General features: G+C 39.8%; 3 protein-coding genes and 8 long non-coding RNA genes across 49 annotated transcripts; 7 read left to right on the top strand and 4 right to left on the bottom strand.

Moving 5' to 3' along the window:
• The first annotated feature begins 17985 nt into the window (after window positions 1–17985).
• Window positions 17986–19595, top strand: LOC123379815. The gene is made up of 2 exons (XR_006584682.1): window positions 17986–18426; window positions 19465–19595. It is a non-coding gene; the product is annotated as an uncharacterized LOC123379815 (long non-coding RNA).
• Window positions 19596–124546: 104951 nt separating this feature from the next.
• On the top strand, window positions 124547–348792 carry LEKR1 (leucine, glutamate and lysine rich 1). 13 transcript variants are annotated; one of them, XR_006585361.1, is made up of 23 exons: window positions 124575–124689; window positions 125966–126072; window positions 128294–128383; window positions 140905–140972; window positions 141977–142191; window positions 197561–197680; window positions 202616–202791; window positions 211650–211835; window positions 246220–246301; window positions 255327–255404; window positions 255741–255944; window positions 276689–276782; window positions 285068–285232; window positions 287902–288201; window positions 301526–301829; window positions 315524–315622; window positions 327837–327942; window positions 328647–328721; window positions 329475–329584; window positions 335093–335344; window positions 338911–339149; window positions 340263–340401; window positions 345975–348792. XR_006585361.1 is itself a non-coding variant. In XM_023260442.2 (17 exons), the coding sequence occupies exons 3-16, from the start codon at window positions 128336–128338 to the stop codon at window positions 327917–327919; spliced, it is 2154 nt and encodes a 717-aa protein (XP_023116210.2). In that variant the 5' UTR covers window positions 124575–124689; window positions 125966–126072; window positions 128294–128335; the 3' UTR covers window positions 327920–327942; window positions 328647–329459. The 13 variants fall into 13 exon arrangements, 3 of the variants coding, with proteins under 3 accessions (XP_023116210.2, XP_019666081.1, XP_023116211.2); XR_006585362.1 differs by lacking the exon at window positions 140905–140972 and having other exon boundaries at window positions 202682–202791; XR_002745386.2 differs by lacking the exon at window positions 140905–140972.
• LOC101085399 (H/ACA ribonucleoprotein complex subunit 3-like) lies at window positions 204323–205714 on the top strand. Its single transcript, XM_045037400.1, has one exon. The coding sequence runs from the start codon at window positions 205182–205184 to the stop codon at window positions 205374–205376; it is 195 nt and encodes a 64-aa protein (XP_044893335.1). The 5' UTR covers window positions 204323–205181; the 3' UTR covers window positions 205377–205714.
• Window positions 333106–337167, bottom strand: LOC109491421. Its single transcript, XR_002144754.3, has 2 exons — window positions 336629–337167; window positions 333106–333790 (listed from the first exon to the last, which is right to left on the bottom strand). It is a non-coding gene; the product is annotated as an uncharacterized LOC109491421 (long non-coding RNA).
• Window positions 343037–347041, bottom strand: LOC109491419. Its single transcript, XR_002144752.3, has 2 exons — window positions 346902–347041; window positions 343037–344282 (listed from the first exon to the last, which is right to left on the bottom strand). It is a non-coding gene; the product is annotated as an uncharacterized LOC109491419 (long non-coding RNA).
• A 10280-nt stretch (window positions 348793–359072) lies between the features above and the next one.
• LOC123380080 lies at window positions 359073–361844 on the top strand. The gene is made up of 3 exons (XR_006585365.1): window positions 359073–359600; window positions 360037–360149; window positions 360700–361844. It is a non-coding gene; the product is annotated as an uncharacterized LOC123380080 (long non-coding RNA).
• Window positions 361845–368530: 6686 nt separating this feature from the next.
• LOC123380079 lies at window positions 368531–372546 on the top strand. Its single transcript, XR_006585356.1, has 3 exons — window positions 368531–370259; window positions 370540–370783; window positions 371584–372546. It is a non-coding gene; the product is annotated as an uncharacterized LOC123380079 (long non-coding RNA).
• A 33062-nt stretch (window positions 372547–405608) lies between these two features.
• CCNL1 (cyclin L1) lies at window positions 405609–418329 on the bottom strand. 4 transcript variants are annotated; one of them, XM_011286074.4, is made up of 11 exons: window positions 417881–418329; window positions 417508–417582; window positions 416958–417067; window positions 411239–411359; window positions 410087–410151; window positions 408242–408341; window positions 408033–408137; window positions 407796–407937; window positions 407449–407560; window positions 407231–407329; window positions 405609–406524 (listed from the first exon to the last, which is right to left on the bottom strand). In XM_011286074.4, exons 1-11 carry the CDS (start codon window positions 418181–418183, stop codon window positions 406176–406178), a joined length of 1581 nt encoding a protein of 526 aa, XP_011284376.1. In that variant the 5' UTR covers window positions 418184–418329; the 3' UTR covers window positions 405609–406175. The 4 variants fall into 4 exon arrangements, 3 of the variants coding, with proteins under 3 accessions (XP_011284376.1, XP_044893333.1, XP_044893334.1); XM_045037398.1 differs by lacking the exon at window positions 407231–407329; XR_006585331.1 differs by lacking the exons at window positions 405609–406524; window positions 407231–407329; window positions 407449–407560; window positions 407796–407937 and adding an exon at window positions 409834–409847 and having other exon boundaries at window positions 408122–408137.
• Window positions 418330–418365: 36 nt separating this feature from the next.
• Window positions 418366–497959, top strand: LOC102901603. 24 transcript variants are annotated; one of them, XR_006585349.1, is made up of 12 exons: window positions 428271–429027; window positions 434873–434905; window positions 438898–438964; window positions 442203–442409; window positions 445117–445305; window positions 445811–445915; window positions 446019–446149; window positions 446459–446547; window positions 446685–446778; window positions 465128–465215; window positions 487214–487376; window positions 495964–496889. It is a non-coding gene; the product is annotated as an uncharacterized LOC102901603 (long non-coding RNA). The 24 variants fall into 24 exon arrangements; XR_006585351.1 differs by having other exon boundaries at window positions 428272–429027; window positions 446019–446122; XR_006585352.1 differs by having other exon boundaries at window positions 428272–429027; window positions 446019–446122; window positions 446459–446559.
• Window positions 462858–549494, bottom strand: LOC123380077. The gene is made up of 4 exons (XR_006585354.1): window positions 548429–549494; window positions 489137–489343; window positions 465466–465526; window positions 462858–462995 (listed from the first exon to the last, which is right to left on the bottom strand). It is a non-coding gene; the product is annotated as an uncharacterized LOC123380077 (long non-coding RNA).
• Window positions 490067–492907, top strand: LOC123380078. The gene is made up of 2 exons (XR_006585355.1): window positions 490067–491677; window positions 491987–492907. It is a non-coding gene; the product is annotated as an uncharacterized LOC123380078 (long non-coding RNA).
• Window positions 549495–555813: the final 6319 nt, after the last annotated feature.

Raw genomic sequence — 555813 nt, 5'->3', positions numbered from 1 at the left:
CATGGGGCTGGAACTCGCGAACTGCGAGATCATGACCTGAGCCGGAGTTGGACACTTAACGACTGAACCACCCAGGCACCCCAATATTGGATCCTTTGTAATTATAAATTCTAAAACCCAACTCTGCTTTTGCTACCAACCTATTTTAGTAAGTGATTGTTTGGATATAAAGAAAATCATTAGAGCCTGGAACACTAATCTTTAAAGAGGAATTTTTATTATACGAGGTCTGAAAATGACTGAAAAAGGATATATTCAATACTTGGGACGCCTGGGTGGCTCAGTTGGTTAAGCCTCCGACTTTGGCTCAGGTCATGCTTCCACGGTTCACGAGTTTGAGTCCGTGTAGGGTTCTGTGCTGACAGCTCAGAGCCTGGAGCCTGCTTCCGATTCTGTGTCTCAATCTCTCTCTGTGCCCCGCCCCCACTCATGCTCTGTCTCTAGCTCTCTCTCTCAAAAATACACATTTAAAAAGTTTTGTTTAATGAATATATTCAACACTCAAACAGTGCTATACAGTCCGTTTAAATCAGTGGGGTTGTTCCTCCATTTAAGGAAGGTAAGATGACCACAAAATGTCTCTGGTTTTCCTTAATTGGGATCAAATAATCAGAATGTGTTTAAAAAATTCTGTATGACCCTTCTAAAATCTAATCCACATTACTTATGTTGCTGCTGTTGTGTGTATTCTTTTTAATAACCTAAGCTCTTCCATTATAACTATACTATAATCTTGGAAAAAAATCACTTAACCTTTCATATGGTTAGTTTTCTCACCTTTGAAAAAGAAGTTTGTGATTTTGAAAGACTACAAATAAGAAATCCTACAATGCACACATTTTTTGTAAAGTTCTATACAAACTGATAGTGTTTATTTACAAATTAAAAGCCAGATACATAATCTTTAAAGAGGATAGTGTTGGTTTTCAAAATCTGCCCTATCCAGTTTATTGATTTAGATACTCTTGCAAGCAAGTTAAAGACATGAAACAGTGCTTTTTACCTTCTTTTCCTAACCTTTCTCATAAGATACGGTAGAAAGAAAAATTTGCTGTTGAAAGTTTTCATCAGCATTATTAGTTGGTCTTACTTGATATGTTATTGTTCAACTCATTCCTCAGCATACCTTCTAGGAGCCTGTCAGATGAGCTCTTTTAAATCTTTAATCTTACATGAATGGAAGTGTTTGTGTGTTAGAAGTGTTTTGTGGACACTTTGCTAAATTCTCTAAGCCGAAGCAAAGGTGCCCTACTACTCTGAGCATGTCAGAATTTCGTGGACTTAATGGCCCTTAAGCACCTAATGATTAATAAGAGGAAAAGGATTATAGACTTCTATGAGTTCAGTGATCTTTTCAAGGAAATTCGTATTACTCATCACAACCATATCTGTGTTTGATAAGTAGAATATACTTAGTCTACAGACATTTGGTGCTCAAATGGATTAATGGGCTCCTTACAATAACTCCCAGATGCTGCCAGAGCTTATAGCGAACAGGCTGGAAGCCACTGGACTAAACTATTTCTGTATTCAAGTTTTATAATTGTGTGTCTCCTTAATTATATCCAATCTTAAAAAAAGCCTTAAGTCAGACAGCTAAGGGGCTCAAACTAGTGTGCAAGAGCCTCTAACCCTTGTAATACCTAGCAAGTTTTAGGTGCCAGATTGTCATTTGGTGGGCCTTCCGTTTAGATACATCAGCTGCACTGCGTAGTGTTTCACGGTACATTAAGGACTGCATCTAACATATTTGAGTGGCAAGCGGGCCCTAAACAGATGCTACTCAACTACGTGATAATGAGGGACTCTGCAATGCTCATCGGTTTATAAACTGGTTTTTGAGCAGCAGGGATGGCTTTTGGGGTCTCACCCACACTTTTCTGATAAAGGCCGTGGTTAAAGGTCTGCATTTCCTAGGATCTTGGTCAAAAGTTTGAGTTGTAATTTCTAAGCTGAGTGCAATGAAATGCCCTACTTAAGTAGAGCAACCATAAATCTAACTAGCATTGGTCTCAGTGATCTAAGCTAACTGAACCCAGAAACTACGGCTTTAGTTCCAGCAACTCATAAATATAGCTTATTTCTAAACGCAAATTTCTACCTACATGACTTACATTTTTCTAAAAATACGAGTTTGTAGTTTTACTTATAGTTAACTTGTAGGCATATACAAGTCAGTGCTAGATAGGAGTAGAAATGCAGATTTTGTAAGTCATTGTTACTCAATTTTCTGATCAATTACTCTCATTTATCAGAAAGCAATGGCTTAGTCACAAGCCTGAGAAAGTTATACAATCTTAATGTGTGGCTTGTGGATTGAGATTTAAAAACTGTAAAGCAGTTAGCCCTGTGCCTAGCTCATGAGATACAATCAGATTTTAGCCAGTGGAGTACTAATAGAAGTGGTAGTATGGTAGGCTAAATAATGACCCCTAGGAACCTGTGAATATATTCTGTCATATAACAAAAGAGGCTTTGTGGATATGATTTAATCAAGGGTTTTGAGAAAGGGGGCCCAAGATAATCACCAAGGTTCTCATAAGAGGGAAGCAGAAGATGAGATTGGAAGATGCTATGCTGCTCATCTTAGAAGATGGAGGATGAGACCATAAGCCAAGAAATGCTGGTGGTCTCTAGAAGCAAGGTAAGGTAAGAAAACAGTCTCCCCTGGAGCCTCCAGAAGTATTGCAGCTGTGCTGACATCTTGATTTTAGGACTTCTGACCTCCAGAACTTGTAAGGTAATAAATTTGTGTTGTTTTAAGCCACGAAGCTGGCAGTAATTTGTAACAGCAATAAGAAGCTAATACAAGTAATAAATGTAATATAAATTGATTATCAAGAAGTTCTTCTAATATAAATTAGCAATTGAAAAGGGGACTAAAATAAGAAGTATTTTAATGCTTGTTGGAAATTTTATTTATTTTTTTTTAATTTTTTTTTCAACGTTTATTTATTTTTGGGACAGAGAGAGACAGAGCATGAACGGGGGAGGGGCAGAGAGAGAGGGAGACACAGAATCGGAAACAGGCTCCAGGCTCTGAGCCATCAGCCCAGAACCTGACGCGGGGCTCGAACTCACGGACCGCGAGATCGTGACCTGGCTGAAGTCGGACGCTTAACCGACTGCGCCACCCAGGCGCCCTGCTTGTTGGAAATTTTAAAATGTTATGTGAAATTCCAAGACAAACTACCAGTGGCTTTCCGAGAGTGGAATATATACATGCTAAAGACAAACCTCACTTAAAATAAGGTTTCGTCTAAGGGGTATTTATCTTTTTTTTAATGTTTATTTTTGAAAGACAGAGCACTAGCCAGGGAGGAGCAGAGAGGAGGGAGACACAGAATCCAAAGGAGGCTCCAGGTTCTGAGCTGTCAGCACGGAGCCCGACGTGGGGCTTGAATTCACAAACTGTGAGATCATGACCTGAACCAAAGTCAGACACTTAACCGACTGAGCCACTCAGGCGCCCTTGGAGAGTATTTAAATACTGAATAAAGACAAACACTATAGTTTGATAGCCCAGTCTTCGTGAAAGACAGGAAGAAAGCAAACTACTTTAGTGAATTGGTGGAAAAGATGTTGGGATGGAAAGTTTTTGTACCAAGATTGTCTAAGAGTGGGTATACTTTGCAGATCCAGACCTCCTTTGGGTGATCTTTTGTTCTTACATAGGAAAGAGTACACAGCTATTTTAGAAAACGTTTGTTGACTGGCTTCTAGAACCCTGGGAATTCCTCCTTGAAAGGGCACTGTGCTCCACAATATAAAGTAGCTTCCTTTACCTTAGCAAAGTACAGAGGTTTTTTTCAGCCCCTTTCTGTTAAGGAATATCAGAAACCCCTGTCTTTGTAGAGACCTCATTAAAGTCTCAAATCTTATTAAGCGTAACTCCACTCCTAATTGTCTTATTTCCCTATATTCAGGAGCTTCTTACCAGAAGACAGCATTGAGCTTTGCTTTGAAGGAAGGGACATCTGCTTAGTCAGCTTTGCTTTTCTCTGTAGCAGCTTCTTCCAAAGAGTCTTGCAGAAGGGTCAGAGTAATCAGACTGTTTTGGTAAAAATGCATAAGGGTGCCTTAAATCATAATGAATGTAATGAATTCTTTATCCCAACAAATCCAGAACAGGTTATTCCAACACTAATTAATTCAAAAAGTGCAGCATTTCCGAGGATTCTGTATAATTCCCTTGGTTCTCCCCTCATGGTTACAAGATGACTCCTGACTACTCTAGCCTCAGATAAGACTACATCTTATTTGCAACATTCAAAAGTAGGAAGGGATGAGCTTCAAGTAGTTCCTTTTTTTTTTCTTTTTAATTTCAAAAGTGAGAAAAACCTTACATAAGCACCCCAGTGGATTGCCATTTTTGTCTTACTGTCCCAGGTTTTATCATGCGTCCGTGCCTAGCACAGTGCCTGGCAAAGAAGACAGAATCACTATGAATGATTTGGACTAATCAACATTCACTCCTTAGGGCAGGAGAGGGATCCATTAAGCAAGTTATCACCCATACCTGAGCAAGATTGAGATGTTATTAGGAAAAAGGAAAATGGCTGTTGGGGAGAAAAATCAACAAGTATCTATCACACATACTGTTTTTCAGGTTAAATTGAGGGACTGCATTATAGGGCACTCTTTAGGAAAGTTGTGCAATCTATTTCACAAAGACCCTAGGTATCCATTTCCTTAAAGACCCAATGGTTATGGCAGGAAAAGACATTGTTTCAGAAAGCCTGTAAACTGACTTAAAGCTGGATTTACCACTGGTTGGTCTTTGAAATTTCCAGATTTTAAGTGGAGCTATTTTTAATGTGAAACTTTGGCCTTCTTAATGGACTGACATTAAGAAGACCTGTGCAGCATGAGGGGCAAGAACAAAAACTGATTACTTAGATTGGAATCCTCGAATCATTATCTCTATGTGAGGTGACTTGAGCAGGTTAGCATCTCTAAGACCCCGTTTCTTCATAATAAATAACCTCATGGTCTATACAAGGATTAAAGGAGATTTCATGTAGAACACTTAGTGCAATAGTAATGTTCACTTCTTTTTAAGTTCAAGGACTCAAATGAGGCCAAATTGAAGATCTGTATTTGGGAGTAGGGATAAACCCCTGCAAAGATAAAGCATCCATTTTCCTCAGTTTTAGACTCAAAAACTCCTACTTTCTAGTAAAAAAAAATTTTTTTTTAATGTAAACCATTTTTACATATTTTTAAATGTAAAGACAAAATACAGGTAAGCAGAATATAATGAAAATAATAAATTAACTGTCCACCTTCTCTCAGCATCAAAGCCACCCCGCCCCCCAGGTTTTTGGAACTGCTGTGAAAGTCTGGCGTTCTCAGAATTTGGGAGGGGAATTGACAACGGGCAGCATCAGAAATGGACTCATCCTTCAGATTTGCTGGGACACTGCAGGTCTTGAGCTTGTGACGGTGAGAGTAGCCTACTTGGAGCTGATAAATGTAAACCATTGCCAGCAAGCATACTCAACTAGCTTCCCTCCACTAGTGCAAAAAAACATCTGATGGAATTAAGGCATCACCAGGCGGTATTCTGATAGAAACCTGGGAAGACCCAATTCTGGGTATGCCCAGTTCTGCCTTGGAGCAGTCACTTCACCTTCCCACAACATCTCTGAGGAGGTATTTGCCCAAAGGAAGCAAAGCAAATAAACTTTCTCATTATTTGGGGTCTTGGCTCCAATCTCTAATATCGTACACTAGACTGAAGGTTGGAAGGCTACTTTGTCTGTTACTAATTAGAACTAAATGCTCTCAGATCCAGCAGGGTATGTAGGAGCCCTGCCTCAACTATTCCCTACTTTTAATCAGGTTTTGCTTCTATGACACACAGAAAGACCAGTCCAACTCACTTTCCTGCCAGCTCCTGGAAAAGAAAAGTATTCATTGTTTACAGCAAGCGTTGATGAACTTTTTGTATAAAGAGTCTGACAGTAAATATCGTAGACTTGGTGGGTCATACAGAATCTCACAGCTACTCAACTCTGCCATCGTAAGCAGCCATAGACCGACAACGTATAAGTGAACAAGCATGGCTGTATTCCAGTAAAACCTTACTTCTAGCCTGCCACCACCTATACTACATGGCACTTTCATTCAATCTAAATAATTGAACCAAAGTTCGCTCGTTTGATTTGTTACTTGGGATGTCCAGGTACAGTATCAAATACTAGCTTCTAGTTCCTACTGTAATTGTGCTCCTAACTACAGGGAAAGCGTTATTATTACCTATTAAAATCTGATGCCCTTTCCTTCCCTGTGCTATACTAGATTATACTGAACTCAAAAAGAAAACTGAAAGCCTTTAGGAAGCCTATACCTTTGTGTTGATATTATCTGTGAAGGCATGCTGCAAGGCTTATATTTTCTCTAAGGGCATTGGTAAATCATGAGGCCACTATGAAAAGGCTTCCGCCATTGCACTGTGTGATACACCTACCAATTGAAAGGCCATCCCATCCTTGCTATTCTGGTTTAACAGAAACTTCCCATCAGAGGGCAGAGTAGACAAGAAACCAACTGGCTCCAAGAGTAGCAGATAGTCAGTCTCTGACTGGGGCACCAAGCGGATGGAAAACTTTTCTGACTTAGGGGTTTTCTGTCCTAGGATGACCAAGGGCCTAAAGAAGCCCCTAAAGGCAAGGGGTCACTTATAATTCCTCTTTTTTAAGTTAGAGGTGTCAGGACTGTGGTAGCACCCCCACCCTAGGGCCAGGAAATAGAGCCGAGAGTTTTTCCGGAGACACAGGAAGACAACAGGATGGAAAGGGTAGGAATAACATTACAGAACTACAACCATATGTTTGATAAGACTCAGGATCAGTCCCAAGTCTGAAGAGCCCAATGTCAGAGCCTGCAGTTGGGCCGTATGGAAGCAAGAGATGTTGGTGATGGTAGCAATGGTGATACAGTGGTGATGGAGAAGGAACATGGTGATGGTGATGGTACTAATGGGGATAGTGATGTTCATGGTCAAGGTGGTCATGTAGATCAGGATGGTGGTGATGGTGATGATAATATTGTTGCTCTTCTAGGACCTGATCTGAAAAGAAAGTGGGGGTAACACATTTTCTATTGCACAGCTCCACTATGGAGACTCATAGGAGAAGGGAAATACACAAATTTTGACCTTGATCCCTGCCTTAGAACTCAGTCTGATCATTTGGAGTTAGGAAAGAAAAGCAGTAAACTCACAAGCTTCTATGAATTGTTTAGCAAAAGATAGAGACCTATGGTGAATGACTTTTTATTTAGAAAGATATGTTAATGTTTCTTGATTTGGAAAATAAAGAGTTTTTTTGTTTGTTTGTTTTTTATCTACTTCCACTCTTGATGGAAAGGATCAGGGCTGCCTTATTGTACAACTCCAGGGAGCATTCACTCATCAGTGTGACTGGTACTCCTGGAGGAGTTTAATGCCCAGAGTGCAGCTATGCCTAGGCCTTGGCATAACAGATAGCCTGAGAAACTGGGGTTGGACCCCAAATTCAAGGAAGAGCTAAGAAAGCAAAAAGTTCTTTTTTTTTTTAAATTTTTTTTATGTTTATTTATCCTTAAGAGAGAGAGACAGAGTGTGAACAGGGGAGGGGCAGAGAGAGAGGGAGACACAGAATCCAAAGCAGGCTCCAGGCTCTGAGCTGTCAGCACAGAGCCTGACGTGGGACTCAAACTCGTGAACCATGAGATCATGACCTGAGCCAAAGTTGGATGCTCAACTGACTGAGCCACCCAGGTGCCCCAGAAAGTTCTTGAAAAGGAAAGAATAGTGCCAACAACACAGAGATAGGCCAGGCCTAAACCTGGACAGAATCAGTAAGACATTCCCAGCAGTGGGCAGCAGTCCATGAACTTAGGCAGGGTGTAGTGTGATACTTACATTTTAAGTTGTTTCCTGTTCTGAACTATATTTATCTTGTGTTCTCCACAAGTCTTAAGTAAAGTCTTACAACAGCCTTGAGTCTTAAGGAATACTCAAAAGAAACTCACGTCTGCTCTCTGAGTCCTGTAGAAAAGGAATAGGGCAGAAGCCTGCAAGTGATAGACAACTGAGCCAGGAGAGAGACACTGGGCAACCACCACTGGTTGTCACTACCAAAGAATTGAAGCCCCCTCTGTGGAAAGTCGGGGGCACGTACTGGCCTTCCCATAAGTAAGTGAGATGGGAGGAATTGAGTTATTTTACTGGGATATTAAAGAAGGCTGGAGAACGTGGAGATACTGAGGTACAGTAATAGTATTTATTCGTGTTTATTGAGCACTTACTGATAATTGTTGAACATTTACTATATGTGAGGCTCTTTGTTAAGTGCCCGATGGGCCTTATCTCAATTTACAGTTGAGAAAATAAGGCCTGTAACAAATTATTTTGATGAAGAGAATGTAGCCAGTAAGTGGTAGAGCCCTATTTAAACCTGTCCGCTAAATTCCAAATTGAGAGTCAAAATCAGTGGTCTCCAAACATTGCGATGATACATTCCTATCATTAAAATCTTGGGGTGGGGCATATCCCAATGTATGTGTATTTATTTACTCCTAAAGTATATATATCTTCTTCTCCACTTTAATAAATTATATATATATATGTATATATATATATATAAACACACACACATATATATATATTTTTAAGACACATATGAAGATAGAAAGAAAACAAGAAAAAGATGAGGGAAATAATGTAAAATAAAAGACAAAACATTGTAAAAACAAGAAATGTGTTTTATATTTATTAAATGTACACAAATATTTTTTCTCCCTAAAAAAGTACTACTAATCATGGTTGAAAAAAGTATATCACAAAGATACTTACATCCAAATTGAAGTCCATTACTGACAAAGCTTACTAACTCATACTCATTTTTGCATCCTTAACTCCCTTAGACAAAGATTTCTGTTGGAACTCAGCTAGTAAATATTCCTATTTCCAGATGTCCATCAATTATTCTTGTAAACTAATATAAAAATGTTGTATTTTTATATTTTTTTAACATACAGCTTCAAATTCCATTGAAACTTCATTTTGATGGCACCTAAATAAGAAAATTCTGCTTCTTGTGTTTCTGAAAAAGCATATGTGAACATTTTTATGATATAGTTACAGCTTTTTAAAGAAGCAGAAGCATGTAAAATGGAAACACATCAAAATATTCTTTTTCAAAATGCTCTGTCTACTGCAGGTTTCTTGTAAGATATGTGAGCATTTCTCTCTCCTTTAAAAGTGAAAGGCGATTTCACTTGAAAAGACAGTTGAAATGTGGGGAGGGGTTGGTTTTGTGTTTGTTTTTTAAAAATATCTTCTAGGTCACTAGAATCAGCTACTTGTCACCAGAAAACAGGGTCAGCAACTTTGAAACATTAGTGTTTTTGTAAAATAAAAGTGCATAACTGATCTTTAATTTCACCTTGTAAGAACATGGTCATGAGATAGCTAGTGAAAATAGGTGTGATATAAAGATTTTTGTGACCACAGCCCTACCTCTCCCATCGTATACAGTTTAACAAAGTTGGACTATTTCAGACAGGTTTTGGCAAATATTTTCTGTAAAGCACTTGCTAGCAGATATTTTAGGTTTTGCAGGCCATGCAGTGTCTATTGCAACTACTCATCTCTTCCCTTGTTATCTGAAAGCAGCAAGAGACAATTTGTAAGCCAATGAGCGTGACTGTATAAATAAAATTGTATTTACAAAATGAGGCATCAGACTGGATTTGGCTGCGGCCATAGCTTGCCAACCCTAGATTTAGGGTGATATCATCTTTTTTTTTAATTTTTTTTTTTTTTTTTAGCGTTTATTTATTTTTGAGACAGAGAGAGACAGAGCATGAACGGGGGAGGGTCAGAGAGAGGGAGACACAGAATGTGAAACAGGCTCCAGGCTCTGAGCTGTCAGCACAGAGCCAGACATGGGGCTCGAACTCACGGACCGCGAGATCATGACCTGAGCCCAAGTCGGCCGCTTAACCGACTGAGCCATAGGGTGATATCATCTTTAAACCCACTCAGCCAAGCCCAGATAACCTGCGATGGTTGCAATACTCTGAAAGGGAAGAGGGAGCAGATGCCTCCCTCTGCTCAGGGAAACCCTCACTCTCTCCTGAGGGTACCTTGCCTACTGTACATGATACGTGCCCAGCCAACAGACTGGCCTACATGGGGTGCCAGTGTTATAAAAGTGAAAAGTTAGAGAAACTTAAGATTTTTCTTAAAAATTTTAAGAAAATTTTTAAAAGCCTGGGTGGCTCAGTCAGTTGGGTGTCCCACCTCGGCTCAGGTCATGATCTCACAGTTCGTGAGTTTGAGCCCCACGTCGGGCTCTGTGCTGACAGCTCAGAGCCTGGAGCCTGCTTTGGATCCTGTGCCTCCCTCTCTCTGTGTCCCTCCCCTGCTCTCTCTGTGTCAAGATAAATAAATATTAAAAAATTTTTTAAAAATCTAGACAAAATGAATGTAAATAGGTGTTCCAATATTTTTGTCCTTCATTTCAATTGACCATTGTGTTATCCCACTCCTGAGATGACTTAAACCTTCTGCACATCGACTTGTGAAAGCGGGTCATTGGGATAAGAACAGGAGATGAGATGAAGAAGAAGGTGTGTGGGAACTTTCCTGGCTCTAACAGTAGCCAATTTTCAGATGGGAGAAGGCATCAATGTGAAGGCTGCCTTCAAGGATGAAGGTCAAGAAGTCCAGAGACTGGACTAAGGGAAGAAGAAACAGAACAGGGCCTGTGGCCTTTGGAGAGACTTTCTGATCGCCATCCAGACAAAGTCTGTCGTGCCTTTACCACACCACATTGTTATGATTTATTTAAAGGTAGACGAGACTCGAGTGCTTTGAGTGTATCTTTGTATTTTCAGTACTTTTTTTAGAAACCAGGTGTCATAGACAATCAATAATAATGTTTGGTGAGTGAGCGGATGCAGACGTGTCGAAGCACCACAAGATTTGGGTCCCATTCTTAAGGGATAAGATTAATTTAAGATTAGCTAAGACAGACATCTAAAAATATAAGGCACAATATGTTCCCAAAGTGTCACTGTGCATCACAGACCCAGCCCAAGAACAGGAAGGAGGACATTGCTGTGACTCAGCAGAATGGGGTATTTCACCATCCCCGGGAGACGTGTCGCATGAGGACATGTAAGGTGACGCAGCAGGTTTTTAAATGGTCTTTTCACAGAGTGGCTATAATTTAGTTGATTTGATCAATATAGACTGCAGGACGGAAAAATTCTGGTAAAACACAAACGACTTCATGGCAAATTATGTGGTTTTTCTAGACTCACCCAACTGGAAAATGCCAAATTCCTTCTCACTTGGTGCCGCATGAGTGCCACAATGATTAAGTGCAGAATCCCAGACCAGGTCAAGACATCAGCCAGCTGATGGTCTTAAGCAGGCAGGGCTTCCCCTGAAGACAAAGGTTAATCTTATCTTCGGTATTTCGTATATGTGAGCTGGTGTCAGTTTATGTCTGAAGTGTCATTAAGTCTGGACATTATTTGTCAATTGAGATTCCTTTGGTCACCATTAAGCTTTGCAGGCCCTTGTATAGGTTTGCTTGCTCTCTCTCTTTCTCTCTCCCTTTCCCTTCTTCTCCCTCTTCCTCTCTCAGCTCAGCTTTCTGAAATTTTATGCTGAATCAACATAGTCACTTCTCTTTGGGACAGGGAAATGGACCACACAGTTTGAAAGAGAGTGAATAGAGGTGTGAGTAGAATGTGTAAGTAGAATATTACTTTTTTGGTAGCAAAGAACTCTGCTTAGAGAAAGAAAACAAATTCTAGCCCCGCCTTTTCTGATAGCCTTATCAAAGCTACTTAACCCTTCTAGGCCTCAGTTTCCTCATCTGTAAAATGAGTGGATTGGATCTCTACTGCCCCTTCCAACTCTATGATTCTAAGACAAATTAAGAAATAAGAAATGTATAGCTTCAATCACCAATACTAATCCCTTGACCTTACAGACGTAATATGTTTCACGAGGATAATCATCAGATTCCAAGCTGAGTGACTCCATAGAAACATCTCAAAAATGGAAGGTGAAAAATCCAAGTTGAAATCCAAGATTATTGACACTCGTCACTCTGACTGCCACAGACATATTGACTGCCTATAATAGAGCAGCCCCTCCCTGGGACAGAACCCCTTTCAGTGTTCATGTCTAGAGTCCTGTCTGAATTATTCTCTCTCCCTCTTTCTCTCTCTCTATCTCTCTCTCTCTCTCTTTGGCGTTTCTCTCTCCATCTCCACTTGCCAGTGCCCACACCACAACCCTTTCCCTCCCTCCTCCAAGAATACCAGAGAATGTGCGTCCTCAAGAGCCTCAAAAGCCTTCCCTGAAACCTGATCCCGAGGACGAGGGACCCTGATCCGGAGTTAGCCAGCCCTCTGCAGTGACCCACTTTTTAATAACTTCCTCCCCTGCAATCAGGTTCTGCCAGCACAGATAACAGGGCTGCTGCCTGGAAAGGCCGCCTGCAATACTGAGTCTGTCTTTCTCTCCCAGGGCTCCTGCTGCCGTGCAGACCGGCGGCCTGGGAGCCGGTGCTCAGAAACACCTTTCATCTGGACCTGACTTCACCGAGGGTGGGTAGACTCTGCCAAGAACTGATGACATTCACTGCTTCAGTGGAACTTTCAAAGCTGCCGTCCACGTGTCGATGGCGAGCAGGTTCTGTCCTCTTTGCCCCTCCTCGGTCAGGTCGTGCTCTCTGACTCAGCCTCACGTGCAGCCGTTCTCTGGGGTGTTCCCAGGGCTTTTTCTAATGAGCCCTTTCTCCTTCCTGCAGCCCCGCTGAGATTCAAACCGCAGGCTACTCTACCAATTCCCCGGGCTCTGGCCCTGCATGGGTTCTCACGTCCACTTTGCAGCTGGTGGAAATTTTGCCTACAAGCAAGTTAATTCCTCATGATTCTACTAGATACATATTTAATGCATTTTTAAAATAGATCCTGCATGTCATTTCCATGGCTATTGCAGATTATTGATGGCACATTTTTTTTAAAGAAAACTTTTATATGCATCGATGATTTATTTAACATGGGGTGGATTTTATCCCCTGGCACAGCATTGTAGGAAACCACAGAGACTGTGCTCAGAATGCAGACATCTGAGAAACATTTGATTTCCACTGTATTTCTTAACATTTTACTAGTAGCTGAAGACTCTTATCAGTCCATAATCATAAATGGACCAGAACATGAAATAGCTGTGAGAGCTAAGAAAAACATGCTTGCTGGAACAAGTTCATTCTTAGAAAACAAGACCTGTTCTAACTTAGAAGGAGGAAAATTAAAATCTCATATATGCATTGGGAAATGTTTTCTAAAACAAATCACCTTTTTCTTTGGCTCTCTCTCTCCACACCGGTCAGGTTAGTTGTTCAGATATTTGAATGGATTCGAAATGAGTGGACTGCCTCCCAAAAAGCATGTTCATCGTAAAGGAAAATGTCTTTCCTGAAACAATTCTATAACTCACTCTCGCAGAGACTCTACCCGAGCCCTGGCTGTGAAATGCCCTGTCGTTGAGCCAGCCAACGAGGCAAGGACGCAACTGAATTTAGGAGCTTTTGTACTTTTAGCATTTAAAATTTGTTCTGGGACACCTGGGTGGCACAGTCGGTTAAGTGTCCAACTCTTGACTTTGGCTCAGGTCATGATCTTATGGTTTGGGAGATCGAGCCCCACCTGGGGGGCTCTGCGCTGACGGCGTGGAGCCTGCTTGGGATTCTCTCTCTCTTTGTCTCTCCCTCCCTTCCTCTCTATCTTCACCTTCCTCTCTCTCTCTCTCTCTCTCTCTCTCTCTCTGTCTCTCTCAAACTAAATAAATAAACATTTTTAAAAATAAACAAAACTCATTCTGGCTGAAACTGTGATGCAGAAGTACACATGAAAATAATGTATGAATATTAACTACGTGCTTGTTTATACTGTGAAGCTTTGATTGTCAAAACATGTTTATTAATTTGCTAGGACGTGCAATACGTAAAAGATGCAAATGTTGCAAAAGAACATAGAGGGTCTCCCTAATTCTCCTCCAACCCCTGCTGAGGCAAAAACCACTCTCCGTTTCTCATATCCCCTTCCAAAGATAATATGTAGGTGTGAGTATATATTTTAAAAGATGACAGCATATTGAACACGTGGTTCATGCACATTGCTTTTCTTCCCTTAGTTCATCTCGGAGCTCAACCTCAATCTTTTTAATGACTACACAGCATTCGTTCCTATGGCTGTCTCAGAATTTACTTTGCCAATCCTTTAGTGATGAACTTTTGGGTTGTTTGCAGTCTTTTGCTAATACAAGCTGTGCCGTGGCGCATATCCATATATTTTTTTCTTGCATATGTGCCATTATTTCTATAGATGAAATTCCTAGTGTGGTCGTTGGGTCAAAGGACAGTGCATTTGGTTAGATACTGCAATGTTGACGTCCTTAGAGACAGGCAATTCACCAGCATTCCCCACATATTTTCTCCCACTCAGAAAACAAAAAGTATGAGACGACAGGGCTCTCCTAATTACTCTCTTTGCTCTCTTTGAGTATATGTCTTTGTGGAATTGCTTTAAAAATAGAGAAGTAGATCTGACAGAACATGACACCATTAGCATAATATTAGCATTCGGGTCTCAACCAAACTGTTATTTGCTCAGCAAATCTTCCCGGGCCACCCCGCACACACATCGCCCATCACTCTCCATAAGCCTTTGTGTTGTCTTCCTAGCACTTATCGCTATCCGAAATTACTCCTCTGTTTATGTGTTTATTTTTCCCCCCTACTCTGCCACCCTCCACCAGATGAACCTTGGGAGAGCCGGAGACGTGATCGTCTCTGTTGTTCACCCAGTACTTTAAACATTACCTGGCATGGACTCAGCACTCCATACGTGTGTGTTGAAAGAAACTGGGTCCAAAGGTACCCTTATTGCCGATGGACGTGAGTTTGCTCTGGAACGGCTTTCCAGAGCCCTCTGAGAAAGGCAGGGGGTGGAGGGTGCTCAGAGGAGTTTCTACCCATTCTGTAGTATTTCACGGGCTTTGGAGAAAAAAAAAATAAGGCTCACACCAATTTTAAGGAAAACAGTGGGCCTGGTTGAAACTACCTAGTCCTTTGATATGGGCCTGAAGGCAATTAATCACATTGTCCTTGGTTCTGGGCAAACTGTGGGTTGAAGTGGGATAAAAATTAACATTTGTAAAGTATTTGAAGAGTGTCAAGGACTGTTGCTATGACTATTAGAGAATAGAAAGACATTCCCTAATGAATAACAAAGCAGAGGGCTTTGACTGCTGGTTCATCAAGCCCTCTGTCTGGAGGAAGTTCTCCCAGGTGATATCTGCTGTAGGGTGATTCACTGAACACAGGGAGTAATAAATGAATGTTTGTCAAAGGGGTGTTTCTAAATCCTCTGAGGTTATTCTGCTGGGTCCTGGGTGTGGCTGGCAGGTTTGGCTAGGCCTAATTAATTAGATTCAGCCGTGAGGAAAACTTTAGTAATGACTGCTGGTGTAAACATTTCTTGCAGCCCACTCACTGGAGGGGCGCCAGGAAGGCATGAAAATGTCATTTGAGCTTCCCAGACGTTATATATTCTGGGAGATACAGGGGACGCATGTGAATTTTCCCACTGGAAAATATTTCTCAGTCTTGATTAATTAAATGCATGAAGTGGGTTCATGTTAATTGCCAAAGAATGTGCATTTCTCAGGATTCTTAGAGAAGTCTGCTACTCAGTTTCTTATATAAAATTGAATCTCGTCTTGGGTGCATCAGCGCCATGCCGGTCAGGTGGCTCTGGAAGTTTAGAGCCCTTTACTCCCCATACCAGTCACCATCTCCGATTCCTTAAGTGAACAATTAATGTTTTTTCAAGCTTAAAGTGCTATGCAAGTGCAATTTCAAAGACAAGTCTTCTAGCTGGCCCCCACATCCAGCAAGATGGCTGTCTGTCAGCACCCCCCTCGAGCAATTCTCCACTCACCCCTGGGCATGGCCTTCAGATCTGTAGATATTCCAGAAGTGGCCATCCCAGGGCTGTCTGTCCGAAGACAGCCTCATGTGTCCACACTCTGCTCCCTCCTCGTCAGACACACCACCTCCGGGGAATTCATTCTTGGTAGCCTTTCATAGAATTCCCTGCTCTGATCTCAGCAGGCGCGGGGACCTACTGAACTTCTGACTCTGTGGAAGAATGTGGTGGGACTGGGTCATCCCATGTGAGGCAGAACCAGCAGCACCAGAGGAGAATTTTTCTAAGTCAGCCAAGTGGTTTCTTTACAGGCCCAGGCTCTACAAGTGCAAATCTCCAAGTCCTGTAACACCTAGCAGAAAGGCCTGCTAGTCACGCGGGACCCTCTATGGGCTCTGCAAAGCCCTGACCTCCCCTAGGCTCGGCATTAAAGCCAGGAAGAAAGTATAATGCCAAATTGGAGGGAACTAGAGCCGTTCAAAGTTTGAGCCATATAATTTCTAAGACGTAATGACCAAGACTGATCTGAAGGCCTCAAGGTGCTCCTCCTTTCCATAGCATAGATTTTCCAGACCTCTGTAAAATACCCTTCAAAGAAAAATGAACCACGTGTTTGTGTTTAAAAAATGTACAAGATTTTTTAAAAAGGTAATGCTAGAATTCCAGCCCATTTAAGACTCTCCAATGTATTTCCTGATAGGTTATCAGACATCCATCTTCCTACTTTAGATTTTCTGCCCAGGCAATAAGTTTCCCCACAAATAACTTCAGTTGCCTAGCAGGGAAAGGTGGAGAGAAACACATACTTCCTTGCAGGTGGAATGAGGAGTGATGTTATGATTCCCATTCACAGGATCCACTGAGATTGTTCCTGAAACAAAATGCCCTCTAATCAAGAGAGCTGACCCTTAGAAAGGCTCATTTTGCCAAGGCTGGCTTAGAGTTTTACACTGTCTGCCCTTCAAAGGAATACCTAACAAGAACCTCTGTATCAATTCAGTTTTACAGAGCTGAGGGCAAAATGGTGAGCACGTGGCTTTCTCTGTAAATCCTCTGTAACTGTCCTGTCCAGGACCTGGGGACAGGGTGACCAGCGTGATGTTGACAATAGCCTAACTCTGAGACAAGGCTGTATTAGAAAAGCCAGTGGAGGGGCGCCTGGGTGCCTCAGTTGGTTAAGCGTCTGACTCTTGATTTCGGCTCAGATCACGATCTCATGGTTCGTGTGACGGAGCACTGTGTCAGGCTCTGTGCTGATAGCATCGAGCCTGCTTAGGATTTTTTCTCCCTCTCTCTCTGCCCCCCCCCCCTCATTTGTGTGCTCTTTCTTTTTCAAAATAAATAAACTTAAAGAAGGAAGGAAGGGAGGGAGGGAGGAAGGAAGGAAGGAAGGAAAGAAGGAAGGAAGAAAAGAAGGAAGCCAGGATGGGGTATTGTCTTAGCTTGGACTGTCATAACAAACTACTATAGCCTGGGTGGCTTAAACAACAGAAGTGTGTTTTCTCACTGTTCTGGAGGCTGCAAGTCTGAGATTGGGGTGCCAAAATGCCCAGACTCTGGTGAGGACCCTCTTCCTGGTTTGCAGATGGCCATCTGGTCACCACATCAGAGAGAGAGAGAGATTTGAGAGAGAGGAGAGAGAACGTGAGGGCCCTGTCCAGAAGCCCCACTCCAAATACCATCACGTTGGGGGTTAGGGGCTTCAATATATGAATTTGGACGGGACACATTTCAGTTTATGGAAGGTATTAAAACGAAGGAAGCTTGGGGGCACTGACTGGGTGGCTCAGTCAGTTAAGGAGTTAAGCGTCCGACTTCAGCTCAGGTCATGATCTCATGGTTTGTGAGTTCGAGCCCCGCGTTGGGCTCTGTGCTGACAGCTTGGAGCCTGGAGCCTGCTTCGGATTCTGTGTCTCCCTCTCTCTCTGCCCCTCCTCGGCTCACTCACTCTCGCTCTCTCTCTTTCTGTCTCAAAAATAAATAAACATTAAAAAAATTAAACATAGAGGGAACTTGAACAAACTATTTCTATATACTTGTATAGACTAAGACAATCCATAGCATAGAGGCCATTCTAGATGTGACCTTCCGTGACTTCTTCAGAGAACCTCAACTAAAAGCCTATTGAAATGGTCTTCATCACTGAGGTGGGTAGGTAGGGAGTGCAGGGCTCACAAAGGCACCAACCAGGTAAGACCCAGTTGTTAGCACTAAAGGCTAACAGAATGCAGCTGAAATCCATCCAACATTCAGCTAGTATTTATTGAGTCCCTACCATGAGCCAGGCATAGGTCCGAGATACTGCAGCCAAGGAAACATCAACATTGCCGGCCCTCATGAACTTTCCATTTACATATTGCACCAGAAGGCTGGCCCTCAATAATTCTGGTACAGGGCTAGAGGCTTTAGGAAGCTAAGGTGAGTACTCAACCAGTGTAGCATTTAAAAACATTTTTTTTTAATATTTATTTTTGAGAGACAGAGAGACAGAGCACAAGTGGGGAAGGTGCAGAGAGAGAGGGAGACACAGAATCTGAAGCAGGCTCCAGGCTGTCAGCATAGAGCCCTGTGCATGGCTCAAACTCACCAGCAGTGAGATCATGACCTGAGCCAAAGTCAGATGCTTAACTGGCTGAGCCACCTAGGCACCCCAATATTTATTTTTGAGAGAGAGAGAGAGACAGAGCACGAGTGGGAGAGGGGCAGAGAGAGAGAGGGAGACACAGAATCTGAAGCAGGCCCCAGGCTCTGAGCTGTCAGCACAGAGCCCGACATGGGGCTCGAGTTCATGGTTCGCAAGATCATGTCCTGAGCTGAAGTTGGACCTTTAATCAACTGAGCCACCCAAGCGCCCCCAGTGTAGCATTTTTTAAATGTACACTGTTTGGTGTTTTTCCATGTGTCCAAGTTTTTTTTTTTTTCTATGTTTATTTTTGCAAGAGAGAGAGAGAGAGAGAGAGAAAACACACAAGCAGGGGAGGGGCAGAGGTGGCGGGCGGCGGGGGAAGTCACAGAAAGCAGGCTCCAAGCACCCAGCTGTCAGCACAGAGCCCAACTAGGGATGGGGGGGCTCGAACCCATGAGCTGTGAGACCATGACGTGAGCCAAAGCTGGACACTTAAACAACTGAGCCACCCAGGCACCCCTCCCTCTGCCCACATTCTGAGATACCCAAGAGTACGTGCAGTTCAGAGGAGGTGGAGCCGCCCAGAGTGGGAGCAGAGGAACAGGTGCCTAGCCCTACCGGTACTATGTGGCTCTGTGGCTCATGTGCTTGTAGTTCAGCCTTGGAGTTACTACCTCTGCCCATTTCTTCATTGACAAAGAGGAGATGATGTCACTTGCCTGTGTTCTAGGGATGTGTGTGAATCCCCCACCAGTCAGTGTTTAGAAAGACTGCTTTTCAGGCATCAGGGCAAGTACGCACAATGAGCTTTGTAACTTGGCTTTGCGCAGCTAACGTCCTACCTGCCTTCCTGGAGACCCACGTGTAAACGCAGGACTGTGTGATTCACCTGACATCACCACCAGCTGCACGAAGGCACAAGGCTGAGGGAGGCCAGGTGGCCCACAAGAGAGACAATCAGGTAGACTTTGGGAGATAAGGAGCCCTTTTCTCTGGTTCCTTATTCAAGTCCCTTCAAGGGAGGAATGACCTACCAAATGTGGGCAAGCAGTTTCCAGGACTGGTGAGTTTCGTTCACACAGAAGAGAAAAAAAGGTTACCCCTAAGAGGCGTTTATTTTCCAAGAAGCCCTGGGCAGCCAGTGGCTGTGGGCGCTTGTCCAGATACTTCAGGTGGAACCTGCCGTTACCCGATTTACCCCCAACAAATTCTTTGATAAGGTGATGACCACTGTGCTGAGTGGGGCTGGTCCAGTAGCCACCGACAGAGTTGCGGGAGGGGTGGAAGTTATGGGTTAAATTTGTATCCCCCGTTCTGTCCAGTGTTTTTCTTCACCTGGGGGTAAGAATATTTATAATGAATGATGAGATGGTTTATAATGACTAAAACAACCTGAGGGGTACCTGGGTGGCTCTGTTAAGTGTCCGACTTTAGGTCAGGTCATGATCTCTAGTTTGTGGGTTCGAGCCCCACATCAGGCTCTGTGTTGTCAGGTCAGAGTCTGGAGCCTGCTTCTGACTGCGTCTCCCTCTCTCTGCTCTTCCCCCACTTATGCTCGCTCACACGCGCTCTCGTTCAAAAATAGACATAAAAAAAAAAACAATTTTCAAATGGAACACATGAAAGGAAGTCATATTGTCATTACAGAAACAAAAAAATGCAAAGGTGAACTCAGTATGAAGACGTTGAAGAGCTTCAAAGATTGTCAGAACAAGATGTAGCTTTGCTAAGGGATTCGCTCTCCAAGACTTTCCCACAATTTAAAGGAAAACTTTTTTCAGCCAACTTGTTATTCCTCCTCACCTCAGAATGAGCAAAAAGCTTATCCCAAGGAAAGTAAACTGTCCTAGCCGATGAGGACGTTACTTCTGTTTAAACTAATACAAAATAGGAGCTGGATTTCTTGATAATTTGTAACTGGTGGCCAACTGCCCACCCTTTCTTCCTTCCCTCCTTCCTTCCCTCCTTCCTTCCCTCCTTCCTTCCCTCCTTCCTTCCCTCCTCCTTTCCTTTCTTTCCTTTCCCTTTCCCCCTTGCCTGCTCTTAGCCATAATTAACAGGTTTTAGTCCTTTAAGTAAACCATGACACCTTTTTGACGTCTCTGTCCTCTGAGGTGTTCCAAGTGCGTCACATGCCCGGTGTGACTGAAAAGTAACAAGACAGAGTTCCAGATCTGTCTCGGGAGATAAGTCTCATCACTTTGTAGTCACAGGGTATTGTTGGGGGCCAGGAGATTATCAACGTCCAGGAGGGAGCTGGGCAGGCAAGCAAGTGACCTGGCAGGAATGTGACTATGTGACAGACAGCGCCCTGGGTTAAGTTCACAATAAGCCACAGTCCCGCTATGGAAATTCTAAGAGGCTAGGTAGACATGGGTGATGAACGAGGTGGGATCAGGGGTTTACAGCCTTCTTAGGACCAGGTGTCTGAATGCATGCGTGAAATTTCCTTGGAGGCTCCTGGCGAATTCCTGAGGTGAACAGTGTAAGAATGAGGTAACCAGACCAAACATGGCTTCTACACTTTGAGTGCACGTGTAGGGAACTCACGTCCCACCCTTCCCGTGACTTTAGTGGGCACCTCGAAGCTGCTGCAACGCATCCTTCCCTGCAGCCTGACCCCCCGAGGAGTCATCTTCTGCCTTGGGTTCACAGAATAAGAACTAGGCCATGATGAATTCTGATTTCTACTCTGAACAGTTACCAGAGCTGAGTTCTGAGCTATGCTATTTTTTCCCCCTCCCTATTTATATTTTGTTTGTTTGGGCTTAGAGTCGTGTTTATTAGGCCGATCTGCTTCCCATCCAATAGTTAACTTATGAGTAAATAAATATTAGGAGCTGTGAGTTCTCACTGGGTGTGTTAGTACATCAGGCTGAGGAGTTCAAGGACCGTGAGCCTTAGAAACGAATGACAAGGGCTACACGTGCCCTTGAAAACGTGAGGACTGTCACAGGTTGCCGGGAAGAAAGCAGCCATCAACGTCCTTCACACTCTCGAATAGCAGACCTTTTACCCAGCACACCAGGCCCAGGATTCCAGCCTCCTCAGTGCTTTGGTTCTTCGCCCTGATGAGCAGCTGCTCTGACACAGTTTTCTGCATAAAACGTGCAGTCTGGCTGGAGGGACGGGCTGGACATGAATCCACTTTATGGTTTTCTCAGTTATTATACTTGGCACTTTTTGGAACCATCTATGTCTTCGTTGGAGTTAACTCTACAATACGATTGACAGAGTTAAATGTGGTCCAGGACATGCGCTTCTCTGTGCGTATACCTTGTAGACCTAGAGGTCTGAATCGTGATCATGAATTTCATGTGGTTGGACTGGTGTCTGAGGAGAGTGACTAAAATTTATCTGTCATCAGGGTGCTGATGTTTTCTAGCGTATGTTCTCCCCTTCCCCCACATTGTAGCATCTGTTCTCAGCAAGTTTAAAAAAATTTTTTTTCAACGTTTATTTATTTTTGGGATAGAGAGAGACAGAGCATGAACAGGGGAGGGGCAGAGAGAGAGGGAGACACAGAATCGGAAACAGGCTCCAGGCTCTGAGCCATCAGCCCAGAACCTGACGCGGGGCTCGAACTCACGGACCGCGAGATCATGACCTGGCTGAAGTCGGACGCTTAACCGACTGTGCCACCCAGGCGCCCCTAAGCAAGTTTAAAAAACACCAAGCCTAGGTTACCATAAGGACCATTACATTTCTTACCACTTAAAAAATTGAACAGAACTGCAAGAGGTCAGGGCCGTATGCTGATCCTTATAAAGGCAAGGTAATAGGTACAGGAAAAGTTAGACTATTTTCTATACTTTTATGTATATTTGAAAGCTTTCAAGTAAAAATTTTAAAAAGATTCTGAACACCCCTTTGAAGTGATACAAAGACATTTAGACATTTGACGTGCAAATTCTTACTCAACACTAATGAGAACAGTCAGTAACTGAGCACTTAGCCTTGGGTCTGAGAATCTTGTGCCAGGCCTTTGTGTGCATGATTTCCACGCGCACAACACGGCAGAAGCAGAAGAATTAATCCGATTTGCAGGAGAGACTCAAGGAGGCTAAGTGATTAGCTGAAGCCACTTGTCGAGTAACAGAGTCAAAAATTGAACACAGATCTGTCTTTCCCTAAGAAGCGCAATTTTTTACAACTCCACAAGCCCTTCAGCTTTGTGTGGGTGTAAAATGCAGTGATTCCCAACCTCAGCTAGTCACAAAAAATGGCCCAGAAGACCAGACTTTTTAGATTCTTCTCCTAGAGCCCCCAGGTCAGGAGTAAGCCTGGGGAAGGGCATGTTCTATGCACACACTTCCACCCCGGTGATTTTCATGAGGAAGAGAATTTAGGACATTCTCCCCTGCCCCTAAAAAGGAATTTGTTCGTACAAAGTGCCCCTCTCTTTAGATGTATTGTTTCTAAAAGTATTGTTTCATGGTGGCATGAGACATTACAACACATTCCTAATTCTTTCTCTTTGAATTAGTTTGTTACATCACCTTGTTTTTTTCCTATGGGGAGAGAATGTCCTAACAGCAGGAACATCTGGGGCAGGAGAGTCATTAAGAGGCACTTAAAGCTTATAAAAAAGGAAAGTAGGGAAATTCAGTGTCCTTTCCTTCATAATTTCATCTACCCACCAGCCAACACCAACAGCCTTATGGGTGTATATTTTATCTTTATGCACTGTAAAATCTAAAAGTAACAGAAATATCTTTGAAAGAGTATATTGTGCTTAGTTACTGCAGAGGGTTTGAATCCAGTAATCAATTCTAGTTTTCAAAGGAGAACTAGGGTATTCGGGTTTTCTTCCTCGATGCCTCCTCCTTGTCCTGTGCAATGAGTGTTTCTGAATGCATGCGAGGGTCAGTTCCAGGCCAGAAAGAACAATGGGCATATTAGAACTGCCAAGGGTCAGAAACTGAAGCGTTTCACATCATAGGTCTGAGTTCCAGGAAACTGTGAAATTCCCGAGCTCTTTGGAGATACTGGCGTTCGAAGAGGCATGGATGAGTTCAGCTTCATTTTAGGCCTCTGGGGACTTCACTGGGTTGTGAAAATCTGCAGGAAGGAACGCACACACACACTCACACACACACACACACTCACACATACCCTATCCACGAAAACCACATAATCTCAGTGACTCCTGACAGTCTTGAAAAACGTTTACCCTTCCCAGTACCAAATCCACCCCCACTAAGAAGAATCCAGAAGGGCCTCTTAATTTGCCCTGTGGGAGAAGAAAACACACAGTGGATTTTTCCCCTCTTGTTTGCTTTGTCAAGGTTAAGAAAACATTGAAGCCAAAGGCTTCTTCTCTCAACCAGCTGAACCAAGGGCAGGGGAGCAAACGAAAGCAGGAGACTCGGTAATTCTCAAGTCCAAAGACGACGACCTTCTTCAAAGAAAGAATTCTTTGTGTCCTGTGTAATCTTGGGACAGGGGATGAGGGCAGCTGAGGCCTGTGGGTTCCCAGAGCACGAGTGGACCTTGTGTCCTTCCAGCCAGGATGCCAAGGGGACCAGAGAAATGCGGCTGTAGGAGTCAGATGCACCATGGAGATGCCGGGGGCCGTTATTGGCAATCATTCTGAAAAGAGACTGCATTGTCAACCGCTGTCCCGGATTTCCCCCTTCTGGGTCCTGACGGAACTCTGAAGGCATCCAGTAGGAACCCTGGCAGATCTAACAGACAAACCCCTCGGAACCGTTTATAAAGTTCTTTGACCTTAGAAGCCAAGACCTCCAAAAATACAGGATCTCAGGCCTCGAAGACACCCCAGAGCCACTTTATTTTGCCTGGTCATGGGGTAAGGGAGGTCTTGAAAGTAGTATTTCCGCTTATCCTTTTATGCCCTAAGAAATCTCTAGTAAGCCACTGTTGAAAAAAGCATTTCTAAAAAAAAAAAAAAAATAGCATTTCTAAATGACGCTATCTACTAATCTGTTTTATTAAATAGGTGTTACCAAACAAATGACCTTCCCTTAATAACTTGACATCACCCTTAAACTTCAGTTTCCTCATCTATGAAATGGGAAAACAATAGCCCCAACCTTATAGGGTTGTCAGGATTGAATGAGACATAACACGTAAAGTGCTAAAGTACCTGACAAAGTGTTTCACCCACCGTCAATATTAAATAAATAGCAGCAAGAACCAGGACCCCACTGCAGGCTTAGCAACTCAAACCATCAGATATCTTCTTTGCTGGCTACACAGTGATTCCCCGCCACACCCCAGGTTATTGTTTCTTATCTACCATGGACTGGGGAAGTAGAAAAACCAACCATGTCTAGAACCAGATGGTCAGATGCTCAGTTAGAATCAATACACCCTCAAATAAGCAGTTAAATGGACAGCTGTGTCAGTGTTTTATCTGATCTGTAGAAACTTTTCCCCGCCCAGGAACACAGTCTGTACTTTGAAAGGTTGAATATATCGTAAATCAGCCATCCAGAGTCTAGACAAGTGAGCTGTTACTGTATTTGCCATGCTCTACTTACACAAGGTCATATTTCTCTTTAATAAAGTAGTTTTAATCACACATCTTTAAGGTCTTGCTGGGAAGTTCCTCTCTGTCCACCTGCTGGTGAAGGGACACACTAGAGGACACTGAAAGTGATGTATTGTGATCAATATAAACCAAAGACCATGGCTCCTTGAAGCCCCATCCAGATTGAGACACATCAGAGGTTTACTAAACCAGGAGAAATCTCTAGCCTTGGCTGTGCAAAATAGATTCTGTAGAGGGATGTCCACGTCTGGTTCGGTGAGAAGGATAATGGAAAACAGTGATATGTTTCTTGATTGGAAGTTTGGCATCGTCAGTCTTCATAAGGGGATGAGAGTAATGTGACATAATTTTCTTTTTCTTTTTTAATGTTTATGTACTTATTTTGAGAGAGAGCACATGTGAGCAGGGTGGGGGAGGGGGGCAGAGAGAGAATCCCAAGCAAGCTCTGCACTGACAGCACAGAGCCTGAGGTGGGGCTCCCTCCCACCAACGGTAAGATCATGACCTGAGCTGAAACCAAGAGTCAGAGGCTTAATCAACTGAGCCACCAAGGCACCCCATGATATAATTTTCCATTATGAAACCAGACATGTATGGATGTGCTTCTGTACTGAACTGCAGTTAATTTTGCCAGCCCAGCATCATTAATCCTTTTTTTTTTTTTTTTTTTTTAATAATAGCCACTTACTCTAGGGATAAGCATGTGACTTAAGGCCGGCCAATCAGTACCATATTCAAAAGAGATCACAGTGATTGATTCAGGCATAAATATTCTTGGAGCCCCTGGGTGGCTCAGTCTGGTAAGCGTCTGACTTCGGTTCAGGTCATGATCTCACAGTTCGTGAGTTTGAGCCCTACTTTGGGCTCTGGGCTGACAGCTCGGAACCTGGAGCCTGTTTTGGATTCTTTTCTCCCTCTCTCTCTGCTCCTCCCCTGCTGTGTCTGTCTCTCAAAAATAAACATTAAAAAATTAAAAAATATATTCTAGCCAGTGGAAGCCCACTGGATTTTTGTCAGTGTTAACAGGAAAGAGGCAATCTCTTTCTTTTAAACTGGGGATGCAAGCCATCTTGCTACCACAAGAGGAAAGCTGGTCTGAAAATGAGACAAAACCCTGGGAACATCATTTAAGCACTTCTATACAGCTATATCAAGACTTTTCAGTTATATGTGGTAGAAGACACATTGTCTTTTATTTTTATTGAGACAATTTCAGGTAGATTTTGGTCACTTGCAACTGACAGATTTCTGATCACACATTCTGATAATTGTAGTACATGGCTCTATGTGACCACATGGTAGCCAGCCTCCAAGATGGCCCCCAATGAACTTTGTCTCCTATTATTTCCTGGTATTCACATCCTTGAGTAGAACTCCCTCCCACACCAAATTAGGGCTGGTCTGTGTGACTACAGAATACAGCAGAAGTAATAGTCCGTGACTTCAAAGACTTTCATCTCTCATTCTGAGGGAACCCAAGCACCATTTTGTGAGAACACTCAGGAAACTCATGTGAAGAAGTCCACACTGAGATCCCTAAGGCTTCCTATAAATAGCCAGCACCATTTAGCCAAGTGTGTAAGTGAGCTCCCTTGGAAGTGGACCTCCCTCCCCAGTCAAGCCTTCGGATGACTACAGCCAAGCTGGTATTTTGACTGCAACCTCAAGAGAGACTCTAAGCTAGAATCACCCTACCACTTTGATCCCAAATTCCTGGCTCATTGTGGGAAACTGTGAGAGATAATAAATGATTATTGTTGTCTTAAGCCAGTAAGTTTTGGAGTATTTAGCTACACAGCATTAGATAACAACCAGACCTCTGCTACTACTTCTCATCTCCTGGTGAGAAAAACAAAATACTGTAATGCATACATCCCAGGCTCTTGTCTTTAAAATCTCACTCAGGTTTTGAGAGTTCCCAGAAGGAAGGTAATTGTCATAGTGGAATCCCTGCCACCATGCGCTCTCACCTTCCCTGAGTACCACTGTCACTTCCTTGGGCGTCAGTGCCTCTGCCAAGTGACTGGACTGTCCCCTGGCCCTAAGGCCTCCCTCAAATTCTTCAAGTGGAACTCAGGCTTCAGGGACACTTATGGGTTCAGGGCTCATCATGACCTCTGCAGTAACGGGGCTGCTTCTTGTCCTCTCTCTGTTAACGTCACTTTAACTTTTGACTTGCCCTTGAAGTTTGGAATTTGTAACATACCAGAAGATAGCTCAGAAGTTCAGCTTGGCCATTTTCTCTTCCATAATTGGAACAAACAGCTTTGTCTTTGAAGCAGAGCAGCCTAATAGAATTTTCTGCTATGATGGAAATGTTCTATATGTTCACTATTCAATACAGTAGCCTCTGGCTACATGTGTTTACTTCACACTTGAAACGTGGCTAGTGTGATCTAAGAATTGAATTTTTAATTTTATTTAAATAGTCACATATGACTAGTGGCTTCTACATTGGACAGCACAGCTTTAGATGCAACAGTTGCCAAGCAATAAACTTTTAATCTTGAGCACAGAGCTTGCACTAAGATAAATGTGACTTTAGAGCAATGCTTTAACTCCAATGTCTTACCCAATTTTAATGGAAGTGGCTCTTTCAAGTTTTACCTTCAGTACGTCCTCCCACCTTCCCCTGAGGACTCAGACAGGAGCCCAGGATTGACTAATCCCACCGTCTTCCAGACATGCCCACGCACAACTGAATCCCAGCGATGGGTGTGGCCCTCTTTCAAATGGATACCCTGCAACAGTGAAATCTGGCATCTCAGGGTGGGAGAGGATCTGGAAGTTTACCTAGTCCAAGCTTCCACAGGCCCCTCGCTGCTTATGATTACATAGCTGTTCACTGAGCAGCCCCAGCTTCGTGGGGGTAAAACATGAAATGGTTTTAATTTTTCTAATCACTACCTTCGAATCTGATTTGTTCCTGGCCAAACAAACTAACAAATGAAAAATGAAAAGCTTCTCCCTCAGCACATCTCGGGCAGATTCCATTACTCTCTTGTCACTTTCAGTGCAATTAAAAACCTCATTCTCATACTGAATTCAGAATTCTATGTCAGCCTCCTTCTCTTGCTCAGGTTTAAGATCCTCCAGGCTGTTGGGGTGGGAAGGGGCAGGGAAGAAGGGACACACTGTACCCTGATGAGGTCGAGCTAGCTTGGTGAGGCCTCTGCTGCTGCCTCGCAGTTCTGCTCTGGTGACATACTACCAGCCTCTTGGCGCCGGGTGCCTTTGCCAGTGGGCAACCCTCTGGGTGAATCCTGGCAAGACCGCTCAAGTCCAGCTATTTCTCCTGGTATAGACCCACTGCCACCACCTCCCGCTCAGGTAGGCAAGGGGGAGAATCTGGAAGTCCAGAGGCCAAGCAGATGTCTACCTGGTGACTGAGATGCAGCCCTCTCCTCCTCCCCCCACTTCTTTGCCTCGGGGCAGGAGTAGACAGTGGGGCACAGGGAAGGAATCACTTCTCACTGTGAACCCTGCCCCAGGTTGTCCACCTAGATGACCCCTCCTGCTTCCCCCCCATGTAAAAGGGGCAATGAGGTGACGGGGTGGCTGTGGTTGACTGTGGAACCTAATATGCTGCCTTTTAGAAAACCTGGTGCAGTGCAGGGCAGGAAAGGAAGCATATCTGGCTTCTGGTTTCTAATAACTCTCTTAAATGTGAGGCATTTAGCACCTCTTCTTTTCAGCTGGGACTCTAAATGCCAGTTCCAGAGTAACAGGGAAACTCTTATTCTACCCTCCCCCTTCTCTGTTTTATTTGCTTTAGGTTGTCTTGAGCAGGAAGTGTGGATCGCGTGGAACTTCCTGGTGGTCCCAGGTGAACAGAAGGACTGTAGACAGAGCTGGCCCTGGGGGGTTGTGGCCAACTCTCAGAAGCTGGACAGAGAGCCCAGCACTGAGGGCAGTAGCTTCCTGGCTTTTCGGGCAATGTCACCTGTGTGTTCTGGTGGCCTCTTGCTGGACAGAGGCTGCTCAGCGCCTACAAGGCCAGGCAGAGGTCCCCCAACTCACTGGCCCAGGATGGAAGGCTAAGCTCTTTGCTAGTCTCCGTTGACTCATAGGTGGGCAGTGGGGGATGTCCCAGCCTAAATGATCTAATCCTCTGGGATCAGTCACAGGGTGACTTAGGAACCGGTGGTGGTTGAATCTCCTTGGTGAAGCAAAGCCTAAAGGACAGGTCTAGGGGGCAGGGCTGGAGCAGGGTGTTTTGCTGGTGCTGCTGCTATGGAGGCTGGACAGAGCTGGTGAGTTCACACTGTTTTTTGGGTGCGGATGTTCCTCCGGTACCACAGCCAGTCTGCCAGCGGCCTGCCCACGTTATCAGGCCGAACAGCAAGCCGTGGACGTTCTTTCTGATGTGCACACTCAGTTCTTGTACACAGACACTCTGCAGAGGCCTAGAGGCTGGGGGGTGATGGCCCAGGACCAGTGCCGACATCATTCTGCCTCCCCTTGACCTAAACCACCATCCTGTTCCGGAGAGTGAACCCTGTCCCCAGCCCACCCAGGAGGAAACAGCTCCTCTGCCTTTTCCCCCTCCCATTTCTTTCTCTCTATCCTTCCTTTCTTTTTTAAACTCAAAATAGTAGGAACAACTCACTTCCTACCTACCATTCTTAGGGAGGCTCACTGCATTGATTCCAAGGTGGTTTTCAGAGCTAGCCTGTATTTTGAAGTATCTGGCACTTCTCTCCTAAAGAACAGAAGAGGAAAACAAACAAACAAACAAACAAACCAAATTAAATTTCCAGGACATGGCTCTGATAGAGTACCTGCTCCCACGCACACGTGAGTAAGAGAAAGAAAGAAACACCATTGCTCTTAAAGCATTGTCCTCAAGCTGACTGTTGGCAGTCTTTTTTGCAGCCTGAATATGTCCCTGTTCTCAATACCATCTGTTCTCACACACCTGCGACCTTTAAATAGGCCAAACGTTCCTGCAGCAATAGGTAATAGGAACGATCTCTATAAGCAACAGACCCTATCCAGGAAATGTGGTTTCTTTAAACTCACTGGATTCTGAAAGTTATTCATCATCTATAGGGAAAACATTCCAAATGAATTCTTAGTAGAAGATACAAAACATGGTTACTCTGTCTCTTTATTAGAAAGAGGAGATAGAGCTGAAAGCCTGGCCAGCCATTTATTCCCTCTCAACGGAATTGCTTTTCCCTTGTTGTTTGGCTAACTTTTGGAAGAGTTTGTTTGTTTGTTTGTTTGTTTGTTTGTTTGTTTCTTTCTTTCTTTCTTTCTTTCTTTTTTCCTAAAAAAATACTGTATTGGTTCTTTTTTTTTCTCCTTTAAAAATATTTATTTATTTTTAATTTACATCTAAGTTAGCATATAGTGCAATAATGATTTCAGGAGTAGATTCAGGTGATTCATCCCCTATGACACCCACTGCTCATCCCAACAAGTGTCTTCTCTAATGCCCCTTACCCATTTAGCCCATCCCCCACCTACAACCCCTCCAGCACCCCTCAGTTTGTTCTCTGTACTTAAGAGTCTCTTATGTGTTGTCCCCCTCCCTGTTTTTATATTATTTTTGCTTCCCTTCCCGTATGTTCATCTGTTTTGTCTCTTAAATTCCACATATGAGTGAAGTCATATGATATTTGTCTTTCGCTGACTGACTTATTTCTCTTAGCATAATACCCTCCAGTTCCATCCACGTTGTTGCAAATTGTATTGGTTCTTGAAGATGAGCAAGTTTCACATCACTGCACTCAAGGTTACATTTTAATTAGAATTATGGTGGCATTTTAGATTGTTCATTTTCTCACAACAGGACCACAAAAACAGTATTGTCCCATTTTATGTACGGTCATACTGAGGCATGAAAACTTAGGACAATTTCTCCAAGTTTAGATAGTCACTGACTAACCGAAGATTTCAAGTCATCATGTTCTCCCAAATATTTAAGCATTTATACCACTGTTGACTTTCTGACCCGCTGAGATATTTTTCTGTGGCTCTTGCTGTTAACTCTTTGATCAGTGTTATTATTTTATTTTAATAAATAATTAAACCTTCCTCTTGGGAAGGTTTAAATTAAAAAGTACATTAACCGGAAGTATCTTGATTTTCTTATGGATTTTCATATGCTTGGAAATATGCAAGCAAAATTGTGGTCGGAATTTTGCCTCAATTTTTAGTGTTTTGTTTCAACATTTATCTTACTGGCAAATCATGTTTCTAATGCTTCTGTTTTAACTGGGAGACCCCAGTAGCCTCCTGGAGTAAACATTTTAAGTTACTTACCACACAGAATCCCCGTCTCCATGTTTATCTTCTATATGAATGGACTTTCTTTTATGTTGTGTTTTCACTTGTATGATTAACACTTTGTATGTTCTTGAATTCTTTTCCTGTTTGCTTGTCTCTGCTTTCCCTAAAGCCACCTAGATTTTTCCCTCTTTTTCTACAGATGCATAGTCAACTGGCTCTGTCGTGTTTATTTTTCTCAGCTCTTTTCTTTTTCTTTAATCTGTGGTGTGTGCCCTATCGTAGGAACAGGGGATTCAGGAGACTGTATTTTTGTCTTGGTCACAGCAGCACCTCCAGAGAGTAAACGTTGGTGCTCCTGACTGCTCCGGGTTCTCCAACGTTCAGGCCAGCAGTGTAGGTGGGAACTTGTCATGCTTCCTACCGGAGTAGGAAGCTAAGTCAGTCCTGGATCCTATGTGTGGGGCAACTCTGGGCAGCACTCCGAAGCCATCTGCTCCCTCAGAAACTGGTAGGAATCTTTTCTTTCCAGAAGCCTCTTTGTGTGGCTACTGGGACATGGCATCTGAGGGACGTGGGTGTCTGGCCTGTTTGCTGTCCTTTGACCCACCCCGCGAGTGCTTGCCACCACCTGACTTCTCTGAGCCCCCATTTCACTCTTGTAAATAAAGGGGATATCTTAAAAATCACCAAATTGCCCATCTGTTTTAGGCTGTGGAAGGTCCAGACGCTACAGCCTGGAGAGACAGGGAGTGGTCAGAAACCACGTGGGCCACCTAGAAGGCACAGAAGCTTTGGCAAGTTGAGTGCAGGCTGGTGGTGCACTAGCATGGCATTTGGAGAGACAGAACACAAATTTTAGGGTTGAAAAGAATCTAGAATCTACCAAGCCCAGCAGTCCCCAAAGCTTGTCTCAGCACAGGGAGACACCGCCGTCTCAAGTGACTAATAGCAGTGGCAGAACTAGGGGAGGGAACTTGCAAAAAATGTATTTCTGGTCTCCAGGTTTATGAACCACTGCAAATTGAACCCTCTTCCAATCCCCTGTTTATAGGCGAAGCCCAGAACAGGTGTGTAACTTTTCCAACATCTGTGACTATTTAGTGACAGAACTAGACTATACATTTCCCCGAATTATTAATCCAGTTTTTCTTACTAGTGCAGCACAGAAATAATGTACCACAACTGTGCTTGGGGGAGGGGTGGAGGAGGTATTCTGCCGACATCATAATAAGAGCTAAATTACCAAGCAAAAGCTCAAGGTAATAGTAAAAGGGGCAGTGGGGGAGGGGGAGGTCCAAGGCAGATCACTTGGAATACTGTTTGTATGCGAACTTGAAAGCAAACAGAGGCCAGGAATGTCACACAGATCAGACTAATTTGATCCAGATCTGGGAAATCATTGCCCCGAGTGTGTTTATAGCCTTCGCTTCCTCTGCCCTCCGTTGCAAGGCTTGGGCTGGTCCTGATGCATGAGGTTAGGTAAATTCAATGGGAAGCCTTAGAGACCTGGGGCCAGGGAGATTATTACAACTCTTGTGCTCCCAGCACAGAAGTGAAGGTAGGAATGTATGATGTAGTTTTTTTGCGTGTGTTTAAGGCAAAAAAAAAAAAAAAAAAAAGCTTGTGTGGCCATGGCGGAAAGAACATTTTAGGTCAAATAATAGGAAAAACTTGCTAAAACTCAGCCATTCCTCTGATGATCTGGGAACTTCCTTCCCTACCATATTCAGATCCTGACTTTTTTTTTTTTTTTTTTTTTTTTTTTTTCACAGCAGCGCAGCAGCAAGGCAGAAACTACCATTTGCAGAACAAATTCAGGTCAATCTTTTGGGTTGTCTGTCTTGCTTCTGTGCTTTTAAGAAATTTGTTCGGTAACTATAGCAGGCCAGCAGCATGGCTGGCCTTTTCCCTGATTTGAGTTAGCCCCAAGCATCAGTTCTAATCAGGAGCAGGATCCTTTTTTTAACCCTTCAGACGGTGCCAGGGCAAATTCCTCAGTGTATTCACGAGTCAAGGGACAGTATCTCTGGCAGGGAGATGTCTGGCAGGCTGGAATTTCTGGATGGCTTTTCCCACTGCAGGGATTCAAGCAAACCATTGTCATTCTTCCCTCTCTAGCAGGACAAAGAAAAATCCCAGCCCTTAGAGCATTGGTTCTGGCTCAAGGACATGAGTTTTCTTTCCTGCAAACAGGGACTGGCTCAGTGAGATGCCCCCAGAGTTGTGCTCTGTGTTGCCAAGATGCCTGTTCTGGCAAGCTTTAGAAAGAGGCTGCGTGAGAGAACGGGTCTCGATGCCCCTCAGAAGGACACAAAACCTTCATTATTTAACAATTACTCAGCATCAGAGACATTTTATCCCAAGAAAAAGGCTTAGATAACTTCATTAATATGGGTATTTTAAGAATTATAAGCAGAAATCAGATCACATTAAAGAGTGCATTTTTAAGCCAAGTACAAGTTAAACTGCCTAACAGGCTAAATAAGGAAACCGGTTAGTTGTGGATTTGCAGTGTTGTGTGTCTGTAACAGGCTGTACGTGAACTGGGTGAGCCAACTTCCTATGCCCTCCGGCCTCATGAACACCTCAGCACCTGGACTCTCTCTCCTACGGCTCCTCTGTAAAGACCCCCTGTCATGGCAGTCACTTGGGCAAAAGTGACTTTGACCCAGTGGGAGGAGCCAGACCATGGTGTGATGCAGAACTCAGTCTCTTCCAGGGCCTTGCAACAATCATTTCGTATCCATAGTTTCTCCGAAGAGCTTTCGGTGGCCACATGATCACCTACAGTAGCAGTTCTCCCAGTGAGGTCTGCTAGTCAAAGCTATTTTCATGATCATATTAAGAGGCTATTTACCTTTTTTCACTGTACTGACATTTGCATTGATGATGTAAAAGCAATGGTAATGTAATGTAAAAGCACCACCAGTGCCTTAGCACTAATCAAGGCAACGGCACCCAAGTGTTCCGGTAGGTGCTGCATTCTTCACTGCCACACACTTGCAACCCCGAAACAGCCCCGCTAATTTCATTCAAGAATGTCCTCAGGGGACGACGGGGTGGCTCAGTTGGTTAAACGCTGGACTTCTGCTCAGGTCAGGATCTCCTGGTTCACGGGTTCAAGCCCTGCGTCAGGCTCTGTGCTATCTCAGCTTGGAGCCTGGAGCCTGTGTTGGATTCTGTGTCTCCCTCTCTTTCTGCCCCTTCTTGGCTCACACTCTGTCTGTCTCTCTCTCTCTCTCTCAAAAATAAATAAACGTTAAATTTTTTTAATTTAAAAAGATTTTCTCCCTCTTTCCCTCTGCCCCTCTCCCCTGCTCTCTTACTCTCTCTGTAAAAGGAATGAAAGAATGAATGAATGAATGAAATTTAAAAAGAATGTCCTTGATGGGGGTGCCTGGGTGGCTCAGTCAGTTGAGCATCGGACTTTGGCTCAGGTCTTGATCTCAAGGTTTGTGGGTGTGAGCCCCACATCAGGCTCTGTGCTGATTGCTTGGAGCCTGCTTCTGATTCTGTGTCTCCCTCTCTCTCTTGCCCCTCCCCTGCTCACGCTCTGTCTCTGTCTCCCAAAACTAAATAAATGTTACAAAAACATTAAAGAATGTCCTTGACGAACCACAAAATATACTCATTCTATTAAATCTCGGCCTTTAGGTACCTGTGTTTTTAACTTTCTATGTGATGCAATGGGAAAAACACATTTAAAAAAATCTGTGTTCCAAAGTATCATGTTTGTCTCAAGGAAAAACACTTGTGCAACTGTTTGAGCTACAGACTCAACTAGCTGCTTTTCACGGAACACCACTTCTACCTGAAAGAATGGCTGAGAGACAAATGGCAGTTATTCAGACTTCGATATTTGGTAGACATTTTCCCGAAAGTTGGCAAGTGAGCCTGTCACTTCAAAGAAAATAGCTGATTTCCTGTATTCGTTGCCAATGGTAGAAATGAAGACTTCAAGTAAAAATGAGAACTTTTCAGCCACCGTGAGCTTCACAGCTTTATCAATACTTAAAGACTTATGATATCAGTGGTGATATTAACAAATGCAATTTTTAATACTGGATATTAATGTCCCAACATCAGGAAGGTCTGCATAACTCAGTGAATCAACATGTTCCAAGTGACCAATGCCTGATGTTACAAAATTACGCATGGGTAAAGATCACCTCAAAGTGTAAGACAGATCAACGGATTTCAATGCAACTGAGATGAAAATTTTATTCATTTGGTTTCAGGTTCCACATTGTACTAACTTTTAATAAACTACTACTTGTGCACTTTTGGTATAGTATCAAAGAATATGCACAGTATTACGAAAAGGCTCATAAAATGCCTCTCTCTTTTCCAATGATACATCTGTGTCAAGTCAGATTTTCTTTGTGTACTTCAACCAAAACAACACATCACAACAGATTGGATGTAGAAGCAGATAGAATCCAACTGTCTTCTGTCAGGCCAGATGTTAAAGGGATTTGCAAAAATGTAAAGCAATGCCACACTTCTCACTATTTTGTTTGAGAAAATATAGTTATTTTTCATGAGAATATATTATTTATGTCAGCGTGGGCTGATCAATGCTAGTTTTAAATTAATTAGACGCCTTAAATTTCGGTTTTAATTTTTAATGTGTTAAATATTGATAGATATAATTTTTTTTTCAACGTTTATTTATTTTTTGGGGGACAGAGAGAGACAGAGCATGAACGGGGGAGGGGCAGAGAGAGAGGGAGACACAGAATCAGAAACAGGCTCCAGGCTCTGAGCCATCAGCCCAGAGCCCAACGCGGGGCTCGAACTCACGGACCGCGAGATCGTGACCTGGCTGAAGTCGGACGCCTAACCGACTGCGCCACCCAGGCGCCCCTGATAGATATAATTTAAATAAATAAAAACACTTTATGAGCCTCAATCATTTTTAAGAATGTAAAGGGCTTCTGAGTCTAAAAAGTTGAGAACTGTCGATGTACTGAAACTTCACATAAAAAAAGCCATTCAAACTAGAAAACACGGTAGAGTGGATAGAACCTGTGCTTTGGATTCAGACGCAGGTTAAAATTCTGATTTTACCATTTATTAGCTATTTGATTTAACCAATCATTGGATTGCTCCAAGTTTCAGTTTTCGCATCTGTAAAATGGGAATAATAATACTGAACTTACAGATTGCTTGAGGGTTAGAATAACACTTGTAACGTACTTCGCATCGTGCCTCACAGTACGCACTCAAATATTGACTGAATGAATATAATAAGATGTTCGGTATATCAATGAGTGCTTTTAATGTTCTAGGTGATGAAATGGGAAATATACATTTAAAAAATCTGCTGTATTCCAATATTCCAAAGAACAGAGAGGGCTTAAACAGTGAACAAACGAACTTAACTTCCATAATGTGAGAAGTAAGAGAGATGATTCATTTTCAGAAATACCAAATAAAAGCTGTGCTGTCTAGTGAACAATAGGTTTACAACCCATTGGAAATATGCATGAACCACCCCCCCCCAACATAATGGACACTTAGACACTTCACTTCCTGGTTCTTTTTGCCCCCCTTCTCCATTTCTCAGGCTTATTTTTCACAGGCTTTGCAATGAGCACGTGGCAAAGAACTTAGGTCTCTGCATCACCTCAAAGAATGTACATTTGTTCTAATCAGACTACTTTTTGGCCTTACATGGGCATAGATGACTTCCCAGGAAGGCTGTAACTGCTTAGTACTCAGCCAACGAGGAATCAGGAAGGACTTCATGCTAGGAGATAAATTGCCTGCTGTAACCACCAGGAGTGTGGCTGTCCATCAGACACCCGCTCCTGCAAGAACATTGCTTAAAGCCTCACTTCACTGTGCTCTGAGTCTCCATGTCCCTCCTTTGATTGGGGCAGTGGGCTTATTTCTCACATATAACAAGAAATCCAGAGACAGAAGAGCTCAAGAATGTCACAAGACCCAGGTCCTTCCCATCTCTGTTCTGATCCCTCAGTGTTGGTTTTCTTCTTTGGGCAGGTAGGGGATGGCAGCAATGGTTCCAAGGCAGGACATGGAAGCAGAACCATGTCTTGAACAGGAGAGGGTTTTTTTTTTGGCCCTGTGGCTTTCTCTTGGCAAAGAGAAAATTTTCTAGATTGCTCCCCAACATACTTACCTTCATATTTCATTGATCTGAGTTTGGTCACGTGTCCATTCCTGAACCAATTCCTGGTGGGAGTGGGGGACAGGGGGAGAGTGGAGATGGTATGCTCCTCTAGCAATCAGTCCCAGTTCTGGCGCGGGGGGTGAGGAGTGGGGTCAAGCTCCCTTGAGGGACAAGCTTCGTCGGTGAAGGACTAATACATGAACAAAATCAGGGCTTTATTAGGTAGGGAAAAGAGATTAAGAGTGGGAACCATTAGGTAATCACACAAGATCTACCACATTCAGTAAATGGAAGTCTAGAGCTTTGGGTCTCAAATGCTGCTCAGCAGACTGGTTACATGGGAATCACCTGGGAGCTTGTTTAAAAATACAGTTCAAACTGTACTATGCATACGAATTGCCCTGGGATCTTGTTAAAATGCAAATTCTACATTTGTAACAAGTTCTCAGATAATGTAGCCGCTACTGGTTGATGAACCTCACTTTGATACACAAAGATGTAGATCTGCCACCCCCAGATTACTGACTCAGGGGGTCTCTCAGGTGACCCTGGTTTGAGAATTGGGTTCAATGTGGTACCCCACCTATGTGCAAGATCGACATGCATTCATTCCCTCATTCATTCATTTACTCATTTAATAAGCATTTACAGAAACCTATACCCTACCAAGCCCTGTGCTTATTGCTGAAACTATAGTCCATACTTTGTTGGGGAGGGAGAGCACCTATAGGCAGATGTCTTTTTTTTTTTTTCAACGTTTATTTATTTTTGGGACAGAGAGAGACAGAGCATGAACGGGCGAGGGGCAGAGAGAGAGGGAGACACACAGAATCAGAAACAGGCTCCAGGCTCTGAGCCATCAGCCCAGAGCCTGACGCGGGGCTCGAACTCACGGACCGCGAGATCGTGACCTAGCTGAAGTCGGACGCTTAACCGACTGCGCCACCCAGGCGCCCCTAGGCAGATGTCTTTAATGAAATGTGAGAAACGCTCTAATAAAACTGGGCATGAAGTGTCCTGTTAATGGGGTTTTGGGGTGGCGGTGGGTATCTGAAGCTGATGGCTGAGAAAGAATTCTTGAGATGTCTTTGGTGCAAAAGGGTGATTTTACTAAAACACAGGGACAGGACCTGTGGACGGGAAGAGTTGCTCTGGGGTTGTGAAGAGTGGCTGGTTATATACTATGGAGTTGGGGGAGGTAAAGGCAAAAGAGAGGCCTCCAGAAGGATTTTCATATGCTAAAGAGGACTCCTGAGATACCAGAGTCCTACCTATTGTCAAGCTAAGGTTGTTTTCCCTCCAGTCAGGCATTAACATTAGGACAGTAGGGGGTTCCTGGGGAAATGGTATACTCTGTATTTGCCTCAAGTATTTGTCAATGGGCTGCAGGTTATAAGGAAATTTAATTTCCTTCTTGCCTTTTTTCCCCCTATCACTGTGATTGAAGGGCAAGGTGATGAAGGTAGGGTGACAGGGAAAGTTGCACAGATGAGGACATTGGAGCTGGGCTCTCTTTGGTCCCCAGAGTGAGACAATACGTGTGCACGAAAGCATGGAAGTATGAATGAGCCAAGTACATTCAGGGCACAGTGAAAAGGTCTCTGTGCCTCATGTACAGGCTGAGGTGGGGATGAAGGAAGGAAAGGTCAAAAGGCTTGGCTGGGGCTTGATTATGAGAGGCCTTGAATGCTGTATTAAATCACTCTGCAGCTGTTCTCAAGTTTGCACATTAGAATCACTTGCAGCGCTTTAAAAAAATCCTGATGCCCAGGTCAATTAATCATACTCTCCTGGTGGGGGGGAGGCAGGCATCAGTACATTTTGGAGCAGGTGATGCAATGTGCAGCCAATTTGAGAACCACAACCTTGCAAGAGCCAATGCCTGCCCAACCTGTTTGCATAGAGCACGCTCTTCAGCGCGGAGAGAGCCCGTCCTTCCTAAATGCACTTTTCATTCCAATTTGATATTCAAAATCAGAATTATTAAAAGGCTTTTATGCCACAGAGGCCATGTGATGGGCATTGGAATGGAGCCCCCCTGCACAGGGGCCTGTGGGGTGCAGGCGGATGAAGCCTGCCCTTTGTTCTCCCGCTTGGATCTGTGAAAGCTGATCCCTGAGAAGCTGCAGCCGGGCAGAGGGCACCCCTTCCACTCACTGGCCTAGACCACGGGGATCTTTGACCAGATAAATCTGCAGAGTGTTTGCGGAATGAGAACACATCCCCCTCCCCCTTTTTACTAACCGAGTACCTATTCGGGAATTTGAGCATATTTTTCCTTGATAAGATGAAAAGATGAAGTCTCCACATTTCAAAGCTGACAGAAGAATGTTTTTGCAGGCACTTGACAATATGAATTTGGAATGCCTAGTCCTGGTTTTGATCTCCGTCTTCGGCTGCTAAAACGTTATCGTTAATAAAAGTCGCCCCTTCTCTCATTTATCACCATTAAAGCCCCTGAAATAAAGTCTTTCAAGTGTCCAAATGTTGCTATGAAACTTTTGTAGCTGTTGTTCTATCAAGTTGCAGAATTTCTGGAGTGTTTTGAATTAAAAAAGTATTTAAAACGATCCCATGTATAAAACATAAACACAGCTAAAAAACAGCACTCCAAACTTGTTTACCAACCAGCTGAATCCCCCAGTTTTTAGTCCATAAAATATTCAGCCCGTCTTCAATGGAATGGAACGAGTCCTTCCGGGGGGAGACAATGGAGAATGGAGGCTGATGTATGCAAATGTCGCCTCCCAGCAGGCTCCTGGGGACGCCCGCCTAGCTTTGGGCTGACTTCGGCTTGGCCTTCAGGACTGTTTTGACCGTGTCCCGGTTTACAATTCCCCACCCAACACACGGGAGGTGAAGTGGTGCTTTATTTTCAGAATTAAACTGCCTTCCAGGAAGCCTGGGGTCCCCTTTGCTTTTTCTCGGCCCCCAGATGAAGGGGGGTGGGGGGGGGGAGTGCCGCCGCTTCTCGGCAGTGATTCACAGGCCTTCCTTGCACATTTTTCAAATAATTCACCCAGCCTCTTCCTTTCCTGATAGTCCCAGCTCTCCCCACAACCAAACGATGTGTAATCACCTTGAAAAGAAATATAAAGCAGTTATCTGCAGCCCTGACTCAAAGAACTGGATTCTATGGAAATTACAGGCTTTCATTCTGATCGTGCAGATGTGACTAGGAATCCCTGCCATAGCTAATGCAGAAAGGGAACTGGCCTCCAGGCGCACAGACGTGCCAGTGTGTGGGTGGCCCCGGGGCAAAGCCAGCCCTTTCTGGGCAGGCCGGGCTGGGTTTGAGTCCCTGCGCAGGAGGCCCTTGCTGATGTCTGACCACTTACAGTGAGCATATATAATTAGTCAACAAAACTTCGACAGTCCCCCCCAACCCCCCTCCCCCGCCCCGCACCCCGCACCGTGCCTGCATTCCCACAGCCACAGTTGTTACAGTTGTGCTGTGGCCCCCCATTCCTCACTTCCACTGAGTGCCTGGCTCTCCCAAGCCCCTGCCTGGATACAAACAAGCTGGCCTTTGATGACAGGAAGGGAGTGGAGTTTTTAATCTTGGTTCTGTGGGACGTTACCTCCCTCTTGGTGGATCAGCATTTGCTTTCAAAATACCAGGAATCATTGCTATTATTATTTTACCTTACAGGGTTATTGTTGCCCTAATTAATTTAGCCAAGGCTCTTAGAAAGCAGTAAATGCTGAGTGGCCTTATTAGTCCTCATTTTAAAAAGCACTTTAACATCCCCGGGCAGCAGGTCTGATGAGAAGTGCTACTTATCTTGAGGCTCATGCACGTTGCTTCTTCTTAACTGGTTCTCACAGGGCTTTTTAGTCCCTCTGATGAATATGCACCGGTTCCAAATGAATCATATTGAAAATTAGGCAGGGAAGTGAATTTTATCTTTAAAGTAGATCAATTCCAGTTTCTAATGAAGGAAAAAGAAGAAATAATTTCCTGGTAAGGAGGAGGGAGACACATAGCCTGCATTTTGGAGAGAGATGGGACAAGGGTTTGGGTTTAAAGTTTAATTAGAAAATGTCTGCCTAAAAGAAAAAGCCGTTTTGAAGCTTGCTCACAGCCTGGGGCTCTTGTTTCAAGCCATTTTCATTTCTTCTCCTTTCCCTTCCCCTTCTTCATTTCCTCTCTCTCCCTCTTTCTCTCCTCCTCCCCCCCCCTCCACCCCAACTACCAGGGAGGAATATAGTACAGGCCAAGGGATGAGTCTTTACAAGACACATTAGTACATCTTGGGTGGTGCAGAAAGGCAGGGATTACAAAGACAGGGGATGGGTTGGCAGATGATGTGCCTCGCCCCAGCCCTGCAGATTCCACATTCTTCCCCCAGGGTAGCAGCCCCAGGTGCCTGCAAGCCCATACTGCCAGCAGCCCCAGAGGTCACCAAGTGCCTTGGGAGCCCAAGGGTTTTCTGGAAGCCTGTCCAAGCTGCACCTCTGTCGCTGAGGATGTACCAGGATGTGCCAAACTCTTACTCTGTGTGACAGTTTTAAAATCACTGTTTAGGGGCGCCTGGGTGGCGCAGTCGGTTAAGCGTCCGACTTCAGCCAGGTCACGATCTCGCGGTCCGTGAGTTCGAGCCCCGCGTCGGGCTCTGGGCTGATGGCTCAGAGCCTGGAGCCTGTTTCCGATTCTGTGTCTCCCTCTCTCTCTGCCCCTCCCCCGTTCATGCTCTGTCTCTCTCTGTCCCAAAAAAATAAATAAACGTTGAAAAAAAAAATCACTGTTTACATGTGCTTTTAATTTTTATTTAACAAAGGAATAAATACTTTATAACGAAAGACCAGTTGGTGATTAAAAGTCGTTTTATTGATGGCTAGCAAACACAAAGAAGGGCTGATATAAATTTTTATGAGCTCGGCAAGGACCAGCTGCTTGCAGGCAATCCCTCCTCTCCTGAAGCAGCATGCCTCTCACTTTCCCCCAACTTTGTTTTGGCCTAGTAATTCAATCCTGTTTACACAATTGCTCATCCGTTATCCCCCTGTTTTTGATTACCAACTGGTGTTTATTTTAAATGCAGTTACTGGCCAATTAAATAAAAATTAACTACATTTAAAGACAGGGTTCCCGATTACTGGATTAGTGCTTCTTCCTTCCGCGAATATTCATTCTTCTCTAGGCTGTTCGGAGAACAGAAATCCCAAAGGCAAAGTCCATTACCCTTTTTGCCAGGGCTCCTTGGGGCAACTATCTTCAAGACCCAGAGCTGTAGGAAGTAGGGATGGGATGCTCTGTTCACCCATTAGGACCTGGAGCAAGCTGGGCCGTAACCAGAGCTGTTTCCTGTTGTGATTCGGTTAAACCATTTCTGATTCAAGACAGACTCTCCTACCAGAAGGTCAGGTTTATTTCACCGAAGAAAAGGAAAAATACCCATCTTCTGCTTGTCTTTGTTTTTGAGGACAGCTGGAATGCATCTTCCTTTCCACCCAAACACTGAACACTGCTCGGTTGGGTGAAGGACAGGCTGGCTCCCTTCCTGGGCTGGGCGGAGCCCGTGGGCTTAATCAGTCAGCTTCAGGGAAGAGCAGAGCTGAAGGCTTCCTCCTTTCCAAATCAGTCCCATTGTGCTAATCACCTAGATAATCTGATATGGATATCATTCATTCTAAAATGAGAACAAGAAGCACATCTGTGACAGAAGTCATTACTCCAAGCCTTCTTCAGTCTCAACATGTGCTTGTGTAGATTGCACACATGTATGTAAATTCTATATGGGTGTATCTCAAGTTACAGCGCCTGCCCATCAGGAAACATCTTCTCTTGCCTTTGCCTGACATAAAGCTACCCATCGTTCAAGGTTCAACTCAGGCCCATCTTCTCCTTTATGAAGACTTTCCCTGGGACAATGAGTCAAGTCCTAGTTCCATCACTTAATAGCTGTGTGACCCTTGGTTAACCCACAGAAGTACTCTAGTTCTCATTGTCCTAATACGGACATGGAGAATTATGGTTAAGATCAAAAGGTTTAATAAGTGTGAAGATATTGTTAATTTCTACACAGATGTGAGGTACCATTATTATTCCATTATGCCTCTTGATTATGATTGCATCCTACAAAACTTTTTGGGGCATTCATTATCTCCTACCTCACATTATCACTTAACTGTTTCTGACATACCTGCCTATTCTTTTTAATTAAGTTGTAAACTTTCAGAAAGTAAATAATAAAAGATAGATTTACCTGCAAGAATCATCCAACCTTGTTCATAACAGTAAAAAATGGAAAATTGCCTAAAAGGAAAATGAAAAAGGATTGAGATCAGTTAAATAAAGTATACAATAGAATGCAGTCTGGCCATTCAAATGAAAGGAAGGGCTTGGTTCTGTGATGCAGAGAGCTAGAAGGAGCATCACTCTCATCTTACAAGGCAAGTAACTGGATTCATTTTAAATCTGTTACAGACCGTCAGAGAGCTGGAGTTGCAGAGCCAGCAACCGGTCGCAAACCTAGGAAGAGATAACGTCTGCAGAGAAAAGGAGACTACAAAGTACTCACTCAGGGTGGATGCCACTGGACACCAGTGAGAAGAGTTAGACTAAAATAGCAGATAAATTGTGGAAGACCGAATGTGGGATGACAGGCAAGTATGAAATCCCTGGGGGCCATAGTCTGGGGAGGCAGCACTTCTTTCAGGCTTTTCCCACAACCCCAACAATTGCTCAGAGAAGAGATTGGAAAGATCTCTTAGGTGGGCCCATCATGTTGCAGACCTAGGAGAGTGGTAGAGTAGTTTTGGGGGAGAGCAAGAAACTCCAGCTGGATCCATCCCTCCCATCTCCAATAGGGAAAAAAAAAGCGCCTAATCTGTAGAGGGAGAGCCCACCAAGCACTACTGCCTTAGGGCATTGGTGAAAACTCACTGCACCTGGTGAAAGGAACCAACGGAAAAAAATCAAGGAGGGGCAGGATTATACACTGGGACCACAATACAGCTGGGGTAGAGACAAGAGAACTGAGAGACATACCCTTTCCCTAATCCAGAGATACAGTACCTGCCTAAAGCCGAGGCTAATTCAAAACACAAAGAATAAACTCCCACACTACTTCTCTCCCACTGTCAAGCTAATAAGCTCTGAATAACAAATAACAGAATACCACCAAGAGAGGGATGAAAGAGAAACAAGAGCACATAAAGAAAGTCTCTGAGGTACAATGGAGAGAGAAGACTTAAAATTCAGAATCAAACAGCTAGTGCTCTGGTAAATTCACTTCCATCCATCCAAAACTCAAGATATATCTTGCAGGATATCAGATACCTCTGTATCTGTACCTAGGCCTTGAGGATAAGCATAGCAATTCAAACCTAGATCAATTCATGCCACTACGTTAAAGGCCTAGCAGAAGGAAAGGTGACTCCATAATAAGGCTAAAAACTATTTACTCCAGTCTCTATTGGCCTATACAAGATGACTGGCTTTCAACAGAAAATTACAAGGCATATAAAAAGGCAAGATAAAATATACTCCAAAGAGACCATGTAATCATCAGAACCAGACACAGACAGATGTTGGAACTGACAGGAAGTTTTTTTAAGTTTATGTATTTATTTTGAGAGAGAGAGAGAGAAAGAGAGACAGAGGGGCAAAGAGAAAGGGGGAGAGAGAGAGAGAATCCTGAGCAGGTTCTGTGCCAAGAGTGCAGAGCCCAACGCAGGGCTTGAACCCACAAACCGTACAATCATGACCTGAGCTGAAACCAAGAGAATGTTGCTTAAGGGACTGAGCCACCCAGGTGCCCCTGACAGGAAGTTTTAAATAAGTATGATTAATATGTTAATGACCCTCGTAAAAAAGGTGGGCAACATGTAAGATCAGATGGCTAATTTCAACAGAGAGACAAAAATCCATTAAAAAAAAGAATTAAATCAAAATGCTAGAAATGAAAACCACAATAATGGAGACAAAGAATGCTTTCGAGAGTTTCATCAATGGACTTAGAAAGACGAGCATCAGTGAACTTGAAGGTAGGTCAATATAAATGACCGAAACTGAAATACCAAGGAAAAAAAGAGTGGGAGGAAAAACAGAACATAACACCCAAGAGTTTCAGGACATTACTAAACATTCTAACATACGCATAATTAAAATCTTAGAGGATAAAGAGAGGAATACAAGAATTATCTGAAGAAATAATGACCAAGACTTACCTAAATTTAATGTTAGATCCAAGGAGCTCGGAGAACACAAAGTAGGATGATAACACACACACACACACACACACACACACACACACACACTCTCCTAGGCATATCATCATATTCAAAATCAGCTGAAAAACAATAAGAAAGAGAAAACATTAAAGGCAGCCAGAGAATAAAGAAATTGCCTACTATGGAACAAGGAAAATGGGAACAGACTTCTCAGAAATAATGTAAGCCAGAGGACAGTGAAATGATACCTTTAAAGTGCTGAAAGAGAAAAAACCTGCCAACCCAGAATCCTACACCCAGGAAAAATATCATTCAAAAAGAAAAAGAAGTAAAAGACTTCTTCAGACTGACAAAAACTGAGGGAATTTCTTACCAGAGGATCCCCTCTATAAGAAATGTTAAGGGGCACCTGGGTGGCGCAGTCGGTTAAGCGTTCGACTTCAGCCAGGTCACGATCTCGCGGTCTGTGAGTTCGAGCCCCGCGTCAGGCTCTGGGCTGATGGCTCGGAGCCTGGAGCCTGTTTCCGATTCTGTGTCTCCCTCTCTCTCTGCCCCTCCCCCGTTCATGCTCTGTCTCTCTCTGTCCCAAAAATAAATAAAAACGTTGAAAAAAAAATTAAAAAAAAAAGAAATGTTAAAGGAAGTTTTTCATGCAGAAAGAATATGATACCAGATGGAAAATTGGATCTACACAAAGAAATGAGGACCTTGGAAATATAATAAATAAATAAAGGTAAAATAAAATCCATTTCTTTTCTTATTTACGATTGCTCTAAAAGATAGTTCTTCACTGTTGAAGACAGGGATAGAGGCAGTGTACCCTGTGTTTACAGTGAGTGTAAACGTGAAAGATATGAAAACAAGAGCACAAAGATGGAAGGGAGGAACTGGGAATACACTGTTGCTAGATCCTCATACAACACAGGGAAAAGTGTGATATTTGAAGGCAGACGCGAATTAATTAAAGATGTGTTTTGTAAACCCTAGAGAAACTACTAAAAATATTTTTAAAAGACGGATGAATAATAAGTCAATAGGGAAGATAAAAGGGAACAGTAAGAAATTCTCAATGACCACAAGAAAACACAGGAAAAGAAAAGAAAAAAGAAACAAAAGAGAGATGGAACAAGTGAACTCACCTTACTTATAAAGACAGAATGGTTGGGGCGCCTGGGTGGCGCAGTCGGTTAAGCGTCCGACTTCAGCCAGGTCACGATCTCGGGGTCCGTGAGTTCGAGCCCCGCGTCAGGCTCTGGGCTGATGGTTCAGAGCCTGGAGCCTGTTTCCGATTCTGTGTCTCCCTCTCTCTCTGCCCCTCCCCGTTCATGCTCTGTCTCTCTCTGTCCCAAAAATAAATAAAAATGTTGAAAAAAAATTTAAAAAAAAAAGAATGGTTAAAAATAAAAGGATAAAGAATATGCCATGCGAACACTAAAAGAAAGAAAAAAAAAACTGGAGTAGCTAGGTTATCAAAGTACACTTCAAAACAAGATACTTTTTTAAGGATAAAGAGGCATAATACATAACGATAAAGGGTTTAGTTTTCCAAGAGAATATAACCAACCAAATTTGGATGCGACTAACAGCAGAGCTTCGATAGACATGAGGCAAAGAGGAATAGAACAAAAAGGAGAAATACACAATTATCTCTCAGTAAGGGGTGCCTGGGTGGCTCAGTTGGTTGAGCATCCAACTCCTGATTTTGGCTCAGGCCACAATCTCACAACTCATGGGTTTGAGTCCTGCATTGGGCTTTGCACTGATCTAATGTTAGGAATCTAATGATCTCCTAACCCTCTCTCTCCTAAAGAGAAAGTTTCAAGGGAAATTAAAACACATTTTTGACTGAAAGAAAATAAAAATTCAACACATCAAAATTTGTGCAATGCAGCTAAAGTAGTGCTGAGAGAGAAATTTAGGCATTAAATGCTTAGAAGAGAAAAAAGGTTCCCAAACAATTATCTAAGCCTCCACCTTTAGAAACTAGAAAAAGAAAAGTACACTCAAGTTACGCATAAGCTAAGGAAAGAAAATAATAAACATTAAAACAGAAATCAGTAAACTTAAAACAGAAAAACAATAGGGAAACATTAATAAAACCAAAAGCTGATTCTTTGAGAAGACTGATAAAATTGATAAACCTCTAGCCAAACTGACCAAGGAAAAAAGAGAACAGATGTAAATTACCAATGTCAGGGACAAAAGAAGGGATATCATTATAGACCCCTAAAATATTAACAAGATTATAAGAGTATATTATTAACAGCTCTATACCCAGAAATTTGATAATTTATATGAAATGGATTCCTTGAAAGAAACAAATTACTAAAGCTCACTCAAGAAGAAACAGATAAACTGATAGTCCAATATCTATCAAAGAAATTTAATTTGTACTTTAAAAACTTTCCACAAAGAAATCTCCAAGCCCCCAAATTTTTACTGTTGAATCCCACCAAACTTTGAACAAAGAAATAGTATCAATTAAACACAACTATCTTCGAAAATAGAAGAGGAGGAAATCTTCTCAATTCATTATATGATACCAGATTAACCTAATACCAAAGCCAGACATGGCCATCACGAGGGAAAAAAAAAACTACAGAACAATATCCCCCCATTAACATAGGTGGAAAATGCCCTTAAACCCTTTACCAAAATATTAGCCAATTTAAAGCAGCATATAAAAAAGATATTCATTACCAAGTGGCATTGGTCTCAGAAATGTGAAACTGGTTCAACATTTGAAAATCAATCAATGTAAGTCACCAAATTAACAAACTAAAGAAGAAAATGGATGCAGAACAAGCATTTAACAAAATTCTAGCCTCATTCATGATTAAAACTCTCAGCAAAGCAGTAGCAGAAACCTCCTTAACCTAACAAGAGACATCTATGAGAAACCTATAGCTAATATCATACTTAATAGTAAAAGACTGAATCCTTTTTCCCTAAGACAGGGGAGAAGGCAGGGATATCTATTCTCTTTCAACATAATACTGGAAGTCCTAGCCATTACAATAGGACAAGACATAGAAATAAAAGTCTCTCTTCATAGATGACTTAATTGTCCATGTAGATATTCCTAAAGAATCCATACAAAAGTACTAATAAATCTAATAAAGTCTCAGGAGATGATCTGAAGGCAGTGCATACAAATCAATGATAGTACTATATGCCAGCACTGAACAATTGAAATTCAAAATTAAAATAACAATAGTATTTACAATAGCACCAAAAAATGCCCAATTTAGGTATTACTCAAAAAAAAAAAAAAGATGAAGAAGAAAAGAAAAGATAAAGATGTGGGAAGCTGCAAAGAACAAAACACTAAAGAAAAAAAAATCTAGGAAGACCCAAATAAATGGAGAGATAGACTATGTTAATGGATTAGAAGATTCAGTATTATCAAGATGTTAAGTATCCCCAATTTATTGCATAGATTCAATGAAGTTCCAGTCAAAATTTCATCAGGCTTATGTATACATATTGCATCTAAGCCTGTATCTCATATCTCCTATAAAAACTAACTCAAGGGGCACCTGGGTGGCTCAGTCGGTTAAGCGTCTGGCTTCGGCTCAGGTCATGATCTCACGGTCTGTGAGTTCAAGCCCTGCGTCGGGCTCTGTGCTGACAGCACAGAGCCTGGAGCCTGCTTTGGATTCTGTGTCTCCCTCTCTCTTTGACCCTCCCCCGTTCATTCTCTGTCTCTCTCTGTCTCAAAAATAAATAAACATTAAAAAAAAATTAAAAAAAAAAAACTAACTCAAAGTTGATCATAGATCTAAAATCTTAAATAAATACAAAACCATAAAATTTCTCAAAGAAAAAGTAGGAGAAAAATGACATGCATGACTTTGGGTTAGGCCGGTGATTCTGAACAAAGTTATCTTTATACCCCAGGGAACATTTGGCAATGTCTGAAACATTTTTGGTTGTTATGAAATGGAGTGGAGGTGGGGCTAGTAGGTAGAGGCCGGGGATGTTGCTAAACATTCTAAAATGCACAGGACAGTCCCCGTCCCAATGAAGAATTATTCAGTCCAAAATGCCAATAGTGCTGACATCAAGAAATCCTGAGTCAGACAAAGTTTTTAGATGTGACAACAAAATCACAACCCATGAAAGAAAAAATTGATAAACTGAACTGTATTAAAATTTTATTTTATTTTATTTTATTTTATTCTATTTTTTTTTGACCATATTAAAAGTTTTACAAATGAGGGACACCCGGCTGTCTCACTCAGTAGAACATGCAACTCTTGATCTCAGGGTTGTGAGTTCAAGCCCCACATTGGTCAAAGAGCTTACTTAAAAAAGTTTTTTTCCCCCCTCTGTAAAAACTTCTGTCTTTTTGATTAAAAGAAAGAAAAGAAAAGCAAACTGGGAGGAGGTATTTTAAATCACATCTGACAAGGAACTTGTAACCAGAATATACAAAGAACTCATAAAAGTCAACAGTCAGAAAACAACCCAATGTTTAAAAACAGGGAAAAGATCTGAACAGATATCTACCAAAGAACATATTCAGACACAAAACAAGCATAAGAAAAAATGTTCCACATCATTAATCATTAGGGAAATATAAATTAAAACCACAGTAAGATAACACAATATGCCAATTTGAACACTTGAAATGTAAAAACCTGGCAATACCAACTGCTGGTAAAGCTGTGGAGCAGCTGGAACTCTCGCAAGTTGCTGGGGCAGATGCAAAATGGTGAAAAAGCAGAACGGTCCAGCCACTTTGGGAAACAGTTTGGCCGTTTCTTATAAACATGTACCTACCATAGGACCCACTCTGAGGCATGTAGAAAAAAAAAAAAAAGGAAAAGAAAAGAAAGCGTGGTCACGCAGAAATCTATTAGTAAATATTCATAGCCACTGTAAAAATTGGAAACAACCGGGGGCACTCTGGTGTCTCGGTCGTTTCAGCATCCAACTTCGGCTCGGGTCATGATCTCACGGTTTGTGGGTTAAAGCCCTGTGTTGGGCTCTGTGCTGACAGCTCAGAGCCTGGAGCCTGCTTCAGATTCCGTGTCTCCCTCTCTCTCTGCCCCACCCTTTCTGGCACTCTGTCTCTCAAAAATGAATAAATGTTAAAAAAATTTTTTTTTAATTGGAAACAACCCAGATGCACCACAAACTGTAGTGCAACCATTTAATAGAATGCTAACCAGCAATAAAATAGAATGGACGATTGATTCTCCAAACAACATGCATTTTGCAAAGTGAAAGAAGCCTGACCCAGAATGGTTTGATTCTATTCGCATGACACTCTGAAAAGGGCAAAGTCATAGAGAAGAAAGCAGGTGAGTAGTTGACAGATCGGGGGGGGGGGGGGGGGGGGGGGGGGATGGGTTGTCTATAAAGGAGTAGCAGGGGAACTTTGGGGTAATGGAATTGTTGTGTATAGGGCTGTGGTTCATAATACCACTCTATGCATTTGTCAAAATTGATAGAACTGTACACCACAAAAAGTGAATTTTACTACATGTGGGAAAAAAAACCCTACCAGGATGTGGGAGAAAAGATGGAATGCAGATGGTGACAGATACGTTTAACTTATTACAAATTAATCACATGAGCGCACTGAAGGGATGGAGAAGAAAAGAGCTGACCTAAGTAACTTTGGAAAACAGCATTTTGATTTGATATAGAGCTGAATTAGCAAACATAGATACGGCACTTCTGTTGTTTCTCATGGGGAGATGGGTTAGACTTTCTGACACTACTTATTTTGTATACTTGGATTAAACAAAAAACTAAATATATTGTGGATAGCGACAGCCAGGTTTGTCACTGTTGCAGGAAGAAGTTACACAGAAGGACTCCTGTGGTGCTCAGTTGGATTCAGAGATATTCAAACAAACACATGTTTTAGATGTTAAATTAAAAAAAATAAGTATATACAGATAAATTAGTACAGAATTACAGGCAAGTGTGTATGCATGAGTTAGTTATCTACACATACACACACACACACACACACACACACACACACACGTCCTAGCTCTATCCACTGAGAGGGTTAGAAACAGTAAGAAATAGAACACCTAACTCCCAATGGTATTGGTTTCTAAATACTACCTTCTAATAAAAAGAATCACAGATCCTTACAGAACTGTTTTATTCCAGGGTGGGGCAGTGGAAATAAACATAAGCCTAAGTGTAAGCATTTTGTGATGTTTGAACGTAAGGAAACACTTAAAAAAGAAAAGGAATATTAAAAATGCACGGGGAATCTGAAAAAGCTGGCAGTAATCAAAGCTGGAAAAATTTGAGCATCAAAATAAAAAGCAATAGTACAATATTAGATTATAACAACAAGAATAAAATAAATGTCCGTGAGTCCACATAGATAAAAATAAATGATTACATAGATAAATGGGAGAGAAGGGACAGCTCTTCTTTAGAGAAGAATACCAAGTAATAAACATAGACAGCATGAGGGAAATAGAAAATTCCTAATATGACAGTAATAATTAGAGGCAGGATCCACCAATGTATGCTAAAAAGAGAGGGCAAATGTTTAAATACAGCCAAGATATTTGCATACCATCCAAGTATCTTTGTGCTCGTTTTTCAACTCTTCTTTGACTCCAAAATTATTTTGGAATAAAAATTTGAAAACATTAGGGGACATAAAAATATTTAGTCACATGGAAAGATGATTATGAGGTATTAAATTTTAAAAAGCAGTTCCAAGTTAGTGTGCCCCCAAACACACACACACACACACACACACACACACACACACACACCAAATTTTAAGACATAGCTATCTCTTGGTGGTGGCAATAGAAGTCATTTCAGTTTAATGTTGTTGTTATTAGTATTATTACCATTTGTCAGTATTTTATAAAAATTTCTACAATGACCATGCATCAATATTAGAATAAAAAATATTTAAAACGGTTTTTGAGGGATGTATTACATATCTTCTGTATTTTACATTGTGTTGAAAACAATAGTGGATGCTGTCCAAGTGAATTCTTGAATTAAAGCACGGTCTTGCTGTTTATTCCCTCTTGCAAAACAGATAACTATCTCCTTAATTTATATTCATATACAGCACCTTAATGCTTTGCACAAAATACTCAGTAACAGTTGAATTTTAATTTTTTTATTATGTTTATTTATTTTGAGAAAGAGACAGAGTGTGGGTGGGGGAGGGGCAGAGAGTGAGAGGGAGACACAGAATCTGAAGCAGGCTCTGGGCTCTGAAGTCGGACACCCAACTGCCTGAGCCCCCCGGGGGCCCCGGTAATAGTTGAATTTTAAATATAGGTTCTGCTGTATTTCAATGAGTATAAAACGGAGTACACCTGAAAAAATAAATTATATATACATACCATTTGACATACAGAAATAACAGAAACCATTTAGAGCTGAGTATGTAACAGCATTTGGTATGCTAGGCGCTATTCTAAGCACTTTACAGGTATCAACTTATGTAGTCCTCACTACAACGCAAAGGTGGCGGGGGGTGGGTAGTACTCTCATCCCCATTTTACAGATAAAGAAACCAAGGCATAGAGATTAAGTAATTTGAACAAAATCATGCTGCTGACAAGTAGCAGGCAGCAATATAAAATACTTGTATATTCATTATCATTTTACTTACAGTAACTCATTGAGTCAGGTATCATTGCCTCAAATATCAGATGCAGAACCTGAGCTCGGAGAAGCGATTAGTGCCAGCTAAAAGTGACAGAACGAGGACCCTTGATCTCAAACCTCATGCCTTTTCAGCAATAGCATGCTGCTTCATGCATTAACATAAAGCGGGCAAACCCAAACAGGAAATTACTAGAGAACTGTCAAAACAAATCCCCAGTGGAGAATTCCAAAGGTGGATTAGTTCTTTCTCAAGTCTGCTTAAATTTCACACCATCCACCTGCATGGTTTTTTCTTCCCTACCAGCGGAGAATGGTGACATGGCTTATTCTCTGGTTCAGATCAGAGAAGTTTGGAGTACCATAATCCCCAGCGAAGCTACATATTCATTTGCAGAGATTTTCTTCTTCTCCTTTAAAGAGGCAGTGAATGGTACAATCTTGCCTCTCTTCCTAGGACTCTGAGAAAGTCATTGTGGGCATTCTCAGGCAAAAAGAAAGTAACTTCATTTTTTAGAAAGTAATGCCGTGTTGACAAGTCGGCAGGACTAGCCTTGTTTGGAAAAGAATGTGCAGAAAACCTGAAAGGTAATTAGTGTGTGGTAACCTAACAACACACAGCAGGGCTGTAGTGTGCCTGACAGAGGCAGATGTGGCCACACAATTCATTAACATTGTACAGGTTAATTCCAGTGGGACAATCAGAGAAGGCTCTAGAACCTGGATAGAACTCAAAACAGACTCTGATCTCAGCAACAGTGCAATAGATCTAAGCCACCACCTTGGGCTTGGGGATTAGACAAGAATTCCTCATAAATCTATTTTCTTTTCTTTGACAATCATCTATATTGCCCATTGTGATGGAGGAGAGTAATGACACAGATAGTCAAAATAAAGGAGAACCTTTTTTAAAGGATTTTATTTTTAAGTAATGTCTACACCCAACATGGGGCTTGAACTCAACCCTGAGATGAAGAGTTGCATGTTCGACCAACCGAGCCAGCCAGGAGCTCCTAACAGAGAATTTTAACACTAGCTTTACAATGCACCATACAATGATTCCATCATGAAGCTTACCTTTTAACTTATATTTTGCTTAAGTGTCAATTAAAATCACAGGTGTTTCCAATTTTACAGAGTGAATAAATTTTAGTAAATTGCTTATGAAGTGGCTATTAATGTAATTCCATTCTGCTAATGATTTCTTTTAATAAAATTAAAGTTACATTTCACTGGAGGGAGTAGGACTGATATTTTTGTATTTTAAAATGCTTTATAGCACTTTAAAAATGTTCATTACTCTCCTATCCCTATTTTCTCCCATCCCTGCTTTCTTTTTTTTTAATTTTTTTTCCAACGTTTATTTATTTTCGGGACAGAGAGAGACAGAGCATGAACAGGGGAGGGGCAGAGAGAGAGGGAGACACAGAATCAGAAACAGGCTCCAGGATCTGAGCCATCAGCCCAGAGCCCGACGCGGGGCTCAAACTCCCGGACCGCGAGATCGTGACCTGGCTGAAGTCGGACGCTTAACCGACTGCGCCACCCAGGCGCCCCTCCCATCCCTGCTTTCTTTGTTCTCCCTTTCATGCTTCAGCCCAAGGAACTCCTTTGGTAGATCTCTTTCTGCTATTTATAGTTTCCAATAGAGCTAGGATGCATTATCACACATAGCCAATAGGTGCTGTTCTAAAATATGAGGGGCCCCAACCTGGTATATCCATTTACTAATTCTCTAGCTCAAATAGGTGCTGCATTCAATAAGTCCATGGGTTTTGAGAATCAGATGAATTTGTTTATAATGCGACACTGTCGTGTGTATTCTCTGATCCTAGCAACTGATGGCGAGGGAAGCAATCGAGCATTATGCTAAGCAAACAGGGAAAGCCAAGCTGTTGCTAAATATTTTCCAAAAGTCTCTTTCTATGTGGCTAATCAGCCAACAGATAAACAAGTGACTTTGAATCTTTTTTAAAAAATTAATCAAGGGGCGCCTGGGTGGCTTGGTCGGTTAATCGTCCGACTTCAGCTCAGGTCATGTTCTCACGGTTCCGTGAGTTCGAGCCCCGTGTCGGGCTCTGTGCTGACAGCTCAGAGCCTGGAGCCTGTTTCAGATTCTGTGTCTCCCTCTCTCTCTGCTCCTCCCCTGTTCATGCTCTGTCTCTGTCTCAAAAATAAATAAACGTTAAAAAAAAATTAAACAAGAACAGAATTTTTCCTAGATTGCATGCCTAGCCTGTCAGAGCAGCACGGAGCTACTTGCTAAATGTCTGTAGCCCCTGTCTTTAGCGGAAGGAAGAGAACAACTGAAACTTCTGTTTATTGCTGTGGGCCAGAGTGGGGTGTCACTGAACTGATCAATGCCACTGTGTGCCTTGGATAGAACTCCAGCCTTCCAGCAAAGGATTGCTGTATCTTGCCAGGATTTTGTGTTGAGCCATGATGTGCTTTTTCTTTCTACCTGCCTTCTCCTGACTATCAGAATGGAGTAAGCTGGCTTAAGTAACTCCTTTACACTCCTACATCTCTTATTTTCTGGACCAAGGCACAATCATTGTGAGCCCTCTCTCCTACCCTTCCAGAGAAAAAGGAACGAAAATCCCCAACATAAAGCTTATTACTGGTTCCTGCCCAACATGGCTTCTTGTCCCTAGTGAACTTGGGTAGCTCAGTGAGAATGAGACATTACCCAAAGCCGACTCCATTCGGCAAATGGCGTAGGCTTCCTGGCTTCATTTCCTCAGCTCTGGAGCTCATCACGCCATAAACCACAGGGACTTTGTAGGCATGTTATTGTATTAGCAGCATATGGAGAATACTCATGGAACTCACATGCAGAACGTGTGATGTCAGAGCAGTTTACATGAGTCCAAATTTTGTGCAGCTGTTAGACTCAGATGTTTCATTTCATTTTTTATGTCAGCACCATCCCAATAAATCCACTGATCCCGAGACTGAAAAGTAAAGAGAGTTCTGTGTGCTCACATGTGTTTCGGAGCTGCAGAACTCTGCACCACATGTGCATGGACCTGGTCTCCCTACCAGGGGTCGCATCAGAGCCTCTGCTCCTGTTCTCCTAACTGCGGGGCAAGCATGGCTGTGGAAATCAACAGAAAAGCAAATACAAAAGGGCAGCAGCCTTCACAGAAATGGGAAACTACTCCCTAGGATCGGATGTGTTCTTAAAAATAGATTCTTGCAAAGGGAAATTTCAGGAAAGACATTGCAGTTTCTTTAGAAGGCGCTTGATAGAAACCATGCGCCCAAACTAATTAGTTTCTGACAAGGAAATGTGTTTGCTAACAAGTGTTCCTGACTCTACCTCTTAGAGAATCAGCAAGCCTGTCTTGGGTTTGCCTTAGTCAGAGTAAGATGAATCACTGTCTTTCACCAGTAAAGGAAAACCTTCAAAGGTTGCCACCCAAATAATGCTGATCTTCAAAAATAAATAGTTCTCAACATTTCCTTGGAATTAAGCATAGAAGACTACACGTATTTTTTTAAATGCCTGGATTTTTAGATTTATATATGCTATTTATGACTCCTCATAATATGACTACATGTGTTATTTAAAAATAAATGCTGAGAACTGTGGATTTCCTATGATTCATTTTGGATAAGTTGTGACTCTTCATGGTTTGGTGAAAAAACACAACTTTGGAGATTAAAAAAAAAGAGAGAGAGAGCAAGAACTCTCTGCTTTTCTGGACTGGCGCAGGCACAGTTCCTGGGCCTAAGTTAAGAACTGATATAAGGTCTATTTTTCCTCTTTGTCCCATCCTCATCACTCTGCTTTCAGGCTTTTCACAGCCTCATCTTCATGCCTTGTGATGTGGCAGAGAAAAGCTTTGCAAAAGCTTAGTGGCCCGTGGGAAAGTGGCTCTTGCCTAAGAAACATTTGTGGACTTACTCGTTTGACGTCTCTCCCCTACTCATCGTGTTCTGCTGTATAGATTTTTTATGAATTCAGAAAAAAATAAATCAAAACTACTCTATCTTCTGAAGAAGAGAGAACACATTCAGCTGCAACACGCTGTGAACATTTTAGGGCCTGCGTCTCATTCCAGATGCATGGCGTGCCTAGCTACTTGAGACTTAAACTCCCCTGCAGTGCTCCCTAAGCAGGCACAGAGAGCAGATTTCGTGAGCTCCTGGGCACAGTTTAGACCCTAGCTCTTAATGCTCAGTCATTAAAATTGCTATAGGGGATATAACTCTATTGGGTGTTATTTGGGAAGATCACACTGAGCGGCATCTTCCTAAATATGGTTTGGAGAAGGACTGGATCTCACTTCAGCAACAAGGATAGGGGGTCTCTGGAGTGAGGCTTAATCAGTTTGGTTTGGAAGACGCTGCCCTTTGAGCAGAAAGCTTTGCTCTGTTGCACCATCAGCTTCAATGATTCCCAAAACTCTCTAGACCTGGAGAGAGATGCTAAAGGGTTCATGATCCTTTCCGAAATTCAGGGCTGGCTAGGGGCACTTGGGTGGCTCAGTGAGTTAAGCATCCAACTTCGGCTCAGGTCACGATCTCACGTTTTGTGAGTTCAAGCCCCATATCAGGCTCTATGCTGACAGCTCAGAGCCTGGACCTTGCTTCGGATTTTGCGTCTCCCTCTCTCTCTGCCCTTCCCCTGCTCATGCTCTGTCTGTCTGTCTCTCTCTCTCTCAGAAATAAACATTAAAAAAAAAAGAAGAAGAAGAAGTTCAGTGATGGCTAGATGTTTTATATTAACCAGGCTAGGTGAATCATGTAGCAGCCCATGGCAGACAAGCAATTGCTGGAAATTCTCATGTAGGAAGATCAGAAGATTTGCATGAAGGCCTAGTGACAATTGTAGCAACTATACAAACTGCTCAAGTGTGAAAGTTAAACTTTGTGAAAGGTTCAGCTCTTGGTGAATGAGACCCTTCTGAATTTTTGGCTCATTTTTTTTATGACTCATGCCTCGTAAGACTAAGCTGTCATCGTTCTCTTAACAGTCATATTGTTTTCCATGTGATAAATATATATTCATTTAATGAAGACATGTAAGAATTTGCAGCATAAAAAATCTGCATGATTGCCTGATTTCTGGAGGTGGTTTCATTCCTATATTATTGCTTTGTTCTTGTATCTCTCACTCTCAAACCCTCATGCCCTTAAAAGATCACTCATCTTTGAGTTGAATTAATCCATTAACTCTTTCCTTACAGAAAATCCTCCAGGCTGTTCCAACCCGGGGAATAAGAGACTCAATACCTGATATTTAAACATACATAATAGCACATAAAAGTTATAGGTGGACTAATCGACCTCCTTTTTAAAGCCACCATTGACTAAATGTGCAGCTTATATGGTAATCTAACTTACAATAGCGATTTCAAGTACTTGATGTGTTCTTCCTTAAAATTATATACTCAGTTGTCAGTTTTCAAGTACCAAGTTTTGGTTTAGAAATATGGTCACTGAAGACCTAGGACCTTCCTGTTTTGTTTTAAATCTTTTTATGTATTTTTTTAGAGAGGGAGAGAGTGTGCATGTGAGATGGTGTGGGGGTGCTGCTGAGGGGGTGGAATAGAGGGAGAGGGAGAGACAGAGAATCCCAAGCGGGCTCCATGGGAACCTGATGTGGGGCACGATCTCATGATCTCGAGATCATGACCTGAGCCCAAATCAAGAGTCAGATGCTTAACTGACCGAGCCACCCAGGCTCCCCCTTCCTATTTTGTTTTAAAATTGGTTAAAAATGCACTGTGGAACCAAGAGGGGACATTTAAGTTGGAAAAAGAGCTGATTGATTTCTTCATTCCAGAAACATAGGAAGCCATGACTGCATTTGCTGAAATGGTGAACAAAGGTAGCATGTGTGAAGCCAAGGTAGGTGCTTTTGGTAGGTGCAATATCCAAAGGTGAATCCCAAGGCCAGCAGACAGAAAGACTTTTATGAGTTCAATGAGCAGCACATGGAATAGTTAAAGTTATAAATGAAGAGGTGGCCCAGGCTCAGGTAGCTTATTGGCAAGTTCTAGCAAGGCTTCAAGATACAGACAATTCTTACATTACGTGATCTGTTTAGGAGCATAGAAAAAGGTGGAAAGACTCTAAAGATGGCTAAGTACTCCACCCAAAATCTCATTGAAATGACACAAAAAATATAAAAAGTAAAAATAATTGACAACAGAGCTAAGAAAACAAAGGTACCATTAGGAGGCTCAGAACAGTGAGAAATTCTTGAAAAGTATAGGAGATAAGGGTGCCTGAGTAGCTCAGTTGGTTAAGCGTCTGACTTCAGCTCAGGTCATGATCTTGCAGTCTGTGGATTGGAGCCCCGCGTCGGGCTCTGTGCTGACAGCCCAGAGCCTGGAGCTGCTTTGGATTCTGTGTCTCCCTCTCTCTCTGTTCCTCCTCCAGTCACACTCTGTCTCTCTCTCAAAAATAAATAAAAAATTTAAAAAAAGGAAAGTATATGAGAGAAAACTGGCAGACAACCTCCCCAAACAGGAAAAAACCCTAAAGCTCAGGAGATGAAAAGAAGACATTTAAAAAAAAAATGTTTTTAAGAGAGAGAGAGAGAGAGGGTGCCAGTGAGCGAGGGGCAGAGAGAGAGATTCTCAGGAGAGGCAGAAGGAGAGGAAGGGGAGGAGAGAGAGAGAAGCAGGGCTCACCTGAAGCAGGGCACGAGCTCACCGATGTGGGACTCACCTGCTGTGGGACCTGAGCCGAAGTCAGATGCTTAAGGACTGAACCACCCAGGAACTCAAAGAAAACATTTTCTAAAGGTGAGTTTTTTTTAGCAGAACTCCAATAGAAGCCCAAGATTAGGTGTAGCAGATGCTCAAAAAAAGAATGGACCATAAGCGGGGACAGGTAATTATTTAAATTTTACAAATGAACTTCATCTGAATCTCCATCTCAGGAGAGTTGCCTGGTGTTTGTCACTAGGGTCAAGCCAGCAATATAGCTTTCTAGATGGAAGTGGGGGCTTTCATGTAGAAAATTCTCAAAGTGGATCCTCAGACCAGAGAAGTAGATGAAGGCTCTAGATAATCTAGAGTTAAGATCAGTGAATGAAGCCCTGCATCCAGATGGCAATTTACTTGTAGACCTTAAATGAAAGTTCACCTGATCCCACACCTACCTCCTTCCCAGCCATTATCCCTATAATCAGAATCTGCCTTTCAAGTGGTGGAGGAATAGGGATTCTACCGTCAGTTGGGGAACTAACCACCAATGAAACAGAATGTTTTTAGAAATAGGTAATAATAATTTTAAGATAAGTTTAGTTAAGATTCTCTAAGAGATCCAAAAATATTGAATTCATTAAGCAACAACAAAACAGACTATTATGAAAGATAATTGGTTCCTAAAAACTAAGTAAGACATTATTTTTTATTATAATTTTTTTTAAGCTTTATTTATGTATTTTGAGAGACAGCAAGGGAAGCAGCAGGGGAGGGGCAGAGAGAAAGAGAGAAAGACTCCCAGGCAGGCTCCCTGCTGTCAGCGCAAAGCCTGATGTGGGGCTTGAACTCATAAACCATGAGATCGTGACCTGAGCCGAAATCAAGAGTTGGATTCTTAACCAACTGAGCTACCCAGGTGCCCCAGACCCAAGTTTTTTAAAAGAAAAATTGAAAATAAGTATTTATTTAAAGAATCTAATAAAAATAAAAATAGTAAACATTTTGAAAATGCAAAGGAAAATGAGAAATCATACAAAATAAAAGCAGAAATTAATTAAAAAACTAGCAAAAATTAAGCTAACATGAAAATTCCATAGAATACAAAGCTGATTCCTTGGAAAGTAAAATGCAAGGTAAACTTTTGGGTAATTCCAATTAAAAAATAGCACAAATAACTAATATTAGTAATGAAAAAAGGAGAATTAATTATAGATAGAGATTTAGCAAGTCAAAACATATTGGAAGAATAAAATACTATAACTAATTTGTGTTTACCTAAGAATGCTATAATGGCTTAATAAATGTTGGGAAATCTGTTACGCATTTATAAAATAAAAGAGAAAATCCATATGATCATCCGGATAGACACCATAAAAGCATATTAAAAATGAATGCCTATATCTTTTGAAAAGTGTTAGCAAGTTAAGACTAGAAGGAAAACTTTCTTACTTGATATCAGATACTACAGGAAATATTATCTGTTATGGTAAAACATTAGAAGCAATCCCATTAAATTCAAATAAAAAAAACCCCACAAAGATATTTGTAATTATCGTTACTATTTAAGAATGTATAGAGTTAGGGCACCTGGGTGATTCAGTCGGTTAAGTGTCTGACTCTTGATTTAGGCTTAAGTCGTGATCTCATGGTTTGTGAGATAGAGCCCTACACTGGGCTCTTCACTGATAGTCTGACAGCATGGAACCTGCTTGGGATTCTGTCTCCCTCTCTCTGTGTCCCTCCCCCACTCACACAAGCACACGTGCTCTCTCTCTCTCTCAAAACAAAAAACATTTTAAAACTCTTTTAAAATAAAAAAAATGTATAGAGTCAATATAATAAGGCAAGAAAAAGATTAGATATAAGTGGTAAAAATAAAAATAAAAACTATTATTATTTGTAGTTATAAAAATCTGCTTAGGAAATCCAAGATAACTAATTGGAAAAAAAATAGAACGAATGAGTAAAAATTTACTAAAGTGGACAGATGTTAGATCAACATAGAAAAAACAAAATGCTTTCCTATAATTGGTCACCAATGACCAATTAGAAAATATAATGGAAGTAAGTGCAACTATAATAGTAATAAAACACTGTATAGATGACCTCCCATAGAAGAGAATAAACCTAACAAGAACTATGCAGGGCCCACATTAAGAAAACTATAAAATTGAACCCAAGAGGACATTCGAATGATGGCAGAAATGCCCATGTTATTGGATGGACAGACTCAAGATTATAAAGCTATTGATTGTTTATTGATTTAATAAAATCAATACTAATCAAATCAAGGCTAATCAAAACCTTTAGTATTTTTTTTTTATTTTTTTTTTCAACGTTTATTTATTTTTGGGACAGAGAGAGACAGAGCATGAACGGGGGAGGGGCAGAGAGAGAGGAAGACACAGAATCGGAAACAGGCTCCAGGCTCTGAGCCATCAGCCCAGAGCCCGACGCGGGGCTCGAACTCACGGACCGCAAGATCGTGACCTGGCTGAAGTCGGACGCTTAACCGACTGCGCCACCCAGGCGCCCCAAAACCTTTAGTATTTTTTAAAATGAAACTTGACATGCTCATTTAAAGAAAACCTAGAAGGCAAATGGTAGGAATAGCTAAGAGAGAGTTGAAAAAGAACAAGAGAAGATAACTTGACTCACCGAGTAGAGCTTTCCAAACATAAATATAAAGCTGTAGTAAACATAAAACGTGGTTTTAGCACAGAAATAAACCAACAGTTCAATAACATGGAATGGAAGGTCTGAAAATAATTTGTCATAAATAGGTAGGTGAAGGACAGGTTTTTCAGTATATGTATAGTTTAATAACAAAGGTGGCATTTTAATGGGAGGAAAAGTAGATTATTTGCTAATTGGTATTAGAAAATACTGTTCAATTAGAAGAAAGTAAAGTATATTTTACCTCACACAATAATGAATTTCATATTCATTGAGTTGAATATAAAAAGTATTCAAAGTAAAAAAAAAGAATGTTTCTATAATTTGGGGGAGTAGAAGGATATCTTTAAACAATATATAAAAGTAAAAATTGGGGCTCCTGGCTGGCTCAGCCAGTTAAGCTTCTGACTTTTTACTTCCGCTCAGGTCATGATCTCAGTTTTTGAGTTCAAGCCCCATATCAGGCTCTGTGCTGACAGTGCAGAGCCTACTTGGGATTCTGTCTCCTTTTCTCTCTGCCCCTCTTTTGCTTGTTCTCTGTCTCTGTCTCAAAATTAATAAAAATAAACTTTAAAAAAACCCTACAAATCAAGAAGGACAAAGATTGACAAAATTGATCACAAACATTTTTAATATATCAGTATGGTTAAAGACTCCGTAGACATAGTTATGGGAGAAAATACTTACCATGTACATAAGAGACAAACGATTACTACATATATGAAATATTCCTGTAAGTTGGTAAGAAAAATATTCAAGGAATATGAGCAGATAATTTAGAGAAAAAATACAAATTGCCAAGATTCCAAGCTAGTAATGAAAGAGATGCAAAGTCAAATGCCTAGGTTTGGGGATGTTTTGTTTTGTTTTTTGTGGTCTATTATTATTATTATTATTATTATTATTGTATTTATCTTGCTTAGTGTTCTCTGAGCCTCCTGAATCTGTCAGTGGTTGGGGGGTGGGGGTTGCTGTCTGTAACTCATTTTGGAAAATTCTTAGGCATTATCTTTCAAATATTTCTTCTGCCCTATTCTCTTTTCCTTGCAGGATTCTAATCACACATGTTAACTCTTTAAAATTTTTTTTTAATGTTTATTTATTTTTGAGACAGAGGGAGACAGAGCGTGAGTGGGGGAGGGGCAGAGAGAGAGGGAGACACAGAATCTGAAGCAGGCTCCAGGCTCTGAGCTGTCAGCACAGAGCCTAATGCGGGGCTTGAACCCACAAACCACGAGATCATGACCCGAGCCGAAGCTGGACGCTCAACCAACTGAGCCACCCAGGCGCCCACACATGTTAACTCTTTTGATATTGTCCACAGTTATCAAATGTTCTGTTTTTGAAAATTCTGTTTTCTCTTTGCATTTCGGTTTGGGAAGTTTCTATTGAGCTACCTTCAAATTCACCAATTCTTTCCTCACTATGTCCAGTAGACAAGCCCACTGAAGACATTCTTCATTTCCATGACAGTTTTTCATTTTTAGTATTTCCCTTTGATTCATATAGTTTTCACCTCTTTGCTGACATTACTCATTTGGTCTTACATGCTATCTATTTTTATTTTCTTTTATCTTTTCTTTTCTTTTATTTTCAAGTTTATTTATTTATTTTGAGAGAGAGAGAGAGAGCGCGTGAGCAGGGGAGGGACAGAGAGAGAAGGAGAGAGAGAGAATCCCAAGTAGGCTCTACACTGTCAGTGTGGAGCCCAACACGGGGCTCGAAGTCACTAATGGTGAGATCATGATCTGAGCAGAAACCAAGAATTTGAGGCTTAACGAACTGAGCTACTCAGGTATCCTCTATTTTTCTATCAGAACTTTTAACATATTGGTCATAGTTATTTTAAATTCCTTGTCTGAGAATTCTATCATCTGTGTCATATCTAAATTGATTGTGATGCTTGTTTTGTCTCTTTAGACTGTTTCTTCTTGTCTTTTAATATGCCTTGTAATTTTTTTTGTTGAAGCCAGATATGTTGTATTAGTAATAGGTACTGAGGTAAATAGGCCTTAAAATGAGGATTTATGTTAATCTGGCTTAGAGTAGGCTATGTTTAATGTTTGTTGTAGTTATAAGTTCCAATTTCCTCCAGTGTAGTTATTTTCATGTCTTCTCTTCGTTCTGGGGGTTCCCTTTGTTCTCAGAGAGTCTGGGTCTTGTGATTCTCTCAGTTGTAATCCACTGGGGGCTTACTGGTATGGTGGTAAGATGTGGGGGAGGGGAAGTGTTCGATAATCTTCTGATTAAATCTCAGTCTTTTGGTGGGCCTGTGTCTTGGAAGTTTGGCCTTCTTAGGTGTTTCTGGCTCTCTCTTAGGATCCTCCTCCCTTAAATTCCATTCCTATTGGCTGGTTGACTATGTTTTTTGGGGTTTGTTGTTGGTGAAACTGAAAGCCTAGGTGCTGGAGGAGGGTGGAAATCCTGGCCTCCAGGTGGGACAAGCTCTCTGTAATGTCCCAGGAGGGTAGACCTGTCTTATAGAGAAGGATCCAGGAAGGCTGTACCATTGCTACCTTTCCCATCCCCCTGTCAAGGCCAACAGGGGACTTTCCTCAGATCCTCACCGTGAGGATCCTAGGGAGGAAAGACCTCAACATTGCAGGGCCCCCACATGATTAAGGCCCCAGACGTTTCTCACTGTCACACTAGTCCACGCTCAGCCTCCAGCAATTCATCACAATTACTCGTGAAATGAAGTGGTCTCACCCTTATCACTCCAGTGGCTTTTGTTGAATCTCTCGGGATACACTTGTCTCTCCTGATTTCAGAGTATGGTTTGAGTTGAAACTTCAATTCTCTGATGGATCGAAAAAAAAGTCCCTGATTTTCAGTTTGTCCAGCTTTCCTTGTTATGAGGACGGGAAGGGTGGCTTCTAAGCTTTTTACATGTCAGAGTGAAAACCAAGAGTCTGCAAACTGAAACGAAATCCCATTTTTTTTGCCTACCAGACTGACAAACTTAAGAATGATTATATTCAGTAGTAGAGAGAGAGGAAGGAAGTGAGCATTCTCCTATGGTGCTGATAGGAATCTGAATCAGGTGTCATCTTTCTTTTCTTTTTAAAATATATTTTTAATGATTTATTTTAATTTTTGAGAGACAGAGCACGAGCAGGGGAGGGGCAGAGAGAGAGGGAGACTCAGAATCCAAAGGCAGGCTCCAGGGTCTGAGCTGTCAGCAGAGTCTGATGCGGGGCTCAAAACCACAAATGCGAAATCATGTCCTGAGCTGAGGCTGGACCATCAACGAACTGAGCCACTCGGGCGCCCTGGGTGTCATCTTTCTCAAAGGCGATTTCACATTATCAAAGTTTACGATGCACAACCCCTTTGACCCAGCAGTTCTACTTTCAGGATTCTATTCGACAGATAAGCACACACAAATGTGAAAATACATATGTACGAGAACGTTTACGAAATAATTGCCCTTAATAGCCATAAATTGTATAACCCACTAAAAACATAGGTAGATTAATATAGTAAAATGATAGCACATCCATGACACATTGCGACATGAAAAATATCAAGTAGCAGAATAGTATGTGAATACGTTATTATCTTTGTAAAAACAAGCGAAACATTATGTGTGCATGGGGCGCCGGGGTGGGTGTGCATAAACATGCATTTGTGTATGCTTAGAAAAGAGTCTGGAAGTATAGACATCAAATTCCAGAGTTCAATAGCTTCTCCTCTAGCAAGGAGGAGAAGCTTCCCGTTTTAGGCCAGAGTTAACACGTTCTAAAGCAAACATGTGTTACTTTTATAATTAAAAACGCAAACACAAAGGAAGCAGACCCTGCTCCTCAATTAAAGAGAAAGCCGTCTGGGAAAAGACGGCAATAACCTTTAGTCCATATTTCTAAACAATTCTAGGAATCTTAAACAAGTTACATTTTTGTCTGAGTAAAAAACCTCCCGGGAATGTCGTAGGGAAGGAAAGCCACTTCTCTGCCAGTGGAACGGGCTGGTTAACCTTGGCCTGCTCAAGAGTGAGTGCAGGCACTGTGTCCACCTTACTTGTCATGGTCACTCCAGCATCTACTCTATGTCAAGCACTTAACAGGGTCTCAGTATATATTAGTCGAGTTAATAAATTAAACAAACAAAGACAACTGTTCTGTGACAAATTACTGTACCATACACAATTGGGAAACCTGGCAAGCAGTTGATTAGAAGTTTTTCTGTTCTTACCGAGTTTAGACACTAGACTCAAATTCTAGAATTCAAATAGGAAGTTATTAGCACCATAGCGATGTTGAGGAAATTAGCCAGACTGAAAAAGAGTGCTGCTCATTGACTGAGAATCTTTCTCAGATTGAAATAGCCGTAGAAGTTGCCAAGATAATTTTCCCTCTGCCAGCTCACAAAAAGGATCACCAACTCAGGAAATGACCTAAATGTTTAACATTTTAGTTTTAATTTTTACATTCAAAAAGTGATGTAGCAAATGGGGCCAGAGTCCGGAGGACCTGGGGTTTCTGTGGGTTAGAGTGTGTTACCACAGGCTCTGGGATAAAAAGAGAGAGGGGAGACCAAGGCTTATTGAACACCTCCTAACTACTCACTGAGGCACTGGATCAGTCACTCAGCACATGCTACCTCATTAAATGTCACAACAAGCTTGTGAAGTGTTGTCATCATTTTATAGATGAGGAAACTGGGACGTGGAGAACTTGGGTAACCCATCTCAGGGCACACAGGCAGAAAATGGCTGAGCTGGGATTTGAATATAGCTGGGCCTGGCTCCAAAGCCCATGGTCACCTCTGGAGCCACTGGACTCTGTCCTGGTTGGTGTTGGCATGGCTCGCCTATCATGTTAATATGAGAGCAGTCCCCAGAAGACTCCTAAAGGCTTGGTTACTGAGAACTGACTAGATTGGACCATCACCTTCGTGGAACTAATCCAGAGATTTTACACACAGATGTAAGATCCCCACCCCATCTTTAAATTCTAGAAGCTAAGGGGAAATGACTCAGTATTGCCAAACAGGACTCTCCACATGGTAAATAAACACAGGTGTGTGCTGTATATTCCCCCAAATTTGTCCCAGGATATAGAGCAGCACCCACCCCCCCCCCCACCCCCCACTGAGACAAGTCACAGTTCCCGAAGAACTGCTTACAAGGGTGTCAGTGATGCGGAGACAGTCACTTGTTATAAATACCCTCATGGAATAAAGATCCTCATTTACTTTTCCATAATATTTGCTAACTCAGATGAAATGCTTTTCATCTTTATTTTCACCACAGCGGAAAGTTGACATATCAGAGTGCTGCAGTTTTCAGCATGTTTATGCCACCTTAGATTCTTTCCCTAATGTATTTCATGTCCAGTGTTTGGCCTCCCTTTACAGCATGTTAGGTACTATCTCTGTTTCCATGACATGCTGTCCTGACCCTCGAATGTTAGAGTGCATCATGGCCTGGTCCTGAGCTTCCTACTTTTCTCTCCTCCCATAGCTTTACATATTTTTCACAAGCTGATCACATATTTTGTTTCACATGAAATAAAATACTTTCATCTCCCCAGCTCTCATGCCTCCAGTCCGACATCCAACAGAAATCTCCCATATAAGAGAGCTACAAAGAGTTCTCGCTTCCTACCTTCACTTCAAGCCTATTCCTCCCCTCCACCCTGAATCCAATTCCCTATCCCATGATGCTACCATCCACTCCATTGTTCAAACCTTAGCGTTTTCCTGGTTTCCCACCTTTCCCTCGCCCCATGTCTAAGTCTTCAGCAAGTTTGGAAGTTCTGCCTCCAGAATATCTCAAATCCATCCACTTTATTTCATGTCACTTGCCGGTATTAAGCCACCAATCTCTTGCCTCAACTACTCTAAGCTGGTCTCCTTGCTTTCATCTGTTTCCTGTAAAGCAGCCAGAATAATAACTTTAAAACATGAATAATATGAACGTATTGCCTGAAATCTTGAAATGTTTTCCAGTTTTACTTTACCATGGCCTACAGGACTTGCTTTATCCAGCCTCTACCTCCCTATACAACTTCATGTCCTATATCTCTTTTAAGTCACAGCCCTGCAGTCACATTACCCTTCTTCCTATTCCTTGAACCATGCCAAGCATTTCCCTTGGGTTTCCCTGGATGCTCCCCAGATGTTTCCCCCAGACTCTCCATGGATGGGACTTCCTCATTATTCAGGTCTCAGTTTACAAGTTACCTCCTCAATGGTTCTGCCATGATCACCTTAAAGTAGTTAGCCTTTACTTTGCCGGTCATTCCCTCTCACACATCCTATTTTGGTTTTTTTAATAGCAATTATAATTATCTACAATTATTTTTTCAAGTACCTGTTTATTGTTTGCTTCCCCCTGTAGAAAGACCCCCCCCCCCCCACATGAGCAGGGATTGTTTCTTGTTCAGGGCTGTATCTCTAGGACTAAGACTCTTTCTTTTACTGTAATAGTATAAGCTGCCAGGGCAATTTGCTTGTCTGCCAGCCTACAGAATATTAGATCACTGACTCAGGACATGACTTAAATAATAATATTTAACTTCTAATGTTTGCATGAAAAATAATGTAGTAAATGGGGCCTGAATTAAGATTCTAAATCGGAATCAGATTCGCAGAGAATAGGTGTTCAAGAAGCGTGTTGACTGTTAAAGGCACTATTGCTTGAATGCAAATCCAAAGGAGTGAAATGCTGCCCTTTACTAACCTGAGGCTATAATACCGATGAAAGAACATTGTACTCATTTTACAACATTCTAATTAAATACAGAATTCTAGCTTGTATTTAAAACACATTGCACTATGTCACGACTTACTGTCACATCCGTTGAAAACTGCAAAACACTGACCGCTTGAATTCATCCAAAGAAGAAGAATATGGGGCAAATCTGCCTTCCTAATAGTGACCAGCTGCCCTTCCTGCTTGATTCTCATCACTTTGAATGTCTAGCATCACTTCTAAAAGCTGAGATGGCCAAATATGGGCTTCCCTAATTAGGGACCTCCCCCTCACCTTGAAACAGTGCCTCCTGGTTAGCTAAACCGGACTGTGGCAGTCCTGGCTCCTAGCTAATGAGCTGGCAGTCAAGAGGGCTGGTTGCCTTTTGAACAATGCCTTTCCTAAGCAGAGGCCCATGGTGAGAACTCATCCCTCTTGGTAGGGGTGGAAGCATTGATTTTGCTCTTTTATTCCCCCTCACGAACAGTACTATATTATTTATTCTTGTTACTCGTTTGTTATCACTTGTTATCTAAAAGCAAAGATGCAAAATGCTGAAACACCACAGAAGCCCGAGGTTTCCTTCTGCCTTCGAAGGAGGACTTCTAAATAGAGGCGTTTTATAAACAGCTGCATGTTCTTTTGGAGAGGAAATTGGAGGAGCTGGCTGGCTGAAAAAATGAACCTCAGAGCTGTATGATGCCTTTTCTCCTGATAAGTTTTGGGTAAACCTGAAGGAGCAGAGGAGACAAGTGGCCTTTTATTATCTGCAAACAAAGCCCAGGGAATGTGGGATGGCCCGGAGCAACTTCTCCAAATTGAAGTGGATCTTCTCTAACTTTAGGTTAAAAAACAACAATGTAAAATTAAAAACGGTCTGGATAAGTTGTAAGGAGGAGCCATTCATTTCCGTTAGATTTCTCCTGATTAGGTCTGTGGATCAGCTAAATTGGGGAGAGTTGTCTTTTGCAGGGTGGAAGAGATTTATTTCAGAATTCTACGTCACCAAAGAGTGCAAAATGAGTTCAAGTCAGATTCCACATAGATCTGGGGGAAGGAGAACATACAAATCATAATGAATGAAGTAGAGAAAGATTTCCTGAGGAGTCACAGCAGTTACATTCTTTGGGCTATTTTTTTTTTTTTTTTAATCTGGATAGGGGGATGCAAGATGAGTTACACCTGCAAGGGAGTTAGGCTCCGCTGTTTGTTCTTGAAACTGAGGGAAGCCAAAAACGAATCTGAGTTTAGTTGAGGTTTCTGCACATTATCAGAACGAAAACACATAAGGTCATAGAAATTCAGAGTTAGAGAAGGCTTTGAAGATATGCTACCCAATTTATAAATGAGGATACAAGTCCAGCTTTTGGCATGGAAACTGACCATCCCCAAACTAGAAGTCAAGTCACTTTTAGGTTCACATCACTTTTCCCTTAATCTCTTTTCTGTCTACATCTCTCTTCTTTAAGTTGGAAATTCTCAACCTACTTGAGACTACATTGGTCTGATTTAGCTTAGGAAAGGATCTGGTTGGACTTCATGTTCTAGTTGGAGACACATCCACAATTACAAAATGTAAAACCAATTAGGAAAGCAAAGTTCAATAGAGGGGACTTGTACTTAGATTTTCATGAGTGTTTCTGTTTTGTGTGTTAAGGGATTTCTTTATTTCTGGGACATTTCCAGATAGAGAGAATGAAAAGAACTTTGGTATGATTCAGTGGTGATGGTTTCAATTGATTTCAATTTCTATCAACAGGCTCATTATATATTATTCTGTTCCTCAAACCCCAACCAGCCCATCTTCAAAGTCAAATGCCACCTATTTGTTTCCTGCCTCTGTATACTCAATGAGAAGCTGGAGACAATGAAGTTTCAGGCATACAGGTCCACTGGGTCTGGAATACTTGGATATTAACGTCTTGATTTGCAGGTCATTAGGGAAATATTTAAAATTATTGTGAGTCAAATTATTTCTAAAGACATGATGACCCCAAAACCATTCCCTAGAAGTCAGGCCCACCATCATTGAAGTCAACTGAGAAAAATGAAAACTCCTTTTTTTGCTAACTCGTACTCTACCTTTCTCTAAGAAAAAGAAAAAAATAACTATCTTTCCTCAAAAAAGTGCTCTACTGCATTACTCGTAATAATGAACATTGGAAACTATCTTAAAGTCCAATAATAAAAGTAGTGATTAGGTAAATCATGGCATATAACCTACATAAAGTATTGTGCACAAGTCCAAGTTGATAATTAGGGTAACTACAGCAATATGAAAATATTTATTCAATTATTATGCATTGCCTATCTACTATATTCTAAAACTCTCCTGGGCAGTGGAAATAAAGGAGTACCTCAAATAGCTTACATTGTAGTAGAGGAATCAGACATGGACAAGCATTTCACAAAGAAAGGACTGTGAAGACTGAGGGTGAGATGTGTGTTCTGAGGGCTATAAGCCATTCAGTACTGCTGGGAAGACGGAGGTGGGGGTGGGGTGCAGAGGGTACCGGGTGGGAGAGCGGAGCCAGAGAGGAAGACAGGGGCCAGATTGAAGGGGCCTCGGGGTTTATTCTGTAGATAAAGAAGTGTTATTGTAAGTTTTAGCAGGATAAAATACATGCTACTATAGTCATGTATTCATTCATTCATTCATTCATTCACTTGATTATTTGTTAATTCAAGGATCACTTGTTGAGTGCATTCATTGTGATAAACACAGGTATTATAAGGATGAATAAAACATGATCTCTACCTCTGAGAGGCTAACAACCTTAGAGGTGGGACACTCTCATACAGGAAAATCATTGTAATACTGTGATAATCAGCACTTCAAAGGAGCCACCTACAAGGTGCTATGGACGCACAAAAGTAAATGCTGTGATGGGGAGGGGGTGGTTGAAATGGTCCCAAGAGTCCTCTGTAAGGGAGGAAAAACTGGCTTCCCTCTACCCATTCGGGTTTATTGGCTGATGCTCTGTAAATGAGATTGAGAGAAAAAATTTTATTAGTGCATGTATTGCCAATGTGCACAGGAGTGCTCTGTGATGAATAACTCAAAGGGGGGTGGTTAGAACTTGGCCCTCATAGAATTTTTAACAAAAGCACATAATTTTTTTAAAAAATATTTATCAGCTTTATTGAGATATAATTCACATGATAAATTTCCACCTTTTATTTTATTTTTTTAACGTTTATTTTTGAGACAGAGAGAGACAGAGCATGAATGGGGGAGGGTCAGAGAGAGAGCGAGACACAGAATCCAAAACAGGCTCCAGGCTCTGAGCTGTCAGCATAGAGCCCGACGCGGGGCTCGAACTCACGGACCGTGAGATCATGACCTGAGCCGAAGTCAGACACTTAACCGACTGAGCCACCCAGGCACCCCAGTTCCACCTTTTAAAGTGTATAATTCGATGGTTCTTAGTATATCCACAGAGTTGTGTAACCATTGCCATCACCTCAAAAAGAAACAACTCACCCTGGCATTCACTGCCCATTCTGCTGCCCCCTGACCCCTGGCAATCATTAATCCACTTTCTGACTCTAGGAATTTACCTATTCTGGACATTTCATATAAATGGAATCATGCGATATGTGGTCTTTTTGTCTGGCTTCTTTCACTTAGCATGATGTTTTCAAAGTTCATCCATATTATAGCTTGTATCAGTACTTCAGTCCTTTTTGTGGTCAAATAATATTCCACTGTAAAAACTGTACCATATCTTGTTTATCCAAAGCACAATAACTTTTTAAGAAAGTGACAAGATGAAGGAAAAGGACTAACAGATGACAAAGGATAGGTAGAAAAGTTTGTTACATAGCGGTGCCTGGGTGGCTCAGTTGGTTAGGCAACCAGCTTCAGCTCAGGTCATGATCTTGCAGTCTGTGAGTTCGAGCCACACATCAGGCTCTGTGCTGACAGCTCAAAGCCTGGAACCTCCTTCGGATTCTGGGTCTCCCTCCCCTGCTCATGCTCTGTCTCTCAAAAATAGATAAAGACTAAAAAAATTTTTTTAATTAAAAAAAAAAAGAAAAGTTTGTTATGTAGATTCCTCTAGGTGGTTAACTTCTGTCCTTCCCCTTAGGGGGACACCCTAACAAATTTGTATTTTGCTTTTAGGCAAATGGGTGGAGGGTGGAGACCTTTTTTCCTATCTGTTTCTTCTCAGTTGCCTTCAGCTCAAAATAATCCTTACATCAAATATTTTGGGGTGGCATATTCTGCTACCCATCACTTAACTGGGACAAATCAGTCAGGAAAACAAAGCAAAACAAACAAACAAACAAAAACAACCAAACAAAAAACACATTAAGAATGTCAATAGAGAAAGTTTAATATAGGGAATCAGTTAACCAGATCTTAGAGAGAATTGAAAATACAAAAAGGAAACACTGAGGTTTCATAGAGATAGTAACTTCAGGAAGCAACAACCACCTCCTAGGTCTGAGCAGACAAGGAAGACACTGGGGTTATAGGTTCAGAAGCTTAGCGATGTACGACAGAGAGAGGGGACCCAGGCCTCAGAGGAGGGGATACTGGCCAGCTGGGGCTGGCACAGTGACAGCACAGGAAAAGCAAGCAAATAGGAAAGAACAGGTCTATTCAACTTCCTTGTGCCTTCTGGCTCCCGTTAGCACCCCCTATTGATGAAACCAAAAGGAATTCGGCTGACAAAAGAATAAGGTGGTTTGTGTAGTTTCAACTCCAACATCACAAAAGAGGGAAGAGAAAGGTAGGTTTGGAGCTGACAGAAAATAGCTTAGTCTCCAGTGTAAGGGTTGAAATCTTATAAAGTGAGGAAGCCCGCTTAAATGGAGGGCACTGCAGGTAGAAAGAAACCACATGTGCTGAGGCATGATGCCATCAAAGGGCTTGGCACTCTTGGGAATTACAAGTACTGATAGCCATTGTCGTTGGAATGCAGAATGCATTGGGAAAGTATTGAGCAGTGCAACTGGAATGATCGAAAGGGACCATAGGTAGTCTAAAGGGCAGGGAATCCCATGCTAAAAAGCAACGCAGGATAATATTTTTAAAATATCTCTTGCTATATTTTTCCCTTTCAGTCATTCAGGTTTTTTCTTGTTTTTTATTTTTGTTGTTTTTAACCCTCATAGTCACTAAGAATAACCTTCAATCTGAGGCTTTTTGTCGTAGGGAAGGGGAGTACTTGATATAGCACAGAACACATGGGTCATTGCCTACATTTTTGAATTTCAGAATAGTTGTTTTTAAGTCCCTAAGGAAACAAAATAGCCTGAGGACAAGCCCTTTTGATTTGCAAAAGTATGCCTTTTTTGCAAACAGAAAAAGATTGACTCAAAATTCCAAAAGCTTTATCAAGAGACAAGAAACCAGAGTTTCTTCTAAGCAGGCATAGAGTGGGAATACACAGGATAGGATATAAGGCAAGTTTGTGTTCCACAGGACAAAAGAAAAGCCTTCACCAGCAGAGAGGAGGAACCCACTGCAATGTCAGATTCCAGTGTTCTTGCTGTGTTCATTCCTCACCCCCCACGTCTGGGTCAGATCTGGGCAGGGCGGTGTGTGTGTGTGTGTGTGTGTGTGTGTGTGTGTGTGAACTTCCTGAGACATTTAACTTTTAACTCTAAGTCCCAGAACAAAAAGTCTATTCCTCATTTCCCCACCTCCAGCCTGTTCAACTGCTCCACACAGAAGCCTGGTATTAGCCTGGGGCCATGAAGGTACCTTAAGATGGGTCTGGGATAGTATATCCCCAAACAATATAACGAACGGTTTTCTTGCTTATGAGCTTTACAAAATGGTAGACTCTGTGTGTGGAACTTAAGTTTTCCATATTATTTCATGCAGCTGCAGTGCATTCACTTACATTTAAATGTAGTGAATTGTGAGACTATTCTATAATTTGTTAATCCATTTTCTGGTCAATGGATATTTGTGTCCTTTCTTGTTCTTACTCTTAGGGACAGTGAGGCTATGAACATGGCATCCATCTCATTAGCGTTTATTCCCCAGGTGGAACTGCAGGGCTCTAGGCTATATGATTGTTCAGTTTTGTAAGATAATGATAAGTTTTCCAAGTTAGTTACACCAATTTGAATTCTCAGCAGTATTTTTAAATTTTTTTTTTCAACGTTTATTTATTTTTGGGACAGAGAGAGACAGAGCATGAACGGGGGAGGGGCAGAGAGAGAGGGAGACACAGCATAGGAAACAGGCTCCAGGCTCTGAGCCATCAGCCCAGAGCCCGACACGGGGCTCGAACTCACGGACCGCGAGATCGTGACCTGGCTGAAGTCGGACGCTTAACCGACTGCGCCACCCAGGCGCCCCATCTCAGCAGTATTTTTAAGAGTTTCTGTTGACTACATTCTTTCTACTACCCAGTATTTTCTGATTTCTTAATTTTGTCAGTCTAGTGAATGTAAAACGTTATCCCATTATCATCTTAATTTCCATTTTCTTAAGTATTAAGGTCAAACATCTTTTCATGTGCCTATTTGCCAATAGGGATTTCTCTTCTGTGAACTTCCTTTGTACATCTTTTGCCTTTTCTATCAAGTCACTTGTCTTTTGATATTGATTGGTAGGAGATCTGTAGATATTCTGGATTCTAATCCTTTGCTAGTTACAGTTCTTGCGAACACCCTTCCTATCTTAGTTTGTGGTATGAGTTTTCACTTTCTTAATAGTGTCTTTTGAGAAACAGATGTTCTTAATTTTAATTTGGTCAAATTTATCAGACTTTTCCTTTTCTTTAATGGTTAAAACTTTATATCTCTTATTTAAGAAATTCTTCTCTACTCTGAGGTTATAGAATTTTCTCCTAAAAGTTTTTAAATTGTGCCATTTATTTTACATTCTCAATCCACCTATAAATTCGTATTTCAGAATGGTGTGGCATAGGGATTGAATTTTACTCTTTCTGTATGGATGATCAGTTATTCCATTTATTGAATAATCTGCCATGCATGGCTATGCATATCCATATATCAGTGTTCCATAACTACTTTTGAATTGTAACATGTCTTGATATGAAAAAAACTTGATTTGGTCTTAAAGAGTAATTTGGCCATTCTTGGCCCTTTACTTTTCTATATGCTTTTTAGAGTCAGTTTGTTAATTTTTAAGAAATAATCTGTTTGGATTTTTACTGGAATTGCATTGAACCCATTCAATCTTGACTCACTCCATTCTGGCTTCAGTCTCCAGGACTCCACTGCAATGATCTTGCCAAAATCACTGAAACTGTCCATATTACCAATCCAATGGATTTTTCTTCATTATCATTTTACTTGGCCTATGAATGGTAGTCAGATAAGAACTCTTTCCTTTGTGAATCAGTTTATGCTCCGGGCTTCAGAAACATTACACTCTCTCCTGATTTTCCTCCCTGATTTTCAGTTTTTATAGTTGGCTTTTTGCCTTTCTTGACATCTGAAAGTTGGAGTGTCACTGGGCCTGGTTTTCAATTCTCCCTCCTTACTTCTCTTCTGGCCCTATGGCTTTCAATCTATCTGCTGATATATATGGCTTTTTACTATCTGCTGATACATAACTGACCTGAGCTTCACACTCATGGACCCAGTTGCATAACTGACTTTTCCAGTTGAACTCCAAATAGGTATTGTACACTAAATGTACATGAAAATGAACTCCTAACTAATGTTCCTATCCCACTCTAAGTAAATACCTCTATCATACACCCAATTGCTTAACCCCCCAAATAAGGATCCCAATCATTCTGGGGTCCTCTTTCTCTCATCCTCTGTATCTAATCCATCAGCAAGTTTGCAAGTGCTACTTCCAGAATACATTTTCAATCCATCTACTTTACGCCATCATCCGAGCCTACATCACCATCCTCTCTGGTTTTCACTACTGCAATAGCCTACTAATGGGTCTCTATCCTTCTGTTCTTGTCTCATCTTAATTTACTCTTCACTAAGCTGTAAGAGTAACCTAAGGGTTACGTCGGAACACGTCCTGTCTCTGCTTAAAGTCCTCCAAAGTCTTCCTGTTGCGCGTAAAATAAAATCCAAACTCCTCACCATGGCCTGCAAGGCCTCACGAAGCTGACTCCTGCCTACCTCTTAGGCCCCTGCTGGCTCATCTCATTCTCATAGGCCCCTGTTAGCTTCCGCAAATGTTCGAAGCTCTTCCTCGTGGCAGGGCTTTTGCATGTGCTGCACCTGACGCCTTCAGCTCATTGCGTGGCTCTTACCACCTCTTCGTTCTTCTCTCAGCTCGAATATCCCAGAGGCAACTTCTCCTATCCCAAAACGTCTGGAATGATTTTGTTAATGTATTGGTTTATATATTTATTTCTGATTAGCATTAAGTTCTTTGAGGACTGGGGCCTTGTCTGTCTTGTTCATCATTATATTCCCGGCACCTGGAGCAGCACTTGACACGTGGGAGGTATTCGATAAATATTTACTGAATGGGTAAAAGCTTCTCCCAGAGGGAGTGTGTGGGGTGAGAAGGGAAGAGGGCAGATGACTGAGGCTTAGAGACCAGTTTACCTTTTTTATTCCCCCAACCACTATGCAAAAAAAAAAAAAAAAAGGCAGGCAGGCAAATGGACTTGGTATAGAAAGAAGCAAAGAGGGGCGCCTGGGTGGCACAGTCGGTTAATCGTCCGACTTCAGCCAGGTCACGATCTCGAGGTCCGTGAGTTCGAGCCCCGCGTCAGGCTCTGGGCTGGTGGCTCAGAGCCTGGAGCCTGTTTCCGATTCTGTGTCTCCCTCTCTCTCTGCCCCTCCCCCGTTCATGCTCTGTCTCTCTCTGTCCCAAAAATAAATAAACGTTGGAAAAAAAAAAAAAAAGAAGCAAAGAAAATTATAAACAACTGATGTGTTAAGGTGTGTTAATGGTATTTCCTTCCTTTTATTATTGTTATGCTATTTGTGTAATAAATCCAAATTCGTAGAGAATATTAACTTCTTTGAGTTCATATGTTCTTATAATGAGATGGGCTGCAGTCAGCTTATTAAACCACTTTATGATTTTGGAAGAAGAAATGAAACCTATAAGAAAGCGTTCATCTGGATGTTCTCTTTCACCTGACAGTCTAATTTGTGCCCCAAATACTGAGCTTACACATTTGTTGTAAAATCCAAAATACTACCTTATGTTAAGAATGCAGTTCTTTAACTTATATATTTCATGTCTAATCTATTTTGGAGAAGGAGGGGTTTAAACAATTGTCAATATGTTATTTTTCTTTCAGTTTTAATTATTGTCTTAGTAATGTTTTGGTTGGGTGTATAATGAAAATGTACTATGGCTACTACAACATTCTGTCCAACAATTAGAATATGCTGGAAGAGTCATAAATGATAATAAATACGTACTTGTAGTTTTTACTTATTTATTTAACAAATCCATACATAGTGCTTACCATGTCCCACGCACTGTTCTAAATTCTTTTTTTTTTAAGTTTTTAAAAATTTATTTATTTTTGAGAGAGAGCGAGCATGAGCACAAAAGTGGGGGGGCACAGAAAGAGAGGGAGAGACCCAGAATTCGAAGTGGGTTCCAGCATCTGAGCTGTCAGCACAGAGCCTGACGTAGGACTCAAACTCATGAACCATGAGATCATGACATGAGCTGAAGTTGGATGCTTAGCCGACACCTAGTTAAATATGAAATTCTTTAAATGTGAAACCATTTAATTCAATTCTTATAAAAACCTTATGACATAGGTACTATTATTATCCCCATTTTATACATTGAGGAAACTGATGCACAGAGAGATTAAGTGGCATTCCCAAAGCTTGCATAGCTAGTAATAGAAGCCAAAGCTGAGATTAAAATCCAGGCAGTTTCTTGCTACTGGATGTTCACTATAACTGGATGGTATGGTGATTGAAAGTTGGTTAGTAAATGAAAATGTTTTCTTTGTCCAATTGAAGTGATTTCCACATGCTTGCCATATGCTTGCTCTCTTGAATAGTGGCTTGTTCTGAAATATCATGAGAAGAGCTGGTACCACAGGCAGCTGCTGAAGTATCATTTAACACCATGGGACTCTGAAGGATATGGCTAATACTCCCATGGTTAGGGCCACTGTGGACCATTTTGGAGCCTGTGCTGTGTACCACTCCCAAGGCATGACCCATATAGACTTGATATGATTGGCACCTCTTAGAGTTGTTTAGGGTCTCGCCACCTGCAGTGACCCTGTGAGCGGCCTAAAGATTTATTAGCTTTCTCAGAGTAAGACTTCCAACTGGGAGACCCTTCTCTCTACCTGGTCCATTTTTAGTTTCCACCCATCCAAATTCATTACTAAGAGAATGTATTAAAATGCCACTCTGTGTACTGGCTACTTGTCATGTCTCTTCCATTTTCAGCTCACTAGAAAGAAAAAGTGCCTACATGTTTAAATATGTCTCCATATATGGTGCACTATGGAGATTTTTTTTTCCCATGTGAAATGTGATGATTTTAAATGCCTTTCTGGGTACTTTCAGAGATGGCAACAAATCTAAGCCAAGATTCTGTGAAAGGCCACATCCTTTCCTTAGTCTACTTGCCTTTAGATAATTTTGAAAACAACCTGTTAAATTCTCAATTTAGTTGATTGGCATTGAGCTGGTTTGGTACTCCTGGTCCTCTGAGCTTAACCCCCAAAAGTAGGTGCTTTCTCTCCCAGAATGATTAGAACTGGAGGAGTCAGGAGTACCTGGGATCTGAGTGGTTCTCTGGCCTGATTTATCCTTAGACTGATAAGCAGCCTGAGGCTCACAGGTTGGTAGTTCATGCACACACAGCTGGCTGGTGGCAGGAATGACGCTTGAATCTCAGATTCCAAACTCTTCCTTTTGTTTTTCCTGTTACATCTCATTATATTCTATATTCTTGTAGAAAACACAGACTTTATCTTGTGTGAATACCTTAAACTACTATGTCCCAACTTTGTTATTTGCACTTGTCCATATTCACCAGGACAATCAGTAGGGTCCTTTGAGCATTAAATGTGATCTACTCCATCTTTAGGAAGAAAAATCCATTACTACCTCAGAAATATAGACTGGTGGTTTATTGGTCATGATTCAGGAGTCGGGGCTCCACCACTAATTTTGTGAATTAATTAATTGGCCAATTAACTTTCATGGGCTTTCCCCAGTTATGAAATGAGAGGGTTGGACAAGTGACCTGCCATGCACTCTCCAGCTCTCGTATTCCATGTTTCTGTGAACTCTCCTTTGCAATTCCCCATTATCTTGTCCTTAAGGTGCATTTGGAACATACTACACTCCTTTTAGGTCTTGATTAAATGAGATCATGTTTTTTAGTAGCCTAGTCAATTTTGCTACCTTATTTTTCTCATGCTGCTTTCTGTGCTTAGTACCCTAGCCCTCTAATATTCTGTTCTTTTCTTGTAAATTACCACTAAATCTACAGTGACCTGTCATTCTGCTCTGGCTAGTCTAAATTTTTTTTTTTTTAACGTTTATTTATTTTTGAGACAGAGAGAGACAGAGCACGAACAGGGGAGGAGCAGAGGGAGAGGGAGACACAGAATCAGAAGCAGGCTCCAGGCTCTGAGCCATCAGCCCAGAGCCCGACGCAGGGCTCGAACTCACGGACCGTGAGATCGTGACCTGAGCTGAAGTCGGGCACTCAACCGACTGAGCCACCCAGGTGCCCCTTTTTTTTTTTTAATTTTTTTTTTTTAACGTTTATTTATTTTTGAGACAGAAAGAGACAGAGCATGAACGGGGGAGGAGCAGTGCTCTGGCTAGTCTAGACTCACTTTTTGTTTTTGTCTTTTTGGGGAAAGGATTGTTGCTAAAATGAGCAGAAGAGGAAATTTCCCAGGTGGATTCTTCAGTCTCAAGGACCTGCCAAGGGTTGCTGTCCTTACGACTTCATGGCTGCTTTATTCAGAGGTTGGTACCTGGTCCATAGGGAACTCATGGGGTGCCTGTTTGAGAGACGGACCCAAAAATTGATGCTTGGGATGAGACACTTCCCAACAGACTCAAATAGATCCTCTCTTGGAGCCTGAGAAGCAGAAACAATGAGGTACTAGAAGCTATGAAGTAGGGGAAAAGTTAGAAAGGAAGGAAAATGAATGAAGGTAGATAGTAGCTGAGTCACAATAACAGTGGACTCACTAGAGCAAGAATAAATAAACAAGCCTGAGGCAATGACCAGATGACCTGATGACCAGAGCTCTTGTTGTATCCTGAGGGCATCAGAAGCTCTTGTTGCATGCTATGCAGTGTTCTAATTCTCTGTAAGACCTGGCCAGCTAAAAGCTGCTTCTAGTAGCTCCATGTTCCCACTATCTTTCTAATAATTTCCATCTCCTGCACCTTGCCATTTGAAAGAGCCTAAATAACATACCATCTTTGTTGAAGTGCCTGGACACTGCGTAGGGCCGTCATACAGTAAGCACTCAGTAGTGTTTACTGAGTGAAGTGTTGAGATTCACTTTGGAATTACTTTGGGAGTAACTGCGTCCATGTTAGGCTGGTGAAGGAGGAGTTCTGTACCAGGATCAAGGTGTATCCAAAGCTATCTGAGTAGGTGAAGGAAGACGGGGTTTATGTAGCAAGATAACTAGGAAGGACCCCTACCCAAAGTGTTTTTGCCTCCAATTTGCCATACTGCCTGAAATTCACAGTGGGAGATTAACTTCTTCAGTGGAAGTCACTGTCTCTCCAAGCACTCACTTATAAAGTGTTTATGTTCAGAGATAGAATTAACACCTAAAGTTATCAGTATTTCACATCTTAGTGTGCATTCATTCAGAAAACCCCCTCCCTGGGGCGCCTGGGTGGCTCAGTCGGTTAAGCGGTGGACTTCGGCTCAGGTCGCGATCTCGCGGTCCCTGAGTTGGAGCCCGGTGTCGGGCTCTGTGCTGACAGCTCGGAGCCTGGAGCCTGCTTTGGATTCTGTGTCTCCCTCTCTCTCTACCCCTTCCCCAATTTGCGCTCTCTCTCTGCCTTTCAAAAATGAATAAATGTTACGGGGTGCCTGGGTGGCTCAGTTGGTTAAGCGTCCGACTTCAGCTCAGGTCATGATCTCACACTCCGTGAGTTCAAGCCCCGTGTCCGGCTCTGTGCTGACAGCTCAGAGCCTGGAGCCTGCTTCAGATTCTTTGTCTCCCTCTCTCTCTGCCGCTCCCCTCCTCATGTTCTGTCTCTCTGTGTCTCAAAAATAAATAAAAAACATTAAAAAAATGAATAAATGTTAAAATAATTAAAAAAAAAAAAAAAAAAGAAAACCCCCTCCTTGTAGTTTGTTGTCTTCAGGGACCGAGGAAATGGGAGTTTTGATAGTCAAGGAAGGTAGAAAGGTCATAGTTTAAGAGCATGGGACACTGCTGAAAGAAATTATGGGGACTGTGTCAACAAAATCAACCCTGGCTACTGTTGGTGAAGGAAAGAGTAGGGATGAAGCCAGATGTCGCATATCTCCAGGCTTCACTCTAGATGGCCCCAACTACCAAATATAACATGAAAAGACAATCTTCAAGGATATATGTTGTAGGACAAATATTATAGGCTTTGGAATAGGAAGACCTGAGCTCTGATTCTATTCTCCATTGCTTGTTTCCCGTACATGTAACTTGGGGTTTCTGGGCCACAGTTTCTCCATGTATAAAATGGGACATAATTATAATATATATTCTTCAGAGGGAGGTGGCAAGGACCAATAGAGAGGATGGAGGTCAAACGACTCTGATAATTGCAAACTGCATATGTTGCTGAATAGCTCAATCTGAGAGCTGAAGGAAAGGGAGTAAATAAGAATGGCTTTGGCTGAGGGTAGACCATTCCTGCTGCTAAGTCCCTACCCCACCTCCCGCTCTGCCTGGGCCTAGGGGGAAGTACATGGATTGGTTTTTCTCCCACCCCACAGTGCTGTGATAGTTACTTATCATTTGGAGACATTTTTTTCCTCATGCTTTTCTCAATAGCAATCACTTCTTTCTTCCTTAATGGTCCTGCTTTTCTATCATTAGTTACGAAATTGACCTTAAAAGTAGCCCATTCGATTATCTCCTTGTCTGCTTACCTTTCTTTTATAAATGTTTTCTAACAGATGGACATGACAATTAGGAAGCTTTGGTCGAAATTACAAAACACTCGAATCAAGCTAGTTTAAGCAATATAGGGGATTTAGTGGTTTATATTACTAAATGGTCCAGAGATAGATCTTTAGGCAAAGCTTGATCCAGCAGTAAAGTGATGACCTAGTTTTTTTTTAGCTTCTCTATTCTGCCCTCCATGGTATTTGCTTTTTTCAAGAAAATTCGGTTAGTCCCCATTATTACCCTAAGGTGACTGCCAACTGCCTCAGTGGTCTTGTCCACCAGGAAAAAGTGAATAACGTTTTCCTAGCAAAAGCCTCAAGACTCACTTTGATTGGATAAGCTTGGATCACATGCCTCTGAACAAATCTCTGTGTCTAGGAGAGATAATGCATTGAATACTTTAACTTTTAAGTCACATCCTCTATTCCTAGGACTGGAAGTAGATTAAGTTCTTCCAGAGTCTCATGGATCCCAAAATAGTTTCTAGGATGGTAAGAAAGTGAAAAGGGAAAAACAATGTCCTCCCCAGGAGGACACTAACCAAAGACCACGGTAACAGGTTAGAAAAAGAGGCCATCCTTATATGAAAAGCTGCAGCGGCCATCTGCTTAAAGGTTTTCCATTTGAGAACTAGAAAACATGCTGTTTAAACTAAATATGATGTGTCTATTGTAATATGGATTGACTTTCACCAACAGGCATGAAGAACAATCATTAACCTTTGAATTTTGTGATTTCATAAAGCCCTGATTTCTATACTTCAGTGCTCTTATGAGGGAAGCTTTTTGTTTATGTGTTTTAGCCATTCTCAACATGCCCTAAATTGAAACAGAGAATGCATTTTTTTTCCTTCTAGTGTAAAATCGAATAAGCTACGTACAGCACACTGCAGGAAGTCAGTCTAGCCACAGCAAATCTGTACTTGTTTTTGTGAGAGAGGATGGGAAGAATGAATATTTGCCCTGTGGCATCAATTTCCTGTTTAATGTTCTCCAAGAGGCGTTTGGAAAATGCCCAGCAACCCAGATGTACATAAATACCATACATAATTTGTTTTCGTGAGTGGCAAGAGGAGTCTGTAAAATTATGACGAGGCTGGCTTACCCTCACCTGATGGTAGTTGGTGAATCACTCTGACTTTAACTTAGTGATTTGGAGGCAGGACCATTCCAGAGTGTGACATTGGAAGGAGAAGCAATGCAGAAAGAACATGGCATTTAGCTTCTTAGCCCAAGTTCTTACTCATTTAAGGCTACTTTCATGCCAACATTTGCTTGTGCCTGCTGGCAGGTGCCTTCAGGTTGCCTATAAGGAACACACACCTACCAGGATGGTTTTCTAAAGAAATGAACAAACAAACAACCCCCCAAAACAGAAACCCATGTGTAAGATTTGCAGACACAAATTTGTTTTCAAACCACAGGAAAACATATGCACATACCACAGAGCATCTCATAAGGTGTGGGCAGATGTGTTCTCAGTTCTGTCGATCATAATACCCCAGACGACTCGCACACCACTTTTGGACATCTTATTTAAAAGGTCATGGCTTGGTTGGAGAATCAAACTCTTATTTATTTATTTATTTTTTTCAGCAACTAACCTCTAGGGCTACTTCATGATTTAAAAGTTGACATAGAAAAGAAGACTCAAACTAAAGAATCTATTCCCTCACTTAGCCTTCTGAGCCACTTCCTCGCATAACGCAAGATGAGAAATAATAGCTACGATCTGTTACCCCTACTAAAGTGCTTAGGAAGGAATGTGCAAAAAAGACTTTTATATATCTCATAGCTAATCTTCATAATACTCCACGATTTGTCCATATCTTCCTAACTTACAGATGAAAAAAATGGGACCTAGAGAAGTTAAATACAGCCCAAGATCACCCCAGAAACTGGTGGAGCCAGCATTTGAACGCATATCTGTCTGGCCCTAAGGTCCATGCTCTGTTTTCAAAGTTAGACATTATTAATTTAGGATGCATGATAGGCTTCAGAAGATTCACAAGAACCTAAAATGGAGTGCAAGTACATAAGTGTGTTCATATATGCTTTTTTTCTGCAGAGAGGGTCTAAAACTTTCATCAGATTTATCAGGTGTATTTCTAGAGCCCGGCATAGTCTTGATGTAGTAGATAAACCATAAATACTGGTTCAGTGAGCAATATGGGCCCATGACATAAAAAAGGATCAGTGCCACTGCTTTTATCACATGCCTCTGTATTATTATAGATTGTCCCAGTATCTGTCCTATGATTTAATAGATTTGAGTTTCCATCACAATGGGCTTTGTTTTGGATACATAAATGCATCCTTCTTAAAAGTTAAAAATACAATATTTAGCTGATAATTCGTTTGAAACTAGTTGATATTTGTATAAAAATAGTAAACATTTTTAGATGGTATTGTCTAAGGACATGTTTTTTCTTGAATAGAGCACATTCATGCAACGGCCTGGAAACCATTTAGACTGCTAAAGAACACAAACATAATGTGAGCTACAAATGCAAGCCACATTTGTAATTTTAAACTTTCCAGTAGCCACGTTCAAAAAGGATTTTTTAAAAAAGCAGGTAGGAGTGCCTGGGTGGCTCAGCCGGTTAAGCGTCCGACTTCAGCTCAGGTCACGATCTTGTGATCTCGCGGTCCGTGAGTTCGAGCCCCGTGTCGAGCTCTGGGCTGATGGCTCAGAGCCTGGAGCCTGCTTCCGATTCTGTGTCTCCCTCTCTCTCTGCTCTTCCCCCGTTCATGCTCTGTCTCTCTCTCTGTCTCAAAAATAAATAAACGTTAAAAAAAAATAAAAAAAATTAAAAAGCAGGTAAAATTAATTGTAATGGCATATTTTAGTCAACTCAGTATGTCCGAAATATTCTCATTTCAACCTGCAAGCAATATTAAAAGTTGTTAGGGGATATTTTACATTCTTTTTCTCACGCTAGGTCTTGGAAATCCAGCGTGTATTTCACACTTACTTCAGACTGGCACTGTAGCCTGCTCAAGGGCCACACTGGCTCCTGGCTGCCGTATCGGGCGGTGCACACGAAGACTCAGGTGGCTGAAAGAGGGCTATGCTGGTGACGCATGGGGGAAAGTGGGAAGAGAGTGTGGCAGGCTCGGGCACGCGGGGAGACACCTCAATAAACCAAGACACGGTGACGTTGGGTTAGGCCGCCAGCTCATGTCTGCCAAATTGTAGCTTTGCAGGTGATTATTAAGACAGGCTCTAGAAAACAGCATAAAAGCCAGCATTTCGGCAGAACTTCTCCACGTATCCTCAGTGGCGTTCTTTTCTTGGTAACAGACATGCAGACCTAGGACACACATTTAGGGGAAGATGGGATGCCGAGTGGCTACAGGTACGCCCAGTAATTATAATGATTTTGTTCTTTTAACCACACCTAGAGCGAAGGATCTGTGAGTTTTATAGTGTGCCGCTCAGGAAGTCTCCGGCCCCCCGGGGGAGAAAAGCGGAGCAGAGGTCCTGGAGTTGCATTCCTCCATTTTACAGATACAGGAAGGAGGCTGCAGGGTGCCTGAGGTCATCGGCTGCAAGAACAGACAGAGCCATAAAAGAGCCCAGGAAACTGCCCTGCACCCTGCCCAGGCTTCCCTCAGTCCTTTCCGGGCTTCTTGAGGCCACACCAAGGCTTTTCCACATGCCGTAGTCCCACGCTCCTCTGTGGCCTGCCTCCCCTAAATCCTGAGATGGAGCACACTTAAAACACCTTCTGCTCCTGGGCAGGGCAGCCTTGTGATCTACAAACACAACTAGAAATACTTTGTTGATGTAAAGTATCGTGCAAAATTACGTTTCTTCTTTTAAATTTTTTAGTTCTTCAACATGACAGGTATATTATTGTCATTCTCCGTAAGAAACTGCTAATCCATTTGGGAGCTTACAGTTTGGTCAGCACGGGTGTCACATGTAGATTTCCAAGAAGGGAGGAGTTATCTGAATCCATATTACAGGGCTTCCTTTTATCCCTGGGTCTTGAGTTAAAAGCATTTGCTTTAGGCAAATGGTAGAAGGTGTTTTGAATTTTATTTTATTTTAAAAAAATGTTTATTTATTTTGCAAGAGAGAGAGAAAGAGACAGAGAGACAGAGAATCCCAAGCAAGCAGGCTCCATGCTGTCAGCACAGAGCCCAGCTGGGGCTCAATCTCATGAACCTCGAGATCATGACCTGAGTCAAGATCAAGAGTTGGATGCTTACCCCACTGAACCACCCAGGTGCCCCAGATGTTTTAAATTTAAAAAATGACAACAATACGTGTGAAGATCTATCCCACTTGAGGAAAATGGAGATAAATTAAGAAACGTTGACAAAATAAGTTCAAATTGTCAGAGTAGAATGAAATCGTACCAATATTCATACCAATATTTGGCTGGTGAGGTGCCAACGTGATCAAACAAAATCTTTCCATATCACCGCTGCCGTTACAACCACCACCACCACTGTCACCACCACCACTGTCACCACCACATCCATATGCTCCTCCTTCCATCAACCAGGTAGTCAAGCAAAGGACCCAGGGAAGCCATGTTTTATGAGAACTTTCCTCTGCACTCCGGACCATGTCCTCCCACAATTACTGGGTCATGGGGTGGTATAAACTGGAAAGTGCCAAATTTATAAACCATTCCACAAGCCAAACAATTTCTCGATCCTCTATAATGATGTGAAGTTATTTGCTGAGGTAGACATCGCCTAGCCTAAGAGAAGACTCTAAGAAAGCAATTAACTAGGTGGGTGAAAATACAAGTCAGAGATGGCCGTGGCTGAACACCCTTGGGGAGTAATGAGACAGGAATTCTTAGGACTTAATTCATAAAGGAGAGCAGTAGAGTGTGGAGGAGTGGATGGGTAGGTGATGACTCAAGTTCCTGCACAGGGTACAACCTCCAAATAGTGAGGCTGATCCTGCGAAGTGTATATGAAAACCAGTCTCAGAACTGCAGTCACTAGTCATAGATGATCACTGACTCTAATTTCTAAGATTGCTTTTGTAGAAAAATAGTGCCGTGCCCAGAGCCAGTTTACAAGCAGAAACAGGAAGATGGTTCCTTAACATGTATGATCTGGGACAAGTTTCTTAATTCTCTGAGCCTCAGTGGCTTTCTCTACAAAATAGGGATAATGCAGTGTAAATTAGAAAATGTATAATTAATTACGTAGGATCTTTGACACATATTAGGAAAAATGATATAGATTTTGTTTACCAAGAGAATGCTTGCTTGTTCTCTATTATTCTCCCTTTCATCCTCATTTTTTTTATTAAAAAAATTTTTTTTTTACTGTTTATTTTGGGGGGGGGTAGAGAGAGACAGCTTGAGTGGGGGAGTGGCAGAGAAAGAGAGGGAGACACAGAATCCGAAGCAGGCTCCAGGCTCTGAGCTGCCAGCACAGAACCTGATGCGGGGCTCAAACCCATCAACTGTGAGATCATGACCTGAGCTGAAGTCTGACGCTTAACTGACTGAGCCACCCAGGAGCCCAACTTCATCCCCGTTTTATAAATGAGAAAACCGAGGCTCTGCAAGGTTAAGATCCCACAGCTTGCAGAAAGATGTCTTCTACCTAGTTTTCACTGTTAGTCATGACTAGATTTCCTTAATATGCAAACTGTATAATTCGCAGTGGGTTAGACATCAGTGGAAGATGATTATTCAAACCCAAAATGTAAATACATATTAAAAAATTCACTAATCTGGAAAACTGGGCCATTTCAAAGGACATGCAGCTTTATTACTTTCAAGTACATACAGTAACCAGAAAAATGACTAATAAGTACTGGCAGTTCAGGCCCAGATTCAGTAAACAGATAAAAATGATTAGCATATTTAAGAAGTTCTGGTCTTGCCTACACTTTGAATAGAGTGTTTTATAAATAAAAGAAATCTCAAGTGTTGGAAAACAAATTATTTTCTTTGGTAAGTAAATGCTTCCTTTCAAATATTATTTATACTATTCATTTACTTACTAAACCACTTTTTCATAGATAATACAAAAGTACATTTCAGCTCAGTCCCTGCACATGTTATAAAAAAAAATTAGAAATTGAAACTGTCTAAATTAAACATTAAAATATTTTAATCAGATTAACTTCTTTGCCCTTTAATTCTTTAGAATATAATGTTCCAAAGAAATACAAAGTTGTAGAATGTTTTTCAAGTATTACAGTTATCCAAACTTCATTAAAAAGATTTATTCTAGTATTAATATGAATGGCATAATATCAGCTATGTCCTCTGTTAGTGTAGAAAGTTTTTGAGGAGTGCAATCTTTTCTCACATGAAATATTTATGTCATTTATGAGTACTCTTTATAGTAGAAAATGGAAACATGGAGAAGAAATTGTTCAGACTATAGTCTTTGTCACCAGTGGTGACAAATCTGCCCTGGGTTATATAGGTCTATGACCTCCATTCGCTTTGGCATACCAGGCATGGCCCAACCTGGGTGTGGAATCTATTAGCTATTGCTGTTAATCCATGGAAAACATTTTAGTGTGATGTGTTCTCCGTAAGAGGTAATTAATTGTTGCAAAATCTCTAATGGGATTTCTTAAATATGGTGGTCCTGAACTTGCCAAATAGTTTGTGGTTTTGTGGGAATATAGCAAAGGTAGTTATTGGTATTGTAATAAATGAGGGTCTCAGCAAGTTCCAGCTTGCCTGAACATATGATCATTATTTAGGAGGACAAATGGCAATACTTTTCATCTGCAGAGTACATTCTGCTATTGATATGCCTGCATGACTACAATGAACCATCATGGGAGGTACACACAGAGAAAAGAGACAGAGGAACTACATTTCTTTTCTGCTGCCCAAATGAAACTTCATCTGGTTGATATCTGCCCAGAGTTAAATTTTCCATATCACATAAACTCTGTGTTTGCTATTTTAATTCCATTTTGATAGGAGTCTTTCTTGATAAAAGCCAACCAAGCAATACATTTTTAATTAGGTAGAACATGGTTTTCACCACATATTTTTGTGTAACTAAATTTAATATTCAACAAACAGCTTTAAAGCATCTGCTTTATGCCTGACAGTATAAACTGCGAAAGCAGAAGAAAAGCGCCAGGCACTGCCCTTCTAGAATTTAAGTCCGGGTAGAGAGATAAAATATATTTGTCCAGAATCATAGATATGTAGAGTTAGAAGGGACCCAGAAATGATGCAGTCTTGGGAGTACATATTCAAACTCCAACAAAGAATTAACATAAACAAGTGAAGAGTGCAGGCTACTTGGGCATCATGTCACAACAGAGGGTCCCTACCCCACATTAGAAGACAATTGCTTTCCTTCTCAGTGGATCTATCGCCATGCAGAAATGTAGGTCTCTCTCTCTCTCTCTCTCTCTCTTTTTTTTTTCCAGAGAGGGTAGATTTCCAAGCTTTCCAAAAATTTCCCAATTTTTAAACATTGCCCACTAATGTGAGTTTCACGGAGGCCAAGTGAGACACATCTGTGGGCCTTATTCAACGTGAGGGCTGTCATTTGCAACGTGCAGTCTAGACTAAGTCTTCCATTTTACAGATGTGGGAAACAGCCTCTCCACAGTCTGGAATTGTTCTCCCGGACTCTAAGCCCCAAAGCTTTTGTCACTTAACTACACCTTCTCTCAACAAGAAAATAATTAGATGACTCAATAAGAAAAAAATGTAGTTATAGAGCAATTTGTTAAATTTTTTTTTTTAAAGCACAAAGTAATATCATGAAAACAATGGGGCAAATCTCATGGGGAGGAGAAGTAGAAGAATGCTCATGGTAGGAAGAATTCGAGAAGGTTTTACAAGTGGCATTTGAGCTAGATTTTGAAGGAAGTGACTAATACAAGTTGATAAAAAAAATAACAGTAAAGGGAATTAGGGGAGAAAAGAATGAAGAAAACACATAACCAAGAAGTTGCAAATGGACATGTAAGACAATGTCGAGAATGGCCTGGCTTAATCAGGCAGTAAAAATTATGTCGCTATAATTCATTCAGCAAATATTTCTTAGGCCGTATCTGTGTGCCTGGCACTATTCTAGGCCCCACAGATATAACAGTGAACAAGAAAGCCGGGTCTGGGTTTTAGAGAACTTTTTTTTCCCTGGTGGCACAGATAAAAAACAAGTGAAAAACAATATAAACTATCACGAATAAAACTAAGAGATGTGAGAGTAGTATATGTGAAAGCACATAAACAGGAAAGTTAGGGAAGAGCTTTCTGAAGAGATAGCATTTGCACTAAGTCTCAAATGATGAGAAGAAGCCATCGATCTGGACTAAGAACTTTCAAGGCAGAGGAGGAAGCTAGTACAATGGGCCTTGGGTGGGAAGGAACAGAAAGAAATATTGAGATGTATCAAGGATGATAGGAAAAAAGGTCAGAAAGATTGGCAGACACTTATTAGCCTTTGGTAAGGAGTCTGGAATGAAATGAGGTTTCCCACAGGGAAGCTGCATAATTTGATTATAAATAGGCTGGTTCTGAAAAGCAAGTAGCATAATTTCATAACAAAAGGAGGCAGATAATGGAAGTTCTTGAATGGAAGCTGAATTCACAAAATACAGTTAATCTTGGGGAAATGCTGTAGATTCCAGTGGGTAGAAGAACAGTGATAAAAATGGTGGATGAGAGTCTGTTCTGTCTGCTGAATGCAGAATAGGGTGAGAGCAGGAGCTCTGCATAAAGGCTGTTGTTCAAGTCCAGGTATAAGGGAGGATTAGGATTCAGTCAGGAACAGGAATGATGGAAATGGAGAACAAGTATCATGAACACTAAACAGAATGAGTTGATGTAAGGCAGAACAACCAGAGAGGAAAACTGTTGTGAAGAACTCTCAAGTTTCAGAGTTGGAGGCCACTTTGGAAGCAGCCTTGATAACTTAGATAGGAGAGAATTCTATCAAGACATCAACTCTCAGTGGATTATGTGATATACATTATAAGCAATTAGAAATACAAAATTAGAGAGGCCTTGGGGGTGACAGTTCAGGGCAGGAGAGAGATTTAGAACTACTCTTTGTATCAATGGAACTTGAGGAAAACAGAGAAGCAGAATTCATAGAAAGTAATGGAAAGAAGAGAAACAGGTCAAAAAACTGAACCCTGATTACATCCACAGCAAGGCTGAAAGTACAGGGTACCTAGGTGTTTGCTCTGTTTTGCTTTGTATTTTAAGTTTATTTATTTATTTTGAGAGAGACCGAGGCAGCATGAGCCAGGAGGGATAGAGAGAGAGGGAGAGAGAGAGAATCCCAAGCAGGCTCTACACTGTCAACCCAGAGCCTGACATGGGGCTCAAACTCACAAAACTGTGAGATCATGACCTGAGCCTAAACCAAGAGTCTGAGGCATAACCGACTGGGCCATCCAGGTGCCCCTGTTTTGCTTGAAATTGATCTGTTCACGCAAAGAAACAAAGAACATAGACCCTTTGTCAACTTGAGTAAAAAAAAAAATACGTGTCATAAGCAGGCAGTTGGGGCGCCAGGTGGCTCAATAGGTTAGTGTCTGACTCTTGAGTTTGGCTCAGGTCATGATCCCAGGGTGGTGGGATTGAGCCCCACGTTAGCTCCACACTCAGCATGGAGCCTGCTTATGATTCTTTCTCTTTCACCCTCTGCCCCTCTCCCCAGCTGGGGCTCTCTAAAATAAAATAATTTAAAAAGAAGCAGACGGTTTTTCTACCAAAATGTAATAAATACTAATATGTTTTACTCTAAGAAAGTTGTTATTTGAAGCAAAATTTAAAAACATAAAACTTAGACTTGCTTGGGAGCCTTCTAATTTTGACTTACTGTTGATGATTACATAATATTTGAATGTAAACCTGAGTGTTTTCCTAGAATCTGCAGCCTCTATATAGTCTAGAAAGGCTGATGGTCTTGAACTTGAAAGCTCTGGATCTCAAAACAAAACAAAATTTCAGGCAGAGTTTTAAACGAACCCTTTATTCTTTATGTAGCAAAGCATTAATTTTATCTTTCAACAAAAATTAAAAAAAATTTTCATATGCACACATATTTATGGAGTGCCTGTGCACAAGAATGAAGATATGGTCCCTGCTCTCATGGAGCTTTCAATTTCATCAACAAATATAGAATTTGGTAAGATCTCCAATAGTGGAGGAATAACTATTTTAGTAGAGCACAGAGTAGGGGTCAAAGAATAGGCAGTTGGTTTTTTTGTGGGAGACCCTTGGCCATTGTCAGTTCCTTTTAGAAAGAAGAATCAAGCTGAGTTAGAGAAAACGATCAGGGACCAAGTCAGCCATTCAAAATGCCGAACGGTACCTTGCTTGAGGAAATTCTGAGAAAATTAGGCCATTTAGAAAAATTTGAAAGGATTTCTTTCAATTATTTTAAAAAGGTGTCCAAATTTTGTTGTCGTTTTGAGGAAAAGTGCCATTGCTTTTGTAAACACTAAACGTGTACATCAATGCTCATCATGAAACGTTCAAGCCACACACACAGTGCAAATATGAACATGAAGAAAAAGCATCTCATTTTCTACCACTTCATAATGATATTATCATCATTAAGAGTAGGAGAGCATTATCTGGATACTTTTTTTGCATATGCACACATAGATAGAAGGGTAAAAAAGGAGCAGGGAAATAGAGAAATACTGTCATAAAAGTCAAGTTCTGTGGTGCTATTTTTAACAAAATATATTACATTTGACTGTATCTGAATTTCAACAGAAAAGGAAAAAGGGAACAATAGAAGGGAAAAAAGATGGATTAAAGTGTCAGAAAACACTGGAAGCCATTGGACTTTGGCCTCTTGTGCCATGCTATTGTATAGTAGGTGTACTAGTCTTAATGATTTAGTAGGTGTTTATTAGCTTTGTTTATGTTATGCTAAGATACATGTTTAAAACACTTCATTTGAGGTGTTACTTTTGTTAACCTTCTATGTTTAATGCAATTCCCTTATAATAGATACGATAGCTTTCTATCATGAGGACATATTTTCTATGAATACATTGCTAAAAACTAACAAAGATAATGTAGGATAGGCAGTCCGGTGCATGGCCCTAATGTGCATGAGTTTCAGTCACTACGTTGTAGTTAAATACCGCAAGCGCCCCAATATCACAGTTCAAATTTTCGTTACCATGCTATATGGTCTCTTTACTGTTATTTGCATAAAGTATAAACTTTGATCCTAGCACTTCAGTCCACAAACCACTATGTAAATAACAGATGTGAATCATGATCCATGACCAATCACTTCCTTGAAAGTCACCTCGCATCTGTTCTTTAGTTCACCCCGCAGACAGCAAAGTGTGCGGTTGCCTCCTTGTCTCCCGGTGAGGCACCTCTGTGCCATTTTACAGAAACGGTTAATCAAAGGAGGGAACTGACCAACAAAGATGAAAGTGCAGCAGAGAAATGAAAAGTGAAACACCGGAAGCCAAATCTCAACGCAATGTAAATGGAGGGAGAGAAGAAATTGTTGCTCGTGGCTGTGCTGACCCCGGTACAGCGTGAGCCCCTCTGTTTATGCCGCCAGGCGCCTGGCAAAGGCAGACGTATTGACCTCAGTGGGGGAAGTGGCTGTCAGGAAAAGGATGACGGCGTCCCCAAGGAAGTGACTCCGGGAAAATACTTCACATTAAAGAAACTCTTGGAGATATTTCATGACACTGAATGTGGAGAGGATACAGTGTCGCAAGTGAATCCAGATTTAGAAAGGAATATGACGATTTTGCCGAGGCATAGAAAAGATGCGTAGTAAGTTATATGGTGAGAAGAAAGCAAGTCCTGTTGGAACTCTTCTTGATGTTTTTTCACAAGGAACTAAAATACTTTAATTCTCAATTTTTTAAATGTATTAAATTTTAGCTTACTGACTGTTAGTTTTTACTATTTTTTTTTCATTTCCCAGTATATTTATAACTGACCTTAAGAGAATCTTGAATGTTTTCACAAAAGTGTTTAAAGCTCTTGGAATAATCCTAATTTTCCCTATTGATTATTAAGATTACTTTGTGTGGCTTTAGCTTGCATAGGTCATTTTTACGGTCCCACATTGCCATGCAAAATGAGGTCTGCCTGTACTTAATTACATCATGCAGATTAGCCCTGACGTACATTTTGTCCCCATTTTTTTTTTTAATTTTTTTTTTAACGTTTATTTATTTTTGGGACAGAGAGAGACAGAGCATGAACGGGGGAGGGGCAGAGAGAGGGGGAGACACAGAATCGGAAACAGGCTCCAGGCTCTGAGCCATCAGCCCAGAGCCTGACGCGGGGCTCGAACCCACGGACCGCGAGATCGTGATCTGGCTGAAGTCGGACGCTCAACCGACTGCGCCACCCAGGCGCCCCGTTGTCCCCATTTTGTATATTTCGACTCCAACTGGATTTTAAACTGCTTAATTACAGAAATAAGGCAAGGCAAATCCCTTACTTCTATATTGCCTACTCCATCTAGCATAGCATTGAATGTTTGCCAAAGGCTTAAATGGTACTTCTTGGTTCACTACTTAGCTACTCTTATGTGGAATGATAGGGTTTTTATTAAGTGTCAAGTCATAATAATGAATGTTATTCCTTTCATTAGAATGTAAGCTTTACTCATTTTACTTTCCACTGTAAGGGCAACAAAGTATGACTCACAGATTGTATCCTACTGGCTTCAGGTTGCATTGTTCCTTCAGATGATGATACAAATGGCGGCCTGTGGATTTGCTTTGTGCACAACCTGTACCATCCTACAGGCAGCCCTGATGTCCACCCCCGGCACCTAGAACAATGCCTACCGTGCCAAAGGCACATGATAAATATTTATGGAATTAATTTAATTCATAATAATTACTAAGACTGTACACTGCATATTATTTTGTACCAGAAGTTTTATGTACATGATTTTATTTTATCTTTACAACAACCCCATGACCCCCGTTTTGTAGATGAGAAAAGTTTGGGGGAGATTAAGTGACTCACCGAGCCAGGGCATGCTAGAGCTGGAATTTGAATCCGGGGCTGTTTGACCCTAGTATGCCTCGACCACTACACTGATAATAAACGGACATCAGTGACACCAAATGGTGTGCAAATGGATTAGAGAGAAAAAGATGATGCCATTAAAAATCTGTTCAAATTCATTTCCTGTCTATCACAGACCTACTTTGACAAGGGGAGTACTTCTCATCAAATTTATTTTTGCATTACTTTACATTTATAATTTCCCTCATGATATTCCTTTTTTTAAATGCCAATTTTTAAAAAAGGAGTCACACAAAAAAACATTTCCTGTAATATTAGCTTAAATCAGAAATGGCCCCAAATCATATTATGATTATTTAAAATAATCTAAATTTACAAACCCCTTCATGAAGCTCTCTTGGTATATAAAAGAATGTGTGTGTGAGTGTGTGAGGATATGTGCCACCTCTTACATTTTAAGAAGTTTGTGTTTTAAAAAATCATTTAGTTTTCTGCTTTGGCATTTCCCTACAATAACACTTTATTTGTACTTCTTGGCTAATAAGCTGTTGATCGCAGGGGAGAGTATACTGTCACACTGCACACACTGGAAAGTTCTTACTCTGGTAGCAGCACATCAGACCCACCACAGCAAACTTTTCATGGGAAAGGTCATGTAGCACATGAGACCGGGAGAGGTCATCATGGCCAGCAGAGGCTGTGATGTCACTGGCAAACCCACTGTTGTTGGAGGGTTGTTACCACTGTCACGTTGGCAAACGTCTCCACACTTGGTTTTCTTCTCCCTGTATATAATAAAATACTCTTTTGACTACTCTTCTCCCCAGTGAATGTGTGTGCGTGTATATATATATATATATACACGCACACACATACACACACACACACACACACACACACATACACATCATTTGGTGGAGTTAGTTTGAATCCACTGCTTAGCAGAATATAGCTTATAATCTAATGTCTCTAGGTCCCTGTCTCTCTCTGCGTCTCTGCATCTCTTGCTTTCTATCCATGACCCCCACTCTTCTATCCATTTTCTCTCCCCAGGATTCTGCTAAAACTGCTTTTTAAAACCAGGCATTTAGGATTTGATATCTGCTCTACATTTAGACTTCTTGCTGTGTGCTATTCACAATGCCCTTTTATGGTAGTTTACTTTTCCTTTCTTCAAATCTTCATACTTTTCTTCCTTTCTCTTTAACCTGGAAGATCTGTTACCTTCAACTGCATTTAAGAAATGCCCAGTTAAGGTGGTACTGTGTGTGGGACCTGAAACAAATAATTCTATCAATGGTGGTCAGTTAAGGAGGCTTCTCTGTTGACATTGTCTCAGATACCTTGTTCTCCCTGGGGCTTTAACTACATTGCCTCTGGGCAGATTCAGTTGCTCAACAAATATTTACTGAGGACTGACTCTGTGCCAGGCCTGTAGATATGGTGGTGAATAGGACAAATACTCTTCTTAGCTTTACTGAGTTTACATTTTAGAGTGGGGGACATTTTATTTATTTATTTATATTTTTAATTAATTTATTTTTTTGTTTATTTATTTTTGAGAGAGAGAGAGAGAGAGAGAGAGAGAGAGAACAATCAGGGAAGGGGCAGAGTGAGACACAGAATCTGAAGCTGGCTCCAGGCTCTGAGCTATTAGCACAGAGCCCAACACAGGGCTCAAACCCATGAACCAGTAGATCATGACCTGAGCTGAAATCGGGTGCTTAACCGACTGAGCCACCCAGGCACCCCAAGCAGAGGGCATTTTAAAAAAAGGTAAATAGGGGCGCCTGGGTGGCTCAGTCGGTTAAGCATCTGACTTGGGCTCAGGTCAAGATCTCGCAGTTGGTGGGTTTGAGTCCACGTGGGGCTCTGTACTGACAGCTCAGAGCCTGCAGCCTGCTTCAAATTCTGTGTCTCCCTCTGTCTCTACCCCTCCCCTGCTCATGCTCTGTCTCTCTCTGTCTCTCAGCAATAAATAAATGTTTTGAAAAAATTTTTTAAATAAAATAAAAAATGGTAAATAAAAGGATACGCAATATAAATTTTGATAGGTAAGTGACAGTGTAGGGAAAGAAAAGTTTCTCTCTAACTCTTATTTCTGTCGCTAGGACTTGCAAATTAAACTGAGAGATGAAAGATTAAAGAGGAAGAAAGTAGGGTGGTTGGGTGGCTCAGTCCGTTAAGCGTCCAACTTTGGTTCAGGTCATGATCTTGCGATCCGTGGGTTCGAGCCCTGGGTCAGGCTCTGTGCTGACAGCTCAGAGCCTGGAGCCTGCTTTGGATTTTGTCTCTCCCTTTCTCTCTGCCCCACCTCCCTCTCGCACTCTGTCTCTCTCTCTCTCTCTCTCTCTCTCAAGAATAAATAAACTTTAAAAAAAATTCAAAGAGGAGAAAAGTGTATGCATTTTTATTTGATGTTAGTATTTTTACACGGCACAAGGGACTTCACAGGAAAGAGGTAAAACCCTTTGAAGAAGTAATTAGATGTGGGGGCTTTTATGCCATTCTAACAAAAGGTGATAAATTGTGAAAAAGTAGTTAGATGAAGGGAGGAGGTTTGGGCCTCTAGTGGTGGTAAATTTTGGGAAAGTGACTAGGAAATGTATGGGGGAAACAAATGGAAGATAAAGGTTATTTTAGTAACATTTGTTTGTGCAGGCTCAACTTGGTATCAACTCCCATCTCCAATGATAAGAATTTTCTATTCTTTTTGGTACAGGGGGCATCTTTCTCATAGGAAATTTATACCCTGCTTTTAGGTAGAAAGGGGAAAGGGCAAAGGACCTTTCCTGTGTCTGCTCAAATCAGTATGCCAAAACAGCATATTTGGGGTGCCTTTTCTGATCCCCTCACTATGAAGGCAATAAATGGTACTATGATGGGGTGAGGCTATATACTAGTTTAAATAGAGTGGTTAGGGAAGATATTTCTTAGGAAATGCATTTGCTCTGAGAACTAACAGATGATATCTTGGACAGTCAATTCAAGATCCCAAGAAAGCAGTTTGTAGGCAGAGGGAATAGCATTGCTACCCTTCGGCAGCAATGAGCCAGCCTGTCCTGCTAAAGAACAGAAAGAAGGCTAGAGGGAGTGCGGAGAGGTAAGCCAGGGTAAGTGAAGGTGCTGAGCCCAGGGATTAGTCAGGGTCTGGCTCCTCTGGGGCTTCTGTGGGCCCTAGGAAGGAATTTGGATCTTATTCTAAATGTAATGGGGAACTACTGGAGGACTTAAACAGGAGAGTGACATAGCCAGTGTATTTTTAAAAGCTCATTCAGAATATGTGTGGAGAACAGATCTTAGGAAGTGAGATGGTAAATACAGTAAGTCTGGTTGGGAGGTGAATACAGTAGTCCATGAGAGGTGATGGCAGCTTGGCCTGGATGGTACCAGAAGTGGGAAAAAGTGAACCGACTTGGAATACAATTTGGAAGGACAACTACCAGGACTTACTGATGAAGTCAAGTAGATAGATATGGGAGAAAGAGGAAAGGAAGGAATAAGAAATGGCTCTTCAGATTTTGGCTTGAGCAGGGGCGCCTGGGTGGCTCAGTCGGTTGAGCGTCCGACTTCGGCTCAGGTCATGATCTTGCAGCTTGTGAGTTCGAGCCCCGTGTCGGGCTCCGTGCTGACAGCTCGGAGCCTGGAGCCTGCTTCGGATTCTGTGTCTCCCTCTCTCTCTGCCCCTAACCCACTCGCATTCTGTCTCTGTCTCTCTCAAAAAATAAATAAACATTAAAAAAAAAAGATTTTGGCTTGAGCACGGTGGTGTGTCCCCTGAGATAGGGAAGGCCAGGGGAGGAGTGGGCTGTGGATGAGGAATGAATGCTACCGGCACGTGCCCAATGAGAGATGCCTGTGAGATACCCCAGCAGAGGTGTGCAGGGCTTGGAGTTCAGGGAGGCCCCCATCTCTTGGCGCTAGGTTTGGAGAAGAGTTTAAAGAGCAAATCGTTTAAGGGAAATAACAATACATCTATCTTGAAATTAGAATTACACTTTCATTTGCTGACGTTCGGATCAACTGCCTCAGTTTGGAAAGCAAGTGACTAGTGGCAGCAGGTTGACATGAGGGGACCCTTTTGACACGTGCTGTCAAAGCAAGTCAAATTTTTCTCAGCAGGATTCTCAAACCGTGTATCTGGGAATGTTGCAAACAATTTCCCAGGGGATTCTGAAGTTAGACTGACTGGATTTCAATCCCAACTCCGTCATTTACTAATTTTATGATTACGACAAGTTATTTAAGTCTCTCATCAGGTTTCTCGTGTGTAAAGTGGAGATAATACCAACCTCACAGGGTGGATTTCATCAGTAGCCTCTTTTGTCTCACACGGACCTTCTGTGAAGGGAGACGAGAGCGGTGGAGGTTTATTCGTCTGTGGCTCCCGAAGCCGGCCCGGATCTGAGCTGGCTTGGCCAAGAGGTGCTGCTGCAGGTGCTCAGTCTGGCACCACAAGAAGGCCTGAAGCCTTCTCATTGCCTCTTCCACTTTGAGATGTGCCGTGAAGATAGGGAGCCCTGCTGGCAACTGGAGTGGATGATCATTTAATAAACTAAGAGGAGGGTGTGGAGTTGATCCTTAGCCTAGGGTTAAGACATGCCTTGAGAAAGAGACACATATTTGTTGTTCACAGATGCCCCTCGTGCAGTGATTCTCAAATTGAAGCGTGCCTCAGAATCCCCTGGAGGGCTTGTTGAAGCACAGATTGCTTGCTGGGCCCGGCTCCCAGAATTTTGGTTCAGTAGGTGTTGGATAAGGCCCAAGACTTTGCATTCTAGCATGTTTCCAGGTGATGCTGATGCTCCAAGGACCACTCTTCGAGGTAACCACTGGTCTCGTGCATCCCCGAGACCTAGGCAGTATGTGTGACTCTGACTTCATACTCTGCACCTGGCACAGACAAGGAGTCATCCGTATCTGGAACAATGTGAACGATGAAGACAACATGCTCAACCTGTGGGGAAAACCCACCTCTAATTACAACTTCTCTCAGCTCCAGAGAGAAGATTAAAATCCTGGCTTTCAACATCAATTGGATCCAAAGCACAGATAAAACAAAGAATATAGAAAAGTAGGAAATTGCCCTAAAAACACCTCCCCTTGAGCTCTGTGCCAGCCGAGGGCCTCGTTTCCTTAGATGGGATTCTGCATCATCCCTAGATTGAGTCTAATCAAAGGAGTCAGCCCAGGCAGGAGGCGGGACCTGGATTACCACAATATCCACGCACTCTCTAAAACAGTACCTTCTTCATGGAGATGTGTGTGGGATACCTTAGGAATTCCATCTGAAGCCTTCCATCATACTGCAGGCAGTCAGACTTGGCCCAGAGGAAAGAAAAATATTGGCTTTTCTTAGTCCTCCCCACACCCAATACTATTTCATTTCTACTCTATAGACCACTAAGAATAAGGTACTTTTGTTCTTTAATTCAGTCTCAATTGTGTCCCTTTTCTCCCCTCCCATTTCCTGAAAGAATCCTTGTGTAAGTTTCTCCTGATCCTGGCTCTTCTTGTCAGAGCTTGTATTGTTCCCTTTGGAGGTTTTGTTGACATTTGAATGGCTCCCTAAATCTCCTGTGTCATTGTGCCACAATACCCACTCTTTCCCTTCTCCCAAACATCTCTACTGCTGCTCTCTCTCTCTCTGCTTTCTGGAATTAGCTGGCTTTATCAGTCAGGTCAAGCTACATTATGCTGCGATAACAAGTGAACCTGAAATGTTAGTGGTTTAGAACAACAAAAGTTGTTTTCTGATTTATTTTCTCACTCATGTTAATGACTGATCAGCTTCTGTTCCATGGCATCTTTATTTTGGGACTTGTACTGAAGGAGCAATCCCCACCTGTGACGCATTGGTCCTTTTATAACAGAGAGAAAAGCAATGGCAGAACCATGCAATGGTTTTTAAAGCTTCTTCTAGAAGTGTCACATGTCTTTCTACTCATGTTTCCTTAGCCAAAGCAAATCAGAAGCCCAGACCTAGAATTGGTGTGTGGGAAGTGTAGTCTCTTAATTCAATTTCTCCTACAAATCATCCTCCCTTGTTGGGAGGGGCTGCTAGAGAGGAGCTGGACTCCTATTTGTTTTTGCAAACTGATACAAATTAAACTCTAACTCAATGGGCATCTGGGAGCTCCAAGTTAGTAGTGATCTTCTCCACTTTTCTCTTTTCACTTTTGCAGCCTTCCTGTTTTCTTTGGCCCCTCTACCCATTTCCTTCCTGTCATTCAAGCCATAATCAGCTTCTTTGGACTCTATAAATGATCTTAAGCCATCTTTGATTGAGAGATTGAGAAAAGCAAAAAAAGAAGTGAAACAAGGAGAAGGAGGACAATAAGTTACTTTATTTAAGGACTTTAAAACAATGTGCTTCCATAGATTTGAACAAAACTATATTCCAGAGTAAATGTTCCTCTGTCCTGTTTGGCATTGATTAATGAATGATATTACCAGCTGTTGGTGGTGGCCGTTTTTAGTCACTGGCCATGTTTGCTGTGACTGTGCACAGATTTGGGGGTACTTTAGGAACACTCTTGCCTCTTTGGTGTCCCAGAAAGTACAAGGGCTGTGAGGCTGTTGGAAGAGCTAATAAGAAGACACATATGGCTATGATGGAAACAAAAGTGGAGAGAGTAAACATTTTAAATGAGGAGAAAAGGATGAGAGTTGCATGTGTGCAAGGGATGAATTGTTTCACAGAAGGAATAGTTCTGAAGGGCAAAGAGAATCAGGCAGCAATTGAAGAGCTGGGCTTTTGCAATCAAGAGTAATCAGCAAGAGATGAGGCAAAGTGATTAACAAAATGGAAAGCATGGCCCACGGAGTTAGAGAATCACAATCAACACAGATGTCCTTTAGCCCGTGTTAATTCAGGAGAAGGCCAAGGGTTTGTTTGCGAACTTAAAGGTTCAAATATGTTTGTGGTAGACCAAGGCCAAGCCAGCCTGCAAAATAAGTGGAAACTCCTACACCCTGCCGCCAGGTGTAGATAAGGAGAGACTGCCCCAGGCTGGGCACAGCAACCATTTCAAGGTCTGAAATATGGACATTATTCAGCTTGCTGAATAACTACATTTTTGCCTTATATGGTAGCATAAATTGTTTCTTGTTGCTGATGTGGCTGGAGGTATGAAAGATAGTGAGCTCGTACTTCTGGGCTCCTCTGACCTCCCAGACATCTCTCTCTCTTCAAGCTGCCAAGACCACCAAATTTATGTGTCTCTGTGAAGAATAAAGGAGGCAACGGGCAGCCGTGTCTGCCTTACCTCATGTCTATCCTTTGCACTGCTTACATGCTGCTTTGGACATAAATCAAAGTGCAGCATCTTTGAACTGAACTCAGAATGTCATTCTTGACCATTCTCTCACCTAGACCAGATTCCATGATCTGACTCTCATGGAGTAGAGTGCATTCGGGAAAGCTCTTGTTAAAAGCCACAAGTGGTCCATTAGTTCAAGGCCTAACCCCATCTGCACTGTCAAATGAGTGCTAAATCCAGATGCTATATCTGCTGAGGTCAAGGGATTACCACCTCAAGAGATTTTCAGTGATCTATTTTGGTGGAGAAAATGCCCAACAGTACTTATATGTCATTAGAGAGGGGACAAGTGCATCTGACTTAAAAGTTTTGAGAAACATCTAACTCCCATTAGATAGAAATGTGTTCGTTATTATAAGCTTAATCTCCTCTTAGTCACATTAGAGAGTGGTAATGGGGTGCAAATCCCACCTGCTTGGCCTTCTCTTTTCCTCCGCAAGTCTCTCCTCAGTCACCTTTATAAATCCAAGGGCTCCTCACAATACAGCATGAACAGCACTGCCCTACCTTAGCCACTGTTAGCATGTCGTACTCCAAATTGGGACGCTTTTGAGCATGAAAGCATGAAAGGGAGCATTATTGGTAATTATGCCAGACAACAGACATAACCTGGGGCCATCCTGGGAAAACTGAAATTCTAGTCACCCTATACATATCCTAATCTCAGTGCTTGCCTGCCGAGGCCCCTCCGAAGGGATCCTGTTCTGTCCATAGCCCCCACTAGAGAGGCAGTCCCGGGCTCTTCAGGCTGATCCCATGCCACTACCCTGAAATCCAGTTGAGCATGTGACCCCAGAGTGATAAATAGTCCTAGGTTAGTGACTCCAGGAGACCTTGATGAGGCCTGGCTGGACATGACAAACCTAGTCAAGCAGATTCTTTCATGAATTGGAAATACTGACCAAAAGAAGCCAGGGGGTAATGATTCTATTTCTTCTGTCACTGCACTATTAACGTGTTGAATACACACTGTCATCGTCGGTAAGTAACATCTGTTCATTACACTACAATTCTCAACTACTAGGGAGTGGGGAGGGGAAACGGTAATATAAAAATCTCCGGCAATGTCTGCTAAAACCACAAATGTACACACCCCTGACCAAGTAATTCCAAGTCTAGAAACTTATCAGACTGGTATGCTTGTACACTTGCAAAATGATATATTCATTGAAGTAATATTTTACTAGCAAAAGCCTGGCCCCCTAAAACCACTAAATGTTGATCAACAGAGAACTTATTAAAGTTACATATCCACATATAAGCGTATATAAATAGTATGCTACAATTTGTGTAAAAGGTACGCAGAGGAAATGTGTGTGTGTGTGTGTGTGTGTGTGTGTGTGTGTGTTTGCTTATATATGCATAAAATAATAAGGATACTAAAGATTGCCTCCAGGGAGAGAAATTGGATGGCTGGGGAGTGAATTAGAGCATTTTCATTGTACACTCTTTTATACTTGTTGAATTTTGAACCATGTGGGCTTATGACCTATTTTGAAAATTAGTAAATATAATTAAAGAACTGGGATGTATGACAAGCTCTTAGGTAGGGGCTTAGAAATATTATTTCTCTCTTTGGCCACAGGGCCACCTACGATCCCTTTGGGCACAGTGGACTCAGGGACATTGGGATTTGGAGACTGGAAGTTTTGGGAATGGGTGGCAAAGTCCCAGCTATTCAGCAAACATGTGCTATGCAGTATGGGAATTACAGACATTAATGAAATAATTTACAGTTGCACAAAATGTGAATATACTTAGCACTACTGAACTGTACACTTAAAAATGGTTAAGATGGCAAATTTTATGTGACGTGTTTTTTGGCCACAATTTAAAAAACAAGGAAATCATAAATAAGAACAAAACAAAACAAAAAATTACAGTCTACTTAGAGCCTGAATATAATTCAGTGTTTTACCCATAGATGATGCTCAACAAATGTTTAATAAATGGAATAGAATTGGCAGAAGAGAGAATGAAACTAACAAATTAAAACAAAATGGAGTGAGAGGCTCCTGGCTGGCTTAGTCAGTAGAACACGTGACTCTTGATCTCTGGGTTGCAAGCCCAAGTCCCATGTTGGGTGTAGAGATCACTTAAAGAAATAAAATCTTAAAACAAAACAAAACAAAACAAAACAAAATGCAATGAAATAACTGTTATGATAAAGGGATAAGCTAAGTGCTGAAAGAGAGTGGAAGAAGGGCCCATTAATTCTGATAGAGAGTATCAGGGTCATATGCATTGTGATGCGAAGGAACAAAAATGAAGGCTTTTGGATCTTATAGTCCTAGGGTCCAATCCTGGCTTGACTCTTTTTCTGGATAATTGACTTAATTCTTCATTGCCTCCTTGTGTAAAGGATTGATAATATCCACCTTTCAGGGCTACTGCTCCTTATAAATGATGCAACTCAAATAAGTCACCTAACAAGATGCTGGGCATTTGGTATATGCTTTACAAATGCTGGTTCTTTTTTTTTTTTAATGTTTTTATTTATTTTTGAGACAGAGAGAGACAGAGCATGAGCAGCAGGGAAGGGGCAGAGAGAGAGGTAGACACAGAATCGGAAGCAGGCTCCAGGCTCTGAGACATCAGCACAGAGCCCGATGCGGGGCTTGAACTCACAGACTGTGAGATCATGACCTGAGCCGAAGTCGGATGCTTAACCGACTGAGCCACCCAGGCGCCCCTATGCTGGTTCTCCAGTGAGATACAGTGAGAGCCTTGAAGATGAACAGAAATTTGATAGTCTTGAAAAAGTCTGAAAAAAAAGGTATTTCAACTCAAAGGACAATTACAATTGGGCGAGTCAAGCAAGAGAAGCCTTGGGATTTTCATGAACACCATTCAGGGGACTTAAGGAACTCTTGAATGTGGCTATAGGTTGGTGCAAAGACCTAAGTCTCTTTCCTTTTTCTTTTTGTAGCTCTTCATCTTCTACTTTGGACTTCTTATCGATTTGTTTTTAATCCCTCTTCTTTCCTTCCTCTTCCTGTTTTTTCCTCTTTTTCTTTTATTTTCTTTCTTCTTTTTTTAATGTCAGAAGATAGATTATATTCTGAAAACCATCATTTTTCCAGGTAGTCTTAGGAATATTACATAACTTTTCTGAAACGGCATAGTTACATAGGAGTTAAGACCTGGAAGGAGCATGATTTCAAATTGAAAGCAGGAAGAACCAAGTTATTTGCCCCACTGAGACATTATTAACAAAGGAAAAATGATAACGTCTACTGTGTACTGAGTGCCTATTAGGTGCTTCCCGTGCAGTATTGTGGTTTTTCACAACTGTAAGGCCCATTTTACAGATGAGAAAAATCAAATCCTAGATTTAGTGGAACTGGGATTCCAGCGCAAGTCTCAGTTCAAAGACTGGTCTTTTCTCTGTACTATCTTCCCTCTCTAAACCTCTTGATTTTCTTTGGTCTCCCATCTCTAGCCTTGTAATAATGCTTATTTATGATCTTCAGTTCTAGAAGCAGTAGTCATGTTTGATAGGGAAGAGTAAGTAGATAGGTCATCTATATAAACAAGAAACATGACAATAGTATTCCTATGTCTTTATTGTTTCTGAGGGTGGAATTTTATTTAATAGATGCCAGTTATTAATAGTTTATTGAAGTACATGAAAGACACAGAAAATGCCTTTCCACCAGATTCTGAATGATTAATACTGAATTGATGAATCCCTCTACCCAAATTTTTCTGTTTTTCTTTTAATGCCTGAGGTCATATGACTGACCTCTTTCTGTTATTCTTTTGCTTAATCCTACTTACACAGTAAACAGAATTAGCACCATGCAGAAAAACATGGGGAATCTGTTCTCCACACACAGGAGAAAAATGTATCGTTTCGAGAATTTAACAACTATTCATTTGTTCTCTTAGTGACTTAGAGCAATTATCAAGAAGCCTGTCTGCTTTTAGGCTGGTGGCCTGCTTTAAATGCCAGTATGTATTCTTTAATCTTTCAAGTATGATTTGTAAGGCCCAACAGTTTTTTAACTGAACTGTGAATGTGTCTGAATACAACTATAATTGGAACAACTTCTTGGGGGAGTTTGCTTATAAGAGAAATGGTTACAATTTCCTAACTGTATAGAGTACAATTGCCTAATTTCTGTTTTAATTTTCATGAAATGCTTCTCTCTGGCCTATGGTGTTCTAACTTTACCGTTGATGTCTACACACATATGCAAACACATAGACATACAGACACACAGACACACACAACCTGCTTCTTCACACATTTCTAAGATAATCCCCCCCACCACCCTAGAAGATACAATTTAAATTTTTTTTCTCGTTTTATCTATTTTTGAAAGACAGAGAGAGACAGAGTGTGAGCAGGAGAGGGGCAGAGAGAGAGGGAGACACAGAATCAGAAGCAGGCTCCAGGCTCCAAGCTGTCAGCACAGAGCCCAACGCAGGGCTTGAACCCACGAACTAGGAGATCATGACCTAAGCCAAAGTCTGATGCTTAACCGACTGAGCCACCCAGGCGCCCCGGAAAGATATGATTTAAATGTTGAAAGAGGAGGAAATTCACAGGCTCTTTGCTAGAATTACAGAATATTTGTTGTGGAAATGACTTTAGAGAATATTTATCCAAAGCTTTCATTTTACAGATAAGGAAAATGAGACCCAGGGAGGCAAAGTCACATACCCAAGGTCACACAGCTGGATGGTCAGAGACACAGGGCTGAAATCCATTTTTTTCAGGTTGAGATAGTGTTGACCGATCAGAGGGAGGAAACCTTAAAATAACTTACGGAAAAGGTGCCACATTGACACAATGTTCCCTTGTTCCTGGCTACCTTCTGCTCCCTCCTCAGTTTCTTTATCAGAACTTTTGGTTGAAAAGCCTAGACTCTTCTATGCCTTTCACCTGCCTTCAGCCTCTCTATCATCCTCCCTACCTTGACCCCACTTCTCACATTTGCTGCTGCTTCTTCTTAGTGGAAAAGCATTTTATAATCCTGCTCAGAATTCACAGGTCATTGAGAGAGGTATCATCTAGGGCCGAAGATTAATGGCAAAAATGTAGACAGCAATGGAAGAGAGGTTTTTATTTTTTAATTATACTAAGTAAGTAATGTTGGTTGGGAGAGGGGAGAGCTTAGTTGGTGAAGTGGTTCTTAGCCTTTAAATAATAACCACCTAGGCCACTATCAGCCACCCAACCATACAAACATCTTTGTACAAAGTCAAGCTTAAAACCTATCGTTAACATGAGAACTATTATCTAGAGTCTGTATCTTTAAGTCTGTAAAACAACTGACATTTTTATCTTTCTTTACAATTTACAAAGCCCTTGCACATGCATTTTCCTCTGTGGGCCTCAAACAACTATGTAAGCTCATTAAGGCAATCTGTGTTGTTATTTGGAGGAAAAAACAGAGGTTCAAAGTTAGAGGGACTTACTCAGGGTGGACTCAAATCTGGGTCTTCCAATTCTATAAATCCCCAGCTCTTTTCATCTTACCACTTTGTCTCCTAAGAAGCCCAACAGCAAACACAGTTTTAGAATTTGGGAAAACTGGACCAAATCTGTCTAGAAGGTATGATGGTTAATTATGTGCCATCCGGAACAGGTCCAGCCTGCTGTGCAAGCTTCTCAGTGCTTGGGCATATGATCCCAGAAGGCTATATTGAAATTATTTTAAGATGCTACTTCCTCAGTGCTGTAGCAGGTGGGGTCAGGATGTGAGGTACAGACATGCACACCGGATAGAGTTTGGGTGGTTTTGGATGATTCAGATATGATAGTACACACTCGCTTATTTGCTCTTTTATTTTTACAAAATGCTTCTCTCTTGCATACACACACACACACAAACACACACACACACACACACACACACACACACACACAGATTTTATTGATGAGAAAGTTGATATCTATGGGAAAGTGGGCTTCCTAATATAAAACCCCACTATGGGACTTATCTCCCCACTCATACGACCTGAAGAGGCCTCTTTCGGCCTTGTTCCTCTTTGGGCCCAGAAGAGCAAAGAACAAATGTTCCCTTTAGGCACCTCTGTCCTAAGAGAAGAGAAGGGGCTACTCATGCACCGTTACTCTTTCCAAACTCAGATGCCACTTAATCTCCCCTTGGGCAGAGTAAATAAGGCAGGGAGAGAAGCCAGGATTATTGCGTTAATGGAGCTCCCTTCACAGGGAAGGAGACGTCAGCAGTGGAAAGACAAGCTCCACCCTACTGTAAATTAGTGAAGATTACGTGACTTAATGTAGGTGAAACACTTAGGGCCTGGTCTAGAGTCGTCAGTACTTGATTAATGGAAGCTCTTTTTTTTTTTAAATTTTTTTTCAACGTTTTTATTTATTTTTGGGACAGAGAGAGACAGAGCATGAACGGGGGAGGGGCAGAGAGAGAGGGAGACACAGAATCAGACTCCAGGCTCCGAGCCATCAGCCCAGAGCCTGACGCGGGGCTTGAACTCACGGACTGCGAGATCGTGACCTGGCTGAAGTCGGACGCTTAACCGACTGCGCCACCCAGGCGCCCCAATGGAAGCTCTTTTAATTAGAAACCCACAGACTCATTTCTGGTGCTAGCTCCTCCGTTAACTAAGTGATTCAGGGCAGGAGACCACATCTGTCTTTTTCACTGCTGGATTCCCAGAACAGATGTGGTGCCTTGAGTGGCACCTGTAAAGATGATGATGATAATGACAGTAATAATGTTTTTAATATGAGAATATGCTTTCTCATCTATAAAATGAGGAATTTGATCTTGACATTTAAATTTCATCCTTATTCTAATGATCCAATTCTATAACAAAGAATCTCGGCAAATCTGATATACCTCTGAGGTTTGTTTTTTTTTTTTTAAACAACAAAAGGGTTTGCTGCCAGCATTCTCATTTAGTTTTTTTTTGCATTTTGAATTCCAATATTCACAAAAGGCAGTTTGCTAAGAATAGCAACATATGTATAATTCTCTAATAATGTTAGGGCTAATTAATTTTTCTCCATCCCCCAAAATATCCTGATCAATTTTAATAATAGTGCCAGCATTTTCTTGCTTTCCTTGTAATTTTCTAAAAACTTCATTTTGGGTTGATGAAAAGCTGATCTCTATTAGTCAAGTGTCTATAGCTAGCTATGCTATTATCAGTTCTTCTCAATTTAAATGTTTAGGATTTTATGGAACAAATCCAATGTTGCCAAGTATTCCGATCACTGTTTTAGAAAATCTCTCCCTTGTTCCCTGAGCCAAAAACAAAATACCATTCTTCAGCTGTTACATTATAGAGAGAGGAGGGGTACATGGTTGGCTCAGTCTTCTCAGGGTTCATGAGACTGAGCCCAGGGTGGGCTCTGTGCTGATAAGAGGAAGCCTGCTTGGGATTCTCTGTCACCTGCCCCCTCTTTGCTTCTCCACCTCTTACACATCCTCTCTCCTTCTTTCTCTCTTTCTCGCAAAATAAATAAACTTAAAAAAAGAGAGAGAGATGAGAAAATAGGCTCAGGTAGTAATATGACCAGGGCATAAAAATAGTAAATGGCTGAGCTTAGTTCTGAGCATTTTTTTAAAGTGCCTTTGTATTTTATTAGTATCTTATTAAGCATTTGGTACTTACGACCATGTGCTCCACCATCCGCTGTGCAGCTAAAAAGCTAATGTGCTCAGGAAGAGGGCATGCACAGAACAGAATAGAATTTAGCACTTTTCATTAAAAAGTTTAAAATTTATTATTTACATTTGAACAGATCAGCTAACACAGGCACATATCATAAATCTAGTGAACAGCCTCAAAAGGCACAGTGGAAAATATCAGAGTAGATGAACGAATTCAGCAACTCTAAAAACAAAGTCTCTTCAAGATTCAGATCTTTATGCACTGCTATTCCAGTTTGGAGGCTAAAAGACTATCTATCTACTTTGTATCTGACTTATTTTCCTGTCAGACAGGAATTGGAATTTGAACTTTGCTCTCCAAAAGCCAAAGGCCAACTAATTTAGAAGGAGACTCTCAAAATCAATGATGGTTTCTTTTAGTTTCATTAGCTTTGTCTAAAGTGATTAAAGGATTTGATTCCCAGGTAACTATGATCTTTATTGCTATTTTTACAAATCATATTAATTTCTGTACTTAGTTCTGATCACTTGCGGCATTCCTGAGGCAAGTCTGGATTCATGCAGCATTCCGATCCTGAGGGCCTTTTCAAGTTTCCAACAGAACCCTGTGCTGGTGAGTGATGATACCTTTATTGTAGTAGCCCCAAGGTGTGGAAGTTGTTTCCTGTGGCCTAGACTCAGCTCAACCCCTGCACTTGTTGAAACATCTGCAAATACTTTTTTTCATTTCAGAGGCATCTGACCACAGCTAGCCTCCCATCTGGATTGCTTCCTTTTTCCTGATTGCTCAAGTAAAGCATCAATGATCTGGGAAGGCACTGAGCAAGAGAGAAACTGGGAGAGTCTAGGGATTCGAATGGAGTGCTTGGAGGTCAGTTCTTAGGGGTTTTCTCTCATACTCGTTCATTAATTGATTCATTCAATCATCATCGATTGCAGGGTACTAGCAATGTAAATATCGACAAGTGGCAGTATCTGTTCTCAAACAGAAAACAATCTACTACATGCAACATTTATTATTGCAAGTGTGGGAATTACATTAATCGGTTTATAGCAATAAACTACATTTACCAGGTGTGCTCTGCGTGTAAAGTTCCACAATTGCTTTAATTCTTATCTTTGGTGGGTATAGGATTCATGGCATGTTTTACTTAATCTCTTTGTTTCCCCAACTTGAAAACTGAAAAGCAATATTCTTGATTTCAATAAAATTCAAAGCAATATTCTCCAAAGGCTTTTGAAACAATAATCATTAATCAATTTAAGAAATACCCTAGGTATCTTTACTTGCTAAATAAAATGATAAATTGTGCAGTATAAAGTAATCATATTCCTTCATATGTTACATTTGCTTTAGGCCTGTGTGTTAAGCCACAAATCTAACTGCTTAACTACTGTCAGAAAGAGAATATATTTTAAAAAGGTGTGAATGCAGTTGGGTCATTTTCATGTTCTCGTATAATACTAATTCCAAGTTTTAAAATATATTTTTATTATGCCCACATTTGCACATTTTAATAAGTTACATTTAAACTTTTATCATCATCAAATCATATAAAGAACTAATTTACTCCGTCCTGGGAGTTGTTGAGCAACGATTATACCTTCAGAGCACCAAGAGATTTAAAGTGTACACGGGGCGTGGCCCATCCACCCAGGATTTCAAAACGACACGGTTCTTCAGGTCCTGTTGGGGCTCATCTATTTGCCCGTCTCCCCTGCAGGAGTTTGGACTAATCAGGTCACTACATCCTGACACTGCAGTCTCTACCACTCATTGTTTGCAACATGACGTAATGTCAACAGACCACAGAGAAGTTAGCAACGGCAAAAGGAAAACACTTTAATACCCAAAGCCATCCCTAGGGTTCAGCAGGACGTCTATCCTATATCAAATCACCTGGTATCAAATCCCACAAATGAGCTCTGCCAAAAGGTTGAGCCGTGTGGTCCGACTGTATCATGTTCTTCAGTTGCAATGCAATACTGAGGCAACCTGTTGTGAGTTGACAGTTCTTCCAGTTTACTAAAACTGAAAAGGCAGTTTTGTTGCTCTACCATTGCTTCCTTTTTGCTGCAGAACATTTCACACAGCATCATGCCTCAGCTAGTTTTCATTTATCTGATTATTATTTAAATATCTTAGAAGCTGATAGGGGTTGTTGGTTCACTTCTTCAGCCTTGGCTTCTCCCCATCCCCCAATGTTCCCTGTCTTGCAGCTCAGAGCAGTGCTATTCAACATAACATGAAAATACATGTCAAGGGGCAGACGGGAACTAGCTGCCTGAGAACTCTGAAGAACCAAGAGAGCCACTGTGGCCCTTCAATGCTATGATCAAATTAGAAAAAGAGGGGTGCCTGGGTGGCTCAGTCGGTTAAGCATCTGACTCTTGATTCCGGCTCAGGTCACAATCTCCTGGTTGTGAGATTGAGCCGCACATCGGGCTCCGCGCTGGGCACAGAGCCTGCTTAAGATTCTCTTTCTCTCTCTCTCTCTCTCTCTCTCTCTCTCTCTCTCTGCCCCTCCCCCACCCTCTCTTTCTAAAAAAAAAAAATGAAACAAAACAAAAGCTAGAAAAGGATACTCCTTCGTCAGGTGGATACAATACACGTCTTAGCAGGTAAAGGTAGGGGCTGGAATTCAATGCCTACCCACCTCCTCTGCAAGGCACCATCATTCAGTCAACAAACTGCACAAGTGTGTGGTGCCTTGGCAAAAAAGGCATGGGTAAGCCTTCAAATGATGCCAGAGGGTATTAAGAAAGATGAGGGAACTTTGATATGCAGGATGATGGAAAATAGCAGTATTGTTTTGTATGGTTTTGACTTTTCCTTTCCCTCTCTAGAGATCTCTTGTAAAAGCTGAGACCAGGAACAAGTTTTACATTGACACAAAGGTGTGTGTCATGTATTACTATTTCTAAGGTGATCTGCATTTACCTAGAGATCGAAAACACTGAAATATTAGGTAATCCTTCAGTTTTGTCTGTTTACTGCTCTATCCCTAACCCCTAGCACCGTGTCTGACATGCAGTAGGTCCCTTAATATGTTGAGTAAATCTCTAATCCAAGACAGTCAGTCATTGAGCAATAGGAAATTAAACCAAGAAGATCTCTCATCTTCAAGATTCCGCGGATCAAATTAGGAAGAGTCATCAAAAATTAGTTTTCTCCTAGGCACTTCACAGGCCAGAAGTCTCAGGTTTCATATAAAAAACCATCACCACATGGGGCGCCTGGGTGGCGCAGTCGGTTAAGCGTCCGACTTCAGCCAGGTCACGATCTGCGGTCCGGGAGTTCTAGCCCCGCGTCAGGCTCTGGGCTGATGGCTCGGAGCCTGGAACCTGCTTCCGATTCTGTGTCTCCCTCTCTCTCTCTGCCCCTCCCCCGTTCATGCTCTGTCTCTCTCTGTCCCAAAAATAAATTAAAAACGTTGAAAAAAAATTAAAAAAAAAAACATCACCACAAATACAACTCAATGCGTATTTAAAACTTTCCTTGCACATACTTGTTAACTGACAGGGAAACATCTATAAGCCAACTAGTTCATGCAAGGATGAAGCCTCCCACACTGTAGCTCAGTACTTGATGAACTAAGTACAAAGCAAAATTGGTGGCATAGTTGTATTCAAACATTATTTTATACTCTTGTAATTTTACATGTGGGTTGTCATAACAGCAGTGTATTATTTATAATAACTGAATGTATCACCTTCCTCCAAAGATCTCAAAGCACCTTTTGTAAGGAACACTCCTCCCCACACCTCTGGTGAGGTACCTATGCTGTAAGCATTATTTCCATCATAGGAGGATCACGGATGAGTCATGAAGCAGAGGTAGGGCTGCCATTACTCATGACACTTTAGTTCACAGCTCTATCAGAGAGTACCGCCTATATGTTCATTCATTCACTCATTTCTTCCTTCCTTGAAAATATTCATTTAATGCAGCTTCCTAAGCACTTAGGGTCAAGTCCCTACTTCCTCACTGAACTCACACTGTATAAACATTACAATCTTAAAAAAAAAAAATCTCATAACGGATGTTTAAATTGAGCCGAGATTTTTCTACACATTGTGATTAATCCTAATCGTTTCATAGTGACATACCTACCATTGACTCACTAAGGAAATGACTGAAATACAAAAAAATTTAAAGATCTACTTCTCCACGTTATGGATGTCAATCACGTATCTATAACACAGGACTTAAAAAAAAAAGTTTGCCTGGTACAGCTAAATAGTTGCGTTTTCTGTGTCTAATTAGAAGTTTCCATCGCGGACTATGGTTGAGTTGGTACAAGATGTTCAAAACCATGAAAAGATGAATGTAATGGCTTCCTCGTGTCATGGTCTGAATTTTTTTTTTTCAGTTCATTTATCCTTTTAAGTAATCTGTTTGTGCCCTCTCTAACCCAATTTGCAATTATTCCTCTTGCCAAACCATGCTTACAGACTTGACTATAAATTAAATTTTACGCACGCATTTGCAAGCCATGTGCACTGCCTGTTAAACGAAGTAATATAAACAAATTAAAGGCACATTTTAATGACGCTTGAGTTCCGTCTTGTAGTGGTTTTTAGGCAGTTACCTACTGGGCACTTGTAAGACACCGATTCACAGAGGTTATTTTCAGTGTGCCAACAGGGCTGTTCGGAGTCCAGCACCCTAGACTGCGCAAGTTGCATTTCGCACGGTTTTCTTCTCGGTCTCCCCACCCCCTTGCCGCCTCCGGGAATAGTTCTGACGCTTCCCGCGCGACCGCCTGGAGGGGGCTGATTCACCCCCAGCTCCCTCTGCCGGAGCCGACGCGAGGGGCGGCCGCAGCCACGGCCACCAGGGCAGAGCCGCGTCTGGGCCCGGCAGCGGCTGCGTGACAGGCTGCACTCGCCAGCCCCGACGCTGTGGTAATGCAAACTGATCTCATCGCCGGTCGTCACGACACGCGCTTCCTCGCTTGCACGCGGCGTAGCGTGAGAGGCCCCGGGGGCAGCCGGCTTGCTCACCCCTGAGTCTTCAGGGAGACGCGCCCCGGTGGCCCCTTCGAGGCCCGCGATGCAGGAAGTCCCTACTACTTCTAGTAACGCCACCATTCTCTTTCCAGAAAATGGTCCCCGGACGTCCACAAATAACTTAACCTCCCAAGCGTTGGCCTTCGCCCTTTTAGGCCTCAGCGGGCCCTGCCCCTCACCGCCCCCTGAGGCACAGCTGCCACCCACTGGAGTTCTGGAGTAGGCGCCAGGTCGCCGGGGTCAGTCGCCCGGCAACGCAGCTCGCCTCCCGCGCGCCCCGGGCGTCAGCGCGCGCCGGGTTCCCGGCAGTCGGGGCGCCGTGGGGGCCCCTTCTCGGGTCTCCCTGCCCTGGGCGGGCCGCCCGACTCCTTTCTGCGCAATATGGGCAGGGCGGGAGCCACACACCCCCCCACCCCCATGCCGCTGTGACCCGAGACCCCCCACCACGGAGCCGCCAAGCTTGGAAGGCGCCGAGCAGGCGCCACTCCTGCTAAGGAAACCGAGAGGGGTCCGCGGGGCGAGACCGATTCCTCGCCGGCGTTGCTCTTCTTCCCTCCGCCGCCCGAGGTGTTTGCTTTCCAGCAGCGGAGATGGAAACTTTCTGGCTTTAAGTTGAGGGCATCACCCTCTCGGGCTAAAGTCGGCGGAGGGCGCGGTGTGCCGAGAGCCAGGCGGAATCAGGGATTCCTTGCCGGATTACTCGTCCGGGTCGGCACGCAAGGAAGGCTCGATGCCCGCCAGGAAGCCCTGAGCGAGCACGGAAGCGCCGAGAGCAGGAGGCGGGGGCGGGGCCGCCGCCGCCGGGGTTGCGTGACCTGCCGGCCGGCGGCCGCACGCACTTCGTGCCGGTGGCTGCCCTCTGCAGCCTGGCCGGTCGCCGCCGCCGCGGGGCGGGAGACGCAGGTGCCGGAGGGCGGCGCCGGGTTTCCACTTTTACAACCCCAGCCGGGAGTGGAGTCACGCTATATTTCTGGGGAAGGGAGTGAGTTCACCGGGGAGGACACGCGTCTCCTTGTTATCAGAACGTCGGTAACATTCGGTAATAAAACCCGCTCACACAGGATGTTATTAGACAAACTGGGAACTAGAGCTGCTTAATCAATAAGCAATCACGCCGAGGAAACTTTACAAAGAAAACTTTAAGAGGCAGGGCGCACAGGTGCGGTCCGTGTGGCGTGCTTGCACAGAAAGGAACAAAGCAAGGATGGCGGCTTTAGGAGGCAATTTTGTCCACTCTGCACAAAAATGAAATAACATAGTCGGGATTCTGTGCACGCTGTCATTCCTCCTAAAAGTGTTCTTTCCAGCGTTTCTTTTCTTTTTTTTTTTTTTTAAATCAGAAGTACCTGATTTCCCTGGCAGACTGACTGGAGAGACCTCTTGTGTACGGCGACTCAAGAGTCCCAAGAGCATTTAAAAATGAAAAGAAAAGGTTACAGACATAATAAGACGCCTTGTCAAGATCATGTAATCAAAAGTGTTTTTTGCTCAGATATCTATTTATTGTTACTTGTATGTTTGTAGATTTCCAGATAAATCAAGTTTGGAGGGCAAATCAAACCTATTAACACCAAAACATTTTAACACACAAAACCATTCCCCTGGACTAAAAGTTTTTCAAATTCAACATTAGCTTGTTTGCTATTAATTAAACTTTAATTTGGTGGATCTAAGCTCTCATTTATTTCCCTATTACTATTACCCTTAGACCTAAGGTGCCTAGTTACACACACACACACACACACACACACACACACACACACATTTATTTTTGTTATACAGGTAACATACTATTATTGAAGAAGGGATTCTGCTGGGTTAGGATACCTACCATAAAGTCCTAGGAAGTATTTTTCAAAATACACATATTTACCTCCCCACTTCTCTCTTACTCAGAGCAAAAGTCACCGTTTAGTTTTAGAATGTTTTCCCAGCTAATTCTTAAGTGTATGTGGGGATGTTTATTTTGTATGCCCAGCACTCATCTGCTACAGAACTGCCCCTCTACTCTTCTAGGCCTACAATTAGAAAGGGAGGTTCATCATGTGTGGCTTTGCCTACATGATCCTCACAACTGGTCAGGAAGCATGTACCTGATACCTCCTAGCTTCAGCAGTTTGATCAAGGGATTGTTGTATAACTTAAGGTGTGCCAGAGTCACTTCCTGGCATTTTTCTAACTGGAGGTCGGGAACAGAAACCTCCTCTTTTCCTCTTGGTGACAAAACCAGACTGTCGGCCATGTGCAGAGACTGTAAGAGAATGGACCAACCATCATTAAGTGGTAGATTTAAAGGGCTGAGACTCCATGACTTTTTATAGTTCAAGAGTTCATATCTGAAGTTCTCAAAGCAGGCTTATTTCCTGCTTTCTTGAAGCTTGGTTATTCAGCTCTTCTGTTGATTCTGTGAAGTGCTCTGGTATCCTAAAATATATATTTATAGACATAAATAACAAAATGTATATTTCGAATGCTATTTGGAATACTTTTTGGGGGGATTTATAATATTATTTTTAACTTGCTTGGGACATTAATCACCAAAGAACTATATCATCATTTCTAACAGGTGCACAATCTTGATATTTGATATATCTATTTATTTCATGTTTTGGCTTTTCCAACTTTTAAACATTATTTATAAAGGAGACTGTCATGAACACTAAATATATGTACTAATAAGAAATAAGCCTCCCAAAAGCTTCTAGCAGGCTTCTCTTGGGGCCTGTTTGATCAGAATTGGGTCATAGGCCCATTTCTGATTTAAACCACTGGTTAAGGGGAAGGGGCTAGCATAATTGACCTAATCTGAGCTGATTCCTGGAGTTGGGCTGATTCACTTGTGCTTGAGGGGAGGGGAAGGGGACGGTGAAGAGGTTTGGATTGTTGAACAAAAGGAAGAAGGGGGCTCAAATGTTTACTACAATAGTTTTGAATATTTCAGGGTGTTTACAACATAATAAATATATTACCCTAAAATTTTTGACCCTAAAAGCAATGTTTAAGAATGCTATTGTTCTAAACCCTTGCAAACCAGGGCTACTATAAGTGTTTTAATCTTTTTCTTCTGTTTTATAGGTTTGGTAATATTATTTGATATATTTTTTATCAATAATTCATAAGAAAATATCTTTAAGATGATTCACAACTCCTTATTTAATAGAATCAAATCATTCTGTTAATAGAGGTATAACGAAATGACAAGAAAGTTGCTATAATTTGATTCATATAAATTCCACTGCTACCTAAAATTATAGGTACCAAAACATGAATTTCATCTTTACAAAGGTAGAATGAAATCACTTCTGCCAATCACTTATCAAAACACATATGAATTAGACTCTCAGATGCTTCATTAGACTCCTATGGAAATCTCAGAAATGAGCTCTAATTTCATTAAATAAGCAAATTCTACAAAAGCTGTTTTTTAAATATATAAGGCAGTTCTCAATTTTCAGTCTTTGAATTCATTAACATTTATTATAGGCTGTGTATTGGACGCTAAGAGTTTAAAGAACTATCAGTGCCATATATTTGAGTATCAAATTCATTACAAGAGTTTTAAGTCAGTGCCATGAGAGCTTTATTCTTTATGTTTTTAAATATGTTCATGAGAGTAAATGTATCCTTGAGATGTAATGTACAGCATAGTGACTGTATCGTATATTTGAAAAGTTGCTAAGAAGATAGATCCTAAAAGCTATCATCACAAGAAAAAAATTTGTAATTATGTGTGGTGATGAATGTTAACTAGGCTTACTGTAGTGATTATTTCACAATATATATAAATATTGACTCATTATGTTGTATACCTGGAACTAATATAATGTGATATATCAATTATGTCTCAAAAAGAAATATATTCATGTAACAAATATTAAACTATATTTGGCAAACAGTACATTTTTGGCTAAAACTCTTATCAGTAGTGAACAGACCACAAGAGAGTACATTTATAATCATTAAAGGTTTCACTGTAGTGTCTGACTTACTTTTAATATTTGAGAGTTGACATTTATCACTTAAAGGCCTGATGTCTCATTGGGAATTTTGCTCAACAATTACATTCTTAGTGCTAAAAAGAATTCAGTATAGAACTTACTATTGCACAGATCACAACACATTTGAACTCCTAGAGAGATGCTAAACAGCGTGACATTCATTTTATTACATACTTAAAGTTTATACTACACATGGGATGGATTCAAAAATATACAGAGCAAAACCCCACAAATAGTATTTTGTGGCCAAAGCCATCTTTAGATTGGTTATTTGGAATTCAAAATATGCAAAGTAGGGGAGTCTGGGTGGCTTGGTCGGTTAAGCTTCTGCCTCTTGTCATGGCTCAGGTCATGGGCCTGCTTGGGATTCTCTCCCTCTCTCTCTCTTCCCCTCCCCCCACTTGTGCTCTCTCCCTCCCTCTTTCTCTCTCTTTCTCAACATAAATAAAAATAAAACATTAAAAAAACAAAACAAAAAATCCAAAATATACAAAGTAGCTTTACAAAGGAGTCTACAACTTTAAATGTTGATTAGCAGTTAAAAAAACAGTATTATGAAAAAAATCTAATCCACATCTTGGTGAGAATAAAATGTGTTGGGGTGAGTAAAACAAAGCAAATCGTCACTTGTAGCTGACCACTTTTTTGAAAACTGGAAGCTGTAACAGAAAAGTTTGGAAAATGGTAAGTCTAAAACAAAGTTAAGTTTCCAGAATTCAATGCTTTTTGAGTATTTACATATGTTACTAATCTACAGTAGGCCGATGCCTTTTGGTCACTGACTGGCTGGCAGAGTCAACTGAAATAATACATGAGGCCCAGGTGCTTCTGCTTATACTTTCAGTCCAAGTACACTTCAGTGCTCATGTGTTGTTGGGCCATGCCCTTGGCCACTTCCATCATTTGGGTAAAAGTAAACAATAAGTACGATCTGACCGAGTTATGTTTGGAAGCGTTCTCAATAAATGAGATATTGTGTATGCGGTGTTTGGCAAACAGAAAGAGCCCAATAAATGTTAGCTTTTTAAAAATTCTGTAGTTGAATGGGATAGAACTCAGAAATAGCAGCGAAGGCCGTGGTTGCTTCCAACCTGGGAGGCCTGTCTGTAACCATTTTATTCAAACTTTTGAGGGAATAGTGTGGTACTATGTTCTGATTCACAGGATAAAAATAAAGTTGGGCTAAGTATAATTTTGCCATGCTCCCTTGGTACAGTTCTGAACTCACTTTGAAATTAGCAATTTTGGGTAGACTTCCTGATATTTTCATCAGACTTGCCAACAAAGTACGCATTTTTCCACATGCCTCTTATGGGGGGAGGCGGAAGGGAGGGGGAAGGGGAAGGGAAATAATATTACTTACCAAAATGAATGGGATGAGTGACAACACCCTGCTGGATCAATATCTTAGGTAAATTCATAACAGAAACAAAAGCGCAGACACTGTGTTCTCATAAATGTTAATACTACAACACAAAGGTCTGCAGACATTGTGGAAAGCCCTCATTTAGTCACTTTGCAGAGGTTGTTCTCCCAAAACTAGGGACTATACTTTTTCTTTCAGGGGTCATTGACCCACAGGGGAAAAAGAATAATTAAAGACCACAGAGGAGGTGAAAAGGAACTTAATTTGGTTACCACCAGATTACTTTTAAAAGTCACAGTAAAAAGTGAAACTTAGCTGATTTAAAATTTAATAGCAAGGGGCACCTGGGTGGCTCAGTCAGTTGAGCATGATCAGACTCTTGATTTTGGCTCAGGTCATGATCCCAGGGTGGTGGGATTGAGCCCTGTGTTGGGCTCTTCACTGAGCGTGGAGCCTGCTTGGGATTCTCTCTCTCTCTCTCTCTCTCTCTCTCTCTCTCTCTCTCTCTCTCTCTCTCTCTCCCTGTCTCTCCCTCTGCCCCTCTCCCATGCTTTCTCTTTCTCTAAAAGAAAAAAAATTAAATTTAATAACTGAGTAACACAAAACTTTATTCAATATGGCCAATGATGGGAACATTTTAAATTCTATATAAGTTCCAGTATGGCCAGTAATGGGGCGAGTTAGAGTAGTGGAAAAACAAAAAAGACAAGGAAAGAGCCCAGAGGGAGGGAGAGAAGGAGAGATTGAGATCATGAAAAGCCAAGAATAAACACACAAGAACCCGGGGAGAAGGTTTATAGGATTACTTTTTTAAAAAATCCATTTCATAACACCCTGTCACAACTCTTCATCTGTGCTGTGGTCCTCAGGAATAACACCTTTCACTGCTACTTTTTAACAAAAGCTATTCCTCGCAATCTATCAATGCTCTTTATCCTTGACATTCTTACTGGGCCTGCAACTGTTCAGTAGAATTTTCTCTGATGAGGAGAATGTTCTATATATGGGCTGTGTGATGCCGTGACAACATGTGACTACTGAGAACTTCAACTGTGGCTAGTGCAATAAAGGAATGGAATTTTTTATTTTGTTTTAACTAAATTGTACAGTCACATGTGGCTATCTTATTGGGCAGTGCAGGTCTAAGGGACATTTGTGGTGTGGACATTTATGGTGGAAGGAAAATTGGTCTCAAGGCCAATGTAGAGATGACTAAGGACAGATGAAATTAACTCAGAATGAATTAACAGCCTTTCTGTGGTATTTTCTCCTATCCTTGAAGTGTTTCCTTTCCTTATATACACTAAATAATAAATATTAATGCTAATAATCACACTACTAGCCAAACTAGACTAAGAATCATCTTGCTTTAGATGTGCAATTTCTGTTCCAGGTAAAGCACTCAGTCGATCGAGATGAACTGCTTTTTTGTGTGTGTGACCTATGTCTAAACTCCCCATTGTTAAGAACAGTCCTATTTTCATTGTCCCTCAGAGAAACATACTGAACGTGAATAGTTGTGAAAGTTCTTTATGCTTCTCATAAGCATGCTGTCCCTGACCACTTCATTGGCTCCCCTCTCCTAATCCTCTCTTCAATCCTCTAATTATTGTTTATCTTTCTCAGATGATGAAAAATGCTCTTTGAGGGGTGGAAACTGAAAGTCGTTGGCAGGCGGGCAAAATATCAGCTAGGGTACAGGTACAGGGTACATCTATCTCCAAGACTTTCAGTGCTTTGAGGACAAGGCTTTTAGGAGTGGTCAGTACTTCGTCCTGTCATTTTCATTAACAAATAGCTATCATCAGCAGTTTGACTACTGTTTCAGCACTGCTCTGCATCATTCGATCACCTCTAAATCTATAGGTTTTAATTAATTTTCTTTGTACTTCATTCAATGGTAACAAGTTTCTTTCCCTGCTGGTAAGCCATTGATAGTTTTTCGTATAAGAGCTGCATTTTCTTTTCTTTTTTTAATGTTTATTTATTTTGAGAGAGAGACAGAACATGCACAAGCAGGGGAGGGGCAAGGAGAAAGGGAGGCGGGGGGGGGGGGAGAGGGAGGGAGAGAGAGAGAGAATGAATGAATCTCAAGGAGGCTCCACCCTCAGCACAAAGCCCCAGGTGGGGCTTGATCCCATGACGGTGATATCATGACCTGAGCCCAAATGAAGAGTTGGCGCTTAACCGACTGAGCCACCCAGTCGCCCCAGAGCTGCATTTTTGACTTCATGTATTCAGGAGAGATTGGGGTTATTAATGAGTCACTTGAAAATCATACCAATAGCTGCCCCTACCTGGGTTAGTTACAGAGCATCACCCCATTCTGGTATGCAGTGCTCATCTCTTAGTATGTCAGTAAATAATTGCTTTATGAAGGAAGGAAAGTAAGTCACTTGCAAACGTGACCAGCCTTCTATAAATAAACAACTTGTGAGTAGGCGGTCTCAAGATACCTTCTGAACTAAGCCCTTACATCTTGACTACTTTGGGGCTAGAATGAAACTTTTAACGCCTTCTCAATTGCCTTCGCTGCAATGCCCAGCGCTTCCCTTTACACCCATGACCTCTACAGGCTTCTCTTCTTTCCGCTCAAGAACAATGATTGCCCACTGCTGTCTCCGCCACACGGGCTCTAGAGCCTGGGGTCAGAGGTACACGGACTTGGGCCTCCACCGCAGGCAGTGTCTCTCTCTCTAATCTAGTCTTGGGGCTAGGGACATCTCCCTCCTTCCCAGCAGCCTCTACCGCTACTCCAGCCCGTCCTCCTCTGCCTTGCCCTTTGCGACCCTCCCTGCTCTCACACAGCGCTCAGCATAAAACAAGCCTTTCCCTCTCAACCCCACCGCCAGCTTTCCCGCTTCCGCCCGGCGCGTGTGGCCCGGGGCGGGGCAAGGGAGGCCCTCCGAGTTGGCGAGGGGCGTGGGCCGTGACGTCACCGCGCCCTGACGTCGGGCAGACGTGTAGCATGGTCTCCCGGGAGACCGGGAAAGCCGTTCGCACTCGGAGTCGAGGTCTAGGTGAGAGACAATGAATGACTTCCTTGAGTCCCCCGCCTACCCAGCCCCCCGGGACGCAGTTCCGGAGCGGAGGCGTGCTGGCACCGGGGGAGAGGGCAGGAAAGCTGAGTCGAGGCGCCGCGGCGCGGGGCTGGGGCTTCCGAGCGTCCCCTCCGCCCCTCTCTGCGGCCCCGGCACAGCTTCCGCCAGCCCGCCAGTCCTCTACTCTCCTTGAGAGCGCCGCTCAGCCTCACCCCCACACCCTCCTCCTCCTCTTCCTGCCACAGCAGGTCCCGAGGGACCGGGGTTAGGAAGGGACGGGTTTCAAAACCCTTCCAAGCAGTTTTGGCTGGCCTTGCAGTTGGTTTCTATTCGGAAAATCCCGCCTCTTCAGGAATGTCTTAGAGCGTGAACTCCGTTTCACCTGACGCTGATCTGCTCATTTGCGGGTGATTCACGCCAGGGGAATAGTTCTTTACGGAAGGGCCTGAAAGCTGGACGTGAGTTAATGGCCCAACGTGACACTGCTGTGAGGGAAGGGAATCGGAAGTGAACAGTCAAGGACGTTTCTGTATTTTCGACATCTTTTTCACGATCCTGTTAAGAGAGCAGGTTCGCAAATGCTTAGTGGCTGCTGCCAGTTTCACCGCACTTCTCGCTGAAGGGCAGTCTACGTGTATGTAATGTGAAAGAATAAAAGAAACTAGTTTGATAAAACATACAAAATAATGTAAGAGTAAAGTAAAAAAATTACAAATTTTTCCACCTACGTGTTGCCGTGGGTGAACGACTTTTTTCTTTCCTTTTCTTGAGAAATTCCGTAAATTTGTGAATGCCTCTATTCCTTTAATACGTATGCAAATCTTTTTAAAGACCCAGAATGTTTTTCTTGAGGACGTGGGAACCATCACTTTAAAATGTAAACAGCAAGGAAGACGGCGTCCCTATTTCCTTATCACCTTTGGGAGTTTCTCCCTCGACTCCTTCCTTTAGAAACCACGGATTCTATCACAGGGATTTGTATTCCTTAGAACAATCGCAATTAACCAGTGCAGATAGCTACTTCAATCACTAGGTGAATTGGAAACGAACTATGAAAGTGTATAGCCCACTGTGTTGAGGACGAGTTACCTTTTCTCTTGAGAACGTATATGTAATGGATTGTATCTACATGGCTGTATATAAAAAAAGTGAGCTTTCTGTCTTTGTAGTCTCGTTAGCAGATTAGCTCTGATGTGCATCACAGTCTAGTTAAATGCTTACTCAATAATAAAATTGTTTTCTTTCTGCATTGTAGAGAGATTTTCTGGGTTGGCAGTATTTTCTTCAATCAGAACCTGCCAAATTTTCCTACTTGCTATATAAGAAGGACCCAAAGTTGGAATACCTTTACAGATAAAGAAGGTACTAAACAAATATGTTCCACTGGTCCTTTGTTTATGCTGTCACTAGATCCATGCTCTCAAATAATTTTATGGGTGGAATTTAAAAAGGAGATTTAGTTGGCAATTTTAGGAAAAATTGTACTCCCAGTAGAGTTTAATTAAGATAATGCCATCTTATTTACTGATGGTAAGTCCATTGTAAAATGGCAGAAGAGAGAATAATGAGCCTTCTGTGAATAACGAGCTCTTGCCATATCACAGTCTGCCAAACGTCAGATTATTATGTACTTGGCTGTGTGGGCCTATGTTAGCTATGGCAGTTAACTTTACCCCCATAGTTAACTCTAGTTAACTTTACCAAACATACATATTATGTTTATATGGGAAGACAGCTCATTAGTTATTTGTTCTAAACAGCAGCTCATTAAAACAACAGGCTTTGTGCTAACACAAGGGGATGGGGAATTTCCTTTCCACCAATGGTTGCACGACTTAAAAAAAAAAAACCAAAAACTGCCGCTCCAGGAACTTTTGTTAACTACAATTTCCCTGACACCTCGCTGTGCCTGGGTTGCTGTCTCTGATAGAGTACTGTGCCTCTTTAGTCTATCTTTGTGTCAAAATCCTGCTCTGCTCAAAAGCAAACAGCTTCAGGTAAACCTTCCCTAATTCGCCTCTCCCACCAGAAAGATAAGACATCTTTCTTTGCTGAACTCCTCGGTTGTTCCTAGTCTACCACTCCCAGCCCTCAGACTTTCTTCATTGCTATGGAATTGTGCCTGTATCATCTCTGCTGCCTCCTTTCTGCCCCTCAAGTCCTTAGATGAATATATAAGCATCTCATGAAACTGGACTGTGTATTCTTTCTCCATATTTGGGAAAGATAAACAAACAAAAAACACAAATCAGGGGTGCCTGGGTGGCTCAGTTGGTTTCTGACTCTTGATTTCAGCTCAGGTCATGATCTCCTGGTTCTTGAGTTCGAGCCCCGCGTCAGGCTCCACACTGACCTTGCGAAGCCTACTTGGGATTTTCTCTCCCTCCCTCTCTCTCTGCCCCTTCCCCGTTCTCATGCTCTCTCTCTCTCTCTCTCTCAAAATAAATAAATAAACTTAAAAAAAAAAAGAACCAAAAGTGCTCCCTCCATTCATCTTGTGTGGTTTTATGAAAGTAGTAATAGGATTTTATGTTGAATTGTTATATTAGAAATGAAAATTTACGTAAAATATCTGCGTAAAATTATATAAGTGTTCATCTTGAGTAAAATTAGCACGTCTCATGGTTTCATGACTTTTCAGTGTCTGCATATCATATTTAATCTGATAACTCTAAATATTTTTTGTACTTCATCCTTTAAACCAGCATTCATGTCACAATTGTTTTTCTTATCTGCTGAACTAAAATACTATATTTAGATATTTTTCTCCTCTTTTTTTTTTTAACGTTTTATTTATTTTTGAGACAGGGAGAGACAGAGCACGAACAGGGGAGGGTCAGAGAGAGGGAGACACAGAATCCGAAACAGGCTCCAGGCTCTGAGCGGTCAGCACAGAGCCCGACGCGGGGCTCGAACTCACGGACCGCGAGATCATGACCTGAGCCCAAGTCGGCCGCTTAACTGACTGAGCCACCCAGGCGCCCCTAGATATTTTTCTAATAGCTTTTTGGAAAAAAACCTTTAAAAAAAAGAAAACAGAAATAAATGAATCTGTTTAAAATTTTAAGTGACATTTAGGGGTGCCTGGGAGGCTCAGTCGGTTAAGTGTCCAGCTTCAGCTCAGGTCATGATCTCGCGGTTGGTGAGTTCAAACCCGGCGTCAGGCTCTGGGGCTGACAACTTGGAGCCTGCTTTGAATTCTGTGTCTCCTTTCTCTGCCCCTCCTACACTCACACTCTGTCTCTCTCAAAAATAAATGAACATTAGCAACAATTAAAAAAAAATTAACATTTATTCTGTATTTGCAAAACAAATAATTAGTAATAAACCACCATAGAAATTACAATTAGACTATAAAGTTCTAAAGGAAGAAAATATTTCTGACTTAGTCATCTGTTATCTTTCCTGTTCTATTGGCGTAATAGCTAATTGAAAAGGTCCAGTTGTACCTTTTAATACTGAGTTGATGAAATAACTGTTAAAAGTTATCACCATTTATCTCTGATTAGTCCAAGAATTTATAGCTTTTAATTTGAATTTTATTCATAATTTTAATTCTGACCATTGCCATCAATGTTTTTAGATTATTTTACTTCAGAACTCCCTCTGCATATTTTGAGAAATTATGGATCGTCACATCCCCATGCACGCATTACCTGAAGAAATCCAAAAGGTATGGTATTATATTGTGTTATTACAGCATAACATTGAGAGCATTTTAAGGTAGATAGTAATATCTCCCCCTCTCTCTGCCCCTCCCCTGCTCATGCTCTGTCTCTGTCTCAAAAATAAATAAAAAACATTTAAAAAATTTATATATAAAAAAAGGTAGATAGTAACAAAACCTGGGGGAGTGATTTCAGAGGTTTTATGTTTATTTTGGCCAGGGGATCTGCAATTAATTCATGGAGTGTAAGGGGAACAATCATAATGGCCAGATTGTAGAATTCAATTCAGTGCAAAGAATGTTTGACCTGTGAAGGAAGACATCTATAATTTCAGCACAGTATTTGACCAGCTGTTTGTGGAGCTCTTGTGAAAAGAGGGCCTCAGGAATGTCCAAATACTATAGTTAGATATATATTTTTTTGGCAGCTTTTCAGAAAAAAAAAAACTTGCTTGAAAAATGGAAATAAATGGGTCTGTTTAAAATTTTAAACGATCCCCCTATTTGCAAAAACAAATAATTAGTAGCAAATAATTAGTAGTAAAACATTATAGCAGCTACAGTTTGTAACATTTTGTGATATGCTAAATTTTTGTGTCTCTCTCCATATAAGGGGCTGTTTCAGTTTCACCTCAATTCTTCCCACTTATCATGTACCAGGCACTGTTTTAAACCCTTTCATGTATATCAACTCATTGAATCTGGTTAAAAATTTTTCAGTTTCTATCCTGCTCTCCTCCCTGTGAGTTCATATCTGTCCTCAGGCAGAAGCATTTATCCTGTATTTAGTTTGGCAATGCATACATTGTTAACAGTATAATGTTTAAAACGTCTCTTTGAAACTGATTGACAGATTGTGAATTAAAACCTCAAACATTAACTATCATTAATCATTGAGGGTTTTCAGTAAATCTACAGTCAACTCTTAATTAACCACCAATCCGTTACTTTTTAATTAAAAATTGTAGTCATCCCTCAGATATGCTTTTATCCTTTGTGTATGTTGCTTTGGGCTGCCTGTTAGCATTAATCATGCCATTGATTTAACTTAATGCTTAATGTTACTGCATGTCCTTCAGATTTATGTAAAATGCAACCTAGCAGGCACTGGAAAGGAAAAGCCCAGAAAAAGACCTTTTAAACCATTGCATTTAATTTGCTTCGCCTTTTAAATTGAACGTAAGAGATAGTAAGCACAGAGAGAGCTTAACTATGCTATGCTTATCTGAGAAATGGTGCTTATATGTGTTTGAAGACATGGAATATCCTTCCTCTCTTCCTCAGCTGAGTTCCTTGCAAATACTAAGCTGGTATGGTAGAGATTAAAAGACACAAAACAAAACAGTCTGGAAGAAACAATATCCATACTGCAGATCCCAAGGAAGGATATATAATGACATGAAAAAATAACTCTAAAAAACAGGGGCGCCTGGGTGGCTCAGTTGGTTGAGTGTCCGACTTTGGCTCAGGTCGTGATCTCACGGTCTGTGAGTTTGAGCCCCGCATCGGGCTCTGTGCTGACAGCTCAGAGCCTGGAGCCTCTTTCAGATTCTGTGTCTCCCTCTCTCTCTACCCCTCCCCTGCTCACATTCTGTCTGTCTGTCTGTCTGTCTCTCAAAAATAAACATTAAAAAATTTAAAAAAATAACTGTAAAAAACAGTATATGATTTAAATATCATATAAGGTAGTATCTTCTTTGATATGGACAGGTAGGGGAGGATGGTCAATGGAGGAGCTTTATGTGGGTGACAGAATTGGGATTGGCCCTTGAAAGCTGAGTATTTCTATATACAGATGGGGAATAGGGCTAGGCCAACGTAACGGAAACTTACTGGTGAAAAAAAGCTGGCCAAGTTAGGTATGTATTTATTTTGACAAGATTTTTATGAGAATTGTAAAATGCCTTTTTCTCATGTTTAAGGTGCTATATAAGTAAATCGTTTAAAAATGATAAAAACCAAACCTTTCACGAATCTACAGTTCTATTCTCAAGGCAGGAATGGCAGGCAGTTGTCCATACAGTGCAGAGGAGGGACATCAGGAGAAACTCAGCTGCCTAAGTTCCTGGACAATTATGCTGATTGTAGCCCTGGTCCTGCTGAATGTTTAGAATGTAAAATGCAGCTCTGCACTTTTTCAGACTCCAGTTAGATACATTTATACCACAAATATTTATCAAGTGCATATTATGTGCTAGGCACTGTTTTGGGCTTGATTATAAAGCAACAAAAATGTGTACACGTAGCCACAGCCTATTAAAGCACAGTCCAAGAATAAGTCAGTTATTTCTTTTTCACAACTTCTTACCTATGTTTGATTCATCTAGATTGTCCATTATGTAACTTGTTAAATTGCTTACTGATCAGGCAGTATATCTATTTAGTCAACTTGCATACATCATTTCATACAGAATCATGTTAAATAGGTATATAACTTATAATGCTAATAGGAATACCTCATATTAGAACCATTGCATTATTAAGATAAAGAAAACAAATCATTTTTTCCCACATGGCTTTGAAATTGTGCTCATTTCTCTATTGGATGAACAAATAACTGAGGTGTGTGGGTCAGTAGGTGGTGACAGGCCTTTCAAAGGCTTTTTTTTTTTTTTTTAATTGTTCTTCTGTTAACTTTTTATATTAGTTCTTATGTGGCTCTTCTTTCTAGAAAAGCTTCTGCTATGTTTCTTTCTTTTCTTTTTTCTTTTTTCTTTTCTGTATCTAGGCAAGGAAAGTTAGTGTAGAAGAGAAGGTGAGCCTTTCCTGTTTATTTCTTTCTATACTTTTGCTGTATGATCTGGAAATAGATGGTCAATAAATCACATGAAAGATACATGGTAAGGAATGTGAAGGTGTATTACACTCTATTATTAATAGCAAAACAGGTAGTAATAGAGTTGCAAGAAAAAGTAAAGGTGGTGGGGAAAGTAGGGAGAAGAATGCTGATGACATTCAGTTATATTGAAAGAATCCATTGCCTGATTAGAAGCCTAATGTTAAATTACTTCCCCCTGGTCTCATTTCTTAGGAAATCTTAGAGAAGAAAGAATAAAGTAATCTTTTGACTCTCATTCTTAAATCTTTTTGCTTTTTGTCACAGTTTCTGACCAAGCATCAGACATGCCTCAGACTTCCATATCCCTAAGTGGCAGAAAATATAAAACAGGCTTATGTACTGGAGAGCAGGACCACACTTGCCCGCTTTGTCTGCTGCTAGACTCTACAGTTCACTTCTGTGTGTACTTAGACTATATCTCTGAATCTACTCTCTCAAGACTGAACTAACTCTTACTTGTCTCTGGCCTCCAATATCCAACAGCTTTGCTAGAATTGTCATGCAACATTCTGGAAGCAGAATGAACTTGTTCTAAGTTTAGGACTTTATTGCCATGATTTAAAACTTGAACAGTACTTATAGATCAGCAAAGTAATAATTCTATATTTATTCCCCTCCTGAATGTCAACTGATATTATAGACATACGGAGTTCTCTTTTTAGAAAAAAAGCAACGAACAACTTTCCTTTTGCTGTTTTCACCAGGGGACATATGCAGAAGTCAAAACAACTCCAACAAACTGTGGAAAAACTAGTTATTTTGCAAAAAGTAAAACTGATCTCTTGTTTTTTTAAAAATGGTGACAAAATGAACACTTGTAATAGGATTTTTAGCTTCAGGAGATATTTATTACCACAGAACACAAAGTAAAATAAAGAGACCAGAGTTGTTTATTTTACAAAACACAAGTGGTGGTGCAGGCTGGAGTGCACACTGTTCTTTCTGGGATAACAATCCCTTTCCCTAGCAGTAACAGCTCATTTCGTCCTGTTTCAGTAAAGTAATTTTAGTACTTTGGAACTTTGAAATTTATTCAGAATAACAGTTTTATATTTCCAAGCACAGATTGTCATTGCCAGAAAAAATAAACGTAATTTTCCAGGTCATTTTGGGCCACTGTGGCTAGGGTCAGATTTTGTGTTGAGTTAAAGGAAAAAGAAAGAGAATATGGTCATAGAAATGTTAGCACTAGCATCCTGGAAAAGTAGTGATATTTATGTGTGGGCGTGGGTATGTGTGTTGTGTTTTGAAGCAATTTTAGTCTTAAAGCCTAATGACAAAAGGAATAGGAAGCTATGTAATTTTTGGAGAAACTATTCTGTTAATATTGTCACCTAAAATCTTGAAAAATCTGCAGTTGTCAACTTGTAGTCCAAAATCCTTTTTTTTTTTGAGTCTAAAATACTTCTGTTGGCAGGCCACAGAGGGTCATGGAGTCTACTAAGGTGAGGTTTCCCAGTGGAAAAATAGGTATTGAAGGAAATACACTTTAGAAACATATTTATATAAACATAAGTGTGTCATATATAATTTATGTCTGAAGCCAACATTTCTTAACATTGTTCAATAAAATTTCTTTATGGATTAATCTCTGTATTTTAGTCCCAGATTGATTTTTATTTTTATCGTTTTACAAGTAAACTTCTTATTTCAAGATTATTGTAGATTCACATGAAGTTGCAAGAAATCATACTAAGAGATGCCAGCTTCTTCTTCCCCATCTTCCCCATCTTCCCCATCTTCCCCATCTTCCCCATCTTCCCCGTCTTCCCCCATGGCCTCCAGTGGTAACATCTGGCAAAACCATACTACGCTCTCACAACCAGGATATTGACATTGATACAGTCAGGATGTAGAACAGTTCTGTCACAACAAGAATTGCTCATGTTTCCCTTTTATAGTCGCATTTACCTCAACCTACCTCTTCACATACCTCCATTACCCCACCTCCCATCCCCAATTCATGACCCTTGGGAACCATCAATCTCCAGTAATTATGTCATTTCAAGACGTTATCTAAATTGAATAATGCAATATATAACCCTTTGGGATTAGATTTTTCACTCAGTGTAATTCTCTGGAGCTTTATTCAGGTTGTTGCATGTATCAGTAGTTTTTTTCTTTCTGTTGCTGAGAGGTATTCCACAATCTAAAGGTACTGCACAGTTTGTTTAACCTATTGAGGGACATCTGGTTTTTTTCCAGTTTTTGCCTATTATGTATAAAGCTGCTGTAAGTGTTCATGTGTATGTTTTTATGCGAACATATGTTTTCATTTTCCTGGAATAAATGCCCAAGAGTGCAATTGCTAGGTTGTACAGTAGTTGCATTGCATGTTTAGTTTTTTAAGACACTGTCAAACTTTTCCAGTTTGGGCTGTCCCGTTTTACATTCTCACCAGCGATGCATGAGTGAGCCAGCTTCTCTGCATCTTTACCAGAATTTGATGTTGTCATTAGTGTTTATGTTAGCTTTTCTGATAGGTATATGGTGATAACTCATTTTGGTGGTAACTTGCATTTTCCTAATGGCTAACAATGAATATCTTTTCAAGTGCTTATTTGGAATCTGTATCCTCTTAGGTGAAATGTTTCTTCATGTCTTTCGACCATGTGTTTTCTTTTTTTTAATTAAAAAAATTTTTTTAGTGTTTATTTTATTTTTTGAGAGAGAGTGAGAGAGAGAGAGCGCAGTTGTTTGTGAAAGTGTGTGTGGCACCAGCAGCGGAGGGGCAGAGAGAGAGAGAGACAGAGGATCCGAAGAGGGCTGCTCTGACAGCAGAGCCCGATGGGGGCTCAAGCTAATGAACCGTTGAGATCATGACCTGAGCCCAAGTCAGACGCTTAACTGACTGAGCCACCCAGGCGCCCCTTGACCATGTGTTTTCTAATTGGATTTCCTTAAATCGTTGAGTTTTGAGAGTTCTTTGTGTAATCTAGATAATAGTCCTTTGTCAGATATGGGTTTGTAAATATTTTTTTCCCGATCTGTAGCTTGTATTTTTCTCCTCTTCACAGGGTCCTTTTCAGAGCACAAGTTTCACATTTTGATGAAATCCAACTTATCAATTTTTCCATTTATGGATCATGCTTTTGGTATCAAGTATAAGAACTCTTTGCCTAGAAAATCCTGAAGATAATCTCCTAGGGTTTTTTTTTTGCCTTCTAAAATCATATTTTTATGTTTTACATTTAAGTCCATAATCATTTTGAGTTAATTTTTGTATAGGGTATGAGGTTTAGTTTAAGGTCCTTCCTTCCATCCCTCCTTCCCTTCTTCCTTTTAACCTATGGGTATCCAATTGTTCCAGCACCATTTATTGAAAAGACAATCTTTCCTTCACTGAATTGCTTTTGCATCATTGCAGAAAATCAATTTGGCATATTTATGCAGATCTTTTTCTGGGTTCATTGTTCTATTCCATTGATCTCTGCGTCTGTCCCTTTGTTAATACCACACAGTCTTATTACTATAGCAATAAAGTATGTATTGAAATCAGGTAAAATGATTCTTTCCACTTTATTTTTTTCAATATTGTTCTGGTTCTTCTAGTTTCTTTGCCTTTCCATATAAATTTGAGAATCCTGTCTATCTTAAGAAAAAATCTTGCTGAAATTTTGATAAGAATTACATTAAGCCTATAAATTTGGGGATAATTGCTATCTTTAATATTTTGAGTCTTCATTATGTCTCTCTGCTTATTTAGATCTTCTTTGATTTTTTCATCAGCATTTTATAGTTTTTAGGATACAACTACTGTACATGTTTTGTTAGATTTAAGCCTAAGCATTTCATTTTTTTGAGCAATCATTATTGGTGTTGTATTTTTAATTTCACTGTCCATGTGTTCACTGGCAGTGTATACAAATACAATTGGTTTTTTTATGCTTATCTTCAATCATTGACCTTGCTGAACTTATTTGTTCTAGAGTTTTATTGCAGATTCTTCAGGATTTTCTATGTAGGCAACCGTGTCGGCTCAAATTAGGGACAGTTTCCTTCCTTCCTTCATTCCATTCTCCTTCCCTCCTCTTCTCTTCTCTTCTCTTCTCTTCTCTTCTCTTCTCTTCTCTTCTCTTCTCTTCTCTTCTCTTCTTTCTTGGCATTTACTTCTTGCCTTCTTGCTCTGGCTAGAACTTGCAGCATTATGATGAATATGAGCAGAGAGAATAAATATATATCCTTGCCTTGTTCCTGATATTAGGTGAAAAAAACACTCATTTTTTCACTATTGCTCCTATGTTGCTATAGGGGTTTTTGTAGATGTTCTATACAAAATTGATCTTTAAATTGGTTGTATAGCACATTGACTTATTGATAAGGAAGGGTCCTGATGGCCTTATGAAATGGTCAGGTGACCTGTATAACTAGTGATTCAAAAGGTCCACTGTTCTGTCTTAAAATGTTTCTCCCAAACCAAATGAAATTCACTGGCTAGACCCTCTTTGCATCTTTTTAAGTGGAGAACCTCTTAGAAGGGGTCACATTTTATACTGCGTTATGGAATAGTTCATCTGTTTCTTTCCTCCTTTATAGAATAGTTTATCTGTTTCTTTCCTCCTTATCCAAGTATAAAAAGCATGGGATGGGTGGGAGAAGAAAGGAGGAACAGTTTTAGAGCAGAGAATAGTTCAGTTGGGCTGCAGGAGGTTACTGGAGTGCCTTTTCTAGTTCAAGCACAGACAGGAGCTTTGAAAAGGATTCGAAGCCTAATTTAACCTTTTAAAAAATTTGCATCACTTCTATATTAAATACAGTAAAACCTTGGTTTGCAAGCATAAGTCATTTCAGAAACATGCTTGTAATCCAAAGCACTTGTATATCAAAGCAAATTTCCCAATAAAAAATAATGGAAACTCAGATGATTCATTCTGCAACCCAAAAATATTCATATAAAAATGATTACAGTATGGTAATATAATGCAAAATAGTAAATAAAATACAAAATATAAAGAAAAATAAATTAACCTGTACTTACCTTTGAAAACCTTCATGGCTGGTGTGAGGGAGACGAGAGAGGAGGGTTATTGTGTAGGACAACTTCCAGTATCACTAAGGGAATCACTGCTATCTATTGGCTCAATGGAATCTTTTTCTTTTTGTGCAATTTTAACAAGGAACCTATCCAATGATACTTGCTCTTCCTTTCGAGGATTTCGCAGAAATGTGACATTGCATTGTCATTGAACAATTTCATTGCTTGCACTGCTATAGCCTTATTTGAGTGGTGCTTTTCTACAAAATTTTACACTATTTCCTAGATTTTACACATCTCCCTAATCTCATTTGCAGTGAGGGATTCCTCTGCCTTTTTTCTTCTCTGTAGATGAGATGCAGACATACACTGCTTACAAAATGTTGTAATTTTGGCCACTTGCATACCTTGTTCATACTTCTCGATGATTTCCTTCTTAACTTCCAGTGCAATTAACTCCTTCTTACCACCTTTCTTTTCAACCTTTCTCTACGTGGGGTGCCATTGTATATGCTGGCACAGATGTCGACTACAGTATGGCATTAATAAACTCTTGTCATATACTGTATTTAATGTAACTGGTAATAAGGCCACAGAGGAAAGGGTCTCTATCTGCAGACAGCCTGACCTAGAATGAAGCAAAGCCTTCCTAAGCTTATTCTTGTGTAGAAAAGCAAGAGACTGTCCATAGGTGCTTTGAAGTGACAAAAAATACACTGATGCCAGTTGTGGGCACCTTCCAACGTTTTGAAAAAAATCACTGGTTTGTGCCAAACAGTGTGGCCTGAGACTGAGCATCTGAGCATGGGAGATGATCACCTGCAATCCCGCAGTGACAGAGAGAGAGAACCATTGGCTCAGTTGTGATCATACGATGTTCGGCATCACGTACTACTCATATTGTAAGACATCACTCGTTTATCAAGTTAAAATTTATTAGAAATGTTTGCCTGTTTGCAGAACACGTTACTCACAATCTAAGGTGTTACTGTAACTATAATTTTAAAAGTACAAATACCACATTTGAGAAGTTTATAATTTTTAAAATTTTACTAAAACATGTTTATTTGGGAGAGAAAAAGAGAGTGCAAGTGGGGAGGGACAGAGAGAGAGAGAGAGGGAGAGAGAGAATCCCAAGCAGGCTTTGCACTGACAATGCAGAAATGGGGCTTGATCTCACAAACCGTGAGCCATGACCTGAACCAGAATCAAGAGTCAGATACTTAACTGACTGGTCTACCCAGACACCCCTGTAATTTATTTTTAAATGACTCTACATTTGTTTAATATACTGCATTTGTTGATGCCTCCTCCAAAGCATGTCTTGTAGAAAGCAAAAATATCCTGCTCATGATATAGGTCTTTTGTCAAGGATGACAGCATGTCATTATTTTACTTAGAAAATGATGACATAATGCCAAGTTATAAGAGTGAAGCACAAATTATATTTCACAAAAAACAGGTACTTACTTATTTCATGTGGGAATATAATTATAGTATTTCATAATTTTTCAAGCTTCACAGAAATATCCTAAGTAATTAGCCCATACAAACACTAAGAATTTGAAAGTGTTATTGCATTTTTTTCTGTTGTATTTTTACTTATGGAAAATTGTTTACAAGTTAATAATACTGAAAACTTTTGTTCAATATACTTATCTAACATAGATCATTCAGTAATTTAGATCGTACTAGATGAATTCTGGAGACTCTTCTTACGGACTTATTCTTTTGTAATTTGATTGTCTTGTTTTCTAGCTCATGATATCATTTTTTGGGTATTCTTTGCTGAACTTCTAAAATACCTATTCTATAAAATGTATTACTTTATGTATTTCTGCTCTACCTGCCCCTGCCTTGATTGCTGTTTAGAATATTAGAATAACATTCTAATAGCTTTTGTAGCTGTGAAGTTTATACTGTTTCTGTTTTGTACATCAGGCTGCAGATGAGCTCCACCTAGCAAGAGTTTTCTTTAGAATGAAGATAAAGCATTTTGCCAGAATCTGGGCAAGAACTGTGATTAATAGGCATAAAGTTAGGAATGAAAGTGCCTTCAAGTAAGCAATATAATTTTCAAATTGATGAGAAGGAACCAAAACTCACAAGAGCAAAGGGATTATAAGAAAATACCCATCTGTTCTGAATTAGTTCAGGTCTCTTGACCTAGATAAGTTATATTCCCAGGGACTGAGAGTACCTTTGAATGGGATTGTGGAGCTACTCTTGGTGATCTTTGAGAAGACATAGAGAGTAAGAGGATAACATACAAATGCCATTCCAGGTATAAAATGGCCATAAATTATAACCAGGGAACTCAATTTCAGTTCCAGACAATATACGAGAACGTATTTATTAAAAGATGGTTTGTGAGGATATACTAGAGAAAACAGTAACCCTTGAGCCAATTTTATGTTTATTAAGAGAATCAGCATGTGGATGTTGTGTACAGTTACTAGGTCCAGGACCTATAGTAGCTATAGAATGTATAGACTTTATGAAGACATTTGACTGAGTTTGCCATAATATTCCTGAAGACAATATGGGTAAATATAGGCTGATTATAAAAATAATTGGATAGATTAGTAATCAGTTGAAAAGTTGTACCTTCAACTCTTCAAATGTGCTGAGTAATAGATCAGTATCAACCAAGTAGATATGACATGCTATGGAGTTCTTTCCTCAGTTTTGTCATATTCAACACTTTAAATCCATGAATTAGATGGATAAAACAGCTTATAAGGATCAATTTTCAAAGAGACACAAAGCTTAGAATTTCCTGCACACCAAGTCAATACATGAAGGGAGTCTAACACATACATACCTTTAAGATACATGTGTGTCAGAGGCACCTGGGTGGCTCATTTGGTCAAGTTTCCGACTTCAGCTCAGGTCATGATCTTGTGGTTCATAGGTTCGAGCCCACTTTGGGCTCTACTGACAGCTTACAGCCTGGAGCCTGCTTTGGATTCTGTATCTCCCTCTCTCTTTGCCCCATCCCCACTCTCTCTCTCTCTCAAAATAAAAATAAAACTTAAAAAAAAAGAAAAAGATATATGTGTCTAAGATATGTATGTACAGATATATATGTTATTAATTTACTTACATTATAATTATAATTTAATTTTTTGCACTTCAATGTGAAAAACCAGATACACAATAGAATGGGGGTTATTGGTTGCAAGAAATAGGTAGCATAAGGAGGAAAGAGAATAGTGCAGGAAGATTGGGCATGGATCCCAAAGGACAGGTAGGGAAGCTAGGTTGCACGAGTAACTGAAGTGAGGAATTTGAAGGTCATTGGTTCCTTTTTCCAGATTATCTTTGTCTCATCTTGTCTGTGTATGTCTGCTCACCCTTCTCTCTCATTCCAGTAATGTGGCTAACTCTGTGTGGAAGGTCCGTCTCCATTCAGGCTGCCCTAAAGGTGTCCCAAATTCTTGGGTCTTCAACACTTACAAGTCTGGTTGGCTCATCCCAGCCTAGGGCTTCATTCTTCTAGGTCTGATATCCAGGCCTCATCCCCCAGTCAGCCATGGCTATGGTTGATGGGTGGAGGGAGATTTAGTCACATTACCAGAGCAGCCAGGACTGTAGAAGGTGAATTCTCTAAAAAAGCAAACATAGGTGAGAAGGAATAGATTGGTATATTTAATATAATGAAAGATGGTTTCACACTGAAACATTTTTTTTTTCAATGTTTATTTATTTTTGGGACAGAGAGAGACAGAGCATGAACGGGGGAGGGGCAGAGAGAGGGAGACACAGAATCGGAAACAGGCTCCAGGCTCTGAGCCATCAGCCCAGAGCCTGACGCGGGGCTCGAACTCACGGACCGCGAGATCGTGACCTGGCTGAAGTCGGACGCTTAACCGACTGCGCCACCCAGGCGCCCCTGAAACATTTTTTAAATAGGGGCTTTATTTAACACAAAAGCAAGTAATATATAATATCAACGTATAAAAAATAGAAAAGACTGTTGTGAACGAAGGTTGCGTTAGAAGATACTACCAATGATATTACCTATGAGATATTAGAATGAGGGAAGTTTGAGCCCTCTCTTACTCTGTTTTAGTGAGACCAACCGTGCTGGAGTATTAAATTCTGGGGACCAAACTTTGAAACATGTATAGAACACTGGAACAGGTTCAGAGAAAATTATTCAGAATAAGGAAGAAATTCAAAACCATGTCATATGGGAAACAGCTGAAGGAATTGGAAGTCTTGACCTGGAGAAGAGAAGATATGGAGTGCTCCTGATAGCTGTCTTTAAATATTAGAACGAGGTCTAGGGTTGTTCCACATGGTTACTGGGAGATTTAGGGCCAGTGCACTTACCAGGGAGGCAGATTTGGGGTCAGCATGAGAAGCTGTCAGAGGATAGAACAGGCTGCTTTACAAACTAGTTTCCCATCATTTGGGAGGTTGAAATAGAATCTGGATAACTTTTTATCCAGGTTAGAATAGATTGTATGAACCCGTCCAGAGCTTGCGCCAAGTTACTTTTATGATTTGTTTCAAACTTGTTGTTTTACAAATCTGTAAATTTGGTATCTCTGGCAGTTAGATGGTTGATGTGGTCATTCACCTGTATCCCACAGTATTGCAGTTTTTAATTGGAAATTTTTGTTATTGAACTTTAGATGAACAAAATGATACTATGTAAAGATTTGTTATTTGTTTCAACTGACTCTTGTGTAATGGCATTGACAGGTGGGTGAAGTGTGTCACTCTTAGTTGTGGGAGCAGTTTCTACAGTCTTAAGGGAGTTTTCATTAAGAGTAAGTACCCCTCGAATACAAGTGTTGCTTTCATTTTAGCGCCCTGGGGCAAATATTTAATGAAGCCATCTCTTATCCTTTGTGAATAGCAGGACGAGTAGAGTCTACTTGAGGAATATTTATATACTTGAGACAGAAAAAAGAATTACCTCTCTCTTCACTTTGCTGGAATTCCATTTTTCACTGCCCTTATGCTGGCCAGAGATATATGAACTTCTTATTTATTTAAGAAGTAAGAGGGTTAAGCTGACACACCCATAGCAGAAAAATATGACACAAATGGTTACAGGGGGTAGGTTTTAGATAGACCTGGGTTTAATCCCAATGTCTCCATATACCAACTGGTTGTTTAACTTCAGTGGTTTCCATTTCCTTATCTATAAAATGGGTATAACCATACCTACCTGAAGGGAAAAGAACAGAGTTAGAAGAGATTGGGTTTAAAATGTTTTTGCTATTTATGGTTATATGAGAGAATTCTGTTGTAAATTCTGTAAAAATCATAAAATATTAAAACTGAACAGGAACTTAAGAGTTCATTTGGTCCAATGCCATAATTTTATAAATGAGGAAAAATAAGATCTGAAAAAGCCAAGAGGCATCTCCAGGATCACAGTGCAGCTGGCAGTGAAAGGCCAGCGATTTCTCTCCACTTCATGGAAAACTCATCTTAAAACAAGAATTATAAAGATGTTTTCATCATTTTTTGTTTTATTTTATGGAAAATATTTCAAGAGTAAATCTTTCTTAGAGATACTATGGAGAAGCAATCACTCTGAAAGACCCTTTTTTAATTCCAAGATTCTGTGTCAGAGTCAATGTCATGCCAGTTTTTAAAATTTTATCCAGATGTCAGCAACATCATAATTATTACTCCATGGCATAGTCCAGTGTGCATTTACTTCATTTGACCAGCGTGGTTGCAATAACATCCTCAGTGGAACTTTGCCAGAAATTTAAAAATATCATTTCAATGTATGTATGTATATATGTCTATTTTCTAGATGTCCCCTGAAGAAAAAGTTTGTAAGTACTGTGGAGTCAGCTATCTAATTCTTCACGAGTTTAAAGCTATGGAAGAAAAAATGAAAGCGATGGAAAAAGAGATGAAATTTTATCAAGGAAGTGTAGATCGTGAAAAGAGACTTCAAGAAAAGCTACGGTCTCTTAGTCAAGATTTTGAACAGTACAAAATTGACAATGAATCCAAAACAGAAAGGTATATTATTCTTTTCTGTCATTTATTTAGTTTGAAAGGAAAGTACAGGAAATAAATAGACTTTGGATGTTTTTCTGGAATTTCTCTATATCAGGTATAACTTACACTTTAATACACCTATGTTTGTTCATTAATTATTACTAACTGTTAAACCTAATTATTATAGTTTGAGCATTTCTTTTGAGGCATAATATTTACTATTTGAATAACAGAAACTAGTTCATTCAGTAGTCATAGTTGAGATGGGTCAAGTTATATTTTTCCCCAGATATATATCTTAATTTATCATTAGAAAGATTTGTCTATCAAAATCAGGTGAATTTTGGTTGTTTTGCGACTTAACATTTGTTTTTAAATGGCCTTGAATATTTAGATTTATAGCATAAGGTTTTCCTGTTTTGAAAGGATGCCAAAACATTAAAATTGGTACATGATTCTAAGTCACTGAAATTTGAATAAAATTAAAGATTGGGTTCCTAATTGCTGCTGAATCTAATCAGCAATTTAGTCTTCCTAAAGACACTTCAGTATGTTTATACAGACACTTCTATAGAAGGGTTTTTGCTGGTATTTTATGGCCTTTCCTTTTTCCTTAATATAAGTGAATATTTCTCCATTTAAAATATCGACAGTTGATGTTAGTAAACTTTGAATGAATGAATTTAGTGAATATCATGTCTTTGTAAAAGTAGGAACTTTGTTAAATCTCCTAGAATTAAGTGCTTCTATTACATTTTGTTATAAGCTTTTATAATTACATTAAATCTCAGTTGAACCTGATATTTCTTAGACCTTTACTAAGAAAATTTTGTTACAGTGTCTTTAGTTCGAGTAGAAAAATAAGAAGCTTGAAGTATTCAGCTTAAAATTTTATATTTGGAGGGTTTTGCCTGTCAGAGCAGAGATTCTTTTGTTTGGGGTATTTACATTTTACTTTCTTTAATAGAATATTGCATTATATAAGTCATATGAACACACAAAATAAAAGAAGTAAACAGAAGTAAAGGCAAAGAATTCCCTTTTTATTCTGATTACTTTCTTCTTACTGGAGAGAAAACCGCTTTTAATGGTTTGGTGTGTATCTTTCTAGATCCTTTATTGTGCCTTTTCTTTTATTATAGATCTATTTCTTTAAAATATCTAATATATCATATATGAGCCACTTAATTACATACATTGGAAATTGTTCCGTGTTAGTGTGTATAGATCAATCTTGTTTTTAACTGTTACACTTTCCTTCTTTTTTTTTTTTTTAATTTTTTTTTTTCAACGTTTATTTATTTTTGGGACAGAGAGAGACAGAGCATGAACGGGGGAGGGGCAGAGAGAGAGGGAGACACAGAATCGGAAACAGGCTCCAGGCTCTGAGCCATCAGCCCAGAGCCCGATGCAGGGCTCGAACTCACGGACCGTGAGATCGTGACCTGGCTGAAGTCGGACGCTCAACCGACTGTGCCACCCAGGCGCCCCATGTTACACTTTCCTTCTTAAGAATATGCTGTAATTTACTTATTTTTCTTTTCAACATTTAGATTATTTCCAATACTTCTTATTACAGGTAGTATTTTTTTTTTTTACAGATAGTATTTATATTTATATTCTTGTGTACATGTGTTTTTCATGGGATAAATTCCTAGAAGTGAAATTGCTGAAAGAAAGGAAATGCCAGCTTAAAATTCTGATAAATGGGGTGCCTGGGTAGCTCAGTCAGTCAGCTATGTATCCGACTCTTGATTTAGTCTCGGATCATGGTCTCCCAGTTCATGAGATTGAGCCTAGTGTTGGGCTTTGTGCTGACAGTGTGGAGCCTGCTTGGGATTCTTTACCTCTCTCTGCCCTGTCCCCCTTCAAAATAAATAAATAAACATTAAAAAAAAAATAAAATTCTGACAAATGTATACCAAATTGTCCTTTGGGAAGATAGTGTTAATTTGACCAATAGTTTATAAGACCATTTTCCTACATGTTCATATTAGAGTTTTTCAATTTTTTTCGAATATTTACTTTTTTCTTGGGTTTTCATTGTTGTTTAATTTGTGTTTCTTTGTTGCTAATGAGGTCGAACATTTTTTCATGTTTATTAGACATTTCTGTGTTTTCCTCTACTAAGTACTTGTTCATATCTGTTGTCAAAATTTCTGTTGGGTTATTTGTTTATTGTTGTTTATTTATAGGAGTTTTTAATAAAATATGGACATTATTTTTGGTTTATATATGTTGCTAATATTTCCTCATGTTTGCCTATCTTTTTGTTTATTGTGTTTTTCTGTGTTGATTTTTTATTTTTTTAACATTTCATGCCAAATTCTGGTCCAGGTTCTGTGTCAAGTTCTTTTGATTGCAAACAACAGAAACTCACTCTGGCTAACACTAACCTAGATTCAGGCAGGTTGAAAACACAACATATGTCTAACACTTTTATAGTACTGCTGTTTTAGTTAACTTTTTAATCTATTTGGAATTAATTTTGTCTGGTGGATTTATAATTTCATATTCTTTTTGAAATGTATGGCTTGTCTCAATATCATTCATTTTTTTTTTTTATAAAATTTTTTTTTCAACGTTTATTTATTTTTGGGACAGAGAGAGACAGAGCATGAACGGGGGAGGGGCAGAGAGAGGGGGAGACACAGAATCGGAAACAGGCTCCAGGCTCTGAGCCATCAGCCCAGAGCCTGACGCGGGGCTCGAACTCCCAGACCGCGAGATCGTGACCTGGCTGAAGTCGGACGCTTAACCGACTGCGCCACCCAGGCGCCCCTCAATATCATTCATTAAATTTTCATTCTTTCTCTTTTGATTTGAAATGCCACCTAGTAATTTGTATGCTAGTCTATTTCTGGACTCTCTGTTTTATGCTATTGATCTATTGCTTATCTGGGTGTCTTAGTCCATTTGGGCTGCTGTAACAAAGTACCATAGACTGGGTGGTTATAAACATTATTTATTTGTTTCTGACAGTTTTGCAGGCTGGGAAGTCCCACGGTGCTGGCATATTTGGAAGGGTTCCTCCCTCCTACTCTTTCCTGGTTTGGTGTTTTTGCTATGTCCTCACATGGTGGAAGAAGCAAGGGAGCTCTTCCAGGTTTCTTTTATAGGTACACTAATCTCATTCTTGAGGATAAAAATCCTATGTGCCATGCCTATTCATCTTTTCGTCCCTTTTAAAGACTGGCAACCACTGATCCATTTGTTGTCTTCATAGTTTTGTTTTATCCAGAATGTTGTATAGTTGGAATCATATAATATGTAGCTTTTTCAAGTTCTTTTACTCAGTAATATGCATTTGAGTTTCTTGCATGTCTTTTCATGGCTTGACAGCTTACTTCTTTTTAGAATTGAATAATATTCCATTGCCTGGATGTTCCACAGTTTATCCATTCATCTACTGAAGAGCACCTTGATTGTTTCCACGTTTTGGTAGTTATGAATAAAGCTGCCATAAGTATTCATGTGCAGGTTTTTGTATGCAGATACATTTTCACCTCCTTTAGATAAATGTCCAAGTGTGATTGCTGGATCATACAGTAAGAGTATGGATAATTTCGTAAGAAACCTCCAAGTTGTCTTCCAAAGTGGCTCTATCATTTTGCATTCCTGGCAACAATGAATGAGTGAGAGTTCCTGTTACCACATACTCACCAGAATTTGGTGTTGTTGGTATTTTGGATTTTGACCATTCTTATAAGTGTGTGTTGGTATCTTGTTGTTTTAATTTTCATTTCCCTGATGACATATGATGTTGAACATCTTTTCATATGCTTGGTATCTGTATATCTTTGCTGAAGTGTTTATTCAGATGTTTTGCCTATTTTAAAATCAGATTGATTATTTTCATATTGTTGAGATTTAAGAATTCTTTGTATATTTTGGATAATAGTCCTTTATTGGATGTGTCTTTTGCACATACCTAATTTTTCTCCTGTTATTTTCTAGGAATTTTATACTTTTGCATTTTATATTTATATCCATGATACATTTGAGTTAATTTTTGTGAAGGTTGTAAACTCTGTACTTATATTCTTTTTTTTTCTTTTTTCTTTACTTTTTTTTTTTTTTTGCACTTGGATGTCTTATAGTTGCTCCCATCGTGATATGTTAAATAGATCATCTTTGCTCAATTGTATTGCCTTTGCTCCTTTGTTGAAGAGCAGTTGACTGTAGTATTTATGTGGATCTATTTCTTTTTTTCTTAAAGTTTATTTATTTATTTTGAGAGAGAGGCAGTGTGAGTGGGGAGGAACAGAGTGAGAATCCCAAGCAGGCTCCGCACTGTTAGCACAGAGCTTGATGAAGGGCTCAAACTCCCGAAACCGCGAGATCATGACCTGAGCTGAAGCCGGATGCTCAACCGACTGAGCCACCCAGGAGCCCTCATGTGGATCTATTTCTGGACTCTGTATTCTGTTCCATTAGTATCTTTGTCTGTTTTGTTTTGTTTTTGTTTTTGTTTTTGTTTTTTTTACTGGTACTACATTATCTTGATTATTGTAGTTTTGTAGTAAGTCTTGAAGCCAGGTAGTGTCAGTCCTCCAAATTTGTTTTTCTCCTTCAATATTGAGTCGGTTATTCTGGGTCTTTTGTCTCTCCATATAAACTTCAGAATCTGTGTGTTCATATCCACAAAATAACTTGTGGGATTTTGATTGATACTGAATTAAATCTATACATCAAGTTGGGAAGAATTGATATCTTGACAATATTGAGCCTTCCTATCCACACACGGAGTAACTCTCAATTTATTTAATTGTTCTTTGTTTTCTTTCATCTACATTTCATTTTCTTATATAGATCTTATACATATTTTGTTAAGAGTTTTTCACGGTTATACCTACGTATTTAATTTTTGGGGGGGTTGCTAATGTAAATGGTAATCTGTTTTTAATTTCAAATTCCATGTAGTTATAGTGTATAGGAAATTTATTGACTTTTGTATGTTATGTATTTTGTTATGTATTTTCTACATAGGTGATCATATAGATTTGCATACTATACATTTCAATAAGTTGTATTTTCATTTTCATTTAGTTCAAAGTATTTTTAAACTTCTCTTGTGACTTCTTCTTTGACCCATATGTTATTCAGAAGTGTCTTTTTTTATTTCCCAGTATTTGGGGATTTCTCAGCTCTTCTGTTTCATTTGTAGTTTAATTTCCTCATGGAATCAGACATTGTATGATTTTAATTTTTTAAAATTGTTAGGGTGTATTTTATGGCCCTGAATGTGGCCTAACTTGGTGAATGTTCCATGTGAGCTTGAGAAAAATGTATGTTCAGCTATTCTTGGGTGAAGTAGTCCATAGATGTCAATTATATCAATTGATTAATGATACTGTTGAGTTCAACTATGACCTTACTGATTTTCCACCTGCTGTATCTGTCCATTTTTGTATCAAAGTCTTCAACCATGCTAGTGGATTTATTTATTTCTCCTTGTAATTCTATAAGCTTTTGCCTCACATATTTTGATGCTCTGTTGTTAGGCTCTGTTGTTAAGGATTATTATGTCTTCTTGGAGTATTGACTCCTTTATCATTACATAATACCCCTTTTCAACTCTGATAACTGTCGTTGCTCTAAAGTCTTCTCTGTCTGAAATAAATACAGACATTCTCACTTCTTTTGATTAGTGTTAGCATGATATATCTTTCTCCACTGCTTTATTTTTAATCTACATGTGTCTTTATATTTAAAATGGGTTTCTTCCAGACAACATATACTTGGGTCTCATTTTTTCATACACTCTGTTAATGATTTCAATCATTAACATTCAAAGTACAGTAAAACCTTGGATTGTGAGTCACTTGTTCTGTGACTGTTCCACAAGACAAGCAAGCATTTCTAATAAATTTGAACTTGATAAATGAACGATATCTTGAAATATGAGTAGTACGTGATTCCTAATGTCACATGATCACAACTGAGCCAATAGTTCTTGAAATTCCCTTTGATATATGGATGCTTTGGATTACAAGCATGTTTTCAGAACAAATTATGCTCACAAATCAAAGTTTTACTGTAAAGATTGATGTATTTGGATCACTATCACCATTTTTATTACTGTTTTCTATTTGTTGCCCTTGTTCTTATTTTTATTCTTATGTTTGTCTTTCACACTTTTTCTGCCTTTTGTGTATTTGAACGTTTTAAATAATTACATTTTCTCTTTCTTAGAATATCAGTTCTACTTGTTTTTTACTTTTTTTTTTTAGTTGTTGCTGTATAATTTGCATTATATATTTATAGCTAATCCAAGTCTACTTTCAAATAACACTGTGCTGCTTCCTGGGTAGTGTAAGTACCTTATAATAACAAAATATTCCTGATTCTTTCCTCCTATTTCTTGTACCATTGCTGTCATTCTTTTCACTTTAAGTAAGTGTACGTAAATATTCACCATCAGGATTTGCATGATGTGTTTCTTTAGTCATGATTTTCTGTAGCTTAAAGATGGTATACCTAACTGTGGGGTTTTTTGCAGGGCAGGGTGGTATTCGTCTTGCTTGGTATTCTCTGAGGTTTCTGGATCTGTGGTTTGGTGTCTGACATTAATTTAGAGGAAATTCTCAATCGTTTCAAATACTGTTTCTTTTCTTTCTTCTTTTGGTATTCTTGTTATACATATGTTGCACCCTTTATAGTTGTCCCAAAGTTCTTAGAGTCTCTCCCTCTCTCTCTCTTTTTTTTCATTTTTTCCCTTTGCTTTTCAGTTTTAGCAGCTTTTCAATTCTATTGTCATATCCTCAAGCTCAGAGAATTCTTTCCTCAATGATGTCTTGTCTACTAATAAACCCATTAAAGGCATTCTTCATCTTGTTATAGTGTTTTTGATCTCTAGCATTTATTTTTGATTCTTTATTAGAAGTTTCATATCTCTGCTTACTTACCCATGTATTTTTGAATATTGTCTACTTTTTCCATTAAAGCTCTTTTCATACTAATCGCAAATTCCTAGTCTGATAATTCTGACATTCCTGCCATATCTGCCTCTGGTTCTGATGTTTGCTTAGTCATTTCAAACTGGGTTTTTGTTTTTGTTTTTGTTTTTTGCCTTTTAGTGTGCCTTCCAATTTTTTGGAAGGAGAACATGATGTTCTAGGTGAAAGGAATTGCAGTTAATGGGTCTTTAGTAATGCAGTGTAATGTGGTGGGTGGGAGTGTAGGAGAGGTATTCAGTAGTCCTGGGATTGGGTCCCAGTCTTGCAGTGAGCCTGTGCCTCTAGACTGTGAACTTCACAGATGTTTCTCAGTTGCCAGCCTCTTACCCCTCCCCACTCCCACCCTAGGTAGGACAGGATGGCTGGGGTGGGCTGAAGTTGGGTATTTCCCTTTGCCAGGTCATTTGGGCCCTGATAAAACCCCAGTAGTTTAAACTCTGATAAGATAGTTTTTCTTGAGAGCAGGCCTCTTAAACAGAATAGAAAGCTCTGGTATATTTCATCATATTTGAAATATGTTTCCCCTCTCCTTGTCAGAAGCACAAGTGGATTTTTCTCTAATCTTTACTGTGAAGACCTGGTAAGACTCCTGGATATAAAACTCACAAAAGTGTGGTTTCCCTCTCCCCCTATAGTTTTTATCTCTCAGATTGATGTCCACAGTGAGCTTCCAGTCATTTGCCAATTACAATTCAGGTTTTTCTTTCCATGCATTGGTTCCCATGAAGGTTTCTCTTGTGGGTTTCTGCTCTGAGAAGTTCTGATTCTCTGTATCCACCTTATCTGTCTCTAATTTAGGGGGCAGTGGTTTGCCCTGTGACCTTACTTCTCTAACAGATCTAGCAAGAGTTGTTCATTTTTCACTTTGTTCATCTTTTTTACCTATTGTTAGGATAGCATAGTGACTTCTAAAGCTCCTTACACATCTGATTGGAAACCAGAAGTCTTATGCTGACATTTAAAAGAATGACTTAATACTTTAAACATTTTTATTTTTTTTATGTGCTATAAGTGTTTCTAACTGTACTCACTAAGCCTCATGAAACCTGAATCAAAGTATAGATAGCCCAAGAGAAAGAATAGAACATGGTGGACAAAGGAAATAAACAGAAAAATATGAGTGCCTAAAACTTAAAGAAAGAATGGATTTCAAATAACATTTTCTTTCTTTATTTTTTTATTAAAAATTTTTTAATGTTTATTTTTTGAGAGAGACAGGCAGACAGACAGAGCACGAGCGGGGGAGGGGCAGAGAGAGAGGGAAGTAGGCTCCAGGCTCTGAGCTGTCAGCATAGAGCCCAACGCAGGGCTCACATCCACAGACTGTGAGATCATGACCTCAGCCAAAGTCGGATGCTTAACCGACTAAACCACCCCGGCACCCTCAAATAACATTTTCTAACCTTGACTTTCTCGTTATAATAGGTTAGTGTTACTACTTCTATATCAATTCCTTTGGTGTCTGTCATAGACTAGTATTGAGCTGCCAACTTGACATTGTGGCAGAAGTATCTTTTTGGGCTCCTTGGGAGGTCTACTCCAGAGTTCCTCTGGAAAGGACTTCATTTGAGTAGCCACAAGGAAATTCTATGTTTGCAGGTAGATTGATACTGTATAGATAAATATATCATTATTATAGCTACTAGAGTGTTCTATTGATATAAGCTTATTGAAACTCTTAGTTTAAGCTTATGATGCTCACCAGCTGGTCAGAATGACATATAGAAAATTTTACCTTTTATAAAAGTCATAACAGAGTAGTACACTGATCACAGCTGGGTGTTTACTTCAGAGAATTCAAGAACCATAATGGCAGATTATTGGTCAGAAATATTTGCATTTAGAATTGAATGGAATTTGTACATTAAACTTTAATTTTGAGGTAATTATAGACACATGCAGTGTAAGAAATAATGGAGATCCTGTGTACTATTTACCCAGTTTCCCCTGTTGGTAACAGCTTGTAAAACTGTAGTATAATATTATAGTGAGGATATTGACATTGATATAGTCAAGATGCAGAACAGTTTCATTATCACAGGATTCCTCATGTTGCTCTTTATAGCCACAGTTACCCTCTCCCTCCTCCAATCATGACCCCTGGCAACCACCATTTCTATAATTTTGTCCTTTCAAGAATGTCATATAGATGGAATCATAGAATATTAGTCTTTTTGGGATAGGCTTCTCATCCAGCATAATTCTTTGGAGATGCATTCAAGTAGTGTGTATTAATAGTTCATTCTTTTTTATTACTGAATAGTATTACATTGTATTCACTGTATTGATGTACCATATTTTGTTTAATCATTTACATTAATCATTCACAGAAGGGCATGTTGGTTGTTTTCAGCTTTCCTTATTGCAAAGGAAGCTGCTATGAATGTTTATATACAGGTTGTGTTTGAACATGAGTTTTGTTTCACTTCTACAAATGTTCGGAGTGCAGTTGCTGGATTTTAGGGTAACTGCATGTTTGATTTTATAAGAAACTTCCAAATAGTGTTGCAATGTGGTTATAGCCTTTTGCATTTTCACCAGGAATATATGAGTCATCCAGTTTTTCCACGTCCTCACCAGCATTTGATGTTGTCGACTATTTTTTAATTTAGCTGTTCTGATAGGTGTGTAGTGGTACCTCATCATGATTTTACTTTGCATCCTAATGACTCATGATGTTAAACCTCTTTTCATGTGTGTATTAGTTTACTGGGGCTGCCATAACAAAATACTACAGACTGAATGGCTTAGACAACAGAAATTTATTTTCTCACAGTTTTGGAGGCTAGACGTCCAAGTTCAAGGTGCTTGATTTCTGACATGTTTGTATGTTTGAAGAGAGAGAGATCTCCGAGTCTCCTCATTTTCTTTTGTGGATACCAGTGCTGTGGGATGAGGGCCTCACCCTCATAATGTAGTTTTAACCTTGATTACCTCCTGAAAGGCCCTGTCTTCAAATACAGTCACATTGGGGGTTAGGGCTTCAACATTTGGAGCCCTTAACAGTGTGCTCATTTGTTTTCTGTATATTCTCTGCTGTGAAATGTCTACTCATATCTTTTGCCCATTTTCTAATTGAAATATTGACTTTTTTACTGTTGAGTTTTTAGAATTTTTTTTATATACTCTCAACACTAAGCCTTTTTTGATTTGTAAGTATTATCTCCCAGTCCTCTTCACAAGGTCTCTTGCAGACCAAAACTTTTTTTTTTTTTTTACATTTGATGAGATTTAATTTATTGGTTTATCTTTCTATAGATCATACTTTTGCTAAGTCTAAGAACTCTTTGCCTAGCCATAGATCCTGAAGATTTTCCACTGTCATTTTTCTATAAGTTTTTATGTTTTGTACTTAAGACATATTTTAGTTTGTCTTAATTTTTTAAATAAGGCGTACAACTTAGGTCAAAGTTCATTTCTTGCCTGTAAATGTTCAACTGCTCCAGCACCATTTATTTAAAAGACTAACTCCCCTTCATAGAATTGCTTCTGCACATTTGTCAAAAATCAGTTGAGCACATTTGTATTGGTTTATTTGGGGGTTCTGTATTCTGTTCCATTTATCTATGTGTCTATTTTTCCACCAGTCCCACACAGTTTCGATTACTGTAGTAAATTGGTAGACCTTTATGTTAAAGGTAGAGTGATTCCTTCTATTTTATTCTTCTTTTTAAAGATTGTTTTAGTTTAGTTTCTTTACCTTGCCATATAAAATTAAGAATTGGTTTGTGTCTACAAAACATCTTGCTCGGATTTTGATAGCAATTACATTAACCTGTGTATCAGTTTGGGGAAAATTGACATCTTTACTATGTTGAGTCTTCGAATCCATGAACACAATATACCTTTCCATTTATTTAGATCTTATTTGATTTCTTTCATCAGCATTTTGTAATTATCACCATACAGAGCTTGTACATGTTTTGTTAATTTATACTCAAGTATTTTATTTTCTTTGGAGTGTTTGTAAATGGTATTGTGTTTTTAATTTTGGTTTCCACATGCTTGTTTTTAGTATATACAAATGCATTGTTAGCATATAGAAATGAAGACAATGGTGTCTGCAAATATGGATAGTTTTCTTTTTCTTTGCTATTTATATCTTTTTTTTTTTTTTTTTTTTGCTTTGCTACAGTGACTAGAACTTCCAGTAATATGTTGATTAAATACAGTGAGAGTGTACATCCTTGCCTTGTTCCCAGTCTTAGGGGGAAAACATTCACTCTTTCACTGCATTAGTGTGATGTCAGCTATAGGTTTTTTGTAGATGTTCTATCAAGTTGAAGAAGTCCACTTCTCTTCACAGTTGGCTGAGTTTTTATCATGATTAAATGATGGATTTTGTTAAATGGTTTTTCTTTGTCCTTTGATATAATCATATAATTGCTCCCCTTAATCCTGTGGATATGGTGAAATATATCGATTAATTTAAAAATATTGAACCAGACTTGTATACCTAGAATAAATCCCACTTGGTCATGGTGTATTGTATACATATACTGGATCTGATTTGCTAATATTTTGTTGAGGGTTTTTGTGTCTAAATTATTGAGAGATAATGGTGTGCAGTTTCATTTTTTTATGATGTTTTTGTCTGGTGTTAGTATTATGTTGATGGAATCTTCTGAAAGAGATTGATTAATTCATCTTTAAATGTCTGGTAGAATTCTCCAGTGAAACCATCTGAACCTGGAGACTTTTTTGTTGTTGGTTGCATTTTTTAAAATGTTTATTCATTTTTTGTCAGGAGGAAGGGCAGAGAGAGAGGGAGACAAAGACTCTGGAACAGGCTCCAGACTCTGAGCTGTCAGCACAGAGCCTGACATGGGGCTTGAACCCATGAACCATGAGATCATGGCCTGAGCTGAAGTCAGATGCTTAACTGACTGAGCCACTGGATTGCCCCTTGCTGATAGCTTTTAAATCACAGATCCATGTCTTTAATGGTTATAAGACTACTCAGATTATTTATTTCATCTTGGTTGAGTTTTGGTAGTTCATGGTTTTCAAGCAATTCTATCCCAAGTTGTCAAATTTTTTAGAGTGTTGTTTATAGTCATATCTTACTATCCTTTTGATGACTACAGGATCTGCAGTGATATGCCCTCTTTCATTCCTGATGTTGTTGATCTTTGTCTCTTTTTATTCTTTTAATTTTTCTTGTAGACTTATAAATTTTGTTGATGTTTTTAAAGAGTCAGGTTTTCGTTTCATTGACTTTCTCTATTATTTTCCTGTTTTCAATTTAATTGATTTCTTCTTTTATCTTTGGTATTTTTTTCTTTTGCTTGCTTTGGGTTTATTTTACCATTCTTTTTCTAATTTCTTGAGGTAGGAGCTTAGATTTTTAAAAAAATTTTTATTTACATTCCAGTTAGTTAACATACAGTATAATGTTAGTTTCAGGTATACAAAGTAGCAAGTCTTAGATTATTTATTTGAAAACTCCCTTTTTTGGTGGAAGCACTTATCTCTTTTCTAATGGAAGCACTTAATGTTTTACTCATAAATTTAACTCTCTTCACTACTTTAGTTGCGTTTCATGTATTCTGATATGCTGTACTTTCATGTTCATTTCAGTTCTCTATGTGTGGGCTTGTGTGTATGTATAATTTTAAAAATTTCTTTTGAGACTTCTTTGACATATGCATTGTTTATTATTTTTTTATTTAAAAAAATTTTTTTAATGTTTTTATTTATTTTTGAGACAGAGAGAGACAGAACATGAGCAGGGGAGGGGCAGAGAGAGGGGGAAGACACAGAATCTGAAGCGGGCTCCAGGCTCTGAGCTGTCAGCACAGAGCCCAACACAGGGCTCAAACTCACGGAATGTGAGATCATGACCTGAGCTGAAGTTGGACGCTCAACCAACTGAGCCACCCAGGCGCCCCTGACATAACGCATGCATTATGTGACATAGGCATTGTTTAGAAGTTTGCTGTTTGGTTTCCAGGTGTTTGTAGATTTTCTTGTCATCTTTGTTATTGATTTCTAGCTTGATTCCATTGCGCTCAGAGAATATATTTTGTATAATTTCAACTTCTAAAAATTTGTTGAAATTGATTTTATGGCCTAGTATAAGCTCTGCCTTGATGACTGTTATGTGGGTGCTTGAAAAAGAAATGTGTATACTTCTATTGTTGGGTGGAATTTTTTTATATATGGCAATTAAAATCTGATGGTTAGTAGTTTTGTTGAGTTCTTTCATTTCCTTGCTGATTTTCTGTCTAATTCTGTCTGTTTCCTGGAAGTGTAATTCTGAAAGTCCCCAACTCTAGTTGTAGATTTGTCTGTTATTCTTTGAGTTCTATAATTTTGGCTTCACATATTTTGTGGTTCTGTTGTTTGACATGTACACCTTTAGGACTGTTATGTCTTCCTGGTGGATTGATCCATTTATCATTATGTGATGTCCTTATTTCTCTATAGTAATTTTATTTGCTGGGAAGTCTACTTTATCTGATAATATAGACACTACTGTTTTTTTAAAATGATTTACGTGGTATATTGTTTCTATTCTTTTGCTCTTAATCTACCTATGTTATTATATTTTAAGTGAGTTTTGTAGACAGCATATTGTTGAACCATGTAGTTTTTTTTTTTTAATCCACTCTGCCAACCTCTTTTAATTCATGCATTTAGACTATTTACACTTAAGGTAATTATTGGTGTGCCATTTTATTATTTGTGTTCAGTTTGTTTCCTCTGGTTCTCTTTTCTTTGTTTCTCTTTTCTTACCTTTCTGTTGGTTTCTTGAACATTTTAAGGATTATATCCTGATATGTTTATAGTGATATATGTATATTGCTCTGCATGGGTTTCTTAGTGGATGCTCTAGTTATTGCAGTGTAGACACATGACTTATAGTCTGTGGTCTAATTATGATATGTCTTACATGGACTTCTTTGAGTTTATTCTATTTGGGTAGAATAAGATCTTCCCTACATCTTGTTGAATCTATAGGTTTATATGTCTTGCCATATTTAGAAAGTTTTCAGCCATTATTTCTTTGAATATTATTTAGCCCTACTTTCTGACTTTCTTCTCCTTAGATTCTAATCATGAGTGTTAGCTCTTTTGCTATTGTCTTACATGTCTCTGAGACTTTGTTAGTTATTTTCCCCCCATTTTCTCTCTGTTCAGATTGGGTGAATACTGTTGATCTATCCTAAAGTTTATTGATTCTGTCTTCTGCCCATCTAGTGAGTTTTTTCTTTCAGTTATTATATTTTTTCATTTCTGTAATTTCTATTTGGTTATTTTTTGTAACTTCTATTTATTTGTTGAGATTCTTTATTTTTTATTTCAATAGAATTTTAAATTGCTTTTAAAATAATTTTTATTCTGGCTGCTTTATAATCCTTGTCAGATAATTCCAACAATTGATTTATCTCAGTGTTGGGTCTATTGTTTATCTTTTCTTGTTAATGTTATGATTTTCCTGCTTCTGGCATGATAAGTGATTTTCCATCGAGTCCTGGTTATTTTTGAGGTTATACTGTGAGGCTCTGGATCCTATTTCATCTTTTTTTTTTTTTAAGCAGGCACTCCCCCTGTTGAGGTATAGCATGAAAGCCAGATGGGCATATTTGTTCAGCTTCCTGCTGAGTTCACTGACACCACTCCAGTAAAAATGGATTTTGACTCATACTGTATCAGTCTGGTAGAGTGGAACTTCACCTACCCTCTTTGGTCCCCTTCACACTTTTCTGGCTAAAGTGGGTCACCAACTTGCACTGCCTTGTATCTCTGCTTGGGTTATAACATTAGCTCCCTGCTGCTGAAGTCACTGTCACCAGAGAGTGTGAATCAGAGCGCTGACACACACTGCTTCGTTGCAGCAGGAGGCAGAAGCTTGGCTCCACTTTGTGCCCCACTGACACCAAGGGATGGGAGAAGTAGAGTGCCACCCTGCCCTGCTTCCCATCACTTGATTCTGCCTTGTTGATGGCAGCTGGGAGGGAGGCTCAGCAACCTGGTCCCACTGGCATCAGAGGAAAGGAAGCGGAGTGTTGACTAGTTGGTCTCATATTACCTTATTCTACCTCATTGGTGTTGAGTGGGGCTGGAGGCTCCTAATTGGGACCCCGTGACATGGAATCTGGATGGGGAGCAAGAGCAGGAGTGCTGCTAGTAGTGTTTTTAACTGCTTCTTTCGATCTCTTTGCTGTTGCTTGATATGGAGGTTTAGTTTCCCACTAGGCCTCACTGACACCAGGAGTAGAAGGGAAATGAAGTGGTCACTACTACGGACTTACACTTTGTTCAGACTTGGTGCAGGGTGGGAGTGGAGGCTCAGCTTTCCCCTGGCCCTGCTGTTACTGCCCTGGTGGGGGAGTTAGAGCATATCTTAGCTTCTGCAAGAGGGAAATGGAAGATCAACTCCCAGATCATCCCATTGACACTGCACCTGTCAGGTGAATTGGAATACACTACCTGCCTCTATGGGGGTAGGGATGGCGTGGTGTGAAAGATCAAGTTTCTACTTGATCCCAGGCCTACTGAAATTCTGGGGTAGGGAGGTACAGTTGTACAGTTGATGTCTAGTTTGAGAGGGTGGATATTGCCAAGAATGTTTTTGTTGTTTAGTGACCCTATTCCTCATCAGTTAAGTAGATCAGATTTTTCTTCGAGGTTTTTTTTTTTTTCTTTTTCTTTTTTGGTTTGTGATTGTTGGTGATTCTGGGTTGGAGATTTCAGTACCCTGTCTGGGATATATGGATATAATAAGGAAACTCAGCGATCTCATTGCCTTGGTATTTCTCAAGTTCTGAGATTTCTAGCCCATCTGCCTTCTTTCCACCTTTCAGAGTCTTCTTATACTTGTGTGTGTTATGATCAGGGTTTTTTAATTATAAGAGGGAGGACCTGAGAGCAACAGGTTGTGATCTTGGTTGTGATCTTGGATTGATATTTTAGCCAAATTAAATATTGCTTTGAATAACTAAAAACTTTTTTTAAGTAATGGATTAAATTGCCACACTAGTCACAAAGTAGCTAGTCAGTAGCTACTTCACAAAAGTCAGTAGTTTTATAAATGTGTTTTCTATGTGTCTGCTAAACATTTCTTCTTTGACTTCTCTTCTGCTCATGCTAGGTTAAGACTCTGGCATGAAGATTTAAGCAGCTATACAATAGGCCTGTGTATGAGGAACCAGACTTAAGAGTTCTATTGAGCATAGTTGGCTGTTCTCACCAGTCAGGTGAGCCATATAAGTAAAAGCCTAAAGCAGTCAGCCAGAGAAATGGGCATAGGTAGTAGGTACCAAGGGTTCAGAGAGCCAGACTGAGTTCACAGTTTGGGATCAAAATTGGGGCACCTGGGTAGCTCAGTCGGTTAAGCGTGCCAGTTTGGCTCAGGTCATGATCTCACAGTTTGTGAGTTTGAGCCTGGCGTCGGGCTCTGTGCTGACAGCTTAGAGTCTGGAGCGCACTTCAGATTCTGTGTCTCCCTCTCTCTCTGCCCCTCCCCCACTCATGCTCTGTCTCTTTCTCTCTCTCTCTCAAAGATAAATAAACATTAAAAAAATTAAAAAAAAACTAATACAGAGAGTATCTCCGAGTTTATAAATGAAGAGAATGGGAGGAAATAGGTGTACCTGGCTAGAGTGGAGCGTGATAGGGCAAACGAGGCAGATTTTGTGAATTATCTTCCCCTGCCAAATCTACCTTCCACATATACTAGTTATATTAGTTAGGAATGCATTCTGCAGCAAGTGGCTTTAATTTGTTTCTTGAATCAAGAATAAGGGGTATAGGCAGCTCAGCAATGTCACCAGGGAGCTAGCCCCTTTCCATCTCTCACTCTTTCTCAGTGAGTAGAGAGCCTCATGCTGGTTTTCTTGTGATCTCAAGATGGCTTCTACATTGCCAGACATCATGTTCATTTCTAGGCAGGAATATGAGGGGTAAAGCACTAAGGGGAAATGCCTATATTAGAAGATCAAAAGCTTCCCTATAACTGCAGGGGTTCTGGCAACTGACTGCAGGGAGTTGGCTCATTGCTTGTTGAAATATCAAGTTCTGTTGTAAGGAAGAAGACACTAGCAGGGCCTGCCTCACTGTACCGTTACATCTTCCTCCAGAAAGTAATGTGTGCATGTTTACTTTAGTTCCTTGGGTGGGAGAAAAATAGTATCTCAAGGAAAGAAATATATCCAGAATTCCCTTTTTAAAAAGATCTTGTCTTCTGTACGTGTCTTGTTGAGGCTCTGCTTTTTCTACTTTTGCAGTATTCTCTGGGGTTTGTGGAAGTAGTGTTAAGAGACATACATTAAAAATGTGTGTGACAACTGATTTTGAATAATTAAGATTTTATAGAAGTACTGATCAGTATCAAGTACTGATGCACAACTATAGTTCTCATGGGGTAGGGCACTTCCTAGGGAATCACTTCAAATCTCTGGGACTTTTCAAACCTTCACTTCTCTTCTAAGATCCTGATTTGTCCCTTGGGGGCAGAGTGAGATTATCTGCAGTGAAATAAGAGCTAGTATTGATGGGAGGGTGGTTGGGTATATGGACATGGGGAAGGCAGGAAAAATCAGGTTGCATTCCATTGGATATTTATTCTTTTTCAGGCACTGAAAAATGGCTCTTAAATAGACACAGTGTCATTAACAAATAATTTAAACTTAGAAGTTCATATCATTTTTTGTCTAGGTATATAGATATGAATTTATTATATTAATATTTGTACTATGCATTACTCAAACTTTCAGAAACCTAAACAAATTTTATTCACATCATTTAGTTCTAAGACCAGCTAATCCTTTTGTTGTCTTTTCATTGTTCACCACTACTAGATTGTGTTCCCGACCAAAATCCTTGGGTATGCAGTGTACTGTTTTCCTTTATTCCTTCTCTCTGTGGACATGTGCAAACAGTAAATAGAAGTTGACAGGTGTTTTTACTATTGGTATAAATAATGCCTACATGGGTTTCTTGTTACTAGATCTGGCAAGGTTATGGAGATTGATATTTATTCAACAATGTTGCTAGACCTATGTATACATGTATATCTTTTATAACCACTATAACTTTGAAAGGTCTTCTGTGTACCATTGTGTTATCATTATAACAATGTAGTTACCAAAATAAGGTACATTTTTCTGCTTTGTTTTTTTAAAGGAGGTCTCTTTTTCCCCAAGCTTTTTAATTAGCAGTGTAGAATTTTGGTTCTAGACATTCAGTATTCTTTCTATTTATTTTTTCCCCTTGAATTTCCCTTGCTTAAATTAGTTATTTATCATTATAAAATGCAATTTTTATTGGACTAAAGCCTAGTGGGAGTTATAAGAATGAATGAAGAGAAACCATGTATTAGATGGTGTAAACAGTAAAGGCTCTGCTATTTCCTAGCCCCATGACCTTGCCTTGTAATCTTTTCTTACTTTGGTTTCTTCATCTAGAAAATGGTCAAAGAACCAGCTACTTCATAGGAATGATGTACACTTTACTCTGTGCCTGGCAGGAATTCAGTTATGTCTCACTCCTCTCATCTTCCTTTTTTTCCTTTCCTTGTTTTTTTTTTTTTTTAAACTCAGGTTCATAGCATACAGTTATTCCTCCGTAGATATCATCTCATTCCCACCTACCTTGGATATCTGAACGTTACCTAATATTATAAGGGAAGTTCTTACGTCAGGAAATATCTCAATCTCAGCTATACTAAAACAATTAATTCCTTTTTAAATGGTGACTTAAAATGCCTAGCCCAACTTTTTTTGAGATTTTGTAGAAACCATGACTTTAGAACTTAATTGTTACTTTTATTTATTATACTCTTTTATTTCCAAATGCATAGTGAGGTGTTATAAAAAGACATAATAAAATTAACAACTTGCCAGGAAAAAAGAGAGGAAGGTGTTGTACAAAAACTAAGAAACAAAATAAGTAAACCCTGAGGGTCAACAGTTGAGTGTAGCTTTCCTGCAAATCCTTTTACCTGAGTTTCAGGGATCTTACATAGTCTTTTTGTAGGAAAAAGAGTAGAGTAGGGATTGGAGAAGTGGTTTTTATTTATTTATTTAATTAATTTATTTAAGCAAGGCTGACTTAGCACTGGAAGAAATCTATAAGAAGACCACAGGAAATAACTAGGAGGGCAGTTAGACCCTAGTGAGAACCTACACCATCTGTGAAACTTGAAGCCAGTCCTGGTAGTGACAGGTGGCTGCCCTACTAATGCTCCTGTTTACTAAGGAGGCAGCAAAACTTTTCTAAAGAATGCAGTCCCAGTTTACCTTTCTGTTAGCTTTCTTTAGCTCTTCATCTCTCTACCCAACTCCTACTGCTTCAGTTACCACCAGGCCTGAACACACAAGTCAGATCATGTTATTTTAGCTTAGGAATAGGCTGGTTTTTATTTGTTACATATTTGAATTAATGTATCTTCCAAAAAGTGTGCAATTGGATTTCTTCTAAGATCCTTTATTTTACATTTTTCTAAAGAGGAACAGTTTGAAATTAGTGAACAATGAATTAACTCATTGAGTGAGGTATGATCAACAACTCCTATTATATCCATTTTGAGGATGGGTAAACAAATAAAAAGATTAAATAATAGTGTCACACAGCAGATTAACTACTTTGTCTTTTCTGTATTACCATTTGGATTAGTTGAAGAAACCAAAAAAATATAGATATGGCAAACGATAGGATGAAGATACTGTCATTGGAGACTTGTTTTTTTTTTTTTTTTTTTGAGACTTGTTTTGAAGGGACAGGGCACACCAGTTCTTGAGTCTTGCCTTGTTGTACTAAAGAAACCCACTGTATAGAAAGCCATCCAGTATTAGCAAGAAATGGGTTGGTTGAGTTGGTAGATCTATTAGGAAAGCTGTCCCTGGAAACAATGTGAAGAACTCAACAAGGAATCTTCATGTATTACATGCCTTTTTAAAAAGTAAACTGAAAATGTGATGAAAATTGAAAATGCTTTTATTAGCCAGAGTGACTCCACATCTGAAATGACTAATTTGGACATCCATTCTTTGTTTACAGTGTTTTCACCTTCCAACGTGGTCAGTTTCATTGAGGTCTGAGGTCTATTGCTATCTCTACCTTCTCTGTCTCTTTATGTTATCCCATTTTTCCTATTCAACTTAGCTTCCATAGTCTGTGATGTCAGCTGTTCCTCTGACAATAAGTTAAAGTCCATTGTCCCATTATCCTTATATCAGCCTGGAAAACCCCTACTGTGGATGACTCCAGCTACCACACACTGGTACCCTAGCTGCCGGGAACCCGATACTACCTATTATTTCCTCTTTCTAGAGTACTTTTTACTTTCTCTTTTTCTACAAACTCCTTCCTTCCCAACAGCATTCCTTAGGACTCTCCAAACAAAGGAAAACTTCACTCAGTCTGAGGCTTCTTCCAGCAACTGCCTTAGCCCCTTCTTCCTTTTAATGCTAGTCTTATTGAATAAATTATCTGAACTTGTTGTCTCCATTTTCTTATTTCCACACACACCTTGGCTTACCATAACCTGGCTTCACCTGGCACCATTTCAAAGAATATGTTCTAATTCAGGAACCAGTCACTTCTATGTTACTAAATCTAAAAGATTATGCTAGTTCATAATTTTTCTGGACTTGCTAGCCAGCATTGACGCAGTATTTGACTTGTTCTATTCAAAATACTCTTCTTTTACTTCCATGATATCATATTCTTTTGGTTTTTATGTTGCTTCTTGTAACTGTTACTTCTCATTATCCTTTCCTGGCCTCTTCACTTCTTCCTGTTCTAGAAGATTTTCAGGGCTTTGTCCATAGCTCTCTTCTATTTTTATTCTATATTCTCTCTTTACTTTCCAGTTTATCTTATCCCATCCCAACACCTCAGTTACCCTCTTTGGGTTGTAGGTTTATGAATCCCTACTTCCACTTCTAACTTTTCCTCTGAGCTCCAGATTAATCTATTCAACTTTTCATTCAACATCTCCACTTGGAGGCATCACAGCTTCAACAGTGCCCCAAAGTGAGCTGGTCAATACACTTGAGTTTCTAAGTTAAGAAAATGTTACCCTCATTATCACCATGCAGCATTAATATTGTTCAGAGTCTATGTCCTACAGTCAGACTGACTGCCTGGGTTTGAATCTTGGCACCCCACGTTATGAGTGGTGTGGACTTGGGTAAATTGCTTAAATAAAATACTCTTTGTCTTAGCTTCCTACTTTTTAAAATGAGGTGCCCATATCGCAGGATTATTCTGAGTATTAAGTAGGGTTTTGTAAGGTATATGTATATATGTAAATTTATAAAATACATGAATTACTTATATAACAAACTATAATTATGTTTATCATCAATCCTAGGCATCATTCTTAGCTTAATTCTTCCTATTTTATTACCTTATTCCTGAGTATCTCTTGAATCTGCCCCTATTCCTCTCAAACCATATAGCCACCATCCTGGTCCATTCTCTGTTTGGACATCTGCATTAGTCTCCCTACATGACCTATTGCCTCTTTCCAATCCATTCTTTACTCTGAAACCTAGGTCAGACACATACCTCACCATTGCACTTTACCACTGTACCTGCCATGGGTTTGTACTGTTTTTAGAATAAAGTCTAAAATCCTCTTTATGGTTTGAGACTTTGTGTGATCTCTGGCTCTTGCTTATCCCTCTACCCTCACTATCTATGTTCCAGTCACCTTAGACTTTTTCTTTCCTTTTTTCTTTTCTTCTTTACTTTTTTTCTTTTGCAGTTCCTAAAAGGTACCATGCTCTCACCTCTGACCCTTTAAATGTACTGTAACATCTGCTGGGGATTCCTCTCCCTTCCACCATCTTTTCTCTCCCCTTTTTTGCTAGTCTTAGATAACATGTCAAATCCTCAGGAAGGTATTCCATGATCCCTGATGGGGGTTCCATGACATTCTTCCCCCCTCCCCCCCATACTATAATGTTCTTCACACTTACAATTATTTAATGTTTGTATTTCTGGCTGTCATGTAAATTCCATGGAAACCAGTCTTATTCTTTGCTTGATCTATCCCAAGCACCTAACACAGGGTCTGTCATATAGTAATGTTGCAAAATATTTGTTGGATTGATTAATTTATAAGCAAATATGAGGAATGTATATGGTGGTTTCTTGTTTGAGAAATTTTCCACTCTTTGATTCTTGTAAGCAGTACAAGGCCTTTCCCTGTAGATGTTGAAAAGGCCAGACACTTACTTGCTCAGCCTTATTTGCAATTAAGGATGACTTTCTCTGACAGTTCTATCAAATTAGATGTAGGTAAAATTCTGATGGGGCTTGTGGGAAATTTTGCATCACTCCTCTTATTGCTTCCTTCTTATTCTTTCTATATGAAATTCAGAGGACAGAGTTGAGGCAGATCAGCATTTTTTGCAATGTTGAGTTTCTTGTGAGGATGAACATGACATTCTTTTTTTTTTTAATTTAAATTTTAGTTAGTTAACATACAGTACAATATTGGTTTCAGGAGTAGAATTCAGTGATTCATCACTTACATACAATACCCAGTGCCCTATTTAATACCTGCCACACATCTAGCCCATCTCCCACCCACCTCCCTCCATTAACCCTCAGTTCATTCTCCATCATTAAGAGTCTCTTGTGGTTTGTTTCCCTCTCTCTTTCCCTGCCCCATATGTTCATCTGTTTGTTTCTTAAATTCCAAGTATGAGTGAAACCATTATGGTATTTGTCTTTCTCTGACTTATTTCACTTAGCATAATACATTCTAGTTCCGTCCACATCATTGCAAATGGCAAGATTTCATTCTTTTTGATGGCTGAGTAATATTCAATTGCATATATATACCGCATCTTTATTAGTTGATGGACATTTGTGCTGTCTCTATAGTTTGGCTCTGGTTATGCTGCTGTAAATATTTTGGTGCATGTATCCCTTTGAATCTATATTTTTGTGTCCTTTGGGTAAATACCTAATAGTATAATTGCTGGATCATAGGGTTCTATTTTTAGTATTTTGAGGAACCCCCCATACTGTTCTCCAGAGTAGCTGCACCAGTTTGCATTTCCACCAACAGTGCAAGAGGGTCCCCCTTTGTCCACATCCTTGCCAACACCTATTGTTTCTTATGTTGATAATTGTAGCCATTCTGACAGGTGTAAGGTGGTATCCCATTGTGGTTTTGATTTGTATTTCCCTCATAATGAATGATATTGAGCATCTTTTCATGTGTCTATTAGCCATCTGGATGTCTTTGGAAAAATGTCTATTCATGTCTTCTGCCAATTCATAACTGGATTATTTGTGTTTTGGGTGTTGAGTTTGATAAGTTCTTTACAGATTTTGAATACTAGCTGTTTATCAGATATGCCATTTGCAAATGTCTCCTCCCATTCCATAGGCTGCCTGTTAGTTTTATTGTTTCCTTTGCTGTGCAGAAGCATTTTATCTTGATGAAGTTCCAATAGTTCGTGTTTGCTTTTGTTTTCCTTGCTTTTGGTGACATGTCAAGTAAGAAGTTGCTCCAGCTGAGGTCCAAGAGGTTGCTGCATTCCCCTCTAGGATTTTGATGGCTTCCTGTCTCACATTTAGATCTTTAATCAATTTTGAATTTATTTTTGTGTACGGTGTAAGAAAGTGGTTCAGTTTCATTCTTCATGTTGCCATCCAGTTTTCCCAGCACCATTTGTTAAAGAGACGGTCTTTTTTCCACTGGATATTTTTTTCCTGCTTTTGAACGTGACATACTAAGACAGAAGAAGCCTGGGTCATTGATAACATCTTGGTGCCCTTCTACCAGCCCTGAAATGTTTCTCTCAAGACTTGTTGTTATGTTAGAATAATTAACCTCTGTATAGTTAATATATACTGTTGTCTGGTTTGTGTTATATGTAACCAGATAAAATTCCTGATACATAAACTTAATAACCTACGTCACTTATTTAGTACCTAGCATGAGCTATTTTATGATAGTGGGTGGATGAATGAATGGATGGATAGATGGATGGGTGGGGTAGGGGCGTAGATCAGATGGGTGAATGAGTAGCAACCACTAGATTATAAACTGCTAGAGCATTAAGACCACATTATCTATATTTGTATCACCCCTTCCTCACCCAGCTCTATCCACCCTCAGCACTATCCTGCATATCCTAGATGCCCAACAAATACTTATTGACAATGATGCTGATTATGGATTGAAGACATTATTTCATTAAAGAAGGCTCTGAGTTATAGGTTTAATTTGGATTCTAAAAATGAAATCCCCTAAGAGGGTAGCTTCTGGACTTTCACAATCTAGAGTCTCATACGCATTTGGATTAATCTTCGGTATGTCCCTGATAATTTAGAAAACCAAGTATATTTATAAAAGTTAGAATCAAGACATCTTGGCAGATGTCCTCAAAGGTGTTTAAAACAAAACAACCTTTATTAAGTGGAAGGATATCAAGTCGCATAATTCTCTACAAAGATTGCACATTATGAATAAGATGACCATAATATTTGTAGTCCATATTAGGAACTTTTTGAGAGTAAAAGGAGGTGTTATTAAGAATTATTCTTTTTAAAGACGTTTTAAGAACAATTTTAGGTTTATAACAAAATTAAAAAGGAGGTATCAAGATTTTCTATATCCTCCCTGCCACCACACATGCATTGCTTGCCCCTTAACCAACATCACTCACCTGAAGTAGACATTTTTTTAATCAAGGATGAACCTACCTTGACAAATCATGGTCACCTAAAGTCCCTGGTTTACCTTAGGGTTCCCTTTTATTGTTATATTTTATAGGTTTGGAAAAATGTATTGTGACATGTTTCCATTTCTTGTATCATACAGAATAGTTACACTGTCCTAAAAATCCTCTGTGTTATGCGTCTTCATCTCTCCACCTCCAAACCACTGATATTTCAATTGTCTCCATAGTTTTACTGTTTCCAGAATGTCCTATGGTTGGAATCATACAATATGTAGCCTTATCAGATTGCCTTTTTTTTTCTTACTTAATAACATGCATTTAAGGTTCTTCCAAGTCTTTTTATGACTTGATAGCTCATTTCTTTTTAGTGCCAATTAATATCCTATTGTCTGTATATACCACAGTTTATCTATTTCTTTACTGAAGGACATCTTGGTTGCTTCCAAGTTTTGGCTATTATGAATTACGCTGTTCTAAATATCCACATGCAAGTTTTTGTGGACATAGGTTTTCAACTCCTTTGGGTAAATACCAAGGAACAGGATTGCTGGGTCATATGGTAAGAGTATATTTGGTTTTGTAAGAACTGCCAAACTGTCTTCCAAAGTGGCTGTATTTTATGCATATCTACCAGCAATGCAAGATAGTTCCTATTGCTCCACATCCTTCCCAGCATTTGGTGTTGTCAGTGATCTGACTTTAGGCCATGCAGATAGGAGTATAGTGGTATTTCATTGTTGTTTTGGTTTGTATTTACCTGATGACATATGCTGTGGAACATATTTTTATTTGCTTACTTGCCTTGTATATCTTCTTTGGCGAACTATTGAGATGTTTGGTCCATTTTTTAAAAATTATCTTTAATATTTTTTATTTTTGAGAGAGAGAGAGAGAGAGAGAGAGAGAGAGAGAGAGAGCATGAGCAGGGGAGGGGCAGAGAGAGAGGGAGGCACAGAATCTGAAGCAGGCTCCAGGCTCTGAGCTGTTAGCACAGAGCCCGATGTGGGGCTTTGAACTCACAAACTGCAAGATCATGACCTGAGATGAAGTCAGACGCTCAACTGACTGAGCCACCCAGGCGACCTGTGTGGTCCATTTTTTAAATGTGCCATTTGTATTCTTATTGTTGGGTTTTAAGAGTTCTTCATTTATTTTCTTTTATTTGTAAAATGTTTGTTTATTTATTTTGAAAGAGAGAGAGCGCAGAAGCGAGAGAGGAGAGAAAATCCCAAGCAGGCTCCTTGCTGTCAGTGTAGAGCCCAACACAGGGCTCAATCCCACAAACCATGAGATCATGACCTGAGCTGAAATTTTTAAGAGTCAGATGCTCAACCAACAGAGCCACCCAGGTGTCCCAAGAGTTCTTCATATATTTTAAGTAATAGTCCTTTATCAGATGTGTCTTTTGCAAATTTTTTCTTCTAGTCTGGATTTTCTTCTAATTCTCTTAGTATTGTTTTTTGCAGAGCAGAAGCTTTTTAATTTTGATAAAGTTTAGCTTATCAATTATTTCTTTCATGGATCATGTCTTTGGTGTATCTAAAAATGCATCACCATACCCAAGGTCATCTAGGTTTTCTCCTGCATTATCTTGAAGGAGTTTTATAGTTTTGTACTTTGCATTTAGGTTTATGGTCCATTTTGAATTAATTTTTGTAAGGACTATAAGGTCTGTGTCTAGATTCTTTTTTTTTTTTTCATGTGGATGTCTAATTGTCCAGCAATATTTATATGGGTCTATTTTTGGACTTTCTCTTCTTTCCATTAATTTCTTTGTTCTTTCACCAATACCACACTATCTTGACAACTGTGGTTTTCAAGTAAAGTCAGGTAGCATCAGTCTTCCAACTTTGTTCTTCCATTTGTGTTGGCTCTTCTGGCTCTTTTGCCTTTCTATATAAACTTCAGAATCAGTTTATCAATATCCATTAAATAAGTTGTGGGGTTTTCATTGGCATTGAATTGAGTCTGTAGATCAACTTGGGAAAAACTGACATTTTGACAATATTGAGTCTTCCTATCTATAAAGATGGAATATCCTTCAGTTTATTTAGTAAATGAATCTTGTATAGATCTTGTATATATTTGTTAGGTTTATACATAAGTATTTCATTTTGAGGGATGCTAAGGTAAATGCTAACGTGTTTTTTTAATTTAAAATTTCATGTGTTCATTGCTGGTACATATATAGGAAAGTGATTTACTGTTTGTATATTAACTTGTGTCCTGCAACATTGCTTTGACTGCTTATTAGTTCCAGAAGTGTTTTTGTTGATTCGTTCAAATTTTCTGCATAGATAATCATGTCACCTGGGAACAAAGACAGTTTTATGTCTTCCTTCCCAATCTATATACTTTTTATTTCCTTTTCTTGCCTTATTGCATTACAAGGACTTCTTGTACAATGTTGAAAAAGAGTGGTGGGAGGGGATATCCTTAACTTGTGCCTGATATTAGTAGGAAAGCTTTGATTTTTCACCATTAAGTATGTTTCTAGTTTACTTTTTTTAAAAAAAGATAGTCTTTATTAAGTTGTGAAAGTTCCATTTTATTGCTAGTTTACTGTGAGATTTTATTCATGAATGGATATTAGATTCTGTCGTTTTTTTTTTTTTTTTGCATTTGTTCATATGATCTTGTAATTTTTCTTTCTGATACTGTCAATGTGATGGATTATATTACTTAAGTTTTGAATGTTGCACCAGCCTTGCACACCTGGGTTAGATCCCTCTTAGTAAGGGTATATAAATCTTTCAAAAAAAATGTTTGTGGATTTGATATGCTAATATTTGGTTGACAATTTTTGCATCTATCCTCATAATAGATAATAATCTGAGTTTTCTTTTCTTGTAATGACTTTGTCTGGTTTTGCAATTAGGGAAATGCCTCTGTCATTGAATGAATTAGGAAGTATTCCTTATGTTTCTACTCTTTGAAAGAGATTGTAGAGAATTGGTATAACTTAACCTTAAATGTTAGAATTCACCAATGAACTCATTTGGGTTTGGCTTCCTGTTTGGAAGGTTATTAATGATTTATGCAATCTTTAAAATAAATATAATCTGATTCAGATTGTCTATTCCTGTGTGAGTTCTTTCAAGAAATTGGTCCATTTTATCTAAGTTATCAAATTTGTGGGCATAGAGTTGTTCATAGCATTCCTTTCTTATCCTTTTATTGTTCATAGTACTTGTAGTGATGTCTTTCCTCTTTCATTTATGTTGTTAATAATGTGTGTCCCCTCTCTCTTTTTCTAGATAGCCTGGTTAGAAAATTTTCCATTTTATTGATTTTTTTTCAAAGGAACAGCTTTTGGTTTTGTTGATTTTCTCAATGGATTTCCTGTTTTACGTTTCATTGATTTCTGCTCTAATTCTTGTTTCTTTTCTTCTGCTTACTTTGTATTTAATTTGCTCTGCTTTTTCTAGTTTTCTAAGTTAGCTTAGATTATTGATAATTTATCTTTATTCTTTTCTAATCTGTGCATTCGATACTATGACTTCTCTAAACACTGTATTTTTTCCTGCATCCTACAAATTTTGGTAAGTTTTATGTTTTCATTTTCATTTAGGTCAAATATTCTTTAGTTTCTTTTGAGAATTCTTCTCTGACTCATGTATTATTTAGAAGTATGTTATTTATTCTCCATACTTTGGGGGATTTTCCAGATATCTTTCTATTATTGATTTCTAGTTTAATTCCATTGTGATCTGAGAGAGCAAACAGTGGATGATTTCTGTTCTTTTAAATTTGTTAAGATGTGTTTAATGACCCACAAGGTGGTCTTTCTTGGTGAATGTTCCATGTGAGCTTTAGAAGAATGTATATTCTGCTCTTGTTGGATGTGGTCTATCGATGTCAGTTATATCAGCTGTAGTGGTATTATTGAGTTCAAATATGCCCTTACTGATTTTCTCCCTACTGTATCTGTCCATTTATTATACAGGGGTGTTGAAGTTTCCAGCTATAGTGTGGATGCATGTATTTCTCCTTGCTGTTCTATCAATTTTTGTTGCAGGTTGTTTGACTTCTTATATCTTCTTGGAGAATTGACCACTTTATCATTAAATAATTCCCTTCCTTGTCCCTGACAACTTTTCTTCCTTTAAAGTTTGTTCTGTAGGGGCGCCTGGGTGGCGCAGTCGGTTAAGCGTCCGACTTCAGCCAGGTCACGATCTCGCGGTCCATGAGTTTGAGCCCCGCGTCAGGCTCTGGGCTGATGGCTCAGAGCCTGGAGCCTGTTTCCGATTCTGTGTCTCCCTCTCTCTCTGCCCCTCCCCCGTTCGTGCTCTGTCCCTCTCTGTCCCAAAAATAAATAAACGTTGAAAAAAAAATTTTTTAAGTTTGTTCTGTCTATGGGGTGCCTGGGTGGCTCAGTCGGTTGAGCGTCCATCTTCAGCTCAGGTCATGATCTTGCAGTCCGTGAGTTTGAGCCCTGCATCGGGCTCTGTGCTGACAGCTCAGAGCCTGGAGCCTGTTTCAGATTCTGTGTCTCCCTCTCTCTCTGCCCTTCCCCCACTCATGCTCTGTTTGTCTCTCTCTGTCAAAAATTAATAAACATTAAAAAGTTTGTTCTGTCTGAAGTTAATATGGTTATTCCTGTTTTCTTTTGATTATTGTTAGTTAATCAAAATGTTTTTTTTTTCCCTTTATCTATTTACTTTTGGTCTATATGTGTCTTTATATTTAAAGTGGGTTTCTAGCAGACAATATAGAGTTGGTTTGTGTTTTTGAATTCACTCTGATAATCTCTTTCTTTTAACTGGTGCACTAAGACCTTTGACATTTAAAATGATATTGATATAGTTGGATTAATATCTACCATACTTCATACTGTTTTCTATTTATTACCCTTGGTTTTGTTCTTATTTTTGTCTTCTACCCTTTCTCTGTCTTTTGTAGTTGAGCATTTTATATGATTCTGCTTTCTCTCCTTTATTAGCATGTCGGTTATACTTTTTTTTTCTTTTTTAGTGATTACCCTAGAGTTTGTAATAGACATTTACAACTAATCCAAGTTCACTTTCATATAACACTAGACACATCACAGGTAATATGGTGTGTATCTTATAATAACAAAATAATCCATGTTCCTTTCTCTTGTCCCTTGTGTCATTGCTGTCATTCATTTCACTTATGTAAAAGCATACATGGGACACCTGGATGGCTCAGTCAGTTAAGTGTCTGACTTTGGCTCAGGTCGTGATCTTGTGGTTCATGAGCTTGAGCCCCGCATCAGGCTCTGTGCTGACAGCCCAGAGCCTGGGGCCTGCTTCAGATTCTGTGTCTCCCTCTCTCTCTGTTCATCCCCTGCTTGGACTCTGTCTCTCTATCAAAAATTAATAAAAATTAAAAAAAATAACGAAATCATATATAAGTATACATATACATAAGAATAAATAAGTACATTGCTTCTATGATGAATTAAGAATAAGAAAAATTGGGGCGCCTGGGTGGCTCAGTTGGTTGAGCGTCCAACTTCGGCTCAGGTGATGATCTCACAGCTTGTGAGTTCGAGTCCTGCATTGGGCTCTGTGCCGACAGCTCAGAGCCTGGAGCCTGCTTTGGATTCTCAGTCTCCCTCTCTCTCTACCCCTCCTCTACTCATGCTCTGTCTCTCTCTGTCTCAAAAATAAATAAACATTAAAAAAATTTTTTTAAAAAGAATAAGAAAAATAAAAGTTTTTTTTTTTTTACTTCCACTTATTCCTTCTTTGATGCTCTTCTCTTCTTTAAATAGTCCATGTTTATGACTGGTTTTCCTTCTCTCTAAAGAACTTCTTTAATATTTCTTATTAGGCAGGTGTACTAAATAGTATACTATATATACTATATATTGGCAACAAATTCCATCGATTTTTATTAGTCTGAGGAAATCTTTATTTCTTCTTCACTTTTAAAGGATAATTTTGCAGCATACAGAATTCTAGGTTGGTGTGGTTTTTTCTTACACTAAACACTTTGAATATTTCACCACACTCTTCTTGTTTGCTTGGTTTTTGAGGAAAAGTCAGATGTAGTTCTTATCTTTGTTCTTGTATAGGTAAAGTGTTTTTGCCCTCTGAATTTTTTCTTTATCTTTGATTTTCTTAGTTTGGTGATATGCCTAAGTGTGGTTTTGGGGGGCATTTATCTTGCTTGGTGTTTTCTGAGGTTCCTGGGTCTGTGCTTTAGTGTCTGACATTAATTTGGGAAATTCTCGGTCATTATTGTTTCCAATATTTCTTCTGTTCCTTCTCTTTTTCTTCTTCTGGTATTCCCAATATGCATGTGTTACACCTTTTGTAGTTGTCCCATAATACTTGGATATTATGTTCTGTTTTTTTAAGTCTTCTCTTTGATTTTTTAGATTTCAAAGATTCTATTAATATATCCTCTAGCTCAGAGGTCCTTTTCTTAGCCACGTTGTCTACCAAGCCCAGTAAAGGCATTCTTTATTCTGTAACAGTGTTTCTGATCTCTGGCATTTCTTTTTGGTTCTTTCTTAGGATTTCCATCTTTCTGCCTACACTGCCCATCTGTTCTTGCATGCTCTCTACTTTATCCATTAGTGCCCTTAGTATATTAATCATAGTTGTTGTAAATTCACTGTCTGATAATTCCCACATTGCTGGCATATCTGTTCTGATGCTTGTTCTATCCCTTCAGATTGTGTTTTTTGCCTTTTGGTATGCCTTGTAATTTTTTCCTGATAGCCAGGCATGATTTACTGTGTAAAGGGAATTGCTGTCAACGGCCTTCAGTAATATGGTAGTGGGGGGTAGGGGAACAGGAAGCAATCTGTAGTCCTGTGATTAAGTCTCAGTCCTGTAGGGAGCCTCTGGACTGTGAACTTCATAAGATTCTCCGTTCTGCCTCTGCCCATCCCCACCCGCTCTGCCTCCAGCCCTTAGGTAAGACAGGATGGCTGGAGTAGATTGGAACTGGGTATTTCCCTTTGCCAGGCCAGTTAGTATCTAATAATACTTATGCAGCTAGCTCTGGTTAACTAGTTTCCCTGGAGAGCAGGCCTTTTGTTAAGAGAACAGAGTGATCTGGCATATTCCTTTTGCCTTCCTCCTTCTGGAATCATAAGGGGATTTTTCTTTGATATTTGCTATGGAACCTGGTCAAGTTCCTAAAGGTAAATCTCACAATATTGTGGACACTGCACTATGACTGGGTTCTCCTGCAGTTTTTAACTCTTATAGTTATCCACAGTGAGTCTCCAGCAATTTTATCAATTACAGTTCAGGTTTTCTTACCCTCAATAACTATTCTTGAATAATAAGCTTAAACTGGAACTGCCCTAGGACTTATGACTAATTTTGAGAAAATAATTCATTTATATATGTTAAAAAATCAATGATTTTGATATAGATTTGAGTTAGCATAAAACTATGAGGCCATTCTCACTTCAATGTGTTTGCACATGTTTTTCCCCTGGCCAAAACAAATTACCCATTTTATTATTTTCTTTATGGTTAGATTATTTGGATTCTTCAAGATCCTTCTTTTTTATGGTGTTACCTACAGTTACTCTAGCTCATAATGATCTCTTTTGATACTATATAGCACTTATATTGGGTGTTTTTTTTTTTTTTGGTGCTTGTTTTTCAGTCTTGCTTTTTTTGCATGTCAAAATCCTTGAGAACAGTAACTGTCTTTATTTTCCTTTGTAATACCCATGGGACCTAGCACAATGGTGGGTGCATGATAATAGGTATTTGCTAATTTGCCCAGTGATTGGAATGTATGAAATGAATCACGAAGCTAAGGTTTTCATATTACATTTCATTTTGATTTTACCACTCTACAAAACCTGGGAATGTTTACACATCTCCTGAAATGCACTCAAGCTAATGTGTTGTTGTCCTGTATTGTAAATGATATCCATGCCAAGAAGGGATTGATATGGAACAGTATATCTCTTGCTGCCACTTCTGTTTTCTATTAACATTAAATGCATGTAGGCCTATAGATGGCTCTCTGCCATGAATTGCATCATTTACATTGGCTTTTAATATGCCTCCTGGCATTTCAGTTTCTGTTCTCAGCAGGCAGCCTCACTCACGCTGAATTTTCTAATATTTGTATCCAGATAAATGCTTAGAGAGCTGTGAAAGATATTCTTTCTTTGCTTCTACATGGTTTCAGATGAATGTCAGTGACACATTGGAAAGTGTATCTTTCAGATATAATTTAAAATATTGAATCATCATAATTTCCTAGAATTTATATTCTGTTTCTTCTTTTAATGGACATGAGTTTTTATATTGAGTTTTGTTGCCCATAGATGATTACTCCTGGGTTTTGTCATCGTCTGCCCTCAAAAGAAGAGGGTTTTTTTTTTTCATCTGCTGCCAGCCAGCAGGCACCGTGTGCAGTGTCTGTGCCTGAGCTTAGAAAGGGGAGCAGAGAAACAGAGAGAGGGGAAAAATGGAAAATGCTTTACAACATTTTCTTTGCCCATGTTAGGGGTAGCGTATGGCAGAGAGGCTGGGAAGAAGGATAATGCATACTTAAAAGTGGTATTAGCTTCTAGTTAATCAAGGCTCAGAAGAGAAAAAAATTTACTTTGTAATAATTATACATTTTTGTGTCAATAATTATGTAGATGAGCTTAACAAATATTTTTAAAGCTTTTTTTCCCCTTCAGAACCCTTTGTGTTCAAGAGAGTCATACTGTACACAAGATAAGGATAAAAGAAATTACATTTTTTTTCACAAAGTACTTTTTTTTCACAATTTTTAATTAGTAAAATAATTGTTTTTTTTTCAGGGAACAAGACTTCATTCATACTTAGAAACATGTTCATAAATATTATGGATCTTTTTAATATTTTATGCAGCCATCAGAATAGTAGTTTTCAATTCTAAATTCTCTGTTGAAAAATATTTGAATGATTAGTTTATACATTCTGCTTTATTGGTATATTAGTGGAGGTCCCCTGGTAATTGCTCAGGAAAAACAATCAAACAGCAACTCCTATCACTATATGAGTTTTAATCCTATTATTTATCTAATTTAGAATTATTTTTTTTAGAAATTAAAAAACTTAAAAATGGGACATAATTATTGTGCTGGGATCAGGGTAATCCTTCTGCTGCCGCTCCGCCCCCCCCCCCAACTGTCTGCCATTTGTAAAAATCCTATAGACAAAGATTTAGGTTAACTCATTCATTCATTCATTTATTCATGAATGACTACCATTTTCTAATTTTTTTCCAGATGGTATATCTTGAGAAGGACATTTGAATGTTCATTTGTATGTGTTTTGCATCATTCTGTTATTATTTTGACAATCTCAAGAGAGTAGTTTAGTCCAAATTCTATCATTAACATGCAAATAAAGTTGTGATGACAATAAACATGATGATATAATCAGGGAATGGAAAGAATGTCCCTGTTTTCAATATGTAATTCTGTCAAGTGTGTGGTCACAGTTCACATACCTCTTCGCTATGTCTAATGAAACTATCTAGTTTAATGTGACTGCATAAGAGATGGTCAAAGAAGGTGGGAGAGTTAGGAGTGGGAACAGGATCTGGATAGGGAAGAAACAACAAAAGTAAAACAAAGCAGTTGGTCAACACTTCTGTTAAAAAGCAAATGTACAGTAGGGAAACATGGTAGTATTTATGACCAATCTAAACAGCAGGATATCTCAAGACTCAAGCTTAGACTGGAAGTGTAGCATTGCCAAGTAGAAGAGCTAAGGCCAAATTCACAACACTCTCTCACTAAGCCATTCATAGCTTTGTGATTTAAGTTTTCCTTATCCTTTTGTTAATAACTGTGTTTTTGCGAAATAATTTTGTGAAATGAAGTTAATGCTCTTCTAATATTAAACCAGAAGATTTTGGAGAGGCACAGAATGAGAAACAAAAATTAAAGATTGAAAATGCCTGGTAAGAATGTCCAGCAAATTTGAGGGGCTGCTAATCTAAGGAAAGAGAATGGCTTAAGTTTGTTTCCTTTTTCTCTAACCTTTTGCTTTTAGCCTGTCTTTATTTTTGTAAATTGTGTCTGTGAAAAGCAGCATTTTCTGGGAATATTTATCGCCATTGTTCTGTGTTAGATTTTGTCCAATGTTCTTAGATCTCTCTCACCAGCATTGCAGTCCAAACACAAGCCTGTCTTTTTTTTCTTTAACTTAATGTAAAACTAATTAGAGCATGAGCTGAAAACGTATTATGTTTATGCCTTTGAAAATTAACTTTAGCGTAACCTGTTTTACAGCTCTTATTTTCTAAAAAGGAAAGTTTTATTTTCTTGTAAATGCTAAATCATAGACTTCTTTTTAATTTTATTTTCTTTGGCTAGACATTTTATTCATTCATATCTTTGTATCTAGAAGAATAGGTTATAATTTTCTCCATTTCCTATCCTCTTTTAAAGGGAAGAAGAGTTGGCTATTGAAGTAAAACTCAAAATTGTCAGCGAGCTATAAGCCAGTCATTTAGTACCTCATTTACACTCTTATATTGGCCTGGCGTTTTATGCGATGAGGGAAGGAAGACTACAATTAGAGGGTTTTCTAGGGTTGATAAGAATTATACTAAAAAAATTATATTTCACATAATTATAAACCTGTCTTGTTTGTCGCAGTGGAAAATATATGAACAACAACCACCACCCTGTGCCTCTTTCCTCCAATGCTTTTCTTTCTTTTACACAAATCTGAAGTCAGTTTGGAGGCGGCTAGAAGAAGATGAAAGCGATTTGCTGTGGAAGCTAGAATATTAAGTGCTTTGGCAAGCATTTAGATTTCTCTCTCAGGAAGAAAGGAGTAGCATGCCAAATTCTTACCATGCAGAAGGACAGAGACTAACTAGGATTGATTCTGAAAACATTTTATGCCCATGAAAACAAATGTCTGTGGAAATTACCACTGAACTCTTTCCCTCTGTCAACCTCTGGGTTTCACAAGGGGATTTTAAAAAGACGTACTTTTGGAAATACGTGTAAATTTAACCTGGTGCTTAACTTTTTTTCATGTGAGTAACATTTGTGGTTCTTAGCTGTTGCTCACTTTCCTTTTTTGGTAATGCCATTTCCCACTCATTAGTTCCCGTCAATTGTTAGTAAGTATTAATTTAATTAAAGCAGAATGCAAAGTACAGTATGCAAAAAAAAAAAAATCCATTTTCTAAAATGATATGCAAAGCACCAATCAAAAGTACAAAATCAGAGCAAAGTACAGTCCACTATATATTAGTAGCAGGATAAGAGCCAGGCTGCGTGGGTTCAAATCCCAGCTTGGTCACTTGCTGGTTGTGTGCCCTATTGCAGCTTTGCTTATCTCTCTGCCTCTCCATTTCCTTATCTGTCAAGTGGGGCTGATAGTGGATCTACCTCATAGGAGTATTGTGATGTTTGAATATGATAGCTGATGGGAACTTTAAGTGCAATATCTGGCACTTGGTAAGTGCTCAGTAGTGTCCTTTATTATTTGTTTTTATTTTTATCCTTATTGCGAATATTTACCTTACTGTAGGAAAATATGATTTTGAAAAATAAACATTTTGATATCAGTAATATGCCCGCATTTAAAGCAGCATGCTGAACTAACTCATTTACTTGAATGCCAAAATGAAGAGAAGTGAAATCTGAGAAGTTACAACATAACTGGCCCAATACATAATGTGTGACCTCACCATTCAGATGTTTGCCAAGAGCAATCCAAATTAGTAAATATCTAAATGATACAATATTTTATAAGTGCTCAGTTTTAATTCATTTGAGTACATGTAACTGATAAAAGCAGGACAACAAAGTACTGTGTGATTTAATACTTCATTGATGAGCTTTAGTAATCCCCCAAACCTAATGTTACAATTTTTACTTATTTCTAAATATCAGCAGTTCATATTTAAGTATTTTTTCTGAAGTTTAAAAGCAGGTATTATGTTAATATGTCCATCTTAAATAATGCAGACAAACTTCAGCCCAGCCTTTTGTTCAAACTATCAGAAATTCCCTGTTTATTTGGAATCAAATTGTAATTTAGCATTACATTTACAGAGCAACTCTAAGGCCTCTCTGTGCTGTTAATTGAGATCAGCACTGTGAGATTACTCCAAAGTGACACTCTGCCAGCCTTACTTGACAGAAGGGTGGGTGAGAAAAGAGGCTGCAACTTGGGTATAGGTGGCTATTTTTTAACAGCCATGCTTCTTTTTAACAGAGAGGATTAAAGTATTTATGGGAAGCCAGAGAAGCAATTTTCTGTTTGTTTGCACTGTTAGACTCCAGAAGAATTTTAATTTGGGGAAATGCAATCCAAGAGTACTTAAGCGTGAGAGAAAAGTATACACATTTTCCTCTTGAGGTTATATGATTCCATACTTAATAAATTATTAGTACTATAGGGAAGGCCCAATACTGTCTCATTTCTGGACAGAGTGGAAGAATTGAAGGGTTATGAACTTTTTAATCTAAATAAGGGAGAGAAAGGCTTAATGGGCTAGTGAGGGAGAAGCATAAGGTGATTTTTTTATGGCATGCAACATAAGATTGGGTGTCAGTGAGGATCATCTAAGGGGCCAGGTTATCATCTCAGTGAACAGTTAAAATAAATGGTATTTGTCACCTCCCTGAACTCAACTGAGCTTGGCTCAGTTTCTTAAGACAAATATATAGCTTACTAGAAGGGGGTGGGACCTATCCATTGGCTATATCAGGGGCTAGGGAAGACAACCTTAGCCTTATTATGCACTGAATAGGTCTTCCACTGCCGCATACACACCCTCCTTGAATGTCTAGGAGGGTTGATGTATCTGGATATGCAGTTGACGAGAGAAGTTCAAGGCAAAGTACTAATAGCTACTAGCTTGCCCCAACAAATAGCAGGGCTCATGCTGATAAATCCAAAAGTCTGATCACTCAGTCAGTGATAGAGAAGCTGAATTGCCAAATTGTGGTCCTGGCCTGGAAAGAGAATCATTAAGGATCTAGTCTTAAGTGAGGTTACCAGTAAATAGAAGACAAGATTACAAGAAAGTGAGATACAAGCCTATTTATTAAAGGAGGATAAAGGAATGAGCAACAAGAATGAATAGGTGTGGAGAGGTGGGCAGGGCTGTTGAACTTAGGTCTGAAGTCAGAATTGGTCCTAACAAGCAGGAAAGAAGGGAGGAGAAGGAAAAAGGCATGAAGGCAGGAGGTTGAGACTCTTAAGTGGGGAAATCATATGGCAGCAGCTGTGATCACAATAAAATAAAAGCTGACTGATGTTATCAATCAACAAGACCATGTATAAATTGAGCTTTATAGGAGAAATAAGATACTGGAGAGGAGGGGGAGGTTGAATGAAACAAATATACACCTATGTCTCAGTGGCATTTTCTTAGGTAATTTCTGGTAGAGCCATCTTTCAAAAATGCAAATCTGACTCCTGCTTCAAATCCTCTAGGGGCCCCATAGTACTGAGGGAAAAGTGCAAATTCCATAACATGGTTCACATGATCTTTAATTTGCCTTCAATTCTTGTCACTCCATGTGACCCACTAAGAATTAACCAGAATATGCCATCTTCTCTCAAACTTCTGTGCTTTGGCTAATGACCTTCTGGAACTCCTTGCTTGTTACGCCTTCCCTGCTTCACACTGACCCAAACTCATCCTTTACCACTCAGCTTTCTTGACCAGCTTCCTATGAGCTCACATAAAACTCTGTGCATGCCTGCTGTTATAGTACTTAACCTTTAGTGCTGGTTGACCAACCAACCAGTCTTCTGCATTAACTGAAATTCTTCAGTGAATGAATAAATGTATGACTCAGATGAAACTGAGTGGAGAGAATTATTGCTAAGATTTAGTCCAGTTTGATGGTTAGTGTGTTTGAAGTACCTCAGACCTACTAATGATAGCTTCCTATTTACAGTGAAGGAGCCATCCAAAAACTTATATCTTCCTTAGCTGGCTTCTGTTTCTCAATGGAGCCTTTTGTAGGATACTGGTGCCTTACAAAGTCAGGATATATAGGAGAATCTCTGCTATTGAGGGCCTCTGGAATTCTAGTTATGACTTTGCTGTCATGGGAAGTTTTAGGTTCTATATTTTGGAGAGTAGAGAAACCTAAAAGAAATATCATTTCTGTCTTTAAGATCCTGGTGGAGAAATGGCACTGGAAAGATCTTTCCTAGCTATAATTTTTATCCCTGGCTTTTAAAGTCCATGGTGTAGGCTATTTGGCAAATATCTGAAGATGAAATAGGTCAGACTCTTTGCTTGTTTGGCCTTTTGACAAACTGTGAGTATAAGAAAACACTGCTCTCATTAGCTCCCTTCATGTGTCTTTTAGATTGGCCTTACTGATCTTTAAGAAGGAAAATGCTAACATTCACTTTTACCAAGATGATAGGAACAGCATCTTTAGGTATGCTACTATCAGTCTTCTCCCATAGTCAAAGAAAATGTCTGAGTCTGGGGTAGAAAATTGGTTTGGGGTTAGTTAACATGCCCCAACTACCCCTTCCAGGGTGGGCAAAGGATCAGGTACATTGGGATGTCCAAGGAGTCTTCCAAGTTGAAAGCAGTGGGCCAAGGGGGAACTGAGAGGGACAGAAGTAAAAGGTTAGGAGCTGGAAACCAGTTTGATGATTCAAGTAAGTTTGTAGGGCAGAACTTGAGACAATGCCTGAAATTGTGTGAGAAGGAGTCTTTGATGGAGCCAGCTCCATTCTGGACAGGAGTCCCCATAAAGGGAATAGCTCATTTGGCCAGGTAGAGCCTCTGCAAGATTCACTAGGAAAAGAGGAACCTCTATTCTTGTTGGAAGTACCTGCCATCTGCTCAGCTTTCTGCCTTCTGCTGATACTTTCTGATACCATATTGAAATGAACACCACTTTAAATAAAAGTAATTACATAGAATGATTATAAGATTAATACTAAAAATAGAACATTGCTCCTCAAAGTGTGTTCCAAGGGATTTGTAAGAAATGTTATTGAAAAACTATCTTATGGTCAAATTTTAAGTTTGGAACATACTCATCTATCTTCTCTTGGTGATTGACTTTATATATTAGCACAGTAAAAACCCTAAGAAGTTTTACAGTATAAAAAACCTGTTATTTCCAATTTTATTTTACTATGAAACCATTTTTTGGAGTGCGCTGGGGCTTACTGTGGAACATAGTTTGACAACACTAAAATAAGGGTTAATAAAACATTTGATATGAAAAAGAAACTGTTAAAAATCAGGCAAAAATCCCTTAACTGGGACCAAAAGGAAATTGAGAAACTGGAGCTAGGATTCCCCAAAAGGTTTAAATGAGAAAACACCTGTAACTTATGTTGCATTGGACATTTTGCACGGTTGGTGCTGGGTCATTTATTGCTGCTGTTGTCTTTTGCTGTTGTTGTTTGTTGTTGTTTAATGGGAAATGAGATAGAAAAGGTTTATTCTTGCCAGTTTTGTGAGAGACAAGTTGCTGTCGGTAGGGTAGGTACCAGTCAATCTTTAAGGATCCCACTGCAACTTTGGAGCGAACAGTCATGATTTCTCCTTGCCTTCAAGTCTTAGTATCTTGGTAGCTGTCAGTATAAATTCTGATTTTTCTCTATGGTTTTACCATTCTCTTTCTTTTTCTGTTTCTCTGTCTCTGCCTCTGTGTCTCTCTGTATATTTTTTTATTATGCAAAATAAAAATGGAATTCATTTAATTTATAGAATTCCCCAAGTAAATGGTAGGCAATCAACTTATGTAATTTTCAGAGAAAAAATATTTGAGGTAGCCAAAGCTCATTTGGATGGGCTTTAAATGGCTTATAAAAACATCTAAAATCCATCTAGTGAATCTCTGGAATTAGAATTTAGAATGGCAAACTTAAATGCCTATGGGGCAAAGCAGGTATCCAAAACTCACTGATTGTGAGTTTGTTTCAGCAAGTGAAACAGGCTAGGTGTGAACTACAGGAAACCAGAAAATGCATGCTCATTAAAGGAGACAGCAGGTACAGGAGATTGTTTTGGGGGGGGGGGAATGTGGGCCTGTTGTTTCTGAATTACTTGATTTTTATTTTTATTTTTTATTTTTTTAATGTTTATTTATTTTTGAGACAGAGAGAGACAGAGCATGAACGGGGGAGGGTCAGAGAGAGAGGGAGACACAGAATCGGAAACAGGCTCCAGGCTCTGAGCCGTCAGCCCAGAGCCCAACACGGGGCTCGGACTCACATACCGCGAGATCGTGACCTGAGCCGAAGTCGGACGCTTAACCGACTGAGCCACCCAGGCGCCCCTGAATTACTTGATTTTTAAAGAAGAGTAGGTAATCTGGATCTTTACGTAAAATGCCTGAAATTTTAAATGGTGGTACTCATGAAAAGTCAAGTCAAATGAAGAGCGTTCACGGACTGATTTGCAGCTTCAAAACTGGACAAATGTAAGACTGCACACAGAGGAACCTGAGTGAGTCATCATACCAGCTCCGCTCTGGGTCCTGCTTATCACTGAACCCCTACCAAGAAATAGTATCATGATTCTCATGTCACCCTCTAACAGAGGTGTTTTCTGTGACCCCTATAAACATCTGCTTTAAATTAATTTGAGAGCACAGTGCCATTATTTGATGATTTACAAAAGTCATATTACCTTTCCTAAGGCATTGCAATTAGAAACTTTCAGTGTAAGCGTATAGGATTTGGGTTAGAAAATATTTAGTAAAACACCAATAGCAGAAAAAATGTCCAAAAATAAAATAGGTTTCTTAACTGTAAGAATATTTGGCTTTAATATTTTTATGTGTTTTAACAATTTGTAGTTGGAGAAAATTTCATAGCTTTATTTCCTCAGAATATGGCAGGCAATAAGTTGAATTTTGAAAAAATATTACTACATTTCTTTTTCTTATTCTCTTTGAATAGTAAAATGAAGTGTATGTAATATCTTGTCAGGAAGATTCTTTGGGCGTTTTTAAATGTCACTACAGTATTAATGAAACTCTTTGAATGGTCTTTCATTTGGAAGTAGCCATGATAACTCATAGCTTTTTCTGTAATTATTAAACTTTTTGTTTATTTATTTATTTTGAAAGAGAGGGAGAGAGAGAGAGTCGAGGAAGGAAGAGAGAGAGGAAAAGAGAGAGAATCCCAAGCAGGCTCCAGGCTGTCAGCACATAGCCTGATGCGGGGCTTCATGAACCACAACATCATGACCTGAGCTGAAGTTGGACACAAGCGACTGAGCCACCCAGGCACCCCTAAATATTTTGAAAAGGAGTTCCTAATAAATTTTCTTTTCTTCCCTCCATTACATCTGGGCAGCCTCTTCCCTCTTGTATTCTTCTTTTCCTCCTTGCCAGTTTTCAACAGTACTCCTGATCAGTCAGAGCATTCTCTAATCTTCATATTTTCAAGGACACACAAAGAGAAGCTGGTTACTTTCCTCTCTGCCTTCTCTCACTGCCTTCTTCCTTTAACCATCTGCATCACACTGTAATGTAGCTCTTCACTTTTATTCTCTCCCACATCTAACTCAGAGTCACCAGAAGACAGATACTATTCCTTTATTTCCCAATCTTTAATGGTGCTGGGTGTGGTACCATGTACATAGTGGGCATGTCATACATATTTTTGAGTGAATGGTTTCTATTTTTGTTTTTCCTCTCTAGTGTAATTACAGTTTTATCACAAGATTAAAAAAAAATAGTGACCTGAAGCTGTCACATATACTCTTTTCCTTTGATTGAACCAGATTTACTTTTGCTTCAAACCTAAAAATGGGAAGAAAGGAAGCCTCAAATTTTAATGATTCTTTGAATATCTTCAATTCTATGCATTATTTCTAGAAGCTCACATATAGCTCTCTTGAACTTTTTTAAAGAACAGATGTAAAAGCTAGTGTTTAAAACAACTAATCTAATGACATTTTGGGGTGCATTAGTAAATGGGCTGTTATATTGGGTTTCAAATGCACTAATTTTTTATTGCTTCAAACATTAATTTATAAATTATTTGCTATTATCTATTTTTTTTCACAGAAATTAAGTCTCTTATTTTTACTGTGCACATTATGGAATATTTGAAAAGTAGAAAGTTTGATGAAAAAGATTGCCTTTAATGTCACTTTCTGAGATAACTGATATTTACTTTTTGGTGTCAGTCTCTTCTTTATAAAAAAAATTTTTTTTAAGTTTATTTATTTATTTTGAGAGAGAAAGAGAGAGAGAGAGCACAAGCAGGGGAGGATTAGAGAGAAGGAGAGAGAATCCAGAGCAGGCTCTGCACCATCAGCACAGCACCCGACTCAGGACTTAAAGTCATTAACAGTGAGATCATGACCTGAGCCGAGATCAAGAGTTGGACGTTTAACCAACTGCACTACTCAGGCACCCTCCAGTCTCTTCTTTTAAAATGTATTCATTTTAGGGGCACCTGGGTGGCTCAGTCGGTTAAGTGTCCAACTTCAGCTCAGGTCATGATCTTGTATTCTGTGAGTGGTCTGTGAGTTCGAGCCCCATGTCGACTTAGTGCTGACAGCTCAGAGCCTGGAGCCTGCTTCTGTGTCTCCCTCTCTCTCTGCCCCTCCTCCTGCCCTCTTTCTCAAAAATAAATAAACCTTAAAAAAATTTTCACATGTGTTCATTTTATTACCCTAAGAGCCTCAAAAATCACATTTTAAAAAGTATTTTTAATGAGAAAAAGAGATTAGAAGCTGTTTCACAATCAAAATAAGTTACTTTTTCTATAAGAATGTTAATAAAAGTTTTTTTTAAAGAATAATCCTATATAGCTATTTTACTACTACAGGGTAAAAGGAATAAAAATACATGTAGTTTAGCTAAAAGGGCAAGCGTATATCCAAAATATCACTGAGGAGTTCCTGAACAATATGTAAGACTGTACTAAAATTGGGTTTCTAGAAATTATTATACATGTCTAACCACCAAGAGTAAAAACACAGACCCAAGGTCAGCTGAGCAGGGAGCCCCTTACACGGGATAGCTAATGTTCTCACATTTGGAGAACAATGGCTTTTGTCCCTTTACTTAAGGTGCTAGCACTTTCACAGAGATCAGCTTTTCACTAACAACAGTGCAGTCTTTAGAATGCAGATCATGTTCCCTATTAACCTATTGAACGATATCTAGCTTATATTCATAAAAATTTTACTCAGAATATTGCTTTTCTCCGAATTGCCTATTTATTGTCATGAGCTTATTTCACTAAATGTTTTCCATTTTTTAAGGATTATTAGAAAGCATTATATCTTCAAACTAACCTTAGAGGTTAATTTTAAGTTTGCTGTATGATGGATCCTGGGTCATACACTGTTAGTTAAAACTCTTAATTGTAAGTGACTAAAATCTAGCTTGAACTAGCTTGGACACAAAATTTAAAAAATTTAATGGATCGCAGATTTCAAAGAAAAAATTGAACCATGGGAGGTCTATGAAGCTAGGCCTCAGGAATAACCTGAACAAAGGACATGACCACCCCTAAGATTTTCTTTTTGTCTTTCATCTTCGCTTTTCGTTGCATACTGGCTTTATTCTCTTAAGCTGCAGATTTACTTTCTCCTTTTAGAAGGAAAAGCAGTTGCCTACAATGCCTAAATTTTAGTTCCTAGATCTACTGCCACCTGAGAAGAACTGCCTGCTCTTTTCTCTTGTTGCAAGGGGAAAAAAAATCCTAGAGAAGAGCTCTGGTTGACCTAGTTTGGGGCAGGTGTTTCATCCACTGAGCCAGTGGAGTTTGAGTCCTAGAACATGGAAACGTCTGTGGCAGTAGTCATATGAATGGTTGGATCTTTAAGGTTCGGGTGGAAAAAATAGTTCTTTGCATAAAGAGTTGATGATTTCACATAAAGGGAATCGTACTGGGTGGACAAAACAGTAGCTAACCATTACATGAAAAAGAATATCCAAGGATTTTATATGCTTTCCATTCTTTAGAGTTAATCAAAAGAATATTCATCAATGCCTTCTATGTTACCAAAACTGGGACAGAACAATTAGTAAGGGAAGTAAGAATCGTAAATTCTTGCACTAGAGAATAAATAATGTAATTGTTAAGAGTACTTTGGGGCACCTGGGTGGCTCAGTCGGTTAAGCGTCAAACTCCTGATTTTGGCTCAGGTCATGGTCTCACGGTTTTTTGAGTTCAAGTGTTGGACTCTGCTGAAGGTGCAGAGCCTGCTGGGGAATTCTCTCTCTCCCTCTCTCTTTGTCCCTCCCTTGCTTACATTCTCTGTGTCTCTCTCAAAATAAATAAATAAATAACAAAAGTTAAAAGGTAACTTAGAATGATGGTAGCAATATTTAAAAGTTTTTTTTTATAACAATGTGATTTTATTAAGAGCACTTTAAAACAATGGAAATTTCCATTTTTCTCCAAATTATCTTCCATCTATCCCCTTGCCTTCAAGGAAAATACAGCAAAACTTTCACCTCCATTTTGTGAAAATATACATCAAACCTACAATACAGAATTATGTGTTTGGTTATTTAAGTCAAGGTTAAGATTTTTAACTTCTGTTTCTGTACTAGTAAAGCTTAAGAGTATCATATTTAGTCAAAGGAAGATCTATTTAGTAGATTCTCTACATTAAAGAAACCAGGGGAATTTTTTGATTACTGATTCAATTTCACTGCTGGTGTTCAGTCTGTTCAAATTTTCTATTTCTTCCTGCTTCAGTTTTGGGAGGTTATATGTTCTAGGTACTTATCCATTAAAAAAATTAAAGAGACCCAGGGAAAAATCAGGGACTGAATAAAGCTCAAATGAGACCAATTAAATGAAGTTCATTTAAAAAGCAGTGTTGATTCAGTCCAATGGAAAGTACCATTCTCATATTGTTGGGAAAGGGTGGGGAGAGACAGAGGAGAGAAGAAAGAGAAGAGGTGAGGGAATGAATATGAATGTGTGGTATCAAAGTCAAGACAATGGCTTACCATTGTTCGACTTTTGAGACCTCTACATGTTAGAACCTTCCGTCAATAGGGCAATCACTGTTTAGAAGGAGTCAAACTATTAAGGAGTACATTTGTTAACATTGCACTGAAAGTACATTGATACTGTATACAATAATGACTGGGATAAAATTAACTACCTCAGAAAGGATATGTTTTAATAACTAAGCTAGAACTTTTGTAGGAAGATATAAATAAGTATCATAATAATTTTATAAATAAAAGCAATAGGATATCACTCAAAAGGAAATTGTTTGCATTCACAAATAATTTTGTTATAAATATTGCTATTATTCTATACACTTGTATGTTAGTGACATTTCTGGTCCTGGGCATTCTCCAGTTGACATTTTTGAAGTTGCCATACTCCTGATAATAGCTAAAGAAGTTTGGTTTCTATCTCCAGAGTTTCACAAAGTGCTTATGACTTTTCTCTGCAAAATAAGAATTCTTTCTGGTTTTATTGAGTCCTGAATGATTTATCTACCTATATACTTGGGCTTCCCACCTCACACTCCCTACTTTCTTGAAAGGTAATTTAATTTTCTGGATGCATTTAGGCCGTGGTTAATTCCAGAGAAGCCACATTTTGTGATTGGCAGTTAGTTGCATGTTAATTTCTGAAATCTGTTTCCCAAGAATTCTTGAAGCACTAACTTGTTTTGATTGATTTCTTTGTTGCAGTCCTAATTTACCCCTTGATAATTGGATGTCTTTGCCTGCCATGATAGGCCACAGTCCTGAAAATCTGCCACCTAATTTCTGTGGACCCTGAACTTCCACCTATCATCTTAGATTGCTATAAAACCAGTTTGAAGGAAAGACTAAAAATAGAGGAATCTTTAGAGCCAGGAGCTGGACATAAAAGAATATAGGTTACGGGTGGTAGAATCCCTAGGGATATGATTAGCTTCCTTATTGTGTTTTCTGAAGTGTTTGATTATAGACTGGAGGGAAGCTAAAGGGGTGTTTTTAAAGTATTTTCAATTTAAGAATATTTTCATTATGAGTAATATTAGTAGATGATCCGAATGAAAATAATTAAGAGACTATAATACCTTTCCCAACTTTGTTTTACAACTCTGTGATTCTCACACGATTCATTTTAATCAAGTTAGCTAAGAGAAAAGCTGGGAAGTATGTAAGAGTAATAAATGTGTTGTTCTCATGGGTGCATTGGCAAGAGGTTTATAATACAAATCATCTAACTTCCAGCACAGGACTCTCTCCACTAGAACATGCTGTTAGTCCCTATTTTCAGGAACACCCTCTCGCTAGACAACAACATGTCCTCATATCAACATAGTATTCAACTTTAATGCAGAATTATGACCGTTAGAGAAAAATATGTGCTTGCACAGTACATACTTTATTGCAATATTATGTGAATTGTTTATTTCATAAAGTTGATAAAATATGTAAAAGTGAACATTAGTGCCTTTCCAGGCATGACATTTATAACCTTATCAGTTTGATTTGAAAGAAGTGAAGTCAACTTACACAGCCAGAACAGATTGAAATAATGTGGCCTAACTTCTCAAGGAGTATTAAAGGGCTTGAGATGCTATTTATATGTAACATTCAGCTGGGGAGTGTATTAAAAGAATTAAAGTTGGAAAGTGTTTTCATGTGTATTTTTTTTAATTATGAAAAGGAAAATAATTTGTAAAAATACAAGCTTCGAATTCTTTTCTGGGTAAATCTTAATAGTTGGAGTGGGCTATAATTAAGGAATGTTTAATAAAAAAGCCATTTAATCCAGCAGTATAAACTTAACTTTTCTTTAAGTGTAGCTTAAATTTTCTTCTAATATTTCTGGATTTTTCCACATTTATCAATCTCTATATGCTTACATACAAGTAATAAGCTGTCTAGGTGTTTAATTTTAATTTTATTTTTATAAATTTTTATCGAAGTATAATATAGAGAAGAATGCGTAAATATGTACAGCTAAATTAAATTTCACACAGTGAATTTCCCATGTAATCAGCACCCAGATCATGAAACAGAGTACAACATCCTTCCAGAAGCTCTCTTTACCTCTTTTATTATCACCCATCCAGAGGAATTTACTTACTATCTTGGCTTATAACACCATAGATAAATGTTGCCTTTTTTTGAACTTTATGTAAATGGAATCATATACTGTATATTCTCTTGTCTGGTTTCCTGATGTTTGTGAGATGCGTCTATGTTGTTTTGGGTGGCAGCTTTTTGTTCATTCCTGTTGCTCTTCAGTTTTCCATGGTCTGAATATGCCACAGTGGATTTATCTACTCTGCTATGGATGGGCATTTGGGCTGTTTTCAGTTCAGGGCTATTATAATCAGCGGTGCCATGAGCATTCATGTGCATGTCTTTGGTGAATATATGAGCACATTTCTGTTGGATATGTACTAGGTATGGAAGTTCTGGGTCTTGGCCTTATACATATGGCCTGGTTTATAGATCCAATTATTTATTCAAAGTAGTTGTGTTAATTTGCATTCCTACTAGGCATGTTTGAAAACTTTTACTCATCTGTAAATTACAGATTTTCTTTTTTCTCGATAATTGGTCTTGGTATTCTTTCTATGCCAGAACATAGAGATCTATTTCATTCTTTTTTTATTTTTTGTATAGTATTGCATAGGAATATAGGTTGTTTAAAGTTCCTGTACTATTGACCATGAAGGTTTTTTCCTTTTATTTTTGCTATTAAAAATATAACCTCCAAAATTTAAGATGCACCCACCTTTTTTTTTAATGTTTATTTTTGAGAGAGAGAGAGAGAGAGAGAGAGAGAGAGAGAGAGAGAGAGAGAGAGAGAGACAGCACATGTGTGGGGAAGGGGCAGAGAGGAAGGCAGTCACAGAATCCGAGGCAGGCTCCAGGCTCTGAGCTGTCAGCACAGAGCTGAAGTCAGACACTTAACCGATTGAGACGCCCTGGCGCCCCTAAAAAGCACTCACCTTTTTACATAATTTATACTACAGATATATTTGACATGTACAAATTACTCATTGTATATGTACAAGTGATTTTTAAGAACTTTTTATTTTGAAATAATTTTAGACTTATAGAAAGTTGCAAAAAATAAAAAATAGTACAGTTTCCATATGCCTAGCTTCTCCTGATGTTAACACCTTACATAACTATGGACAGTTAAAAAAAACCCAAAAAACTAAGAAATTAACATTGGTATTGTATCAATTTTTCCACTAGCATCTTCTTTTCCAGTTCAGGCTTCAATCTTGAATCACACATTGCATTTAGAGCTTATACTGTCCTAGTCTTCTTTGGTCTGTGACAGTTCCTTAATCTTAGCCTTTCATGACCCAAGGCTTTTCAAGAGTACTGTTCAGTTATTTGTAGAATATCCCTTAATTTGGGTTTGTCTGATGTTTACTCATAATTATGTTGAGATTATTCTTTTTTCACAAGAATACCACAGAAGTGATATGTCCTTATTAGTGTATCATGATGTTAATATGTCTTCTTACAGATGATGTTTACCTTGATCACTTGGCTAAGGTGGGGTTTGCCAGGTTCCTCCATTGTAAAATTATTTTTCCCTTTGCAATTATACATATTTTGTTGTAAATACTTTTCTTATTCCTTCTACATTTATTAATTGGAATTTCTTTGTGAGGGAAGGACTGTTCCTTCTCTTCCATTTATTTATTCAGTTACTTATTAGTATCAGTATGTAATTATTCATTTTTATTTTGTGGGTTATACTCAGATACTATAGTTATTCTTTTTGTTTATCAGCGGTTCCAGTTTTGGTTATTAGGAGTTGTCAGGTGGCACCTGTGCCCTTTCAACGTGTCCTATCTTCCTTGAGCTCTTCCTTACTTTCTGGCACCACAAAATATTCTAGGCTCACCTTAGATTTTACCTGCCTCACCCCTGGAATCAACCAGTTCTCTAAGATGCTTTGGTTTATTTTGTTGGAAAATAGTATTTAGAAACCAAGATGTAAGAATTGGGTGTGCTCATTGCTACTGGGGTACCCTTATTTCTGAGAATAGATTTTTTTTGTCATTTATACTTTCTCTTAGATCATGACATTCAGAATGCCCATTCATTGTTATTTATTTAATAAGTGCATTATTATTTGTTTTTAAATAGTTGATAATTTTTATTTTTACTTCCTTTTTGACTCAAAGTTCATTAGATGTATGTTTAAGTTTCCATATATGTAGATTTTTAGTGGACTTTTTGTTGTAAATGTTTTGTGTAATTTTACTGTAGACAATGAATGTGGGTATATGATTTTCTTTTTAAGAACATATTAAAATTTTGCAATCCCTATCAAAATATCACCAGTATTCTTCACAGAGCTAGAACAGGCAATCTTAAAGTTTGTATGGAACCAGAAACAAAGCAATGGTGAAAAAGAACCAAAGGCATCACAATCCTGGATTTCAAGCTGTATTACAAAGCTGTAATCATCAGGACAGTATGGTACTGGCACAAAAACAGACACTTAGATCAATGGAACAGAATAGGAAACCTAGAAATGGACCCACAAATGTATGGCCAACTAATCTTTGACAAAGCAGGAAAGAATATCCAATGGAATAAAGACAGTCTCTTCAGCAAATGGTGTTGGGAAAACTGGACAATGACATGAACCTGGACCAGTTGCTTACACCATACAAAAAAATAAACTCAAAATAGATGAAAGACCTAAACGTAAGACAGGAAGCCATCAAAATCTTACAGGAGAAAGCAGGCAAAAACCTCTTTGACTTCAGCCACAGCAACTTTTTACTCAACGCGTCTCCAGGGCCAAGGGAAACAAAAGCAAAAATGAACTATTGGGACCACATGAAAAAATGCTCAACATCACTTGTCATCAGGGAAATAGAAATCAAAACCACGATGAGATACCACCTCACACCAGTCAGAATGGCTAAAATTAACCACCCAGGCAATAACAGATGTTGGCAAGGATGCAGAGAAAGGGAAACTCTTTTGCACTCCTGGTGGGAATGCAAACTGGTGAAGCTACTCTGGGAAACAGTATGGAGGGTCCTCAAAAAATTAAAAATAGAACTACCCTATGACACAGCAATTGCACTACTAGATATTTATCCAAAGGATACAAAAGTGCTGATTGGAAAAGGCACATGCACCCCAATGTTTATAGCAGTGTTATCAACAATAGCCTAAGTATGGAAAGAGCCCAAATGTCCGTCGACAGATGAATGGTTAAAGATGTAGTGTGTATATATATATGTATGGATGTATATACACACACACACACACACACACACACACACACATACATACATATCCAGTGGAGTACTACTCGGCAATCAAAAAGAATGAAATCTTGCCATTTGCAACAATGTGGACGGCACTAGAGTGTATTATACTAAGTCAGAAAAAGCTAACTATCATATGACTTCACGCATATGTGGAATTTAAGATATAAAACAGATGAACATAAGGGAAGAGAAGCAAAAATAATATAAAAACAGGGAGGAGGACAAAACATAAGAGACTTAAATATAGAGGACAAACTAAGGGTTGCTGGAGGGGTTTTGGTTGGGGGATGGCTAAATGGGCAAGGGGCATTAAAGAAGACACTTGTTGGGATGAGCACTGGGTGTTATATGTAGGGGATGAATCATTGGATTCTCCTGAAATCATGATTGCCCTATATGCTGACTACCTTGGATGTAATTTTTTTAAAAAGAAAAGAAAAGGAAGGAAGGAAGGGAGGGAGGGATGTAAATTAAAATAAATAAATAAAAATGGAAAAAAGAATATATTAAAATTTCAATCGTGGCTGATTACGTGGTCAGTTTTTGTGATTATACCACATATTTGGAAGAATGATTATTAGATATATCCTCTAATTATATCCATGCATCAAGTTTATTATGTTAGTCATATCCTCAATATCTTTACTATTTTTCATGTCATTGTGACCATTCCATTCCTGTGAGAAATGTGTTCCTACCTCCCATTATGATTAGCAATTTATTCTCATATGATTTTTAACAGATATTTCTTTATATTTTGGGTATGTAAAAGTTCATGATTATTATTTTTCTTGGTGGATTAGACTTTTATCAAAACTGAAGGTTGTTCCCTTTATTAGTAGTTATTAATATTAATATATATCTTTTGTCATCTTTAAAGCATCTGGTATATACTTTTCTAACCTTTTATTTTCTACATTTCTTTAATTTTTTTTTTTTTTTAGATGTGACTCCTGAAAACATTTGGCTAATTTCTTTCTCTCAGTATGCCAAGAGAAATACTTGTCAGGGTACAAAGTGAGGCTGAAAATAGGAGAATTTATGAAAAATATTTTAAAAGTGCATTTAGGCTTTCAGAACCTCTCTCCCACTCTGTCTCCTCAAAGGCTTTTAATTACCTTGCCCTGACTCTGGCAGATGGCATAGGTACTATCAAAATAGCTGATTCCCCATGTGATCTCCGCACAGTTGAAGGCCATCATTTAATAATTCCTGCACACACCACAGAACCTTAAGACAGAATTTCACTGCCTCGTTTGTTAGTTGTTTTTTTCTAGGTGAAAATAGTATAATATACATTAACACAGATTCAAAAATTACCACAATTTTGGCTTATGTGTTTCATCTGTCCCATTTTTTTTTTGTTGAAGCAATTTAAGGAAAATCCAAGACTGCATGCTAGTTTCACCTCCATTTACTTCAGTGTGATATGCCATTTTCTTATACAACAGTATTATTATTCCCAAATTAGCAATAGTTCCTCAGTATTTTCTAATTCCCAGTTCATAATCAAATTTCCTCAATATTAAAAAAAATTGTAGTTTATTTGTTTGAATCTGGTTCTACACAAGGTCTACATGTCACATTTGATTGTCACTTTTGTTACTTCTCTTTTATCTAGAAAAGCCACTCCCTCTTTTCTCCATCATTAGTAACTTATAGAAATGGGACCAATTGTCCTCATTTGTAAATATGAATAGATAACAAAGGATCCCAGACTTGTAAGGAAGGCTTCAAATGTGAAAGAAGGGAAGCAAAACAAAGAAAAAATTTAAAAAGCCAGAGGAACAGAAGCTATGAAGTAAGCTGAAGAAAACTTTAAAATACACCATAATTGGGGTCCCTGGGTGGCTTAGTTGGTTAATCATCCGACTTCAGCTCAGGTCATGATCTCACAGTTTGTGAGTTCAAGCCCTGCATTGGGCTCTGTGCTGACAGCTCAGAGCCTGGAGCCTGTTTCAGATTCTGTGTCTCCCTCTCCCTCTTCCCCTCGCCTGCTCACACTCTCTCTCTTTCTCAAAAATAATAAATTAAAAAAATAAAAAATAAACAGTAAAACACACAGTAATTGATACCTTCAAAAAATAAGAAAAGAAATTGTAATCATGAAATAAGAACAAGAAAGAATTCTTGTAGACTTTTGAAGAATAAGAAAGAATTCTTGGTAATTAAAATATAACAGAAATTAAAAATTTTATAGACAGGATGGAAGATAAACAAAATGTCCAAAGTAGTAAGATGGCAAAAAATTTAAGAAAATTAGAATATCTCTTCAGAAGGTCCCACATCTAAATAGAAAGATGTTCCAGAAAAGAAAAGAAAAAAAAAAAAAAACATAGAAAATGAAGGGGAAAGAATCATTTTCCTTAGGGTAAAATTCCTGGAACTAAAGAACACCAGTTTTCAAAACATCAGGTGCCCAGCCAGGAGAATGACAAAAGACTGATACAATAATATATTGTGATGAAATTTAAGAATACTAAGTGAAGGGGCGCCTGGGTGGCGCAGTCGGTTGAGCGTCTGACTTCAGCCAGGTCACGATCTCGCCGTCCGTGAGTTCGAGCCCCGCATCAGGCTCTGGGCTGATGGCTCGGAGCCTGGAGCCTGTTTCCGATTCTGTGTCTCCCTCTCTCTCTGCCCCTCCCCCGTTCATGCTCTGACTCTCTCTGTCCCAAAAATAAATAAAAAACATTGAAAAAAAATTAAAAAAAAAAAAAGAATACTAAGTGAAAAGAGAAAAATCTTAAAGCTTCTGAACCAGGGCAGTGGCAGAGTGAGGAGAACCTACCATGTATCATACAAAGAAGTAGAAATTAGACCGGCATTGGACTTTTCAGAAACAGCACCATATGTTAGGAAACAGAGGAAAAGTGCCCTAATTTTCAGATGAAGAATATTTTTTCTCATCTATGATTCTATATTTAGCTAAACTGTCCAGTCTGAGATATAATACATTTTCACATATTCAAGTTCTTAAAATTACCTCTCACGTACAAAACAAAAAATAAAAAACAAACAAAAACAAAAAACAAACTCCTGGAGGATTTATTCCACCAAAAGGAGAACACCAAGAAGGAGGAAGACTTTAGAGCCAGGGTACAGGGTACAGACATGAAAGAGAGCTAAGGACAGTTCCTGAAATGGTAAGAAAGGCAAGTCACAGGATGACAGTTGTTTAGTCAAACCAGAGAATACCCAGACAGGAGCATGGGAATAGAGAGCTCTGGGAAAGATGTTTCCTGGAAAAGAAATGATATGGAAGAGTTTTCTGCTGTGTCTGAAGATATTGAGAAAGCAGAATTAGACCTCTGTCAGATTTGGAAGATGTATCAAAGATAGGTACACAGAAAACTAAGAAGAAAAGGAGATGGGTTTTCAATCCAGGGACACCAAAAAGTTGTACAAGAAATGTGATCATAACATAACAGATATCTCACTAGTGAAGAATAATGTAAGTACTGAATAAAAAGATTGATGTAACTTAACTGGGAGGGTAAGATGGGGAGGGTGGTGTGTTTGTACGTTTAAGAGTATAGGTATGTGTAGGAGGGTCAGTTCTTACTAGGATTGTGATAGAGACTGCTGGTTACCTACTATAACACCATTCTTCCTTTGTTAGTAATAGAACTGTGGATATACCTGGGAGCTAATCTTTTCAATTAAAAGACTACGTTTCCCAGCTTTACTTACAGTAGGTACAGCCATGTGTCTAACTTCAGCAGAAGTAGTTAGTGGTACTTCTAGGAAGTTTCCTTATAAGAGACAAAGTGAGCCATTATTCTCCTCTTGTTGCTAGTCTGGAATGGGAAAAGAATTGTTGCAGTTTCTGCCATTATCATGGTCAATGAAAATAAAAGACATATACCAAAGATAGTAGACCAGAGAGTTGGAAGTATCCTGGGGACCTGAGGACTCTATAAAGCTATTACATCAGCATTATATTGGCTAATAATACATTTGTTTTATGCAATATAATATACTCTTGTATATTTAAGCTATCATATTCAGGTCTCAGTTATATGTAGCAGAATCAGATCTTAACTGTAATTTGTAATTTACTAGGTAATATCTATACTGAAATATTAAGGAATAATAATATAAGCATGTTATTTGGTAATATAGAAGTAAATACTAGAGGAATCAGGAAAAACGCTGAAAGTTGTTTTGGGCAGTGGGAATTGAAGTAAAAGAAAATGATTTCTGTTTTTTTTCTTATAACTCTTTTAGTAATATTTGACATTTGAAATTATATACACATATTACTTTAATAAAAATTAAATTGATGTTTTTAAGTTATATTTTAATTAGTAATTCAAGTAAAAAAATGTTTATTGTAAAAATTTGAACAATACAAAAGATACAGAGAAAAAGTTTTGCCTCCCTTCAGTGCCCTTCCTTGCCTTTCCCCTGCCAATTGGTTCCACTCTCCTTCCCAGTGTTAATGGTGTTTGATTTGTGTCTCTCCATACTTTTTCTGTACATTCATTTAGCATATATAAAGATGCATAGTTTTTTAGAATTTATTTTTATTAAAAGTGTATTTAAATTTAAATTTAATAAGGCTCTCATGAAGGATTATTTAAACTTGTAATGGATGTTTTTTGTTTATATTTTTAGAATTTGGGATGCAAGTATGCAGTTAAAAAGTCAACAAAATGAATTGAAGAGAGTACAGAAAGAATTGAGTCATTTGCAACATGAATTAAATATTAAACAGAGACAATCACAAGCATTCAGGTAAGATTATCTTTAAAGAATTGAAAATCATGAAGATTGAAAAAGTACATTTAAAACTAACTTTATAAACATTCAAACACGTTTTAGTAATATAGTTTCTATATTCAGTGTGGTTGAAACAATGAAAACAACTTTACTTATTTTCTTTTTAAATCATTATTTCAACTGAATAGTTTTACCAATAACATTTAAATCAGGCAAACACCTTGCTTTTATTTTGCAGTAACATTTAGAATGAAAGAATATTAGCTAATTCATTTTTCTCTTGATGACTATTTCTTGGTGTATTTGATTCCCTGCCAGATAGTCCAATGATACAAAAAGTCATAGAATAGGGTACATTTCTAAATGATAGTAATAGACCTTCTAAATTTAGAAATCTCCAACAAAAATGGTGTTAATTCTGCTTTTATATCATCTTTGGAGGGTTTATCATACCTGAAGGTAAAAACCCCAGTGTTCTACAGAAACAAGGAAGTTCATTTTTTTAAATAAAATTGGAATTGAATTATTGAGAATATCAGAAAAAAATGATTCTTTTCAAAACTGAGTAGTTTAGCTGCTAGAAAAGGGAAATAAGTTAAATGAGCATTACAAATAGACACGGATTCTGGGTGACTTAAAAAAATATGTTGGATGAATATTTTGAATGTTAGGTTTCTTTCTTTTCTTTTTCTTTTCCTTTTTTTCCAATCTACTAGTTGTTGCCAGAAACATTGTTCTGTTAAAAATATTGCCTGGGTGGGGTGCCTGGGTGGTTCAGTCACATAAGTGTCCAACTCTTGATTTTGGCTCAGGTCATGATCTCATGGTTCATGAGATCGAGCTCCACATTGGTCTCTGTGCTGACAGTGCGGATTCTGCTTGGGATTCTCTCTCTCCTTCTCTCTCTGCACCTCCCTCTCTCTCTGCTCTCTCAGAAAGAAATAAATAAACTTAAAAGAAATTTCCTAGGCTAACAAGTTTTTAATATACTAGCTGGTGATCACCTGTTGGCCAAGTACCTTTCATAAATGCCTTGCACATAACTGATGCTCAATAAATAATTTTTGAATGAATGAAGGAGTCTACTCATAAAACAGATGATAATTTTTATCATCAGAAATCCTTGCCCTTTCCTAGAAATCTGGTATTGAACCAGCAGGTGATTTCAGTTCTCCACTTTGATCATCCCCACTGGTGTTCAAGCTTGGCTTTTCCAATAGCTTTGGCTCAGGTCTGCTAAGGAAGTCCCATTTGTTTCATCCATTAATGCCATCATGAGTGGTAGGATTGATTAAATTTTAAGGTTAGACCAGGACTAGGGGCACCTGGGTGGCTCAGTCGGTTAGGTGTCCAACTTGGGCCCAGGTCATGATCTTGTGGTCAGTTCATTTGAGCCCTTGTCCAGCTCTGTGCTGACAGCTCAGGGCCTGGAGCCTGCTTTGGATTCTGTGTCTCCCTCTCTCTCTCTGCCCCTCCCCTGCTCATGCTCTGTCTCTATCTTTCAAGAATAAATAAACATTTAAAAAAACATTAGACCGTGGGGTGCCTGGGTGGCTCAGTAAGTTAAGTGTCTGACTTCAGCTCACATCATGATCTCACGGTCTGTGATTTTGAGCCCCGCATCAGGCTCTGTGCTGACAGCTCAGAGCCTGGAGCCTGCTTCAGATCCTCTCTGACCCTTCCCTGCTCGTGCTCATGCTCGTGCTCTCTCTCAAAAATAAATAAACATTTAAAAATTTTTAAAAAAGTAGACCAGGACTAGCTTAAATAATTAATGCTGCTTCAGGATATTATGGACTGATACGGTCAATTTTCACTATTCACATTTTGCAGGTGATTTGTAACATTGTAAATTATTGAAAAAACTGAGGCATATTTGTACTATTTATTGTCTAGCAGAAGTAAGATGGTTTAATTGTAACTGATTAATATTCTTTCTTTTTCTAGTCTGGTTTCCTCTTTCTTTAATGTTTGTTTATTTTTGAGAGAGAGAGAGACAGAGAGACAGAGTGTGCGTGAGGGAGGAGAAGAGAGGGAGACACCGAATCTGAAGCAGGCTCCAGGCTCTGAGCTGTCAGCACAGAGCCCAATGTGGGGCTCAAACCCATAAACCATGAGATCATGACCTGAGCCGAAATTGGATGCTTAACCCATGGAGACACCCAGGCACTGGTTTCCCCTCTCTTAAACTTCTGATGTTGCTATGCCATTGGAGTAGTCACAAGCATTTGTGGAATCCGAGTAAGGGAAAATTGAGTTGGGAATACACGATTATAATTGACATTTGGGAAAACATTGTAGAATGCTTCAATAATACAAGTAAGGATTGCAAACTAAAAATTTGAATGTGTATGAATTTTTAAAAATTAATGGAATAAAAACAATAAATATCATTTTAAGCAATATAAATTATTCTAGCATAAAAAATTATAACTCTTTTTTCAGATTATATTACAAGTGAATTCATTAAGAGAAAGATATATTTTCAAAAAAAGCTCTTGGATTATGAAATAATCCATTCAATGAAATAGAGTAAATTATTTAAATACATTGGAGAAAGATTTAAATGTTTTGCCAATTTACAAAAGCTACTAACATCACTGAATACAACATAAAAATCACACCACTTCAAGGACATTTAAGATAAACTGTTTTATGAGTTTCATCATTTCAAAGACAATTTAAGTCTAGTCATTTTCCAAGAAAACTTGAAATGCTCCAATTCTTATAATCATATAAGAAAACTACAAAAGTGTTTTTCCAAATTGGACAATGTGTAATATTTACACAGTGTTATCAATAGTGAATCATAAAGCTGAAAGAATATTTTGAAACTACCAATAATAAAAAACTAATGGCCATGTTAGATGAAAGGCTATATAATTTTTATATTCTCTCCACATAATGCATTATTATAAAATGGTTCTCATATGCAGAAGTGGTTGAAGAACATGTGGACAAAAATTACAAGCAAAAAAAATATTGTAGAGCCGTTACTATTAGCAAGTTACATTATTTTCCTATATTTTGTGATATCGGTGGAATTTATCAACTTTACAATTTTCATTTGTAATGATTTTTCTCATTCTATAGATAAGCACACACTTTTAAACCTAATGTTGTGGACATCATTTTTGTGTTCCTTTTTCTTTTTTTTCCAAGAAAGTCTTCCTCTCACTCACCACTAATAATATAAGATTTAGGCCCCACAAAGCATGGATCTGGTCTTGGCTAACAAGCTTGAATTTTCTATTTCCTGCCTTTCTCCCTAAAGAAGCACCTGAATCCACATCCAGTCTTTTTTCCTGTTAAATATCCTTCTATACCCTGACCCCTTTGTACATGGTTTATTCCCAGCAGCTGCCTTACACCAAAACTATTAGCCCCTTGACCTTGACTTAGTTCATAGCTCTGATCTCCCTTTCTTACCATCAGTTTCTGGTTCCACATTCAGACTTCTCATCCTTACTTTTGGCCCCCTTGATTTAGTGATCTATTTGGACTCTTTCTCTGCTTTTTGAAATTAGCATCTCTCTTAGCTCCTAGCTCTGCATGCTGTTTGAGGTATCCTCTGTGGCTTCTGGTCACTCAAGTGGACGTTAGTTACCATATAGAATGTCATCACTCTTTTTCCTGGCAAAGGCTAATCTTTTAGCCTCTGGCCTATATCTGGCCTTTCTAGGACTTTGCACAAGAAATTGACTGTATCTCTTGTCTGTGTTTTTAGCCTCTGACTGTGCTCGTATTGTTGCTCAGCTGTGTGCACATTCAGGTGTCTCCTTTCTCAACAAACCATTCTACTCTGCATTTTCCTCTTCCTCTCCTTGCTATTTAAGTCAAGGTTCTTGACTGCTAGTATCACTTCTGCTTTACTACTCTGTCCTTTCCTACCTAATGTCTGTCTCTCAGATCTTCAGAGGCCTCCTTAATACCAGATACAGTGGACTCTGTTCAGCCTTTAACTGAGGCCTTAAACAGTGACCACTGTTTTTTGTTTACATTTCCTATTTCCTGAATTTCTGATATTATTCTTTTGGCTCACTGGTCTTTTTTTGAGGGATTATTTTCTGTTATAGTCCTATAAATGTTAGTGTTATCCAGTGTTTTATCCCCAGCACTTCTCACTTCTTCAGTCCTCCAACTGGGTGATCTATTATTTTTACTCATTCATTTATTTGTCAGTATTTAAGCATATACTATGTGATAGGTACTATGCTAGGTGCTTGGGAAACTGTGATGAATAAGACAGATATAGTCTCTGTATCATAGATCTAGTCTATCCAGGAAGATATATATTAACCAATTATACACTTCCATGACTTTAGTCATTACTTACTTACTTACTTACTTATTTTGCTGATAACTTTCAGATCTTGTCTAATTATTGGGTAAATTATAGGCAGGACATCTGAAGTAATAAATCATTGAGATTGCAAAAAATGTGTGATTTCTTTGAACTGTGTCACTTGATGAAGCAAAAGCACTACATCATTCACTTTAAAAGGTATTCTTTATTATTACCTTGGGTTTTACACTGTCTGGAGAAGCATGGTATGTCGCAAGAATACTAAGAATCTGAGATTCCCATTTTGGTCTATGATTAAGTCACTGTGACCTAATTTTCTTCACTGTTTACTGTTGAATTAATTTAAAAGGTTAGTAGAATAAATATGTATGAAAAAATTAGCTCTATTTCTTTATAGTTAAAATAATATAATGAAAATGAGTTGGGCTGACCATACACTTCAGTGTTCCTGGGATATTCCTAGTTTATATCTGTCATCTCAGCAAAATACAAATATCACCTCCTTTTACTTTCAAAATTGTCTCCATTTAGACAGTAGATTATATGGTCATTCTCAAACCATTTTTCAAAGAAAACCATTTTTTCAAAGAAATATTATTATGCTTGCTACTTTTAAAATCCTAATTTTTAAAACTATTTTACAGTCAAAGATTGGTGGAGTACAAATATTTGTGGAATAAGACTCTTTCATTACTTACTTTTACTAAAAGGGAGCTAACCAGTATTAAAAATGAAGTATATGACAATTTTCAAAACTGGACTTCACTGAAAGGAGAAGTTTTTCTACAAATTAAATCCATAAGTGAAACAGCCTTGACAGGTTTGTTATGTATATTTAGAATGTAATCATCTTTTTCCTTTTGGTATATCGTACATAATAAGTAATGAAATAATGATATTTGATGTGATGGGACATATGACTAACTTTTAAAATTATTGTTTGTTGGTAAACTAGGTGGCCATTATGACCTATTTGAACCCTGAAATTCAATAATTTGAACCCTGAAATTCAATAATCTGAAATTAACCATGACACATCTATCTAAAGCTGTGACCAGAAGTCTGTTTATTACTGTTAAGTGTGCCAATTTGACTTCTTAAACTTTTTTTCTGTTAATGACTGAGTATCTCATGTTGAATCAGCCTTCCACAGATAACTGGTAATTTCTAGACAAAGTAACTACCTAAAAACACCTGGAGAGTGACCAAAATCAAGCACATAGCAGAGAGAATGTCCAAAAATTGAAAAAAGGCATATTACTAAGTGAAAGAAGCCAGACTGAAAGGCTACATACTATATAACTCCAACTAAATGATATTCTGAAAAGGGCAAAACTGTGGATATAGTAAAAAAAAGTCTTTGTTTGCTGGGGGGCGGTGGGGGGGGGAAGGATGAATAGATTGGGCACGAAGGATTTTTAAGGCAATGAAAATACTTTGTGTGATACTAGAATGGTGGATACATGTCATTATACATTTGTCAAAGCTCAGAATGTAAGCACCAAGAGTGAATCCTAATATAAACTAAGGATTTGGGGGTGTTTGTGATGTGTGAGTGTAGGTTTATTGATTTTAAGAAATGTCGCACTCTGGTGTAGGATGTTGATGATGGGAGAGGCTATGCATGTGTGCAGGCAGAAGTTATATGGGAATCTCTGTACTTCCTGCTTAATTTTCCTATGAGCCTAAAACTGATATTTTTTAAAGCCTATTTTTTTTTTTAAGTAAAAGAAGAAAATGGCACTGGGTGAATTCCCTGGGGTTTTGTTTTTATTTTTGTTTGTTTAAGGCTAATGGGTTGAGGGCAGAGTATAGTGTGTTCTATGCAGGGAAGCTAAAACTCTGAAGAAATCTGTAGTCTTTTTGGCTTGAAGACTGGAGGACATAGATCAAGGCAGCCTCTGAGAAATAAGAGAATATCCCAGAAAAGAGATATTCAGCGAGGGAGAGTTCAGAGTTTGCATATAAGCTTTTTCCAAATCTCTGTCCTACTTCTAAAATGCACGTGCACAGGGAAGACTTTAAACAGCCCACCAAAGGCCGAAATAACTGTTATTTTAGCTGTCACCCAAGGGTAGACATATTTTACAGTTTGAGTTCAGACAAGTTAGCTGCTTATTAAAATAAAACAATACCAAAAATCACTACCCTTTGGAGGAATATAACAGAATTCAAGGTCTCCTTAGCATAACATCCCCAATGTTCAAGATGCAATCCCCAATTCCTTGAACTGGGAAGAAACAGGAAAGTATGGATCATACTCAAGAGAACAGACAACAGAGACCAATGCTGAGTTGATCCAGATGATATAATTAACTAACCAGGATTTCAAATTAGCTGTTAACTATGTTCAATGACATAAAAGAAAATAAGCTAGTAATGAATGAAAAGAGATAGACTATCTCAGCAAGAAACTATTAAAAATTGGATAGTCAAGATTAGAAAAATATAGTATCTGAAATAAAAATTTACTGGATGGACTTCTGTAGCATATTGTGATTATAGAAAAAAGAATCAGCAAACTTTATTCATTTTGAAGAAGAAAACTAAATAACATTGAAAAAAGATGAACAGAATCCCAGGACTCTAAAAGGATGTAAAAATGATGTATAATTCATAGAGCAACCACTAAAAAATAAATACAAAATGATAAAGCTACAGAGGTAATAAATAAACTTAAAAAATAACTCTTTTAAAAGTATCCAAACAATGGAGAATTACTATCACCTGTCTCTAAGATTTATTATGTATTATGGCATATGGATCATCAATAGATAAATGGAACAATAGCCTGGTAAATGATCCCTATTTGTATGATTATTTCACTTTTCACAAATGTGCCAAAACGATCAAATGGGAAACAAGAAAGTCTTTCAACAAATTGTGCTAGAACAGTAGAATACCCATATGGGAAAATATACCTCAAGTCCTACATTACATTGTACATGAAGCTAATTCAAGATAAATCATAGAACTAAATATAAAAGCTAAAACTATCAAAGAAGAAATAGAGGAAAATATCTTCATGAATTGGTAGTAAATGAAGTTTTTTGGATAGAAAAAGACCCAAAAATTGATGTGTTAGACTTTATCAAAATTAAAAATTTCTGTTCATCAAGAGATGCTATTAAGAAAATGAATAGGTGGTGAGACTGGCGACGGTTAGGAAGAGGTACAGACGAAATTGGAACTTCTGGCTTCGGTGTGGTCATGTTTCTCCAGTATTACCTCAACGATCAGGGAGACCGGGTCTATACGCTGAAGAAGCTTGACCCTATGGGACAGCAGACCTGCTCAGCTCATCCTGCTCGGGTCTCCCCAGATGACAAATACTCTCGACACCGAATCACCATCAAGAAACGCTTCAAGGTGCTCATGACCCAGCAACTGCGCCCTGTCCTCTGAGGGCCCCTTAAATTTCATGTCTCCTCTGCTACCCCTCAAGAGACTTTCTGAAACCAAGCTCTTCAGTGTGTGAGCCTAGAAGCCTTCTTATCATCCTTGCTCTTTGGAATCGGTTTCATCGTTGCCATTGTTCATGCTTGTGTGAAACAGTCATGGTAGCATACCTCTTAAGGGAACAAGTTTGAATCTTTCCATATTTTGAATTGCTGCCAGGTTATTAAATTGATTTGAAAGAAAAAAAAGAAAGAAAATGAATAGGTAAGCCACCGACAGAGAAAATATTTAAAAAAAAAAAACGTTTAAAAAACGAAGAATTGCTGTCTGGATTACATAAAGAGCACCAACAAGTCAGTAATGAAAGGACAAACAATCCAGTCAACAATGGCTAAAAGATTTGAGCAGACACTGTACAAGGAAACATATACAGTTGACCATTACGACATGAAAAAGTGCTGAACATTATTGGTCAAAAGGGAAATGCAAATGTCAACAGTACATACCCACTATACTTGTTAAAATGAAAAAGATTGACAACAGCAAATGTTAGTGAGGAAGAAAAGCAACTGGAATTCTTATGCAAATTGGTGAGAGTATAAAATGCTACAACCACTTTGAAAAAAGATCTGACAGTTGTTGTTGTTGTTGTTTAACAAAACTAAAGATACACCTACCCAATGACCCTGAAATTCTTTGGTATTTATGTGCTCTCCCTGCCATGAAAACATATGTCCATACATATATCCTAAAGAAGTGTTCATTGTGTCAGGCTAGTACCCTTAAATAAGGGAGCAAAATTAATGCTCTTATAGCTTAAATATATTTATTAATATATAACTAATATATTAAATATATATAAAAATGTAGACCCATGTAAATATGCAGAACTGATTTTTGACAAGGGTGAACAAGCAGTTCAATGGAAGAAGGATAGGCTAGCCTTTTTATTGTTGTTGTTTTTTAACAAACTGAAAATAATAATGGAGGCAATGGAGTGACTGGAGTAACTGGTTACCCATAGGCATAAAAATAAATAAAAAGAACCTTGACCAAAACCTTGCACCTTATGCAAAAATTAATTCATAATGGATCATAGACCTAAATGTAAAATAGAAAACTAGAAAATCTTTGGGACTTAGGATTCTCAGACTTGAACTAAAAGCATGATACATAAAAGGAAAACTTGATAAATAAGCACCTCAACAAAATTAAGAACTTTTATTCTGTGAAAGACCCTGTTAAGAGGATGAAAAGACAAATTACAGATTAGGAGAAAGTATTTGTGGACCACACAAAGGACTTTTATCTGGAATAGATGAAAAACTCTCAAGACTCTACGTTTTAAATAAACAGTTTAATTAGGAAATGGGCAAAATATGTGAGCAAAAATTTCACCTAGAGGTTATGCAGATGGAATAATAAAGCATATGAAAAATTGTTCAACATTAGCCAATTAGGGAAATGCAAATTATAACTGTAATGAAATACTACTACACATCTATTAGAATGTCTAAAATTGTAAAGATTTCCTAGAGACATAATTTTAAGTCCATATGATTAAGCTAATAGGACTAAGAACAACAGAAAAATCTTATTAAGATAAAGAAATTATGTAAGATTAATACTAATAATTGTATTTACATTAGCTAGCATTATATGATACTTATTCTAACGGCTAAAAAAAGCTGTATTAGCTATAAACTTTAACAATATTATAAACATTTTAAATGACAAATACTTTTTCAATACCAGCTTTTATTTATGATCTATGTGGATATATTCTTAGGGTGTGAGTTGATTCTGCATGACACAGTTCTTCAATTGAAAAGTTGATATAAGGGGCTCCTGGGTGGCTCAGTCGGTTAACTGTCTGACTTTGGCTCAGGTCATGATCTCACAGTCTGTGGGTTCGAGCCCTGCGTTGGGCTCTGTGCTGACAGCTCAGAGCCTGGAGCCTGCTTTGGATTCTGTCTCCTTCTCTGTCTGCCCCTCCCCACTTGTGCTCTCTCTGTTTCTCAAAAATAATGAAATAAATGAAAATGAAATGAAAATAAATGAAATGAAAATAAATGGAAAAAAAAGTTAAACTAGAAAAGTTGATATAAGGAGAACAATGGAAACATTTTTATAAGAAGTAAAACAAACCCGTAATTCCTTTATCCTAACATAGTTGTTTTCATTTTCCCATTTTATCTTCTAGTCCAACACATGCTCATCTATTTTTTTCCATATTTATAATCACAGTGTAAATGCCAGTAAATGTTCTAAAATATGTTATTGGCTAAATTATGTCACTGCACCCCCCCATTCATATGTTAAAGTTCCAATCCCCAGCACCTCAGAATATATCTGTATTTGGAGTGAGGGTTCTTTTTTCTTAATTTTTTTTTAATGTTTCATTTATTATTGAGAGACAGAGTGAGACGGAGCATGAGCATGGGAGGGACAGACAGAAGAGGAGACACAGAATTTGAAGCAGGCTCCAGGCTCTGAGCTGTCAGCACAGAGCCCTACGTGGGGCTTGAACCCACCAACTGTGAGATCATGACCTGAGCCGAAGTCGGACTCCCAACTGACTGAGCCACCTAGGCGCCCCTAGGGTTCTTAAAGAAATAAATTTAAATGGGTGGGCTCTAATCTGATTGGTGTTCCTTATAAAAACAGAGGAAACAGAAACATACAGAAGAAGAGTCTTGAAGACACAGGAAGAAGATGGCCTTTTATAAGCCAAGTAGAGAGGCCTGGAACAGATCTGTCCTTCATGGCCCTTGAAAGAAACCAACCTAGCTGATACCTTAATCTCAGACTTCTTAGCCTCCAGAATTGTGAAAAAATCAATCTCTGCCCCTTAAGCTACTTGGTCTCTGCTACTTTGTTACAGCAGCCCTAGCAAACTCATAATATAGTGAACCCCATACAAATTCACAACATTATTTGAGATACTTTAAAAGTTTTGCACATTAAAATTTAGGCTTAAAATCAAAGTCCAGAACAGAAACAACATTCCTAGAAAAGGCTTTGCTTAATATTTTCTTGCTGGCAAGAATGTTGATTATTGAATAGCGGATATGAGTAAAATATTTCCTACCCCTCTAATGAGTGGCTATCTCTTTATATAATCAATGTTTTTAAGCTCAAATATTCATAGATTAGATTTTCTTTTTTTTCTTGTATTACTTTTTAAAAATTTTTTTTGAGGTTTATTTATTTTTTGATAGAGAGAGAGACAGAGTGCAAGGGGGGAGGGGGGAGGAGCAGAGAGGGAGACACAGAACCCAAAGCAGACTCCAGGCTCTGAGCTGTCAGCACAGAGCCCAATGCGGGGCTCGAACTCAGTCTGTGAGATCATGACCTGAGCTGAAGTCGGACGCTCAACCGACTGAACCACCCAGGCACCTGTTTTTTTTTTAAGTTTTTTTGAGGTTTATTTATTTTTTGAGAGAGAGAGAGAGAGAGCTAGCATAGATTAGGTTTTATTAAAGCAGAGCATACCTATTTTGATAAAAGAAATTTCAGGAAAAAATATTTTTTACCAAGGTAGATTATTTTAAGTGTAGAATCAGTTTGTTTCCACTCTCAAAATAACTATTGGATAGCTCCTGAATTTTTAAAATTCAAGTTCCAAATTAGGCTTGGAAATGTAGTCCACATATTTTCATAAAATTGAAGAAATTAGGGATGAAATAGGCCTATTTTCTCATCCTATTAAAAATGTTAGCTGCTTTTGCATGTGTGTTTTTACCACTTTACCTAGCCTAACATTAAAGAATCTGTGACTCAAAATGCTTGCCTCTGAAGTGAAGGGCAAGATAAGACAAAAAATATTCAGGATACTGTATTCAACTAGTATATCAGAAACTATTTAGAAGTTTTGCTCAATAAAGCCTTTACTCATTTGGTAGGTATGTATTGAGCTCCTGTTATTTCTGGGACATCATGGTAAAAATTGTGGGTGGAATAAAAAATGACTAATATATGATCTCTGGCCTAAGTAACTTACAGTCCAATAATAGATCACATGTATACATATTATCAGTGCAGTAAAAATGGTGTAAATTGGTATGAGTTCTAGGAAGATCCAGGTCACTTCCAGATTGGGTCAGAAAAGATTGCCAGGCCATGGTAGCATATGAGCAATAGCAAGCCAAATGAATGAAGTTAGAAGGACCTTCTTCATAGGGGGTGCTGAGATAAGGGAAACCAAGGTGGGTACAACAACCAGAATAGGTTAACCTGGTGGAAATCATAACTTCTGAACTCCAAATTGGAACATGTGACTGACAGATAAGATGCTGTAGAATGATGAAGGTAGGACCCAGTATTTGACATCAGGATTGCCGTAGGTACAGGGAATGTGTCATTTGTCGAGGGTGAGTTAATTCCCCTTCATTGAGTTTTAGTCTTCTAATTTCACATTAGAAATATAGCTCCTATTAGTTTGGAAATCTTGCTGTACTTTTCCATGTATTAGAATATATTTCACAACTGAATTTGTATTGCAGATTCTTAATCTTCTAATGTCAGATAGAAAGTCATGTTGACATGAGTAGTTATTTTAGAGACAGATAGCAGTGTACACTTACAGAGTCAGCCTGCTAACCTAAGCAGCATCATTCTGGCAAATGAAAAATAGGTGACAGCATGTGCAGATTCCTCTGCACTGTCATTCTGACTTAAACACAGATATGATTAGGATATGATACAGTTTATTCAGCAGAAGGAGCCACCTTTATGGATACAGAAATACTAGAGAAAAATTGGGCCTAAAGAAAAACTGCAACCTCCATATTTTTTAAACTCTGTTCTTTTAAAATTTTACACACTAGTGTGTTAGCAGTTTTCTTTACACAAATGGGTGCATATCCGTAAGTATTTAGAAGCATATAGTTATTCTTAGGAAAAATATTCCCATTTAAGTAATTGTTTGAATATGGTAGAACCTCACTTACTTGGTCCCTGCCAATTTTTTTCTCCAGGTTTTCCATTTTGAGCAACAATTAGAAATGAAGTAGGTGCCAGACTCCTTGTGGTCACCCCTAAATCTGTCTTAACGGTCACATTTTCTTTCGGACATGCTCATCACCCGCAGAAAGACATTTTACTTTCTCCCCTTGGACCACATTCCTAATTCTGTTCTTCACCATCCTTTAAGGCATGTTCTCTTCTCTGTGCTCTGTCTAGCCAACCGCTTTACTTCTCTTTAACCACTTACCAGCCCTATTGCCTCTGATGCCATGTCTGTCTTCTGGCTCTCTGCTTCAGGTCTTCACTAGCCTATCTGGTGCTGTGGTGCCCCCAAGACCAAGCCAGTCTCCTCTGATCCCCAATCACATGCTACACCCATCACATGGCCCAGGATAAGCTAAACAAGAAAGGGGATGCCAAGTGAACGATCTGGAAAAGCAGACTGTCCAGATTTTCACATAGATCACCTCCTCATCAATTCAAATTAATTGCGGTTGTACAAATTTTATAGTATTTTATCATTATTGTGTGTGTATTTTTATATTTTAGTGGTGGTTTAAGACAGTGCTGAAGAGACTGCTTAAGGGAGAGCTTGATGATTATTCTGAAGGATAATATGTTCCATGCATTTCTCACAAAATTATATAAAATTAGCACATTTAAATCTACATAATGCTGTGAAGGCATATTTTTATTAAACTTAATCTAAGTAGATAGAATAATGACAAGTGATTGCTATGATAAAATTCTGGTCTCATTTTGAGTGGACAAAGTATTATTAGAATCATTAAGCTCTATTAACTAATACTTTCTGCCCATAAATTTATTAGTTTTAGACACTGAATCCTTTTATTCCTCTCCACCCCTACTGTCTTTCTTCATAATTTGTATAGAATGTACCCTAATTACTCTCCTAGAAATGCCACCCAACCAGCTCACGCTAGCACATTTAAATGTACTTTTCTGAATCATGTTGCCAAGAAAACAATTTAATTTCAATAAAACTGAGAACATTATGCAGATATTGTGTTATTCATTTATGTGAGCATTTAAAAAGCAAGATGGATTGCCATTTAATACAATTTAAAGGCTAACCTACTAAAACTTTTCATGCATCATTTAGCAATGCAATCCTTCTTTCTTTTTCAGAATAACTACTAAATTTAAATTTTTTGGTTAGGTGTCATTCTACTGACAGAAAAGTTATCTTGACTTTCAACTATTGATTTTCTAGAAGAAAATAATCATTCTACAGGGAAATGATTTATGATTCAATTTTGTCTATTTGCAAACTTTGACTTTTCTATACAGAAATAGAGATACTAAAGAAAAGTTTGACAGTGTCCCAGAGAAATAAGATGTGCCTTGAAGAGGAAATGAAAAATCTGAAATTGTTGTCAGATGCAGCCATACTGAGGTCTCAGCAGATTCAGACATCCCAACAACAGGAAGCAAACTTGCAAACCAGATGCCATGACTTGGAAAAAGAAGTACTAGGTAAAAGAGAATGATTTTATTTGCTGTTGTTAGCAACTGGCCATAACAAAGAAGTATTTACATTTTTATTTCTTTTAGAATCACAACAAAATCTTGTTTTAATTAGTGTTGCAAATATGGCTAATTACTAGTAACTAAGTCAATAACTGTGTCTGTGATCAATATTATACTATCATCCCTTCTGATTCTGCCATTGAGAGTGAATTCCATTCACACTTAAGTGAATATATTCCTTCATTTTCCCAAAGGAAAAATTAAAAACTGTGTTTGGTGGGGCTCCTGGGTCGCTCAGTCGGTTAAGCATCTGACTTCGGCTCAGGTCATGATCTCGTGGTTGGTGGGTTCGAGCCCCGTGTCGGGCTCTGTGCTGACAGCTCAGAGCCTGGAGCCTGTTTCAGATTCTGGGTCTCCCTCTTTCTCTGACCCTCCCCGGTTCATGCTCTCTCTCTCTCTGTCTCAAAAATATACAAATGTTAAAAAAAAAAATTTAGAAAAAAAACCTGTGTTTGGGGCACTATGGGCAAAGGTTTTAAATTTCTACCTGAGAGGAATGAGTGTCTTGGCACTATGGAATTTGTACTTTTCCCTAAAGGCAATAGGAATCCTTGAAAATTCATAATCAATTTTCATTCAAGGAGAATACTATAATACAAGCAGTGTTTTAGCAAAATTAAGTTATTACAATGATTGGGGGTGTTCCAGATAATCAAGAAATTGGAGCTAGGTAGCCATTTAAAAAATATCTTTGCTGATAACCCAGGCCCGAGACTAACTGTAACAAACTGAAGTAGGAAGGGAACTACATTTTTTGGGTCCTAATATGCACTGTATGTAAATTACTTCTGTCAATTGCCACAGGGATCATGAAAAACAGGTATAATTGTCCCATCTTGCAGAGAAGAGAATCAAAGCCTAGAAAGGTAACAAGCCTGTTTTCACATAGCTGGTAAATGGTAGGGAGTGAAAGAGTTCAGATTCCAAGACTCGTGCTCATCGCACTGTGTCTCCTTGGTCATCTCCGTGGCCACAATGGGAAAACCAAGATAGAATCAAGATTGAGCAGACTACCCAGGATTAGAGAGGTGAACATCTGGCTAAGTAGACAGGGAGAGAAGGAAGTCACAGAGGACTCTGAACCTCTTTTCTTGAGAGTATTTAATGATGGGAGCACACCACAGATTAGGAAATCTGGAGAGAAAGTGGTGCTGGAATGGAAAATAAGGACTCGTTACGTGAAGTTGGAGCAGATATCAAATATTTTAATTTTCCCTTCTGTGAATTACCTATTTATAGATTTTGCCAATTTTCTATTGCATTATTGGAATTTTCCTTGATAATTTTTAAGAGCAGTTTGTATAATGTAGTAATTATAACCTATATTCGGTTTTTTTCTAATGTATAATTTGTTGACTTTTTATGGCAAATTTTACTACCAAAATTTTTCATTTTGATGTGATCAAATGATATGTCTTGAATTGTTTTTGGTTAGTTTTGGTTAAAACATTCTTAAATTGTACAGATAGTCTCGAGGTTTTTTTTTACATTTAAGTCATTAATCCATGTAAGATTTATTTTTTATATGGTATGAGATATGGGGGATTAGTTTTATTCTTTCCAAATGGATAACCAGTTGTATCAGTATTGTATATTAAATAATCCATCCTTTTACACTGAATAGAACTATTTGTCATATGTTAAAATTTTATATATGTTAGCATTGATTACTGTGTTCTCTTTTGTTCCACAAATTTATTTGATATACCATTCATACGTATTCATTTGAATATAGTGACTTAATAGCATAATCTCACAGCTGGTAAATCCTTTCTCTTTCTACTGTTCTTACTTTTTAAATATATACGTGGAGGAGTTAGTCTTCAATTTGAATTTTTTAAGATCCTGTATTTACTTCTAATCCAAAGACTAATTGATACTTAGTAAAGTTTTTCTCCTCCAGTCTTTATACTTTTCTTACATATTTATATTTACAAGAAGTTATTCTTCCACATGAAGTTAAGTTAATTTCATTTAATTCTAATCCCAACAGAGATTCTAGTTGGAATTGCATTATATTTACATATTAAATTTTGGAGAATTGGCATTTTTAGTGATATTAAGTCTCAATATTGTAAAACTCTTCTCATTCAGGAATATAGTATGTCCTTTCATTTCTTTAAGCTTTTTTTGTTTTTAATTATGATTTCTTAGTTTTATTTGGCTATGTTACTTTTTCCTTCTTGTTAAATTTATGACTGTCATGTTTTTGCATCTACTATAAGTGGACTTTTTTCACTATTTCAGTCTCTTGGTATTTTGTTTTTGTTTTTGTTTTGGTGCCAAAACGTGCTTTTGTTATAGCACAGAGACAGGACAGGTAGGCAGAAAGAGTTGCACTGGGATTGTGAGGAGTAATTGGTTATATACTTTTTTTAGTTAGTGGGGGTTAGGGATAAGGTAAGTCTCTAAGGAATTTGAGCATGTTAAAAAGCAAGGTCTCCAGGATCTTGGAGGGCTGTTGTTAAGATAAGGTTGCTTTTAGTCTTTAATGAAACATTAACAGTAAAGTAGCCATGAGTTCCTTGAGGAATGTCACACTCTGCATGTCTCAGGAATTTATAAGTGGGGGGTTGCAAGTTGTAAAGAGATGATTTTAGCTCCATTTCTCTTACCTTTGTTCTCTTCATCATTTGCCCCCTGAATTACTTGACCCTTAAATCTTTAAGGTTGCTGAGGGTGGAAGGTCTTATCTTCTGTAACTTTTTGCTGCTGAATAGGGGCATTGGTCATTTGGGGTTATAGGAATTGTTAAAAGCAGAGGCAGCCAAATCCAAGGTAGACAACATATATGAATCTCCTTGAGTACAAAAGATTATCTGTCCACTTGAAGATATGCCACTGAGGGAGTCTGGGCACCAGGTGGAGAGACATTTAAAAGACAGCAAAACACGATTGAAATTATTATGAGAAAAAGAAGCCCAATAAAGAGACCTTTGATAGTTGACCAAAATCCTCCAGTTCAGGAGTTTAACCAATTATTAAAGGAGAGGGAGAGATTGTTTAAAGTGGCAATTTGAGGGGCACCTGGGTGGCTCAGTCGGTTGGGCATCTGGCTTTGGCTCAGGTAGTGATCTCACGGTTCGTGGGTTTAAGCCTCGCGTTGGGCTCTGTGCTGACAGCTCGGGGCTTGGAGTCTACTTTGGATTCTGTGTTTTACTCTCTCTCCACCCTTCCCTCTCTCTCTCTTTCTCAAAAAAAATAAATAAAACATTGGGGCGCTTGGGTGGTTCAGTCGATTAGGTTGCCGACTTCAGCTCAGGTCATGATCTATAGGCCTGTGAGTTCGAGCCCCACATCAGGCTCTGTGCTGGCAGCTGGGAGCCTGGAGTAGGCTTCGAATTCTGTGACTCCCTAGCTCTCTGCCCCTCCCCTGCGCACGCTCTCTCTCTCAAAAGTAAACATTAAAAAAATTTTTTTTAAACAAAACATTAAAAAAATTTTAAGAAGTGCCAATTTGAGCACAATTAGCAATCCTGTTACATTTTGGTGATATCTGGAATATATATGTAGCATTCAGTGTTTATGATGGCACATGTTCCACCCATGCTGCAGTTAAAACATCTAATACCATTTTATTTTGTAGAACTGCTTTATGAATGAGTTATTTCAGTGTTTAATATTGTAATGCTATTTGAGAGTCACGTAAGGCCTTAATCGTGTAGCAGGTGGTGTTAGCCATGATATAGACTCTGTTTTGTTTAGCAAGCAATCAGGTAATTAATAAGAGACACTTCTACAGAAACAAAAGAAAAATATAAGTTAATGGTTGGAGCAAATTACAAACCCAGTGTCTGGGTCTTGAGTGTTCCTAGTGAAAGATTTTCAGATGTCAGGCTTGAAGCATTCTCATATGGTGTGGGAACAGGCAGCAGGAATCAGATGAGTTTTTCTGGTTTGTAATTTAAGTGTCTCTGGTGATCATTTTGACCCATAGAGCAGGCACAAAGATTGTCTATACACAAGTTTTGTGGCAATTTCTCTAAAGCTGAACTCAAGTTGTCCAGCATCAGTTTTCAGTGTTTGAGGAAAAAGGACAGTTTTAGTTAAAAGAATGGAAGAAAATTGAAATCTTCATATTTGTTGATAGAATAAGGAAAGGCTATTGATTTTTGTGTATTTGTCTTATACCCATCAACTTTACAAAATCCTCATATTCTAGTAGTTTTTTTACTAGTATCTCTTGGATTATCTAGTTCTACAATTGTATCACCTGCTCAATACCCACCCAAAAAGAGTTCATCTATTTTTTTTTCCAGTGTTTATATCTGTTATTTTATTTTCTTATCTTGTTAATATCTTATGAAGTTCATTTGAACCCCTCAGACTTTGTTAAATAATAATGACATTGAACATCCATATCTACTTACTGATTTTAATTGAAATTATTTGGTGCTTTGCCACTTGGAATTATGTTTGATGTTTTTGGTAAATATTTTTTTAATTAACTATTTTACTTGTATTCCAATTTTAGTTAGATGTTTTAAATGAAATGCTGTTGGATTTGTTAAGTGCCTCTCAGCATCTATTGATATAATAGTGTTTTTTCTCCTTTAACCAACTGGTAAAATGGACTAGTATTATTGAATTTCTTGATGTTGAAGTGTCTTTGCTTTCATGGAATAAGCCATGCATCATTTACTTTTTGAATATATCATTTGCTACATGTATATATTTTATTTGTAAATTTTGTGCATATATATTAATAAATGAGATTGCTTTATAAGGTTTTTTTTTACTAGCAAGTACTAATTTTATCAGAGCTTTGCATTAAAACTAAGTGAGCATCATAAACAGGTTTAATCACATGAATTATCCATTTTTTAAAGTTAGATAAAACTTGACCTGAACCACATATCATTAGGTAAAATTCAATTATGAACTCCTTTGATTTCAGTACGTCTTTGAATGGTATTTAGTATTTTCAGAGTTGTCTGTGGTAATTGACTATTTGAGTATTCAGTTCTTCTCACATCAGTTTTGATTCTTTATATTTGGATGGTAAATTATTCAATTTTCTCTAAGATTTCAAATTTATACCCATAATATGGAATGCAATACTCTTATTTTAAAATATTCCCTCTGTCTGTGATTAGGCCTGATATCTGATTTTTAATCTTGTCTATTTTTTGTTTATCTTTTATTATTTATCAGGCTTGCAAGGCCTTCATTTTTTAGTCCTTTCAAAGAACTAGCCTTTGTATTTTTTATGCTATTACTTGTATTTTCTATAACATTACTTTCCATCTCTATATTTATTAATTTCCTATTCCTAGTTTCTTTTTATTTTTTGTTTTTATTTTTCAGACTTCTGAAGGGAATACTTCGTTCTTTTATTTCTCATCTTTTTTTTGTTCAATGATAGAGGCATTTGAAGGAATGAGTTTTCTTATGAGTAAAATTTTATCTATGTCTCATATATTCAATATGAATTATTCTTCTTTTCAATACTAAGTACTGTGTAATTTCTAATTTTTTCTTTGGTGAAAGGGTTATCTAGGAGTATATTTCTGAATTTCTAAGTATGTAGTTAATTATTTGGGGAAGGAGTTACTTTCTTATTATTTATTTAACTTGAGAGTATTCTGACTAAATAATGTGACTTATAATACCTTTTTGAATTTGTGGAGCTCTCCTGTATGTTGAATACATGATCTAGTGCTATAGATATTCCTTAAAAATACAAAATGTAATTCTCAGCTTCATGGTTATAATGGTATCTCAGCTGATTATAGGATTCTTGAGTTCTTTTCTCTCAGTACACTGTGGATGCTCTTCTTCTAGCTTTCAGTGTTGCAAATGTTACTGCAGCTCTGATTCTTTTTCCTTTAAAGGTACTTCATTCTTTAGCCTAAAAACTTGTTAGGTTTTTATTTCTCTTGTTTTTTTTTTTCTCTTTTTCTTCACTGGGCTTCAGTTGGATCACTCATAATCCTTGGTTCGTGACACATATGTACTGGCTGGGACTTCATGTACAATCTTGAATATAATAATAATAGTGGGCATCCTTATCTCATTCACAGTTTAAAAAAATACACTGCTGAATAACTTTTGGTTTTAAGCAGAAATTATAATGAATGTAAAATATCTAGAGAATGATATTAAAAGCACTATATATCAAAACTTGTGGAATACAGCAAAAGAAGTGTTTTCAGGGAGATGTATAGCTTTAGGAGTCATATAAGAAGGAAAGGACAGGGACACCTGAATGGCTCAGTTGGTTGAGCATCGACTCGATTTCAGCTCAGGTTGTGATTTGGAGTCTGCTTAAGATTCTCTCTTTCTCTCTCTCCCCCCATGCCGTCCCCCTCTCCCTCTGCCCACCCCCACTCACATGCTCTCTCACTCTCTCTAAAATTTAAAAAAAAAAAAAAGAAAAAAGAAGGAAAGAACAAACTCAAATAACAGAAGAAAAAGTAATAAAAATAATACCAGCAGTGAGTGAAATAGAAAAGAGATGATAAAGAAGACCAGAAAAACAAAGCATTGATATTTTTTTTAAAAACCAACAAAGTAGACCTTTGGCAAGTTTAATCAGAAGATGAGAGAAAATACAAATGTAAAATGTGAGTAATGAAAGAGGGGCAGTTACTACAGATAAAGGGTAAAAAAATAATAATAAAAGTGGATGCTGTCAACAATCTTATGCCAACAACTGTGAAGCCTTAGATGAAATGGATATACTATTAGAAAACTATATCTTACCAAGACTTACTCAAAAAAATTAAATGGCCCTATAACTATTAAAGAGATTGGAGCAATGTCTTCTCACAAAGAAAAAAACAAATTTTTTAACAAGCAATCTACCAACTTTCAGGGAACAAAAGTCTTAATGTTATACAGTATTTTCTTTCCTTTTTTAAAAACTTTTAATTATTTTTTTTTAAATTTACATCCAAATTAGTTAGCATATAGTGCAACAATGATTTCAGGAGTAGATTCCTTAGTGCCCCTTACCCATTTAGCCCATCCCTTCTCCCAGAACCCTTCCAGTAACCCTGTTTGTTCTCCATATTTATGAGTCTCTTATGTTTTGTCCCCCTCCCTGTTTTTATGTTATTTTTGCTTTCCTTCCCTTATGTTCATCTGTTTTGTCTCTTAAAGTCCTCATGTGAGTGAAGTAATATGGTATTTGTCTTTCTCTGACTGATTAATTTCACTTAGCATAATACCCTCTAGTTCCATCCATGTAGTTGCAAATAGCAAGATTTCATTCTTTTTGATTGCCGAGTAATACTCCATTGTATATATATATATATATACCACCTCTTCTTTATCCATTCATCCATTGATGGACATTTGGGCTCTTTGCATACTTTGGCTATTGTTAATAGTGCTGCTATAGACATTGGGATGCATGTGTCCCTTCGAAACGGCATACCTGTATCCCTTGGATAAATACCTAGTAGTGTCATTGCTGGGTTGTAGGGTAGTTCTATTTTTAGTTTTTTGAGGAACCTCCATACTGTTTTCCAGAGTGGCTGCACCAGCTTGCATTGCAACCAAGAATGCAAGAGATCCTCTTTCTCCTCATCCTCACCAACATCTGTTGTTGCCTGAGTTGTTAATGTTAGCCGTTCCAACAGGTGTAAGGTGGTATCTCGTTGTGGTTTTGATTTGTATTTCCCTGAGGATGAGTGATGTTGAACATTTTTTCATGTGTTGGTTGGCCATCTGGATGTCTTCTTTGGAAAAGTGTCTATTCATGTCTTTTGCCCATTTCTTCACTGGATTATTTGTTTTTTGGGTGTTGAGTTTGAGAAGTTCTTATAGATGTTGGATACTAGCCCTTTATCTGATATGTCACTTGCAAATATCTTCTCCCATTCCATTGGTTGCCTTTTAGTTTTGCTGATTGTTTCCTTTGCTGTGCAGAAGCTTTTTATTTTGATGAGGTCCCAATAGTTCATTTTTGCTTTTGTTTCCCATGCCTCCGGAGACATGTTGAGTAAGAAGTTGCTGTGGCCAAGATAAAAGAGGTTTTTGCCTTCTTTCCCCTTGAGGATTTGATGGCTTCCTGTCTTACATTTAGGTCTTTCATCCATTTTGAGTTTATTTTTGTGTATGGTGTAAGAAAGTGGTCCAGGTTCATTATTCTGCATGTCTCTGTCCAGTTTTCACAGCACCACTTGCTGAAGAGACTGTCTTTATTCTATAGGATATTCTTTCTTGCTTTGTCAAAGATTAGTTGGCCATATGTTTGTGGGTCCCTTTCTGGGTTCTCTATTCTATTCCATTGATCTGAGTGTCTGTTCTTGTGCCAGTACCATACTGTCTTGATGATTACAGCTTTGTAGTATAGCTGAAGTCCGGGATTGTGATGCCTCCTGCTTTGGTTTTCTTTTTCAAGATTGCTTTGGCTATTCGGGATCTTTTCTGGATCCATACAAATTTTAGGATTATTTGTGCTAGCTCTCTGAAGAATGCTGATGTTTTTTTTGATAGGGATTGCATTGACTGTGTAGATTTCTTTGGGTAGTATCAACATTTTAACAATATTTGTTCTTCCTATCCAGGAGCATGGAATCTTTTTCCATTTTTTTTGTGTGTTTTCTTCAATTTCTTTCATAAGCTTTCTATAGTTTACAGTGTATAGATTTTTCACCTCTTTGGTTAGATTTATTCCTAGGTATTTTATGGTTTTTGGTGCAATTGTAAATGGGATCGATTCCTTGATTTCTCTTTCTGTTGCTTCATTGTTGGTGAATAGGAATGCAACCGATTTCTGTGAGTTGATTTTATATCCTGCTGCTTTGCTGAATTCATGAATCAGTTCTAGCAGTTTTTTGGTGGAATCTTTAGGGTTTTACATATAGAGTATCAGGTCATCTGTGAAGAGTGAAAGTTTGACCTCTTCCTGGCTGATTTGGATACCTTTTATTTTTTGTGTTGTCTGATTGCTGAGGCTAAGACTTCCAATACTCTGTTGAATAACAGTGGTGAGAGTGGACATCCCTGTATTGCTCCTGACCTTAGGGGGAAAGCTCTCAGTTTTTCCCCATTGAGGATGATATTAACATTGGGTCGTTCATATATGGCTTTTATGATCTTGAGGTGTGATCCTTCTATGCCTACTTTCTTGAGGGTTTTTGTCAAGAAAGGATGCTGTATTTTGTCAAATGCTTTCTCTGCATCTATTGAGAGGATCATATGGTTCTTGTCCTTTCTTTTATTGATGTGATGAATCACATTAATTATTTTGCAGATATTGAACCAGCCCTGCATCCCAGGTATAAATCCCGCTTGATCATGGTGAATAATTTTTTTAATGTATTGTTGGATCTGGTTGGCTAATATCTTGTTGAGGATTTTTGAATCCATGTTCATCAGGGAAATTGGTCTAAAGTTCTCCTTTTTAGTGGGGTCTCTGGTTTTGGAATCAAGGTAATCCTGGCTTCATAGAGTTTGGAAGTTTTCCTTCCATTTCTATTTTTTGGAACTGCTTCAAGAGAATAGGTGCTAACTCTTCCTTAAATGTTTGGTAGAATTCCCCTGGAAAGCCATCTGGCCCTGGACCCTTGTTTTTTGGGAGATTTTTGATTATTAATTCAATTTCCTTACTGGTTATGGGTCTGTTCAAATTTTCTATTTCTTTCTGTTTCAGTTTTGGTAGTATATATGTTTCTAGGAATTTGTCCATTTCTTCCAGATTGCCCATTTTATTGGCATATAATTGCTGATAATATTCTCTTATTATTGTTTTTATTTCTGCTGTGTTGGTTATGATCTCTCCTCTTTCATTCTTGATTTTATTTATTTGAGTCCTTTCCTTTTTCTTTTTGATCAAACTGGCTAGTGGTTTTATCCATTTTGTTAATTCTTTCAAAGAACCAGCTTCTGGTTTCATTCATCTGTTCTACTGGGTTTTTTTGTTTTTGTTTTTGTTTTTTGTTTTGGTTTTGATAGCATTAATTTCTGCTCTGATCTTTATTATTTCCTGTCTTCTGCTGGTTTAGGGTTTTATTTGCTGTTTTTTTTCAAGCTCTTCAAGGTGTAAGGTTAGGTTGTATATCTGAGATCTTTCTTCCTTCTTTAGGAAGGCCTGGATTGGTATATGCTTTCCTCTTATGACCGCCTTTGCTGTGTCCCCAAGGTTTTGGGTTGTGGTGTTATCATTTTCATTGGCTTCCATATACTTTCTAATTTCCTCTTTAACTTCTCGGTTAGCCCATTCATTCTTTAGTAGGATGTTTTTCAGTTTCCAAGTATTTGTTACCTTTCCAAATTTTTTCTTGTGGTTGATTTCAAGTTTCATAGCATTGTGGTCTGAAAATATGCACAGTATGATCTTGATCTTTTTGTACTTGCTGAGAGCTGATTTGTGTCCCAGTATGTGGTCTATTCTGGAGAATGTTCCATGTGCACTGGAGAAGAATGTATATTCTGCTGCTTTAGGATGAAATGTTCTGAATATATCTGTTAAGTCCACCTGGTCCAGTGTGTCATTTAAAGCCATTATTTCCTTGTTGATTTTTTGATCAGATGATCTGTCCATTGCTGTGAGTGTGGTTTTGAAATCTCCTACTATTATGATATTTTCAATGAATTTCTTTATGTTTGTGATTAATTGATTTATATATTTAGGTTCTTCCACATTTGGTGCATCAATGTTTACAATTGTTAGGTCTTGGTGGATAGACCCCTTGATTATGATGTAATGCCCTTCTGCATCTCTTGACACAGTCTTTATTTTAAAGTCTGGATTGTCTGGTATAAGTGTGGCTACTCTGGCTTTCTTTTGTTGACCATTAGCATGATAGATGGTTCTCCATCCCCTTTCTTTCAATCTGAAGGTGTCTTTAGGTCTCAGGTGGGTCTCTTGTAAGCAGCATACAGATGGATCTTGTTTTTTTAATCCCTTCTGTTACCCTATGTCTTTTGATTGGAGCATTGAGTCCATTGACATTTATAATGAGTACTGAAAGATATGAATTTATTGCCATTATGTTGTTTGTAGAGTTGGAGTTTCTGGTGGTGTTCTCTGGCCCTTTCTAATCTTTGTTGCTTTTGGTCTTTATTTATTTATTTTATATTTTCCTCTTTTCTCCCCTCAGAGAGTCCCCCTTAAAATTTCTTGCAGGGCTGGTTTAGTGGTCACAGACTCCTTTAATTTTTGTTTGGGAAACTTTATCTCACCTTCTATTTTGAATGATGGCCTTGCTGGGTAAAGAATTCTTGGCTGCATATTTTTCTCATTCAGCACATTGAATATATCCTGCCATTCCCTTCTGACCTGCCAAGTTTCTGTGGATAGGTCTGCTGCAAACCTGATCTGTCTTCCCTTGTAGGTTAAGGACTTTTTTTTCCTTGCTGCTTTCATGATTCTCTCCTTGCCTGAGTCTTTTGTGAATTTGACTATGATATGCCTTGTTGATGGTCAGTTTTTGTTGAATCTAATGGGGGTCCTCTGTGCTTCCTGGATTTTGATGTCTCTGTCTTTCCCCAGGTTAGGAAAGTTTTCGGCTATGATTTGCTCACAGTTCACTGATTTCTCTAATTCTTAAATCATGCTCTTTTGCCTTAATGTCCCTCTTTTTTTCTGTTTCATTATTCTCCATCAGTTTGTCCTCTGTATCGCTAATTCTCTGTTCTGCCTCATCCATCCTTGCCGCCGTGGCATCAATCCGTGATTGCAGCTCAGTTATAGCATTTTTTATTTCATCCTGACTAGTTTTACTTCTTTAATCTCCACAGGAAGAGATTCTAACCTATTTTCCACTCCAGCTAGTATTCTTATTATCATGATTCTAAATTCTGGTTCAGACATCTTGCTTGTGTCTGTTTGGTTAAATCCCTGGCTGTCGTTTCTTCCTGCTCTTTCTTTTGGGGTGAATTCCTTCGTTTCATCATTTTGAAGGGAGAAAAGGAATTAATGAAGTAGAAAAAATTAAAATTAAAAAAATATTAAAAGTAAAACATTAGACACACACACACACACAAATCGAATAAATGATGCTAGATCCTAGGTGTGTTTTGGTCTGGGTGTTGAAAGTGGCTTGATAGATTAGAGAAAAAAAGGGGGGGGGGTGGAAAAAGGAAACTGTTTGCAAATTTGAAAAAATGAATACACTGAATTAGACTAAAATGAAATGATGGAAGTAAACTAGAATTTGAAAATTTACACAAAAGTAAAGAATATAGTAGAAAAAATTTAAAAGTATTTCTAATAAAAATTAAAAATAAAAAATGATTTTTTTTCTTTCTATATTCAAGAAAAAGAAAAGAAATGAAAAAGAAAAAAAAGAAAAAAAAAGGAAATTGTTTGGGGTGTCTGGGTGGCTCAGTCGGTTAAGTGTCGACTTTGGCTCAGGTCATGATCTCACATCTTGTGAGTTCAAGCCCCGTGTCGGGCTCTGTGCTGACAGCTCAGAGCCTGGAGCCTGTTTCGGATTCTGTGTCTCCCTCTCTCTCTGCTCCTCCCCCACTCGTGCTCTCTCTCTCTCTCTCTCTCTCTCTCTCTCTCTCTCTCAAAAATAAATATTAAAAAAAAAAGGAAATCGTTTGAAAATTTGAAACAGTGAATACACTTTAGTAGACTAAAATAAAAGGATGGAAGTAAAATAGAATTTGAAAAATTTACATGAAAGTAAAAAATATAGTAAAAAATTAAAGAAAAATATTTTTAATAAAAATCGAAAATAAGAATGAATTTTTTCTCTTTCTGTATTCAAGAAAGAGAAAATAAATGAAAAAGAAAAAAGAAAAAGAAAAAAAGGAAATCATTTAAAAATTTGAAAAAGTGGATACACTGAAGTATACAAATGATGGAAGTAAAATAGAATTTGAAAAAATTTACACAAAAGTAAAAAATATAGTAAAAAACATTAAAGAAAAATATTTTTAATAAAAATTGAAAATAAAAATGAATTTTTTCTCTTTCTGCTGAATTCTTTGGTTCAGGTTGTACAGATTGTTGTGTTAATCCTCAGATAAGTTTTCTAGGTGTGCAGGATGGCTTAGTTTTGGTCTGGCTGTATTTCATGGATGTGAGACACACAAAAAACTTCCATGCTGTTCTGCCATCTTGGCTCCCTCTTGCAGTGTTTTCTAAGCAGTTGAAAACTGGGGACTGTTTCCAGACTCAGTCTACAAGTCCAAGGCAACTCTGTTACCAAAATCAGACAAAGATATTAAAAGGAATATTATAGGTCTATTTATATTATGAATATCAATGTAAGAATGTTAATGTATGTTTGATATTTTTAGAAATATTTTGATCCACCTGAGTGTATTACCTATTTAGAAAATTAAATAAAGTTATAAATAAAACTAGGAATGCCAAGCTATTTATTTTAGACTCAGGAGGACAAATTTAAAACAGCTTTGCTAAAATATGCACTTCACACTTATAAATAACTTTCTTCAAAATGCAAGTTTTCCTTTAAAACAAAGATTATCATTCTTGTTTCTCTAATATTTCATTCTTTTAATATGGCTTAGAAAAAATGAAGTTTCAGGAGCACCTGTGTGACTCAGTTGGTTGGGCGTCTGACTTCAGCTCAGGTTATGATCTCACAGTCTGTGAGTTCAAACCCCGTGTCGGGCTCTGTGCTGATAGCTCAGAACCTGGAGCTTGCTTCAGATTCTGTGTCTCCCTTTCTCTGCCCCTCCCCTTCTCATGCTCTGTCTCTGTCTCAAAAATAAATAAAAACATTAAAAATTTTTTAATTAAAAAAAATTTAAAAAGCAGTTTCTTTGAATATTATGGTTTCCTAGAAGAACAGTAAAACATTGGAGAACATGATATCCTATATTCTTTTAAGAAACTATAATATATATAATATTCCCTGATCCCCCTAACTCCTCCTCTGGTCCTGAATACTGGTTGGTGTTGGCATGAATTCGTGACTGCTTTTTTTTTTAATGTTTTATTTTATTTTTTGAGAGAGAGAGAGAGAGTGAGCATGAGCAGGGGTGGGGCAGAAAGAGAAAGGGAGTCACAGAATCTGAAGCAGGCTCCAGCTCTGAGTTGTCAGCACAGAGCCTGACACGGGGCTTGAACTCAAAAGATGTGAGATCATGACCTGAGCCAAAGTTGACACTTAACCGACTGAGCCACCCAGGTGCCCCAGATTTGTGACTTCTTCTTTTGCTTGGTGTTGTTCTTTGGTCATATCTTGGGGAAAATATATTTTAAAAATAGTCTGAAAAGTAAGAAACATGTTTGGCAACCTAGCCCTAGCGTATTTAGAATATGTTATTATAGGGGTGTGTTGCAGTTGTAAAAAATGGCAATGTATATGTTTAGAACTGAATACAAATTCCAAAGGTGAATCAGATTTTAAAGTAAGGATCTCTAACAAATGGAAGAAAGAAAAATTATGTGACAAGTGATGTTCAGATTACTAAAACAAAATATATCAAATACTCTAAAATAAACCTCAAATTAAGTAAGAAAAAAATAACAGGAAAACTAGTACAATAAGGGAGACAGAACTTATCCTAATCATGGAGGGATAAAGCAGCACTTTAAAAATTACAAAGCGTAGGATGGATTTTGCCTATAAAATATAGAATCTCTGGCTTTAAAAACTGCCAAATAACCTAAAAATAGAAGATGGACAAAAACATGTATATCATCTATCATAAGCAAAAGGTTACTATCCATACAATATAAAGATTTTATTCAACTATGTGTGAAACTTGCCAAGATCCCAAGCAGGCAAATGGTTGAAAAACAAAAAAACAGGTAACACAGGAAATATAATAATAAACAAGGCCAGAGTGCTTCATCACTAATAATTAAATAATAAAAACAATTCATCTCCTTAGTAAATTAGTACAAAGATTTCAATAATTTCCCCTTCATTTGATGATTAAAATTATTGTATTTTTCTAACCCATAGAAATGTTTGTGATCAAGTAACCTCTTTCTTGGGAATCGATGCTGGGGAAATAGCAGAAGATGAAAAATTATTTATATGTCACGGTCATATTTTGAATAGTGAATGATTAGAAGTAATTTATCCCCAGCATTAATGATATGGGTAATAAATCAATATATACCATCACCTGGAACATTATTCAGCCTTTAAAATGGCAATATGAACATGGACTATCAACATGGAAAAATACTATAATTGTAATATTACATAGTAAAAGAACTCACAAAATTGTATGTACCTTACAATTACAATTATGTCCAGACACATATGTTTATGAATAGGAACCAGAAGGCAACATGAAAATATGCAAATGAGTTTTAGGGTGATAGAGATATGAGTGATTTTTTCCCTCTTTCAAAATTTTTTCTGGTGTTATTTTGATAAACTTTCTTTAAAAAAGAAAAAAAAGTGTTACACATCTTTAAGATTTAGCTCACATTCCACTTCCTATAATAAAAAACCTCACCAAAACTCCGTAGTACTAATTAGTCACAGTTTTTATACTCATTAAGATCTCACCTTTATTAAGTATAGCTATATTGAAATCAAAAGTGCAGCTGGAGACTCTGATCTATTCAGCACTTTATATAGAGGCTGTATAGTTATAAATGCAATATAGACTCATCCAAAGGACAGTGTAATTGCAGAGCAAAGTGGCACATAATTTCAAGACTAAATTAGGGTTTCAATTTTGCTGCTGCTGTTGAATAGGTTCACTCCATGGGTAACACCCAAACTATGTTAACACAGAGAGAAAGCATTTTAAAAGGCTGTTAAATTTCTCTTGGTTGGCAGAAAGTCAGTATGAACAGGATCATTAAAGCCAGTGATGGCACCAGTGATCTCAACTAGTGATGACAAATAGCACTTCCTGTGAACCTAGCTATGAAGGGTACTGGGTTTGGGGCGGGGTGGGGGTGGGGGTGTTGTTTGTTTGTTTGTTTGTTTGTTTGTTTTTACCCCACAACAATCTTATACTCATGTTAGGGTCTCAGTATGGAAATTGAGAGAACATTTAGAAAAATGTTCATAAATGTACCTCTTTATCCACAAATATCCTCCTGGTGAACTGATTGCACTAATGTATCCTTTCTAATTCATTTCACCAAAATGGTTACAGTGGTTTCGGAAAACTAAAAGTGCAGGAGAGACAGCAGAGTTTCTGTCTCAGGTGTTAGCAGTGTTAGCAGTGTTGTATCCCAAATTTGGTATACTTTCATCTCCCCTGTGGGATCTGCAGATTTTCTCAGGTGTTCCCACCTCCAGCGGTCCACACCTGCCCTTCTACTCCCTTCCTTGCACTACCTGTTTTCAACTTCTTATAATCTACTTTTACTTCTGCCCACTGTCCATGAACCCAGTCATTAGCCTCTTCCCTCATCTGTTCCTATCTGTTGGCTCTGGGCTGACCAGGCCCTGAGTTTAACTTCATTTTTTCAACAAGTGTTTATTGGACATTGACCACATGTGGCCAACTGGCCTCATCTGTGCTTTGACTTCTGGTGTTCATATGTTCTCCAGCTCTTCATGGGTGGTCATAGGACTTCTGACAGCCTAGCTCCACACTGTTGTATGTGCTGACACTCTTAACTTTAACCATTCTTGACTGATATTTTTGTCCTCTCTATTAAAAATAGTCTGCAAATTTCCTTAGCTCCAATTTTGTTGTCATTCAAATTATTTTTAGTTGCGCTTTTTCTGCCATCACATGGCATTTGCTTTCATAATTTTCATGAACTTCAACACTCTTACTTTTTATTCTGCTTTATTTTAAATGTATGCCTAATATTTCTATTACTAACCAATTAATGTCCTTAAGATTTTCTGCTGTCTTGATCGTCATCATCTGTAGCTTTTCCAACGTATTAATGTCTTTTCAGAAATCATGTCAAAAAAAGAAATCATGTCAACCATTTGAGAAGAGAAAAAAACCAATATATCACAGTGAATATCTTCTCCCCAGGTAAATGACTGGGTCAACATAATTGGGCATAGCATTTTAGATTTTCTTTGGGCAAATAAGAATAAGGGCAGACCAATATACCACTCATAACTTTTTCTGTACCTTATTTTTAAGAAACATAATTATTTGCTCAAAGAACACAATAGTGTTTTTAATTCATTTTTCACCTGAGTTTTGTTAATGGTTTATTATCATTTATAATCTTAAATCCAGTTCTAAGCACTTGCATGGTCTATACCCCTTCCTATGAACCATTTTACCAGGTTCTCCATAGTTGCAGAACCAGCATTAAGTGATAAGAATCACAATAAGGCTTATTTTCTAAAACTAGTTGAACAACTTCCCTTCTGTTTTCCTTGCCTAGTTCTCTGCCTTACTGTCTGCCTCTCATTATTTCCTTCAGAGCATTCATTCAAGCACTATACTATATATTCTCAGTTATTCGGAACCTGCTTGTTATTATCCATGCTCTTAATTGTTTCTTATTCTCTCTTAGATTCTCTTAGTAAATGAGTTAACATGTTATACAGTTGACATTTGAACAACAGGTTTGAACTCCATGGGTACAGATTTTTTTTTCAGCAAATATTTTGGACACATTTTTGGAGATTTGTGCCAATTTGAAAAAACTCAGACAAACTGTGTAGCCTAGAAATATTGCAAAAAACTAAGAAAAAGATATGTCACGAATGCATAATATATATGTAGATATATATGTAGTTACTAGTCAATTTTATTACTACCATAAAATATACACAAATCTTTTATAAAAAGTTAAAATTTATCACACTTGTACATACAAATACTTACAGACCATATTCTTTTCATTTTTGATGTCTAGTATTAGTAACATGTAATGTCTATGGTGTTTTGTATCATATAAGAAAATATTGAGGTGGATACTGACAAATGATTCATCTTGTAAACTGATAATGTAAACTTATGGTATCAGTAAGTATAGTACAGTATTATAAATGTATTTTCTCTTCCTTATGATTTTGTTACTATTTTTTTCTCTAGTTTACTTGATTGTAAGAATACTGTATATAGGGGTGCGTGGGTGGCTCAGTCAGTTAAGCGTCCAACTTCGGCTCAGGTCATGATCTCACAGTTAGTGAGTTCAAGCCACGCATCTGGCTCTGTGCTGAAAGCTCAGAGACTGGAACCTGCTTTAGATTCTGTGTCTCCCTTCCTCTCTGTCCCTCCCCCATTCATGCTCTGTCTCTCTCTCTCTCTCTCTCTCTCTCTCTCTCTCTCTCTCTGTCTCAAAAATAAATAAATGTTAAAAAAAATTAAACAATACTACATATAATATATATAATATACAAAATATGTGTTAATTGCCTGTTTATGTTATTAATATGTCTTCTGTTCAACGATAGACTATTAGTAATTAAATTTTGGGGAGTCAAAAGTTATATGTGGATTTTCAACTGAGCAGGAGGTTGGCATTTATAACCCTCACGTTGTTCAAGGGTCAATTGTACTTTTTTGACTGACTAAATATATTTATGTATTTGAATATATTTTAGATTCTACACATAAGTGAAGTCATACATTATTTGTCTTTCTCTGTATGATTCATTTCACTTAGCATGATGCCCTTAAGGTCTATCCATGGAAAGATTAAGATTTCATTCTTTTTTTTATGACCAAATGATATCACAGTATATATATGTATGTATGTGTGTGTATATGTGTGTATATATATGTATATATACATATATATATATACACACACACATATATGTACATACCACATTTTCTTTATCCAGTCATCCATGAATGGATACTTAGGTTGCTTCCATATCTTAGCTATTATAAATAATGCTGTAGTGAACATTGGAGTGCATATATTTTTTCAAGTTAGTGTTCTTATTTCCTTCAGATAAATACCTAGAAGTGGAATTGCTGGGCCATGTGATGGTTCTATTCTTAAATGTTTCATGAATGTCCATACTGTTTTCCATAGTAGCTGTACCACTTTACATTCCCATCAACAGTACACAAGGGTTCCCTTTTCTCTGTATTCTCACCAACACTTGTTATCTCTTGTCTTTTGATAATAACCATTTAACAGGTGTGAAGTGATAACAGTGCCGTTTTGATTTGCATTTCCCTAATGATTAGTGATGTTGAGCACTTTTTCATGTACTTGTTGCCCATCTGTATTTCTTCTTTGGAAAAATGTCTATTCAGATCTTCTATCCATTGTTTTAATCTGATTGTTTTATGGCTATTGAGTTGTATGAGTTCTCTATATATTTTAGGTATTAGTCCCTTATCAGATATATGATTGCAGTATTTTCTCCCACTTGGTAGATTGCTTCTAAATTTTGTTGATGGTTTCCTTTGCTGTGCAGAAAGATGTAGTCCCACTTGTTGATTTTTTGCTTTTATTGCCTTTGTGTTTGGTATCAAATAAAAAACATCATCATCAAAACTGATGATCAAAGTGTTCAAAGGTTCAAAGAAACCTTCTAGGAGTGTTGCAGGTCTCACATTGAAATCTTTAATCCATTTTGAGTTAATTTTTGTGTATGGTGGAAGGTAGTGGTCCAGTTTCATTCTTTTGCATGTAGCTATCCAGTTTTCCAAGCACCATTTATTGAAGAGACTGTCCTTTCCCTATTGTATATTCTTGGTTCTTTTGTTATAAATTAATTGACCGTAGTGTGTGGGTTTATTTCTGGGCTCTTGATTCTGTTTGTTTTTATGTCAGTACAATACTGTTTTGATTACTATAGCTCTGTAAGAAATTTTGAAATTAGAGAGCATGATGCTTCCAGGTTTGTTCCTCTTTCTCAAGATTACTTTGGCTATTCAGAATCTTTTATGGTTCCATATAAATTTTAGGTTATTTGTTCTATATGTGTGAAAAATATCATTGGAATTTTAATAGGGATTGCATTGATGCAGTTTTTTGGGGTAGTATGGGCATTTTAACAATATTAATTCTCCCAATCCATGAACACAGAATATCTTTTCATTTATTTGTGTCTCCTTCAGTTTCTTTCATTAACACTGTACAGTTTTCAGTGTACACGTCTTTTTCCTCCTTGGTCCAATTTATTCCTAGGTATTTTTTTTAATGCAATTGCAAATTAGATTGTCTTCCTAATTTCTCTTTCTGATAGTTTGTTACTAGTGAGAAACACAACAGATTGTTGTTTATTGATTTTATGTCCTGCAACTTTACTGATTTCATTTATTCTAAAAGTTTTTCGGTCTAGGGTTTCCTATATATAATATGTCATCTGCATATAGTAGCAGTTTTACTTTTCCTTTTCAATTTGGATTCCTATTTCTTTTTCTTGCCTAATTGCTCTGGTTAGGACATCCAATACTATGCTGAATAAAAGTAGCAACAGTAGGCATCTTTGTCTTGTTCCTGATCTTAGAGGAAAAACTTTCAGTGTTTCATCATTAAGTGTCATGTTAACTGTGGTCATATATGGGTTTATTGTGTTGAGGTACTTTCCCACTAAACCCACTTTATTGAGAATTTTTATCATAAATAGATGTTGAATTGTGTCAAATGCTGTTTCTGTATTTTCTGAGATGATCATATGATTTTCATCTTTTATTTTGTTAATATGGTATCTCATACTGATTGATTTGTGGATTATTGAACCATCCTTGCATCCCTGGACTAAATCCCACTTGATTGGGGCATATGATCCTTTTTAATGTATTGTTGAATTTGGTTTGCTGATAATTTTATTGAGGATTTTTGCATCTATGTTCATCAGGGATATTGGCCTGTAACTTTCTTTTTTCATAATGTCCTTGTCTGGTTGATGTTAGGGTAATGCTGGCCTAATAAGAGGAATTTAGAGAAATACATTTCTTTATACTTGCAACTTTAGACTTAGGCCTCACTACTATGTCATTATTGTGTTTCCTTAAAAATACATTCTAAAATCATTCTAATACTTTATATTCCCAATTCTCTTATTTTTAGAATTCACCTTTAGAACAAACTTACCTTTCTCCATTTTTAGCTATATAACTATCTCTTTGTTGTGTCTGTCTACCTACCCTCCACCCAACATTCCCCAGTAATGTGGTATTAAACAAAAGCATTGAAGGCTAAGAATCAGATGATGACTGTCCATACATTAGCCAGGTGACTCTGAAATGCCATTTCTCCCTGATGAGTATGTGTCCACATCTAGGCAGTGGATGGGTTGGACTAAAGCCTTAGAGGTTCCTATGGGCTATAGTGTGCTGTAATCTGATTCTAACTCTGGCGCCATTTGCTTGTTTCCAAAGTTAAATAAATGTTCTTATTTTTACATTTTGATTTTTTTTCTTTATTTTTAAACATTTTATTGATTTAAGTAATCTCTACACCCCATGTGAGGCTTGAACTCATGACCCTGAGGTCCTCTGACTCTTCTCTTCTGAGACTCCTTTCTTTCCTTTGAGATAGCTGTAATTTTTTTCTTTTAAATCACCATTAAACAATTTCAACCTTGATTCACATATATAGTTTTTTATGATCGTTATTTTTCTACATAAAAACTTGTTTTTTCCACATTTTCCCTTTATTTGTCTTTTAAAATATAGACATTCAAAAAATTTAAATTCCAGTGATAGCTCTGATCCATATAGTTTAACAGTGGCTAAAGAATAAAGAATAAGCTGTTAATAGCAGCCTAATTCTTAATGACAATTTAGCTTTTTCATTGGAAAGCGATCATAGAAAAATTTGAAGACTAAATTCTTGGTTCTTTTTTTAAAGATTTATTAACATAACTTTTGTAATTTTCTGTTTAGCTTACACTAATATAACCTTCAAATGCACAATTTATCTCAATTGATAATACTCCTCTCAGAGGTCATTGTGACCTACAAATCAGTCCACTTAAATGATTTTCCTTTCACCTGGCAGAATAAAGTGTCCTTTACTTTTTGTCAGTAGTCACAAATATTGGAAGACAGAGTTCAGATAAATCATGTTAGCATTAATGTCTTTGCTAAAATTTATTTGACCAAATTTCAAATGTATTCCAAGTAAAAAAAAAGCTTAAAATTTTTTTAGTGAGCTTGTGATACTATAAATAATACAGAAATATTTTAATAAAATTATTTTTCATATATTTTAATATCTTTGTTGCATTTTTTAAAAATAGCTGTATTGAGAAATAATTTAAATATCATAAAATTCACCCATTCTAAGAGTACACTTTCATTGTTTTTAGGGTATTTGTAGAGGTATACAACCACCACCACAATCTAGAGCATTTCTATCACCTCGAAAAGAAACATCACGGTCATTAACTGCCACTCCCCTCACCTTTCTGCCCTTCCCCCCATCAGTCATTAGTCTGCTTTCTGTCTCTGTAGATTTCCCTGTTCTTGACATTTCATTTAAATAGAACCATATAATATGCAATCTTTCATGTCTGACTTCTTTGACTTAGCATAATATTTTTGACTTTCATCCATTTTGTAGCATATATAAGAACTACATTCCTTAATTGGTAGATTCTCTATTAAAGTAAAAAATAATCAAATGAGCAGTGCAGTTTAGTTGAAAAAAAAAATAGTGATCCAACAGTCAAATACTTCTACATTCTGGCTCTCTTTGTGCCTTTTATGGCCTTTGGACAAGTTATTAATTTCTTTGACTCAATTACTTTATCTGTGAAATGGACATATGATAGTGTTTCTTACCCATCTTAGAGCATTAGCAAAATTAACAAAATCAAGTGTAGAAACCCTTAAAGACTATACAAGTATAGAATAGTAAATTGCATTTTAAATTGGTTTTCCTGGTATAATAGCAAACCAAATTATTCTATTTGGGATAAAGTATTAGAATTTAAAAAATACTCCTTTAATAACAAAGGGAAACTATAAATTTTAATTCCTATTTGCCCAAAGGTCCATTTGCCTCCACTAATTTATCTTCTAGTCAGCCTTGGTTAGCTTTAACAGTAATACAACAGGTTGCTGAAGAAGGAAGTGGCTACAATTAATTCAAGAGTCAACTGTTGTATGGTGGATGGAAGAGTCAATGAAAAGAATTCCACTGTGACCTTTCCTGCAAGGTTTGATGTTCAAAGGACACTCACAATGGTGAATTGACCAGCCTTTATGATTCCTTTGAACCCTTGGATTCCATTATGAATAATGCACCCTTGGCTTCCAATAAAAGGGGAGAAATACTGATTTTACAAACAGAAAACCAAGGTTTATAGTGACCCTTCGTTATAGTGACCCTTCGTTATAACTAAATCTAACAGATTCTGAAAGAGACCAGCTTGATATTGGGATACTGTGGGCTACTTGTATACCCCAAAGCAGAGGAAAACACAAAATACTGTTTTCCTAGGATCTGTACACAAGTTCAAGCCAGATAGTCCTCACTGGAACCCAGAGAGGTTTTGTTGGTTGGTTGGTTGGTTGGTTGGTTGGTTGGTTGGTTGGTTGGTTGGTTTTTCACTGAACCAGGTCACCACTGGAATGTGAAGTCTGATAAAGGGGTCTTCTGTGGAAGCCACTTGATTTTTGATCAGTGGAGTCTTAAAAAATTATGTTTTTTATTTGTTCCCAACTTTGAACTTTCAAATAAAGTTATCTCTACATATTATTTCTGTTTTACAAATGTTTGAATCCTAGAGGAATTTTCAACAATGACTTTAGGCAGCCACAACTTAGGATGGATGTCTCTCCTCTGAGACTCCTTCCTTTCCTTTGAGATAGCTGTAATTCTGATTTATTCTTTAGTCATTTTTTCACCTATGCCATTGCTTCTTCATTCTTTCAGTCCAGCATGGTTTTCCTCTTTTAACGTTAGTAGACTTGCTACTTTCTCTGCCTTTTCTTTGACTGCACCATCCGCCTCAAGACTTTAGGGTAAATTTTAGACTTTATCTTTTCTTCTGTTTTTTAATCTGATGGGCTTATTTGCCCCTTTAATTCTTTCTTCCATTCTATATACTTGTGGCCTAATGTGACTGTGTTCCCCTCCCCCCCCCCCATGTAAGTTCTCTTCTGCCCATTCAGTCACCAATCACCAATTAATTTGGTCATTTAGTACTATTAATTAGGTACCTATCATGTGACAAAATCTAGGCTTAGTCAGGAACAGATCTGTGTCATATACATGACTTCTACTTGAAGGATGCTAAATCTTCAGGACAACTCCACCCAAGCAATGGAGAGAAAGAGGGTTCATCTACCATGTCCCTAACACCCATATGGACACACTCCTGCCTATACTCACAACGAGTCACTCTTTCATATATGGACTCACTCAGGCACACAACACACTTACTGTTCATCTACATCCGCATTTCTGGGCCGATTGCATGAGTAATGACAACACTATCTGAATGAGAAAAAAGTGACCACCCCATGTGCCCTGTGTCCAATGTCTCTCATCTCTTACCAGCATCTCTCTCCTACTTGCTAACCGCTAATACTATCCTGACATCATTAAAAAAAAAAAAAAAAATCATTCCCATGAGTTCAGGTAGCTTTCCCACCGAAGCCTAAATAACAGCTAACATTCACCAAGTGTTAACCGTACGCCAGGCACAATGTAGTCATGGTGTACTCACTTTTTACCCTCCTGTCCTCCTAGATTAATCACTTTTATTATCTCTAGTTTACAGATGAGATTACTGCGGTTTAGGGAATTAAGTCATTTGCCCAAAGCTACATGGCTACTAATCAGCAGAATTGGAACCTGTGTCCAGAACTGGGCTGCCAAAATTGGGGCTCTTAACCCTTAAACTCCAGTGCCTGGGAGCATTAAAACATATATATTGTTATCATTAATTTCAACTTCAGGAGAGCTACTGTGCCAGACCACTTCCAGTACTGGTAGTAAGCACAAGTTTCCATAAGGGGAAGGCAGGAGAGATCTGGAGGACAGTAGACATCTGGTGACAAGTTATGGGAACTACTGATGGGTTATGGGATGGGTTATGAGATGGGTAGGGGTATAATGGAATAATGGAATTTTATCATCTCCAACCCCCCATTTCCCCTTTATGAAATTTTTCCATGTCAAAAATATTCATAGTTTTTTTCATTTAGTGTGAATCATTATTTCATTGCATCCCAGGTTTGGACAATTGTTTTCACTTTTTTTTCTGTTAAAATTATATTGTGATAAACTTCCTCCTAGCTAAATCTTTTCACATATCTGTTAGTGTTGCCTTATGATCTCTTTAGTCTTCAAATTATATATTTTTTTGTTTTTTTGCTTGACACCTTTAAATTATATAATTGTGTGGTATAATTTTTAGTGCAATTAGCACAAAGTAATTTTGTAGCATGAAAACAAACTTTTGAAGAAATTATTGACCTTTACCTATTTTACTGCCATCCTAGCACAACAAGGGGAAAGGGAAAAATCAGAACTCTCTGTGGCTAAAGATGCACTTCATCTCCTTCACGGTTTCGCATAAAGTTATCCTGTATATAGGAATCTCTGCAAGCATTCTGATTATAAAATACACTAAGTTAGGGGCATCTGGGTGTCTCAGCCGGTTAAGCATCCGTCTTCAGCCTAGGTCATGATCTTGCTGTTCCCAAGTTTGAGCCCCGTGTGGGGCTTTGTGCTGACAGTTCAGAGCCTGGAGCCTGTTTTAATTCTGTGTCTCTCTTCCACTCTGCCCTTCCCGCACTCACGCTCAGTCCCCCCCTCTCAAAAATAAATAAACATTAAAAAAAATTTTAAAAACACAGTAACTTATTAAAGAAACTGATGTTTGTATGATGATGTGACTTTATTTGAAAATATCTTAAACATTTTTAGATCTAAACTTCTCTATCTTCCATTTATTCATTTACTTTATTATTAACCCTAAGTATTTTTCTTTTTATCCCACAAATGTTTTTAGCTAATACTCTGTTCGTTATAGGTCCCTGTCCATATCCATTACTAGTATTTTTCAGTCTTGAAAAATCTCATTATAATATATACGTGTATGGCTTGTGAATTTATTTATATGTACAAATTAGTCAGAAAATAAAGTACTGTTCTAAAGTATTCAGAAGTTTCTAAAGCCATCAGGATTGTTCCTATGATATGGATGATGTATTATTTCTGTTTGCCAGTTGAGAAAGAGTAGTTTTAACTATACTAATAAAAAATTGAATTTAAGGCTCCTTGTGTCTTATCTATCCATAATTTGTAATATTTCATAAGCCCCACCATAAGTTACAATTATATTCATGTTATATTGGGTTGGTTTAATGTTCAGAATAAACTCCAGTGAACGTTTAGAAGCTTTTTTTTATTTTTTGTTTTTGTTTTTTTTTCATTCTGGAGTAAATTCTTGATTCTTAATATCAGAATATAATTGGGGCACCTGGGTGGCTCAGTCGGTTAAGCAACCAACTTCGGCTCAGGTCATGATCTCATAGTTCGTGAATTCGGGCTCTGTCCTGACAGTTCAGAGCCTGGAACCTGCTTAGGATTCTGTGTCTCCCTCTGTGTCTACCCCTCCCCTGCTCATGCTTTGTCTGTCTCTCTCAAAAATAAACATTAAAAAAAATTTTTTTTTAAATATCAGAATATAATTCACTCCCAAATTTTAAATATCTCATTATCTCCTTAGCTTGATTTAATGAATATCCCTACTCCCCCTTCCCCACACATACCTAGCTAAATAACTTTCTGGTCTTAATATAACTACATCTGGACTGAATTGCAATTTTTTGCTGTATATCCACACCTGTTCTAGCATCTGATGTATTAAAATCTCCAAATGTTATTTCAGTCCTTTCTGGCATTATGTGGAAAATGTTAATGTACTTCAAGTATACTTGTTTCAAAATAGATGTGAATCAAACCTCTGAAATATAAACTGTAAAATGAAATGAATTTTCCAAGCGGCTATATAACCATCTGAGCTTTGTAAAATGTTTGTTAAAGTTAAAATATGTTAATTTGCAATTGATATAGTTGAATACTCATTATAGAACTTTCTTCTATTATTTGCATATATTCTTACATCTGCAAAGGTTTCTTCTGTTAATGCTCATTTAAAAAAATTAAGTGAAACATTACTTTTGTAAAGGTCTAAGCTCATCAAACTGAGATATAATATATACATATAAATGTTATCTGAATGCAGCATACTGATTGTGTTCACTCACATCACTTATATCTGATCAGAAATCCCACAATTTCACCACATAATTAACTATCTACCTAAATATAATCATTTAAAATATTGGAAAAATAGAACAGGTTTAAGTTTAAAGGAGTTGATTTGTTATTTAAAACCTAAGTCATCATTCTTGAAGGCAAAATGAGGAACTTGGTTATAATTTCTCTAGTGACAAGGGAGTATATCTTATTGATATTTATACACTGATTCCAGTTTGCATGGACCCTACCTAAAACAGAGTAGACACTCAATAAGTGCCTATTGAAGTAGAGTGACCTATTAATAAGAAAGTTGCATTTCAATGCCAAGACACATATTAGGTATTATCAATGAAAACTGTACAACTCTTTCTGTTCCATGTCTTTTAATCTTAGGGTACATAATTTTAGACATTTGCTAGCATCCTTATTTCCATTATCTACAAAATTTCATTCATTCATTCAACAGTTATTTTTTTTGAGTACTTTCCATGTCTCAAACACTGTGAATATAACATAAGGCTTCTGCTGTCATGGAATTTACATTCTAGGTAGTTTACCTTGTGAAGATTAAATTACTATAATGCAGTCAGAATATAGTGCTTGGTACATAGTAAGGACTCAACACTTATTAGTTGTGATAATGATGATGGAAGACACCTTTATACATATGCTATTCAAAGCCATGAGACTAGATGAGATCTGCTAGAGAGAAAATGCAGGTAGATAAAAGGGCTATGAACTGAACTCTGGTGCTTCCTAATATTTAGAGTGTATCTAAGAATAAGGACCATCAATAGAGACTGAGAAAACAATAGCCAATGAGGTAGGAGGAAACCAGAGAATATAGTGTAATGGACACAAGAAGCATGTTTCAAAGAGGAAGCAAACAATTGTGTCAAATGCTGCTAGAAGTTTGAATTATGTAACAGCAGAGAATTGAATTTTGGAATTGCCAGGGTAGCATGTCATTCATAATTTTAAAAATAGCTATTCCTGTGGAAGAGTGAAGAAGAAAACTTGATTAGAGTAGATAGAAAAGAGACTGGGGAAAAGGCAAATCTTGAAAAAGGAGACAGGAATGACTAAGATGTGTAAGATGAGATGATTAGCTTCAGTAGTAAGCAGAGAACTGCAGATTAAGCCAACACTGAGACACTACTTTGCACCCTGTGGATTGGCAAAAAACAATTGTAAATAGTTCCTTTTTTTAACATTTTATTTTTGAGACAGAGTGTGAGTGGGGGATGGGCAGAGAGAGAGGGAGTCACAGAATCTGAAGCAGACCCCAGGCTCTGAGCTGTCAGCACAAAGCCCAACGCGGGGCTTGAACTCACGAACCAGTGAGATCATGACTTGAGCCTAAGCCACTTAACTGACTGAGCCACCCAGGTGCTCCTAAATAGCTCTTTTTAATAAGGATAGGAAAGCAGGGCCCTTCATTTAGTGAGGTAGTAGTATACATTGGTGCTCCATCCTGGGAACCATTTGGCATTAGTGATGTATGTGTATGCCTGTGACCTCTTACTGCAGAAAAATTTCCCTATAAGTACACAGGAAAATGGGTAAAAAGCTTTTGTTGCAGGATTACTTGTGGTGACACAAAGTTGCAAGCAAGTAGGTTCCATCACTATGGGAGTAGATCAGTAAAATATGTATGTGCATGCATTAGACATTATATGACAGAAAGGAGTGAATCATATCTGTGTGTGGCTACATGGGTAGATCTGAAAAACAATGTGTAGTGAAGACAAGTAAGAATTAAAATGAGATTTATAGCTTAACACCACTTGTGTAGTTTTTAAAAACACCTGCAAAGAGTACAATTTTTCCACACATAAGGAGCAAGTTAGAAAGCATACATTAAATTCACAAGCACTGTAGAATGGTTCCCTTTAGAATGGATTATTCCCAAATCCAAATAATATATCCAAATATCTTTTTTAAAAAATTTTTTATGTTTATTTTTGAGAGAGAGAGACAGAGTGTGAACAGGCGAAGGGCAGAGAGAGAGAGGGAGACACAGAATCGAAGCAGGCTCCAGGCTCTGAGCTGTCAGCACAGAGCCCAACGTGGGGCTTGAACCCACAAACTGTGAGATCATGATCTGAGTCGAAGTCGGACGCTTAACCGACTCAGCCACCCAGGTGCCCCAATCCAAATATCTTTAAAGAAAATGAAATTAACAACCCCCTTGTTACTATATATCCCTCCAGCTATTCAAAGAATCCAATGAGTTGTCTTTAGTTTCAACCTCATCCCCCACTTCCATATCAAGATCTCTAATCTTTGTTTTCTTTCCTACCTTGAACACCCAGAACTGAGTTGATTAGACTCCTTCGTACAGAGCATGCTATCATCCTTGACCACACAAGCAAGACCTGTCTCTAAACTATGTATGCAGCACTATATATATATATATATATATATATATATATATATATATATAGACATTACATATATAAATGACATTATGTATGTCAAACAGAAAAAAAACAGAAAATGTAACAGCACTATATAGATTATATATATATTTATATTTATACAAATATTTAAATGTTATATATTTAAAATATTTAAATTATATATATTTATATGTATAAATAACATTACATATGTCAAACAAAAATACAGAGAATAATATAACAAATGTGAGTGAATCTGTCACCCACATTTAACAAGTTTTAACATATGGCCGTAGTAACTCTGCAGGTTGTTACAAAACTTTCATTTTTATCCTTCTCCATCCAAGGATAAGCACTGATGACACCTGCAAGGACGAGGTCCTCAAGGTGAAAAGTGATGAGATTCAGAGTGGAAGTGAGGTTGGGGGGAGATGGTCTCACTGGTACCACCAATGATAAGAGATAGCAGTTCAGGAGTGCTCACTATGTGCCTGCTACTGTTCTCCTGTTTACATATATTAATTAAGTCTTAATTCTCACTCCTGTGCTGCAGTAACTGTTTTCTAGGTAAGGAAACTAAAGTACCTAAAGTCACACAGCTCATAGAAACAGAGCCAGGATTTGAAAATAGGCAGTCTGGCTTTAGAGGTCATGCTCTACATTTTTATGTTACCCTATCAAAAGAGTGTATAAACAATGATAAACTTCTGTTTTTCCTTTCCTTCAGTTATCTCTACCATTTAAAAAAAAATTACACAGCCTTCAATTTCTCATTAAAAAAAATTCCCCTAGATCTGGATCTCTGGGGGCCAATTCTTCTGCTTATTTGTTTTTTTCATTTTTCTTCTTCTTTTTTCTCTTCCTCTTCTTCTTTTCTTCATTTATTTATTTTTGAGAGACAGAGAGAGACAGAACACAGTGGGGGAGGGGCAGAGAGAGAAGGAGATACAGAATCCGAAGCAGGCTCCAAGCTCCAGGCTCCAAGCTGTCAGGACAGAGCCCATCTCAGGGCTTGAACCCACAAACCGTGAGATCATGACCTGAGCCAAAGTTGGATGCTTAACTGGCTGAGCCACCCAGGCACCATGTCATTCTGCTTCTTGAACCTAAACTCAGTTTCCTCTACTTTGAACCAGATTTTTTTTTTGTATTTATCCAGAAAGCTTTAAACTTGAAATATCTTTCCACTATGAAGTTTCTATTTATTGTTTTCTCAAACATTATACTGAATATACTCTCCCAAGTGACTGTAATGTTTTCTATCCTTCTATAAAATAACTATGAATACCTTTTGTATTTGTAGTTTCTAGAAACCTTTTGGAATAACAGCATTCTCTTAAATGACTAATTACCCCAAATCTGATGTCTGTGTAATACTATCCAGCAAGCAGCTGGCTTCGTATGAAGAGAGGCTAAGAGCTCTTTTTTGTCTTGTTCATTTAAAATCATTTGCTTCTTATTTAATATCTCTAAAGAACGCAGTCACATCATAGTAGAATTTGCTGTTGTAAATTTTGGATTGTTTCCATGGGTTCCGCCTTACATCTGCATGGTGTTTAAAGCCAATGCTTCCTTTCTTTTTGTAGGCATTTAGGGCCTTTTGCCTCATAATCCAATGTCATGCTGAATGACAGAAAATTGAAGTTGAATTTATTTCACTATAGAGAAGGACTGCACAGAACAATACACTTATTTAAGAACTCCTTGCCTCAGGAACTGAAGGAGCGGTCTTGTGCAGGTGGCTTAATCTTTCTGGTTCTTATCCTAACTGTGCTCCTTTATTAAGGACAGGAACTGGGGACTCTGCTTCCAAAAACAAAACAACCCTACTAGTCTACCAGAACCAATAATAAACTAATAGTATGTTTATTTCTCATTCGGAACAGTGAAGACAGGTTCTGTGCATTTTCAAAATTATTCTTAGAACTTCTTTATTAGAGAAAATGTAACCAAAAGTAAAAACCAAGCAACAACAATAACAACAAAAAACATCCATGAAAATATATTAACTCTTAATTATACACTGCTGGTCTGTTTACATTATGGATTATTCATAATGAATCCTTTTCTTTCCTCAATTCTATGTGTATCTTCTCTGTTTATATAAAGTGATTTCTTTGTTGACACTACTTGTATTTTCTGTTACTACTTACTTCACATGGCAACCTTCGATAGTTTCTGTGTTGTAGAGTAAAATGTTTATTTCTTTTCCCTGTTTTAACTCAAAGATGCTGTAAATACATAGTAAATTGCCTAAAGGAAGTGGCTTCTTTGCTCATCAGGCACTGTGAATTAGACTAAGCTGTCTATGCTTATCTTGAAACAGGGAGAAAGGGAGATTCGGGTGGGTATGCAGAGAAAATAATACTGGAAAGTATAGTGGGTCATGACTGTAGTTTATTTTCCCTTAAACTTAGTAAATTCTGGAACTATGATGTACAAGTATATTCAAATGTAATCTTAAGAATACTTTCTAGTGCTATAAACATGCTGTCATTTTTACTATCTACTGTTCTACTAATTAGCAGGTAATTGAGAACTGGATAAAATTCACATATCTATACCAATTACCTGGAGTTTGTTTTCAAGATAATCAATTCTTCCTCTTAATAATAGCTGTACTTAGGAGTAATAGCATGAAGTTTATTAGATGGGCTCAGACCTATGCTTTATCTAGTTTATGTCCTGACAGAAGCACCAAAGGACATTAATAAGAAGGCATAATAGTTCTCTCTGGTGTCAGACACATAAAATTGGTCACAATGATACCATATTTGTCTTAATATCTTTCATTAATTATATTAAATTTTGAATTTTCAAAAATTAAATCTGGGGCACCTGGGTGGCTCAGTCGGTTAAGCGTCCGACTTCAGCTTAGGTCATGATCTCACGGTCGTGAGTTCGAGCCCCGCGTCGGGCTCTGGGCTGATGGCTCAGAGCCTGGAGCTTGCTTCCGGTTCTGTGTCTCCCTCTCTCTCTGCCCCTCCCCCGTTCATGCTCTGTCTCTCTCTGTCTCAAAAATAAATAAACGTTAAAAAAAAATTAAAAAAAAAATAAATCTAAACCACCTCCTGGGGTTAGATATTCTACTAATTTACTATGTATTTTATGCAAAATAATACTTTTCATTTGTTAAGCATCTCTCTTGGAAGATTCTTAGATATGTTAAATAGATCTATAGCTACACTAGCCATACTTTCATGAACAAATATCATATCCCCTTGCAGCTTTTATAGTTTGAGAGTCCATGTAGGAGAGTTAGAAAGATAAGGACTTTGGGATGAGTTCAACCTGAGTTTGAATCACAGGATCACTTCTAACTAGTTATGTGACCTTTGATAAGTTAGTTACTCAGGTCCTTAGAGTCTTCACTGGTAAAAATAAAATGCGTACCTGTTTTTCATGGTAGCTGTGACTATGAATGAAATAATATGGGAGAAAGCATTTTTCCTAGTGCCACATAGTGCGTATCAACAAACATTAACCTCCCTCCCTCCTTATTCTTCAGAGGATTTGGTTGAAATCTTTTGGCTGTGTCGTTGTGAATAGAACCTCTCTGCAAATCCATATGGACTTAATAACAAAGCAATACATTGTGTAACATTCATGAGAAATTGCTTTGTTCCAGAAGGTTGTACTCAAAAATAAATTATCTGTATGTTATCTTTTCCTTCATATAATCACTCAATCACTGGGAAAGATGTACCCCACAAATATTATCTACCATGTAAGTCCATATTAAATCTTACTTTGAGGGGTTATCCTCTCAAATTGATCACTTAGGCTGAGTTAAAAACCTTCAGTCTAAACTGTTGGCTAATGCATTTATTCATTGGAAGATACCAGGCAAGAGAATCAGAGAAGCTCTCCTTTTATTCTCATTTGAAAAATGGGGCTTATTGCACCAGAGAGACGTTTGAGAGATAAAAGTAAATAATGTATGTGAAAGTACTGGATAAACATAAAGATTTATACTCATGTCTGGAAAATACTTAATTAAAACATTCATTTAGCGTGAATTTGTTTTCTGCTTTAAGCTTTTCTTCATAAAACAAAGTTAAGAAGGGAGATTGAGGATATATAGAGAAATGTATGGATGCATAAAGATTTTAAAGTTTACTATTAAAAATATGTTATTAAAACATCTGAGCAGCTATAACATAGAAATTTTATAATTCCAGTGTGCTAAATTATCTTCTCCATAGAAACCAGTTAGTCCATTTGTGTCAGTGTGTTTTCTACCCTACTCAAAAAGAGTGCCGACAAGGGCTGTCATTGCATTGGGGGTTCAGATCATAGTTCCCACACACAGGCTAATGGCAAGACCCACTTCATGCAAGCCATTTGTTCTTTCTGCTTTAGTTTCAGTTCTGCATCCACACACGTTAGACACCGCTGTGTGAATAATCTTCCTCAAGCGCTGCTTGAATTCCCCAGACTATGGAAGCCAATTTCCTGCTTGTATATCTTGGCTTTGAAAGTCATTAAAATGCCTATTAGATGCTACCCAGAGTTAACAAATTCTTTACCAGGAGCAATGCACATGGTTTGTCTATTTCAGTTCTGCCAGGAGGCCTCAGCGATACTTCTCAGTTCCAGACCACAAAAGCAAGCTCAGGCAGTCAGGTGTTTCAGAGATGAGCCACATGATCACATCAACATATGTGTGTCAGCTACATACATTTCCTTTCAAAACATCAGTAAAATTTAGGCCATTGGGTGTTTGAAAATTAGCAAGATGATGGGTGCAGAAAGAGGCCAATAAATTGGCTCTGTCAAAAACTATTAATTCCGTGGGGTTTCAGAGAAGAGATGAGCTGCATACCCAGGCAAAGTGGAGTAAACAGCGGCAGTATGCTGCAGGAGCTGAGTGGCAATTCTCAAAGAATATGGTTTACACTATGAAAATATCTGGACATTTAGAATGTGCTAATCAGATGAATATATTGTGTCATTTCAGGTTTACAATGTCAAGTAGAGGCACTTGGTCTAAAACATCAGAAGGCAGTGACAGAGATTGACAACTATAAAGAAAAGCTCATGTAAGATGAACATTGAACAACCTGTAAAATTTTTAGAAAGATCCTCCCCCACACCTACCACGTGTTCTCTGTGACTCTTTGGCAGTAATTTAGTTGTGTGAGTGTGGTCTCCTGCTTTTCTCAGGTACTTTTCTGGCGTATGTTGTATATTAAAGGATCTGTAAATATTTTTAAATACATGAAATGTTTCTTTCCCTCAGTAAGAGACTTAACTTATTCTTGTATTAAAGGTTTCCCTGGTTGTTCAAACGTAACTTAATGTGAAATATTCTCTAACTTTTGTCTCTTCACGTTCTCTCTCTCTTATCTATCCAGAAGAAACAACTTTTAAGTTGTTTCTTAAAATTACTAATTTTAAGTTCAAAAAGATATATCTTGTGAAGAAGTATCTTTGAGTATCTTTGAAATGCTGGAGTACTTATACTTTATATAAATGAGAAAGAAAATATTGGAAAACAACTGATAAGAAAATGCCCTTGTAAAATATCCAGAGAACTAACTTTTTTAGAACAGAAGTTTCAAAAATTACTTTATGGTATAAATATCATACATCTATAATTATAGCACTAAGATAGAATTTGTGTAATCTTTGAAAAATAGATTTTGTTTTCTTTGTGGTATATAATCTGATAGCTCTGGTTTTCAGTTCCTATATTTTGGAAGAATGAATCTCGTAAGAAATATAAATATTTAGAATGCTTAGCAACCAACTGTTGTGTTCACTATGAACTACTCCTAAGAACAATGTGTTTAATAAAATTCTTAGCAGCACAAGGAAGAACAAATTCGAAAATACCCTACCAAAGTGATGTATATGTGAATTATTTGTAGCAAAATAATTTGGTTTTGAAAAACAAGAAAAAGCAAATATTCAAGCTTTGTAACACTGTGATTAATAGTACAGTAAATATAGTAGTTCTGCCATCTGTATATGATGGCTAGGGTTGAAGGAATGAGTGACAGGAGGTCCTTGGATGACTCACTGAGCCCAGGAAGCAACTTTCTGGATGAGAACAAGCATAAAAAAGAGAAGCAAGATGGTGATTGCAAAAAGGAAGGAAGGAAGGAAGGAAGGAAGGAAGGAAGGAAGGAAGGAAGGAAGGAAGGAAGGAAGGAAGGAAGGAAGGAAGAAGGAAGGAAGGAAGGAAGGAAGGAAGGAAGGAAGGAAGGAAGGAAGGAAGGAAGGAAGGAAGGAAGGAAGAATCATTCTTCCCCACCCTCTAGTAACATTAGGAAGGGCTTTGGCCATATGGATGCCTCATGTGGAGGACAACCTACTCAGGCCACAGCTACTGTGTGACTTTGGCTTCTTGTAGCTCAGTAAGTGACGAAGGCACATTCCAGGAATAGAAAAGTTGGGCTCGTACCTAACTAAATTAAAAGGGAATTTATGGACCCATCAAGACTCAGCATATGGAACGGAGTCCTGGCAAGTTGGGAGAGAAGCTAACTACAGAAATAAGCATACTGAGGAAAAAGAATAAAGCTCATGGGTTGTGACATGAATTGATTTTTACTGGATAAATTGGCACAGAATTTTCTATATATATAAGGAACATTCCCATTTAATATTGACACATGCTTTGTGGTTTTTTTATTAATTATATTTTTAACATAATTTATAATGTAAGTGCTGAGAAATAAGAGTCAGAGTAGATTGGAGTTGGAGTGAGAAATACCACCTCACTAAAGTCCATCAAATAAATTACCTGGAGGAAATCACTATACAATTGCAGAAATGCTGATACTTTTGTTTCAGTTTCTAAAACTGATGCTTCCTGCTGATATAAGAACTTTTTTGTTTTAATTTGAGAGACAGAGAGAGAGAATGAGAGAGAGCACACAAACAGGGGAGAGAGGCAGAAGGAGAGAGGGAAAGAATCTCAGGCTCCACTCTTAGCGTGGAGCCTGACACGAGACTTGATCCCACAACCCTGGGATCATGACCCAAGCAGAAACCAAGAGTCAGATGTTCAACCGATTAAGCCACCCAGGTGCCCCTATAAGAGCTTCTTAAAATTAGAAAATGGGCAGAGTATCCATTTTTTAAAAATTGAGTTATGAAAGAACTGCTTAAATGGCCCCAGTTGCGGGAGACCTTTCTTTATGCTGACTGTATCTGGCTTTTCCATCTCTACTCCATCTACCCTCCTTTACTATGAGGATAGAGTCGGGTGGGCATATAGGATCAGAGCTAAGACTGTTCAGCTCAGAGCTCAGGAGGTGTCCAGAAGTCAAAAGAATTCACTCAAAATTTTCCATGTACAATTTGTTAATTGGAGATTTACTATCTATATCCAAACCTTTTTGAACTTCCAAAAATTGGAGGTGCTGTGAAATAAAGTTTCTTTAAATTTTTAATCCTCTCCTTTGTGGGGGCTAGAAGTGGAGATCATTTTCACCTATCCAACTTAGGATAGTTTTTTTGTTTCAAGATTTTTAAATGTTTGGATATCAGTTTTGTGGATTTTTACTTAAGGGAAAGAGGCAGTTTTTAAATGAACTTACAAGTTCTTTTTTTCCTAAGATTTATAAGAAAATATTTTCCAAGGTTTGTAAGAACTTGTTATATATTTGAAAACAGATTTAGTCAGTAAAGATGTTGAGCTACAAGTAACAAGAGGTAGAGTGGTTTCAGGTTTAGTCGATTGAGTGGCTAAATCATCTTGGATCTTGATGTTCTTTCTGTCTCCATCCTGCTGTCATTAGCACTGGCTTCACTTCAAGCCTAAGTCCCTTGTGATTATGAGATGACTGCAGTTCCAGGTACCACATCCAAATGTAACCAGCCCAGAGGCAGGAAGGGCCTGTTTTTCTGGTGTCTCCTTAGAAGTGAGAAAAAAATTTTCCCAGAAGCCATCAAACAGCCCTCTCTTTACAGCTCTTTGGCTGAACGCTTTGCATACCCTCTCCTGAATAATCACTGGCAAGGGGAACAAGACTACCACAATTAGTTTAGACCAAGCAAGATTTATCCTGAAAGAAGATGATAATGGGCTCTATGGCCAGGAAGAAAACTGTAGTCATGTCCAGAAGGTAGTCAGTAATGCTTGCTAAAGTGATAGAGTGTTAATGAAGCTTTAAAAGCTGATGACATGAGGAAGGCCAGGTGAACTTGATGACCAAGTTCAAGACATGAGGAAGGCCAGTTGTGGTGGACAGAATAATGGCTCCCAAAGATTTTCATGTCCTCATCTGTGAGCATGTTACTCTACATGACAAAAGGAACTTTGCACCTGTGATTAAATGAAGGCTTTTGAGAGAGGGAGATTATCCTAGATTATTCAGGCAAGCCAGATGTCATTGCAAAAGTCCTTGTAAGAGGAAAACAAGATGGTCAAAGTCACAAAAGTAGATGTGAAGATGGAAGCAATATTTGAAATGTTGTGATTTGCAGGTAGACAAAGGGAGCAGAAGCCAAGGAAGTATGGTGGTGTCTAGAAGCTAGAAAAGTCAAGGACACAAATTTTCCCCTAAAACCACCAGAAGGAACACAGCCCTTGTGATGTCTTGATGTTAGGACTTCTTACCTGAAAACTGTAAGATAATCGGTCTGTGTTGTTTTAAACCACTAAGGTTGTGAAAATTTGTTACAGCAACAATAAGAAAATAATACACTAGTGTGTTCAGAGCCTAGTGAGGATTTTGGATTTATGTGGAGGGCAATGGGAAACTATTAGAAGATGTTTGGCAGGAGAGTGAACTGATGTGATTTGTTTTAAAAGGTGGACATGGCAGCTACCTGGAGAGAGGACTGGAGTGGGGGTACAAGAGTAATCAGTGAGACTAGGTGGGATGGCGCACGTTCACGCAAGTGAGAAGTGACTGGTTGACTGTAAGGCTATAGTGTGGAGATGGAGAGAAATATATGCCGGCTTAATCTGCCAGGATTTATTGGTGGAGTTGATGTGACTGGGGAGCAAGAAGACTGGGAAGGAAAGAATAAAGGGTGAGATTTGGGGATTTTTCAACATTAGGGTAGACAATTGAGCGACAGTAGAGTGTAGTGACTAAGAGCCTAGACTCCGGATCCAGACTGCTTCCAGCATTACTACCTAGTAGTTATGTTACTTTGGGCATGTTATTTCTCTCTCTAGTCTCTTTTCTCAACTGTAACAAGGAAGTAAGGGCTGCCTTGAGGTAGCATGAGATACATAAGTGCTACCCTTTTAATATCATTATTGTGTTGGTATCGTTTGTTGAAGTGGAATAATCTGTAAAAGAAATAGATATGGGGTGAGGGAGATAAGAAAAACTATGCTTTTGATGTATTAGATTTGGAATGCTCTTTGGACAGCAAAGTGCAAGTATCAAGGAAACAGTTTGAGAATGGCTGTTTCATATGAAGCAGTGGAATGGTATGGAAACTTGCCTTTCAAATCAAGAAAAATATACAATAATTTCACCTTATTTCCTTTACGTTGATTGACGGGGGTAGCAGAAGCCTTTCTAAAGGCTTATTCAAAGCAGTTTAAGAGAAAGGATTAACAGAAGGAATGCAGTGTTTAAGGAGATGTAGGCTTTCTTTCTATTCCCTCCAATTCTCCCTCTCCCCATCCTAATGAGATGAAGAGAACAATTATGTTGTGAAGGATGGACCGTAGAAAGAATGGTTTAACTGGCATGGGGGTGAGAGCTGATCATGGTGAGGGGAGTCCTTGGGATGGTAGGCTCCCTAGATTAATTGTCCACAGAGTTAGCAAAATAACCATTGAAAGAACTGCTATCCTTGCCTCTGGATTTGAAAAATTGTATGTGAGTCTGAACATAGAGTGAATCTCATGGTGGGGCTGCTGAACCTCAAAGAATTTTTTAAAGTTTTAATTTTAATTCCAATTAGTTAACATAGAGTGTTACATTAGTTTCAGGTGTAGATACGGTGATTTCAGCACTTCCATACATTACCCTGTGCTCAAAGCATTTTTTAAAGAAACATTTTTATTTCAAAGCAAATATATAAAACTTGGAAAAGACAGGAATATACAAAAACGAAAATCATAGTTGTATTTTGATAAATCCTTATAGTCCTTTTTTCTAAGGACTTTTTCTTAAAGTCTACTTTTTCTAAGTAATGTATATTTTTAACATGTTTTCATTTAGTGATATACCCATGTCATTACACAATACATTTGTAGAGAACTATTTTTTTTATAATTTTTCATTTATTTATTTATTTATTTATTTATTTATTTATTTATTTATTTATTTAGAGCACACGTGTGAGCAGGGGAGGGGCAGAGAGAGAGAAGGAGAGAGAGAATCCTAAGCAGGCTCGGTGCTGTCAGCACAGAGCCCAACATGGGGCTCCATCTCCCAAACCATCGTGACCTGAGCCAAAATCAAGAGTTGGGCACTTAACCAACTGAGCGACCCAGGCACCCCACATTTGTAGATAACTATGAAATGGCTGTATAGTATTCCAATCTATGGATGAATTATAACTTGCTTACTAAGCTTTTGTTTTTTAGAATTTCTAAATTTTTCATTTTTATAAATAGGGTACTTTGAAATTCATATATGTAAATCTTTCTACTCACATGTATTTCCTTTGGATAATTTTGCTTGAATCAAACTTAAATAATGTTAAGGCTTTTAATGCTTAATGATTCATTGCCTTCCAATAAGATTATACTAATTTTATTCTCAGCAGTGTTTGTAAATAACCATTTCATACCCACTAGCTCATAGTGGGTATAATAACTTTAAAAAATACTAGTTTGATGAAAAATTGTACTCCTGCATATTCTACTCTGTGTTCTTTACTTTGTGACTCACCTGGTCATAATCTTTGCCCACTTTCTAATGGCATGTCAATCTTTTCCTTATTCTTTCTTTTCTAATGTTTTACTCAGAAATAACTTCAAACTTAACAAAAAGTTATAAACATAATGGTATTACAAAGAGGACCCAAATGACCTTTATCCAGATTAACATTTTAACCCATTTGCTTTCTTCCTCACCTTTCCTTGCCCCCCTTCCTTCCTTCTCTCTCTCTCTCTCTCTCTCTCTCTCTCTCTCTCTCTCTCTCTCTCTCTCCACACACACACACACACACACACACACACACACACACACACAGTTGTCTTTCCTGAACCATTTGAGGATAAATTACATACAACATGACCCTTTACCTCTAAATACTTCAGTCTGCCTTTCCAGCCTCACTTTCAGTGATACTTTACATAAGGACAGTTATCCCGTGTCATAAATTTACATACTTTAATCTACCACCCATATTCTAATTTTATTAGTTGGTCTTTATAGCATTTTCTCCTCTAGTACAAGACCAGGTAGAGTCAACCTATTTGGCATGTCTCTTGAAATCTCCTTAATTCTGGAATATTTCTAGTCTATCTTTGTCTTTTTATGACACTGACATTTTTTTTGAAGAATGCAGAACCTGTCAAATTTTTTTTAAATAAAAAATTTTCATTTACATTGGTGTAATGTTTCCTCTTGATTGGATTAAAAATATGTACTCTCAGCCAGAAAACGACATATGTGGGGAGGTGTCCTTCTCAGGGTATGAACGTCTGCCTGCTCCTCATTTGGTGATGTTAATTTTGATCACCTGGTGAAGGTATTGCTCACTTTGTTCAGTGTATTATTCCTGGATTTTTTTGTTCCCTTCCAGTTAGTAAGTGTCTATAAGAGACATCTTAAATACATATACTCTCCTCCTCACCAAAATGTATCCCTAGATGTAGCATCCATTAATGACTTTTGCCTTATCTAAACTTTACCACAGTGATTTCTAAATGATGATTTTTCTAACTCCAGCCATCCCTCTCCATTTATTAGTCCTCAGCATCCTATTTTAAACAAGAACCTCTCTTCTTATTATTAATATATTTATTTATTCATTCATTCATTTTTTTCAATGGTTTATAATTTATTACTGTACTTAATTATTTTGATACATACATTGTCTAGGCTTAGCCAGTAGGAGCCCCTTCAAGCTGCCTCCTGTGACAATGGAACCTTGTTTCATCATCTTTTATGAGCACTTCCTTACCTTGTGGCATAACAAGATATTTCAGATATACTTACTCTGCTCCAGCCTTGGAATCAGCCATTCTCTGAGTAGCCCTGTTTCCTTTGTATAGGAATGGCCTTAGAGACCAAGATGTAAGTTCTGAGTATGCTCATATGCTCATGTGCTGCTTGATTCTGGTAATGTTTCCCATGGCCTTAACACATATGTCAGACATATCAAAGTATATGCACTTAATTCTATGTCGATACAATACCTTAATCTAGTTTTCAAAAAACAGGTAATAAAGGAAATAAAATGTTTTAAAAAGACATTTTTTACAAAAGAAAAAGTAAAACTAAAATATAGTGCTCAAAGATAAAACTTGGGTAATAAAACTCTAAAGAAAATCAAAGTGACTACCACAAAATTCATGAAAATGGATATTTTGGAGAGGAGGGAGTTAGCTATGATTGGGACCAGGGACATGAAGCTTCTAGGGTAGCTGGTCAGGTTTTATGTTTTTACATGAATGGTAGTTATAGGAGTTTTCTCCTTATAACAATTCATTATGTAATTATTTCATGCAGTTCTCTATTGCTTATAATTTTATCATATTTATAATAAAAGTGGTTTAAAAATAAATTAATGTTGTTCATGTTCATGATACACTTACTAGAAATTAAAGTCATTCTGCAAGTAGGGCAAACTTACTGACAATCTAACAAACATACTTCATTGTACAGTTTATAGGCTATTTTAAGGTACATTCAGATAATGACTTATTAATAAGCAGCCTACACAAACTTAAACTGGGATATTACTCTTTCTTAATATATTAACTTTTTGAGTATTGTTATAAAAGCCAATTATATAAAATGAAGACATATGTTTATTTCCGTTTTGGAATTTCCATTTGGTTCATTTTAATGGTTTGTTTTTCTGCTGAGATTTATCATCTTTTCACTAATTAGAGTGGATTTTTCTTTATGTCTTTAAGCAGAGTTGTGACTGCTCTTTGAAAAATCCCTGCCTGCTAATTTCAGTATCTGGGTCATCTCAGAGGTAGTCCCTATTAACTGTCTTTTCTCCTGGGAATAGGTCATGCTTTTCTATTTCTTCCTGCATTGAGTAATTTTCATTATATTCGGGGCATTCTGAATATTATGTTATAGAAATTCTAGATTCTGTTATATTTCTCCAAATACTATTATTGGTGGGAGTAGGAGTAGTGTTGCTTTAAGCAGGCAGTTAATTTGATTGGCTTTAGACTGTAAACTCTGTCTCTAGGGCAAAAGCTCAAATCTCTAATTTTTTTTTATCTTAGGCTGCTTGGAGTCTGCCCTGTGCATTTTTAGTTCAGGGCTCAGCCAGATGTGTGGGTAGCGTCTTTATGCAGTATTGGGACTCTCTGTCTTTGGCTCTCTCCTATTTTGGTTCACTCCTAACTTTCTAGCAATTATGGTTGACCCTAACACTGTACTCTCCTTCTTTGGGCCAGATTGAGTGTGTTTTCTATCAGAATGTCAGTTCCTCTGCATGGTGCAGACTGGGGACTCAGGTTTGAAAATCTGACCCCCATGCTGTCACCTCATTCAAGGTGTCAACTTCCCTCCAGAATCTTCTTGCTTTTGTTCACTTTTCAATGCTTTCAAATAGGGGCTTTTCTTTTTAATGTTGTCCAAAGCTTAGACTTTTTATTTATGTGCAGATCAGTCTGATAGGAGCCTACTTAGCAATTATAGCAGTGGCCTGAATGTTTATTTCTTTAAAGAAATAATAATATAAATATGCTAAGAAATTTCTTTTTACAGATAAATAAAATGATATAGAAAAACACATTGTTGGACTACAAGTAATTTTTTTGGCAAAGAAAAAAAAACCCTTAACTATATATTTCTAACTTCAAGGAAGTATGTATATATAACCACAAATAGGATATAAAGATAATAAGAAAAGTAATAAAGGAAAAACATGTTTTTTAAAAAGGGAAACATTTATACTTGAACTATTTTGAAATAAAATATTTGAACTTCTTTCATATTATTTTAGGAATAAATCTGATGAAGCTGATGACTGTCAAAGAGAACTTAGAAAACTGAAGTTTGAATCCATTATTTCTGAGTCACGGTATACACTGCAAATTTTAAATTAATATTTTTAGTAATTAAATTTGAAATCATGTTTTAAATAACATTTTATTTGAAATGTACTTAGTTTTTCTTATTGTATTATTTACACATTGAGTACCTAATTTAAGTTTATAATATCTTGAAGTTCATTGATTTTGCCTCTTTCTAGATGGGAAAGTTTTAATCCCACAGAACTCTCCATTTTCTTAGTGTGAAAAAAAAATTTTTAAGTTAAAATTATAGTCTTCAGTTTCAAATGAGATTTTCATATATCTTTGATAAACATAAAAATATAGTGTCTAATGTGTATTTTTTTTTTCCTATTCCATTTTAGGCATACCAGATTGCTTAAAGAGAAAGAGGATTCTTTAATGGCTTGTCAACAAATATATAAAACTTTACAGGAAGAACTGACTGTGAAAAAAAGACAAGAAGAAGACATAAAAAGAAGAATTAACTTTGCAGAAAATGAACTACAGATAACCAAAACTCTTCTGCATCAGACAAAGGAAGAGGTTGTAACGCTGAAAAGTGAAAGGTGCAGTCAACAATAATTTCTTCCAAAAATATTTTGTTTAAGTCAATGTTCCACATATATTTGAAATATCAAAGTCTTACATATACTAATAACAGTAGAATCACAGGATTAAAGAAATATTTCACATGAAAGGCCATCACATCCAACCACCTCCTTTAGTGATTAAACTAAAGCCCCAATTGGTTAAAGAACATGCTTAAAGTCATATAGCTAGTGAAAATAGAGATGGAATCCACATTGTATTTAGTGTTAGATTTTTATTGAAAAGAATCAATGTGTGAAAAGACCATGTATGATACTTATACTACCGAATTTCACCTGGACCAATAATTGGTGGATTCTATCGCTTTGCGACCGAGAAACATCTTTTTGTATCACTTTTTCCTTTTAGTAGCTCCTACTTTTCTTCTCTGTTATTTATCAGTACCTCTTCTTGAGGGCTCTCCACAAAGATAACTCTGGTGTTCAAGTAGTGAAGGGATACTAAAAAGCATGTTCATTTAGTCATCCTAGATATTGTTGCTCAGTTAATTTGTCTTTTTTTTTTATATAATTTTTTTTTTAACGTTTATGTATTTTTGAGACAGAGAGAGACAGAGCATGAACAGGGGAGGGGCAGAGAGAGAGGGAGACACAGAATCTGAAACAGGCTCCAGGCTCTGAGCTGTCAGCACAGAGCCCGACGCGGGGCTTGAACTCATGGACCATGAGATCATGACCTGAGCCAAAGTCGGGCGCTTAACCGACCAAGCCACCCAGGCACCCCAATTTGTCTTTAAATTAACCTTATTTGTATTTCGTATTTCAACCCTGCTTTCTTTCTTTTTGTTTTTATTTGCCTGGTATGTCTGTATTCATTCTTTCTGAATTCTTTTGTTTTAAATGTATATCTGATAATATGACATACATTTTGGGGCTTTATTTTATTAGGTTTTATCAAATGTGGAAGTCTAATGGGAGATATTATCCCATTTACATTTATTGATATAACTATTATATTCCAAAAGAACACAAGTTCCATAAGGGCAAGAATTTTTGTCTTGTATTATTCTCTGTGCACAAAAGGCAAAATTGGCTGTTTGTTTTCCATTCTTCCTATAATTTTTTTGGTTTATTTTTTGTTTTGCTAATTTCATTTTATGCATATTGGGTTTCTAACTTAGAAGATTTATAATTTTGTTGTTGTTGTTGTTCTTTACAAGGATAGCTATTTGCCCCCAGAGGAAGAGTCTGGGAGTGGCTAGCAAGCAGCTTAGAATTAAGTTAATTGTCTCAGAACTTTCTCATTAACTCTTTGCCCTGGGTCCTATCTGTCTCTACTTCAGGCTAGGAGGAGTCTGTCCAGTTCACAGGGGAATAATTCTTATCTCTGGTCCATCCCAGGATAAGATGAACACCTGCAGCGCTGATTGCTACCCAGCATTTCTTCCTGATTCAACCATACCGATAATCTGCTTCTTGCAAATATCATGTACCTTATAGTTAAATGACTCTTCATTCCACCTCACCACCTCTACCATTTCACAATTACATAGTCGCTCAGCCCATAGCATATTAGAAGCAGCAATTTCATAAGCAGGGAATTTGTAAGAGCCAGGTTTACTAATAACAAGAAGGAATGGCAGCTGAAAGATTGACCATGCATAGAAGAGAAAAAAACTATAAATGCAAACTAAAACTTTAAAAGCATTGCAATTTGACCCAATATACGATAGAAACAACCCTACACATTTGTAACTGTTTCTATATTTATAACATGGGTTTATAACTGATGACCATCGTGATAACCGTGAGTGATAAAGATAAAAATCAGCCATATACTCTACTTAAAAAGTACAGAATCATATATCCTAAGATACCATGAAATAAATAAAAAATGTTTAAATCTTCTGTTCATAACCTTGGTTATCTGAATAATTTTCTTATATCCCTGTATCATCTAAAATACCCCATTACTAATGTCCGATTAATTAGATTTCATTGTTTATCTGAATGACTGCTATCTTCTTTAAAGTGGTCATTGAAAAGACCCTGTCTTTGTTCAGACGTCTCTGGAACACTTTTCTGAGGACTGACTTAAGTGCAAATATTTTAGAATATTCTCTGTATAATGTATCTTTGCCCTTTAGGGATGAATTTGATTTTTTAAAACCATATCAGTAGGTTCAGTGAAAGCAAGTTGAGTGACTATGGAGGGAAAATCTGGGAAATACCATGTAGGATCAGAATTAAATTTTTTTTCTATGCTTACTAAATTATCTCTGGCTGCAATTTGAAGACGGCAGTCTTATGAATGTTTTGAGATTGACAGCATCATTAGACTAAATATAGAACTTTCTTGGGGGATTGCTTTGAAATACACAATCACCTGGATATATATGTTTTTCTGTGTTTTAAAAACAGAAATAAAAATGTGCTTATAGACCAGTAAGTTAACATATTATCATAGGATTACTCCTAGACATAAATGTCCTTTTTCTTTGTCCTAGGCCACCTTCAAATTTTGTCTTCCTTGTCCTCTGTTGTATCCTCAGAATATGACACATATCCACTCGATAAATAGAATGAATGCCTTGCTTTGGGTAATTTAGTCAACAGTTGTTTGTTGAGCATTGACTATATGCCAGGTACTATGTACTCTGGGGATATAACAATAAATCTGAAACATCCCTGTCCTCAAGAAGCTTGCATTCTAATGAGACACATAGTAAAAGAAAAAGTGAAGTGCTAACTAGAATAAGTACAGATTGTGACAATGGATATAAAGTAAGGAAAAGGGTATTGTAGCTGAGACTGATAGAAAAAGGGCCTGATTTGTAAAGGGAAGTCATAAAAGTGACTTCTGAGATGATATATAAAGGAAGCCAAGTGAAAGTTACCAAGGCCAAAAGCCAGGAAGAGCTTTATAAGCAAAGATCAAGCTTGGTGAATTCTCAGAAATGGCAGTATGACTGGAGGCCTAGCAAGTGTGAGTGAGGCAGGTGAGAGCCAAATCAGGCAGAATCTCTCTGGCCTTTATGGATTTGGGTATTATTTACAATGCAATGAAAAGAAACCATTGAAGGGATTTAAGCAGAGGAGTGACACTGTGGAAAGGTCATTCGGGTCCTGAGTGGAGGTGTGGCAATTGAGCAGTGGGAGCCAGTCAGGTAATTTACTGTTTTTATATTAGTAAAAGGATTTTATGTATAGTTAAACCTAACAGACATGAGAAAAATGAAAGCCTTCAGCTCCCACACCCTGCTAGCTTCTGCTGGGTTATTTAAATGTCTGTACCAAAGGGATGATGGCAAAACAGCCAGAGCTTACTCTGTGTTGAGCCAAAGGGTAGACACATGAAAGCCCCGTGAAGAGCCTAGCTTGAAGAAGAATGACCTTTTGAAAGCTTTTGACACTGCTGTCCAAACCTGCCTTGAAACTTGGTCTTCCTTTGACTACAGGGCCAACCTGTTAACCTGCCCCTTTTCTGTCTCTGTTTTGGTTCTTTCCCATTCCCTCCTCTGATCCCCTGACAGCAGATATTCCTTAAGGTTCATGTATGAACTTGGCTTTCCACTGTCCACTTTCCTCCCTTGAGTAGTAAACTGTCTCTCAGCTGAGCACATTTTCTCTTAAAGCTTTGATTTGAAGTGCCAGTGGGACCTCTATATAGAGGTGTCCCCAAGCAGTTGGAGATGTGAAAGTCCTTCCAAAACAAGAAGCTGGGCTCAGGAAAAACTTTTAAAATAGAAGTACTCGATAACACTCACAGAGCTTCTTGTTCAGTAGTACTGGGCGGTGTCTGGAAATGGGCTGCACAGCAACGTCCCAAACCACCGTCATGGAAGGACTGCAGCCAACCAGGCTGCCGGATGTGCTCTCCGAAGGCCAAAGCCCAGGTTGCTCCCAGTGACAGCGTGTGCTTCCGTAGACTCAGGCGGTCTCATGTATGCGCTACCCCTCCTCCCTCACCCCACTGATATCAGAGCCTCTGCCAGAACTCCCCTAGGACCACTATGAAAAACGTGCAATTCAGAAGCTATGTAGCTTCAGCAGAGGAGAAAAGGAAGGGGTAAAAAGCCAAAACTGACCCTAGAAAAAAACTGGTAGAACTGAATTTGAGACAAGAAAGGAGTTGGTGACTAGGAAATAGTTGATGGATAGGACAAATCTATTTAATGAGGTACTGCTTTCTTCCCCTTCCCTCCACTCAGCTGAGGAGGCTTTGTTAGGAGAAGAGCCTCCGCTGGAAGGAAGAGAAGTGGGTGCTTCAAGATCACAGATGCTGAGGGTAGAGGTCTGGCCAGCTTGGTCACAGACACACTGAGGCTGGAGAGAGAGGTCTCCTTTGTGGAAGAGGAAGAAGGCAGCAAGGCACAGTGGGCAGCACCAGAGAAAAGTACAGCTATTTTCTAAATTCTGTACAAAGGCAGCTCTGTGCTCTCATGCTTCTGGGTTACAAGGTCTTATCAGCCAGACCCAGAACTCCGCCCAGAGCCATCCATTTGTGACACTGCCTTGGGACCATAGTGGATCAAGTAGGGTTCTGTGGGCCGGCCTGTAGGCCTAATTCTATTTTATAGAATTTTATTTTATTTCTACAGTAAAATGTGTTTGGAATTCCCTATAACCAGCTTACAGATACGTTCTATAAGGACATATGTGTTTAAGCTTGGAGACTGCCCACATATAACACTTAGAAAAATTTATGCACTAACATGTGGGCTACAACCATACTGCCGAAACTCGCAGCTGTCTGTAACAGCTCTCTGTGCAGTCCCAAGAGCTGTATTAGCACCATCTTGGTAAGTTCCAAGAGCAAAAATAGAAAAATACTTCCTGTGATTGACTTGCCAGTAACAGGATGGGATTAGTGAAGAACATTGTTGGAGGAAAAGCTTAGTTTCAACCAAAGTTAGGTGGAGGTTGCTTACGTGTAAATTCTTCCATGAAATAAATAGGTCTGTATCTCTTTATCTAGCTCTTTATCTATTTTAAGCGAAGTTTATTTAAGTGTTCCTTGTTCCTCCAGACAGGTATCTTTTAGGCTATAGGGAAGGGTTTTATTCCCCCTCCCCCACACATGTAACCTTAACTTCTTTACAATTCCTGGGTTCTCTCCTTTCTCTCTTTGTCTTTGGTGTTTGTTTGTTCATTTTTAATTGAAAGCTAGAAACCCTCTCCCCAGAAGAGTATACACAAAATCTAGCACATTTTGGAGGGGGGGAGTTTCATGGAGTTTCTGACTTTTCTATAAATGACTGACCCCATGATTAAACATGGCTGCTTCCTCATGTTCTTTCTCCCCTCTCTCCTCCTTTTCTTCCTCTCCCCGTCCTGTCCTCTCCCTTTCTCCCTCTCAAACTCTCTCACACACAATCCATAGTTATCACAGTTGTGGGGAGCCCTCTAAGGGCTTCTATTATCATGTCCTGAGCGAGATGCTGTGTGCAGTGTTACATGGCACTCCGTGGAAGGAGTAAGGGATCTGAAAACCAATCTGGACTCTGCTGTCCTAGCCACTTGCCACAGGGGAAGGAGCTCAGCTTTTTTGCGTAAGTAAGGATGCCATTCCGCTCTCCCCTTACCAAGCCTTCAGTCTCTAGGTCTGTCCCCACCCAGAGGGAGTATGGTTTCCAATTCACCTCTAATTCCCAGAGGGGAGGTCATTTCCAAATTTGCCCAAAGGCACTGGCTAGCAGAGCTGGGGCCTTCACCTGTGAAGCAGGTGTCATTTTCCACAGTTTCCATATGAGGAAAGAGTAAGCAAGGCTGTATCTCTCACTCAGGGTCACATAATTGGCAAAGACAGAAATCAAGCTCATTGTGTCTCACCTTATTAACCACCTCCACTATACTTCCGTAGTTCCCTCAGCATCTGTCTTGAAGGGCTGTTTTGTCACTTCTCTCTGTGTGACTTCTTTCTCATGTTGTAACACTGAGCCTTCAGGGGACTCCCAGCCTTGCAGAAAGCAGGAGAACCCAGAGTGCTCCCTTTGTGTCTCCTCACCCCCTCTCCTCACTTACCCCACCCTCCAATCTTTCAGGATTCTTCCAATCACTCAGTAAATATTAGATGGTGACTTTTGTCTTCTATTCTCTAGTGTCTTGGCAAAATCAGAAGTGGAGCTGTATCTTCAAAATGAAAATAGAATAATAGCATCTCACAACACATTTTAGAAGACAAGAAACTTAGTGTTTACTTAATGAGTCTTGTCATATTTTCATGAAGGTTAAAAAAATGAGAAGTATAGAATATAAAAAAAGGATTGAGGAGCACTGAGTGTTTAAAGGGTCTGTTACTTCATGGTACTGTGGCTTACTATAAAAGAATGGACTTTAGAATTAGGCAAACTTAGGTTTAAATCTCAACTTTACCAGTGACAAGTTTGGACAGCTTAGCCACTTTAAGGCTTTTTCTTTACCTGTAAAATGAGGATAGTAATGATAACCATCTTCTCATGAAGATTGAAGCATCTCGTATTATACCTGGTAGGTTGTAAGGGCTCAGAAAACGATTTCCCTCTCTTTCATTCTTCCTTATGTTGATAACCCGTTAAAGCATCATATCTTATTAATGTTTATACCCTGCACCAGTGATGTAGGTATTTATTAAATGTCTATTGAATTCAATATTATCTGCTTTACTCTTCAAGTTGCAAAGATTAGTCCATGGAGTGATTCGATTTGGATGCTATCCTATTAGTTTAAAGTATTATGAAACAAAATGTTTTAAGTAATAACATTCTAAAATAATAAACCTTGTCATGCTTTTCTCCCGAGATTCCCCTCTTTCTCTGATTTCTTATCAGCAGCTCTTAGAACAAGAGGCTTGCCAAACTTTTTATGATACCACAGACTTAACTGCTTTTAACTAAGGCAAGAGTTGTGGCAAAATCAAAATTATCTCTTTGATTGACAATGTGAAGACATCTCTAAAAGAACAACTTGTGAAATAGAATTTAAAGCTGTCGTTTGGCATTATGGTTTGACATTTGTTTGCAGTTACGTTTTTAACTGCAATTAAGGGAATCTAGATTTTTGCATGTATATATGAAATTAGACTCTCATTTTCTTTTGGGTCTAAGAATTTTAAAGTTAGAGTTTTAAAAATAAATGCTCTTAATTGCTAGAGATCCTAATTTGCCTATTGTGCCAACTCCGGAGATGTTATTTTTAAACAATATTTCATGAAATTGCAGGGTAGAATGCTACAGATAGCCACAACTCTTTCTCCAATATGAAGAGCAAAGGCAGCATAACATACTGCAGGGAGCTCAAGGCTGGTATGAGCTTGAGCTGGCATTGCCTCTTGGGATTTGTGTCACTTTAGATAGTCATTTACTACTTCAGGATCTTGTTTCTTCTAAAACTTAGGGAATTGCCTTCATGTATTATCAAAAAATGGCAAGAAAGAACCACTGCTTCACCAGAGACTAAAACAGCGCCTGATACATAATAGGCACTCAATAAATATTTGCTGGATAGATGGATGTATGGATGAGAATTAATTTAACCCCAACTAAACCACTGATTGCAGGATTTTTTTCTAAGTTTATGTATTTATTTTGAGAAAGTAAGAGAATATGTGTGCAAGCAGGGAAGGGACAGAGAGAGAGAGGGAGAGAGAGAATCCCAAGCAGGCTCCTCACTGTCAGCACAGAGCCTGACACAGGGCTTGAACTCACAAACTGTGAGATCATCACCTGAGCCAAAATCAAGAGTCAGATGCTTAACTAACTGAGCCCCTGATTGCAGGATTTAAAGCCCAAAAGCACCCAGTGTTTCTCTCAGGTCCAGAGAACTTCTGACTTCTCAAAAATCAGAGGTGGGAATACGATCCAAACAGCTGGGTTCTAGTGATAATCTTCTTTATTGGATTCTTAGTAAAATCTAAATTTAGGACCTAAATCTGCATTGTTTCCTGTAACTCTAAAATATCTTTATCTCTAGAACTGGTTCTGAAGAAGAAATTAGATGGCTACACATTTGCAGCTTTTTATAACATGGGAAAATATGGAATATGCATCTAACAATATTTTATTTCTTATCATTCCGCTAGTTTTCTAGCAAAAAAGCTCATGAGAGTCAAAGGTGATCCTTTTTAGTTTCTTTCAACACAAGCTTGTCTTTTCCTCATCAGTGTCTTAAAATGGGTTTGTATTCCTAAACAATGTATAAGCTCTTCCATGTATACCACATAATTGTGGTTTTTATTTTTGGAATCAGGATTATCTTTTTCACGCATGTAATCATCTCCATATACATTAGTCAGTGCCTGTTTCATGCTAACCAAGGGCAGTAAGTGTTTGTACAGTCATATATGATTATTCTTTCTGCCTTGTCCCACTAAAGAATCATACAAGGGTTCTTAGAGTCTGGATCAGAGGCTCAGCAGGAATCAAAGAGATCTGAAAGTCTTTCTCATTCCTATAGCCATAAATATCAAACAAACTTACCACTTCAGACTTTAAGTTCATAATTTTTATAAGAGTTCACTGAAAACATCTTGTATTTTCTGGAAATGTCATAGGGAACTTCATAACTATGAAAATTCAGTGAATAATTATCACTTCACTAACATTGTTTAAACCTTGGCCTATTATTTTTTAGCGTCTGTAATTTACCAGACTTTCTCAGTTTTTGTTCTAAAAGGAAACATAACAGCACCGGTGTTTTGTACTGGGTCCATCAGAGGAATGTATATGGAATGGATTCTACTTTTGGTGGTATCTACATTATAAGTGTCTCCAGAGAGACTGAAATTTGAGCATCTCAAATACTCAGCACCACCCATTTTACAATAAAGGTAACTTCTAGTGTACTAACAGGCACCCATCTGGAAATGCTCATTGGAATTTTCTAATCAGTAAGACCTCTTTTCAAATGGGAAACCTGGCTTAAGAAATAAAATGGAGTGAATTGTCAAGACTGTGCTGTCTGCTACTTCTAACAAGTGCATGGCCAGCCACATCCATTCTGTATACTGGCATTTTGAAAACCAGGTCAAGTACTGCTTCAGTTTCCTTTGCTGCTGCTCCTTATTTGATTAAGTTTACTATTATCAGATTCTAATCTCATACTTAAACTTGTATAATATCACTTGAAGGTAGACTATGGCATTGGTTTTCTATTGCTGCTATAACAACCTCCAATTTAGTGGCTTAAAACATCACAAACTTACTATCTTACAGTCAGAAGTCCAAATGAGTGTTAAGGAACTAAAATCAAGGTGTCACTAGGGTTGGTTCTTTCTGGAGGCTCAAGGGGAGACCCCATTCCTTGCCTCTTCCAGCTTTTAGAGGCTGCTGGCATTCTTTGGATCCTAGCCTCATGAATCTAATCTCTGCTTCCTTTGTCACATCATCATCTTCCCCCATGTTAGTGATCTTGCCTTTCTCTTATAAAGACCTTGGTAATTACATTTAGGGCACAACCAGATAATCCAGGATAATCTCCCCATCTGCAAGACCCTTAATTTAATCACATCTGCAAAGTCCCTCTTGGCATATAAAGTAACGTGTTTACAGACTCCGTGGATCAGGATTGAAAGCAGTTTTCAGTCTACTACAACTGTGGTAAGTTAAAGATGGCTATTTTAACCCCTTAGGAGCCACTAAAATAAACCTAAACAAAAATTTATAGCTAATAAGACAAAAAAAGTAGATAAAATAGAATCCTAAGACATACACAAAATCCACAAGAAGGCAGAAAAGGAAGGAAAAGGACACAGCAGATGAGACAAATAGGAAACAAAGAGCAAGGCAATAGATATAAGCATATCAACAACTCAATTAAATGTAAATTGTCTAAATCCAATTAAAAGCCAAAGATTATCAGATTGTATTTAAAAAAGTAAGATTCAACTATAAACTGCCTATATGAAATTTCTTTTAGATATAAAGACACAAGTTAAAAGTAAAAGAATGAAAAAAATATACACCAGGCTGACACTAATCTAAAGAAAGCTGAAATGCTTTAGTATCATAGGAAGTAGATTTTAGAACAAAGAATATTACCAGGAATAAAGAAATTCATTTCATAATGGTAAGTTAATCCATCAGGAGGCCATAACAATCCTAAATGTTTATGCATACAATAACAGAGCTTAAAAATACATGCAGCAAAAACTGATGGAACTGAAAGGAGTAGACAAGTTCATGATCATTGTTAGATATTCCAATAGCCTCTCACAACAATAGATAAAACAAGTAGAAAAATCAGTAAGGCTATAGAATACTTAAGCTTTGCAATCAACTTAATCTAATTGACATGTATGCAACATCTCACCCAACAACAGCAGAATATATATATTTTTTCCCCAAAGGCATACAGATATTCACCAAGATATGGTTGGGAAATGAAGCAAAACTAGGAAGTTTAAAAGAAATCAAATCATACAGAGTGTGTTCTCTGGTCACAATGTAGTTAACTTAGAAATAAATAACAGAGGGGTACCTGGGTGACTCAGTCAGTTAAGCATCTGACTGTTGATATTGGTTCAGGTTGTGATCTCAAAGTCCTGAGATCAATCCCTGCATCCAGCTCCATGCTGACCATGGACCCTGCTTGGAATTCTTCTCTCCCTCTCTTTCTATCCTTCTCTCTGCCTGGAATTCTCTCTCTTCCTCTCTTTCTACCCTTCTCCCACCCTGTCTCTCTCTCTCAAAATAAACACTAAAAAAAAAGAAAGAACAGAAAAGTGTCTGGGAAATCCCCCAAATGTTTGTACACTTTATAACACAATTCTAAATAAGACGTAGGAAAAGAAAATATTGGAAGGGAAATTACAAAGCATTTTAAACTAAATGGAAATATCAACATTTGTAGGATGTCACTAAAGCAAAACTTTAGGGAGCAAATTTATAGCAATAAATGTGAAAAAAGAAAAAAAAGGTCTCAGCTCCCACCTAAGAAACTGCAAAAAGAAGAGCAAACAAAATCCAAAATAAGAAAGTTAAATAATAAAGATCAGAGCAGAAATCAATGACCTAGAAAACAAAAACAATATAGAATATAAAAAATGAGTTCCTTTGAGATCTATAAACTTAATAAATCTCAATCCAGATTGATCAGGAAAAAACCAGAATTTACTGGTATGAGGAATGGAGAGGCAACATTACCATGTATTCTTCATATATTAATATAATAATAAAAGAATATTAGAAACAACTTTATGCCACTACTTTTGACAACTCTGGTGAAACAGAAGATTTTTAAACATAAACTACCAATGTTCACTGAAGAAGAAATAGATAACCTGAATTTATAGTTTAAAATTTTCCCACAAAGAAAACTTCTAGCCCAGAAAGCTTCATTGGTGAATTTTACCAAGCATTAATGAAGAAATAATACTACTTCTACTTAAACTCTTCTAGAAAATCGAAAGGGAAAGAATAGTTCTTAATATATTTTATGAGGCCAATATTACCCTGATAATAAAACCTAACAAAAACATTACAGGAAAACTAATAAGCCAATATCCTTCATGAGCATAAATGCAAAAATTCTAAACAAAATTTTAGCAAATTTAATCCCAGCAATGTATAAAAAGGAAATAAATTGTGAATATGTGGGGATTATCCCAGGAATTCAAGATTGGGTTAACAATCAAAACTCAAATCACTGTTATTTAATATATTATACTAAAAAAAGAAAAATTATTATGCCAATAGAAGCAAAAAAAAAAAAAAAGAACAATTGACAACACACTTATTCCTGATTTTTTTTTTTAAATCTCAGCAAAGTGATACAAGGCATCTAAAAAAACCTACAGATAACATCATACTTAATGGTGAAAGACTAAATGCTCTCTTCTTAAGATCAGGATCAAGAAAAATATCCACTGTTAGCACTTCTATTCAAGATTGTGCTGAAGGTTCTAGCCAGTACAATCAGGTAAGAAAAAAAAAAAAGGCATCAGACTGGAAAGAAAGAATAAAACTGTCTATTCACAGATGATGTGCTCACTAACATTAAAAAAAAAAAAAACCTATGAAATCTACAAAAGAAGTCACTAGAACTGATAAGTGAGCTTAGTAAGGTTTCAAAGAAAAAAGACAAATACCCAAAGTCAAGTTAATTTCCATATATTTGCAGATAACAATTGAAATTAAAAAGCAATATCTACAAAAATAATTCAAAATACATGAAATACTCAGGGATGAATCCAACAAGAGATGGGCAAGACCTGTACACTGAAAACTACAAACATTGCTGAGGGAAATTAAAGAGGACCTAAATAAATGGAGAGATATATAATGTTCATGGAACAGAAGACTCCAATATTATTAAAAGGGTAGTTATCACCAAATTAATTTATAGACTCAATGCAATCACAATAAAAACACTAGCAGAACTTTTTGTAGAAGCTAACAAGCTAATTCTAAAATTCACATGGAAATGCACCAACATTCACATGGAATAACCAAATCAACTTTGAAAAAAAAACTGAATAGTCAAAAGATCAAAGTCAGTGTGTGACTTCAAGACTTCTTGTAAAGCTACAAATATACTCAAGACAGTGTGGTATTAGTCTTAGAAAGACAAATACATCAGTGGAACAGAATAGAGAACCCAGAAATAGGCACACATATATGGTTAGTTGGTTTACTACATGGCTACCAAAACAGTTCATTGGAGAAAGGATAGTATTTTGAAACTGTTGGTGCTGGAACAATTGTATATGCATGTACAAAAAAATGAAATTTGCTTCATACTATGAAATATGCATAAATCCGGAATATATCATAGATCTAAATTTAAAATCTAAAATTGTGGTGTATCAATACAATAAAATACTATTCAGCAGTAAAAATGAACCACCATCTAAGAAGGGATATGCCCCACCTCCAGGGTAGAGATCCTCACAGTGGCTTCCGGGGGGATTTCCGAGTTGTGATGGAGAGGCTCTACCCCGTGTGCACCTCCCGGTGGGAGGTCTATACCATCCACGCCTGACTGCCACCAGACTTGGCCACTTAACTTGTTTTTGCCACTGAAATGTGGGAGAATGCACTAATTCTGAGTAGAAGACTTAACAAATCCAATGTTTTGGAGATTTTTCTTTTCCATCTGCCACGAAAAATAGCATTCCTGGGTTAAGAGTTGTTCCTTGCGCTATATCCTGGAACAAACCATGTGGAGCAGAGTAGCAGATGACACATAACATGAGCAAAAAATATACGCTAGTACTTTAAGTCTCTGAGTTACAGATATGTTTGAGATGTCTCTGAAATATAGAGTAGTCAGATGGTGAGTTGGATTCATGAGTCAGATACTCAGAGAATAGATCTGAGCAACAGATAAAATTTGGGAATTGTCAGCATCTAGACTGCATTTCAAGCATACGAATGGATAAGATCATGTAGGGAAAGAATTGAGAGGAAAAAGTGCTGAGGAACACGAACATTTAAATGACAAGTACAGGAAGATGAGTCTGTAAGGGAGACAGGAATGTCCACATATTTGAAAGAAAGCCACAAATGAGCTGGTTTTTTTTTGTTTTTTGTTTTTTGTTTTAGCTTTCCAGAGATTTTATTTATTTTTTAAAAATATGATTTATTGTCAAATTGGTTTCCATACACCACCTCACAGTGCTCATCCCAACAAGTGCTCTCCTCAATTCCCATCACCAAAAAAAAAAAAAAAAAAAAAAAAAAAAAGTACAGAGAGGGAGGCAAACCATAAGAGACTCTTAAGGACTGAGAGCGAATGACCTTTTTAATGTAATCTTTTGCTGTCCTCATTCTTTGTTTCTTCTGCTTCAGCTTAGAGATTGCTAAGCAAGCATCAGAATCTTCTGGGTGCACCCCTTCCTTTTACATTACTGGATTTTGAGCACCATTTGGACAGGGATCCTGCCTTCCTAATTCACCTCTGTCCCTTGTCCCTAGTGTGCATAGCTGATAGTAAACCTCACCCTACTAGTCACCTGCCCGTTCCTTCACCTTAGTCTTTCCCTTTGATTCCTTTTCCTCTGCATACTGAGTCTACGCTGTGCTCAGGCTTTATCACTAATAGTGTTTTTATAAATATTGAGTAGCTACAAAGAAGGTTAACATAGGTATAAAGTCTAAAGAAGTAATACAATGAACATCTATGTATCAACCACTCACAGTTTAGGAAAAAGAACCTTACCATTAGCTTTGAAGTCCCTTTGTGCTTCTCCCCAATTCCACTTACAGTGCCCCATTCCCCAGAGGAAAACACCAACTTGGATTTTGTGGTTCTCAACAAACTAGGCATAGAAGGGAACTTCCTCAAATGGATAAAGAACATCTATAAAAACCTACAGATAAAACCTGATGTTTCTTTGCTTCACTTTATATTTTTACCAAGTAACATAGTATGTTTATATTCCTTTAAAAAGTTAGACTTTGCATATATTTTATCTTCATAGAAATAAAATCATGTATTACCCAATGTTTTTTTTTCTTTGTGCTCAAGATTATGTTTCTAGGATTTGTCCATTATGGTACATGTAGTTGAAAAGCATTCATTTCTGCATCTGTATTCTAAAGTATACCACAGTATCCTTCCTGTTTTATCTGTATTCTGTAAGTTCTGATATATAGCAATTTCATTATTGTCCAATCTAAGTATTTTGAAATATCAGTTATGATTTTTTTACTTGACCCATGAGTAATTTAGAAATACATTTTTTAATTGCCAAATACGTGGACATATTTTACATATATTTTATTATGGGGGTTTGTTTTCTGAGAATATGGATTGTAACAGTGCTGTTCAGTAGTATAAAGTGAAACACATATGTAATTTAAAACTTTTTAATTGCCACATTAAAGGAAAAACAGGTAAAATCTATCTTAATATATTTTACTTAGCTCACTATATCCAAATTATAGTTTAAATATGTAATCATCTTTAAAAATTATCACAGATATCATAGATTTCAAATCTGTTGTGCATTTTAAATTTAGGTACATCCTTCTTTGAACCAGTTACACTTTAAGTGCTTAGAAGCTACATCTGGCAAGTGGCTACCATATTGGACTATATCAGGTTAATTGGGCAACAGTTTTTTGAAATTTGCTGCAATTTACTTTCTGGCCTAGGATGTAATCAATTCCATGTGAGCTGGAAAATAATTGTGTGTTTTTCTACTAATTGGGTTTATATATATATATATATATATATATATATATATATATATATATACACACACACACACACACACACACCTTAAACCAATTATATATATATATATATAACCAATCTATATATAAACAATTTATATATATATATATATATATATATATATATACACACACACACACACACACACACCTTAAACCAATCTTATTTGCATTGTTAAAATCCTCTATTTTTATTGAATTATTTTTCTGCTTGACCTTGGGTTGCTGCATTACACATTACAGGAAGGTCACTCACATAATAGCCTAGAGTTGTGTGGTATACATTTCCGTGGCTTTTTATGATGGTCCCAGAGACAGACTTACAGTCTGATGGACCTGTATTGAAATCTACCACTATAGTATGGTTTTGACAATTTCTCCTTACAGTCCTATAAATTTTGCTTTATATATTTTGAGGTTGTTTTAACAGGTGCATATAAATTTAGACTATTTATGGTGAATTAACCTGTTATTATTATAAGCCCAGAATGATTTTGTCTTAAAGTTTACCCTGTCTGATATCAATATAATTGCATACTTCTTTTCTTTTAATATTTCCTTGTTACATCTTTTCCAAAACAATAATAATAATAATAAGGAAATCTTTCCATGTCCTTATGTTTTAGGAATGTCTCTTATAAAGAACATATAGCTCAGGTTTGTTTGTTGATCAAGTCTGTTTCTCTTTTTTAACTTATGAGTTTAATTTATTTACCATTACTATCATTGTTACTTTAAACTTTCATTTTTTCACTTTTTTTTCTGCACTGTTTCTACCTTTGGGGCCTTTGGATGGAGGGGTATTGTTGGAGTTTTGTTTATTTTCTTTGTGCTTTTCATCTAATGGTATATTCTATTTCTATTCTTTTAGTGTTTACTTTTGAAATTTTACCATACATACTTAATAAAGTCTAAAATTAATATCTCAAACTCCCCTTGAATCATGCAAAGACCAAAGAACACTTGAGTTCTTACTGTTGGAATCCTGACATACAGTATGTAGTCTTGTCTAGTGTTCTAATTCTATCCTTTTGTTAGCCCCACTAATTATACATATTCAAAACTATTATTTTTATATAGATATTTGCTTACAATTACCTACACTCAGGGCTGGCTACATAATTTTCAGGACCCAGTACAAAATGAAAATGTGGGGCTCTTGTTCAAAAAGCTATAAAGAAGCTTTGTCCCTGCCTTCACAGTCTCTCTTTCAATCTGACATGGTGTTTTCTTGATGACTATTGAATGTTGTGCTCCCATGGGCATGGGGAAATCGTGGAGTGGATGCAGGCTTTCATAAGCACCCTGTGCCCAGGGTGGCCAACCCCCACTCTCCCCATACCAGTGCCTTAACCTGGGCCCACACTCAAAGCAGAGGAAGGCAGCAGATTCTGGGCAAAGGCTGAGGAGCAGGGGCTGGAGTACCATCCCGGAGAGGCAGGGAGGTGGCAGGAGGTACAACTATATGTGAGCCAAAGCTCCATGACCTTGGTACATGCTCAGTTGTCCCATCAGACCTCACATAAAACACAAATTTAAAGATAAAATTATTAAGAATTTCTTGAGAGTGACCATAAAGCATTAAATCCGAAGCACAGGACCCCCTTCTGAAATTGGGCCCTGTACAACCGTCTTGATCACGTGCCCAAGAAGTCTTCCTTGCATCTGAGTTTGCCAGTTTCTTTGCTTACCATCTCTTCTTGCATACCTCACCTTCCTTCTGAGATCTTATCTCTTCCTGTAAAGCATATTCTTTAGAAGGTTCTTTAGTTAAAGGTCCTTTAGCTGGTAGTAAACCCTCCAATTTTGTCTGAGCATATTTTATTTCAGTCTCATTCTGAAAGATAGCTTTGCTGGGTACCCAACTTTAGTTGGTGGTTCTTTTCTCATAAGATTTTGAACATATTATTTTGCTGTCTGACTTTCTTTGTTTGTGTTGGAGAATGGGCTGCTTTGAAGATAATGGATTTTTTTTCTCTTGCTTCTTTTAAGATCTCTTTAACTTTGATGTTCTTCAAGTGCACTACCAGATGCCCAGATGGGAGATTTATTTTTATTTATCTTGCTTGGAATCCATTGAGTTTCCTAGATTTGTGTGTTAGTGTTTTTCATCAATCTGGAATATTCCCCTCAAAAATTGCTTCTTCCCCCTTTTCTCTCTTTCTGAATAATGAATAGATATATATTAGATCTTTCACTCTATCCACCATATATCAACTTCTCTTTTATATTTTCCACTTCCTGTACTACACTCTATATAATTTCTTTAAATCTCCCTTTTAGTGTATTACTTCATTTTTTTAGCTGTGAATAATCTGCTGCAGGACCATGCACTGTTTTTCATTTTGATTATTATATTTTTAATTTCTTCAAGTTGGATTGGGTTCTTTTTCATATTTCATTAGTCATTTAAATCAATCCTTTATTTCTTTGAACATCTGATTTTATATTCTGTATCTGAAAATTCAAAACTTTAGAAAGTATGAGTTTAATTATGCTGTCATTATGTCTTACTCTTTCTCTTACTGGCTTTTTTTTTCTTTTACAGTTTTGTGATTTTTTTAAAAAAAATTATGATCTCATAGATTTTGACTCTTTATCTGTAGAAAATCCTTGAGTCCCAGATTGAAGATAGATTGCTCCTGAAAATATCAGTGTTTTTCCTACCTGTTTTTCCTACCAGGCATCTGGAGGCAAAGTTAACCTATTACCACTATAAAATATCTTTTCAACGTGAAGCTCTTTGAGCCACTCAGGTAGTATGAATTCACAATACAAACCTGCATTAGGGTTAGTTTGTGTTTACAGATTCTTGTGAGAGATATATATCTTTCCCTCTACCTAGCACCCATATTCAAAACCAGTAATTTTCCTTTTGTACCTTGAGAGATGTTATTTGAATTTTACACATGCTAGGTGTGAATTTCACACATATGTTACACATGCAGCTCTTTGAGATGCAGCTTTATGCAGGTGAGTTTACTGGTAGACTCTTCTCTCTTGAGCCCTTCATGGCTGTGAAATTTAAAGCTCAAGTTCATCAGATTTGGAAAGTACCTTCAAGGTGAGAGTTGCTTTCAGTGCTCTACTTATAGTTGGGGGTTCTTCCTTTTGCTTCACTTTTTTAAGGTTTGGTTTGGAATAGTTTTATATTTATATAAAAGTTACAAAGACAGTACAGAGAGGGTTTATGTTTCTCCTTGGCCCATTTTTTATAACCATGACACATCTGTAAAAACTAAGAAACTAACATTGGTGTAATACATTTAGCTAATTGTTGATAATTAACTAAACTACAGTTTATTCATATTTCAATAGGTTTCTACTCATATCCTTCTGTTCTTTCACTTGAGTTTTGTTCTCCGCATCCTTCCCACATTTTGTCCGGCTCACTGATGAATTTAAAGATTTTTTCAGAAGTTAAAAAATGTTTAATTGGGCGCCTGGGTGGCTCAGTCGGTTAAGCATATGACTTCAGCTCAGGTCATGATCTCACAGTTGTGAGTTTGAGTCCTGCATCGGGTGAGCTTGGGCCCTGCTTCAGGTGAACACAAGCCCCACTTTGGGTGAGCACGAGCCCTGTTTCAGGAAAAAAAAAAACATGAGCCCCATTTTGGGTGAACCCCACTTCTCTCTCTGTCTCTCCCCCCTGCTTTCCATGCCCCTTGTGGGATTCTTCCTCTGCCTCTCATGGGATTCTCTCTCTGCCCCCTCACCCACTTGTGCCCCCCACCTCAAAAAATGTTTACTTATTTTAAGTAGGAAAGTTGTCAAGGTACCTAGTCCAACATACTTCTGGAAAGAGAAGTCTGGGAGCTTTTTTTTTTTTTTTTCAATCTGCTTCCCTTAAATGATACTCATTATCCTGGTTACCAAGTCAAACATGTCTTCTTATGCTTGTGTCCTTAAAATTTTCTAGCCTAGAAATGTAGGCACTATTTTTATTATGGTAAAAAACATGTGATAGTATTGTAAGAGTGAGACTAGAAAAGAAAACAAGACATAGATTGAAGGTCTGTAATAATACTATAGGTGAGAGATAAAGTCAAGAACCTTAACAAGGCAGTTGTTGGTGGGAAAGGAAGAGAGGAAATAGTTTGAGGTGCACTCAGGAAGTAAAATATAGAATTTGGTCTTGAATGGATGTAGTAGAACATGGAGAAGCAAGAGTCAGAGAGAACTCAGAGATTTCAAACCAAAGATTTGGACTCCTGAAGATTTTCAGAAGTCAAAAAGAAAAGCAAGATTGCAGCAGGTGATGGTGAATTTGTTTTTTTGATGTATCTGGTTGTTAATGGATCATTAGTGTGGCGATGTCCAACAGGTAGTAATAAATGAAAGTCACAGTTTTGAGAAAGGAGTCAGAACTAAAAGGAACAGGGTGATGATGGAAAACAAAGAGATTAGAAAGAGGAATAAGCAATGGAGAAGAATCATCTGTATGGAAACTAAGGAAGGTCATGATTCTAGAAAAGGGAAGGAACCCTAATCAACAGGTGCAGTTTTGCCACTAGTGATATCCAAAGACTTAATTTCAGTGCCCCTCCCTGTGAAATGCTCTTATGGGGCACCTGGGTGGCTCAGTCAGTTAAGCGTCCGACTTCAGCTCAGGTCATGGTCTCATGGTTCCTGGGTTTGAGCCCCACATCAGGCTTTGTGCTGACAGCTCAGAGCCTGGAGCCTGCTTCCAGTTCTGTGTCTCCCTCTCTCTCTGCCTCTCCTCTGCTCATACTCTGTCTCTTTCTCAAGAATAAACATTAAAAAAAAAAGCTCTTATGAATCTTTTGCTCTTACCTCCACCCAGAGGATTATGAACTAAGCTTTAAGATCCATTCATATGGGGGCGCCTAGGTGGCTCAGTTGGTTAAGTGTACGACTCTTGGTTTCCACTTGGGTCATGATCTCATGGTTCATGGGTTCAGTCCCCACGTTGGGCTTTGTGCTGACAGCATGGAGCCTGCTTGGGATTCTCTGTCTCCCTCTCTCTCTGCCACCTTCTCTGCTTGCTCACTCTCTCTCTAATGGAGAGAGACCTTTTTTAAAAAAGGTCCATTTATATGGATTAAAGTATTAAAATGTTTTTTGTTTCCAATTTTCTAATATGTTTTGTACTATACCATTTCTCAAACACTACCCTCTCCTTAATTTGGTTTGTTCCTATCAGTACTTGAGACAGGTAAAAGAAAAATAAATCTAGCAAGAACTACCAACATGTGTTGATTTTATGGCATATCCCAACATATTTTCTTTTTTTAAGGAAACAAAATATCGTCTAGTGTTAGAATTTAGTCGTAAACTTTGGAACCATGATGTGTGATGTTTTATTATATTTATGACTCCACATATGTTGTTACTATTTCATGCAAAAATAATAACATAACTTATTAAGCAAAAATTAGGAGAAAAATACTGATGAAATACTTACCTTGTATGCAGTGTTTGTAAATTTCTGTGAATGGTTAAAATATTATCTAATGGTAGTATTTATAATTGTTAAAGAGAATAAACAGACTAAGTTGTGAAATAGTATTCTCTGAGCCAGGAACTGCAATTTAGGAAGAGTGTCAGGGTGAGTCTTGATTCATTTGTTGGGTTTATGGTTTTCAGGGAATTAATGCTGATTTCACATCAGAAAAGCATCGAGCAGCTGCAGGAAACCCTTAGACAGAAGCTGCTGAATGATGATAACTGGAGAGAGAAGGTAACAATAATGTAACTTTCATCAGCATGTGTCTTATTTGCTTTTTCAAAATTCTGTTTGCCAGGAGACTATTCCGGATATCTTGGCTTCTATGCACATTTTGATTCCTTCTGGAATTTCCTAGGCCAAACATACTTATAATGTGTGTCTTTTCCATAATACTAGACAACATAATAGGAAATAAAAAGGTAAGAACAGAATTTTAAAACTTGTAAAATTAAGATGGCCCCTAGTTCTCATGTAAAAGTTTAATTTTTATTTTCAAATATTTTACCTTTTTCCTGTAAAGTGACAGAATCTGCCTTTGACCACATCCTTAAAAGCAGGAGAATATTAATTCATTCTTGTAATTTCTCTGCTTTTAAGAAGATAATGTAAGAGAATGGAAAATGACAAGATTACTCAGTTATGAACTTTTGGCAAAGTAAAAGGAAAGTATTTAGCTCACTCTTTATAAGGAAAATATTTTCTCTTAGAGGATTGAAAAATGCATTGATTTTTGGCTTTGGACTTCTCTAAATTTTTCAAAGTTTCAGTAATAAATATGCATTACTTTAATAATTTTAAGGAATTCAAATAATATTCTAAAAATTGTTGGTCCCTATCTTCTCAGGCCATGTACAACTCTAGTCATTGAGACTATAACCATGATCTCCCTGTCATAAACTTCTGATACTCCTTGATTGATCCCTGGACCTTATCCTGAACAATGTCCTGAAGCCTTTCCAACTCTTTCTCTTGCCCAACTGATACCTATCCCTAGCACTAGCCTTCATCCTTGGTTTTTTGATACCATTATAAATTTGCATCTAGTACTAGAGCTAGCTACTGAAATTCAGATTGCTTGACTTAAGCCCCGACAACCTGTTTGGTTATATCAGATTCTTCTCCTTGGTGACCAGACCCTATAACTTGTAACTTCAAGCAATAAGCAGTGACTACATTCAAACTAACATCTCCACCTGGACTCTTCACTCTACCATCCACCAAACTTAGACCCTTTAGATATCATTGCTGGCTCAGATGAGATCTAAATTTTTTACTTTCATTTCCAGTATTTACTCAGTTGGCCATACACAGGTATTACTGGCCCTCTACGTATGAATCTCACTTCCCTTGTCCCTCAGGGATAGCACACTCAGGCTGTAAGAGAAATGATCACTAGAACAACAGCTCCATAGAGGCAACAATTAAAACTTAAGAATGGACTAATGGTTGCTCTAAGTGGCTCATTCTTATTTTGAAGTATGGGCTTTTTCTTTTCCATCTCCTAAAGCCCACATTTTTTGAATTTTTATTAGTCTTGGGGTACTCAATTGGCTATTCTTAGTCACTTCCTCCATCCTTACCAACCCATGTTTAAAAATACAAAAAAGATGATCAACCTAACCAGCAATCCAAAAAAGGCAAATTAAAACAATGAGAGATTTTTTTTTTTACCCATCCAGTTGACAGAGTGGTTTTGGCATTGTGGCAAAGTCTAGTAAGGTAATCTTTCATACTCACTGTTCAACGGGCTGAAAGTTACAGCAACCCTTTGGGAGCAATTTGGCAGTATGTATGAAGAGATATTGTAAACATCTCATCTTTTGATGCAGAACTTTCACTGACGGAATTAGTGTGAATAGAGAGTCACAGATTCTTCCCTTCCCTCAAATGCCTGAGCTCCTCTTAGACCGATAGAGTGAACCTTCCAGCCTTTGCTTGTATAGAAGTTCTTTATCTCCTTGGTCACACCCCTGAAGGACTTTCAAATACAATATACTGTAGAAGTCTCTGCATTTATGATCTCTTCTTATACTGCTTCTTACTGTACCCTGTCCATGAGGTGCTAACACAAGTAGACCAAGTTAGTGTTAGCATCTGATCATATAAAAAAGTATTATGATCTTGCTTCATGCTGTTAATTTGATGATGCAAATAAACCTATGTAAGATTTTCTAAGTTCCTACTGAGACCATGATATCATTCTCATAAATTAATTGTATCATAGACATATTTTGGCATGTATAATTTTCTATGATATAAATGGGCATTTCATTTTGTTGAGAGGACATGACTTCTTATTAATAAATCTTATAATTTAGCTTGGCAGTAAATCCAGATCCAGACCAGTAAAGCCAAGGAATGATAATTAGGTCTTGGCTGTGTTAGTTATTGAGACTATGAATAAAAAGTTCCCTAAAAGTCCTCTCATGAGAAAGGAGAATCACTACTATGACACTGTCATCTCTTTCTTGGGTCACTGTGCCTTTGTGTAGGAATGAAATGTTCCCTTTACAAATATATAATACACATATTAGAATAAACTTCATAACTTAAGTGCTTTTGGCATTCAAAAAAGAGTAGATAGCAATTTGTGCCTCTGCTTAATTATTTTAGAGTATGTAAAAAGCACATAATAGAATCAATAGTTGCTATGCAACAAAGATGGCACATTTTAAAATAACTGTATATTTACCAATTACCATAGATTTTTGTTTATTTCAAGTATTCTTTGATGTGAAGAAAATAAATTATTGTGTATGGTGAACATTTAAAATTGGTTCCAAGTTAACAGTGTTGTTACGTTTCAGTTAAAACTTTTGTAATTAAGAAATTTCCTATAGCCAGAGTGCTGACATTAAGTGATAGTCATGTATTGACTATTACTTTGTAGTGCAATAAACAAATTCCAACCAAATATTTTCTTAGATTATTACTAAGATATCATCACATTTAGGAACATTTTAGAATTGTATTACCATTGACCTCATTTTAAATAGTACATAAAGCATTTAAAACCCACTATTTTATGACAAGTTCATCCCTGTACATTTTGTTATTTTATAAGCGATCCTTTTAAATTTCATTCGTAGTACACTAAAACACATTAGGAATTATTCAGCCATTTGGCTCGTCTATTTTGAAGAAGAACTTGATATAACCCAATAGTTAAAGCAAACAAACAAACAAACAAACAGAACCTTACCTCCTGGCTGAGCAACTGGATTAATAGTGAAAACCCAAGGGAGGGGGGTAGTTTACCTCAAGAAGTAGGCAATTCCAGCATCAAAGGAGGCAAACCAAAAAAATATCAAGTTCTTCAAATAGAAGAGCCAAATGGCTGAATAATTCCTAATGTGTTTTTGTGTACTATTAATGAAATTTAAAAGGATCGCTTATAAAATAACAAAATGTACAGGGATGAACTTGTCATAAAAATATCAGTTTTCATTTATGCGTTATAAATATATGACTAAAAACAATAGTGAGAGCACACTTTAATTTTTAAAATTATACCGTGTAATTTTCAAAATTGAATTAATGAAATCATAGAATTTTAGATCTGGAATAGCCTGCAAATATCATATGACTTAAACCTTTAATCAGGATAATAAAAATAGTCTCCATTAATTAGAGTGTTTACTATATGCTAGGCCTGGTGCTCAATGCTTTCCATAAATGTAATTTTAATTATTATAAAATTATTATTCCCATTTGCACATGGAAAAAAATAAGGCTCAGAGAATTTATGTAAGTTGCCAAGGTTATATAGCCAGGAAATGAGAACCGATACAAACCTGGGCCGGGTGGGGGATGAGAGCTAAATACAAAATGCAAAAACTTCTGCATTTGACCTATATGAACTAGCAGGAACCAGATTTACCCTCCCTCCTAAACAAGTAAACCATTGGGAAAAAGAAAACAATGGTTTGAAGACACTAGATATCAAACAATGATTCTTATAGATGAGAGACAAATGAGGTGAATTCTGTGATTGCCCAGACTTCGTTCCTTGAAAGAAATTTAAGGCCACAATACAGGAAGTGTGAATCTAGGTAGTTTGGCAGATTCTTCGAGTTGAGGAGACCTGAGAGATCAAGGTGGCTAGAATTCACAGGGTAGTGTTCTCAGGGGAAAGCTGCACACAGAAATAATGCTGGAGATCTACGAAGAGTTCCCATAAAGTATATCCATGGTTAATGCATATGTGTGGGGAAACTACTCAAAGGCAGAGAAAGACCCATGAAAAGACTAAAGGGGAGTACCAAATGCTCACACATGGCCAGACTGGGAAACTTATAATTTATAGGGCACTGGGTAAAGTTCTCAGAAGAGTTTTGCATCAGCAGTAAGGAAAAATTAGCCCTAGACTAAATGCTGAGCTGATCCTGCCTAACAATTTTCAAAGGAAGAACTAAAAAACTCACGGTGATTCCAATAAACTTAACTGCATCCCACAGCAGAGTTCAATAATATTCATAGGAATACAGAAATATTCAGCATCTAATGAGGTAAAATTTACAATGCCTGGCATTCAATCAAAAGTTGCCATTCAAAACAAAACAAAACAAACAAACAAAACAGGAAAACTCATAATGAGAGTAACTCATAATGAGAGAAAAATCAATGAATAAAAACTGACTTAGAAAGGTACAGGTATTAGAATTAGCAGACAAAGACATTAAAACAGTTATGATAACAGGATTCCATTTGTCCAAAATCTGGGGGGAAAATTGATCATGTTAAGTAGAGATATGGGAGATATAAAAAAGATCTAAAATGAACTTCTAGAGATGAAAAGAACAATATCTAAGATGAAAAGTACACTAGATGGGATTAATATCAGATTAGACCTTTCAAAAGAAAAGTTTAGTGAAATTGAACACACAGCAATTGAAACAAAAATAGAAAACTCAAAACAAACAAACAAGAACATCAGGGAGCTATGAGACAAATTTAAATGGACTAATATATGCATATTTGGAATCCCCAAAGGACAAGAAAGAGAAGAAAGGACAGAAAAAATATTTAAAGAAATAATGGCTGAAAAATTTAAGAGTTAATGAAAACTATAAACCCACACATGCAAGAAGCTCAACAAACCTCAAGCACACCAAGGAACATTATAATCTAATTGCTCAAAATAGTGATAAAAAGAAAATCTTAAAAACAACCAGAGAATAATAGACATAGTATATAGAGAGGAACAAAGGTGAGGATGACAACAGTTTTTTCATCAAAGACAATATAAGCAAGAGGAAGGTGGGATTGAAAGTACTGGAAGAAAGAGGGGCCTGGGGGTGCCTGCTGCCAATCTAGAATTCCAAACAAAGTGAAAATATCTTTCAAATATGAGGATGAAATAGACATTCAGAAATGAAAAAGCTGAGCAAATATATCACCAGCACACCCACACTATGAGAAATGTTAAAAGAAGGCCTTTGGTCAAAAGAAAAATTATAACACATGGAAATATGGATCCACACAAAGGAATGTAGTATATCAGAAACAGTATTGATGGCAGATTGGACCTTCTAATGTGGATAAATATATGAGTCTTTTAATTATATGAATTTCTTTAAAATATAATTAACTTTGAAACAAAAATATTAACAACCTTATGTGAGAGTTATAACACGTAGAAGCAACATATATTACAAAAATAACACAATGTCTAAGAAGGGAAAAATGGAAGTATACTGTTGTGAGATTCTTAATTCAATACATGACATGATAAATCACTAGAAGATAGACTGCATTAAGTTAAAGATGTATTCTATAAATTCTAAAGCAACCACAGAAGTAGAAAAAGAATTATAGCTAACAAACCAGCAAAGGAAATAAAATTGAATTAAAAAAAAAAAAAACAAAACCTAAGTCAGAAGAAGACAAAAAAAAAAAAAAAAAAAAGGAAAAGGAAAAGAGATGAGATGGGCCAAATAGCATATAACAAAATAGATTTAAAGCTAATCATATCAATAATCAAGTTAAATGTAAGTCATCTAAACTGGGAGCAAACTTTTTCTTTAAAGGACTGGTTAATAAATATCTTTGCTTTGTGGGGCATAGGCTGTCTGTTGCGACCACTCAACTCTGCCCATCGTTGCTTAAAAACAGCCATAGACAATATACAAATGAATGGGCATGGCTGAATTTAGTCAGTGGGCCATAGTTTGCAGAGCCCTGGCCTAACTATCCCCATTAAATGATAGGATTGTCATGTTTGATAAAAACGCAAGACTCTACTGTATTTTCCCTCCAACAAAATACACTTTAATACAAAGAAATGTCTTAACAAGTAAGTTAAAATAAAGGATGCATAACACAAATAAAATATATGCTAACACAAATCAAAAGAAAGCTAGAACTATGTTTATATTTATGTATCTGCTTATATTTATTTATGTATATTACATATATGTAAATATATGTATTATATTTATGAAGTAAATTTCAAAGCAAAGATATTAGAATATTTTGAATATTAGCAGGGATTATGAAGTTGATTTCATATTATTAAAGAGATCATCAGTTCACCAAGAGGACATAATAATCCCAGATATTTATTCACCTAATAATTTTTAAATTAATTTTAAAATTAAGAAAAATTTGACAGAACAGCAAGGAGAAATAGACAAATCCAAAATTAGATAAGAGATGTCAATGATAGCCCTCTCTCAATAATAATTGATATAAAAATATCTAGAAAATTAGTAAAGATATATAGTATGTAAAGTAGTATAATAATTTTTATAATTATTTATTTTTAAGAGATATTTGATATCAGTTTATTTGAGACACCTCTGGTATATCTCATTGAGATATTGGCTAGCAGGAGGCAGGTGGATGTAAGTACCTGGAATTCAGAAAAACATCTGTTCTTTTTTTGAGAGACTCTGAGGCTTTTTGTCTTTAGAAGTGTGAACACAACACAAATGAGCAATTCTATCACGTTCCTAAATGATCTTTAGCATCCTTTTCCCCAAACAACCCACAAACTTACTTTGAGAGAACCAGAATAACTCCTTGCATTGAGTATAAACATAATTGTTTTTCCTTAAAGGAAATGCTCAGCCCTCTAACCATTGCAATAAACTCAACTGACCCCACACTGGGGCTAGTCTTCTATCTGCATTTTATTTAATTTAAAGGACTTTCTGTTAACTTTCTTAGCAAATTTTCTGTTTCCTGGTACCCGGGTTTCAGTATTTCCCTGAGAAATTCATGTTGACCTCTGTCTTCCTTGTATAGTGGTCTGAATCACAGAGTCACAGTAAGTCAGATTTGACAGTTTTTCTCCCAAGTTATCTGGCATTTACTCCTTCTAAGAATTTATAATCATGGCACAATGTAAATCTAGAGCCAGCCTGTCACTGGGATTCTCTAATCTCACTAGATGAACGACTAGGCCAGAATGACTCCAGTACTCATAGATTTGTTCTCTCTCTTGCTCCAGTAGGCAGAGCCAAAACCAATGGTTAAAAACCACAGGGAGAGAGACGTTGGCTCAACTAAAGGAAAAACTGCCTAATGCTTAGTGCTGTCTGAAAATGGAAATGCTTGCTGGGAAGGAGTGAGTTATGGTTTCTAGGGGTGTTGAGGCACAGAGCAGACAATGGTTAGTGTAGATTCTGTGATAGAGATTGAAGGGTCACAGCACAGGAGTAATCTTCACTGACTATTTAATCCCTGCTCATGCTAGAACTTTACACAGATGTTTTGTCCCATTTAATCTTCATAATGATTCCCAAGGGAACTGGTTGTAACTCCACCAGGAGAGGTTACAGTCACAATTTAAGATTATACAACTAGAAAGTGGCAGAGCCAAGGGTTTAGAGCCAGGATTTAAACTCAGTTCCATCTCAATCCAAAACCCTTGCTGATTCTTTCCACAATTCATGGAAGCTTGAGAAATGGAACCAGGGGATTTCTACGGTCCCTTCCAGTGCTATGGTTCTATCTGGGTCCAATATGGATACAGTCATCACTGACTTGACTGTGTTTTACCTGAATCATCCTTCTGGCCTCAGTCACATTAAAATGATAATCTGTGACTACAGAACTTTCTGGGGTCTCATCAAGAAAAGATCATTTAAAAACTCAACATTTCTATTTTATGTCTCCTCTGAGCTTTCAGTAGACCTCAGTCTGAAGGGCTCAAAATCTTTTTATTTTTTTCTTATAGGGTTTCTGGCAAGGACTGGGTTTATAATACAAAGGTACAGAACACTAAGCTTTAGTATTTCTGAAAACTGTCAGAATATATTGTTTTAACTTCTCTACTCATTTTAAAAGCTTAGAAGGTCTTAGAAGATCTAGAAATATTTGACCCAAGGTCATTTTTATTTCTGGGTTAAGTTCTGAGTCAGATTCTTTTTAAATATTAGAATTAAAAAATTCAATTAATGAAACAATTAATATTAGAATTAAAAATTGTTTAATTAAAGTCTGAAAATAAGCTTAATTTCCTTTTCTTAAGGTCAAATGGTTTTAAATGTGTGGTGAATACTATTTTCTAGATTGAAGCTGAACTTGCCAAGGAAAGAGCCCAGCATTTAGTTGAGTTTGAGGAGCAAGCTCTGCTTTTTAAAGCAGAAGCTAAACTGGAACTTGATATTGAAAAGGAAAAACATCAAGAAATAATCTGTAAATATAAGAAAGAACAAGAGGAACTAAAAATGAAGGTCTGTCATTATGATGTTCATTGTTATCTAATGGGTTTCAAACTATAGATGTTGGTTATTTCCTTGTAAGAACACTGTACAATATTTATAACTCAAGTAGCTTTCCTCATAGTCACTGTGCCTTGGTTTTAGTTACATGGGTAGAATGGTTTGGCTATTTTCCAGAATAAGTAGCTGAAATAAATCATATCAGCATACAGTAAACTCATTTTTTAGGCAGCATAAATTTATGACTAATAATTAGCATGACTAAATATTCCAACACTTCAAATATCCAACATTAAATGATAAGGAGATGTTTTACGTAATTAATATTTTCCCAACAACTAAAGCCTATCTCCTTTAATTGCAAATATTTTCAATTCTAGACATTTTGAATGAAGGGAAATATTTAAAAATGTAATCTACCTCCATAATTTCTGAAACAGTGTGTGCTAAACATAATTTTTTTCAAGATTTTATTTTTAAGTAACCTCTACACCTAGTGTGGTGCTTGAACTCATAATCTCACATCAAGAGTCGCATCTTTTCTGACTGAGCCAGCCAGGTGCCCCCTAAACATAATTTAAGGTTTTGTTAAGGTTGTCCTGTTATTATAAGACCTGAGCACCATATATATATATACATGTGTTTGTGTATATACGTATGTGTTCGTGTGTATGTATATGTGTGTGTATATTAACCAAGACCCAGTGGGGAAACCATACTTTGAATAAACTCATTAACAGTCTGTGTAAATTAGGCATCAAATGAGACTTAATGGCCTCTACTTCAGTGAACAGGAGATATGGTACAGCCTTTTCAAGTGCGCTGTGAACAATAGGCAGGGCCAGCTACGTGAGTATATGACAAGTCCAGTGTCACAGGGCCCACACTCAGAAATGCCTCATAACTCTTGGGTTTAATGCTCTCCAAATGTTGTCTTGAAACTCTTAATAACTTTATCTTTGAATTTGTGTTTTGTAAGTGAAATCACAAATTCACATTGTTGTGACAATGGTGCACTTGAGAGATTCCAAGCTGATAGCTGAAAGCTTAGAATCTCAGCTCACCCAAGTTTCTACCTCTCCTATACTAGTTTTCTTCCAGAAGAAGCCTATTAAGGCAGGTCCAAGAGTTACAGTTTTTTAAAAGAAGTCATAAATCCAGATTTTCTAATTGAATTCTCTTGATTTGTAAATGCTGACTCCTGTTTTGAAAAAATCAAAACATATTTGTGGCTTTGTGAGTCTCCTGTCCCAAAGATAACCTGCTCTTTTTCAGTGTCAGCTCTCCTTTGGATGATGGAAACGACTGCTCAGACCTAGCAATGATCCTCTTCCTTCCTGGATTAATTGAATATAATGGAATATTAATTTAATTTTTCAAGTTACTAAGTGTGAATAGATTTCTTGCAAAAGTTATTCTTAATGTAAATTTAACATTTGAAACAAATTTTGGATGCATTACTCGTAAATAATAGTTCACGGAATCCTTGGAACTTTGGTCTATGAATGTTTTCCAGATTCTTCATGGACTGGTTTCTTGTTGTACTAATATTTATAATGTGACAATATCTGTAGCACAAATAATAAGGATATGTTTCATCAGAAGCAACTTTGCTCTTCCTGGTTTGTTTTCTGTTCTTTGTTTTTTAAGGAGAAAGAAAACAAGCAGTCTTTTCCCTTCTAAAGACTTTCATGACTCTAAGGAAAAGCTCCTCATCTTCTCTCTTTATCTCTCATTCTCTCATCTCTTTATCTAGAAGTACCACCTGAGAGATAGTATATTTGCAAAGTATTCTGGTATTCTCTAGAACTGTACAATCTAATATGTTAGCCATATGTGGCTACTTAAATTTCAAGCAATTAAAATTTAAATTTAAAGTTCAGTTCCTCAACCACATTAGCCACATTCTAAATGCTCACTAGCCAGCACTGGCAAGCCAGAGCCTTTTTGTTGGCCTCTCTTCCCAACTCAGCAATTGGTTATGTCACCTTGGTACCTTGGAATTGGCCGTGGTGAGAGTATTTACACCCAGTCCACACGGAGTCTACATGGAGACTAGATACAAATCTGGCTTTTTGTGTGTGTGTGCATCAGTTGCTAAACATTTACTGACATACTACTGTCAGTAGGTACAGGTGGCTAGTGGCTACCATATTGGACATCACAGACTATTTCTGTCATCACAGAGAGTTCTGGGCAGTGCTGATCTAGAGGTATAGTACCTGAGGACATCTCCAGTCATCATATATAAGAAAGAAAAAATATATGTCAAAACAAAACTTACTATAATTATAGCATGAATAGAATATAACTGTGGTGCTCCTCTATGTGCATCCCCAAACATCAGGCATTTCTAGGTCCCAAACCCACCCCACACTGAATCCAGACAGGTACGTGGATCAAGACTTGAGCTGTCCTTGGTAGCTCAATCTGGACACAAAGATTTATATATTTCCAAGGATGCCCAAGTGATTAATGCAATTCCATTTAAGGTGGTAAAAATAGGTTTTAGTCTTAACTTTTAAAAAGAAAATTTTGGAGGCCTACATAGTGTCATAGGATTTGTTTTCATTTGATAAGAAGAGCACACTGATTGTTTAGAATAAACCTCCTACAGCCATAAGGACTCTTTGGTTGCCTAGAGATATTGCCTACAAACTAATACAAGATTTATCTTACAGATATCTGATTTAATCACAAGTGCTACTAGAGATCTAAAGCTGGAAGTGGCCACCCTTGAAGAAAAACTCCATGAATCTTGTATCCGACATACTGAAGATTCTGAATCAAAGGAGAAAGAAATTGAAAACCTTAAAAATTTGGTTGCAGAATTTGAAGCCCGCCTGAAGAAAGAAACTGACAGTAACGAATCCATTTCAGAGGACTTGAGGAAGGAAATGAAGCTGAAGTCCGATGAGCTAGATAGAGTAATGCTGGCACAAACACAACTGATGCAGCAGTTTAACCAGTCCCAGGAACAGGTAGGAAGCAGACGATGGTGCCGCTGTGATTAGTGAAAGAGCACACACTCTTTCAAAAAGTAAACAAACAAACAAACATCAAAGGTAGCTTGGTGTCATGCAGTTGAGGACTGTTAGTCAGGAACCTGGAATTACATCCTGGCTGTGTCCTTAACTAGGCAGTCACTTAACCTCTCTTCACCTGGCTTCCTTTTCTGTAAAATGAAATTCACTGAACTACAAGATCTCTATGGTTTCCTCAGCACCCAGTTCTACTGTGTTGCAAAAACCATTTAAAACTTCTAAGACTAGAAATCTTTGCGTATTTATGTCTTACTGGTTTTGACATTCAGTCTTTGCCAAAGAAACTTTTAGAGCACTTGCTGCTTACGTTCAAAAAATAATTTGGACAATATATTCTGAAAGTAATTTCTCTTTAGGGCTTTATCTTTCTGTCAACCTAAACTGTAGCATAATGTACATGAGTTGGTCTTCTTTCTTATGTATGCATGATTATTTCAGCAATATTTTTGTTTAAACTGGAATAGAATTACTTTGATTTGAAATTGTTTTCTAATGAATTCTTATTTCAGAACTGCTAAGCAGTTGAGGTCACACAGCATGGCAGAGCCAAGATTCTATTTGAATCTCCATGATATGATGTTTCCTGTTTCAGGAAACCTGAGTTCTAGTGATTCTGCTTCTAAGTTTCAAAGTGACCCTCAGGCTTAGCACTCAACATCGCCAGGCTTCATTTCCTTCCTTCCCTCCTTCGTTCGTTCTTTCTTTTCTTTCTTTTCTTTTCTTTTCTTTTCTTTTCTTTTCTTTTCTTTTCTTTTCTTTTCTTTTCTTTTCTTTTCTTTGTTTCAAAATACTAATAAACATGCTACTTGCTTCTCCAGATGTTTAGGGAGTCAGCTGATTGAGCATCTCCTGCCAACACACAATAGCATAGCCTCCCTCATCAAGGTTGCTGCTTCCACCAGTCCTGGCATGAGTGGGAAAGGACAGCACAAATGGACTTAGTTCTGCTGGAGAAACCCAAAGGAGAGAGGCGATACAGAGTTGCTTCAAATGAGACAGCAGTGTTGAAGTTCTAAAGGAGGGTCAACTGGTTAAAGGAAAGAGAGATCAAGGCAGTTAGACTGCAGGTTTTCTAACTCTTAAATATCCAAAGACATGGCAATATGGAAACTGAGGAGTAACCTATACACTAGGACATGTAAAAAAAAATAGAAGTGTTGAATCCAATAAATATATATTGAGCATCTAATCTATCCAGGGGCCAGGTGCTAGGCCCTATATATGCAATTAGGAACAAGGCTGACAGCTGCCATTACCTGCTCTCAAAGAAAAATTTAAAGAAAATCTTTTTTTTTAATATATGAAGTTTATTGTCAAATTGGTTTCCATACAACACCCAGTGCTCATCCCAAAAGGTGCCCTCCTCAATACCCATCACCCACCCCCCATCAACCCTCAGTTTGTTCTCAGTTTTTAAGAGGGTCTTATGCTTTGGCTCTCTTCCACTCTAACCTCTTTTTTTTTTTCCTTCCCCTCCCCCATGGGTTTCTGTTAAGTTTCTCAGGATCCACATAAGAGTGAAACCATATGGTGTCTGTCTTTCTCTGTATGGCTTATTTCACTTAGCATCACACTCTCCAGTTCCATCCACGTTGCTACAAAGGGCCATATTTCATTCTTTCTCATTGCCACGTAGTACTCCATTGTGTATATAAACCACAATTTTTTTATCCATTCATCAGTTGATGGACATTTAGGCTCTTTCCATAATTTGGCAATTGTTGAGAGTGCTGCTATAAACATTGGGGTACAAGTGCCCCTATGCATCAGTACTCCAGTATCCCTTGGGTAAATTCCTAGCAATGCTATTGCTGGGTCGTAGGGTAGGTCTATTTTTAATTTTCTGAGGAACCTCCACACTGTTTTCCAGAGTGGCTGCACCAATTTGCATTCCTACCAACAGTGCAAGAGGGTTCCCATTTCTCCACATCCTCTCCAGCATCTATAATCTCCTGATTTGTTCATTTTGGCCACTCTGACTGGTGTGAGGTGATATCTGAGTGTGGTTTTGATTTGTATTTCCCTGATGAGGAGCGACATTGAGCATCTTTTCATGTGCCTGTTGGCCATCCGGATGTCTTCTTTAGAGAAGTGTCTGTTCATGTTTTCTGCCCATTTCTTCACTGGGTTATTTGTTTTTCGGGTGTGGAGTTTGGTGAGCTCTTTATAGATTTTGGATACTAGCCCTTTGTCTGATATGTCATTTGCAAATATCTTTTCCCATTCTGTTGGTTGCCTTTTAGTTTTGTTGGTTGTTTCCTTGGCTGTGCAGAAACTTTTTATCTTCATAAGGTCCCAGTAGTTCATTTTTGCTTTTAATTCCCTTGCCTTTGGGGATGTGTCAAGTAAGAAATTGCTACGGCTGAGGTCAGAGAGGTCTTTTCCTGCTTTCTCCTCTAGGGTTTTGATGGTTTCCTGTCTCACATTCAGGTCCTTTATCCATTTTGAGTTTATTTTTGTGAATGGTGTGAGAAAGTGGTCTAGTTTCAATCTTCTGCATGTTGCTGTCCAGTTCTCTCAGCACCATTTGTTAAAGAGACTGTCTTTTTTCCATTGGATATTCTTTCCTGCTTTGTCAAAGATGAGTTGGCCATACGTTTGTGGGTCTAGTTCTGGGGTTTCTATTCTATTCTATTGGCCTATGTGTCTGTTTTTGTGCCAAAAGAAAATCTTATATGAGTAATTACATTGACATCCAGAGGAAAGAATGACCTAAACAGAAACTTATATATGTTTTGTTTTTGTTTTTGTTTTTGGTTTATTTTTGAGACAGAGAGAGACAGAGCATGAGCAGGGGAGGGGCAGAGAGAGAGGGAGACAAAGAATCCAAAGCAGGCTCCAGGCTCTGAGCTGTCAGCACAGAGCCCGACGTGGGGCTAGAACTCACGGAGTGTGAGATCATGACCTGAGCTGAAGTCGGACGCTCAACTGACTGAGCCACCCAGGCGCCCCTAAACAGAAACTTATATAAAAAGCATAGACTTAAATCTTTAAAAATTGGCTTTAAGGGCCTATTGGTTATCCCTTGTTGAACAATCCACTATTCTCAAATTCAGTGTTCTCAAACAACAAGCATTTACTATCTCACAGTTTCTGTGGGCCAGGGCTCTAAATTTGACTTAGCTAGGTACTTTTGGCTTAAGACCTCTTGTGAGGTTGGTGTCAGGGAGTCAGGCATACAGTTTTGTCTAAAGGCTCAACTAGAGGAAGATTTGTTTTCAGACTCACTTTGTGGTTGTTAGCAGGAGTTATTTTATTATGGCTGTTGGGCTGAGAGCCTTAGCACCTTGCTGGCTGTTGGTCGGAGGACTCCCTTAGTTCCTTACAACAAGGACTTCTACATAGAACAACAAGAGCTGGGTTGGCTCAGAGCACCAAGTGAGGAAGAAGAGAGGTGTCTAAGATAGAAGCTACAGTCTTTGTAACATAATCTCAGAAGTGACATCCCATTGCTTCTGCTAAATTCTATTCATTATAAATGAGTCAGTAAGTCCAGCTCACATTCAAAGCAAAGAGATTGCACAAGGATGTGAATAAGCAAGAGGGCGGGGATAACTGGGGGCCATCCTAGAGGCTGCCGGTCTCAGGGCCAGGCCACTAGAGGTAATTTTGGCAAGAGACCCTAGATTAAAAGTGAAGAATGAATTTCTTTTTCAGCCAAAGGAGCTACATGTGGAGCTCTTTCTGCTCAGTAGTTGTAAAAGGAAACTACTTAGAGATGAAGTTTTATTTTTTCTTTAATGTAGACTTTTGAGATATACAAAACACTGGGTTGGCACTTAAATGATCATTGATCAGTACTGGGGAATAGAAAAGGATCATTCCAAAAGTAAAGTTACCTAAGGACATGCCTAGGGACAGACTTCCTTTAGCTGGGGTGGAAGGAGGGGAGGTAGATTAGATTTTCCTTTCGAAGTTAAATAATTGACACTGAACTATAAGAATAAATAATTAAGGCTGCTTCTCTGGTTAAGCATACCAAAATCCAGAATATTCCTATAAAAATAGGGAATGAGACAATAAAAGGGGTAGGATTTATGAGCCAGAAAGAAGAGGGGCTGTAGCTTATACAGTGAAAAACACTATTATTTTGATCACACATTTCAGATACTTGAAATTTGTCAGGTTCTGGAGAAAAAAGGACAAAGTGAAGGACAAATTGTCATTAGAATGAAGATAAATTTTTGGTCTAATAAAGAAGCTAATTAAAGACAGGAAAGCCCTGCTCTCTTTCAAGAGGCCAGAGAATGGGTGGACTTTGTTTTTAATTGTATGAAGAATGTTCTCAAGGATAGGAGGAAAGCCAGAGCCTCTAAAGGGCAAATGGGCATTCCTGCATGGAGCCGGATTATTGGAGAGCATCCACAGGAACACCAGGATCAAGAAGGTTTAGCAACAAAAGATGCAGGTGAAAGGGGAGAAAATGGAAAGTAGAGCTGTATGGGAAATGTGAATGTTGAAAGGGGGCCCATGAAAATCCTTCATAGGGAAAAGACACGCCTAAAAAAAGGGAATATTTTTTTAAAAGAAGAAAGAATTCAAAAAGAAATATAATATGTTAGGAAATAGAACATCATTTAAAAACAGATTAAAATAGTCACATGCTTCTTGCTGCCAGTTTTCCTTCCTACTAGCTTCATGTGAGTCCTGTCAAGACAGTGTGGCCCAGCCACACTGACAGAGAATTACGTGTTGTAATTCAGTAATTCAGAGGAAGAATGTGGTAAATCCAAAAGGAACCCAAAACAAAAACAGAAAGGAACTACCAAAGGAGGTTCAATATTTTTGTTGTCTTAAGATTATCAGTAAGGAAAACAATGGGACAGAAATTTTAAAATATCAGTTTCTGTAGCCATCTAATGAAGATGAAAGACATTCAAAAAGAAAAAACAATGCTCTTGGGGCACCTGGGTGGCTCAGAGGGTTGAGCGTCTGACTTTGGCCCAGGTCATAATCTCACATTTTGTGAATTTGAGCCTCGCGTTGGCTCTGTACTGTCAGCTCAGAGCCTGGAGCGTGCTTTGGATTCTGTGTCTGCCTCTCTGCCCCTCTCCTGCTTGCACTCTGTCTCTCTCTCTCTCTCTCTCTCTCTGTCTCAAAAATAAATAAAAACAGTAAAAATAATAATAATAATAATAATAATAATAATAATAATAATAATGCTCTTGGTTAAATATGGAGAATTGAATACATATGTTTATCTATGTAATCCCAAAACATCACTAAAATTACAGTAAATTAATAAAAAGTGAATATATCCATAAGGAAAAGAGAACAGGAGAGGAAGGAGTTGACACTAGATGAAAGAGACATTGATCAAATTTTCAAAATTTAGAAAGCAGTGTTGAGAGGTAATTAGTAGATTGTAGGATATTGAAACCTGATGCCTGTGGGGATTGGGGAAGTGAGGTGGAACCCTAAAAGGAGCAAATCCAATTATGTGACACAATGCTGGAAAGACTCAGTGATTGGAGACACCAGATACTTCTGAAAGAGGGAGAGGAGTGGATCTGAAAACAGGATTGTTTGAATAATTGCGAAAGGAACAGACAGATCCTCGGATGCCCTCACTAACCCCTAAGCAACCTCACCCACCATCCTGGCAGTATACCAAAGGTTTATACTCTAGAAAAACCTGAATGTAAGAGGCTTTGGACCTGAGGATACAGAAGAGCAGATTGTGGGATAAGGCTAGAATGAAAGTCTGTACCTCAGAGTGAGACCTCTTGAACCACTTTACCCACTTACTTCCCAGAATAGACAACTAGGTTTATATATCAACAGCTAGGAAATCGGAAGAATCTTCTCTGGAGAAATGCAGGAAGAGAAAAGAGAAGAGGAGAGGAGAGGAGAGGAGAGGAGAGGAGAGGGGAATGGGAGGGGAGGGGAGGGGAGGGGAGGGGAAAGGAGGGGAGAGAGGAGGAGAGGAGAGGAAAAAGATCTATGGATATTGACAATTGGGTTCTCCCAGTGAAATGGCAATAGTCATGTCTAATCTACCCATTAAGAAGTATACCAGTCATTAAGCCCTCACCTAGACACACAGAGCTTCCAGTAACATTTAGGAGACTCCTTTTTAAACGTCAACAGCCAAAGATCATCAAATGTTTTAGAAACACCTCAAATATGAGACAGAAACTAGGATCAAAGTAAAACGCAGAAGGAAAAAAAAAGCAACTCAGAAGAAAAAGATACAAAATAATGCATGCAGGGAGCTTCAAAAAAGAGTACAATTAATGTCCTGAGAGAGAAAAGAAAAGATATTGCATCCATGGAACATAAGCAGAGGCTATGAATAAAGAACAAGAATAAATATTAAAATATAAGAACTAAAGTAAAAAATTCAATATTTGGGTTAGATGGTAAAGATGAATAAATCTCCCAGAAAATAGAAGAGAAAAACAAAGAGATGGAGAGAAGAAAAGAAAATTAGAGGAGTTCTGGAAAGAGAGAACAGAGAAAGTGGAGGAAAGATTAGTGCAGAAACTAATCAAGAACATTTCTAAGTACTGAAGGACATACACTTCTATATTGGAAGAAGGGTCCACTCAGCATAATGAATGGTAAAGCCATTCCACCAAAGCATTTCATCATGAAATATCTATACCTTAAGGATAAACATAAGTTCTTAGGAAGTTTTCAGGTCAGAGAGGGAGAAAGGATGAAATCTTAAGAATTACAGCAGGGCAACAGATTTAGAGAACGACCAGGCTGGGTTCAGCAGAATGGAGGGTTTTTAGAAGTATTTCTCCAATATAAGAGAAGCTGATAGATTACATGGAGTGTTCGAACATGCTGAAAGGATTTTTACACTTATATAACTAGATTTGGTGAAAAATAAGTAATCAACAACCCAGAAACCTAAGCAGATAAATAGTGGGACAATAATTAACTGTGAAAGGAAGCCATGCCAGAAAGGAAATGTAATCATAGTACACTGCATGGCTCAGGTCGACATAATATTATATACTATAATCATATAAAGCAAAATAAAAATTGTGATGGAAATTGGGAAGATTTTTCAACAAAATTGTGATAGAAATTTCTCCCAGGGAACAGGAATATGTGCTCATGGGAAAAAGAGAAACACCTGCTAGGAGTTGGAATGGGAAGCTGAATCCTCATCTTCTATCCTATGAAGCCATTAGATAATGACTTCAAAATTGAAAAACCATGAAATAACTGCATAATGTTATTACATAGAAATATGGAAATAAATATCGCAAGAAACAGCTTAAAAACCTGAAAATAGTTATTCCCTGGAGGTAGAACTTGGAAATGTGAATATTTTTCAAATGTAAAATCTATTTAAGAAAAAAAAAGAAAACCCATTTATTTGGGAAAGCTTACTAATAAATCTGGCAAGGATGGATTTGTGTGAAGTCAAAGATTAAATTTGAGGAAGATATGGTGTTTGCAAAGAGCTTTTTTTTTTTTTTTTTTTTTGGCAGGAGGGATTTGCTTAGTTTTAGGATATGCATTTTATAAAAATTTTTTATTTTTTATTTTTGAGAGAGAGACAGAGCACAAGCAGAAGAAGGGCAGAGAGAAAAGGAGACACAGAATCCAAAGCAGGCTCCAGGCTCTGAGCTGTTAGCACAGAGCCCGATGCGGGGCTTGAACCCACAAACCATGAGATCATGACCTGAGCCAAAGTCAGTCACTTAACCCACTGAGCCACTCCAAGGATATGCATTTTCTATATTTACATATTTAATTGATATAGATAAAATGGCACACAGTTCTCTGGTAATTCCATTTATGAGAAAACAAAGCACCGGTTAGTAAATTAAGTTAGTTAATTAGTGGAACCACTTAGTTCTCAATTTAGGGACCAAATAAAATTAGAACATATGAATCGCTTCTCTAACCTCTGGCTCCACAGGGAGCAGAGAGAGAACTGGGAAAGCTTTTAGTGACCATGGGCTACTCCTAGGGTTGGTTGGCAGGGAGGATGGGTGAACAGACAACCTGAGAACCTTAACCATGAGGCATGGGGCAGACAGGAGTGAGGCAGTCAGACTGAGAGGCTTCAGCAGTGCAGAGGGAGAGCTAAGCAAGACCGCCTTTTACATGTTGGAGACAGTTTGCCCGGATGCAGAGTATAGATGCCAGAAAATTGACAGAATGAGAAAAAATAGGGAGAAATTGTTTCCATTGTATTTAATTAATACTAATTAAATCTTAGATTATTGACTTAGACAATTGAATCCTGAACACTGTGCCTTCAAGGGCTCTTCCTCCCCATTCTGAAAATCTGCTCTTGAGGCATATTAGTCCTAGGGGTTGTTTATATTTCCCCATTTCTACTTCTGTTTCAATATATCTGCAGTAGTTATTTCACAGTGTCCATTAAGTCTGTGAGCACAGAAATACAATTTTAGAACAGCCTGCCTACCATCCATCTTACTTCCTTCCTGGAAATCTATTCAGGTTCTCATTCCTGTCTTATCAAAGGGCCATCTCTTCTATTTTTCTGCAGTGTTTTGGGCTGATCAGATTAGTTGAACAGAAGCCATAAATGGAAGTTTGGGCACATCCTTTGCTAGCTCCTACTCATCTTTCTGGTTTCCACACCTTTTCCAGTTTCCCTTTGCCTTGGCTCCCCACCCAGTTGTCCAGTCATCTACTCACCCTGGGATATATCTCGTGTGGGTGGGTAGAAACTATAATCTGATCATTCCATGACTGGTTCAGACCTCATTGGACGTAAAGCATAAAAAAGACAGCCATCTGTGGTTATTCTTCACTGAGGACTTGCTTTCCTGGCATGTTCCCCCCAAATTGCCAAATTCAAGTGATTGCCATCACAAATGGGATTTTCATCTTCAGAATGATCAGGTTACCCAGCAAAGCCTTCTCCTGCTTCTTCCACTGTCTTTGGAATTGAAAACAATCCAGCTGTCTCTAAGGAAAAAAAATGAAAACAAACACAAAAATAAACTACTTTTACATTGTAAAGAGTGGGGGAAATTGGCCATTTTTTTAATATTAGAAATTTCAAACAGATGGAAAGCTAATTTATATTTTCATTTTGACATTTACTTACCCAGTGGGAGTGTGATTAAGCCATATTTTAAGCCCAAAGTGGCCTTCATCTGAAAATGTTATAGACATATTCTACTGGTAATGCTCTTCACCATCAACAGAACTTTAAGACCCAGAAACACTAATTCTCCTGTGCCCAGACCACCCTAATCAAGGGGTGCAGGGGATAGGAACCTCCTCTGTGAAAATGTTGGTCTCTTATGATCCTCCCTGTTTCTTTTCTTGCCCCACTTGGGGCCATTTTCCATAGAGCTGGCAAAGGGATCTTCCTTCAGTGCAAATTTGACCATGCCAGCCCCATGCTTGAAATAAACCTTTCAACGACTCCATATGACCCTCATAATTAAGTTAAAACTCTAGTATTTAGCATGTTATTACAGTCATCTTCGATCAGACCCTGCTCACTCCTTCCTGCCTGTTCATTCTGCATCCAAGTCATACTAAGCCATGTGTCATCCCAAGATGTGCCTCTCCCACTGTCACTACCAGCCATTTGCACTCGCTGCCCATTTGGCCTGGAAAACCCCACTGCCCCTTCTTTACCATTTTACCATGCTAAAATATGACCAAAGATCATTTTACCTGAAACGTTTAGAATGCTAGGGCTTCACTGATTAGTCTCATGTTTGCCCAGGATTTTCAATCTTACTGAATTTCCATCTTACACATTTTCCTACGTTGTTCAGTGAAAACACACATTAAAATTCTTCCAAAAAAACAACCTTCAAAAAAAAAAAACAGCCCCAAAAGATAGATATTTTGCCTAAATCACTGAAAGCAATCTAATCACAAGTGAGTGATTCTTTTCCACACATGATGGAATTTTCCCTTACTGGCTCTGGCCACATCCATGTGTGCTCTTGTCATGCCCTGTCACACACACCCCACCCTCGAAATAGCAATCCTCTAAACTTGATGTGTTCTATTTCCATTTTGATACTCCATGGTTGAATAAATTATAACATCTGAATTGCCTGTTGTACAAAACTGAGTTATAATCTCAATTTTAAAACAGGAGGTAATGGTAGCAGAGGATATGCAGATATTGTGAGATTCACCTGAGATTTCACAATGTTTATGGCAAATACAAAAATAGAAGTCCTAATTCTGGAGCCTGTTTTCAGTTCAGAGGTCCTCCTGATTTGAAATAACAGAAGAAAGAGAAATAGTCCTTTGTACTGGAAGCTAATAGCTTGAAAAAGGATGAGTTCCAGAGCAGTGGGCCCCAGACCAAGATGATCAGCAGCCCTTCCAAAGTCCAGTCTGGAGTTGGCCGGCACTTTGTTCCCATTATACTTGCTATGGGGACATCTTTGAGTTCACTCCACCTTTTCATTTCCTCCTTTAGTGCAATGTCACTTGCCTAAAATAGCTTTTAGGTGACTTGCTTTACGGATGTTTTCCATAGAACACCACTCCTTTCCTTTCAGACGTGAATTTAATTTTAGTGAATGGATTGAATTTTATTTTTATTTTAATGAGAGCCCTTGTCATCACATCACCCATTACGTTATCCTTCCATATTGGTGCACCTGTTATTCATGTCAGCAATTTATTGACCTCATCAGTTAACTGCTATCCGTTCTTTTCTTTTATATATTCAAATAAACTTAACTCTTTCTCATAACTTTCTTAATCAAGGGAATTTTTTATACTAAGTAATTGAAAGCCCCTTGAATCTAACCACTTCAACATATTTTGCCAGCTAACTCTATTAATAGGAAATAATGCATTGATGGTGTGCCACTTAAAATAAAGTTTAGATTAAGTTTAGAAAACTTGGGCAAAGATAGATGAAGTGTCTTATTTTTTTTTAATTGCTTCTGTGTCCAGAAACAAATTGGTCCCTGCATGCTTGATATAATTAGACAATTCATTTAGGCATGGGCAGCTGGGATCAGGACCTACCACTTCAGGGCTGGGCTGCTTTCAGCAGGTCAAATAAGCAGTAGGGCTTCACGGTTTTTCTTTGTCAGAACAGGAGATGAAATGACATCTAACAGAGCAACTTACTAATATTCTTCCCTGGCCCTTCCTCTCTTGCCTTTTCAACAAGTATTTCAGGTAGGATTAATGAAAACCAGATGATAAAGCCACAAACACCATCCTTGGTCTCCAGTTTCTCAAAACAAAGATAAAAACCATAACAAAAAAACAAAAGCACCTAACTAGAAGCAAGTACTTAACCCTCATTATTAAAAAAATATATATATGCTTATATGGACCCATATGTATGTTAATAATATATGAAAGTGATGAAGCTTTGTTTGACCCAGACATGCTGCTGATTTTATAGAAAATTACAGAACAACTGTCAATCTGGAATTGTGCCATATTCTTCAATTCTGACCAAATTTGGAATTGAATAGAGTTCTGATCATAATTACAAGAAACTCAAATACAGGAAGATGCTACTTTCTCTGATGCTTTGTTACTTAGTTCCACTGACAGCAGATTATTCAGGAAAAGCCTTGGGAAGACACTTCCCACTGACAGATTTGGCAATGCCTTGGGTAGTTTTACAAACTAACCTGATGGAAATTCATTTTTAGTCGGAGAATCCTATAGCACAATCATCTTATTTTATTTTATTTTATTTTATTTTATTTTATTTTATTTCAATATATGAAGTTTATTGTCAAATTGGTTTCCATACAACACCCAGTGCTCATCCCAAAAGGTGCCCTCCTCAATACCCATCACCCACGCCCCATCAACCCTCAATTTGTTCTCAGTTTTTAAGGGTGTCTTATGCTTTGGCTCTCTTCCACTCTAACCTCTTTTTTTCCTTCCCCTCCCCCATGGGTTTCTGTTAACTTTCTCAGGATCCACATAAGAGTGAAACCATATGGTATCTGTCTTTCTCTGTATGGCTTATTTCACTTAGATTCACATTCTCCAGTTCCATCCATCTTGCTACAAAGGGCCATATTTCATTCTTTCTCATTGCCACGTAATATTCCATTGTGTATATAAACCATAATTTCTTTATCCATTCATCAGTTGATGGACATTTAGGCTTTTTCCACAATTTGGCTATTGTTGAGAGTGCTGCTATAAACATTGGGGTACAAGTGCCCCTATGCATCAGTACTCCGGTATCCCTTGGGTAAATTCCTAGCAGTGCTATTGCTGGCCCTAGCACAATCATTTTAATTGTTTCCTTATTTGTTTACTACTTTGAATTGTTTGCTTTTCAACCTCTTTTTTGACATTCTACAGACATGTCAGGAGGTTAGAAAGATCCAAGAGCTAATTCTTACCATGGACCTTGAAATAATTTGGATGAATTCCATAGACGAAAGATGAGTAACTTCTTTAACTAAAACTGTAGTCTCGGAATTTGAAGGGACCTTAGTGATATCTAGTTCAGTCACCCATTTGAAGTTTAAGTTTGCTCCAGTCCATCCCAGTCAAGTGAGATTTAACCCTTCAGGGTATCCTCCAGACAGCTTTGGCTTTTAAAAAGTTCTTCCTTATCTTCAACTACATAACTTCTACCCTTGGTTCCAAATCCTGTTGGAGACATAAAAAAACAGCTCTGCTCAAACTCATGAGGCTGCAAACTTATTGAGGGCAGGTATTGTATCCACTACAGCTTCTGGCGTCTTGATACATGATTGTCAAATGGAGTTAAAAGCAAATAACGTTCTTCTTTATTTTGATATATATCTTACAAAATAACAAACGATCAGTATATTTAAGTCCCATTGAGAAAGCGTCATATAAAGTAGCCGATTCTATTGTTTAAGCGCTGTTCCTGATATGTTTTATTCTTTCAATCTTATAATTCAAGCAATTTTGCCTGTCTTGTGTATTGCAGCTTACCTTCGTTATAAACTAACATACTTGCCCCTGCAGATGTTAACTGTTAGGCATCACATGTGCCAACGAGCTGAAACCCCACTAAAGTAAGCATTAGAAGTTCTGGGTTCCAGGACCAGCCCCTCACTACCCATCTGAGTGATACTGGCTCTTGGTTCCTATTCTGCAAACTGCAAGGGTTGAACCAAATGTCCTCTCAAAGTTCTTTCCAGCTTCACAAATCATTTGCGTTTTTGACTTGTCTGTCCCATGTGGTAGAGTAGCCACAAAGACAGTCAAAGACGGACCTCCGATTTCCATTTCAGTTCTCCATTTATATTGCCAATTACCATCCAAATGTACAGTTTAAAGCTAGGGATGCTTCTCCCCCCACCTTTTCTCATTTCAGAACACTTTTCTTCAGGAAACAGTGCGCAGGGAGTGTGAAGAACGCTTTGAACTGACACAGGCTTTGAGCCAAGCCAGAGAACAGCTTCTGGAGCTCAGGAAGCTCAGTGGAAGTTTACCTTTGTCGCCGTGTTCCCTTAACCAGGGCAGCCTAACCTCCTCTGCTGCAGTGGTCAGCAGTCGGGGAGAGAGAAGCCTTACAAGACTGAACTCTGGAAAAGGAATCAAAATCCCCAGCCTGTATGGAGTGTCAAAACCCACCACTGCCCCAACCTCAGTTCAACCCAAGAGGGTCAGCAGCTCAGGTTTGCCTACTTTCCCCCAGCCCCATCCTCCCAGGGGTCGAGCATCTTCCGTAAATGAGACCAGACAAAGACTGACTGCCATTCTGAGGAGGAGACTAAATCAGCAGTGACTGATCCAGCCAGGAGCAGCTCCAAGCAGGACACTTGGTACTTCCCAGACCAAGTGTAACTGAGGATGACAGAGGTCAAATTATTATCACAGATCAAGAATGCACGGTTATAGATATTTTTAATAGGATGGTTGGGAAAACTAGGAATTGTGAAGCCATATTTTCCAAGAGGCCTTTGAAGTTGCAACAGATAATGAAGTTGGTGGTATTCCAGAGGGCCAATTTCTATGTGTCTATATTGGATGTTTAGATGTGTTCTCTGAATATTCCCTTTTTGAGATCCCCAGGTAAAATTTTTCACCCATAGCATCTTTGCTATTTTTTTTTGTACCTTTACAAGCAGATATATTTCCACCAAAAATAGGTTGTGTTGGTTTTGTTGGTGTTTGTTCATTTGTTTGTTGAGCTGAATAGGTTAAATAGATGTGATTAGTATTCCAAATAGAAAATAGAAGTACGTTAGTCCTAAATTTGATAATTTCCAAAATATTTAGTTCAAATATTCACAGAATTCAACATCATCATAGAAACCTTCTCTTTTCATCTTGCAATTTAATTGGTTAATACAATTTCTTTTTAGGCCAGAAGTAATGATAGGTACTCTTCAAGAAGACAGTCTTTCCTGTGAACCTGGGACCTTCTAGAAAAAGGGACACCAACTCCAATTCAAGGACAAGGGGGTTTACTTTTCAAACTTTAGAGATTATTTTTAAAAACAGTCTGGCTGACCATGTAAATATTACTTGGTAGAGGTAGTTTTTCTACATTGAATGGTTTTTAGTAATCATGATTAGATTTTGATTTGAGCCATTGGGAAAAGAACTAATTCAAGACAGTCTCATAGAGGCACATAGCGCTAATTTGGGGGTTCACGTTTTATTACCTCTTAAAATGGCCAATTGGTTAACATATTTTCTATTTTCATAGTGAAAAATTAAAACCAGAAACCAAACCAGCTATTTTAAGTTATAAAGCTTCAGGCTTCTCCTGTTTCTTAAAACATAAGTCTTTACCTTAAGCTAGTGATTGTCCATCTTTTTTCCCCTTCAAGTTGAGCTGCATTTTTTTTTCCAACACTGACTTTACTTAAATGCTCCATCTGACTGTATCAGGGACATCCAAGCTTTTTAATCCCAGATGAGAATGTTAGTAGCACATGTCAAATATGGCACATAAAACTCTCCTCTGTCTGGCTGTTATGTTCATGAGAGAATCCAAAGGTACTTGGAATCCCTCCCATGTGCAAAAAGCAAAGTAAAGCTGCTAAGTAAATTCAAGTTTATCTCTAATCTTTAAAAGGATTAGTCTAATCTACCAATCGTGTGTTTTAACTTCAAAAAAAAAAAAAAATTCCACATTAGGTCTGCCGATTTCCCTGACTAGTTTAAGTGAGCACATCTTGTGTTAAGGCTTAGAATGCTTAGTTTCACTTTACAGAGATCGATGTTCCTTATAATGGCATTTGACAAGAGAACAAAACAATAGAATGGTGGTGCTGGAGTGAACCTTAGAGGTCACCCCAACCATTTCTTTACAAATAAGGAATAGATACCCAAAGAAGCCTGACTTGCTAAAGAGGTACAGCTAGTGACAGAGCTAAAACCAGACCGTTAACCGACCCCAACCACTCCACTCACTTTCCCACTCATCAGAGTTTCCCCAGCCTCCATCAGGACTTTTGTCAGAAGCCCCACATAGTATTTACCTAATATTTTCTTTAAATGCCCTCGCTTTTTAAACTTAAAGTCATGTAAAAAGAAAGCTTGGCCCAAGAAAGAATAATTATAGAGTAACGAGTTTGATTTGCTAGGTATATTTTTGCTAATACTTGAAAATCAACATGTATCTGTTAAAATTACAAAATGTTGGCTGGTGTACCCCCTAAAATCATCGTGTACAATGACAGTAGTACCCGTGCCACCCTCTGGGAACTACTGGACCAGACCTCGATGTTTCTGACCTGGTATTTGGATGTTTAAATTACAAGTACTCGTGACGTGAGGTAGATGGAAGAAGCTAGAGAAAACTTTAATAAAAGCCTACAGGAAAATTCGGGGCAGGGGTTCTTTGCCATCATATGATACACGCTTTTCCACAGTCTCCCAATTTCAGCTCTCTCTTCAGGAACCATGGGGATACATTTTTTTTTCCTAAATTATGAACACATTTAAATTTGTAAAGAAGGTCATGTGTAAGCTTTTCTAAAGTGATAAAGACTATCAGTGCAAATCTGGTTTCTTGGTTTGTTGTTATACTCTCACTTTATAATATAACAAGTCATTATGTAAATAATCTCTCTGAGAATAGAATCACGGTAAGACTGTGTTATATTCCACAAGTATATGAGAGAGATTATTCCGTGGATACACGACAGAGACAATATTGACATTTGTATCAAGCTAGACCACTTGAATGGTGCCATCTAAGCTATGTGCTGGGATTTTTTAGAGGAAGACACTTAAAGAAAAGGGAATTGCACTAGAGTATGTAACCTGGGGGTTAAGAACATAAACTTCCCTTGATTTTCTCACTGATGAGCTAACTCCTGGCATGAAACAGTATCATATCAAGAGTGTTAGGGAGGCAGTGAATACTATGGCAAAAGAGAGCTCTCAAATGCATATAATGGATATTAATTTAAATTTATTAGTTTTAATTTCTCTATATACATCTGTTTTCCATGACCTCAATGGAAGGATTGATAGGTGCAAAAAGAAAAGAATATCACAGAAAACATTCCTCAAATAATTATAACCCTGTTTTTTTTTTCTTCTCAATTTAATATTGGTAGACAAAGATGGGAGAATTCTATAGTTAACATAGATTTTTCAAGTGATTTTTTCAAAGTCTTTTTGAATGCAATTACTGTATTTATAGTTAGTCAGAATTACTTAAAAGTTATATTTTCTGGCAATGGAATTGACTGGAAGAGACGTTAATGTTGAAAATTATGCAGGGGCACCTGGGTGTCTCGGTTGAGGCTCCAACTTCAGCTCAGGTCATGATATCATGGTTCATGAGTTTGAGCTCCATGTTAGGCTCTGTGCTGACAGCTCAGAGCCTAGAGCCTGTTTCAGATTTCTCTCTCTCTCTCTCTCTCTCTCTCTCTCTCTCTCTCTCTCTCTCTCTCCTCTCCCCCACTCATGCTCTGTCTCTTTCAAAAAGAAACTTTAAAAAAAGAAAATTATGTAAAACTAAGATTTTTTAAAATGTTCTATTAGTCCAAAAAGTTTTTGTAGTATTACAGATCAATTATAGCTAATTGCTTTGATTGTGGAACAAGTTTTCTTAAGCTGCATCTTTTAAGGTTCTTAAAATTGCAGTATTGCACTGATAAAGCAACCTAGTATCCTGAAAGGGTTAATGCACTGGAGCTCAAAATTCCTGACCATCATTTTGTATCTTATGGAGCACAGGAAATCAATTTAATATGTGTCCAAAGTTCACAAATCCTACAATGATTACAGATATATATTTTTTACTTTTCCACTTTCATGGTTTATTTTTTTAATTTATTTATTCTGAGTGAGAGAAAGTGCATGAGCAGGGGAGAGGCAGAGAGAGAAGGAATGAGTGAATCCCAAGCAGGCTGTGCTCTGTCAGCACAGAGCCCAACAACGCAGGGTTAGAACTATGAACCATGAGATCATGACCTGAGCCTAAACCAAGAGCTGGGCACTTAACTGACTGAGCCACTCAGGTGCCCCTTCACTTACATGTTTTAGTAAAATAATATATCTTGTTCAGAACACCTTTAATGGTCCTCAAGCCATGATAGACAGTAATGGCCGCATTCCTAAGGTGTTGTCTATGGTATCTTAAGGAAGAAATTCTACTTTTCCTTTTGAAAATATTAACCCCATATAGTAATAAATTATGAAGCCAATATAGTTGGGTTGCATCTTTAAAATCTTAAATATAAATTATGTCATCTTTGTATAATCTTTTTCACACATAAAATTTTTTTCAGAACACTATAGTTGAATCTGAAACACATATACTATGACAATATTTACCATGATCCAGAAAGTCAAAATATTTCCTTCTTCTCTAGCATTTATACAGCATGATGTTTTATAACCATTGAGTAAAAAAATTTACTAGACATCCCTTACCTCCACCCCAAAATATACAAGAGGATACTGTGTCACAGAGATTAATTTACCTGGAAATGAATACTGATTAAGACCAAGGAATAATTTTTAAACTTCTGCAGTTTCTGAGCATCTTGATCTGTAGAACAGTGAAGCTATATTATACATTCACTCATTTCTTCAACAGATACAGAGAATTGAAAAAGCACTGTGAGAGCTATAAAAATGAAGACATACTACAGTTTCCCGAGAATTGTATAGTAGAGAGCAAGAGGATGTATATACAGAAATTATAATGTCAGGTAGTAGATGCTGAGGAGAGAATCAAAAGCAAAGCGTTACACGAGTTCATCTTCTTGCTGGAAAAATCAGGGAGCATTTTTATCAAGAACTGGCATTTATAATAGATCTTAAAAAATTGGTAGGGTTTTATAGAAGAAGGTATACCAGATGGAAGAGATGTATAAAGAGGTACAGGCATGGAAAGTGTAGAAAATACTTGGTGAAGGGAAGTAGTGGGAACCTGACCCCATAGCATGGAGGTGTTGAATAAAGGCCATTGCAGCATTTTGACTAAAAGAGGCATGCATTTCGTTGAAATCTGGCAGAGGTTTATAGGAATAATTATGGGGTGGAAAGGCTGGAGATGGAACACAAGTTGGTAGATTAGTACAGTAGTCCAGACAAGAGTTATATGAAGTTCTGAATAAAGATGTTGACGACGGAAATAAACAGGAAGGAGCTGACTCGAATTCTATTCAGAGAAGGGAAAGAATTTGTTCCCTATTAAATATATTTTAAAACTGTTACTAGTTATTGCCACTTAGCAGGGATGCCGTGTATGAGATCGGTCCAATTAAAGAATCACCCTTCTATTTAAGAATATTACAGCTTGTCTGAAAAATGTGAAATCATGGGAACTACATTTCATTTGGGAAACAGGTAAACTAATCCCACAGACTCAGGACTTATAAGAATTCTTAAAGTTAAAAAAAATACAAATCTGAATCGTGTTCTAAGAATTATGGAGGAGGAAGATGGAAATTGACATTTAAAAAATAGCTATCATCTTGGCCTCAAAGAATGCAAAGCACAACTCAGTGGTGACCTTAGGGACTAATACAGCGCAATAAACTGTTTATGAGGGAAAGTAAAGGAGATAGTAGCCAAAATACGATAAGGGTTATCTTAAAATCCTTAAGTTTTATAGTTCTGAAATGACTTGATACATCACCTGGTCCAGACCTATAATTTTACAGAAGGAAATAATAGTTCCCTTTGAGGTTAAATAATCTTTTAAATTCTTATAACTGCTTGACAGCTGACTTGATGAGAAAGCCATGGCCTCCAAATCTTGGCCAAACATCTCATTTGTAGGCTGGAAGAATAGTATCAGTGCTCTAAATTCTTGCTACTCAAAGTGATCCAGCAGGATCAATGTCTCCCGGGAGCTTATTAGAAATGCAGACTATCAGTCCTCACACCCAAATCTACTGAATAAAATCTGATTTTAATGAGATCCGCAGGTGATCCTTATACATGTTAAAGCCCTGGCATATTTCACCTCTAAGAGCTATACATTAGTATTGAACGGAAATAATCTTGCTAGACTCAGTTCCCTCACGCCTATCTGAAACAAATGGCTCTCTGAGACCACCCATCCCCATGTTCAATACCTCAGCTCCCAATGCACTCAAATTCTTTTTTTTTCTCATCAATTGATTGTGAGTCTTGAAAACTCTCCAGAAAAACTAGTGAGTAAAAGGAAATCAATATCTAATCAATATTCATAAAATCTTATGTCACGATCCAAGTTTCTGAGCCTGCAAAGAACTAAAGATTTGTTATTAACAAAAAAAACCCAATAGAAATGCTTTCATTTTGATCATTGGCAACTCATTGAATAATCTTTTTTTTTAATGTTAATTCATTTATTTTGAGAGAGAGTGTGTGTGAGTATAAATTGGGGAGGGGCAGAGACAGAGGGAGAGAGAGAATCCCAAGCAGGATCTGCGCTGTCAGCACAGAGCCCTACACAGGGCTTGATCCCATGCACCATGAGATTATGACCTAAGTCAAAATCAAGAGTCAGTCACTTAACTGACTGAGCCACCCAGGTGCCCCTCATTGAATAATCTTAAATTTTAATCTCATAATGGTACCTATTTGGTTTAATCTCATAATCTCATAATGGTACCTCATAATGGTAATCTCAAATTTAATCTCATAATAGTACCTATTTCCCCAAAGGAAATCTGGTATTGCTGGTTGTCTTTGAGGCTTGTGAAACATAGAATACTTAGATAATTTATTGGAATCATGAGAAGAGATACTGGAATACCATTATTCCCCCTGAAAGTAGTTCTTAACCACTTAAGTATAAAACTATAACTTGCAGTATACACCTAGATCAATTTATTTTAAAGGTAGAACAGCATTGAATAAGAATTTGATTCATATTTAAAATTTCAAAATCTGGGGGCGCCTGGGTGGCTTAGTCAGTTAAGCATCTGCCTATTGATTTTGGCTCAGGTCATGATCCCAGGGTTGTGGGATCAAGCCCCGCATCAGGCTCTGTGCTGAGCTTGGAGCCTGCTTAAGATTCTCTCTCCCTCCCTCCTCCCCCAACTCATACTCACTCTCTCTCTCTCTCTCTCTCTCTCTCTCAAATTAAAAAAAAAATTAAAAAGAATTATGAAATTTCAAAATCTGTACTTGACACAATAAGGCATTATGCTCACTTGCCTGTGAATATTAAATCAGCTTATGTCATTATATAACAGGATGGCTACATTCTTTAACCTTTGAATTTAGAAAATAATGAAAGGATGGACTTCATTTGCCATTAAAACGTTTTTAATATCTTTTATTAACATTCTTACTGCTGATATTCAGCTTCTATGGTTGTTATTGTCATTAATCTCATAAATAATAATAATTCAAGCCCGAGAATTAGACATATAATTTAAAATATTGAAGCATTTTAAAATAGACGTTTTATAAGACTTAACACTGGAAATATACTTTTTCTGGAAAGTATGAACATCTGGTTTTACATTGTGCACCATTGTCAGATATATCCAACTTTCTCCCAAGTGAGCTTGATACAGTCTAACACATTAATCTAAAGAGATGCCTTCTGTCTTCTGTCTTCTTAGACTGAATGAGTTCTACAGTTGTAATTTTCTATCTGGAACCTTAAATTTCTAGGGAATTAAGGTTACTGCCAAGATTGAATTAACTACCTTTCACTGATTTAAAGCAGAATTTCCTAAAACCCGGGATGGCCAAATTTCCATTCTCTATTACTACACTTTTCAAATGGTTGAGGTTTTAGCTGGAATCTCCTAGCATCTCAAAACCAGAATCATTTTTATTTTACCAAGAGGTATACAGTACTCAGTAAAGAACTGAGGTGAATGAGAAAAGATGAAGTTAGGGAGAAAAGAATCCACTACCTTGTTTCAGAGAAGTGATGAAGTAAAGACCTAATCCACAGATTCATTCCCTCCGGGATTTTAAGTCAGTGTTTTCAGCTGTGTACCCTGAAAAGGTGATTTTAAAATACTATAGGGGTGCCTGGGTGGCTCAGTTGGTTAAGCACCCCATTCTTGGTTCTGGCTTAGGTCATGATCTCAGTTTCATTGGTTCAAGCCCCATGTTGGGCTCTGTGCTGGCAGCATGGAACCTGCTTGGGATTTTCTTTCTCTCTCTATCTCTCTCTCTCTGCCCCTCCCCCCCCCAACTTGTACTGTCTCTGTTTCTCTCCAAATAAACTTAAAAAAATAATAAAAAAAAACTATTTATTGTACATTTGTAAGTTGACATCTAAAATATTTCATTATAAGTTTAAATAGTTGCAAAGGATGTTGTAAAGATAATCAGCATATTATAAATATAGACATTTAAAAATAAAACTGTTACTTTCAGATACCTTTATGATTACAAAAGGTATTTTTATTGATCTCCCATGTTATTAAATTACTATCAAAACATATATATAACTTTATAACATTCTTATGGATTAATGTTATTAATTATTAATATACTAGTATTTATTTTTAATATTTCTCTTATTACCTTTTTATTTACTTTTTATTTTAAGTTTTTATTTTAATTCCAGTTAGTTAACATAGAGTATTTTATTAGTTGTAGGTACACAAAATAGTAATATAACACTTCCATACATCACCATGTGGTCATCACAGTAAGTGCCCTTTTTAATCCCCAACACCTATTTAACCTATCCCCACACCCCCCTCCCCTCTGGTAACCATCAGATTTTTCTCTATAATTGGACTCTGCTTCTTGATTTCTCTCATTTTTCCCTTTGCTTGTTTTATTTCTTAAATTACACATATGAGTGAAATCATATGGTATTTGTCTTTCTCTGATTGACTTATTTTGCTTAGCATTATACTCTAGCTCCATCCATGTTTTGTAAATGACAAGGTTGCATTCTTTTTTGTGGCTGAGTAATATTCCATTATATATATTATATATATATATAATATATATAATGTATGTATATGTGATATATATGTACATTATGTATATATGTACATATATATTATGTATATGTTATATATGTACACTATATATACACATGTATATACATATATATTATATATTATGTATATATGTATCTCATGTCTTTATCCATTCACCAATCGATGGACATTTGGGATGTTTCCATATCTTGGCTATTGCAAATAATGCCACTATAAACATAGGGGTGCTTGTATCCCTTTGAATTAGTGTTCTTGTATTATTTGGACAAATACCCAATAGTGTTATTACTGGATAATAAGGTAGTTTTACTTTTAACTTTTTGAGGAAACCCCATACCATTTTCCAGAGTGGCTGCACCAGTTTGCATTCCTACCAACAGCATGCAAGTGTTTCTCCCCCACATCTTTGCCAACACCTGTTGTTTCTTGTGTTATTGATTTTAGCCATTCTGACAGGCGTGAGGTGATAGCTCATGGTAGTTTTCATTTGCATTTCCCTGATGGTTAAGTGATGATGAAGATCTTTTCATGTGTCTGTTGGCCATCTGTATGTCTTCTTTGGAGAAATGTCTGCTCATATCTTCTGCCCATTTTTTATTGGATTATTTAGGGGTGTTGAGTCGTAGGATATTAAACTTTTATGAGGTATGTCATTTGCAAATATCTTCTCCCATTCCCTAGGATGCCTTTTATGTTGATTGTTTCCTTCACTGTACAGAAGCTTTTTATTTTCATATAGTCCCAATAATTTATTTTCTCTTTTGTTTCCCGTGCCTTAGGAGACATATCTAGAAAGAAGTTGCTATGGCCAGTGTCAAGGAAATTACTTCCTGTGCTGTCTTCCAAGATTTGTACGGTTTCAGGTCTCATATTTAGGTCTTTAATCCCTTTTTTTAAAAAAAAAATTGTTAATGTTTATTTTTTGAGAAAGAGAGCATGAGTGGGAGAGGGGCAGAGAGAGAGGGAGACACAGAATCTGAAGCAGGCTCAAGGCTCGGAGCTGTCAGCACAGAGCCCGAGATGGGGCTTGAACACACAGACGGTCAGATCATGACCTGAGCCGAAGTTGGACATTCAGCCTACTGAGCCACCCAGGCATCCCTTTGTCTTCCTGCTTTAAATGGTTTTTTTTTTTCTTTATCCAATGTTTTGCAAATTCAATTACAATATGTGATGGTGTGGGTTTCCTTTTGTTGATTTGGTGAGGGTTCCCTGTGTCTCCTAGATCTGGATATATATTTTCTTCCCCAGATTAAGGAAATTTTCAGCTACTATTTCTTCAATAAATTTTCTTCCCCCTTTTCTCTCTCCTTCTGGGACTCCTATAATACAAATCTTATTACGTTTGATAGAATCTGAGTTTAAATGAGTCTGAGTTTGAATGAGCCTGAGTTCTCATTTTGCATAATTCTTTTGTCTCTCCCTTGTTCAACTTGATTACTTTCCATTGCTCTTTCTTCTAATTCGAGTAATTCATTTCTCTGGTTCTTCCATCCTGCTGTTCATTCCATCAAATGTGTTTTTAATTTTGTTTATTGAGCCCTTTATTTCTGCTATGTTATTCCTTATCTCTGTGTTAAGGGTCTTATTCATTTCTTCCACTCTTTTCTTAAGTCCAGTGAGTATCCTTGGGATCAGTGTTTAAATTCTCTATCAGGTATGTTACTTAGTGAAACTATCTGTTTCCCTTAGGTGTCTGGCTGTGGTCTTGTCCTGTTCTTTCAATTGGGGTAAATTTCTCTATCTCCTAATTTTGTCTGCCTCTCTGTGTCTGTTTCTCTGTGTTAAGAAAGTCAGCTGTGCCTTCTGCTCTTGAAAGTAGTAACTTTATGATGAAGAGGTGCTGGAGAACCCATAGTGCAATGTCCCCTGTGCACCAGAACCTGGCACTTCAGGAGAGCATCCTGTGTGTGTTGCTTATGCCCTGCTATTGTGTCTGAGTTACTTTTCCTTTCAGTGCAGTCATCTGCCTGTTGTGGGATGTGCTTGCTCCCTGTGGTGTTAGTGGGACCCAGACAGGCCAGCTCTGAGTGGATATGCCCACTAGTGAACCTGAGAGTGGGGCAACAGTGTTAACAGAATTTGTACTGGGCCACTGGTCCTATGCCGGATCCCCCTGAAGCATTGCCATGGCTGGGGGCACGTGGCTGGGCCTGGGGCAGTGCACGTGTGCACCACGCATAGGCAGCTGTGCACATGGTGGCTGCATGGGGTGCACTCGTGACTTTACCAAAATTTGCCCTGAGCCCAGGACTGAGGCTAGCAGGCTTAGAAGGGGCAAGTCCTCAGGAGAACTTGTAGACATGGTGCACTGGTAGCAGGTTAGGTAGCAAGTCTCTGTGCAGCGCCACCTCTCACAGGCACTTCTGTGTTTATGCTTGGGGACAGGGGAGACAAATGGCACCTGCTAGCTCCCTCGTTTTCTGAGAAGTCCCCCAACATACTCGGAAATCATTGTGAACAGATCTGTGTCCCATTTGCCCCTGGCATTGTGTAAGCTGCCATTTTTATGTTGCCGCTCCACACAGGCTACAGTCTCTTTAAGGGCGGCAACCCAGCTATGGCCTTTCCAGCTCACCTGGTGCTGAGGCAGCTGAGTTTTAAAGCTCCTGGCTCCAGTCCCACTGGTTTTACAAACTCGTGGAATTCAGCCCCTCTGGTTTTGAAAGTCAAACGTTATGGGGATTAGTCTTCCCCATGTGAGCTCCCTGGTGCAAGGGCCCATTTCTCTGCCCTCTCTGCATGTGCAGCTGCCTTCCTCCTGCAGGCAGCCTCCCTCCACCTTTCTGACCTTTCTAACCTTTCAGATGCAGCTTCTTCCCTATCAGTAGTCTTGGAGTTTGTTTTGCCTGTCTTCGTTCTGATCGCCCTCCTGTTTATTGACTTGGATATGGATGATCCAAGTCATCATTGGATGGATAGTTCCAACTATCCACTATGGATAGTTGGAAATGTGGGACAGGTGAGCTCAGTATCCTCTTACTCCGCTACCTCCCCAAGATCCTTCCAGGATCTATTATTAATATGTTAACATAGGGGTGCCTGGGTGGCTTAGTCGGTTAAGTGTCTGACTCTTGGTTTGGGCTCAGGTCATGATCTCACAGTTTTGTGAGTTTGAGCCCTGCATTGGGCTCTGCACTGACAGTGAGGAGCCTACTTGGGATTCTCTCTCCCTGTCTCTCTGCCCTTCCCCCGCTCTCTCTCTCTGTCAAAATAAATAAATAAACTTTAAAAAAATACAAAAAGTAAACAACATAAACATATTACAAATTTTGTTAAATAATTATTAAGCATGAAAGTTCAATTTTATTGACAATGCATTTCTTGATGAGGTGAATCCATAATGTTTCCTTTTACATTTAAAAAATAAAGTAGGTGATGTTAAAAGAATTTGTACATAGGATATCGTTTGCTTTTTATTAACAGGAGGTAGAAAACACTAAACATTTTATGATGAAAGAAGATGAGGATTACACTGTATTGCAATCCACATTTCAAGCAGTATTTAATAAAAATTGTTTTAACTACTTGGTTGAAGAATAAGTGCCAAGCGGAAAGATCTCGTAGAACTTTAGTATATCTTGAAAAGGTTAATAGTCTAAGAAAACATTCTAATTACATTTGAAAATATTAGGGACACTCACCTATACTGCTTTGCTATATAAGGTCTGGAGTTTTTTCTAGCAAATAATGTTTCTGAGGGATAAATATTGAGAAGAGCTGAAAAGAGCTGCTTATATTTAAACGCATTGCAGGAGGGGGCATTTTCAACAATCAACCTTTCTTACTCAACATTAGTTAACATTATTTTTGCCTTGCTTTCATGAAACCATCCCTCACATGGATATTTGACAAATCCAGGGCACAGAAGAAGAGAATCATTAGTCCAAAGTTGCCTAACTCCCATCTCTGCAATCTACCAGAAAATCCCAACGTGTGCTAAAATATTACATTTCTAGCATGACGCTTGAATAGCAATATTTGTAAGTCAAGGAAATAGGAGAATCTTAGGTTCACAGTATCTATGAATTTAAGACCATCAAACCTTTGAAATACGCCTGGGGTGTAAGTTCTCCATGTTAAAGGCCACTGTTCTAAGTTCGCAAATCAAATCAACCAGAATCCTGTCTGCATCAGAACATTACACCTTCTGGGCAAAATTGAGTAGAATACCTCAGATCAGAGGGTTGGGCTCCCAGACTTCTGATCCAAGACAGAGGTTGTGCCCCGTTCCCTCTGTCTGCCTCCACCCAGGGTACAGAGTGTCAGGGAGAGGACCCTGAGAGCCAATTCATACTTCTTCTGGCCTTGGGCCCAGATCACAGCAGAGGGAAATTTCTGAGTGCAGTATGTATGGGTGCTGTCCCTGTGGTTCTCTGTGACCGTGTCCAAATGGAACTCTTTATAACACTCTTAACCAAAGGAACCCCACAACTGACCAACCCGATTCACCTTATGCAGTCTAAGGCACACTGCAATCTCCAGGAAGAAAGTTCTTTAATTTTCCAGTCCCTGGCAATAATAGAAGAAGTAGTAAAGAGGAATATGAGCCATTAAGATCAAGTTTGGGGCTTAAATTTTCTGTAAATAACATGGTTGGAATTCTGCTCCACTAATTATTTAATGTCATCAAATTCTTGGTATCTGCATGACTCATGTGGAAGTGGAGAAAGAGCTTATTTTTACCATTTGTGCCCTGGACATAGTATGCTGGTAGGGAGAGATGTCCCTGTTGGATGGAAAGAGATGTTTTTCCATGTTTTGATGTTATTATCCATGAGTCAGATATAATTATACAACCAATATCAGAGTTTGTTTTGCTTGTGTATTAAAGGCCTTAAAAATGTTTGTCAAATTGTCTGTAATTTCGTGCTTTAAATTGGGCTTGATGCATCTCAGTAGCATATGTGTGTAGAGTCTCTATCGCTGTTCTTATTTTAGTTACAATGTCCTAAATGTTTCTAATGCTTACTTCATAGGTACATTCTTAACTCTCAATGGCCCCCAGATACCCAGAGTTTCTGCAACCATTCCCACCCCTCCAGAATTAGGACAGCTCTCGAAGGACACAGGGAAAGGTAGGTGTCCAACTGGGCCTGAGGGCATGTGACCTGATTGAGTGTATGATCCTGATTGTATTTCAACCACAAGAACTTTATGAGCTGTTCATTTATTTGTTGTTATTATGTATGCCTCTTCTGGCCTTTCTTACTACAAAAGCAGCCAAATTTTTAATGAAGAAACTGTGGACTCATACATTATTGAAACTCAGTCACTACAGGTGACTTATACAAACCTCATTCCAAATGTGATGCCACGGGTTTCAGTACACAGATCTTCTCATAAAGGTTCTGCATTTTCCTGGGAACATGATCAGGATACTGTCTTAGCAGTTTTCCTAGGCCATCTTTACATTTAGTCTTAGCACTCCTGAGAAAATTTAACCTCGGATCTTCTAACTTACCTAAATGTGTGTAAAAAGGGATCTATTACACTCCCTTATCCATCTCAGGTTAAAATCAAGGTCTCCCTGCAGGTCAGAGAGATTTTCTTGCATTACTGAAAAAGCATGAATAAAAAAGGCATGGACACCTTGCCTGCTGAAAGGGCCGTCTACACAAACATCAGGCTGTGCCTTCACTTTGTGTTCCATTTAAAAGCAGGGAACTAGATATCTGGTGTAAGATGGTGTGATACCTGGCCAGCAGGCATTGATGCAGTCCCTTCCAGTATCCCGTTAAAAACCGTGATGGGAAAGAAAAGCACACAGGCATCAGAATCACAAGAACCTGCCCCCTGCCCCCCACCACTGCTGGGCCACATGGGTGCCGCCCTTCAAAGCACCTGGGCCACTTTGTAGGGAACATTCTGAGATGCAAACTCCTGGGGGGAAAAAAGGCTAAAGAAGCAGCTTGTGTGAGTGGCGGTAGGGAGGGAGAGATGGGCAGCGGTGCGTTAGATCTCAGAAAGGGGAATTCTCTCCCGTACAGCCATGGGTCAGCACACGGGACACTCAGCACAGGTGGAAGAGTGTGCCCTGTCAGAAGAGCGTGGTTGCCTACAGAGCAGGTAGTGGTAGCGGTAACAGCAACAGTATGGCAGGAGTAACAATGATAATGCTAGTTATATTTGTTGTTTACGATGGGCAGTCCATAGTGCCAAGAGCTTTGAAAGTATTTCATTTAATTCTCCTAAGAACTCTGTGAAGTTGGTATATTTATCAACTTCCTTTCACAGGGGAGAAAACTAAGGCACAGAGAGGTTAAGCAGCTCACCCAAAGTCACACAGCTTATAAGTGGCAAAGTCTGGATTGGCAAATAGATCATGTAAACTGGGAATTGGACTGGGGACCAAGCACATTGTCTTGACTCCATTTGTGTCTCTGAAAAGGGATGGGACCCTCACTTCAGAGCAAACTTGGGTGATGTCTCTATACTCTGTTGACATAACAGTCTAGCCTCATTTGAGGGTGAGCATTCAAGAAGCAAGAGAGAGAGAGAAGAGAGACAGAAAAAAAAAAGAAAAGAGAGAAGGTACTTAGAAATTATGGGAAAAAATTATAAAACAAGGGAAAAACATATAGGAAAAAAAGAAGACAAAACAGATCTATGAAAAAGATCTATTGCAGAATCTTATAAGGACCCTTTAGGAAGCTATTTAGCATCCTGTAGAAACAGAATATTATAGGTCTCACATTCCTTTTTTAAAATGTGTCATTGTCTATATTAGGTCTTTAGGTCCTGTGCTTTCTGATTTATTTCTAGAATATGATGTCCTAGCTATAGCCTTAAAAAAAGCAGGTCCTTCTAAATACAGACAAAGGAGAAAACGAGTGTTAAAACTGGTACAAAAGGAGAGAGATATAACAAATTATATAGCTGTTCACAAGAAAAACTCTCCAGATAAAGTCAAAGGCCAAAATTTATAAGAATAAAAACATGTTCTAAAATTAGTAATCAGAAGAGTGCTCATAAAAATTGTCTATGAAAGTCCATTTTTGTGGCATAGGTCTTCAGAAGTTAAAGTTTCTTTTGTAGAATAAAGCCTTTTATTCTCAAAGGTCATTTATGCTCATTTTTCATTGTTAATCACAGTATGAAATTAACACCCATCATTGTAGAGTGTATATAAACTTCCACTGTTTTGATTTGGGGCAAAGGATCTTGAGACTGTCTTTGCTCTTCTTCCTTTGATTTATTTCTATCATCTTATCATGTGCCATCCGTTTCTCTCTCTTTTTTCCTTTCTTGCCATCTTCTGAATAGGTTTTCTTTTTTCTTTTCATCTTTTGCTATTACCACCCCACCCCCTACCTCTCTTTTGGAATTAATTATCTCTATATCTATTTTTAGGAGTTACCCTAGACATTTGAACACACTTACTTCATTTCTGGATGCTCTGCCCAAACAATGCAAGAATCTTAGATTATTTGAACTATAGTTTTCCACCCCATTCCAATCTATATTATACTTTGACCAGTATTTGAATTCTATCTTGTTTGTTTAACCTCACAAATTAGACATTATGATGATGACGATGATGATGATGATGATGATGTCAGTGTTTATTTCAATATACCTAACATACTTACCACTTTCTTTGCTCACTGTTTCTTCTTGCAGACCTTCCTCTGTTTGGTCTCATAATCTTTCTGCATAAAGCAGTTTTTCATTTTGGAAAATTTTATTCAATTCTTCATCAGTCTTTTTGATTGTGTTTTTAAAAAGCCATCTCCTCAGTCAGTTAAGCATCAGACTTGATTTCAGCTCAGGTCATAATCTCATGGTTCGTCAGTATGAGCCCCAAGTCAGGCTCTGTACTGACAGCACAGAGCCCACTTAGGATTCTCTCTCACCCTCTCTCTCTGCCCCTCCCCAACTTGCGTACAGACACACACACACACACACACACACACACACACACACACACTCTTTGTGTGTCTCTCTCTTTCAAAATAAATTAAGTAACCTTAAAAAAAAATAAGAAGCCATCTCTTATTCCTTTCTCACAAAATATTTATTTCTTCACCATACCAAACATGGTTATTTTATATTCTGTGTCTTATCATCTTTACAGATCTGATTTTGCTGCCTGTGTCTGCTCGTTCTCATTCACGGTGCTTTATTCTCCTGCAGGGGAGGAGAGAAGGCAGAGTATACCTATGTGTGGTTTTATGTGAGCTTATGTTCTTTGGAACTCTATCTATAGGAATTCTTCGAGGCCTCAGTTGAGATTGCATTCTTCCAGAAAATATTTACATTTGCTCCTCCCAGTTGATTATACAAACATTCTGAGAGTGCTTTAATTAAAATTCTCCTCTTTCAGTTTTTCAGATACAGGTGGTATAACATAAATTCATGCAAAAAGCCACGTGAGGGCCAAGCTGTAGTTCTAAATTCCCAAGTGAGATTTCCTACCACTCTCCCCCAGCATAAAAATAGAATCAGATGTGGTTTGTCCCCTTCTGTGTAGCAGTTCGTCTTTTACTCACCCTTAATTGAAGGTAAAGCCCTTTGAGATTCCTGCTTCATGTAGGGGTCTTCTATAAGATTTCAAATGTTGTGGCAGGGGTGGTGGTGGTGAAATAGATAAAGAGGATTAAGGGCACTGAGTATGTATAGAATTGTTAAATCATATTGTAGCAAAAAAAAAAAAAAAGATTTCCAATTTTGTGTGGGCCTAACACAAAGAGAGCTGGCTTTGGTTCTCCTCTCCCAAAGTTGTTACTTTTATCTTGTTTTTGATCTCTGCTGATGCTTTACTTTTGTGCCATCTCAGTGATGTCTTTTTTTTTTTATGTTTATTTATTTTTGAGAGAGAGAGAGAGAGAGAGCGAGGGAGGGACAGAGAGAGACAGGGACAGAAGATCTAACGCAGGCTCTGCACTGACAGCAGAGAGCCCCATGCAGGGCTTGAATTAACGATCCATGAGATCGTGACCTGAGTTGAAGTCGGACACTTAACCGACTAAGCCACCAAGGTGCCCCTCAGTGATCTCTTTTAAAAGTGTTTTCTTGGTTATTTTATCTGACATTTTGGTTATTTTTATTGGGTAAACCTTTTAGCATATCTAGTTCAACCAAATCCTCCAGAGTGCAGTGTATATGCTGAATTGATGACCTATGGAAAGCACTGTGTTGGAAGCAAACAGATGTCTGGGAACCAAAGGGTGGACACAGAAGTGGCCCCACTTACCGTCATTCCAGTGGCCCACTGACATAAGTTTTCCATCTCGTTTCTACAACTGTGGGCCCTGCAGAGTCAGCAGTCCCAGTCTCCAGAGGGGGTGCACTCTCATCCCAAGACACATGGAGAGTCCCACCGAATTACAAGCTACAGCTGTCACCAGGCTCTTTGGGTTTCTTTGTGCTCCCTGTACCCAGGTAGCAGGAGGTGAGAAAAGGTGTCGCTATGCTGGCAACCACAAAGACTAGCAGAGGTGACAGCAGGTGACTGGGGAAATTTGGAATGGACAGTGGAGGAGAGTGATGATGAGTACCAGTTGTGACCCTAAAACTAACTGCTGTGGCAGGGGCTTTAGTTTGTCCCACTTACTTCCCTTTTCTGAGTTTGTCCTCAGGAAGAGAAGTTCATGGGAACTGCAGTAGCCTGCTCCCAAGACAGCCCCCAACGATCCCTGCCTCTTGATATTCATACCCTTGTGTGGTCCCTCCCACATTGGATCAAGGTTGGTCTGTGCAGCCAACAGAATATGATGGAAGGGATGGTGTGTAACTTCCAAAATTAGGTTATAAAAGACTACACCTTCTGTTTTAGTGTCTCTCTCACATCACTTGCCAACTTGCTACCTACAATTGGTCATGAGACACACAGGCAGCTTTCAGAGAGGCCCACGTGAAGAAGAATGGAGACCTCAGGCCAATAGCCAGCAAGAAACTGAGGCCAGCCAGCAATCACATGAGTTCAGAACCAGATTCTTTAGCCCCAGTCAAGTTTTGTGATGACTCCAGCTCTGGCCAACATCTTGACTACAACTTCATGAGAGACCTTGAACCAGAACCATGCAGCTAAGCTACTCCCAGGTTCCTGGCTCTCAGAAACTGAATGAGATAATTGTGTTCTTTAAGTTGCTAACTTTGGGGATAACTTGTTACACAGCAGTAGATGACAAATACAGGAACCCTGGCAGATCTGTGCCCCAAACGTATAAAGCAAGTAAACTCATGTGGCGCAAGGAGCAAACTGTGGCAGCCACATTAGAATGTTATTCTCATCTCCAATTAAGTACCTGCTCCAATGGGTAAGAGTTCACTAACAGCCTTCAGCTATTGGAGCCTTCAAGATCTGCCTTGGTTTCCAAGCTGAAGCCATATGCTTCCAGGAAGACCCTGGGCAATAACTGAGAATTGTTGTAATTTCTGGCCAGTGCAGGACTGCTCAGTGGGGACTCCCAGTTGATTGCCTGAGACTTACTCAGCTCTGTGCCACCAAAGCTCCTTACTGCCTTCTCTTGCTCACAGATGCCTCACCTGCACTGTAGTCTGAAGGTTTTCCCTGCTCTTTCTCCCTTTTAAGGAGTTTGCCCCAATAAACTACACATACTTCTAGTTCTGTCTTGTGTCTAGTTCCCAGGAGACCTGAATTTTAACTTTATTATTACCTTTCTTTTATTTATTTTGTTTTTAAATTTTCTTCCCATTGCTTCTTGTGAAGGTACAAGTTTAGCGTAATTATTTTAAATATTTTTTTTTTCTAATATAAGAATTCAAAGCTAGAGAATTCCTTTAGTCATCTGTTTCTGGGAGAAGCAAATTTATAGAGTGTTTAATTAAAAAAATATTTTTCTGTTTGGAAGAAACCCAGGATATAGGTCTTATTTATTTTGATTCTTTGGTTAATTTTAATCCATAGTAAATTATAACAAACATTGCTATCTAAAATTAATCCTGAAGAATAATGCTGATTTTTAAACAAAATGGTTGTCGGTAATTTTTAATTTTGTATCAGTGTCTGTTCATTTATTTATTCCTTGAACAAACATTTATGAAGCTCTTTGTTCCAGTCATTATGCTCAGGTAGTGAATTAAGAAACATCTTTACCAGATGGTTAATTTTCTTTTACTAAATACTGTAAAAAAAAAAAAATTAGGGAGATAAAAACCCTGTTTTTCTACAGATCACAATTCAGTATTTGACCATAAAATGTTTCTTGGCCTGGTTTCAGATTGTTCCTAAATAATTCTCGAGTTGAATGAATCCCAGGTGCTCCATCGACCTTGTCATTAATAAACTGTTGACCTCATAATTATTTTGTAAAGAAATAGATGAAATAAGAAATCTCTTCAAGAGATGAAGAACATATTGCCTGTTCAACCAATAATTCACTAATTCATTCAGTGTTGATTCATGGCTTCAAGAAAAGGAAAGGAATATAAAAAAATGACATTAATCAAAAAAGCCTAAGTAAACAGGACAAAAAGTTTTATCCGTATCCGAGCTCTTTGCATTTTACTTACTGTCATCATTGGCCAAGGGCACATACCACACGGCCTCTGCTCTGTTTGCTTTTCCCCACTATGCACATGGCAGAGGCCTGGAAGTGTTACCTGTGCTTTGGGCAGGGTGCAAGTCTTGGGAGAGCTGTCCCTGCAGTACCCCCAGGTGATAAGGAACTGTGCAGCATGCATTTCTTGTTGAAAGTAAATTTCAAGTTAGTCTTGTACGGAGACACCCTTTGATGTTGCTGGGGAAGCATGACAAAGTGGAGAGAGTCGACCCTCTGTCTTTTGTTTGGCATCAGGATCAAGCACTCCGTCTATCATCTGCACAACAATAATATTTTGACCTTTATCTCTTTATACAACATTTAGTCAAAAAATGGACTGTAAAGATTTTTTATCACACCCTACCCCTCCCTGAGCTAGGTAATTTTTATGCCATAATATCCGTTTTACTTACTTACAATTATTCTTTAATTTTTATGCCCATTATATACTCAAATATGTTGAGTCTCCTTCCACAGTTGGCACTGACTGAATTCCATACCTAATGCATAAGTAACTACCTGGGGTGTGTTTTTAGGAAACAGCTCTGAACTGCCTGTATCTGCCACTTTGCCATGCCTGGGAGAAACAGACTCTCCCTTATTAATCTATGAACAGTTTAGAAGGAATGAAAATCAGAGTTTATCAAGTTCATGTTACTATCTTTATGTATTGGCATTTGGAAATGTCTCTAGTCATTGTTTTTCATTATCACACTCCGGCTTTTAAAGCCTCCAAAATAGTCATTTTGGCAAAGGAGCAAATACCAGCAACTGCGCAAAAACAATGGGCCTCCCTTTGTAATGTGATGTGGGGAAAATATTTTTTTTAATTTTCTAACAGGTGCTGGGCTATGAGTCTGACTCATAAAGAGAGTAATTATACCTCTTTTCTGAAGTGAACCAGTAGAGAGAGAGCATACTGAAATTAATAAGGAAAGCATGACTTGGCTTCACTCTCTCTCTCCGGAGAATTCCTGATCCTGAGAGGTTTTTCTGTTTTTTTGTTTTAAATGAATCATTGCTTCGTGAAGTAGCACAGGAGTGCGTATTTGTCTTTGTGTCAAAAACAAGGACTCTTAGCAAATTGAATCTCATCCTACCTGTAGGCAATTCAAGAAAGATAAAATCTTGAGAGCTTGATAGTGTAGAGCAAGGATAAAGCCTTCTTACAGATTGGAACAAAATTCTTACCAGCTTCAACGGGCAGATAAAATGCATTTCAGAACCAACGTTCACATAAAGAACTTTTTAGTATTCCAGCCCTCCATACTGGCAGGGTGGTAACTGTGTAAACATGCCGCATTGTGTGAAAATGAGAGCCCATTGATTCTTGTGGAGCTTTAGTGATAGTATGAATCAGAACAAAAACCGCCTTCTCGTTCCTTAAGTGGTGAAAGGAAGGTGGGCCAGGCCTGAGGAATGACAATAAGTTAGTGTGACAAAGACCAGCTGAAAACAAGGGTGAAATGGCCAGATAGGTGCACTTTAATTTGAATTGCAAAGGGTAAATGTGTGATGTTGAATATTCAGCACCTGTAGTTCACAGAGGGATATAAAATTGTCCCAAATCCAGTTCAACTCAGAGAAGATTGTGTTCTCACTCTCTTCTCTCTCTCTCACTCACTTTTGGAATATGATATAAAACAATAAAAAACAAACAAAAAAAAACAGGGGCTGACCAAAAAGGAAATTGCATGGAATTAATTTAAGAAGAAAAATTCCAAAAAGTAGTTGCTAGTCACTATAGCTCCTGGCGTTCCTGCATTTCCTTAAATCCTTCTCGGATCACTCTCAGCAGTTTCTTTCCCCAGCCTCTTCACTGATGCACTTTATTCAGCTTCAGTGAACTGACAGGGTGGCAACGGAAGGACACCCACTTACACACAGCAGAGTGTGGGGGATGCCTTCGCAATCTGCGCTGTTTTGCGGCTGACAGTGATACTGAAGATTTGTTGGAGGTTCCCTTGGGCATCAAACAAAATTACAAGCAAATAAATAAAACCTCCATGAAATCAAATCTTGTCACTGGACGTGGAGAAAGACAAGTTAGCATAGGCAGCTATCACCTCAACAGGTCATTATTTGAAAGGGTATGAGAGTAAGCATGGTATAAGCCTGGAACTTAAAACCAGGAAAGTGTTTATGGATCGAGTTTGTATCCGTGAGTTCATTATTTCTTTTCAGTGACACCTACAACTACAGGGAGTGCAAATAAAACTAAGAATCCATTGTATCCTTTGGTGTTATGGCTGAATTGCATACCTCTCAAGTTCATATGTTGAAGCCCTACTTCCTCCTATGACTGTATTTGGAGATAGAACCTTTTAAGAGGTAAAGTTAAATGAGGTCCTAAGGATGAGACCCTAAATGCAATAGAATTGGTGTCCTTATAAGAAGAGGAAGAGACACCAGTGGTTTGTATGCATAGAGGAAAGACCATGTGAGGCCACAGAAGGCAGCAGTCTGCAAGCCAAGGAGAGAGACCTCAGAGAGACCAAGTCTGCCAACACCTTGATCTTGAACTTGCAGCCTTTAGAGCTGTGAAAAAATAAGTTCCTGTGGTTTAAGCCACCCAGTCTGTGGTATTTTGTTATGGCAGCCCAAATAAACTAAGACATTGGGACACTTTACAGATATAATGCCATCCCACTATGGTATTGAGTTGTAGCCCCGGATCAAGGAAAAGGCCAGAATTCCATGGAAGTCTGACATACACACCAAAATTGACCTCTCTGTCAATTTCCATCTCTCTTGTGCATTATACTAATAGCACAAGGCATAAAAGAACCATCCATTAGATTCAGGCTGTTAGGTGCTCTGAAAAGGCAAAAGTGACTCACAGAGCTTCTGCCCTTAACTCTCATCGTCTGGAGAAAGACAAGATGAGTCAGTACTCTGATACAGGTTATAAGAAAGGGCTTTTGGAGACAAGAATGAATAGTTTAATTTGGGGGTCAGAATTGTGGGAAGGACAGAAAGGAGCAGGGAAGGTTTCAGAAAGAGGGAGAAGTTTGAGGAAAACTGTTTTGGTATCTATCGGTGTCTAACAAAGCACCCCAGACTACTGGCATGAAAAACCACCAATTTATGCCACTCAGAGAGTCTGTGGGTCAGGAATTTGGATAGAACACAATGTGGGCAGTCTCTTCTCCATACTGTCGGAACCCCAGTTGGCTGGGAGTGACTCAAACAACAGAGTGCTGGAAGCATCCACTTCTAGGATGGCTTCATGTGCCGCATACCTGGAATGAAGGACAGGTCCAGCTAGAATGTCAACCATAGTACCCCCAGATGACCTCTCCAGTGCTGCAGCCTCAGGGTGGTTGACCTCTTACACTGAGGTCCAGGGCTTCCATATCTGGTGCTCCTAGCACACAAGGCAGAAACTGCGTGGCCTTTTATGGCCTTCCCTCAGAAATCACATAGGAACATTTCCGCTGCGCTCATTGGTGGAAGCAGTTTCATTTAAAAGGACAGGACACAGACTCCACCTCTCTGTGGAAGGAATAATCAAATATTGTTGCCACATTTTCAAACTGTCATGACTTCGAAGCATGACCAGGATTTCAACAAACCTCATGTACCAAAATTTATTGGCTAAAATTTTTTTCTGATTTCACATGGAATGCACTTTCATTATTTAAAAGAAAAGAGGGGCACAAATGTCCATCAACAGATAAATGGATAAAGAAGATGTGGCATACACACACACACACACACACACACACACACACACACACACACACACACACACTGGAATATTACTCTGCAGTCAAAAAGAATGAAATCTTGCCATTTGCAACAATGTGGATGGAACTAGAGGGTATTATGTTAAGCAAGATTAGAGAAAGACAAATATCATATGACTTAACTCATATGTGGAATTTAAGACACAAAACAGATGAACATAAGGGAAGGGAAGCAAAAATAATATAAAAACAGGGGAGAGGACAAAACATAAGAGACTCTTAAATATAGAGAACAAACTGAGGGTTGCTGGAGGGGTTTTGAGTGGGGGGATAGGCTAAATGGGCAAGGAGCATTAAGGAAGACACTTGTTGGGATCAGCACTGGGTGTTCTATGTAGGGGATGAATCGCTGGATTCTACTCCTGAAATCAGATTGCACTATATGCTAACTACCTTGGATGTAAATTTTTTAGAAAAGAAAAGAAAAGGAAGGAAGACAAGACAAGATAAGAAAAAAAGAAAGAGGAAGAAAGAAAGAAAGAAAGAAAGAAAGAAAGAAAGAAAGAAAGAAAGAAAGAAAGAAAGAAAGAAAGAAAGAAAGAAAGAAGAAAAGAGGGGCACCTGGGTGGCTCAGTTGGTTAAGCGTCCAAATTCAGCACAGGTCATGATCTCATGGTTCATGAGTTCAAGCCCTGTGTTGGGCTCTGTGCTGACAGCTCAGAGCCTGGAACCCACTTCAGATTCTGTGTTTCCCTCTCTCTCTGCCCCTCCCCCACTGGTTCTCTGTCTCTGTCTCTCTCTCTCTTTCTCAAAAATTAATAAACATTAAGAAAAGAAAAGAAAAGAAAAGAAAAGAAAAGAAAAGAAAAGAAAAGAAAAGAAAAGAAAAGAAAAGAAAAGAAAACCATGGAAAAATATAAGGAAACTCATTATTTCAACAGGCAAGCTATGTTCCTCAGGTCGGTAGAAATTAGAGCTATAATAAGAAATAAGAAATAATCCCTACTCTCAAAGAGTTTACAGCCTACTAAGCCAAACATACTCACCCCATCAAGAGGTATCACAACTAATATGTTGGTGCAATCCTTCCCAATTTGAATAAAACAAATTGAGATTATCCTGCACATACATTTTTGTGTCCTGGTTTGTTTGTTTCCCCCTGATACACAAGATAGTATGGGAATTTTCCTCGTGGTATTAAATATTCTGCAAAACTGTGATTGATCCTGAATGAACGTAGCATGTATCATATGAATAGACCATTGTTTATTTAACCATTTCTCTGCTGCTGGACATTCAGGTTGTCTTCAGGTTTTTGCTACTGCAAAATAATACCGTAATAAACATGCTTACTCATCTTTATGATCCTCTGATAACTTTCATAGGATAAATCTCAAAATTAGTTGAATTACTATTTCAGAAAGAAGGTTTTAGAAGCTCTTGACTATAGTTTTCCAATTGGGTTTGCAAAAATGCTGTCCTGGATTACATTTCCCTAGCATAAGTTGGAGGAGCGTCAAGCAGAAGACCATGTGGAAAGCAAGCCTGTTCTCTAGGTATGGGGTAGAGAGATTTGGCCCAGTCTGAATTAAACTAAAAAATACTGAAAGAAACCAGAGGCGGGTTATAAACCACAGTCAACTAATAAGTAGCATGGGCTTGGCAGCTAAGAAGATAAATTCTGGGAAATGATTACTGCAGAGTCAGGGTAAATGTAAAGGCTTCATCAGCTTCTAGCACAGCTTTGGGGTGATGTTCTGGAACCAAGTGTGACTTCAGGGACACTCAGAAACCTAGGTTCATTGTGGGTGTGAGTTAGGTCTCCTTAGGAGACAAGCGACAGAAGCCAACCCTGGCTAAGCTAAACCCAAAGGGAATTTACTGGAAAAACAGTTGATTTCTCAATGACTGGGAAATCAGGCTCAGAAACCGGAACATAATGGACAGGAACTGGGAAACTCAGTGGGCAGGAAGCAGCATAAAATCGAAGGTCTAAGACACATGACCTCTTAGCAGGGTCACCTGGGTACACTGCTGTGAATAATGAATAAGCTCCAATTGGTTTCCGTCTTTTGATGACTTGGCTCAAATTTCAGATTCCAGGGAAGGCAAATCCAACCAACCTCACCAGGTTCAAGCGCTTGCCCTGGGGCCAGGGACAGGAAGGCACCTTGACTAAACAGCTTCCCATGTGTGGAAGAGGTAATTACCAGAGGTAAATCAGGGCACAGCCAGCCCAAACCAAAAACTATCTACCATACCATGTTACCTGGTGGGGAGGAACACCAATACCAAACCCTGAACCCAAATACATTTCCCACCTCTGCCTTCCTACTCCACTCCACCCCACCCCACCGAAGTAGGAATCTGTGGGAATGACAAGAGACCCAGGGACTATTAGACTTTGATTAAGGGTCAAACGGGAAGTTGTAAGTATGAGCCATAATGCATGGTGCTTGATGGCAGGATGAATAAATAATTAAAACAAATGATCCTGTTCTACCTTGAGAGGCTACCAGAGTATTAGCCTATTCCCCTCCCCACTTCTTTTTTTGTTTGTTAATCAGTCTTTGCCTGATTAAAGGCAACCAGGAAACAAGCGGACTGGAAGCAGTCTCAACAGAGGGCCAGAACCAGGCCCTGCACACTGCCTTCGGCTAGGCTAGAGATCCCCTTCTGCCTGGTAAGCCCTATGCAGAAGAGAGAAGCCAAAAGAGATTGTCACCTAGCTTTGTTTGAGGGGGATGCCAAACATGGATCAGGACATGGTGTCATGTTAGGAGGCTGGCTATCCCCAAGAGGACACCCCTTAGGGCAATATCTCCCAGTCTTGTTATTCCTGCTAGCTAACAGTGGATAAAAATGAGGCCATTGGCCCTGAAGTTACCTCTGGTATTTGGGAACAGGAAGAAGAGACCAGATTCCTTCCGCAGATACCTCCATCATCAAGGCAGGCAGTGACAGCATGACAAAGGGGACAGGTAAGTTTTAAGGACAGAAGCAAAGTAACACAAGTCTGATTGCACTTGGGGGATATGAAAAGTCAGGGTCAGGGAGGAGTTCCTAGGATGGGAGAGTGTCATAAAGGGGAAGAGGTACCCATGAAGAAAGGAGGATGGTCAGGAAATGGCAGAGTCCACTCTTTCTGGAAAGAGGCCAAGAGCCTTGCTTGGTCTCAGATCCCCGTTGCTTCCCTTACTGGGGGAATCATCTTAGGGTGTGACAGATCAGATTTCTTAAAATATTCCCTTTGCATCATCAGGAAGGTAGATAATTAGCTGCTCCCTTGACATGGGTATTAGTGTACAAGGTGGGGAGAGTGGTCCTATACTGGTTGCCAGAGTCAACTTCTATGTTCAAAAGCATATTTAAAAAAACAAAAACAAAACTATAGGATCTTTACATCTGCAGGGCAGTGGCAAGATCTCAAGAGTTCCCAAGAAAACCCTTTCAGCCCCTTTGAGGAGAGTGGAGAGATGTCATTTGTGGGACGGCCTTGCTGATTTGGGGAGGGGTGGCCTAGTCAGTCAGTGGGACCAGGGTCACAGCAGGACCAGAGGGAGCCCTGGGGATAGAAGGGGTTATGGTGGCCCTGCCATATGGAGAATTTAGAAACTGCCACACCATAGGATAAGTGCAAAGACATTTAGGTTCTGATTTTTCTCATGAGGAACACTTCAGTATTTTTTTCTGAAATGCCAAGTTATCTCTAATTTTTTTTCTCCATGTTCCAGTGTTTTATTTGCTTTGTGTGTTTGGGGTAACTAAGTGCTGGCCCCATGAGGCCTGACCAGTGGGACTTTGCTAACTGTGAGGAGGCAGCCTGGATATATCACAGCAAGAAGTAAGTCTAGACATGAAGCGTTTCCTGCCTGGCACCTGTGAGTCACCAGGATATCTCCCCAGGGAAGAAAATGTCCATCCTGGACAGGCTCTGTGTCCCCCATGGGGATTCTCCAGGGGAAGCCCTCAGCCCCTTCTGAGGAGGCAAAGGCTGAAGGACCAAGAACTGGCTAGATATTTGAAGAGGCATCTGGGATAGACTATCACCCAGAACCTCTGCTCTGAGACCCTTCGTCCCGCTCAGGGGGCCCCACGGCCAGAGTGTTCTATACTCACCCTTCAAGCTCTGGGGCCTGGGCTCTCCTGGGGCCAGCCTTCCTCCACGGAGGCCCTTCTCTGCCTTTGCCTGAGCCCAACCCTGCCCTCCTTCCTGCCCAGACCATTCCCACTTCTGAATTTATGTGGCACTTAAGTTCTTCTGACCTCTCAGCTGCTTTGCTGGTAGTTACCTTTTCTTTTTGATTTTTCATGTTTTAGTCTTCTGTCCAAAATCTGTCATATGTTCCATGAGGCCAGGAATCATGTTTTCTTACTTCTCTGTGTGTCCCCCACACACCCTGACACAGAGTAGGTGCTCCTCTGTGTCCCTTTCTCCTCCCAAACCATTGCTGATGACAGTTATATATCACGTTCACGCATTATCCAGACTAATGGTTCTAATCTTTCCAGGGTAATCATATTTCTTGAGAATATTGTGAAAGCTGTGACCCTCTCCCCAGGAAGATGCACATAATCATGAGAAGCAAAATGCTCGTGCTAGTAATTTCAGGGCTTTGCAGCCCCACTGAAACCTGCCCAGCAGTTGACTAAGCTAAGAGCTGCTGTTTGGGGGCACCTGGGTGGCTTGGTCACTTAACCGTATGACTTCGGCTCAGGTCATGATCTCATGGTTTATGGGTTCAAGCCCCGCATTGGGTTCTGTGCTAACAGCTCAGAGCCTGGAGCCTGCTTCAGATTCTGTGTGTCTCTCTCTGCCCCTTCCCTGCTCATGCTCTCTCTCCTCTCTCAAAAGTAAATAAACATTAAAAAACAAAACAAAACAAGAGCCTCTGTTTAAACTGGTTCTTTCAACCATGCTGCAAGGCAGCTGCCACGGGCATTATGACCTGTGCCTTGCAGGTGGGAAAAGTGAAGCTGTGAGAGAGACTCCTTCAGTCTCTCTGCTCTGAGTGCAGAGTGCGTGCCTCCTCGCCTGGGGTCCCCATCTCCTTTGATATCTGTTTGGCAGATTTGCCCTCAGAAGTGCAAAGCCAACATGAGAAATACCTCTTCAGTCAGTATCTGTGCGTCAGCGCAGAAACTTTCATTCCTGTCATTCTTGCTTTTGTTAGGATGTCTGGCTTCTAATGGAACAGTGCCTTGCAAAGGCCAGCTGCATCCCTTGCCAGTGAGTTTCTCTCCTGGTGTCAGAGAGGAGGGTGGGATATCAACAAGCTGCTTGTTGCCTCGAATCTTTGACTTGCTTATCAGAGGTCCCCAGCCGGCTCCCCCAAGCCAAATGCAGGACGTCAAATGTGAGAGCAGCCAGGGGCTATTCCTGTGGCAGGCAGACCTTCTCATCTCTGGGCCTGAGATGCCCTGCGCCAAACCCCAGGCCTTTACTCAGCCATCCACCCTCCACAGGCCCCGGGGCCCCAGCCGGTAAATGATGTGATGAGGAAGGAGTCATGCCCGAAGGGGCCTTACATTACGTTCTACTGTCTGCGTGCAGTGCAGCGTGGGAAAGGAACGTCCCTCTGCGGTCATTAACGCGCTGGGCCTCAGTCACCACATCCAAAATCAATCTTTACTGCCTCAATGAGGGAAAACAACAATCCCACAGCTCCTCCAGGCCCTGGACCGTGAGTGAATTCTGGCCACCTGGGCATCCCCCAGACTCAGCTCCTGACTTGACAGACTGTAATAGCTTCAGAAAGTGGTGGCTTGTTCCAACACCGTTTGCCGTGTTTGAGCAAATGCACTTCTTCACAGCTCCACCTGTCTGCCGGCGGCTCTGTGACTGATGGATGGCCCCAGCCCCCAGAGGCCCAGTGGTCATACACGGGGGTTACCTCCCTGCACACCAAATTGTTCAACCACCTCTACCCACGGCTCCGGGGCTTGTCCCAGAATAGGTGTGCACCTCTCCTGAGTTTGGATGTGTTCGCTTATTAAGCAGTGAACACAACCCGCTAAGGAAAAATATGTCTTTTGTTTCATTTTGTGTTACCTTTCTCCTTTGTGCTCTTGCTGGTATGACCCCAGGCTCCTCCTAGTAGCTGTTGTGCTGTCTCCAAGACTACAACCTCCCCCCAAAAGATACTCATATTTCTCAGAGGAAGAGCCTTACCCACTTATCTGTTTCCCCACCTCACTGAAGAAAATTCCAGTGTTTGGGGTGTCTGGGTGGCTCAGTCGGTTAAGCATCTGACTTCTTTGGCTCAGGTCATGATCTCCCAGTTCATGGGTTCCAGCCCTGTGTCGGGCTCTGCCCTGACAGCTTAGAGCCTGGGCCCTGCTTTGGATTCTGTGTCTCCTTCTCTCTCTGCCCCCCTCCCCCACTTGTTCTCTCTCTCTCTCTCTCTCTCTCTCTTTCAAAAATAAACATTAAAAAAAAAAAACTTAAAAAAAAAAAGAGAAAATTCCAATGTTTGACTAGCTGTCAGGACAAAACATTTGGCCAGAAGGTATAAGTAGCTGCCTGATGCTGAGGTATGAAAACAGTGATGACTTATAGGAACAAGGGGTAGGTCTGTGAGGGAGCCTCACCAGGGAGTGGCTCACCTCATACTTCCTCTCTGCCTCCTCAGGGACTCTCCTATCTCAGTGGTTCTCGACCAGGGACAGTTCTGCCCCCAGGGGACATTGACGGTGGTGATACTCTTGGCCGTCACAACTTGGGAGGCAGGGGAGTGCTACCAGCGTCCAGTGTGTAAAGGCCAGGGATTCTGCTAACCCCCCTACAGCACACAGGACAGCCCTCCACAGCAAAGAATGATCCAGCCCAAATGTCACTTGTGCTGAAGTTGAGAAACCCTGACATCAAGTCAGCCACTCCTACTTTCATACAACATTCCAAGTAATCTGTGGCATATACACACACATCTGGAGATCCAGCCCTAACTTCCCTGAATCCACAGCTCCCTGGGGACCCTCCCACCCTGATTCAGAATCTCTGCCTTGGTTACAGCTTAAGCCTAAATGACCTCAAGTTCCCCCGTCAAAAATGCACCCCTCTTCATTTCAACATCCCCAGTGCTGTATCATTTGCCCCACTTTAGGACAGGCCTACCCAGGAAACAGCCTGGTTTTCTTCCTAAGGGCCTCCCTAGTTTATAATAGCAAATGGATATTTCCTCAATGCAAGTCCATTCGCTGTGTGACTCAGACGGTCGCTTTTGTCAGGTCATGAGATGGAGGAAACAAACAGTGGGGAAATCCCAAATCCTTAGCCACCCCATTTCCCAAAGTAAGCCCTACCCTTGGTCCTTAAAAGGCGTTTGCAGCCTTCTGTCTGCAACAAATGAAGTAAAAAGACAGATGTGTAAAAACCAGATCCTTTTTGTTGGACAACAGAAATACTTCACAAGATCCTTTTACAGCATCCAGTAATCATTTACTCATCTTTTGCTGGACCCGGGGATAGTCTCCTTCTCAGAAGAAAGACACCTTCCTATAAAACCGCCTTGGGCGGAACCCTTGGCAGGGAGAAGAAAGCAGTGAGATCTTTCCCGGGTATGGCTCCTAGGGATTGGTGATATCCTTAGAGATAGCCCCAATCTGGGTCACAGTGGTGCTGGACGGCTGCCTCCCTCCCACCCCTGAGAAACTCAGGCCTTCCTATAGGTTTTCAGGCTCCCGGTCGCTGGCAGTCTGCAGGAAGCTGGCTGTGTATTTGCACTGGAGGTGAGCACTCAGGCAGATGCACTGGGCTGTCGCTGGTTCATGTTTCTTTGGAGCAGACACAGGTACGCATCAAATCTGTTACGTGTGGCCTTGTCAAAACAAAGAGACATCTCTTGGCATATCACATTTACCCCAGCTTTCTAGCACTCCTGGTGACGCAGGAGTGATTCACCAAAAATAAACAGTGTCCGTGTTATGCTGAGGATCTGTGTCCACCTTGGGTTTCCAGTCTTGTGGGGAGCAGCCTGTGTTCTTGTTTTCCTTTCTTCCTGAGCCTGATCCTTTGAAGGTGCTTGGCGGCTTACAGGGACCTCATGTTGGACTGTGAGTTTAAAAAAATTTTTTTAATGTTTATTTATTTTTGAGACAGATAACAGAGCATGAACAGGGGAGGGTCAGAGAGAGAGAGACACAGAATCTGAAACAGGCTCCAGGCTCTGAGCTGTCATCACAGAGCCCGACGCGGGGCTCCAACTCATGGACCGTGAGATCATGACCTGAGCCGAAGTCGGACGCTTAACCGACTGAGCCACCCAGGCGCCCCTGGACTATGAGTTTAAACTACAGATGTTTGTCAGAAGTGCCCCAAGCAGCCTGGGATGTCCTGCTCAGAGCTAGCATTTACCAAGTGTCGACTCTTGCAAGGTTTAATTATGTCACCTAATTGAATCCTCACAAGGATCCTGTGCTCGTTTTACAAGACAGAAACTCCACTTCACCACATCTGGGCCACGTAGACCAGCTGAGGATAAGAGAACAAATACCCTCACTCCCCAACCCCGTTTGAGCATCCATCAAGCATTTGCCCTCTGGCTGGTTTGATTTTTCAAGGATGTTGCTATTTGAAACGCTAGGCCTCCCAGTGGGAAGATGCCACCAGGGAAATGGAAACCTTGGGCATGGCTGGCCTGGGGTGGTAAACAGCCAGCGGGTGGTGGGGAGCAGTGGGCTGCGGGAAATGCCAATCAGCTGTGCCAGCAATTCTGCTTCTATTTCCCCAAGAAAAGCTGCAATCTAGGATTTGGTTTAGTGGAGTTTTTTGTTTTGTTTTGTTTTGTTTTTTTATGGGAAATCCTCTAGTTTTACATGTTGACAGTTGATTTAAAAAACAAACAAAACAGGGGCGCCTAGGGGGCTCAGTCGGTTAGCATCCAACTCTTGATTTTGGCTCAGGTCATGATCCCTTGGTTCGTGAGTTCGATCCCTGTGTCAGGCTCTGTGCTGACAGTGAGGAGCCTGCTTGGGATTCTCTCCCTCTCTCTCTCTCTCTCTCTCCCTTTCTCTCTTCCCCTCCCCTACTCTCTCTCTCTCTCTCTCTCTCTCAAAAAAAATAAACTAAAAAAAAAAAAGCAAAACACAAACAAAATTGTTTAATACCCTGCAGGTGAAATAACACGTTTGTGAGCTGGTGTGCAATTTATAGGTTAGGCTTTCTGCTAGATACAAAAATTCAAACACAGACTACAACGGGGCCCCCTTTTTTTGTCGTTGTTCATGAAATGCAGTTTTTATTAGAATGCATTAAAATTTTCGAAAATTCAGAACAAAGTTCTAAAGATATAAATGCTTAGGTATTTTTGTCACTACATTAATTTATCATATTAACATCGCCTTCTATTCCTAGGATGGTTTCCACAGGGCACGAAGCTGGAGGGTGTTATCTCTGTCACTGTTCACGAGGCAGCGGTGATGTAGGCACCATTACTTCCACGGGTGCTCACAAGGACACTGAGGCTGGGAGAAGCCCAGTGACTAACTCAAACCCCATGACCATGTGCTGGCAGCCTAAAACCCAGCCAGGGCTTTCCAACTCTGACTGTGCTTTGCATTCAGTAAGCCCTGATTTTTAGTTTCTCCCACCAGTACGACTATACCGGTAAGTATTCTTCACTCTAGCCACATAATTTTTTCCCACGTGAGCTCTGGTCATTAAGCAGAAAAGAAGTCATACACTCCTTGAAGCTAGCTTTCTTTTTAAGGGCCAATAAGGTAGAAAGTGATGTCTCTTCCCCTGGGGTGGGAGGACCTAAGAGTGAGTGGAAGGGGAAAACTGAATGTCCCACAAATGTTTGCAGCACTGGGGCATGCTCCAGGAAGGGGCCCTGTAGCTTTTCCAGATGGTGTCCAACTTCCTTGGAGCAACCAAGGCCCATGCAGGTTTGACTCCAGACCTTGATCTTTATGCATACTGAATCATAACTTAGGCAACCTTCCTAGATCCGCAAAGCGATTTGTCCCCAATACCTTTGTTCCATCAGGACAATGTAACTCAGGCCGTTTTGCATCAGGAACTAGTCACTAGCAACTAATTTGCTCTAATCCCTTGCTTATCAATCCTTACTAAAAGGGACTATTGGAGTTCCTGCAGGACAGGCCTCCACAGTTGTCACAACTTGGATCAGCCCTCGGATTCTAATTGGTTTCTTCTTAAAAGGCCCAAGCCCTTTTATCCTGTAATGAATGTTGCAAAACACTTTTGAACAAAATATAATCTTTTCATGAGGTAGTCATTACCTCATGCTAACCATTACATGTTAATATATAGAGAGAATAAAATAAAGCGGAGGCATTTCTCCTGTTAAGAAGGCTTTCTGGGTAGTGTAGAACCTTCCCATATAAGGTACTTCTCACCAGGTGGTATAAAGAGCATCCGGGCCTAGAGGCTGACCCATTTCATCACCTTTGCAACTGTTTGTGGGAGACAATGTGCAGAGAATGTTTATTATTGGAAGGAGCCCTGAAAGACAACATCAAGGGGAACCACAGTGCACATACGGAGTCGAGTGGCCTGGAATTTGATACCCAGCCTTGCACTAGCTCACGGTGTGGCTGGAGACAAGTCGAGCTCCTCATCTCTCAGACAAAATGACCCCTGGGGGCAGGAAGGGCAAAGTGGAAAGGGCAAACAAGAATAACATCTACTAAGAACCCAATGAGCTGCCAGGTCGCATCGCTGGTATTATTACATGAGGCCTCGCATGTAATGCTCACAATAGGACATCGGGATCCATGCCCCAGGCCACGTGACTTGTGGGTGGTGTGGCCAGAATCCAAAGCTGGATCTAGCAGACCCTAACATTGAGCTCTTTCCACAACTCAGTTCAGCACTTCTCAGACTCTGCCAATGAAGCATCTTCAGCAAGAGAAAAGACTGAAATACCTTGGATTTGTTTGTTCGGAGCTCCCACAACAAAGTACTACAAACCGAGTGGCTTCGACAATGGAAATGGATTGTCTCACAGTTCCGGAGGCCAGAAGTCTGAAATCAATGTGTTGACTCCGTTGGTTCCTTATGAGCCTATGAGAAAGAATATATTCCAGGCCCCTTCCCCAGCTTCTGGGGGTTTGCTGGCAATCTTTGGCACTCTGGCTTGTAAACACATCATCCGCATCTCTGCCTCCATCTTCACATGGCATTCTCCCTGTGTGCGTGTCTATGTCCAAATTTCCCCCTTTTTGTAAGGACCTACGCTACTCCAGTATGACCCCTCTAAACTAATTACACCCGCCATGACCCTCTTGCCCAAATTGGTTCACATTCTGAGGTAGTAGGGTTTAGGACTTCAACAGATTTGGTGGGGTTCAATTCAACCCATAACACTACCCACTGCAGGACCCTGATTGGATACCTAATGGCATCGGCCGTAGCATAACGTGTCTTTGAAGTGTTGTGCATTACCTTTAAATTCATGAAACGGAATGCTCTACTCCATTGTTACATCACTATTTAATACAAAAACATTTCTGAAAAGTCTGCGAGTAAAATTAGTGATCCACAAAGCTGCTCCATGTTGATCCTAGGGATCCAAGACCCCATTGCCGGGCCCCTATCCCATATTTTTTCGTGTCCTTAGAGGATATTCATACCAAGTATGGAAGCCCCCCCAAAGCAGAGACACTTGTAAGGAGGCAAAGGCACATTTAACCTAAACAGACATGAAGACTGTTGACTGAGGGCTGAACAATTCACATGAAACCATGTGAATTAAATACACAGAGAAAATATGGAGCATCTCTGACCAAAACCAACGAGGAAGCAGACCAGTGCGGAAATGCTCACAGAGAGCCCTGTTGGAACTGCACGGCTGTTTTTCATTCTCTTCTCTTTCCTTTTTAAAGGAAATCAGCGTCATATAAGCACTGTTCATCCTGTTTCCCCAGCACAATGGCTTTTGAAGAACATGCGTTTGAAGTGCAGGTACCGTGGTGTTTGGGGACAAAGATGACGGTTGTGGCAGTAATAGGCTTCGTAACACACTGATCAGATTCATATTTTTCTATTACACTAAATGTGCCTCTAGTAATAGAACTTACCAGCAACACTAACCATGGCCACGCTGTTCTTTTATTTCCAAAGAAATAACAGTTTCAAAAGTGACAAAGGGCTCTGACAAAGGCCTAGCAATGGGAACCAGAATGACTCAGTGGCAAGAAGGCCTTCTCGGTGTGGCTAGTTTATGGCCCCGCTTGGTTCATGACAGGAAAGCTGGTTGAGCCGATGCTTTTCCACACCCTGAGGGCCGGCCATCAGGCCTACGGGGGCTGGCTGCACTCTTACCCGAACTCGAGCCAGAGACAGCCTCTGATGGACAGAACTCAAAAGGCAGCACCGGGAACCTTGACAGCATGGAAAAAGAGACGGTGTTCTGCTTTCATCGCTCGAAAACATGGAGGCCACAACGTTCCTTACTTTTTCCTCTCTGTTAGGGGAAATAACAAACTTTACAAAGGCATTCGCTGTCCACTTAGAAGAAATATCTGTCAAAGTTTGACACCAATCAAGGAGAAGACCTCTCCAAAGAAGGGGTATCCTGCAGGGTTCGGCCAGCCGACAAGCTTGGAGAACACACCCAATCTGGGTTTTTGCTCAGGGCAGCCATGAGCCTGGAGCTGCGTGTCTAGAAGTCCCTACCGATCCCTGAGTTGTAGAAGCTACGCTAAGCAAGCACAGAATGCCAAGAGGCACTCCGGAGAGACTCAGTGTTAGCAAATGTGGGTGACAAGACCCCCGAGTAAATTGTGTGAGGATGGAAGAGGGGGATCCGAAAGGGAAGGAGGGCAGGGGAGTCTGAGGAACTAGAGCCTGCCGGGGCACTCAGCCCCCTTCGGCAAGAAAGCAGCTCTCTCAGGGCAGCAAGGGGCAATTCCCATCTCTGGGGAGATGAGCTTTTCTCAGAAGCCAGGCGATTTCATCAGGTTTTTCCACAGCCCAGAGAGAATATCTCATGAGATTGCCCCACTCCACTCCCTCTGTGCTAATGTCACATTTGCCAGACCTATTGCAGTTTCCTGGTCATCCTGGTAACTGGAGGCAATGCTGGGAAGGTGTCCACTCAGGACAGGCAACAGGCACTGGGCCTCAGGACACTGACATTTAAATGGAGCAGAAACTGTAAATGATTTCTAAAGATCATGCTGTCTCTCCATTCTCTCTCCTCTCAGATCCCTGCCTGCCAGCTCTCTCCCCAGCCAGCCCACAGGGGTCATCTCCTTGGCAGCTGAGGCAGACAGAAGGGGCCAGACACTCAGCCAGGGCCTGGAGCCCACTGGCCCCGGGGCCCCACGTGCACTCTGGACCACATCTCATGCTGCCCGCCCTGCATTCCAAACCCCGGTCACAGCTCCAGAAAGATGCACATTTTAAAGCAGTACTATTGTCTGGCTTGTAAGCCTAGTTTCTGGTAAGTTCAGTTTGTGTGAATTATTGCCTCAACAGCTTATTAATGCCAGGGAAGAGACAGAAATCTAGTTCATGGATGGGGGAAGTGGAGGAGCAGACCCCCAGGCACAGTGCCCCCCAGGCTCTGGGACAGCAGGTGGCCCTGCCACCTCCGACTAGCTGTCCCTCCTAACAGTTTCTCATGTGCCCCTCAAAGTTTTCTGAAAGCCACTGGAATTCCCCAAACAAGATGGGTCTGAGCCACAGAAAGCAGGACTCAGCCCAGTGGTAATAGTGGGGGGGGGGGGGGAGAAAAAAAAAAGGCCCTTAGGGGGGAAAAGGGGACAAAGTGGTGAAGTAGTGTAAAATTTAAATGCATTTGGGAGACTCGCCCCAAAATGACTAGGGCAGAACATCACACTGGTTACATTAAAAAACAGAAGCAAAAACAAACCCATAAAAACTGGGAAGAGAGGAAGAGCCCCTGGTTATGATGCTCATTCCCTTCCCTCCAGTCCTCATCCCACATAGTACTGGCTCCTAACCAGCGTGTTTGCTCCCCTCCCAAAGGGGACCTTTGACAAGCCCGGAGACACGTTCAGTGGCTGCACTGGGGGACGCTTGTGGGGCATCTTGAGGGTGGAGACGAGGCCTGCTGCTAACCAGCTTCCAGAACACACGCACCGCAGCCACCACGACTAAGTCGTCAGGCTCAAAGCATTCCGAGTGCCCCTGTTGAGAAACCTCGCCTGCAGAGAATGATTCTCTGGTCTCTCGGCAACCCACTTGCAGCCACACCATTCAAAATGTATGTGGGCGATTCATAACGAGGGAGGGTGCAGTAGTGACTGGGAACAAACACAAATTCCCAGACCGGTAACCGTGAGTTCTAAGAGGATCAACGATCAGCTGTAGTGAGTGATTCACTTTTCTGACCACCAGGAAAGAAGACCACCATCTCCAGAAGTCCCTCAAGAGTCCAGCCACTGGTGGTTTTATTGTCCAGTGATATAGGTCAAGGGGGTTCCATGGAACCTCGGTCCCTTAAGAGTTTACAGAATGAGACAGCAAAGACAGGGCAGCTAGCTAGCTAGCTAGATTCTTTTTTTTTTTTTTTTTTTTTTTTTAATTTTAGGGAGGGGGAGAGAGAGAATGAATCTCAAGCAGACACCACGCCGAATGTGACCTTGGGATCATGACCTGAGCGGAAATCAAGAGTCAGCTGTTCAACCGACTCAGCCACCCAGGCGCCCTGACCCAGCAGCCATTTAAAGGTTAGATGCACAAAGAGCAAAACTGAAATACAGGCCACACCAATGGTACATTATGGAACAGGCGGAAGCTGAGCATAATGCTGAGAAATGCTGGGGGGGGGGGGGGGGGGGAGGGGGGAGAGGGGGAGAGGGGGAGATACAATTATCATAGGTAAGTAAGGTGGCATCCAAAGGATGTAAGAGAAGGCGAGGAAAGCATCCATCACACCTCCCTTTCCTCGTACTTTCACTAAAACTCTCACCGTGTCCCGTGCTTCGGGGCATGCAGACACAGAAGGCACCATCCCTGTGCTCCAAACACCTGCAGTCACGTGAGAGTGATAGGAATTGTGCACAAATAAGCAAATGACGAAAATGTCATTTTGAGAGGCACAGCAGGCACGTGCAACAATGTTCCGTGAAAGGGGTGATGCCTGCATGCGGCAGAACTCTCACGTGACCTGGGCCTTGGAGCATGCGCGCTGTGGGTGGGAGGTGAGTTTGCCCCGGGAGTCCAGAGAGTTACAGGGGGGTTAGGTGTCCTGTGGCCAAAATCTCTGTAAAGAGGGTTTGGGCTTAAAGCGTTAGTCCTGGCTTGTCTTCTGGTCACTGAGCAAAACCCCCTGTGCTTCATTTTTCTCTCTTTCCTATTTCCAAGCAAAAAGACCATACCTACTCTTATGAGGAATCACGGGCTATGAGGAGCCCTGTGGAGCTTAATGGCGAAACTACCCACATTGGCGAGGTTCCAGGCAGATGCTAGTGGTTACAACCCACAGGCTATCAGGTGTTGTTTCCTCTCCGGTGCCTCTGCCTCACTCGGTAACAGCGACTCAGAAAACTACCCAGGCGAAAAGTCAGATGCCTTGAAGATGTACTAATATTTCAATAGCCCAAACGTTCTCCAGGACCAAATCTTTACCAGAGCTACTAACAAGTAGTCAGATGGACTGCCCTGTGCACTTTCTCCTCTGACAATGAACTCAGAGAGAGGTCAGCAGCCGGACACAGAAAGAGGAGAAGGGTCCTGAATACACACAGACAGTTTAATCACCCGTGAAGAAATCCAAGAGTTGACTGAAAGTGCTTTGTCAGGAAGAGTAGAGAGGCCCCTGCCCTCAGAGAAAGGCGAGGAAGGCTGGAGGTCGCCTGGGCAGCAGAGATGGTGGCAGACCAGAGAGGCCACGGTGGAGACATCAAGGGCCTGGTGGGAAGGTCAGTGGGAAGACTCAGAAACAGGAGGGCAGGGAGAGCCAGCACTCTCCAAAGGACCTGGCAAACAAAAGTTCCCTAGAAAGAAGATCAAAATTTAGCTCAGTAGGAAGGGAAGACATTATTTTTAAAACCACCATATTTACTTAAGAGTATTCCTTCAAGTGTATGTCATTCCTGATTCCAGACTCCTCAGAATATTTGAAAGACTGGTTTATTCAGGCTACATCAATGTCCCTTGCTTACATTTAAAAAATCAAGGTCAAGCTATGTTGATATGTGAAAGGGAATTTAGATGAATGAGGGCCAACTCCCAGGCTCTGGCCTTGTAATTACTTTCTTTGTAAGCCTGAATACCCAATCAGATGGATGCCTTCTCCACTCTTTTTGTCATATTTATGGAATACCTTTAAACAATGGAATCTGGAAACTCCAGCAACATCTGTGTCCAAATATATCCAAGCCTGTTTATGTTTTTAATTGGAAATCCAACAATTTTAGATGAACTAATCCATGGTATCGTTGGAAGTGCGTATTTTTTACGTAATTCCTGAGAGCAGTTTGCAAACCATTAAAGTAACTCGGCATCACGCTTTATCTTCAAAAGATATCTCTCAACTGTGATTACTATCGGAATGAAATCAGGGGTAGCATTCAAAAGAGACTGCAGCATGAAAGGTTTGCAGAAGAATTCTGACTCCACTGGAAAACCATTGCTTTTAGGCCAGTTCTTCCATTCGCCTTGGCTCATGGTTGGTTTGTTCTCATTCCAATTAAAGATGCGATTCACTGAAGAGTCTTTAACTTCGTTAAAGCAAAGCTTTCTATTAAGCTTATCCGGCACTGGTGGGCTTCTAATCAGACATTCTCTGCAGGCAGGAGAATGCGACTTTGAAATCCTCCGGTTTTGTATGAAGCAACTCTCCTTTCTACACAGAGACTCTCATTTCTGTGGTCTGGCCTGGTGAAATGTGTGTATTCCTTTATGCTCAGTTTGGTTATTTTAGGCCCGTATCTATGGGCCCACTAATTTCTATTTCTACTTGTGTAGAAGGAAAGTTGTGTTTTTATTGAATCCTTGGTGATTAGAAAAAAAACTTAAACCAATTAAGGATTCCCATCACCTGGAATTTCTTAGGGGGAAGTGACTTTCCAAGGCATGTGGGAATTATCAAGAAAATAATTTTCCCTTGAAATGGTGTGTTGGTACACAAGAGGAGGGCTGGGCAGGATATCAAGAGGAAGTGGTCGCTCGCACGTGAGGAAATGAGTTGCTATTTTCAAGGCTAGATGAACAGGAGACCAGGACACATTTTCCTCATTTACCCTTTCATTTTAAAAAGTGGTGGAATTCAGGTACACCTTGATTGTTCTGGATAATAAAGGATACATGAGACATGAATAGAAAAACCACAAATGGTCAGTAAAAGAAGTAAACCGGGGATCACTTTTTCTCCTGTTTATTAATATTCACACCAAGCTGTATATTTTGGTTACCATGGTCGCGTGGTATCTGATGTCACAAGCCACATCATATAAAATCACAGAGGCCACGACAGGCAGGAAGAGAGGCCTGGCCTTGTTGTCTGAGTAATACAAACAGCCCAGTGTGTTGGACGTGAGCCTGGGAGTACTGCGGCCTGATGAGCCCAGCCTGGGAGCCGACTGGCCACCATCTCACCTCTTCTCCTGCCTCTGCCTGCCCCCTAGTGGACAGACGAGGGAAAGCGTGGGAGTCCACCTGGGGGTCTTTGTGGAGACTGAAATATGGCTCCCTGAGAACCCGCCTCCCCCAGCCCTGTTCCCAGGCACTGTCTGTGGATTTCTTGGAGAATCAGAGCTCCACCTGGATGCCCTGGAGTCTCCCTGGGATGAACACCTCCTCCATTTCTGTGTCATTTTCCAGGGGCCTTTGTCTACCTCTGCTCGCCCTGATCCTCAACTTGCAGTCACCTTCCCTAATGCAGTCCCCACAGGAAACATGCCTTTCCTAGAAAGGACAAATTGTTCATTCTTTGGGTCCTACACGCTGTAGGGAACCAACAGATTACTGTACTATGAAACATGTTCCCACTACAGGAGCCTCATGTGCGTCCCATATGTCCACACAGCCATTCATTTATTCATCAGAAACTTACTAGACTCCCGGCCCTGTGCCGGGCTCTGGAGACATGGAAGAAACCAAGCCAAGATTCCTGCCTGGAGGAACCCCCAGCCCAGGGAAGGGACAGCTCATCCATCAATTGCCGTGGGATGAGGTCCATTCCACTAAGAAGGTATCAGCGCTGTGCTGTGGGAGCAAAGGCAGTAGGAAAGAGACATTTGGATTTGTCGTGGGTTTTTGCCACAGCACAGTTAGTCCAGCAACTGCTTTGTTCAAATGACTGAGGCAAATAAATGAGGCTGGCACAGGCCATCCTGATACCACACCCCTCTGGAGTACTCTGGCAGTGCTGGGTGTTTTCATCCCTGCCCAAGGCACAGTGATCTGACTGTCCCAGCCTATGTGGATGCTGCTGAAAGAGGCAGACACCGCCAGGAGCTCCCTCACATGACGCACTGCCTGATTTTCCCACTGTGGCAGCCCTCGGCTGCTGCCCACACTCTGCTCGGCTTTGCTCACTTCAAGCCTCCCTTAATTTTTCTGAAGCCCCCATTTCCCACGTTGCTGATTCACAGATATGGAGGACCTAAGAAGAAAAAAATAAAATAAAATAATTATCTCCAATGATTCAGGAGCCCTCCTGGACTCTGTGATCTCTGTGTTGACTTTCACTTTAAAAGCCTGAGAATAATAATATTGTCATCTGTGTAGGCAGAGCTGGAAGGAAAACAGATTAATGTTCTTCTAAACTCCTGCCTCTTGGCAAAAATTAGTGTAGAGAAGACAAATTCTCAGCCCGGGCCTGACAGCCGAGGTGAAGGTAGCTGAAAAGAACCCAGAAGATGACAAGCTCCTGGGGTGAGGGCATCATCTTGTTCCTCTCTCTCTCTCCCTCTCTGTCTCTCTGTCTCTGTCTGTCTGTCTCTCTCTGGCAGTAAATATTTGTCGGAAGAATGGCTGCCGCCCTGAGTGAGTCCCGTCAAGCTGCCTGGGCTCTGGAAGAAACAGGAGTTGGGAAATGAAACCACTGGCAGGCCCTACGCTTGTCAGTTGAAGATTCAGGAATAAGGTGAAGGGACTTTACCTGCTACCAATGTGCTAGGAGAGATGCCCCTCAAGAAAGGGTGCAAACACCGGAGCCCCTAAGAAAGGGGGCCTGACAGGTCTCTGCCCAAGTCAGCCCTTCCCCCTTGGCAAAGGAGAGCTGGCACGAATGCCACCCCCTCTCACTTCCCCCCCATGCCCCCAGAGGCAGAGCAGTGTGGCTGGAGGGCGCGGGGACTGACCTGAAATCTGTGGTTTTCCCTGAGGCTGTTTCGGCCTGGGGGGAAGGGGAGTTACACACAACTACAGATGTTGTGCACTCTGCAAATTTTATAATTAGTCTAAAGAAACTCCAACATCCTCTTTTAGGATGGTGTACATTCAAATTCTCTTCCTGTGCCCCAGCTTTAGGTTCCATTAAATGCCCATTTGCCCCGCATTTCCCCCATATACCACCCTCAGTAGCACTGGTAATTCATTTCTTCACTCAACACATACTAACTGAGCGCCTGCCCTTTGCAGGGTCAGGCCAGCTACCAAAAATACGGTGTCAGCAAAAACAGACATGGTCCCTGCCCTCATGGAACTTCCACAATAGAAAAGGAGAAACCTTGATCAAATACCTACACGAATTAATGTGACATTGCAATGTGAGACTGTAATGAGGGGTTTGGTTTAATAAGAGATGTCAGGGAAATCTCTGAGGACATGATGAGTGAAATAAAATCTGAAGGAACAATAGGATTAACTAGGCCAGGTAGGTCCTGGGTCTCCCTGCGGTGGGATGGTGTCTGTGTCTTCAAAGCCATGAAAATACTCAAGTGTGACCAGAGCACAGACAGCAAGGCGGGCAAGATACACCACAAGGCTGGGCTCAAGGCAGAGCCGGCCAGGGGAGGTGCCGAAGTGTTTAAGCGGATGGGCAATGTGATCAAATATGCATTTCAAAATGCTGCCCTGTAGAGAAAAACTTGGAAAGGGTCCTAAGTGGATGTCGTAAGACCAGTTAGGAAGCCATTACAGGTGAGTTCAAGACTAGGAGGAGAGCAATGAAGGAGAGAAAGGGGCAAAATTCTATTTAGGACCAACAATTGTCACAACGTGGTGATGGAACAGATAGGCTTACAGTCTATTCCACACGTGTACGATCTTCCAACAACCTCCCCAGCAATAAGCCCTCTCTTCATGGGCTAGATTACTCTCTGAGATACAAATACAACGTTCTCTTTTTCAGGTTTGTCCCTATGGACGCCTTCATGATTTCTCTCTAGCTTTCTCTAAAAATGAAGTGGAGGAACGTCCGTGATGCCTGGAACATATCAATTCAAAGGTCATGAGTTGAAATGTGATAACAACTCAGATTACAGGATTGTCAACTTCCAAGCTCCCATGACCTTAACTGAAGGGCTGAAGGGTTGGGACGAGACCAAGAGGGCTTAACAACACTGTGAGCTGCCATAGCATTGGATGTGCTGAGTGCTCAAAATTCAGGTATTGTCCGATTAATCCACATATTCTTTTACTACACACTTAGGGGATGCTATTATAAGATTCCCGCCTCAGCTAGGAATTCAGTTAGCTACCAGATGTCCTCCTGCTGGGATCCTGGCTTCTACAAAACAGCCACTGGCCCATCTCAGGAGTGCTGTTTTATCACTATGCTATGCTAGGCACTAGGGACCGGAAGGTGAAGAAAAGTGTCCTTCCCCCCAGGAGTTGCAGCCTAGCAGGCCCATCAATCAGGATAGCACAGTGCGGTGTGCTACAGCACAGGCAGGGGCAAGGTGCCGTGTCCCCAAGGCAAGGGACAGGAGCTCTGCCTGACTGAATCAGGAAGGTTTTCCAGGAGGCACATCTAAGCCAGGGGTCAAGGGGTAAGCAAGAATTTAGCTGGAGAAGAGGAGACTGGTTGTTTTGGGCAGAAAAAGTAGCTTATACAGAGTCACAAAGACACCTAAGAATAAGGTGTGACCAAAAAGTAATGGCCCACGGGTGATGGTGGGGCTATAGCAGGAGGTGAGACTGGAGACGGCACTGGTGGGTCACGTAGGCCCTTCACTACCTGCTTTGGGTACTGGTGTTAGTATTAGAGGTTCTCTTCCTGCATGACAAATCACCCCAAAACTTAGGTGCTTAAAACAACAAACATGTATTCTCTCACCATTCCTGCGGGTCAGGAATCCAGGCATGGTTTAGTGGTCCTCTGACTCAAGGTCTCACGGGCTGCAATCCAGGTATCAGCCAGGGCCGCAGTTACCTCAAGGTTCGACTGGGGGAGGATCACCTTCCAGGCTCACTCGCCTGGCCGTCAGCCAATCTCAGGTCCTCGCTGGCTGCTTGCTAGAGACATCAGTTCCTTGCCACATGGGCCTCTCCATAGGGCAGCTCACAACTTGGCAGCTGGCAGAGAGAGAGAGAAAGAGAGAGAAAGACAGATGACAGAGACAGAGAAACAGGGAGAGAGGTCGAGAGAAAGACACGGTCTTTTTGTAATCTAATCTCAGAAATGACATCCCATCCCTTTTGTTCATTCTGTTGAAAGAGACTCACCAGGTCCAGCCCACATGCCCACAGGTGAGGGGGTTTACACAGGGTGTGAATACTCGCAGGTGATGATCACCGGGGTCATTTTAGAGGCTGCCTACCACATACATGAGAGCTATTTAAGACACAATCCCAGCATCATCCCATTCTGCATAAATTATAGAGAGAGACATATAATTTCACTGCCTATGAGGTTGTTTTTGTTGATGGGTACACTCTGGTCCCGAAGAGCCCTGAAGAACAATGTGCTTCATTTCACATCTCTCCCTAAGGATTTTATACAACCCACTTGGCACTCACGCCGTTATTATTACGTGGATTCAGCCCAAAGCTGCCTGTGTGGGTAGAGAGAGGTGGGAAGGTGAGGAGGCAGAGAGAGGAAGTGATCGGGACCCCAGATTGGACGAGAAAAAGGTCACACGCCAACTGAAAATTAGAAATGAATCTGAGTGGAACTAAGTATCGTGGTTGACAGCTCACACACGCGGAGCCAACTTGCCACAGCTTGGCCGCAGACCTTGGTTTTCCCACACGCAACTGAAAATAACTAACATTCATCCTGAGGGAGTGCCACTAAAATAAGTAACTACTGGGAGCTATACCTCACTGTTCATTCAAGCTGGAAGCAGTCTGCAATTACTTGGCTGAAATTAGACACAAATTAAATTGCCACTTCCGGAACCCTTTTCTCCGGTACTATATTGCAAAACAGAAACTGCTTTTTGAACTCTGACGGTTTAGATTTTGTTTCCTTCCTTACAAATAAATGCGATATCCGACAGACTCTCCACAAGGGCAGATTACTGACACTAACCTCTCGGGAGACCTAATCTTTTCAGAAGCCTGGTTTTCTGAGTTGCAGACCTGGGTTTAATTGTTATGGACAGAGTGACAGGCTGGTGAAAGGGACTAGAGAGGAGAGCTACTTGCCCACATTTGAAGTAGAGTGCATGGTGGAGGAGAGGGGGCTAGCAGAGAATTTTGCCCTGAGATATATGTGGATGGCTTTGCTCCCAGTTTTTTTGGTCATCTGAAAGCTCTCAGGTCTGCATCCATCTAATTTTTTTTTTTTAATTTTTTCAATCTTTGTGTTTGAGAGAGAGACAGAACGTGAGCAGGGGAGGAGCAGAGAGAGAAGGAGACACAGAAACCGAAGCAAGCTCCAGGCTCTGAGCTGTCAGCACACAGCTGGACACGGGGCTCGAATTCATGAACCGCGAGATCATGACCTGAGCCGAAGTTGGATGCTCAACCAGCTGAGCCACCCAAGGCATCCCATTCTGCATCCATTCAAATATGGAAGTTCTCCTATGATTTTTAAAAACAAAATTAACACACATACGTGAAAACAGTAATAATGATACCTCGAGGGTCTCCCCTCAAACTTGTCTAAGAAGGAACTGGCATGCAGATAATGTGGGTGTTTGGGGGTTTTCTGTTACAAAAGAGCCTGAACTGTATTATCTCCTTAATAAAACACCATCTTCCTGTCAAGGAAGAACCTGCCATTGGAAGATGTGGACGGATATCAAAGAGCCCAGCTGTGCTGGAACCTAGGAGGCAGTGGAAGCTATCAGGGGAGGTGGCTTCTCCATAACTTTGAATTCTAACTTCCCTTTGCAGAACGGCAAAGAGTACTTTCTTCCCGTTGTTGGAGACATTAGTTAGTCACAGATGAAGCACATTTAAAACTAACCCCCACCCCCTTTCACCAGTTCCACACATTCTCACCCTATATACTTATTCTGATCTGGTGAATCTTAAAAGTGACAAATTAAACAAAGAGGTTTCCAGGTATCCTCTCCTCCTCCATGAAGGTTTTCTTTTTTTTTTTTTTTTTTTTGGTCTCCATAATTCTTTAACAGAAAACTAAGTCACCTAAGCAAACCTCTACAACCTTGCTTTAATTTTAGGGGTTATTTCATGCCCAGTTTAACTTTTAAAATTATTTTTAGTATCTCCTTTTCCAGACTTCCAGAAAATAGAATGAAGTTAAACGAAATCAAAGTAAACTGAGTAATCTGAAATGAATTGATGTCAGCAGCGATTCCGCAAGCAGCTCTCTCCCACATCACATCCCCCGGGAGTGGTGAGCTCAGCACTGCATTTATTCTGACAGAGCAGAGGGAACACACAGACTCTGGCTGGCTCAGACCAGCTGAAAATCCAAGGCAACCACCCTTTCTGGACAACTTTCTGCCTTTCCAGCACTTAGCATGGCCTGAAAATTCCTGTCTGGGGAGGCAGGACTTTAAGTCCTAGCAGGACAAAGTCATTCACTTAACGGTGACAACCTGAAGAGCCAGTTGGTGGAAGGGCCCCACTTTCTTGCCCCCTCCAGCCCACCGATCCAAACCTCCTAGAGGCCATCCCACCTGCAACTGGCCTAGAGGCCAGATAACCTCCGACTTGGACATCAAAAGTTAGCCAAGTGCAGGAAGGACGGAGGGGATCAACAAGGGCAAAATCAAAATGCTGCTATCTCATTTGTTTTCGCCGTGCAGGTAACTTTTGGATTTGCATCCTTTTTCCTTCTCTGATTTCAAAAAGCAAAAAACAAAACCCTAAAAATTCTTAAGTTCTGAGGAGGGACTCTGCAGCAGGAAGAGGAATAAGATCACAGGATGAGTAGGGAAAAGGCTGCACGTGTTCTCTCCCCCACGTCCTCTCCCCTGTCACCCCAACACACGCGCGCGAGCTTCAACCAGTGTGTAAAAATAGCTGCCTGGCTTTTGTTATTCATCCGTAAGCAGGAATGATGGGCGGGCTTCTCCCCGCACTGCCTGCTGCCCTTGAGTAGCTTGTACTATCAGGTGACGCCTCACGACTCCCAGTCCCCACCCCTCGCCAGATAAAAGTCTTCCGTGACGTTAGAAATTTTCATTTTAATGGAGAAGAAAACCCGCCCCGCTTTCCGCGTCGGCGGGGCGGGAGCTCCCCTCCTCCACGCCCTAGGCCCCTGCGCCGCGAGAGCGGTTCCATCTGTGCTGGGACATAACGGCCTCTCTGTGCCTCCCGGCACGTCCAGCGCGAGGGCGTCCGGGCCGGAACACGCCCTCCCGCACGGGGCACAGCTTTCCCAGGGGCCTGGGGAGAGGCTCTGGCCTTTCCTAATGAGGGCCAGGCGCCTCCCCTGTGGGCTCGGTCCAGGCAGGCGCACCCCGTCCCCCGGGGTACACTGATTGCCTCAGGGGGGTGTGGGGGGGGGGGAGTCGCGGTCGATCCCTGCACAGCCTCCCCGGCGACCGGAGCTAGCGCATGCGTGGAGAGGCTGCGGGCGCTGGCGGCCTGAGGCCGCGCATGCGCCAGCCAGCTTTGGGGCGGGGGGCTGTCCGCGGAGATTGGAGCTCCTCTGGTTTAGGCCCTTGTCTGTTTCCTGGCAGCACCTCAGGGACACTGCAGCATTGGAAGAGAGCCACAGAATGCTTAGAGCTCCTTAGAGAGCATCTGTTTCATGCCTCCATTTTACAGATGAGGAAATAGAGCCAAAGAGGCGATGGGAAGTGACCAAAGCTGCGTTTCTGAATTCTGACACCTGGGACCAGATCCAGCTCTTATTGGCCTGGTTTAGGTACTTAAACATTTATCAAGCTCCTGGATACTATATACTAAATGTATGCATGGTATGAAAGAGAGCCACGAATGCATCAGAAGCAGTGTAACCATGCTTGCTCCAGACTTGGGCATAGAATGAGACAGACCTGGCTTTGATTTGATGATTTGCAGGACTACACCACTAGCTGGATGGCCTTAGTGATACTTGGCTAAGGTCTCTAAGTTGTAGTTCCCCGGTCTGCAAAAAAGGAGATAAAACAGGACTTACTGCTAGGTTGCAGAGTTTAAATGAGATAAGGTGCACATTGCTTAGCATGGTCACTGCATGTGGAAGGCACTCAAATGTTTGTGCAATATTTTGAGAGGTAAAAGTGCTAGGCACATAGGCGTTCATGAGACAAACGCGATACTCATTTCCAGACGGAAGTCAGGCAGAACAAGAGGGAAGGTACTTTCCCCAGTGCGGTACTGGGCGAGACTTACACAGGGTTACGGGACCTGGCACTACAGAGACAAGAGAAATGGTCTCTGTTTATCTTTCCACTAGCTGCTCCCACCCAACCCTCTCCTCTTCCTCCTTTTCCAACTCTCACTGTGACTCATGGTGGCTGCAGAGATACATCAGAACCTCTTATCAGAGTGAAATGGGTTCTGTGAAGTAGTTTAATTTATGTTTGAAGTTCTACTTTTTTTTTTTTTTTTTATCACGGGGCCTCTCTCCTCTTTTCCTGGGCGGGACAGGCTGGAGAAGGAACAATAGATTTATGTGAATAGGAAGGAATGGTGGTTAAGCCCCTAAGGTGTCAGACTGGAGTAGTCTGGAATCATAAATCATCAGAGTTGAAGATTGTCTGGGACAACGCCCTTGTATTAATGAAAGAGCCTTGAAAAACTGTAAAAGCTTTAGGCTCAAGTTAGAAAGGCCTGATTTTCTGTGTCCACATAGTTCATTCATGCATTCATGCACATTGCTCTGGGGTATGTTACATACTGCCAGGTACAAGGTTGTCTCAATAAGCAGGGGAAGGGAAACAGAAAATAGGAATCCAGGAGGATTCCCAGGTTCTTCGTGCAGTTTCATGGATGGTGATACCATTTACTGCGATAGCGACTAGAGGAATGGAAACTATTCGGAGAGGAAGATGGCATGTTTTGAACATGTTTTTTATGTGCATGGGATTTCCGGGGATGATCTCCAGAAGGCATTTAGGAACATGGGTGCCAAGCCCATCAGAGAGAGGCCTAGAAATGCCCAATTGGAAGTGGTCAACATAGAGGTAGTCACTGAGCTGGGCTGAGATGGTCCAGAGAGAGCGGGAAGAATGAGAAGATCATGGGATGGGTGAGAACTGAACCTGACAGATACCAGCTTCTAAGGGTGAAATAGGGGTTCTGAGGAGAGGGCAGAAAAGTGAAAAGAAAACTAGGGGGGGAAATGTCATCAAGCAGTCCCAATGCAAAGGGTCTCTAGGGTGAGGAAGTGATCAAGAGTGAAAAATGCCACAGAGGTGTCCAGCACGTGAACACTGGCATGCAACCATAGACAATGAGGAAGTCAAGTCATTGATGACTCGTGTGACCCCAGTTTCGGTGGGGTCATGAGAGCAGAAACCAGGTCACAAGGGGTTAGAAGCAAATGGAGTCAGGGAAGAGAGCAGCAGGGAGAGTGGGTACATAGCCCACTGTTTCAGAAGAGTTGGTTGGGCAGAGAAGGGGAAATTACAGTCGGGGAGGCCAGGTGAGTTTTTTGTCAATGTCTTTTTACTATGAGAAACTGAAACATGCTGATAGGGTAAAGAGAAGCAGGAAAGGCCAACAGGGAGGAATAGGATGGGGTCTCAGTACAGCCTCCACAGAGGTGAATAGGAGGAGAGGGTATTCTGCCCCCAGGTAACCCAAAAGAAGGATCCTCTTCTTTCATTTCCTTCTACCACGTGAACGGGAGTGGTGCATTTAAAAGGCTTATGGATGGATTTGAGGAGCTCTTTAAAGTAAGCTTTGTGTCATGCATCTAGCCATGGCATCAATCTGACTGTCAAATGCATTTAATTAACCCATTTGCATGTGGAGCTGTGCTTAATGCCACATAAATGATGTGACATAGATTCTGTTATTACCAGGTCTGTCAGGACTCTGGGGAGCGAGTGACTGAAACCACCTCTAACCAGCCAAACCAAAAATGGAATCCATCACTTTGCTCAACTGGGTAGACTGGCTTTAGGGATGGTTAGATTTTAGGTGCTTAAAAGATGTTGTTAGGAATAATGAGGATTATGACATATGAATTCAGCCCACCCAAGGCATTCATCTGCCTGGTGTGGGGGGGGGGGGGGGATGAAGATTCTTTCCTGAAGGTATGCAAAGAGAAAGGAAAGGTGACACTCAGCTTCACACATTCAAAGGTAGAGTTTGTAGCAGGACAATAGCCATGTAATGCAAGCTCTTACCTTGAGAAAATACCCTCTGCATTCCCTTACCTTCTTCTTTAGCAGATCAAGGACTGGGTTTGGTAGGCTAAAATTGGTGTTTTATGTATGAGAGGTCTAGACAGGAAGAGAAGGGGGGATTGTGGGGGGGGGGGGACAGAAGCAGCAGAACCAGCCAAGAAAGAGGACTAGGAGGAGCAATAGTATTGGAAAAGTAATGAATAACCCCACAGGCATGAGAGGACCTTCTCCCCTGCTACCTCCTCCCCACTAGAATTATGAGAGGGCCTGCCTGTGGAGCCTCACACTGATCAGACAGAGGGAGGCCCACCATGGACTTCCCAAGCTGTGCTAGTCCCCTTAGAGCCTAGACCCTACTCAGATGTAGCAGCCAGTCTGTGGCCAACTTGTCAGAGGTGATCACTGTAAGGTGGTGACTCGGTGATGTGGGTCAAGTAGACCCCTAGGATCAGGATGGTTAGGAAGTCATAGCCAGAAGTCAGAAGCACCTGAAAAGAACAGAGAAGAGGCTAAGCCAGCCCGGGAGCACCTTTGAGAGCACTGTCTCAGACTAGAAGATGGACCATCAACTCACCATGCACAGACTTCCACGTCAGAGGCTGACAGCACACCCAGGACAGGCAAAAAGTGGACACTGCCCTGAGCTGGCCAGACATCAGGCAGCTATACCCCAGGACCATGCAAGGCCAAGAGTTCCCTTCCTCTCAATACTGTGAGGGTATAGAAGCCACACACCTCCCTACCTCTACCCTACAGACCCTACAAGGGTGATCAAAACATTTAAAAATCCTGACAGGCTCAGATACTGACCCATCTGAACAGAGACATTCCTCTGTGCCCAACATTAACCTTTTTGTCGACAGATTGTGAGGAGCTTGGAGAAAAGTCCCAGAGAAGGGGCACTGAGGGTTGCTCAGGGAACTCCGGGCAGCACCTGTTTACCAACTGCCCCAGGCATATTTCAATATTTTATCAATCAGGTCAATCATGATGATGTGTACAGGTGAATACGAGCCAAACACCATCATCTTTATTGGCAAAGCAAAGAAGAGCAAGGCCATCTGAGAATTGAGCATGTTCTCAAAGGGGATATTGAAATCATTGGATTGGACTAGGACTTAAACCAGTTTCTCCCCCTACTATCTAGTGCCTCCAGATAGATTATGGGCAAATAAGAAAAAGTACATCTTATTGATACATCCACATTGCAGTGTATGCTGAATCTACCATCTATTTGCTTTCTTTTAGCCTGGCTTCACTTTTAGGAGAACAGCTCCAAGCATTAGCAACCCCAAAGGGCAAAGCACATCTTTCTCAATAGGGCCAGCAATAGTCCCAGGTCACATTCTCCCTGGCCCAGCTTTACTCACCTACCCATCTCTGAACCAATCCCTGGTTGGCCAGGCCCAGGTCACATGACTATTTCTCAGCTCAGGGTCTGAGAGTGGGGAGAGCCATGACTCCCCTCAAGGAATCAAGATGCCGTTAGCAGAAAACGTACTGGTTTTTGAACCGACAGGCACATTGAGGCACAACACTGTTGCCTTATGGGGTATAACCTTCTAAGGTTCAGGGATGAGTGGAATGGCTCCACAGCATCAAATAAATTGTCCCTTGAGCATTTATCCAGAAGTTGATGTGTGTAGATAACTAATATTGAAAATCATAAATCAAAGTAGAATTTGTCTCCTATTATGATACTGATTAAATTAATTTTTAATGATTGAGCTAGAGGAATATAATCAACTAAGTGTTCACTAGGGTTTAAAGCATAGTGCATTTCGTAAATCCATTTAGAAAATACTCAGTCTCTCTTGTGAATGTGAAGACAACTCTCTTTCTTTTCCTCTGTGTATTATTGTCTCTTTGTAAAGCAAACCAGACTTTCCTAAATCCAAAAGAAACTAGATAATTAGTTATTGCCTATAAAAAAATTGTTTTTGTAATAAATAAAAACTTTAATTATCCAGGGAGAGAGAGTAAAGGCAGCATCGGGTTTTCTTCACAGATTTTTATTTTCAATATCATAAAACACTTCACTCCATATACTTTTTTTAAGTCAGCCCTAAGTAAAAGGAGATATTTAAGTTCTCAGGAAAGGAAAAATAATCATCAATTTTACTCTAAAATTTATGCTGTGTCTTTTTGGAAATAATATTATTCCATAAGGAATATCTTAAAATTTACAATTTATAAAATTTGCATCTCAGAGTTGGAAAACTGTTTTTCAACTCTGAACAAAACAAAAAATCACTAATCACAACAAGTAGAAATAAACTTGTCATGCCCTGATGGTTGAGTCGCATATTTAATTCAGAAGGGGCTGGCTTTCTCTGCATGTGGAATCCAGGCATTCATTTATGCATCAAATATTTATCACACCCTTCGTAGCTTTCCTGCTCTATGCTGGGCACTGGGGATGCAAAGATGAGTCAGGGAAGGAAGGAGACAAGCGGATAACACAAAGCTCCGCAAAGGTGTGCGGGCATGCTGAGGGCCAGTTGATTTTTCAGCAGGGTGGATGGCTCAGAGGCTAGCTGGAGTAATAAGCGGCCTGAAGGCTTTGCGTTTCTCACAGTGACCAGAGCTGTGCTGGAGAAGTGTTTGTAGACGTGTTATTGCCCTGGCTAAGATGGAGAACATTTGGAAATCCTCTTTGGCAGCCCTCCAGAGGCAGCTGGGCTCTGCGTCAGCTAAGAAACGAGAACTCCTGGTTTTCCCAACACCTCAGTATGTGTGTTCTGACCCTGCTTGCCTAGGCCGGGGGATTCCAGGCATCCATTCGACATACTCCAACTTTCCGTTGTTTTCGAGCAGCCACCGTGGGCTAGATCCTGTTCAAGCGAAGCAGCCGCAATGTCAGGGAGCTTACCTCTAGAGGAGGGGGGAGGGGGACAAATAGTAGACCAAAATGGTGATAAGTAGTACGAAGGGAAACAAAGCAAGAATGGGAGGGCAGGGAATGTGCGGTGGGGGTATACAGTATAAAACAGGGTCTACAGGAGATCCAGCCTAAATTTAGTTTCCCTGGTTACCTGAGCACCCAAGAACTGTGGCTGTTGGTGCATTAGGAACCCACCAAGAAAGTGGCGTGGTGCCTGACTCCAGAGTTGCCAAGGAATGACCAGCTCAGTCTGACAAAGGCTGGTGTGCATCCCCTGTCCCTCCCCCAGAGAGTGTTCTCATCTGGTGAGTGGAGCTGGTACAGTCAGAGTCTAGGATAGGAGCTCATGCCTGGAGGAAATGGGATATTTATTCTGGAGGCGAGTACCCTAATATCATCTAGGGGAGAAGGGCATCCAGCTCCCCCCAAAGAGAGCTGTAGCAAAGCACAGATAAAAGCTCAAGGCCTGGGCCAAGAGTGCTGGGGCCCAGTCTGGGTGAAGGCCCCCAATGGAAAGGAAAGTATCAACCAGGAAGGGGCCAGATGCCAGGTCATTGGAGTGGGCTGGAAGGGATGCCTGGGTTGGGGTGGGAACAAGGGGGCACAGACCCCTCCCTACTGGGTACCAGGATGGGGGGCAGAATGAAGAACCTAGGTTCAGGACCTTTAGGCTGGAGAACAGAGTGTAGGGTGGCCAGGTGTAGAAGCTTTGGGAACAAGTCAAGGGTTTTGTGTTAATCTCAGGTCTACTGACACTGGCTAAGGCGTCTCTCAGCTATAGCCAAGGCTTGCTTGTTCTGTCATTTGTATAAGCACCACAGTGGTTTTAACCATGAGCCAAATAACACTGAAATAAATTATAGTTGTACTGGGAGGGCAGCTGAGGGAGGGGGATGGAATGGCAAGGAATCTCCAATAGTTTGTGCCTAACGCCTAATTGCAATGGAAACCAAGTAGAAAGAGACCTAGGCCCCTACGGAGGGTAAAAGTATGTACAATAAACTGACCAGCACAGCATGCCCTCCTGTATGGATGCCAGGATCAGAACAACATGTCACGCTGCCACTTTGATCATGGGATTTGGATCAGAAAGAACATGGGATTTGGATTTCGGCCTGGGCTTGGCCCTGGTCTCTGCCACCTGTTGGCTGTATGACTTTGGGTAAGTTACTTGACCCTCTGAGGCTTTGTTTCTTCATCTGTGTAGTGGGAGGGTGCAAGCTGGAGCCTGTGCTGGGATTCAGTTGTGCCTGGAAAGCCAGTGGGAAACCCCACAGGGACCAAGGAATCTGCTTCTCTTGCAGAGCTGCAAGGAGCCAAGTACAGTGAGCTCACCAAGTGGCAAAGTGTCCGTGTCGGAGAAAGGAGTACTTTTGAGAATGCTATGATAATAATGGCTGAACGTATCCTTGGCCCTACCCGTGCTGGATCCATGTCTGATTCCTGAACAGAGCTGTCACCGAAAGCTCACAGGATTATTTACTAAATACTCTACTGAGGGACAGGATCACTGTGATGAGACCCCCCATAAACGAGTGTAACGGGAGAGAAAGGCTTCATCTCCACAGGGCAGCTTTGCCAGAGTGAGACGGCAGAGCAGGGAGAGGGACAGTGTCTGGCAGGCGGGCATTGCCTTCTTGGCGAGTAAATACAAGACACCTCACCCAGGGGCCCCCCAGACGCAGAGGGGGGGGGTCTAGGTGACAGACGGTGGTAAGACACTAACGTGGATTATTAGTCTCGTCATGGCTTCATTTGCCCCACATGAGGTGAGAGAATCTTGGTTGAAAATAAAGATGTTCAAGCATGAGAAGTACACGGCAAGTACACAGTAAATGTCAGATTCCCCTCAGAAACCACCTAAGGAACCCGATGGGCCCCCTGGAGGACTGTTCGGGACATGCCCTGGTCTGTCTGGGGATTGAAACAGCATTCCCGTGGCAAAGATTTTTAATCAAAAAGGAAACTAACACATGTCTTTGAGAACTTGCAATGTGCCAGTGAGGTATATGTGCTAAGAGGGGTTTGAATTATCTTTGTCTCAGCACTTGACAGTTTACAAAATACCCTGATAATGCATTTTATTCACATTAGTCTTCACAACGACCTAACAATGTAGGATCCCCATCTACAGATTTGAAGATGGAGTTCCAGAGAAGTTAAATAATTTAACCACTAAGGGGTGCAACTGGGCTCTCTTTGGTGGGACGCTGAGCCCAAACAAATGAAAGAATGAGGCAAGAACTCAGCAAATATTAAAACCTGAAGTTCTGACCGAAAGAGCTAGAGAAAGACAGGTCTTAATGGCTGGACCTCCAGAAGGGGTCAGCTGGGACTGGAGCCGGATCTCACCGGAGGGTGGCTGGAGGGGGACAGGATGTAGACGAGGAGGCACCACACGCGTGGGGGAGGGCATGCTCCCCCTCCTGCCCCTGGAGCCGTCCCGGCTTGTCACATTTCAGAGAATTTTTATGGCCTTTCAAAAGGAAATTGCTACTCTCATTCCCCCCGAAGTAACAACGAGGCTTTGCTCTTACTGTGGTGTCTGGACCATCCAGATCACTTCTCGTGACTTCAGCGACTGCCTGTCTCAGGGTCTGTATCCCCATCATTTCTAATTCTTCTTGGAGAAGTATTTATGACGTTCTAAAAGTATGCAAAGCCACACACTGAAATGTGCCAATATTAGAACATTAGTTAACCAGAAATTATGCTCATTTCACATTGCAGACGAAAACGGAGGATACAGGAAAAGGAATGAGCATTTATGGGCCAGACTCTGTGCTGGTACCTTTCACATTCATGATCCCTTTTACTATTCATTACAGTGTAATGTGGAAGATGATATCAATTCCACTTTGGCAGTTGAAGAAATGGACGTGCAGAGAGGTAAAGTAACGTGGCCGAAGTCATACAGCTACTTAGGGGCAAACCTAGGATTTGAATCCAGGTCTGACTTCAGAAGACTCTGGTTTCCAATATAGCATAATTTATCACTTGTGAAATTCAGGTGGCACTGAGAGTGACCGTACAATTTTTTATCCTATTTTTCTTTTACTAATTCAAGTTTACAGGCCATGTCATTTCCAGATTACCAGCTTCAGAAAGTTCTTAAGTCATTGAAGTCCCCAGGATTCAAAGACAGTGCCTATCAAAAATGGGGCCCACCTTGCATTGGGTAGAGGAGGAGGAGGAGACTGGCAGGTGATCCTGCCTCATTTCCTCAAACTCTGTTTAATACAAACGCCAAAGTTTGACATTTCTGACCGCTTTACTTTCTTTGGCAACTTCAACTCTGACGAGAGAGTAAGAAATATGTCTCCCCTTGACAGGAACAAGGTGTGCAGTGAAGGACCTCGGGTGCTGTGCTGCATTTTGACAGTTCCTTAGAAGAAAGCACTCCTGCCTGTTCTATTCAATCCCAGTCCAGGTGAGTCACCACATTTTCAGTCAGGCAAGTATTTTAAGGAACGAGAAGTCTAAGCTGGAAGCAGAGAAAGGCGAGGGATGAATTATCACCAGTAGCTTTGATGATGATGTGTTGTCATGGTGCCACGAGACTCATTTCCAGTTAGGGTCCCAGTCACCGCTGCTTTGCCGGAATTTTTGACACGGGAGACTGGTGGCCACCCCGACACAGGCGTGAGACATGGGCAGGTGCACATGTATTTACCCAGAGCAGACCCCCACTCCAGAGGGCTCGCGTTGGTTATTTGGGCGTGGTTAAAAGGATGTGCTCACATGGATGGATCATCTTGTGGGGAGCCAGTATGACCACTTACCCCGCTCCTGTGACATTGCCCGAAGTTTTGGGGCAGAATCAGGGACTTCCTGACCCACCTCAGCATCTGCTCTCTGGTTTTCAGTATTTGAGTCTGCACGATGCCACCACTTGGAGTCTCCTGTGCTGGCACCTACATTGCAAAGCTCTGTGGTATCTATACTGAAGTGGACCAGTAGGCTACCTATGAGCAGAAAGGTAGGTTCTGTCGTAGCCCTCTTGGATGAACCATCAGGATGCACTGTGTTCCTCACTCAGACTTCCCACTGGGTTGCTTCCCTGTCTCCTGCTCCTCTTTCTTCTGCCCTGACCTGGGGGACTCCAGGAGGGTGGGGTGTGGATGGCGAGTAACCTTGCTATCTAGCTTTTCCTGAATCCCCTTAAACTTTCACATGAATGTGAAAAACAAGCAAGTTCATGGGGCGCCTGGGTGGCTCAGTCGGTTGAGCGTATGGCTCCTCATTTCGGCTCAGGCATGATCCCAGGCTCTTGAGATTGAGCGCCGTGTCAGGCTCTGTGCTGAGTGTGGAGCCTGCTTGGGATTTTCTCTCTCTCTCTCTCTCTCTCTCTCTCCCTCCTCCATGTTCTCTCTTTCAAAATAAATAAATAAACATTAAAAACAAACAACAACAACAACAAGAAACAAGCAAGCTCCATGCCTGGGCCCTGCAGCCCCCTCCCCCAGATTCTGAGTCAGGGACCTGGGGTAGACTTATTTTTATTAAGGGCCCAAATGATTCAATTGCAGGTGATCCTGGGCCACACTGAAAAACACTGGGGCAGGAATAAGCCAGCAAGTGTATGAGATACATCTGGTGTGAATGGTAATTCATCTAGTTTCTTAAACTAGTATTATGGGCTAAATTGTGACCCCCACCCCCGAATTTATACATTGAAGTCCTCACCCCCAATACCTCAGAATGTGACCGCATTTGGAGTTAGGGCCTTTAAGGAGGCATTTAAATGAAAATAAGGTCATTGGGGTGGACCCTGATCCAATATGACTGGTGACCTTATAGGGAGAGAAGATTAGGACACGCACACCAAGGAAAGAGAATGTGAAGACACAGTACGTAGACAGCCATCTGCAAACCAAGGAGAGGAGACCTCAGGATTTAGGAATTTAAGAAAGATAATACAGTGCACGTGTTATGGCTGCATAACATCCTGTAGCATCTACAACAGTATCCTGCAATCAAATGTGCTAATGTGTCTGTAGTGAGATGTATATGTTGCATAAATAAAGCCTATAAGTAGCCATGTATCATCTTAAGACAGATTTTTGTGCCAAATGAATTTGTTTCAGGTCAAGTTTTGCTGCCAAATGAGTTATAAATACAATCTTTGGTATTCAGAGCTTTTAGGGCTTGCTTTGAAATGGTGGACCTTTAGTATCCCTGCCTTACAGATGAAGAAACTGAGACTCAAGGAGATAAAACACCTTATCCACTATTATTAACCCATGGGAGGTGGGACTAGGCTACCGGCCCAGGCAGCCTGGCTTCAGAGTCTGTGCCCTTCACGTCCACCTGGCTGCACCCTTCGGTACCACCTGCCTGCCAGCATTGGACCTGCCACAGAATTTCACACCAAGCTCGTGGCCTTGCTGTGAGGACCAGACACAGAGAGTGCAGGTAGAGTTCTGTGATGGGTTGAATTGTCTTTCTCCCCCCAAATTCATATGTTGAAGTCCTAACCCTAGTACCTCAGAATTTAACCTTATATGGAGACAGGGTCTTTGCAGATATAATTAGTTGAATTACAATGAGGCTATTAAGATGGGCCCTAATTCAATATGGCTGGTGTCCTTTTTTAAAAAAGAAATTTGGGGGCACCTGGGTGGCTCAGTCCATTGAGCATCTGACTCTTGATTTTGGCTCGGGTTGTGATCCCAGGGCCATGAGATTGAGCCGCGCGTCTAGGCTCTGCACTGAGCATGGAGCCTGCTTGGGATTCTCCTCTCTCTCTCTCTCTCTCTCTCTCTCTCTCTCTCTCTCTCTCCTTCTGCCCCTCTCCCCAGCTCATGTGCTCTCTCTCTTTCTCTGAAAAAAAAAAATTAAAAAAAGAATTTGGACACAGAGACAGAGGTGCACTCTGGCAGAATGCCATGTCAATATGAACGCAGAGATGAGGGTTGTCTTTCCACAGGCCAAGGAATGCCCAAGATTGCCAGCAACACGCCAGAGGCTAGGAGCGTGGAACAGTCACACTGAGCCTTTGGAAGGAAGCTACCCTGGCGATACCTTGATTTTAAACTTGTAGCCTCCAGAATGTGAGACAGATTTCTGTTCGAGCCCCCCAGTTTGTAGTACTTTGTTACAGCTGCCTTAGCAAACTAACATAATTTCTTCATGCAGGTCCCAGAGTTCAAGTGGGAGACTAATAAATGGTAGCTAACCAACTTTCTACCTTTGTCATGGAGGTTGCAGAAAATAAAGAAAGTGCATTAGATGATTTCTAAGGCCACTTACAAGTTGCAGGTCTAATTTTCTTTCTTTCTTTCATATTTATTTTTATGTTGGGGAGGGGCAGAGAGAGAGGGAGACACAGAATCCGAAGCAGGCTTCAGCCTCTGAGCACAGAGCCCGATGCGGAGCTTGAACTCACGAACCATGAGATCATGACCTGAGCCAAAGTCAGACGCTTAACCAACTGAGCCACCCAGGCGCCCCTAATTTCCTGTTTCTAACAGGAGGATAGCCCAGCTCCACTTGTCACTTGCACCAATCAATCATCTGGCTCTTACAGCATTTCTTTGCTGGTTAAAAGATGGGCTAGGGGCGCCTGGGTGGCGCAGTCGGTTAAGCGTCCAACTTCAGCCAGGTCACAATCTCACGGTCCGTGAGTTCGAGCCCCGCGTCAGGCTCTGGGCTGATGGCTCGGAGCCTGGAGCCTGTTTCCGATTCTGAGTCTCCCTCTCTCTCTGCCCCTCCCCCGTTCATGCTCTGTCTCTCTCTGTCCCAAAAATAAATAAACGTTGAAAAAAAAATTAAAAAAAAAAAAAGATGGGCTAATGTAAAGGGGGTCTTAAAAAGCAAAACAAAGCAAAGAATGTTTTTTCCTCTGATGTGGTTTATGTCCATGTACATTAAAATTGAAACCGTGTGGGCCTTCATTTCCCTTCTGACGTTCCCGCTTATATCATGAACTCAGTCAGACGTGGGTTTTTCTGAATCCCTTTCACTTGTGTCTTCAGAACTGCCAAGTCTAACCCACAATATGTGTCTGGGTACAAATTCTGCAGAGGAAAGCAGAAATCTAAGAGGTTGTTTTCTGTAAGTTAAGAGTGTATTGCTGGAGCCCTGTGTTGGCCTAGAGATTTGGGTTCTTCATGTAAAAATTTGTCCCCTCATCACCATTTTACTAAGCAGATAAAAACCGCCCTAAGAAAGTCTAAAAGGCTGAAGAATGCTTTTTCTGTTCATAGAACAAGGTAGGGTGGGCCCAGTGTAGAGAAGGCAGTGAAAATGCTAAAATGTGTTCCTCAGGCTTTAGGGATAGGATCCCCCATTGTAGAGCTGGTTTGGATCTCTAGGCCTCTGCCTTTAAGATTCTACATGTCAGGAGGTGCCTGGGTGGTTCAGTCGGCTAAGCATCTGACTTCAGCACAGATCGTGCTCTCATGGTTCGTGAGTTCGAGCCCCATGTTGGGCTCTATGCTGACAGCTCGGAGCCTGAAGCCTGCTTCAAATTCTGTGTGTGTGTGTGTGTGTGTGTGTGTGTCTCTCTCTCTCTCTCTGCCTCTCCCCTGCTCTCTCTCTGTCTCTGTCTCTCTCTCAAGAATAAATAAACATAAAAAAAAAGATTCTATATGTTGGGGCACCTGGGTAGCTCAGTAGGTTGAGCATCCGACTCTTGATTTCATCTCAGGTCATGATCCCAGGGTTATGGTATCAAGCCCTGCAGCAGGCTCTATGCTTAGCATAGAGCCTGCCTTGAGATTCTCTTTCTCTCCCTCGGCCCCTCCCCTGCTTGTGCAGGTACTCACTTTCTCTCTTTCTAAAAAAAAAAAAAGATTCTACATGTCAATTTCAGAAAAAATTATTTGCTGTAGGTAGACTGTGGCCCCCAACACCCGACATCTATTTGCAGCTGTTCTTCTCTGACTCCCTGTCAGCCCTCAGCCTGTGTCCAGCAGGCCGCTTCCAACAGCCTTCCTCACCAAGCCAAGGGCCCTCTCTCTTCCCCCTGAAGCCCCTGCCTGTTCCAGGGCCGGAGTGGTATTGGCATTTGCGTAAGGTTTTTCATCTTTGCCCCTTGTTCCTGGTTATCCTTCCACCAATTTTAAGAGAAGTATGTCTTTTCCTAGCGCGGGTGCAGCCCCGGTGGAATTCTGTTGGGAGGCAAAAATGGTTGCAGGGTGGGCGGTATCACTTTGGGGATTTCATGGTTGGTGATTCTATCCAATGTCATTATGAGAAATTTAATTAAACCAGAGTAAATGCCTAATAGATGGAGCTGCCCAAGAGTAGAGACCACACCTTGTTCATTTTTGAATCTTCAGTGCCTTGCTCAGCGCTTGGCACATAGTAGGTGCTCAATCAATTATTTGTTGGAGGCGCCTGGGTGGTTCAGTTGGTTAAGTGTCTGAGTTCAGCTCAGGTCATGATCTCGCGGTCTGGGAGTTCGAGCCCCGCATCGGGCCCTGTGCTGACAGCTCAGAGCCTGGAGCCTGCTTCAGATCCTGTGTCTCCCTCTCTCTCTGCCCCTTCCCTGCTCACTCTCTCTCCCTCTCTATCAAAAATAAATAAATAATCATTTTTTAAAAGTATTTGTTGAATGAATGAGTCTTTATTTTCTTTCTTTATGAGAAAGGTGTCTGACATGTATTAAGTCCAAGGATCGTGGCCACAAACAAGGTTGGAGAATGTTTCTGCTTCATCATAGCTCTCATGGGTCCTGTCCAACAAAAGAGTGCTGAGGCCAAGAGGCAGAGATAGAGGTCCAGGTCTGGCCCTGCCATTGTCCAAGAGACTCTAGGATCTTCAGCCTCCCTGTGCCTCAGTATCCTCCACTGAAACACAGAGGTGGTAATATCTGCTCTGCCTACCTCACTGGATCCTTAGGAGAACATGGCAAGAGAACGGATATGAAAAGTTCTCTGAAAATTCTGAAGACCACGCCAAGGATATTATTTTTATTATCATTTCTATTATTAAGGTATTTGCAGAGTTGCGCTGCTCATAATTGCTTTCGATTTCTTCAATTTCCTTTCTACATGCTCATGCTCAAGAATCAAAGTCGGGATTACCTCCCACCCCAGATAAAGAAATATCCATCTTGGTAGTCCAGGTGCTGCCAAGGGCCAGCCTCCTCGGAGCTCAATCGTCTCATTGGTCAGCAAACGTTTCTGCATCACAGGTGGCGAGTGGCAAATTAAGTCACAGAAGACTAGCTGACATATAGTTGCCCCCTGATGCAATTCCTGTGCCTGAAGCCACCAGAAACAGAAATAGTAGGGCCTTCTCCCTGGAGGACTATGCTCCTTGACATTATCCCTAACCCATCCAGGGAGCCCTTGTTCCCATTCCGTCTAGAATACACCAGTGGGGAGGCGACTGGTGGGAAGCAGGCAGCCAGTGGCGCCGAGCCCAGGCAGAAGCCCTAGCCTCTGGACTTGCAGGCCAGTGCTTCCTCCATTCCCTCTGTCTCTCGATGAATGGAGGTCCTGGTAGGTGGTGCTGTTCCTCCTCTTGTTTCCTGTTGCTAAGGTAACTGGGTGAATATAAAACAGAGACAGCCCACGTGGTCTTGCTGCCTCTACCTACCTTGCTATCTCAGCCAGAGAGCCACGGTCAGGCTGGTGGATTTGGGCCGAGTGTGTGTTTTAGGGGCAGGAACCCCCTGAGGAGAAACACCTGAACTGTGTGGCAGTGACTATTCTCCGGACATTCTTCGTAGGCAGACGAGGTGTTGAAGCCAGGGAGTGGCAGGGGATAGAGACTGAGGAATTGAAATGACTGGAGTGTGCCGGTTGTCAGATGTGACAAGGCTGAACTCATCTGAGGCCAGGCTTCTAGCTGCCTGTCCTTCGTTACTGAAGGAAAGAGGGGACGGCCACTAACCCTCACCTCTGAAATTTGTACCTCTAACTTTCCCGCTTTCTCCCAAGAGGGGTCCTTCCAAGCTTTCAGACAAGGGTCTTTCTTAAGGAGCAACATGGTAAAGTTGATAAGGGCAAGGCCATCTGAGAACCAGGCAGCTCTCAGCACTGGGCCACAGAACTGGGAGTCACACGAGAGGAGGTGCAAGGCAGATCATCCAACGGACGTCCCTCCAACGTCAAGGCTCAACTCAATGATGACCTTCTCCAAAAGTCTCTTCAAATCCACCTGGATGGGTAATAACACTGTCCTTCTCTCTATTGTCCTGGCATTTCCATCTGCACCTCCCTGTGCACTTAGCACCTATTTACCATGTACTCACCCTTTGAATGACTTTTATTGTACACATATCAATATATGTTTATTGAAGGAAAAATCAGAAATGCAGACACCCACAATGAAGAAATTAAAACCACTCTTAAATCTGCCACCTGGAGGTAATCACTGCCGATGTTTGGGGTGGTAGCACTAGTCAAGCTCATGGCTGGTTTTCTGCCTGTGTTCAGCTATTCAAGGGCCAAATCCACACCTCATGCCTTTTCCGTGTACCCTCGTAGCCCCCATAGTGCTTCCCATTGGACAGTGGGTGAATAAACAAATAGATGAGTGGACACAAAAGGAGGGAGAAAAGGTTCTCCTACTCAAAAGTTGCCCCATCAAAGGAACCAAAAAGGGAAGAGAAGCCACATGCAGCCCACCTCCCTTCCCCTCCCCTCAGGTCCCATCAGAGCAGAATCAATGCCAGGAGACGAGCGGTGCACAGAGAATGGGCTGGACCTGAACAATGATCATTACTGGAAAGATAGAGATCCCTGCCGTGTGACTTCGAATTGTCGGCCATGGCTTAAGGGGAAAGAGGATTCATGGAAATAGCCAAGTCAAGGTCACCACATGTGTGCAGTATTATAGGCTCAGCAAGCAATCTGGCAAATTCAAAGCCTCTTGCAAATGACTTCCAAGAAATCTGCTTTTAGCAGTGTCATTGACATGGGAGTACATCCCCATGACTTGCCCCTCACTGGGTTGAAGATTATCATTGATTTATCTGGAGCAGAAACAGCAGGATTCCACATCACCTCTTGGAAGGCAGCCGGGGCAAGAGCAGGGAATTAACAAATCTTTATTATTAATTCCAATACCACAACACCCCATGGGTCCTGCAGCAAATCACAGGCTCTCTTAACAAGAGTTCCTCTGTGTTTAAGTGGAGCTGGTTTTTTTTTTTTTTTTTTAATGGGACGTATCCTCATTCTTAACTATAAAGACAACCTCAAAATATTCATGAATCACGCACAAGTCCAGAACATGCCAGGTGCTGCAAGAGATGCAAAATAAGTAGAAAATTCCTATATTTCATTCATTCAAACATCAAACATTTATTGAGACCCTTTTATGTGCCAAACAGTGTGCAAGACACTGGGTTTGATAGCACATTACAGTTATTATCCCGTTTTAAAAGTGAAGAGATGAGCCTCAGGGAGGTTATACAACTTACCCAAATTGCTCACAGCCACACAGTCTGGAAGGGATTTGGGTCTAGGATAAAGGGAAAGAATCTGATGCTTTATTATTTTTATTATCAGTTAAGTGCCATTTATGTAGCCTTAGAAATGTTAAGCCAACATTTGTGTGAGCTTCCCTTTCACTAACCCAGGACCAGCATAGTTGATGTGAGGGGAATAGGAAAGAGGGTTGGGCTCATTCATGCCCCCTACGAGTCAGCCTCTGGGGGAGGCTGATATGTGCAAAACCAAATGCCAACCGTTCCTTGCTCTGTATTTGCTCTCGGTAGTCTGTCGGTGCCTGCCCTCCACACGGTGCCCAGAGAGGGTCCTGGTGCAGGGGTGATCACAAGCCCACAACCAACATGAGCAGGAGGAGAGGAAGTTTTGGTCCCCAGCAGTGTTTTGCTTCTGACCTCACTGCTTTTTTCCTCAACCCGGAAGGCAACACTTGGGTGCTGAGGGAAAGGAGGCTGAACTCGGAGTTTCAGACCCAAGGGTTCAAACCCCAGCCCGACCTCTTGCAAGTTGTGTGAGCTTAGGCAAGCCTCACGGAGGCTTCATCTTCTCCCCACCAAGCGGAGGCAGTACCTCCCCTGCAGAGAGGTTCAACTAGGTAACACAAGTACAGTGTTGCTCAATCAGTAGTAATCATTTACTATTGTCCAAACTAAATTCCACCCAAAAAGCAGAGTCGTGATTTTTTTTTTAAACCATGAACTAACAAGTATTTATTAAAGATCTATTTTAAGCAGGAAGATTTAGAGAAACCCTGCCCACCCTCTTCAGGAGTGAGGGACCTAGGCAGGGAGTAAATAAAACCCATGGTAGGGCGCCTGGGTAGCTCAGTCGATTAAGTGTCCACTCTTGATTTTGGCTCAGGTCACGATCTCACAGATCATGATATCGATCCTCACGTTGGGCTCTGCACAGAGCATGGAGTCTGTTTGGGATTTTCTCTATCCCTTTCTGTCTCTGCCCACCGCCCCTGCCCCCTACTCATGCTCTCTCTCTCTTTCTCTCTCACTCTCTAAAAAATAAACTTTAAAAAAATACAATAAAACCATGGCAATGAGCAACTTCCAATGACTCAAGCATCCAAGATACTGGAGGTGAGACACAATTCTCCAGCTTTGGAGATATTCTGCAGTTTTGGAGATAAAGGCTGTGAGTGTGGGCAGATGAAGGCCGCTAGGAGACCCCCCAGCTGAGACCCCCTAAGGCTATATCACAGGTCCTTTTTCGTAGGCTTTGTTTCCACCCCTGTTCCTTTCTCCCCCTGCCCTAGAGTTTGCTGTTTTGTTCATGCAGGTATTTTCCTTCCTGAGGCCACCAAGGATTCGGAGCATCCACAGGTTATCTGTCCCAGTTCCCGGCTGGCTCCTCACCAGGCTCTGACCTCACCTCGGCGTCAGTCTTATCAGGTGTGGACAGAACTGTCTCCCCGCTCCGGGAGTTCTGAGCCCTGGATCCCCTCCACACCCAGGCAGAGGAGGGCCGGGCACCTTGGAGACTGAACGCTGCTGTCACCTGCCAAATCCGGAGCAGCCACAGAGGTCTGCAAACGCAGCCACGAGGCGCAGAAGCAGGAAGGAAAGGGAAGGTTTACCAAGTATTGACAAGGAACAGAGCAGATGCTGAGTTCTGCCAAACAGGAGAGAAGGGAGGAGAGTGACAGTAAAAGCCAGCCACCCCCCCCCACTTCAGTCCTCATGGGGATCCCGGCAAAGGGCAGCAAGGTCACAGTGGGGCTCCAGTCTCCTCCAGAATGTGCTTCCTCCCAGGGAGCAGGGAGATCCAGCCCAGCCCCGTCTTCTGAGAAGCCAGCCTTGGGATGAGTGAAAGGAAAGGGAGGAAGACGGCTGGGCACCAGGGAGCGGGCGTGTGCCCTTGGCTCCTGAGCCGCCAGGCACGGTACCAGCGGTTGGTGCCAACTCCTATTCCACAGTCACCAAGGACACTTCCTGGTGACCGCAACTCTGGTTTGTTTAGCTTCGTGAGGTTGAGTGCTCCTTGGCGTTAATGGCCTGGGGGTGAAGTGGGGAACGGGATATTTCATTGGAATTCGTTACACACAGGCTCCTTTGTCCTGCTGCTCCAGACGCTTGTTTGTTTGCACCGAGACTCTTGCCTTTGTTGGACTGGTTAGTGTCTGTCAGTAAATGATAACTTATCTGAACTGTCCACAGAATCATAGTTGTGCATAGTTCTCAGCAGCTCCACGCATCAGCGTTTTCACATTCTAGGGCCTGGAATGGAGCGGGGGTGGGGGGGGGCGGTCAGAGCACCCCCAGTCCTCGCCTGGTCCCATCCTGGGGTGGGAGAGGTCCGGGTGAGCAGGAACTGGCCGCGTTGCCCTTGTCAGCAAGAGGAACAAGTAGGGACACTGGGAATCTGCATCTGGACAACTGTGCCCGAGAGAAGAGGGGAGGCCCGAGGAACAGAAAGCAAGTCCTTCCCCACAGGTTATACTCCACGAGCAGGCCCGTCGCAATTACACCCTGCAAGCCACAGCCAGGAGGTCCTCCTGCAGAAATGCTCACAGGCGTGCTGATGATGGACTGCAAGGTTGTTCGTTGCGAGCGTTGCTGGAAACGGCCGAAGTCTGGAAACAAGCTAAACGCTATCAATAAAGGCCTGATTAAATAATTTATGGTCTGTGCATCCGATGGCACACTCTGAAGAAAGCTTCTCGTACGCCGGTAGGGAACGATCTCCCGAATACCTTGTTATGTCAAATAGCTACAACTAGGTTAGGAACCGCGTGTTATCGTTTGTTTAAAAAGGGACAAGAGGGGAAGGGAGGAGAATATATATTTCCACAGAGACTGTCTTTGGAAAGATTCACAAGCCGGTGATATTGTATTCCCCTGGGCAGGAGCGCACTGGGTGGGTGTGGGGAGCTGGGAAGGTATCAGTTGACCTGTGCTGTATACCGACCCAGCCCAAACTTAGTAGCTTAAAACAACCATTTTATTCCAGGTCGCATTCCTGTGGTTTGACTGGTAGTGGCTGGGGAGGCTTCACATGGCAATGCCCAAACCCCCAGAAGAAAGAGAGCAACCCATTGCAAACACTTTCCAGCCTTTACTTGCGTGATGTTTGCTGAAGTCCCTTTGGCCAAAGCACCTCACACAACCAAGCCCAAATTCAAGGGGGAGAAACAAACTCCATGTCTTCGAGTACAGTGGACATCAGTTTTAATCTACCACATGGTGGAGCAGAGGTGAGGAGGGAGGGAGGGACGTTTCTCTTTTAACCCTTTATACTTTTGGAATTTGAGTCGTGTCAATATTACCCCTTCAAAAAGAAATAAAATTTTATTGATTTATTTGGCTTTTATGAGAGACAGAGAGAACGTGTGTGCACAAGCAGGGGAGAGGGGCAGAGGGAGAGGCAAACAGACAGACAGACAGACAGAGAGGGAGAATCTTAAGCAGGCTCCATGCTCAGCACAGAGCCCGACATGGGGCTCAATCCCAGAACCCTGGGATCATGACCTGAGCCGAAATTGAGAGTCGGACACTCTCAACCGACTGAGCCACCCAGGTTCCCCAAGAAATATGATGATTTTGAAAATTAAAATAGATTCCCTGAATTTAACTTTGGAATAATCCAGTTGCTGGAGGAAACACGGAGAGGGACATGTGAGGTGGAGATATAGGTGAAGCAAGATGGCTGGGTCATGAATGTGGGAGACTCACAATACTACCGTATGAATGTTAAAATTGCCTACAACAGTTCATGATCTCACAGCTTGTGGGTTCGAGCCCCGCGTCAGGCTCTGTGCTGGCAGCTCAGAGCCTGGAGCCTGCTTCAGATTCTGTGTCTCCCTCTCTCTCTCTGCCCCTGCCCCGCTCTCTGTCTGCCTCTCTCTCAAAAATAAATTAACATTAAAAAATTTTTAAAGGATTTCTTACAACAGAAATTTGGAAAAGTAAAAACGACTAACCAGAAGCTCAACCTCGTTGAGGGTCACTGACGTGGCAGGTGCATTGCCCGCATCATCCCCTTTTGCTTTCCCAGCGACCCTGGAGGTGGGCACGGTTGGGCCCTGGAAGTAGCCTTCTTGAGGTTGCTGATACCAGAGGGTCAGCTGCAGACTGGGGCCGCAGGCAGCTCCGAACAGGGATGCTGGACCTGGAGGAATTGCCGGAGAGCCGGGAAGAAAGGACACCTAAGGAGCTGCCTCCACAGCGTGGGTGCGACTAGCAGGCGAAAAACCCAAGGACGGCGTGGTATTGGTGGTGACAGGGGAGGGTGCAAAACACTTGACGGTTTCAAACACACACACAGAGAGATTGTGAGGGTGGGGAATAAGAAGGGTGCCTTTCCAAAGATTCCAGACAAAAGTTCTAGCGCTTATGGGCATGTCTGAAGGAAAAGAACTCAGTGAGAGAGAGTTTCTCGCCTCTTCTTTATTACACAAAATGGCCACATGTGTACCCAGGCCTTGTGCCAGGGTGCACCTCGAGCCACCCACATGGCCTGTGCCTGGCTCTGAGGGGGGATCCCATCTCAGAGTAGCTCTGAGAGTGCTAAGCACTCTGGGTGAGCCCTTCTGTGGGCAAACAGGGAAAATCCTTCATCATCTCTACCCTGTCATTTGGGGTCCCTAGCTAACCCTGAGAACTTTCTCCTCTGTTCCAAGTGTCTACTGAGAGCTTTGCCAGAGGCTGTGTTCCCTGAGGCCTTGCTCACTCCCTTCATACACATGCCTGGGAATGCATATGTGTGCATGTATGGACATTCATGTAGCCGCTACAAGACAAGGAACCGAGAGAAGTGACCGTAGCACTTTCTAGGCATCCAACTTTGTCCCCTGCTCCCACTCCAGGCCAAGTTAGGTGACCCTCCCTCTCATCATGCCCTCTGCCTATTTTATTGCTGAATTTCCATACTGTTTCAAATTGTTCAGGGGTGCCTGGGTGGCTTAGTTGGTTAAGTGTCCGACTTCAGCTCAGGTCATGATCTCACAGATTGTGAGTTCGAGCCCCACGTCGGGCTCTGTGCTAACAGCTCAGAGCCTGGAGCCTGCTTCGGACTCTGTGTCTCCCTCACTCTCTCTCTGCTCTTCCCTCACTCATTTTCTATCTCTCTCTCCTTCAAAATTAAATAAACGTTAAAAAACTTAAAAAAAAATAAAATACAATTGTTCAGCACTGGTTAAAGACTAGTACTAAAGAATTACTGTCACATTTTTCAGAGTGGTAGTAGTATTGTGGTTATGTTTTGTTTTATCTTTTTTCTTTAATAAGTTTTTTTTATGTTTATTTATTTCTGAGACAGAGAGAGACAGAGCATGGGTCGGGGAGGGGCAGAGAGAGAGGGAGACACAGAATCTGAAGCAGGCTCCAGGCTCTGGGCTGTCAGCCCAGAGCCCGACACGGGGCTTGAACTCACGGACCGCGAGATCGTGACCTGAGCTGGAGTCAGTCACTCCACCGACTGAGCCACCCAGGCGTCCCTGTTTTATCTTTTTATTGCAGTATAATCTACACACTGAAAAAATCATATGTTCACAATTGATGAATTTTTAAAAAGGGGAAACATCTATCTGTATTTCCAGCCTGCAGATCAAGAAACAGACCACTGTAAGCATTCTGGTATGTTCCTTAAAAAAAACAAAAACAAAAACAAAAAACCACACATTGTTTTTCGTAATATCTTCTTAAACACGTACAGATGAAAGATAGGCTGTGTTGGATTTGCTTCAACATAATCTGGAGTTAAGAGAAGCTAGCGATTAAACAAGGTTGGTCACAAATTCATAATTACTGAAGCTGAGTAATAATTACATAAGGGTTCTTTGTATTCTCTCTCTCTTCATATTTAAAATTTCATGATAAAGATTTTAAAACAATCAATCAGGTGTCCTGGTTTCACCTCAACCTGGTGCCTCTGAGACTTGCGGTAAAAGCTGAGCGACGCGGTGAAAGCTGTCGCTTTGGTACGTGACTTGGTAATTAAGAATCGGAGAGTCTACTGGACTAAATGCATAAATAACTAACTTTTCAAAAATGAGTTTTCACGTGCTATCTTCTCTGTGTAAGGGAAAGCTCCCTGTAGGCACTGGGTTTTATTCCTATCTGTATCCCGGCCCCTCAGCACAGTCACACGGTAGCTGCTCAGAAGTGTTTGTTGAGGGAATGAATGCTCGAATGCTGTATGCTGTCCTGCACAAGACCTAATATGGCACCAAGATGGCACAGGTGCCCCAACTTGAATCGAAACTGATACTACCAAGTTCTTTTCTCTTTTGTAGTGGCTTCCAAGCAATAAGTTGCTCAAATCCCAAAACATCCTAATTGAGAGGGACTCAGAGGTCATTTTGAACACAATTCTTGTGCTGTCGATGAGAACACTGAGCTCCTGAGAAGTGACTTTATTGAGGTCACAGAGCTGGCAGCGGGCAGAGCCTGAGCTCAGGCTCCTGGAACCCAATCTGGCCCCTTTTCGTTACAGCATCTAGGTTTGTCGCTGGGAATTCGACACATATGGGCAATCCTATCTTCTCAGGTAGAGACAGTGGCCTTCAAAGAAGTGAATAGAATTTTCCCACGGTCTCGGGTCATTTCGACTCCATAGCTGTCTCGAGAACAGTGTTTTCCACGCTGGGTTATGTCCCTTACTTCAAGAACCTTAAAATTCAAAGACATTAATTTTCAAAAACAACCAGAGGGGTGATTATTCTCGTTAGAAAGGGCTTTGGTGCGTATGTTTTTTAAAGTGAACTCTCTCCAGTGTCTTTGAAATATGAGTCAGGTTTTAACAATTCCATCTGCATCCAGCTTGTTAGGAACAAAGTGACAGAATAAAATCAGCACAGTTCAAGCCATGGCCCCACAGTCCCCGTCATGTCAAGTGTCACAAGGGCGCTTTCAGCATTCCCAAGCCAAAAAATAAACAAATCAATCAAAGATAACACACCGAGAGTAGAAATAAACGCAAAAAAGAAAAAGAAAGAAAGTCGAACATTTTGTAAAATTACATCCTTTTAAAAACATGTTGATTTTTTTTTAAGTTTTTAAATTAAAATGTTAGCATAACTGTACCTTAGAGTTTACTTTTGTTGGCACTCAAATCAATATAACTCTAATGGTCTTTTGTGTCGGTCCTGTTCTGGGCTTTTCCATGCAAAGTATTTTTGCAGCTTTGTCCGGTGCTTCTTTCAAGAACCTTGTGACACTTCCAACCCCCTGCCTAACAGGGGTGACCGGATTTCTTTGCTGTTAAGAGGATTACTGAGACGTTCTCTTTTATATATAACCCAGAAGACTCCGTGAATAACAGGAAAGAGCAAACAAGAGATGTCAAGGGGAGAGGTTACGAGCGAGGGCTGCAGTTCAGGGAAACTCTTTAAGCAAGGAGAGGTCAAAGAATGTTCCTAAGGGACAATGATAAGCTGGGGCTCAGGAAGCAGTGTGCTGGGCGCCATTTTCATAGGCAAGCAGTGGAGTTAGCTCACATCCATCCATCAAGGGTTAAGCTTTAATCCCAAGAACTTCGGGTGAGTCAGGGCCAGAGCACTGCGAAGAAAGGAGACACCTTATCTCTAATCAGCCCTGCCTCAAAATAGCTCTCTCTTCCCTCGGGCAGAGACTCGTCATCCTTTCCCTGCACAGCACAGCACAGCAGCATGGAGGTGCCTGAGTCCCACTTAGTCAGAAAGTCAATGAATATGCTTTATTCATCTCTCGCACAGTTAGATCTCTCTAAGCAATGCATAATTTAGCAACCCTCAAGATGGCTTGCGTAGAATCAGGATGTTCCAGTCAAAAAGAAACTCACAATTTACTTAGATCCGCCTGTCATTTTATGGATGGATAAACTGAGACCCAGGGAGATGAAATGATTTGTGGAAGAACACACAGGCAGTCCATGGCTGTGCTGAGGGCTGAAACTCTGGCTGGAGCAGACAGACATTCTGCCTCTCTTGGCAATGCTGCTGTTCTCATCTGAAAAATGAATGAAACACTCATGCCCCTGGTCAGTTTTCCTTCCGTTGTTAAGGAAATCATTTCCAATGCTCCAAGAGTTTGCGAATCAACACTTTCACAGGCAGCTCTTGTTAAACCCTTTCATTGTGAGTCTCTCAAACTTCCTCTTCTATCTTCATAATCCAGACAGCTTTACTTTTGAGGTTTAATACATGGGCTGCCGCTGCCGTTGTTTTTTTTCCCAGCTGCTGGAAGAAAATGTTACAAATGGGTAATTGAAGGACTCAGAAAGTGGCTTAGAATGGGGTCAGACAAAAATGCCCACCAGTCTCATCAGCTGCTCACCCATGCCGAGGGTTGTGACTCACACAGAGGACTTGCCCTCCCAGTGGCCATCTGTGCATCTGTGCGATGGCAAGCTCAAACATTCCTGCTGCCACACTTCCTACAGCACTATTTGCAGACTGAGTCTCCTTTGTGCATCCTTTACACAGTATGGGCTCTGTCGAGAGCTGTATGAGGCACACAGGTCTAAACAAGGGTGGGGACAACCCTGGGGCTTGCAAAGTCTGCAGAAAACCAGGCAAAGTAAGGGAGGTGAAGAACATAGACAAAAGGCTGGAATGTGTCATTAGGAAAAGGCCCTGTTCCATCAACTTAAAACAGTTTTGTTCCAGGTTATTATTCAGTGCAAGACACTGAAGAGAAAGAGCCAAGAGGCAGAAATTGAATTTCATCTCCCTTTCATTTCTCCGTGATTGTCATCTCTTAAATGTTCCCATTTATTTCTCGCATGAGTCTCTTGTGCTGGACTTATCACAGCTCTCAAGTAGGAATTGGTCCTTAGCTGTTCATCGTATGTGGGGTTTTTCTCTTCTAGTTAGACTCCAAGCTATTCTCCATAAGGCCAACAGCTTTGTGATTCCCATAGGTCTCCCGCCATAGAGTAGGGCACCCAGCATGTGCTTAATAAATATTTAATAAGCATGTCCTACTGGGTCAGCATCACAGTTTTACTTTGTGCTAAAGCCAGATCATGCCATGATGGCCCTCATTTTATTCATGAGAAGGCAAAAGAGACAAAGAAAAATGATCATCTAAGGTTTACACACAGTGAATGACAGAACTGGACCTCAATCCTAGGTCTTTTGAGACTAAATTCAGCCTTATCTGGCTATCTGTGGTAGAAAATATAGAAAATATTATGCAAAAGACCTTCAGGCTAAAGTCGGTGAAAGGCGAAGTAGTATGAGTTCATTGCTTGAGGGGTCTTACACTTTTCATGTCAATCTCTTTAGGAGGACATTTTAATTGATATATACTTAGCTTAAAACATGAGTTACATAAACATCCTCATACATTTATGTAATGATAAAACTATGATTTCTTTTCTAGCAGCTCAATCATAATCAATTGTTTGATCAGAATAAAAATAGATTCCTTTTTTGCTGAACAACTAAAAGTAAAATGTAAATTAACGCCTGGTGAATGAGATCTCTCTCTCTATGAGGTAAGATCTTGTTCTGACTAATATTGGCTCAACATGGAGTTTGAAAGTCTCAGAAACATGCATCTTGATGCTCAAAGATTATGCTACCAGAGGAACATCATTCAAGCATTCATTAAGTGCCTACTGGGTGCATAGCATGGTTCTAACTGGCCTTCTAATTTTGCCATTAACTAGTTATAGGATCTCAGGTACGTATGAAAGGACTCGACATTTTTTGAATGTCACTCATGTGTCAGGAACCTTGAAATACATATTACATATGTTATTTCATGTAGTCCTCGTGCACTCTTATGATTTACAAATGGGGACTCTGAGGAGGAGAGAAATCATGGATCTTCAAAATCACACAGCTAGTAAATGGCAAAACTGGGATTTGACCCAGATGCTAGTGGCCTTTAGAGTCCTGTTCTTCCTTTCCTGTTCTACCTGAGCTGTTCAATCCTAGGTCATATTAATATTACCCAAGGAGTTTTTATATAATACGAATGCCCACTTCAGACAATGACATCAGAATATCTGGGGGTGGTACTTGGAGTTTTAAAAGCCTCCTTAGATGATTATAATATGAAACCAGGGTTAAGAATTACTGTGCCAGGTGTTCTGTGCTTCAGTTTCTTCAACTGTAAAACGAGGAGTTTAGCCAGACATCTCTAAGGTCCTTTCTACTTCTGTAGCCACCAGAACTGGGATGACAATGATATGGGGACAGTTGCCACTTGAGAAGCCCCAATTTGTACTTGGAGTAAGCAGTTATCACCCATACTAGATAGTCTCCTGACTCTCTAGTTAAGTGTAGGCTCTGACTGAAGCTGGCTGAACATCCACAGATAAGACTCCCTAAAGCATACAATTATTTCATATATTTATGAACAAGGCCCTAAAGCTCAAGAAACATTCCCCATGCCCTCCTTCTCTCTCTCTGTCTTCTTTTCAAGTATCAATCATAGTTATTTGGTGAAATTCCTTTATGAAGAAGCTGTTCAGGACACCTGGCTGGCTTAGTTGGTTACGCCTCTGACTCTTGACTTCTGCTCAGGTCATGATCGCATGGTTAGTGGGCTCCAGCCCAGAGTCGAACTCTGAGCTGAGGGCATGGAGCCTGCTTGGGATTCTCTCTTTCCTCTCTCTCTCTGCCCTTTCCCCATTCGTGTGTGTGTGCACGTGCTCTCTCAAAAATAAACATTTTTAAAAAATGAAAGATGTTCATTGCAGTATTGTTTATTACAGTGGAAAACTGGAAACCACTATCTAACAATAGGGAAATGATTTAGTAAAATATGATATAGCCTACTAAGGGAAGAAATGGCCATTACAAATAACATTTACATATAGACTTTTAAGTGATGTGGGAAAATATTAACGCTTATGTTATAATGCTGAATGAAAAATATAGGGTTTAAATTACATAAAGTTAATCTATTAGTAAAATTTCATAGAGTTAATGTCCAGTATGCAGTTACTTTTGTACATTGAAAAAAGACAAAAAATACTATACAATGCAAAGGTTAAAATATCTGAAAACTGTTTTCACCATTAACCCAATTCTAAATGTTTGATGAATGGAACAGTGGTTCTGCGGTAGGCCCTGTCCAGAAAAACTTTAAATCTGGCCCTCGGCCTCCCAGACTGTGTAGAGCAAGGACTTATAAACAGCAGAGCAGGAACATGAAACCACAGGCCAAGTGATTCCTTTAGGCGTGGGAAGCAAAGGTACATTTATAGAGTCAGTATAAGGAAAAAGAAACTAAGAACACCAAAAGGCCAAAATCAACTCTCCTTTAATCTAGAAAACCATCAAGAAGGAAATGCGATTCACGAGAGAGTTAAGTCAGTGAGGGAGTGGCCAACGTGGCCATTTTCGAAGTATTTTCGGACTCCCTGTTTCGCAGGCCCCGAGCACGTGCTCAAGGTGAGCACGCGCATCACGCGCAGGCGGGGAATGAGCCTGAGACGGGCGGCGTGCCCTGCGTGGTGTCATGGCGGCGGCAGTGCGGCCCGGAGCCTCTCTGCCTCTTGCTGCTGCGGAGCCAGGGCCATCGCTCAGGACGAGGCCGTCCAGCGTCGGCTGGCTGCCTGCGGTTCGGGGTCACCAGACTGCCAAGGTAGGGACCCACGGCACTTCCAGGAACGGGAGACCCAAAACCGAGCCGGGGCGGAGGGCGGGGCTCGGCAGCTTCAGGCTGCAGCCTTGTGCTGCCCTCTCTTCGTCCCGGAAGCCACAGGTCGGCGCACAGCACAGGGGATCACAGGGGTCTGGGTCCTCCCCCAGGGCCGAGGACACCCGGGCCACGTGGTTCGCCATGGCGGCCTTCCGCGTTCCGCCCGCGGCAGGATGAGCTTTCCCGTCCCTGAAAGGTGCAGGCGGTGTAGCTGAGGCTGGTGGGCCCGTGTGTCTGTGCCCCTGTGCCTCGATGTTTGGTTTGTCCTGTCTTAGAAAACTGAACCTTGTGTTTTCGCAAACAGCGGGTGTTTGCTCAGCAACCCGAGCAACATCTGAGGATTGCAGGTAGCGGGCTCCAGGCTTGTGGTCGGTGCGGTGTGGAAGGCCTCACATTCCAGAGGAGAGGTGGCCCCGGAGGCACCAGGGGATGCCGGCCACTTGGGCTGAACCTCAGGGCCCTGTCCTCAACTCTGAGGGTTCCTTAGGCTTCCTTAGGCTAAATTTTATAATGAAGGGTGTCCTAGGACACAATTCACTGACTAGTAAATTTTGACCATCCTAAAGCCCTCTTTACCCTTAAAAAGCTAATGTTTTTATAGATAATGATAATAAATTTAAGAAGATTGGTAAATCTGTTGTTTTTAAATTTGTGTCATCCTGATTCTTTTAAGTCCAGAACAGGTCCCCTTTTTGCTATTAAGAATTGAAAGCAAGCCATTTCAGCTTTTCTTTGAAATACAATTTAGTCCATAACTGAGGTTTTGTTTTTCTAGATTTGAAAATCTATTTGGAATTTGCACAAATGCCTTTCCCCTCAACACCTTTTGTCCAAAGAGAAGCACAAGATTGTACTACTTCTCTTTTCTTCCATAGACCTCATTTCACATTATCTTACATACACACCAAATTGTTCACTGTTAGACATGCTCTTATTAAGGAGCTACTCAGCCGTGCTCTCAAATGATGTTTATCTTTGCATTTAAAAGGGGGTTGGATATTACCAAAATAATCAGCAATTGTAATATGTGAAGTACTTTGCAATTCTCTAAACTTTCCCTCCTCTAGACTCACACTGTTCTCTTCCTGGATTAGATTCCTCTGGTACCCAGAGATGCTTTCTCAGACAATTTAACATTGTGTCCCTGAACTTTTATCCAGTGTCGTTTTAAGAAATGATCAGGTGAAGCACAACTTTAAAATCTCTGTAAAATTGCCATAGACGTTCATTATGTTGCCTAATGTAAGAAACCCTTGCCAATAATTTTCACTTGGACTTTAGTACTAGGATAAAGTTTTGCTAAGCTTTCTTTTATGAATTAATGAAAGCCACGAATGCACTGTACAGTACTTTTTGCTTTCACTACCAGGAGTCTCAGAACTTCATTTTCTGCTCGGTTTCAAGAATCTCTCCTAGCTGAGGCTTTCTGGATTAGTTCCCATTCTGTATCCCCTTTTTCCCCAACCACTACCGGGTTTTTCTTTCTCTGATTTACTTATCCCATCTTTGTTTGAGGTACCTGTAACTTCTTTAATGATTCCCCTCAAAACTTCTCAGAAGTCAGAGGATATAAAAATTATTGTAGATTGCCTCAGAATGTTCTTTCGATCTGCCTTAAGCAGCATATGCAGTCATTTTTAGTTTTGGCATCTGTTTGGGTGACACTCACTTGCAAAGCTCCCAAAGGCCCACCCAGAATTGTGTACAGTCCCAGCGAGCTAGGCTCTGTCCCTTCCCTTGAGAAAGCTTATCTAGTTGAATGTATTACTGCTTAGTGAGTCACAAGCTTCAATACTTTTTTTATTAGTAACAACTGACTGGAAGCACACCTTGCAGCTGTGGGTGCCCCACCCAGCACCCCGACCCTTGGTGCAATGCAGCTGCTCTGGGATATGCTGGGATGCCACAGCTCATAAATCATTACTTATTTCCCCTCAAGTAGTAGCACAGATTTCCTCAATTTCCAGTGTCATGAGTGTGCAACTCATTGTTCGGCAAAGCCTAACATCTGTGCTTCCTTCCATACAGCAGGAAAACTTCTCATTCCCCCCCCCCCCATATTTATTTGTTTAGTCAATTGTGAGGAAAGTCGTACTTGTAAAGTCACTCAAGGAACAATTGGGAAAAACTCTTTTGGGTTCTTAGGACCCTTAGAGGAAAGGCTGATGGAGAATGGTAAGGGAAGAACATTTCTTGAACCTCAGCTAAGTGCCAGGCACTGTATGGAGTACTTGGCAAAAATTTTTTAGGCTTCCCAGCAGGCCTGCGAAGTGGGCACATTTATACTGACTTTCTAGATAGATGAGAAACAGGCTCAGAGGGGCTAAAGGACTTGCTCAAGTTATATCACTATTAAGTGGTGAATCCTAACTAGTGTTCTAACCCAATTTGAAAAATTATGGGACATGATCATTCCATTTTCACTATAAATATCGCTCACAGCGGGCAAAGCTTTTAATACCCTCCCATGGACTGAGCACACAGGACTCTGTAGTGCAGGCCTCATGCAGAGACTCTGAGACCATGATACCTGGGTTCAAACCCCAGCCCTGTCACTAGGTGCATGACCTCAGACAAATCACTTAACCTCACCAAGTGTCTGTTTCACACATCTATAAAATGGGGATAGTTGTTGTAAGGAGTAAATTAGTTAATCTTGGCACATTATCTGCATACAATAAGTGATAACAGCCATTCCTGTTTTATTTTATTGCAGGATAGGAAATGCTGCTTTCTTGCCTAAATGATGGTGTTTTTATGTCAGCCTTTCATGTAGAAATCACTCTCTTAGAATGGTAGTTCTGATAGTAGGTCATCTTTGGAAACACTCAGGGAGTTTTAAAAAATATTGGTGCCTGTGTCCCACCCCTAGAGATTCTCACTCACTGGGTCTGGGGAGTAGCCTAGGTGTGGGGGCGAAGGAAGTTCTTAGTGGTTCTTAAAGTGTAGTGCCTGGACCCACAACTCAGTATAACCTCAGAGCTTGGTTGTTAGAAACACAAATTCCCAGGCCTTACCCTGGAACTACAGGATCAGATACCTGGGGTGTAGAGCTCAGCAAAACAAGGTCTCTGGGTGATTTGATATCCATGAAGGTCTTAGCACCATTACTCTAAGGAAAGGCAGTGCTCATGAGAGAGGCTCTCATCTTAAATACAGACCCCAAGACTGAAGCTGACCTAGAGGGCTTATCTACTTGTTGACACTGAGCAGTGAGCCACTAGTATACTTGTCTTCTCAGAGCCATAATATGCTGTGACTCTACCAGCTCATCCTCTCCCAACCCCAAGGAAAGCCAGGTCTTCATCACAAGTCTTTTTATTAAACGTTGAAGGACATCAAGCTAAGATAGCCCAATCTGTATATTTCATGGTATAGATCCTGAAATCATGCACCAAAGATATCGAATTCCTCTGAATCCTGTATTAACCAGAGTCCATTGGCTACCAACCTACCTTCATCTCAGAGTAGCCCTGCCACAGGTCCATAGGCAGTAAAGCTCCCTCTCCTCTTCTGGGCACCACAAGATGGACACAGCTGTCCTTTGCCTTGGTAACTCTTCTTTCTCTCTGTGTCTGGCATCCTGCCCCCTTTCCCGTGATTGTGGCAGTATTTACCTTGTATCAGTATATGCCAGGAGATTTTAGTTGGATCTTGCAGGCCATATAGCCTCTTGTCCCTTCTAATGACTCTGCATAACTCTGCTCTGACCCTGTTGTGACACTCTGACACTCTTCAGAGGTATGGATATCTACTTTCCACTTTTTCCATATGGAGCAACTCCCCAAAGCGCTCAAATTCTCCTTCACCTGTGTCTTGTTCCTACTCCTTTAGCCATCATTAGTCTCTTCTGAAACTAAGAAACATTTGTGTTAAGGATTTCCCTTCATTGCTTTTCCAGATTCTGTGGAACTTATGATCAGAAGATGTTTCTCCAGTGTCATACAGTTTATCTTGCATCATCTGATTAAAGAGAAGTGCCATTGTAGCATCTAGTGAAACAAATGCCATCTGTGTGGTTTGGTGTTGTAACTTATCACAGGAATAACATTCATGTTTTCCTCATGCCTTCAAGTAGCCACCCACTGGGAAGCTTACAGCAAAACTTTATAACTTTTAACAGATGATTTATTTCTAAGATAACTTTACTCTTTAAGCAAGTGAACAAACATCAGAATCATTGAAGCAAGGGCAAAAGAACAGCAGCAGTGAGTGACACAGGGAAGAAAGCAGAAGGAGAAGGTGTGAGTGAGTTAGGGAGGAAGAGGGAGGAGGAAGGGGATTGATGGACCCAGGGGGTTTTGACATCTAGGTTGAAGAGAAGCTACTGCAGGTAGGTATTAAACTCAACCTTGGCAATCAAGGTAAAAAGAGAAACAAGACAAATTCCATTGCTCTGCAGCAGGATGTTAGGGAGGCTATTTTGTTACTACAGAATTTCAGCTCATCCCTCAAAGCTAAAAACAATAGGTATTAGGTGGCCATATTCCATGGAGGGGAGCTAAACCCTCCACACAGAATTTGCTAAGCAGTCACCCCTGAAGCCCAGCCCAATGACTCGGAACCTATCACTTAAACAGAGGTGTGGAGAAGGGAGGAGAAAGTTGATGAGGACGAGAGCGGTGGGACTTCTTTGAGGAGAGTTGTCAGTAAACTACCATAAGCCAAGTGCAGGGAGGGGCTTTGAGAGAACCGCTTGGGGAAGGTAAGGGGTCTCCCAGGAGGAAAACTGACATCATGCCTCCTGGCTGATCAAAGCAGAGTGGTGGAAACTGCCTAGCCCCACACTGTCACAGTGAGACAGAATGTGGGGAGAGGCTTCTTAGGAGGACTTGACTTGGGTCGTCGGGAGTTGAGGGAAATAGACTGGAGCCTGACTGTAATGATGTCTGTAACGTAATCTGAAATGCTTCAGCACAAACAGGGTGATACTGTGTGTGTTTGTTAAGCTGTAGCCTTACCCATACTCCAGAGGCAGTTACCACAGGACATATAGTTATCTTTATCTTTGAGCAGTGCCAGGGACTTTGCTAATTAGCATAATGAATGCTTAAAATGGATTTTATTTTGTGAAATAAATGGGAATAGCCTGTGCTCTTAAAGGCATTAGAGGCTTGATCTCTAATGGTCCTGCAGCTAGCAGTTGGTGTGAAGAAATCTAGTTGTCTGATGCTAACCCTGTAGTTTATTTGAATTTTGCCTCTACAATATCATGATGTTTCCCTTAAATGTCTTTTGTGCAAAGACAAAAAGCTTTCATGATAACCTAATAATAACATTGTGAAGGAATAACTAATCCTCCCCTACCTCTACCTATTGATGGCTACTCTTCCTCCAAGTAGTCCAGTGGTCCTGCCTGGCCAAATTGGCCTAGGACAGTTCATAACACTGCACCTTACCTGGAAAAATCGAAAAGTGAGGCTCTGGCTGGAGCTGCCTGAGACAGGAAGAGTGGAAAGGAAGGGCTGAGTGAGGGTGGTGTGCATGCCCAGTGCTAGGCAAAGCAAAGAGGTGCATTCGCTTGGGTACAGTGGAGCATGGAAGGTGTCACCGAGGAAGAGACCCCACCCCAGAAGATAGAGTGAGGTTCTCCTAGCAGAGCTGGGTTCTTTCTGGGGTGTGCTGTCGGTAGGGACTGAGGGAAGAGCTGTTGAGAGGCAGCCAGTGGTTGGGAAGTTTCACCAGGGCGCTGTGTGGTTGGACATGTCCAGAATGCTCCCTGAGGAACATCTGCCACACTCTGAGCCAAGAGAGCCTGCTGCCCCTTGTCTTCCCACCCGGAAGGGCCTGGAGCCAGCAATGTGAGTAGCAGAGAAGTGGAAGGACCCAGTGGGAAATTAGTCAGGCAGCTAAGCATCTTTCTCCCCAGCACACCCTCTGCACTTCTGCAGGCTTCAGAGTCTTTTTCAGGCCCCAACTAGGGTGGGAAGAAGGTTTATATGAGGAGAGATTAAAGCTCTGATATGAGACTCATACCTAAAAATGAGATGCTTATTAACACCTGAAAGTGATCATAAAAGCTTAAGGATATGCCCAGCATTTCACCCAGGAAAATGGAAGAATAATTCCACAGAAGGGCTTAAAAGGGTGGTGACAAGAGAAATACTAACTTATTTTTTATGTCTAACTGAGTCTGACTTGATCAAGTATCTACAACTTTTATTATTGAAACAAAGGGACATGGTTTTTTACTATAATTTTCCAAATTACTTATTTTTATATCTCACTGAGTAGAAATTGAGGGGTGGCAAATTAGTTTTCAAGCCTATTCTTTGAAGCCACAGACTGGATAGCAGTGGGATGGAGAGGCAGGGAGACATGTATTAGTTACTTATTGCTGAGGCAACAAATCACCATCAACTTAGTGGCTTAAAATGAAACAAATTTCACAAATGGATTTCGCTGAACTAAAGTCAAGGTGGAGGCAGGGCTGTGTTCCTTCTGGAAGCTCTGGGGAGGAATCTGTTCTCTTACTTTTCCAGCTTCTAGAGACTGCCTACACTCTTTCCCCATCTCTTTAAAGCCAGCAGTCGAGGGAATTCTAATCTCTGACTCTGCCTCTCCTGCCTCCCTCTTTTACTTATAGGGACCCTTGTGACAACATTGGACTGACCTAGATAATCCAGAATAATCTTTTTACGTCAACATCCTTAATCACATGTGCAAAGTCCTCTTTACTATGTAAGGACATATTTACAGGTTCTAGGAATTAGTGGGTGGACATCTTGGGGGTGGGGGAGCATTATTCTACCTGCCACAGGAGAGGCCCAAGTATATCTCTGAGAGCCCTGTCACCCTTACCTCCTTAGCTACCAGTTGGCTTAAAGGTGAACTCAAGGAAAAGGCCCTGAGTGATCTTGGGGAATGCACATAATCTAGGGGGAAAAAAAGGCACATAATCTATTCGTATCTCAGTTTCTTCGTCTGTGAAATTATAGAATTAGGTGTTCTCCTACATTGTCTTCCAAAATTTTTCTCTTTGGTAAAATAAGTATTTGAGGAAAACTAGCTGCTTAAACTCAAGAAATCAAACTGATGTTGTTCTAGTGCAGACTGCCAGCCTCCAGCTCTGCCCTAGGCCGAGGAGGCTCTGTCTGACAGCCTGCACTTCGGGAGCCTCAGAGGATGCCACAGGTGGGAGGTTCTGGCCGACCAGCCTCTCCAAGCAAGAGCCTTTCATTGTCCTACTCCTTTCTGCTGAGTCACCATTGAAGGCCTTGAGCAGTGGTGCCAGTCGCAGACACGGCTGCTGACTCAGAGCTGCTGGAGTGGTCCAGGGAAGCTCCAGGGGCATGAGTCACAGGCCTCTTGTGCTTGCTCCTCTAAAGTCAGCACACACACTCCTTCCTATCTCCTTGGAGCCTCAGGCTTTTAGAGCAGTAGGCCTCAGAACACTGGAGATGGAAACACCTTGTCACAGTTGTCTTTCCCACCAACCTTTCCTTGCCATGTGATCTTGAGCTGGTTTGTGTGTTTTGTTTTTCCAACTACTCTGATAAATTGCAGTGTTTTTGTGGCCTACATCCCTCTTGAGTCTGGCCATAAAATTAAGGTTCATTGTGCATCCTTAGCCCCATGAGTTTCAGAGAAACATCCAGCTCCCCAGGACTCCTCTAGGCCACATTTACTTTCCACTTTCAAGATAGTGTCATCTACCAGCAAGAGCCCTGGGCCATAAATTAGGAAACTGGGGCTTCTTCTTCCTGTTTTCTGAGCAGCTATGGGGCATTCAGCAAGTCCCATCATCCTTTTGGGCTACATTAGGGTTTGACTCTTTCCTCCTAAGTCCCTTCCTGTGCCAATGTGAGGGGATCAGAGTAGATCATCCTAAAAGTCCTTTTCAGTTCTGTAAGTCAATCTTACTCTATCACAGAATTCCTGAATATAGTGAGTCTGGCTCAGCCTGCCCTAAGAGGCAAGCTTTCTTTGGATTAGTCTTTTCCTGTGGCTCCCAACTGCCATGTTTGCTCTCTTCCAGGCAGATACTGAATGCACAGCCTCATGAATGTCCACACATTGTTCTGAGGGCTCCTGTCCTTTCTTGAGCTGGTTTCTCAGTCCCTCTCCTCCCAACCTAGGCTAGACTGTCACCTTTACCCACCAATCCCCTGGGAAGTCGGGGGTTGGACTGTGGAAACCCAGAAACTGAACTGTGACTCCTCATACATGTGACAGGCCTGTCATTCCTCCTTTAGTTGGGCCTAACCAGACCAGTACTAGAGTTATTCGGTGTGAGTAGGGAGAGATTCCTGCCTATTTGGTGACCCTGAGGATGGATGCTGCTCAGTGAGTGGATGTCACCTCTGTCCTTGGAGAATCTGGAGTACCCAGGGTCCCCACCTACGCATTGCACATCTCCAGGGCCTTCCATGTCCCCTTGCCTCAGGCCTGGCTACACTTTGCCAAGGACTACTTGCTCCCAGAACCTTCTGGGCTCCTTTGAACCACAAAGGTGCTCTCGAAGTCAACAAACCACCCTAGGGGTTGCCTTTTCACATCCATTTCAATTGGGTTCTTGTGTTTCCCCTAAAAAAGTGAACAGTCCTTTTCTGCTCATCCAGCAGGGAAATCTGCCTTTTATTTATCACATGGGTTTAGGCATGGCCCTCACCTCTAAAGGAGGAAACTGAACACAAATTATCTGTGTTGTTAACTAGCTTCCCCTTCAGTCCAGAACCCCAGCACAGAGTTGGCATCTGTGAGCACAGCTCTCTTCCTCCTGGGTGTGTGCTTAGCTGTGGAGGAGAGAGAAAGGCCTATTGTTCCGGCCTTGCCACGCACTCCACCAGGCAACAAGCTGGGTGTTCCCCCGGGGAGGTAGAAAACCCGCTTCCAAGATCCCATGTCTCCTGCCTCTGCTCTGTTTGCTTTTGTTTCTGGTCTTTCCTTCTTTGCTGTGTGCCCTTGCCAGGCACCCTGCGCCCATGTAGTGCTTATTTCTTCCTCTGGCTTTTGCACAGTGAATGCCTTTTGTGTGCTTCTGGTGTTGCTTGTCCTCCAGGGAGCAGAGTGAACGTCTCTCCCACCTACCAGGCTGGCTCCTGGCTGGTCGGTGGTTGGACAAGGGGAGTGAACAAAGGCATGCTTGGCCCCAAGGGAGGTTGGGGGTAGGGCCTGGGTCTGGAATGTTGTGTCCTCTCTGCTTCTATTCGGAAGGAGGACTGCTTCTCCCCGTGAGTTTTATGGGGGAGGAGTCAGGCGGAGGGGAGGCTGGTGGTGCTTGGCAGGGCTGAGCCACCAAAATTAAGTGTAGTTTGGCTGCGCCGTCCTTCCCTTGTCTGCTCAGCATCCAGCCCGGCAGAGGCTCTGAGAGAGAAGTATCGCAGGAGGAGCCAGGAAATTCTGATTGGGCCTGCCTCTGCCACCGTGTGACCCTGCATGACACTGGGCCTCCCAGGGTGAGCCTCACTTCCCTGCCCCAAGTGGGGCACTAACACCCACCCCACCCGCCTGCTTCCTGGGACTGATGTGAGGAGCAAACACAACACTCTCTGAGGAAACGCTGTGGGAAGCAAAAGCCCTTTGTGAGTCAGCGGTGGGAGTCGTCACCCTGTCTTTCTCCACTATTTACTGGGGCCACCCCTCCACCCCTCCACCCGAGTTCCCATAATCATCTAGTGAGCTCATGCTGCTCCCTAGTGGCCAAAGTGCTCATCATTCATTTCTTTTAAATTAAATTTCTTTTTTTTTTTTTTTTTTTTTTTTAATTTTTTTTTTTTTTCAACGTTTATTTATTTTTGGGACAGAGAGAGACAGAGCATGAACGGGGGAGGGGCAGAGAGAGAGGGAGACACAGAATCGGAAACAGGCTCCAGGCTCCGAGCCATCAGCCCAGAGTCTGACGCGGGGCTCGAACTCCCGGACCGCGAGATCGTGACCTGGCTGAAGTCGGACGCTTAACCGACTGCGCCACCCAGGCGCCCCTTAAATTAAATTTCTATTAAAATCATAAGAAAAAGTAATTATGAATATGAAGTAATGAACCCAGCCTGGATTATATCCGTTTTTATATAAATTCAGACATAAAATACAATGTTACATACCATTTTAATGGAGGAAGTGACCCACGAAGAAAACAGCGCATAATGGAGCCCTAGGCCCCAGGAGGGAGGCATGTTTGAGCTCCCTGTTCCCCATCTTGCTACCCAGCCGCTGGCTGCTCCTCTGAGCCTGCAGAGAGGCCTGCCTGGGGCCTGATGGTGGCCTTTCCCCAAAAGGGGCCATATTTTCCCCAGGATGCTGGCGATTGGATGGAGGAACAGGTGAGAAACCAAAGCACTTGGCTACTCTTCTTCAGCCTTTTAAACCTTTTAAATCCCCAAAGATTACAAAATGCCCTGATAACTAGCTGTCTTTCTCATTGTGGACAGTGGAACAGCACTAGTTGGCTTAGAGAGAAATTCTGCATGATAACAATAACAAGTGACCAATGACTGCTATGTTCCCTCTCTATTTTTTAAAAAAAATTTTTTTTCAATGTTTATTTATTTTTGGGACAGAGAGACACAGAGCATGAACGGGGGAGGGGCAGAGAGAAAGGGAGACACAGAATCGGAAACAGGCTCCAGGCTCCGAGCCATCAGCCCAGAGCCTGACGCAGGGCTCAAACTCACGGACCGCGAGATCGTGACCTGGCTGAAGTTGGACGCTTAACCAACTGCGCCACCCAGGCGCCCCGTGTGTTCCCTCTTTAAGAGAAGCCTCCCCACACATTTCTCACAGATTGCTCACCACAGCCCTGAAGTCCCAACTGCTTTTATTTTCAGGTGAGGAATTTGAGGTCTAAGGGTCACAGGCAGGTCAGAGGGGAACAACAGCTTGAACCCAGGTATTCTGGCTTCAAACCCCTCACCTTCTCACTACATTGAGTGCTTGAAATTGAATTCCCCCAGCCTTGCAGAGTGAGAACTGTTTGCATGGTGGGGAGGAACACACTGAAAAAAAAAAAAAAAAAATTAACAAGCCTTTTCCCTCCATACTGGTGGATGAAATAATCTGATCAGTAGTCATCCTCCAGTCATGATGAATAGTAGACTGAAAACTCGTGCCCTTTGACCTAGTTAATCACTTTCCTTTTCCTTTCTCATCTGACAAATTTCTTCACAACATTCAACGTTCCAGATATCTCTTTACTTCCCTTACAGGCCTTTTCCCCAGGCCTCTGAGGAACTTCCTTTTAGACTCAGCTTTTTGGCATTGGGACCAGGATGAGAGGTTGCTGGACTTCTGGAAATTTCACTCTGTGTCCCCCTCCAACTCCATGCCCTTTCTCTCTTCCTCCTCCTCCTGAGCGGGAAGGATGGGAAGCCTCTAGGGACTCACTGCAGAACTGAGAAGAATTTTGTCACCTGGTGCCAAATACCATCCTGCTTTGAGGAGGCCAGTGAGCACACACCAAATAGCTTGGAGGGTCTGACAGTGGAGGAGCAGGTGGACAGCTTGTTACAGAGGCATGGGGAACCCAGGAAGGCAGTTGACAGCCCATCCCAGGCACTGCTGGTTCCTGAGAAGGGCCTTATCTCTTCTGTGCCCGCCCCTGGCAGTTTTGCATATATCACTACAGTTAACCTTAGGAAAATCCTGTGAGGTAGGGAGCATTTTCCCTGTTTTATATATTAGTAAATCCCGGTTTTAGAGAGGTTCAGAGAAATTTGGCCAAGACCACAAAGCTAATTAGGAGAGCATCAATTCAGGGCATGATAGAAGCTCCAGAAAATGCTGCACCCTTGAGACTATAGTTTGCCTGAACCAAGATATCTCTGGATACTTTTCTGCTTTTGGGCTGAAGGGAGTCCCTTGTAGATGTTAGGTGAGTGCATGTGATTTTCCCATTGATTGGATTTATAAATTGAGTGATCAGATAACTTAGTTATCCATACATGGGCCTGTACCCAGCATTGGCCTTTGTTCCAGTTTCCTGTTCCCTTCCTCCCCTGCACACGGAGGCCACGCCATGACTCTGTCAATCCCTGTGGCCTCATTTGTCTGTCTGCCACAGATGTCTGGGCAGCTGTGGGGTAACTGACCAAGATAAGAATGGAGAGAACATGGGCTTTGGAGCAGGTGGGGTTGGGTTTAAATTGAAAACCTGCCATATTTTCAGGAAAAACTACCCAGATTCTAGGATGGGAATGGGGATGGGGAGTTTTAGAATCATGTGGTCTCAGCCTGCTTCTGAGCAGAAAAGGGACAGGTGCCAGGGTCAGCCCTCTTCAGAAAAGTCAGGACCTTCCTGCCCAGAGATGGAGGACAGGACCACTGCTGGTCACTGGTAACTCTTATGGGGCACAATTTCAGGAGCCCCAGATAAAACTCAGGTGGCTCCTGTTCTCCAATTTCTCTCCTATACTCACTTTTAAGGCTCTGGCCATTGGCCAAATGTAACCATCCCTGGAAGGGGAACGGCACTTTACAATGCTAAAGAAAATGTGATGTGATGAGGGGAGAGCATTTGTATGGAGCCCACCAGAAGCCAGGCTTCACAAGTGATTGTGTGGCTTCTGTTTTCTTATCTTTAACATATAGTAGCTAATAATATATAATGATGACTAACACTTCTGTAGGACTGCTCTTAGCACTTTTCACATAAGTTAACCCATTCATGCTCACAGTAGCCTGATTCTTATTTTCCTGGTGAGGTGGGCAGGTAGGTCAAATCATCTGCCCAAGGTCACATACAGAGTGCATAGCAAACCTGGACTTTTGAACTCAGGCAGTCAGGCAGCAGTGCCCCTACTCTTGGTTCTTATGGTAATAATGAGGCCTTCCTTTAAGGTATGAGGGCAAGATTAAGAGAGATCATGCATCTAAAGCTTCTGGCACAAAGCAAGGATTCAGTTAATGCTCTTTTACTTCCCTGGTATTTTAGATTTGAGAGGAGAGAGCCACAGCCTACCTCTCAGCAGAGGTCTGTCTTGCACATATAATATGCTCAGGCAGTATCTGTGGGGCAGATGGAAGGGCAGATTTTGTTCAAGCATGGGGCCAGGACCCATGGGCAGAAAAAGCTGCTGGAAGGGCAGATTTTGATAAGGTCAGAGGTGGTGGCTGGGGTGGGGGTGGGGGTGCACTAGAAATAGAGGCCCATATGCAAGGCCAAGGTCAGGGGGCTAAAGCTGTGGCAAGTGAAGTGGTTTTCCTGGGGCTTCCCTGCCTGCTCGGGCATCACTATGCTGACTGGGGGGTTGATTCCCTGATGTGGGCTTCAGCTGCCACCTACCCCTTATATCATGGTGCTAGCCTCAGAGCTCACCTCAAGGCCTGGGAACCCCAGATGAAGACACTGCTAAACCTGTCAGGGCTGTCTTCACTTAGGTGTGTGTGTGAGTGAAACTAAACCCAACACAGAGGACTAGGGGAGCCACAGGGGAGGGGGAGGAGGCGCTCCTAGCACCACCCCTCTGTTGCTAAGAAAAATTTGAGGCTACTCATGAAGGGGGAGGTACAGAATGGTGGGGGGGGATGGGACGCTAGTGTGAGGAAACAGAGCTGTTCTGTTCCAGGCCTAAGATAGCCCAAGCCCACACCCAAGCAGTGGCTGTGCCACCCCTGCTCTGGCCTGAATTAACCACTGACAAATTGAGAGTTTCTTAGAACCCAGAAAGAGGTCTCTGTAGGGACAGACAGGGCCCAGCTGATGGAAGGTCTCCAAGACATCCTGGTACAGTTCAGCCAGACCCCAGCTTCACCAACATAGGCTGTCTGGGCAGTGGTTACTGAGGTGCATTCATTTCTGTTTATCAAGATTGCACTGGCCAAGGCCAGGTGTACCCGGGCCAAAACAAGCAGACCTTGACCGGGCAACATATCAATGCATTGGTTTCACCATGTTCTCTCTGAATGTCCCTCAGCTCAGTTGATACATCATGATCGAGATGGTTCAGGATGACTAAAATGAACTGCCACTCCCTGCACCAGCTTTACCTATTTCTGTTCGTAGGCATAGCCTGCACATACAATGCAAAGAAAAATGAGGTCGTTTTTTCCCTACAAAGTGGAGACACTAAACCTCAATTGCTTGGATGTTTTGGGAGTGGTTATTTCAAAACCCTACCCACTGCCTCAGTTTGCCAGTCACAACCCCAGACACCAGAAGAGATTAATCCACTGTTCTTGTTCTGTTTTGTTCCACGTGACCAGCTGAACTGGGCTTTTCTTGTTCAAGATTTGCAAAGGACAGTCAAGATCCGGCTTCAATCACTGGCATTTCAGAAGGGTTCTTGAAATAACAGGATGGTTTCTTTGCAGTGTGAACATTTTCATCATCAGTGAATATTTATCAAGTGCCCACATTGAGGTTGCTTGCCAGTTCTGAACCCAGATAAGAGGGAAGGTTCTTTGTTTCTGTTGCAGAGAAGGGCTTAGTCAGTAAACTGCATTTCTTTTAACTTCTGAAGGCCTTCCTTTTCCTGGAGAAAAAAAAAAGTCATTTTGCTTTTGCAAATGAAAGAGTAGAGCTTTTGCTAATGCATAGTACTTTCTTCAGTTATCATTTGTTTTCCTGACAGTGTTTGTTTTCTGAAACCCTCAAATTACCTGATTTCTTTGCATTAAAAATATTTAGTCAAACATTGTTTGATTTCATGACTGCAGCAGCTTGCACATTCAACAGAATGTTTCATTTTTTTCCAACGCATTCTCTCCCTTTTCATCCACTCCACCCAAGAACAAATCATTCAAATACTGCATGGTTGGGATGAGTCCTGGGGAAGGAGTCCATCACTGACTAGGTCCTCTAGCACTCGTGGTCTTGCGCTGACCCCTTGTGGGGAGAGCATGGACTGTCTCCTGTGCTCACCATCTCAGGGGCTGCTGGCTGGTCTTAAGCACAGAACAGCTAGTGAGGTCCCGAATGGCACCAAGGTCCTTGGGCACTAATTGCCATGGTATGTACTCTCCACGGTGTAAAGGGCTCTGGCCTGTGGGCTTGGCTTTGCCTTTTGTTGGAGACACAGTGAACCAGATTGCCTCAACAGAGAAAGTCGTTCTCTGGGAATTGGATGCCTGGAAAGGTGCATGAACTGTTTTGGCTTTAGCAGAAACTTTTAGCCAGAGCAAGAGCTCCTTTGGCCAGGTTTTAATCACCTCACTTTCTCAGAGCCTTGTCCATTGCCTGATGCTTGGTAAAATCTCCATAAATACTTGTGAAGTAACTTCAATTAGTCTCTGTCATCAGCAGTCATTTACTGAGCGCTTACTGTTTTGGGTCCTTGGTTAAGACTAGGGTTATGAAAAGGTATAAAGGACAGCCCCAGACTTGACTGAAGTCTAGTTGGAGAATTAGGCCAGACACAAGAGATGACACTTGCCAGCAAGAGTGATGTGTTTTCATTGCTCAAGGGATAACACAGGCAGTTAGAGGCACTGGTGTTTGAGAAAAAGGACAGAACCACCTAGGACACATCAGGGTCAGCTATTCTGATTGGTGGGAATTGGGCTGTACCTTTAAGGAAGTGGTAATAATAAAATCTACCAAGTACTTCCTACCCTCTGCCAATATCCTTTACATTCATCACTAATTCTCTCAACATTTGTGCCAGGAGAGTACTCACAGATGAGGAAACTCAGGCTCACGGAGTTAAGCAGTTCTGCCAAAGGCGACACAGCACTGAGCAGGGGCACAGGGTTTCTAGTGCAGGTCAGTCTAACACTAGAACCCCTGCCCTCTTTCACCACCCCCTGCCAAGGAAAGAAGGTCTGAAACCTTATCAGGTACCTTGAGGGATTAATTTGAAGCAGCTTCCAAAGCAAGCTGCTACTTTTCTAGGAAGCAAGGGCCAAGCAGGGAAAAGCTGGTGACCTCAGATTGTCTGATCACCTGAACAGGGTGTTGGTGGAGCTGCTGGGTTACTGGGGTTGATCCCGGGACCTGGCCAGCCTGTAACCACGGAGGTCAAACTGGGCTCAGATATGTCTCCGAGGGACTAATTCCCAGTGGCACACAGCTGATAAGCATCCACTGCTAACCTCCAAAAGACCTCTGATGATTTTAAATCTCATTATGTGGATGTTTTATAAAGAAGCCAGTGATTCCAGGTTTGGAAAGATATAGAAAGATCTAATTAAAATGGGACTCCAATAAAGCCATGCAGGTTGATACACAGTATAGTGGTTAAGTATATGGACTCTGGAACAAACTATTTGGGTTAGAATTCTGGTTCAACCACTTACTAGCTGTGTGAAATCACCTCTTCATGGGTTCCCCCCAACACACACTGTATGGTTTTTGAAAGATAGGAAGTGAGTTAATATTTGTGAAACAGATAGTCATCTGGAACATAGTGCTTATATGACTAGATGTCACTGTCGTTATTTTTCTTCCAGCAGAACTTAGCAAAGGCGTGTACCCTTTGAGTTGTTATCACAGATTCAAGTCTGGATTAAGGACTTAAATGAGGCTTAAGTGGACATGTCTAATGACACTAGTGTTCTTTTAGAAACAGACAAATCCTTATTGTGTTCAGAGCAAGACTTGCTGGTCAGCTGATAAGAGATTTAGAGAGATCTTCTATCACATCTAGCCGAAAGTGACCTCTAATGGGCAGCAGTACTTATTACTAACTCGTGCTGCAAACTGAAAGGCTCTTTTAAGGAAAGAACAGATTGTTGGAGAATGGGAACTGATCATGGTTGGGGAAGATTGTCATGAACCACAAGGAAACTGCATCCATGAGAAGCCCTATACATTGGCAGTGTGGTTACCTTGGCATTTATTTATTTTTTTAATGTTTGTTTTTGAGAGAGACAGCATGAGCGGGGGAGGGGCAGAAAGAGAAGGAGACATAGAATCCAAAGCAGCTTCCAGGCTCTGAGCTGTCAGCACAGAGCTTGCTGTGGGGCTTGAAATTCAAGCCCTCACGAACCGCCAGATCATGACCTGAGCTGAAGTTGGATGCTTAATCAACTGTGTCACCCAGGCGCCCCTAGTTACCTTGACGTTTATTATTTTTAAAATATTTTTCTTAATGTTTATTTTAGAGAGAGTGCAAGCAGGGGAGGGCAGAGATAGGGAGAGACACAGAATCTGAAGCAGGCTCCAGGCTCTGAGCTGTCAGCACAGAGCCCAAAGGAGAGCTCAAACCCACCAACCGTGAGATCATGACCTGAGCTGAAATTGGTCACTCAACTGACTGAGCCACCCGGCCCCATCCTTGTTACCTTGACCTTTAAAAGTCACTCTATCCCTTCTAAAGCCAGTGCTGATGAAAAAGCCCAAGGACGTCTCATCATACACTCCTAGAAAATGTATAAATGGTGTGAATCTTTTGGAAAGTCACACCTGTGAAGAAAAGTCTTAAAAATATTAATCTCAGGGTGCTGGGATGGACAGTCAGTTGAGCGTCCGACTTTGGCTAAAGTGAGGATCTCACAGTTCGTTGAGTTCAAGCCCCGCATTGGGCTCCTTGCTGTCAGCTCAGAGCCTGGAGCCTGCTTCGGATTCTGTTTCCCTCTATCTCTGCCCCTCACCTGCTTGTGTGCACATGCACACGTGCTCTCTGCCTCTCTCTATCTCAAAAATAACTAACCATTTAAAAAAATATTTATCTCTGGGGCGCCTGGGTGGCGCAGTCGGTTAAGCGTCCGACTTCAGCCAGGTCACGATCTCGCGGTCCGTGAGTTCGAGCCCCGCGTCGGGCTCTGGGCTGATGGCTCAGAGCCTGGAGCCTGTTTCCGATTCTGTGTCTCCCTCTCTCTCTGCCCCTCCCCCGTTCATGGTCTGTCTCTCTCTGTCCCAAAAATAAATAAAAAACGTTGAAAAAAAAAATAAAAAAAAAAAATAAAAAAATATTTATCTCAAAGGACACGGGAGCTATCTTAAAGCATTTCTCGTTGGCCATATCTGGGATAACTATAACAAATTAGTGATAGTAATGGATTATAACCCACAAAATGAGTCCATACTGATAAACAAAGGATAAATGAAGAAGGGAAAGCTCTTCCTTACAGTGGGATTCCAACTAATAAATGGAAGAAGGAATGCTGGAATTAGGAAATCATTTTCAGTAATTATTTTCAGGCTAAAAGCAATGGGTACTAAAATTAGTAGGCAGAATTATGATGAAAAACAGTATGTGATCTTGAAGCATTTCCCACATTAGATACTTATTTTTTTTAATGTTTTTTATTTATTTCTGAGAGAGACACAGTGTGAGTGGGGGAAGCTCAGAGAGGGAGACACAGAATCCGAGGAAGGCTCCGGGCTCTGAGCTGTCAGCACAGAGCCCAATGCAGGGCTCGAACCCACAAACTATGAGATTATGGCCTGAGTCGAAGCCAGACATTCAACCCACTGAGCCACCCAAGCTGTCCCCACATAAGATATTCATTACAAAGGGGAAACTAGTCTGAGAACACTGGCAGACATCGCCTTAACCAGTAATCAAAAGTAATTCCATTAGTGATGGAACCAGTCAACATGTGCCTCCTAATCTGATGCACTGAGAAAGACACAACTCACTTCTATCATATTCCTACCCAAAGCACAAAACCTGAGTCTAGTCATGAGGAAACATGGGACGAACCTCAGTTAAGGGACATTTGCAAAACCACTGGTTTACACTGGGAGGAAGGAGGAAAATAACCCCCTAGTGATGGGTTAGAATTGGAGGTTTCATGTGAAACCTCCATGTAGAAGCAGTAACACCGCGATAGCAACACACATACCTTATGCCAGAACTTGGTCCCTTACTAACGGGAACCTGTACTTCTTAGAGGAATGGCTTGTTCCAGGGTTGAAGCAGAGAAAGTACAAGGTGAGCCTGGATTATCTTGTTTTAAAAGAAAATAACATATAATGCCCAAATCTAATGAGGACGTTATTGAAAGGTCAAGGGAGCTAGCTTACAGGAGTTTCCACTGGCCTAATTTGGGGTAATATCAGCATCACAATGAATAATGAGAGGAATAATGAGAAGAATGCCAACCAATAAATGCTTAAACAGGCTAGAAATAGAAGAATCACATTTTCCAACTACTAGTAACAAAACGAAACGAAACAAAACTTGATTTAGGCAAGACCATTAATGGATGCTAAAGCCATTGGTAAAAACTGTCAAGGAACAGGAAATACAGTCTTCATGTATAACCCCATAGAGTACAGATTGAAAGTACCTTCCCAGTGACGGAATCTGGTGAACACCACCTTAGTCACATGATCAAAGTTACTATCAATGATAATAGGACAAATTGACATGTGCCTGCTTGGTATTACACTGAGAACATAATATTATCTTTGTAGTGTGCCTACCAAAAATGTTTAACATGGATCTGACCACAGGGACTTTTCTAGATTAATGAAGCCCTAAGAGATATTAAACTAAATACTATATATAATCTTTGGATCCTGCATCAACCAACCAATACCCAGTTATACACATTTTTAAAACAATCTGGAAAATTCTAACATAAACTGTGTATTACATAACTATATCGGTGCTAAATTTCCTGAGTGTGATGACAGTTAAATTGTGGCAATGTGGGCAAATGTCCTTGATCGTTTGTGCTATATGCTAAAATATTTAAAGGTGAAGTGACTTAAATGGTTCAGAAAACAAAAATATGTGTGCATATATATACACATACATATATGCCTAGAGAGATGACACAAGTGTAGCAAAATACAACTATTAGTGAGTCTCAGGTAACGAATAGAAAGGTACTGGCTGTACTGCTCATAATTGTTCTTAGAGGCTTGAAATTTATCAAACTATAATGGAAAAAATAAAACAAATCTCCCCCAAACAAAAAAATGTCACAGTCATGAAAGACTGAGAAACTATTTCAGATGAAACGAAACTAAAGGGAATGTGTGATTCTAGATTAGATCCTGGACCAGAAAAGGCCATTAGTAGGAAAATTGGCGATATTTGAATAGGTCAGTATAGTTTTTGTAATTTCCTAACTTTGATAATTATACTACAGATATGTAAGATAAATGTCCTGATTTTTAGGGGGTATACATTGAAATACAGGTAAACGGACATCATCACTGCAGCTTACTCTCAAACATATCAGAAAATCCAGTACATACACACGTAGAGGGAGAGAGAGTGATAAAGCAAGGGAGGTAAAATGTTAACATTTGGGGAATCTGGGTGAGGGATATACAGGAATTCTTCTGAAATTATTTCACAATGAAAGTTAAAAAAATGTTCACTTCAGGGGCGCCTGAGTGGCTCAGTTGGTTGAGCGTCCAACTTTTGATTTCAGTTCAGGTCATGATTTCATGGTTCATGAGATTGAGCCCCAAGTCAGGCTCTGTGCTGATAGCATGGAGCCTGCTTGGGATTCTCTCTCTGCCTGTCCCCTGCTTGTGTGTGTTCTCTCTCTCTCTCTCTCTCTCTCTCTCTCTCAAATAAAAAAATATTCACTTCAGTGTCTTTCAACTTGTTTTTCTTATGTCATTGTAGTGGGTTTAATAGTCCTCCCCACCCTCCCTCAAATTCATGTCCATCTAGAACCTTACAGTGTGACTTTATTTGTAAATAGTGTCTTTGCAAATGTAATTAGTTTAGATGCGGTCACACCTAAATCCAGTGACCGGTGTCTTTATAAGGTGGACATACACAGAGAGAAAAAGTCCACGTGAAGATGGAGGCAGAGAATACAGTGACACAGCTGCAAGCCAACGAATGCCACGAATGGCTGGGAGCCACAAGAAGCTAGGGAGAATCCAAGGATTCTTCCCTAGAACCTTCAAAGGGAGCACAGCCCTGCCAACACCTTGATATCTAGCCTTCAGAATCGTGAGAATAAATTTAAGTCAGCAAGTATGTGGTAATAATTGGTTATAGCGATCCTAGGAAATTAATAGTCACCTGCTTAACACAGTGGCTCTCTGGTGGCATCCACAAGCCTCTGATGATACTGATATAATGAGAGTAGCATCTGTTGAACATTCACTACAAGCCTCCTGTGCTAAATGCATTATATATATATATATATATACACACACACCCACACATTATTTATTTTAATCCTCATAACATCTGAATACAGCAGACTCAACTAACTCTTCAAATGGGAAATGGAAGTTTGGAGATGTTGAGTAGTGTGTGCAAAATTAGATAGATAAAAAGTGGAGGAGCTAAACACTGACCCCCAGCAGTGTGACTCCGTAAGTGTGCTGCTCCCCGTGCCAGCTTCTCTGGCCGGAGCAGCAGGCCTGGTGTCCCCCCAGCACACGCTCCAGCGAACACCTCGCACACTGCCTCCATGTTACATTGCCTTTCCGTCTTGGCCCTTCAGGCCCTTCCTGTTCTAGGCCAGCCCACGTTCCTTATTCTCGATGAAAACTTTCCAAGGCCCTCTGGGCCACAGTGGTCCCTTTTCCTTTTTTAAACTCAGCACTTACTGTACTGCAGGCTTGGCCCTAAACTGTACTGGAGATTACTTTGGATGTGATTTGGCTTTTAAAAACATCGCCTCCCAACTGGAAAGCCAGCACCCTGCAAGCAGCTATTCTGTGAAGATATTGGCCACATATGTAGCCATCAAGACTTTCTCTACCTTTATTTCTCTAAGTAGAAACCTATCATGGTAGCCCCTCATCAGGTTAAATGTAATTACAGCAGACACTTAACATTTGCAATTTCACTATTTTCAAGTAAGTTAAAAGTTCATTTGCTGACTCTTAACTTCCCTCATGTGTAAAATATAGTCTGCTAGGAGTAACCAGTTTCAACGTGACATCATTGTACATTGTTAGTCAATGTTGCAGTAATAGTTAAATTAATAAAACTTGGTTTGAAAAGGGCCAAGAAAATAATACATTCTGAGCAGAAAATTAGTTTTGTAATTTAGGGTGGAATATTTAACCTCATGGTGGCTTAGACTTATGCTGTACCTCATACTCTGTATGAAGATCTGATGTGTTATATACTCTGTATAAAAACAGGAAGAGTCCATGTGTGAATTTTTTCACAAGTGCTTCAGCTATGCAAAAGCTCCTCAAATGAGGAATTCCAGTTTGGAAAGGTTAACCATGGTTATCAGTGGTTGACCAGTAAAGAGATGCCGGGCATGGTAAATAATCTGATTTTCAGTTGACATAGTATCCTATACATATACATTCACAGATGTGGGATTTATATAGGTTTTGGATTATTCTCTGAGATGTCAGGGGTCTACTGCAAAGACCAGGCAGGTATATCAGGGAGCAAAAAGAGCAGGATTGAAGAAAAATACCATGGTCAGCACACTGATAAATGCAAAACAAGACCTGCCTTCATTGTTGTGAATAGGGAATGGAAGGAACTGGAATACACTAGAATGTGCACACCCCAACCAGAGGGCTACTTTAGGTGCCAGTCAGTTGCTGCCAGGGATTGTAGATCTCATGTATTTTAACTTTTTTAAAAGAAGCTGGAAGTTTAGGATTTTATGTGAATATTTCCAATAAGAACTGTACCAGTTAGTTCATTTAAAACTAACATTGCACAAACCAGATACACGTGCAAGCTAGGATTTGGCCATGACCTACCAGTTTGCTACCCCAGGCCATTGTTTACAGGTCTCTGTCCCCTTTCAACTGTGAGCTCCAGGAACCTAGAACCTTGTGAAAAGAATATATACATTCACAGAGGGGCAACTGGATAAAGAACACATGCTCATGCTTGAAAGATGAAAGCTTAAAATATCAGAGAATTAGCATCAATTGAAATTCATTCATTTCTCAGTATTTGTTGCATGCCCTATTATGGGTCAGGCACTGTTGTAGGATTCGGTGAGGAATATATAATAATGAATAAACCACACTCTTCTGCTTTCTTGAAGCTTATATTCTTATGAGTAAAAGTGATAAAATCAGGTAATTTCAGATAGTGGTTATTATGAAAAAATTAGTGCTAAGGAATAGAACATGATGAATAGAACATGTCCAGGGAGCTTATTTTAGGGTGTGAATGCACCCCCTGTGGAGAGAATGGCACCTGAATGATGAAGCCTATCAAATAAGATTTGGGAGAGCCTCCGAAGCAAGAAGGGCGGCAAGGGCAAAAGACTCAGGAATAGATGTGTGCACATTTGAGGAAGAGAAAGGTTGGTTGAGGGAAGAGGCTGGCAAGGACTGGATTACATACAGCCAGAGTCAGGGGTTTGTATTTTATTCAGAGTGAAATGTGAAACCATTGGAAGCTTTATGTATTAGAAGAACATGTGATTAACGTTTTAAATAGATCATTAGCTACTGTTTGAGAGATTGTAGCAAAGGCATACATAGAAACACTACAACCACATGTGGTTGAGGTGATGGCTGATGTAGGGGAAAGGAATTGGATGACATATAAAAGCAGACAGGATAGCAATTTGCTCTGTTCCTGAACTTGGGTTAGAATTAAACTAAGCAGAGGCAGCAAAACCAGAGAACACTTGGAATCAAAGGGCCCAGTGTTTTCATGAAAATCTTGTTCAGAATCAGATCTCATTTCGTGAAGTATTCTGAAACAGCTGTATTTTGAACGGTGTTCATAGGAAATGTAGAATTCAAACTCTTCTAAATAGTTGGATGCTAATACTAATTTTGAATTGCAGAGCTAAAAATAGAACTCGCTTAACACACGTTAACAAAATGCTGTGAGGTAAGGGCAAGGGCCAAATAACTTGCCAAATCCCCTTGGTAGAGGAATATCTTGAATTCAGACATGACCTACAAGTCCATGTTTCTTTCATTCGAGAGAGAAACGGGACAGATGGCTACAAAGTCAGCCACACATAGCTACTCTAGGGAACATGAGGGGATCAGGGCCCATACAATGAATACTGCTCCCCTTCTAGTTTTCCCCGTGGGGGAAGGGGGTTTTCCTTATCAAACCCCATGAACACTCTCTAAACTAGGCTCCCAGTATGCCTGTGATTTTAACATGAATCTTGGAAAACTCTGGTCTTTAAGAAAAAAGAACTTCACAGTTATCTGTTACAGCCCATGTTAAGAAATGGCTCTTAGTACCGTGAATATTATTATGAAATTATCTTGTTTTTGGAAACTTTCATGAGAGCTATCTTTAAGTTTTTAAATATGGCTTTGAATGCAGGTTATGGGCATTAATAATGCTGTTAATAACTGATGGTAACACTGACAATATTTAAAGCTATAAAGCAAAGTTAGAACCGCAGTTAAAAGGTAATCTTTTTGATGATCACTATTTCAAAATGGAAAGGTGATGAAGAATTTCACTGGTCTTCCTTTAGGGTTAAGATACAGTCATAAAGGACAAACATTAACATTCCATAACATGAAAGGACTTGTATTAAGAATCAGGATCATTAGGAAAAATAGTTAACAACTTGTCTGCATTAAGACTTAGGGCTGCAGTGGGAAAAACAAGATAATGAGAGAACGTATACACAGGAAATACAAAAAGCTGTCAAAGGTACAAGCACTAATGGATTAAGAATTGGCAACTGAAAGAAATACCTAGTGGATGAGGCAGCAGTCTAGTAACGGTTTAGAATAGCACATAATCTGGGTCCCCAGACTTCCAAATTTCACACTAAAAAAAAAAAAAAAAAAAAAAAAAGTTATCAAATCTGAATTTGGCCAAGTCTTGAAATCTACAAGGTTTACAATACAGGAGACAGAAAAATACATCCAGTGATCTGAGGGTTACAATGAGCAAACCCAGAATATGAAAATTTCCTGAAGACAAATGACCCAATTTTTTTAAATTGCAAGGGGAAAAGGATGGGAGTCTGTGATTAAAACGTAAAATAGATGAACCTTGCATGAATATCCCAGTTATAAAAACAAATCCTTAGAGATAGTAAGGAAAATCTGGATACTGACTGGGTAAACAAGGCATTGTTAATTTTTTAAGTATAAAAAAAGTATTTTGGTGGTGTTCAAGTCCTTACCTTTTTTAGTCTGAAATGGTTGAGGATGAAATCAGTTGTCTGATATTTTCTTACAAATAATAAGGGTGGGAAATAGAATGGTGAATTGGTAGGTATGAACAAGATAGGCTGGCCATGAATTGATCATTATTTCTGGAGCTGAGAGATAGGTATTTTACTACATCTATTTGAATTTTCCCTTAATAAAAGTTCAAAAATTGGTACATTAAAAAAAATTTTTAAGTTCAGGCACAGCAGCATAAAGTGGTCAACTTCTTGACAAAAACCCAGAAAACGGACTTAGTAGTAGCACAAAGCAAAAATTAGGATGCATGGAAACAGACACCCTCACAAAGCCACTTCTAACATACAGCTCTCAGCCCACATGCAGGTGTTCTCTGCATCTTCCATCTTCACAAACCTCACCCGTGGTGGTCTTTCCAAACAAGGGTAAGGTAGGTAAAAATTTAAAAACTTGTAAAAATTCAAGATTAATTTTTTAAACAGGGCCTTTACGGACTTTTGTCTCTGCCTTTCTTCAGTGCATGTCTTGTAAAGAAAATAAATGGGTTTCCTGTTTGGATGTAGTTTTAGGCTTGTAAGTTATTTAGCTCAGCAGTATGTATTACAAAATCAAATACAGAAAGAACGCTCATTAGTTCTTACAAATATATCTGATTTAAGTAGCACACCCAACATTTTAAAATCCAAATGAGTCTTCTCTTTTGCAGTGTAGTTGCCTTGTTTGGCTTTCTACTTTTTTCAGCCCTATTGCTCACCAGTGGTGAATGTTTGTCTTTGGAATCATCTTGAGCAGCTTTTTTTTTTTTTTTTTAAACATCCTCAGTGGCAGTAAATCTTCATATCTTCGTGGGTATATTTGATTTTTTGAAACAAAAAAAATTATTTAGAGCCAGGTCTAGTGGCCACGTAATCAAGTGTTAAAAAAATTAATGGAAAACTTAATATAACTATAAAATAATGAAATCCTATATGGCCTTCTAAAATTTCTAAATTCACTTCCAAATTATCGGTAAAATAACTGTCAATATGCATATTAAAAATGTATTCATTTGGATATAGGACTTCTGACTTTTTCCACAAAACTTGATTTACTTTATGGTCAGATTTTACTTTTTTCAGCTAGCCAAGTCCGGGGGGCCTCATTTTATTATTCAGTCCTCCTAGCCTAGATAAAATCTTCACTGTCTAAATTAAAGAAAACCTTTAATGTTTAACAGTTGGGTCTGATATACCATTATGTTAAAAGTTTTGACTTTGTTCTAGAGGACAGCTCACTTAAATGGTACCAGAAGCTTAAAGCAAATTTTAAGTACTATATATGTGCAAATAGGTTTCAACTTGAAGACTGGTTTAATGCTACAATATAACATTTAATATTACATTGTTGCACAACTCCCATTGGTTTTTTTCCAAATATAAAGGCAAAGACTTTTAGAATAGCGGTCAATGCAGGTAAGAACTGCATTTAAGAATCTTGAACTATATATATAGCTGATGGAGAAAAGGTTTTGTCAGAAAATCAGTACAGGCACTTTACTATTAAAATTTTTCTCTGTTTAATAATTTATTTAAATAAGATATTTGAAGCAGTTTAGAAAAACAAGATTTGTATTTTATTTCCTTGTAAAAATCTTTACACATGCAGACAAACCAGTGTTAAGAAAGTATTCACCATCATTTAAACAAATAACCACTTAAATAGAACAGTGTCTGCAATTTTTATCTGTATAAAAATAAGATACATTTTTACAGAACTCACCTCCAGTTCTTATAGCAATAAACAATACACAACTATAAGTACAATTGAACCTGACCATGGTTTTCAATTAGATACTGCTAGGGCATTTTAATGTGCAAACAAAACAAAACAAAACAAAAACAAAACAAAAACCCTAAAAACAACCAAAAAAACCCCCCAAACAAAAAAGAAACCCACAAAAACTTAAAAACAAAAAAAAACAAAAAACCCCAAAACAACAACAAAAAAAAACACATAGTTTCTTTCCAAAAGAAAATGTCCTCAGTGTTTCTAGAGACCTAGAGGGCTTTAAGAAATCAAATCCTAATCAATTTCCTTTTAATGTTTTGATTATGAGTCCATACATCATACTGTAGATAGGCAAAACCAGGAACTGATGCAGGCTCAAAGGAAGAAAGTCAGCGCCTGTGCCTGCCATGTCCTGAGCGACTGCCACCATGGTGCTTGCCTTTATGGGACCTCTCAAAGGAGCGAGATCTTTCACGCCTGTCCCTATGATGTCCCCTTTCATGCCTGTGTTTCTTGGCAGCATCTGAGTGATCCCGAGACTTGCTCTGAGATCGAGAACGAGACTTTTTCCTTTTATGACCATGTCTATTTGAACTTTTTAAATCCTCTCTTGTATGCTTGGCCTTAAGGTGAGGAGAACCATGATTATGATGTCGTCTTGGACTTTCACTGTGGCTGCGGGACCTGCTTCTTGATCTTGAGCTGTATGTTCCAGATCGGCTCCGCCTATTATTATAACTTAGACAATAAAAATTTGAGGTTTAGATTCAGTTTCTGCTGGGAACAGATTATTTTGGTGGTGCTTTTAACAGTTTCAAAAAACAATATTGACCTGTAACAGTACAGGCCGGACAGAAAATTTTCACTAAGTTTACCCACCTCTCACCAGCTCCCACTAGCCTGTTATTACAGAAATCTTAAATGTGCCACATGTCTACATTCCAAAGAGAAAATTAGTAATTTTTACAAAGTGTCCTAGATAGCTATGCTTTTTATTGAGTATCTCACACATGTTCAAAAGAGCCATTGAACAGACACAAGCAGCTAGCATTTTAATTACAAAGCCAGGGAAGATTCTTTGGCTCTGGTCAATTTGATTACTGATTAACAATTAATAAAATATTATTCTCGAATTAAACAAAAAGACTGTTTTCACATTATAGACAGGATATTATAGCCTTCCATAGCACTTTGTGGCCAGCCCCTACACTTCTTCAAAAAATGGGCAAAACCAGAACAGAATGTTCTTAAGTTACACTACCACAAAACGAAAAAGCCACGTATAGGCAGGGCAAATTTCCAAACTCACTTCTCATAATTTAGCTCATGTTAAAAAGACTAAATCTAGCCTAACTGTGAAAACATCCAACTATGTTCAATTTTCTTAAAACTCAGGAACGTTACTCCAAATAAGACTGCTTTCTCTATGAGAATATTTACTTACTGTCTTCTTGGAGTATGTGATCTAGAACGGGATCGTGTTCTTGACCTTGATCGACTTGCACTCCTGCTGTTTCTACTTCTCTTGCTATCTTTTCTTACACTTAAAAAACAAAACAAAAAAAACCCCACACCATTATTTCAGATACATGTTCAGTGTGTTAGAAATTAAACACATAAAAGAGTCCTTAGACTAGTTTTCTAACTCAAATATACTCTCACCCATTATAAGGGCTTTTGGAAGCCTGTTGTCTGTCCTCAGGTTCTTTCTTGACTGTCTTCACATTAACAGAGATTGGGGACTTCTCTTCAGCTTTCACTTCTCTTGGTGATGCTTAAAAACAACACAAAGACATGTTATCTATTGGATTTAATAGAGGGCCAAAAAGTTGTTTCTAAATCAAACTCAAGAGCACCATGCTTTCAAGTATTTGTCTATCATAAGAGAAAACGGTAACAGCTTCTTGCTTGCTAACATCATTGTTTCTATGCCACTGTTATATGCTAAAGCTTTCTAATAACTGCACATCTTCAGTGCCCAAATCATTTCAATTCTGAATATATCTTACATGGTTTAGAGGCTGGGGAAAATCCACCAAGGGTTGAAAGGGCTGGAGTTCCATCGGGATTTAATCCCTTTGCTTTTAATTTGGCTTCTTGTAAGGCTACTTTTCTTTTCTCTACTTCTTTTTCCAACAATTCATAGTTTGGCTGGTGGAAGAAAATGAAGTTAGTAGTTCTCCCTTATACTAGTTTAGACTCTTAACACTTAAAAATTATTAACACAAACATAAGTAAACAGCTACCTTTTTTCTGGTATAAAGCCTAAGCGTTTCTATGCAAATTTCCTGGATTTCCTCTTCTGTAGTACCAAAAAGAAGAAACCAATGGGGACGAGTTGGTAATGGAATCTAAACCATAAAAACAGAATGGTTTAGGACAAATTTCAGGTTTTATTAGAACTGCTAACTCTTGTGATGTATCCTATAGCAGACTACAGGCTATATATACCTACCTGAAGAGCTCTAGCTGCAAGGTAGATGCAAGCACATGCTATAGTCTCTGGTTGGAACCGAACAAATACATTGGTTCGAAGACTGTCATTCATATAATTCCTGAAAAATATTTCAACCATAAGCTTTGTACATAAACAAACCAGTCCTTCCGAGGCTTACATAAAATTGGAGACTCAATCTACTTTATTCTTTTTTCTTCTCTTACTTATATTCATATCCTCATATTCTAGCATACAACAAGTCTTAACTCAAAAATCAGTAAGAGATAAGAATTTAACACTGGAACCATTCTTCAGCTTTCCTAGATGTGACTAAAGTCCTTTAAAATAATTCCATATCATCCCAAATAGTACTTCTGTAGTTTTTATTTCTATGAAAAGCAATGCTTTGAAAGTCAATTTTCACATATCTAATTTCAGAAATGATAAACCACTCCAACAGTACTTCAAGCCATTAATAATTGACCATCTCTCCTTTATCCACAATGAAAAGCAGTGTCAACCAAGTTCTTTCAGAAACTCAAAATACTGTAACAGGGGTAAAAAGGCATTTTCAGTAAGCACTCACCAAATTGTATTAAGAAAACTAAGCTACTTCAGAAAATCTAGGTAGGGAAGTGAAGAGCAGTAAATATACAGAATAGCCTTGTTTACATACCTTTTTTGTGACTAAGTACAAACAAAAGCAATAAACTACTTCAGTTAATAAAGTGCTGGACTTTTTTATTAGTGAACCCTCCCCACAATATCCCTAAAGTATTAAAGAAATTTCACAAATTGTTTAAAAGGTTAAACTATTTTAAAAGGTTAGACTATTTCTTAAAAATCCTTATCCATGAAAACTGCTTAAATGTTCTATAGAGCATATATTAAAAATGTCATGCATTTTATAAAAGCAATTAGACTTATCTAATATTATTGATATTTACTGAGTCCTAAAGAAGCATGGCAGTCATTAAGTCCAGAACATGAAAATTACTTAAGTCCTGCACATCATCAACAGTCTTGAGAAAGTAGTTGTAGCTGGACCAAATTCCTTGTTTCACCTTAAAATAAACTAGCCCTCCAAGTCAAACATCTTCATGTCAAAAGTCCAAGTTCTACAGTACTTATGGCAATATTAACATCTCTTTTAAAAATGTAATTCTTTTAGTATTGCCTCAACAGTCCAGCAGCTATAATTCATCCAGAATGGGAATGGTGCCCATTTTAAGCTGCAAGTTGTACTTTCCCCTTTGGTAGACACCATGCTATACATACTAAAAATAGAAATCTAAGTCAAACTCCTAACAAAAAAAAAATCATTTAATTCATAATGGCTGGACAACAAATCTATCAAAAATGAACTATTCATTTTGATAGTTACAGGTATACATTATATACACAGGCATGTTGAATAGTTACTTCTAGAAGCAAATATACAAATCCTTTTGACACCCCGACAGAACTAGAAGATGCTGCCAGATGGATATGGACCACTTCAGTGAATCTCGGATGAGAGCTTGCACTGGATTGGCTGGAGAGCAGGGCAGCCAATCAGGCCATCCTGAGGTCATGGGCTGAAGTGCAGAGGGCAGAGTTCTATGACTTACCATCATGGACTACCCTTTAATTAAAGAGTAGAAAAAAGAACAAAGTTAAATTGAGTTCTCCATTGAAAGCAATTAGTCAAGCCAAGAAAACAGGAAGCAGAAATAAGCATTATTTACCTTTTGGTTAAAAAACAAAAAAAACAAAAAGCACCAAAACAAACTCCTCTCATTATTTTGGAAAGGGAAAATGAAACTTACTTTATTTCTGCTTCTGTTTTCCTGGCTAGGAAAGAAATGTAAAAAAGCAACTTACCAGGCAGTTTGAACCAGGGTTTGATTACGTTCACATTCTAAGACTTGTAAATACATAACAATGATCTGAAGGACAAGGGAAAAAAACTCAATTTAGCAAATCAGTGGTTCTTTCAAAATACAGAGTTCAATGAATATAAGTAATTGAAATGTTAGGTGCAAGTTTTATCTCTTCTACAACTGCATAGATAATACAGACCAACCTATAACACATAGGCAGTCGGTGTGGGTTATTTATGCCACTAGATTCCATAAAAATTAGAAGTATGATCCAAGATTGCACAGGAAAAATGAGCGAAATCAATTAAAAAAAAATACCTAATTTCTCCATGAACACTTTACTATGTGACAGGCACTGTGGTATGAGGTTATTTCACTTAATTTCCCAGGGTACAATTCTACATGTCCAAAAATCCTACAGACTGTATGTTTTTAATGCTACACAATGCATATGATCATATTATGTAATACAGTGGATATTACAATTAAGTAATCAAACAGTATTTCTACAGTGAAGCTTATTACACTAAAGTGTGATAAATAAAAACTACATTATCAACAGTTTCACTACAGTTCAGGTCAAATCTTCCTGGACCTTTATTATCAATCATTCTAATTTTACAATCTTGAAGATGTAGCATCCGAGGAACAGGGATATTTGCCAAAGTCCAAGAGCTAATGGCAAAGACAAACTTCTCTCACAGAAAGTCCTATCCCCAGAGCACCCATATGGTAACCAATGGGCTATTATGATGATCATATGTAAGCTAAGAGATACTGGAGAAATAAATATTCAGACAGCAAGCAGCCACTATGCTTTGAACATTTTACTGTGTGACAGCATTCCAGGTACTTTTGCACATGTATTATTTCCTCTTTGGAATAAGGTTATTTCACAATCTGTTTTCTGGCTAGGGAAACTGGGTTAACCACAGAGGCAAAAACAACTTATCTATGCCCACACGATGAAGGGTGGAGACCTGAACCCAAGTCTTTTTGACTCCTACTTTCTGATAAATTTCAATAACCTGAAGGATGCTTTTTAAAAACCAAGGTTAACTCTCAAAAATAACCATAATATAAATTCATGTAAGATGCAGTTTTAGAAAGACCCTAATACTTACGAATGTAATCTCTGCACTCTACAACTCACCTTATGGGGATGCTTGACATGAACACAAAATCCCAACTCCTTTAGCACCCTTCTCTCTGCCTTGATAACTTGATTTTTGGTGTTAATGTAGTTCTGATCAAGGATCAGGGGGCTTGGAGTCCTATAGTTTGTAAGAAATAAAATCAAAACTGTTTTGCACATCCAAAAAATTGTATTTGTGGCATCTCCATTTTCCCTTCCAACCAACTATTGGCAACAGAAACCAGCTTTTTAAACTCCTGCAAACAAGTTAAAGCATTAATCTTGTGCTGTCCAAGTTATGCTAATTAAACATACACTTTCTAAACTAGGTTTCTATAGGAACTAACTCGAACCTGTAGTGAAAAATTCATTCTAATACTTACATGTATCCTTTGTTGTTTTTTTCATTATTATCTTTTAGGTGTATATGTATACATAGAGTTAAATGGTTGATTTATCATCACAAACCTCATTAGTCTCCACAGATTTTTTCCAGTGACAAAACTAATGTGTTATTGAAAATATTTACTATAAAGACTTCATAAGATTATAATGATTTAATTCATTTTCTAAACTATCAACTCTTGCCTAATTTATGGCCAAAGTATAAAGTGGGGAAAAAAATGGTAGGTAGCTAATTCAGATTCCCCTAAATGGGACAATTTGCCTAAACAAATTTACTCTAAGAATCCGTCTCTGTTAAAGAAAATCTGAAAACTAAAATTTCAGCTAAATTGATTCAAAACTAGAAGCGATCAATAAAAAACAGGCTTAAATTTGGTCTGAGTTGTAGTTACCAGGCAATACTCTTTAGAATGCAATTTAAAAGAGAAGGGAAGACCATGATGAGGGAATCAGAACACTCAAGGTCTCTGTGCCAGACTAAATTTTGATAGCTTCAAAGGTTATAATGCAGAAAGCTATGTATCAGTGGTTCAACGCATAGGAAATAGCATTTTCAATTAAACGACTATCTGATTTAAGTCTTAAATTCGAAACTGGTTTCTTACGGAGAACTTGTGGACTTTCATTTCCCATTGTCCTTCGTTTGACGTTTTTAGAGCCAATAAGAAATACATTTTCATTAAGACGTGATTATATGGTGTATATATATAGGGAGAGAACATTTAAAAATGTTTCCCCATACTGAATTCATTGCAGCCAAAAGATTCAAGAGTTTTTGCTCTGGCAGAACACACCTGGTTTTAAAAAAAGGTCATTCTGAATATTACCACTCACAACTCATTTTATCATGTACGCCAAATCCAGAAATATGTAAGATTGTATTTTAAATACATCCACTTGAATATTAGGAAACAATCTGAAATGAGCTACATTAACTACCCTGCAAGTGACATATTATCTAAACATCTTTTCATTTTCCTTCCTTCGTCCCATCTAAAATTACGGCAACAAGAATGCTTATTAGACTATTTCAAATTATTTGATAGTGTATGATTTTTATCAAAATACACTAAACAAAAAAGTTGGCAAATCTGACAAGATGGAAACTAGCTTACTTAAATTAACAATGCTGAAAATGGCCTTCACTCCGTTCGATTCCTATTATAGCTATGAGAAGTGTGAGGAATGAGGCCACCAACTGGACAGGGGACAGACTTCTAATATAAAAATATAACAATGAATCTACTTTATCAGGACAATAGGCTACAAGTTAAATACTCTTTGGGGAAAAAATTAACTTCAGAGCAATCGAAGTACACTTGAAAATATAACCCCAAAATCTTAAGGTTTGTAATTTTTTAGGTTTTATCATTATTACAAGAAGTTTGGAAAAAAGTCAACTCCACACCTCTGACTCTCATAACCAGTTATCTGATGGCCCTCCTTCAACAGGTATCAGGACGTAGAATATCCCCAGGTTTATAGTGGCCTGCCACTAACTCTTTACTCCCTGCAATTCAGACTGTAAACTGCACCATTAAAATCCTAAAAATAAATTTATGAAAGTAGTTTTGTCTCATTTCCCCTATTTTATGTTGATCAAACTAATCTATACCTCTTACTAAGCTTGCTTTAACAGCTGCCTTCAAATTGTGTTATAACTCACTTTTCCTGCAATTAACCAACTACACACTTGTCTCAATAATGGCTATTATCTGATCCCCAAATCAGGCTTATTCATTAATTGAATTAAATGAATTAATTCATTAAATGAATTGTTACTTTCCATCTATTCTGCCACAATCTTTACTTTCCTTTTTATGTATGTCAAAGTCCCAACACCAAAACCAGTTAAGGAAACCAAACCCATTATTTAGTGTAATTCAACTATATACTCAAATTCTTGCTTAGGCCTTCTACTAGTGGTTTTGGAAGGTAACTTTGTAGATATATAATCTGACACTTTCATTTTGTTAAAAACTGGTTTTAAATCAAGAAAGGCTCAATGAGCATGTAATTTACAACTACCGTAAAAGGATTATTTTGTATCAGAATTTGTATCAGAAATAGAAAAATGTTTCCATAAGTCAGCAATAAGAAAAGATTAAAGGAAACTGTCTAAGCAGGTGGTTTCCTTACTTACAGTAACAATTTATCAATTAGTACTGTCTATGGCAGCAAGCACACAAAGTTGAATTGAAGCTTGCTAGAATTTCTTCATCTTCAATTAAGTAAACTTTCCTTTCCAGTAAGTTTCAGGAGGTGACATTCTAAATCTCTTAAAAAAAAAAAATTACCTATTCAGAGAAAAAATAATTTTCATCATCAACAAACTAAACTCTACCTCCCCTGCTTTTTTTATCAGATTTTTAAAATTAAATTTACATGAAAAGAACAATTTTCAAATTTTAGTCTTAATAGGAAATCTTGGGCTTTGGTCACTGGAAGTTTATTTCGTCTCTTAGAATAACAATTTTTCCTTTAGCATGATTTAGTTGAAATACGACTTAACAAAAAAAAAGAAAAAAATTCAAACAGGATATCCAAACATGGTTAGTCTCACTTGTGTGGTACAAGAACCTAGAAAATCTGGACTTAGTTCTTCGAGAGACTACACTAAAATGAGATTTAGTTTATGAGGAGCCAGATTGTTGTTCAATATACAGAAAGTTGTAACGCCTACTCCAAGGGAATATTCCTCCTCTAGCAGGGTTTAAGCCAACTGAAGGCCACTACCTTTACAACCACCGAAATAAACTGAGGGAGGTTGGACTAAATGACAAGACCACTTAAGACTTCCAGTTCTTGTCTATGATCTATATACCTGCTGAAAATACCACACCATATTCACCAATGAATGGTTGCATCAGTGTGAATATTTGTCTTTAGGCAAGCATTCAGGTATACATGTGGGCTCCTGAAAATTACAGAAAATGCTTAATTGTCTGGAAATATGCTGCATCTCAAAAACAAATTAAAATCAGAAACTAATGAAACGAAAAAGCAATTTTCTCTTTCAATTCAGCCATTTATTCTGACCTTAGAAGGCAATTATGAAACTACATAAAAATTGAAGGGGGGAGGGAGAAATAATCCAGGACAGGGCTTGGGCATTGATACTTTCTAAAAGCTCCTCTGGTGATTCTAATGTGTAACCAGGACTGAAAAACAATAACCTAAAGGCTACAAAAATGATGCGTCCTCTGTCGTTACCAAGATCAGACTACAACTTAAAGCTATGCATAAACCAGATTAAAATAGCATCATTAAACTGATATACTATTTATCTAACTAAAATGGAATACCAACAATACTTTCTAATGGCACTACTCTAGATAAAAACACACCAAGCTATAGTTTCTAATAACTTGGACAGCAAAGACAAAAGCTTATAACAAGAAACAGGAGTTTTTCTAAATGGTTCACCAGTGGCCAACCTGTTAGTCCCCGATTCCAGTGACCTATTCTCAGAGCACTGGCTTCTCCTTGGGGATTTTCGATACTTCACTCACTGTTGCCATGACGACAGCTTCATCTCTATGTACCACTCCACATCACCCAGGCTTTGGTAAATGTAGCTGGTCGCTGTATAGTCGGTTGCAAGGGAAAAAAGAGTTGAAGTTAATAACATATACAAGTTACGTGTCTGAGTAAACTTGTAATATGCATAGAAACACTTTTACATCCTGCTTTAAAAAAAAGGCTTCCATGCAATTAACAACTCCTTTTAAATTTCATGCTATAATCAGACTTGTAAGATTGAGACAAAGTCAATTTCTCTGTAATAATGACCAAAAACACACTATTACATCAGGCGCAACAGTCAGGTGAGATGTTTTAAATTCCAAAGTTTGTATAGTTAAGAAGACCTACTCTGACCTCAAGAAAGAATACTCTAAGTCTCATAGAAAAAGTTCAAAGTAGATAATCATTGTTAAGTTACAGTACAACAGTTGGCTCAATGGTTCAAAGAATACAGACCGAAAACTCCTTTAGGCAAACACTGAATCCTCGGATTAAAAGCCTTTTAATTACTGTCAATTTGTTTTAAACACCCTGAAGAATCCACTGAATATCTAAAAACAAATTTTAGCTCAGACCACACTAAATACCAATTTGAAATCTTCCCAATTTCCAGGGATTCCTCACCAAGAAGCTAAAGGATAGTTTAAAATAAAATATTAGTCTGTCCCTGGACGTGGTTAGGGTAAATGAGAAAAGATGGAGGAAAAAAGAATGTAAGAAAACTGAAAAAATGCTGTGGAAACTATCTGGGTAGCAATGGCTCAGACTTTCTAACTAAAGGTTACTTTACTAGGTCTCTGCATAGTTCCATTACTGACAACTTATAGATTCAGCCAATAAAGCCCACGCATGTAGGATACTAATTTGGCACTGACACCCAACCCCAACAACTTAAAATCCTTTTAAAACTAACTTCCTTTCAAACTCAGTACAAGTTTATCTAACATCACCACAATTTCTTAAGAAGTGAACACAGAACTAATCTATGCCAAGTGTATCCTTCTGCAGGATGTACTAGAAGTCACCTCTAGATGCAGGAAGCCTGCAACTAAAACTTTTTGCACTGCCTCTCATGAACCCATAGGACCACACAAAGTGTTGTCACGTAGCCACAAAATCTCCAAGACACTATTTGGTTTCTATTTTCTTCTTACAAGATCAAATAAAAACGGTCCTTATCTAAATGTAACCCAATAGTTATTTCTCTACCCCACTCACTGATACTGTATCTGACCAAAACAAAATACCTGTGTAATCCCTTTGACTTCAAACTTCAACCTTTATCCTGCAGTCCTTTCAGATCCGGTATTATGCGATATATCGTAGTTCAATGTTGAGAAGTATTCTAACAAAAGCCAACCTCAATTGATAAAGAATTAACTGGGACTTCGCGTAGAAAAACATGATCTACACAAAACTTTGCCACAATATTAACTTGAACTGCAGTGTTTAACACTTCCAACCTTCAGTCTTCCAAGAGGGGAGGGAGGAAAATAACTTACAGAATACACTCACACTTGAGCCAAACGTATTCCCTTTCTTGTTTAATCTTAAACCACAGGACTGGCTTCACAGCACTGTTAGGATTGTCCATAAATGCAACTGCCTCTACAAACTTTAGATAGCTGGTTAATTGTGTTTTTTTTTTTTAATTAATTTAAGTATTAGTTAGCTCCTATGTGAATTTTAACACCTAAAGCCGGTTTTCCTTTGCATCAGTTTTGAGAAGAGAGAATGTTTTGAGTTGATGATTGGTGCACAATGCAGTAGCAGCAAGAAACACTGTGTTCAATAATGCCAATCTTACCTTTTTCCTCTTAACTGGCGTAGGTGGTGAAATACATTAATCACATCTCTTATTCTTCTAGGTGCTTCTTCAATTTTTGATGCAAGATTAATACAAGCCATGGCAACAATCTGAAAGAACCCATAATCCAATAAAAAAATTGTTAGACTACAACACTATCAAATAGGAAAGCCTCTTTCAAAGTCTAAACAACTTATTCTGATGGGAGAATTTCAGGACACAACTGGGACTTTTGGTGAAATAGAGTACGATGCACATTTCTACTCCCCATAGGCATACCAGATACGCTGCTACTATGCTTTTTTTTTATGCTTAACTAATCTTAATTGAATTTGATTGAAAATTGTGATTTTTGATGACAGCACATGGGCTCAAGAGAAGCTTTATAGTTTTAAAACACATTCCAAAAGTCTACTTCTCGTGGGTGAGAACTAGGTACAAAGGCCTAAACTAACCACTCCCTTTTTAGAAAAGCTGGGTGGAGACACTACCCCCTCCTCCTCGTTTCCGGATGAAGAAATCCCTTTTCACCCGCCCCCGCAGCGCTTACCTCGAAACTGTGTTTGACGAAAGACTTGGAGTAGAAAAAACGATGAAACAACACCTGCCCCGTTGCCATCGCCACCTGCAGACAAGAGAGAAGAACGGAAGCGCAGGGGTCAGGCGGGCCCGCACCAGGCGCCGCCGCCATTTTGTGCCGCCGCTCTCTCCCCCTCCCCCTCCCGCCGCGAACTGTTCGCTGCCGGGTCCTCCTTTCGCCTCGGCGCCCTCCCACCCTCGACACGCCCGGGATCCGGCTGGGACCTGTGGCTGGAGAGCCCGAGGAGGCATCCCCACCCTGCCGAGACACACTGGTACCGGGATGCAGCGGAAGGGACAGCGGGGAGAAGCGCGCTGGGCCGGCCCGGGGCCGAAGCACTGACCTGCGGCAACCGGAGGAGAATGCCGGCGGCTTGGATGAGCTCGCAGCCCAGGATGCGCAAGTCGGTCTCGCTGGGCAGGTCGAGCCCGTCCTGCATAGACGGGGTAGGGGAGAGCCGCTCCTCCGGAATCAGCGAGTGGTCGATGGTGAGCGAAACTTCCGAGTACAGGCGGTCGCCGATCAGGATCCCTCCCGTCGTAGTCGTCGTCGTGGTCGTCGTCCCGGAGCTGGAGCCGCCCGCACTCGGGGCGGCCGACGAGGCGGCGGCGGCAGCGGTCGCGGTCGGGTGAGGCCCGGACGCCATAGTCTCAGCGAGCTGCACGCACGCCCAACGCAGCCGGAACCCGGAGCGAGACTAACCAGCGTCCTCGGCGCGACGGATATTCCCGTGACCGCCTGATTCTGGGCCGCTTCACGCAGCGTGCGCTTCCGCCCTGACGTCACCACGCCCGGCTGGTGCGCGCCAACTAGTCCCTTCAGGCCTCGCCTAGGCCTGCGCCGCCCGCGAGCAGAGGACGGAGTGAGGAGTGCCGCCTTTGTCACCTGATGACCTCTCTGCTGGGGCCACGGAGTGGTCCAGGAGGTCGTCTGTTTAGCTAAAAACAGGTCTCAGTCGCCGCGTTTTTAATATTATTAGCCACGAGAATAATAAGGGAGCTTTAGCCCCAAGTTAGAGTTGGCAGAATTTTGCTATAATCTCTGCGCGATTTCGGTAATTTGTCAAGGACCTGCGTCTCTCTGCTTCTGTCTCGCCCTCCTAACTTTTAGCATTTGCGCGGCACAGAGCGTGTACAAGAGGAGTTTAGGGCCGACCTTTACCCTCATTGGCGGGTAGGAGCGGTTACTGTGATGTGGCGTGCAGACTAATGTGTGATTTAAAGTGATCCGCGAGGAATGTGGAGAGGACTGCCGTACAGTATTTTTAGAAAACACTAATGTGAACTACACTGGTTCCCCGAAAAAGCTCTACGATGAGCATGTAATTCCCCCTGGTATTCAAGTAAGACTAAGGCTTCGTAACGACAAGGAGAGCGGCTGCTTTCGCCTGTTGCTTCTGAAACTCTGGCCTGAGCCAGTGACAGGGCCCCCGTAATCTGGAAAATCCCTAGTTTCCAAAAATAGGGCGAGAACTTTACAGAGATAATTTGATTATGTCCAGGGGTCAATGTATCCATGTTGGTTACTACAATTAGGCAGAATGGAAGAAATAAATCTCATTTGTGTTTCTTTCTTCTGGGATTTTAGCTAGCGATTCCTGAAATTTCCTCATGTTTGAAGTAAAAACAGTGATACTGATAGGAACAGGTAGAGTCTGGAGTTGGGAGTAAATGAGTAGATCTTGGTTTATTCCAACTATCTTTTTATCCCACACTTGAACCTCTGATACGTTAAGCTGGAGATGAGAAATCCCATTATCTTTCTATTCATAGCTCGGGTTTAAGGCTTACTCTGTTAAATTGTGAAAAGTGCATTGAAACTTGGATCTTTAGAACAAAGGAAGTTTGAATACATTTCAGTATTTGTCAGTGATGTCATTAAAGCAAAACATATTCAGAAACCTCATCTTTAAAAAAAGCATTACATAGGGGCGCCTGGGTGGCGCAGTCGGTTGAGCGTCCGACTTCAGCCAGGTCACGATCTCGCGGTCCGTGAGTTCGAGCCCCGCGTCGGGCTCTGGGCTGATGGCTCGGAGCCTGGAGCCTGTTTCCGATTCTGTGTCTCCCTCTCTCTCTGCCCCTCCCCCATTCATGCTCTGTCTCTCTCTGTCCCAAAAATAAATAAACGTTGAAAAAAATAAATAAATAAAATTAAAAAAAAAAAAAAGCATTACATCGATTTTATTTGGTAAATCCTTATATGAATAGTTCTGGACCCTGGCTGTGAATTAGAATCTTCTGAGTTTTGAAAACATATTGATGCTTGAGCCTTACCTTCAGCCTTGCCAACCTTATAGAGGTTGATGTAATTAATTTAGGGTGGGCTCAGCCAGTGTGTGGATTTTGCCTATCCTCCAATGTTCAGCCAGGGCTAAGAAATACTACTCCAATGGAGTGTAATTCAGGTTCTGGCTAAAGCACTTAAACTCTCTGATTTTAACTTTTTTTTTTTTTTTTAGTGTTTATTTATTTTTGAGAGAGAGATAGCTGGAGAGGAGCAGATAAAAAGGGGACAATCCAGAGTGGGTTCCATGCTGACAGCAGCAAGCCTGATATGGGGCTTGAACTCACGAATCATGTGACTTGAGCCAAAGTCAGAAGCTTAACTGAGGAGCCACCCAGGCACCCCTCCCTGACCTTTCTGACTAGTCTGCTTCCAGGGAAACTTCCCTAGCCAATATTCAGAAGTCATTTAAAAATAATATTAATAAACTTTGAAATCTTTAAAAACTATTTAATGGTACGCTGTTTTTCTGGTTCTGATAACCTACTATGGTTATGTAAGATAGTGTTTTGGAAGTTTGGATCAATGATACATGGAACTCTGCTATTTTTGCAACTTTTTGTGAGTTTTCCATTATTTCAAACTAAAAAAAAAGGCTAATTGGTAACATGATTCATTGAAACATAAAGTTTCAGTGAAATCACCACCTGTATTTATAATGACTTGAGAGTAATATCATTTATTTTTAAGATATTTCTTAATGGAAATTTATTCCTCTTTAGAGGGTCTTCCACCATACCTCTTCAATATGCTGCCAATAAACTGACTTGTTGATGTCTTGATATATTTTATAATATGTTTTTACTCTCTAGATTCATGATTTTTAAAAACTCACAAGTGTAGGAGGGAGTTATGGGAGGAGATGGGGTTCCTTTTCTATTCCTGATATCTTATCCCAGTAGACCTCTCTGCTCCCCACCTCCCTTCCTGTGTCTGACATTCATTTCCAGAAGAGCAGAAACACCCAGATCATTCCACACTTGGGCCTATTTCCCACTTCCTCGGACTGTACCCCCAAATTATGTCCAATAGAGAGGAGTATTTTCACTGTTCATCCCTTTAGCATCAAAAAAGGTGGTAGAGGAGGTGGGCCAACATTTTATTTGCTTAGCATTAATTCATCAAACTGATGTTATTTTTAATTTTAATTTTTTTTTAAATCCATGACTAATCCGTAGGATGGAAAGCAATAGGTCTAGTGGTTCTGCTCCACAAGGTTGTCTAAGGATAGGGGTTAAAAAAAATTATGATTATCCTTTTCAGGGTAAAATTCTAGATAAATCATAGTTTAGAAAATTGTTATGTTATTTCTAAATTATTTTTTTTATTAATTTTTTTTTCAACGTTTATTTATTTTTGGGACAGAGAGAGACAGAGCATGAACGGGGGAGGGTCAGAGAGAGGGAGACACAGAATCGGAAACAGGCTCCAGGCTCTGAGCTGTCAGCACAGAGCCCGACGCGAGGCTCGAACTCACAGACCGCGAGATCGTGACCTGAGCTGAAGTCGGACACTTAACCGACTGAGCCACCCAGGCGCCCCTGAAGAATCATATTCTTGATGCTTTGATCAGTTCTCATTCCATTAAACACTGTAGCCTTTCTGGGGAACATGTTTTTCATATTATTTAACAGGTTCTTTAATCCTAAAATCATAATTGATAAAATTTATTAATTTCTTCAGCAGTTATTCACCAGTAGACCACCAGAGTTTAATAACACTGTAATTTAGGCTAAGGGTAAATGAAGTGTAAGTCCCCATCAGAAGAAGCTACACTCTTAATAAAGGGAATGATACACACAAAGCTAAATGTTAAGGTGACCAGTAAGTGCAAGAGCAGGCAGAGAAAGGATAAGTCGTTATGGTAAATGTGACCAGGAGAAGTTATAACCTTAAGAAGTTCCTAAGCAAGCTTCTGTTTATAGCAGAGATCATAGAATATTTGATTTTACACATGAACTATTCATGTGGCTTCATGACTTTTTAGTCTTGTGGTTATATGACAGTACATTCTGATCTGGTTGCTCTCATCATTAGTTGTTCTGAAATTGATTTATATGTAATTAAGGCTTAGGCATATACTGCTTGGTAAATCTCATAACAGCACCGGGCATTCTGCTGCTAGTTCTGCTGAGAACTACTTCTGAGATTTTAAGCAACCAGTTTACTCAAGAGGGACTCCAGCTGGAGCCCTTGCAGGTCTAAACTTCGGTGATTCTGGTCATCCAAACATCTTGAACCTCAGACTCCTCTTTGGTTCTTATTTCTTCTTTATTCTAGTCACCTAGTCCTGTTGTTACTTCTTTCAAGGAAGGAAATTGTTCTTGAATCTTCCCGTTCTGTCTATCCTATCATATCTACTGGTATCTCATGCGTGGACCATTATAGTAGCTGTCTAAATGTTCTTCTTCATTCTCACCCATTCCTCATTCAACTGGGGAAATCTCTAATCTTTGAAATACCAGTTTCCTCACCTCACTTCCTCAAATAAAAACTTTGGAAATAAAAGATAGAGATCAAACACCTTTTGGAAGTTGAAGCTTTGTACAGTATAAACTTGCTTTGTCAATGATTCCTTATCAAATTACCAGCTTGCCTAATTCCCTTCCTTTCTCAAGCTCACAACATTCTTACTCTTCCTCTCTGTTAATCAAATCTTTCCAATTTTTTTGAGATCTAGATGAATTTCTACCTCTTGCCAGAAGCCTTCCCCACCTGTTCTAGCTTTCATTACCTTTTCCCTTTGTTTAGGTTCCCTCCTGGCATTTATGACCTTCACTATATGTTTTGACACTTGATTTTATACTGTTATGCATTGTTACTTGATCACCTCATGAGCGTGTGTCTTGACTTTAAAAATAGGACCATATTTGCATTTATTTTGCATTGTGCACAGAACTTGGCAGACACTGTGCCTATGGTAGATACTTAATCAGAACTTGTGGCACTGAATTGACATTTGTTTCCTCGTGCTTGGCCTAGGAAGCCTGGTTTTGCCTTTTCCTTTCCGTCCAAACAGCCAGTTCCATCCTCAGATATCTGTCCTACCACTGTAGCCATCTCCCTAATGGAGAACTACTGTACTCCCAAATAGAGGTCCCCATTTGCCCTGTTCGCTTTGCAGCACTCAGCCGTGTTTCCACTTCTGCTCTATTCTGTGTCCTTCTTATAGTGGGCTGCTTAAGTAGCCCACAAGTTCTGTTCTATATAGGCATGAGCTACAGAACAGAATGCCTGTTGGCATTGTTATAACCGGAGTTGTGGTGTGAGGATGGGAGCTCACAGAAGGCAATACAGTGGACTAGTTTGGTGTTTGATGTAGACAGAGGCTCAGTTTTTGGAGGTATGTCCAGAAATTGGTCATGTGTGACCAAGAGTTAAGGACAGTGCCAGTTAGATAAACTGAACTGTAAAGCCAAGAAAACCATAGGTTTGCTTTTGGAGCTAGACTAATGTTAATAGTCCGATGTCTTTTTCACACAAGGAAACTAAGGTCCAAGGAGGAGGTTGCAAATGTAGCTACTCATTAGTATTTGCTAATTGCAAATAATTCAGTGCAGCCTATCCTTGGATGGATTCCTTCTTTATGGTATTTAATGTCAGAAATTGGCCAGCTAGTGTTGGTTTCAGTTACCTATTCAAGAGTAATAAGAGCTTGTTGGTATGACCTCCAGACAGACTACATCAAGGAAGTATGACCCTGCCAACACCTGGAATTTGGCCCAGGGAAACTAATTTAGGACTTCTGACCTACAGAACTGTAAGATGAAAATTTTTGTTGCTTTAAGCCCTAAGTTTGTTGTAATTCTTCATAGCAGTTTTAGAAAACCAGCGTACTAAGAGTAGCTATTTGCTGATATTTAAGAAATGTTTCTCAAACCTTAAGATGCTCCACCTGGGTGGAGCCTACAATCCCCAATTCTAAAAATGACTCCTGAGTGATGCTGAAACTGCTAGTCCAAGGGCTATACTGAGCAGCAAGGCTTTGAGGCACATTAGATGATTTTGTCTTTTATTACTTCCAGTATGAGGAAGTAGACCCAGTGGTTAAGAGTACCGGAGGCTCTGGAGTTAACATACTGGGGGAAAAATTCTGTCACTTAATAGTTACGCAACTTTTGGCAAACTACTTAATTTGCTTAAATTATTTAGGCAATTATTTAAGTTCAGTTTTCTCACCAATAAAACGATACTAATAACACCTACCCCGATTACTCTTTGTTAGGTGAAAGGGTTATACATGAGTTCATTTCCCAGTCCTTGGAAATGCAAATTATTTACCTGATGTTGGCCAAAGGGTAATGCCTATAATCCTGGTCCCAGGGACTTTTGGGTTGCCAGGTGTGAACATTTTGTATTCATTCATTCATCCATTTTTCACTTTTAAACTCTTATTTGTTGACAACTAAGTACTAGACTTTATTCTAGGCATTGGGGATATGGTGATAAATAAGACAGATTCTGCCTTCAAGGAGTTTGTAGATGATACACAGATATACAAGTGTGATAATTTTGGCTAATTCTTTTTTTTTTAATAAAATGATCTTTGAGATATATTATTAAGTGAATATTGAAAAGTGAACATGTATATGGCACAATATGTGTAGTGTGATCCTTTTTATAAGAAGTTAACTATACATATATATGATGAATTACTAGTGAAATGAAATTTTAAGATGTTGAAAATGCAAATCTGAATAGTTTATTAGATTTAATAGATGTAAAGTTACTTTGTCAAATTTCCATAACAATTTCTAGACACTGAATTTCTAGATTTATCTCATTGATTACTCATAATAAACAGTTCAGAGTTTGGTGTCAGCCCATGGGCCATTCTTTGAGTGATATTATTCTTTTCATTTTTTAAAATACTATAACATTTCTTGTATAATTGCAATTGTTTTGAAAAAAAATCCTAATTTGGTCTGATAACAGACACAGTAGAGAAGCGGTTCTGAGGATGGGGTAATTTTATGGACAAGCAAACAAAGAAGGTGGCAAAAAGGAGGTGATATGTGATCTGGATTTTAAAGGCTACATGGGCATTCGTCAGAAGGATAAGTGTGGAAGAGTATTTTATTTTCTTTAATTTTTTTTAATGTTTATTCTTGAGAGAGACAGAGCACAAGCAGGGGAGGGGCAGAGAGAGAGGGAGACACAGAATCTGAAGCAGGCTCCAGGCTCTGAGCTGTCAGCACAGAGCCTGACGCAGGGCTCAAACTCACTAACTGCAAGATCATGACCTGAGCCAAAGTTGGATGCTTAACCACCCAGGCACCCTGGAAGAGTATTTTAAACAGAGGGAAAATGGGAGCCATGGCAGGGAGGTGTGAAATTGCTCGTTGTGTTGAGAAAGATAGTGGACATCTGTTGTTTTAGCCTGCTCAGCATCTAGTCTCCCTTCTTCCATTTCCCTTAGGGACCCACAACTTCTCCATTCTCAGCGTAGGTGGTTTGGGTAGGGCTGACCTCTTCCCTAGCTCACAAATCAATCAGCATTTCTCACCCCACTCCCCTTCCAGTGATTGGTTCACGACGTCAATTATGTCAAGAACTTTTGCTGTAACCCTGGCCAGTGGAGGGGAAAGAAGTGCTTGTTCCTGCTGGGGCTGTTGAGAAGGGAGATGTAAGCCCAGACTGACAGAGTACCAGTTTAACACTGGACAAATGAACCAGTTTGAGAATGGAGCCTGCAGAGAAAAACAGCAGAGACCAGAGATAGAAACTCAATCCAAAGACTTTATGCCCTCACATGTAGCCATACCCCTATCTTCTACCCGAGATTTTCAGTTACATGAACAAATAACTTCTTTTTTATTCATTTAATCTTAACTGAAAGACCTACACAAGGAATATTTTGGTGTGCTAGAATATTGTGTGTGTGTGTGTGTGTGTGTGTGTGTGTGTGTGTACACTAGGGACTAAGAGGCTGCAAGGGTGGGCAGGGGCTAGAAGAGCTTAGGAACAGGCCCTCATTTACTGAGGAGCTCTGGAGGGTCTAAAGCAATGTTAAAAAGGAGTCACTAGTGCTAAGCCTACATCACCAAACCAAAACTAACCTCTAACTTCATTGCAGTTTCAGTCTCCTCCAGGAATGTAATCTTAACTCATTGATCTGGAATTTCTTGGTTGGCAGTAGTGAGGTAATTTAGCTAATAGGCCCTCTTTTATCTCCCAAAGGAAGGTGACCTTGACTGAAATAATCCTTTCTTTCTTTCTTTTTTTTTTTCTTCATTTGTGACTTCCTTATCCCATCCCTTCTCTGCCTTTAAAACTTTTCCTTTTCTGTAGCTCTTTGGAGTTCCTTTCTATTTGCTAGATGGGATACTGCCCAATTTATACATCATTCAATAAAGCCATTTAGATCTTTAAAACACAGTTGAATTTTTTTTACTCTGTTGAATTTTTATTTAACAGCGGCGATTACCTCAAGAAAATGAAGAGCTATAACTCAGAAACTAATATTAAGAACATTTACTTCCTCAGGTTTTTCTAGCAGTTTCATTTTTATTATTCTCTTTCTTTCCCTCTGGTTGGGGCTAGGCAATTAAACATAGAAAGGACCTAGCAAGTCCCTGAAAATGACATTTTAAAGTGTTTTCCTTTGAAGAAATGAGAGTTGTTATTCTATTTTGAACAATGAAGTAGCAGACTCTATTTACTTGTGTTTTCTAACAAGCAGTCAGTATAAGCAGACTTTCACTGTAGAAACTTTTAGGAATATTAAGAATCTTCTTTTCTGAAGCACCCTACTCACTGAATTCATTTTCTCAGCAGGAACAAGAAGTAACACTTCAGCCATTTTGGACATTATAACAAAAATAAATGAGCTTCACATCAACTTCCCTACATATATTTGTCCTGTCTCTTTAGTCTATAACAATTCCCTAGGCTCTTTTCTTTTATATTTTTCATGATTCCAAGTTAGTGGTTTTACAGCATGTCCCTTAATTTGGATTTGTCTGATTGTGATTAGATTGTGATTAGATTCAGGGTGAACATCTTCCCACAAACACTCCATAGATGATGTTGTATCTCCAAGTTTAAGAGCAAGGGTCTTATGATGTCCAGTTATTGTCCAATTTTTACTTAATTTTGATGGTTTAGTTAAGGTGGCATCCACCAGATTTATCCATTATACCTTTACACCTTTTAATAACCTGTGGGATGATTCTTTGGCAATAAATAACACTCTCAATATCTTTTGTACATTGTTTCAAAGAAGAAAAATGGCCCAGTTGAAACCTTACAGAGTTGGAAAGGATTATTTCAACAAATTTCTAGTTACTACCCATTAAACTATGTCATCCTAGGTGCTACGACCACACAGTAGTGAGACTGACCAGAGTAAAACAAAGAGCAAAATACCACAGGAGAATTTGGGAGAATGACATAGACCACATTAAAAGTGAGGAAGAGGAAGTTCAGAGATAGGCAATGACTTGACCGAGACTTTACTATCAAATGTCAGAAGTGAGATTAGAACTTTGGTTTTTCTGATATCCAATCCAGCGTTCTTTTCGTGACAGCATAAGAAGATTGTATTGTAAAGCTGGTTTTCCAGGACAGGTGCAACATTTGTTCTTACAGTGAAAACAGTTCATGACACCTTACTATGTAACTAAAAGAACAAGCTTTCTGCAGGCCCACCACAATGTGTTTTAGAGAAAATGTTATTTAGATTGATTTAAATTATGTACATTGTGACATTTAACTCCATTGGACACCTAGTCTAGTTTTAGCTCCGAGAAATGCTTCCTCATACTGACAGTGACAAACACACTTGCAGATCTGATGTTGCTCATCTGCCACACCTTAAATCTACTACGGAACAAGATTTTTCTATTCACAAGTCAGGAAACAATTCAAAGGTATTTAAATCCCACATCCTGAGAGCGCTTACAGTTGACACATAATTGCTTTATGAGTGTTTGCATACATCTCACTGGAATCTCAAAAACGACCCACTTACTCCTTAAGGTGGGAAGTGCGGATCGGTACATATAGTCTGGATTGCTAAATGCTTTGCCTTTACATTTAAGAATCTCTAGTGTATACTTTTCAGAATAGAAACATAAGAGAAATAGTCTTATACATACATTCGTTCAAGTATGTATTATACATTCATGCAGGACTATCGGCTTCAAATTTAAAAGCTGGTTCTGGAGATGAACTGTTTTAGGCATTGGTTTGGTGAGTCATGAGATTCTTTTGGGCTCAGTTTTGGATCTATAGACCCTGAAGGCCACAATATCATTTGACCTTTGTTCGTGCTTCTCAATACCGAACCTTGTAACATTCTGCGTGCTTTGGGATAAATGAATTTAATTAAACAGTTAAATATTACATTTACAATTTTTTACATATGACTGGAGAGAACTCCCTCCGCCAACTGCTAAAGAGCCCGCCTTCCCGCCTTCCCGATTCTGGAGGACAGGCAGGTTTCCCAAAGGGCTCTACCGTGGGGGTTAGTGACTGAAGTGGGCTGGTCAATCGGAAAGTCCTTTTCCCCTTGCTACGAGCTCGGAGAAAGCTCAGTACCCACAGCACGTCAGACAAACAACCCACCACCCCAGGCTCTCAGGCCCCGCTGAGCCTCACGGTCCGCCCAGGGACAATCGCGCCCAGCTCTGCCGCTGAACCCATGCAAGGCCTGGCTGGGCTGACGTAGGCTCCAGGCGAGAAATTATTTCACAACTGTCAAGAGGAAAGAGCGCGCCCACTCCGTCATTTCTAGGAAGGCCGGGGCCTGCCAGGCTGCGGGGGCGGACGGGAAGGACCGCACACTCCCCAAAACAACTGCAAACCCAGGGACAACCCGCGCACGCGCAACGCTCTCTTGTCCCTGAGGTTGAGCGGCTCCCTCCGCCAGCTGCCGGATCTAACTTGTGGGCCTTCTCGGCGCGCCGACTTCCGCGCCTGAGCGGCCGTGACGTAGCCGGTCTCCTCCTCTCGTCCTCCCGCGGCGCCGGTCTCTTGTGACGTCAGCAGCAGAATCCTCTCAGTCGATATAGTGCTAAGTGAGGGGCGGGCCGGATGGGCTGGTTGCCTGCTCCTCCCCCAACCTGAACTTGTTTTGTAAAGGAAACCTCTTGTAATTTCCTAAGACTTTAGATTAAGTCTTTAAACTGTTCCCGTTTCCTAATAAGGGAGAAAACGGCCCTCACCCTAGTTCCAGCTCCTTCCAAGCTGAGAGTTCTGTTAGAAGTAAGCTGCAAAATGTGTTGTTATTTGGATTTATTTGGAGGCTTTTTGCTTGTTGTTTTTATGTGTTCTCTTGGTGTGTAAATTGGCAGAAAGTGACATCCATAAAATCGTAACTTTGTATATTGGAAGCTGGGGTAAGCAGTACTTAGTCTAGGTTAATGAAATTAATGTAATTTTAATTTAGTTTAAATTTAGTTTCCATTTGAATTATCCAGGAGTGTCATCAAGAAAGCGTGGGTATAAAAAACGGTTAAAGAGCTTCCAGGAGTATTTAATCGTTTTGTAATCTGTTTAAAGCCAAAATGAAAATCAGGGTGTAATACAAGTAAAAAGAATTTACACTTGTAAGGGGTGAAGGTTTTGTTTTTAGGGATAGTGAAATAGACACAGAGATTTGTGTGACTTGCTCAATAGGGATGGAATTCAGGCCACTGCTTTCACAATGCCAATACTCTTCCCAGTTTGGCTAAAGCTGCCTTTAGAACCCGCTGCTGGACCTGGGCATCTATTGCCACTTTTCTTGGCTTCCTCCCTCACTGGTCTTTTCCCCTTTTCCATGATTCTGGTTCTTGCCCTCTCCTCCCTTTTGCTTTCTCCGTTTAACTTACTCTGTTTTCTTGATAGTTGAATCAGCCTTTCCTTTCCTTTGAATACCTCTTTTTAAAAAATACCTGTAAAAGTGAGGGCACCTGGGTGGCTCGGTTGGTTGAGCCCTCCCTCCGACTTTGGCTCAGGTCATGATCTCCCAGTTAGTGAGTTTGAGCCCACCTGGCCTCTGTGCTGACCGCTCAGAGCCTGCTTTGGATTCTGTGTCTCGCTCTCTCTCTGCCACTCCTCTGCTTGCACTCTCTCTCTTTCTCTCTCTCTCTTTCAAAAAAAAAATTTTAAATACCTGTGAAAGGAAGTAGAAGGATTTTTAAAGTTTATTTTCTTGTGTTAAGGGAGGTTTTTGGGGGTGCGGGTAAGTTTGTATATGGATAGATATAAAACTTCCTCTGGTAAAAGCTGCCTCATAGCTTTTTTTCATTCATAGCAATACAGTGAAAGTAGGAGTGTGTGTGTGTGTGTGTGTGTGTGCGCATATGTGCGTGCAGTGAAGAAAAGAGAGAGGAGAGGGGAGGGAGTGCTGTGGTGCACTGTTTGGAATCAGAAACAGGAGAAAAAATATATAAACAGAGGGGTGCCCTACTCAATTCAAAATGACACAACTGTAGGTTCTATGAAAGAAATACATCGTTTCCAATCAATCCCTGCAAGTGCTTCAGTAATGCATTTCCTTAGATGATTTGTGTCTTTCACAGAATAAACCTGTAGCTTTAGCAGCTTTAGCTGCCCCAGAAAAAGTAATCCTAGGAGTTCTGTTGATCTATTTCATAAATAATGAAATAATATATCAGTGTTTCAGGACTACGTGGCCACCCTATAGGCTTCTCAGTATGGTGGCACCTGTTTCCAGTTCTGCCGGTGGATGTTGTTATCCTTCTACACGTGGGGAACCTAAAGCACAGAGTCCCTTGCCTACCTTACAGACCTACAATGAGACAGAACTGCTGTTTTTTTCCATTTTCTAGTTTCTGGGTGAACATATCTAGTAATATTATCTAACTTTGAACGAATAATAGAATTCACTAAAATATACCAACTGAGTGAAGCATGTTGTCTTATTAGCAATTTATTTCTTTGGTGTTTGTCTTACTCTGCTTGGTCAACAGTAACTTGCAGAAGTTGATTGGAAACATATTTTGTATATTGATTTGAGGGTAGTCCTGAAGTTTGATTTATGTGTTATTTCCCTATATTGAAAGAAAATACACTGTTCTGTATTCCATAATTTAAAAATAATTGGAGAGGCACCTGGGTGGCTCAGTCGGTTAAACATCTGACTCTTGATTTTGGCTTAGATTGTTGAGTTCGAGCCCTGAGTCAGGCTCCACATGGAGCCTGCTTGGGATTCTTTCCCCCTCTCTCTGCCCCTCCCCTGCTTGCAAGCTCTCTCTCAAAATGAATAAGTAATCTTAAAAAAAATTGGAAACTCGAGTGCATTAACCTAAGTGAAACAGACAAATACTATCCCATATTCACCAGGATGTACATTACATCCCAGAACTTATTCCTCTTATAATTGGAAGTTTGTATCCTCTGACCAGTTATCTCCCCATTCCCTGCCTCCTTCCACCAGCCTTTGGTAACCACTACTGTTTCTCTGAGTTTGGCTTTTTAGATCCCACATATAAGTGAGATCATACACTGGCTTATTTTGCTTAGCATAATGCCCTCGAAGTTCATCCAAGTTGTCTCAAATGGCAGAATTTCCTTTTTTCTCATGACTGAATAGTATTACATTATATGTATACACCATATTTTTGTTATATACATCCATTGATGGATGCCTACATGGTTTCCATATCTTGGCTATTGCAAGTAACACTGCAGTAAACATGGGATTGCAGCTATCTCTATGAAATCCTGATTTTAATTCCTTTGGATTCAGAAGTGGGATTGCTGGATCATTTGGTAGTACTGTTTTTAATTTTTTGAGGAACTTCTCTATACTATTTTTCATAGTGGCTGTACCAATTTACATTCCTACCAACAATGCACAAGGATTCCTTTTCCTCCACAACTTCACCAACACTTGTCTCTCGTCTTTTTGATAATAGCCATTCCAACATGTATGAGGTGATATCTCATGGTTTTGATTTGTATTTCCCTGATGATTAGTGATGGGAGCACCTTTTCATATGCTAGTTGCCCATTTGTATGTCATCTTTGGAAGACTATTCAATTTCTCTGCCTATTTTTTAATCAGGTTTTTGTTTTGTTGTTTAATGCTATTGAGTTGAATTCTTTATATATTTTGAAAATTATCCCCTTATTAGATATATAATTTGCAAATATTTTCTCCCATTCTGTAGGTTGCCTTTTAATTTTGTTAGTAGTTTCTTTTGCTGTGTGGTTTTTTTAGTTTGATGTGGTCCCGTTTATTGATTTTTGCTTTTTAAAAAAATTTTTTTTAACGTTTATTTATTATTGAGAGACAGACACAGAGCGTGAGCAGGGGAGGGGTAGAGACAGGGGGAGACACAGAATCTGAAGTAGGCTCCAGGCTCCGAGCTGTCAGCGCAGAGCCCGATGCGGGGCTCGAACTCACAAAGTATGAGATCATGACCTGAGCCAAAGTCGGACGCTTAACGGACTGAGCCACCCAGGTGCTCCTATTGATTTTTGCTTTTGGTGCTTGTGCTTTTGGTGTCCTATCCAGAAAATTGCTGCAAGACCAATGTCAAGGAGTTTTTTGCTGTTCCCTTTATGGTTACAGGTCTTATGTTTAAGTCTTTAATCCATTTGAGTTCATTTTTATGAGTAGTGTAAGATAAGGGTCCAATTTCATTTTTCTGCATGCAGTTATCTAGTTTTCCCAGTAACAGAGCAGATATTAAATGTTCTCAACATAATGACAACAAAAACAAAGTGGTAATTATGTGAGGGGAGGGATGTGTTGACTACCTTTGTTGTGGTCAATGTTTCATAATGTATGTGTTTATCAAATCATCACATTGTGTGCCTTAAACTTACATAATATTATATGTCAGTTATATCTCAGTAAAACTGGGGTGAAAAAATAAAGAGAATTAAAAAAAATTGTTGATTTCAATGAAGAATGAAAACAGAAAAAATATGATCTGTGATATTTAATCCAAACATTTATATTAGGATAAATTATTCCCATAATGTCTGTGTAATGTTATATGTGTATCCTGAAGTTTGCAATTCACAGAAGCACTGTTATTTTATGTTATTCTTCCCCCCCAAAAAAAAATTCTACCTTCGAGAGTAGTGATTTTTATCTTTTATATATTTTTATATCTTTTATATCTTACATTTATCATAAAATTAGAAACCTGGATCCCAGGATGGTAGAAACACAAACCCACTTGCTTATTCCAAAAAACTTTTTATATATTTATAGGACTTTATTATTATCCTTACTATATACACTATTTTAAAGACAAAATATAAGGCAGGAGCATTGTTGGGTTTTTTTTTGTGGCTTCGTGGCTTTTTGTGTTGGGGTTTTGTGGCTTTAAAATACAAATAAAAATAATGTCTGTATTAGTGTTTCAAATGTCAGCAATAGTGTTGACATTTTTACTGCTAGAACTATAAAATAGAGACATGAATTAATATAATCACCTGAGAAGTTAGGCTAATCAATTCTTTTATTGGAAAACTTGAGGATGTCTTTTACTAACGTCATTCATGAGATACAATTTGAAATGGGGGCTCAAAGAGCAAGGTTTAGGGGCACCTGGGTGGCTCAGTCATTTAAGCATCCGACTCGATCTTGGCTCAGGTCATGATCTCACAGTTGTGACATCGAGCCCCACAGTGGGTGCTGTCCTCCTGGAGCTGGTTGGGGTTCTCTCTCTCTCCCTCTTGTTCTGCCCCTCCTCCATGTGCACATGCCCTCTCTCCCCCTCTTTCTCAAAATAAATATGTAAACTTTAGGAAAAAAAGAGCAAGGTTTACTGACTTTATTCTTCTATCTTAGAACTAAGATAGAGGCTCACACAACTAACAAGTAGTTTGAACAGAAAGCATGAACTAAAGGGACTAGGCTTTACATGTTCTGAATCTCTCAAGTGGGACAACATGTATGTACAAAAATTTCTTTAGATTATTTGGAAAAACTTTATTCCAAAGTATTGTGAACTTCCATTCTGCAGATGATTGGAATATATTTGGGTAATGAATCTGTCCATTCATACCCATATGTCTTTGACCCTCATATTCCATTGCAGTTACTTTTTCTGCATAACAAACTGACCTAAATTTGGCATCTTAGAAACAACCATTTTATTATGTTCATAGATTTTGTGGCTCAGAAATTCCATCCAAGCACAGCATGGTTGATTCTTCTCTGAGGAGTCCCTTGGGCTGGTCTGGCTCAAAGACTAGGAGCAACTACTCTTGGCTACTTTGTGTGGGTTGGCTTCCTTACAGCTAGTGTCATCTGGGTAATTAGACTTTATGTGGCAGTTCAGGGCTCCAGCCTCAAGTGTTCTAGTGCATAAGGCCAGTGCTGCATTGCCTTTTATGACTCAGCCTCACTATTGTGTCTGCTGTAAACTATTGGTCGAAGGAGTCATAAGTCTACCCAAATTCAGAAAGTGCATGTGCTCGTTTTGTGTGATTCATCTTATCGTGCCTCACAGATATTGGGTTGTTTTTTTTGTTTTGTTTTGTTTTGTTTACAAATTGAAGTTTTGTGGCAACCCTGCCTTGAACAAGTCTATCAGTGCCATTTTTTCCAACAACAGTTGCTTATTTCATGTCTCTGTGTCACGTTTTGGCAATTCAGTATTTCCAACTTTTTCCTTATTTGTCATGGTGATCTGAGATCAGCAATTAGTAATTGCTGAAAGCTCAGGTGATGGTAAGCATTTTTTAGCAATAAAATATTTTTTAAGTTTTTATTTTATTTATTTTGAGAGAGAGAGAGAGAGAGCAGGGGAGGGGCAGAGAGAGAGAGAGAGAGAGAGAGAGAGAGAGAGAGAGAGAGACTCCCAAGCAGGCCCGGTGCTGTCAGTGCAGAACCTGACGCGGGGCTGGAACTCACGAACTGTGAGATCATGACCTGAGCTGAAATCAAGAGTTGGAAACTTAACCAATTGAGCCCCTAGCAATGAAGTACTGTGTTTTTTAATTAAGGTATGTACATTATTTTTTTAAGAGATAATGTTATTACACACTTAAGGGACTATAGTGTAAACATAACTTACATGCACTGAGAAACGAAAAAATTCATTTGACTCACTTTGTTGCAATATTTGCTTTATTACAGTGGTCTGCAAACAAAACCCACAATATCTCTGAGGTAAGTCTATATGTGCATTTCTGTAGGTTAGCACTTGGAATTAAGCAGATGCCTTGTACCCCCAAAAGTCTGCTCCTGTGACCCGGCCTCTCCAGAGACATGCCCTGTTTTGGTCCCTAGCTACCCTAACCCGCGCTGCCCACAAATGTGCAGACTGCACTCTCTCAGCTGGCCTTCGGTTGTTAGCATCCTCCAGGCCTATTGGGCTCAGGCTGGTCTTCGAAACCTGCATAGCCTCCAGGATGGAAAGTGCCCACTCCTCAAAAATCTTTCTGAGGTAGTAGCTTTAAACCAATGACGAACAGTCTGCATTTGGATTGACTGCCTGATGTGGTCCTGGTCTTAGTCAGCCATCAACGCTCCCAGGTGTCTATTCTTGGACGGTACCCAACAGTTCTGGCTGTTCCTTGCTGGCAGGTTCGTGCACTTTCCTCCACCTCTGCCTTCAGGAGAAATATGCACATTTGTGTAAAATAAGGCTTGGAATTAGATGCCAGGTACTAGAAAAAGACTGCTTCTGTGATCTGGCCTCACCCTGTTCCAGGTTCCTGGCCACCCTGACTTGTGTGACATGCACATGGGCAGTGCGTCCCCTGTCATCCATCCTTGGGTAGCCAGAACCCTCTAGGCCTGTGGAGCTAGGGCCTACACTTAACCAACTGCACATCTTCAGGAATGGAGGGAGACCTCCCCCTGAAAACCATTCTGAGACAACCACTGAAATGGGTGACTGGGGACCCCATGTGGACCTACTGTCTGCTGGAGTCCCAGGCTTCGGGCGGCAATCAAGTCTTCCAGGTGTCTCTTCTTGGAGACCACACATTCCATCCCTGGCAAGACAACCCAGATTACTCAGGCTCTGCCATCAGTGGGAATAGGCACATTTGTGTAGATTATGGCTTGGATGAGGTAGATGCTTTATAACCCCCAGGGCCTACTCCAGTGACCTGGCCTCTCCAGATGCCTTGCCCTGTTTAGGTCCTTGGCCACCCTGACCCATGCCACCTGTGCATGCTTACTTTGTTTGCATGCACTTTTTTGCACTCTTGGGCAGACTCGGCACTGAAGCCCGTGGAACTCTGGCCAGGCCCCAACCACCTGCATAGCCTCTGGCGTAGTGGGAGCCCACCTCCTGAAAATCACTCTGAGATGGCAACTGGAAATGGATAACAGTGTTTCTATGGATTTGCTTCCTTACTCGAGGCTTCAATGGAGACTAGTGCTTCCAGGTGTTTCCTAATGGAGGATACCCTGCCCTGCCTGCCTGGCTCCTTCCTGGCAAGGAAGTTGAAAAACTTCCAGCTCTGCCTTGGAGGGGGAGAATTGTGTACAATGGTAGGTAGGCCTTGCAATTAGGCTAAAGTTTTTTCTACCCCCAAAGAACCTGTGGGGGTTCTCCTCTCAGTTCTCAGTTCTCCTGTGTGAGAACCTCTCCCAACCCTTACCCTTTTCCAGGACCCTGGCCACAGGCACATGTGAGTCTGGCACATACACAGCACACACACTGACAGCTGCCCTGGGGCAGAAAGGCCCTCCAGGCCTTTGGAGCGTGGGCCCATCCCTTACCACCTGCATTGCAAAAAGTGGAGGAAGCCCACCCTCCACCCCCCAAAATCACTCTAAGGTGTTAGCTGAAATGGGAGACTGCCAGTCTCCTTGTGGACTGCTTGCCAAATGTGGTCCTGGGCTTGTGCTGTAGTTGGGCTCCCAGGTGTCTCTCTTTGGAGGATACGTTGGTGAGCCAAACCAATGTAGACCTTGCAAAGCAGTCCAGATTCACTCAGCTCTGCCTTCAGGTGAATATGTGCATTTGTGTACCAGAAGGCTTGGGATTAGGCAGATCAGTTACCTCCAATAGTCCCCTCCCCTGCCTGGGCCTCACCTGACATTGACCTGTTCCTGGCTACTCTGATCCGTGAAGATATCCTTCAATAAGAGGCACTTAGGGTTTCTGATTGCTGCAGAAGCCTCCAACCCCATCATGCAGCCAGGCCATGTGGGCTGACTGTAGCCAGTTTAAAGCTGCTTCCTCAGAAAGATTTTTGGTGGTGAGCTACATCCACCCAAAATGCTATGTAGGTGATTGGGGACTTGGCATGAAATCCTAGGCCTGATGGGCACTGGCTGCCTGGGCAGGCTGACAGGTGCGTACTGCACATGCATGGGCCATGCAGGTAGCCAGGGACAGGTGTATGCGGAAGCCAGATAACAGGTGCAGGCTATAGGGGCTATAACATATCTCCCTAATTCCAGGCTCTAACATAGACAAATCTGCCTGTTCAACTGGGGGTAGAACTGGAGGAATCTAGATGACCTTATCAGGGTGGGGACCCACGAGATGGTCAGGTACACCCAAATGTGTACTGACAGTCCTCAATGTAAAATGGAGCCTCAGAAATACTTTCAGCTGGTGGGCTCCTTACACCCTGAGACCACTCAGGCGGTTGATGTCCTACCAGAGCTCCATGGACCTGGAGTGCCCCTGCAAATGCTAACAGTGTGCAGACGGCACATTCATCGTCCGTGCAGGTCAGGGTGGCCAGGACAATATCCTGAAGCTCCTGTTCACAGGGAGAAGCATTGGGGGTTCCTGACATCTGCCTAATTCAAAGCATTCACCTACACAAATGCTCATATTCCACCTGAGGGCAGAGCTGGAGGAATTTGGACAGACCTGCCAAAGTGGGTCAGCCCAGGATAGTTAGGATACTCTCTAAGAAGAAACACCTGGGAGCCTTGGATCCCTGGATCCAGGTAACACCTGGAGAAGCCTAGGATTACATTGGGCAATCCATTCCAAATGCGGACTATCTGTTGCCAATTAAATCTGCAGCCTCAGAAGAGTTATAAGGAGTGTGCACTCTCCACATTGGAGTTTGTGAAGGTTTTGGAGAAAGGCCTAAGCCCAACAGACCTAGGGGGCCTGGGCACCCAAAGGCCAGCTGACAAAGTACAGACTGCATGTTTATACGTAGCACAGGGCAGGGGAGACAGGGACATAAAACATGACAGCTGTAGGGAGAGGCTGGGTCCCAGGAGCAGGTTACTGGGGGTACTTGCTTCTAATTCCAAGTGCTAATTTTCACAAATGTTCATATTTCCCCTGAAGGCAGAGCTGGAGGAATCTGGACTGCTTTGCTAGGGTGAGTCCACACAAGATGGTTGGGGTATACTCCGAGAAGAGATATCTGGGAGACTTGCTTGATGGGGAACCCCAGGACCCCACCAGGCAGCCAGTCCACATGGAGTCCGATTGTCACCAGTTTAAATCTACTGCCAAAGAAAGATTTTTCTAGTGTGGGCTCCCTCCACCCCAAGGCAATGCAGGTGGTTGGGGGTCCTCCTGGAGCACCAGGGGCCTGGAGTGCCCCCTTCAGCCAAGGGCCAGCTGAGGAGGTACAGATTGTACATATGTAGGCTGTGCAGGTCCAAGTAGCCAGGGGCTTGTAATAGGGCAACTGTAAGGAGAAGCTGGGTAACAGGAGCAGGCTAGTTGGGGTACCTGGAATCTGCTTAATTCCAAGTCTTACTTTAAAGAAATGAGCATATTCCCCCTAAAGGCAGAGCGGGAGGAAAGTGGGCTGCCTTGCTAGAATGGGGCCAGGATGACTGACCAGGATCTCCTCTAATAAGAGGTACCTGAAAGCCTTGATTGCTGGAGCAGCCAGGGGCCCCATCTGACGCTGGTACTGACTGTTTAAAGCCAGTTTAAAGCTGTCACCTCAGAATTTCAGGGGCGGGATTCCTCTGCCCAGGAGGCTATGCGGGTGGTTGGGACCAACCAACTCCACTGGCCTGGAGGGCACCAGCTGTCCTTGGTGGGCTGATGAGGTGCCTACTCTGCATGTGCAAGCTTTGCAGGTCAGAGAACAGCGATAGGACAAGTGTCTGGAGAGGCTCGGTCATAAGATCAAGCTGTTGGGGGTACGGGGATCAGCTTAATAATTCCAAACCCTAACCTATTCAAACATGCATACATATTCCACCCAAAGGTACAGCTGGAGGAGTCTGGACTGACTTGCCAAGATGGGGCCTGTTGTGCTGCTGTGGTATCCTCTGGTAAGAGATATCTGTAAGCCTTGATTCCTGGTAAACCTAAGACCCCATTGAGCAGCCCGTCCAAAAGGGTTCTGACTGTTGATAGTTTAATTTTTTTTTATGTTTTTTTTTTTTTTTTTTTTGAAAGAGAGAGACAGAGTGTGAACGGAGGAGGGGCAGAGAGAGGGAGAGACAGAATCTGAAGCAGGCTCCAGGCTCAGAGCTGTCAGCACGGAGCCCGACGCAGGGCTCAAACCCACGAACCGTGAGATTGTGACCTCAGCCAAAGCTGGATGCTTAACTGACTGAGCCACCCTGGAGCCCTATGACAGTTTAAAGCTGCCATCGCACAAAGATTTCTGGGAGGTTGGCTCCCTCCACTCTGAAGACTATACTGGTTTGGGAGACTACCTCAAGCTCTGCCAGCCTGGAGGACCCTGACTGGCCTCAGCAGGTTGACAGGGTGTGTTACTACACATGTGCAAGCAGCACAGATTTGGGAAGCCAGGGACCTGGAACAGGGCAAGTTTCTGGAGAGACACAGGATCGGTCTGTTGGGGTTTCAAGGCATCTACCTCACTGTAAGTTTAGCTTACACAAATGTGCATATTCTCCCTTAGGGCAGAGCTAGAGGAATCTGGACTGCCTTGCCAGGGTGGGCCTGCACAGGATGGTCTGGGTACCCTCCAATAAGAGACACCCAGGAGCCTTAATTGATGGAGAAGCCTGGGACACCATCAGTCAGCCATCCAAGTGGGTATTGACAGTCCCTAGTTTAAAAAGAAGCCTCAAAAATACTGGTTTGTGGGCTTTCTACACCCAAAGGCCATTCATTCTGGGGGTTGGGGTCCTGCTGAGCTGCATGGCCTGGAGTGCCCCTTATAGCCCAATGCATGCTTCTAGGGTGTGATCTGGGCCTGCACAACCTCAGCAGGTCAGGGTTGCTAAGGTCCTGGAACAGGCCGGTTTGCAGGAGGGGGATATTGGCAGTACCTGGAATCTGCCTAATTCCAAGCCTTCACCTATACAAAGGTGCATATTCCCCCCAAAGACAGAACTGGAAGAATCTGTGCTGCCTTACCAGGGCTGCATAGAGAAGAACGGTCAAGGTACCCTTTAATAACAGACACCTGGGAACTTTAAAGGGCTGGAGAAGCCAGGGACCAATCAGGTATTCAGTCCGATGGTGCTGTCACCAGATTAAAGCTGCAGCCTCAGAAAGACATAAGGAATGGGCACTCTCCACCCTGGAAGCTAGGCAGGTTTTGAAGGACAGCCTGAATCCAACAGGCTCAGAGGGCTTCGGTAGGCAAAGGCCATGGGACAGAGCGTACACTGTGCGTGCATGGGTGGCACAGGTTGGGGGAGCCAGGGACCTGAACCAGGGCAGCTGCAGGAAGTGGCTGGGTCCCAGGAGCAGGCTCCTTGCATATAATTCCAAGTGCTGATTTTCACAAATGTGCCTATTCCCCCTGAAGGCAGGGCTGGAGGAACCTGGACTACCTGACCAGGGTGAGTCCACACAGGGTGGTTGGGGTATACTCCAAGAAGAGAGATACTTGGGAGCCCTCATTGCTGGGGAGCTCCAGGACCCCATCAGGCAGCCAGTCCACATGGCAACTGTCACCGGTTTAAATCTGCCTCAGGAAGGTTTTCCTGATGTGGACTCCCTCCACCATGAGGCCAGGCAGGTAGCTGTGGTGTTTCCACAGCTTCAGGCACCTGGACTGCAGCTCTGTCGCCTATGGCCAGCTGGACGAAAGTGGATGGCCTTGTCAAGGTGGGGCTGGGCCCACAGGCCAGGGTCTCCCCAGTATGAGACACCTGGAAGACTTGTAAACTCAGGACCCCATCAAGCAGCCAGTCCAAATGGGGACTGTCACCAGTTAAAAGCTACCATCTCAGAATTTGGGGAGGTGGACACCCTCTGCGCTGATGGCGATACAAGTGGTTCGGACCCACCCTAGTTCTGCTGGCCTGGAAGGCCATGGCTGCCCTCGTCAAGTTGATGGGGTGTGTGTTACACATTCTCAAGCTGCTCAGGTCAGGGTAGGCAGGAACCTAGAAGAGGGTGAGTATCTGGAGAGGTTGGACCATGGGAGTACATGCTGAATGTGCAAGGAATCTGCCTAATTCCAAGCACTAATCTACACAAATGCACATATTCCCCTTGGGGGCAGAGCTGGGGGGATCTGGTCTGCCTGCCAGGGCAGGTGAGGCAGGATGGTCTAGGAACCCTCCCCTAAGAGACTTCACGACCTCACAGTTTGTGGGTTCCAGCCCTACATCAGGCACTGCACTGACAGTGTCGAAGCCTTCTTGGGATTCTCTTTCCCTCTCTCCCTGCTTCGTCTCCCACTCACACTTTTTCTCTCTCTCTCAAAAATAAATAAACTAAAAAAAAAAAAAAAAGAAAAAAGATATCTAGGAGCCTTGATTGCTAGAGAAGCTCAAGAAAGCATCAGACAGCCAGTCCAAATGGGGACTGACTACTGCCAGTTTAAATCTGTGGCCTTGGAAAATTTTTCTCAGTATGGGCTCCCCCCACCCTGAGGCTTTTCAGTTGATTGGATTCACCCAGAGCTCCAGGGGCCTGGATGGCCACCTGCAGCCCAAGGCCAGCTAACAAGGTGTGAACTGGGTATGGGGGGGGGGACAAGCAGGTCAGGGTAGCCAGGGACCTGGAATGGGCAAGTGTTGGGAGAGGCCAGGTCACAAGTGTGGGCCATTGTAAGTCCAATGCATCTGTTTAATCCAAGCCCTAACCTATAAAATGTACATGTGGGGGCAAATGGCAGAATGCCCCCAAAATGTGCCACTTCAGCATATTATTTTGGATTAAAGTCACTTAGGAAACAGCCAGTACAAGAATAACACTCCCAACAGCTTTGTCTCTAGAAAGCAGGAAATAAATCTCCCATGTGAAAAGTACCCTCCCTGTACCAGGATATAAAGATAAATTTTAATCACCAGATAAGGAATTCAGAGATAAGAAGGCTGTGTAAACATCTTGTTACTTATACTAATTTACTACCCTAGCTCAAATTCTGTTAGAATTTCTTTAAAACTGAAGCTTGTGAACCTAAGTTTTCTTTGTCTCATCAGTTTCTCACAGATTTATTGATTCTTTGATTATAAAGCATGAAAATGCCTGCTTTGGTTAGTTCATCGAGTCTCAAATTTAATATCAGCCCTCCTTGTGCATATAATTAAACTATTTTTCTCCTGTTAATCTGTCTCTTGTCAATTTAATTCTTAGATCACCTAGAAGAACCTTGAAGGTAGAGAATCATTCTTCCTCCTCAACAGTTGGCATAGCCAGCAGGATAAACTTTAGCTGGCTGGACACTGCTGCGGCTGAGAGATTATGGGACATCTGACAAAAGCTGGCACAAGGGAAGAACCCTCATCACCACATCAGCCAACTGGATCTCTGCCTGCCAGGTCTCGTGCAAGTGAGAGTGATGTGAGTCCTTTTTCTTTCTCTTCCTAAATCTAGGTTAGCGGGAGAAAATATTTGTGGAACTAGTGCCTTGGCTCTAATGGCTCTGGTGCATTTGGTAGAGTTCTCTTGGCTTGGCACATCGATTTCCACCCAGAGATGACCACAGCTTTTCTTTATCATTGTATTTTGTGTCATTTGTCATCAAAATGAATTACCATAGGAGAGCACACAGACATAGTCCCGGTCAGCCTGTTGTTCGAGGTGGCCTCACAGACTGGTGAGGTCACAGTTACCATCACATCTGTATCTGTTTAGACAAACTTTGCTGTGGGTCGTCTATGTAAAAGCCGGATGAGGTTTTTCCTTTTGTCTTGTTTTAAGTCCTCAGAGCTTGGCTTAAGTAATTAAACTTAAGATAAAAATTACTGTCCATATCCAATGTAAATTCCCCTTCTTGAAATCCAGCCCCATCTGCCTGTTTTAACTTCCCTTTTCCCCACAAGATTTTCAAGATTTGTGACCAGTGAGAATATTCTCTCCGGTCTCCACCATCCACCAGATGGAATTACCAGAGGGTACTGTGGTGGCCTGTCAAGTAGAATGAGGTTCTGAGACACACAGTTACAAGCAGTACTCTCATTGTCTGGCCTTGCCAGCAATCGGGAGTTCTATGTTATAAGAGGTCCCAGCCCATAAGGGACCCTTGTCTTCGTAACCTCCATTAGTGCTAGAAAAGTCTCATTACAGTAGTACCTGCCCCATGTCACAGATTAGTGGGTCTGTGACTAGAGATGTCTCACATTTTTGTGGGAGACCAAAGGTATTATTTTCTTTACACCATCTTAACTGCCTGTGCAATGAAGGCCTGTGCTGTCTTAGTCTATTTTGGGAGTAAAATTTTGGACCATGGGGGATGTATCATCTATGCCCTCACCCAGGATGCCTCTTGGGTTCTGGTCTAAGCCTGAAGAATTGCCTTTAGGTTTTCCCATAAAAAGCCTTAATCGTTTGAGTCATGGTTGAGATTAGTAAGATCCTACTCATCATTGCCAGACGATGGATCCTTTCAATTGGCTATATTTGAAAGAAAAATATTATTTACAGAGAGTTTTCAATTATCTTATTAGGATGATGGCTACCCTTTGAAGCTCCTTTGACAAGATGAAAGAACAGTAATTAAACTTAAGATAAAAATTATTGTCCATATCCAATGTAAATTCCCCTTCTTGAAATCCAGCCCCATCTGCCTGTTTTAACTTCCTTTTTCCCCACAAGATTTACACAGAGCACTCCAGCCTAATTTCTAGGTTCAATATATACAGGTTAATCATGTAAATGCCAAAAGCCAGGAAATAAACTTAACAGTTTATTATTAAACTTAACAGACTGACAGTAAGGCCTGCTTTGCTCCTGCTTTTCAAGGCTCCATAATTGGACTCTGCCAGCTTCAGGCATTTCTATGCAATATCCTTTATAGATGTATCCTAGACACTCCCACCTTCACCATACACGCGATAAAATTTATGCCTGCTGGACAGCAGCATAGCCCTTTTACTTCCACTTTCAGAAGTTCCTACCAAATTTAGAGAGGAATTAGGAAGATTAGTGGTCATCCACAACACCCCCCACCCCTCACACAAATGGATGACCAAAATGTCTCCTAGGAGACATTTGGCCTAATAGAGGCCAAGGTTAAATTGTATACCTCAGAAAGAGGTTTTTGTAAAAAATGCTTTGTACAGACTTTTCAAAGGCATAAGTATTTTGACTCCCATTTTAGTTATAAATCTCCCTGATATAGGAAGCAAGTTCCATTTTAAAAGGCAGGTCAGTCCCTTGACACCCTAGTACTTTGTGGAAATTAAAAAAAACCTGCCTTTGTCTTGCAAATCTCTAATGTGTTAAAAGACTATCGCTTGTAATTCTACTTATTATCTTGAATTGTGTGTCACAGAAGTAACCAAATTTCCATCTCAACTGCAACGTGAATTCTAATCATATTTTTAACCACTGTCATTTTTAAATCTTTTATCATTTATAAACAGCTTTACTTTTATTCAGTGCTTTCACAAGTGTTGCTACAAAAATGCTTCATCTTCAAGGAAACTCATGAAAAACACTCTAGGATACAGGTTTCTGAGAACTTTAAGATCTTTAAGTAAAAAATCCAGAGTTAGTGGAAAAACTGGATTCAAACAAAACAAGAATTCCACGTGAGTGAATAAACTGATGAAGAGGAGTAATATAATTTTTATGACTTTTGGTTAGAAATGTTGATTTTTTTTGAGAGAGAGAGAGAGAGAGAGAGAGAGAGAGAGTGTGCACGTACACGAGCGGGGGAGAGGTAGAGGGAAAGGGAGAGAGAATCTTAAGCAACTCCATGCCCACTGTGGAGCCCAACTGATAGGTCTATCCTATGACTCTGGGATCATGACCTGAGCCAAAATCAAGAGTTGGATGCTTAACCGACTGAGCCACTCCAGTGCCCCAAAACATTGCTGATTTTTAAGAATGTTTTATTTCCAGATTTAAGAAAACTTTTTTCCCTTAAGCTAATGGGTTTACAACAATAAATTACACATTTGTAAACAGATTTGAAACCTTTATCTTCTCCTTACCTGATCCCCCCCCTACACCACCCAGAATGTGGAAACTCTGTTACTTTATATTTTCATGGCAATATATTTATTTGCATGAATTCAATAAGAATCTGTTCTCCTTGTAACAGGACACAATTGGAAACATGGGCTATATCATCAAGGCTTTGACGGGGATGTCATATTTGAGGGAAACATGCATAGACTCAGATATAACCAAATAGCTTTAAGGAACTGAAGTTGACTTAATGGAGCTAATAAAGCCCATTGCAAATATCAGCCTGACACCTTGCTTACAGAGTAACTGGCAGCCTTACAAGGTAAGTAAGGAAGATCACTTCATTGTAGGTACAAGAACCTCAGGACATTTTGGGGACATCAAGAATAAAGGAAGTAACACAAATTCATAGGTATTATAGGCAAAGTTTGATGATAAGTGTTTGGCTAGACTTCTTAGCCTTGAGAGTCTATTAAAATTTCAGTCTGAAGATTCCTTATGAAAAGTTACAGCAAAGCAGATTTAAAAGACCACAATCAATTACTATACTTGCTGTCCTTATGTAAAGAAGGCCAATTTTAATAAAAGCAAACTTATTTTATAGACAAGTTAGTCTTAATTTGGCTAACTTTGAAAATGAGGGTGACCTCAGAGAGAAAAATTGTTTCAGTAATACTTTTGTGGATATTAGATTCCAGTTCTGTTGACTATCTTTGAGGTTTTGTGTTCTACCTGTAAACCAGACTAGATTCTGAATTCTGATGTCTTGTGACTGGCTACAACTCTCCAAACAATGTTTCTGATTTTCTCCCATCCTTTTGATTTAGAATCATTGAGAATTAAAACAGACTTCTCTCCCTGAAGCCCTGCAAACTAACTATGAATGACTTGATATAAACTTCAGGAAAATCAGCACAATAGATAACATAAAGGTCATTTTCATGCCTGATGCTCTCTGGGCCATTCAAAAAACTCAGGAGAGACATTCAAACTACACACTAGGAAAATCTCTCAGACTTCCATTACCTTCCCTAGCTGTATTTGAAGACGCTTCAAGCCTGACATCTATGCAAGTGGTTGCAGATGGCCCCAGCTCCACACCCCTGGAGTGCCCTGCCTACATGAGGCTGACAGACTGGGTCAGGCTAAGTAGGGACCTGGAACAGGTCAAGTGTTGGGAGCAGCTGGTGATGGGAGAGGGCTACTGGGGACACAAGGAATCTGCCTAATTCCAAACCTTAACATACATAAGTGCACATATTCCTCCTGAATGTAAAATTGGAGGAATCTGGACCATATTGCTAGGGCAGAGCTGGGAGGACTAGCTAGGGGTATCCTTCAGTAACAGACATTTGGGAGCCTTGATTGTTCAACATGTTCTGGACTTCATCAGGCATCCAGTCCAAAGGGGGGATTACTGCTGCCTCAGAAATATTTTTGGAGGGAGGATGTCTCTATCCTGTGGCCATTCACAGGGTTTTGGTGTGGCAAGAGTTCAACAGGCCTGGAGTGCCCCAGCCGCCCAAGACTGGCTGATAAGGTGCAGACTGTGCATGCTCGGGAGGTACAGTTCAGGGTAACCAGGGACCTGGAATGGTACTGTCCGGCAAGGCTGGGTCACAGGAGGGGGCTATTGGAGGTAACTGGCTTCTGCCTAATTCCAAATCCTAATCTGTACACATGTGCGTACTTCCCCTGAAGTCAGCGCTGGAGGAATATGGACCACCTTACGAGGGCTAAATTGGGTGGCTTGCTAAGGAACTTCAATAAGAAATGCCTGGGACCCCAGCAAACAGTAAGTACACATGGGGACCAACTTGGCTATTTCAGTGGTAGATAAAACTGAGCCCGATTTGGGAATCTATATTTTGGTTAAAAGTTCTGTATACTAAGTTACAAAGTATAGGCTACTATTGTGGCTTCTACTATGACCATGAGAGGCTTTCTTAATATAAGTTCCCATATTCTTAGAATAAAAATTTGTGGTGAGACAGAAGCCAGATGTATACCACCATGGATAATGATATGTACTAAGTTTCCTATGTGTCCTTTGTAGACCTTACTAGGTGTCTTTGTTCTTATAAAGTCTGGACATAGTGTGCATGAATGTATTCTTAATTTTCTAATAAGTTGAGAGTATAGTAAAGTTCAATTTTTTGGCTAATTTATATTTACAAATATAATTGCCCATTCTAAATATTTAGCAGTTGCTCTTGTAAGATAAAGTGCTACTACACAAAATAAGTCAGGAATTAAATTGATGTTATTTTCAGAATCTCTGGCATGTGTCCAGTGCTACATTCAATTTTGTAAGATAAAAATTACAGAAATCAGTACCTGGTTGTCTTGGTATATACGCTAGCTTATAATACCAAGAGACAGTTAGTGGTTCAGGCCAATCTTTCTCCTTCAAGTCAGTTTCTAATAGGGCGTGTTGTTCAGGATCCATAATGATTCTCGTGGAGATTGAAGTTGAAGTTTCCACTTTATCAGCTTCCCTAGGTATTTGGTTTCTCCATTGATTGAAGGTTTCACAGTGAATAGATAGATCTTATAGTAAAGGGGAGGGGTGGCAAGGTTGGATTTGGTGATGCTGGTGATGTTGTTGAGTCCTCAGTTGCAATAAGGTGATAGGGGTAGTAATCTGTGGAGGAGAAAAAGATGTCACAGACCCTGGAGTTGTATCTGCAGCAGAATGTGGCAATCTATTTTGTATAACCACCATTGCTGAATAGGTCATGGAAGTATCCAAAGCTGCAATGAGTATGGTATCCAATAGTGAGCAGTAAGGTAGCATACTGCATTGACCCCCATAGTAATACTTAGGGGTTTAATAATGCATAGCAGATTCATGCCTACAAAATTAAGATAGTGTCCTATAAATTTGTAAATCTTGGCAGCTGTTGTTCTTGCCACTCAAGGAGATCTATAGTTTATGGCCAATATTGGGCCATAATTATTGCGAATACCGCCCCAAGCATAATCATCCTGCATCATACTAGGCTAAGTATTAAACATCTAGTGTTGATACAGTAAAACATGGTGTTCTTCATACCTGAAATTTTTATAGACGATTTATGATATTTCCTTAGTTTGATGTAGTATTCTTTCTTCTTTGGTCAACCAGATTGTTTTTTTTTTAATGGCAGGTGCTATAATTTCTGCAGTACTCTAATGATTGTTTTTAAATCAGATTAGTTTTGATTCTGGAGTGTTGTTAGTGCTAATTCCTATTTCTGTGGATGTCTGCCATATTACTTCAATAGAAGTTTTTTCTACCATTCTATATCTATGGTTTAGAGATCTTGCTGCCTCCCAGATCATCTTAGTCCAGACTTTCATACCTAGATTGTTACTAAGCAACCTAAGCTTTTGCTTGAATAAGCCATACTTCTCAACTGATCCAGAAGCTGTTGGGTTGTATAGTATCTAGAAATTCCACAATATGCTGTATTTCCCAGCCCATTCTTATATTAGCTTTCCTGTGAAATGTGTGCCCTAATCTGATTTTATGATGTTTGGGATACAATCAGAAATGATTCAGATTTCTAAAGCTCTTTTGGTGGATTTTTTAAAATTAAGTTTAAAAAATTTTAATTCCAGTAAAGTTAACATACAGTGTTAGATTAGTTTCAGGTGTACAATAAAGTGATTCAACAATTCTATACATTACTCAGTGCTCATCGTGATAACTGTACTCTTAAACCCCTTCACTTATTTCACCCATCCCCCCCCCCACCTCCCCTCTGGTAATCATCAGTTCTCTATAGTTAAGAGTCTGTTTCTTGGTTTGTCTGTTTTCTTCTTTGTTCATTTCTTAAATTCCATACATGAGTGAAATCATATGTTACTTGTCTATCTCTGACTTACTTCACTTAGCATTATACTCTCTAGATCCATCCATGTTGTTACAAATGGCAAGATTTCATTTTTTATGATTGAAATAATATAATAATTCCATTCTTTATCAATTCATCTTTCGATGGGCACTTGGGCTGCTTCCATAATTTAGCTATTGTAAATGATGCTGCAATAAACAAAGGGGTGCATGTATCTCTTTGAATTAGTGTGTTTGTATTTGAGGGGTACATACTCAGTAGTGGGATTACTGGATCATATGGTAGTTCCATTTTTAACTTTTTGAGGAATGTCCGTACTGTCTTCCACAGTGGCTGCAACAGTTTGCATTCCTACCAACAGTGCACAAGGGTTCCTATTTCTTTGCATTCTAACACTTACCTATTTCTTTTGTTTTTGATTTTATACATTCTGACAGGTTTGAAGTGATATCTCATTGTAGTTTTGATCCATTTCCCCGATGGATGAATGATGTTGAGTATCTTTTCGTGTGTTTGGCTATCGGTATTTCTTCTTTGGAGAAATATCTGTCCATGTCTTCTGCCCATTTATTTTTATTTAAAAAATTTTATAATGCATGTTTATTTTTGAGAAAAAGAGAATGAGAGCATGCAAGTGGGGGAGGGGTAGAGAGAGAGACACACAGAATCTGAAGCAGGCTCAAACGGGGCTCCAACACACCATGAGATCATGATCTGAGCCAAAGTTAGACTCTCAACCAACTGAGCCACCCAGGTGCCCTGTCTTCCACCCATTTTTAATTGGATTGTTTTCTGGATGTTGAGTTGTACAAGTTCTTTATATATTTTGGATACTAACCCTTTACTAGATGTCATTTACAAATATCTTCTTCCATTCAGTAGGCAGTCTTTTAGTTTTGTTGATTATTTCTTTTGCTGTGCAGAAACTTTTTATTTTGATATTGTCCCAATAGTTTATATTTGCTTTTGATTTCCTTGCCTCAGGAGACATATCTAGAAAGATGTTGCTATGGCCAATGTCAAAAAGAATTATTACCTGTGCTCTCTTCTAGGATTTTTGTGGTTTCAGGTGCCACATGTAGGTCCTTAATCCATTTTGAGTTTATTTTTGTGTATGGTGTTAGAAAGTGGTCCAGTTTCATTTTTTTGCATGTAGCCACCCAGTTTTCCCAGCTCCATTTGTTGAAGAGGCTTTTTCCCATTGCATATTTTCAGCTGTTTTATAAAAGATTAATTGACCATATAAGTAGGGGCTTATTTCTAGGTTTTTCTGTTCTCTTGTTTTAATCTCTTTGTCTGTTTTTGTGCCACTTACATCCTGTTTTGATTACTACAGCTTTGTGTATAACTTGAAATCTGGAACTGTACTAGCCCCAGTTTTGTTTTTCTTTTTTCAAAATTGCTTTTGCTGTTTGGGGGTCTATTGTGGTTCTATAAAAATAATAGGATTGTTCTAGTTGTGTAAAAAAATGCTGTTGTTATTTTGATATGGATTACATTAAATCTAGTAATTAAATCTAGATCACTTTGGGTAGTATGGACATTTTAACAATATCTGTTATTCTATTCCATAAGCACGGAATATCTTTCTACTTGTTTGTGTTGTCTTCAGTGTCTTTCATCAGCATTTTATAGCTTTCAGAGTACAGGCCCTTCACTTCTTTGGTTATGTTTATTCCTAGGTATTTTATTATTTTTGGTGCAATTGTAAATGGGATTGCTTTCTTAATTTCTGTTGCTTAATTATTAGTATATAAATACATTATATATTTTGTATCCTGCAACCTTAATGAATGTATCAGTTCTAGTAAATTTTTGGTGGAGTCTTCAGGGTTTTTTGTATATAGTATCATGTCTATATATAGTATCATATGATACTATATAGAATCACTGCAAATAGTGAAAGTTTTACTTCTCCCTTACTGATTTGAATGCTTCTTATTCCTTTTTGTTGTCTGATTAGTACGACTAGGACTTGTAGGACTATGTTGAATGAAATTGATGACAGTGGACATCCTTGTCTTGGTCCTATCTTAGAGGAAAGTTCTCAGTGTTTCACCATTGCATATGATGCTCACTGTGGGTTTTTAATATATGGCCTTTATTATTTTGAAGTATGTTCACTCTAAACCTACTTTGTTGAAAGTTTTTTTTTTATCATGAATGAATATTGTACTTTGTCAAATGCTTTTTCTGCATCTATTGAAATGATCATATGGTTTTTATCCTTCCTCTTGTTAATGTCATATATCACATTGATTTCCAAATATTGAACTGCCTTGCATTCCAGGAATAAATTCCATTTGATCATGGTGAATGATTTTTTAAATATATTGGATTTTTTTTTGCTACTATTTTGTTAAGGATTTCCCATATATGTTCATCAGAGATATTAGCCTGTAGGCTTTTGTTTTTGCTTTTTTGCTTTTTGTAGTATCTTTATCTGGTTTTGATATCAGGGTAATACTGGCCTCAGAATGAATTTGGAAACTTTCCCTTCCTTTTCTGTTTTTGGAAGAGTTTGAGAAGAATAGGTATTAATTCTTCTTTAAATGTTTGGTAGAATCCACCTGTGAAGCCATCTTATCCTGGATTTTTGTTTCTTGGGTGTTTTTGAATTACTGATTCCAATTTCATTGCTAGTAATCAGTGTGTTCATATGTTCTATATTCCTGATTCAGTTTAGGGAGAGTATATGCTTCTAGGAATTCATTCATTTCTTCTAGGATGTCCAATTTGTTAGCATATCATTTTCCATAACATTCTCTTATAATCCTTTGTATTTCTGTGGCATTGTTATTTTTCCTCTTTCATTTCTTTAAAAAAATTTTTTTTAATATGAAATTTATTGTCAAATTGGTTTCCATACAACACCCAGTGCTTATCCCAAAAGGTGGCCTCCTCAATACCCATCACCCACCCTCCCCTCACTCCTACCCTTTGTTAACCCTCAGTTCTCAGTTTTAAGAATCTCTTATACTCTGGCTCTCTCCCTCTCTAACCTCTTTTTTTGTTTCTTCCCCTCCCCCATGAACTTCTGTTAAGTTTCTCAGGATCCACATAAGAGTGAAAACATATGGTATCTGTCTTTCTCTGTATGACTTATTTCACTTAGCATAAGTTCTATCCACATTGCTACAAAAGGCCATATTTCATTCTTTCTCATTGCCACCTAGTATTCCATTGTGTATATAAATCACAATTTCTTTATCCTTTCGTCAGTTGATGGATATGACAGTTAGGCTCTTTCCATAATTTGGCTATTGTTGAAAGTGCTGCTATAAACATTGGGGTACAAGTGCCCCTATGCATCAGCACTCCTGTATCCCTTGGGTAAATTCCTAGCAGTGCTGTTGCTGGGTCACAGGGTAGATCTATTTTTAATTTTTTGAGGAACCTCCACACTGTTTTCCAGAGTGGCTGCACCAGTCTGCATTCCCACCAAGAGTGCAAGAGGGTTCCCGTTTCTCCACATCCTCTCCAGCATCTATAGTCTCCTGATTTGTTCATTTTAGCCACTCTAACTGGCGTGAGGTGATATATGAGTGTGGTTCTGATTTGTATTTCCCTGATGAGGAGTGACATTGAGCATCTTTTCATGTGCCTGTTGGCCATCTGGATGTCTTCTTTAGAGAAGTGTCTATTCATGTTTTCTGCCCATTTCTTCACTGGGTTATTTGTTTTTCGGGTGTGGAGTTTGGTGAGCTCTTTATAGATTTTGGATACTAGCCCTTTGTCCGATATGTCATTTGCAAATATCTTTTCCCATTCTGTTGGTTGCCTTTTAGTTTTGTTGGTTGTTTCCTTTGCTGTGCAGACGTTTGTTTTTTTTTGTTTTTGTTTTTGTTTTTTTTTTTTATATCTTCATGAGGTCCCAATAGTTCATTGTTGCTTTTAATTCCCTTGCCTTTGGGGATGTGTCAAGTAAGAAATTGCTGTGGCTGAGGTCAGAGAGGTCTTTTCCTGCTTTCTCCTCTAGGGTTTTGATGGTTTCCTGTCTCACATTCAGGTCCTTTATCCATTTTGAGTTTATTTTTGTGTATGGTGTAAGAAAGTGGTCTAGTTTCATTCTTCATGTTGTTGTCCAGTTCTCCCAGCACCATTTGTTAAAGAAACTGTCTTTTTTTCCATTGGATACTCTTTCCTGCTTTGTCAAAGATTAGTTGGCCATACATTTGTGGGTCTAGTGTTGGGGTGTCTGTTCTATTCCATTGGTCTATGTGTCTGTTTTTGTGCCAATACCATGCTGTCTTGATGATTACAGCTTTGTAGTAGAGGCTAAAGTCTGGGATTGTGATGCCTCCTGCTTTGGTCTTCTTCAAAATTACTTTGGCTATTCGGGGCCTTTTGTGGTTCCATACAAATTTTAGGATTGCTTGTTCTATCTTCGAGAAGAATGCTGGTGCAATTTTGATTGGGATTGCATTGAATGTGTAGATAGCTTTGGGTAGTATTGACATTTTAACAATATTTATTCTTCCAATCCATGAGCACGGAATGTTTTTCCATTTCTTTATATCTTCTCAATTTCCTTCATAAGCTTTATATAGTTTTCAGCATACAGATCTTTTACATCTTTGGTTAGATTTATTCCTAGGTATTTTATGCTTCTTGATGCAATTGTGAATGGGATCAGTTTCTTTATTTGTCTTTCTGTTGCTTCATTATTAGTGTATAAGAATGCAACTGATTTCTGCACATTGATTTTGTATCCTGCAACTTTGCTGAATTCATGTATCAGTTCTAGAAGACTTTTGGTGGAGTCTATTGGATTTTCCATGTATAATATGTCATCTGCAAAAAGTGAAAGCTTCATCTTTGCCAATTTTGATGCCTTTGATTTCCTTTTGTTGTCTGATTGCTGATGCTAGCACTTCCAACACTATGTTAACAGCAGTGAGAGTGGACATCCCTGTCGTGTTCCTGATCTCATGGAGAAAGTTCTCAGTTTTTCCCCATTGAGGATGATATTAGCTGTGGGCTTTTCATATATGGCTTTTATGATGTTTAAGTATGTTCCTTCTATCCCGACTTTCTCAAGGGTTTTTATTAAGAAAGGATGCTGAATTTTGTCAAATGCTTTTTTCTGCATCAATTGACAGGATCATATGGTTCTTATCTTTTCTTTTATTAATGTGATATATCACATTGATTTGCTAATATTGAACCAGCCCTGCAGCCCAGGAATGAATCCCACTTGATCATGGTGAATAATTCTTTTTATATGCTGTTGAATTCGATTTGCTAGTATCTTATTGAGAATTTTTGCATCCATATTCATCAGGGATATTGGCCTGTAGTTCTCTCTTTTTTTACTGGGTCTCTGTCTGGTTTAGGAATCAAAGTAATGCTGGCTTCATAGAATGAGTCTGGAAGTTTTCCTTCCCTTTCTATTTTTTGGAACAGCTTGAGAAGGATAGGTATTATCTCTGCTTTAAATGTCTGGTAGAATTCCCCAGGGAAGCCATCTGGTCCTGGACTCTTACTTGTTGGGAGATTTTTGATAACTGATTCAATTTCTTCGCAGGTTATGTGTCTGTTCAAGCTTTCGATTTCTTCCTGATTGAGTTTTGGAAGTGTGTGGGTGTTTAGGAATTTGTCCATTTCTTCCAGGTTGTCCAGTTTGTTGGCATATAATTTTTGATAGTATTCCCTGATAATTGCTTGTATTTCTGAGGGATTGGTTGTAATAATTCCATTTTCATTCATGATTTTATCTATTTGGGTCATCTCCCTTTTCTTTTTGAGAAGCCTGACTAGAGGTTTGTCAATTTTGTTTATTTTTTCAAAAAACCAACTCTTGGTTTTGTTGATCTGCTCTACCGTTTTTTTAGATTCTACATTGTTTATTTCTGCTCTGATCCTTATTATTTCTCTTCTTGCTGGGTTCGGGGTGTCTTTGCTGTTCTGCTTCTATTTCCTTTAGGTGTGCTGTTAGATTTTGTGTTTGGGATTTTTCTTGTTTCTTGAGATAGGCCTGGATTGCAATGTATTTTCCTCTCAGGACTGCCTTTGCTGCGTCCCAAAGCATTTGGGTTGTTGTATTTTATTTTTCATTTGTTTCCATATATTTTTAAATTTCTTCTCTAATTGCCTGGTTGACCTATTCATTCTTTAGTTGGGTGTTCTTTAACCTCCATGCTTTTGGAGGTTTTCCAGACTTTTTCCTGTGGTTGATTTCAAGCTTCATAGCATTGTGGTCTGAAAGTATGCATGGTATGATCTCAATTCTTGTATACTTATGAAGGGCTGTTTTGTGACCCAGTATGTGATCTGTCTTGGAGAAGGTTCCATGTGCACTCGAGAAGAAAGTATATTCTGTTGCTTTGGGATGCAGAGTTCTAAATATATCTGTCAAGTCCATCTGATCCAATGTATCATTCAGGGCCCTTGTTTCTTTATTGATCCTGTGTCTAGATCACCTATCCATTGTTGTAAGTGGAGTATTAAAGTCCCCTGAAATCACCACAGTCTTATCAATAAGGCTGCTTATGTTTGTGATTGTTTTATATATTTGGGGGCTTCCGTATTCGGTGCATAGACATTTATAATTGTTAGCTCTTCCTGATGGATAGACCCTGTAATTATTATGTAATGCCCTTCTTCATCTCTTGTTACAGCCTTTAAAGTCTAGTTTGTCTGGTATAAGTATGGCTAGTCCAGCTTTCTTTTGACTTCCAGTAGCATGATAGATAGTTCTCCATCCCCTCACTTTCAATCTGAAGGTGTCCTCAGGTCTAAAATGAATCTCTTGTAGACAGCAAATAGATGGGTCTTGTTTTTTTATCCATTCTGATACCCCATGTCTTTTGGTTGGAGCATTTAGTCCATTTACATTCAGTGTTATTATAGAAAGATATGAGTCATATGACTCTATAGATATGACTCTATAGAAAGATAGAGTCATTGTGATGTCTGTAGGTTTCATGCTTGTAGTGATGTCTCTGGTACTTTGTCTCACAGGATCCCCCTTAGGATCTCTTGTAGGGCTGGTTTAGTGGTGATGAATTCCTTCAGTTTTTGTTTGGGAAGATCTTTATCTCTCCTTCTATTCTAAATGACAGACTTGGTGGATAAAGGATTCTCGGCTGCATATTTTTTCTGTTCATCACATTGAAGATTTTCTGCCATTCCTTTCTGGCCTTCCAAGTTTCAGTAGATGGATCCATCACTAGTCTTATCGGTTTCCCTTTATATGTTAGACCATGTTTATCCCTAGCTGCTTTCAGAATTTTCTCTTTATCCTTGTATTAAAAAAAATTTTTTTAACGTTTATTTATTTTTGAGAGAGAGAGGCAAAGCATGAGTGGAGGATGGACAGAGAGAGAGGGAGACATAGAATCTGAAGCAGGCTCCAGGCTCTGAGCTGTCAGCACAGAGCCCAACGTGGGGCTGGAACCCACGAACCTTGAGATCATGACCTGAGCCGAAGTCAGATGCTTAACCGACTGAGCCACACGGGAGTTCTTCCTCTTTCATTTCTGATTTTGAGTCCTCTCTTTTTTTTTTTATGGGTCTAGCTAAAGGTTTATCAATATTATTGATCTTTTCAAAGAAGTAGGTTTTGTTTTCATTAATCTGTTCTGATTTTTTAAATCTCTATTTCATATATTTCTGCTCTAATATTTAGTATTTCCTTCCTTCTGCTAGTTTGGGGCTTTGCTCTTCTTTTTCTAGCTTCTTTAGGTGTAAAGTTAGGTTGTTTGAGATTTTTCTTGTTTCCTGATGTAGGCCTATATTGCTATAAATTTCTCTCCTAGAATAGCTTTTGCTACATCCCAAAGATTTGGGGCCATTGTATTTTCCTGATCATTTGTATGTATGTATTAAATTTCTTTGATTTCTTCTTTGACCCATTTGTTGTGTGATAGAATGTTATTTAATCTCCATGTATTTGTGTTCCAGATTTTTTTCTTGTGGTTGATTTCTAGTTTCATAGTGTTGTAGTCAGAAAAGATGCATGTTTTGATTTCAGTCTTTTTGAATTTGTGGCCTAATGTGATCTATTCTGGAGAATGTTCCATGTGTACTTGAAAAGCATGTGAATTTTTGCTGTGTCTGAATATATCTATTAAATCCATCTGGTCCAGTTTGTCATTCAAAGCCACTGTTTCCTTGTTGATTTTCTTTCTAGGTGATCTGTTGATGTAAGTGGGATGTTAAAATTTCAGTTCACTAGGATTGTTGATTTCGTCTATTATGTTTATTAACTTATTTATGTTATTTGGGTGCTTTCATGTTGGGTGCATAAATGTTTACAATTATTATACCTTATTGTTAAGTTGTTCCCTTTATGATTATATAGTGTCCATCTTTATCTCTTGTTACAGTCTGTTTTAAAGTGTGTTTTGTCCAATATATTGTTACCAGCTTTCTTTTCACTTCCATTTGCATGAAAATGTTTTTCCATCTCTTCCCTTTAAATCTGCATGTGTCTTTAGGTCTCTTGTAGGCAGGATATTGATGGGTTTTACAATTTTATCCAGTTAGGCACCCTATTCTTTTGATTAGTAGTTCAGTCCATTAACATTCAAAGTAATTACTGGTAAGTATGTATTTATTGCCATTTTATTACTTGCTTTATGATCACTTTTGTAGTTCTTTGTTCCTTTCTTACTCTCTTGTGGTTTGATGGCTTTCTTTAGTGATATGCTTGGATTCCTTTTTGGGTTTTTTTGCATATTTATGTCAGGTTACCATTAGGTTTGTGGTTTGATTTGTGGTTACCATTAGGTTTATATATAATATCCTATGCATATGGCAGTCTATATTGATTGTTGGTAAAGCTTGAACCCATTCTAAAAGCACTAATATTTTATTTCCCCCACCCCACATTTTAGGTATATGGTGTTATACTTTACATCTTTATTTTGTGAATACCTTAACCAATTTTCATAGATATATTGATTTTAATATTTTTGAATTTGTGGCCTAATATTCCTGCTGTTGTGCTTTAACCTCCACACTGGTTTTATAAGGTATTAATATACTGTTTTTATAATGTTTATATGTACCTATGAAAGTGTTCCCTTTCCTACTTTTATTACTCCTGCTTATGGGCTTTCCTTCCCACTCAGAGAAACCCTTTAACATTTCTTGTAGAAATGGATTAGTGGTCATGAATATCTTTATTTTTGTCTGGAAAACTACTTCTCTCTCCTTCTATTCTGAATGATAGCCTTGCCGGATAGAGAGTATTATTGGCTGCAGATTTTTCTCCTTTTAGCACTTTGAATATATCGTGCCCAAACTCAGCTGATAGCCTTATATGGGATTCCCCTTGTATGTAACTGTTTTCTCTGGCTATTTTTAAAATTCATCACTTTTTTTAAAACGTCATTTTAACTATTCTGTGTCTTGGTGTGGAGCACCCTAGGTTGATTTTGTTGGGGCTCTCTGTGCCTCTTGGATCTGGATCTCTGTTTCCTTCTGCAGATTAGGGAAGTTTTCAGCTATTATTTATTAAATTTTCTGCCCCCTTTTTTCTCTCTTCTTCTGGGATCCCTATAATATGAATGTTATTATACTTGGTGGGGTCACTGTGCTCCCTTAACCTATTCTCATTTTCTAATATTCTTTTTTTCTTCTGTTCCATTTGGTTGCTTTCCATTATTCTGTTCTCCAGGTCACTCATCCATTCTTCTACTTCCTCTAGTCCTTTATTCCATGTAGTGTATTTTTCAGTTATTGAGTTCATCTCTGGTTGGTTCTTCTTAATATTTTCTCTTTGTTGAGGAACTTGCTGAGATCCTCCACTCATTTCTCGAGCCCAGTGAGAAACGTATCTGTATCTGGCGTATTGCTTATTTCCATTTTCTTTAGCTCTCTTGCTGTGTATTTGTCCTGTTCTTTCATTTGAGACCTATTCCTCTCATTTTGTCTAACTTTCTGTGTCTGTGTTAGGAAAGTCAGCTAGGTCTCCTGCTTTTGAAATTGGTGGGCTTATGAACAAGAGGCCCTACAGTGCCCTGCAATGTGAGGTCTATGCAGCTGAAGCTGGCACTTTGGGTTTTCTGCTATGTGTGTTGTGTGCATCCTACTGTTGTGGTTGAGGTGTGTTTGACTTTAGTCTAGTTGTCTGCAATGACTCTTTGCCTGTTAGGGGTAGGGTTTGGTACCTGTGCTGTTTAAGGGCCCGGTCTGAGAGCCACCATGGGCTTGAGTTGGGTCAGTCAAGATGCATGCCCTCAGCTCATTTTCCAGAATTGTGGTTGCACTGAACTACAGGGTACACTCCCAGCATTGTCTCCTGAAAGGCTTTTGTTGGTGGGTGGGACCTACAGTCAGACCAGCTGTCTGCCCCAAGCCCACTGGTTGGCCTGCAAACTAGTGTGTGTGATTATTTTCCACCTTCCCCAGGGCAGGAGTCACTTTGAGTGGTGCTGGCCACTGTCAGTGCTGCTTACAGAATGCCATGCTTGTGGTGCCACTTTGGATGGACTCCTGCCAAGTGGGGTGGGTTGGATGGGATAGTCTGCAGGAGAACACGAGGGTGGGATGCATAACATAAACAAGGTTTGTACTTGTCTGCTTATGGGAAGAGACTTGGAGCCATTTTGCAGGAACTTCTGCCCAGTGTGGCTGGTTGGAGGGGGAGATTCATAAGACAGTGTATCTATGGAACAAAGTAAGCCTAGGATCCTCCTATTCTGACATCTTCCCTGGCAGTCTGATTAGGTTACAGAATTTTCAACAGGGAGAGTAGCTGAGTTTGATATCTCATGAAGTTTTTATGAGTAAATATAATTGTTAAGAGTTAAGTAAATTGTGGGCACTTTGGTGGGTCAGTCAGTTGAGCATGCAACTTTAGCTCAGGTCATGGTCTCATGGTTTGAGCCCCACGTAGGGCCTGCTGCTGTCAGTACAGAGCCCACTTAGGATCCTCTGTTCCCCTCTCTCTGCCCCTCCCCCACTTGTATGTGCTGTCTCTCAAAAATAAACTTAAAAAAAAAAAAAAGCAAGTAAGTTGAAGAAAAAAGGTTTGAGCCACTCAGGCACCCTTTACCTACAATCAGTTAAGCATCTGCCTCTTGATCTCAGCTCAGGTCTTGATGTCAGGGTTGTGAGTTAATACCCTGCACTCTGCTCCGCACTGGATGTGAAGCCTACTTAAAAAAAGAAAACATAAAAGTTTATAGATCAACTATTTAAAATAGTTTCTCCAAGTTTTTTGGTACCCTGAAACCTTTAAGTTTTGCTAAATGAGTTAATGTAGATATCATTGAATTTAACTTATTTCCCAATAAGTAAAGAATAAAACATTAATTAATGACTATAGGTTTATCTATTCTTTTGGCTTTCCTATCACAGAGGAATTAAAACTTGAGTCTCTTAGTAAACAGTGTTTTGTGCTTTTTGAAAGATTGTTATGAATAAGCACATATTTCAAGAAATTTATAAATACCTTCATAGTGCATTTTAGATTGGCAAATTAAGTAAATGTAACAATTCATAATTGCTTAGTATTTTGCACTATAAAGTTTCTAAGGGTAAAAGACTTTTTTTTAATTTTTATTTTTTTTAATTCACATCCAAGTTAGCATAGAGTGCAACAATGATTTCAGGAGTAGATTCTTTAGTGCCCCTCACCCATTTAGCCCATCCCCCGCTCCCACAACCTCTCCAGCAACCCTCTGTTTGTTCTCCATATTTAAGAGTCTTATGTTTTGTCCCCCTCCCTGTTTTTATATTATTTTTGCTTCCCTTATGTTCATCTGTTTTGTATCTTAAAGTTCTCATATGAGTGAAGTCATATATTTGTTTCTAATTTCACTTAGCATAATACCCTCTAGTTCCATCCACATAGTTGCAAATGGCAAGATTTCATTCTTTTTGATTGCCGAGTAATACTCCATTGTGTGCGTGTGTGTGTGTGTGTGTGTGTGTGTGTGTGTGTGTGTCTTCTTTATCCATTCATCCATTGATGGACCTTTGGGCTCTTTCCATACTTTGACTATTGTTGATAGTGCTGCTGTAAACATTGGGGTGCATGTGTCCCTTCCAAACAGCATACCTGTATCCCTTGGGTAAATAGTAGTGTAATTGCTGGGTTGTAGGGTAGTTCTGTTTTTAATTTTTTGAGGAACCTCCATACTGTTTTCCAGAGTAGCTGCTCAGTTTGCATTCTTACCAGCAGTGCAAGACAGATCCTATTTCTCTGCATCCTCGCCAACATCTGATGTTGTTAATGTTAGTCGTTCTGACAGGTGTAAGGTGGTATCTCATTGTGGCTTTGATTTGTATTTCCCTGATGATGAGTGATGTGGAGCATTTTTTCCTGTGTCAGTTGGCCATTCGGATGTCTTCCTTGGAGAAGTGTCTATTCATGTCTTTTGCCCATTTCTTCACTGGATTATTTGTTTTTTGGGTGTTTGAGAAGTTCTTTGTAGATTTTGGATACTATTTATCTGATATGTCATTTGCAAATATCTTCTCTCATTCTGTCAGTTGCCTTTTAGTTTTTCTGATTGTTTCCTTTGCTGTGCAGAAGCTTTTTATTTTGATGAGGTCCCAATAGTTCATTTTTGCTTTTGTTTCCCTTGCCTCTGGAGACGTGTTGAGTAAGAAGTTGCTGTGGCCAAGGTCAAAGAGGTTTTTGCCTGCTTTCTCCTCAAGGATTTTGATGGCTTCCTGTCTTACATTGAGGTCTTTCATCCATTTTGAGTTTATTTTTGTGTATGGTGTAAGAAAGTGGTCCAGGTTCATTCTTCTGCATGTCACTGTCCAGTTTCCCAGCACCACTTGCTGAAGAGACTGTCTTTAGTTGGCCATATGTTTGTGGGTCCATTTCTGGGTTCTCTATTCTGTTCCATTGATCTGAGTGTCTGTTTTTGTGCCAGTACCATACTGTCTTGATGATTACAGCTTTGTAGTATAGCTTGAAGTCTGGGATTGTGATGCCTCCTGCTTTGGTTTTCTTTTTCAAGATTGCTTTTGCTATTCCAGGTCTTTTCTGGTTCTGTACAAACTTTAGGATTGTTTGCTGTAGCTCTGTGAAGAATGCTGGTGTTACTTTGACAGGGATTGCATTGAATGTATAGATTGCTTTGGGTAGTGTTGACATTTTAACAATATTTGTTCTTCCTATCCAGGAGCATGGAATCTTTTCCCATTTTTTTTTTGTGTCTCCTTCAATTTCTTTCATAATCTTTCTATAGTTTTCAGTGTATAGATTTTTCACCTCTGGTTAGATTTATTCCTGGTATTTTATGGTTTTTGGTGCAGTTGTAAATGGGATCGATTCCTTGATTTCTCTTTCTGTTGCTTCATTTTTGGTGTGTAGGAATGCAACTGATTTCTGTGCATTGATTTTATATCCTGCTACTTTGCTGAATTCATGGACCAGTTCTAGCAGTTTTTTTGTGGAATCTTTTGGGTTTTCCATATAGAGTATCATGTCATCTGCGAAGAGTGAAAATTTGACCTCCTCCTGGCCGATTTGGATGCCTAAGGGTTAAAGCTTCTAATATGTGATTAGAGCTACTAAAAATAATAGGGAAACATCTCCATATGCAAGAAAATTAGAACATGTGTTTTTCTCCTCCATTTCTTATAGCTTCTTTATCAAAAATTTTTGTCCTAAAGTGAGACTGTTTTTTTTCACATTCAGATTTTTTCCTCTTTAAAAAGTCTTAAAAGATTGTGAACAAGGAATATTTAAAATGATTTTAATGTATGATCATTCTGGCTAAGATTAAAATGATTTATTTGAAAAATGAGTTTTAATATAAAAAGCTGGTACAAATTAAAATTTGTTTTTTGTCTGTTAAAATCATAACAGTAATCTAAGAAAATGTCCTTTTAATTGTAAACATTTTTTTTTTACTTTTAATGCAATGTACCTAGAAAAATAAAGGTTCCATGTTTTGTCTTCAAGTCTTTGATTACTTAGAAAAAAGAGTGTTTAATTTTATTTGCCTATGAAGTCTTTAACTGCCACTTTAGATAAAATGGATAATTATTGTATGATATGTTACTCTGTTTAATGAAAACTCTGAACTTTTTTAATTTTTTTGACAAAACTCCCAAATTCTAAAATGAAGTCTTCTTGAGTTTGAAACTTCCCAGAGGATCTCTGGAAGATTTCAAGGGTTTGTTCTTCCCATAAAAGGGAGATGTTAAAGGCAGCAACCTCTTTGACCTTGGCTGCAGCAACTTCTTCCTTGACATGTCTCTGAAGGCAAGGGAAATAAAAGCAAAATAAATTATTGAGATGTCATCAAGATAAAAAGCTTCTACACAGCAAAAGAAACAAAACTGAAAGGCAACCAGTGGAATGGGAGAAGATATTTGCAAATGACATATTGGATAAAGGGTTAGTATCCAAAATCTATAAAAAACTTACCAAACTCAACATCCAAAAAACAAACAATCCAGTGAAGAAAAAGGCAGAAGACATGAATGGACACTTTTCCAAGACACATGAAAAGATACTCAACAATGCTCATCATCAGAGAAATACAAATCAAAACCACACTGAGATACCACCTCATACTGGTCAGAATACCTAAGATTAACAACTCAGGAAACAACAGATGTTGGCAAGGATGTGGAAAAAGGGGAGCCCTCTTGCACTTTTGGTGGCCTGCAAACTGGTGCAGCCACTCTGGTAAACAGTGTGGAGGTTCCTCAAAAAATTAAAATTACAAATACCCTACCATCTAACAATTGCATCATTAGGAATTTATCCAGAGAATACAGGAGTGCTGACCCAAAGGGGCACATGCCCCCTAATGTTGATAGCAGTGCTATCAACAATAGCCAAATTCTGGAAAGAGCCCAAGTGTCCATCAACTGATAAATGGATTAAAGAGGTGTGTGTGTATACACAATGGAATTGTATTACAATGGACTACTACTCAGCCATCAAAAAGAATGAAATCTTGACATTTACAACAACATGGATGAAACTGGAGGGTATTATTCTAAGCAGAATAATTCAGAAAAAGATATGATGTCACTCATATGTGGAATTGGAGAAACTTAAATGATCATAGGGGAAGGGTAGGAAAAATAAAAACAGAGAGGCAAACCATAAGAGACTTTTAAATACAGAGAACAAACAATTGATAGGGGTTGGGTGATGGGCATTAAGGAGGGCACTTGGGATGAGCTCTGTGTGTTATATGTAACAGATCACTGGATTCTACTCCTGAAGCCAAGACTACACTGTATGTTAGCTAACTTGAGAATAAAGAGATGTTAATTATGTTTATTTGGTATGTTAAATTGCATGGGAATCATTGTCAAGTAAGTGATGCTAAACCTTCTTAGATTATATTTCCATAAATATAATTAAGTGTTCTAGAAATTGTGTGAGACTCCTAGAAATTGGTTATGTTATCACTTGTAATTCTAGTTATCTTGAAGTATTGGTTATTTCTGTGATGATTAAATCTCCTTGTCAATTGCATTGTAACAATGTTTTTTAATTGTTTTTGAGAGAGAGCAGAGGGGCAGAGAGAAAGGGAGAGACAGAGAATCCCAAGCAGGCTCTGCACTGACAGTGCAGAGCTCAATTGAGGGCTCAAAGTCACAAACCGTGAAATCATGACCTGAGCTGAAATCAAGAGTTGGATGCCTGACCCACTGAGCCACCCAGTGCCCCTGCATTGTAATGAATTCTAATCAAATCATTAACCATTACCATTTTTAAGTCATTTGCAGTTATTGTTTTACTTTGATGCTTTTGCAAAAGTGCTTCATCTTCAAGGAGATTCAGGAAAAAGACTGATAAATACCTAGAATATCGGTCTCTTATAACTTAAGATCATACCGTTGAACTCAGTAAGAATTTACACAGCTCTATTGGAGAAACTGATGGCTTCACAAAAGTAACAGAAGGTCAAGATGAAGGGAAATTAATTACAGGGGTGCCTGGGTGCTTCAGTTGGTTAAGCACTGACTCTTGGTTTCAGCTCAGGTCATGATCTCATGGAGCCCTGCATCTGTCAGTGCAGATCCTGCTTGAGATTCTCTCCCTCTCTCTCTCAAATAAAACAAAAAGAGAAATTAATTACGAATGGGAGTGAATAAACTGAAAATTTTTAGGATTTTTATTTTTTGAAATACTGCTTTGTAAAAAAAAATTTTAAGTTTGAGAGAGAATGCAAGTGGGGTAGGAACAGAGAAAGAGGAAAGAGAGAATCCCAAGCAGATTCCCCACTGTCAGTGCAGGCCTGATGTGAGGCTTGAACTCATAAACTTTGAGATCATGACCTGAGCCGAAACAAAGAGATGGACCCTTAACTGATGGAGCCACTCAGATGCCCCAAAATACTAGTTTTTTCATCTTTTTTTTCCCAGATATAGGAAAACCTTTCCTCAGCAATTTGGTAATTTATACCTTTGTAAGCTCTGCCTGCCTGATCACCCCAGAATTTGGAAACTCTCAGTGAGTATTCTTATATACTTATTGAACATATACAAATATATTGCCATAAGAATCTGTCTTCCTTATAACAGGACAGTTGGGAACACTGGTTTTATTACTAAGGTTTTGACTGGAATGTCATATTTAAGAGAGATCTGCATAGGCTCAAATATAACTAGACAGCTTTAAGCAACTAATACTGACTTTATGGAGCCAATAAAGTACCTTGGAAATAGTGTGATACTTGCTTACAGGTTTTCAGCATTCTTACCAGGTAAGTAAAGAGGGCCACTTCCAGGCAGGTGCAGGAACCTCAGGATATTTTGGGGACCCTGTTAAAAAAGGAAGTAACCTAAATCCGTAGGTATTGCAGGCAAAGCATGATGGCAAGTATTTTGCTTTATTTCTTAGCCTCAAGACGCTGTTAAAAATTCAACCTGAGATGTTTTATGAAAAGTTCCACCAAAGCAGATGTAAAAGATCCTATATGATCAATCATGACTCTCACTTCACTTATATATAATCAAGCTAAGTTCATTGAAACTAGCCTTATTTGCAAACAAATTAGTCTTAATGGTTATAATTGACAGAAATGGGGGTAATTGTAGAGAGAAAAATTGTTTTGACTGACACTATGAACATTTAGATATTAGATTCTAGTTCTATTAATTGACTTTGTTCTACCTGTAAACTAGACTAGATCCTTAATTTTAGTATCTCAAATCTGGTTACATCTTTCCAAAGTAACATTTCTGATTATCTCCCATTCTTTTGAAACATTGCAAGTGAATATAAATGACTTGGATGGGACCAGAGAAACCACCAGAACAGCGTATGTATGGATAATCTTTTACTGGTTGTTGTGTGGCCAAAGATCACCACAGACATTTAACCTGCAAACCAGAAAGATCATTTGATTGTGACTTGCTGCCTTCACTCCATCTAAGATGCTTTGAAATTGGGATCTAGACATCTTCTCAACTGGCTACCCTCAGAACTAAGAAACCGTTTTACAATTCAGTCTCCCCAAACTGAGGCAGCACTCTGGGATATAGGCACTATCATAACCAGTATCGTCACTGGATCTAGACTTTATGACATGGTGATTTGTCACCAATATCACCGTGACATCCAGACCTTATGTGACATGTTCTTTGCTATTGTAATTGAGGAGGAGAGCCAACCCATGGTTGCATTTATGTGGCAAGGCAGGCGGTATCAGTTTGCTAGGCTACCACAAGGATACCTTAGCAGTCCAGTAATAGCCTATAACGTTCCAACACAAGACATCCAGGCCTTTGATGAAAACACACACAAAAACCCAGTATTTCCTATATATTGATGACATCCTTATTTATGGCGGTAACTAGGAAAAACACATTAGGGTCAAAATAGAATTTAATTACTTACACTCAGAAAATGGAAAACTGACCCAAGTGAGGTCCACACACTACAGTAAAAGTGCTAGGCAAAATTTAGTCCTCTGGAGGCATAAAAAAACCCACACCCAGTCATAAACAATATCAATTGTGTATTGACTCCTACCACAAAAGAAGAAGCTCAGAAACTGATAGGACTGTTTGGATATTTGGTATAGCACATACCACTTCTGGTGATAATATTAAAACACATTCATGAAATAAATAGGATGAGTAGAGACTTTAGATGGCTAGAGACTCAAGACAGCCTTTATTTGAAAAATGCTGTCAGAATGTTTAACACATTGGCATCATCTAATGAGGACTTTAAATACAAATTAGAGTGCCTGTACTCAGGAGAGTTTGCAGCAGCATCACTGTGGACCGAAACAACCACAGAACTCCAAGTTTTACCCAACTGGGCTTTACGCTAAGGAGTTCCCATTGTCTGAGAACATACACCAACCAATTGAAAGGCTCACCTAAACATTCCACAAGGCCCTAGAAAATACACACTAAGAAAATAAACCAATTACACTTAAACTCCAAAAAACCCTTCTGTAGTAGATAAAGCAGACCTCTACAAAGAGATGGGAAGTACTCTTGACTATAAAGCTATAAAATAACAATGATACATATCTGAGTGGGGCCACAGATTAAAAGTTGACCTGCATTAACTAAAAAAAATCTCAGCAATGCCAATAGTGGACTTGCTGGATTTTGAGGAGTAAGCTCAAGTGGTTAGGTAATAGGGACCACAGCAGTCAATGGTGCATGCTTTTATTTTATTTACTTTATATATGTGTATATGTATATATATATGCATATATATATATAGTAAATTTATATACATATATAAATTTGTGTGTGTGTGTGTGTGTAGAGAGAGAGAGAGAGAGGGAGGTGGAATATGAATGTGCATGAGTGGAGGAGAGGGGAAGAAGGAGAGACAGAGAATCTCAAGCAGGCTCCATGCTCCACATGGAGTCCAATGCAGAACTCAATCCCACGGCCCTGGGATCATGGCCTTAGCTGAAAATCAAGAGTTGGACACTCAACCAACTGAGCCAGCCAAGTGTCCCAACAGTGCGTGATTTTAGATGGATCAGCTTTCTTACCATCATACAGAATATCCTGGCAATCTGTAGAGGAATGACTAATAATGGACAAACCAGGATAGAATCAGGCTTGGGAGAATCAGCACAACATCAATTTATGGCTAAACTAATAGCTATAAAATTGGCAATTGAACAGTCTGTTAAGGAAAGTCACAATGAGGTATGTAATTTTTGGATACAAGGATGGTAGGTAAATGAATAGCTAGTTCTCTGGTCAGGTCATGGCAGGACCTGGGAAATAGGATGTAAGAGCATATGGGGTAATGACATATGGCAGAAAATAGCACTGGATGACATCTCCGTATTGGTTACACACATCTCTGCACATCAGAAGGACAACTATGAAGTTACCAAACTTAATAACCAAGTAGACAAACTCACTAGGAAAACTAAAGAGGTAAAGATTCCTAAATTTATGAAAAAAAACAATGATTCATGGATAAGGATGAAATCAATTCAAAACATAATCATACATAAATAAGGACAATGGAACATAAAATGTGGACACACAAATATGCCAATGGATAGGATCATTGTATGGGCACATCACCAAACAGGTCATACTGGCAAACATGGCACTAGAACATCGTTGGAGAAAAGAAACATGTATATATACACAAAATACCTTTAATTTAAAATTATGGGATGTAATTGCCACAATTTTGAAGCTTAGAGGATTCATTCATTGATTCTTCATTAATGAATCATCCAGATACATTCAAAGACAACAAACCCTTCCAAATTGTACAAAGTGATTACATGGAATGCTAGCCTGTATTGGAGAATAAATTATGTGTATCAGCAATTTTATACACATCAATTACTCTATCCTTGTGGAAGAAATAATAAAAAATCCACCATCTGAGCCTTAGAAATCTGGATTCCCTGCTCTGGTAATTCAACCATCATGAAATCAGATTAGGGCACCTACTTCACATAAAAGCTAATCAAGAATGGGCTAAGGAACAAGGCATAATATGAAACTTCCTCTTATTCTACAACCCAACTGTCTCTGGATCAATTGAAAGGTATCATGGCTTAAGCAAAAGCTTAGGTTGCTTACTAACAATCTAGATATGAAATCTTGGACTAAAATGATCTGGAAGGTGGCAATCGCTACACCATAGATATAGAAAGGATGAAAAAATTCCTATTAGTATCGCAGGCAGCTACAGAGTTAGGAATTAGCATTAATACCACCCCAGAATCTAAAATAGGAAAAGTATTAACTAAAAAACATAAGAATATGGGGAAAATCATAGCACCTGCCATAATAAAACCCTACTTGGTTACCAAAGGAAAAGGTATATTACAACAAATTAAAGACCATAATATGATGCATCTGTAAAAATTTCAAGCATATAGAACATCTTTTATCAACACTGAATGCCTAATATTAGCTAGTATAATGTAGGATGATAATACTTGGAACAATATCAATAATTGTCATAACAACTATTGTTTCCCTTGAGTGGCAAGAACAAGAAAGAATTACAAATTTATGGGACACTGTATTTTGCAGGCATGACTCTGCTTTGCATCTTCAACTGTATTATTAAGTAGGTCAGTGCAGCATGCTGCTTATTGGCCATACTCTTCTATTGCTTACTTTGGAAAGCATACTCAGTAAAGCTACAGATATTCCTCTGTAAAATCAGTTGTGCCAGTGTTCCAAAATGGACTACCTTCTGCTCCAAATTTAATTTGAGTCTGTGGCATCCTCTTCTTCCTCCATGGATTGTCATTTTGGTCACCTTATAGCAACTGATGACTTAACTGCATTACAGGCATCACCAAGCTCAACCTCTCCACTTCTCCCTTCACTGTCAGCACCATCTACTCAGAAAACTTTAGTCAATGGAGAAACCAAATGGTTAGAGAAGCTGTTGAAGCAGTTGAAACTTGCCCTTCAATCTCCACATGAATTCCCAAGGATCTGAATGACACTAGGATGGAGTGTTGTGTATTGGTTTCAAAAGCACTAGTATATGAGAAAGACAAAGTTGTTTTTAGAAGTTGTCTTGATATCACAATAAAGTAAGCCCTATCAGGATGTATTCATCTCATCTGTTTTTACCCACAAGAATTAGCACAACTTCTGAGGGTCCCTGCTGGGAGTTTATCCATAAAAAACATAAGTACCATGGCAAGGGGAAATTTAGACTAAATACTGTTTGTGGGGAGTATCCAAGAGTGTTTAATCTGAGCAAGGCTGTAGTTTCTAATGTAAATAACCAGTTCCAACACTCTGCACCTACCTTGATAGCACCCTGTACCCCACCCCAGCATTCTCCTATAGACCAACTCCACCCAAGCCCCTCACTTTGGCAGGCATCCCTCCAAAGCAGCTCCTGCCAAGCCACACTTGGAAGGCATATCTGGCTGGGACCAGTGCCAGTCTAAAGTAATTTCTTCCCTGAGGCAGAAACTAGCATACTTTAGTTCCAACAGCTGGGCCTCTTTGTTGGCTGTGAAGGGATGAAACCCTGCCCATTAGTACACCTGTAGCTATTGTAGAGGCTAATTACAGACAGCTAGGCTGAGTGCCAGGGCCACCAGACAGATCCTGCAGTGGATTCAGTCAGGCTTCTTATCAGCACAGGGAGCAAACCCTGCCTATTGTGCTCCCAGCATGTGATTTTGGTCACTGCAACCATCTGGCCTGAAGACCAACCCCATCCACTAGCAGACCCACAGGAATCACACAGCACAGCCACAACAAGATGATGCATGCCATTCACACAGGAGACACTCCTAGGATGCCTGATTCTTATGACCAAGGGGGATTGCACTACTGGGCACCACAAGAGTTCTACACAAGGTCACTCTAAGACCAAGAGATGTACCTAATCTACCTAATACATAGAAACAGAGTTAGAAAAAATTAGAGAACAGGTTATTTTCCAAATGAATAAGACAGAAATCACAGAAAAAGATTGAAATGAAATGGAGATAAGTAATATGTCTGATAAAGAGATCACAGTCATGGTCATAAAGATACTGGACTTGAGAAAAGAGTGGATGAACTCTGAGAACTTCAACTAAGAGATAAAAAATATTTTAAAAAGGATCATTTAAAGCTCAAGAATAAATGAAATAAAATTTAACTAGAGGGAATCTACCACAAATTAGAAGACTCAGAAGAGGAAGAAGGGCCAACATTGTGGAGAAGTAGGGGGATCCAATGTTGCATCCTCTCAAACAAAGCAGTGTTGAAACCAAAGGACTTTGAACCCCAAGAGTCCAGGAGGCAAAGAGTTGCTTCCAGGGACCCACCAGGACATTCTGACAGGCCATAGGTGCATGATTCCAAACTGGGAGAGAGAAAACAAACAGAGGGGAAGGATCCCCTTCTGCGGAGAGACAAAGGGAAGAGAAAGAGAGGCTGGGGAAGCATAGGACTGTATTTGGACGAGAGAAAAACCTCGGACAGGGACAGAGAAAGATCCAGCCTCTAACTGAGAGACTTTCTCCTGACTGAGAGACTTTCTCCTGACTTTCTCCTGCCAGCATCACGCACCTGGGGAGGAGGGGGACCAGCCCTGGGCTCAGCAGCTAGGTCAGGGGTGTAGTCTGCAGTAGGAGAAAGCAATCCCCTCCCTGGAGTGCTGTGGGAAGAAGGTATAACTGTTCAAAGGACAAAGCCTGCCTGCATCCGCCAGCCAGAGACCACATATCTAGCAGCACAGACTGGTGCTTCCCCAGTACTGGGGGCCCGTGGAGCCAGAGTTTGAATCCCAGCCAAGCACTAGGGCATAGGAGTTTTAGCAAGACAACCACCTCATTTGTGCCCTCAGCACAGTGAGGACGGCTCAAACAGAGTGGTTTGGTACACCTGGTCTGTGGAGGAGACACTGGGTTGTCGCCATTTTTCTCCCCCCCACCACCAAGGAGGGACCCTCAGGGATGAGACAGCGGGGCCCACAGTAGAGGCAGGATCCACCTACATCAAACCACACTCCTCCGCACCTGGTAACTTCCTATCTACTGGAGCAGGATTGACCCTGAGGAACCAGATGGCCCCTCTTCCAGACCTGCACTCCTGCATTGCCTGGTTTAGTTCTTGGACAGTTCTTATTATATAGACGTGTTCTTCCTTCCTTTTCTCCTTCTCATCTCTTTCCTCTAGTCTGGTTACTCTGGTTGTTGGTTTGTTTAAGCATACATATTTAATTCATTCTCTTGATACATGTTCTACAACTCCTTTATTTTCCTTTCTCTCTCTCTGGATTAAGCCATATGGTTTCTCTGGTCAATTTTTATTTTTTCTTTTTCCCCGCCCCTGTCATTTCTCTCTTTGTATAGGATAAGGCCTCTTCCACCAGCACTGCCTCCACCCTGTTGTTTACTTGTGGCTGGTGTTTCTGGTGTGTGTGTGTGTGTGTGTGTGTGTGTGTGTGTGTGTGCTTGTGTGTTCGTTTTCTGTTTGTTTTTTTGTTTTCCTTTCCAGGGCTACTTCAGTGAACAAATCAAAGCACATCTGGTGGAGGGTCCAAAACATCACTATGAGTGGGGAGATAAAGTAACCAAAGTCACAACAACAGAGAGCAAGTAACACTCTCCAAAAAATACCTCCTGAAGGGCCAGGCCCTGGACAGTGTATGATCCCTCTTTAATATAGTAGTGCTTGCAGGTGCAGGGCACATAACAAGCTTTTAAAACATATAAGGGACAGAAAACTAGCCAAGATGATGAAAAGGAAGAATTCTCCTCAAAAAAGATTCCAGGAAAAAATTACAGCTAAAGAATTGCTCAAAACAGATATAAAAAATATAACTTAACAGGAATTTAGAATAATAGTCATAAGATTAATTGCTGGGCTTGAAAAAAAAAGCATAGAAGACAGCAGAGAATCTATTGCTGCAAAGATCAAGGAACTACAAAATATTAACGATGAATTTAAAAATGCTGTAAATGAGGTGTAAAATAAACCAAGTGGTCACAGCGAGGATTGAAGAGGCAGTAGGGACAATAGGTGAAATAGAAGATAAAATTATAGAAAAAGATGAAGTTGAGAAAAAGAGAAAAAAATTCTGGATCATGAGGGGAGAATTAGAGAACTAAGTGAATGAAATGGAACAATATCTGTATCATAGGAGTTCCAAAAGAAGAAGAGAGAGAAAGGGGCTGAAGGTGTACGTAAACAAATGATACTTGAACAAATGTACTTGAACTTTCCCAGTCTGGGGAAGGAAACAGACATTGAAATCCAGGAGGCACAGAGAACTCTCTTCAAACATAACTTGAATCAATCTTCTGCACTACATATCATAGTGAAATTGGCAAGAGAGAATTCTGAATGCAGCTAGGGATGAACGGGCCTTAACCTACAAAGGTAGGCACATAAGGGTAGTAGCAGACCTATCTACTGAAACTTGGCAGGCCAGAAAGGAGTGGCAGGAAATTTTCAATGTGATGAACAGGAAAAATATGCAGCCAAGAATCCTTTATCCAGCAAGCCTGTCATTCAGAATAGGAGAGAGAAAGGTTTTCCCGAACAAAAACTGAAGGAATTCATCACCACTAAACCAGCCCTACAAGAGATCCTAAGGGGGACTCTGTGAGTGAAGTGTTGCAAGGACCACAAAGTACCAGAGACATCACTACAAGCATGAAACCTACACATAACACAATGACTCTAAACCCATATCTTTCAATAATAATACTGAATGTAAATGGACTAAATGTTCCAGTCAAAGACATAGGGTATCAGAATGGATTAAAAAACAAAACAAAACAAAACAAGACTCATCTATTTGCTGTCTACATCTATTTGCTATCTACCCATTTTAGACCTGAGGACACCTTCAGATTGAAAGTAAGGGGATGGAGAACCATCTATTATGCTACTGGAACTCAAAAGAAAGCTGGAGTAGCCATACTTATATCAGACAAACTAGATTTTAAACTAAAGGCTGTAATAAGAGATGAAGAAGGGCATTATATCATAATTACGGAATCTATCCATCAAGAAGAGCTAACAATTATAAATGTCTATGCACCAAATTCGGAAGCACCCAAATATATAAAACAATCACAAACATAATCTTATTGGTAAGAATGTGGTAATTGCAGGTGACTTTAATACTTCACTTATAGCAATGGACAGATCATCTAGACCAATCTAGATCATCTAGAAAACCAATAAAGAAACAATGGTCCTGAGTGATTCGCTGGGCCAGGTGGACTTGACAGATACATTTAGAACTTTTCATCCTAAAGCAGCAGAATATACATTCTTCTCAAGTGCACATGTAACACTCTCCAAGATACATCACATACTGGGTAACAAAACAGCCCTCAATCAATATAAAAGAATTGAGATCATACTATGCACACTTTCAGATCACAATGCTATGAAACTTGAAATAACCACAGGAAAAAGTTTGGAAAATCTCCAAATGCATGGAGGTTAAAGAACATCCTACTAAAGAACGAATGGGTCAACCAGGCAATTAAAGAAGAAATTTAAAGATAAATGGAAAAAAATGAAAATGAAAACACAACAATCCAAACCCTTTAGGATGCAGCAAAGGCAGTCCTAAGAGAAAAATACATTGCAATCCAGGCCTGTCTCAAGAAACAAGAAAAAAAAAATCCCAAATTCAAAATCTAACAGTACACCTAAAGGAACTAGAAGCAGAACAGCAAAGACACCCCGAACCCAGCAGAAGAAGAGAAATAATAAAGATCAGAGCATAAACAAACAATATAGAAAAAAAAAAAACCCAGATCAATGAAACTAAGAGTTGTTTCTTCTTAAAATAAACAAAATTGATAAACTTCTAGCCAGACTTCTCAAAAGACAACCAATCCCTCAGAAATACAAGAAATTATCAGATTACTATGAAAAATTATATGCCAACAAACTGGACAACCTGGAAGAAATGGACAAATTCCTAAACACCCACACACCACCAAAACTCAAACAGGAAGAAATAGAAAATTTGAATAGACCCATAACTAGTGAAGACATTGAATCAGTTATCAAAAATCTCCCAACAAGTAAGAGTCCTGGACCAGATGACTTCCTGAGGAATTTTACCAGACATTTAAAACAGAGTTAATACCTATCCTTCTCAAGCTGTTCCAAAAAAATAGAAATGGAAGGAAAACTTCTGGGCTCATTCTATGAAGGCAGCATTACCTTGATTCCCAAACCAGACAGAGACACCACAAATAAGGAGAACTACAGGCCAATATCCCTGATGAACATGGATGCAAAAATTCTTAACAATATACAAGCAAATTGAATTCAACAGTATATAAAAAGAATTATTCACCATGATCAAGTGGGATTCATTCCTGGGCTGCAGGTCTGGTTAAATATTTGCAAATCAATGTGATACATCACATTAATAAAAGAAAGGATCAGAACCATATGATCCTGTCAATCGATGCAGAAAAAGCATTTGGCAAAATGCAACATCCTTTCTTAATAAAAACCCTTAAGAAAGTCAGGATAGAAGGAACATACCTAAATATCATAAAAGCCATATATGAAAAGCCCACAGCTAATATCATCCTTAATGGGGAAATACTGAGAGCTTTCCCCCTGAGATCAGGAACACGACAGGGATGTCCACTCTCACCGCTGTTGTTTAACATAGTGTTAGAAGTCCTAGCATCAGCAATCAGACAACAAAATGAAATAAAAGGCATCAAAATTGGCAAAAAAGAAGTCAAACTTTTACTTTTTACAGACAATAGGATGCTCTACATGTAAAATCTGAAAGACTACACCAAAAGACTGCTAGAACTGATACATGAATTCAGCAGTCTCAAGAGTATAAAATCAATATACAGAAGTCAGTTGCATTTCTAGACACCAATAATGAAGCAACAGAAAGAGAAATAAACTTATCCCACTAATAATTGCACCAAGAACCATAAAATACCTAGGAATAAATCTAACCAAAGATGTAAAAGATCTGTATGCTGAAAACTATAGAAAGCTTATGAAGGAAATTGAAGAACACACAAAGAAATGGAAAGACATTCCATTCTCATGGATTGGAAGAATAACTATTATTGAAATGTCAATACTACCCAAAGCAATCTACACATTCAAAGCAATTTCAATCAAAATTGCACCAGCATTCTTCTTAAAGCTAGAACAAACAATCATAAAATTTGTATGGAACCACAAAAGACCCTGAATAGCCAAAGCAATATTGAAGAAGAAAACCAAAGTGGGAGGCATTACAATACCAGACTTTAGCCTCTACTACAAACCTGTAATCATCAAGACAGTATGGCACAAAACAGACACATAGACCAATGGAATAGAAATAGAGAACACAGAATTGACCCACGAATGTATGGCCAACTAATCTTTGACAAAGCAGGAAAGAATAGCCAATGGAATAAAGTCAGTCTCTTCAGCAAATGGTGCTGGGAAAACTGGACAGCGACATGTAGAAGATTGAACCTGGACCACTTTCTTACATCATACACAAAAATAAACTCAAAACGGATTAAAGACCTAAATGTGAGACAGGAAACCATCAAAACTCTAGAGGAAAAAGCAGACAACAACCTCTTTGACCTCAGTTACAGCAATTTCTTGCTTAGACACATCTCCAAAGGCAAGGGAATTAAAAGAAAAAATGAACTATTGGGACCTCATCAAGATAAAAAAGTTTCTGCACTGCAAAGGGCTAGTATCCAAAATCTATAAAGAACTCACCAAACTCCACACCCAAAAAACAAATTATCTGGTGAAGTAATGGGCAGAAGACATGAATAGACACGTTTCCAAAGAAGACATCCAGATGGCCCTTGGAAAGATGGGCATGAAAAGATGCTCAACATCACTCTTATCAGGGAAATACAAATCAAAGCGACACTGAGATATCACCTCACACTGGTCAGAGTGGCTAACATTAACAACTCAGGAAACTATAGATGCTGGCTAAGATGTGGAGAAATGGGAACCCTCTTACACTGCTGGTAGGAATGCAAACTGGCACAGCCACTCTGGAAAACAATGTGGAGGTTCCTCAAAAAATTAAAAAGAGAACTACCCTGTGATCCAGCAATAGCACTGCTAGGAATTTACCCAAGGGATACAGGAGTGCTGATGCATAGGGGCATATGTACCCCAAAGTTTATAGCAGCGCTTTCAACAATAGCCAAATTATGGAAAGAGCCTAAATGTCCATCAACTGAATAACGGATAAAGAAGATGTGGTTTATATACACAATGGAATACTACTTGACAATGAGAAAGAATGAAATCATGCCATTTGCAGCAATGTGGATGGAACTGGAAGGTATTATGCTGAGTGAAATAAATCATTCTGAGAAGAACAGATATCATATGTTTTCACTCGTGTGGATATTGAGAAACTTAACAGAAGTCCATGGGGGAAGAGAAGGGGAAAAACTAGTTACAAACAGAGAGTGAGAGAGGCAAACCACAAGAGACTCTTAATATAGAGAACGAACTGAGGGTGGATGGGGCATGGGAGAGGGGAAAATGGGTGATTGGCATTGGGGGGGGCGCTTATTGGGATGAGCACTGGGTATTATGTAAGGCAATTTGACAATAAATTATATTTGAAAAATAGAAAAAATAAGTCTAAAAAATATGAAGAATGGATCATTAATCTGGAAGACCAGGTAATGGAAACAATCAAGCTGAACAATAAAGAAAAATTATAATAAAGGAAACTAGATTGAAGGACCTCTGTGACATCATCAAGCATAATACTCATAGGGATCCCAGAAAAAGAAAAGTGGGCACAAAACTTATTTGAAGAAATAATAACTGAAAAATTTCCTAATCTGGGGAAGGAAACAGACATCCAGATCCAGGAAGCAGAGAGATCCCCAAACAAGATAAACCCAAGGAGATCTGCAGCAAGACACATAAAATGGCAAAGATTAATGATAGGGAATCTTAAAAGCAGCAAGAGAAAAACTAACAGTAACATATAAGTGAAACCCCATAAAGCTATTTTTCAGCAGAAAATTCGTAGGACAGAAAGTGCTGAAAGAAAAAAAAGAGACAACCAAGAATACTCTATCCAGCAATGTTATCATTCAGAATTGAAGGAGAGATAAGGCATTTCTCATACAAACAAAAGTTAAAGGAGTTCATCACCACTAAATCAGCCTTACAAGAAATGTTAAAGGGAATTCTTTAAGTGGAAAGAAAATGCTATAACTAGAAGAATGAGAATTATGAAAGGAAAAAAAATTCACTGGTAAAAACAAACATATAGTAAAGGTGGTAGATTAATAACTTATAATGCCAAAATGGAGATTAAAATACAAAAGTAGTAAAATAAATTATATGTACTGAAATTAAACAAGGGATACACAAAATGCAAGGATGTAAAGTATGACCTTATTTGTATGAAATGTTGAGGGGGTAGTAAAAATGTAGTGCTTTTAGTTCATGTTTGAACTTAAACAACATCAACTTAATATAGACTACTGTATACATGCAGTATTATATATAAACCCCATGGTAACCACAAATCAAAGCCTATGATACACAAAAAATAAAAGGAAAGGAATCAAAGTTAACACTAAAGCATAAAACCACACACACACACACACACACACACACACACACACACAACCAGAAAAGAATGAACAGTTGGCACAAAAACAGACACTCGGATCAATGGAACAGAATAGAGAACTCAGAAATGGACCCACAAATGTGTGGCCAACTAATCTTTGACAAAGCAGGAAACAATATCCAATGGAATAAAGACAGTCTTTTTAGCAAGTGGTGCTGGGAAAATTGGACCGCGACATGCAGAAAAATGAACCTGGACCACTTTCTTACACCATACACAAAAACAAACTCAAAATGGATGAAAGACCTCAATGTAAGACAGGAAGCCATCAAAATCCTTGAAGAGAAAGCAGGAAAAAACCTCTTTGACCTTGGCCACAGCAGCTTCTTACTCAACACATCTCCAGAGGCAAGGGAAACAGAAGCAAAAATGAACTATTGGGACCTCATCAGAATAAAAAAGCTTCTGCACAGTGAAGGAAACAATTAGCAAAATTAAAAGGCAACCGACGGAATGGGAGAAGATATTTGCAAACAGCATTATCAGATAAAGGGTTAGTGTCCAAAATCTACAAAGAACTTCTCAAACTCAACACCCAAAAAACAAATAATCCAGTGAAGACGTAATCATGGGCAAAAGACATGAATAGACACTTCTCCAAAGAAGACATCCAGATGGCCAACCAACACACGAAAAGATGCTCAACATCACTCATCATCAGGGAAATACAAGTCAAAACCACAATGAGATATCACCTCACACCTGTCAGAATGGCTAACGTTAACAGCTCAGGCAACATCAGATGTTGGTGAGGATGCAGAGAAAGAGGACCTCTTTTGCATTGCTAGTGGGAATGCAAACTGGGCAGCTACTCAAGAAAACAGTATGGAAATTCCTCAAAAAACTAAACATAGAACTACCCTATGACCCAGCAATTGCACTACTAGGTATTTATCCTAGGGATACAGGTATGCTGTTTCGAAGGGACACATGCATCCCAATGTTTATAGTAGTGTTATCAACAATAGCCAAAGTATGGAAAGAGCCCAAATGTCCATCAATGGATGAATTGATAAAGAAGATGTGGTATATATACAATGGAGTATTACTTGGCAATCAAAAATAATGAAATCTTGCCATTTGCAACTATGTGGATGGAACTAGAGGGTATTATGCTAAGAAAAATTAGTCAGAGAAAGACAAATATCATATGACTTCACTCATACAAGGACTTTAAGACACAGAACAGATGAACATAAGGGAAGAGAAGGAAAAATAATATAAAAACAGAGAGGGGGACAAAACATAAGAGATTCTTAAATATGGAGGACAGAGGGTTACTGGAGGGGTTGGGGGGGGGATGGGCTAAATGTTATAAGGAATCTACTCCTGAAATCATTGTTGCACTATATGCTAATTTGGATGTAAATTAAAGAAGAGAAAAAAAAACCAAGAAGGAACAGAAAAGAACTATAAAAACATTTCAGAAAACAATGATCAAAATGGAAATACATACATATCAATAATTACGTTAAAAGTAAATGGAGGGGCACCTAGGAGGCTCAGTCGGTTTAGTATCCGACTTCGTCTGAGGTCATGATCTCTCAGTTTGTGAGTTTGAGCCCCACATTGGGCTCTGTGCTGACGGCTTGGAGCCTGGAGCCTGTTTAGGATTGTTTCTCTCTCTCTCTCTCTCTCTGCCCCTCTCCCGCTCATGCTCTTTCTTGCACGTGTGCACGTTCTCTCTCACTCTCTCTCAAAAATAAACATTAAAAAAAAAGTAAATGGACAAAATGTTCCAATCAAAAAAAATACGGTAACTGAATGGAAAAAAAAACAAAACCATCTCTATGCTGTCTACAAGGGACTCCCTTCAGACCTAAAAACAGATAGTCTGAAAGTGAAGGCATGGAAAATAATATTTCATGCTAATAGAAGAAAAAAAAACCTAGGGTACCAATACTTTAGTGGACAAAATATACATTAAAACAAAGACTGTAACTAAAGACAAGGAAGGGCATTCATTACATAATGATAAAATGATCAATAAAACATGGGAACATAAATATTGTAAATATATATGTACCCAATATAGAAGCACCCAAATACTTAAATATTAAGAGACATAAAGGGAGAAATAGACAGTAATATAACAATAGAGGACTTTAATATTCGATGTACAACAATGGATAGATCAGACATAAAATGCAACAGAAAATCAAGAAAAACACATTAGATCAGAAAGACTTAACAGATATCTTCAGAACATTCCATCCCAAAACAACAGATTACACATTTTTTCAAGTGCACATAGTACATTCTCCAGGATATATGCCATATCAGGCCACAAAACAAACCTCAAAAAAATTTAAGAAGACTGAAATCCTATCAAGCATCTTTTCTGATCACAACAGTATGACTAGAAATCAATTACAAGGAAACAATTGCATAAAAAACACATGTAGGTTAAACAACAGGATATTAAGAAAAGGAGGTGTCAATGTAGAAATCAAGAAATTTAAAAAATACACGGAAACTAATGAAAACAGAAACAAAATGATACAAACATTTTCAACACAGCAAAAGCAGGTCTAAGAGGAAAGTTAATAGCAATACAAGCTTACCTCAAGAAACAAAAAAAGTCTTAAACAATTGACCCATACACCTAAAGGAATCAGAAAAAGAAGAATAAAAAATCCCGAAGTCAGTGGAAAAATAATAATGATTAGAGCAGAAACAAACAAGATACTAAAAAGAAACAAGTTTAATAAAAAGGAGAGCTGACTGAAAAAAAATTGATAAATCTTTAACAAGAATAAAGAAAAAAGAGAAAGAGAAATAACATCAGATAACAGAGACAAAAAGGATTATAAGAGAATATGAAAAATTAAATCCCAACAAAATGGACAATGTGGAAGAAATAAATAGAAACACACAATCTTCCAAAATCAAATTAGGAAGAAATAGAAAATGTAACATTATAAGAAAGGAAATAGAATCAGTAGAAAAACAAAAACAAAAACAACTCTCAGGAACCTAAGTTCAGGAAAGATAGCTTCACAGGTAAATTTTCCCAACATCTAAAGAAGAGTTAATACATACTTAAACTATTCAAAAAAACAGAAGAGGAAGCAAAGTTTCAAATTCATTCTACAAGGTGAGAATTGCCCTGATACCTAAATAAGACAAACACACTGTAGAAAAAGAAAACTTCAGGCCAATACTTCTAATGTCCACAGATACAAATATATTGCCAAATATTCTTACCAAACCGAAATGAAAATCACATTAAAGAAATGATTCACCATGATCAAGGGTATATATTACCAAGACCCAAAGAAGATTCAATAGTCCAAATCAACCAATCTGATACAACATATCAACAAAAGGATAAAAACCATATGAGTGTCTCACAAGATATACAAAATATTTGACAAAATTCAACATTTGTTCAAGATAAAAATTCTCCAAAAAGTAGGTATAGAGAAACATAATTCAACATAATAAAAGTAAAAATAGGAAAGACACACAACTACCATAATACTAAATGAAGAGAAGTTCAAAGTTTTTTCTCTATAATCAGAAACAAATATGTCCACACTCACCACTTTAATTCAGTAGAGTACTGGAACTCTTAGCCATAGCAATCATATAATAAATAAAAAACATCCAGACTTATAAGAAAGAAGTAAAGCTGTCATATTTTCAGGAGACACAATAATATTTATATAATATATATTATATAAAATAGATAAATACACAACACTAAAGAGTCCACAAAAAACTATTAGAATGAACAAATGTGTAAGTAAAGTTGCAGGGTACAAAATTAATAAACCTAAATTGGTTGTGTTTCAAAATATACTAAGAACAAAGTAGAAGAAACAGAAATTGCACACACATAAAAATTACAACAGCACCAAAAAAGACAAAAATACCTAGAAATGAACTTAATCACAAACGTTTCTACCCTGAAAACTATAAAACACTGATGAAAGAAATTCAAAAAAGCATAACTAATGGAGAGATAGAATATACTAATGGTGAAGAAGTACTAATAATTTTAAAATTCCACACTACAAAAAGCAACTACATATTTAATGCAATCCCTATCAAAATTGCAATAGTACTTTTCAAAGAACTGGAATAAATAATTTACAAATGTGTATAAAAATTGCAAAACACTCTGGAGAGCCAAAGCAATCTTAAGAAAAAGCTGGAGGTAACACAATCACTGATTTCAAAATGTATGACAAATATATAGCCATCAAAAGAATATGGTACAGGAATAAAAACAGATATATAGAACAATGGAACAGAATAGGAAGCACAGAAATAAACCCCTGACTATATGATCAGTCTACAACAAAGGAGGCATACATAGACAATGGGAAAAAGACAGTCTCTTCAATAAATGGGGCAAGGAAGACAAGACAGCTATATGCACAAGAATTAAATGGAACCATTGTTTGTATCATAAACAAAAATAGGCAAAAATGGATTAAAAACCTAAATATGAGACCCGAAGTCACTAAACTCCTAAAAGAGGGGCACCTGGATGGCTCAGTCAGTTAAGTATCCAACTTCAGCTCAGGTCATTATCTCATGGTTTGAGCCCCACGTCAGGTTCTGTGCAGACAGCTTGGGGCCTGGAGCCTGCTTTGGATTCTGTCACTCCTCTCTCTCTGTCCCTCCACTGCTCACACTCTGTCTCTCTCTCAACAATAAACAAACATTAAAAAAAAAACCCTAAAAGAAAACATAGTAGTCCCATGGACATTGGCCTTAGCAACATTTTTCTAGATATGTCTCTTCAAGCAGAAGAAACAAAAGAAAAAAACCTATTGAGAGTATGCTTAAAAAAAAAAAACTTTTATACAGCAAATGAAACCATCAACAATACAAAAGACAACATATTAAAAGTCAAAACTGTTAGTAAATGATGTATCAGAGAAGCTTAATATTCAAAATCTGTAAAGAAATTATCCTACTCTGGATGGATAAAGAAGATGTGGTATACACACACACACACACAATGGAGTATTACTCAGCAATCAAAAAGAATGAAATCTTGCCATTTACAACTACATAGATGGAACTGGAAGGTATTAATGCTAAGTGAAATTAGTCAGAGAAAGACAAATATATGAATTCACTCATATGAGGAATTTAAGATACAAAATGATGAACATTTTGGGAAGGGAAGCAAAAATAATATAAAAACAGGGAGAGGGACAAAACATAAAAGACTCTTAAATATGGAGAACAAACAGAGGGATGCTGGAGGGGTTGTGGGAGGGGAGATGGTCTAAATGCGTAAGGGGCATTAAGGAATCTACTTCTGAAATCATTGTTGCACCATATGCTAACTTGGATGTAAATTAAACAAATTTTTTAAAATTTAAAAAAATATAAGCATGATTAAAAAGAAATTATTCAACTCCACACAAAAAACGCTGCAATTAAAAAATGGAAGACTAGAATAGGCATTTTTCCAAAGAACTCATCCAACTGGCCACCAGCAGCATGCAAAGATGCTCAACATCATTAATCATCAAGGGAATGCAAAATGAAACAAAAAATCAGGTATAATCACACACCAGTCACATTAGCTAGAATTAAAAAAGTAAGTGCTGGCCAGGATGTGGAGAAAAAGGAAGCACTGTGCATATTTAATAGGAATATAAATTATGAAACACTGTGGAAAATGTATGGTGGTTCCCCAAAACAAATACAGAAGTATGTGATTTAATAACTCTACTACTAGGTATTTACACAAAGAAAACGAAAACACACATTCAAAAAGATTCAATAAACAGGTCTGTGTTTATTGCCGCATTGTTTACAATAGCCAACATATGGAAGCTACGTAAGTGTCCATCCATAAATGATTGAATAAGGAAGGTGTTTTTGTGTGTGTGTGTGTATGTGTGTGTATATGTATCTCACATGTGATACACACACACACACACACACAGAAATGTAACTCAGCCATAAAAGAGTGAAAATGTCCCATTTGTGACAACATGGATAGAACTACAGGGTATTATGCTAAGTTAAATAAATCAAAGATGAATACCATGTGATTTTTCTTATATGTGGAATCTCCAAATCACAACAAATAGACAAGCAAACAAACAGAAGGAAATCCATAAACACAAAGAACAAACTGGTGGTGGACTGAGATGAGGAGAGTGAGAAGGGAACAATAGGTGAAAAAAATGTGAGGTAAAAACTTCCATTATGATATAAGAAGTCATGAAAACTAAAGTGTAGCATAGGTCATATAGTCACTAGCATTGAAATAGTATTCTATGAGGACAGATTAAAGATGCACTCGTGAGCATTGTAAAATGTCAAGAGCTATCACATCACTATGTTGTTTACGTGATTCTAATTTAACATTAATATTAACCAAAGGTTAATAAAATAACCATTAAATTAAAAAAGATTAATACCTAACTTTTATTTTTATTTTTATATTTTTTTGTTTTTATTATTTTTGAGAGAGAGAGAGGGAGACAGAGTGTGGGGGGCGGTGGGCAGAAAGAGAGACAGACACAAAATCCAAAGCAGGCTCTAGGCTCCAAGTGGTCAGCATAGAGCCTGACACGGGGCTTGAACTCATGAACCATGAGATCATGACCTGAGCCGAAGTCAACTGACTGAACCGTGCCTCAAGATTAATAACTTTTGAATCAATACATAACATAGAAACCAAAGGACAACTTCCAAATTCACTCTAGAGATGAATATCACTTTGATCAAAATTAGACCAAAATCTTGTCTACAAAGACAAAAACCCCCACAAAGTTACTAAAATTTCTGTAGTACAGAAATAGAAAACTTGAGACCAATATCTCAGGTGAACATAGATGGAAAAAGCCTCACCAAAACAAACTCAACATACATTAAAGGAACCATTAAAAAGAAGAAGTGGGCGGGGGCACCTGGGTCCCTCAGTTGGTTAAGCATCTGACTTTGGCTTAGGTCTTGATCTCATGGTTCCTGGGTTCGAGCCCTGGGTTTGGCTCTGTGCTCACAGCTCAGAGCCTGGAGCTTGTTTGGATTCTGTGTCTCCCTCTCTCTGCCCCTCCCCTGCTCACACTATCTCTCTCGCTCTCTCTCTCTCTCAAAAATAAAGAAACATTAAAAAAATTAGGGGAAAAAAAGAACAAGGGGGATTTATTAAAGAGATGCAAAGAGAGTACAATATTGCAAATCATTCAATGTGATACAAAACATAAAAGGGGAAGGATAAAATGCACAGGATCACTATAATCAGTGCAAAAAAAACGCTTAATAAAATTTAACATTTGTTTATGATAAAAACTCTAAACAAAGTTTGGGAGTAAAACATACCTCACCACACTGAAGAAAACATGACAAAACCACATGTGATATTGCTCTCAATAGAAAAGAACTGAAATAATCAGAAATAGACAAAGATGTTCATACTCCTCAATATTTTCTTAAAAAATGTCTGGAAATTCTGGCAATGGCAATAAGACAAGAAAAAGAAAAGACATAGAAAGTGAAAGTGAGGGGCGCCTGGGTGGCTCAGTCGGTTAAGCAGCCGACTTCGGCTCAGGTCATGATCTCGCGGTCCGTGAGTTCGAGCCCCGCGTCGGGCTCTGTGTGGGCTCTGTGCTGACAGCTCAGAGCCTCGAGCCTGTTTCGGATTCTGTGTCTCCCTCCCTCTGACCCTCCCCGCTCATGCTCTGTCTCTTTCTGTCTCAAAAATAAATAAACGTTAAAAAAAATTTAAAAAAAAAAGAAAGTGAAAGTGAAAAGTAAGAGTCACATTAAAAAGATGTGATATCATATATAGAAAATCTGAAGATTTCACCAAAGAACTCTTTAAATGGATACATGAATTCAGTAAAAATTAATATACACAAATTCATTGCATTTCCACAGAAGAATAAGGAGGTAGGAAAAAGAAAGGAAACAATCCATTTACATTAGAACCAAAAAGAAAAAGAAAAACCACCAAAAAGGGCAGAAACATAACCAAGAAAGTGAAAGACCTCGACTTTGAAAATCATAAAACACAGATGAAACAAATTAAAGATAACACGAATCAGTGTAGAGAGACAGGACACCCACAGTGTAGAAAAATCAATTGTGTCAAAATTTCCACCCTACCCAAAACAATTGACAGATTGAATGTGATCCCTATCAAAAGGACAACTGTGCTTTCCATAGAACTAGAATAAATAATCCTAAAATGAGCATGAAATCACCAAAGACCCCAAAGAGCTCAAAGTAATGTTGAGGAGGAAGAACAGAACGGAAGTTCTCACAGTCCCTGATTTCATGATATGCTAAAAAGCTGTACGTAACCAAAAGAGTATGGTTCTGGCACAAATGAGAGGACACACGGATACGTGGAACCACGTAAAGAGCCCAGAAATAAACCCACCATTATATGGTCCATTAGTCTAGGAAAAAATTGGCAAAAATAGACAAGGGGGAAAAGACCACATATTCAATATGTAGTGATGGGGCAACTGGATACCTGTGTGCAAAATAAGGACAGTTATACCATGTGCAAGAACAAACCCAAAGTGGAAGAGAAACCCAAAGGTGACCCGTGAAACCATCAAACTCACTCAAATAGCCATAGATAGTAATCTCTTGTATATTGGCTGAAGCAATAGTTTTCTAAATAGGTCTCACCAGGCAAGAGAACCCAAAGCAAACATAAACTATGGAGAGCACACTGGCATGAAAAGCTTTTGCCCAGCAAAGGAAAACATCAGTGAAATGAAAGGCACCCTGCTGAATGGCCCAAGTGGTTTGTAACTGATATATACCATAGGGGGTTAATATCTGAAATAACCACATACTTGTAAAACCACACACACACACACACACACACACACACACACACACCTCTCCACCTACTTTTGTGAATAACTGGATATAGTATTTTTTCCTCAAAGAAGAGATTTGGCTAGCCAACCGACCTAGGAAGAGATGCTCGACATCAGATATCATTAAGAAGACCCACAAGGAAACCCCATGAGGTACTACCTCACACCAAGCACACTGGATTTGATCCACCAATGATATCCACCAAAGGGAACCCTTGTTATCTCCTGGTAGGTAAGTAAATTGGTGCAACTGCTATGAAAAACACTATGTTGACTGCACAAAGTAAAGAAGGATCCAGTGATTCCACTCCTGAGTATTTAGTCATAGGAATGGAAAACACTACTTCAAGAAGATACATGTACTCCTAAGTTTATTGCCACTTTATATTCTTTTGCAATATCCAAGACATGGAAGTATTTAAGGGTCCATCAATAGAGGAATAGATAGAGAGATTGGTGTGTGTGTGTGTGTGTGTGTGTGTGTAAATATGCATATATATTTACAAAGGAACATATGTGTATACATGTGTGTATATATATAATATATATATATTATATTTATATACACAAAAGAATATTACTCTGCCATGAAAGAGATTGAGATTGATTGTCAACAGGCTATTCTGCTAAGTGAAGTAAGTGTGACAGTGGAATATTAATACCATGTGATTTCACTTACATGTTACTCTACATAAGAAAAAAAAATTTTACAGAGCCCTTGAAAGTAGGAGCAAAGCCAGCCTTATTGCCAGTCTTCAGCTTTTCTTAATTTAATTTCTTGCCTTTTAGCATTTACCTGAATAACCTACATACTTTGAACTTAGAGATCAGGTCAGAGTGGTCTCTATACAGATTTTTTGGAAAGGGAAATTAAAATAGGTGAGTGGGGCCAGATTTTGAAAAGGGGAATTTACACTGGATGTGAATATTAACTTTTGTTTTCAGTCTAATTTTTGTTTTTTTGTCTTCTCAACAGAGTCCCCAAAGCTAGCTAGCTATTACACTAGTAAGTCAATAGAGAACTTTCTATAAAGTAATTTTTTTCTTGCAAATATAGCCAGTGTAAAGGATCCATCATCTGGCAATGATGAGTAGGATTTTACTAATCTCAATAGTGACTCAATCCAATAAGCACTTTTATGGGAAGACATACAGGCAACTTTCCAGGCTTAAACCATAGACACAAGAAGCATCCTTGGTGAGAGCATAGATGATGCCTCCCCCATGGTCCAAAATTTTACTCCCCAAATAGTCTAAGACAGCACAGGCCTTCACTGCACAGGCAGTAAACATGATGTAGAGAAAACAGCATGTCCAGTCTCCTGCAAAAAAATGTGAGATATCTCTAGTCACAGACCCACTAATCTGTGACATGGGGCAGGCACTACTGTAATGAGACTTTTCTAGCACTAATGGAGGTTACGAAGACAAGGGTTATGGGCTGGGACCTCTTATAACATAGAACTCCCGATTGCTGGCAAGGCCAGACAATGAGAGTACTGCTTGTAACTGTGTGTCTCAGAACCTCATTCTACTTGACAGGCCACCACAGTACCCTCTGGTAATTCCATCTGGTGGATGGTGGAGACCGGAGAGAATATTCTCACTGGTCACAAAGCCAAGCTCTGAGGACATAAAACAAAACAAAAGGAAAAACCTCATCCGGCTTTTACATAGACGACCCGCAGCAAAGTTTGTCTAAACAGATACAGATGTGATGGTAACTGTGACCTCACCAGTCTGTGAGGCCACCTCGAACAACAGGCTGACCGGGACTATGTCTGTGTGCTCTCCTATGGTAATTCATTTTGATGACAAATGACACAAAATACAATGATAAAGAAAAGCTGTGGTCATCTCTGGGTGGAAATCGATGTGCCAAGCCAAGAGAACTCTACCAAATGCACCAGAGCCATTAGAGCCAAGGCACTAGTTCCACAAATATTTTCTCCTGCTAACCTAGATTTAGGAAGAGAGAGAAAAAGGACTCACATCACTCTCACTTGCACGAGACCTGGCAGGCAGAGATCCAGTGGGCTGATGTGGTGATGAGGGTTCTTCCCTCGTGCCAGCTTTTGTCAGATGTCCCATAATCTCTCAGCCGCAGCAGTGTCCAGCCAGCTAAAGTTTATCCTGCTGGCTATGCCAACGGTTGAGGAGGAAGAACGATTCTCTACCTTCAAGGTTCTTCTAGGTGATCTAAGAATTAAATTGACAAGAGACAGATTAACAGGAGGGAACAGATTAACAGAGGCCCAATATTAAAATTGAGATGAAATAACCAAGGCAGGCAGCTTCTATGCTTTAAAATTTTTTTTAACATTTATTTTTCAGAGAGACAGAACATGAGTGGGGAAGGGGAAGAGAGGGAGAGGCACACACGGAATCCAAAGCAGGCCCAGTCTCTGAGCTGTTAGCACAGAGTCCAACGCAGGGCGTGCTTAGCTGACTGAGCCACCCAGGTGCCCCTATGCTTATTTTAGACCTAGAAAGGATACATCTGTGAGGAACTGACAGTACAAAGAAGTTATGTTTGCAAGCTTTAATTAGTAAGAAATTCGAAACAGAATTTGGCCTGGGATAGTGAAATTAGTAAAAGTGACAAGGTTTATTTATGTAGCCTTCTTAGATTTGAATTCCAGATCTCTGGTGATTTTGAGGTCTTTTTACCACCTGGTTAAGGGGAGGTAAATTTTGCATGGGAGATTTATTTTTTGTTTTGTGGAGACAAAGTGAGTCAGCGTGTTATCCTTGCACTGACTGTTTGAGAAGAGACTTTAATTCAAAATAATCAATATGTAGGCTGTCTGGGTGACTCAGTCGGTTAAGCATCTGACTTTGGCTCAGGTCACAATCTCGCGGTTTGTGAGTTCAAGCTCCGCATCGGGCTCTGTGCTGACAGCTCAGAGCCTGGAGCCTACTTCAGATTCTGTGTCTCCCTCTCTCTCTGCCCCTCCCCTGCCCTCACTCTATCTCTATCAAAAATAAACATTAAAAATTAAAAAAATAATCAATATGCTGAAGTGGCACATTTTGGGGTAGACTGCCTTGGACTGCACATGCCCACTTGTGTAGGTTAGGTCTTAGATTTAGGCAGGTGCCTTGGAGCTCCAAGAGCCCACACCCATGGCCCAGCCTCTCCAAATGCTTGCCCTGTTCCAAGTTCGTGGGTACCCTGACTTGCATGTTCTGCACATGCTCAGTATGTATCCTATCAGCTGGTCTTGGAAGCCAGTACCCTGCAGTCCTGTGCAACTTGGCCCAGTCACCAACCTTTTATAGTCTCCTGGGTGGGGGGGTGGTGGGGAATCCCAAAATACTTCTGCATCAGCTGCTTTGAACAGGATAGTCCACATTTGGACAGGCTGCCTGATGGGGTACTGAGTTTTTCCAGCAGTCTTCCAAAGGTCTCTTACTGGAAGACTATAGGCCAGTCTGCCTGGCCACAGCCTGGCATGGCCATCTAGAGTCCTTCAGCTTTGCCTTCAGGGAGAATGTGTTCATTTCTGTAGGTTACTGCTTGGGATTAGGCAGATGGAAGATACCCCCAGTATCCCTCTCCTGTGACATGGCCTCACCCAACCCTGCCCTTTCTAGGTCCTTGACTACTCTGACCTGTGGACCTGTACATGTGCAGTCTGTACTTTGTCAGCCAGCCCTTGGCTGTTTGGGACCCAAGCCATTTTCAACTACCTTTCTATCAGGGCAGAAGGAGCCCACCCCCAAAAATCTGAGATAGCAGCTTTAAACTGGTGACAATCTGTTCCTGTTTGGACTGGCTGGCTAATGGGGTCCTCGGCTTACCAGTAATCAAGTCTCCCAAATGTCTCTTATTGGAACATACCCTGGTCAATTGGCAAGTAAGTGCAGATTCCTCCAGCTTTGCTTTAAAAGAAAGAAGTGTGTCTATGGAGGTTAGGGCTTGAAATTAGGCAGAATCCACACGCTCCCAACATTATGCTCTTGATACCAGTGATCTCCTGACACTTGCTAAGGTCCAGATTCCCAGTGACCCTGGACTGTGCTGTCAAAGCACCTGGAGTCGGAAGCCCTTCAGCCAGCCTCAAGAAGTCAGGGCTCACCAGGCTAGTGTAGCTGGAATTTGACCCCAAATACCCACAAAAGTTTAATATAGAAGGTACCACCCCCAAGCATCACCCTGGGGCAATAGCTACAAACTGGAGACTGTCCATTTCCATTTGGACTTGCTGCCTATAGGATTCCAGAGCTTTTCCAGAAAACAGGGCTCCCAGGAGTGTCTTATTTTAGAGGATACCTTGGGAAGCCCTTCCTGCCCTGCCTTGCCAAGCCTGTCCAATAACCCTGAGCTCTGGGTTCAGAGGGGTTATTGCCCATTGGGTCGGTTAGGGCTTATGGGGACTCATAGACCTTTTCCCTGTAAAAATGAGTAAAGGAAACCTCATGTATAATAGAGTCAAGAAGCCCTGAAAGAGGGAGCTCTCATGCACATACCACTCCTGCAGCCTGCTTAACCAGCGGGAAGAAAGAAGACTTATCTTGTATCTTGACAAGGTAAGACACCTTCACAGGAATTTTATCTCTTGCTTTTAAGAAAAAGAAGGAAGAGCGGGTTCAGCCCCAGCAACAAGAACTATTGCTTGCAGCCAATGAGAAATTGTCACTTCAAGCTCTTATTATTCAATGAGCTTTTGTTCCAAACAACCCTCCCCAATTTTCTTCTAAAGCTTAGTAAAAACTGACCTTCTTTTGGCCTCTTCAGACTCACCATTGGTTTGCCATAGTTTGCTTGTCCCAAATTGCAATTCCTCTGCTATTCCTGAATCAACTCATTTTGCTAATAAAATAACTGGCTGTTTTAAGGTGGACATTTAATGCTGTCAGACAAGCAGATCCAGAGAAGACCCCCAACAACTCTGAGGTTGGTGAACAAACAGGTGCAAATACCCACAAAGTCAACTGAACTCATTGCTTTCTTGCTGACCCTGGTGTTCTGAGGTTGAGTCTCTTTTAGACTTGGAGCTCTGCTCTCTTTTCATTTTGACTTCTCTAGCTTTATTTGAAATCTGTTTTTGTTTTTATGAAGGCATCACCCTTCCCGGTGCAGGCTTTTTTGTTTCTCTTTTTTGAAGCTTCCCGGTCAGTCACTCATTGTATCCAAAAGGGAGGAAAACACATGATTCACAATGTTTTAGAACAGTTGTTTAAAAATAAGACCTCTCATACTTAAGATTCCTTTATGAATCCAAAGGCAAATTAGGCTCCACCAGGTTATTGAACCAGCAGCTAGTGCCTTTCTTGAAAAAATGTGTCAACTTTTGAAGAATTTGGAATTATAATGGCCACTCTGGTAAAGCTTTCAGATAAATCCTCCTTAAGGAGCCCCCTTAATGAGGATTACAAACCTCAGAGAGACAATGCAATGCGTTCTTTGATTGATATGCACAATCTTCTAAAGACAAGGACTTTAAAAACAGTTCTGAAAGGATCCATACTTTATACAAATAAATAAAAACTCTAATAAAAGTCCTTAGCAATCTGAGCAGGAAACTCTAACTTAGTCCACCTGCACAATTTGGATCCCCTTTAGTTGAACCCTTGAATAATGCAGGGATTAGGGACATCATCCCCCTTACAATATATACTTGTGTATATACGTTGTATGCAAGTATAACATTTGACTCCCCCCCCCCAACTTAACTAATAGCCTACTGTTGACATAAGCAGTCAACACATATTTTGTATGTTATATATATTATATATTGTATTCTTACAAAAAATAAGCCAGAGAAAAGAAAATATCATTACATAAATGGCAAGGAAGAGAAAATACATACGTAGTACAATATTGTACTTACTGGGAAAAAAAATCCACATGTAAGGGAATCGGCACAATTCCAGCACACATTGTTCAAGGGTCAATTTTATTCTCTCTTGAGTTTTGTACCTGAGACGGGACTACGTTTTCTAAACAAAAGCTAATACAATACATCTGAATCTATATGTTATGTATGTCTAGGTTATAGGTTACAGATACATGATGTTTTTCTGGTATTACCAAAATTAATCAAAGATCTCCATTTAATTGAATATTAAGCATTTATATAAATCAAATATACTTTCAGAAATGTATAAACAAACTTAAATGTTTTTCAAGTTCATAGGATCTGAGATAATCACTAATTGGTAGTTTAAGATCATTGGTTGATTTTTAAAAAGGTAGATCTTCAGAGTTCTCAGCATTGAATATAATGCAGATAAACAACTTTTTCTGAGTTTACTAATCAGAGAGCTCAGACTAGCTTTGTATTACAAAATTTGTTAACTTGTTTTTCAAACTATAGTCACAGACCATTGATGAATTATGATGAACATTTATGTAAATAGAAAATCTATGTACTAGGTCTGCAGAGGTAAATGGAGATCTTCGATTTTATCTATAATTGATAAGTGGATTCACTATAGATTATCTGTATATAAAAGAAGAGTAATTTCATAAAATGCAAGAGAGTAATGCATGGCATATACTGGGAAATAGGAAATCCATGTTACTTTATTAAACTTATTTCAGTTTATTAAACTTATATGGGTGTGCATGTATGTATGTACTGGGCCATAAAACATACTCTTTCTTACTGCAGAGTGATCCAACCTGTTTGAAACCACTGCTCTTCTAGCACAGTAAGTTGTGCCACAAAATCTGTGGCCAACTGAGAAGGCCAGTATAAGAACCACTTTTTCTGTTTTGAACACACACAGGAATAACTCCTCAAGACCAAGCGATAATCACTGTTTGATAGGCTCATACTTCATGGCCTTTTCAGATTTGCAGCCAGGCAGCGGTATATTTAAAAGAACTTCCCCTGTTTCTTATAACTACTTGCAAAGCTGTTAATTCTGGTGGGGTTTTCCAGGTATCTATGACTCTGCTATCAGTTTAGAAGTTATTTTTCAAATATTTTTTTCTGCCTAGAGTGACATTCTTCATTAATAATGAGATACTGTTGCCCCTGCCTGTTCTATCATCCTCAGTCTAATAAAGAGGTCAGGATGAGCCTGAAGGCAGGAATATGGTTTAACTACATTATATAGGAGTTTATATTCATTAAATGTAATGCATAAGAATTGCATTATGTTGTAAGAATAACTCTGGAAATATTTTATAACAACTGCCTAACATCATCTTTTTAAATAAGCTTTGTAAGTTCTTAAAACTGAGAAAATACTTAAACTAATGAAGATGAAATGGTCAGCAAAAGTTCTCCCCACCCATCCACAAAGCTACTGAAAATAAGAATGAAAGAAAAGGACTATATGAAAAATACATAAAGAAAATTGAATGTGAGATATATATATATATATATATATATATATACATATATATACATGTATATATATATATATATATATATATATATATATATATATATATATATATATTTTTTTTTTTTTTTTTGGCAGGAGAGAAGGGAGATAAGGAAAGGTGTGAAGAACATGGTTGGTTGGTTTGGTAAAGGAAAAAAAAAAATTGTCCTCAAGTAAAATCGTTTATCCAGAATAAGTAAAAGACAAGCAAAACCTAAACAGATATAGACAATTGTTGAAGGTTTATGGAAAATAAGTTTTGAAAAAGAAATTTTATATATGGTCAAGTTGGCTAAAATTAAGGGTCGGCTAACCCTTAATACCATTAATGCACTTTTGTTAAACTTAACTGCCTCTTCTGTGTTAAAAGGGCAAAGTTTTCTTGGACTATTGGGCTGTTTTTGAAAAGATATTGTGAAAGGTTTTCTTTACCTTTTAAAGTAACCTACTAGGAAAGCAAGTTTTTGTTTTGTTTGTATCAAAATAATTTCCTTGTACTTCATGTTATCTTTATGATCAAGTAAACTGAGTCTTCTGCATATTAGCTAAGTTTTGCTTACAACCATGTATTTGCCTTTGACATCTTTTACTGTCACTTGCCTAAGTAGACAATTAACTATTGTTTCATAATGATCTGTGGTCCTATTTGGTCAAGTGTCTGAATCCTTTTGATTTTTTTTTTCTTTTTACAAACTTCCCCAAATAAAATTCTGAACATAGTTGTTTTGACCTAAAAGTAAACTCGGTAACTTCTGGAGAGTCCCTGGAGTTTTCAAAAAATGTGTTCCCTTTCCTTATAAAAAGGGAGAGGTTTCACTGATGAGGATTAGTTGATATGTTAAATTACATGGGAAGTATTGGCAAATGAGAATATTATGCTTTATGTTATATTTGTATAGGTATACATAAGTGTTGTACAAATTACAAAAAAAACCCCTAAAATTGATATGTCCTGGTATAATGTTATCAGTCATAATTCTAATTCTTATCCTGAAATGTTGTAGGTCACAGAAATAACCAAATTTCCTTGTCAAATACAGCAGAATGAACTCTCATCAGCTCTCTAACAAGTGCTATTTTTAAGTCTTGTCATTTAGGCCCAGTGTTTCGTCTTCAAAGACATTCACAAGAAAGCTTTTGACAAGTACTCTAGGACATGGATTTTGATAAATTTAAGATCATAACACTGTACAGAAGAATTTCTAAAATTTTTAATAGAAAACTGGTGGCTTTAATGTTTTGTTTTCTAGACTTTAAACCCCCATTTTTCTCCTATCCTTGAAGCTATGCATATAGCAATTTATTAATATAGATCTTTCCACAAAATGTTGAAGCATGGATCTTTTTCTCCCTTCTGGATCCCTCCAGAATTACTTTTCATGACAATGTACATATTTGCTTAAGCTCAATAAGAATTCATTCTCCTTGCAGCCAAAACTCTCAATGTACCTATCCCCTGCTTCTTTGACCCACAGCTGATAAAGAGAGATACACTCCTGTACTGTAAAGGCCTAATTGCTTCTATTAAAATATCCATGCTTGTGGTAGAGCATTCTTTACAGAGTGCTCCCAGGAAATGAAGACCTTAAACATCACCTCTTGCAACCTGGGAACTTCATCTATTGGAAAAGACACCTCTAGAAAGACTCTCTTCCACTCCTTTGGAAAGACCCCATCAGGTACTGTTAACCAACCCTTGTGCAACCAAACACCAAGGAATAGATACTTGGCTTCATGTGTTACATCTAAAGAAAGCACCAATCCATTCTGGACCTGCACACCAACTGGTGACTAAAAGTCAAGATTTCCAGGAATTGAAGCAAGTGATACCTGAAGGAGACAGATTTCCTAGAATAAGATGATCAGACCTTTATACCCTTTTCCCACTGCTCCTTCTTACTTTTTCCTCCTCTTTCTCTTGGGGAGGCAATGCTCTTATCCACATTCCGTAGTCTATTGCAAAAGGGGTAAACCTCTCTGACTGTTGGATCTCTCACCAAGAAACTCCAGTGTTTACAATGTGAGAAACCACTTGGTCTTACTTGTAACTAATTTCTCTTTAGTCTCAAATACTACTGCTGATTTTACCTACAAGCCTAGGGGTGTTACTAATGTGGGTAGGTTAAGACCAGGTGTTTCTATTTCTTGTTTCAACCACTACTGAACTAAACATTTCCACAAAAGTCAGTCATACAACCCTTGCTCCTCTGTTTTTCCTTATCTAAATATGATCTGTTCCCCCACCCCCTAAGAAAATACATTGGAGCTTATACCTTTCTGTGAGGCTTTTAGAAAAGACCTCTTCATGAAGGGATAAGTTCTTACAGAATGTCATCCCAACATTCTGACCCATGGCTTGGAAAGGTCAGAAAATTCCAGCTAATAAATCTATGAATAACCAGACCTTAGCAGGCATCCTCTGTGCTCCACTTGGGTTTTTTGTTTGTTTGCAGTGGACACCATTTCCCAGGCACATATGAGTGTTTACATGTTTAGATACCTGGTGAATCAGAGGTCAATGTGTATCAGGGCATTTAACTGCCCCTGTTAACAGCCATAGCAAATCAATATCCTCTCACTGGTCCATCCCACTGAGCCTGTCTCTCTGCCATAAACAGAATCTTCCAGGAGGCACACATGATTCTCAGTTTGGGGACCCTTTCTCCCACCGATGGATTAGAGTAAATGCCAATGGATGCATGATTAGAAATCTCTTCCACAAGCAAAGTGGTAACAGCCCAAAAAGGATCACTTGACTCACTGGTTAAAGTAATTTTGTATAATTGCAAAGCCCTTGATTATTACTTACTCAACAAGGTGTTGCACAACAGCGAATACCTGTTGCACCTGGATGAATTCCCCTGGGAAGTAGAAACCCAGGTGCATAAAATTAGAGAATGAATACATTGGCTACAATCGATTCCACCTAATGATCCACCTCTTTGGTTTGGGCTCTTAATTTTATATTATACCAACTAGAGTCATTTTACTGCTTTTAGTCTTATTTTGTATAATCAGTTTTAACTTTGTACCTATTGCCTGTCAGATCTCTGCATAACTGATGCACCAGGTAGGGTGATGCTGGTTCAGTGCTTTGAGAGGACCTCCAGTGCTTACAGCCTTGAGAAGAAACAGACTTTAGGTGGAAGATACCCAAAAGTTGTTCCAACTACCCTTCCTTATTAATCAAATGTGGCCTTGATAGTTTCTAATCAGCGCACCTTCCCTCCATGAGAAGACATACCAACCAGGGAAGGTTGTTCCTGGCACCAAGGGACAAAACGCTAAATGCAGAAAACCTGACTCTTGTTCAGCAGTGCTTTCAAGAAAATATCTCAATCAAACCACAAACCTTACACCTGTTAGAATGGCTAACATTAACAACTGAGGCAACAACAGATGTTGGCGAAGATGCGGAGAAAGAGGAATTCTTTTGCATTGCTGGTGGGAAAGCAAGCTGGTGCAGCCACTCTGGAAAACAGTATGGAGGTTCCGCAAAAAAGTGAAAATCCAACTACCCTATGACCCAGCAATTGCACTACTAGGTATTTATCCTAGGGATACAGGTGTGCTGTTTTGAAGGGACACGTGCACCCCAATGTTTATAGCAGTGTTATCAACAATAGCCAAAGTATGGAAAGAGCCCAAAGGTCCATCAATGGATGAATGGATAAAGAAGATGAAGTATTACTTGGCAATCAAAAAGAATGAAATCTTGCCATTTGCAACTATGTGGATGGAACTAGAGGGTATTATGCTAAGCAAAATTAGAGAAAGACAATCATCATATGGCTTCACTCATATGAGGACGTCAAGATACAGAACAGATGAACATAAGGGAAGCAAAAATATAAAAACAGGGAGGGGGACAAAACATAAGAGACTCTTAAATATGGAGAACAAACTGAGGGGTTCTGAAGGGGCTGGGGGAGGGGGGATGGGCTAAATGGGTAAGGGGCATTAAGGAATCTACTCCTGAAACCATTGTTGCACTATATGCTAACTTGGGTGTAAATTTTAAAAAAATAAAAAAATAAAAGAGGAAATCAGAGCGTAAAAGAAACCGTATTTAAAATGCAGTCAGGGACTTTGGATTAAGAAGATGGCGGTGTAGGAGGACGCTGGGCTCACCGCACGTCCTGCTGATCACTTAGATTCCACCTACACCTGCCTAAATAACCCAGACAACCACCAGAGGATTAGCAGAATGGAGTCTCCAGAGCCAAGCGCAGATGAGAGGCCCACGGAAGAGGGTAGGAAGGGCAGTGAGGCGGTGCGGGCTCTACAGACTGGCGGGAGGGAGCCGGGGTGGAGGGGCAGCCTGCCAGCCAAGCAGAGCCCCCAAGTCAGGCTGGCAAAAGTGGAGGGGCCGAACGGACTGTGTTCCAACAGCAAGCGTGTCTTAGCATCTGGGAGGTCATAAGTTAACAGCTCTGCTCGGAAAGCGGGAAGGCTGGAGGACAAAGGGAGGGAGAGTTGCTGAGCCCCCAGACGACAGAGCTCAGTTTGGTGGGGAACAAAGGCGCTCGCCAGTGCCATCTCCCTCGCCCATCCCCCAGCCAAAATCCCAAAGGGCACCAGTTCCTGCCAGGGAACTTGCTTGCTCCGCGCAAACACCCAACGCTGTGCTTCTGCGGAGCCAAACCTTCGGCAGCGGATCTGATTCCCTCCCGCTGCCACAAGCCCCTCCTGAAGTGGATCACCTAAGGAGAAGCGAGCTAAGCCTGCCCCTCCTGCCCCCTTGCACCTTGCCTACCCACCCCAGCTAATACGCCAGATCCCCAGCACCACAAGCCTGGCAGTGTGCAAGTTGCCCAGACAGGCCATGCCACCCCACAGTGAATCCCGCCCCTAGGAGAGGGGAAGAGAAGGCACACACCAGTCAGACTGTGGCCCCAGCGGTGGGCAGGGGGCAGACATCAGGTCTGACTGCGGCCCCGCCCACCAACTCCAGTTATACACCACAGCACAGGGGAAGTGCCCTGCAGGTCCTCACCACTCCAGGGACTATCCAAAATGACCAAACGGAAGAATTCCCCTCAGAAGAATCTCCAGGAAATAACAACAGCTAATGAACTGATCAAAAAGGATTTAAATAATATAACAGAAAGTGAATTTAGAATAATAGTCATAAAATTAATCGCTGGGCTTGAAAACAGTATAGAGGACAGCAGAGAATCTCTTGCTACAGAGATCAAGGGACTAACGAACAGTCAGGAGGAGCTGAAATACGCTTTAAATGAAATGCAAAACAAAATGGAAACGACGATGGCTCGGCTTGAAGAGGCAGAGGAGAGAATAGGTGAACTAGAAGATAAAGTTATGGAAAAAGAGGAAGCTGAGAAAAAGAGAGATAAAAAAATCCAGAAGTATGAGGGGAAAATTAGAGAACTAAGTGATACACTAAAAAGAAATAATATACGCATAATTGGTATCCCAGAGGAGGAAGAGAGAGGGAAAGGTGCTGAAGAGGTACTTGAAGAAATAATAGCTGAGTACTTCCCTGAACTGGGGAAGGAAAAAGGCATTGAAATCCAAGAGGCACAGAGAACTCCCTTCAGAAGTAACTTGAATCGATCTTCTGCACGACATATCATAGTGAAACTGGCAAAATACAAGGATAAAGAGAAAATTCTGAAAGCAGCAAGGGATAAATGTGCCCTCACATATAAAGGGTGACCTATAAGACTCGTGACTGATCTCTCTTTTGAAACTTGGCAGGCCAGAAAGGATTGGCACGATATCTTCAGTGTGCTAAACAGAAAAAAATATGCAGCCGAGAATCCTTTATCCAGCAAATCTGTCATTTAGAATAGAAGGAGAGATAAAGGTTTTCCCAAACAAACAAAAACTGAAGGAATTTGTCACCACTAAACCAGCCCTACAAGAGATCCTAAGGGGGATCCTGTGAGACAAAGTACCAGAGACATCACTACGAGCATAAAACATACAGACATCACAACTCTAAACCCGTATCTTTCTATAACACTGAATGTAAAAGGATTAAATGCACCAACCAAAAGACATAGGGTATCAGAATGGATAAAAAAACAAGACCCATCTATTTGCTGTCTACAAGAGATTCATTTTAGATCTGAGGACACCTTTAGATTGAGAGTGAGGGGATGGAGAACTATTTATCATGCTACTGGAAGCCAAAAGAAAGCTGGAGTAGCCATACTTATATCAGACAAACTAGACTTTAAATTAAAGGCTGTAACAAGAGATGAAGAAGGGCATTATATAATAATTACAGGGTCTATACATCAGGAAGAGGTAACAATTATAAATGTCTATGCGCTGAATACCGGAGCCCCCAAATATATAAAACAATTACTCATAAACATAAGCAACCTTATTGATAAGAATGTGGTAATTGCAGGGGACTTTAACACCCCACTTACAGAAATGGACAGATCATCTAGACACACGGTCAATAAAGAAACAAGGGCCCTGAATGAGACATTGGATCAGATGGACTTGACAGATATATTTAGAACGCTGCATCCCAAAGCAACAGAATATACTTTCTTCTTGAGTGCACATGGAACATTCTCCAAGATAGATCATATACTGGGTCACAAAACAGCCCTTCATAAGTTTACAAGAATTGAAATTATACCATGCATACTTTCAGACCACAACGCTATGAAGCTTGAAATCAACCACAGGAAAAAGTCTGGAAAGCCTCCAAAAGCATGGAGGTTAAAGAACACCCTACTAAAGAATGAATGGGTCAACCAGGCAATTAGAGAAGAAATTAAAAAATATATGGAAACAAACGAAAATGAAAATACAACAATCCAAATGCTTTGGGACGCAGCGAAGGCAGTCCTGAGAGGAAAATATGTTGCAATCCAGGCCTATCTCAAGAAACAAGAAAAATCCCAAATACAAAATCTAACAGCACACCTAAAGGAAATAGAAGCAGAACAGCAAAGGCAGCCTAAACCCAGCAGAAGAAGAGAAATAATAAATATTAGAGCAGAAATAAACAATATAGAATCTAAAAAAACTGTAGAGCAGATCAACAAAACCAAGAGTTGGTTTTTTGAAAAAATAAACAAAATTGACAAACCTCTAGCCAGGCTTCTCAAAAAGAAAAGGGAGATGACCCAAATAGATAAAATCATGAATGAAAATGGAATTATTACAACCAATCCCTCAGAGATACAAACAATTATCAGGGAATACTATGAAAAATTATATGCCAACAAATTGGACAACCTGGAAGAAATGGACAAATTCCTAAACACCCACACACTTCCAAAACTCAATCAGGAGGAAATAGAAAGCTTGAACAGACCTATAACCAGCGAAGAAATTGAATTGGTTATCAAAAATCTCCCAAAAAATAAGAGTCCAGGACCAGATGGCTTCCCAGGGGAGTTCTACCAGACATTTAAAGCAGAGATAATACCTATCCTTCTCAAGCTGTTCCAAAAAATAGAAAGGGAAGGAAAACTTCCAGACTCATTCTATGAAGCCAGCATTACTTTGATTCCTAAACCAGACAGAGACCCAGTAAAAAAAGAGAACTACAGGCCAATATCCCTGATGAATATGGATGCAAAAATTCTCAATAAGATGCTAGCAAATCGAATTCAACAGCATATAAAAAGAATTATTCACCATGATCAAGTGGGATTCATTCCTGGGATGCAGGGCTGGTTCAACATTCGCAAATCAATCAACATGATACATCACATTAATAAAAAAAAAAGAGAAGAACCATATGATCCTGTCAATCGATGCAGAAAAGGCCTTTGACAAAATCCAGCACCCTTTCTTAATAAAAACCCTTGAGAAAGTCGGGATAGAAGGAACATACTTACAGATCATAAAAGCCATTTATGAAAAGCCCACAGCTAACATCATCCTCAATGGGGAAAAACAGAGCTTTTTCCCTGAGATCAGGAACACGACAGGGATGCCCACTCTCACCGCTGTTGTTTAACATAGTGTTGGAAGTTCTAGCATCAGCAATCAGACAACGAAAGGAAATCAAAGGCATCAAAATTGGCAAAGATGAAGTCAAGCTTTCGCTTTTTGCAGATGACATGATATTATACATGGAAAATCCGATAGACTCCACCAAAACTCTGCTAGAACTGATACATGAATTCAGCAAAGTCGCAGGATACAAAATCAATGTACAGAAATCAGTTGCATTCTTATACACTAACAATGAAGCAACAGAAAGACAAAGAAACTGATCCCATTCACAATTGCACCAAGAAGCATAAAATACCTAGGAATAAATCTAACCAAAGATGTAAAAGATCTGTATGCTGAAAACTATAGAAAGCTTATGAAGGTAATTGAAGAAGATATAAAGAAATGGAAAGATATTCCCTGCTCATGGATTGGAAGAATAAATATTGTCAAAATGTCAATACTACCCAAAGCTATCTACACATTCAATGCAATCCTAATCAAAATTGCACCAGCATTCTTCTCAAAACTAGAACAAGCAATCCTAAAATTCATATGGAACCACAAAAGGCCCCAAATAGCCAAAGTAATTTTGAAGAAGAAGACCAAAGCAGGAGGCATCACAATCCCAGACTTTAGCCTCTACTACAAAGCTGTAATCATCAAGACAGCATGGTATTGGCACAAAAACAGACACATAGACCAATGGAATAGAATAGAAACCCCAGAACTAGACCCACAAACGTATGGCCAACTCATCTTTGACAAAGCAGGAAAGAACATCCAATGGAAAAAAGACAGTCTCTTTAACAAATGGTGCTGGGAGAACTGGACAGCAACATGCAGAAGGTTGAAACTAGACCACTTTCTCACACCATTCACAAAAATGAACTCAAAATGGATAAAGGACCTGAATGTGAGACAGGAAACCATCAAAACCCTAGAGGAGAAAGCAGGAAAAGACCTCTCTGACCTCAGCCATAGCAATCTCTTACTCGACACATCCCCAAAGGCAAGGGAATTAAAAGCAAAAATGAACTATTGGGACCTTATGAAGATAAAAAGGCTTCTGCACAGCAAAGGAAACAACCAACAAAACTAAAAGGCAACCAACGGAATGGGAAAAGATATTTGCAAATGACATATTGGACAAAGGGCTAGTATCCAATATCTGTAAAGAGCTCACCAAACTCCACACCCGAAAAACAAATAACCCAGTGAAGAAATGGGCAGAAAACATGAATAGACACTTCTCTAAAGAAGACATCCAGATGGCCAACAGGCACATGAAAAGATGTTCAACGTCACTCCTTATCAGGGAAATACAAATCAAAACCACATTCACATATCACCTCATGCCAGTCAGAGTGGCCAAAATGAACAAATCAGGAGACTATAGATGCTGGAGAGGATGTGGAGAAACGGGAACCCTCTTGCACACTTGGTGGGAATGCAAATTGTTGCAACCGCTCTGGAAAGCAGTGTGGAGGTTCCTCAGAAAATTAAAAATAGACCTACCCTATGACCCAGCAATAGAACTGCTAGGAATTTACCCAAGGGATACAGGAGTACTGATGCATAGGGGCACTTGTACCCCAATGTTTATAGCAGCACTCTCAACAATAGCCAAATTATGGAAAGAGCCTAAATGTCCATCAACTGATGAATGGATAAAGAAATTGTGGTTTATATACACAATGGAATACTACGTGGCAATGAGAAAGAATGAAATATGGCCCTTTGTAGCAACGTGGATGGAACTGGAGAGTGTGATGCTAAGTGAAATAAGCCATACAGAGAAAGACAGATACCATATGTTTTCACTCTTATGTGGATCCTGAGAAACTTAACAGAAACCCATGGGGGAGGGGAAGGAAAAAAAAAAAAAAAAGAGGTTAGAGTGCGAGAGAGCCAAAGCATAAGAGACTGTTAAAAACTGAGAACAAACTGAGGGTTGATGGGGGGTGGGAGGGAGGGGAGGGTGGGTGATGGGTATTGAGAAGGGCACCTTTTGGGATGAACACTGGGTGTTGTATGGAAACCAATTTGACAGTAAATTTCATATATTGAAAAAAAATAAAATAAAAATAAAATGCAGTCAGGAAGGGCACCTGGGTGGCTCAATAGGTTAAGCGTCCTACTTCAGCTCAGGTCACGATCTCACAGTCCGTGAGTTCGAGCCCCAAGTCTGTCTCTGGGCTGATGGCTCAGAGCCTGGAGCCTGCTTCCGAATCTGTATCTCCCTCTCTCTCTGCCCCTCCCCCGTTCATACTCTCTCTCTCTCTCTCTGTCTCAAAAATAAAGGTTAAAAAAAATTTTTTTTTTAAATAAAATGCAGTCAGGAAGCCCTGAGGGGGGAGCTCACACACATATGCCACTCCTTGCAGCCTACATCACCAGCAGAAGGAAGATATTCTTGACAAGAGAGGACACTTTTCACAGGGGAATTTTATCTCCTGCTTTATGAAAAAACTCTCTCCCAGCCCCAGCACAACACACTACCCACAGCTTACAGCCAAGGAGAAACCATCACAACCCCAAACTTCTGTTCATCTCCAGTGAACTTCTGTTCTTCTCCAGTGAACTTCTGTTCAGAACAACCCTCCCCATTTCCTCCTAAAACCTCCCATCAGCTGGCCTTTCCTTTTTGTCTTTAGTCTTGCCTGTGGTTTGTCACGGTTTGCTTGTCCTGAATTGTAATTCTCTGCCATTTCCAAATAAACTGATTTTTCTAGTAAAATAACTGGCTATTTTAAAGTTTGACATCCCCAAGAGCCACTCCTCTGACCTAACCTGTAAAGACCAGTGCCCTTTTCCAGGTCCCTGGCCGCCCCAAACTGTGTTGATCGCACATGAACAGTTTCCACCCCTTCGGTGGGCTTGAGGCAGCTGGGGCCCAGCTCCCAGTATCTGCCTAGACTCCAGAGTGGAGGGATCCCACCCGTGAGAGTCCCCTTGAAGCAGAAGCTGCAAATTGGCCGCCATCAGTCCAGGTTTGGTGTTGCTGCCTGAAAGGGTCCAGACTTCAGCAACCACGTCTCCCAGATGTCTCTTGGATGACAGATACCTGCCTATCCATGCCCTGGCAAGGAAGTACCCTCCATTATCTTCCAGCTCTGTCTTCCTGGAAAATATGCACATTTGTGTCCCCAAGATCCTATTTCCATGACACAGCCTTTCCCTGTACTTGCTCTGTGTCAGGCCTCTAGCTTCCCTGACCTATGCAGTTCGTGCCTGTGCAGTATACACCATGTCAGCAACCTTGGGCAGCTGGGTCCCTCCAGGGCTGTGGAGAATGGACTACTGCCTAACCACCTGAGAGCTTCCTAGATAGGGGTGGAAACCCCCCTCTCAAAGTCTTTCTGAGTGGCGGCTTTGAAACGATATTCTGTACTTGGACTGCTGCCGGATGGAGTCCTGGACTTCTCCCGCAGTCAAGGTTCCCAGGTATTTCTTATCAAAGGATACCTTGGCCAGCCTACCAGCCCCATCCTGGAAAGGAAGTCCCGATTGTCCACTTTTGCCTTCAGAAGGAATACACAAATTTGTGTAGATTAGGGCTTAGAATTAGGCAGATGCTACAGACCCCCAAGAGTCTGCTCCTCTGACTGTTATCTAGTTCCACGTTTCTGGCAACCCTGAAGTGCACTGTTGGGGCGTGAACAGCTCCCACCTTCAGCTGGCCTGAGGCGGCTGGGGTATTCTTGGGACCTGACCCCCAACGCCTGCATAGGTTTAGTGTGGAGGGACTCAAGCTCAGAAATCACCCTGAGGTGGCAGCAGCTGCAAAGTGGCCACTATCAACCTCCATTTGGACTTGCTGAGTGGGTCTGGGACTTCTTCAGCCACCAGGGCTCCCTGGAATCTATTATTTAATAGCCTGGCCGGCTCTCCTGGCCCTGTCCTGCAAAGGCAGTTCCACAACCTAGAGCTCTGCACTCAGCAGGACTATTGTCCTTTGGGTAGGTTAAGGCTTTCCAGTATGCACACATCTTGTCCTCAAGAGCCTCTATTCTGACCCAGCCTATTGGGACCAGTGCTCTATTCCAGGTGCGTGGCTAGCCCGAAGTGTGCTACACACTCATGCACAGTCCATCCCCTTCACCCAGTGTGAGGCGGCCGGGGCCATCCACAGAGGGTGGAGTGGGACCAGGCAGGGTACCTACATAGGCTACAGTGTGGCAAGGGGCTCACTCCTGAAAATCACCCTGAGGTGGCGGTTACAAATGAGTAACATGTAGTCCCCATGGGGACAGGTGTCCAATGGAGTCCTGGGCATCTCCAGGAACCAAGATTCCTCGACGTCTTCTAATGGAGGATACCCTGTCCTGCCTATGGAGCCCCTTCCTCGTAATGCAGTTGAAAAACCTCCAGCTCCGTCTTTGGGAAATTATTGCATAATGGGTTGATGGGCCTTGCAATTAGGCTAATGCCTTGCACCACAAAGAACCCACTACTGTGGCCTGGCATGGTTCGCCCTGTTCCAGGTCCCCGGGCATGCTGGCCTGCACTTCTCAGCAGGCTTCTGGCTGGGAAGCCCCTCAGGCTTGTAGAGCTTAGGCCTGTCCCCAGGCACTGCAGAGCCTGCCGGATAGAGCGAGCCTACCCACCGAAAACCTTGTGAGGTGGCAGCATTAAACCAGAGACTGTCAGTCCCCATATTGTCTGGATGCCCGATGGCCATCCAGGCTCCCAGGTGTCTCGTATTTGAGGCTACTCTGGTCAGCCCACGAGGCCCCACCCTGGCAAGGCAGTTGACTTTCCTCCAGCTCTGCTTTCACGGGGAATAAGTGCATTAGTGGAAGTTAATCTTGGAAAAGGCAGATGCTAGTTACCCAAAATAGCATGCTCCTGTGATCCAGCCTTGCCCCATAGTGCCCTGTTCCAGATCTTTGCTACCCTGACCCAAGCAGCTTGCACATAACTGTAGATAACCCATCACCTACCCTTGGGCAGCTGGGGCCTTCTAGGTCTATGGAGCTAGGGCCTATCCCGACCACCTTCATTGCCTCAAGTGTGGAAAAGGCCCACCCTAGAAAACCGCTCTGTGGCAGTGAATGAAATGGGCAACAGTTTGTCCCCACGCATGCTTACGTTTGCTAGAGTTCCAGGCTTCTGCAACAAGCCGAGCTCCTAGGTATCTGTTACTGAAGGACACCTCCGCTAGCTCTCCTTGTCCAGCCCGGGGCAGGGCAGCTGAGATTCTTCGACCTCTGCTTTCAGGGGGCATTTGTGTAGGTTCGGCTTGTAATCAGGCAAACGTTGGGTACTTCCAATAACCCCCTTCTCTGACTCAGTGTCTCCTGACATTGCCATATTCCAGGTCACCCTGACCTTCGTGGCTCATGCATGTGCAGTTTCCCTCTGTCACCTTCCTTCCAGCTGCCGGGCTCACTCCAGATCCGTGGAGCTCTGGCCAGACTCCAACTGCTCGCCTGACTGGCCTCAGGGTGGAAAGAGCACTTTCCCTAAGGCTTTCTGAGGTAGCAGCTTTAAACTGGCCAATCCCCATTTACAGTTTGCCTGATGGCTTCCAGGTTTCAGCAATCAAAGCTCCCAGGTGTCTCTTATTGGAGGGTGGCCCAGCAACCCACTCAGCCCTGCCTTGTCAAGTCAGTCCAGATTCCTCCAGCTCTGCCATCAGGTGGGGGGAATGTGTGCATTTGTATAGGTTAAGGCTTGTAATTAGGCAGATGGATGCAAAGTGCTTCCAATAGCCTGCTCTTCTGACCTAACCTCTCCCGACACTTGCCCTGGTCCAGGTCCCTGGCTTCCATGGCCTGCGTGTCTTGTGCATGCACAGTAAGCACCCTGTTAGCCATCCTTGGGCAGCCAGGGCTCTCCAGGTCTGTGGAGCTAGTCTATCCCCAACCCCCCTCACAGCCTTAAAGGTGAAGGAAACGCACCTGCAGAAAATCACTTGGAAGTGGCCACTGGAATGGATGACAGTCAGTTCCCATGAGGACTGGCTGCCTGATGGGGTCCTGGGCTCTGCTGCAGTCAAGGCTCCTACGTGTCTCCAGGGGGAGGATGCCTCACCCTGGAAAGGCAATGCACTTTCTTCCTACTCTGCCTTACAAATACATGCATTTGTAGGGGCACCTAGTTGGCTCGTTGAAAGAGCCTGCAACACTTGATCTCTGGCTCACGAGTTCAAGCCCCACATTGGGTGTAGAAATTAATCTAAAATAAACAAACTTCAAATATGTGCATTTGTGTAGGTTAAGACTTGAAATGAGGTAGATGAAATGGCGTTATTTATGCCAAGGAGTTTTAAAATGGAGTTGGGAAGCCATTAAGGAGATGAGCCTTATGTAAGTCCTTACTGGTGGGACCATGAACTTTTGAACTGGGATAAACTGCAAATATTCCAGGGACTCAGCATGAACACTTGCACCTTACGGTAAGAGACTTTGCTTAGTGATAACTTTAGCAACCTATTATATTCACTCAAGATACCAGTCATTGGATTCAGGGCCCCCCTAATCCAATAAAATTAATTTTATCTGCAAAGGTCCTATTTTCAAATAAGGTCATAGTCTGAGGCTCTGGGTAGACGTGGATTTGGGAAAGACACTATTCAACACTATAGACAGGATCAGCATTACTGATTTTTCCTTTCACCTCAGGATCCAATAAGGCTCAGCATGGTATCCCCTGTTTTAGTAACAAGTATGGCCACTGCTGGGTGAACTATCACATCAGCCCTGGGGCCCCAAACTGAGAAGGCTGTTCCATGCATTATTCTTCCTGAGGAGTTTCACCCACTCACCTGTTTCAGCTTCCACATACCTATACGATGACTCCAAAATCTCTCTCTCCAGCCTCACTACTGTCCTGAGTTCTAGACTTCTTTTTCCAATGTCTTTAGGATATTCCAACTGGTTAGCCTGAAGGCATCTCAAATTTGACTTGTGTCTTACTGGAGCTTTTATGTCTGTCCTTTTCCTGATTTTTTTTTTTAATTTTTGTTTTAGAGAGAGAGAGACAGTGTGTGAGCAGAGGATATGGGCAGAGGGAGAGAGAGAATTTCAAGCAGTTTCCATGCTTAGCATGGAGCTGGACACAGGGCTCGATCCCATGACCCTGAGATCATGACCTGAACCAAAATGAAGATTTGGACGCTCAACTAGCTGAGCCACCCAGGCACCCCCCTCTGTCTCCTTCATTGGCATGATCAACTTCCCCACTCAAAACAAACAAACAAACAAACAAACAAACTCTCACACCATTGAGAGTAACTTTCAACTCTGGTCTTTCCCTCCCCTAATATCTCCTCTGGTTCCATCTCAGAGATGATTCTGGATCACCATCCTCTGCTATAATTCACAGGTCTTTATCAGCAGGTATCAGCCTGGATGTGGAGATGCTCCTATAGAGTATTGTGCAGAACGTAATCTGCTTGGAAAATGAGAAGAGTTGTTTTGGCTTTGTTACAGGTTTAGATATTAAGCACATTCTGGCTCAGAAAGTACAATGAATCCTAGATAATTTTGTAGTTGTCTACAGGTGGAACAGATGTCTTTTCTCCTCCTGGTTACTTCCAGACCATTTCCTCCACCCCATCTACTCCCCTACTGAGTTCCTAGTCTTACTTTACTCCTCAATGATGCAGTCATTTATGGAGCCCTGGGTCTTTCCCCTTCATTTTTTGAAGACTTTTATCTCCAGGCTCACTGCTGCTCTCAGAAGCAACTCCTGATTTTGAATATCCAAGCAGATGATCTTCCAATAGCCAGGCCTAATGATTCCTTGACTTCTCCTCCAATCATGTCCTCTCCCCTTAGCAGTTGCTCAACTCCCATGGACCTAAATTGGTTGTCACAGCACATCCCGGCCATCCCTCAGTCTCGCCCCACCTCCACTCATCTTCACAGCCAGTTCCCAGCTGTTCTTCTCTCTCTGTGTCACATTCTATTCTCACTCTTCTGCCTGGCTTCACTTCCATGATTAGTCATTATAATCACTGCCTTGTGTAACTCTGCTCCCAACCTGAGCCACTGAGCATAACACAGCTGCAGAAACACACGATGGCACCAGTCTGGCTTCTTCTAAATGCATGATGCCAGCCCCAAGAGAACCCTTGATTCTGTTGAGCAACCACACGTTTTTCTGGCATGTTCATCCCCTCCTAGGTAACCTTCTAGATAATCTTTGTATTCTCCTAGATAACTAGTTTTTACACCCTCCCTTTTTCCTTCTAACCTCCAGTACCCCTCCCATTCTTACTCTTTTCCATTTTCTTAAGAAAACAGAAGCAATCAGGGTGCATGGGTGACTCAGTCGGTTAAGCATCTGACTTCAGCTCAGGTCACGACCTCACGGTTCCTGGGTTCAGGCCCCACATCGGGATCTGTACTGACAACTCAGGGCCTGGAACCTGCTTTGGATTCTGTCTCTCTCTCTCTCTCTCTCTCTGCCCCTCCCCTGCTTGTACTTGGTCTCTCTCTCTCTCTCTCAAAAATAAATGAACATTAAAAAAAAATAAAAAAAAAAGAAAAAGAAAACAGAAGCAATCTGAATAGAACAAACACCACAGCTCTCACCACCACAGCCACTGACCATCTGCATCTGAATCCACACTCTGCCTCCCCTTCTGTTTCTGTGGGCAAACTGTCTGTGCTCCTAGCTGAGGACAGGGTTTTGCTCGTGTCCAAGATCAATAATTATCAATCACTTAATACAATATCAACCAATGTGTTATTTTTCATCAATACACAATCTGTGCTTTGTCTAATCGAAAAAGAAACAAACCTGTCTTTTGATTTCACATCTCCTCCAGCTACTGCTCCATTTTTTCTGCTGTCCTTCATAGTAAATACCTCAATATCCCTTCAATTCCTCTTTTTCCATTCTTTCATGGACCCAACTCAATCCTGGTTGGGTACCCCATACCATATACCAAACCTGTTCTTGTCAAGGTCATAGCCTTCACACACTGGTTAATTCTCACACCTCACCTTTCTTAACCTATCAGCGGCTGTGACACAGTGGTTCCTAACTGGTTTCCCTGCTTGTGCCCATGCCCCCCTGTAGTCTATTCTCAACACAGAAGCCACAGTGATCCTTTTAACACCTAAATCATCTTATTTCATTCCTCTACACAATAAATTCAGAATAAAATCCAGAATTCATACCCTATCCGAAAAGCCTCCCTGGATTGACCTCTTTAGAACTCTGGAAACTTCGACTGCTCTCTCCTTGGCCACTCCCCACCAGCCACTGTGGCTTTCCAGTTGTTCCTTCAACAGACCTGTGTGTGCTTCTCCTTAGAACATTTTTGCAGGGATTTTGCTATGCCTGGAGGGTTCCTGTTCCCCACCATTATTATCTGTTCCTTCGTTTCCTCCCTCCTATTATCTGTTCCTTCCTTTCCTCCCTCCTATCTACCTGTAGAATGTCATGCCTTAAAGGTAGGAAGGCTGGTCTCTCTTTTTTTTTTTCTTTAATGTTTACTTATTTTTGAGAGAGAGAGAGAGCAAGTAGGGGAGGGGCAGAGAGAGAGAGGGAGACACAGAATCGGAAGCAGTCTCCAGGCTCCGAGCTGTCAGCACAGAGCCCAATGCGGGGCTTGAACTCACAAACTGTGAGATCATGACCTGAGCCAAAATCTGATGCTTAACCGACTGAGCCACCCAGGGGCCCTAGGAAGGCTGGTCTCATCTCTTGCTGTAATCTCACTGCTAAGAACTGTGCCAGACACATAGTGGGCCCTCACTCAATGTTTAATGACTAGAAGACTGTCCTACTTCATCTTGGCCCTATGCCTTCCAACATATTATGTGTCATTGGCCTGCAATGCTCTTCCTTCCACCTGGAAATACTCATTTCTTCAGACTCACCTTTATTTTTTTTGGTGAAAACTCTTTTTCCTTAGGTGGTCTCTATTCCTCTATCACCCATACTGGTGCTTTTAACTCCACTTAACCACAGTAGCACACTTAGCCTTTATTATATTTAAAAATTATAACTGACATAATATTTTCTTTTTTAAAAAGTATTTAAATTTTTTAAAAATGTTTATTTATTTTTGAGAGACAGAGAGAGACAGAGCATGAGTCAGGGAGGAGCAGAGAGAGAGGGAGACACAGAATCTGAAGCAGGCTCCAGGCTCTGAGCTGTCAGCACAGAGCCCAAGCACAGGGCTTGAACTCAGGAACGCTGAGATCATGACCTGAATGCAAGTCGGAAGCTTAACTGACTGAGCCACCCAGTCACCTCTAATATTTTCTAATACATACTTCCCTTTCAAATTTCCCCAACTGTCCTAGTAATTGTCTTTATGGCTCAAAAAAAATTAAACCAAAGATTTAATCAAGGACCACACGTTACCTTGCTTTAAAAATTTGCTTAGTTTTCAGTGGATCTGTTACTAATTCATGCACATAATTTCCAAGAGAAAGGTAAAATTCCCCTCAGCCAGGTCAGATAAATGAGAAAATCTATTAGTTCCATTTTTTTTCTCCTGGAGGTGCTCCTTCCCATAGGTCTCCTTCCATGAAGAGTTCTGGGTATTAGAGCCTGGCCACCCAGCTTCCTCCTGGCACTCCCTGTTACCACCATCTGAGAATTCCCATCACCTCTCTCCCAGGTTGGATTCCATGTGTTCTGGATCTCAGGTTCCCTCTGTCTTGATTTACTCCCTTATTCTGGTAGAAAACATGCTCCATTAGCTTCTTGTGGAAAGGTGAATGGAAGGTAGGTTCTTCGAGGACTTATTGGTCTGAAGGGACCTATATTCTACCTTCAAATTCTATTGAGAGTTGGTTGGGTATAGAATTCTAGGTGTAAAAATAATTTATCCTTAATATTTCAAAGGCATTATTCTATTGACTTCTAATTTCCACTGTGGTTTAGATACCCAATATGTTCTGATTATTTGTTCTTTGTATATAATTGCTGCCCTAAGGCTTTTAGGATTATTTCTTCATCCTTTATATTCTAAAGTTATACAGTTATATGCATTAGATTTTTTAGAATTTATTTTATTTATCTTTTTTAAGTTTATTCATTTTTCAGAGAGAGAGAGAGACAGAGAGCGTTAGCAGGGGAGGGGCAGAGAGAGAGAGGGAGACACAGAATCTGAAACAGCCTCCAGGCTCTGAGCTGTCAGTACAGAGTCTGACACAGGGCATGAACCCACAGACTCTGAGATCATGACCTAGCTGAAGTTGGACACTCAACCAACTGAGACATCCAGGCACCCCTAGATTTCTTTTTAATTCGATAATTTAGGTACTAAGTATATGCTTTCAATCTGGAAACTCATTCCTTTTACTCATTTCTTTCAATATGGGGGGATGTTCTTTTATTATTTATTCAACATATAACCTCCTTTTGGTTAATTTTCATTTCTCATTCTAGAACTTCTATTAGTTTCATGTTAGAGAGCCTGGATTTACCTCCTAATGTTCCTATCATTTTTGTCTTATTTTCTTCTTTTTTCTTTTCATTTTTTTTTGTTTTGTTTTGCCCTTTTTTTTTTTAATGGGCAGTGTCCTTAAGATTCTCTTCTAACCTTTCTATTGAAATGGTTTCCATCCCAGTTATTATACTTTTAATTTCCAAAATCGCTTTCTTTTTCTTTGATTGCTTCTTTAAAAAAAAAAAACTTCAAATATAACCTTATTTTTGTGTTATGGGTCCAACAGCTTTTCTTCTTTTTCAGAGGATATGGTTAGTTTCTTTGAAATTTTCTTCTGTTGTCTGCACTGCCTCTGTTTCTTCTAAGTCCCCCACCCACCCATTTGGTCTATGTCTCTTATGTTGGAGGCTTTCCTAAAATGTCTGGTGATCCTTGGCTGTCTATCTGTATCTAAGAGTCAAGATAGAAAAAATGGATTTTGGTGGGAAGGGGGAAGCCTGATGAGTGGTGAGCTGCACTGGAGGATTAACAAGCCAGGAGTGAGCCAATTTCTAGAAGGCTTACCCCACAGGACTCATCATCCTCCAGCTTTGGAGGGAGCAAATCAGCCTGGTCTGAGAGCCACCTGGAAAATGAGTGGGCAAAGGGCCTGAGAGGTCTTGCAGACTAGTATGTCTATTTCTTTATTGTACTTTTCAGTTCACCCCTCGCCCCTGCCTTTCCAGGCCAGGGCAGGAAGGCACATTCAATTTCTGAGCCCCAAGGGTTCTAGGGTAGAATAGGTTTATTCCTCACTGGCCCCCCTCTGTTGGTGCTTGGGTTTCAGCTTTTTCCTGGGTTAGTCACATTAAGCCATTGGGTGGCCAGCTTCCTAAAATTATGACTTGGTCTGTTGTTCTTATCTGTCCTAATCTTTATGTCCTTATGGGTTTATAATCTTTCGTTTTTTGTCTTTTGAAGTGGGGTAGGTTGGGAGACAGTAAAGATAAAGAGGATGTGTTCAATTCTCCATCTCTTTAGGTAAATTAATAATTTGTTATCAAACGTTTTAGAGAATCACTGCACAGTTTTCCCTTAGAAGAGGACTTCTTCAAACACATATATAATTGAATATGCTGTACTTGATTTCATTACTGGAGTAAATGTTCCACCACTTAAAGGAACTCAGTATGTATTAGGGCCATCTAGTGGACAACTTGAATTAGCACCATAGGCTTGAAATCTGACAGGGTGCTTCCTCCTGAAACCTAGGAGAAGAGCTAGAAAGTACCATTTACTACCTCCTTGGTGTGTCTATGCAAAACGTCCCCAAACAGAAGTGCCTCCTCTGTTGTATGGAGAGAACATGGACACATTCATTATGTAGTTTATTTTAGTACCTATTTTATTTCATCTTCACAGTTATCCTAAAGCCTTGCTGTTGCAATTTAAAATGTTTCTCTACTAATACTTGTGGGAGATGAAAAAATAACTGACCTGTCCTCCTTTCTTTAAACAGACTTTTTATTCAGTGATGATTAGATTCTATTTCTTTCTCCTCGGGGGTATTTCACTAGCCCATGGCTGGCCCTTCCTGGGACTTAATTGAAAAAGAAATGGCAAATATGATTAGGCTGCTAGACCTGGTAAAACAGTAGAGCCAGGCTCGGAGGTCACCTGTGCCCGGCTGAGACAAGCTGCCAGTGAATTATGCTGCTCTGTGGTTATTAAGACTTCACGTTACACAGGTGAATTGAAAAGACATAAGTTATCCAGTCTCTCAATCTTCCCCTCTGTAATTTACTTAAAAAAAAAAAAAAAAACTGATCTGAGGAGGATTTCAGGTGGAAATTTAAAATTACTTCTCTTTTCATAACTCCAAAAGGATTTTATGTCTGTATCTGCAGAACCTAATGTAGATATTCCTAAACCTCAACTCCTGAGAGTTTCCACGGTGTCAAAATATATGAATCGCCAGTGCTTGAGCCAAGTGCAAACCAATTAAGGTTTTAAATAGATCAAGTGTGAGCTGAAACGGGCTGCATAATTTAAATGCCATCTAGTGGCCAAGTGTCATTTTTAGTCCTCGATCAAAACCGTTTTGGTGCCTTCTAATATTTTTCTTAGGGTGATTTACTAAATAGTTTTGAATCAGAGGTATTATAGCTGCTTCTGCTCTTGGATGAAACGGAATTGGCATATTTCCACACCATAAAAAAGGTTTACCGGCCTTAAGCAGATCAAGTCCTAACTCTTACGCCCGCTGCATCTGTCTGTATGGCTGCAAAACAGAGTTGTGGCTTGGTTTGGTTACTTTGTCATTAAATAGCACCAGTAGCTATAACTTATCACTTTGTAATTGAAAAATAAAAACAAGTACATACGTAATGTCAGGCAACGAATATAAGAACAGAATTTGAAATACTGATGGCCAGAGAATTTAAAGGATCAACTTTCAGTCTCAGGAAGTTGAAGAGCTATGAGAGAGACATCATTTATCGATAAAGGCATGCTACGAACAAGCCAATCGGTGTGATAGGAACAGTGGTGGTAGTAGCAGCAGCTAACATATTGGATGCTCGCCTACAAGACACTGTTCTGAGGGTTCCGCTTGTAGCACTTACTTGATCTTCACAACAACCTAATGAAGTAGATACTATTTTCACATGCATTTTACAGACAAAATTGAGGCACAGAGTGGTTAAATTGCATACCCACTCGTGAGAAGCTGACTACGAATCAGAATATATTTTTTTTAACGTTTATTTATTTTTGAGACAGAGAGAGAGCATGAACGGGGGAGGGGCAGAGAGAGAGGGAGACACAGAATCTGAAACAGGCTCCAGGCTCTGAGCGGTCAGCACAGAGCCCGATGCAGGGCTTGAACTCACGGACCGTGAGATCATGAGCTGAACCGAAGCCCGACGCTCAACCAACCAAGCCACCCAGGCGCCCCCGAATCAGAATATTTGGAGTGTCCTTTGGTCTCTTAGTTGGGTTGGATTTTAGTAAGTACTGTTTTGGGGGCGCCTAGGCAGCTCGGTCGGTTAAGCATCCGACTTCAGCTCAGGTCAGGATCTCGCGGTCCGTGAGTTCGAGCCCTGCGTCAGGCTCTGGGCTGAGGGCTCAGAGCCTGGAGCCTGCTTCCGATTCTGTGTCTTCCTCTCTCTCTGCCCCTTCTCCGTTCATGCTCTGTCTCTCTCTGTCTCAAAAATAAATAAACATTAAAAAATTAAAAAAAAAGTGCTGTTTTGGTTGCAGTTTCTTTGGAGAATCACGAAAGTCCCTTTAATAGAACCAGAGCACAGTTGGCCCTTGATCATCTTGGTTTCCAGGTAAAGTTGCCTGAAAGAGGAGGCTGAGCTCTGAGCCCCTGACCATGTCATCTTTGGATAGACCCACCCACTCTTTTGGCTATGTGGGAATTAACTGCCTCTGGAGAAAGGAGACTAGAAGTCACTTTTGTGTAAGTGCGGTCTGGGGTTGGCACTTTTTTCTCCAGCTCTGTACTTCAGATGGCAGAGTGTTGATTTATCTGAGTGTAACCCAACTAGCTGTGCTTATGCAATAAATAGGATATCATTAAGTATTTTCTTCCTGTTGGTCACAACTCAGTTCCATTCTTTCACTTCAGGCATGTGAGCATTTGAAGCCTTAAAGGTAATAAATGAGTTTAATACCTCACAGAGTGCTTTGTTGATTTCAGTGAGCCTCACAAAGTGTTTTTGAGGTTGAAAACAATGGGTTGATTATCCTCAGTGCACAGATAAGGAAACTAGGACTCAGATTAAGTGGCAAAATTCACATGACTAGTGACCACAGAATTAAGACTAACACACTTAGGCACTTTATTGCACTCATTCACATTTACGCACATGTGCCTGCACACACACGTGCGCGCACACACACACACACTTTTCCAAGTATGCAGTATGAATATGTGTGCATGCACGAATGACCATGCCAACTGAATGTTAAGTAAGGTAGCCTAAGGTAAAAGTGAACTTATGCTGCTTGCAAGCTTATCATCTATTTTGTACTTTTTCAGTTACTGTTCCAAGATCTTTAAAAGAAAGTCAGATAATCAAATCAGCCAAATAGGAAAGTGGTTTACGTATTTTATAGCCTCAAAGGCAGAATCTAGGTAATCTTTCAAGGTCTACTCAAGTCCTCTAATTTTATTTTGTAATTTAAAAAAGTAGCATTTTAATTCTTTAAAGGAATTTTTGTTCATAAAATGGCATACCTCTGTAGCAGTTTGACAAGCTTATCATGCCTAATACAATTTATCCAGAAGGAGGCAGCATTTTACTATTAAATTGATGCTTCTGCAAAGATTCTAACAAGTATTATATGTATTTTTTTCCTTTAAAAATGTAGGCTACCTAATCACACACATTCAAAAAGCTTTCAGGGCAGAGAGTCCTCGATATCACTGGAGTCTGCATACTGAAATAGTTGTAAAATCCAAATCCTGCTCAGATCAAGTGTGTCTAAAATTACAAATAGCATAGATGGTGGCCAAATTGATTGGCAGGAACTGTTTTTGCAGTAAAGACACTGATCAAAACAGGGTTGAAGAGAAGATGGGAGTAGAAGAAGTGGGACATGAATGATTCAATTATTGCTGACTTGTAGGAAGTAAGTATTTGGTCAACAGGAGACCAACTTTAGAGAAAAAAAACACCCTTTAATTCACTCAGAAATAAGGATAATGCAATAGTTTTAATCATATACCTAATTGGCATAAATGTAACTTGCTCTTCTTTCCCTGTTTTCAGAGAATCACAGGAGCTTTAGAAGTGACCTTGAAATTTCATATGACATATTTCAGTGATTGCAGATCAGAACCCATTTCATCCATCTAGGGAAGCGAGTCTATCTGCTTCGAAAGAATTAGGAAGAGAGGGATTCCAACATAATAGGGGGAATTCAGTTATAAGAATGATGGGACGCTAGGGGGACTTTTCTGTTGCCCTGTGTTTGGCAGAAGGGCCCAGAGCTAAAAGCAGTATTTGGGGCCTGACGCTTTCTCCTGACAAATTTTCCTAAGAGGCTAAAGAACTGGGTATCAGTCCCCACCTACATCCGCTGGCTCTTCATACCCACTTACTGGTCTGTAAGAGAGGCTGGGGAAGTTGTGGGATGGGCAATTCCTTCCTTTCCCATTGACAAAGGACTTCTGACTTGCATTGCCGAGTCAAGAAAGAGGGCTCAAGACAATGGCTTTTAGGGACTGCTTCTGGTGACTTCAGATTAGGCAGCAAACTTGCTGGGCTACCCATTCCTACCAGAGCAGAAAAGACGGAAGCTGGGGAGGGCTGGCTGGCAAAGTAGAAGAGGTGACAGTGGAAAAGTCCACTTGCCCACCCACTAGGTGACGTGGCCAGGGTGCGAGAAATTCCTTAGGACAAGAGGATGTACGGAAGGCAGCTATTCTACAGTCACCTTACTGTACAATTCCCTCTCCTACCTTCCCCCCACAGGACTGTGCACCATGACTTGGGGTATATCATGGGGATAGTTGAGGGGGTGGGTAGAAGAGGTCCGGTTAGAGTTGAATCTTTCATATGGGATACTGTGGTGTGGGAAGACCTCCACGACCAAGTTTCACATGTGCTCCCCAAGCGACAGACTTCAGATACTGGCAAGCACACTCGGACTCACTGGAGAAGCAGAGCTGCCAATGGAGAGAGGGTTACGGCTACCCCTCCCCTTCTTGCTGATTCCCCTGCTGACAGGAGCCAGGCCTGGGAGAGGGAAGAAGGGGTGTTTCAGAGCCAGGACTCTTTCCAACCCCATCTCACTTCAAACAGGCAAGGTCCCAACTCATACCTTCTCTGGAGTGGTGGGATACGGAGGAGATGGAATTTACATAGAGCTTGAAATTGAAGTTTTAGATGCTCTTTTTTAAGAACCGGAAGTTAATAGAAACTGATTCAATCTGCCCAGGATGCAGTGGAGTGAGAGGAAAAGAAAATGGGAAGGTGAGGGCAGGGAAGATTCTGATCACCAATTCCAATGTGTGGGTTTTTTCTCACACTACCAGGCGATGCTCTGGACCAGCTGAGGGTCCTATGATTCAACTCAATTCTAACACTATCTACCTATAGATAACATCAGATTCCACAAGCTCAGTCCTACAAGACTGCCCCCACTTCAGATGCTAATCACAAGTACAGATTGTTCTCTGTGCTTCTGACCAACTGGCTATAAATCAGAGGTTTTCACGCCCCCCTCCTTGGGTTCAATTAATGTGCAAGAGCAAATCACAGAACTCAGGAAACCTGTTTGCTCAGTAGACTATTGGTCTATTACAAAGGATATTAAAGGATATGAATTAACCTCTAGATAAAGAGACATATAGGATGATGTCCCAGACAGAGGAACTTGTGTCCCACGGACTTCGGAGTCCAACACAGTGGCACATGGAAACATTCTGGTTCACCAATCTGGAAGCTCTCCGGACCCAGTCCTTTTGAGGTTTTATGGAGGCTTCTTTACATAGGTAGGCCGTGATCAAATCATTGCCATTGATTGATTAAATCATTGACCATTGGGTGACAGATTCAACCTCCTGTCCCTCTCTGCTCTCCAGAAGTTGGGTTGGGGGGGGACTGCTACAAGTTCCAACACTCTAATCATGTGGTTCGTTCTCTTGGCACCTAGCCCAGTCTAGAAGTGCTTTCCAAAAGTCACTATTAACATAACAAAAACCACCTTTATGGCTCCCATCAATTAGGAAATTCCAAGGGTTTTAGGAACTCTATGCCAGACATCAGAGGAGACCAAATAAATATTTCTTATTATAAATCACAATATCACATCAGGGATTAGGAAAAAGATTATTTCATATTTATGCCCCATTGAGTAGAGATAAACTGACCTCATAAGTGTGTAATTAATGGGAACATTATTTAAAAACTGCTATAATTTTAAATTTCCACCCTTCACCATTAAAGCTTATTTCCCAGGGAAGGAAAGGACAGTATCAAAGAAGTTCTGAAGGAGACTGTGAGAGTGTCTCCCACCCAATGGGGAGAGAAATTAGATAATACTTGTAGTTTCTTGGAAGCTGTGTGTGGGTGGGAGAAGGGTGGGAGGAAAGACAGACAGATCTACCCAAGACAAAGAGAGAAAGGAGAGCACAGGAGGAAGAAGGGATATAAGTGGTCAGATAAGTGGACTCTGATTCCTCATCATACCTTCGCGGCCAAAGGAGAGAAGGCGTTAAAAATAACCCTACCTTTTTTATTGGGGGAGAGGGTAATTCCCAGCGCAAATTGTTTTGTTTCTAGTTTCCCTAGATACAGACTGGGAACATTTCAAGCCTTCTAAAAGAATCATAATATCCAATATGGAACCATCCAGGCAGCAAAGGAGAAATGGCTGAAGACAGACTATTTAAGCATGGAGAGGGTGAAATGTCGAATCCCTATAATCTCCTGGTTTGTGTCTGATGTGGAAAGATCCAAAAGTTCCTACGTGCCTTGATGCAGCAATTGAAACCAGAGTCCTGAACTTACTACAGGCCTGTACAATTTTCTATAAAAAACAAAAAAACAACCCAGTTAAAAAATGGGCAGAGGATCTGAATAGACATTTTTCCAAAGAAGACACAGAAGGACAAGAGGTACATGAAAAGATGCTTGACCTCACTAATCACCCAGGAAATGGAAATCAACACCACAATGAAATATTACCTTACACCTGTCAGAATGGCTATTAGCAAAAAGGCAAGAAGTAACTAGTGTTGGTGAAGATGTAGAGAAGAGGGATCCCTCCTACACTGTTAGTGGGAATGTCAGTTGGTGCAGCCACTATGGAAAACAGTATGGAGTCCCCCCTCCCAACCCTCCCCCTACCCCAAATTAATAATAGTAACTACCATACGAGACAGTAATTCCACTTCTGGGTCTTTATTCAAAGAAAACGAAAACACCAATTGTTACAGATACATGCACTCTGACGTTCACTGCAGCATTATTTACAATAGCCAAGACATGGAAGTGACCTCAGTGTCCACAGACAAATGGATAAAGAAGATGTGATATATATAATGGGATATGACTCAGCCTTAAAAAAAGAATGAAATCTTACCATTTGTGACAACATGAATGGACTTAAAGGATATTAAACTAACTGAAATAAGTCAGACAAAGACTAATACCACGTGATTTCACATATATATGGAACCTATAAAACAAAAATAAATGAACAGACAAAACAGAACAGAAACAGATCTACAGATTCAGGAAATCAACTGTTGGTTACCTGAGGGAGGAGGGATTGGAGAGGCAGACAAAATAGGTGAAGGGGATTAAGAGGCACAAACTTCCAGTTATAAAATAAATAATTCATGAGAATATAAAGGACTGCACAGGGAATACTATCAATAATATTGCAATAATTTTATATGGCAAGAGATGATAACTAGACTTATCATGGGGATCATTTAGTAATTGAATTGAATCACTATGGTATACACCTGAAACTAGTAGGGTATTGTATGTCAATTATGCTTTAATTAAAAAACAAAAAATGAAAAACAAAAATCCACAGGCTTGCTAGGGCTGTGGTAAAAATAAGTGGGGTGGGGGGGCCAGTGTAGGCTCTCTCAGGCACTGCTGGAAGATGAGGTGGAGACAGACTCAAGAGGATTTTACAGGGCCAGTATAAGGTAGAGCCCGTTAATAGAAGAAAAGATCTCTAAGACTCCAGCTTTGCCAAAAGAACTGATCATGAACATCACCAGCAGGGTATGACCAGATGGGTGCGGGGACATCTCTGAGGAAGTCATCTCTGGGTTCAACTTTCCCTTTCACCTGCCCCCCGGAGGTATGTAATCTCTGCCCTACATTCAAGTCCCCATCTTGGGAGGGAAGTGGGAGGAACAAGAGAAGAGAGACAAATCTTAGAGGGAGTTTGAACTTCAAATTGGCTGCATATTTATCTGGAAGGGACTGTTTAAAGCCAAGTAGCTGATTGATTCTTAACTGGCAAGTTTGTACCTCCCCTTATCCCACTGTATCCTACAACCTCAAGAAGTGGGAATGCAATGTCTTAGTCGGGTCAGGCCTCCATAACAAAATGCCATAGACTAGGGGGTTTAAGCAACAGAAATCTATTTTCTCACAATTCTAGAGACTGGAAGTCCAAGATCAAGGTATCAGCAGGTTTGCTTCCTGGTGAGAACCCTCCTCCTGGCTTCGGACTGCCTCCTTTTTACTAGTCCTCATGTAACACACACATACAGAGCTCTGGTGTCTCTTCCTCTTTTTATAAGGACACTAATCCCATCCTGGGGCTCCACCCTCATGACCTCATCTAAACCCAGTCACCTCTCAAAGGTCTCACCTCCAACTAACCATCATACCGAGTATCAGGACTACAATATGAGTTTTGGTGGGGACACACAAGTCCAAAGCTGGGGGCTTATGAGCAAGTTTATATCATTCATAGAAAAGCACAATGCTATAATTTTTTGATGGTCATAAGTTACAGTGTGTTACTAAGAAACAAATCCTACTACAAGTATTTCCAGTTCCCCACTTCTTTAGCCCTGGGAACAATGTGTGTGTGGGTAGAGAAAGAAACTGACAGGATGGAGGGAAGAGGGAAGGAGGAAGTGAAAAAGATACTACCAGGGAAAAAGAGAGAAAGACAGAGATGAAGAGGGAGAGAGGGAGTGACCTGGGGTGACTCCAGGTAGAGAGAGTGGGAAGGAGGGAGGCAAGAGGGACTCAGAGCCACTGGAGCAGTGCAGTTTGTCAGAAGGGCTGGAAACTGGGGGTAAATTGGAATTAAGAGACGATTCTCAGGTAGTTTTGTTCGGTGAAGTCTGATATGACACCCTCCCGATCTCCCTGTTACCTTTTACAAGAAACACATTCCCATTGTACCTTTACAGTTGCTTTCCTGTCTTCATTCTGATTCTTTTGAGCATTGGGACCTGGGGGCCTTCAGGTCATACACTTCTGACACAGTGTTGGCCCAGGCTAGTTTAACAGGCTCCCGTTATGAGTCTCTCTTGTATCTCATCCCTTACGTTGGCATTTATGACATCCCTTTCCTGTTCTGTCCCGTTGGGGAGCAGTCTGTCCTGACATGCTTACAGCCATTGTAAACTGAAGTCTAGTAGAAAATCAGTCTCCAGGTTTCTCTTGCTGTAATAACACCAGGGTCTGTCTTTGTTTCTCCCAGGTTGCTGTAGACTTTCCTTTTGAGTCTTTTAATCATCTTTAGTCTACATTGGATTTGCCTTGTACCTCTTCAGCTAATTAGCCTGGAGTAGGATTAGCAAACACCACAAACAGTGCTTGGATCATTTATTTCTGAGTCATGCTCTCTCTCTTACAATGACTTTCCATTTATTTTTTTCAGACAATTTGCTTAGTTAAGTAAAAGGTCAAATTTTAGTTGTAATGTTCCCAGTGATTTCAAACTATCTTCCGGGTAGTTTGGACTCCTTCAGACTTAGATCTCACTGCCTTTTGTGACCATATTGCCTAGAGGACATGGGTGTTATATGCTTTTTTTCTGATAGTCTATTTTCAGTGTAAAACTCTTAGTGAATATTTAGAAGTTTGGCTTATTACAAAGTTTAGAGTGTGTGTTTACTTAAAACAAGAGAACTTTAAATCTATCATAAATGTCTATTTTGGTTGATTACTTGCCCAATGAGGCATAATATACAAAAATGCTGAACATTCCATTTCAACCATGTGGGACAAACTGGGAATTCTGAAGGATTAAATATCACCATAAGAAAATGGGAAAATTCCATACACTTAGAAGGGGATGGGAAGAAGGAAATGGTAAATTTGTAGCATCCTGGGGAAAAAAAATTAAAGACAATTCTTTTTTTCTGTGTAGAAAAGTAGGACAAAGAGTTCTAAAATTTACAAAATATATTCCCTTTATGTCTCATGGTAGCTTTTTTGTCCATTTTAAATCTTGAAGATAGTGTTTGCAAAAGCTGATTGGATTAGCTATCCTGAGGGCATCTTTCACAGTGAAAGGCTATCTAGAGATAATCCCCATGATGTTCAAGAATATTATCATATACTTCAATACTCATGATCCCAGGCACAAAGTAATAGGAGTAGTTTAAAAGGCTTTCCAGAGGCTATGTCAAAATATTTTGGACAAGGTCAAAGATATTTTGAAATATCAACTACACTATTTTATTTTGACTAAAAGTAAAACCATGCTTAAGAGTGTTATAGGTGCAAACAAAGTGAAAATTTGAGCTGATTATCTAGTAATTCAACTATAAACGTCTGATATATTCATTTAGAGGCAAAAGCGAGTTGGAATTGAATCCTTGATTGAATTGGCTTTAACTATGGAATTCACTAATCATAGTACAGTCCTTGGTGAGTGAGAACCAGAGATCTGCATTGTAAAAGAAAATAAAAAGGAGAGGGCACAGAGGGAAGACTGGGCAAATTTAGTTTCCAATCTGCTGTAAAATTAACAGAGAGTAAAATTAACATGTATGTGCCCAGATTACACACATCTAGCAATATACATTTGCCAACACCCAACCCTACAAATTCATTAAATCACATGAACGATAAATTACATCTTGAAAAGTATGACACAGTTCGCCTACCCTGAGTCCTCCTGTCTCTTCTGACCAGAGACGACATCACATTTGAAGTGTAATCAACAAGATTGGTCAGCACTGAGGGGAGGTATGTCAGACAGTTCTGGACCTGAGTTCAGGGGAGAGCAATCTTGTAAACACAGAAGAAAGGAGTTTCAAATGGTGCACCCATTTTGGGGACCCTGACCTTGCAATAAATCTTATCATAGCATACTTATCACTATAATATTTTACATTCACGTAACAATTTTGGTCTAAGTATCTCAGAGATTTTTCAAGAAATAGCATTGCTGTTATAGTGCGGTTTTTAGATAAGTGGAAGTAGTGAATTTCAGGTATTAAAGTAACTTTTAATAGCATTACTGAGTGCTAAATGAGGCTGGTGGTTGGTAAGAAATATAAAAATCAAGGAGCAGTGTATGTAAATATAAAGAGATTAGCCAAAAAAAAAAAAATCTGGAAATGTGACTCCAACAAGTCTTTACCTTATTTCATTTTTTGCCTCTTTTTTTCCTTCCTCCCAGCTCAAAATTCTTGTATTGCTTTTAACCTGTTCCTAAGAATGTTCTAGAATAAAATTTGTAAATTTCATCCAGTAGATTAACTCTTTCAGAGGTATTTTTAAGCCTTCCCTTTCTTTGTGAAAGATAAGCTCTATCTTTAGTAAAAGGAATTTCAAAGTCAAAGAGGGTAAAGAACTTTTTTTTTAGACATAGAGAGTCCTTTCTAGTAGTTCTAGTTGCTTCATCTGTAAGTACTGATGGTTTTTGTAAAATTATCTTTACAGAAGTCAGGTACAAAAAAACCAAAGAGTTTCAGTTGATCAAGTGGAAATTTATTAATGAACTTTGAGATGGTCAGCTACTAAAAGAATTTTTGTCTGGGGGCACCTGGGTAGCTAATCAGTTAAGCATGCAACTTTGGCTCAGGTCATGACCTCAAAGTTTAGGAGTTTGAGCCCCATATTGGGTGCTATGCTGTCAGCACAGATCCCGCTTCGGATCCTCTGAACCTCTGTCTCTCTCTCTCTCAAAATAAATAAATAAACTTTAAAAAAAAAAAGGGTATTTTTGTCTTGTTCTATGACATAAGCTAAGAAGTCTTCACTGGTGTGTTTTGGCACAATATCGCATAGCATATGTTACTGAGTAACACCGTTCCTCCTCATTACCTCCACCTCAAAAATATTGGGAAAGACTTTATTTGGAGAGAGACTTTTAATTTAAGAAAGAAGTGGCAAATTTGGAAAATAGAATATGCTAGATGTCCAGACTATTTAAGAGCCTTGTTTTAAAAGAATGAATGGCTCCACTATATTTACGAAACATCACCCATATTCTCTTTGGTAAAATTAAAAAGGAAATACTTGGTTGAAGACAATAGCAAAATTTGTGTTTTCATAATCACATATCTTGAAATCAAAACAAAAATTCATCAAGTTTGTTCCAAGGGTTGTTCAGTTTCCATATGATTTATTCTTGTTAACAAGGGCAAATATATTGAATTAAAGTTTTGCATCAAACCTATGTCCTATAGGATTTAAAACAAACCAGTCTGGATGACACGTGGGTGTGAGGCAGAAAGTCACTAATGAAACTAAGGCAGGGTTCCAAGTGTATCAGATGTCCATGTTCGTGTATGTTATATATTAAAAAATGGCTTTGTGACTTCATAAGTCTAAGGCCTTGACTTAGATTCAAGATTTTGATATTTTAATTACCATCTAGACCCTTTCTTCATCATTCTTTGACTATTCCAAAGCCTCTACTCCCCTTCTGCCAGCTCTTGGTATGCTCATACCCTGGGCCTTGTCAGCACCTGGAAATACTTCACCCCCCATTTTTTTTCCCCTTTGGCTATACAACCTTTTCTCCTTCAACCTCCCTCATTTCTTAATCCCTCTGAAACAGTTCTTCTTTCCATTCCAGCCCCGGCACTTCTCCACGTAGCCAAAGGCAAGTCTGTTACAGCCTCTTCTCTCTCTGCTCACTTGGGGTCTGGAATCTTGTCTGGGCCAGACTTGGTCCTTGAGAATGTGTACTTCGAAAAATGAACAGTCTTGATCTAATTGTGATGTCCTTCCCCGTAACACCTCCCTCTTCTTCTGGTCTGTTGGCCCACCATTTCATTTGCTTCCAGCTTCATGTTTGGGAAAGAAAGAGCATGGGGAGGGTACCTCATATGCTTAACCACCTCTGCTCACAAATGATCCACCAAAATTGCTCACAATCTACTGTCTAGCAGAGCTTCAAGGGAGGCAGGAAAACATAGAGGTACACAGAGATATTGATGAGCATTAACAGTTCCTTCAGTATCTTATAAGATTGCTCTAAGAATTAAATATAATAAAATTTGTAAAGCTTGGTAGTTTTCTCGGTAATTATTTTGTATTCCGATTTGATTAAAGTTGTTTTTCTCATGGTAAGCTGATGAATTAGCATTCCACTTTACATTTATATATTTCTGTGACTTTGCTTAATGTCAGTCAAAGTCAGAGAGGTCACCTCATACTCAGAGTATTAATAAAACCCTATTTCTGGGTCTGTACAAAGACCATCTAGAAAACCACCTTAGAAACACCACCTTGTGGAGTCCTATCTTAGGGGCAGTCTGCTCTGAAGTGAAATTGCTCAGTCACAATTGGTACCTTAGATTGCACCAAGTTCGAGAATGGATTTTTTCTTTCTAATCTTAGCCGGGCTTTCAATATGAAGAGCCAGGGGCCAGAGCATCTATCAATATGGATTTTCAGGATATCATTAGTTATCACTAGCAGGCTCCTTTGTCCTTCCCCACGGCAGTTCCTGAGCTTTCTGAAGGATGCCTGCTGTGGCATTGGCCTGGAGGTCCTGCACTCATTCCATAACCACAAATACTCCAACTGGCTTTCTACTACTGACTCCGAAGGTGTCACCCTTTCTAATAATTCCATACTGTTAGATCTCATCTTTCTGCCACTTGCTTCTCAGATTAGGGCCTGTCTACCCCCAGGAGATGCACGGCACCTCTGCCTCAACATCAGTCTTACTCACTAGTAAGAAATAAAAGCTATTATTTCTAGTTTGGAACACACATGAATGTGTTAGGGAATAGGATGTAAAATCCTCTTAAATTTTAGGCCTAAAACCACAAGAAAATTTCTTCTGTAAACTGGGTAGAACTCTTGCTCCATTTCTAGTTTGGTTTCCTTTGCTGTTTCAAATACACTGGAGGAAGATTTAAGAAGCACCACTTGTGGGGCACCTGGGTGGCTCTTTTGGTTAAGTGTCCAACTTCGGCTCAGGTCATGACCTTGCAGTTTGTGAGTTGGAGCTCTGGGTCGGGCTCTGTGCTGACAGTTCAGAGCCTGGAGCCTGCTTTGGATTCTGTGTCTTCCTCTCTCTCTGCTCCTCCCTCCCTCACACACTCTCTCTCTCAAAAATAAACATTAAAAAAATAAAAAAAAGAAACACCACTTGTCTTGAACATCTGGTTCACTTGGACTTGTTCTGAGACTGACATAGATCCTGCTCCAGCCTCGTATCTTCAGAAGCCATTCCTGATGCCCTCTTCCTGAAGAAGATACCTCTTTTTCATTCTTAGAGCCATGCATGGTTCTCTTATGCACCTTGTCTAAATTTCATTACTTAAATATTTAACAAACATATATAGCATATGTTACTATATATATAGCAGATATATATACATATATATATATATATAGCAGTTACTAAGGGCAAGGCATTTTTCTGAGTGATGAACATATTAAAATTTTTATTTTAATTTCAGGGTAGTTAACACAGTGTTTTATTAGTTTCAGGTGTACAATGTAGTGATTCAACAGTCCCATATATTACTTAGTGCTCATCAAGATCAGTGTACTCTGAATCCGCTTCACCTATTTCACCCGTGGGTATACGGGTATACCCACCACCTTGCCTCTGATAACCATCTGTTTGTCCTCTATAGTTAAGAGTCTGTTGTTTGGTTTGTGTCTCCCCCGCCCACCTTTGTTTTGTTTCTTAAATTCCCCACGAGTGAAATTATATGGTATTTGTTTTTCTCTGATTTATTTCACGTAGCATTATTCTCTCTAGATCCATCCATGTTGTTGAAAATGGCAAGATCTTATTCTTTTTAATGACTGCATATTCCAATATACATATATATATATGTTATATAGTGATTTATATATTGATATATATTATGCATACATATACCACTTCTTATTCATCTATTGATTGGTACTTGGGCTGCTTCCATAATTTGGTTATTATAATTTAATTTTTTAAATGTTTTATTTATTACTGAGAGACAGAGAGCATGAGCAGGAGAAGGGCAGAGAGAGAGGGAGACACAGAATCTGAAGCAAGCTCCAGGCTCCGAGCTGTCAGCACAGAGCCCGACGCGGGGCTCAAACTCACGGACCGCGAGATCATGACCTGAGCCGAAGTCGGACGCCCAACTGAGCCACTCAGGTGCCCCCATAATTTGGTTATTATAAATAATGATGCAATAAACATAGAGGTACATATATCCCTTAGCATTAGAATTTTCATATTCTTTGAGTAAAATACCTGGTAGTGAGATCACTGGATCATATGGTAGTTTGATATTTAACTTTTGGAATATTCTCCAAACTGTTTTCCACAGTGGGTACATCGGTTTGCATTCCCACCAGCAGTGCACAAGGATTCCTTCTACTCATCTTCAGCAACACTTGTTTCTTGTTTTTGATTTTAGCAATTCTTACAGCTGTGAAGTATTGCATTGTGGTTTTGATTTATATTTTCCTGGTGACGAGTGATGTTGAGCATCTTTTCCTATGACATGTTCATCTGTATGTCTTCTCTGAAGAAATGTCCATGTCTTCTGCCCATTTTAAAATTGGATTATTTGTTTTTGGGTGTTGAATTGTAGAAGTTCTTTATACATTTTGGATACTAACTCTTTATTGGATGTCATTTGCAAATATCTTTTCCCATTCAGTAAATTGTCTTTTAGTTCTGCTGATTGTTTGTGGTGATGAACATATTTTAACTCTCACAATCACCGTAGGAGGGAACTATTGATTTATTTCGGTGTGTGTGTGTGTGTGTGTGTGTGTGTATTTAGCTGAATGTTCATAATGTGTGTATAAAACACGAGGCACAGAAGTAACTTTTCAAAGTCACACAGTCAATATAAGTTAGATATGAGTTAGAATTTGAAGTTGGATACCTGACTTCACAACTTGTTCCACTAAGCACAGAATGAAATGGGTTAGATTTCTTCTAGCAATTGGAGGCCAGAGGCTATGTAAATAAAGAAGGTGATAGAGTGATTAGATGCAGCATCACCTGACCTAGCGAATGGCCTGTGTACCTCCATCCGCTCTGTGGTTTAGCTAACATTTGCGGCATCTTAGTCATCCTGTTTGCTGCCTCTTTTATTAATTATTGGTTAACTTGTCCTTTTTCTCTCAACTATGAGGGCCTTGAGGATTGACTTTTACTTAGATCTAGAAAGACCCAAGGCACACAGTGCAGCAACTGTTAGCTAACCCGCAGAGCGGGTAGAGGTACATAGGCCGTGCTAGGTGAGGTGATGCTGCATCTAATCACTCTATCACCTTCTTTATTTACATAGCCTCTGGCCTCCAATTGCTAGAGGAAATCTAAACCCATTTCATTCTGTGCTTAGTGGAACAAGTTGTGAAATTTTTGTGTAAAATATCTTTAGACATTTTCCTGGAATATTTTAACATTTTCTTCGAATGTCTGAGTGGGAATTCTAGGATTCCAATTTCACTCTGCACCCTGTTTTTATGATTCTAGGAAATGCAATTTAGTTGTGCCTTTTCAAGGTTTGTGGAAGTTTGGGTACTGTCTTATTAAGGTCTGAGGTTTCAGTTTGAACTACCTAGAGCTCTGATGTTAGGGGCAGACTCCACCAACAAACAAAACAAAACAAAAGACAGCTTTCAAGGCTTTGGAGATAGCAAATGCTACACTACCTGCAATATCAGCAGTTTCTCTTGGAATCTTTCCTAAACCACATCTCAAGAAGGTGGTTTAACATCACAATTTTATATTCCCTTTGAGCTACAGCATTTCAAATACATATTCAAGTGAAGACTGCTTAGAAATAAATCTGAGTGTTAGCTCCATGTAGAAGTAATCATCAGAGCTTAAAAAATCAAAACCATATTTTTCTTAGAAAACGTTTTCTTCATGAATGTCAAGCTGGGGATCTTCCTTATTTCGTATATAATCAAATAAAGGGCTTCGCGCTATAGCAAGTTTTGACTGACTTGTGTTCCTCGTTTCCCCTGGTTGGTCCTGCCCTATTAACATATTGCGAGCGCGCGCGCACACACACGCTTGTTGTTCGCTTTTGTTTGGAATAGTTCAAGAAAATGCTGTCTCTGTTGGTCAGACCCCATGTCAACACTTACTGACTCACCAAAACAGTAAACATGCTTTGTAATTTTACTATTACCTAACTTGCATCTGATTTTCTTTTTCAAAAACTAGCAATAGCTACACATCTTTCTATGATTAGACAGAATTATATCAAAATTACACTCTCTCCCTGTTTCCCTCCTACTCTTGCCCCCACTCTTTCCCTACCTCCAACTTTGGAAACAAACCATCCATGTTTTTACATTCAGAGAGTACCTTCAGGGAGGAAATACTTCTACTTCCTCGTGAGGGCAATCTAGCAAATTCTGCTAACACACTAAGAGGTGTGAATCAGTACGGCAGGGCCAAAGGGATCATATGGTTGAATTTAGATCCTGAAGCAGTTAGTCTGGATATAAATGACTTTGCTACTTATTGTTTACGACATATTAAGGGCTATGGACCGCGAAGAGGATAAAAAACAAGAATTTAGGGTAGTTTGTTTGACTTACTTGACCATTTTCTACGTAGGTAGACATGGTGTGAAAAACATAACTGATGCAGCCAAAGATCAATGCTTCACTTATTCACAATTAAAATATTAGAATTAGAATGTGTACATGTATGTATTTATGCCCTTTCTTACCCTGGAAAGGATTTAAGATTATTTCCCAAAATATACACAATGCAAAGAGATTAAAAAAAAAAAAAAGCAAATGATGAAGGTGCCAAGCCCCAGATGAGGCGTAGGAAAGCTGCAGATGAAGTGGAAGTGGTCCGTACCTGCAACAGGTGCTGTAATGATGGCTCTCTTTGCTCGTGTTGGGCTACAAAGTCTGCTCTGAACTTCTTAATGGAAGACAGAGACGTAGGTCCCAAACGGACTAAGGAGAAGAACCATTCCTAACTCTAAGAACAGTGAGGAATTTCTCATAAAGGGGCTGTCGTAAAATACTAACAAAGTCCTCTGCAACATCCCCCGAGGCAGCACAGTGATGAATTTCAGGTGGCTGTTCCACAACATGTGTGCCCTGAGGCCGGCTGATTCTCCTCCAGAAGGAATTGTTTTCCATTTGCGGAGATGCTTATGGTTTACCATGCCTTGGGAGTCTTGAGGGAGGGAGGATGGCAAAATGCTGTTTTTCTAGATTAAAATAGGCAACACTACTCTGCCAGTTGATGTATATAGCCAATGCATGATCAGAAGAATTGCATATGTATTTTTAAGCCCAGAAAGAAATACAACTTCTCTTAATTGTACCGAGTAGTTATTATTTTTGCTTACTTTCACTTGATATGGTTTATTTGAATAGTTCTCTTATACCATCTAGTATGTGTATAAAGGAGAGAGGGCAGAGGTTAGAGGTTTTTTAAAAAAAATGCTTATGTATTTCCTGTGTTTGCTTTAGACTCTTAAAACATTTATGAAACTGATCTATAGTCAGTACAGAAGATTTAGACAGTACAGAAACAAACGGCCTCAAATCTCATCACCTTGCAATAACTTTGAAATGCATATGTATATAGCATATATCTTTCTTTCCTCTTCCTCATCTCCCTCCTCTCCCTCCTCCTCCTCTTCTTCCTCCCTCTGCTCCTTCTCCCTTACCTTTACATGCCCTGCATTCTAGCCATGTTAAAATGGTGGGGGTGGGGAATGACATGACCCTTAGGGTGGAGTTTGAGTTTTGAATCCCAGTGAAAAACTTATATAAAATCTATGACAATCTTGGCTTTAATCAGGGCCACAGCTTAAAAAAAAAAAAAAAAAAGAAAGAAAGAAACAATGGTTCTTTCTCCTGGACATGTATATATGAGATTTATGGGTGGGTGGGTGATCTATAATCTCATGTCACCACTGAACGTGGGGGTGATCATCTTGGCCACCTCCATGATTTCTCTTCAACTATCTCTCCATTCCCAGGCCATGGCTGCTAAACATCACAGCCTTGGAAAGTTGTCTGAATTTTACGAGGAGTGGACTTTTTCTCTCATGAACCTACTGCTTTTATATATATATATATATATATATATATATATACACACACATACATATACACACACATACATATACACACACATACATATACACACACATACATATACACACACATACATATACACACACATACATATACACACACATACATATACACACACATATATATACACACACATATATATAGCCTTCCTGAGCGCATGGAAGTAAATGGACTATCAAACATACATATAAACTAAGTCTAATTACATCAGCGTAAACACAATCTTCAAATATGTATTTCTGATACATCATTTTTGTGCTGAAATTTTTATCTTGCTTTCCTCCTATAATAGAACACTCTGTGACCTGGGTTAAGTCCAACGAACATCCAGATAAGGTGGAAATCTACAGTTTTTGGCATGTCCACTCTTTTCTATCTTCATCTCAATGGTATTACTTTTATGAAACCTATATTTTTCACTAATATCAACCATTCCATTTTCTCATTTTCCACTCCTTTTTATAAAATACAGATATAATAAAATGGATATAGGCTGATATAATAAATGGCAGATATAATAAATGGATATGGGTGGCTATTATTGAATTTAATTCTATTTGGGGTATGAGATCTGTTTTGAGGCAATAGGAGAAAAGTGAGAAGTAGTTCTCAGAACCTTGCCTTTTAATGTGTTTTTCCTGAAGCATCATTAAAGTTGACAGGAAAAAGTAACAACAGTTGCAAACCTAAATAAGGTGGTCTGTAGAGATCTCTTCGTTCTCTCAGTCCAGGCGGCGCTAATGAGTGCCTGCGATGTTCCAGGCACCTTGGGGGAGACGCTGATAGAGATGCCCCCTTTACCATTGAGAAGTTCCAGGTGCATTGTCCATAATACTGATAGTACAAAAGTAAAAAGTAGGAACAGTCCAAATGGAAGGACATTTATCTTTAAAATAAATATTTTACAAATATGATCTTTTATTTAAAAATTTGGAACGGTAAGTAATAAACTTTCAGAAAGTTGCAGATACAGGACAGAAAACTCTGCTTTCCTGAATAATTTGAGAGGAAGTAGCTGAACTGGTGTTTCATCATCCCTCAATGTTTTAGTGTACAGTTCCCTACAAGAACATCATCCTACAGAACCACAAAATAACCCTCAAAAATCAGCAAACTAATGCTGAGCTATCACTAACTTCTATTCCTCAGGCCTCATGTAAGTTTTACTAAGTATCCTAGTTATGTACTTTAGAGCAAAAGGATCTGGTTCAGAATCCCATGTTCTAATCACTTGTCCGTTAGTCTCTGGTCAGTCTTGATGAAGTCTTCAGTCTTTCTTTGCCTTTTACAACCTTGGCACTTTTAAGGATCACAGGCTAATTATTTTGTAAATAAATAATGTCCCTTTATTTCATCTGATGTTTCTTCATGATGATGCTCAGGTTATGCATCATTTGTAGGAATATCACAGTGTTCTCTTTGCATTCTATCAGGTGATGTACAATTTAGATTTGTTCCATTACTAATGAATTTCACTTTGATCACCTGATTATGGTGGCATCTGTCAGGCTCTTAAACTGAAAGTCTCTTAACTCCCTTTGGCACGCTGAAACTATGTTTCTCATCAAACTTTCAATTCACTCATTATTTAAATCTGTTTGGATTCATGGTTTCCTATTTTATTCAGTAGGTTATGACTATTATTAATTTTTATTTTGGTGCTCAAATTATCCCTGATTTGGGCAGTGACAGCTCATTCAAGCTGGCTTCTGTAGCCTTTTGTCATTCCCCCTTCATTCTTTGAGCATGTCTGCCTTCTCATATAATAAGATGTTATAAGCTCATCACATATTCTCCCTGCTCCAGCTCTAGAATCATCCATATCCCCAAGAAATCTGGGTTTCTGTTAGAGGAGAATCGTATTTATAAGCCAGGGTCTGGTTGCTGTATATGTTCATTGCTATTAGAATTTGGCTATTTCCCAGGCCCCCTCAGTAGATAGGACTATGTGTGTGTATGTGTGTGTGTGTGTGTGTGTGTGTGTGTATTAATTTGAGCACATATATGATAACCATATGTATTTTTTAGCATATGTTTCAGTTGGGGTGCCTGGATGGCTCAGTCACTTAAGTGACTCTTCATTTCAGCTCAGGTCAGGATCTCACAGTTCCTGAGATCGAGCCCTGCATTGGGTTCTGCGCTGACAGCACAGAGCTTGCTTGGGATTCTCTCCCTCTCTTTCTACCCCTCCTGCACTCATGCTTGGTCACTCTCTCTCAAAAATCAATGAATAAACTTAAAAAAATATTTCTTAAAAGATTGTGTTTAAGCTGGTCTAATTAGACTTAGGATATATGTTTGATAAAGTATATACATAAAGCATATGTTTCTTACATAAAGACACGCTTGCATTCGTAAGCTTTTCTACATCTCTATACCCACGTATGTTGAAAGTCATGAGTTCACACCGATACCCTTCAATTCCAATCCAACACCACGGGCTTCATTCTAGTTTTCTCCCTTCTCTGACAATGAATAATCTGAGTCTTTATATCCTTAATTTATTTACTTAGTCCATCAGTCTTCTCATTTGTTACCTATCTCTGCTGCCTTACTCTTGCTCACGTGAGCACTCATCTCCCTCTGGGCTGGGCTGTCCCCACCTCATGGACACCTATTTACCCTGCTTGGGCTTCGGCACTCTGTGTGGGCAGCCTTCACTCCTGGATGCCTTCCTCACCCTGCTCGTTCTCTGACAGCCTACACCAGGCTGTCCCTTTTCTGTGGGCACCCTCCTTACCTAGCTCTGACTCTGACTCTGACACCCACATGGGGCAGCCATCCTGGGTGGTCAATCCCTTGTTTGACTTGAGCTCAGCACCTTGCTCCAGGGCACTGTGACTCTCCCAGTCGGGGCAGATGACTAATTTATTCTGCCCCCCTTCAGGACTGAGTTGTCATGCAAGGGAAGGAGAGGGGAAGGAAGAAAACGAAGAGTCAAGTCTATTTTATACTCTAAAATTTGAAGGAAATAAAACACTATATATTTGTTTTCCATGCCAACAAGAAGTGAGGTTTTCTCTATGTCTTCTAAAAGATTAAAATGTTTTAAGTTTTACTTTTTTTTTTTTTTTCCTGGAGACTCATGTAAAGCTGGATAATTAGACTCAGGTTCCTTATTTATATTCTTACTTGGGGCCAGAAGGGAAGGGTCTTTCAGTATACAATCTTTCCTTTTTTAATATGCCCAGAAGGACTGGAAAATATTGGGAATTAACAATTATTGGTGAAGAGACTAGATTGTAAAGTTATTATAGTTTGAAATAAGGGTCCACATTGCTCCCTTTAATTCCTTCTGCAGTTTGCCCCAAAGGCATTTATCCTTGTCTCTATCCATTGAAATGTGTTGTAAACCCTATTGATTTAATCCAGATGAAGTCCAACAGTTATTTCTGACTCCATTTTGCCATTCTGCTGAGGTCATTACTACCAAGTGATCAGGGATTGAGTCTGAAAAAATGCATTCAGTAATTGTTAATTGAATAACCACGGAGTTAAAATTGTCCTAGGATATTATAATGGATATTAATTGCATGTGATATAAATATCTACCTTCAAGAAATTATGTCTGGGGGAGATAATAGAGGAGGAACAATCCTTTCCATGTAAGTAACAAGACGCTTAATAAGTGCTCATTAAATAAAATGTTTCTCTACTATTGGGAGCTGGGATGCCTTAGGGGAACTAAATAACAATTTTATTGATGCCAATTCTTAATATGGCAAACGTCTCAATTTAATTTTTTACAAGTTGGAAAATCCAATGCCTTGTCCGAGAATTTTAATTTCCAGCTAATAAGCTGGATTTTAAAAATGTATCTGTATACCCAGTTGTCTATTTTCATAGGTAAAAAGTAGTAACAAGGTCAGGTTAAATTAAATACCCCCAAGTCAAAAGGCTTAAAAATGTCCATAACTCATCACTTTTTTTCTTTTAAAACTCAAGAAGCCAAGCAATTTCTTAAATAACAACAGAACAGCAAATACAGGCTTTTTAATCTCGGACTTCACCTTGCATTGTTTTGGGGTTCTGGGTGGGGATCCTAACTAACCATGACATGGAAGAATTGCAGGGCCTTAATGCATGACAGGATGCTGAAATTGTTGTCTTAAATTCACAGACCAAAAAGAAATGAGATATTTTGCACTTGGTAGTGCTATAAGAAGTTTGAAATCACAGGTAAGTACTTCTGCAGAATATATAGCATCCAGGAAGCTGAGATTTCTCATGGTAAAGGAAAAATGACCAAAATGCCAACAATATGTTCAGTAATTCATCATCAAAATACATTTCACTTTTCTTTACATGGATGTGTGTTTTTGAAAATATTAAACAGAGTCGGAATACAGTTTCAAAGATCCAATAATCTGTGAAGAGCTTCAAGTAACAGAATCAAAAGAAACAAACTGAAGGAAACTATTAACAAGGATAAAAAGATCACTGTCTCTGGAAATAGTCAAGAAAAAAGATTAGTACCCACTGAACGAAACCCCCATTTGAGTCCTGGGAAGATAGAAAAGCAATAAAATGACGTAGGTTAGGAAGTGTTCTTTAAGAGACAAGAACACCACTTTGGCTTGCAGACCTCAAAGAAAACATGTTTTCTGTCTTCCTTTTTCATTTCTCTTTATTTAAATCTTTAAGAACCTGGTGACAGAGCTGTATCTGACAATGGCTTAGTGGACTTAGGGAACCACTGCCTCATGCTCACTATTGTAAATCAGTCATTTGCAATATTTCTTGTAAATCTCTGTTCCCCACCCATCCCCTGCCCTCCTGGACCATGTCCAGACAGACCCTATTCGGAAACTATATCGGAATTTAAAAATGCTTGCCTGAAGAAATGAAGTGATTTTGAATTTATAGAGCTTAAGGATTTTAAACGGGGAACTTTTCCAAGCACAAAACCTGATCAGGAAGGAAGAAAGAGTTGCCTTTGTGAGGGCCAGCTTGTGTTCAATTCATAAGTATAGAACCACTGGGGCCCATTTGACAACAATTCAGTATCAATTTAGGAGACTGAGAAAGAGATGAATGGGTGTTCAGACCAGTGACCAATCATTCTGAACACAGAACTTCTGAGAATTTCTGAGGTTTCGGGTAGACTGTATCATGCATAATATCAAATTCTTGTACATGTAAAACCCCACTCATGTATCTATGAAGTCTATGTTTCCCAATGACCAGAAGTCTTCCTATAAGCAATAATCAGGATTATTGTTTTCAGTTCTTCACTCGCTCCTCTAATAAGATGATAGGTCCATGTTATCTGCCATTGAAATTTGAAGTGCTTCCCACAGATTCTACCTTCACACCCTATTGATGTTGGGCTTGGCCATGTGACTTCCTTTGGCCAACAGAATATGGGAGGAGGGGATGCTGTGCCAGGTCTGAGCGAAGGGGTAGTACACGCTTCTGGACCCACCTCTTGTATTCTTTCATTGCCATGAGAAAAGCATGCTGTATGTAGTGGCAGCCACTTTAGGCTGAGAAGGAGACCTGAGGAATCCACCTGAACCAACTGAAAGACCCCATTTCAATCTGGCCCATCCTGAGCTCCGCTACCTTAAAGGAATATGTAAAGGCTTGATGGTAAGCCACCAACTAATAAATTATTTGACCAGCTTGTTTTCAAGATTTACTTCTTAGAGTACACTTATCTTGACGAGCACTGAATAATATATGGAATTGTGGAGTTGCTGTATTGTACACCTGAAACAACTAGAACACTGTTAACTATACTGGAATTAGAATTTTAAAATTAAAAAAAAATTAGAAATCTACAAACTTTATTTCGTAGTATAAATCTTAAAAATGACATTATAATGGCATAATCAACTTACATATTTCTTAAGCTTATTTATTTTTAGAGAGAGAGAGATAGAGATAGAGAGAGGAGGAGGAGCAGCAAAGAGAGAGAAGCCCAAGCAGGCTCTGCGTTGTCAGCACAGAGCCCTATACGGGTCTTGAACTCACGAACTGTGGGAACATGACCCCAGCTGAAATCAAGAATCAGAGGCTTAACTGACTGGGCCACCAGGTGCTCTGACCTTACATATTTCTAATGCTCTTTCAAGATAAATTGTCTCAAAGCCTTCAAATATAAAAATATAATTGAATCCTAGATCAGTTATACTTAATACATTATGCTTAATATTGCTTAAACATTTCAACTCCCTTTCTTATTATGATGGCTAAATAAACCATAACTGGACTCTCAAAGTCAAAGCTTGAAATCATTTCACCCACAAAAAGTAGACTATCATGCAGCCATTATAAAGGGAAACTCAAAACTCCAGGGCCACCCATTTCTCTCCCTTTACCACACCTGCACCTGAGCAGCTCAGTGTGAAAGAGGGAATGGATGGAGAGAGCACACTCTGCTGGCTGGCCTCACTTAAGATTTACTGTTCCCAGAGTCGGACAGTTGTAGCACACTTTTATGGTAAGTTATCTTTTCTTCTCTCCAGGAAGGACCATTTCACATGTTCTCCTCTCCTCTCAGACCTCCAGCACCTTCTCCCTAGCCTCACTCTCAGCTGATGATGTTGCTTCTTAGTTTACTGAGTAGAGGCAGTCAGGAGAGATCCAACTTATCTTCCCACCTCCAACTCGACTTACCTCTACATCTATATCATCTTCCCTGTTGTCATGGCATTCCAGCAGTCTCTGTGCTTGTGTGGGACAACCTTTCCACTATGTGTCAAGTCACTGTCCTGCTTCCTTGACAACTTTGCCTCTGCAATCATGCCCTCTCCTCTCTGCACTGAGTTTTCACCCCCTCAAGAGATCACTCCCATCAGCGTAAGATGGCTCTCATGTTGGAAAACCGCTCTAGTGAAGTTCTCCTCCATTATAACTCTTCATTGCAAAAGTTCTTTAAAATAGTTGCCTGTAGTTGCTGCCTTCACTTTCTCACCTCCCATTCTCCCTAAAATTCACTTCAATCTGGCTTTCATCCTCACTGCTTCCATGAAAATCTTGTCATCAGGGTCACTGGACTTCATCGGAACACTCATCCCCTGATAACTACTCCTTTCTCCTTGAAATTACTCTCTTCACTGGGTCTCCAGTTCATTATTCTCTCCCAACTTCTTCCCACATTATTGGACCCTTCCCTACCTCTGCTGGTTCCATCTGATCTCCTGGACCTCTGAGTGTTGGACGACCCCAGGGACAGCATCCTTGATTCTTTTTGCTTATTTGGCATACCCTTTCTAGACAATCTTAACCAGCCCCATGGTCATCTGTTTTCAGATTAATCCCAAATTATTTTCTAAGCTCCAAACTCATACACCTGTCTGCCTACTAGCCATAGACATCCCAAATCAGACATGTCTGAACCTGATCTTTTAACTTCCATAACCTGCTTCTTCCCTAACCCTCCTCATCTCAATAGTAGTACCTCTATTCAATCAGTAGCTTGGGCCAAAAACCTTACTGTCACATCTGGTATTTTTCTTTCCTTCATTCCCCAACACCTATTGGCTCTACCTTCAAATTATCTGAAATCTAATTACTTCTCCGCATCTCCCATACATCTGGGTTCCTTATGGGTTTGTTAATGGGTGGCCCCAGCAGGATGGCAGTAAGTGGGAAGAGAGGCCAGGGTATTTCTTTGCTACTCCCTTACTTGCTTCAGGCCTGTTTCTCTAGGAATAGCTGCATCCTGACAACTCCAGAGGCCCTTCCTCCATGCCCCACTTGCACTGGGATCTCCTGTGACCCTTTCTTCCTTTCCTTGTCCCTTAAGCCCTTGGGATAGTAGTATCATCTTTTGTCTTTTGCCCTATACCTCTCTTCATGCCTCTGTACCCAGCTCCTTCATCAAAGTCTCTTCATTTGAGTCATCTGAAGGTGAGGTTCTTTTCCTTCTGATCCCTACACTACCCATCCCTAAAATACCATTCCTCTCTACTTTTTATCCCTTTAACTATTTTTTTACAATACATACTATTGACTGAAATTATTATTATTATTATTATTATTATTATTATTATTATTATTATTTTGCTTTTTATTTTCTGCCCCCTCCACCAAAACCTACACTTTCCAAAGGCTTTTCTTTTTACTTTCACTTTTGTATCCCTATTCCCTAGAAGAAAGGCTGGTAGAAACATGTTTCTAAGGAAGATGTTCTTGACATATTTAAAAAAATTTTTTTTAACATTTATTTATTTTTGAGAGAGAGAGACCAAGCACAATCTGGGGAGGGGCAGAAAGTGGGAGAGACACAGAATTCAAAGCAGGCTCCATCCAGGCTCTGAGCTTTCAGCACAGAGCCTGATGTGGGACTCGAACTCAGTGAACCTCGAGATCATGACCTGAGCCAAAGTTGGCTGTTTAACTAACTGAGCCACCCAGGCGCCCCTGACATATGTATATTTTTTTAATGTAAGTTGAATGAGTCTATTTTGGTACGGTTCTATTTTTTTTTTTAATTTACCTATTCAAATATAATAATTTCGTAGTAAAAAAAAAAAAAAAAAGGTCTGGGGGCACCTAGGTGGCTCAGTCAGTTGAGCGTCAAGCTTCAGCTCAGGTCATGATCTCGTGGTCCATGAGTTTGAGCCCCACATTGGGCTTACTGCTGTCAGCGCAGAGCTCGTTTTGGATCCTCTCTCTCTGCCGTTTCCCTGCTCACACTCTTGCTCTCAAAAATGAATAAAACATTAAATTTTTTTTTAAAAAAGAAAGATCTGGAAGCATATACACCAGAATATTAATAGGGGTTACATCCTGGGGAATGGATGGTGGGATTTGGTTTTCTGCTTTGTATCTATTTGTGTAGGTTGAATCTGTAGAAGAAGCAAGCAGGACAACTGGAGCCCTATATGGTATTTTTGGGCAAATCAGGAAAAGTTATCTGCATACCATAAGGTAAACACAGCGCCACTGGCACCAGGAGAGTGGATTTTACCCCTCACTTGTCACCATTTTGAAAACACAACTGTACAACTTTACTTGGTGGCTTGGAGAATACATTTTTTTAGGAACAGAAAAATGTTGATTTATATATACTTTACCCTCAATTTCTTTTCTAGCCCATCTTTTACATTAAAAAAAATTTTTTTTGACATTATAGAACTAAAGTGAAATGTATCAATAGCCCCTTATTACCTTTTTATGACAAAACAGAAGAAAGCATACTCATGGGCAAGAGCTAAAATAAACAACAAAAAGGTTGTAAAACTAAGCAGGAAAGTAAATGTTAACATCTGAACATAAAAGGCTATTACAATAATTTAACAAAAAATCACAAGTTGATAATAAAGTGATATAGAAACTTAGAATTTATAAACTAAAATCTGGAAATTCTGACTCTTCAGAAATTCTACAGATAGATTTTGAGTGGTGAGCAGCAGAAGGGGTACCGGGTGTCCCCTATGGGTCAGGTTAATGTTGGTAGCAGACTTAATTTGAAACTATACTTCAAATATTTGACAGATCTCATTGAATTTTGATAATTTGACTCCTGATTATACAGCCAATTAAATATTTTGGAAAAGTGAGTTCATAGGAACTCAAATGCAGGAGCATCCAATTAGACCCAATTGCTTTTCACCCCTGGTGAGCTGAATCAGGCTCCACTGAATCTAATATAGTCACATAGCACAGGGAAATAAGATTTTGGCATTTCCATTTGGTGCAGCTTGGTCAATCCCAGAAGCAACCCCTCGAGGTCAGATTTGAGGTACATGGATGGTGCCTCATTGATGGTGTGGGGAAAGTGTTCCTTGTTACCTGGACTACATCTGTCCTGACAACTGCAGATGACCAGAGAGCTGGAGAGCTTGGGCTGATACTGGATAGTCAAGCCTGCCAGGGGGACTGGAGAAAGTCACCAACAAGACCACAGAATTTGTGGTCCATAAGATCAGCTGTGGATGGTGTCATGGGAACAGTAGGGATGGCCTATTCACTTGAGTTGTCTCCAACCTGCCCTGCCTCCAGGTCCTGAAAAATTATTATTTTTTTTACTCTCTCATATTTCCTCCATCTTATACACACCTTTCTCAAAGAGACCCACAGTGGGTAGAAGAGATAAATATTTGGGGCGCCTGGGTGGCTCAGTAGGTTGAGCATCTGACTTCGGCTCAGGTCATGATCTCATGGGTCGTGAGTTCGAGCCCCACATCAGGCTCTGTGCTGACAGCTCAGAGCCTGGAGTCTGCTTCACATTCTGTGTCCCTCTCTCTCTTTCTCTCTGATCCTCCATTGCTCATGCTCTCTCTCTCTCTCTCTCTCTCTCTCTCTCTCTCTCAAGAATAAAACATTAAAAAAAATTTTTTTTAAAAGAAAAGAAAATAAAGAGATAAATATTTGCCTAAAACATATGCAGAAGCACCCATTTGGGCCTTAGGCTGAATGGGCGACAACTGTTCCACTGATCAGAGTGGCTGATGATCCTCCTTCAGATTTTCAATGATGACAGCAAACATTTTCTGCATGGCCATTGATGGGAGTAAATGCCAGAAATGTGGGTTCAGGGTGACAGAGAAAAAGGGGACCAGGTGGGAAGGAAAAGGTAGGACTGTAGAGAAGATCCATGGGAGAGTAGAGCAACAGGGCAGGGAGAAATCCCTGGTCAGAGGGGGAAAAGGCGAGGAAGAGAATGGGGAAGGAAGAAGTGAAAAAATGGGGTCAAGTTCAGCAAGGGGAAGGAGGTGTGGGATGAAATGGCTCTAGCTGTTGTTTTGACTTTTCTGGGTCAATCCTGATCATTTCCAGCCAGTATTTATCTCCGTTCACTAGCAACAATTTCTTCTCACTCTAACCCAATTTAAATTATGGGTTCTTTGAGAGCAAGGACCATTTAAAATAAGAAAAGGTCACTTAGATGCATTTTGCACCTGTGGCTCTCAAAGTGCGGTCCCTAGGCTAACAGCATCAACCTTTCCTGGAAACCAGCTAGAAATCCAAGTTTTCAGTCCCAGCTCAGACCTACTGAATCAGAGACTCTGGGGATGGGGCCTAGTGATCTCTGCTTTGACAAACTGATTCAGACATATGCTAAAGTTTGAGAACAGCTATATTAAACTCTGATTCATTGACTGTCTCACTGTGCTCATTCCTAATACATCAGTCCTCTGGCTCTCCATCACTTCCTGGACAAATGAGATGGTCTCTCTTCTCCATTTCCTTGACATTAGGCATATGATTTGCTTTCATAAAATGTAAATAGAGATTCTGTGTGTTCCTTCCAGGTTTAAGTATTTAAGAGCCAGCATATGATTTTCCACGCTGTCTTTTCTGGCCATGGTGCTTGTGGAAGGATATTTTAATATGGACATCCATTTGACGATATGCAGGATTTCTAGAACGTCATATGAAAGGCAGCTTCACTGAAGGTCACCTGCCCCAGGTGAGTGATAAACATACTGTGTGTAAAGCCACTGAGATTTGGGGATTATTTGTTAACACAGCATAAATTGGCCTATCCTGATCACTATGCTTACTCATTATAAATATTATATAATTACAGTGCTTGTATAGTTTCAGGCACTTAGACAATAGGTACTAGTTAAATGAATGAATGTAGAGTGAATTTGACATTCAGTCAACAAATGCCTATAATTGTAGGAAGACATCAGTTACATTAGCTCAGTTCAGCCAACATTTATTGACTGGGCCTGTGATTTCCATGGGGGATAGCAAAGGTGGATCACACATCACTGCTAACTTGGAGGATTTCAGCTGGAAGGCAAACTTGGAAAGGCTGATTATTGTTGGGTGTGGAGGACCAAAGAATTTTATTTCATCTTGTAGACATTGGTAGGGGGAAGAGCGTTGCTAGATTTTGAGGTGGGGAGCATTATTATTAAAGTGTCATTTTAGGAAAATTAATCTGTTGATGGTAGAGGAAGGCCAGTTGTGAGGCTGTTTCATTAATCGAGGGATGAGAAGATTAGGGTTTGGCCTAGGCTGAAATGCTGAGAATTGGAAAGAAAAGCATAGCAAGAAATAAAAGAGATTAGAAAATAAAAACAGGCTATTGTGTATGCCAAGGGCAGAAAGGTGTGAAAGAGGAATGATTTAAAAAGGACTCTGAGGTCCCATGTCTGTGATGCCACTGGTAGAGGTTACAGGAAGTAGAAGAGAAGATCCTTTTGTTGTGGGTTGAGGTTGAGGGGCGATAGCTCATTCATGGAGGAATGTCCTTAAGGGCAGTCTGTAAAGTAGGATTGGATGGAGCTTGGCAGAGAAGTCACTTTGAACTAGAAGGTTCTAGTGTAGTGCTCATAATGACTAGATGGGGCATCTAAAGGAGAACTTGCAGACAGAGGGTGGCACAAAGCTTTGGGAGAAATCCACATTTAGAAACAGGGGAATGAAGAGGAGTCAGCAAGGAGACGAGGGAGTAATCAGAAAGATGGGATTAGTAGAGGTAATTTTTATTGAGCATTTAATATGTACTGGGAACTTTACGTGTATTTTCTTATTTAATCCTCACAGCCTCACCTAGGAGGAAGAGTTATTGGACTTTACAGATGAGCAAACAGAGGCTGAGAGAAATGCAAGAATTTCCCCCAAAGGGAAAAGAGCCACAAAAAGCTACAAAATGGTGATGTCAGATCTCCCTGACAACAAAATCATGTTCTTCACCATTGTGAAGACTCAGATGATCTAAGTTTTACACCAATAGATGCAGGGTAGCTTGTTATTGAGGAAAGGCTGGCCAGATGCTGAAGAGTTCAAGAGGAATGATGTTCGAGAAAAGTCCACTGATTTGATGAACAGATTTCTGAGCAGAATAGTGGACAGGAGCTTTGCAGCAGGAGGTAAAGGCCTGAGTGGGTGGCACTGATAGGACAGTAACTTGTGGGACAACCAATCATGAAATGTTTGGTGAAAGGAACAAGAGAAAGGAGTAGATCCCACAGGGATCACAGGGCTATGTTAACAGGTATATTTATTTCCAGGACAGAGAGATCACTTACAGACAAAATTAAAGAATCCGGTAGAGCCAGGGGATGAAAAGGCCACAAGGAAGGCACCAATCGAGTTGGTAATTTTTGGAGGAGGATGGAGAGCCTGGGTCTAAAGTCTAGGAGCTGAAGGCCCAACTCTAAACAGGAGAAGGACCACTGCTTACTTCCAGACCACAGAGAAAGATTAGCCGAATTTAGGTACCCTTCAATTTATTTGAATTTACTGAAGTTTCCTTTATTACATCGATACCAAATAAAGCCCATTTCTAAGTTAGATTAACTCAATTAAATTTTCTAGTTGTCCACATATCTGACAGTTTGTGAGGTGAGGATTGTTCCTTAAACTTATAAATAAAATTGAATTTCTAAAACAAAATTACTATGTTTTCCAAGTTATGCTCCTGAGTCCTTAGTACTTTATTTTAGGAAACAACTATTCTTTACCTGCTGAGCCTGGTTCACTCCCAGTGCCTGGTTTGCATTCTGACTTCAAAAAATGCCATTTAATAAAGTACTCTTATTTTGGGTACATCACATGCAGCTGTTTTTAAAAACATTCTTTATTAAAAACATCTTTGCATCTTAAGTTTGTTTTGGCAGCTTTATGTCATAATATACAGATTTGAGTTATTTTTGTAATAACTCATTGGTTTCTTATATAAGTTGCAAGACATGTCTAGGAGTCTGTCATAGCCATCTAAATCAATTTTTTTTCCAAGCAAACGATCAGAAGGGCTTTAGGATTAATTACACACTTAAATATCTAGTAACTCCCCAAAAAGTCAGTGAAGTGAAATGTCTAGAAATCGTCCCCTAGGTGTTCTAACAAAAGCCAGCCTTGAGGAATGTCCTTGGCTTTGTCAGGATTTACGGAGCATAAAGATTGCTGAGAAATTCTTACAAAATTTAAGAAAGAACAGGAACATTATGCTATAAAACGTAGGAAAGGAACTCAATATTCTTGTCAGAAGCAAGTTTTCTCATATGGAAAAAGAAATGTAATTTCATTTGCATGACTTTCTGTGGACTCTGGTGTATTTTTGCTGCTTTTGTTTATTTATTTGCTTGGAAGGTTTTGGCTGGTGGGGCCTTGGACTAAGGCCTGAAGAACTGGGAGCTCCATTGCCCTGGACTTGCCAAAGAGTATAAGGAAATTGCATCTTTTTATATTTGTGTTTCCTGGGACAAAGGGGATTATAGCACTTATTTCTTAGAACCTGTTTGAAAGTTTTTATATAAAAAGCTGAACGATACAGTAGTCCCCCTTATCTGCAGGGGAAACATTCCAAAACCCCCAGTGGATGCCTGAACTTTATGTATACTATGTTTTTTCATATGCACAAATACCTATGATAAATTTATAAATTAGGCACAGTAAGAGATTAACAACAATAGCTAGTAATAAAATAGAACAATTAAGGGGCGTTTGGGTGGCTCAGTAGGTTGAGTGTCTGACTTCAGCTCAGGTCACGATCTCGCATTTCACGGGTTTGAGCCCCAGGTCGGGCTCTGTGCCAACAACTCACAGCGTGGAGCCTGCTTTGGATTCTGTGTTTCCCTCTCTTTCTGCCCCTCCCCTGCTCACATTCTGTCTGTCTGTCTCTCTCTCTCAAAAATAAACATTTAAAAAATAGAACAATTATGACCATGTACTATAATAAGTTAAGTGAATGTGGTCTTTCTCTCTGAAAATATCTTACTGTTCTGTACTCACCTCTCTTCTTGTGATGCCGTGAGATAACAAAATGCCTCTGTGATATGAAATGAGATGAATGACGTAGGCAGCGTGCTGTAGCATTGGAGGACACGTCAGAAGGAAGGTTATCTGCTTCCAGAGCTCAGAAAGTGAAACCGTGGGTTAGCAGGGACTGCCAGTGCTTTAAACTTTAGAGAGCAGCTGGAGAGCATCAGAGTGGGGCTGGGGGCAGCTTGCCCAGCTGGACTTCTTTGGGGCTCTGTAGGGCTCGCCCCGCTGTTTGTCATTACTGGCTGGCTCCACCTGTGGCTCCCAGAGCACTATCTCTCTATGGGCCCTGACCTTTCCTCCTCCAATCTCTTTGCTGACACCCCATCCTTGACCTAGCCCTAAAATACAGGTATTTTCCAAAGTTCTACTTCCACTCTCTTCTCTTCTTGGCATTACCCATGGAGCAGTCTTTTTCACTTGGAAGGTTCCAATCATATTTTCCAAATATCAATCAGACATCTGTTCCTGGACGCTAGATACCTCAAACTCAACACCTCCAAAATTTAGCATGTCTTTCAGCCCTCAACCAAATGCTTTCCTTCCCAGACTCCTTATGTTGGTTAACAGCATCAACTTTCCCTTATCTGTAAAGTTAGAAATGCTTTCACCTCCTTTGCACCTTTTCCCCTCCAAACAACAACTAGCTTTTGCAAATGCCATCTCAAATGACTTCGTCTCCACTTCCCACATCTGATAAGTAGCCATCTTATGTCTCTACCATCTCTAAATTGTCTCCAACCCTCTCAACCTTTTCCATTCTACCTCCTGCTGACCTTGTTCTGACCTCATTACCCATCGCATCAACCAGCTAATTAGCCTCCTTGCCTTCTTTCCTCTTCATTCCACCCTGTATTTGGCTGCCAGAGTTGTTTTGCAAAAAAAACGCAAATGTAATAATAATGATCATTTGTTGATAAAGAGATGGCTCCTGCAGCATAGTCTGACCATAGGCTTACTCTTTAACTACACTCCTCCTGTCCCCAAAAAGAATTCAGATGTGATGTATTTTGTTCTTCAAGCATATCATACACTCCCACAGCCCCACGTTGGTTTTTCCTCCTTTAATGACCTTCCTACCTTTTCTACTTGTTCAAATTACACCAATACCTCAAACTCCAGCTTCATTAGAGACATGATACAGGATGTATAGAACATAGTAGGACTCTAATTAACATTTTTAGGGCTGAATTAAGTGAAAAAGAAAGTACAAAACCTCATGGCACAGATAGAAGACGGGGGATCACTTAGCGGAGAAATAGAACTGAATTTAACTTCCATGTGAGTCAGGTTTACTGTCCATGACCCTCCTCCTTCCCCCAGGCTCCTGCAATGTTGTGCCCTGCCTTGAGCAGTCCCTTCCCTAGATCCCTACTTAAAGAGAATTTCCTTTAAAAAAACAAAAGAAAACAAAACTAAAAGCAATACTGCAATGAACCTATTTCATGAACTTTTTCAGGTGTATTTGTAGTGTAAGTTCCTAGCACTGAAAGGACCATCGATTAAATGGTTTCATACATGTTGACAAATTATGGCAACTATTCTCATATCAAAGGTGTATGAAGATGTCTGGTTTCCATGGCCCTAGCAAAAGTATTATCAAGCTTAGATTTTTGCCAATTTCATAGATTTAAAAAATGTTATTTTGCTTCACTAGAATTAAGAATTTTTCTGTATGTCTTTCAGAAGGAAATATCAATGGCCCGGGGGCAAGACTATGATAATTTTGCATATACACACAAAAAAGGAAGGAGGTATTCCTGAAAGACTGCTGTTGTACTGTTTGGGAGCATTAAAACAGAAGAGCATTGCATTGGTTTCTTCTAATAACTGTGAAATTCATAGGAAGTGGATTATTTTAAAATGTGAATTTACTTATAATATGCTTTTAGAAAATGTAATGTAACCCCATTCTGTCAAAAAATGTGGGAAATTATCTTTAATTCAAAGATTTGTAAATGTTTACTCAGTTTTTTACATCCATTTGTGCTTGTAAACTTGCTTAGCTACAGTATTACTGTTATATGGGGCACCTGGGTGGCTCAGTCAGCTAAGCGTCTAACTTCTGAATTTGGCTCAGGCCATGATTTCATGGTTTGTGAGTTTGAGCCCTGTATCAGGCTTTACACTGACAGTGTGGAGCCTGCTTGGGAGTCTCTCCCCGCAAACCCCCTACCTCAGAATAAACAAATAAAACTTAAAAAACATATTAAAGTGTTACTGTTATGAAAATTAGTAATAAAATCCCTTGATTTTTCCATTTCCTCTTAAGTGTTGTTATGTACAAATGGAATACTCATTTGAGCCTACAAGTAATGAAATGATCACTGTTGCAAAAAATGTTATTTTGGCTTACATTTCCTTAATTATTAATGAGGTTGAACATCTTTTCATGTATGCATTAGCTATTTGTATCTCTTTTTCTGCCTTCCTTGTTCATGTCTTTTGTTTAATGTTCTCTGGGGTTGGTCATCTTTTTCTTAACTGATTATATCTGTTCCTTATAAATTAAGAAAATTAGCCCTACAATATGGGTTATAGATGATACTCCAAATTTACCAATTTCCTTTCAGTTATTGCTCATTATTTTTTATTGTACAGAAATAAAAAATGTTGTAGTCAAATGTATCAATCTTCTTTATACTTCTAAGTTTTGTGTCATTCTTAGAAAAGTCTTCCCCATTCTACTATTAGAAATAAATATACCCCATTTTCTTCAAGTGTTATAGTTTCTTTTGCAGAGTTTAAATCTTCGATCTTTATGAAATTTATTTTGGTCTAAAGAGCAAGATGGAGATTTTCCTTAATTATTTTCCAAATGGTTCCTAGTTATACCAATTCTATTAGTTGAATAATCTTTTCCTCACTGGCCTGAAGTGGAGCTTTTACATTAAATTCTGGTGTATGGTTAGGTGTATTTCCGAACTCTATACAGTTTAATTAGAGACAATGTTTGGTTTCCTAAACACCAGTTTGGGAGGTCTGGCATTAGATCAGTGTTACTCTGGATCCAGATCTTTCAATAGGTGTAAATACCACAGTCAAAAAACTCAGGTGTGCGAAGATGTACCTTTATTTCTCTACAATATTTCTCTACAACCGAATCTTAGTTTAGTCCTTGAGCTCGCCTGTCCACTCCCTAGGTAGAACACTGGATTCAGTCAATTCAAGGTATCTCTGTCTCCCATAGGTGATCTAAGCTCTGGGAGTCAGGATGACAACAGTTTCTCTTTCATCCTGGCTTTGTTGAAGGGAGTGAATCTATTTGATAGCCATCTTCTACTTTGCCCATCTTCTGCTGGTATCTGCAAGCTATAACTCAATCTGCCTGGTCCTTATCATTGTGCACTGGCAGCTGTTTATGACCCCATCAATGGGTCTTCATTGGCTCTGTGTCTCAGGACTACTCCCTGAAAAGGGAGGCAGAAGTTTCTTGTTCTCTCAGGTTCTCCTAAAAATCCATCTGGGATTTCTCTTAGAGGCCCTGGCTCCAGCTCCATGGATTGGAACCTGGGATGTGCAGGATATGGAGGCCCTTTCTTAGTAATTCATATCAATTACTCACTCTTTTGCTCTCTTTTCCCAAGTATCTTCTTTCCTCCAACCTGTGAGATTTTCCACGGGTCTTTGGAGGGTGGGGGCAGTGGCTGCCGTGGGAGGAGGAAGGTGGCTTATTCATCACCCTGCAATCTCTCCAACTCCACTGTTTATAGAACAAACTTTGACTATAGCGTAAACTTTTTGTTCAGACCATTAGATCCTGATATTCAAAGCCAAGCTTTTGGAACCGAAACAATCTTTTGTCACTGAAAAGCCTAATTCATACAATTAAAATATTTTGGATTTTAATAAGATCATTTCCATTATGAATTTTAAGAGCCTATTTTGGAACTCTTGGACAAGAATTTGATCCTTTGTTCTTGCTGAATCATAAAGAATAATGGGCATGAAGAAACCCTGGGAAAGGATGCTTGGGAGGAGCCATTGTTAGTATCCCAGAAAGTTACCTGCAACATGGAATCCTTGATCCAGCATCTAGACTGCTGTCTCCACCCTCATGATCACACTCCACTGGTTAAGGGATCTATTTCAATTGACTCCTTTCTGCTCCTCTCAGTTACTTTTCTCTGCTCTTGCTTAGTCCTTACAGTTTTCCGAACTGGGATTCTGCCTGGCTTCCCTCACCACCAATCCTCCCAAGGAGCAGAGTCTCAGAATCTATTCTCTTTGGCTGGGCCATCATTTTGATGGGCAGAGGTAGATCACCAAGAACAAAGCATCATAATGTTGCCCCGTCGAATCCAGAGTAGCTTAAAGTCCTTACGGACTATTGCTTTGACGTATTCTGTAGTCAGTGACTCTCTTTATGACATTACTTTCTTTCCTCATCTCCTACCCCTGAATATTTTTCAGGTCTGACTCTGCGTATTTAATCCTCATAGGGATCTTCCTTCATATCAGTAAGTAGCCACTGTCACAGGTTTTTGGGGATTTTGTTTTTGTTTTTGTGCCATGAATGGCTTGCTCTTATTCTCTAAAACTGTGTAAATGGGACTTTTAAAAACCATTCTTCTCTGACCACTTGTTTATGCTTGTCCTCTTGTTTGCCATTTCGTAAAAGGCCTTTAACACAGAACTTTTGATTTTGAAATAACAATTAGGGAAGAAAACACTTCATGTGAGGGCTGGAGATTATAGGGAAATGGCCCAGTCTTTTTACTCAGACCAATGTACATTGCTAAATGATCAAGCTCAACGGGGCACATTTTCTCCAAACTAACAATATTCTCTTTCCCAAATCCTGTCTCATGAGATCTACTAGAAAAATTCTGTCTTTTTCGGTGAGTCTAGGTTTTAAACGTTTTTTTTTCCTTTTTCTTTTCAGCTCAGGTACTTCCTTGACTCAAAACAAAACAACATGGAGTGGAATCTTTACATTGAAAGAACATGGAACTTGCTTGAGACCTGGGATCACTTCAAATGGCTCCATATTTTTCTGTTCCCAATTAAACTTCCCAGAATGTTCCCACAGGATGCTCTCCACATTCATCAACTTTTTCAGTAATCCAGGAGCCCTTAGAGCCTGATAAAGTAAAGGGATTAGGCAGGAGCTTCTCAGATATGAGGAAGATATATGTCTCTTTGTTATCTGGATAGTGTCCCTTTCCTAATCCCAAAGCAGTTGATTTCTGACTTGGAGAAAGAATTGTGGTCATTACTCATTGATGACTTTGGTGGGAGAAAACAACAGCTTGTAGACTCCTGGTTCTGTCATCATAACAGACTATGTACCTATTTAGAAAAACCTCTAAATACAAAACACCTAGAAATGATGGATCAGATGTAACAGAGAGCTTTTAAAGTTTCAAGCTCCCAAGAAAAAGGAGAAACTTCCAGACACTAAAAAAAAAAAGTGGTGAGGTGCTAATTTTAGCCCCAACCTTGCTTTGGGGACATTTGGTAATCTTGGTAATCAAGAGGTTTGGATTTCTGACACATGAGGACAAAAGGCAAGGCCTTGAGCCATGGTGGGAAGGTAGAGTTGAGGCTCTGCATAAGCGCTAGACCCCCAAAGGCCTATACCACCAGAAAAAAGATGTCCAGGCAAAATGAAATAAGAAAAATTATCTGCTTTATCTGGGCTCTGGGTAGAAAAAAAGAATTCAAATGTGCATAGACATGGTTTTGAGGTTTGAATTTATACACCCTGAGTGGTCAGAAACCTTGAGTTAAGATATTAACTTGAAGAGGTTCTTAGCATCTCTGCCAATTGGTAGAATTTGAAAGTGAAAAAAAAATCCCTTGTGGCAGCCATACATGCTCACCAAGGGCCCCCTGTCTTGCTCTCCCTCAAGACTCCGCTATAAAGGTTATTCTGGTCACCTCTCACCCTGAGGCAGCCCCATGAAGGCTGAAATGTGGTGATCCCATGTTGTGGATAGAGAGGAAGGGGAGGAGTGCACATGGGCTTCTCATCCCAAGCTCAAGTATAGAAGCACCTTTACCCTCAAAAAGGGCCAGATCCCAGGCTTCCCTTTTCTCAACAAAGAAATCTTTCAGGTCCCCAGGGAATCCAGGTTAGAGCAGAGTCCCTGTGCTCAGAGTGGTAGCCAGTCACTATGCTGGGCACCAGCATTGTCAAAGTAATGGTTTGGTCTTTCCACTGTTCCCCTCTCCCTGCCTACCAGGGACAAGGCTTCCAGGATGGAGGGACCTTTAGGAACTCCTGCCTGTTGCTCAGATTGAGTCCTTCCTGTGGCAGGCTCCAAGTTTCACTCTTTATCTCCAGTTCTAGGATGGGGTGGAAGACGGTTAATTAAATATATATATACATATATATATATATATATATATATATATGTGTGTGTGTGTGTGTGTGTATACATATACACACACACACCTATATATACAATCAAGATAACAGCATGAATCTCACAGATAAACTTTACAACATGGATTTACAAACCACAAGGAAATAACTTACTAAGACTGAGAGTTAATAGAAACAAAAAAACAACATGATTAGAGGCCCTAAAAAATCAGAAAGTGAAAATAATGAGTATAAGATATTTTATTTTAAATAATTAAAGCAGCAAACTATGGAGTAAACAACAAGAGAAAGGAAGAAGATACTATTTAAAAATACCTAGAAGACTCAAAAAAGAAATGAAAGAGAAATCCTGGAAATGAAAATATAATCATTGAAATGAAAGCTTGGTATATGTGATAAGCAATAGGGTAGACACAGTTGGAGAAAGAATGTGTGAACCAGGAGATATCCAAATAACTTATGTATAATATAGTACAATGATATGGGGGAAAAGAGAAAAGAAAAATTAAAACATAAGGAACATAACATTTGTAGGTCAAACATACATTTAGAAGGTATTCCGTTCCATTGCTAGGTGTTTTACCCAAAAGGCATAAAAACACGTTACCAAAAAAAAAAAAAATGTGTACAAGAATGTTCATGGCAATTTTACTTACAATAGCCCAGGTACAGCTCAAATGCATATCTGCTGGATAACGGATAGACAAATTTTGGTATATTGATACAATAGAATTGTATTCATCAATAACAAGCAATGGACTACTGACACATATAACCACATAGATGAATCTCAAAAAAGTGTTGACAGAAAGAAACCAGGCACAAAGAACCACATGCTATATGATCCTATTTGTTTGAAGTTATAGAAAACACTACTCTAATCTATGGTGTTTCCTCTGTAGAGAAGCATGAGGAAATTTCTGGAATGAGAGTGATATTCTATATATTGTATTGGGTGTTGATAACATGGGCTTATACAATTGGCAAAGCTCATGAACTCAACATTTACAATATGTACATTTTA

The sequence above is a fragment of the Felis catus genome, chromosome C2 (genome assembly GCF_018350175.1).
Source record: "Felis catus isolate Fca126 chromosome C2, F.catus_Fca126_mat1.0, whole genome shotgun sequence".
NCBI classification, from domain to species: domain Eukaryota; kingdom Metazoa; phylum Chordata; class Mammalia; order Carnivora; family Felidae; genus Felis; species Felis catus.
The sequence above is the reverse complement of the archived record's forward strand: the minus strand, read 5'-3'. Positions and strand labels throughout refer to the sequence as shown.

Bases quoted from the DNA above. Each gene is read 5' to 3' on its own strand.
- LEKR1 (XM_023260442.2), top strand. From the start codon at position 128,336: ATGGATCGTCACATCCCCATGCACGCATTACCTGAAGAAATCCAAAAG. The intron at 202,792-211,649 runs GTTTGTTATGTA...TTTTCTATACAG, and splicing joins AAGTGAAACAGCCTTGACAG to AAATAGAGATACTAAAGAAA. The intron at 246,302-255,326 runs GTAAGATGAACA...ATATTATTTTAG, and splicing joins AACTATAAAGAAAAGCTCAT to GAATAAATCTGATGAAGCTG.
- CCNL1 (XM_011286074.4), bottom strand. From the start codon at position 418,183: ATGGCGTCCGGGCCTCACCCGACCGCGACCGCTGCCGCCGCCGCCTCG. The intron at 408,342-410,086 runs GTAAGTTGCTTT...AATATTTTTCAG, and splicing joins ACCCTGGTTCAAACTGCCTG to GAATTATATGAATGACAGTC. The intron at 407,938-408,032 runs GTAGCTGTTTAC...TTCTTCCACCAG, and splicing joins GGCTTTATACCAGAAAAAAG to CCAAACTATGAATTGTTGGA.
- LOC101085399 (XM_045037400.1), top strand. From the start codon at position 205,182: ATGTTTCTCCAGTATTACCTCAACGATCAGGGAGACCGGGTCTATACG.